General features: G+C 45.0%; 2 protein-coding genes, 1 long non-coding RNA gene and 1 other non-coding gene across 10 annotated transcripts; 3 read left to right on the top strand and 1 right to left on the bottom strand.

Moving 5' to 3' along the window:
* Positions 1-184,509: 184,509 nt before the first annotated feature.
* ACP3 (acid phosphatase 3) lies at positions 184,510-476,364 on the top strand. Of its 4 annotated transcripts, none has more exons than XM_078663870.1 (11): positions 184,510-184,674; positions 242,462-242,557; positions 262,055-262,141; positions 278,057-278,209; positions 325,666-325,764; positions 332,092-332,190; positions 365,360-365,492; positions 388,598-388,680; positions 412,096-412,202; positions 455,617-455,792; positions 466,066-467,283. In XM_078663870.1, exons 1-11 carry the CDS (start codon positions 184,561-184,563, stop codon positions 466,737-466,739), a joined length of 1,821 nt encoding a protein of 606 aa, XP_078519996.1. In that variant the 5' UTR covers positions 184,510-184,560; the 3' UTR covers positions 466,740-467,283. The 4 variants fall into 4 exon arrangements, with proteins under 4 accessions (XP_078519996.1, XP_078519998.1, XP_078519999.1 ...); XM_078663872.1 differs by lacking the exon at positions 466,066-467,283 and adding an exon at positions 472,602-476,364 and having other exon boundaries at positions 184,514-184,674; XM_078663873.1 differs by lacking the exon at positions 466,066-467,283 and adding an exon at positions 475,886-476,059 and having other exon boundaries at positions 184,531-184,674.
* On the top strand, positions 384,673-384,744 carry TRNAA-CGC (transfer RNA alanine (anticodon CGC)). Its single transcript has one exon. It is a non-coding gene; the product is annotated as a tRNA-Ala (tRNA).
* A 48,277-nt stretch (positions 476,365-524,641) lies between the features above and the next one.
* On the bottom strand, positions 524,642-565,721 carry LOC144785634 (uncharacterized). The gene is made up of 4 exons (XR_013602000.1): positions 565,663-565,721; positions 565,082-565,251; positions 529,229-529,314; positions 524,642-526,365 (listed from the first exon to the last, which is right to left on the bottom strand). It is a non-coding gene; the product is annotated as an uncharacterized LOC144785634 (long non-coding RNA).
* Positions 565,722-565,743: 22 nt separating this feature from the next.
* Positions 565,744-576,299, top strand: LOC144784814 (uncharacterized). 4 transcript variants are annotated; one of them, XM_078663866.1, is made up of 6 exons: positions 565,751-565,881; positions 569,569-569,645; positions 569,758-569,896; positions 570,194-570,306; positions 574,548-574,794; positions 576,011-576,299. In XM_078663866.1, exons 1-6 carry the CDS (start codon positions 565,854-565,856, stop codon positions 576,163-576,165), a joined length of 759 nt encoding a protein of 252 aa, XP_078519992.1. In that variant the 5' UTR covers positions 565,751-565,853; the 3' UTR covers positions 576,166-576,299. The 4 variants fall into 4 exon arrangements, with proteins under 4 accessions (XP_078519993.1, XP_078519992.1, XP_078519991.1 ...); XM_078663865.1 differs by having other exon boundaries at positions 569,566-569,645; XM_078663867.1 differs by lacking the exon at positions 569,569-569,645 and having other exon boundaries at positions 565,744-565,881.
* The last annotated feature ends 417 nt before the right edge of the window (positions 576,300-576,716 follow it).

The following is a 576,716-nucleotide window of genomic DNA, read 5'->3' as shown; positions in this document are numbered from 1 at the left end:
GATATGGCGCTGCCTCCGTGAGCTCCGTGACGACGCGGGGATTGCAGTTGTTTTTCTACTATTTTCCTCGCAGGCGGAGACCAGCAAGTGGCATCCCTGCACGGCGGAACATGGTCCCCGTGTGATTCGCGATGCGGCGGCTCTTCTAACTGACACTTTCACCCAGTTTGCCGCTAAGTCTCCCTCGGCTGCTGTGGGACGCGAGCGGCCGCCATTTTGTGCCGCCGAGCTCGCGTCCCGTTTTTTCTTTCACCTTTGCCGCCTCAACAGCCTGGTGTTCTCCTGCTTCACCATATGGTCAATTTTTGATAAGGTATGTTGGTGTGCCCAGCCATTATGCTCCTGCTTTGCCTTCATGACTTTTGACACCGCAGCTCTCCTCATGACTTTTACTTAGACTGATACTACATAGCGGCGGCCATTTTGTGGCGTTTCTTGCGCAATGTACAACACCTTCCTCTCCTCTACATATATTCCTCTGTGAAGTACCAATTGATCCCCTTGGGTCTCATTTCATATGGACGCTTTGCTGTTTCTCTACTGCCATTTTCCTGGATGGTTTTCTGGCTGCGTACTGCATTGATTTTCGCTCCATTTCAACGCATGTCAACTGGTTTTGAGGTTTTGCTTCTCCATTGCTCCTTATTACCTCTTCTATGACCTCTTCCTTCCAGTGCCTCTACTAGCTCTACATATAGGTTCTCCACTTTTTGGCTATTACGGTGTACTTCCAGTCCTGCGGTCCTCCTAGTTTGCCTCTCTGCTGACATCATGTCTCAGACCGCGGGTCATGCGAGATCGTCTGTCACCGGTACCACACCGAAACGCCTTAAGAATGACCCTCCATCTCCAATTCGCTCCTCTCCGAACCCTGTGCTTGACTCCATCCTAGAAGAGGTTCGTGGTTTACAACCATTTATGTTGGCAACTAACGAGAAGCTCAAGCAGATAGAGGAGCGTTGGGTTGTTATGGAGAACAAGGTTTTACAATTGGAACAACGCATCAGTGACGTCCAGGATGTCTCTACGAAGATTCCTCTTCTTGAAAAGGAGATACAGCAGTTGAAACTTCACACAGAGGACCTTGAAAATCGCAATAGGAGGAATAACCTCCGTATTTATGGTGTTCCGGAGTCCCTTGAGGGGGCCGACATGGTGTCCTTCATACGCAAATTCCTCTATGAACTTTTGGAACTCCAACCAGACTCTACTCCTCTAAACATACAGCGTGCTCACCGTTTGGGCCGACCCACGTCCAACCCGAGCAAACCTAGAGGTATTATCCTGCTTTTTCTTGAATTCACCGAATTGATGACTGTTCTTAAAGCTGCGAGACTGAAACGTCGACTCCTCTGGTTGGGCCATACCATCTTTATTGCCCAGGATTTATCAAACGCCACGAATGCTCGTCGCAAGGAGTTCCTCAATCTACGACCACATATGCGGGACTTGCGTATTCAATATGGTATCCTACATCCTTGTCTCTGCAAAATAACTCACAACGGTCGTTCCCGTACATTTGATGATCCTCTGAAGCTTCGAGAATATCTCCGAAATGTTTCTGCTTCTTCTTCCACTATGGACACCAATGACTGAAATTCATTCTTTTCTGTGTCCTGCATTTACTTCTCTTGCGTCTGACGACTGTTGTGGCCTTGTCCCGGTCTCTTCCTTGTAACTCTTTGCTACGAATTTTCTTCTTTTTTTTTTGATTGTATCGTATCTATATTCCCGCGTTGTCCTCGCTCTGTGGGGTAGGCGCCCGCGCTGGCGTCTCCATGCTCCTGATGTTTAGGTATTCTCTTTTTTCTCAGGTCTGGCGGCTTTGCCTTGACCTGTTTCTTATCTCTCTCCCTCTTTTTCTTTCTTCTCTTTTTCTTCTTTTCACAGGCCATTCATGTTTTCCCCTTGCTCATTTATGTTCCGTTCTCTTTTTTGTATCTCTTCATTCCTTTCTTATTGTTCCCTCCCGTACTCTTCATTGTTCCCCCTCTTTTTTTCTTATGCTTGAGATGCTCATTCGTCTAATGTTTCTCTATCTTTGCCCGATTTTCCTTGCCTTTGTTCATATTTTGTATTTGATTTCCATTTCTAACATGTTTGTCTCCATTGTCTTTCCTTGTAGTGGTTCACCCGCAGTGTATTGGACCCAGATGTTACCCTCCTCCCTTGCCTTCCATCATGTGTAATTTTGTAACGTGGAATGTTCGTGGTCTGGGCAACCCTGTTAAACGTCAAAAGGTACTGTCCCATTTGTCCAAGTTAAATGCTCAGATTGCTTTTCTCCAAGAAACTCATTGTACTGATGTTGAATCGTTGAAACTTAAGAGGGCATGGGTGGGTCAAGTTGTATTTTCTCCTGCTGTTGATAAAAAAGGTGGTGTTGCTATATTATTTCGTAAAGGTTTGGATGTTCAAATTCTCTCTTCTCAATCGGATGATGAAGGCCGTTGGGTTATGTCAAAAGTGAATGTGCAAAACAAAACTATGGTGCTCCTGAATATTTATGGTCCTGTCCGACCAGACCCTAAATTTTGGTCTGACGTCAAAATCCTCGTTTCCTCCATTGACTGCCCTAACATTGTCATAGCTGGTGACCTTAACCAATGGTTAGATCCCTTTTCAGATAGACTATCTTCCTACAAATTCCAGCCTGATAAGACACATAAATCCTTCCAATCAGCCATTGCCTCACGTCCCCTTTTTGATGTGTGGAAAACATGCAATCCGAACTCACTCGAATATACATTCTACTCTAATGTTCACCACACCCGGTCCAGAATTGATTATATTCTAGTCAGCAAATCCCTTCTCCCTGCGATTCAGAAGTCCGAAATTGGTTCTATTTTTCTCTCGGACCATGCACCTGTTTATGCCACTTTTGACCTGGCCCAAACCACCTCCTCTTTCAATCGATGGAAATTTAACACTTTCCTTCTCTCCGATTCTGTATTTATGTCTAAAGTTAAAGATTTCATCTCTGAATTCTTTTCCCTCAATTTACCCCATGACACGTCAGTTTCGAATAATTGGGATGCTTTCAAAGCTGTTTTACGAGGTTTCACAATTTCTTATGTATCTAGGAAAAAGAAACTCAACCGTGATAAATATACCGCCCAACTCTCCAACATTAAGACCCTAGAACACTCTTACTTTTCGTCCAAGAATCCTGACGCTCTCCTCCAACTTATCAAAGCCAAATCTGACCTCAATCAAATTGCCACAGTTGAAGCTTGTAACACCCTCTTGAAGATTAAGTCTAAATTTCATGGGGGTCAAAATAAAGCTGGGAAAATGCTAGCAAACTATCTTAAAATAAAATCTGAGCGAAAATCGATTGGCTCTATTCTCAACGAAGTAACCAACACCTTGGTTTCTTCTGATGAGGATATTGCTCAAGTATTTCATAACTACTATAAACTCCTGTATACTGATGATACGAACCCTGATGATGTTGACCTCTCCCGTTTTTTCAAAGACCTTCCTCCTCCCCCATCTCTCCCTTCCGAATTCCATCACCTAGAATCTGACATTACCCCTCAGGAAATTCTCAAAGCAATTACCTCCCTAAAGAAAGCGAAAGCTCCTGGTCCAGATGGTCTTCCAATTGAATTTTATGCCAACATGCATTCTATTTTTGTCCCCCATCTGTTACAACTTTTTAACTCCTTTATTGCAAATGCCAAAGCCTCTGGCTCCTTTTTGGATGCCCTAATAGTCATAATCCCCAAACCTGGCAAAGACCATTCCCTTTGTAAAAACTATCGTCCCATCTCCCTGATTAATTACGATTGTAAAATTTTTGCCAAAATTTTAGCGGCCCGCCTCGAATCCCTTATCCCTCTCTTAATCAGCACCGATCAAGTTGGCTTTGTGAAAGGTAGACTTGCTGCTGACAATGCCCGTGTCTTTGCCAATATTATTTCACACAGTAAACAATTTAAAGCCCCCTTAGCTGCCCTATCCCTTGACGCTGAGAAAGCGTTTGACCGTATTAATTGGAATTTCATGTTTAAATCATTACAATGGTTTGGGTTTGGTCCCTACTTTATTTCCTTAGTTAAACTACTTTATTCTGCTCCTCGTGCAAGTGTTTTTGTTAATAACCAATTCTCAAAATTTTTCCCCTTATCCAGAGGAACGAGACAAGGTTGCCCTCTTTCCCCTTTACTTTTTATTCTTTGCCTTGAACCCTTCCTCATTAAAATCCGCTCTAACCCCCTAATCCATGGGTTCAAATTGTCATCGATTGAGACAAAAATTTCAGCCTATGCTGATGATGTCCTGGTTTACATGGCTAATCCTGTCTCTTCCCTTCCTCCATTTTTAGAAGAAGTCCGCTTATACTCCTCTGTTTCTGGTTATAAGCTTAATCTCTCTAAAACAGAGGTACTACCCCTCAACTCATCTTGTTACCAATATATGTTTGCATCAACTGATTTTGCCTGGTGTCCGTCTAAGATCAAATATTTGGGTATTTGGTTTTCCTCTACCTTAGGTGAAACACTTAAATTGACCTTTACCTCCCTTACTCAAAAAATTCAATCACTCCTTCAATCATGGTCTCCCCTTTTCCTTTCTTGGTGGGGTCGTTTAGACACCATTAAAATGATGATTTCCCCACATATTTTATACACTGTCTCCATGCTTCCTGTGAAAATCCCCAAATTGTATTTCAATCGGCTGAACTCCATCTGCTCCAAATTTCTGTGGAATAACAAAAGACCTCGTATTGCCTTACATAAACTTGCACGCCCGAAATCTGAAGGTGGGGTTCGCTTCCCTGATTTTCAGTCATACCACTCTGCCTTTTTAATAAAACAAGCCTTCTCATTGGCTTTCGATTTCAATGATACCCCTCTGCCCAAATGGATTGCAGTCGAACGGTCCTTATTAAAAGATTTTACTTTCCAACAATCTCTTTTCATGTCAAATTGTTCATTCTTGACTACACACCCTGTACTGAAATACTCACATACTCTGCTGCACAATGTATTCTCGAAAGATTCGTCCCCTTTACAAAGTTTTCTTTCTTCTAGTGTATGGTATAACAAATATCTTAAGTACAAGGGTAAATCTTTTTATTTCAAGTATTGGAAAGAAAAGGATATTATGTTTGTATATCAATTTTTCTCTGAGTGATTCCTCCATTATTTCATTTGATGTAATGCAAACTGTGTTTGATTTACCTATACATTTTCGCAAGGAATATGACATTATCACTTCTGCCATTTTCTCTCACCTTTCTACCCTTCCTCCTTTTGATCTCCTTCCTTCCCTTACCCCTTCCACCCCTCTATATCCTATGTTTACTCAACAAATCCCCAAAGCTGCTCTAATTTATAAACTGTTATTGGACAATGTTGGCCTTAGACCTAAAACCATTACTGAAACTGTTTGGGAAACTGATTTATCTTTCTCGTTATCTGTTGATGTTTGGGATCGCTTATGGTGTAAATTGTTTAAGACTTCGATTTCAGCTCGTATTACTCAGTCACTTTTTTTTCTCTACCATAGAGCTCTTATTACCCCTGTACACATATCCAAATTCTCCCCTTCCTCCTCCCCCCTTTGTTGGTCCTGTTCCACCCACCCTGGCACACTCAAACACCTCTTGTTTGATTGCCCATCTGTCCTTACTTTTTGGAGCTCAGTTTGGAAATATTGCATGCGTATTTTTCATTTTTCTGAACCTTTCTCATTGTTGCACATTTTTTTAGGTTCCCTATCTGATGTTTTGGACTTACATTCGTATGATGCTAAATTATTTGATCTTCTCATTGCAACTGCTTTCAAAGTAATTTTGTCTTGCTGGAAGGATAACACCAAATTGTCTGTGCATACATGGTGGAATTTCGTATGTGATGAGCACAGAATTGCAATTGCTTCTTCTTCTTCTGTCACTTTAAAAATTAAATCTGACCTTCTCTGGCTACCTTTTTCTACCTTCTTATCCTCTTATCCCCCTCCCTAACCCTCCCTTCCTCTTTCTCTCTCTCCCTCTTCTTTCCTTTCTTTTCTTCTCTTTCTTTCTCTCATCCATTTTCTTTCTTTTCATGCTATCTCTGAACCATTTTTCATCTCCATTTATCTCTCATGGTTATCGACTATTGGTTCTGTTTTTTTCTGTAATACTGTTATATTATGCTGTACTATTTTTCTTAAACAAAATAAAACTTTACTAAACTGAAAAAAAAGAACTTTGGAGGGTTATTTATGAGAGCCTTGCATCACTTTTGCACCTCATAAAGTGGTAAATGTGTGACACAGGGCACTGAATCAGATTTAGGAAGCCACACCAAGCCACCCTGCGTGGCTTTGAGTGGCCTCATAAATCTAGAGTAAGACGACACAGCACAAATAGCTGCGTGGCTTACACGGCGCTCGAGAGGCGTTTCATGTGCGTTGCGGTAGGTGTTTCCATGCAACACCCATGGATTTTGATGCTGCCCCGGATTTTCAAAACATGTAATCTTGGGGAAGTGCCTAAACCTTACGCCTCACAAGATAAAGCGTAAATAGGAGAAATATATTTATTTCTCCTCACATTTTCCTCTTTCTCTGTGCTGAAGAAGAGGAAAATGCCTCTTAGGATTGTTTGTGTGCAGGCAGGGACCCTTTCTTGCACAAAAACATGTGTTCATTGAATGAAGGCACCCTTGCACCATGGTACAAGGGTGCCTGCGTTGGCCCTAGGCTGCCAAAACCACGCCAGTGCATGGAGAAAGGACAGGAATGCACTGTATTGCATGAATACGGCGCATTCCTGCCCTTTCATTTCGGCATAGGGCATCGCAGCACGGGGACTTCCTGTGCTGCCTTATGCCAAAGTCCAGAAAATGAGGACCTTAGTGTACAGTTGCTGTAAAAGATGCAATTGCCCGGTTCCTAACAATATTAGATACTCCATAAAGAGGGCACCAGTGTAGAAATAAAAACAAATATTCTTTTTACTAGGTCTTCACCTCTCGCAATCACCAACAATATTCATCCCAGAACTTTGCCTCTTTCGATGATGTTTGCTTGAGTGTTGAGATCTCTTGTGACATCACTCACTGGATCGCCCCTTTATTGGCTGGTGCCTTCTACATCACTCTCTCTGCTCTTTGCTCTGGCTTTGGAATTTAAGCTGATAATTACTATTCTGAGGAGCAGGAAGATGCAAACAGACTAAGAACATGTTATTAATATCCGCATGTCAGAAATCAGAAGCAGACAGGGCCGAGGATGCCTGACCTTTGGTGGAAAGCCTCCCAGCCTCGGTAACAGGTAAAGATGCTGAGCCCTGGCTGAAGACAGTGCAAATCGACAAGTACTTGTCGCTGCAAATGTCACTGTCAATCTCTTGGTGTGCTTCTAACATGCAAGGCTTAGCTAGTGACCTTATTGTCCAGCCATGGCGCATGCCTGTGAGACCGTTGGAGCCTGTCGGGCGGTGGGAGGGGGGATTTCGACAGACGATGACAAGGGGAAATTAATTATTTATTTAATTGTCCCTCGTATCGTCCGTCAAAATCTCCGATCTACCCCCCACTGGGCCTCACCGCTCTTACCTGCACAGGCCGCTTCTGTTATTGTCTCTCTAATATGACTGGCCCACTAGGTTTCAGCATGCAGCCAATATTCTACAATATTTTGCACAAAAGTCAGACTCTGGCTAATCTGTCTGTTTCATGGCTTTATTTGGCTCGTAGAAGAGCCGGGGAACAGGGACAGAATGGCTTTGCAATGGTCTTCAGCAGAAGTGTAAAATGTGATTGTCAACATGGTTAAATAAAGCATACACTATGATTCACATTATGTTCTACCAGTATACCTGGTCCATATAAGTAAAGGCACAGGAATACCACTGCCAAGCGTAATTTAATGCAGACTATATGAGTAGAACTACCACTACCATCTATATTTATAAAAACCAAAGTATGTCTGTTTGTCCTTTATGCATTACTACACCATTCATCCGATCGGCATGAAACTTTGGGAAGTTGTTGAGTACACTCCCGCAAAGGTTTCTGGCAAAAAAAAAAAAAAAAAATTTTTAAAAATAGAAATTTGTTAAAAGTTGTTGAGTACACTCCTGTGAAGGTTTCTGGCAACAAAAAATTGTTAAATATCGGCCCCCCGGCCACCCAGGGCCCTCATAATCTTTCCAATTGTGAACGTTTACACTTTCCGGTGCGACTCGCTTTTGCAATGACCATCAACAAAGCACAAGGACAATCGCTGCAAGTGTGTGGACTAGATTTGGAGAATCCGTGCTTCTCACACGGACAACTGTATGTGGCCAGCTCACGCGTCGGAAAACCTTCTGATTTATTCGTCTACGCACCAGACGGAAAAACAAAAAATATTGTGTATCCACAAGCACTCGAATAAAAAAACAGAATTAAAACAACACTTTGAAATGTTTTCCATATTAAAATGAATAGGTTTCAATAAAAATGACACAATGTAAATTGAATGTTATCATAACAAGTTTCCTTAAATTTCCTTTCTTCTGAGATCGCAGCAACGCTCGACGAGTAAGCTAGTAATTAATATGAGGTAACTGAAAACACGTAATTGTGTTGCTTTTTCAGTGTAAAGATGGTTTTGTTATACTTGCTACATAATTCAATATTTTCTGCATAAAGCAGAGATTAAAATGTATTAAAACTGCTGCAGAAGGTGTGGGGTAACATTGGTGTTTCACTAAAATGTTCATGGCTGGACATATAGGTCCTCATTTATGGGGATTTGGCATAGGGCAGTGCAGTGCTGCACTGCCCTTCGTCAAAGTGAAAAGGCAGAAATGCACTGTATTTATCCAATATGGTGTATTCTTGTCCTTTACCCCTGTGCTGGCGTGTTTTCTGCAGCCGAGCACCAACACAGGCACCCTTGCACCATGGTGCAAGGGTGCCTGTATTGTCAGCAGAATCGTTTTGTGCAGGGAGGGGCACCTTCATGCACAAAAACAATCCTGGAAGGCTTTTTCCTATTTCTATGGTTGCTGCATGCAGCACCCATAGAAAGAGGAATAAACAAGAAGAAATAAAGAAATTTCTCCTTATAACGTCTGCCCTGGGGAGGTGCAAGATTTTGACACATTTCCAGGGTCACAAGTCCTTGTAAATCTGCAAATGTATCAAAAACCATGGGAGTTGCGTGGGAACATCAACTCCAATGCCCGTGGAACACCTCCCTTGTGCAGAGTAAGGGGGCGCAGCAATTTGTGCTACATTGCCTCACTCAAGATTTATAAGGCTACTCAAAGCCACACAATGGGGCTTTGCGTGGCTTCATATATCTGATTCAGAGGCTTGCGACATGCATGTACTACTTTGAGTGGTGGAAACATGACGCAAGGCTCTCATAAATATGCCTCTAGTGCTTTATTTGTGAAAAAAATAATAAGTATTGATCCCCAAAATTCTCAGAAGGCTGAGGGAGGAGGTGATGTATGACAGCATGGTATGTCTTACCTTCCTCATTCGGATGAAGATCCACCACTGAAAGTAGGTGCCCGTAATCACCTCTGATATGTCAGTCAGCTTTACAGTCAGCCCGGCCTAGGAGCTGCAGGCATACATGCCAAAAGTGTGAGTAACAGTCCTCCTGACATTTCCATTGTGATTTGTGAAAACAAAAGAAGGGCTACCTTTACCATGAATGATTAAGAATGTTAAATTTCCTAGCTATTGAGAAGCAACGTTTCAATTCTATTAAGGACTGGGAGGCAAGGATTATGCATTTTTTTCTTCACTTTATTAAATATAGCAGTTGTTTTAAAGTACATTCCTTCAATAACAAAAACTACATATACCAGAAGCACATGTGAAAAAAGTACCCTTTACCAATACATTCTGCCAATCATATAACAGGCTCCCAAATATACTCTCATGACGTCCTTTCCTCTTCCTCTTTCTTCAAGCAAGGATGTTAACTTTTTTGCTTTCATTGTCATTCTTCTTTTCAATACCGAAGGGGATAAAATAGGTTTTGTCACCTACTGCTCTATTTAATACCTCTATCAAATGCCAAATATTCCTGCCAACATCTATTATATATATCATAATAACACTTAAAACCTACAAATTTCAAATTGGAAATTCCTTACTTGCATCTAAGCATCTTTTACCATGGACTTTGTCAATTCTATTACAAAGACCAGAAATGACATATTTTGTTTTGGTATCAAGACTGATTTCTCTTTGTTGATCACAAAACCCAGATGCTGTGGTAGCGCAATAGTTGTGTTCGGGTTGGAGCTCAAACATTGGCAGCATTGGTCCATCAGGAAAATGCCATCCAGGTATATTATGATTTTCCTCATTCTTTGATTCTCCACCGTCGGCCACAGTAGTTTGGTAAACACCATGGGCAGATGATTGGCCAAATGGAAGTGCTTAAAACTCATAAACTTGGTCCCTCAAAAGAAATTGGAGGAATCTCCTGTGTGGGGCATAGATGGGAATGGTCAGATAGGGGTCTTTTAAATCTCCTCTTACCATCCAATCCCGAGAAACGAGAACTGCTTAGTAAGAGCATTCATTCCATCTTGACGTGGTGATACACCAGCTCCTTATGGCCTGCCTGTAGCATTTGTCATTTTTCTCTGCTAAAGGTATGTTGCCCGATTATCCTCTTGGAAGGAGTACTGGCCTACAAATCACTCCTATGTACAACAGTTCCTTCACCTCCTTGCTGAGAAACTCAGCTGTCTGGGTCAGTTGAGCTGCACTGGGGATCTGTAAAACTCTCTGTGGAAACCCTGTATCATTTCCGGCACCCATACATCTGACGCAATCTCTCTCCATTTGTCCGTAAACCATCTTAGCCTCCCCTATAATTCTCAAAGGAAAAAAACTGGTACTTCTTACCAGAGTACATTCCAGAAGCATTTGTTCCATCTCTGTAGTCTCTGCAGCCCCTGATTCTGCTGAATCCTCTAGATAGAATGAAGGGCCTCCATATTGGCCTCCATATTGCCAGCCATTGTTTCTCTTTCCTTGTACTCTATAATAATCTTGCCAATGGAATCCATCAGAGGAGCGTCCCCTGTCTCTTTCGGCCCCAAAGAAGACCTTTCCAGGAAAAATCTTCTTTATATCTGCACTTTGTTCAGTGCAGAGAAGGTAGATATGAATGTGTCCAATTCCTTTATGAATAGATGTTCAAAAAGGTCTCCCTTGACTATGGATCCATCTTCTGATGTGCAAAGTCCCTGTGCTTGGGATCTATTTTGATTAGGAGAGACCTGCACAATTTGCACTGCCTAGCAGGCATATCACTGTTTGTGCCCATCCTGACAATATTTCTACTGACAAATGGGTACCTGATGATTTTGCTTCTCCTGGCAACTCATTGATTTTTGGGAGATGCCCTCCCCCCCAACATCAAAACGCTATCCTGACATGCCCTCCACGAGCTTTCACTCCCCTTTTTGGGGATCTGTCATATACTTTCCAAATAAAGTACACATCTTTCGAATGATATCTGAGTTCACTGTCACTTTCATCTCAAGAGAGGGTCTCCGACATTCCTCCCGCAGGTGGGCCTTTGTATCTTTTTCAAGGGAGTGTTGTTTCTTTTTGGCAATTTATTCTCCATCTGATGGTCTGTCATCCACTTCAAAGACCTAAGGTGGTATTTGTATTTTGGTTCAAACATGTCACCTAGACCTGTCTCATTTTCAGGTGTATCTGTCGCGTTAGCTCCAGGTCACTATGGACCGCTAAAACCCAGTCCGTTATCCCAAGAGTTATCTTCATCATCTGCATCCTCCTGCCCTGATGTGGGATGTCTTGTTTGCAGAATCTGTGTTTGGGGGCACGCCATTACCAGATTTCTCAGGGAATACATCTTCCCGGTAGGGTGCATGTGTAGCATGCATGTGTTCTTATGGAAGACTTTGCGCTGCTTGCCTAAGCCTTCCAGGTGTCAGTGTCATGCTTAGTAGCAGTCTGTTTTTGCCATCTAAGTTGACCACTAGGACCTGCCTCTTGAGTCTTTATCTTTTCCCCATAATAGTGGGGAGATGTTCCACCAGTTTGATGAGTTGTTCATTGACAGGAGTGCGAGCTTTGGAAATGGTCCAGTTCCGGGGCTCTATCCTCCTCTTCCGGCAGATGCTCCTCATCAGAGGGCCATTCCTCCTCTGGCCCCTCATAATACTGGGAGTATCTGTGGCCCCTGAAAGATTCCATTAATTGAGGGTGGCAGCGCAACACATATATCACCCTATGACCATGTAAAACACCGTTTGAGTATGCCCAGGCAACCCCTTCGCCTGTGTCCTATGTACAATCTTTAATATGCACATGCTTTAAATGAGAACTTAGGGCCATAGTATCAAGAACGGAGATAACATTATCGCCGTTTAGCTGCAGGAAACTGCAGCTAAAGCGGTGATAAGGGGCTTGATAATATGCAATAGAGAATTCCAATAGAAGCCCAGGTGCTGGTGTGAAGGACCACAAACCTGGGCTGCTATTGGAATTCACAATGGCATATTATCAAGCCCCTTATCGCCGCCTTAGCGGCCCCCTTTATGAATCAGGATTACGCAAAAGCAACGGCGAATAGACGGAAAACTTTCCTAAATATGAGAGAAGATTTCCGTTCAATGGGTGCCAGATATGGTCTATATCATCCCTGTTTATTCAAAGTCACATATAACAACAATACCACGACCTACGAAGATCCAGTCCGGCTACAGAGCTTCATTAATGCACACAAGACTTCGGCAAAGGACTCTTCCTCTTCAGCTCCTGGTTGAGATACTATTTTTTGCTCCATGCTTTGTCATTTCCTGTTTAATGTTTTCAGTTTTTTCGTTCCGTTTTTCATTCGCATTTTAACTGTTTATGCTCCATGTTCTCAGTCTTTTCGTTCCGTTTTTCATTCGTATTTTAACTGTTTATTCTCCCACCTGCTTTTTCAGGAACTCTACCTCTTCTGATGATGTCTCCCCGGCTCCCTGCCTAGCCGATCCTGGTTGCGTCAACTCACCTATATGGCTCCATCCTCCCTCGTCTCCTTCTCGTTCTCTTCCTATGTAGGTACGTTTTTCCCTCACCTTCTCCCTTTATCCTTCTTTTTGTTTTTCGTTCTTTGCACAAGTACTCAACTTTCTTGTTTTTTCTCCTCGTTCTCTACTCCACACTTTTCTTCTTCATACTATTTTAATCTCATATATTTCCTCCTTTTTTTTTTCCTCCTTCTCGCTTTCATTGCAAATTCCTTTTCCTTCTTACTCATGGGTTGCTATTTTTGTTTTATCTATTTTGTATTCACTGACCTAATCTACATGTTATGTCTCTGAACATAGTTTCATGGAATGTCAAGGGTATAAATTCCCCAATTAAGCGTCAACGTATCTTATCACACCTTGCTAAATTGAATATTGATATTGCATTTCTCCAAGAAACTCACCTTTCTGATGCAGAATCTGTTAAATTGCGTAGAGGTTGGGTGGGTGAAGTTTTTTATTCACAAGGTGATGGTAAGCGAAATGGGGTTGCAATTTTATGTCGCAGGTCACTCCCTTTCACCGTAATTACCCAAAAGTCAGATACCGATGGTAGATGGACACATGTCAGACTAACCCTTAGAGGTGTTCCAATCTCTCTCCTTAATGTTTATGGTCCCACAACTGGTGAACCCCTTTTTTGGGCTCAATTTTCCCCACATATTACACAATTCATGGATGATAACTTTATTCTCGCTGGAGATTGTAATCAAACCCTAGATCCATTTATAGACAGGAACTCTAATGTTACCTATATCCCTAATAAACCACACAAACTTTTTTCACAAGCCATATCCCAGCATAAACTTGTTGACTCTTGGCGTCTCTGTAACCCGACCCTGCGGGAATATACCTTTTACTCTCCGTCCCACGGCTCCCAGTCGCGGATTGACTATATTTTTATTTCTCATAACCTTACTCAAACACTCACTGCCGCTGAAATTGGTCCAATTTTACTCTCAGACCATGCCCCAGTTGTGATCAGCCTTGACGTACTCCCCAAAGTGGAAGGACCCAAAAGATAGCGTTTTAATAATACCCTTCTCCTAGATCCCAAGTTCTCTACTTCATTTTCTGCCTTTTTTGATGAGTTTTTTTTATTCAATGATATCCGCCCATTTCAAAACATACGGTCTGGGACGCCTTCAAGGCGGCTGCACTTGATTTCATTATTAGCTATGTTGCTAAGAAACGCAAGGCTGCTCGCCAATTCACTAACAATCTTCTTCATGACATTAAGAGATTGGAACACGCCTATTTCACTTCTCACTCCCCGGATAGTCTGAAAACCCTGATTGCTGCTAAGATTAAATTTAATGAAAAATCCACTGAAGACGCTTCCTTATACTTACTAAAGTCAAGTGCTAAGTTTTATGGAGGACGGAATAAGGCTGGCAAAATCCTTGCAAATTACTTAAAGATCAAGCATGATAAGATGAATATTGAATCTGTTTTTGATACCAATGCTCAATTACAACACAAAGATGTAGAGATTCTTTCTACATTCTCCCACTTCTATGAATCCCTCTATACCTCTGATACTCACTCATCCCCTACTTCACTTACACATTTCTTCTCGTCCATTCATAAGCCTTCCCATTTCCCTCTTGATCTCTCCCTTTTAGAAAATGACATTTCACAGAAGGAATTACTAACCGCCCTCCAACGTCTTAAACTTAACAAAGCCCCTGGCCCCGATGGTTTTACCGTCGAATTCTATCTTCATTTCTCCAAGCTATTGATTCCTAAACTTCACTCTCGTCTTACTACCTTTGTTGATCTAAATACTCCCTCAGGGACATTTTCCGATGCTCATATTTGTTTAATACCCAAACCTGGAAAAGATATGCAGTATTGTAAAAACTACAGACCCATTTCTCTTGTCAACATTGATTATAAGATTTTTGCCAAAGCCCTAGCACTCAGATTAGATCTTTTACTTCCCGATCTTCTAGGCGAAGAACAGTCTGGGTTTGTTAAAGGCCGTTTTATAACGGATAATACCAGACTTTTATTTAACATATTAACTAAATCCTCCCATTATCAACATTCACTTACTGCGATAGCCCTTGATGCCGAAAAGGCGTTTGATAGAGTAGAATGGCCTTACCTCTTCCATACTCTTGGTTGGTTTGGCTTTGGCCCTAAATTTATTTCGCTAGTTTCCCTGTTATATTCCCATCCACGGGCTGCAGTTTTTGCAAATGGCCAAATCTCCCCTTATTTTGACCTTGGTAGAGGAGTCCGCCAAGGTTGCCCTCTATCGCCCTTCCTTTTCAATCTTGCTTTAGAACCTTTCCTCTCCAAGCTTCGCCAGAACCCCAACATTCATGGTTTTCCAATTGCTCAGTCTTCTATTAAACTTGCGGCTTATGCCGATGATATTTTACTTTTTATTTCTAATCCAACCATTTCCATTCCTGCTTTCCTAGAGGAAGTACGGAATTACTCCTCAATTTCTGGTTATAAACTTAATAATGATAAATGTGAGATTTTACCCCTAACGAAATTCACCTTCAAACCTGACTTCAGCGTTTCTAATTTTACTTGGAGTCCTTCCCACATTAAATATTTAGGATTGCACATCACTCCCTCCATGCGGGATACAGTTTCCCTCTGCTTGAGTAAATGTATTCAGAAAATCGCCGATCTCACAGCCAGATGGCACCCTCTTTACTTGTCCTGGTGGGGTCGTTTAGACACTATTAAAATGATGTTATCCCCCATCATTTTATATACTATCTCCAACATTCCTGTTCTTATCCCGACCAAGTTTTTTAAGCACATCAATTCATTCTTATCCTCCTTTTTATGGCATAACAAAAAACCCAGAATATACCATCTCAGGCTCATTCGCCCCGCTTCTGAAGGCGGAGTTAATTTCCCAGATTTCCCAACATATCACAAGGCTTTTTTGTTATGACAAGCTTCCTTTTGGTTGCAAGACCCTATCTCCCCATGCCTCTATGGACAAAGCTTGAGCGCCTTTTCCTCTCCCCTTTCTCCTTTGCTGAATATATCTCTTTCTCACGTAAGCCCTCTATACTTCCCACTCCTATTCATAAATTCACTATTAAACTCCTCTTGTCTTCTAACCCGCCTCCCCCGACAACTGTTGCTGAGTTTCTCTCTTCTACCATCTGGCATAATAAGTCCCTTCTCATTCGTCATAGACCCTTTTACTGGAAATACTGGAGGTCCAAGGGGTTGGTTTGGATTTCGCAACTCTTCTCCAATTCCATTTTTCTACCTTTCCATGACTTGTGTTCCACTTTTGGTTTGCCCTTGTCTTTTGCTCCCAAATACCTTCAGCTCAAGAATGCGGTGATGGAAGTCTATACAAAACTATTGCAGAACTCTTCATCCCTTCCTTCTTCTAGCCCTACTTCTCAACTCCACTCCATCCTACGAACTACCCCCAAAGCTTCCACTCTCTACAAGCACATCCATGAACATTCACTCACTAGGCCTAAGTCTAAGGTGAAAGAGCAATGGGAACATGACCTTTCATCCTCATGGTCATCTTCATTCTGGGACAAGATTTGGACAAAAATTCGTAAAACATCACGAGCAGCGTCCTTGACACAATCCATGTTTTTTATTTACAACCGACTACTTCACACCCCTTCTACTCTTAATAAGCGTTTCTCTACTACTCCAGACCTGTGTTGGTCTTGCTCCACACCTAATGCTACTTTGTTTCACATGTTATTTTTATGCAAAGATGTACATGTTTTTTGGTTACAGGTTTGGACCCAAATTAATGTTATTTTTCACACTTGTATTCCCCTATCGCCAACTCACCTATTCTTGGGAAGTCGTTCTCCCTGTTGGGATGGAACTGACCTTTATGTTCGCATTGTGGATTTATTATTAGCTGTTGCGTTTCAACAGATTACTATTAATTGGAAAAGTTCTTCCACTATTTCTTTTAAAGCATGGTGGTATAATGTATGTCATAATCACAGACTTGACACTGCCTTTGTTTTTCCTGCCCAGTTGGCAACCAAACGTGCAGATCTCTGGCTTCCTATCACAATGTATTTAGATTGTACCACGCCTTTATTTCGTCCACAACCTGCTCAGCAGGAAGTAACCAAACCTCCATGATGTCCTTGTCATTTCATTCATTTTTTATCATTACTATTTGTATATTCCTTATGTATTTCCTTATTTGCTTAATTAATCTACCCTTTCTTCTTGCTTAATATTACCCATGATAAGTTTATTATTATACTCTCATTTACAATCTGTATTCTGATTTTCCCTCCTCCCTTTTTCCCTTCTCCTCGTCCCTTACATGATTACTTGATATACTATGTATTGTTATCTTACATATTTAGCTTAATAAACTTTTATTGAACTTGAAGGATTGCACTGTATTGATCCAATATGGTGCATTCCAGTCCGTTCCCCTGGCGCCTGCAAGTAACCTTGCCCATGGTGCAAGGGTGCCTGTGTTGTCGGCAGGATTCTTTTTGTGGAAAAAGGGGCACCTTCCTACACAAAAACAATCCAGGGAGGCTTTTTCCTCTTTTTATGTGTGCTGCAGAAAGCACCATACATGAAAAGAGGGAAAAATTAGAAATAAATGTATTTCTCCTCATTGCGCCTCACCTGGGGAGGCGTAAGGTTTTGGCGCATCCCCAGGTTTACATGACTTTGCAGATCTGGGGAGGCGTCAAAATCCATGGGTGTTGCGTGGGAACACCCACCGCAGCGCCATTGGAACGCATCATTAGCTCAGTGTAATGCAAAGCAGCGATTTGTGTTGCTGTTGCCTTACTCCATATCAATAAGGCATTCAACGCCACGTAAGGAGGCATTAAATATGCCCCTTAAGGTATATATTTAAAGTATGCACTATTACCTATGCTTTCTCGAAAGAGAGCTACTAGTTTCAGTTTCATTTCTATATCTCCTTCATCACTCAAGAGACAATTGCATTTGTACCTGCTTTGGCGCTAGGCAGCACATTGTGCGCCACCAAAGAAAGGACAGGAATGTGCAGTATAATGTTAAATGTGGCGCATTCCTGACCTTTCCCTTTCACGCAGTGCAGCGTAAAAAGGTGGCTTGTTGCGCTGCATGAAAGCTTGATAAATTCGCCACTTCGTATGAAATATGTGATAGCTATTCCCATCCCACTATGGGATCCGCTGCATCGACAGAGTTAAAGGGGCAGATTTACAAGCCCCTTTCGCCGTTTTTACGCCGCCGTTGCGTCACTTTTGTGACACATCGGCGGCGCAAAAGATGCACCATGGTGCAGGGTATTTACAACATGACGCATCTCCCAGATGCGTCACATTGTAAAGCCCTGCGCCAGAAGAGGCGTACCATCGCAGGGGGAGGCATTCCTGCGCAGGAACACCTCCCAAAAGTGGCGGAGTGAAATCTACAAGATTTCACTCAGTCACTTTTGGGCCCATGCTGCCTCAAAACCCTGCGCCTGCTTGAAGCAGGCGTAAGGATTGACGCAGCATTGTGCACATAGGGCCCCGCTGATCATTGCTAGAGCTGCGTCGCGCTTGCAACGCAACTCCAGCAATGCGCCGCTTTTACGGCACAGATGCGTGACGCATCTGTGCCGTTTTTGCACCATGATGCGCCGCATTGTAAATGCGTCGCATCAATGGTGGCGGAGCTGCGGCGCACAATTACTGGTGCATCCTTGCCGATATGCAGGGATGCGCCAGTAATTGTAAATCTGCCCCAAAATATTCTCGTTTTGGCGCAGAGATAAGTGAATATTGTGCTAGGAGATTGTCCCCCAGACGAAGGATCGAGTTGTTCCAAAATGCTTTGGAGCTGCTCTAATTGTTTATGATCAAACGTGATTTAAAACACGAGCTTCACAAGTGCTGTACAAAACAATGATTCTTTGGCACATAAAGGAATAAAGACAAAATTGTATAACTCCATCGAATGAGTTTTGAGAAATTAGTTGGCTTTATCAAAGCAAATGACAGATTGTGCACCATGGGACAGTTCCCATATTGGGAAAAACTATTATATTATATGACGTAGAGGTGCAATAAATACAAATCAGTGGTGCGAAGAATTGACGTGTTTGGCAAGGAATTACTAACATGGCCACAAGATGGCACTGTTTCATCAAAATTGAAGATTATTTTTTTATACCAATTTGAGATTTCGAGAATATAGCGCAATAAGTCATTTCACATTTTAGGCCTTGTGTTTTAAACCGCATAACTCTCGGATGATTTGAACAAAGCGATTCTTATTCTCGCACCGAGTCCAGTCAAAAATGATGCGTTTCCTTCCCAAACTAAAAAAGAAATACTTGCACTTCAAAGAGGAAGCTCGTTTTAGGCGTGTATATTAATTAATAACTACCAGATTTTTAGGTCTCGCCTATCGACGCCAGCTCATGCACTGTCGCTTGCGAGATCTATTGTTTTGGATTTTGCTTGCGAAGTGAGACAAGAGATGTGCACGCGTACGGACCAGACAGGACATGTGCATGCGTAGGGCGTCTCACGGCCTTTCAGCACAACGTATGCATGGTGCGCTGTCACTTTCCTTCCCTGGGGGCAGTGTCAGAGCCAGTTGCATAGCCAGTGGCATTCACTTCGGTGAGTCCTGAAGTATAGAGAACAAAGGTAAATCCTCACCGGTATATCCGCGGTTTTATACGCCAAAGTATACATGCTTCTATCACACACTAATTTTACTACTTTGCACTGACACATGTTTTTCATAGATCAAAGTTGCACTGACACGTTTTCCATGTGTCAGCACACCTGCTGCTCCTCTCCCTACAATGTGTACACACCACCGACACTGGACCCAGGCGGAGCCAGAGTCGTACTACAGAAACTGCATGCCTCGCCCAGCACGTGACCAAGCCGAAATTTACACGGTACCCCCCCTAAGAATAAACATTCTACCATGCATCAACTTATATGGTGGTTCTCCTGTGATTTTCTTCGGTGTAGCATGATAGGCTCCCACCAACTTTGTAAAAACCAATGATGGTCATGCTCCCACCACAAACCACCAGTATGAATTCTTCACCTCATATTTCATCTGATATTTCTTCCCCGTCAGCCATATTCACATTCCTTTAGGGTTTAATAACCCTGCTACTTTTGTTGAGACATAACTACCGAGGGATGAACCTAGAATGACAGCAGCGAAATATATACGTGGACGCCGCAAAGATTAAGGCTGCTGCGAGTGCTGAGATTAACGCTGTGCTGACGCATCGAGAGGGACATCACGCGCTACGTACGCCACTAATAGATGTGGCAGCTCTACACAGTTGCCTGATAAGCAACTTGAGAAGACCAACTTGGCTGGGGCCAACTCCATGTTGTATCCAAGAGGGACATAGGAGATCATAAAGGGCAAGGTGCGGCCAAAACATGGGAACATGCCGCCGGAGAGGGGGAGAGGAACAGGCCACCACAGGGACTAGAACAGACGAGCCATATGCTGCTGACCAATCAATACATGTACGCATATGGATAAAGTATTGGCAGCCATCGCGGATACAAAAGTCACTTTGCAACAGGACATAGGGGCCGTGTCTGTGAGACTGGGCCTTCTGCAAGTGAAACACCATAAACTAGTAGATAGAATCAAATAAGTAGAACTTGCAGTAGAAGCGCTAAAACCAGAACAAGCAGACTCATCCAGCAAACTTGATGACTTAAATGCCAGTGTCGACACTCAAGAGACGTGCTGAAGATGAAGAAGGCCGGAACTGTTTCAATAATATACAAGTGGTGGGTGTCCCAAAACCGGTCATAGGATGCTTGTTTCCGGTCGAGGAGGACCTGCCTTGGCAGTTCGAGCTAGACTGTTCCCATGAGGCACAGGGTCAAGACTGATTTGCATACGGCCAAGTCTAAACTGGGGTGGCATGGTGAGCAAAAGAATGATGGATTTAACCCAGATCTCTTGACTGGGGGAGAATGTTTTGATTTGTTCTGCATTCTGTCAATCAATTTTGTGTCTTTTGCTTTCTCGCCCTAAGTGAGTCATGTATGCCTAGACGTGGGTCCCGGGCTCACTGTGACACTGGGTGAAACCCTAAAACTGGTCCTATGATGCTTGTTTCCGGTCCAAGGAGGATCAGGCGTGGCAGTTTGGGCTGGACTATTCCCATGAGGCACAGGTTCAAGACTGATTTGCATATGGCCACATCTAAACTGGGGTGGCATGGTGAGCAAAAGAATGATGGATTTAACCCAAATCTCTTTACTGGGGGTGAATGTTTTGATTTGTTCTGCATTCCGTCCATCAATTGTGTGTCTTTTCCAGAGGGCACAGCGTGGCTTTCCTTGAGGACTGGCTCCGGAGCACAGTGGATCCAGGACTGCGCTCTCAGTTCTTTGCTCTAGAGGGAGCACACAGAGTGCCAGCACAACCGCTAGTGCCGGGACAGCCTCCGAGGCATGACTACTTCACTAAACAGATCGGGATGCTATAATCCAACATTCTCACACAAGTGGTCCATATATGATTGGCAACAGTAGGGTGTCGATATTTCCGGATTACACAGCGAAGGTACTGGCCTAGAGGGCTTCATTTCTAGCGGCAAAAAAAGGTTTGCTGGAAGAAGGTAATCAATACTCCCTACAGTTTCCGGCCAAACTCTGAATACACCTGGATGGTAAATCTTACTTCTATGACTCCCCGGAGGAAGTGTGGTCATGGTTGGAGACCTATAAAACTGCCTCTCCAGCCACGAGGGGGCCCTGCAGTGGCAGACAGACCAAAGCGGAAAGGTTTGTGGCGATCTTCCTGGAGAGTTACACTGCAGAAACTCAACTCATCCCAAACAGCACAGGAACGACTGAAAGTGGTGGCAGAGGTTATGTTGACCCAGAAAGCAGATGGGGCACTGAAGGGTCCTCAGACCACAAAACAGGTAATTCGGACTAAGTGGAATAGGTTCAGAGCTAAGTGATGCTCCCTGTGGTGACCCCAGGATCGGACGTGGGTGGATGAACTAATCTAACACCAGTGCAGGTGGCTTGGTCTTCCTGGTGATAAGATGGGCAGTATGGGACTTTTTATCTTCTGACTTAATAGGGGAGGTTCGTAAAAGCTGGGTGGGGGCAGCTTGACTGTCTGGGTGGTATACACTGGCCTCACAGAATGGAGGGGCGACATTGTCCGGAACAGGGGCCACATACCAGAACCTGGACCCATTGCTTCTGAGTATTGGGCCGAGATGGGAGATACATGTATTTGTTTCATAGCCTATCCTCAACTAGATTGCCCCCGCCAGCAAACTGGGGGAGGCCATCTATTCTTAATGCTTTTATTTCACAGGTTTGGGCAGCCATCTGTTGTGAAGCTGCCCTGGGGATGGGAAGTTACTTGTTTGGGGTGTTTAGTACTCGTCCAGTGGTCCCTTTAGCTCTTGTGGAAGGTGGGGCGGAAATGGAGGGGGAGATTTGGGGTATGGGGGTCTGAGAACATGGTTATGCCAAGTGTGAAGCAGCTACATCATGAGGTGAAGTTATTATCCTGGAATGTGAGAGGGATGGGGTCAGTGGTCAAGCATCATAAAATACATAGCTACATTACCTGTAGGGGGGCACATATAGCGATGCTGCGGGAGACACACCTGACCTCAGAGGAAGGGGCCAGGCTGCGAGGTAAGTGGCGGAAGACATTATATGCCACCTCCTACTCTGCATTTTCTGGGGGGGCATTAGCGTGCATCAGATCTGGTACGCCATTTGAAGTGGAATGCTCTTATTGAGCCTGAAGGCAGGTACATACTAGTGCCGGGCAGATTGCTGGGTAGAGAGCTCACACTAGGGAGTATTTATGCACCAAATCCGGACGGGATTTGCTATTTTGGAAAACTGTCCACGCCCCTCCCATCTCTGGGTGTGACCAACCTCCTTATAGGAGCAGACTTTAACTGCGTCGCAGACGCTGAGCTAGATAGGTTGATCCCGCCGTTACTTGGCACATTGGTTTCCAGGGTGGCAAGGGGGTTCAGGGACAAGTTGGACCAATGGGAACTCATAGACATCTGGAGATAGCAGCATGGTCTGTCACAGGATTATTCTTATTATTCTCACCTTTATAGTCCCCACACCAGATTAGATATGTTTGTTTGTTCTGCTTGCCTGGGCCCAGCTGTAACGCACACTAAATATTTAGGGCGCACTTTATCTGATCACAACCCACTACTACTGTGTCTTCGCCCTCTGGCGGAACCCACCATGCCTACCACATGGCGGCCTAACCCAGGCTTTTCTTTAAGATATGTGCTTTAAGGATTCTTTACGCACGATGATCTCTGAATATTTCTGGTTTAACCAGGGTATGACCACCACCAGGATGGTGGAGTAGGAGGCATTCAAGGTTGTGGTGAGTGGGCATTGCTTGGGGCAGACAGTGGGATTACGAAAATAACAGATGGGAGAGCTCTCCACAGTAAAGAACAGCCTACACGATCAGGGCTTAGACTGTCGGCGGCCACTGAGACACATAAGTTGTTGGAAGGTCTAATAGGGGAGTAGAACAGGGCACTGGAGCAGCTGTGGTGCTTAGATCTTGCGAATACCAGTCACAAGTCCATGAGAAGGAGGGCAGGGCAGGTAGATTACTTGCATGGCTATGTGCCTCGAATCTAGGGTATCACTTATTACACAGATCACAACTGCATAGGGGACGGTACTGTACTCCCCCAGGGCCATAAATAGGGCATTTAGTGCATATTATGAGAAACTATATGGAGCTCCGCACCTGCAACCATGGGATACCATGGTTGAGTTCCTGGTGCCCCTACTGCTGAAGACACTAGACCCCAACCTGAGAGAGGGGCTGGGTGGGCTGGTGACAGCACAGGAAGTGCGGTAGGCCCTAAAAGCCACTGGGAAAACTCCAGGGCCAGAGGGCTTGCAATAGAATTCTATTCCACTTTCGCACAGACTCTAGCTCCTAAATTGGAGGCGCTTTATGTGGAGGCACTAGACAAGGGGGTGCTACCGGCTTCCACCAGGGACTGCTTCCAAAGACAAAATTGTCTAGGGCACGCACATCTGAGTTTCGCCCACTTTCCATGTTGAAAGTGGATTTTAAGGTTGTGAGCAAAGTCTTGGCTATGCGGCTCTTACCTCATATGGTAGGTCTTCTACATAGGGACCAAAATGGTTTCCTACCAACTAGGTCCACCTCTGGCAACATTCGTAGGCTCTTCCATGTCATGCATCATCCGGAACGGGCCAATATCCAGAGGCTCTTATATGTCAGTTGACCTGGAAAAAGCATTTGACTCAGTGAGATGGGACTTCCTATATGTCACAATGAAAAAAATGGGCTTGGGTGGCGGATGGATCAGATGGGTGAAGCTATTATATTCACATCCAACAGCATGAGTCAGAACAGGTGGGGTGATATCATACTTGTATCACATTTATAGAGGTATCAGACAGGGATGCTCGTTCTCCCCACTTCTGTTTGCCCTGGCCATTGAGCCCTTAGCAGAACTTTTTAGGCAGAGGGGATGCCAAAACTGCATGGGCCTAGGGGGGAGAGACCATGTCATTTACCTTTATGCCGATGACTTACTATTATATTTGGGGAATGGGAGTCGATGGGTGGAGCAGGCATTAGTCCTTCTGAACGAGAATTCTAGTGTGGCGGGTCTTAAGCGAAAACCCATATCAGTCCACTAATGAGTGAATCCCAATTGCCTGAGGGCTTGCCTGTGGACCTGACCAGGTTCCCACCACTCCTTTAAATATTTAGGAATACAAGTATTCCACACTGTGGAAGATCTACAAGATGGAAGCCTGAATCTGGTCATGAGCTCCCTAAAGACATGTGTCCTATTTTGGCGCGCACTGATTCTGTCAATGATGGCCTGTATAGCAATATCCAAAATTATCATGCTTCCAATACTCTGATATTATTTTATGAACTTACCGGGGGAGATCTCAGCCTCATGTTTCGCGGGCCTCAATAGATTGGGCTGGGAATTGATTCGGGACAGAGGACGGAACAGAGTCTCGTTGGCAGTGTTGCAGAGGGCAGCAGAAGAGGGAGGACTAGGCACCCCAGAGTTTGAATTATATTACCTGGCCAGCCAGCTGCAATGGCTAGCCCAATGGCTGGACAGAAGGAACCTTGAGTTGTTAGACACAGCCTAGTAGATAACCAAGGATTGCTGCTGGCCAAGCTCCTACATCCTTCGGTGATCATCCCGAAACCGGGGGTGTTGCTGCAGATGGTGTTGCGCAGCTAGAGGAGGGGTCTCCGGTGCACTGTTGGAGTTCCTTCCTATGCATCAGGCTTACCCCTGGTTGGACTTCCACACGGTGTCCCGCTTGCCCCATTTTCAAAGGGCAAATTGTCAGAGTGGACGTCTGCTGGGATCAACACGGTTGGAGACTGCTTCCAACATGGGACTCTGATCCCTTGGACGACTTCCTATCTCAATATGTCCTATCCAGTGGGTAATTCCTGATGCACCACTCGGTGGTGCAAATAGTTGGAGATCTATGGCAGAGCGGACGGCAAGAACCATGCACTCATGGGGTTCTCCAAGTGTTGGTAACATTAGGGTCAGCTAGGCATTTGGTGAAATGGCACTATAGAGAATTACTAGAGACGGTGAAGACTCCCCTAGATCACATGTGTGGGAGGTGGAGTGTGGCAATAGGGAGAGACCTGCATGAAAAAGAATGGGCTTGTGTATTGCAAAGTTCAAAACAGGTGTCCAAGAACATTGCATTAAAGCTTATTCAGTTTAACTATGTCCATGTGGTCTACCTGACACCTCATAGATTGAACGTTATGCATAGAGGGGCGGTTTGTGGCTGCCCTAGATGTGGGAAGTTTGGGAAAACAAGGGTACCCCGTAAAGCGAACCAGGGGTCAAGTATTACGGTGAAAAAACAAAGGTTCAGGGTGGGCCTGGGAAGGTCCAATAACACAAGGTTAGTTATTTAGTAAATTGAGCAAATCAGTTCTGGGAGCAAGCTTTTTGGGCAACAGGTAAAACATTATTATTATTATTATTCTTTTTTTGATGACATTTTTTTTTACCTGTTGCCCAAAAAGCTTGCTCCCAGAACTGATTTGCTCAATTTACTAAATAACTAACCTTGTTTTATTGGACCTTCCCAGGCCAACTCTGAACCTTTGTTTTTTCACCATAATGCCCTAGATGTGGAGTACGAGATGCAGGATTCGCCCATATGACTCTGGAGTGTGCAAACCTACAGGGGTTCAGGAGGGCAGTGCTGGACCATATTAACATGATGCTAGCTCACACACTCCCTTGCTCGGCTGAAGTCTGTCTCATGGGACTATTCCCCAGACCAAATGCGAGGAAAAAGTGGGTTCCGGATACGCAAACCTAGCCTTGGTCCTAGCGGGCAGGCTGATAGTAGTGAGAGGGAAGACAGGGACGGATCCTACAGTGCAAAAATACGGATATGTTGGCCAAATCGGAAGAAAGGGCAAGACAAGGTGAGGATGCTCGAGGGTTCACCGCTGCCCATTGGCGGGCCTATTGACGGAACTGTTGAGGGCATGGGACACCAGGGAAGAGGTATATAGTGACAAATAACAATCCCAGGCAATATAAGGTGCAGTGCAATATAAACAGACAAGATAACGCAACCAGTTATAGTAAAAAATGTAACACAGGCTTTAATAATTTTCAAGACAGTAAATCAAGATCATAAAAAATTATAATAATAACAATTCGATAAAGAATGATACATCTAATGTGTTAAAAACAATTCATATTATAATGCTTTATCATAAAACGATGAAGAAACCATCATGGGAGTGCGACTGGAAGGTCTATCACAGTTGATTAGATCTGGGCCAGAGATACAGCTGGGATGGGTCGTATCACCAACAACAAAGCTGGGCAACACCCGTTCTCGGCAAATGACCACAAGTAGTGAGCAAAGTTCTTATCATAATCAAGTACACTGCTTACTAGATGCACCATCTTACTATCTCTTTCTGCCACACAGTCACACAACAACCTTAAAAAGCTGAAGAACTTAAGACAAAATTTAGGGTAGCAGAAAGTACCTCCACACTCCGCACCCAGCACATCAACCCTATCCTGGAGTGTAAGACCAACAGCTCGGCCTCCAAGAGATCTGGCAACGAACTAGCACCGGCCAAGAGAGGAAAAAATTGTTATCCATCCTGAATATGCATCCAAAGAGTTGCAGGGCATCTTAAACAGAGGGAACATCCTAAAACTCCTGAGTGCCATAACCTCACTGACTAGCTTAACTGTCAAGGACATTATCTTGGTGGAATTTATGTCACCAGATAAGAGCCACTCAAGAAAAGCCACCCTTGTGGATTGGCTTTCCTCAGCCTCTGCGTCAATGGTACTAAAAGAAAAACATAATTTTGCAGCACAGGAATCTCCATCTCGCCCTACATCCAACCTTGTTATCCTTGTTCAGTAGAAAATCACACATCAAGCATGGAAGTAAAACCCCAACTCCAGCCTTTTTCAGTCCTCAAAGAAGCAATCAGCAAATCAACCAAATTTACAACCAAAAGTTCTCACCTCAGTCTAGCTCCCCTGTTCCCCAAGGATCCATGGCCATGGCCATGGGTCCACTCCCAAGGGGAGGATTATGGTTGGCTGCTAAGTGCCCTGCAAACATTTCGAGCCACACGATCCGGAGTCCTAAGCCCCCTAGAGAAAAAGAATTTGAGCACTTTAAAAATCTGCTCATGGTATATATCAGATCGAAGCAAGGGGATGCGCACCCCCCACCAGAATGGAAGAACTGTGATATTGTGGCCCTCCAGGAAACTTGGGCAATGACCCCTCTGCCAGTCACAGGGAGGCTATATGCATTATACAATCCCAGCACAAAGGCAGTCAAAGTACAGGAGACCTGGAGGGGGTCTTGCAGTAAATATAATTCTATCTTTGCAAGATGAAGTAAATGCACAGAATGCAATTGATCAAGTCCTGGAGTTGAAAAATAGGACGCTGATGGAAACACATCCCTATTCATTATAAATGTCTATGTTCACCCTGACAAGGAAACAAAAAGGACCGGCACATGTATATTGGTGACTTTAGTATGCGATTTGACGCGTTGAATTCTGGCGGGAGGTCTTATTTTAACTGGTGATTTTAACATGAATCTCCAACAGAACTCTGGGGAAGATGACTTTCTATCAGCCCAAAATCTGCACTGGGAAATTCGTGATCAACACACAAGGAATGGCACTCGTCAAGACGAGATGGGCGAATTCTTAATAAAAGGTCTCATATATGCCGGCCTTAGGGCATTGAATGGCAGCACCCCCAGCAGCACACCACCGAACCATAAGCTTTACGGATCTCGCTGGCACTCAACTATTGGCTACGCACTGGTGTCCTTACACCGATTTTCCTTGATATGTTCATTCAGAATTGAAACACTCACAAACAGCGACCGTCTTCCTAAAGACATTGAATCATGCTTAAATGTACCTAGAATCCCTAGCCAACTCACTGCTTACTCTTAGTTGGACTTATTTATAATCTTGTTTGCTTGCTTCTTATTCAGTGGCTTGCCTTGTCCATCGTTTTATTTTTCACCCCTGCACCTTGCATTTGTAACAGAGTCAATACCAGATGGCAGGTGCAGATCAATAATAAATCCGATCATCAAAGGTGGTGACAGATACAAGTCACAAAACCACTGTTTAATAGCTCGGGTGGACAATGAGGCCAAGTACTTTGCTACAGCATTGTTGGCAGACCTCAACATCTAGTCAACCACAAACAATATTGTACCCCTCAATCAAACAGGTTTTTAGGTTGAACGTCCGAGACCTCTTGTATATACTTTAGTATACACTTTTCTTGGGCTTAAAGCCATTCCCCCTGCTTTTCGTTTGTTTGTTTCAGTGTCCTTTAAAAATCCATGCTTGCTATTGGTCAGTCCTGCCTCTTTGTCCCTCCTTTTGTTCTTTTGTTCCTCCCACAAAGCAGGGACTGATTACAGTATGTTTTGCTTTGGTTCTTTTTAGTTTTTTGAGGGACTATTTTCTTCTGTCTTTCCTGCTCATTTTACACTGTGGGTGCTTATTCAGCTTCAGGCTTGTAGCTGCATGCATTTTATTGCAGCATTCGTCCCTCCCACCTCCTCCCATATCCCTGGCATTCTTCATCATTCATCTAGGTGTTGTTCTTCTCACCCTGTGGCTCCCTGAACATCTGCTCCCCCATTAAACCATAGCAAAAGACAGCTACCAGGCTCGGTTTGCTTTCTTTTCTTTCAGGCCAGCCCAGCCCAGGCTGTTTTTGGAAGCCAGCGCTCTGTGTTTTCAAATTTTGTGAAAACAGGGCTGTAAATCTTATCTTGCTGCTCACACACACTAGCAGAGGAGCCCAGGTGCCTCCTTCTGTTTCCAGCAGAGCTTGTTTCCAAGAGGGCAGGAGAGCACCTCTCCTTGCCTCTTCCTACCTTCTCAGTGGAGGAAACTTGCAGTCAAGCCATGTTGGGGTGCAGGCGGTTTAATAACCACAAAATAATGGGAAGGCTGGGGATTTTTTTTAATGAAATGCATGAGTGCATGTTTTATAATTGTCTCCTTTGTATGCTTGATACCCGTGCTCTGTGTCACTCTCAAGATTGTGGGGCATATTAGCACGAACCCCGTTAAAAGTATTGCCGTTTTAGCAACAGGAAACTGCCGCTAAAACGGCGATAATGAGCTTGATAATATGCGTTATAGAATTCCAATAGAAGCCCAGGTTAGATGTCCTGCACATCTAAAAGGCGGAGGTCATGCTACAGGGCAAAGTTGGGAGCGACCTACTGTTATGTAATGTTAATCTATAGCTATCCCTAATGTCAAGCCCTTTTCCAACAAGAGTTTTTCCTGTGTCTTTTGTACCAGCTTTCAGTGGCGGTTCTTTCATGGGGGCGTTTAGGCGCCGCCCCCCCTGCTTTCTCGCCGTGCGAGAAGAAGGCAGAAACAAATGGTAGTTATTTATTTATAACTACCATTTGTTTCTGCCTGCCCTTCTCGCACGGCGAGAAAGCAGTCAGCAGAACTTCCTGGTTACTCGAGCCTCAGGGCAGGGGGGAGTGGCTTGGGGGAGTGGCTTGCCCACTGTTGTTAATACTGACTGTTTGGACAGCCTGAGAGGCGTCCAAACAGACAGTATTGGCAACAGTGGGCAAGCCGCTCCCCCAAGCCACCTCCCACTCTCCGTTCTGCAGGATGCAGACTAGGAGAAATGACGCGGTTAGGGCAGCCGGCCGAACCAATCAGCGCCGGCTGCCATGGAGGGGAGGGAGGCTGCCTGCAGCCTTCAGTGACGAGAGCCCACACCACGTCAGACGCAGCGGCGGCATTCAAAATCCAGGACGGCGGAAGCAGTCTCGGAACTCGAGTCGGGAGTTAGCGCGGGAAGCCAAGGTAAGTTTTTTATTTTTTTTAATTCAAATCTTTTTTATTGAAGAATAAGAAGAAAATAAAGACAATACAAGAAGTCTTACAGTATACAAATGGGCAAAAATGTTGGCATAAGGACGCTTACACTAATCAAAAGCAAATCAAAAAGAAAAGGATAAGAAGAAAAGGGGGGAGAGAGAAAGAGGGAAGAGAGGAGAGAAAAGGCGAGAGAGAGAGCGAGAAGAGAAGAAAAGAAAAGAGGACAGGTGTATCCATAGAGCAATAGCAACTGGTTTACCCAGACCTGACACGCTGCATGCGTAACAGGAAATATACAGTAGGCATATATAATCAAACACACCAAATTCTATATAGATCCCATACTGGGAAGCTAACTGTTGGGATGCGCTTCACGGGGGTTCAAAGTGGGAGGATGACGCATCCAGGGATGTCCAGAGTTTGGAGTTTGAGGGCTTCCAAGTGGCTGACTGTAGCGCAGGATTGTCCGCCCCTCTTAAGAAGGAGAGCCATTCTAGCCACATTTTGAAGCTGACTCCAGCAAAGTCTTTCCATTTGTAAAGTATGACCTTACACGCCAATGTCAGCATAATATCAAGCAGTTGTCTGTCATGAATGTCCGGCAATTGCGCCTCCAGAGGACCCAAAATGACATATATAAATTCTTGGGTAGGTGTGATTCCAAGCACTTGTTGAATATATGTAAATATTTTACTCCAAAATGGCCGCAATAGGGAGCAATTAAAAAGCATGTGTGCCAAGTCACCAGGTGCTTCTTGACAGTTCCAACAGTTAGGCGTATCCCTCAGTTTACATTTAAACAATCTCTGAGGGGTCCAGAACACTCTATTTAACAACATATACTTCGTTTGACATAGGATCGGGGATATCTTGTTTGTTAGCGCAGTGTTGTGTATCACCTCCCAGTCTAACACAATGCCTGTGGAGTTAGGCTCCAACTCCCACTTACTTTCGGTCACCCTATGTGGTTTCTTGGGCAGGGGGAGGAGTAGTTTATATATTTTGGAAACAAAATGATCAGCATGGTACAGAGTTCGGAGGCGGATCACCAGCCAGGGTGAGTCTTTATTGAGGGAGCATTTGGAGATAGCAGCTTTTAGTTTCAGGAACTGGTAGAATTCTATGGGTGGTAAATCAAATTTTTCTTGCAATGTCGAAAAGGGTAGTGGCTTACCATTATCATAGAGGTCATTCACTATGTGTATACCTTTTGCAGCCCATAGTTCCCAAAAAAGGGTCTTCCCTTCTATTCGGAGCATAGGATTATGCCATAATGAGAGCAGGGTGGATCTCTTGAACACCAAAGCAGTTTTATGGGACTGGTCGAGTCGGAGGAGTGCTCTTCTAGTATTAAGTAGGATGTATTTAGAGTGGGGTACATGGGCCAAGTCCATGGTGAGGAGAGCCGAGAGGGGTGCATGTGCCATTAGTGAACGTTCAATAGTTAGCCATACTGGAGTGTAGGATGTACCATCAACCAGCCAGAGGGATCCCTGCTTGCAGAGGAAGGCTGTTTGGTAGTTCCTGAACAAGGGCAGGCCCAGGCCGCCCTTATCTTTTGCTAGTTGCAGCTTTTTTAGTGATACCCTGGCTTTTTTCCCTCGCCACAGGAACTCTCCGAACAGCCTGTCTACCTTCTTGATGAATTCTTCTGAAAAAGTCATGGGGAGCATGCAAGCTAGGTAGTTGACTAGAGGCGTGCACATCATTTTAAGAGTCTCAACCCTACCCCACCAGGACAAATATTTAGGTGACCAGCTATCTAGCAGCGTGGATATCTTTTTTAACGTTAAGTCTTCATTCAATTTCAGAGTTGTAATCAAGTCCTTCTCGAAATCTAGGCCCAAATATTTAAAAGCTTTTGGTTGCCAAGTGAGACCGGATTATCCCAGGATTTCTTTACCCCCGATGCTGTTTAGTAACTTAACTTCTGTTTTATCTTTATTCAGTTTATATCCTGATACTCTAGAAAACCCCTCAATTGTGTCCATCAAGGCTGGGATAGCCTCGTCAGCTTTTTCCGTTAGTATCAGCACATCATCAGCGTATGCAGTCAATTTTACAGTACAGTCATCAAATGGGATCCCAGCAATGGCGTCATTATGTCTAATATGCCACAGAAAGGGTTCTATTGCTAGTAAGAACAGAGATGGTGATAACGGGCAACCTTGTCTCGTCCCTTGTTTTAAACAAAAAGAGGAAGAGAAGGAACCACCCGCTCTGACCTTAGCAGTAGGGCCGGCATACAGAGCCATTACAAGTTTAGTAAACGTCTTTCCTAGATTGAAGTTGTGTAAAACTGCCTCAAGGAAGGACCAATCTACCTTGTCGAAGGCTTTCTCTGCATCTAGTGTGACAGCTACCGTGGGGGTTTTCAAGAGTTTTGCTTTCTCTAGGGCATGGGCTAATACTCTAGTGTTGTCACTAGACAATCTATGTTTTAAGAAACCCGCCTGAGACGGGTGTACGAGGGAAGGAAGGACTTTTTGCAACCGGGCTGACAAGATCATGGCTAGCACTTTACAGTCCAGATTAATCAGGGAAATCGGCCTATAATTCTTTGGTAACGACGGGTCTTTGCCGTCCTTAGGCAAGACTGCAATAGTCGCTTCTGCCAACGTGCCCTTCACCTCCCCCGACTCCGTAAACTCATGAAAGAGGTTCAAAAGGGGATCAACCAGATCTGCCGCAAAGCTTTTATAAAATTTAGCCGTAAAGCCATCGGGCCCCGGTGCTTTCCCACATTTCAATCTGCTGATCGCTGTTTGCACCTCTTTGGCTGAGATCGGCTCATTAAGACTAAGTTGTTGTTCAGGTTTTAACTTTGGTAATTCACACTTCTGTAGGTATTCCTGAATCTTATCTCCATCTACCAATTTGTTTTTAGCGTATAAGTCCTCGTAAAAGTCTTTAAAGACCTCAGTAATTTTTTGGGGGTCCGAGTGAGCTACTCCCGCCGAGTCCCTGATAACATTAATAGCATTCCTTTGCACTTTGAATTTTAAGTATGCCGCCAGGCTCTTACCGGCTTTATTAGATTCACATAGCTTAAACCTTCGCTTCCTATCCAGCCATACCCCTGCCCTTTCGCTCACTAGCATGTTATATTCGTACTTCTTGTTGGTCATGATATTTAGCGTTTCTCGGTCCCTTGTCATTTGGTGTTTGTTCTCTAGGGCAGCTATCTCAGCCTCCAGCCCTTCCAGTTTTGCATTACAATTTCTGTTCATTGCTGAACGGATTTTGATGCACACTCCCCTTATTGTACTCTTTAGAGCCTCCCATCGCACTAGGTCTGAAGTGTCCCCTCTCGCATTAATCTCCAAATAAGATCTAATAGCTGCCAGAATCTCAGCTCTATATTGTTCTTTGTGTAGGATTTCTTCATTGAATCTCCAAGACGTTTGTTTAGGTGATGGTTTAGTGTTACTGATGGATAGAGATATACATGAGTGGTCCGACAGTACCCTTGGTGCAATTGATGTATCCTCTATCCTTGCGACGCCATTTTGTGTAATGAAAATGTAGTCAATGCGGGAGAATGAATCATGAGGGGAAGAGTAAAATGTGTAATCCCTATCTGTAGGGTTTTGAATTCTCCAAGCATCAATTAAATGAAATTGTTGACATAATTTAATGAAGGCATTATGCGACTTGTTGGGTTTGAATGCACACTTAGAATCCCTATCTAAGGCTGGGTCAAGTGGAAGATTAAAATCACCCCCAAAGATATGTACCGCCGTATCGGGTATCGTTGCAATCTGCTTGACTAAATCCTGCCAAAATTCTAAATCATTAGTGTTAGGTGCGTAAACGTTAGTCACAAAGAATTCCGTGTTGTCCCTAGAGAGTTTCACCGTGACCCAGCGACCTTTTTCATCAGATGAGGATGACAGTAATTCTACCTTGGACTTTTTTGACAATAAAACCAGAACTCCATTCTTTTTACCGAGTGCACTAGATCCTACAACCTCTGAATAAAACTTGTTGCGCAGAGTGTAGAATTGTTTAACATCTAATTTGGTCTCTTGCAGTAGCACAATGTCCCCCTTCTGCCTACGCAGATAATCTAATATCTTTTGTTTTTTAACTGGCTGATTCAGACCCTTAACATTCATGGACAGAATTTTCAATCGGTCAAGTGAGGTTGTACCAAGTGGAGTGGACAGTGGTGGATGTGACATTTACAGTAGTATATGTATCATGGTTATTCCATGAGAACCAAGGAAAGACATCTTATCCGGTGTATTATGCAAAGAACACACTTTTTTGCTCCATATGATGGAAAACGGTCGACAATCATGAATACACATTCGGGTGCCTAGGGATATATATAAGGTAAGTTTTTTATAAGCTATCTTGGGACGCCTTTTATTTCAGTGCTCGATGTGCTCCCGTGCTGAATCTTATTTATTTTCTGTTCACCAGTCTGACCCCGTTACCCTTTGGTTGTGCGTGCATCTGTTTGTCTCGAATTCATATTTATTTGGTTGCCGGAATGTGTGAGAGTAGTGAAACTGCCTAATAATAGTTATATAATTCTCTACAAGTACAAGATCACAGAAGCAGCAGCACTGCCATATGTTGGCCAGGCCTCTTTTGTCGTCTGCTGCTGCCGCCTTGGTTGGTGTTTACTGTTGTGTTGTTCCCTGATATTACTGGCACGAATATCGACTACAGCTCAAAAGAGTCAGACAAATGAATGCAGTCTACCCGTGTAAAATAATAGCTACACCGTCACTGTGTATTTTCAAGTTCAAATTTGCCCCGATTTGCACATATTTATCTTGGGCCTCTTTTATTTTGGTGTCCGACATGCTCATGTGGAGCTTATCTATTTTGTGTTTTCCAGACCCTGATGTTGCTTGTGCGTGCCTCTGTTTTGCTCACATTAATGTTTGGTTGCCGGAATGTTGTGAAACTGCCAAATAATGGCCATAACATTCTCTACAAGATCATAGGAGCTGCAGCACCACCAATGTAGGTCTGATTTGTGTTCTGCTTCTGCTAGCGGCCACCTGGTTTGGTGTTTACTTTTGTGCACTTGTTCCCTGATATTACTGCAAACACAGACGACCACAAATAACAAATGCATGCGGTATACCCTTGTAAATTCATAGCTACATCATCACTGCGTATCTCTACTGTTTACAAGCTCAAAATTGCCCCAATTTGCACGTCATTGTCATTAATCATGTGGGCCGGTTTTTAGTTATTCATTTTTTTGGTTTGCCAGTCTGAATAGGTAACCATGATGTTGTGCTTGCATCTGGTTTTACACCTCTTTTACCACTGGGCACTCAACCATTGACTTTTACGGCTCACCACTTTCAAATGCCACCAGCCGCCACTGCCAGCTTTTCTCACATCATCTGTTCGAGAAAGAACCTATAATTAAGTGATGCTGCGTGGGCTTTTAATGCTGCATATGCATCATCTATGGATTAAAAGTGCATTTAATTCCTTCCAAGGATCCACCGTCTTTCCACCTCTTATTTGTTTACAATATTTAGTGTCCTTTTTTTTTTATAGCTGTCTCATCTTCATTCGGTTCTTAATCTTCTTCCTCATCAACCAATGCTGGTGGTAAATGTTGTAATATTTATCTCCCTTCTTCTCATTAACAATACTTAAGCCTGTCAAGTTTATGCTTCTCATTAAATGTACCGTCTCGAACAGCTTCAACATAGGCCTCAAACCCTTCCTGACACTTGCACCACTCTAAAACCAGTTGAGATTTTAAGAAAGTAGGAGCTCCCTTCTCGTTCAGATTATCTACAGGTCTGTACTACTTCTAATAACCGAACGGGACAGATTATTGCTGAAGGATGATACTTTGTTGATCCTTCTGTTTCCTGTGTACTGCACTGAAACCAATATTGTTACTCAGTTAGCACGTGTCACTGTTGTGCTTTCCATTGGCAAATGTGTTTTGCATATGTAGAGCAAAGAAATCTTTGTTTCTCTCTATTTAGTTTGAACATACCAGTCAGGGCAAGCTGTCTTGTTTACTAAAGACTTACAGCCTGATTCATCAAGCTGATTTGCGCTCGCAAAGGGCCAGATTCTGAGAATCTGGCCTTTTGCGAGTGCGATTTTTGCATTTGGGATTCATCATCCCAAATGCAAAAATCACTATTACCGAAATCGCATATTTGCGAGGAATTGGATTTAAGGAATCTCTATTAGAGATTCCTTAAATGCAATTCATCAACCAATTAGAAATAGCGAAATCGCAATATTTGGTCTCAATTTACCACCAAGTCTGACTTGGTGGTAAATTGCGAAAATAGTGTAAAAAGCACTTTAGTGCATTTTTTTCTTTTGCATGTTACACACACACATGTCCTTTGGACATGTGTGTGCGCAACACCTGTTCAAATGTGCATTTAAGGGGTGCTACAGGGTGTCCTTTGGACACCCCTGGCACCCTTAAAATCGCTATCTTATTTGCGAGTAGCAAATTGCTACTCGCAAATAAGGGATACTCCCCATTCATTCCTATGGGCCTTTTGGCCCATAGGAATGAATGGGGAGTTATTCCTTATTTGCGAGTAGCAAATTGTTACTCGCAAATAAGGAATGTGTAGGAATCGCTATTTATTTAGCAATTCCTACATGAATACCGTTTTGCGAGTCCTCAATAGCGATTCGCTATGAATCGCTATTAGGGGCTCGCAAAACGGCCCGTTGATGAATCAGATTTACCCGATGTAGGTAAATCTTTTTTACCACTTCTTAAATACCGATTCATACCGAATCGGTATTTAAGAAGTGGTAAAAAAGAGGAGAGCAGATGTAGGTAATTATTTACCGAATCGGAAGGAATCGGTATTTACCGATTCGGTAAATACCGAATCGGTAATGCCCATTGATTCCTATGGGCATTGAAGCCCATAGGAATCAATGGGCATTACCGAATCGGTATTTACCACATCGGTAAATACTGAATTTTGCAAGGGTGCAGGGGGTGTCACCTTGACACCGTCTGGCACCCCAATTACAGGCATGTGTGCCATGTGGCACACATACATGTCCTAAGGGCATGTCTGTGTGTCACATGGCACAGGTGTGCATGCACAGATGTGCATGCACACCTGGATTCGGTATTTCACCACCCAATTGGATTGGGTGGTAAAATACCGACTCCTAAAGGCCTGTGGCACTGTTTGCAGTGCCACCTACATGTGAGATTTACCGAATCGGTAAAAATACCGATTCGGTATTTTACAGGTTCTGTAAAAAAGGTCCCCTACATCTCAATGACCCATTTACCGGTCGGTAACGGCCGAATTCGGCCGTTACCGACCGGTAATGGTCACCTACATCGGGCCCTTAGGGCCTTATTATGAGTGCAGGGTCTTTCTGTGGGACCGTCACCTCGGCGATCCCAGGAAGACCGCCAAGTCTGTGATGTACCAGCCTGCCAGATTGTGAGTTAAATCCAGGGCGGGCGGTGTGGCAGCGGTGTCATAGCGGTGGGTATGTTAGGTTCTTAGGAGAGCCTAAACAGCATACCGCCGCTGTGAGAGAGCCTGCAGCACATATGTGCACGGTGTGGCATGCACCATGTTGTGCATGCCACACAGTGCACACACAAAGGTGCAATTGTAATGTAATTTGTACTTGTAAAGCGCACTAATACCCATGGGTGTCCTGGCGATGTAACGCATACCGCTGTGGAACCCTTCCTGGCTTTTCCCTGTGAAGTGTCCACTCCTGGGCACTCCCAAGGTGAAGCCTTAGTGCTCCCTCCCTCCTGTGTGTTTTCCTCGCCCTCCCTGACCACTAGTCCAACCATATCTTCTGTTCTACATATCGACAGTAATACTTTTTTAAAATAATTTTTATTTTTAGGCGGAAGCGGGGGACAAGCAGCAAATTGCTACTGTCCCTTCCACTTCTCAAATCAAAGCCCCTTCATGGTATTTAATTTATACATATATATATATATATATATATATATATATATATATATATATATATATATATATATATATATATATATATATATATATATATATATATATATATATATATATATATATATGTGTGTATATATATCTTTGAAGCAACTTGTCCTGTCGCAGTGGGAGCGCAGTCCAGTGGGTGCCTTCGTCGAGACCAGGGCAGTGTCTCAGAATTATTCCATACCACAAATGAATTCGCGGCACACTTCTTGGTTATAAGCAGTTATTTATTTCCAAACGTGACAACTCCTACGCGTTTCGAACCGTAGTTCCTGTTCACGGCAATGTATATATATATATATGATTATAGACGGTATATGTTGGGAGGGCAAATTGAGTATTCGGGTAGCATTGAAAAGTCATGCACATACCAAGCATGAACTGATGCTAATAAAAGATTCACTTCTTGCTCGACAGCATACAGTGGAGCACAATCAGGGACTCACTAGTATAACGTAAAAACATTACAAATTACCACTCAGGCTCTGAACATAAGTGCTAATTGCATGTGAAAAAAAGCGCAGCAGCCGCCAAGTTTGTGCTAAAGACTGCTGCTGTACTTAATTGGGTGGTGAACACACAAGGGACAAAGAACACTATTATACTGCAGATCTGTGACACACAAAATATTGCAGAACTGACATATAGTCATGAAGCCTTCCACAGTCATGTGCTGCAGCAGCAAGGGCGGCTTCCCCACGCTGCCGAACACTGGTACTTTTCTTCGAATAGGACATGTGAGCTGTAGCATCCATCTGCCAATTATAGAAGAAAAGCAGTTTTAATTTAAAGCAATGTTGGAAAAAAGACTTGGCCACAACCCTGATTGTGCGTGGTGGGGGAGGGGGAGGGGGGATGGGGGGGGGGCAAGCGATAGTTGTGCTGCAGGGGGACAGTGGGGCAATGCCCTTGTGCTTAGAAAACAGACACACCTCCCCCCCTTTGCACTGCGGGGCATTAGACCATGTCAGACCGAAACCCTATTGGACAGACAGGGTTCAGTGGAAGCTGTTTCACAAACAAGCAATGGCAAAGCCAAGAGCTCTCACATATAGGGCCTATTGGCTTTGGGGGAAAAAGGGTGTAAAAAAAGGTGTTATGACACTCTTGCAGCATTAGTTTCTAGGCGCACCCACCACGTGCAAGCATTTTTTTTCTCCCATTGAGGCATGGATGGGAAATTGGGAGCGAGCAACACGGCAGGGTGGGATGTTGGGGAAAGCAAGGCAGGGCGCTAACAGAGGGGACACAGAGGGCGTGGTTGGGAAGTAGAAGCAATGGGCAAAAGAGAAAGAGGACCCGAAGCTGAAAGCAATACAGATGGCGGGCGGGGACGGTAGCCACACAGAGGGGGTGGGGAGGAGAAGCAAAGGGCAGGTGAGCCACATGTGAGAGAGCAACATGATGCTGGCTTAGCCCCACTTCCAGGAGGTTTTGTATTTTTTTTAATTTCATCTGCTTCTGTCGTGCTTGAGATTAAGTACCCTTCCCTGAATTACTTAGTGACTATAAATAGTTTGTGACGTCAATGAGCACTCATGGTTTACAAGAGTTCTCCAAGTGGAAGCTAAGTTGAAGGGAGTTAAAGCGGCTGTAGTCCAGTTTAGACATGGTGGGGTGGAAAACACATCCAGTAAGACCACTGCATCGCCCACCCAAAGCCCGCCCACAGAACACTGGGAGCATCCAACACTACCCCAAGCAAGAACACAGTCTGCCTTCCCTGCCCATACCCTCCCACCCAACTCCCCTGATGCCACCATCTCCCCTGATGCCATGCTCCTCAGATCCCTCATCTGTGACATACAATAGGAAACTTCAGGCTGATAAACATCTGGGGGCAGATTTACAAACCCTTGCGCCACTTTTGCGTCACGTTTCCCATGTTAAAAGTGACAGAAAAGTGGCTCAAGGGGCTTGTAAATAAGCCCCCTGGAATATAGGGGGCATGAAATCACCAGATCAACTCCAGACAGAGTAAGATCTGAGGATTCAAATACCTATAAACGTAGTGTGCTTTGAGGTAATACACAGCTGTAAAGTTGGAATACCTGCTTCTTGTGCTTGGAGGTAGCGGTTTGTTGGGACACCTACTGAATCGAGCCATAACTATGCCTTCCATAATGACCGCTAATGAATTGCTCACTGGATTGTCGAGGACGCCTGTGCGACAAATTGGATGGTGAACTGGAACACTGGATGAGCAGGGGATGGGAAGGCCTCTGGTCCACAACAGGGAGCCTGAAATTAGAGCCAGTTTTTGGCTGGTTCTTTTTTAAATCCTCCTTATGGTTTACTTCAGGAGGACAAGAAAGTAGATATTTAGAAGACTAAAGCATCCTCATGCATGAAGAGTTGCGGAGAAAGTATGACTTTTTAACAGGCTCATCCAGACGTGAACAGTGGTGTGCTCATATGGACCGGTGTATGACAGCTGAGAAGACAGTTCTTGAATGAAGGGGATGTTCCCAGAAGACAGTTCATGAATGTAGGGGAGGTTCCCAAATGTTTCAGAAAATATGGGTTCTCTGGGTGGGTTAATTGAACTCTGATGAGGTACAACGCCTCAGGGTCCCACTAAAACTAGTAGATGGGAAGGGAATGTTTGTCACCCATTTATAAAAGTTGGGCTTTGATGGTGTTTTTGTATTTCTTTTAAATTATCTTAGACTGCATCATCCCACTTGGGTGTTAAATACTACTCAAGACAGAGAGATCTGCTTATTTATATACAGGCAGTTTTGGGAAGGCAGAGTTAAGGGGTCAAATCACTTTGGTCTCAAACAACATAATAGTTTGACAATTGTTGATTCACCCCAAAATTCTGGCCATTCAAGTTCGGTTTACAAGCATTAGTAACTAAAGAGTCTCTTCATTTCAGAATAATAATTAAAACCATGATGCTCTGAGATGGCAAACCTTTGCTCCTTCACTATCAAGAGTCTTTGGGGCTAAGAAGTCAGCCCACAAGTTGATGCACTGACACATCCCTCCTTTGTCGGTGAAAAAGAAGAATGTGTTCCCGCTGACAGGGCTGGAATACTTTTGGATTACCTGACAGACTTCCATGTTAGGGTGGTTCACTAGGCATTGTTGTCGTTTTTCAAAAACAAGCTATTAACAAAGGAGTTTTTTTTCTCTGAGACAAAAAAAATCAAAGATGCTGATGTGCTCTCATCACCGGTTCATTGTTACATTTGCCTATTCTAGACAGCCATGGCTTTCCCAGCAGTCGAAAACAGGAAACAATGGCATAAAAGGCCTATTCTTGAATGCTTCTGGCTATGCTAAGCCAGCAGTCTTGTAGACGATGGGTTGAGGGCTAAGTATATGAATGAGGAGCCGGGGGAGGGTAGAAAGAGTAGGGCAAGGAGAGCTTGTGCTTGGGGCAATTATAAGCCATTACAATTGGTTCTCAGAAACCCTCCTACCTTTGTAGCCAACATACATTCTGAAATTCCATCTCAACCAGTATGTTGTGTTGCTCACCACTGGACAAACCCAACTTCCATCCTTTGGATCTTGGACCCATTGACCTCTCACATGCAGTCTCCTTTGGGGGAGTTTGCCTGACAGTTTCAAGTGCCTCTCCCATGTCTCTCTTCCGGTTGCTTGTCAGGGCGCTCCTAAAGAGGAGCAAGGGATTCTGTATGCGCTATATACACATACAGAGCAACAAATGGTCCTCCTTCAAGACCTTTGTATTCACACAACCTCAATGTCAATTGAATCAACAGTGTGACCATTTCTCTGCTTCTTATGGAGCAAATTTGCATGAATGAAGACGATCAGAGGTGATTTTGCAGCTTTTGAAATCATGGAAAAATCGAATTTGTGGCAAGGAAGAGGAATGAAGTGGTAATTCATAAATTAATTTCCGGTTGTCTTCAGGATACACCAAGGGTGCACTCTTTCCCCTCACAGTCCTTCTCCAGGCCTCCTAACCAGAGGTGCTCTCTAAAGTTATAGAAGTGCTTCTCTTTGTCAGTCTGTTGGAGGTTTCCTGGTTATAGAGAGGCATCTCTCTCTGTCCCCTGAAGAAGGAGAAACTTAGAAATGGAGGGAGCGAAGGGAATTTACACCGGGAGGGGGCTGAAGGACGGGGGATTCAGAAATAAGTGTCTTTAATTAGTTAAGAAGCTACAAGGTATCTCTCTCTAGAGGTAGGTCACTAAAAAAACTTAAGGAATGCGACGAGGAAGAGCAGGAATAAATGTAAAGACAATTACTGGCATATGATTGCCTGCCATCTTTACAGATTTACATAACCTGGAGTCTAATGCATACGTGGTGAACCGTCAAACAGCACAACAACCTTTATGTGACAATATTGATTTGGTTCTATTGTCTTTTTTCAGTGCATGGCAACTGTTTGATTGGCAGCTCATGCTTCAAAAATCAGTGTAATTTGTGTGGAGTATGTTTTAGTGTAAGTAGTAATGCTCAGAAAATGGCATTGGGAATTTGGCAGAATGTTACTGTCATGAGCACCTACAATATACAAGACCCACTCTCCTTTCGCACATGGGGTTCATCCAATGAATGTCAAACTAGTCCCCAAGGAGAGACCTGGAGCAACAAATGAGTACATGGTAATGCAAGACTTCGCTAACACAGTATGAGTAAAGGCCTATCCTAGCCATAGAGAACTCGCAGAAGACCAGAAAGCAAGGCTTATGTATATTGGACTTAATTAATAACACAGTTGACCCATATGTGTACTCATGTCTAGTAATCGAGCGCCTGAAGAAACATGTTGCCAAGTGCCATTGTGTTGAATGCATGTACTTGCAATCAATCAAGCATTTGTAAAGCACACACTGTCATCCTGGGGGTATCTGGGTGCTGTGCCTGTGTCAAAGAGCCAGGTCTTGAGTCTTTCTGAAGTCTGCCAGCGAGGAGGCTGTACTGAGCTGGAGGGGAAGGTCGTTCTAGGTCTTGGAAGCGATGTAGGGAAAGGAGCAGCTACTTCTATGGCTGCGAAGGATGTAGTGGGTGTGTGCAAGGGCGAGTGAGGCAGAGTTCAGGTGTCTGGAGAGTTCAATCAATCAATCAATCATTTGTAAAGCGCACTACTCACCGATGGAGGATTGGTGGAAGCTCAGTCAATGGTTGATATATGCAGGTCCTAGGTTGTGGAGGCCTTTGTAGGCATGTGTGAGGATCTTGAACTGGCATCTCTTCTGGATGGGGAGCCAGTGAAGATCACTCAGGTGGGGGGCAATGTGGGTTCATTTGGGGAGGTCCAGGTTATGTCTGACTGCTGCGTTCTGTATGGTCTAGAGCAGGGGTCTCCAACCTTTTGTGTAGTCAGAGCTACTTCTGGCCAGTGAAAATCGCCGTGAGCTACTGAACCCGAAGCAACTCCCGCATTTTTCAGAGAGACCCCCCCACGCCTAGTTTCATTGACTTAAAGCCTAATTTCATCAGAGCCCATACTGTGGTTCGAACAAAATACTCAAAACAGGCCTGACTTAAGAGTTCCCTAGAACACCAAAAGAAATGACTTTGGATTTGTGATGCTTCAAAACATTCCAATTAATAGGTCCAAAATTAAGGTCCAAAATTAGAGAGACACTGCTAACGAGTACAAATTACAATACGATAAAGTAGTACTATCACAAAATTAGCTGCAATACACCATATAATTTGTCTTTTTTGCTGCATGATTTTGTCAAACTTGCTGCATAATTTGGTCCCCCAGTGCCACATAATACCAGTGGCCCTGAACCATGACTTAACAGTCATGCCCCCTCAATCCCCATGCCCCCCGTACTCCTCTACTCCAACCGCCTCCTCATGAGCATGGCCTTGACTATTGGACACAGATAACTGCAGAGTTGTAAGAGGCAGTGGTACCCAAGGGCTTGTGGAAAGTGAGCAATCAGACAGCAGAACGAAAATCCTACTACTGATCCTGGCTGTATCTATTTTTACCTGCCTGCCAAGTAACGGTAACCTATGCATGTGCCTTTCAATGTTTTATTGCTTTTATTGTATTGCCTGTATTATCATTGTTGTGTCTGTGACTGCTGTTGCCTGTCTTCCCCCGCTGCCTGTACGTGGTCCGTGCCCCTTTTTCTTCCCTCTGTTCCCCTCGCTGTCCCTGTGCTTTCTCTGCCCGGTCTTTCCTTCTGTATCCCTCGCTGCCCCGTATCTCTGCCCGGTTTTCCCTTCTGTTCCCCTCGCTGCCCCCGTGGCTCTCTGGCCGTTCTGCCTTCTGTTCTTAGCTGCCCCTATATTTTTGTATTCTGTATTTTGCCTCTGTGCCTTTCGTTTTTTGTGCCCGTCTGCCCTCTGTGACACTCGTTTTCCCTATTTTTTGTGCCCTTCTGCCCTCTGTTCCACTTGTTTTCCCCTTGTTTTTTGTGCCCTTCTGCCCTCTGTTCCACTTGTTTTTTGTGCCTTTCTGCCCTCTGTTCCACTCGTTTTCCCCTTGTTTTTTGTGCCCTTCTGCCCTCTGTTCCCTTCGTTTTTTGTGCCTTTCTGCCCTCTGTTCCACTCATTTTTTGTGCCTTTCTGCCCTCTGTTCCACTCATTTTTTGTGCCTTTCTGCCCTCTGTGCCACTCGTTTTCCCTGTTTTTTGTGCCCTTCTGTCCTCTGTTCCACTCGTTTTCCCCTTGTTTTTTGTGCCCTTCTGCCCTCTGTCCCACTCGTTTTTTGTGCCTTTCTGCCCTCTGTTCCACTCGTTTTTTGTGCCTTTCTGCCCTCTGTTCCACTCATTTTCCCCTTGTTTTTTGTGCCCTTCTGCCCTCTGTTCCATTCGTTTTTTGTGCCTTTCTGCCCTCTGTTCCACTCGTTTTTTGTGCCTTTCTGACCTCTGTTCCACTTGTTTTTCCTTCGTTTTTTGTGCCCTCTGCCCTCTGTTCCACTCGTTTTTTGTGCCTTTCTGCCCTCTGTTCCACTCATTTTCCCCTTGTTTTTTGTGCCTTTCTGCCCTCCGTTCCACTCGTTTTTTGTGCTCTTCTGCCCTCTGTTCCACTCGTTTTTGTGCCCTTCTGCCCTCTGTTCCACTCGTTTTCTCCTTGTTTTTGTGCCCTTCTGCCCTCTGTTCCACTCGTTTTTTGTGCCTTTCTGCCCTCTGTTCCACTCGTTTTTTGTGCCTTTCTGCTCTCTGTTCCACTCATTTTTTGTGCCTTTCTGCCCTCTGTTCCACTCGTTTTCTCCTTGTTTTTTGTGCCCTTCTGCCCTCTGTTCGATTCGTTTTTTGTGCCTTTCTGCCCTCTGTTCCACTCGTTTTTCCTTTGTTTTTTGTGCTCTTCTGCCCTCTGTTCTACTCATTTTTTGTGCCTTTCTGCCCTCTGTTCTACTAGTTTTCCCCTTGTTTTTTGTGCCCCTCTGCCCTCTGTTCCACTCGTTTTTTTGTGCCTTTCTGCCCTCTGTTCCACTCGTTTTTTGTGCCTTTCTGCCCTCTGTTCCACTCGTTTTTCCTTCGTTTTTTGTGCCCTTCTGCCCTCTGTTCCACTCATTTTTTGTGCCTTTCTGCCCTCTGTTCCACTCGTTTTTTGTGCCTTTCTGCCCTCCGTTCCACTCATTTTGTGCCCTTCTGCCCTCTGTTCCACTCGTTTTTGTGCCCTTCTGCCCTCTGTTCCACTCGTTTTCTCCTTGTTTTTGTGCCTTTCTGCCCTCTGTTCCACTCGTTTTTTGTGCCTTTCTGCCCTCTGTTCCACTCGTTTTTTGTGCCTTTCTGCCCTCTGTTCCACTAATTTTTTGCGCCTTTCTGCCCTCTGTTCCACTCGTTTTCTCCTTGTTTTTTGTGCCCTTCTGCCCTCTGTTAGATTCGTTTTTTGTGCCTTTCTGCCCTCTGTTCCAATCGTTTTTCCTTCATTTTTTGTGCCCTTCTGCCCTCTGTTCCACTCGTTTTTGCATCGTTTCTTGTGCCCTTCTGCCCTCTGTTCCACTCGTTTTCCTCTTGTTTTTTGTGCCCCTTCTGCCCTCTGTTCCACTCGTTTTTCCTTCCTAACCGGCGCTCTCTGACACCTTGTCAGCCATCCCTTCCACGGGATCCCTAATTCCACCATTGAGCTTACCTGTGGTGGAAGGCACGTCTCCTACTGCTCCGCGCTGGCACCCGACGATGACACCACAAGAGTCAGACTCTCATGAGAGGAGTCTGCAGCTCCAGGAGAGGAGCGCCATCCTCTTCGCCCGCCCCCACCCCAGCTTAGCTCCAATCCAAGCGGCTGGTTTGGGTGAGGGCGGGCAAATGGAGCCGGAAAGGCTGAAGGGCTACACGAGCTACACCCGGGGTCTCCGTGAGCTACCGGTAGCTCACGATCGAACGGTTGGAGACCCCGGGTCTAGAGTCTTGTGAGGAGCTGGGTGGGGATACCAGCTTAGAGGGCGTTGCCATTGAGGCGGCTGGTGACGAGGGCCTGGTGTTGGCTGGAATCCAGCTGAAGATTCTCCAGAGCATGCGAAGTGTGTGAAAGCAGGAGGAGGTGACTGCGTTGACTTGTCGTTTCCTGGTCAGTTGGATGTCGAGGATGATGCTGAGGTTGCGTCCATAGTCGGTCAGCGTGGGTGTGGGTCTCAGTTCTGCAGGCCACCAGTTCTGGTTCCATGCAGAGGTGTTTGTCCCGAAGATCAGTACTTCAGTTTTGTCGGAGTTGAGTTGGAGGCAGTTGTCTCTCACCCATTTGATTATATTGGTCATGACATTGACTTGTAAATGACCTTAGGAACGCTATGTGCATATTACCAGTAGCACAGTAGCCTACTTGAGACTGGCTCATGCTGGCACATTTGGATGTTAACAGGCGATGCCTGGCGTGATTTCCACATTCAGCAGCCATTTTGAACTCCAAGACTATAAAAGCCATGCTCTAACATTGCACCCATTGCTAGGCAATCACTGCTATGAGAGCAGCAGTCAGAGCCTCTTACCAGTTCCTGTGCAACGCTATTTCCATCCACTAGTAGCGAATGGCGTCTTCAGTCAGCACAGAGTTTGGAGTTTTGTATCGTACTTGGTGAAAGGAATCAACCTGTAACGAGAAAAAAACCAAAAGAAAGTGAAAGGTTTGCCAAGCATGCGCGCACGCGCTCTTCAGTCAAAGGGCATAACACTTTATTGCGCTGAGGAAAGAAACTGAATCCTCAAAACCAGTTGTATAATGAACAGTAAAGGAAGTGCGGGAGACTAGTGAATGACTTTCCTCACTAAAAGGCTGGAATCCTAAACTACCAACGGTATATTTGAACCAGCTACCAATACTTGGTTCTTTGCACAGGTAGATGCAGTAGGTCTCCTATGCGGCATGAAAAAGAGAGGTGTCCGATGAGACACAATGAAGGAACGGTCTCCACTGTGGCACATAAAGAGATGTGTCTGATGCGGCACAATGGAGGTTCGCGCCCTATGCGGCACAAAAAAGAGAGGTGTCTGATTTGACACAACGGAGATGGATGTCCTGAGTGACATGCAAGGCATGAATACAATGAGGATGGGTGTCCTGAGCCACACACAAGACATGGACATTCAAGAAATTGAGTATGGGGAGGAGAAGCTCCGGAAAGACTATGATGAGCTTTATGAAGAGTATGTTTCGACCTCCAAGGCAAGGTAGATGGAGATGACCTCTTCAGTGAGGATCAAGATCAAGTTCCTTCTACGACGACTTCAGAAATCCGTTAGGAGAGAATATGTTCTCGCCCTTACAGTATTAAACATCCTAGAAGTGCGGAAAGGTGGCCAGTTTAACATGAGGGCAAATTCAGTGAGAGGTGGATTAGAGAAAGAAGAGAGGAATGTTCTCATTGCCGAATGTTCTAGGTCAGTCATCCATTACAAGTACACTAACGCCCAATTACCAGGGATCCCAGGAAGGATCTTGAGCGATTCCTCAAGAAACGTCAAGCTTCCTTGACATTGTTGGACCACTGACAAGAATCATTTTTAGGGGATTCCATTTGACTTAGAGGCTAGAGGCTGGCTGACGCCTGCATGCTATGGTTCTCCTGGGGGACTCCAACACAGGATTATAGGCCAAAAACGCAAGGCAGCTTTAAAAAATTCAACCCTAGGTTGGAGATTTAGCGGAGAAAGAGACCACAGAGAATCCTAAGGGGCTCATTTTCGGTAAAGATATGGTGAAACACCTAGGCAAGGGGCCAAGGTCACACTGGATACCAAGGGAGGGTACTATATTTTCTCATTCATCTTCTCAGGGAAGAGTGGGTAGTCGCCTCAAACATTTTACCCAAGTGTGGGAAACCATTACACAGAATCCATGGGTTTTAAGAAACCATGCAAGGTTTCAGCTTAGATTTCTCAGAAACCCCCCCCTTTTTCAGTATGCAAATAAACAAAAAGTAGTACACAAGGAGGGAAAATCTGTGTTTTTAAAGGGAGCGATTTCAGAAGTGTGCAAAGAAAGAAGAGTTTTCATAGGTACACTCTTCCGAGTAGAGAAAAATGACAGGGTATGAAGATATGTTTTAAACTTTAGGGATTTGTACCGATTTCTGGTGTACAGTCACTACAAGATGAAAGGGATCCATCTTTTAAGAGGCATGTTGCTAAAGAGACAATTATTTGGTAGGTAGGATCTGAAGGATGCCTACTTTTACAATCCCCTTGGTGAAGGATTACCAACTTCATTTTCAGTTCACTAGGCGGAATGGACTTTCCTAATTTTGTTCACTTCCATTTGGCCATCCTTCAGCACCATGGTGCTTCACCAACATTATGAGGGAGAGAAAAGGGCATACGCATGGTTTTCTTAATTGGATGATATTCTGTTTATGTACCAGCATCAATCTCAATTATTGTATGAAAGCTTTCAGGTAAGTCAGAGGTTCATAGTGAACACAGAGTAATCAATCCTCATCCCTTCACACTCTCTAAAGGTTTTTAGGGTGCACAATAGGTATAATCAGTATAGTTCTACTTCAGCCCACAACTCTAAGCAAGCTTGCAAGGTTACTAGATCTACTGTCCTCTTCAATTCAGGCAATCTATTGTGGTCTGCTAGATTATTGTGCTTGGTAAAAGATAAGGCAAGGGCCCTTTGGGGAGGTATATGGTATGGAGATGAGTTATCTTTAGATCAGGAGGAAAAGGAGAATCTGGTTTGGGGATTAGATAATTTAGATGCCTAGGCAGTCTTTGGATGTTCGCCAGACTTCATTCTGGAATTGGATGCAAGCTTAACTGGATGGGGTACACGCAATGCTTATACAAAAAACTGGTGGGGTATGGTCAAACTTAGAAAGACAGCATCATTTAAACTATTTGGAATTAACAGCAGGTCTTTATCCTTTCTAGAGTTTCAGACATTGTTTACAAGGCAGAGCAGTTTTATTGTGAATGGTCTATGTTGGTGCGGTAGCTTATATAAATCGCTTACGAGGTTCATAATCCTTGCATCTCTCAGATTTAGCCAAGAAACTTTTGATATTTCGGCTTAAATGCAAAATCAGTTTGTTGGTAGAGTAGTTGTCTGGAAAGGAGAATGTATCTGTACACTGGAAATCAAGAATTTTGAGGAATTACAGCGAGTGAAGACTGAACAAGGTTTGTTTCAGTGAATTAGCTTGGTTGTAGGGTCCTCTGAAGGAAGAACCTTTTTGCAAGCAGACTAACATTTCAACTAAACAAGTATTACGGTTGGAATCCAGATCCAGGTGCCCTAGCAGTGAGTGCATTCATTCAGAGTTGGAAGAGAATGAACAGTTACACATTTCCCCCCTTTGGAAGAATTGAGAGAGTCCTTCAGAAAGTGAGACAAAAGAGATGCTCACTTGTACTGTTCACTCTGTTTTGGACTTCTCAAGCGTGATTTCAAATGATTTTGGAACTACCTCGTGGCATTCCACTTTTCTTCTTCCTGCTATGGAGGGTCTGTTGAAAGACGTTGATGGAGAGGAACATCCTCTGGTACAGTCAGGGACTTTGAACTATCATGCATGGAAAGTATCAGGAGATTTCCCAGATGTGAAGGTCCAGGAACCATATAGTGGTGTATAAGCATTTGGTTACCTTGGTGGATGAAAATGAACGTGGATCTCATGGAAGGTCTTATAGTTGAAGTAGATATCTTCCTGGTAGATCAGTTTTAAAGGGGCCTTAGTTATAGAGTGTAGGACGCTGGCTTAGTATATGGTGCTCACTTATGTAAGTGTAGAACCCTGTACTAATCCAGACAATCCTTATGGTGATTTTAGTGGTCTTAGACAACCTTAGAAAGCTCTCTAAGTGGTAGCTTTGTAGAGCAGCCTTTGGGTTTAGTCCAGAAGGAGTGTAAAGCAGCTTGTTTTACCAATACTTTTTATTTTTTGTATTTTATATTTTTATATAGCGTGAACTAGACCCAAAAGTATCAAAGCTCTTTACATGAGCACCAGTTGCGTTACAGATGGACACATTTATTTTTGTTAGGCCCTGGGAGATTAAGTGATTTGCCCAGAATCACAGGATGTTGAGCATCCCTGCCAAGACTTGAACCTGGTTCCTCCGCTTCAAGGATGACCGCCCTAGCCGTTAGGCCACATCCTCTCCCCAATACTTAATCTTATAGTGTAGGTTAAGTGAAAAAGAACCACACAGTGTAGTTATAAAAATATGTATTTATTATAAAACCTCACTAACACATTGCAATATCTCCTAACCAGAGATATAACCACAATACACACAATACTTTGATAATAGAACACGTAAGCAGCACAAATACACAGTTGTCTCCAGGGGGAGGCCAAACACTATACTAACATAGTGAAATGCGAAAAACTACAGAAGTTGAGACTGGACCCAGAACACGTAGAAGAGCTGGGTACCCAAGGAACCACCCAAGGTAAGTACCCAGGAACCCCACAGAGGTCATGTGCAGAGTAGGAACATAACTGTGTGCTCAATACAAGTCAATGGGTAAGTTGGAGTTGCAGTTTTTGAGAAGAAGGACTCTTCCCAGAGAACCGTGAAGAAACCCCTTCGAAGATGGAAGGTTGGAGAGTCACCCCACCTGTGAATACCCCGGGACCCAGGATACCTACACCAGGGAAGCTGAGTGCATAGGTGCGGAGACATCGGAAGCCGCCGTATACCGCAATGGAGGACTTCAGGGAAGATTTTCCTGGTGAAGAAGGTGAGAGAGTCCGGTGGAATCCAAAGGTGGATTTAAGATGAGAGATACCTGCAAGCAGAGGGGACAGAGTCGAGGCCACTAAGGAGTGAACAGGAGGAACGGAAGACGAATGCCCACCGATGTTGGGGATGCAGGAGAGTTGACGTGCCCTTGGAGCTGCGCTGTTCAGACTAGGTGATGCTGTGGAAGACCAGGAGCCGTTTACGAGCTGTCCCATGTCGGACGTCAAGAGAGAAGACTGGTACCAGGAGCAATGACGGCCTCGCGGAGGAGCTCTACACTGCATGGAATTATACCTCCTACACCATTTGTGGTGTTGGGTATGATTCAACATGTTGATACCAAACACAACAGGGTTCGTTACAGCCAGTTTAGAGTTAGCCATCGCATAATGACACGTGGCCACTCTATGTATCGTAATGGCTGATGCACTTACAACCCAGGAGAATGGACTCCTTGGATTGTAGGGGTGTCCTTCTCATGCAGTGGCACCCTCACATTTATAACCGAGCACCCTCCCTTCAGTGTTGAAAGGCCTGCCTTAGGGGTGACTTATCGGTTTTAAGTGCAGTGACCTCAGATATAAGGAAACTTACATCTGTCATAAGTGGTGCTAGTACCAGCTTACACAGGCTGAAATGGCAGGCCTGTAGTCACAATTTAAGTGGTATCCCATGGGTGGCATGATACATGCTTCAGCCCATGGGGGACCCCTGGTGTACCTATGCCCTGGGTACCTTAGTACCATATACTAGGGCCTTACAAGGGTACATCAGTAGCCAATCTGGAGTGTACCTAATGTTAGGCGCTGTACCACAAGATTCCAGATGTTCCGTCTTGAAGATGACTAGTCCCAATTCCTTCTAAAATCAACCAGCGTGACAAGGATGTAGCTCTTGACACAACCAATTGACCCCAAAAGGGAAGGGGAAGTGGATGAGAAACAAACAAAGAAACACAGGATCTCTTCTTTGTTGAAGATGACTGTGGTTGTTTCTCGTGAAGTATTCTGGGTTTTCACCTTCTGTTGAGATGTAACTTGAGCGGAATACTGTAAGCTGAATTATTAACAACACAACATTACATTACCTTACTACCTAAACCATTCTTACTGACATGCCTTTCTTTTCTTGCTTTAACTAAAAATAAGAAACATACCCCAACAAGGAAAAACCCATTTGTATACTTCTTAGTTGTAAGGTTTGCTTTTTACGAGTTAACTTGTGACCTACAGAAATAATACACTGGTTAAGCTCTGAGTTTCAGCAAAAGTCAATCACATGACAAACAGCGTTTAACCATTTCTCTAACTGGTTAGTAAAACACTTCAAAATTATCATGCACAACTTGTAGTTTCCTACCTTGCAACTAACTGTTCCTGCGTTGAGTAGGGGTTCTGAAAAAGATGGGAAAACAAGAAAGAACACAACTCTCTGCTTTTTCTTAATTCCACAAAAATTAAAAGTTACCAAGGCTATCTTCTATGAGCCTGCAAAAGTCTTATTCTGAACACAGTACTTTCCTAGCAATCAGTTAAAAGGCACTGATACTGCAAACATTTGTCCAACAGAGCGTTTTCCTCAGGTTAAAATGTCTTTCATTTGTCCAAAAATCCGATTGGTTTTATCAAGGTTTGTTTTTTCCTTGCTCCTATCTAACTAACTAACTGCAAAACCTTACTTCTTCTCGAAGGGCAGGAAGTCCGTTCGCGGGGATCCTTTTGGCTGATGAACACGTCCGGCGAGGAAAGGGCTCCGACGCTGGAACCGGAAGTTCGGGGCTCCGATGGTCACGAAAAAACGAAGAAAAGGATTCTCCGGATCTTCACCGCCTTAAAAGCAGCTGCCGCGGAGATCTTCAGGTAAGAGGGCTTGAAGGGAACGCGGGATTAGAGGAAGGTGCAGGGAAAGGTGCAGGGAAAAATCGGGAGGCTGGAACCTTGAGGCGCAGACGCTGGAAACTCCAAGCGAAGCGTCTCCCGAGGCTCTGACCGGGCTTTTTTTGGTCTCAGAGCCGATAATTGTTTCCACGTGTTGCCGAGCCTCTGCTTACACACCTGGGCAACGTGTTGGAAACGTGCTGGCATTTCTTCTGGCAGGTTCTGCCAACGCCCAGTGAATCACACAAACAAGCATTGCTAACACCAACATGAATAATATTACCAAGGTGTAACAATCATCAAGCATTGCTAGATGCAAATGTCCAAGAAACAAACCCACATATTATTAAATCATAACAAGGGTTTACAACGATGTTTTAAGTGCTCATGACAGTTCCCCCCCCCAAAGGTCGTCTTACTGGTCTAGGCTTATCAGGATTCATGACATGAAAAGAACGAACTAGGCGTGGAGCGTGTACATGATTCTCTGGCTCCCAAGATCTTTCAGAAACATCATAGCCTTTCCAGTCGATCAAATAGTACAAACGACCCTTAACTCTTTTCGAATCTAGAATTCTCTTGACTTCATACTCTACATGATCTCCTACTACTACTGGGGGAGGTGGTTCATCTGGACGGGTACTAGGATTTACAGGTTTTATCAAGGATACATGAAATACAGGATGGATTTTATAATCCTGGGGAAGGTTTAGTTTTACTGAAACAGGATTCACAATTCTGTCCACGGTGAATGGGCCAATGAATCGAGGTTTTAATTTTCTAGATCCCTCAATTTGAACATTTTTAGTGGATAGCCAGACTTGATCTCCAGCTTTATAAACTGGTGATGGCTGTCTATGTGAATCGGCACTAGTTTTCATTTTAACTTTCTGTTTTGCTAAGGTTCGTTTGACTTTTTCTTGGAAATCTCTCAAACTGGCTATTTTTTCAGAAACCGCTGGCATGTCAGTGACTTTCTCAGGGAGGAGTATTGGCAGGGTTCTAGGGTGTTGACCTGTGAGAAAGTAAAACGGAGAACAGCCGAGGGCTGAATGCAGAGTGTTATTGTATGTGAACTCAGCTAAAGGCAAAGCCTCTACCCAATTCGAGGATAAAGTTGAGGTTAAACATCGCAAACTTTGCTCTAGATGTTGATTCAGTCTTTCGGTTTGACCGTCAGTTTGAGGGTGGAAAGCTGACGATAATGCTAAATCAATACCCAACTGATTACTTAGTTGTTTCCAAAATTTTGACAAGAATTGAGGGCCTCTGTCTGAAATAATTTTCTGAGGCAAACCATGTAATTTCACAATATTGGATAGAAACACTTCACTGAATTCTACTGCTGATGGGACCTTTGGTAGTGGAATGAAATGTCCCATTTTGGACAATAAATCCACAACAACTAAGATCGTTGTCATTCCAGATGATTTGGGCAAGTCAGTGACAAAATCCAAACTAATAGTATGCCAGGGTGTAGGAGGTATTTCCATTGGAAGTAACAACCCCATGGGAGAAGAGTGAGAAGACTTTTGTCGGGCACAAACAGGACAAGCTTGAATAAACTTTTGCACATCGAATTTCATATTCTTCCACCAAAAGTGTCTTTGGCATAACTCTAGAGTCTTATTTATTCCAGGATGAGCAGCTAAGGCCAAATCATGATTCCATTTAATCACTAGTTCTCTCAGGTTTTCTTTAGGCACGAACAATTTATTCTTGTGAAAGAATAAACCATCCGAAATCGTAGATCTTTTTTGTGAAATCCACTCTGTTTGATTTAAATCTTTAGTCTGATCTCTAAGTATTGTTAGAAAGTCAATTTGAGAAATTTCTGCACATATTTTTTCTGCCGGAATAATGCTTAACAGTTTCTCATCAGACTCTTGTTTCTTACCACAGACCAACCGTGACAGTGTGTCTGATAGCAATTGCTTGGTCCCTGGTCTATACGTGATAAGAAAATCAAACTCACTAAAGAATTGCAGCCAACGCATCTGTCGAGGTGTAAAAGCCTTGACTGTGGAATAGAATTGAAGATTTTTATGGTCAGAAAAAACAGTCACTGTATGTTTTGCTCCTAAGAGATGGTGTCTCCATTCCTGAAAAACTGCTTTAATAGCAAGGAGTTCTCGCTCAGCAATTGTATAGTTCTGTTCAGCAGATAAGAGTTTTCTTGAAAAGAAAGCTATCGGGTGGAAATGTCCTGTATTAACATCTTTTTGTAATAAGACTCCCCCAATGGCTGTTTGAGAAGCATCCGCCTCTACGTAGTACGGTCTGTCAGGATCTGGGTGCTTTAGAATTGGAGCAGAGGTAAAGGTTCTTTTTAAAACATTAAAAGCTGATTCTGCTTCAGCATTCCACTGAAATTTCTTTCCCTTCTGTAAGAGGCTAGTAATTGGAACTACGATTTCAGAAAATTTTGAAATAAACCTCCTGTAGAAGTTTGCAAATCCTAATATTCTTTGTACTTCTTTGACAGAAGAAGGGGAAGGCCAATCTAGAATTGCTTGCACTTTTTTTGGATCCATGACTATTCCAGCAGGAGAAAGCCAAAAACCAAGGAACTCAACCTTAGAAGCATTAAATACACACTTTTCAAGTTTGGCAAACAAAGAATTATCTCTTAATTTCTTTAGAACTGCTTTTACATGTCCTTCATGTTCCTCTGGGTTTTTGGAGAAAATTAGAATATCATCGATATATACTATGACGCAAATGTCCAAAAGGTCATGCAGAACCTCGTTGATGAAATATTGGAATGCTGCTGGAGCATTGCAAAGGCCAAAGGGCATCACAGTATATTCGAAGAGTCCAAATTTGGTGCGTAAAGCCGTTTTCCACTCATCTCCTTCTTTGATACGGATTAAGTGGTAGGCTCCACGAAGATCCAATTTAGTATAGATCGTTGACCCTTTTACTTGATTCAAAAGAACCGGGATTAACGGTAAGGGATATCGGTTTTTAATTGTAGCTTTATTAACAGCACGAAAGTCAATACAGGCCCTCAAATCACCGGTCTTTTTAGCTACAAAAAACAAAGGAGACGAGACTGGTGAGGTTGAATGGCGGATAAAACCAATTTCCAAGAGTTCATCTAAGTAAGATCTTAAATACTGATTTTCAGGCTCAGTAAGGGCATATATTCGACTGCACGGCAGAACAGCTCCTGGAACAAGATCTATTCTGCAATCGTAAGCCCTATGAGGAGGTAATTTTGTGGCCTTCACAGGGTCAAAGACATCAGAAAATTCTTGATATTCAGGTGGAAGTTTAGGAAGGTCAATCTGAATACTTGCACAAGACAGTGGATAGACTGGAGCTCTATGTTCTTGGTAACAGTGAGTCTTGCAAAACACTGAGTCTAAGGTCACGGTGCGTTTCTCCCAGTCAATCTTAGGGTTGTGGAGTTCCAACCATGGAATTCCCAGAATTACTCCGAAAGCTGGTGTGTCAATAAGATCAAAACTAGTTAATTCAGTGTGTCCGTTATCAGACACCAGAAGTAGAGGTGGAGTAGCGAATCTGATCAAGCCAGAAGAGAGTGCCGAGCCATCTACTGCCCGCACAGGTTCTGGTTCCTTTTTGGGTATTTGAGTTAAGTTTAACTTTTTGGCAAATCCTAGGTCAAAGAAATTACCCGTAGCACCTGAGTCAATTAGTATTGGAATACTGTGCTTTTGATGATTTTCCAAAATCAAAATCACTCTTATAATGAAATGTTGTGGTATTTGTTTCTGAACAGTAATGACTTTCTGTGAGGTCTTAACATCTTCTTTTCTCGAGGAATCGACCCCTCCTTCCCTCGAGACACTTAGTTTCCCATTTCCTGCGTGGAATCAGGAATCACAGTTAAGACTTTCTTTTTAATTGGTCTTATGGAACAGTCTCTGGCAAAATGCCCAGCTTTCCCACAGTATAAACATAAATTAGCCTTTCTTCTTCTGTCCTTTTCTTCTTGAGATAGAGGTCCCTTGATCCCTCCTATTTGCATTGGTTCAATCTGAGAGTTTTTATCCTCAGAACTTTTCTTTTCAGTTTTGAAATGTAAACCCCTAAAATCACCTCTCGGTCGTTCATTTTTTCTTTCGCCTAACCTGTGATCCAACTTGATCACCAGATCCTGAAACTCGGCAAAATCCTCGGGCAGATCCACAATATGTGACAAAGAATCTTTCAATTCCTCTCTTAGTCCTCTATAGAACAATGATACTCTCTTATTCTCAGGCCATTGAGTTTCTGCTAGCAACCGATTAAAGGTTGTCACATAAGAAATTAGATCTTTGGACCCTTGACGGAGGTTTAACAACTCATTATCTGAAGCTTGCAGAAAAACATGTTTAGCAAACAGACTTAACATGGCGGCCTTAAAGTGTGTCAAATTATGCAGCAATGGATCATTCTTATCGACAAGAGGCATAGCCCAATTAGCTGCCACCCCTCCAAGATAAGAAATTATGAAGGCTATCTTAGAAGTGTCAGTAGTGAAAATGTTAGGTTTACACAAGAAATGTAATTGGCATTGACTCATAAAAGTCTGGAAATGTGCACTATCTCCTGAAAACCTCTCTGGATTTGCTAAGGGGACAGGCTGTGGAGAAACGACTGTTAATTGAACAGGTTGACTTTGGCCAAAACCAGTTCCCTGAGTAGGACCCTGAAAAGGAGCCCCAAATTTTGGCGATGTCAAGATTGGTTTTTTAATCCCTCCTTTATCTCTCCAAGACGTAAAGCCATCCCTAGTACTATCTAACTCCTCTCTGGTGCTTTCTAATTCTTGTCTAAGAGAGTGATTTTCTAGACGCAGTTCCTGTACCTCATCATTCATTTTACGCACCATCTCGGTTAGCTGAGTAACATCCATTTTAGCAAGGTCTATGGAAATAGTCAACTTCAAGAGGGAACAGGAGAGTATGGCTTCGCTTTCTGTTAGGCGCTGTACCACAAGATTCCAGATGTTCCGTCTTGAAGATGACTAGTCCCAATTCCTTCTAAAATCAACCAGCGTGACAAGGATGTAGCTCTTGACACAACCAATTGACCCCAAAAGGGAAGGGGAAGTGGATGAGAAACAAACAAAGAAACACAGGATCTCTTCTTTGTTGAAGATGACTGTGGTTGTTTCTCGTGAAGTATTCTGGGTTTTCACCTTCTGTTGAGATGTAACTTGAGCGGAATACTGTAAGCTGAATTATTAACAACACAACATTACATTACCTTACTACCTAAACCATTCTTACTGACATGCCTTTCTTTTCTTGCTTTAACTAAAAATAAGAAACATACCCCAACAAGGAAAAACCCATTCGTATACTTCTTAGTTGTAAGGTTTGCTTTTTACGAGTTAACTTGTGACCTACAGAAATAATACACTGGTTAAGCTCTGAGTTTCAGCAAAAGTCAATCACATGACAAACAGCGTTTAACCATTTCTCTAACTGGTTAGTAAAACACTTCAAAATTATCATGCACAACTTGTAGTTTCCTACCTTGCAACTAACTGTTCCTGCGTTGAGTAGGGGTTCTGAAAAAGATGGGAAAACAAGAAAGAACACAACTCTCTGCTTTTTCTTAATTCCACAAAAATTAAAAGTTACCAAGGCTATCTTCTATGAGCCTGCAAAAGTCTTATTCTGAACACAGTACTTTCCTAGCAATCAGTTAAAAGGCACTGATACTGCAAACATTTGTCCAACAGAGCGTTTTCCTCAGGTTAAAATGTCTTTCATTTGTCCAAAAATCCGATTGGTTTTATCAAGGTTTGTATTTTCCTTGCTCCTATCTAACTAACTAACTGCAAAACCTTACTTCTTCTGAAGGGCAGGAAGTCCGTTCGCGGGGATCCTTTTGGCTGATGAACACGTCCGGCGAGGAAAGGGCTCCGACGCTGGAACCGGAAGTTCGGGGTTCCGATGGTCACGAAAAAACAAAGAAAAGGATTCTCCGGATCTTCACCGCCTTAAAAGCAGCTGCCGCGGAGATCTTCAGGTAAGAGGGCTTGAAGGGAACGCGGGATTAGAGGAAGGTGCAGGGAAAAATCGGCAGGCTGGAACCTTGAGGCGCAGACGCTGGAAACTCCAAGCGAAGCGTCTCCCGAGGCTCTGACCGGGCTTTTATAGTCTCAGAGCCGATAATTGTTTCCACGTGTTGCCGAGCCTCTGCTTACACACCTGGGCAACGTGTTGGAAACGTGCTGGCATTTCTTCTGGCAGGTTCTGCCAACGCCCAGTGAATCACACAAACAAGCATTGCTAACACCAACATGAATAATATTACCAAGGTGTAACAATCATCAAGCATTGCTAGATGCAAATGTCCAAGAAACAAACCCACATATTATTAAATCATAACAAGGGTTTACAACGATGTTTTAAGTGCTCATGACACCTAAGTACTCAACTTACCCAATTTAGGAAGAAGCTCAGAGACTGAGGTCCTGATTAGCAGGTTCCCAGTCAGACTAGTCAGAAAAACATAATTACACCAGCAAAAAGGGGATTACCATGATAGCAGAAGCTACTTTCCTACATACAGCTTTTATCTACTACAGATCAGCAGTCTCTGCAGGTCACAGTCTGAGTAATGGAAAGAGTGTAGGGTATCATATTTTGGTTTACATAGTTCATAAGGAACATCAGATTAAGAAGACCTCCTGGACCAAGATATGAACCGCCGTGGGATGTTAATTTAGTTCTTGTCCTTATTGACTAAATGGCCAGGTGAGAGATATTTAGATTAGAAAAAAAATACTAGAAAACTGCCCTCTTTTTTATGTCCAACCCCTTGTCGTTGAACTTCAGATATTTAGGCATTGGAGGCAAGTAACAGGTGCTGTGACCCCTTTCATTTTTTTGGGCTACTCAAACCTTCTAAAGAGGTGAAAGGCTGGAAGATATTATGAGAACAGATTGGTCTAATGCCAGTTGAACACATGTCTGATGTGGTATTAGAGGGCTACCAACATGCATAATGATAGCCTCCAGTCTTGTAATAAAATAGCGATTCTCCAAGTAAAATGCCAAGAGAATCTGAATCTCTTTAAGGCATGGAGCCTAACCCTTGCTCACTTTGCCACTGGATTCAAGCTAGCCTGGCTGATGAGGGGTGTTACCCCAAAACCAGTCCCAGGATGCTTGTTTCAGGTCCAGGGAGGACCGGGCCTGGCAGTTCGGGTTGGACTGTTCCCAGGAGGCACAGGGTCTAGACAGATTTGCATATGGCTGAGTCCAAACTGGGGTGGCGAAGTGAGCTAAAGAACAGTGATGGATTCCACCCAGATCTGTGACTGGGGGTGAGTGTCTGAAAAGTTTCAGCACTCCGTCCATCATCTCCATGTGTGTGGCTCAGGGGTTAGAGGCAGCAGACCTGAAAGCTGAGATCGGTCCTGGACCAGGGTTCAATTCCCCGCCTCGGCGGGTCTTGGGCTAAAAATTCCTCGGACTCGATAATTCTCGCCCTGGTGCCTCCTCGACTCACGGGTTCACACTCTGCGACTCTGGGCAATAGCTTGCTTAATCTCCACAACGGCCCCTCGCGGCGGGATGCCTGACTTTCACCTTGTGGATACCCTGCTATCTCACAGGGGAATACCAGGAAGGGTTCCCTAAGCAAGCGCCGGGACACCCACTGCGGGTAGCTGTGCGCTATATAAGCTCAATTACATTTACATTTACAATTTACATTTACATGTGTTTGTTTGCTTTGTTCGCCCTAAGTTGACAGGGTATGCCCAGACGTGGGTCCATTGCTCACTTTGACACTGGATTAAAGTTATCTTGGCTGATGAGTGGTGTTACCCTGAAATTGGTCCCAGGATGCTTGTTTCCAGTCCAGGGAGGACTGGCCTGGCAGTTCGGGCTGGACTGTTCCCATGAGGCACAGGGTCAAGACTGATTTGCATATGACTGGGTCCAAACTGGGGTGGCAAAGTGAGCTAAAGAACGATGATGGGTTCAACCGAGATCTGTGACTGGGAGTGAGTGTCTGAAAAGTTTCAGCACTCTGTCCATCATCTCCATGTGTTTGTTTGCTTTGTTCGCCCTAAGTTGACAGGGTATGCCCAGACGTGGGTCCATTGCTCACTTTGACACTGGATTAAAGTTATCTTGGCTGATGAGTGGTGTTACCCCACAATTGGTCCCAGGATGCTTGTTTCCAGTCCAGGGAGGACTGGCCTGGCAGTTCGGGCTGGACTGTTCCCATGAGGCACAGGGTCAAGACTGATTTGCATATGACTGGGTCCAAACTGGGGTGGCAAAGTGAGCTAAAGAACGATGATGGGTTCAACCGAGATCTGTGACTGGGAGTGAGTGTCTGAAAAGTTTCAGCACTCCATCCATCATCTCCTTGTGTTTGCTCACATTATCCCACCCTCCCATCCCAATCTGGTGGGACTTTTATATCTCGATTATATATATAAAAAAAAATAACTTGATATATTTATTTGTATGTGTAAGTGATTATCTTTGCATTGTTTTTATTGAAAGCTTCTTTTAGATTGAGACTTTAACAATTCTTAATCTTTTCATATAATACTCTGTGGCACAGATCCTGTAAGGAGTTACACAAGTGCTGGCTGGAGTGGCATTAATGGATTAATGCATAATGTTAGCCTCTGTGTCCTTATTGAAATTTAGATTCTCTAGGCATTTTATTTGGAGAATCGCTATTCCCTTTCATTGTCCTTGGAACGGTGAGTTCCTTCGGTCATCTCATTGACCACATAAGGGCATGGTAGGACACTCATCCATGCATTCCTTCTGCTTGGTCAAGATTCCAGGTCAGTAATTTCTTATAAAACCTTCTTGGTTCGGAAAGATTGCCTAGCCCACTTCAACATCCTGGCTTGAATGATGTACACCATCCTCATATTAATGTCCGTCTTGGAGACCATTACTAATTTGCAGGTGGGGGTGCAGACATCCAGGCCAGAGTGCGAGGAATTGGGGAAATAATTAAGTACCTTGTGGTGGGAGGTAGCAGGAATTTCCTGTATGGGAAAATCTGATGTAGGAAATAAGAGGGGACCAAGGTTGAGACCATGAACACTCCTGCCACCTTTAAACTTCATCAACACTTCCTCCAAAGAAGTATGCACATTTTATCATTCAGTGCTAATTATTGAAAGAAATGATTCCATCCTGTACAATTTTTCAGCCTTCTGACAGAAAGATTCACATCCTTTCCTTAGATCAGGAATTGATAACCTAAAAACAAGGCTCGTAGGATTTGTTGAAATGCAGTGCCCTGAAGAGAAAAATGATTCCCTCTTTTACCAAGGTCTGAAGAGCGAGCTTAAAATATTTTTGCCCAAGTAGTCAATCTCACTGCTAACTTTGACATGGTCATAAAATTAACAGTCCAGTTAGACCACAGATTGCTAGAATGAAAAGGGGACAAGTCTAGATGGAAAGCACAATTAAATATAAAAGGTGCTGGAGAATGGGCCAGAACCCATGCAAATCAATAAAATTAGAATCCTCCTTCCTGCAGAGGAAAGAGAGACAGGGCGAATGCAACAGCTATGCGTGTATTGTGGTAAGGGAGGCCATTTTATAAATGATTGCAGAGGGTTATTAACTTGCAACCAACAACTAAAGGACATGCAGTTGTACAGACCTCGATAGATGGAACAGGGGAGGTTGAAAGCAAACTCTCTTGATTTTGACTGAGGTTACTGATTTGACAGTAATTGTTCCTGAGACCTCCTCAATGCTAGCAAACACTCAAAGTTAAGTGGCCCACATTAATGTTAACACCCAGTACATACTTCCTGATGATACCCAAGTGCAAGGGGCAGCCTCAATAGGTTCCAGAGTGATCGGAAACTTTATAGTCCAGATCTTCACTCAACAGCTAAGATGACCATGTTTTAAGGCATTCCAAGAACTTGTAATGGCAGTGGATGAAACCGCCCTACGTCTGAATGAGTTCAATTTCACACACGACTCGTAGTATTGCAATTAGGTACAGACCATTTGGAAACCATAGGATTTGACCTTAATGATGCACCTAGTTTTCTGCTAATATTAGGCATGCTGTGGATAACATTACATGACCCAACAGTATGTTATTCAGTTATCAAAAGGAAAGGGACACTGATAAAAGCATGCAATCCAGGAGAGTTTGAAATTGTAGCGTTGCTTTAATGTACAACCATCAACAGGAGATAGAAACAGCAAACTGAACATCTCAGTATTGGAATGTCAACATTCTAACAGTGATGTAATTAACCAGGAGGAAGTCTTAAAGATACAGTGAACATAACACATCCCCCATTCATAGTAAAGGAAATAAAACAAGACTTGGAAAAATAAATTAGAACATCCAAAGTTAGAGAACACAGGAAAAGATTAACTTTTAACTCGGAATACAATTAAACTAACTTAGTACATAATCATTGAACTTCCTAGGAAGTTGTATGGATCTCTTAGGGATAATTCTCTGGTAGCTGGTAGAAGGAGCAGAGCTAGGATCAGTGGAGAGACTGGAATTGTTATTGAAATGGTGTCTGACATCATTGCATTTGGCTAATTTGGACATGTTCCACGTGCATCCATTATCTAATGTGACAACATTTTTTCTAATGGAAACAATGGTGAAAGGCCCTGTGAAATTTGAAACACCTTTGTGACCAAATCTCGTTTTTTTAACTAGCACACTGTCACCTACATTCCATTTCTTGATTTTGACACCCATCTTAGCATCATAGCGTTGTTTATAACTCTGCTGATATTTGATCAAAGCTTCTTTCCTTCTTGTTGCCTTTTCAACATTGTCATCACCCCTTTTCTCTGGAAGCCAAGCGGGATTGAGCTTATAGCAAGCCAATCTTCCCCTCAAAGCTTCAAAAGGTGATCTCTGCATGACTGCATTGGGAGTCGTGCGATGTGCCCACCACGTCTCCCTCAAAACACTGGTGAAAGAAACCTTGGACTCTAAAGCCCTCTGTACACAACTCTTCACTACTCTATTCATCCTTTCAGTGAGACCATTCGCTTGGGGAGAGTAAAGAGCCGTCTTTTGATGTATGATCCCTAAATTATTCAAAAAACAACCCATCTCATTGGAGGTGAATTGTACCCCGTTATCAGTGAGTAAAAATTTAGGCACGCCTTCAGAAACAAATACTTCTTTCAAAAATTCAATCACAGTCCTAGAATTAACAACACCCATGCACTTTGAAACCACCCACTTGGATGTGTAATCCACCAACAACACAACAAATCTCTCATGAGAAGGCATCAGTTCAAACGGACCTGCAATATCCAGTCCTAATTTGGTCCAAACAGTAGTTGGCACCTCAACAGGAGAAAGCGGAACTTGACTGGTGGTGTGTGTCTTGTCATTGATAGCACATAAATGGCAATCTTTGACTACGGATTCTACCATTCGGTCCATGCCAGGCCACCAGTATCTTTCTCTCAACCAGGCCTTTGTGAGATTCCTACCCAGATGCCCTTCATGAGCAAGATTAACTACCTTTTCTCTCAAACTACTTGGAGGTACAATTCTGTCACCTCTCAAAAAATTACTCTCGAAAAAAGACAATTCGTCCTTCACAGTCCAATAAGGCTTCAAGATAGACTCAAGGGTATCATAATTTGGCCATCCATTCAACACTTTGAAACCATTCCTCCTTGGATATGTTAGCCTCCAATACCCAATTTATACATGTTGTGACATCATCAACAACACAATCACTTTGGATGGGAAGACGTGATAAACAGTCAGCAGGTTTATTAATCTGGCCAGGAATATACTGCACCCTGAAGTTATACTCTTGCAAACCTTCACTCCACCTTTTTAACCTAGGTGTCATATGATCACTCTGATAACAAGAGAAAATTTGGACTAAAGGACGATGATCAGATTTAACAATGAACGGTATTCCCCACAAGTAAAATTTAAAATGGAGTACAGACCAAAATACTGCCAACGCCTCCCTCTCAATACACGAATAGTTAGACTCAGCTTCCCTCAAAGCTCTTGAGGCGAAAGCTACTACAACCTCTTCACCATTCACGACCTGAGAAAGCACAGCACCCAGACCTTTGAGGCTGGCATCAGTAGTCAAGATTGTCTTAAGCTTAGCGTCAAAATGGCCCAAAGTAGGCCTTTTGCCAATTTCTCTTTTTACCAATTCAAAAGCTTTGTCACATTCAACAGACCACAAAAATTGAACACCCTTCTTTAATAGAGATCTTATGGGCTCAACTAGACTGGCAAAATTTTTAACAAATTTGGAATAAAATTCCGCCATTCCTAAGAAGGACTTAACTTGTTCCTTATCTACGGGTGTGGGTGCATTCACAATGCTTTCCGCTAATTCTAACTTAGGCTGAATCCCATTCCCTGAGATAGCATGTCCCAAATACGTGAATGACTTCAAACCAATACAACATTTTTCTCTTTTGACAGTAAGTCCACTAACATTTAGCTTATTCAAAACTGATCTTAAGACTCTGTCATGCTCACACTCATCCACCCCATGAACTAGAATGTCGTCTTGAAAAAACATTACGTTGGAAAGGCTGCCAAGGATCATTTTCATTACTCTTTGAAAGCACGCAGCAGCCGAAGCTAAGCCAAAAGGCATCCTAAGAAATTGGTAAGCACCCAAAGGTGTGACAAAAGAAGTCAAGTGTCTAGAATCTTTGTGTAAAACAACCTGGTGGTAGGCTGAGGAAAGATCTAGTACACTGAAAATCTTTGCTCCTTTTAAAATGCTAATACTCTCTGCTATGTTGGGTAAAGGTTGTCGATCTACCCAGATGCATTCATTTAAACCACGCAAATCCACACACATTCTGATAGACTTTCCCCCATCCTTGGGTGCCAAAACTACGGGGCTTAACCATTCAGAGGATTCAATCTCCTCAATCACTTGCAATCTCAACAACTTTTCAATCTCAAACTTGAGTGGTTCTAGCATCATGTTAGGTACTTTCCTGACCTTGTGTACACATGGCTTGGCAGACTTCTTAAGAATGATCTTGTGTTCAAATCCTTTCAAACACCCCAAGGTATCAGAAAAAACATTAGGATAATCAGCAAAATACTTGTCAGTCCCACCCACAAAATCTATCTGAGTATGAAGGTAACTCGATAGAAAATCTTCCATCAACATGACTTGGTTTTTGGGGTCTTTGGCTCCAGGGTTAAGAATGATACCTAAATCATGTTGATGTCGCCAACCAAGCAGATTGTCACCCCTGACAGCTATATAAACTTTACCGCTGATACTCTTACTTTTGAAAGAGATGTTGGCTACAATGTATCCTAATATTTCTATTTTAGACTTATTATAGCTTATAGGAGAAATGTCAGGAGGTAAAAGTTGAACATTATCTAAACCCACAGCTTCATCCCAAATCTTGTTCCCAATTAAAGTAAAAGGAGACCCTGAGTCTGCCATAAGTTTAAACTCAAATTTGTCAATTCTAATATCACAAAATGGCATAAAAATATGTTCCGTGTCAACCAATCCATCCTCAACACTAGAAACAACAACAGTACGTACAATGTCAGAATTAGACTCATTGGTGTCTTTTTTCTTACCAGACCTACACACGCGTGCATAGTGTCCTTTGATGCCACAGTTATTACAGATACTGTCCTTTGCAAAACAATGAGGGAAATTAGAAGTGTGGGAATAACTGCCACACCTAAAACAACGTATCTTCTGATTGTTAAAAGGGTGTTGTTGACGAAAATCACGTTCTTTAGTCAAATTAGGTTCTTTAAAGGTAGGACGATTTTCAAAGGAACTTTTCTGAGGCACTGAGGTCTTCAGAGGCGGTTTCCCTTTATGTCCAGCATTGATTTTGGCTATCTCCTCGCAACATTCACTAGTGAATTCATCTTCATCCAACATGTGTACAGAGTCCGAAGTTTTTTTTTTATTATCACTAACCGTATGACTTTCATCCTCTTTATTTTTTCTTATTTCCTTGACCCAAGTTGAAATGTTCTCCATGCCTTCAACAATATCTACAGCTTCTTTCAAGGTGGGGTTCTTAGATAATAACTTCTCCTGAACCCTAGAACTGTTTGTGCAACGAACAAGTTGGTCTCTGACAAGAGATTCAGCTAAATCTCCAAAGTCACAGGTACGAGAAAGAGTCTTCAAAGAGGCAACATATGTCCCCACTCGTTCACGAGAACCTTGAACACGAGTAAAGAATCTGTGTCGTTCAAGAACAACATTGATTCTTGGACCAAAGTATTGTTCTAACATAGTCATGGACATTTCAAAAACATCAGCAGGTTCACCATCTGCTCCTCCAACAGATATACTGTCCATGCTACCATACGTATGTCTGCCCTCAACTCCTAAATTGTGTAACAAAATGGCTTGTTTCCTAAAAGCTGAAAATTTCTCTCCACCAATAGCAACCAAGTAGGAGTCAAATAAGTTTCTCCATCTCTTCCAAGGAAGAATAGGTTCTCCTTCTTCCGAAAGAAATGGGGGTGGTTGTGACATACTAGATGTCGTAGCCATAATTGGAAGATAATAAAAGAAGACCAAAAAACAAGTGATGAACTGTGGTAACTTCTTTGAAAGAAAATTAGTCCTTAGAAACAGTAATTAGTATCTACTAGTCTCTAGATTTTACCAAAATGTAGAAATGTAGTAATGAATAACGTCTAGATATGTGCACTAATGTAAAATAAATGATATGAAATAAACAAATTACAAATATCTATGCTTACTAATGCGAGAATTACTCTCATTAACTGTGTATATTATCGTAAAATCCCCAGTCCAAACCTCCAAAGAATTGATGTGCAGCTGTGCACATCAGCGCGTAGCAGGTGACTTAACAGAACTTTTCTCTGTGTGTGTCCTCGATTTGGAAAGTCGATGCGCAGCCGTGCGCATCGGCGTGAAAGCCAAAATTGTATATAATTAGTGAAAACACACAGCCTTGTGTATCTGCGTGAGGCGCGTTACCAAGGGAACCTCGATGACGCGGTGAAGTTGTGTTGACGCGAAGAGCGTCACTACGGAAACCCAAAGATGGCCGCCAACGCGATCATGTTGCACGTTGCGGCGTTGGAGGACGTCAGACGTCTGTGGCTCCACAGAGAGGCTGTGTTCAGGCAGATTGCACTCGCGCAGGCTGAAGTTTCAGAATGTCGGAAGGAGGTCGCTCCTGCATGCGACGTGACGCGAGGCAAGTGTAGGGTTTATATTTAAAAGTCAACAAGCTGCAATTGTCACTGAAAATCAGAAAGAAAACCTTGAAAGAGCGTAAAATCTCCGAATTTTCTCAGGGCGAGCAGCAAACCTTTAAATTCAGCTAGGGAAGATGGCATATACGGCATGTACTGTGAGATAGTCCAAATCCGTTTTTTGGTTTTTTTTACAAATCCAAGTTAAGTTTAAGGGAAGTTTGATGAATATCAGTTTAAGTAGATCAAAGTCACAATGTAATCCTAATTGGGGATGTAAGTCCAAAATCATATGATGTACCTGAATGAGTCCAAGAAGAAGTCCCAATCCAAACAATTACGATATCCAGGATTTTGTTAAAAATAAGTCCAAATTCACGTCTAGGGGAATTGATGGTTGTAGATACCTGTCCCCAATCAAGCCTTGACCCTCGTCGCCAGTGATAAAAGCATGCAATCCAGGAGAGTTTGAAATTGTAGAGTTGCTTTAATGTACAACCATCAACAGGAGATAGAAACAGCAAACTGAACATCTCAGTATTGGAATGTTAACATTCTAACAGTGATGTAATTAACCAGGAGGAAGTCTTAAAGATACAGTGAACATAACAGACACTTGTTACAATTCTAAACCATTGGTTAGAAAACACCCTCAAAAAATCAATGTTGTTTGGAAAAGCGGTATATATTCTTCATCCGCCCCACATTGAAATTATGGCATTTTTCATTGGATGTTGCAGTCGTGCTCAATGCCAGCCTCAGCCAGAGGCCTCTCTGGTCTAGAATGCAGTGTCCAGAGATTGAGGGATGCCCCAAAAAAAAAGGAGAAAAAGAAAGAGTGCAAGGTAACAAAATTGTTAAAAAAGAGAACATCACCAAGGTACTTTAATAAAGGGTGAGGTTCTATTAAGGTAAAATCATAGTATACATGAAAAGGATCGATTTACTAGATCCAATGGTATTGCTGAGAAAAGTTTGTCGACATGTTTCAGCTCCCTTTGGCCCAGCCGGGTCTGTGGAGATTTCGTCAGGACTAACACACAAAGAAGAAGATATATATATATATACTTACACAACTTGTGTAGTGCATTAGAGTGTCCACTTTTTGGCACTTAATTATCAAACGTGCTCTCAGTGATCTGTAAATACAAAAATGAGAAACAAGCCACAATGCATAACTTTTTGCGAATTATACTCATAACTATTGGGTATCTTACTCTTTCTTTTAGGAGGGAAAGAGGGTTTTTTTCTGAGAGATATTATCATCTGTATTTAGCCTTAAGCGTTAATTATCGCTGTGGTTCTAATGAGAGAAAGACTATATTGGTAGAGGGCATTCGTATCTTTAAAAGCAATATATATTGACTAAATTCAGAGAGAGTTCTCCTACATTTTCAGAAGGATATTTGTATTCTGACATGAGCGGTGAACGATTAAATGACACTGTTAATGTTGGGCAGTTCACACACACCTTAATATATAATAAACCTTTGTAAATGTAACCTTTATCATTGGTAGTATTATACATATGACACCCAGCTAAATCGTGTTACATAATATTTCACCCAGCTTTTGTAAAAATGGCAACTCTGCAATTACGTATATGTCGTGGTATGGTTGCACGTAGTAGTGGGTTGATTCTGGATAATCTTACCTTTGCGCTGAAAGTGTGTTTATTTCATCAGGGGGTTGCCGCTTAATGAAGCGCAGAGCTGAAGGGAAGAAAGGCATGTTTTTGAGAACCACCTTTCCTGCGCCTTACCGGTAAGTGGAGATCTGTGTTAAGCCGCCATTAACCGCGTGGTGTGCAATCCTGTCGCTTGTGCTGACTCTGCCCCTGGATGTTAAATGGGCGGGTCTAGCGCGTCTTTTTAAGAGCACGATAAATGAACGAGGGCCATGATTTTTTCTTTTTTTCTTTTTTTCTTTTTTCGAAACTTTAACAATGTTGACAATTTTCATGTCTCTCATGTTGTACTGTAACGCGCAACTGGCGTTATTTGTTGGATCGTAATATTAAAGCAAGTGAACATGTCATCTTTTGTGCAGGGAAAATATTACGGATATGATTTTGAGTATCAAACTTGTTTATGGCGAGATCATACATCGCGTCTTACTGTTTAATTGATATCTTATCCTCTCTATTTTGTGAATTGGTGCCATGGAATATTATCGTTGAGACCTAACAAATGAGTTTGGAGGCGGTTTACCCACCTCTGTTCTTTTTCGTAAAGTTTCTTTTCTGCATTCTGTGTTTCGTCTGTTAGCATTTCTAGCACAGTCCAGCGTAGATCCTCACAGGAATGTTTTATTTCCACAAAGTGCGAACATAGTTTTGTGTTGTTCTTCTGTAGTCTAATGTTGCTCTTGTGTTCACCTATTCTGGTTTTGACTTTTCTACAGGTCATCCCAATGTATTTCTTCTGACATGGACAGCTTATCATATATATGACATGGGTGGAATTGCAATTTGTGTGTTGCCTTTGGGTCCACTGTAGGTTCTCTGTTAGTTGTAGTGATTTGGTCGCTGAAGTTGATTTGCGCGCTACACATGTCCCACAGGGATAATGTCCTGTGATTGGTGACATCGAGATATCTCTTGTCGTGTCAGGTGGTTTCCTGTTTACAGGTCTGGTGTGTACCAAAGTATCTTTTAAATTCTTGGTTCGTCTGTTGGCAAATCTTGGTTTTGGCCACTCGAATTTTCCTGTGTTTAATATGTGCCAGTTTTTGGACTTCGTAGGTAGATGGACAGAATGTGGTGACGCAAGTAGCTAAATCTGGCACCTGTTCTTTTGGATAGATTTGTAAGAGGCATTCCCTAGGTTGATTGTCAGCTCTCTTTTTGCATCTGGATATGGTACCAGATGTGTAGTCTCTCTTTTTTGATTTTTCACTAAGTTCTTGGGCCTGTTTTTTATAATCACTGTCCTTACTGTTGTTTATAATCACTGTCCTTACTGCAATTTCTTTTAAGTCGTAGAAATTGACTGTATGGGAGGTTATCCCTCAATAGTTTCGGATGGTAGCTCTTGTAGGATAAAAGGCTATTTTTAGCCGTTGGTTTTGTGTAAGTTCTTGTTTTCAAAGTTTTGTTTTCAGTGAAGATCGTTAATTCCAGAAAATCTAGTTGCAAATTGCTCGCCATGTAGGTGAATTTTAGCCATGGGTCACGTCTATTCAGCCAGTCTGTAAATAGTTTCAAGTCCTGTTTTGTATCCCAGATTAAAAGGATATCATCAATGTATCTCTTCCAGTATAGAATACTGGAAAGGAAAGGATTGATCTCATTCAGGACATATTGACCTTCAAATTGGCTCACATACAGACCCGCCACCGACGGGGCAAAGGCACTGCCCATTAAGGTGCCATGATTTTGTAGGTATAGATCTCCATTGTACTCAAAAAAGTTTTCTTTTAGTGCTAGTTTACAGCACTCTAAAACAAAGTGTCTAGGGGTGTTATGTTGCCACTCTTCCATGAAGAGTACGTCTTCCAACATCTGGAGGGTTTCATCTTGAGGTAAACTTGTATACAATGACTCCACATCAAGTCCTACTAGGAGCATAGTGCCCGGGTCAAATACTTTGTCAGAGATCTGTATTAGTAGGTCTCGAGTGTCCTTCAGGTAGGTTGGAGTTTTTTGAACTAGAGGTTTTAGATATTCATCTGCGAATTTCGACAGTGGCTCTAAAATAGACCCAATTCCAGAGACTATTGGTCGTCCTGGTGGAGGGGACTTATTTTTGTGGATTTTTGGGAGCGAGTAGAAATATGGAATCTTAGGTTCTTTTGCTAATAAGTAATCAGGTTCCTTCTTTGAAATCCACATATTAGTTTTGGCTTCATAGGTCATCATTGCTATGGCGTTTAGGAGTCTCGCTGTCGGATCTACCGTGATCTTTTCATAGAATTTTGTGTCTGACAGAAGGGCGAGGCATTGTTGATTGTAGCCATCCTTACTCAGGATTACTATGCCTCCCCCCTCGTCGGCTGGCTTGATTACTATTTCTTCATTTTTTTGTAAAGACTCTAGTGCCAGGCGTTCTTTCTTACTCAAATTTTTGAAGGTTTTTTTCTTGTTTCTGTCTATATTGTCCACACCTTTCAATAATGCTTGTTCAAAAGTCTGTAATTCTGGGGGAACAGCACCTGTTGAAGGGTTGAACGTAGATTTTCTTCTTAGAGGGGTATCACCTTCTTGTGTTGGCGACGGTGAGTTTGAAAAAAAGGCTTTCAATTTGAGCACTCGGCAGAACTCGGCTAGTTCACATTTCAATTTGAAGGAGTCAAGTGGTGGAGTCGGTACAAAACCCAAACCTCTATTTAGGATATTCTCTTGGTCTTGGGAGAGTTCTATTCCTGATAAATTTACTATTAGTGATTGCTCTTGCTGGTGGTGGGCTGGGCTGATGACATGCTCCTCGTCAGTATGTTCCTCTGTTGGTCTTGCAGGTTAGGGACTTTTTTTTGCCTCGTGGTTGGTTTTGGCCCCTGGATAAAAAAGGCTGCTCTTGTTGTGGATCATTCTGTTGTCCTGTCATTTGTTGTTTTCCCATTTGTGGTATTTGTTGTATCTGTTGTATACCTTGGTTGTAAGGGTCTATCCACCCTCCATACGGTTGGATGGATGGTTGGTAATATGGTATATTCAAGCCTTTTTTTCAAACTCACCGTCGCCAACACAAGAAGGTGATACCCCTCTAAGAAGAAAATCTACGTTCAACCCTCCAACAGGTGCTGTTCCCCCAGAATTCCAGACCTTTGAACAAGCATTATTGAAAGGTGTGGACAATATAGACAGAAACAAGGAAAAAACCTTCCAAAATTTGAGTAAGAAAGAACGCCTGGCACTAGAGTCTTTACAAAAAAACGAAGAAATAGTAATCAAGCCAGCCGACGAGGGGGGAGGCATAGTAATCCTGAGTAAGGATGGCTACAATCAACAATGCCTCGCCCTTCTGTCAGACACAAAATTCTATGAAAAGATCACGGTAGATCCGACAGCGAGACTCCTAAACGCCATAGCAATGATGACCTATGAAGCCGAAACTAATATGTGGATTTCAAAGAAGAAAGCTGATTACTTATTAGCAAAAGAACCTAAGATTCCATATTTCTACTCGCTCCCAAAAATCCACAAAAATAAGTCCCCTCCACCAGGACGACCAATAGTCTCTGGAATTGGGTCTATTTTAGAGCCACTGTCGAAATTCACAGATGAATATCTAAAACCTCTAGTTCAAAAAACTCCAACCTACCTGAAGGACACTCGAGACCTACTAATACAGATGTCTGACAAAGTATTTGACCCCAACACTATGCTCCTAGTAGGACTTGATGTGGAGTCATTGTATACAAGTTTACCTCAAGATTAAACCCTCCAGATGTTGGAAGACGTACTCTTCATGGAAGAGTGGCAACATAACACCCCTAGACACTTTGTTTTAGAGTGCTGTAAACTAGCACTAAAAGAAAACTTTTTTGAGTACAATGGAGATCTATACCTACAAAATCATGGCACCTCAATGGGCAGTGCCTTTGCCCCGTCGGTGGCGGGTCTGTATGTGAGCCAATTTGAAGGTCAATATGTCCTGAATGAGATCAATCCTTTCCTTTCCAGTATTCTATACTGGAAGAGATACATTGATGATATCCTTTTGATCTGGGATACAAAACAGGACTTGAAACTATTTACAGACTGGCTGAATAGACGTGACCCATGGCTAAAATTCACCTACATGGCGAGCAATTTGCAACTAGATTTTCTGGACCTAACGATCTTCACTGAAAACAAAACTTTGAAAACAAGAACTTACACAAAACCAACGGCTAAAAATAGCCTTTTATCCTACAAGAACTACCATCCGAAACCATTGAGGGATAACCTCCCATACAGTCAATTTCTACGACTTAAAAGAAATTGCAGTAAGGACAGTGATTATAAAAAACAGGCCCAAGAACTTAGTAATAAATTAAAAAAGAGAGACTACACATCTGGTACCATATCCAGATGCAAAAAGAGAGCTGACAATCAACCTAGGGAATGCCTCTTACAAATCTATCCAAAAGAACAGGTGCCAGATTTAGCTACTTGCGTCGCCACATTCTGTCCATCTACCTACGAAGTCCAAAAACTGGTTAACAAAAATTGGCACATATTAAACACAGGAAAATTCGAGTGGCCTAAACCAAGATTTGCCAACAGACGAACCAAGAATTTAAAAGATACTTTGGTACACACCAGACCTGTAAACAGGAAACCACCTGACACGACAAGAGATATCTCGATGTCACCAATCACAGGACATTATCCCTGTGGGACATGTGTAGCGTGCAAATCAACTTCAGCGACCAAATCACTACAACTAACAGAGAACCTACAGTGGACCCAAAGGCAACACACAAATTGCAATTCCACCCATGTCATATATATGATAAGCTGTCCATGTCAGAAGAAATACATTGGGATGACCTGTAGAAAAGTCAAAACCAGAATAGGTGAACACAAGAGCAACATTAGACTACAGAAGAACAACACAAAACTATGTTCGCACTTTGTGGAAATAAAACATTCCTGTGAGGATCTACGCTGGACTGTGCTAGAAATGCTATCAGACGAAACACAGAATGCAGAAAAGAAACTTTACGAAAAAGAACAGAGGTGGGTAAACCGCCTCCAAACTAATTTGTTAGGTCTCAACGATAATATTCCATGGCACCAATTCACAAAATAGAGAGGATAAGATATCAATTAAACAGTAAGACGCGATGTATGATCTCGCCATAAACAAGTTTGATACTCAAAATCATATCCGTAATATTTTCCCTGCACAAAAGATGACATGTTCACTTGCTTTAATATTACGATCCAACAAATAACGCCAGTTGCGCGTTACAGTACAACATGAGAGACATGAAAATTGTCAACATTGTTAAAGTTTCGAAAAAAGAAAAAAAGAAAAAATTATGGCCCTCGTTCATTTATCGTGCTCTTAAAAAGACGCGCTAGACCCGCCCATTTTGACATCCAGGGGCAGAGTCAGCACAAGCGACAGGATTGCACACCACGCGGGTAATGGCGGCTTACCACAGATCTCCACTTACCGGTAAGGCGCAGGAAAGGTGGTTCTCAAAAACATGCCTTTCTTCCCTTCAGCTCTGCGCTTCATTAAGCGGCAACCCCCTGATGAAATAAACACACTTTCAGCGCAAAGGTAAGATTATCCAGAATCAACCCACTACTACGCGCAACCATACCACGACGTATACGTAATTGCAGAGTTGCCATTTTTACAAAAGCTGGGTGAAATATTATGTAAAACGATTTAGCTGGGTGTCATTTGTATAATACTACCAATGATAAAGGTTACATTTACAAAGGTTTATTGTATATTAAGGTGTGTGTGAACTGCCCAACATTAACAGTGTCATTTAATCGTTCACCGCTCATGTCAGAATACAAATATCCTTCTGAAAATGTAGGAGAACTCTCTCTGAATTTAGTCAATATATATTGCTTTTAAAGATACGAATGCCCTCTGCCAATATAGTCTTTCTCTCATTAGAACCACAGCGATAATTAACGCTTAAGGCTAAATACAGATGATAATATCTCTCAGGAAAAAAAAAAGCCTCTTTCCCTCCTAAAAGAAAGAGTAAGATACCCAATAGTTATGAGTATAATTCGCAAAAAGTTATGCAGTGTGGCTTGTTTCTCATGTTTGTATTTACAGATCACTGAGAGCACGTTTGATAATTAAGCGCCAAAAAGTGGACACTTTAATGTACTACACAAGTTGTGTAAGTATATATATATATCTTCTTCTTTGTGTGTTAGTCCTAACGAAAGCTCCACAGACCCGGCTAGGCCAAAGGGAGCTGAAACATGTCGACAAACTTTTCTCAGCAATACCATTGGATCTAGTAACTCGATCCTTTTCATGTATACCATGATTTTACCTTAATAGAACCTCACCCTTTATTAAAGTACCTTGGTGATGTTCTCTTTTTTAACAATTTTGTTACCTTGCACTCTTTCTTTTTCTCCTTTTTTTTGGGGGGCATCCCTCAATCTCTGGACACTGCATTCTAGACCAGAGGTGCCTCTGGCTGAGGCTGGCATTGAGCACGACTGCAACATCCAATGATAAATGCCATAATTTCAATGTGGGGCGGATGAAGAATATATACCGCTATTCCAAACAACATTGACTTTTTGAGGGTGTTTTCTAACCAATGGTTTAGAATTGTAACAAGTGTCCCTTTCCTTTTGATAACTGAATACTTACCCAGGGGAACAAGTGGCCTTTCCATCCACAGGACCCCCAGCTGAGTCTCCGATTTCCATCTGTGGAGACACGGGCCTGCACTCGCTGCCCCTGTTGACATTGGAAGGGTTTAACATCTTGGCAAAGCAGGTGAAATCTGGGTCCCCCGCCGACCCTCTTAGCTCGGCTCTCTTCAGAGATGAGTCGTTCGTGGGTCGGACCGTGGTACACTCCCTGATCAACATCTCGTTGGAGTCGGGCACGATCCCCCGTAGTTGGAAGCGGGCGATGGTTTCCCCCATCCTAAAGAAAACCTCACTGGACCCAGACAAGCCTGAAAACTATCGGCCTATCTCTTTGCTTCCCTGGCCTACCAAAGTAATGGAGGCCCATGTCAACAAAGTTCTTTCGGCTCACCTTATCCAGTTTAACATCTTGGATCCCACCCAAAATGGCTTCCGTGCTGGTCACAGCACGGAGTCCGCCCTTCTCTCCATGGCTGAACACCTACGCACAGTGATGGATGCGGGGCAGACAGCGGCGCTCGTTTTATTAGATCTGAGCGCCGCGTTCGATACCGTGTCCCATCCTATCCTGTTGCATCGCCTGGAGGAGGTCGGGCTGGGTGGCGTTGCCCTCCAGTGGTTCCGCTCCTTCCTGAACGATCGTTTCTTTAGCGTTGCGTTGCCACCGTACCAGTCCCAATTCCTTCCTCTGAGACAGGGGGTCCCGCAAGGCTCCTCGCTGAGTCCCACGCTGTTCAATCTGTATGTGAGACCGCTGGCTGAGATCGTCAAGCAATGGGACATGACTATGGTCTCGTATGCTGACGATACTCAGCTAGCGGTTACTATCAGCGGGGATGTGGACCGGGATGCCCCCAGGTTTCAGAGTGGACTTAGGGCGGTGGCAAGCTGGATGAAGAACAACTGTCTCCAGCTCAACGCGAAGAAAACCGAGATCATGATCGTCGGCAGGAGGGCGGAACTGTGGGGGGACAAGTGGTGGCCAGTTGAACTGGGGCCGGTCCCTCTCCCGGTCACTGAACTTAGGAACCTGGGAGTGTGGATGGATCCCGCTCTCAGTTACGAGGGCCACTCGAAGAAAATCGCGGCCTGCTGTTTTGGCATCTTGCGGTCGCTGAGGCCCATTCTTAAGTTCTTTGACCGTGGTACCAGGCAGCTGATAGTCCAGGCCACGGTATTATCTCGCCTGGACTATGCCAGCTCGCTTTTGGTAGGGACCAATGTGGCGGAGACTACCCGCCTCCAACGGGTGCAGAATGCCGCGGCGAGAGCCATTGTTGGCCTACCCCGAAGGAGCTCTGTTTCAGGAGTCTTGAGATCTTTGCATTGGCTCCCCATTAAATCACGCATCCAGTTTAAGGTGTTGTGCTTGGCGTTTAAGATCTTGAGGGGAGTAGGTCCGCCAATTCTTGCTGATCTCCTGTCGTGGTATGTTCCTTCCCGCGCTCTGAGATCGGGAAGCCAAGCGCTCGCGGTGGTCCCCCGATACAGGCTGTGTCGGGTTGGTGGTCGCTCTTTCCGGGTGAGGGCGGCTGAACTCTGGAATTCCCTCCCAGTGGACTTGCGGCTACTGGCTGACCTCTTGGCCTTTCGCAAAGCACTGAAAACTTTCCTTTTTTAAATAAATTCTTTTATCTGTGTTGTGTTTCTGCTATCTGTTGCACATTGCCTGCCATGCGCCAGGACGCCCCTTAGCTGGGGAATCTGTGCGCAATACAAAAGTGCATAACATAACATAACATAACATAACTTTCTTCCTCCTCCCTACCAGTTGATCATTTATTACCAACAGTATGTTAGGCAGAGCAGTCTCTCCAACTGAACTCAGACTTTTGTTCTGGGTATTGTACCAACAAAGTGGTTCTACTGGGTATGAAAAAGACACACTGACAAAACTTCTACCATATGGAAGTGTGCCTGCAAAAATTAGTTGTGTACAGACGCTTCCTGAGGCATACCAAGAATTCAGGGAAGGCTTCGATGAAGTTCGAGCCAGTAAGTGAACACCCCACAACGACTATGACTGTCGTATCAACTTTGTTCTCGGGGCAGCCGTCCCTTGCAGTAAAATTTATGCTTTCAAGCAAGAAAATCAATTTATGCATGCTTACTTAGTTAAGAGCCTAGCGTTTGATTTCATACTACCTTTCCAGTCCACTGTATCATCTTTTTTCTTCTTCATACTAAAAATGTGAGAGGAATTGCGCCCTTGTATAGACTATCAGGAGATAAAATGGATGACAGTCCAATACAGGTCTTGATGTCCTCCTGACACTCGCACTTGGCAAAGAGAGGTTGCACCATCTGATGGACTACACCTAACCCACCTAGGACTAGCAAAGAGAGGACTGTGCCTGTGGCTCCTGGCTTGGGGAAATGTTGCTTCCCAGCCCCAGACCAAAGAAGTGTCTCCAAGGGTAAGTGGGCGGACCCCCTGGAACTTTCACCGGGGCCATCACGCTGAAGTAGCTCCCTCTTCAAGTCAGAGATGGCCCAACCTGCCAACATCTATTCCCCTTTTGTCTCACTGTCTATGAGCAATACACAAAGACCAAGAGTCAGTTACACATTGTCATGGGAACCAGGATACAGGCTGCAGGCACCAAATGGTTAGGACAAGAAAATGCCAACTTTCTAAAAATTCCATTTTCAGAATTGTAACTTGAAATCTGACTTTACCAATAAAGAGGGTTTTAAATTACAGTTCTTTAGACACCAAACTTGACTTTCCTACTTACTTCTAATTGAACGTTAGCACTTATTAAATGTAATAAGGCAACCCAATGTTATCAGATGTAAGAGTTTTTCAATCCCAAGACATGTAAATCTTAAAAGTACATATCCAACTTTTTAAATACACTGCACCCTGCTCTATGGGGTGTTTAGGGAATACCCTAGAGATTACTTATATTATATGTATTAAAAAGGAAAGTTTAGGCCTGGCAAAAGGTTTATATTGCAAGGTTGAATTGGATATTTTAAAACTGCACATATAGGCTGTGATGGGGTGGTTCCAGAGCCCCTTTGGCCAAAAATTAAAAAAAAAAACTTTTGGGGCCTTTTTGTAATAGAGCTTGATCAGCACAGCACCCTCATGTGGTCCCTTGCGACTCCCACAGGACCAAAAAAAAGTGTCTGAGGGTCTGGTGCTGTATGGCTGCAGGCCATGTGCAGTGAGGTGTCGGCCACTCACGAGGGTTTCCCAATATCCCAAACCCCCTCGCTGTGCTTCGCCATTAAAAAGAAAAAGCAGGGAAGTTTGTCAGTTATACATAACTGACATGAGTGTGACTTGCATCGCTTTGATTCTCTGCTCATGACTTCACATAATGGATCCCAGATGACATCTGAAATCCATGGCGGTCCAAGATATGCTTATGTCAGTAACTTATAATTTGTGACTTTCCCAAATCTTTGGGTTCTTATATGCTAGTGATTTTTCTGTGAATTTCTAAGGGTTTTTTAATGTAAGATGTACGATATTGGGTTATTAGTTGTGTGGCCTGCACAAGTAATAAGTTCACAATTCTTCTTACTGTGAACCAAGCACCCTATTGTAGCGTTTGACTCTCTCAGGGTAGTGAGGCAGAGCAGGCAGATTAGTCCAAGGCCTACACAGGGGAGATGATGTGGGCTACCCCAGGTCAATATCTAATCCTGCAAAGTCCCTACTGCACACGGCTACCTGTGCACAGTAACTGGGCTGCGCACAACAGTAGTCTCCCACGATCAGCCTGTACATGTGTGTACACGCAAGTGTGCATGTGTTCACTTATATTCAGCTAAGTGCCCCTTACCCTTGCTGCAATGCAGTGCCCTACCTTATAAGATGGACATGTATGGTAAACATGTGCAATATGTTTGCCATGTGATTACCATGGATGAAACACATGTAGCGAGACCCATAGTAAAAAGTCCAAAACCGGGTATTCCAAAAAGCACAAAATCCGGGTGCACTGAATGGGTTGAACTCAACTGCAACACTAGTTCAAATCTTACTACCTTCCTCATGCATAACTCCAATGTAACTTTTTTTTCAGTAAATATATATACTGTTTGCACATCAGTTGACCTGTTTAGTCCACCAACCTTCCTCAGGACTCACATTGGACACAAATTTAGCCACAATCTGAATACCTTTTAACAAGAGCTATGGTTAGAAACAGAGGTGCCACCAATAAATTGGAGTATGCAATCCATTTTTTAAAGGTTTGGTAGTCACATTTGTACTATATACCCTGTTTCACATTTGTAGACAACAGCTGTAGGTTTATACCTCTGCTTATGTTTTGCATCCAGTGCTAAAGCTACTTATTAATGGTGTGTGACTTCTTTGTCCACACTTTTCATTCTAGAACGAGTCATTAAAATACAAATACCGTCTGATGCATGTTGAGCAGAGCCTCTGGCTGAATAAAGCATGCTGGCACAGCAACTTTACTGTTTACAAAGTACTTGAAGACAGCAGTTTTTGACAGCCTGGGCAACCTTATTCTATGACTCAGCCCTTGGGGCAAGGGTGCGACAGTAGATCTTACCCAAATGGCATTAAATCAAGTTTCACCTTTTACATTAGAGTCAGTGGTTTTCAGTGTCATGCAGATGTGTAGAGCATCATGTAGATGTATAGAGCACATGTGTTCGCTTCATGCTTCAAGCTAAATAGTGAACAATTCAGGATGTGTTGTTGCCACGTGCACTGCAGTATTTCCACGTAGAACTTCAGAACTTGAGATGACTAATGGTGGTCACATAAAAGTGCAACCTCACCTTGGCCACTGCCAGCCTGAAAAATTCAAGGATGTCCACTTGCTTTAGTGACATTTTCCCCCGAAGCAGCTCCTGAATCCATGATGGGTGCTGCTTCACAGAGAGGGAAACCTTGACAGCATGACTGCCAAGCGATGGCGGCACAGGGAACCTGGAATCACTTAGGGTATTTTGGAAGACAGACACCCAAAGTGTGATCCCAGCTTTAGAAATAACATCACTAATTTCCCCCAAGTGCTGGTATGTTTTTGGCAGCACGTAAAAGGCATCTCCGGCAGTGCTTTATGGGGGCAGGTGCTCTCGGGTACTCAATACCTGCACTTTTTTCATTTGTAAGTGATAGCACTGGCACATCTTAGCACTGCTCCAGTGCTATTATTGGTAGAGTACCGGCTCATCTCAGCAACAAACAGGTACTCTGGTGTATGGGGTACCAGCACTTCTATATTTCCACTGATCTCAGGACTTCACCTGTTCAGGGCCACCATGAATGGCATGACAAACGCGGACAGAATAGACCCCAATGTGAATAGCATCTTATGGCCTCCCACCTCATTGCTGCCAGCATTGAGTTCACTGCAAAGGTTTTCCTGATGGGGGAAATAGCAGTGTTCTGCATTCCGTCCATCAATTGGGTGTCTTTTGCTTTCTCGCCATAAGTGCGCCGGGTATGCCCAGAAGTGGGTCCTGGGCTCACTGTGCCATTGGAATCAAGCTATCCTGGCTGAAGAGGGGTGAAACCCCAAAACCGGTCCTAGGATGCTTGTTTCCGGTCCAGTGAGGACCCGGTTTGGCAGTTCGGGCTGGACTGTTCCCATGAGGCACAGGGTCAAGACGGATTTACATATGGCCAGGTCTAAACTGGGGTGGCATGGTGAGCAAAAGAATGATGGATTTAACCCAGATCTCTTGACTGGGGGTAAATGTTTGCATTTGTTCTGCATTCCGTCCATCAATTGTATGTCTTTGGCTGTATCGGGAAAACCACACTCCTCCACACTTTAAATGAAGTAGGTGACCAAAAGGATGGCAGGTAGACTTCTGTCAAAATTTTATGGAAGCTCTCAGCGGAGTAGTGTGGGTTGCCAGCACCCGGTGCAAGGTAAGTATCCTTCCACTTTTCTTTTAAAATGTTGTGCCCCTAAGAATGCCCCTAAGAACTTTGCGCCTGGGGCAACCGCCCCTGTGGCCACGCCCATGCTACGCCACTGGATAATTTGTTACAGGCGCTCTCTAAATGAGGCTAGAGGAACTGCTATTGAGCTGGGCAGTAATAGGGGTGGAACTTCAGCAGTAAATACGCCGGTAGGATGACACCAAGCTCTAAACATGGTTCTATGCTATGTACAGAACTAATTGCCATTTCTCCCAGTGAGTTTCCTTCTCCATCTTTTCTGAATGAGGAGCGTTTTCTCCCCTTTCTTTAAATATATGTTTGTTTTGCCCAAAGGAAGGAAACGTACTGCTCAGGTTGTAAGACAGCAGCACTCTGCCAATGGTGGTCAGTAGATGGCACTCAGATGGGAAGCTCTTTTTATATTTAGAGGCTGGTGTTTTCGAGCCATTTCTTGGCTCAAATTACTTCATTCACTTTTTTTTTGGTTCGCACTGGAGCAATTTAAATGAACACCAGGTTATATTATACAAAATCTGATTTTTTGTAGGTATGGGGAGATTAAATACATTTACCTCAGTAAAGTAAGTTTAGATTCTGGTTTGATTGAGTATAGAAAAAATCTTCAGACGCATAGGATACAAGTGTCTGCTTTAGCATGTGATCAAACCAAGGGGTGAGAGACAGGTTATTAAATTGGTCTAGGCTGTGCCTTTTCCCCAGTCATTAGCCACAAGTTAGCCACGTTACAAGACATGAATATGGATGTCCCAGTTCTGGCTAATATTTCACTATTCATCTTGTCAAATACACCCCTGAAAATGTTAAAACCACATCTTATAATCCTCATTACATCTAACCTCTTCATTGTTACATTAATTCAATCATTAGTTGAGGGATGCTGTCTCCCCAGTAGGTTATGCATATAAGAAGGGGAGGAATATGTGGTGGTAATATTAGGATTACATCATTCATTATTATTGCTGTAAGGGTGGACTTCCATAGACAAAGAGGCCTCTTTGGGACTACCTTGTAGTGTCCTGAGAGTTAACAATGACTGAACCCTTTTTGGAGCCTGATAAACTCCGTAGAGCTATGACGTAATGGGTAGGGTGTATTGCAGTGAAGGTTGCTTTACAATGTTGAGTTCTCAGTTGCACACAGACGAATATAAATGTGTGATACCAACCTCTGCGTGTGGAGTAGTCAATGGCGGGTTCCCCGACTGGAAAGCGCTACAAATAGCGACGAGGGTGGGATAAGTTACCCGAATGTTAACAGTACTGAAGGAGCCGGGTTCCACGTTCTAGATCTACTCTGGAACCCCAGGCCGAAGTCTCTTTTTTTCAGCATGAAAGTGTGGAGGGGAGGAAAATCACTAGTCAATCAATATTTACAGTTCCAATGAACTATAACTCGGAAGAATCACAGACTCCCAATTAAATTTAGTTAGTTTATTACAAAGCCAAGAAAAGTTGGACATAAAACACCTCAAGTTGAGGGTGTAGAAATACATAGGAACTAATACAAAGCGGAACCTACCAGTGAAATTAAGGCGGTGCAATATGCACAGAATAATCAGTTCAAGAATCAAGATGCAAAAGATTATGGCCCCAATGTTGAGATTGCCCTTCATTAGAGGTTTGTCCGTATAAAGCATTAATCAGTCCCTACTCACCACTAACATGACATCCCTTTTTAGCATTCCCAAGGCAAGATCCTTAAAGGTGTCAGCCTGTAAAGTCTTCCTAAGAAGTCTCTTCACGTGTAGATGGGTCAAGTAGCATAAAGCTACAGAGCTTGTTCTAAGACGCTCCCTCTCTCAAGGCAAAAGCAGAACTCCCATTACACTGTCCTTAACTTAGATACTTCTCTTTGCAAGAGTATCCCATTGCGACCTCACACCACTCAGGTAAGCCACCTCCTTGTAGGTAACTTTCCACAAGGCAGCAATGCTCCCAGGCCTTGGCGAGATTACCTTGTTTCCCAGGCTCACTCCGATGAGAAAATACAACAGCTGAGAGGATTAGCTGGTCCAGATCTTGGCTAATAGCCTACAATAAGGGTAACTACTGCGCATTACATCAAACTGATCTGGCTGGAATGGGACTACCACCCAACTGCCCACTATGCGGACAGGGCTTCGGTGCAGTACTTGATATGTCATTTCCCACTACACAGACTGTTACGGAGGCAGGCCGCCCAAAGACCACATTTATAGAACACTGTGAGCCATTTCGGGCTGGCCTTGTGAATTGTAGATCCCTCCCTTGGCATGCCGATGACATCTGGTTGACTCTGGCGGATTCATCTTGGGACGCTGTGGGGCAGATTTACAAGTCCCTTGCGCGTCTTTTACGCCACCGTTGCGGGATATTTACAACGTGACGCATCTGGGAGAGCTGATGTTGTAAAGCCCTGCGCCATAAGGAGGCGTTCATGCGCAGGGAGTGGCGTTCCGGCGCAGGAACCCCTTCTAAAAGTGGCTGAGTGAAATCTACAAGATTTCACACAGTCACTTTGGGGCCCATGCTGCGTCAAAACCCTGCGCTTGCTTGAAGCAGGCGTAAGGATTGACGCAGCATTAACAAGATAGGGCCCCCCAGAGCATTGCTGGAGCTGCGTCGCGCTTGCGACGAAACTCCAGCAATGCGTCACTTTTACGGCACAGATCTGTTTTTGCCCCATGGTGCACCGCATTGTAAATGCGGCGCATCCCTGGTGGCGGAGGCATGGCGCACAATAAGTGGCGCATCCCTGCTGATATGCAGGGATGCGCCACTTATTGTAAATATGCCCCTATGTTTCTTACTGAAACCTGGCTAAACGAAGATACAATGGCATCGATTACCCTAGCCATTCCTCAAGGCTTTAAAATGGGCTTTTCAAACAGGGAAGGCAATACAAGAGGAGGTGGGGTGGCCATTATTTATAAAGAATCTTATGTACTGACTTCCTCTAGACCCCTCGACATACAGGGTATTGAGGGGCCCTACTTCTGCCTCCAAATTAATCCGAAGGTATCCTTAGCAGGTCTGCTCATCAATAGGCCACCGGATTGTGCAGCTGATATCACTTTTGATCTATTCAACTACATTGTACAAATTTCGTTAGCTCACTCATATTTTATGGCATTGGGGGATTTTAAGTTTCATGTATATGATCCCAATTGCTCTCAGGCGTCCCAATTTATTGCATCACTAGAAGCTGCCAATTTAGCACAAATAATCTCGGGCCCACTCACAGGGCAGCCACACTTTAGACTTAATCTTCTCTAATATCCAGGAAATTACAGCAGAGGTGCCACAACCATTGGTCTGGTCAGACCATTATCTGGTCCCTTTTTCAGCTAAAATGGCCAATTTAAGCCAGGCCAGAGGCAAGCGGTCTATTATGAAGAGGAAGTGGAATAATCTATCTGCTGAAACCTTAGGTCCTATTTTAGAGATAGACCCATCCGCCCTCACCTCAGACCCAAATGGAGATGCCCTGGCATTGAACCAGTGGATCGCTTCGGCGGTGGATGCCGTTGCTCCAGCAAAATTGGTGCTATCACGCAGACAATCTCCATCAGCACCCTGGTTTTCAGAGGCACTTAATGAAGAAAAAAGGAGCTGTAAGAGATTGGAACGGCTGTGGAGACAAAAGTATAGCGACACAGCAAAGATGTGCTATAAAAATGCCTTAAAAAATCTACACAAATCTATAAAAACGGCGAAAGGTAATTTTATTGCTTCCTGCATTCAGAAAGCAGACCAGTCGAGTAAAGAAGTCTTCAAATAGTTCAATCCTTTTTTAAGCCTAGAGCAATTGAGACGGAAGTGACTTCGACACCAGTTTTGTGGGAAGATATTTCTAACTTCTTCGATAAGAAAATCTTTAAGGTGTATGACACTTTCTCCGCCCCTGTTGCGACAGAGAAGCCTGACTTCTCTTTGGCCACTAGGCTGGTCCATTCTTTTTCCTGCTTCTCTCCTATCTCGCAGCATGAGGCATTGGCGGAGATTGAAAAATGTAAATCGGGGGCCCTTGATGACCCATGCCCACCCAAACTATGGGAAAAGGCTATCTATTTCTCTGTCAGATACACTCACCCATATTTGGAACACATCCTTTGTTACCGGAGTTTTCCTGATTGCTGGAAGCATGCCACACTGCTTCCTTTGAAAAAAAAAACAACAAAGCCATAGAAGATTTTAGCAATCTCAGGCCAATTTTGCTTCTACCTGCGCCAGGCAAAATGTTGGAGAAACTGGTTCAACGCTAATTGAACCACTTCATTGAAAGTAATGCCATCTTGCACGAAACACAGTCAGGCTTTCGGCCTGGTTTCAGCACCGAGACCGCTCTCATAGAGGTTGAAGAGTCAGTTAGATGGGCACTAGATTCAGGGGTATCAGCAATACTGTTGCTCCTGCATTTATCGGCAGCATTTGACACAGTCGACCACGGCAGGCTGTAAAGCATTGGCCTGGGTGGGAAGGTGCTGGCTTGGGCGCAGTCCTATTTGAGTGCCCCCTCTCAGAAAGTTGCTCTACGCCCTTTTTCATCTAAACCCAAACCTCTTTGGTGTGGTGTTCCCCAAGGCTCATCCCTAATCCCCTTACTTTTTAATGTTTATCTGGCCCCTCTTTTTTCCTTAATAGCCAACTGGGGTGTCAAAGCGATTTCGTATGCCGATGACACACAGCTGGTCTTCTCTTACAAAGAGCAGTCAGTGGAAGCCTTTGGCAATTTTAAGGGCTGTCTTCGTGATATTGCTGTTTGGATGAACACGAATAAACTAAAACTAAACGCAGGGAAAACGGAGGTGATCTTCTTTGGAAAAGGCCCAGTGCCCTCGCCTGATCTCTGGTGGCCTACTGAAATGGGGCCCCCGCCTCTCCCCAGCACTAGTGCCAAAGATTTGGGAGTGAGATGGGATGACGGCCTTTCTTTCCCTGCTCATATCCAACAGGTAACGGCGGGGTGCCTATATAAACTTAGAAATCTCCGAAAGTTCCAGGATCTATTACCAGAAGATTGCCGTAAAGCAGTGTTCCATGCCACTGTAACATCCAGGCTGGACTACGCTAACGGCCTCTACCTTGGTCTGCACAAGTATGCAATCCAGCGGTTACAGATGGTGCAGAATGCGGCTGCGAGGCTGATCAAACTTATTCCGTTCAGGCATCATGTCTCTCCGCACCTTCGCAATCTTCACTGGCTTCCAGTGGTAAGCAGGATTGAATTCAAGGCTTTGACCCTGGCCTATCGGGCGCTTCAGGGAAAGTGCCCTAATTATCTTAAATTAAGATTTCCCCGATATATGCAGGCGTGGTCCCTGCGCTCGAATACGCTGAACTTGCTCTCTGTCCCACGATTCGCAAAGGCTCGCCTTGGGGGGATAGCTTTTTCGGCTAGAACAGCTAAATTGTGGAATGCTCTTCCACTTGTCATTCACAATGCTAATTCAGAGCCCTGCTTTAGGAAACAGCTGAAGACGTGGCTTTTTAATCCTTAATCTCTTCCACTGCAGTTTTTTTAATCACTCAGCTTATTATACTGCTCACTGACCCCCGGGACACCTCCTTGTGAGGTAGCTGTTTGCGCTACATAAAACTCAGCATTATTATTCTTTATTGTTCAATGTATCCTCTCCTCCCTAAACCTAATTCCTAAAACAAAGACATTATTCTAGCTAACAAGGATGAATTCTACACCTTCAACAGAAATGTGAGAAAGAACAAATCCAATATGCACATGGAATTTACTAGAGAGTCAAATGCAAGAGCTTTCATGGGAAAAATACTATGCAGGCCTACAGAAATTAGTCAACATAAGAGATGGCAGAAGGCCTCTTGAAGTTACACATATACAATGAAAATTTTTAGTGAGCACATCTAAGTCAACACATTCCATAAGCACAGCAATTATGTGAATACTTGTTAACAACAGGTACAAATTCTACATGTTAATGTTTTCGACTAGCCACACATAGTTGCAACGTTAATTTCTTCACGTTTACACTGAAAATATTCCTAACACATCATTTTCTATGTTATTACAGTTCACATTCTAATGGACTAAGTAATATAATAGAGGATTATGTGTAGGTGCCAACTACCTATGATTACAATGCCCTACAAATGATAGAGCAACATTTGCGCTCTAACAGTCCTCTCTCTGAGAGTTTGCCATGATCCAGGAAAACTGCTTGTGCATGTTACGTGTACCGTCATCTAAGTACAGAATTGACGCCTAATGCATGTGGAGTCAAAGACACTGAGAAGCAGTTGAAATGAAAGCCTTACAGAGAATCTACACGTTGTTGGCTGAAAACCTATTGGTCAAGCCATACAGAAAGGTACAGCGCTACTACGCAACATCAAGACACACATAGTACGGAGTGATTAAACTGAGATTACAAGTGCTGCCAGGCAGCGATCAACCAGGATTTTAAAAGGTACAAAGCGATAAAAAAGTGCACGAGAACGCTGTTGTTGGAAGCAGATAATCACATACTGTCAATGTACTTGCACGTTACTTGAAAAGGAAGAGCTCTACGACCTCAGGGGCAGATGAATAGACCCAAGAAGAAGCACAGGGCTGTGCTTACTGAGCTGTCCAATACCTGAAGTGGCACATCACCAAAGTTGCTGGATGACAGCTCAGAACAATGCCAAAGGTCTCCGAAAAAGTGATGGGCTCCAATGGAGGCCCAGAGTGGGTTCACCATTCCACCAACTGTCCATGATGAACCAAAGGCCAGCACATCACAGGGCCTCAGAGATGGAATGGATGATCTGGGTCCTAACAGACAGCAGACTGTGTCAGAGAGAGCTCCACCCTCTGTATCAGCCACTCCCACAAATGGTTACTCCATTCATGAAAGCACTCAATACAGTCGATACAGCCAAAAGCAAAATATTGGCGATCAATGGACTACATGGATAGAGACATTTGAAGATTCCATCAATGCACTTGAAAATACTGATTTCAAAAAGATTATCAAATACCTCAAGATTTGTGCTAGTTATGGCATAAAGGATAAAGGAAGGATAAAGGAAGTCAAAGAAAATTCCACAAACTGACAAAGCAATTACATACCTTCAAATTAAACAAACCTTAAATCTCAAATTCAATCCAATGCCTAATGTGGACTACGAAAGATATTTTTTCAGTGAAGAACAACAGAAAGTTGGCAAAACCATCAATGAATTTGTAGGGAGACTTGGCACACTCATCAAACATTGTAAGTTCAATTAATTTAATGACGAAGAAGCCACACATCTATGGGTCATTGATGGATGCTTTTCTGATTCATTCAGACAGCGAATGAGTTAATAGCTGCTAGAGCTGAAGGGCGTGCCAATCGACAAGCTGCTGACATGGAGGACAGAGGTGCCCAGAAAAAATCAGTCATTAGTGTGAAAAGTAATTCAAGGCAAAAGACTCAAGGTGATGTCTGATATGTAAGAGCAGTGGGAAAAAGAACCATTTAGTGATGGTTTGCAAAGGAAAAAACAAGTGTGTCCCAGCGTGAAGACAAAATGGCTACTGGGACGTTCCAGAAGCAATGTTCGATGCACACCCTCAAGACCCAGGGGAGATGTCAGGTACGACAGATCGACACTGAACGATTGGCATCTAAATCATCGTCAAACAGTTCCAAATTATCCATATCAAGTGAAAGTGAAGAACATGGTTGTGCCATGTGGATGTTTACCGCTGAAAAGCATGCACACGTTGGGGTGGTCGCATGAGAGAAAAATGTCAGTCAAAGAAAATTTACATGGCAAAGCACCAAAATCATTCAAACATTATCTGAAAATTACTCTGAAAGTAACTGATTGTTCGATACCTTCTATAATCAACAGTGGTGCGTCGATAACCATTATGCCTGAGGAGAAATATAATAAATTGCATACCTTGCCACGATGTATGCCATCGAAAAACACCAAAGTTTATACATGGGCTGCATGTACCCCCTTAAAAAGTCATGGTTCATTTGTAGCGATGATGAAACACAAGGAAACAAAGGTACAAGCACCCAGCCATGTGCTTCAAGGGACAGCATCAAGTATCTGTTTACTCAGCTTCAGGACTGATGCTGAAATTAGACTGATTTCCGTGAACTGCAACAAGAGAGTTCACCATGAAATAGTAAGTCAGTTCATTTCATTATTTAATGATTTGGGAAAGCTTGGGACTATGAAAGTAAAGGTGCATATTAATGAGGACGTCGGTCCTGTTGCTGAAAGACACAGGCAAATTGCTTTTCATTCACAAGATGCTGTTGAAAAAGAACTTGAATTGTTACTTAAGCATAATGTCATTGAGCATTCTACTGGTCTAACGCCATGGGTTTCTCCCATCGTGGTAGTGTCCAAAGAGGACAGTGAAGGTGCGATATGCATATGGGTTGCCATGCGTCAGGCAAACAAGGCAATTGAACGAGAACAACATCCAGTTCTACACATTGCTGATATGATAACACAATTAAATGGTTCAAAGGTTGGGGGGCGTGGTCTGGCCACGTGACAAGATGGCCGCTTAGATCCGGAGCTCCGTGCTGTGGGGGAGCTCCAGACAATGGCAGTGGCTCTTCGGGGATATTGGAGCAGCTTCTGTACTGCTCTCTTGACAACGGAAGGTCTGGGGAAAAGACAGTGTTAATTTTATTCAGAATGACAGCCCCTTCTGCGGGCTTCAGCTTACGCAATTAACTCCCTTCATACCGGATGGCAAAATCACCTCACAGACTGTGTGAGCAGCACTGAAGACCGGAAAGGCTGGAGGTGAGGGGACAGATTTCTCTGACTGGAGAGCAGTTCCAGCTGATTTATGACTTAAACATTCAGTGCTTCATACGCTGTAACAAAAGGCTGCCTCCTGAACTCTGTGCTAATGCGGTGATTTACACATCTTCAGTATTTCTCTCAGTAAAACTGTGGAGTTTAAGAATGAAAAGAAACATTGTATATGAGGGCTTCAACTTCTCTGAAGTGCTACTGAGGTAACGTGAGTTTGCTATTTAAAACGTTTATCTTCCAGTCATGTAGCATTAACCCTTATACAAACTCCAATCATTCACAAAAGTAAGAAATTATATTTGCTTTATTTTGGATGACTGGAGCCCTTGAGGAGACTTTATAATTACTGTGGCTGGCTTTTCAGATGGAAACCTTTTTCAGCTCGGTTTTTTCCTTTCTGAATGCTTCCTGTTAAACTGGAAATATAAAGGACTGATGTAATGTGAGGAAGTTAAAGAGGTTTTAATTGGTGTCAGTCCACTTCTGAAATTCAACATTCTGCTGCCACATGCTGACAATACCCCAGGTGAATTCGTTTCTGCCTATTACCCAGTATATTTTATTCAGTGAGGAGACTATTCATGGCAGAAACCTGAGTGAAATCAGCGAAGCGCAAAAGAGAAAAAAAAATTAAGGCCTGTCATGAGCACATAGTTGAGGTGAGGGGAAAGCGGAGAATACGTCAATCATCTTCTAGTTTCTTCACTGTTCTGTGGCTGTGTTTTGAAGTGCGCTGCTTTTTGTCTACGAGCTTCTATTCACACAGAATCAAGTCATGCTTGCCTTCTCAATCTCTCATTTATTTGGGTGAGGAATCTTTTTTTTTTTCTTACTTTTCTCTTTTTCTCACGTTTGGGCATAATTTTTATATTCCCTCATCTCTGGGATCCTCAATTCAATAGCTGCTGCTTTCACCTATCCAATGCTGTAATTGCTGATTCCTTGGCAATATTTTCATCTTTGTCAACTCTGACTGTTGTTGATAATATTGAACTCCTATTGTTTATTTCTTGCCATTACTCTGGGCTTCTTTACTCAATATGGAGTCCTCTCACACCACTAAAGCGCATGGTAATACTTCTAGCATACGTAAAGAACCTGCAACTGGTAAGCGTCTTAAAAAAGACCCTCCATCTCCATCAAAATCTCCGCTCCCTGTCACACTGGAAGACATTATTGAAGAATTTCGCCTTATTCGCCCTTTTATGACAGATACAGCCACGACTCTTCAGAGGTTAGACGACAAATGGTCTGGTCTAGATATGAGGCTGACAGATGTGGAGCAAAGGATCAGTGATGCTCAGGATGTTGTCGCCAAGGTTACCAGTTTAAGCAAGGAGGTGGAACAACTCAAGAAAACTTCGGAAGATTTGGAAAATCGTAATCGGCGTAATAATCTCCGAATTTATGGTGTTCCGGAAGATTCTGAAGGATCAGACATCATCCAATTTTTGAAGACTCAAGTCCTTCCTATTACTGGTATCCCTAAACACTTAGATGTTAACATTCAAAGAGCTCACCGTCTAGGTCCGAAGAATTTGTCTACTACTTCAAAGCCCAGAGGGATCATTGCATATTTCCTTCTATATTCAGACCGCAAGACGATTCTTCAAAATGCTAAACAACACAAGCAATTATTATGGTCTGGACATACGGTGTTTTTCACACAGGATGTTTCCAAAGCAACTGCTGCTTGACGGAAAGAATTCCTGGATTTGAGACCTATGCTTCGCTCGATGAATTCCCGATACGGTCTCATACACCAGTGTTTCTTCAAAATGACCTATAAGGAACGCACTTTCAGCTTCGATGACCCGGCTGACCTTCGGAAATTCATCCACACCCATAAAGATGAACTCATGGAACTCAGCAAACTTTAATTTTTCTGTATTTTTATCTGTTGCTTGGTATTGTTAATTGTTGCCTTTTTCTTTTTCTCTCTTCCTTCTTATGTAGTAATGTATTTTTACTATCTCTTCTTGTCATAGGTTCCCTTTGTGCAATTGTAATGCGTATTTCCCTTCTTCGTGCTACCCTGATGTTTGTATTGTTCAACCCGGCCCACTGACATTCCTTCCTAATTATTGGTACGTCTCCTTCATTTGTTCTTCTTTGGTTGCACATAGTCATTGGTTCTCTTCTTTTGACTACTTTTGGTTTTTTTCTCTCATCATGACTATTGTAACTTTGTTAGTGCTGTCTCCTGCTCGTGCGGTAGTCTGGTCTCCGCCACACGCCTCTCACTCCACTGTTTTTCACTTGCATGTCTTTCATGACTGAAGCCATTTGGCTTTTTGTCGTCTTTTTTTTTGCTTTAATTTTTTGGGGGACTTTTTCCCTCTCCTTTTTTTTCCTTCTATGTATCTCCCCTTCTTTTTCTATTTTCTATTTTCTCTCTTCTCTCTAGTCCTAGTTTCTCTTATTACCCTCTTTATCACTTCCTTCTCTTTCTTTTTGGTAACTCTTTCCCTATTTATTTACCTTTTGTATTTATGGTGCATATATGGACTGATCTTTTTTCTATCCACACTTCTTTCGATCTCTACTCTCTTCTATCCTTCTTTCCTGCTTTTTTGCTCCTTCTCTATATTTCTTTGATGATTTTCTACTCCTTTGCCTATTCTCTTCCTCTTTATTTAAATGACTGGTCTTAGAATCATTTCCTGGAACGTCAAAGGACTTCGAAATCCTATTAAAAAACAACGTGTTCTTTCTCATTTGGCAAGACTGAAATGTCAAGTTGCTTTATTGCAAGAAACACATTTATCTCTACAGGATTTGTCTGCATTGCGTAAACAATGGGTTGAAGCAGCTTTCTGCTCTCCAGCTGTTACTCACAAAAACTGTGTTATTATTTTATTTCATAAATCATTGAATGTTCAGTTACTGAATGAGTTACATGATACTGAAGGTAGATGGCTGTTTTTGGATTGTATTGTTAACAATGTTAAGTTTTTCTTTTGCAATGTTTATGGCCCTAATGGTATCGACCCCACCCCACCACAGACACGCCATCGACCTTTGGAATCTACTAGACACCATCTCTCCGGCGTCGCCTTCCTAACAGAAACATGGATGAACACCTCATCAGCCCCAGACATCACCATTGCCATCCCGGACGGCTACAAGATCATCCGTAAGGACCGCACCAAACAAACAGGAGGAGGCATCGCTATCGTCCATAAGAATTCCATTCACATCTCAACCAGCTCAGACGTCAACCTCGCTAGCGCCGAACACCTTCACTTCCAGATCCACACCGACCCCAAGACCACACTCAGAGGCACCCTCCTCTACCGACCTCCAGGACCCCGTGCACAATTCAGTGAAGACATCACTGACTTTATCACCCCACACGCCCTCCCCTCCGAGGACTACATTCTATTGGGAGACCTCAATTTTCACCTGGAAAAGAGCAACGACAGCAACGACAGCAACGCCACCACCCTTCTGGACAATCTCGCCAACCTCGGACTCAAACAACTTGTTAATACCCCCACTCACTACGCAGGTCACACACTCGACCCCATCTTCACCTCCAGCAAACATATCTCCTTCAGTCACACCACAGTTCTCCATTGGACGGACCACAGCTGCGTTCACTTTTTCTACAAAAAGACCACAACCCACAACCATCCTCAACCTACTATGCAAAGAAATTGGAACAAAATCACCAGTGACCAGATCTCCTCATCGCTTCTTCAAAACCCCCCTGCCCACTGTTCGAACCCCAACCAAGCAGCCATTAACCTCACTCAATGGCTAACCAACAGCGCCGACAACCTAGCACCTCTGAAAAAACGTCAAATCAAACTAGGCAGCAAATACGCTCCCTGGTTCAACGATGATCTTAAGAAATCCAAGAAACTCTGTCGCTCCCTTGAGAAGGCCTGGAAAAAAGACCCAGACAACAGCACCAGGGACGCCTTCAAAAACGCCACCCGCATACACCACCAACTGATCCGGACCTCCAAGAAAGCCGCATTCAAAGACCGACTAGACAACAACGCCCACAACAGCAAGGAATTATTCAACATCGTCAAAGAATTTACCAACCCCTCAGCCAACTCCAACGACATCACTCCCTCTCAAACCCTTTGCGACTCCCTAGCTTCATTCTTCCACAACAAAATCGCAGACATCCACAACAGCTTCAACAACCAACCCGGAGACCAACCCACCCATCCTTCTGCCGGACCTTCACCCCCCTTGAACATCCTTAATGACTGGACCCCAATCTCCACTGAGGACACCACCCGCCTGATGAACTCCATCCACTCAGGATCCCCCACAGACCCATGCCCCCACCACATCTTCAACAAAGCAGACTCCATCATAGCACCACACCTCCGAGACGTCATCACCTGCTCCCTCAACTCTGCCACCTTCCCGGAAAGCTGGAAACACGCCGAACTCAGCGCACTTCTGAAAAAACCCACCGCTGACCCCACCGAACTCAAAAACTACCGCCCCATCTCGCTCCTTCCATTCCCGGCCAAAGTTATCGAGAAAGCTGTCAACAACCAGCTCGCCGCCTTCCTCGAAACCAACAAATCCCTCGACTCCTCACAGTCGGGCTTCCGAGCAAAACACAGCACTGAGACCGCACTCATCGCAGCAACAGACGACATTTGAACTCTACTGGACAATGGAGACACAGTCGCCCTCATCCTCCTTGACCTCTCCGCAGCCTTCGACGCAGTCTGTCATAGCACCCTGCTACAACGCCTCAGAAACATCGGAATCCAAGGAAAAGCACTGGAATGGATCACCTCATTCCTTACCGGAAGAACTCAGAGAGTCCGCCTTCCACCATTCAAGTCAGAGGCCACTGAAGTCATTTGCGGCGTGCCACAAGGATCTTCACTAAGCCCCACCCTCTTCAACGTATACATGAGCCCCCTCGCGACCATCGCACGCCAACACAACCTCAACTTCATCTCCTACGCTGATGACACTCAACTGATCCTCTCACTCACCAATGACCCGAACACCGCCAAAACCAACCTACACGAAGGAATGAAAGAAGTAGCCGAGTGGATGAAGCACAGCCGTCTGAAACTGAACTCAGACAAAACAGAAGTCCTTATCTTAGGTACCTCCCCCTCCGCCTGGGATGACTCTTGGTGGCCAGAGGCCCTTGGAAAAGCACCCATCCCGACGGACCACGTACGGAACCTGGGCGTCATCCTGGACTCCTCACTCTCAATGTACAGACAAGTCAACGCCGTTTCATCATCTTGCTTCAACATTCTTCGTATGCTCAAAAAAACATTTCGCTGGATCCCCACTGAAACTAGAAAAACGGTCACCCACGCACTGGTCACGAGCCGCCTGGACTACGGAAACACCCTATACGCCGGTACCACCGCAAAACTTCAGAAAAAACTCCAACGCATCCAGAACGCATCAGCAAGACTCATACTAGACATCCCGCGTAAATACCACATTTCTAGTCACCTGAAAAACATCCACTGGCTCCCCGTTAACAAGAGGATAACATTCCGCCTCCTAACCCACGCTCACAAAGCACTTTACGAACTTGGACCCGAATGCCTCAACACACGACTTTCCTTCTACACCCCCTCCCGCCAGCTACGCTCCTCCAACCAAGCCCTTGTTGCTGTACCTCGCATCAACAAAACCACCATGGGAGGAAGATCCTTCTCCTACCTGGCAGCTAAAACCTGGAACTCACTTCCCACTCGCCTTCGCCTCATTCAGAACCACCTAGCATTCAGAAAGCAACTTAAAACTTGGATATTCGACAAGTAATTCCCCACTCCCCCCCCCACCCTTCTTCAAGCGCCTTGAGGCCCTCTGGGTATGTAGCGCGCTATATAAATTACTCACTTACTTACTTACTTACTTACTTACTTTTGGAATGATTTCTCAAAGCTCCTCTCCTCCCATGTCACTGAAAATTTAATTGTGGGAGGTGATTGCAATCAGCTGCTGGATCCCTTTTTGGACAGGAAATCACAAACCAAGTATGTTCCCAACAAGATGCAAAAATCCTTTCATAGAGCAATTTCTTCCAGAGGCCATATTGACTCTTGGAGACTATCCCACCCTGACTCTCTTGAGGTTTTTTTTTCTCCAGTTCATGCCTCGCATTCACGTATTGACTGCATTTTTCTCACTCAACATGCTTTTCAGTTTATGACCAATTCAGAAATAGGTTCCATTCTCATTTCCGATCATGCCCTGTTATTTTAGACATGGATTACCCCTCTCCTACTCCCACTTCTAGACGCTGGCGCTTTAATAGTTCTCTCCTTCTAGATTCTCAGTTTGTTGAGCACTTTTCGTTGTTCATGGAAGACTTTTTTCACACTAACCTTCATTCCACCTCTGAGTTTCACTTTATTTGGGACGCCTTTAAAGCTGCCGCTAGAGGTTGTATTATCGATTACGTATCCCGTAAAAAGAAAAAAACCATTGCTCATTCTACCCAAATTCTTAAACAAATCAAACATCTGGAACATCTCTATTTCACTACCAATTCTCCTAATACATTGTCTTCTCTTATTGAAGCCAAGATGCAATTTAATAAACACTCTTGGGATTCTGCTTCCAATAACCTTGGACGGTGGGCGTAATAAGGCAGGTAAGTCACTTGCAAATTATATTAAAATTAAACAACAAAAAGCTAAAATTGTATCCATTACCGACTCCTATGGTATGCTGCAGTCCTCTGATGCTAAAATCCTTGATTGTTTCGTTCAATATTATTCTACCCTTTACACCCCAGAATCCAATCCCTCTTCTGCCCAAATTGATTCTTTCTTTCACTCCATCCCTAAATCTCCTGATAATCTTGTTGATCTTTCCTCCCTAGATACTCCTATTTTAGAGAAAGAAATACTTAACGCCATTACTTTCTTGCCCAAAGATAAAACGCCCGGCCCAGATGGCTTTACAATTCGTTTCTATCTTCAATTTAAACATATTTTAATACCGCATCTACTTTCCTTGATTAACTCTTTTCTAGCCAAGGGAGAGTCACAGGGATCTTTTACTCGAACCATGCTCTGTCTCATTCCCAAAAAAGACAAAGATCCCTCCCTTTGGAAAAATTATCGACCCGTATCCCTTATTAATAATGATTGTAAAATATATGCAAAAATTTTAGCATTGCGGATTAATCATATTATTCCAGATCTTATAAACATATATCAGTCCGGATTTGTTAAAGGTAGATCTATTACGGATAATTCGAGAACTCTTCTTAATATCATACATCTTGCCTCTAAAATGGACTCCCTTATTTCAGCTATTACATTAGACGCTGAGAAGGCTTTAGATCGGGTAAATTGGGATTTTATGTTTGGAGCATTAAGATGGCATGGTTTCAGTCCCCCTATTCTTCGTTATATTGAATTGCTTTATTCTGCTCCTTCTACTTCTATTTGGGTAAATGGTTCAGAGTCTGATTATTCTTCCCTCCGTAGGGGCACTAGGCAGGGTTGCCCCCTCTCGCCCCTTCTTTTTGTTCTTGCTTTAGAACCGTTTTTGGAAAATATACGGCGCTCTTCTTCTTATACTGGTTTTATCTATAAAAACGTTGAGGTCAAATACACAGCTTATGCAGATGACATCTTACTTTATATATCTAATCCGCTCACTTCTTTACCTTCTCTCTTTTCTTTATTACAGGATTACTCTTTAGTCTCCGGCTATAAATTCAACATAGATAAATCCGAAGTTTTGTCTCTTAATACATTTTGTCTCTCTCATCTTTTCCAGGGATCTGGTTTTGAATGGAACCCTAATAATATTAAATGTCTTGGTATTTTATATGCTAATACCATAAGAGAAACCATTACAATCAATCATAAAGAAGTGCTTAAAAAAGTTTCTTCCCTCATAGATGGTTGGTCTCCTCTCTTTTTATCTTGGTGGGGGAGACTTGCAACTATCAAGATGATGTTACTTCCTATTATTAATTTCTACCTTTCTATGCTTCCTATTTCTCTACCGCATTATTTTTTTTAATCCATTAATACTCTCCTAACTAAATTTCTATGGAATAATCATAAAGCTCGATTGTCCCTCTCTCGTCTTCAACAACCCAAAAGCTTAGGTGGAGTGAATTTCCCTAACATCTCTCGTTTTCACTCAACCTTCACTCTTAAACAAATATGGTCTCTTTTGGCTGATACTGACTCTCCCCCCACAACCGCCTGGAGTCCTATAGAACTCGAGCAACTTGCTCCTTTTTCATTCCTCACAGCTACCCGTCTATCTCACCCTCCAACACGATTTCTTGCTCCCACTCTCAAATGCTCTAAAACACTTGCTCTATCCTTGTTTCGCTCCTTTCTCTCACAAGCTGACTTTCATTCTCTTACTCCCATCTGGTATAATAAGTCCCTTAAAATTAACAATAGGGCGCTTTTTTGGAAGGAATGGATTGAAAAAGGTATTCTGACTTATAATCATTTACTTATTGATAACTCCCTGACAACTTTCTCTCACATTTGTGACACCTTTCATCTCTCTAACACACATTCTTCTCAATATCCTTTGCTCAAACATATTCTCACTGACATTATTTCCCAAAATACTTTGTTACCCACCTCTCCCCCAACTCCCTCCCCTCCACCAGATTTTTCTCTCCCTTTCAGAGCTGCTACGATCTATAAAATACTCTCTCAACCTGCCATTACTAGGACTAAATCTAAACTTGAATTACTTTGGGAACAAGACCTAGCTCAAGAATTTTCCCTGCAGTTGTGGGATAATATTTGGTCCAAAATATACACAGCCTCCCGATCCGCTAGTACCACACAGACTTGTTATTTTTTTTACAATAGACTTTTTTTTACTCCTTCTGATTTATATATATTTAAGTTACTAGATTCTAAAAAATGTTGGTCTTGCTCTCATGCACATAGCGATTGTTTACATATGTTTTTCTATTGTCCTTTAGTTAAATCCCTTTGGTCTCGCATTTGGTTACAATTAAATAGCATTCTAGCTACTGATTTTCCTTTTGAAATTGTACATATTTTCTTGGGTGGCTCTTCACCTATTTGGAATGTTCACTGTAATATTCGTAAGTTTATAGATCTTTTAATAGCAATTTCTTTTCAGATTATAACCACCAATTGGAAGGATACATCCAAGATATCTTATAATGCTTGGTGGAATTTATTATGTCATCATCATAGACTTGATCGTGCCTTTGCCACCACGACTCCTTTATTAATTAAGAGAGATTTAGTATGGATGCCATTAACTGACTTTCTTTCCAGAGGTGTCATATAATGTCTTTCTCTCAACTTCTTATTTTTTATTGTACCTTGCCGTTTTTACCTTTATAGCGTTTATATTGCACCTGTAATGTTGTTTTCTGTTTTGATAGAATTATTTGCATTTACATTACCTTTAAGGATTAAGCTTTCTTTCTAGGCTGTTCCCTTTGTCTTTTCTTCTTTTCTCTTCTTTTCCTTCTTTTCTTTTCCTTTCTCTTTTCCTTTCTCTTTTCCCCCCTCTTTCTTCTCCCTCTACACAACATCTCCTTAAAAGCTTTTTCCCTTAGTAAAGCTCATTTACCCCTATTGGGGTTGTTTTTCCAATTGTTATATATTTTTTTTAATTCTTGACTCTTTTTGATGCCTTCATTTTATGTATTGATGTTTTACATTATATATCCTCTTTAATAAAGCTCTTTAAACTTAAAAAAAAATGGTACAAAGGTTTTCTCTCACCTTGATTTGAATAAAGGTTATCAGCAGGTGGAACTAGAAAAAAAGCTGCAGGTACATTACAACCTTTTCTACACATGTTGGTCTGTTTTGATACAAAAGACTAAGCTTTGGTATATCATCAACAGTAGCTTTTTTTATTTTTCATTTGACGTATCATACATCCTGTCATGAATGTGTTCAATTATAGTGATAACACATATTGGTTTTCAGAGCTAACCAAAAGGAGCATGATAAGGCTGTCAGGCAAGTATGTAGTTTACTGGCTAATGCAGGTTTGACTTTGAATGCAGATAAATGTGAGTTCCATAAGACAAAGGTAAAATTATTTGGCCATATTATTTCTGATGGGAGTATGACACCTGATCCAGATCAAGTATAAGCGCTGTCAAATGTGGATCCCCCACAAGATGTTTCAATGGTGCATTCCTTTCTTAGCATGGCCAGCTACTGTTCTAGATACACATGAGACTGTGCAGCTGTAGTGCTCCATTGAGAGTGTTGACAATAAGAATGTTACATTTCAGTGGTTACATAAATGGGAGAACAGTTTTAAGAAAATCAAACAAGTCATTGAAAATGCTACTGAAATGGCTTATTTCATCCGAAGCTTCATACAGGTGTTGTTGATGCTAGCCTGGTGAGGTTAGGTGCTATTCTTGCACAACACAGTGGACAACCGTATGCTTGAAGGCATATTGTGGTGTAAGCAAGTAGGAGTTTGTCCCAACCAGAATGTGCTAACTCACAACCTGAAAAAGAATGTTTAGACCTGTTATGGCCATGCGAACACGTCCCTGTATTCCTTTAAGGAAAACCTTTTATGCTGGTAACTGATCATCAAGCTTTATTAACCATATTTTGCAATCCAAACGCCAAAGTGCCTCCTTGCATTTAGCGTTGGAGACTACGGCTACAAGAGTACAATTATGACATTGTGCATTGTCCAGGAAAGGATCAGAAACTTGCTGACTAGTTTTCCAGAGTGCCCATTCAAGGTCAAGACTCTCCATCCAAGTCATATGAAGCTTAGATCAACTTGATTGTAAGATCAAACACACCAGCTGCCATTGTGTTAGCCCAGATTATCACTGCCACAAGCCACAACAGTTACATGCTAAAGTTGAAAGATATAGTTACACATCATTTGTGAAACCAGCACACTCTGCCTCTCACCAGTGAGGGTGAATATCAAAAATACAGACATGTCAAAGATGAACTGTCCATAACTCAAGAGGGAGTTATATTGGGAGAATCCAGGATCTTGATTCCGGAGAGTCTGCAGCAGAAAATGATTGAAGTGGCCCATGAAGGACATAGGGGAATTGTTCCCACAAAACAAGCTCTCCGTGACCGAGTCTGGTTTTCGTAACTCAACAAGCGGATTGAGAAGGAATTAAAGGCCTGCCATCTATGCACTGACTGTCTACAAAAGTTAAGTAACACTCCCTAAACATGTCAGAACTCCCGAAGCATACCTGGGAGAGAATAGCCATTTACTTTTAGGGCCTCTCAACAACAGACATCACCTGATGGTGATTGTGTATGAATACTCGTGATTTCCATTAATTGAGGATCTCTCATCCACCACTCAAGACCGAGTCAATGAGAGCCTAGATGGCATTTTTACGTTCCCAAACCTAGGCCTAGGTAGCAAAGATACCTTTTCCCTACATTTGTCTTACCTTGCTCTGCATAATGGTTCTAGCAATTACCTTTTACCTAGTTATGTGCTGAATAAATGTTGATTGGTTTCCTTGAAACTTGCCTCATTTATTATGCATAAGGAGTCTTAGCATCATATCTTAATACCCAGCACATGACGTACAAAACAGGATTAACATACTGTGTACAAAAGTCAATGCTATCTTCATCCTCGGGTAACTGGGCTATTTTGTATAATTACAATTATTGATTTAGGCTCATCTACATAATCGTACGCACAACATATCTATTGTGGTAGAACCCCAGAGATTACTTTTTTGGTATAAAAGAACCGCACCTTCACTAGGTAGAAAGAGGAGCCGCTTCTACGCTGACACTGACACGGAGGTTCCTGCACCCTAAGGCTTCAACACGCAGCAGTCTGACATCCCTTGCAGGGTGTCCAACTCATGACTAGGACCGGGTCCTTGGGGTTGGCTCTTTCCTAGTGGATTCTTCAAACCCACATACATGCTAGGTACATTGAGGTACACTTAGGTGGGGTTCGCCTCGTAGGAGTACGCGAAGATTACTGTCTTTATATATGCCTGCATATTTCATTGCTTAGCACCATGGTAGAAATGTATCTAATGTTTATTCTGTTGGTGCTTGTAACCTCTTACATTTGCGTCTGTCACAGATTGTCGTAGCAAACATGTTTTATACTAGAATGGGGTTGGTTCAAATGCTTCTTGAAAATGCGCCACAACGTTTACTCTGTGTATCTCTCTGAGACTAAGTGAGCATGATTGACTGAGTGAAAAGTACTGTACTGTTTCCACGATCCCTAAAGGGTCAAGGATTGTCAGGATCAATAGATGCCAGAAACTATCAGCTCCTTGGTAGGGTTTAGGGACTTATAGTGGCACTGTGAGCTAACTGGCCTATATGCTGGCATATCCTGTGGAGGTGTCTGGGATCAGTCTAGACACCAATCCCTTAGTTTATGTTGTCCAACAAACACGCAGATCCTGAGAATTCGCAGATCCTGAGAATTTTAAGGAACTACACAACATGGCACCGTCAATGTTGGTTTTGTTCTTATTTTACGGTTAAATCTGAGTAGTTCGATCGTGCTTTCTCAGAGATCTCTACTCACTTTTAACCACAGACGTCTGAGTGAGAAGGGAAATCCACCTCAGCTGAGTAGGTAAAACCTATGTATTCCCTGTAGGTTAGGCAAACTTGAAGGATTGAAATTTCCCACACTGTGCAAAACCTTATCTCTTTTCCTTACTACTTCCTCCCACAATGTCTGTCACTAGAGACGGTGCTGCGGGTACTGGGGAAGAAGAGCAGGAAATTGCTCTTAACATTACAGAACATTGCAGACCTGCATTCAGAACAGAGGTATTCTATTCTTTGGTCAGATTTCCGCCTGTAGATGCACACACTAAGTTGTTTCATACTTACATTGAAGATGATGCACCTGAAGAATACTTTCAATAACTGGACATAGAAGTCCTGTTAATGTACCAAGAGCATATTAATTGGTTTAAAGGCTCTCTCCTCCACACCACAACAGATGTGAGACTCGATCCGCTCAGCAGAGAAGGAGCTACCTGGCCGGACCTAGCTGCTTACACACCACATCCAGACATTGATACATTGTTAGCATCAAAATTATGTACACTTTACAGAGACAAAGTAAAACTATACAGAAACCATACACAGTTCTTAAAGCGGACACTTACAATTCAACCTGCACGGACTGCTCAAGCTGGTCAACCTCAATTGACTACACCAACTGTCAGCCAACAAATGCTGAACGTGGTTATGGGAAGAAGGCCCACCAAGTGGGAGCAAATTCCGTTCTGGATAGCACAGAAAATAGCACAACTTGAAGCAGTATTCCCCCATATGGGCCCACAGGAAAAACACAGAATACTAACAATTTGCTTGCCAATAGGGATGGCTCCCCCAATAGAGGACTGTACCACTTGAGGTACAGTTTTTCTGCTGTTTATACCAGAACTCATGATACCCCCTCAATAGCACTTTTACCAGATGCAATGAAACAAATACAGAATGAGGACAGGGCAGAACCTGCCCTAGCCTTGGGGATGAAACTGATGGGCAATATTGCCCAGGTATCAGCAATTATATTAAGTAACATAAAAAGGGAGGCAGTAGCGGTGGCTATACGCCAAAACCTGAGGGAATTCACTCCTGAGCAACAGGAACGAGAACTACCTAGGATTATTGAAGAAACATAGGCTTCGCTGGATAGAGTTAACTTGGGAGCCAGACCTGGGAAACTGCAAGTGGCGGGTAATTCTGAAAAGGATAGCTTGAAGCAAGCACCTGATTCTTCTCAAAAGAAATGGGATAACACACAATCAAAAAAAATAAGCAGAATGCATCACAATGACAGAGTGGGTCGCCTCAACAGGAGTCCTCTGAAAAAAGATAAAATCTTAGAAACCGTGATAATATTAAAAAACCTGACAGGTATCAGGATACTCATACACGTTCCTCTCGTTCCTTTCAAAGTTCATCAAAACACGGTGGGAGAGAAGGGCGACAGAACACAGATTAGAAGAGTGAGTCAAGCCAAAAAGGGAGACAGATCCCACTTCAGACTACATTATCAAACAAGAAGATAAATCCAAACTAAGCATCAATTTAAAAAGACGAAGGTAGCTGGCCTTTAAAATAATAAATGCTCAGGCTACTGAGGACTCTGCTTCTGAACAGGGTGGAACGGGCCCTGACGATGCTAGACAGCACAGCAGAAGTAACAATAGCTTGCTAGAATCTCTGGAATTTCTAGTGACAGCAGCGTTTAATGAACATATCACTCTGGAGACACTGGATATAAGGGTAAGTGTCCCACACCGTTTATACAAAATTATGCTCTAAATAGAGGGGGCCATACCCAGTAAAGTGAAAGGTCTCTTTTGGGAGAACCTGACATATGGATGCGATATCCTTTTGGCTGAAAGAGATTGGGTGTTCCAGCCATACTAAAATCTGACACTGGCCCGCATTTTAATAGTCAGGAGTTCAAAGACTTCTTAGAGAATTTGAACATAAAGCATCAAAAGAACACTCCGCTGTGGACACAGATCAACAAACTGGTTGAGAGATTTATGAGTACAGTGACAAAAGCTGTGCAGCATGCTACCCTTGAGAAGATCAATTTACAAACTGTGGTAAACACTACATTGAGAGCTTACCGTTCAACACCTCACTCGACCACTTGTGAAAATCCAGCAACATTGATGTTCGGGAGAGCAATGACAACCAAAATACCTCAGTGGACCTAATCAGAGAGAAAGAGATGCTAATGCAACTCATATAAAGGACTTGGTTGAAAAACAAAAGATGAAGAAATATGCGACATGTGAAAAACATAATTTTCCAGAGAGGAGATTGAGTGCTCGCATGTCAGACGCGAAAAAGAAAATCTGATGCGCCGTTTGATGCTAAATCTTTTCAGGTGGTGTCGACCAAAGGACACATGGTGACTGCCCGGTGCCCAGGGAAATCTATTACCAGAGATTCTTCTCACTTTCAACATTTAACTCATTGTTCACCAGACCTCCATGTTGAAGGAGGGAATCATTCTGAAGCACTAGTGACGGCAGTGGCCTTTCCACCATCACAGCAGATCTTGGGGTAGAGAATGTGGCCTAATGGCTAGGGGAGTCGACCTTGGAGCTAGGAAACTGGGTTTGAGTCTCAGCTGGGAAGCTCAACATTCTGTGATTCTGGGCAAATTACTGAGGGCCAGATGTAGGAAGCCTAATACCGGTCGGTAAAGGCCAAAATTACCGAATTTCAGCCGTTACCGACCGGTATTAGGCATTTGAGATGTAGGGGCCTAATTTAAGCATTCGGTAATTTACCGAATCGGTTATTTAAGGAATCAGTAAATTACCGAATTCTTAAATACCGATTCGGTAAATTACCGAATCCTTAATGTAGGAAGCACTCAAGTGCGTGCTTTTCACTTGTAAGGATTTGTTATTTACCACCAACTACAAGTTGGTGGTAAATAACGAAAACCGTTAAAAAAACAATTTTGTGCTTTTTTAACAGCGCCATGTGGCAGACATACTTGCCCTTAGAGCATGTATGTCTGCCACATGTGCACCCATGCACTATTCAGGGGTGCAACAGGGTGTCAATGTGATACCTTGCCATCCTTGTAAGTCTACCCCCTATTACCGATTCGGTATTTACCGAATCGATAATTCTCATCCATTCCTATGGGCCTTCAGGCCCATAGGAATGAATGGGGAATACCGAATCGGTAAATACCGAATCGGTATTTACCGAATTTTACCGATTCGGTAAATTACCGAATCCTTAATGTAGGAAGCACTCAAGTGCGTGCTTTTCATTTGTAAGGATTTGTTATTTACCACCAACTACAAGTTGGTGGTAAATAACGAAAAACGTTAAAAAAACAATTTTGTGCTTTTTTAACAGTGCCATGTGGCAGACATACATGCCCTTAGAGCATGTATGTCTGCCATATGTGCACCCATGCACTATTCAGGGGTGCAACAGGGTGTCAATGTGATACCCTGCCACCCTTGTAAGTCTACCCCCTATTACCGAATCGGTATTTACCGAATCGATAATTCTCATCCATTCTTATGGGCCTTCAGGCCCATAGGAATGAATGGGGAATAAAGAATCGGTAAATACCGAATCGGTATTTACCAAATTTTACCGATTCGTTAAAATGTACCGAATCATTAGCTACATACCATTTACGGATTCTAAAATACCGAATCGGTAAAACACGGTATTTTAGAATCGGTAAATGATATTTACCTACATCTGGCCCTTAATCTCCCCGTGCCTAATAAAAAAATATGAACGTGTCTGTCTATTTAATGTAACTGGTGCACATGTAAGGTGCTCTGATACCTTCGGGTGTAGTTCGTGCTACATAAAACTCCACAAAATAAAAAAATCTTAGATCATGATGGTGGCAATTCTCAACTTCTCGTTCCTGATGGGAAAATAGCTCTTATAAAGATGGTGGTCTTGCCACAGTGCCTCTATGTTATGTAGAATACTTTTTGTGAACTACCCCAGGCAGTGGTCAGGAAGCTTGACAAGCTATTAAAAGAATTCCTGTGGCAAGGCAGGCGTTGCAGAGTTGGATTATCCACCCTTTGGTGAGAATGGAATAAGGGGGGCATGAAAGTCCCAGAACTTGAGCTGTATTACTTTGCTGCGCAGTTGCAGCTTGCAATTCATTGGCTGGAAGGGGAACCTATTTGGGAATGATCCCTACTGGTGGGCACTCATGGTGATCACCAACTTGGGGCCCTCATGATACGAGGAGCGGGTATGCCAAGGGACCACCCACACTTAATTCACCTGATGGGAGGGTTTTGTGAGAAGAGGACCGTATACCCCTGACCTCGAACTATGGCTGATTTACCTATTTTAAAAGATGGCTAAAGTGATGTCCGTTGTCAAATTGTACGAAGTGGGATGTATTATATTATCAGATCTATATACGGAAGGGCACTACATTTCCTTCCGAGATGCCACAGTGTGTTTAATTTAGGCCATGGACAGTTCCTCGGTACGATAAGGTAGCAGCAATGGCTTGGCAATTGAGGCCCACATTTCCGGAGCCCCCAAGCTCTTGCAAACCCTGGTGATGCTTTTATGAATGGCGGGGTGTCGCAGGCTCAATACGCATTTATATCAAGCTCTACGCTTTGATAAACTGTTCCGGCGACTCCAAATAGAAGAAACATGACAATAGTACACTGAAGAATCCCTTGCCCCAACGTACTGGTCAAAAAATGTATGCGGGGTTTGCAAGGTATGTCAAAAAGTAAAATATCCCTTGGGTGAAACAATCAAACTGCCTGATCACGCACACAGAACTCACACATTCATAAAAAAATCCAGTCCCTATTTCACAAACCATACAGATACTAAATGGTCTTCAATCAAATTATCCCCACAATTGTAATTATAAACAAACCTGAACAATAAAGTATCACAGTGTGTGAATTTATTGGTATCAAATATCAGTTTAAAAACATTAAAAATAATACAGTAAAAATCTGTCTTTATGTACAAGAGAACATTATACAATTCTAAAAACCAGAAAGAGACACTAGTTCCGTGATATGTTATACAAACATCAGAATGTCAATTCATAGGAATCAAAAAAATCACAAAACCAGAATCAAATCAATCCCTTCTGGCACATTGTTCCTTGAATTTAACTTGTGAAGGATGCATCGACGTGTTTCGGTGTATAGCCTTATGTGCACCACCTTTATCAAGACTCAATATTCTTTCTGTCTCTTTCGTGACCCATAAATTCAACCAAATTTATCATATAAAATTTGAAGTCTTTGCCGGATACTAGGCACTTAGTGGGAGATATCCACAATATTGTTCTATGACCCCACAGGACCTGTATATAGTCACACCCAGGGCGTCACTTCTACCACTCTCCTATTCTGATGCTATGTTGAGTGACCAATCCTCATTTTCTGTAAGGTCTCCTCTGGAAGTATATCCAGAGGTGTGTGACTACTCCCCGGTTGATAATCTTTGTCTTTATTGATTTTCGTGATGTCATATAAACGTTGTTAACGTATTCGATGAAAACAAGCTCAGGTCCCCATATACGGTGGAACCTGTAATGTGGTCCAATCTCGTTACGTTGACATCAGGGTTTGCAAGGTAGTAGTAAGTGATAGATTCAGGCAGATACAATATAATATAGTCCATAAGACGTACTTATCCCCGAAAAGGTTACATTCTATTTACCCCTCGAGAGGAAAGGGATGCCTTAAATGCAGGGTAGGAGAGGCACATTTTTTGCATATGGTTTGGCACTGCTCTTCCCTGTTCTCCTATTGGGTCCAGGTTTTAGCCCAACTAAAAAGAGTGATGAGTTGGTATATTCGTCACACAGTTGATAAATGTTTATTAGGGCTCCTCGCAGAGATCTGGAAAAAGATGCCTAGTAGGCGCTATGCCACACTAAGCCTTACTGTAGCAAAGAGATGTGTAGCCATACATTGGATGGGTACGCATCCTCCAACACAAAAGTCCTGGGAGACAGATGTAGTATAGTGGGCAGGTGCAGAAGAGGCTCACTTGTAGAAGGCGAGGAGAGTTGAGAAAGCACAAGATGTTCTAAAGGCATGAGCTGCAATGACACAGACCCTAATAGAATCCCCACATGCTAGCACCCCAGTGCAGGGAGATTTTTGGAGCATTGAGGGGATGTAACTGCCTATGACCTTCGGTCCCAACACCTGTATATAGCAGAAACTGAATAGGGTCAACATGATGGAAAATGTATTTGCATCTGTGGAAGCCAATGGGGGGGAACGGAAAGGGAGAGGGGAAAATGTGTTGGGAGGGTTTCCTGACCAGCTGTAGGGGGGATTGAAGGTTACAAATACCAGATACTTTGAAAAATACAGCCTCCTTTATGTCTCCCTTTTACAAGCTGAGGTGCTAACTGTTGTACAAGATCTGGTATGTATTGTTTTTGAAAATGCCAATAACCAAATTCTTTTTTATAAGTCTCAACTTCTCATAAAACAATCAAGTCAAACAATTACAGCGCCAAAGAGATTAATTGAAGAGATTAAAAAAAAAAAATATATATATATATATATGTATATATATATATATATATATTCACTGAAAAAACCATAGGTTATAGACCATATATAGTTAGGAATTAGCATTTACAAAACCTTGAAAATTCACTGAAAAAACCATAGGTTATAGACCATATATAGTTAGGAATTAGCATTTAGAAAACCTTATTTTACTCACACAAAACCATTGAAATTCCATATATAGTTAGTTGCACTAACTATATATCGCGCACCCGCAATCCACTGCTGATGATGTCACATATTACATCATTCATGACATGGTCAGTGACATCACTGATGACATCACTGATGACATCTCAAATGACATCACTGATGACATCACTGATGACATCTCAAATTACTATATATGGTCTATAACCTATGGTTTTTTCAGTGAATTTCATTGGTTTTTTAACAGCTAATATCTGTAGCTGTAAAATGTATTCTTCTTTAAATCCAAAAATATATTTTATATGTTTATTAATAAAAAAAATTTTAAATATTTTTTTTCTTCGTTCCCGAATCGGGAAGCTTCCCGTTAGCTGACCTTGATGCCGCGAAATAGACCGCGAGCCGGTAAACGTTTCTTTACCGCAACTGCCGCGTTAGAAAACAACATCGTGACGCCTCCCGTCCGCATGACGTTTCGCGTTGTCGCGTGATACGTCATATGACGTGCTACGTTAGCGAACTGGTACGCTTACCGAGTCGCAAAGCACAGGTTTCTGGAAGCAAACCGGGAGGCCCTGCAAAGCGCTTAACGTAAACACAGCAGGTCATGTGACTTGGTAATAACACTTTTCATTGGTTCATTTCACTTTTGGTTTCCTAATGATGTAAGACTAGGTCATATAATCTAAAATGAACACTTTTCATTGGTTGAGAACTATTGTTTTTCCCAAATGATGAAAATCCCTCTTTCTTTCCTCACTCTGACTTTCATCATTGTGAGAGAAAGACCCTTTGTTACCAGTGAGCAATGGCTTCTTTAGTAGCTTCAGCTGGTGCTTCCCCACCACCTCCACCACATCCAAGGAAGAGTGGATCACCTGCTCAAGTTATAATTCAGCAAGAAGAGGAAGAAGAGGAACAGGACGACGAGCACCAAGAGAGGCACTTTTTGCCTGAGGAGCCCAGGACGTCTCACCGGAAAGAAAACTTCATTTGGCAATTTTTTAAAATTCCCAAAGGTCAGAAAAAAGTAAATGCAAGATACGTAACTTGCCTTATATGTCAAGATAGACTGTCCAGAGGGACCGACAAAAAATACAGTTTCGGAAACTACACAATGCATCGCCATATGACTAGGTGGCATCCTAACAACTACAGTGCTGCACAGTTTCGTAACGACCTAGATAATCTCCCTATTATGGCCAGAAGATCTGTTGTACCGGAAGTAACGGGACCAGAGGGCAGGGAGATGGTGCCAAATATTCAAACGAGATTTCATGAAGTAAAACACGTCTGCGTACATTGCAATGGATTCATTTGCTACGGAGAAAGAAGCATCACTCTGATCAACAGAGCTATTGACTATCATATGCAAGTTTGTACGAAACGCCCCAAATAATAAATACTTTTTTTTTGTTTTGTTGCTCCTGTTGAGCCCTTTACAATGAATCGTTTTCATTGCCCCCTGCAAGAAAAACCCAAAAAAATATAAAACTGTTCAGAAAAATTCAAAAAAAGTAAAAAAATGTTCAGAAAAATAATTAAAAAAATATAAAACAACAAAAACAATTAAAAAAAAAGTTCTTTTCAGAACTACCTCCCCGTTATTAAAAAATTGGTACAATATTTGGAACTGTGCCAACCTCTATTTCTCGTAGTTCGCTTCCCAGTTCGCTCGCCGGTACGCGAACCGGAAGTGAACCAACATTTTTTTTTTTTAAAAAGAACAGTAAGTATAAGGGAAGGAAACAGACACTTATGTTAAAAGAAAGACAGCTATAGGGGAGTAAACTAGAGATACTATTACCCGTAATCCACTGCTGATGATGTCACATATTACATCATTCATGACATGCTCAGTGACATCATCAGCAGAGGATTGCGGGTTTTTTGGCAACGTGCCTTATCCACGGTTTAATAACGCTGCCTTTTGCTTTATATAAGTTTTCAAATTGTATGAAATATATACCAATAGGTCGTTATGAACCTTTAGGTAGTGCTTTTCTTCATGAGGTCTGGTCGCTTCCATACACATACAGATGTTTCAAAGATGATCAAGAAGTTTATCTGAATGGAGAGGAATGCACTGAGACGCCAGATCATTCACTAATGTGTAGGCACATACAGTTACACGGTTAATGCAACAAACACCGACCAAATATGGCTTGCGTGTTGCAAGGCACGCCAGTTCCTGCTATCATCCCCACGTTCAAGTTGTTGGAAAATGGTAGTTATTTGATGCTCAATAATGAAGATTGTTCTGGGTTAATTAAAAGTATTCCTTTTATCGTAACAGTAAGTGAACGGGTTATTTGCTGCAGAAATGTTCTATTTCCTCCCACACATGAACATAGGGAGTTTTCAATCTGGCCACAAATACCAACCTTGGGAGCAGATTTCAACGGCATGGCAAGAATAAGAGCTCTTTTGTCTCAGAGAGAGGTGGCCTTGAGTTCGGCCCGTGAAACTTTCGTGCTTCACATAGCGAACACCCGTACAGAGGTGCAGACCCTTTTCAATACTGATTCGCCTTTCCATTTCAGCAAGATGGTTCGGACTATCTTTAACGCGTCCTCCACAAAGGCCCTGGCGCACTTTTTTAAAGTTGTTACCAGTGGTCTCGTGACTTCATTTGAGAAAATCTTTGGAGTCATCCCTGCTTTCTTTCATTCTATTTTTTTCCACTGTGCTTCGTGGATTCCCATTTTTACTTGCATTACCAGCGGACGCTCTTGTGCTTTTTTACATTTTTAAATATGGATGTCCCTCCTGTGCAAGCTCCCGCCCTGCAGCTGCTGACACTGTTCCGCAATCGCATGCTAGAATATTATGGCACAATGCCGTTGGCGATATTAAGCACGGCATATGGATTATCTTTTCGATTCTCCTACTTCACCTGTGTCCAGCCTGTATTTCACTGCCTGACCTGTGATTTCGATTGGGCCATTGATTTGTGTCTCTGCGGACCGGTTTCTCCTGACGTCGACTTTAATCAGCTGATGACTCCTATCATTACTCACGAGTTGGTTTGTCCTGGCGAAAGGATTATGGCTGTGGCATTGATGCATGGACTAATTGGTCCCTGGAATTTACTGGCGGCAACACAGTCTTTCTTGGAACAGAGCTTTCTTGAAAACCCACCGAGCTGTCCTCTGATGGTGATAGAGGATCCGGTGCTGGGAGAGCACGTATGTTCTTTTCCGCTTTTAAATTGGATGGCTGAACTCTTTTCGGATGAAGACGGTGACTTCCTATTGGAGGCTGTTGCAGCTTATTTTGCATACACAGTTATGTCATAGACCTTTTTCATGTTTGATATGCTGAGTACTAGCATTTCATTGACAATTCATTGACTTATTTGTCAAGTTTTTATTATTTAGCTTGCCTATTGGCTTAAGACTCGATAAAGTACTTGGCTGTTTTATTTTTCTTTAGCATTAAATTTTCCTAGTTTTTAATGTTTTACCTTGCGGACCGTCCACATATAAATTTGCAATCTGCTCTCATGAGATGGCACTTCTATTATCTTATTCAGTTCGTTTCCGGATCATGGGGAGGTGTCATCTAGGTCCTGGATATCTTTACACCGTGTTAAGTTAGCATGGGCTCATTACCGGTTTAAACGCCATTTTTCCTTTTTTGCAACTTCTGCACACAACACTTAGTTGTTGCTTTAGCTTTCAACCTAGTAGTTCATCGTGGTTTACATGAGAATAATATGTTATTGCTCTACTATCTGCTTTACTTGTTAAACTATATCTGTACAGCGAGTGCTGAAGTTTCAAGAACAACACGATACAGAATTGTTATGAGGTCTGATCTCCACGACTTCATACTCATAACATAAGTGCAGCTTCTGCCAATTCTGGGCATGAGGCGGGTTTTATATTGCTTTGCCGAACACACATACACAACACTTGATGCGGTTCACATGAAGAGAGAGCTGGTGTATGCTGATGTGATTCCTTCAAATCTAAGACACTAAAGTATGGGCACGCCCTAAACCAACACAAAGAGACCTTCTTAGCAAATAATATAATATGTGTATTAGGAAGGGTGAGATATAAGCAGCCGCGGGCCGTGGAGGGAGTTACGGTGGGGCAGGGAGGCGGGGAGGGGGAGGGGCAGGGTGGAGCCCTCTCCACCCTGCCCCTCCCCGCCTCCCTGCCCCACCGTAACTCCCTCCACGGCCCGTGGCTGCTTATAAGTGTTGCTAACTCTTATTCATTTACAGCATGTTAACATACTGTCACCATTCGCTTTTTATGTACTAGTAACTATGCTGGTAATTTTGCTACTGATAATATGTGTACTTGTATTATCTAAGATACTACGCCTGAGAAGACGGCATTAGTAAATAAACATTTCAAATACACATGTGTTCTTCTTAACTCCATGTTCTGGTTTCTAAGAAATATATAACGACCGACTGTTCATGAGTTCCACGTATCCTGAGGTACTATAAGTTCATATTCTGGATTGTCTAAACATTGAGAGTTTGTTATATCCAATGTGACACTGTACCTAGCTTGCTAAGGGGTTTTTGATTACTAAGGTGAGTTTTGGGGCACCCTAATTCGCCGAGGTTCCAATCCTCTGTCCACAGTTCTGTGTGAGAACAGAAACCCTGCGACAGGGGCACCCCCGACCCTTGCTGGAGCTTCATCACACTTGCGATACAACTCCAGCAATGCGCCACCTTTACGGCACAGATACATCACGCGTCTGTGCTGTTTTTGCCCCATGATGCGCCGCATTGTAAATGCAGCACACCATAGGTGACGGAACAGCGGCACAGAATGACTAACACATCCCTGGTGATGCGCCAGTCATCATAAATCTATCCCTATGCTTCTTATCTTGTTAGAGATGAACCGCCATATGTATCATCAAAGTTTTTTGCATTTCCTAAATAGCGAACTTTAAGGAATAAATAGCGATTCTTTACCATTCCTAGTTTGTGATGAGCTATTTGCTAATTACAAATTACCCATTCATTTCCTTCATTTCCATAGGGCGGTTGGACTCACTTTTAGCTCGAACGGCTGAATGGATTTCCACGAAACTTGGCAAAATTGTAGGGACTGGTAGCCCGATGTGCCTTTGCTATGTCTCAAGATATATCCTCCAGTGGTTTTTACGAAAATTAACTTTGAAAAATATATATTGGGCTACATTGGCCTATATATATGTTGGAGCCCAAATGTAGCCCAATGTAGCCCAATGAAGCCCAATGAAGCCCAATGTAGCCCAATGTAGCCCAAAGATGGCCGCCAGAGACAAAAAAAACAAATGTAGCCCAAATATCAGCCAGATGTAGCCCAACTATAGCCCAGTGACAGAATGACCAATCAGCTTCGCAAACCTCCGTTACGCGAAGCGGAGCGCTGTTACAGATATATATCTTTTTTTGAACGTTAATTTCTCAAAATCCACTGGAGCACACATATTGAGACCTAGCAAAGGCACATCGGGCTACCAGTCCCTAATATTTTACCAAGTTTCGTGCAAATCCATTCAGCCGTTCGATTATTATTATTATTATTATTTTTTGCCCCGCGGGGCCCTTTTAAAACCTCCACATCAAACCTAGGGGGTCAGCGAGGATCTACTATGCCCCCTTATGGTCATTTGCCCCTTCGCTTTGGCCTCCTCTTGTCTCTCGATCCTACCGAGAGACAAGATGGCGGCCGCTACGGACTGTTTGGAATGTTTACAGACGCCGGAGAACCAATCAGCTTCGCTTCACAAAGCTCCGTTGCGCGAAAAGTACGCGTACTGGAGCGCTGCCCGGTCCGCTGTTACAGATATATATCTTTTTTTAAACGTTAATTTCTCAAAATCCACTGTAGCACATATATTGAGACCTACAAAAGGCACATCGGGCTACCAGTCCCTACAATTTTGCCAAGTTTCGTGCAAATCCATTCAGCCGTTCGGGCTAAAAGTGAGGCCAACCGCCCTATGGAAAACTCAATGTTAAAAACACGTTTTGGGACCCCCCTTTTTTCTCGACCCCCCATGGACGAACCCCCCCCCCCAATTTTCAGGGGCTGCTCAGAAACAAAATGTGCCATTTTCCTGAAAATTTCAGCCAATTCCGTCCACAAACGCCAAAGTTATTTGACATAGAATTTTCAAAAATCCCATAGAGAAAAAATCCTAACTATATATACCTACTGGCGACCGCCAGTAGGTAATATATGTGTGTGTGTGTGTGTGTATACATTTTGTAAAATTGGTAAGTTTTCGTTTAACAGAGGGGGAGATGTAGTGTCTTGTGAATTAACAATGACAGAACCCTGTTTGGCTTGTGATGAACTCCGTAATGGCTAGAGTGGAATGCAATGAAGGCTGGTTTAGAATGTTGAGTTCACAGTTACATGCAGACGAATAAAGACATTTGATACCAACCTCCATGTGTGGCGTAGTCATTGACGGGTACCCCGGCTGGGAAGACGCTACATACCTCACATTAATTTTCCAGCACTTGCCATTTTCTCCGGATAGGAGCAGACTGTAGGGTTTGTGGCTGCAGATCCTTAAAAGGAAACTGAACATCTGGATTCCAGCGCTCGGTTTAGGACCTGAGAGGAGTAAGGCTGTCTGCTCCACTAGAGACAGAGCCAGGAGTTCCCATGCCAGTTGTGGGTCCAGTCAGCGAACCCAGAATTAGTCATCATAGTTCTACTCGAGGCCCTGACCAAGTGGATTGTTACGCCCAAGGAAGTAACTGAGCATGGGCAGAAGGACTGCTGGTCTGTCCCATCTTGGCTTGTGGAGTTAGCTGTACAAGTGATGTCATCAGGAACTTATAAGAGCAAGGAGGAGGAAGGCTTCTGGAAACAGGCAAGCGTCCTTTGGTGAGAGCCCTTGTGAGGTGTGAAATTTGTGTAATTTCTTTTTGTGTTATTATGCAAAATTTCAGAAACGTTACGCAAAATTATGTGAACCACAAACACAGCATTTACCGCTATTTCTTTATTTCACCATTAGTATTTACATCAAGTTCAGACAGGAGAGCTAATTCTTGCATTAAAAAAGGGCTAAATTGCACAATATGTGAACAGCAGCTGCTCGTATTAGGGGGCCCATTATGATTGTGGATAATCCGCATCCTCCGGGCCGGCGGAAGCCACCGCCGGCCCGGAGGATGCAGATTATCCGCTGCGGACTGAAGAAATACCCCCCGTCAGATTAGGATGGCGGGGGGATATTTTTTCAGTCCGCAGCTTTTCCGCCACGGTCGCCCTCCGACCGCGGCAGAAAAGCTCTAACATGGCTGGCGGTGTCTATCAGACACCGCCAGGCATATTAGGATGTCTGCGGTCCTATGCCTTTCCACGGCAGCATTTCCGCCGTGGAAAGCATACGGTCTTTTGTTTGGGGGCCCGTTGCGGGCCCCCAGGGGTGAAGGGGGGGTGGGGGTTGCACATGGGGGGTACCTATGGTACCCCCCTGCCTTTGCGTGCACGAAGCGGCAGGCACCACGCGGTGCCTGCCGCTTCGTGCATGCAAAGTTCAACATGCATTTTTTAACCTTGCGGCGGGTGCTGCTTGAAGCAGCGTCCGCCGCAATGTTAAAGGTAGGGGATGTGACTGCCAGGGTTGCGGTCACATCCTAATTGCCATGGAGGGACCGCCGCTGCCCATGCGGACAGTCTCTCTTCCTCGGGGTGGCGGACGGACGCAAGTCCATCCGCCATCATAATAGGGCCCTCTGTTCGGTGGTGTTGTTCACTTGCTCCCACGATAAAAGCTTGTTCCTGAACAGGTGGAAAATTATGCGGCGTAGTGTAATGACGTAATTTTGGGTATTTATTTATCTATTTTTTTAAACCTTTATTTAAGTCATTTAATAGCATAACATCTTGCATCAGTAGAGTCAACATTGCAGTGTACATCTTGAACAGTATCTCATCACCACATCAACAGAGGAAGAGGGGGAGTAAAGACAGAATTGAAAATCCGCCCCTAAAACATGCAAAATGTGTATAGTGGTTCCAGTCCTGGTGGGAGGGTGTTAAGCGGTGTAGGTGAGGGGCATGTGGACGTTGCTCCCCGGTGGACTGGGTGAATGGTCGGTGCATTGCGCAAGAGGTGCTGACGCAGTGGGTCCCAAATGTCTATTGGTCTTCATGTCTGTAGTAGGAGAGTGGCATAGACCTCAGAGTGGGTAGAGCATGGAGTGAGCTCCCTCAGCCACTGAGCATAGCGAGGAGCAGAGGGCTTTCCCCAGTTCATTGCCACCTGTCGCTTCCCCAGTAGAAGAGCTATGGCCACAAAGCGTCTGTATGTATTGGGGCTATCTTCAACATATCCAAGTAGGACAAATATAGGGGTCAGAATGAGGGAGAATGAAGTCATATTGGTGAGCTCTTGAGCCAGCTCAAAGGGGGGGCATTCCCATGACAAGTGTAGAAACTCAGTATTTGGGGCAATTCTCCTCCAACAGTCAGTGAATAAACCATATCTGGTGAGGGATGCAGGAGTGTAATATGCCCGATGTAAGAATTTAAGTTGTACTAGGCAGAATTTGACATTCAAGGAAACTTAGCAGGTCTGCTTACAGCAGCATGACCAGCTCTGGGCTGGTATATTGTGTCCCAACTCTGCTTCTCTTCACACTTTAGCAGCAGGTAGTGTAGAGGGTGACACGGGTATTGTGTAATTATAAATTCTAGTGAGGATCTCATATGGACTGGGATTAGGCAGAACCCTAGTCTGGAGGCCACTCTGGTGGATCCTCAGGAAATGTTGCGTAGATGGCCTATATCGAGCTGCGAAGTCTGATATATAATAAAATCTGTATGCAGAAGAATGGGGAGCCCACCAGAAACTCTTCAAATGTAAGGAATGTCCATCTGGGGAACAGTTCTCCCACCTCCTTCAAGTCCCTACTGTGCAAGTGTCGAATTAAGGCGAGTTCAGACATCCTCACCAGCCTAGGATTGATAAATGTCAGAATAGCCAGTACGTATGGGAAGTCAGACCAGATCCGGCCATGAGATGTACCGGGTGAATTACGGTCCAGAGTCTAAGTGCCCCAATAGGATCGCAGTCTTTAGCGGGAGAGAAGCAAGCAAACCCGCCTCTAAATTTCTAGGAGATGAATGGCGAGTGTCATGGAGCCAGTAGTGTGCAAACTGGGCATGAGTCATCAGATTGTAGCACTCAAGGTCAGGGGCGGAAAAACACCCCCTTATGGCTGCATCAATATTGACCTGGCAATTCTAGGCTATCCACTAGCTAAGACCAGACTGATTATAAGGGTCACTAGGTGTGGAAAAACTACTTTGTCAGCAGTATCCAAAGGTTCTGTAAAAGGTATAGCAAGCTTGGGAGGATTATCATTTTCAATATTGCCACCCTAACTACCAGCGACAGGGTCAGCTTGATTTAGTGACACTGTTTCCATAGTTCCCTACTTCATCCACTATTAAATTGCTCCACTGACTCCCGGTCCGGCAGCGAGTGGATTTCAAGTCTCTCTGTCTTGTACAAAAGGCCTTGTATGGTTGAGGAGTTGTGGACGGGCAGCTGCTATTCAAATGGTATTCTCCTCAACGCTGCCTCAGATCAACGAATACAGGTCTGATCCTGATCTCCAAGATAAAAAAGTCAGATGGGGAGGCAAGGGTTTTGGGTCCCAGGAGGCCAAGCTATGGAACGTACTCCCCGTACAGATCAGACTACAATCAAACAGGACCGTCTTTAGGAAACAAATAAAGACCTGGCTCTTTCCCAAACTGGCAGATTAATTAGTGTGGCCCAGCATTCTTTTATTCAGCGCCAAGACACCTCCGCATTTGTGCGCTTAATAAATAAGTAAGTCAGTTTTCTCGGAACAGTGTCTCACTGTCAAGATGGCACCAGATACCCAGGTAATGTCTGCCATCTTAACGGATAATCTAACTCTGGGCATGTAGTCTTGCCCGTCTTTGGCCTAATATGCAATTCATCCCAGAAAATCATCAGACTTGACTGTGATCCAAAGGCAACAATCTACCCCACCACCTGAGACAGATTTTTAGCTGGATCTTTCAGGATAAACAGGATGTTGTCTGCGTACAAGGATATTAGTAACCTGCGTGCACAAATTTGAATTCCTCAATGGTTCCATCGGCAACGAGAACAAGATCGGCAACAGGGGGCACCTCGGACTTCTTCCTCTAATGATTGCAGTGAGGAAGAGAGGAGACCGTTAACACAAATCCTATCATGAGGCTCTGTGTAAAGAAGTGTGACCCACCATACCAGTTGCCTACCCATTCCCATCCTCTCCAACGCCATCAAGAGATGGAATCAAAGGCCATAGGTGCATCAAGAAATACCGCCGCCACTGACAGCACTAGATCAGCTTGATGTCAAAGTACAAATAGCATTCACAAATTGTCTGAAATGGACCTATTTGGTAAAAATCCCACCTGATCTGGCCGTATCATGAAAGAGAAAATAGGAAGGAGCTGTTTTGCAATTAATTCAGCTAAAATCTTTGTATCTACATTTATTAATGAGAGAAGTCAGTACGATTTGGAGAGGTGAGCTGGTTTACAAGGTTTAAGGAGTGTGATGATCAATGTCTCTTTCAGCAACAAGCGTGGGAGGAAGAATTCCATTCCCAAGTGCCTCATTATATAGTTCCAGCAGAATGTGAACAATCTGCTCAGTGTAGGGATATAAAACTCAACTGAAATTCCGTATCCATCGGCACGGACCCATTACTCAAATCTTTGATACAGTTTATAATTTCCTAGACCATAACAGGAGAGTGGAGGGGCTACCTCTGATATTGGTTCAGCTACGCTAATGTAGCCCGTTCCAGGTTTTCATGTATCTGTGGTCTCGTGCAGTTGTGTTGGGCAGTGTAGCGATCAGTGTAGTATGTGAAAACATCTTGCAGAATCTCTGCTGACCTATGATATGTAATCTTATCATAGGATTGAATCTCTGCTATGCCTGTGGTCGACCAGGGGGGTCATAGCATTCCAGCCATGGACTGTCCCGGCTGCTCCCTCTTCCCTTCCTGCAAAGATGTTGCATGTTTACCTAGAAATTTAAACTCCAGCTCTGCGGCATCCCAGAACACCATCCACTTGGTGCCTAGCTGAATCAGCGTCTGGCGGTCTAATCGAACCCCTAGTCTGACTTCAAGCTGAGCAATTTCAACCCTTAAGTTGGGACAACTCCCTACGTATTGCCTTCCGAATGCCTTATCCCTTAGAAATACATTCTCCCCCTTATTACTACCTTAAATGCTTCCCAAAGCATACTAGTCATTGTGACTGTGCCAGTGTTGGTGTCAAAGTAGGTAGACATTGCCTTGCCAATTTCAATCTTGAAGACCTCTCAAGTAATTCCTCCATAAGTAAACACCTACCTCTGATACTTTAGGTGCATATATTGTGATAGCCACTGGTGTATAACCAGAAAATGTCTGTGGTAGATGTTCAATCTTTTCCAACAAGCCCAGCCCATCCCAAGTACCTATCCAGTAGTGCAGCCAAGAGTGAAAGTCATGTACAGTGGAGGGGAAATGTGCAAGGAAAACATCTACCATCCCCACTGAGTCAATACACCACACAGTGCTGTCCAGGTACAGGCATGATGCCTCGCCCGTCTCAGTAGTATCCACCTCAGGTTGCAAGAGGATATTGAAATCCCTACCCCACAACAGCTTGCAGAGATCATCTATTAAGAGCTGTCATTCTAGGGTTACGTAGAAATCTGTGTTTTCAATATTTGGGCTATATGCATTAAGCAGCATTATTCGATCATCCACTATCTGGGTAAGTAGTATAATATAACATCCATTTTCAAGAGGTCGCATCTGCACCCCTGTCTAGATTAAAACGCAACCCCTCTGGTGTAATTAGACTACGAAGAGAAGAATCTTTGTGAACTCTACCGGATGGCAAACACCGGAGGAGGCTACATCGCCAGATGGGTCTCTTGGATAAAGTCTATATCCACTGTGTGGCAAGTGAGATAGAAAAGCTTAAGCTGGTTGCTCCGGGTGTCATTCATACCCCACATGTTCCATGAAAGAAGCTTAAGAGTATTAGAAGTAGCAGGTGATGTAGTGCAAATTTTGTTCTTTCAATTGTAGAGGTGCCTAATAATCACAAACAGTCTGCACCTGCATATATACATTTGTTGTATTAACATATGACATTAGAACGTGAATGGTAATAACTTGAATTGTGGTGTGTTAGGAATATTTTCATTTAAACTTGCACAAATTTATGTTGAATTCACATGTGTTAAGCTGAAAACATTAACGTGCAAAAATCGTATTTGCTGAGGACAATTATTCACATATTTGATGTGTTTATGTAACGTGTTAATTTAGAAGTGCTCAGTAAAAATGTAACTTCCTGAAGCCTGTGTATATCCTTATGTTGGCCAATCTGAGTAGGACTGTGATGCATTTTCCCTGGGAGCTCTTGCATTATATTAATAGTTGAATTTCAGGTGCACATTGGATTTGTTCTGTTGCAGGTGGAAGATTAATCCTTGTTAGTTAGAAAAATTTCTTTGTTTTAGGAGGTAGGTTTAGGGAGAAGAGGATACATTGAGTGTTGATACTGATAACAGAGAACTGTTGTACTTTCTCATCAGAGAAAGCATAGGAATCAAGGTCATCTCGCCAAAGCTTGGGACCATCGCTGTCTAATGGAAAGTTATCTAAGAGGAAGGGGAAACAGCCGTTACAACGCTGTCGGTACAACATGGTACCATTACAACGCGGTCAGTACAACGACCGTGAACACATTCCCTACTGTTGCACAGACTGGAGTTGGAATAGTAAATTATACTATTCCAAACTCCAGCTCCCCCTACAGCAAGTCATTGTAATGACTTGTGTATTAATGGTATGCGTGGTAACAACGAGGTCGTTGTACTGACTGCGTTGTAAAAGCATGCGTTGCAATGTCATATTCATGAGGAGGTGGCCTGACTGAATGGTGTAATGTTGCAAAGCACCTTGGGATACTACCTGTGGTATTGATGTCTTGTAACTTAGGAAAGTGTCCGGGGACTTCTGCCTTGCCTTGAGTGAGCATCTCAGAACGAGCTATGTGGGATTATGCTACATGACTCAACTGATGTGAAGAGACTTTAATGGCTCTTGCCCTGAGAAATGCTATGTAGGGATGTCACGCTACTGATAGTGTGGGGACAGATTAATGCTTTATACCCACGAACTTCCAATGTAGTGTAGTCTTGATGTCTGCTCAGTCATCTTTTGTATCCTGATTCTCAAATTAATCATCCTGTGCATGTTGCGCTGCCTTAACTTCATCCGTAGATTTGGCTTTGTCTTAGTTCAAATGTATTTCTACACCCTCACCTTGAGGTGCCTGTATGTCCAGTTGTTCTTAGCTTTGTAATAAATTAATCAAACAAAGCTTGGGAGTCTGTGATTCTTATGAGTCATAGTAAATTGAAACTGAAATGATTGACTGACTAACGATTTCTCTCCCCTCAACGCTTTCATGCTGATAAAAATAACCATCGACCTGAGGTTCCTGAGCGGATCTAGAATATGGAACCTTCACATGCATTTGCATTAACAAGTTGGAAAACATCCCAGCCCCTTCATAATAAGTGATGATGGTGCAACAGTATAAGTCAGTGTTTCCCAAACTGGGGTCCGTGGGCCCCCAGGGGTCCGTGACACATTCCCAGGGGGTCCTCAGGCATCAGTTTTAAAAGCACTGCAAAGTTCCTTGTAGGATTAGCAGTTTTTGAGCAACAATAAAAGTGTCAAGATAACACCAGTGATTAATGTACCTGCTGTTGAGAGATGAGAGTTTTGGCCAGTGGCAGGTTTCACTTATCTAATGTAGCACAGAGGGTTAATATGCCTACTGCAAAGAAAGCGTACCCTGCATTTTTTAAAAACAGTATTTTATATGCATAAGTCAGTGGGTTACTGCTTTTGTCACATATATTCTTGTGTTACTCTGCAGCTCACAAGAGACAATCATAATCTAGCACAGTGACCTATAAACTGCCATCAAAGAGCTGCTTACACACTGCAGGAACAAGTTAGTAACTTATGTTTTTTCCCAGTCTTTCATTATCCGTATGCTGCTATAGGGGTTTATTTGGGTGTAAATAGATTTTTATTGTTGAAGTCAATGCTAACCACTGTGTTATGTTCTGAATCCTGAGTTTGTGCTTTTCCAGACCAAGCACTCTTTAAAAATGCCTACCAGTATGGATGACATGCCAATCCTACACCTTTAAGTCCCCTTTGCCTTATGTACCATTTTCTCTACACTGATTTAAACGTATGATTCATTGTCTCTATATGTGTGTGATGTAAAGTGCTCTGACATCCTACAATGGTATGAGAGATGCTATAAAACAAATGAAATACATGTGACAAGTGTGCTATGGAGAAATGAGAGGCACTGTTAAAGGGTGATAATTAGGGAATCATTGAATAACCCCAACAAAGACTGTTGTATCCTGGTGCATAGTAAGGTCATCATTTACTATTCTTTAAAAGCTAATACAATTCAATATATAATGATGAATGTGTTGTAGAATGCCCCATTGTATCCTACATTTTCTTGAGGGGAGAGCCTCCCAAAACTCCCTTTGTGGTGGTCAGGCTCACTAACTGCACCTGGTGTGCACTGTAAGGTGACTGGTCTGAACACATTTGCCAGGGCTGCTTTGGGTTTCCACTCTGGCCCTGGCAGGAGCAGGAGCCTTGTACTGTGAAATAAAACTAACCATTTAAAAGTTAATCATGAAGATGCAGCACCAACCTTCCCATTAAATTTTTCAGTTTTTGGCAAACTCTTTCAATATAAAATACTAAAATCCTTAGTAATTGTGCACATGTGTTTATATTTTTTTAATTACTCTTTTAATGTTTGAAATTTAAATCAAACAATTTGCTGGGGGTCTCCGGTTTCCAGTGCTGAGTCAATGTTTGGGAACCACTGGTATAAGTGATGAACAAGAATCAGTCAAGCTCACTGTGTAATGCACTGTGCCAAAACTTGCCCCCCCCCATGCATGTAGTGTCCAAACTCTTCGATGGAATACCCCATGTAAAACTTGGTCGTGGTAGGCGTTTTGTCCTATCTCACCTAGGATCTCACCCCTCCCCTATAGGAGAGCAGCCAACTCTCAGGCCCTGTCAGCCATCACAAGGCTCTGTGCAGACCCAGAATCAGTCTCTAGGTCATCATAGTGCCCTTGGAGCGTTACCTGGCAGCAGTTATTCCACATTGTCCATTGAGTGAGCCTCTGAGGATGAAGAAGAGTGCTGATTCAGGGCCTGACAAGCGAGAAAGCTGTTTCACAATTTGAGATACATCGTCCAGGCTGTTGAACACACAGGGCTTATCCTTGTAAGTGATGCGCAATCGGCCGGATAGTGCAGAGTTTCTACTTGACGGGAATGAACTTGCTCCTAGTCTACTGGACAGCTTGGGTAAAGTTTGGGTAGAAGGGCAGATTATAACCTTCATGCTGGATCATACCACATTCTTGGGCCAGATGGAGGATATCACCTTTGTCCTTTTAATTGAGAAGTTTAATAATGAGCGCCTGTGGTGGTGCCCTGGGCACTGGATAACACTTAAGGGAGCGGTGCACTCTTTCCACAATGAACACCTGGGAGAGGTGCTCACTCTCAAAGATGGTGATCAGTAGGTGCTCTATGTACTCCTCTGCCTTTGCCATGTTGATGGATTCAGGCACACCAACATCATAGGTTACTCCTCCTTGATCAAGTCTCCAAGTCTTCATTTTTAGCTTTCACTTGTTCTACCTCTGCTTTCCACTCACCGTGGACTTTCCCCTGTTGAGCGGCATCGTCCTCTATATCAGGAATCCTTCTTTCATCCAAATATATTCAGGTGTGCTGTTGGTCTAGGCTCGCCTTCATGTCATCCATACATTGAGTTAGGGAATCCATTTTATTATTAAGGAAAGTCAGGGTGCCTCGCATCTCCAACAGTAACGACTTAATATTAAGATCCTCTCAGGCCGCCAGTTTCGCAGGGATGTCTATTCTGTCCGATGAGGCCTCAGTTTGAGCATGATCTTTGGTAATACGCCTGGTCCCTTCAAAAGTAGGATGGGATTTACGCCCGTCAGCTTTGCCCATGTTGAACAGTGAATTCAGGAGAGCCCCAGGCGGACACACTATCACACATATGTTGTTGCATTACAAGGCGAGGATCCAGCTGCACTTTCCGCAAGTCTAGGCTGAACCCAGACCCACGGTAAGTCTGGCCAAGAGTCTGTGTGGCCCAAGTGAAGCACATCAGCCAACAGGCAGCAGGAGTCACTGTAGTCACTACCTGGTCCACGGGAGTCAGCGAGCCGATCAGGTCGCAAAGTACGCACCCTCCTTTCTCGAGGGAACTGGTTATCAGGATCTGCTCATCGGCCCGGCAGCCACATAAGGCCTCATCCAATTCCGTCAGTCCCTACGGGCAGTAGCTACTCCAATCAGCCAGACTGACTGTTCAATAAAGCAGCCATGCTGCGGGCATTAGGCATCAAGGAAGGCCAGAAGGGACGTCACTAACTCACCAGCAGTTGCTGTATCCCGGCAAGGCTTTTTCTCGACCGCTGCCTCCAGCCATGCACAGCCCGGGACTGACCCGTACCAGGTGATATCATCAGAAACCACGCCGTTACAGCCTCGCCGGACTGCTACTTTCCTCCGGCTCTGCTGTCCCCTCGGTGTCTCTGGCTGCTGCCCGCTCCAACTTATTCAACTGATTTCCATCTCTGACACATAATACAGCTATTTGCAGTAGCCAAGACGCAGACAGTGCGGTTGCTTATGACGGATTGTGGTTACGACTTCAGGAGCTCATAGTTTAGGAGGTCATCTTGTGAGCCCTCTGGCGCCCCTGTAACTTTGGCCATTTAACAAGTGTAATGGGAAATACTGGAAATGACATGAGAGTATGCTGGCAATGTACTCATATGTCACAACCATTGCTACAAAACACTACAAAAGGCTGTGTGATGAAGTCTGCTGAGAACCTGATGCAAGAAACCAATGTGGAATCACACTGCTTCACCTCCCAGCAGGTCGCCCCTGAGCATTGTGGTTAAGGCAGTTCATCAAGCGTGTGTGCTTGCAGGATTGTCTCGAGTAATTACAAAGTTGTACTGGCCATCTCTATACACGTGTTTCTGGATCATTATCCGTCGTCAGTAGAGATTAGGCATGAAATATTTGGGGTTGCTGAGCAGGATGCCAAAGTATTCTCAGGTCACAGTACCTCTCAAGGCGTGCAGGTGCCTCTCCACCAGCTCGTCAGCTCAACTGGCTCGAGGTAGCCATTTAAACAGGAAACAAATGTGGGATCACATTGCTTCACCTCCCAAGCGGGTAGGCCCTGAGAATTGTGGTTAATGCAGTTCACCAAGCGTGTGTGCTTGCAGGGTTATCTTGAGTAATTACAAAGTTGTACTGGCCATCTCTATACACGTGTTTCTGGATCATTATCCGTCGTCAGTAGAGATTAGGCATCAAATATTTGGGGTTGCTGAGCAGGCTGTCAAAGTATTCTCACGTCACAGTACCTCTCAAGGCGTGCAGGTGCCTCTCCACGAGCTTGTCAGCTCAACCGGCTCAAGGGAGCCTATTAAACAGAAAACAAATGTGGGATCACATTGCTTCACCTCCCAGCGGGTCACCCCTGAGCATCATGGTTAATGCAGTTCACCAAGCATGTGTGCTTGCAGGATTGTCTCAAGTAATTATAAAGTTGTACTGACCAACTCTATACACGTGTTTTTGGATCATTATCCGTCGTCAGAAGAGATTAGGCATCAAATATTTCGGGTTGCTGGGTAGGATGCCAAAGTATTCTCAGGTCACAGTACCTCTCAAGGCGAGCAGGTGTCTCTCCACGAGCTTGTCAGCTCAATCGGCTCAAGGGAGCCTTTTAAACAGAAAACCAATGTGGGATCACACTGCTTCACCTCCCAGCAGGTCGCCCCTGAGCATTGTGTTTAATGCAGTTCACCAAGTGTGTGTGCTTGCAGGATTGTCTCAAATAATTAGAAAGTTGTACTGGCCATCTCTGTACACGTGTTTCTGGATCCTTATCCGTCATCAGTAGAGATTAGGCATCAAATATTTGCGGTTGCTGAGATGGCTGCCAAAGTATTCTCAGGTCACAGTACCTCTCAAGGCCCGCAGGTGCCTCTCCACGAGCTCGTCAGCTCAACCGGTTCAAGGGAACCTTTTAAACAGGAAACCAATGTGGGATCACACTGATTCACCTCCCAGTGGGTCGCCCCTGAGCATTGTGGTTAATGCAGTTCACCAAGCGTGTGGGCTTGCAGGATTATCTCGAGTAATTACAGAGTTGTACAGGCCATCTCTTTACACGTGTTTCTGGATCATTATCCGTCGTCAGTAGAGATTAGGCATCAAATATTTGGGGTTGCTCAGCAGGCTGCCAAAGTATTTCTCAGGTCACAGTACCTCTCAAGGCGTGCAAGTGCCTCTGCACGAGCTCGTCAGCTCAACCGGTTCGAGGGAGCCATTTAAACAGGAAACCAATGTGGGATCACACTGCTTCACCTCCCAGCGGGTCACCCCTGAGCATTGTGGTTAATGCAGTCCACCAAGCGTGTGTGCTTGCAGGATTGTCTTGAGTAATTACAAAGCTGTACTGGCCATCTCTATACACGTGTTTCTGGATCATTATCCGTCGTCAGTAGAGATTAGGCATCAAATATTTGGGGTTGATGAGCAGGCTGCCAAAGTATTCTCAGGTCAAAGTACCTCGCAAGGCGTGCAGGTGCCTCTCCGCGAGCTCGTCAGATCAACCGGCTTGAGGGAGACTTTTAAACAGGAAACCAATGTGGGATCACACTGCTTCACCTCCCAGCGGGTCGCCCCTGAGCATTGTGGTTAATGCAGTTCACCAAGCGTGTGTGCTTGCAGGATTGTCTGAAGTAATTACAAAGTTGTACTGGCCATCTCTATACACATGTTTCTGGATCATTCTCCGTCGTCAGTAGAGATTAGGCATCAAATATTTGGGGTTGCTGAGCAGGCTGCCAAAGTATTCTCAGGTCACAGTACCTCTCAAGGCGCGCAGGTGCCTCTCCACGAGCTCGTCAGCTCAACCGGCTCGAGGGAGTGTTTTAAACAGGAAACCAATGTGGGATCACACTGCTTCACCTCCCAGCGGGTCGCCCCAGAGCATTGTGGTTGATGCAGTTCACCAAGCGTGTGTGCTTGCAGGATTGTCTAGAGTAATTACAAAGTTGTACTGGCCATCTGTATACACGTGTTTCTGGATCATTATCCGTCGTCAGTAGAGATTAGGCATCAAATATTTGGGGTTGCTGAGCAGGCTGCCAAAGTATTCTCAGGTCACAGTACCTCTCAAGGCACGCAGGTGCCTCTCCACGAGCTCGTCAGCTCAACCGGCTCAAGGGAGCCTTTTAAATAGGAAACGTATGTGGGATCACACTGCTTCACTTCCCAGCGGGTCGCACCTGACCATTGTGGTTAATGCAGTTCACCACGCGTGTGTGTTTGCAGGATTGTCTCGAGTAATTACAAAGTTGTACTGGCCATCTCTATACAGGTGTTTCTGAATCATTATTCATTGTCAGTAGAGATTAGGCAGCAAATTTCTGGGGTTGCTAAACAGGCTGCCAAAGTAGTCTCAGGTCACAATACTTTTCAAGGCACGCACGTGCATCTCCACGCGCTCCTCGGCTCAACCAGCTCGAGGGTGCCTTTTAAACAGGAAACCAATGTTGGATCACACTGCTTCACCTCCCAGCGGGTCACCCATGAGCATTGTGGTTAATGCAGTTCACCAAGCGTGTGTGCTTGCAGGATTATCTCGAGTAATTACAAAGTTGTACTGCCCCTCTCCATGCACGTGTTTCTAGATCATTATCCGTCGTCAGTAGAGATTAGGATTCAAATATTTGGGGTTGCTGAGCAGGCTGTCAAAGTATTCTCAGGTCACAGTACCTCTCAAGGCGCGCAGGTGCCTCTCCGCGAGCTCGTCAGCTCAACCGGCTCAAGGGAGCCTTTTAAACAGGAAACCAATGTTGGATCACACTGATTCACCTCCCAGCGGGTCGCCACTGAGCATTGTGGTGTATGCAGTTCACCAAGCGTGTGTGCTTGCAGGATTATCTTGAGTAATTACAAAGTTGTATTGGCCATCTCTATACACGTGTTTCTGGATTATTATCCGTCATCAGTAGAGATTGGGCATCAAATATTTGGGGTTGCTGAGCAGGCTGCCAAAGTATTCTCAGGTCACAGTACCTCTCAAGGCGCGCAGGTGCCTCTCCCCGAGCTCGTCAGCTCAACCGGCTCAAGGGAGCCTTTTAAATAGGAAACCTATGTGGAATCACACTGCTTCACTTCCCAGCGGGTCGCACCTGAGCATTGTGGTTAATGCAGTTCACTAAGCGTGTGTGCTTGCATCATTATCTCGAGTAATTACAAAGTTGAACTGCCCATCTCTATACACGTGTTTCTGGCTCATTATCCGTTGTCAGTAGAGATTAGGCATCAAATATTTGGAGTTGCTAAGCAGGCTGCCAAAGTATTCTCAGGTCACAGTACCTCTCAAGGCGCGCTGTTGCCTCTCCACAAGCTCGTCGTCAGCTCAAACAGCTCAAGGGAACCTTTTAAACAGGAAACCAATGTCGGATCACACTGCTTCACCTACCAGCGGGTCGCCCCTGAGCATTGTGGATAATGCAGTTCACCAAGCGTGTGTGCTTGCAGGATTGTCGCGAGTAATTACAAAGTTGTACTGGCCATCTCTATACACGTGTTTCTGGATCATTATCCATCGTCAGTAGAGATTAGGCATCACATTTTTGGGGTTGCTAAACAGGCTGCCAAAGTAGTCTCAGGTCACAGTACTTTTCAATGCACGCAGGTGCCTCTCCACGCGCTCCTCAGCACTACCAGCTCGAGGGTGCCATTTAAACAGGAAACCAATGTTGGATCACACTGCTTCACCTCCCAGCGGGTCGCCCCTGAGCATTGTGGTTAATGCAGTTCACCAAGCGTGTGTGCTTGCAGGATTATCTCGAGTAATTACAAAGTTGTACTGGCCACCTCTATGCAAGTGTTTCTGGATCATTATCCGTCATCAGTAGACATTAGGATTCAAATATTTGGTGTTGCTGAGCAGGCTGTCAAAGTATTCTCAGGTCACAGTACCTCTCAAGGCGCGCAGGTGCCTCTCCACGAGCTCGTCAGCTGAACCGGCTCAATGGAGCCTTTTAAACAGGAAACCAATGTTGGAGCACACTGATTCACCTCCCAGCGGGTCGCCACTGAGCATTGTGGTGTATGCAGTTCACCAAGTGTGTGTGCTTGCAGGATTATCTCGAGTAATTACAAAGTTGTATTGGCCATCTCTATACACGTGTTTCTGGATTATTATCCGACGTCAGTAGAGATTGGGCATCAAATATTTGGGGTTGCTGAGCAGGCTGCCAAAGTATTCTCAGGTGACAGTACCTCTCCAGGTGCGCAGGTGCCTCTCCACGAGCTCGTCAGCTCAACCGGCTCGAGGGAGCCTTTTAAACAGAAAACCAATGTGGGATCACACTGCTTCACCTCCCAGAGGGTCGCCCCTGAGCATTGTGGTTAATGCAGTTCACCAAGCGTGTGTGCTTGCAGGGTTTGTCTCGAGTAATTACAAAGTTGGACTGGCAATCTCTATACACGTGTTTCTGGATCATTATCCATCATCAGTAGAGATTAGGCATCAAATATTTGGCGTTGCTCAGCAGGCTGCCATAGTATTCTCAGTTCACAGTACCTCTCAAGGCGCACAGGTGCCTCTCCATGAGCTCTCCAGCTCAACTGGCTTGAGGTAGCCATTTAAACAGGAAACCAAAGTGGGATAACACTGCTTCACCTCCCAGCGGGTCGGCCCTGAGCATTGTGGTTAATGCAGTTCACCAAGTGTGTGTGCTTGCAGGATTATCTCGAGTAATTACAAAGTTGTACCAGTCATCTCTATACACGTGTTTCTGGATCATTATCCGGCGTCAGTAGAGATTAGGCATCAAATATTTGGTGTTGCTGAGCAGGCTGCCAAAGTATTCTCAGGTCACAGTACCTCTCAAGGCCCGCAGGTGCCTCTCCACGAGCTCGTCAGCTCAACCGGCTCAAGGGAGCCTTTTATATAGGAAACCAATGTGGGATCACACTGATTCACCTCCCAGCGGGTCGACCCTGAGCATTGTGGTTAATGCAGTTCACCAAGCTCGTGTGCTTGCAGGATTATCTCGAGTAATTACAGAGTTGTACAGACCATCTCTATACACGTGTTTCTGGATCATTATCCGTCGTCAGTAGAGATTAGGCATCAAATATTTGGGGTTGCTGAGCAGGCTGCCAAAGTATTTTCAGGTCACAGTACCTCTCAAGGTGTGCAGGTGCCTCTGCACGAGCTCGTCAGCTCAACCAGCTTAAACAGGAAACCAATGTGGGATCACACTGATTCACCTCCCGGCCTGTCGCCCCTGAGCATTGTAGTTAATGCAGTTCACCAAGAGCGTGTGCTTGCAGGATTATCTCGCGTAATTACAGAGTTGTACAGGCCATCTCTATACACGTGTTTCTGGATCATTATCCGTCGTCAGTAGAGATTAGGCATCAAATATTTGGGGTTGCTGAGCAGGCTGCCAAAGTATTCTCAGGTCACAGTACCTCTCAAGGCGTGAAGGTGCCTCTGCACGAGCTCGTCAGCTCAACCGGTTCGAGGGAGCCATTAAAACAGGAAACCAATGTGGGATCACACTGCTTCACCTCCCAGCGGGTCACCCCTGAGCATTGTAGTTAATGCAGTTCACCAAGCGTGTGTGCTTGCAGGATTGTCTCGAGTAATTACAAAGTTGTACTGGCCATCTCTATACACGTGTTTCTGGATCATTATCCGTCATCAGTAGAGATTAGGCAGCAAATATTTGAGGTTGCTGAGCAGGCTGCCCAAGTATTCTCAGGTCAAAGTACCTCGCAAGGCACGAAGGTGCCTCTCCACGAGCTCTTCAGCTCAACCGGCTCGAGGGAGCCTTTTAAACAGGAAACCAAGGTGGGATCACACTGCTTTACTTCCCAGCGGGTCGCACCTGAGCATTGTGGTTAATGCAGTTCACCAAGCGTGTGTGCTTGCTGGATTATCTCGAGTAATTACAAAGTTGTACTGGACATCTCTATACACGTGTTTCTGGATCATTATCTATCGTCAGTAGAGATTGGGGATCAAATATTTGGGGTTGCTGAGCAGGCTGCCAAAGTATTCTCAGGTCACAGTACCTCTCAAGGTGCGCAGGTGCCTCTCCACGAGCTTGTCAGCTCAACCAGCTCGAGGGAGCCTTTTAAACAGAAAACCAATGTGGGATCACACTTCTTCACCTCCTAGAGGGTCGCCCCTGAGCTTTGTGGTTTATTGCAGTTCACCAAGCGTGTGTGCTTGCAGGTTTGTCTTGAGTAATTACAAAGTTGTACTGGCCATCTCTGTACACGTGTTTCTGGATCATTATCCGTCATCAGCAGAGATTAGGCATCAAATATTTGGGGGTGCTGAGCAGGCTGCCAAAGTATTCTCAGGTCAAAGTACCTCTCAAAGCGCAGGTGCCGCTCCACGAGCTCGTCAGTTCAAACGGCTTGAGGGTACCTTTTAAACAGGAAACCAATGTGGGATCGCACTGCTTCACCTCCCAGCGGGTCGCCCCTGAGCATTATGGTTAATGCAGTTCACCAAGCGTGTGTGCTTGCAGGATTGTCTCGAGTAATTACAAAGTTGTACTGGGATCTCTATACAGGTGTTTCTGGATCATTATCCGTCGTCAGTAGAGATTAGGCATCAAACATTTGGGGTTGCTGAGCAGGCTGTCAAAGTATTCTCAGGTTACAGTACCTCGCAAGGCACGAAGGTGCCTCTCCACGAGCTCTTCAGCTCAACCAGCTCGAGGGAGCCTTTTAAACAGGAAACCAAGGTGGGATCACACTGCTTCATCTCCCAGCGGGTCGCCCCTGAGCATTGTGGTTAATGCAGTTCACCAAGCGTGTGTGCTTGCAGGATTGTCTCGAGTAATTACAAAGTTGTACTGGGATCTCTATACAGGTGTTTCTGGATCATTATCCGTCGTCAGTAGAGATTAGGCATCAAACATTTGGGGTTGCTGAGCAGGCTGTCAAAGTATTCTCAGGTTACAGTACCTCGCAAGGCACGAAGGTGCCTCTCCACGAGCTCTTCAGCTCAACCAGCTCGAGGGAGCCTTTTAAACAGGAAACCAAGGTGGGATCACACTGCTTCATCTCCCAGCGGGTCGCCCCTGAGCATTGTGGTTAATGCAGTTCACCACGCGTGTGTGCTTGCAGGATTGTCTCAAGTAATTGCGAAGTTGTACTGGCCATCTCTATACACGTGTTTCAGGATCATTCTCCGTCATCAGTAGAGATTAGGCATCAAATATTTGGGGTTGCTGAGCAGGCTGCCAAAGTATTCTCAGGTCAGAGTACCTCTCAAGACGCGCAGGTGCCTCTCCACAAGCTCATCAGATCAACCGGCTCAAGGAAGCCTTTTAAACAGGAAACTAATGTGGGATCACACTGCTTTACTTCCCAGCGGGTCGCACCTGAGCATTGTGGTTAATGCAGTTCACCAAGCGTGTGTGCTTGCTGGATTATCTCGAGTAATTACAAAGTTGTACTGGACATCTCTATACACGTGTTTCTGGATCATTATCCATCGTCAGTAGAGATTAGGCATAAAATATTTGGGGTTGCTAAACAGGCTGCTGAAGTAGTCTCAGGTCACAGTACCTCTCAAGGCGCGCAGGTGCCTCTCTATGAGCTCCTCAGCTCAACCAGCTTGAGTGAGCATTTTAAACAGGAAACCAATGTGGGATCACACTTCTTCACCTCCTAGAGGGTCGCCCCTGAGCATTGTGGTTAATGCAGTTCACCAAGCGTGTGTGCTTGCAGGATTGTCTCGAGTAATTACAAAGTTGGACTGGCCATCTCTGTACACGTGTTTCTGGATTATTATCCATCGTCAGTAGAGATTAGGCATCAAACATTTGGGGTTGCTGAGCAGGCTGTCAAAGTATTCTCAGGTTACAGTACCACGCAAGGCACGAAGGTGCCTCTCCACGAGCTCTTCAGCTCAACCGGCTCGAGGGAGCCTTTTAAACAGGAAACCAAGGTGGGATCACACTGCTTCATCTCCCAGCGGGTCGCCCCTGAGCATTGTGGTTAATGCAGTTCACCAAGCGTGTGTGCTTGCAGGATTGTCTCGAGTAATTACAAAGTTGTACAGGGGATCTCTATACATGTGTTTCTGGATCATTATCCATCGTCAGTAGAGATTAGGCATAAAATATTTGGGGTTGCTGAGCAGGCTTGAGCTGACGAGCTCGTGGAGAGGCACCTGTGCGCCTGAAGAGGTACTGTGACCCGAGAAGACTTTGGCAGCCTGCTGAGCACCCCAAAAATGTTCATGCCTAATCTCTACTGATGAAGGATAATAATCCAGAAACACTTGTTTAGAGCTAGCCAGCATTGATCTGCACCAACCTGGTGAAACGCTTGAAAGAACTTTTGTGCAAGTACACACGCTTGATGAACTGCAGCCACCATAATGCTTAGGGGCAAACCCGCTGGGAGGTGAAGCAGTGTGATCCCACATTTGTTTCCTCTTTAAAAGGCTCCCTCGAGCCGCTTTGAGCTGATGAGCTCATGGAGAGGCACCTGCGCGCCTGTAGGTGTACTGTGACCCTAGAACACTTTGGCAGCCTGCACAGCAACCCCAAATATTTTCATGCCTAATCTCTACTGATGACAGATAATAATCCAGAAACACGTGTTTAGAGGTGGCCAGCATTGATCTGCACCAACCTGGTGAAATACTCGAAACAACTTTTGTGCAAGTACACATGCTTGATGAATTGCATCCACCATAATGCTTAGGGGTGAACCCGCTGGGAGGTGAAGCATTGTGATCCCACATTTGTTTCCTGTTTAAAAGGCTCCCTCTAGCCGCTTTGAGCTGACGAGCTCATGGAGAGGCACCTGCGCACCTGGAGAGGTACTGTGACCCGAGAAGACTTTGGCAGCCTGCTCAGCAACCCCAAATATTTTCATGCCTAATGTCTACTGATGATGGATAATAATCCAGAAACACGTGTTTAGAGATGGCCAGCATTGATCTGCACCAACCTGGTGAAACACTCGAAAGAATTTTTGTGCAAGTACACACGCTTGATGAACTGCATCCACCATAATGCTTATGGGCGAACCAGCTGGGAGGTGAAGCAGTGTGATCCCACATTTGTTTCCTGAGAACCTGATGCAAATCGAAGCACTACACTGCCTTGTCAGGGGCAGGAAGTGTTATGTAAATTATACACATACCAGGGCATGAGTCGGGGTACACGCGGGTACACGGCAGCCACCCGCTATTTTCACAGGGTGGGCGCCAAGCATCGTGCAAAAAGCTGAGCCCCAACCAATCAGGGAGTTGTAAGCGTGCTACTCACCCGTGAGAGTCTCAAGGCGGTGAGGTTGGGGGGAACGCAGATCCGTTCAGCCAAAGAGTGAGGTCTTGATAGCCCCACAGAAATATGTTGAAGTTGTTCCAGTGTAACTTTTAAACACCAGGACACGTTCAGCAGCTCATGCATGTTGTATCCTTTCCATTTCCAGCAGCAACGTGCACGCAGTGAGGGGGCTTTTTTTTCCACCTACAGCTGTGCCAAAGATACATATTTAGAAGACACAAGAGCGACCCATGCGTCCTTGTGACCTGGGTGTTGCATCGGAGCAAATTAACAATGTACAAACGGAACTCATTTATCAAAACAATACAATTTCTGCAAGAAAGTATAACTTGCTTGAATTAATCAAGGGCATTAACAATCAAAATGAGACCTTACTGAGTCAGGTCAAAGCAATAATACCAAAAATTGTAATAATAATGTTTTATCGAAAATTTCTTAAAAAAGCCCACACAACAATTTTATCAAAGTAATGCTCACTTCAGCCTAAGTGAGTTGGTTTTATTTCGTAGTCACAATAGTTACTACAAAAGTATTGTTTTGATAAATGAGTTCCTTATGAACATTGTTAGTTTGCTCCGGTGCTAAAGATAAAGGCAGAATTTAAGAGGCCATCAGGCCTCCTTTTGATCTAGTATCGGACTGGAGGCGGCCTGGAACCTCACACTTAAAATAATTAAATGCAAGGGAGAGGAAACAAAAGTACAGCACTTGTTATCACTTCACAAGTACTTAAGTGATTAATTCTTTTTACTTTGTTCAGTCCCTGTATGTAAGTGCATGCACTGTAAGAAAGTCAGATGGGTTGGTTTGCCCCAGTATTTACACAAATAACAATTAAAAAGCAGTATTTCATTTCTTTTATAGCGCTACTCATCCCAATGCAGCATGTTAGAACACTTTACATAACATACACATTATCCATTCAAAATAAAACATGTTAGTGTGCAAATCAGTGTACAAGATGTGTTACATGATACAGTCAGGGTTACAAGGTGTAGGAGTCAAATGCCTTTCATAGCTCACTGAGGTCTTCTAAAAGGATTCAAATGTATTAACTTCGGATGTATGACGTTACAACGCATACTTTTACAACAACTACCATTACAACGATTTTTTTACAACGCAAAAACTTTTACAACGCATACCATTACAACGCAAGATTTTACAACGCAAGTACCTTTACAACGCATACCATTACAACGTAAATATTGGTAAGTATATAATATTTTTTTTAATATATATTATTTTAAATTATTAAAATATAATTAAATTTTATGTAATTTTATTTAATTAATTTAATTTAAATATAATTTTAATTTATTTTTACAAATTAACCCTGTACCCCAAAAACCCAAAACTGACCCTGAACCCTAAAAATATTTTTTTTAATTTAAATTATTAAAATATAAATAATTTTGATTTAATTACATTTAATTAATTTAATTTAAATATAATTTTATTTTATTTTTACAAATTAACCCTGTACCCCAAAAACTGAAAACTGACCCTGAACTCTAAAAATACCCCTTTACCCAAAAACTGAAAACTGACCCTGAACCCTAAAAATACCACAACTGTTTTTGTTGAACATTCTTTATTGCATTTTCAGTTGGCATATGTTATAACATACACATATCTGAGCTGTATTGCATAATTAAGTGGTACATTTATGATCACAACATTGTTTAAGATGCACACCATGGGCCAGATGTACATAGGTTTTTTGAGGGTGCAAATAGGTTTTAGATCCGTTTGCACCTGCAAAAAACCTGTGGCCCATGTACTAATCTTATTTTGCGAGTCGCAAATCAATTTACGACTTGCAAAAAAGGATTAGCAACTTGCTATTTGGAAGGGGCGTTCCAAGGGCATCCCCACCTAATAGTGACTCCTTAACCCCTTCGGTGCTCGTGATGAGACCAGCTCATCATGAGTCACGTTGGAGCTGTGCTCATGACGAGCTGGTCTCGTCATACCTGCGCCGCTCCTCCCACGCACTATTAATTCCCCGCTGTGCAGGCGAATTAATCAGTGGGTGGGGTCGTGACAAGACCAGCTCATCATGAGCACAGCTCCACTGTGACTCATGACGAGCTGGTCTTGTCACGAGCACTGCGGTGCCACGCTCACCTACCCCGCCCACACCGTGGGAAGATTACCCCCGCAGCGAAGGGGATAAGATATGTAAGAATGTTTTGCGACCGCAATTGCAGTCGCAAAACACTCACAGTTTACCACCCTTCTCAGAAGGGTGGTAAAGCCTTCACAAACAGGAAGGGGTCCCCAACGGACCCCTTCCCCTTTGTGAATGAATGCACAAATATTTTTTAAGGGTAGGCAGTGGTCCCAGGGACTACTGCCTACCTTTAAAAAATGAAACTGAAAAGTGCATTTAAAAAAAAAACTGCTTCATTTAAAAGAAGCCCCAGACACGGAGGTCTGCTGACCCCGGCAGGCCACCATCTCTGGGAGTGCCAGCCATTCCCAATGGGGTCGCAAATTGCCTCATTAATATGTATGAGGCATGTAATTTGCCACCCCATTGGGGATCGCAAACAGTGTCTCAGACACTGTTGTGCTTCCCAATTAGCGAGTCAAAATTGCGAGCCGCAAATGTGGCACAATTTGCGACTCATTAATTGGTGGGCCGTACATCTAGCCCCAGGCGTGTTGCAATATCATGAATAACAAACCAGAAGAAGGTAGCAACAAAATAGAGTTTCAACAATCCCCTAACGGGGTGTTCACCCTCCGCCCCCCCAAGAATAGTCGGTGATTGTTTTTCAGGAGACAACTTAATCTTCTATAATACTTTGATTCAAATTTGGAACTAAACAAAACACAGATCTCTCCAACAAATGAGTTAACCTCCAAAGTTATCTCACCATTATTATTATTCCCTAACATTTACTCGGCACCTCTGCAGCAGATGCCTTACCCCATACAATATTTTAAAATGCAGACTTTGCAGCCAATTGGGCAGAACAGAGCTACTACCATGCTTTTCCTATATTAGTTGAGGCCCAGATTTTGTGTCAGGATTGCGCCACTTTTTTGGCACAACCCCGACTCCAAATCTCATTTGTGAAATATCATATTGCACTTAAATGTACTTATGATACACCTGATAAAAATGTGTGAGATCCTAGTATCTGATGTCACTTCTTGTGATGTCACTTCCAGTCAGGTCACTACCTGTGATGCCACGTTAAATGTCACGCATCGTGACGTCATGTGCTGTGATGGCACGCATCATGATGTCACTTGCATACTGCCTAACTTGGTCGGTACCCCCAACTTCTTTTTATAGGACTTGTGCTCTGATCTGACACATGCTATATAATCGACTACCGAGAAAGTGATTTGAGCATTAACCCGTGTAGCGCGGCACAAAATCCTGAGGTAGTGCTTGCGATGGCCGTTGGCCGACGGCAGCAGATAATGGGTTAACAAGTGGTAGTACAGCGCTGTACAAACAGCAGCACAATACTATAAAGAACAATAAGTTAACCTGTTTCATATGGAGCCTTCTGTCACAGAAAGCTCCATATGCCACTGAGCAACAGTCTATATGTAAGGCAAACACTGCTAGCCAGCTGATAAACAAATGAGAAATTTCGAGGCACAAATTCTGACTTTGAAATGACTGTTAAAATTGCTACTCCCAATGTGTTGTGATAAGTGTTCTGTCCCCGTGATCTTTTTATATTCCTGTATGCTTGCACATCCAAATTTTCTGTTTGTTTTCCCCCGATTGTGGTAATATTGTTTATCTGCACCCACAGCAGATGTGCCGCTTAGTTTGAGTATTTGCTCCATTAACAGTGTTTATTTCTGGCACGACGCTGCACAAACTGTTCTCTTTTTGTCCTGCATTTATTTCCAGCACACATTACATCTACATTATTTAGATGGAGTGATGTTCGTTATGTTTGTGGTGATTGATGCTTCAATATTTTGCTACTTAGAATGAATTCCTTCCTCAATTCATTCAGATTTATATATTGGAGGTTTTACCACATCTATTCATAGGCGGCCGGCAACATTAAAATATGATGAGGCGCGATGCCCAACAAAAACCACCATATATGTTCCACATGCTGGCATGCAGGCTCGGTTGCATTTTCCCTTTGTCCTGGAAATCTCCTCGGCGTTGACTCCAGCAGGAAAGGGAAGGACTTCCTCCCTTGTGCAACGCAAATCCAACCAATCCTGGAGCAACAGTGCAGCTCCAAGATTGGTTGGAGCAGGCTAACCCACGCCTCATTTTGAGGCTGGAAGCCTGTGGCTGCAACCCCCTAGCTGATTCTCAGCCCTGGGATTGCTTGCTCTGAAGTGCGCATGTCAGTTTGGCCGGCTCTAGACAGCCGGCCAATCTTACATGCGCACTTGCAGGGGCTGCAGTATACTGTAATTGCACGAATCAGCCATGCCCCGTGCACTTGCACTGTAAGACTGCAAGCCTGCAACACATTATAATAAAATGGTATTTATTACCATTTTATTATTGTGTTTGCCTGCTACACATGTAGCAGGTGGAGCGACACTCCTCTACCATAACAGAGGAGCTGTTGCAGAATTGGGGTAATCCTCCCTTTGTGTGGGGACAGGACATTACCTATTCAGTTGCATGTGTCAGCTCCTCCCTCCCATCCTGCCCTGGAAGGGCTATCAGAATGCAGAAGAGTGCTCAGACACACCTAACCCTAACCTTCCTGTGCTTGTTGCTGTCTAGAGGAGATGCACAGAGTGAAGCTGTCACCCACCCCAGACGTGCATTGGAGACAGGCTGCAGGTACACAGAGCAGTAAGAGCATAGAAATGCCCACTTTCTAAAAAGTGGCATTTCTAAAATAGTAATGTTAAATCCAACTTTACTAGTAAAGAGAATGTATCATTACCATTCTAAAGATATAAAACATGACACAGCTACTTCGTTCTAATCAGGAATTACAGCTTAAAAGGGTACTAAGGGATTCCAAATTTTAACCTGTGAGAGAAGTAGGCCTCACAATAGTGAAAATCAAATGTAGGTGTTTTTCACTACCAGGACATGCAAATGTATAAGTACATGTCCTGCCGTTTACTTACACAACCCACGTAGGCTACCCAGGGCCTACCTAAGGGGTGACCTATGTGTAAGAAAGTTTGAGGCTTGGCAAATGGTTTTAAATGTCAAGTTACGATGGCAGTAAAACTACACACCCAGGTTCTGCAGTGGCAGGCCTGAGACATGTTTGAAGGGCTACTTGTGTGGGTAGCACAATCAGTGCTGCAGGCCAACTAGTAACAGCGGCTCTCGTGGGAAACATATCAGAGTAAATTGGGTAATCTGAATGCGCAATGGCAATGTAAATGGGTTATATGGAGTTCAGACAAAGAGGCAGCCGAGTACACTGGGAACACTAAGCACCTTTTTTTCTATTTTTTGTATATTTGAATTTGACTTTAATATTTACTATAAAGAACCTGCAACCACATTGTACTCGGCTGCCTCTTTGTCTGAACTCCATATAACCCATTTACATTGCCATTGAGCATTCAGATTACCCAATTTACTCTGATATTTTTCCCACGAGAGCCGCTGTTTCTTGATACAAATATGTACCCTGGGTCTTTGTGAGTAGGGTTTCCCTTGTGTTTCCTTGAGTAGCCCAACTAGTAGCATTTAGTTTACAGGCCCTGGGGATATGTTATACCACTTTACAAGGGACCCGAAAGTAAATTAAATATGCCAATTGTGTATACACCAATGTTACCATGTTCAGGGGAGAAGCACAGATTCCTATAATGTGTTTTCTCTGAGAGTGGAGATATTGATAGTGAAGAGGCACTCATTGTGGAATTTCCCAACATTGGGCCAGTACTTGACATTCTCAGCACACTCTCTGAAGAAAGATACTATTGCTCATGACAAAATGTCTGCTCTACGGAGAGATTTATCACTATAATGAACAAAAACTGGCAGGATGGGAACCTGAAATGAATCCCAGGCTTGTGCTTCTTTTTATTTCCCCTCAAAGTTGCCCTTACCCTGGAGGCACTGGTGAGCCCGCGGCAAGATGACCGCATGACAGTGCTGCTCTGCCGGCTGGAATTAAGATCAATTAATTACAAGCAGAAATGGCAGGCATCCGTGAGTTTTGAAGCCAGATTTATGTATCGGAATATGAGCACAGCATAATACCACTGCTGGGAGAAATGCGCACCAACAGAATAAGAACACTAACAAAGAGGTCGAGGGCTGCGGACGGACTTGAGACAAGATGTCAGCATAACATAAGGCCCGGACTATGATGGAGGTGTAGGACCATCCACCCACACATCGCTGCGCAGCCCCCTGCGGGAAAGTGACGGACCAGGATCCACTAGCCTAGCTGGAGGCAAAGAAGTGCTCCCGCACTCTCCTCAAAATAAAGGCAAGTGAGAATTGGAAGGGCGGAGGCCTGATTGACGCGTCCCGTGTGTTCGTGCTCAGCCTGGAAGCAGGCTATGGCGTTGTGGTCTGCGGGAGCGACGCAGGAGACCCACAACATACATTAGGGCCGCTATGCGCATAAAATCGGAATAAATGCTAGAGTGATTAAGGACATTAGGCAGAATGAACATGAGCGCTGTTTCCAAGACATAATAGCTTACAAGAGTGTAAAGGCGCTGCAAGCAGTATACTGAAATAAAGCACTTGGCCCAAAGAACACTCCCCTACACGCACGTTAAGTTGGAGGAGACTGAGGCCAGGAGCGAACTGCACTACAATGCGTGCATGGTTCCACGACCCTTCTTCTATACTACGAGATAAAAATGCTGTGGCTTACGCTCTATATTAGTGGTGACTGTCCTCCTTCACCAAGGTAGTGGCATACCCCTATTGCAGTAGATACACACAGAGAGCAAAATAAAGCTCCTATGGGGATCTGAGCTCATAAAGACAACGCAAATATATGAAAACACGACTTAAGGAGTAGAAACATGTGTAACGGTGAAAAGTTGTGAATTGCTATGATCACTCCAAGAGCTATCTAGAAGGTGTGGAGCTGGACACATGGGCAAGAACGACTAGCAACAGTCCAAGCTATCGTTTGACTCTCAACTGGCCCCCAGATCTACCGTGGCACACTCAAATACTGAGCTGGAAATGGGACAATTGAGTGCATCATCAATGGAGTCCACCCTAACGGCGATTCAACAAAGTTTACAGGCTATTGATAGAAAGATCGATACCCTCGCAATCAGAATGGACAATATGACCGCCAAATTAGACAAGCAAGGAGCACGCCTAGACAACGCGAAACAGTGCCTCTCCTCTGTCGAAGATAAATCGCATGCAACAGTGAAAAAATGCAGTGACTTGGAAAAACAACTAGAGGCCATAAGAGCAAAGAATGAAGATTTGGAGGCGCGCTATCGAAGAAACAATCTTCGAATAATGGGGGTTCCATAAAGCACGAATACAGGTCGCCTGGAAGAATATGTTGAGACAATGCTCAAAGAAGTGTTTGGTGAGGAAAACTTTTCCCAAGTACTAATAATTGAGAGAGCGCATAGATCACTTGCTCCTAAGCGGCCTATTTTAGCTAGAATCTTGAACTATAGAGATCATGATACCGCACTGCGACTGGCAAGGGAGAAACAGCAGATCAGTTATAGGGAAAATGTGGTGTTCTTTTTTCCGGACTTTACTATGGCGGTACAGGTGGCGGGCAGGGAGTTCGCTCCCATTGTTGTATGGCGTTTTAGGATCCGAGTGAATTTTCCCAATTCATGCCCTTATAAAGGTACAATTCACATTGCCCTAATATAGGCATAGAAATAATTTCCTTATTTAGGCATAGCCCATGCAGTCCAATACAGGCATTGCTACTTCCACCCATACCAAAACGTCACAACGATTTCTTGGAAAATCGGCTTAAGCAGTCAGGGACCTCCCCTTTCTTGAATATTGATTTGTACAAGAACTCATGTAATTTACCAAGAACTACTATTCCCTTGGGGTTCTTTAATGACGTTATTATGCCTGACTTTACCAATTTCCAATTTAAAACATTTATAGAGCGCATCGTCCACCGTACGGTTTCTTGGCGCTAGCAAAAGGTCCGATTACTGAGGATTACATGGGTGAGCGAGTTTATACAGAGAAAGCCTGTTTAAACAGGAAGGTTTTGAGGTCTCTTCGAAAAGAGACATAGTGGGTGGCAGAACGTAGGTGATCGGGCAGAGAGTTCCAAAAAGTGGGAGCCAACGTAGAAAAATTGGCTCCACCCCACTTTTGCGCTTAAAACGTGGGATTTGGAGGAGAGACTTGGAGGAAGAACGAAGCTCTCTGGCGGGTACATATTCACTTTCAGCGAGGAGATGAAGGCCGGGGCAGGACCTTGCCGGGCCTGGAAGGTCATGCAGGCAGTCTTGAAAAGGGAGCGCTCCCTGACAGGCAGCCAGTGGAGCTCCCTAAGGAGGGGTGAGGAATGATGGTAGCGTGGGAGACCGTAAATTAGCCGGGCCGCGTGGTTCTGCACCATCTGGAGCCTCCGCAAGCTGTATGCCGGGATGCCATTGTAGAGGGCATTGGCATAATCTAGCCGCGAGATTACCAATGCGGCGATGATTAATTTAAGAGCCTGGGGGGAAAAGAAGCGGGAAACGGCACGGATGGTTCGGAGGGTAAGGAAGCAGGAGGAGACTACGGAACTGATTTGTGAATGAAGGGTGAGATGACTATTCATTTTCACTCCCAGTGTTTTTACAGTGACTGAAGGGGTAGGGGCGGGACCAAGAGTGGGGGGCCAAAAGAGGGTGTTCCAGGGGCTGGATGAACCACCAGTGAGAACCAACTCGGTCTTCTCCGGGTTCAATTTGAGATGGTTGTGGTTCATCCAGTCCCTGATGAAAATCATAATGGACTGGAAGTTAGAAACCGAGAGAGAAGAGCAAGAAAGATCAAAGATAAGCTGGAGGTCATCTGCATAATTAAATACAGTGACCTCCAGTTGCTGAAGAGCAAAAATAAGAGGAGAGATATAAAGGTTGAATAGTAGAGGAGAAAGGGAAGAGCCCTGGGGGACACCATAGGTGACGGGGAGTGAGGTGGTCGTGAAGTCTCCTAGCCGAACCGCCTGGGTGCGGTCCCTCAGGAAGGAGGAAAGCCAAACCAGGGCTGTTCCCTGGATTCCAGCCGCCCTGACACGGGACAAAAGGATGTTATGGTCCACCGTGTCAAAAGCGGCGGATAGATCCAGGAGCACCAGCGCCTGGTGTTGGTTATGATCCATTCCCTTCCTGAGTTTATCTAGGACCGACACCACGACTGATTCGGTCGAGTGCCTGGGACGGAAGCCTGCCTGGCGGGAAGCCAGTCCCCCATTTGCCTCTACGTGGGCGCTGAGTACCGCGGTGACATGGCGCTCTAGCACCTTGGCCAAGTAGGGCAGTAGGGAAATGGGGCGATAGTTGGCTAAGATGGATAGGTCCGCGCCAGGCTTCTTCAATATGGGCACTATGGTGGCAGTTTTGAGTGCAGGCGTCACGACTCCCTGGGTCAGAGAGTTATTAAGGAAAGTGATGGGGGGTTCAGGGCAGGAGGAATAAATTTGTTGCAGAATGCGTGCAGGGCAAACATCTGCGGGAGATCCCGATTTAACTTTAGGGAGAATCTCCAGGAAAGCTTCCTGGGTAAGGGGGGGAATAGAGGTAAGACAGCATAGGACGGTCGGAGGGGAAGGGTCGATGAAAGCCGATGAAGGGGGAGGGATGTTGGCCTTGATGGTAGCAATTTTATCTAAGAAATAAGAGTTAAGTTGGGCACATAAAGACTGGGACGGAGGAATTTGGGGTGAGGCTCTGTCAGAGAAGGCTAGATCATTCACTATGCTGAAAATCTCCCTGGGTTTGTTTTCAGCTGACGTGATTTTGGTAGAAAAGTAGGTGGTTTTGGCATCAAGAATTGCCGTTTTATACTTGGCAAGTGCAGAGAGATAAATGATTTTTAGTGAAGGACAGTAGTCCTTCCTCCAATGTCTCTCTGCCTGTCGAACGGTCAATTTAAGTTTTTTTAGGTTGTCGTTAAACCACCTATTTGAATCCTTGGGTCGACGGGTGGAAATACGGCGCAGGGGGGCTTCTGAGTCACAGCCTCTGGCTAGCCAGGCATTAATTGCCTCGGCTTGAGAGTTTGAAGAGAGGCCAGCGAGGGTCTGGGTGGAATCTCGGAGCAGAGAGGTCAAAGCGGGAAAGTCAACTCTATTCCAATTTCGGGCCCCTTTACGTTAAACTAGGCACCTTCAAGGTATAAATATACCCTCACTTGCTCTAGCAAGACAATGTGGTTCGGAACAGTTCGACTATCTACCTGCCCGGCGCAGCTCGCTAAAGCAAGTGCCAAAGGAAGCCGACCCTCCAGCTGACGCACTGATCAAGAGGCTGCTCTTCTCTTGCCGAGGATCCAGCTTAAGTGTTTCCAAGCTCCCCTTACGGGGTGTTGGGAAATCGAGTCCCGAGACAGAGATACCAGACCTCCTTCATTCTAAACTAAAGGTATGGAGCTGATTAGAACCTGAGAGAAATCTTGGATATATTCTTGGCAAAGAAAACTGAAACCTATGCTAGACAACACTTACTTCTTCCCTCATACTGGACTTAGATTAGGTAGCTTGGGGTAGGCGTATTTTAGAAGCACAAGTTGAGTATTTTTAGTCATTGTTATTTTTATATGTATTTATATGGTTTAGAAACCATACAATGCTCTTACAGTCTTTGCAGTCTGCATTACCATTGTAGCTGTTCACTTTACTTGCATGAGAAAGAAGACTGTTCAATAAACCTTTTTATTGAAAACGCCTGTCTCTCTATTTCTCTGCACCTCTGTTGATACGAAGCATGCACGATTGACTGAGTGAAATACTTATCTATTGTTTCCGCGACTCTAGAGATATATTTCTTATTCTTGGGAAACAAAGTTGTCATGTTTATGCGGTTGTTCCGAAACTAATCCCTTCTTGTGAATTTGAGAAAGTTTATAGTGACCTCTGAGCTAGCTGGCACTCACTATTAAGTTTAGTATATTCGATAGAGACCTAGTCGACCTCAGTCCTACGTCTAATCTATAGGATATATTATTCTAATGCGCAGAGCCTATTGGGAATATAGGAACTACACTGCACCATCAAGAGGAAACGGCACGAGATGGAAATCACATATGCAATGCTGTATCCTGCAAGGCTGAGGATCATGCATGAAGACAGTAAGAAAGTTTTTTCAATGCCGAAAGCAGCCCAGGATTTTCTTAAGCAGGTGAAGGTTAAGCAAAAAGGCCTGAGGCGTTCTCCCTCCCCAGTGCACTCGGAGTCATAGCGAAAGTGGTGAGTCATTTAAAAATGAAAGGTCCCCTGATGGGAAGATTTACTTCAGGCTGGACCATCTGCAATGTTATGTGAGGGAATTCAGTAATGATGGGACTAATATATCATTGATACCCAAGAACTATGTAGATGGAGAGTATGAGACTCTGAACTTCCCTACCTATGTTTACTGTATGGGCGTGCAATATAGAGATGGGGTTGTAGCATGCTATGTTAAAATGTGACAGTAGAATTCAGAATTAGTAAAAGGTATTGTTGGGTAGTATGGAGATTGACGAACTTATAAATCTATCCCGATCACAACGCTGAAATCTGACTTTAGGGAGATAGTGGTCTGGATGCAGGGTGGACTATACCACAAACTTTGGCACGGGAGATGCGCTCATGAAGAATGTATATAAATGGAAACTATATCACAGGAGTCAATAAAACAATAATATTCCGGCCACATCCGTTTCGCAGGTGGGAGTATGGGTAGCTAGCCGCCCCTTTAGTATGTTCCCCAACAAAGCTAGAATGTTGATTACAATTGTTTTGTGGGTATGTCTTTGGCAAGATTGGGATGCTAAAGTGGGTGGGGGAACGGGTTGTATGTTTTATCAGGCATGATATATTTTTGGAACATGAAGGGGAGATTGATTATATACACAACAAATATCACCCAGAATAACAGATTACACATACACACAGCACATACAAGTACTGATCTGACGCAACACATGCACATGCCACACAGATGCACTAATGCAAAACCGAGATAACGCATCACCTATACATCTACTCACCTGGCAAGTAATGGCATAATTGGGTAGACATCAGATAGAAATAGCTATGCTTCAAGAAACACACCAAACAAAATCAAAGGCAAACAGAATTGGTAAAAGATGGGCTGAGGCCACAATAAATCCTCATACTCCTCATATGCAAGATGAGTTATGATACTAATAAGAAAAGGGGTGAAATTTACATAGAACGCAAAATCACGGATGAGCTGGGGAGGTACATAATAGTCACCAGAATATTACGAGGCTCAAAACTAGGATTAGTCACCACATATGGACCAAATGTGGATGATCCAGGATTTTATCTAAACATATGGAGTAAGTTACGAGAACTGCCAAAGATGGAAATACTGTGGGGAGGTGACCTGAAATATCACTGAACGATGACTATGACAGATCACATATAACGACAGAGCATCATAAGCAAGCATACAAAGCAATACTAAATGGAATGGTAAAATTCCATATGGTTGATATGTGGCGACTGCGTAACCCGCAAGCACGAGATAGTACACATACTTCTACAGATCATGGTAGCTGGTCTACAATCAACTATTGGCTGACTTCGGCCATAGCTAGCGGGTGGTTAGACATTTCCCAAAAACACTATCGGACCACAAGCCTGTTCTGTTATCTCTAGATTTTGCGACCAATACACCACCGCCATATGTATGGAGAGTTAATGTCAAAGACCAATTAGACCCAAAATATAGTAACATAATTAGAAAAGCAGTAGAAGAATACTTTCAACTAAACTAAGACTCCATAGAGGATGCAAGCCTACTCTGGGAAGCGTTCAAACAACTATAAGAGGGTCTGCATTAATACAAATGTGGGAATCCTAAAAGACATATGTTCACAATTGAAGAAATTTGAAAATATTATCAAGAAATTGGAAGAGGAATAAGATTGCACGCATCAGGCAGACACCTTGGGAAAAAGCAACTCACTAATTACAAAGAACTCGCAGATAGTGAAATCAACTACTTGGTGCACAGGCACACAGCTAGGGCATATGGCGAGGGTGGCAGACCGGGCCGCATGTTGGCACAAAAAATACGGGTCGAACATAAAGCACAATCATAAAAATAACACAAACGAGGTAACACACTATGACACCAAAGGTATAATAGGGGCATTTGTAGAAACATATGGAAACTCTATGCCACATGTGACACAAGAAATTACGGAATATCTCGATGACTTAGCAATAGCATGGCTATCGGAAAGCCAAAGGGAATATTTAGCACAACCAATCACAGTGCAAGATGTACAAGAGGCTATCAAAACTCTACCCAATGATATAGCTCCTGGACCTGATGGGTTCACAGGAGAATTTTTTAAGGAATATGCAGAGCTGCTAAGCCCATACCTAGTGGAAACGTACAATGATGTATACAACAAACAAGTCCTGCCACCAATACTGCGAGAAGCGATATTAATTGCATTATTTAAGTCCGACAAAGACCCAGAGAGATGCGAGTACTACAGACCGTTATCGCTCATCGACAGAGACACAAAAACATTGGCTAAAATCATAGCCGCAAGATTGCAACCACTTATGCAGAACATTATATTACCTGATCAATCTGGATTCATACCAGCAAGATCCACATCACATAATATACACACTATTTTTAGCCCTAGAGCACCAATTAAACCCTAAGTTAGAAGCAGCAGCAGTATTACTGGATGCTGCTAAAGCTTTTGATTCAGTAGCATGGACATTTTTATTTGAGATATTGCAAAGAATGGGTATGCCTGTTATACTGTTACAATGGATAAAACTATTGTACACTAAACCAATAGGGTGCATTAAAGTTAACAGACATATCTCAGATGCAATACAAATACAAAGAGAAACAAGTCAGGGATGTCTATTATCACCTTTGCTTTTTGCCATTACACTTGGACCCCTTGCATGTAAAATAAGGCAACAACACATGGTGACAGCACTAAAATTCCACCAGCGCACCATAGGCATTTCTTTTTATGTAGATGATATGGTGTTTTATGTGCATGACCCTAGTAACAACTTATCACCACTGTTCACAGAATACATTAAATTCGGGAGGCAATCTGGATTGCAAATTAATTGGAGCAAATCCAGAGTACTTCCATTGACGAAGATCACAGAATCACATCATATGGAATTTCCCCTAACCTGGCAGGAAAGAACCCAGTTAAATATTTAGGCATATGGATCCATTGAGAACCAGCCACTGTAATAAAGGCAACTATGGGGTGACGATAGACAAGCTCAAAACAGAAGTCAATAGTTGGATTCAATTACAACTATCCCTAGCAGATAGAATATCCATCATAAAGAAATGTTTATATCTATTCACTAATATCCCAATAACACCACCAACCCCAGTTTTCAATAGGTTAAAAGCATGTTTGACCAGATAAATTTGGGCTGGAAAGCAGGCACGTTTAGACTTACAAACCCTAACACTGCCATACATGCAAGGGGGATTCACAACACCAGACTTATTGCTATATTATTTATCTGTACAAGCGCAATATGACCACTACTGGTATCACCCTAATATGATATATGCCATATTTGGCAGTCGAGGATGGAGATGCAAATCCTATCCCACTCAGCAGTATGTTAACACACCAATGGGAACAGGTGACATAAAATGTAATTCACCTGGTACAGTCAACATACTAGCATGGCAACATATGGGAAAATTAGCACGCAAACTGCCATTATACGCGCCAGCTATGCCATTAAAACAGCATCCATCGATCTCTGTGACACAATATAAGGGCAGCATGGAAATGCTACAGCAGGAGGGAATAGTGACAATGGGAGACCTATACAAAGATGGCGCATTCCTTGAGCCTGATGACTTGGCTTATGTAAGCAATCAATCACTATTGTTTAAATTTACATATCACAGGTTAAGAGCAGCAGTAACAAAACTATATCCAACCTTTCCAAGCGACCCGCCTACGCTATTGCCACTACAAATGATAATAACTAATTCAGATAACACGCACACAGTTATGAAATTACATAAGGCAAGGCAACCCAAAATAGCAAGAGGCACTAGAAAGGCGCAGAAGAGATGGAATATACTATTATACATTATAATTATTACACCAAACATACCACACACCAGCAAAATTGCAGAAATATGGGCTACGAGACGAGGCAATCTGCCGAAGGTTCGGGGTGGACAACGCTGATTTCTTGCACCTAGCATGGAATTGTAGTAAACATAGGTTATACTGGGAACAAGTTACGCAAATGCTAAGCTGCATGCTAGAATGTAACATAGAATGTCCAATAAGAATCTGTCTATTGTTTTTTTTAAAACAATTGCAATCCATCTAACGCAAATTTGGTGCGATAGTGCAGTTATTAGCAAAAAGAAGGATGTCAATGCACTGGGACAGGAAAATGTGTCCCACAGATAAATGCTGGATAATGGGCATGGTATACTGCAGAGGCACTCTTGAACATATGAAGAGGAATTATCAACGGCCTCAATGCCTAAAGACTTTTGGGAACCACTCACAACCTACTTAAGTGTAAACCCGGATATGATGAACATGAAAGATGTGTACACATAAAATATTCCAGGAAAGGATAATGTTATAAGATGATGCAAGAGTAAGATAATGCTAAATGTGTACCATGTGCTGTAGTGATGATATATGACCAGGGGCGTAGGAGACACTAAAATTCTGGGGGGGACAGGGACAACCTTGTGGACTTTCCATTGACCCTATACAAATCTCCGCCCGTTAAACAAATACAGTCGCATAGTTTTGAAGTAAAATATTGAGAAAAGCAGGCATGTAGTCACAGTTTGCATGTATGCTTTATTGTTATTTACATTCACATAGTAATCAGACCAAATGTTAAAAAAACATGTATATGAATCTTGCATCTTCATTCACCAAGCAAAAAAGGTCGCTGACTTCGGGTGAGGGCGTCATGTTTGTAAGTGCATTACGGTTTGAAAAATACCTGCTGCTGCATTCCTGGTCTCCAGCAATTTTCAGGCAACAATAAAAATGTGAAGATAGCTTTGGTGATTAATGATCTTTATTGAGAGAGATCAGAGGTCTGACTACTGTAAGTTATGACTCATGGTAAGGTAGCCACAATGTGCTAATATGCCTGCTGCAAAGAACGTGTACCAGGCAGATCACAAAATGCATATCATGTAAATAGGTCAGTGAGTTACTGCTTTTGTCTGAGAGATTCTTTTACTATTTGCAGTTTATAAGTTAAAATCCTAACATTGAACAGTGAGCTATTAACCGTCATCAAAGAGCTGCATGACAACTGCAAGGTATAGATAAGAATGTTATGATTTTTACCCAGTCTTTCATTATCCTAGGGTTGGAAAATGGGTTCATTGGATGGAAATCAATTCTGATTATTAAAGAGAACCCCCAACCATGGTGTTATTTTTTAACTTCTGGGTTTGTGCTTCTCTAGTGTTGCAAAGCCATCTGTGCCCTGGGCACTCTCCAACTTTTTGCTGACTTGTACTGGTGGTACCTCACTCTGACTGACTCTGGTCTCTGACTAACCAGGGCCAGGGCCAGTGCTATGTTGAAAGAGACACTTACAAATACAGTAAAAACACCTACATACAATAGGGTGCACTATGGGTTAGGGTACCTCCATGACTGACATGACCTCTCCTATACGGCCCTAGTACATAATAGGGCATAGGGATTGAAACTACCTTTAAGTTCCTAGTATATATATTAGGGCATAGTGGTTTAGAGGTCAGCAGCCCTTCCTGTACTTGCATGTGTGCACTGCTGTAGCCTGAGGTCAGTTTAAAAGCAGGCCTGTGTTGGAGGACTGCATTTAAAATGCAAATTGTGCCCAATCTTGACTTTTGGGTTTGGGGCACTTACAAATTGATGAACTACAATGTTGGGGCATATTAGGTATCCCCAGGGGTTCCCCTAGGTGTCCAAGGGGTTAGAGGTCAGGTATCTACAAGGAGGACCCTTATAAAATGAGTGTTATATGCCCTGGGTTTAGTGAAATTGCACATTTCACTGCCTACATTGTAGTATAGTGCTTCCCAAAATCGGCTTTTGTGCTAGGAGCACTGTGAAGTGAGGAGCTGCAATATTTTGATATAATCAGAACCCCTAAAGTCTTTTCTATGTATTCTAGGGGTGGGGGGGGGTCCTGTAGGTATAACGAGGATCCTTATATAGGCCCTGGTATTGGAGAAATTGGCCGGTTAATTTTTCCATTGCAGATCCCCAGCCCATAGGTTAACTTTGCAAGAGGTTATTAATTAATAACTGGAGAAAGGAAAGCCATACAACTAGGATTAAAGGACTCAGAAGAATGTTAATGATAAATGCAACAATGTGGTATTGTTGAATTTATTCTAAAATGTAGAGACAAGAAGTTATAAGACTTTCTTGTCTGCAAGCCACAATTCAGCCCTCTAGTGCCCTGCCTTGATTTGTCAGAAGTAAGTGGATTGGACTGGCTGTTTGAAGAGGTGAGAAATGACCCCTAGAATAAGGAGGCCTATCTGGGAGTAGAGGTTGCTGGCATAGGAATGCCAGAGCCAGGGGGAGGGGTAGTAAACAATGCTCTTCAAGAGAAGGAGACAAGCTAGAAAAATCACTTTCATTTACATCTCTCCCACAGCCAGATGGGGGGATTAAGGAGGAATTCCTAGATGTAAGGGAAGTGGACCTAGGTAGATGAAGCAATCCTGTAGGCTGGTTTAGTTAGTTCTGCTCCCTCTGCTGGAAAATCAGCCATGATTAATTTTGGAGAAATTCTGCTCTCTTTGGGAAAATAATGCCACACTTTAGAGGATGTGGTCATACCCTGGAGCATTGCCCTGCACCTCATTGGTCGGGAGTGTCCTCATTTTTGACCCAGAGAACTTGGAATAAGTATCTGAAAGGGACAGAGCCTCTCAGATGATGCTGCTTCAAACTTGGGAGAAGAAATGTCCCTGCTGAGGAATTTGATTTGAACCATCCAGGCCCTGGACTGAAGATTGTGCCTGTTGCACAATCTGGAATTACAGTCCTATGGACTACCTTGCATCAAAAGGACTAAAGAGTGGACTCCCTGCAAGCTGAAGGTTAACAGAGCACACCTGGACCACCAAGAATCCCCAGCCTGGAGAACTACCAGTGAATTTGAAAGGGTTTTGTCCAAGTGGATTGTGGTAACTGAAGTCCATTTCAAGGACCATCTTGGAGATTCCAGACCCTTGGATTAAGTTTTGGACACTTTGAGACCCTTTGAAAACTTCAGGAAGAAGTTCCAGAGGTTTGGAGAAGTTTGGAGCAACTTTGGTAAAAAGTTCCATAAGTGGACCGACTCACTCTTGCCAGCCAAGTCGACAACCATCAACCATGAGTTGACCTGCCGTCCAGGTTCCTCCCGCTGAAAAGCTCCAGGGGTCCGACTTCCAGAGTTTGATCGGGAGTAGGCGGAAATCCAAGCTAGCGAACCCTCACCGAATCCGGCCTAGTGAAAAGCATTGTGGGACCCTGCAAGAAAAAGCTCTGCAAACATTTCTAATTCCGAACTTAGAAAAGGTGACCGGGGCCAACCATGAGAGCCAAGCCACCCGCCATCAACTGTGTGCCAGCCTGCATCCCTAGCTCGTACCGTTGGAAAGCTCCAGAGGTTGGACTTCCATAAGTTTGACCGGGAGTTCGTTGCAAGGCAAGCCAGCGAACCCTCACCAAATCAGGGCTGGCTGAGAGCTTCGACGGACCCTGTGAAGAAAAGCTCCAGAAAAGTTCATAAGTCAGAAGGTAAAAACTTTGACGGAGACCTACCACAAGGAGTAGCCCCGCAGGGCTTCATTGTGGTCGGCCTGAAACTTTGACTTTGAGCAGGTCCAGCGTGACCAGATGTACCAAAAGGGGATATACGTTCTATGTGCTATATCGTGTTAAATTTTTAAAAAGTCATATTCCCAGTTCCCTACATTGGATTTTTTTCATTTTAAAGAGAAAAATATTTTGTACTTTTATAAATTGGTGTTGGATTTTTATTGTGTGTTGTGTCTTAATTATTTACTGAATTGGTGTTTTTAAATGCTTTACATACCTGCTCACAGCCAAGCTACCAAGGGTTGAGCATGAGAATAATTTTCGAAGACCGGTACGGAGCTATATATTGAGGCAGTGTCCTTATTGCCTGGGACAGATATACATTTGCCCCTACTATTAACCCACTTTCCAACATCCAGACCAAGCACTCTTAAACAATACTGTCTACAAGTATGGATGACACGTGACTCCTACACCCTGTAGTTTTATTTAACATTTCCTATACACAGATTTACACACCTATGATTGACTGCCTCTGTGTAGTGTGAATGATGTAAAGTGCTGACACCCTGCACTGGTATGAGTGGAGCTATATAACTAAATAAATGCATCTGAGAGAGTGGTTGTGGAGACTTGAGCAGCACTATTAAAGGGTGGTAGTGAGGGAATCTGTGGCAGAGCTGGGTTGTTGAATACCAAGGCTGTCTATCTGATTTCATCTCCTGCCTCCTTTATCCACCAACATACTCTCCCTCCACATTTTCTCACTCTTCCAGGTTCTTTCTCATCTTTGCTTTCTCCTTTTTCTCCGTTTTCCTTATTTCCCTTCCTCCTTCTGCCAACAACTCTTGATGCATTTCTCTTGTTCGGTTTTACATTCTGATGGTTTAAATAATGTACCGGTCTCTAACAAAGAATACAGTTACGCCTCACCTGCAGACACCAACTTAAATTAAGCATCATTAGCTTGCAGCCCACAAACGAAATGCCAGAGTGGCTATTCTGGCCCTTTCTGCATTGTATATCCTTCCTGAATAGCAGATACACCTTTTTCTCTCCTTTCTGCAAGAAACAAGGATCCCAACCATCTCCCTTCCCTATGGAAGGGAGAAGTGTGCGTGGCGATCAGTCTCTCCGACTGCCAGGGAGCCGCCCACCATTGTAATATGGCGGGCAGTAATGGAGTCATCAATGGCGGTGGGTCTGTCAACGACGCGGTGATGTGGCAGTCCCACCACCATTATAATCACCCCCTAAGTTTAATGTGCATGCAAATCCAACATTCCCAGCCCCTGGTAAGTTGCACTACTAGTGCTGAAAAGTCCAATGGAGGTATCAATGGATGAGGTGGACTGGCCTCAAGGGTCTTGTTACCTCAGTCACTGTCGCTCTAGTGTGTGCTTCTTCGTATGCCTGCTCGCAAGACTGGAGGTGAACTGCATGGATTGTGGTGGACAGGCCTTCAAGGTTAACTCACACTTGCCACCGTTAGGGTCCACCTGCTGGTGCTAAGACACCAGGGCTTCTAAGGTCTATCGGGCCTTCTAAGGTGTAGCATTGGAATGAGCTCTGTCAGGAGTGTGGTCTGGTGGACTGGTCATGAAGTCTGAAAATGGTGCTCCAGTTCCAAATTTGGCAGCTCTGGCCAGAGTGCCACATCCTCTCCCCTACTGAACACCATACTGCCCCACTGGGAGAAACTGGCACTGCCTTCAGCTACAACCCAATTGTGCTGAGACTCAATTCAAATTATGCATTGGACAAGAGTAAAATGCTGCCTGAAAAAAAGTAACAACACCCTGTAAAAAGCATACACTGAATGCAAGGATGAGCAAAGCATGTGAAATGTAAGCAGGAACAACATGGTTACCTTAGCGGTTTTAAACTCATTATTCAGAAATCAGTGAGTGATTTTGCCTGAAAATTTCAGGACATGACTACAGGACCAGGAAGGGACCTGTTTCAATGCCATTGCCTATATCCTTATATCCTTATAACATGTAAGCAATTTGGTTTAAAAAAGACCAAATCCCTCAACACAGAGCTGCGGTACACATTTTATAGGCTAAAATAATTAAAACAGTTGCAAACGCTCATATTAAACGTTTTCCACTCCACCCCTCAACCAGGTATTGCAGTCCCTTTATGAATGGTGCACTTCCCCACCCTAGGAAAACAATGTTATTCAAAGAAAGAAGATAAAAAGAAAGTAGCGCTTCACTGGAAAACTCTGTAAAGCAGCGCTCAGGTGCATGGGTGTAAATAACAATCTGGCCTGTCTGCTGATCACTCTGTATTGCTTTATTTGGTTATTTAATTATTTTTCTTATTTTTATACTTTTTTCTCTCCGTCCCGAGGTTGTACTTTGGAATAGAACCCTGTCAGAAAATGAGGACATTTCCAGCCAAAGTGTTCTGCTCGTTTTTGGATCCATTTCACGGGGGAACACATAAAGAAAAGGAGAGGCAGGAGAGAGTATGTAACAGCTGTCTTTTGAAATCAGCACTTAAGGATAAGCGAGACAGAGACAGAAAGAGATGGAGGAATAAAGAGAGAGAGGGGGGAGGAGGGAAACTAGCAGAGCAGGAGAAGCGGACACTGTCCTTGCCTTCTCTGGGCATGACGGAAAATAGTTTTTTTCCCTTCTCTGCTCTTCCCAGACTGGCCAAGCCTTAATGCAGAATAACAAAAGGCAGAGGGCGGGTGGCCTCTTTGACTGCAGGCAGGTGAGGTCACAGTTCAAGTACAGGGCCATTAGGTAGCGCTTTCGCGCGCTAATGGCCCTGCGAATAATAGAAGGGAGAGGGGAAACTTTTGTCCCCTTGCCCCCCCCCACCCTTGTCCCCCGTGTCCCCCCACTCCAAAATCTGGGGGGGATATGTCCCCCGCGTCCCCCACACTTCCTACGCCCATGAATATGACATGGACTGTTATGTTTGTTAAATGTGTGTTAGAGGAATCAATAAAAAACCTTTAAAAAAAAAGTTGCCCTTACCCTGGATGATTATGGGGATGTGCGAGTTTGTCATCCTATGTAAAACGTTTGTGTCAGGCAGTAAATTATAATGACTATCTTAACAGTGAATGTACTGCCAATAAGGAGGGTGTTTATGCTTCCTGGATCTATATCAGGGCTGGAGTGGAAACCAAAATCAGCCCTGGCAAAAAAGTACAACCCAGCCTTACACTACAGGAGTCAGCGGCTAGATTGGGTCCATGGGAGACGTAGTTGTGTCATGGCAGTCCATCTTACGCTGCAAGCAGTCCGCCCCGGCATGCAGCTTACCAGGGAAATGACAAGGTCATAGGCACTAGGTTATAAGGGTCTAATCTGCCCCCGAGGGGGAGGGGCAGAAAACCCACTAGACACCACGGTTTCTTTAATGTAGCCAACAATGTGTAGGGACGGCCCACCCATCTTACCCTCAGCAGTCTTTCTTAGACCCATCAGTGGCAGATTGGACGTGTCTTCCTTCAATCTGCCACTGCCGGGGGAAGCAGAAACTCAACTAAACCACCAGGGAGAGGGCCATAAATGTGTGGGGTGATCCCCCCATGGCATTGGGCCTAGCTCCCACCCACATAACCCCCTGAAGGGGGAAGATTGGAAGTGTCTTCCTCCAATCTTCCCTAGAGGGGGCAGAAAGCCCACTAGTCCACCAGGTATTATTTTTGGAGGTGGAGCTGCCCACCTGCCAATGGGCTAACACTCCACCCTACACCCAGGCCCAAATGTCTTTCAGCCCCCTGGGGGCATATCGGAGGTTGTTACCTATCTTGAAAAACTGGACACCCAGGAATTCCATGGTGGTATGCCTCGCATGGATCCCAAAGATTTTCTTACCCACACTGCCTTGCAAATCTCCAACTTTGCCTTGTGGGAATAAAACTCTGTGGCATGCACATGAGGCAAAACACCCTGGACCCTTTTCAAGAACATCTGGGTTTGGTAGGGTCCACTTGGTGGCCGTTGATCTCAAACACTGATAGCCCCATTGACATTCAGATTATTTTTGTGAAAGGTAATGTTGATTTATTTTTTTTATTTATATATTTGAGTTTTATATAGCGCTGGCTAGACCCGGATGTATCAGAGCGCTTACATAAGGAAACAGCATGTTACAAGTTACAAACATTTCACATTTGTTACAGAATGATTACGTAGTCAAGACAGGAGTTAATAGCGAACAAGAAAATCAAGACACTAAAAAGACCAAGCAGAGTTGGGAGGCCACAGGAAGGAGACAGCAGCGGAGAAACTGACGAGATATGTCCGAAGTCCGACTGGGTAGGTGACAGCCATAGCGGTGTGCCAGAGCCAATCTCCCCAATAGTTGTTGGAGCAGCTCCACCAGGAATCGGCCACGTGATTCGTGCTCAGCCGGCTTAGTGTGAAGGAAGTGACCGAAGGTCATTGAGTCCAGAGACGGGCGAGTGTAGAAGACGAGGGTGGCAGGATAGGAAAGGGAATGAGGATAGGCTGCCATGTTATAGTCAGGCAAGTTAAGTCAGGTTGATCTCATGGGGGCCAATTTGGGGTCAGGCAAGAAATTCTGCTCATGATGTTCCATTCGACCGGTCCCCAGTCTCAGGTGGTCATCTGCATCTTTCCATGGCTCTCATAGCTGTAATGTTTTCAGTGTTTAATGTGTCAGGCATTATGCTTCTGGTGGCCATCTTAGGATCAGGCCCATTATAGTTTCAGGGGTTCCCCCCCTGAGCTTATTGAGATTAAGCCCCTCTTAGAGAAATTCAGGTCACATAGGGCCCATGTTTCTTCCTTGTGTAAAGGTGCCCATCCGATCGATTGTGCAACCCCTCGTGGATAAAAGCTTCCCTCGGATCGCCATTTTGAAGTCAGGTGTGCCGTGTCAAAGTTTGATTATACTCAAAAGGGCCCCCTAGTGATAAGGCAGTCAAGGTGCCCCCCCAGGCCCCGCTCACAGTGATGAGCCACTTCTGCTCTTCACTCACCAGTTCAGGGCACGATCAGGAGCTTTCAGAGCCTCAGGTGTAGGCGCCTCCTCCATCAATCACCAACTGTGCCCTTCAGCACTCTCCTCTGCTGCAGAAGGGGCAAACTGGAGTTTCTGTGGCTCACAAGTCTTCCACTATGCTCAGAGTCACCGCTGCCACTCGCGGCGTAGTGTCACCGGGTGGAGGACCCCTGCCAGGCTCACCTCCAGAGCAGTCTTGGCTCCCCAGGGACCTTCAGTGCTCCACTGCCTTCCAGATGCCGCAGCAGGTCCTCCGTGTCACCCCCGCAATGGGCCCTCCACCTACGCCCTCACCAACGCCATCTTGATGCCACAGTGGCCGCTGGTCCGGAGTCTAAACTACGGCAGTCCTCACCACTGTGGCAGACCATCAGCAGCGCCAACAGCTCTGCTGATTACCTCCATCGTTCCGGATCAAATCAAGTATTTTGGTGGTCAGAAGCGCTATGGATGCTCTCTCTGTTTGGTAAGTCCTCTGGCGCATTTTGGTGATTTTAAGATGGCAGGCTCACAATGGTCAGTCAGACTACAAGCTATAACGCAGTCAGTATTTCCTCAAAACGGAGAATGCTGGGATGGTTGGAAAGGTACTGCGTTCCGACACACTGGGTCGTCAGCCAAGTCGGAGGATAGGAGCTTGAGCCCTGACATAAAGTAACGAAATGCCCTAGTCACCCAGAGCTCTATGGACCTGCAGCCATCTTACAAGGTCACGCCCTCCTTTGATGATGTCTCCAAATTGTTTTTTGGGGCCTAGGCGTAACCAAGACAAGTAAGGTACCACTTTTATCAGAAGACATGTGAGAGCATAGAATAGTATGATATTTATTATTTTACCAATTTGATGTTGCTGTATTTGTGATTTCCAAATGTAAAACAGTGTGTAAGAAAGAAGACATTTTGGAAAATAACCTCTAACTCATATGCTTGTACGAGTACCCACAAATTAAGAGATCTACAAATAACCACTGCTCCTAAACACCATATTTTGTGCCCATTTCAGAAATACCTAGGATATCCTGATACCTATTTTTCACTCTACGTATTTCATCATATGAATTGGTCTATATTCTATACCAAAGTTATGGTAAAAAATTAGCTCTTTTTTATTTAGCTCTGCATGTTCCTGAAAGATGGGAAGATGGTGATTTTAGCACACCAAATCGCGTTCATTGGTGCTATGTTTATGAAAAAAACAGACACTTTTATACAGAGCAGTTTTTTCCTATTTTTCCCCCAAAACTCAAACTGTAGCTATATTTTAGCAATTTTTTCGGTCTCCTTCAGGAGAATCCACAAATTCTTTATACCTTTAGAATCCCTAGGATGTTGGGAAAAAAAGATGCAAATTTGCAGTGTATAACTTATATGGACAAAACGTTATGGATGCCTAAGCACAAACTACCCCAAATAGCCAAAACAAAACTTACCACTGGGGAGGGTGGGGGGGCAGGGGGGGGAGGAATTCATAGTCGTTGAATGTCGCTCATAATTACACAGAAATTTAGAAAATGTCACACAAAAGCAATCTGAAACCTTGGCAGCTATGTACAATACAGTTTTGCGAATATGCGTGCGAATTGGACACAAGAGTCTGTCATCATTGTTGCAAAGTCACATGAAGGGATAATGTCACTGTGGCCGACCCGGGAGTCTCAGCAGCAGATGTGTGAATTATGCAGCCAGTGCAGCTGAGGCTCAGACCAGCGTGACCCACTTGCTTGGCATATAATTCTGCTATGAACTACTGTATTCTCATAATGTAGAGGGCAGCATTACTCAGCCATATTAGTGCAGTCATACACTCTGTCACAAGAGCTTGCTTGTTCAATGAGTGCGTCTTACTTTTTTCTGCCTCAGCCCCGTTAGTGTCAAGGAGGTGCTATAATGCGTGACTTCGCATTTTAGTGCTGTGATGCGTACCACCACGCTGAAATGCATTAGTCTAACACCTGATGCATGGTACTTGGCAGACTGATTTTATGAGGATTAGCTGTGAGTTACTGTTTTTGCTAGGTTAGTACATTTCCATTTCTGGTGCTTTTCAGCAGTTTTAAGATATTCTTAGAGTTTCTTGTTGCTCAAATGGGTGTAATTTCTGATATTTATATCTTTTTCCCCGTCTTCTTTGCTTGAATTTGTTCACAGGAAAGTGTAACTCATAGCCGCGGAATATCACTCATAACTACGCTGAAATTATGAAAATGTCACACATAAGCAATCTGATACCTTGGCAGCTATGATGATATATTCTGTCATCATGTTTCATCAGTGATTGTGCCCCAGCACTCCAAAGCTTGTCTGTTTTCCTAGTCCCAGGTAATTATTGCCTTAGGAAAGTGCATTGTAGGTGCTGTTGACCCTTTTGTACTTTGACATTCATATGGCTTTTTCCTTCCTCAGGTGCTGTTTTGATGTTGATTGGGACCAGTCTCAGGCCTGAATCCTTGAGACTGTACCTCCTAATGGCAGCTCCCTTCATCTCTGTGCACTTTCTTAGCCTTGCATTCTATGTGGTTCGAACTGTTATATCTACTGACCAATAAAGAACTGTATATCTACTGACCACTAAAGAGATTGTAGGTATTGGCTTGTGCAGACACGCCCATCCTCACTTGTTTCTCCTACATCCATGAGTGAGGGTGGGAACTACACTCTAGTGTATGACACAGTTGCAGCTCTTTCAGTCATATGCACACACCAAATCACTTCAAACATAGAACAAACTGCCTTCACCCACTCCTGTACTTCAGTTTGAATCCAGTGTTTAAATGTCTCTCTCTCACTCATTTTATCTTCAAATTCGCATAGAGGCATAACAATGAAAACTCCTCTTATAGACTGCACGTCACACACTTTTCCATTTATGGCACTCCACAGAGTAGCATGCTACCGCTCCACAAAAGAGTTTTAGTGCCTTTAGAAGTATGAAGCAACGTACACATACAACTACAATACAATACAAAATACACAAACACTACAGATCTGTGAGGCCATAAAAACGGCAAACAGACCTGGGAAAATCCTCATTGACATAACCTAACCCTGCCTTCAATAAAGGAACAGATTTTACTTAGGCCCAGATTCAAAGTTGTGTTTTAAATTCTAATCCATGCACAAATGGATATTTGCATACACATCAGAATTCTCAGTTATTCACCAATTACAAATGATCTCCTGACAGATTTCATCAGAAAAAGCCTGAAGAATTCTATCAGGATAAAAAGCTAAGACATAAAGACAAAACATTAAGTAATTGGTGTATTCGCTGATTCCACACATTAGGCTTCATTCTGAGGTGGGTAATTTAGCAAACTTGATTATGCTACCCATTAAATACCCCTCACCAGGGTAACAGTTATTACAGTGTGCACTAATTATCACCCGAATTCTACATAACTTGGAACCGTGGCCCAAGTTTCCAAATCTGTCTTTGTCCTTTTATCATGATGATACCTATACAGGTACATAGCTTACAATGCACTGGTCTCAGTTTATAGTTACCAAGTCCACCTAGTTTGCCCATTTTTCTGCCTCCTGAACATCATACCTAATAAAAAATCTACACCTCTGCCTTTTCCCTGAAAATGCAATTGTATGTTATAAACACAGGAAAGGGGTTAGGGTGGGGATGGAGACACATCTCTTCTGTGTAATTTTCTTGCAGTCACCAGCTCTGTCTTTGCTCTTACAGTATGATATCATACAGAATAGCTAAATCGATACTCACAATCATGCATAAATATTGATGATACACAAAGACCATCTGTCTCGCCTCATATGCCAAATGCAGTGCCTGCTATCATCTGGTAGACCATGATTAGGGGGACATTTAAAACATGATGGGCAGTTTGCAAATCTTTCAGGTTAATAGACCCATCGCCTCCGGCAATCAGGCAGAGGAACATCTGCTCTTTTTAGAGATCATCACCTGCCTGGTATTTCTGAATTGTGAGGGCAGCCACGCCACAGATCTGCTGAGCGGGCACCATTTTTAAAGCACACACTCAGCAAATTTCTTTGGATTGAACAAATAAACCCTCAAAGCAGGTTGTTTTCTCAGTACAAAATACAGAACTTCTGATGCACAGGGAGATTTATCCCTGCATTTGGGGGCCATTCTACATTTTCCCTACTTGTATTCACCATGTATGGCTGTTATGTTCTTTCTATTCTGCTGCTCCCACTGTTTAGGTTTAGGTTGGGTTTTGCAAAATAGAGGTTCATTCTATGTTTAGAGAGGCTCCTAAAATTAATTGATTTTTTTGATAATCTTCATATCTTTTCTGATGTTGTTAGTCAATTCAGAATAAAGCGCCTTAGGTCACTGGACTTTAACAAATTAACTCAACTTATATCTTGTATGAATGTTTTTTAATATGTTAAGTGCTTGCCTTCAGGTACTAAATACAGGGTTGTTGTTAATCTTACACAAGCAGAAATGATGGTTTGTGGCTCTTGTCCTTTGGAGATGGAACATTGTCACTTTAGATTTTAGCTCAGGTGTCTAAGACTAGGCTGAGAGATAACTAAGCTGTGTGAAAGCTGAAAATAAAATGTATGTCTAACCAGAGACATACATCTGCTGTCTAAAGAAAACCCACCTATGATCAGTTTCTCAGAGTGCATTATAAAACAGGTGTAGACTTTACTTTTAATGTAAGCATTGTCTCTTTTTTCTGGGTGGAAGTACATCAGCACTCCCTTTGTGTGGGCATTGCAAAGCTGTGGCCTGCCTCTTCAAACTAGTGTAGTGTAGCAACAAAATTGTTATGAAACCATAGTCAACTGTACAACTTAAACTGGGGCCTTTCTAGGGCAGCATAACTCTGGTATTGGAGATAAATACCATTATAGAGATTATGATAATTATTTTCAAAGGAATTTTGGCAAAATTCATAACAAATGTATTTTATATTGCATGTTGCCCGTGCAGATTTAAAAACATTGCTATTTTAGTGGATTTGAGCCCTGTGCTGAGGGTTTCAGAACATAATTGAAAGAATGGGTGTGGTTATTACAACACACCCTATTAAGTAGGCCAATTTCTTTTGGAGTGACCTCTATGCAGGACATTGCCCATTAGCCACACATTCTGTATGTTTTTTGTGGCGAAAGAGCATTGCTCCACCACCCCCACTGTAAGAAGCCACATACCATGTTTTTAAAAAAAAAGGTTTTAGTCTTTCCAGTTCTTTTATTTTTGTTGCAGGCTGGGTCTTGTGCATTTCTGCTTGGAGTGAGGGTGGGGATGAGGCTTAAGTGGCAGCAGGAACTCCAGGGAGGCCTCCAGGGCCTTGAATTGAAGTGCACATTTGGTTGGACGTCTGCCTTGTTGTGTCCAACATGACATTTGCACTTTAGGCCTATTGTAACTGTGCAATGTTAGGGAGCCAAGTGGAATACAGCCACAGCTTTCCAGTCTCTTCTGGAGCACAGAATTCCCCAGCCCTAGCCAATCCTAGCATTGCTCTCATGCTGTTTACTAACATAAACAACATGTGAGCAGCGTCTGGATTTGCCCAGAAGCAGGGTGGGTAGGCCTCTATTCCCATGACAGACCTACACAATAGGCAGTGCCAGGTGAAAGGTTCACAGACCATGGCCAATCATTGTATGGCAGTATTTTGAATCCATACAGTGATTGGCACCGTTCTGGCCCTTGCTGTGTGATGCAATGCTCTTTTCCCTTCATAACTAGCGCCAGGGTTGGAATTGTGCATGAAAGTGCAGAACCCATGAGTTCTCGATTTGTTCTAGAATCCCAATTCAGTGGTCTTTTTAGCAGCATGTAAGCGTAGAGGGGAGATAATCATTAATAACACCAATCAATTCAATAAGAATTTCTCTAGACACATAGTAACCATAGACAACTACGTAAAGTTAGTTAGTTTATTACAAAGCCAAAAATAACTGGACATTGAAACACCTCAAAATGAGAGTGTAGAAATACATTGGAATCAGCATAAAGCTAAATCTGAGAATAAAGTTGAGTTGATGCACAATACAATCAACTCAAGAAATAGGATGCAGAGGATCAGAAAGCATGAGTCTACGTTTCCTTGCATCGAGGGTCGATGAATATAAAGCATTAATCTATCCCTATTCTAGCGATAAAATTAAATCCCTACTTAACCCCTTCAGCGCTGATGACAAGGCCAGCTCGTCATGGGCGTTACCTGCGCTATGCGCATGACGAGCTGACCTTGTCACGTAATGCGGGATTTTCGAATTTTCTGCGCGCAGCGGGGAAACCGCTAGCGCGCATGCGGTTAAGCATCCCCAGAGAAAGGAATAAAGGTGTCAGCATGTGAAGTCTTCCTATGAAGTCTCTCCACCATCAATGGGTCGAATAGCATAAAGCTATCGAGACAGAGCTTGTTCTCTGATGCTCTCTCTCCAAAGGCAGAGAAGAAGTGGGCTATTTTCCCTACTTAGAAATGTCCCAATATAAGGTAGTTTTCCACGGGACAGCGATGTTCCTGAACTGTAACATGTTGACCTTGATTCCCAAGCCTTCTCAGGTGTGAGAATACAACAGTTCTCCTTATTGGTTTTAGCTTGTGATGTATCTCCTTTTCTCCTTGCCTAACTAATAAAACAAAGACATTATTCTAGCTAACAAGGGTGTTTCTTCTGCAACACAAACGTGAGAAAGAACGAAATCCACAGCACACATAAAATTCAAGCTGTTAATTCTAAAGCGAGGGCTTCCAGGGAAATTGCATTTCAGGCCTACAAGATTCAGCTAACATATGAAAAATAGCGTATGAGCTTCACAAAATTGTATAGCAAATAAGGCACGTTCATTTAATATTCCTACCTACATTTGAAAGGACACGATTGATAAACACATTTAATAATGAATGATTGTCAGTTGCACAACACTAGTTCTTCACGATAGTGTTTTGTGCTAGTTACATTTACTTTCTACATCAACCCTTCACGTTTTCTATTCAACGAGCTAAATACATCACATTTTACGTTATTACATTTTAAGATCCTAACACTTTATGTTAACATGACAAAGGATTGTATGCGGGTGCGCTCTATGTGTGTGATTATAATGCACCCCTACAAATAAAATGAAATTTCCGCTTCATCATGCGCAAGGCAGTGGAAGTCTCTGCGTCTCAGTCACTATCAGAACATATACTGAGTGGACTCGAAGGCCGTGCCCGTGAGGCATTCCAGATGTTTTTTTCATTCGGATTCAGGGTTGCAGCAACAGCCATTAAACTGCAGTGGCATACAGCGACTTCACTTCATTATCATCGTTAGTTTATAGTGAATTCATTGTTTTGAATCCTGCTCTTCGCTGTCCTTATTATAAGTTTTGTTTTGTCTTTCTCTGTCAAAATATAACAAGTGAAATCAGCTGTTTGCTACTTTTGTAAATTGTGCTATAGACGTCAGCAGACTCTGCCAACTGAGAATTCTCATCACAGGCGTGAGACTTCTCAGTTGGCCAAGTCTGCTGGTGTCGATAGCACAATTTACAAAAGTAGCAAACAAGTTCATTCATTCCTGTTATTAGTGTTTATGGAAATTCTTGATTATTTCTTTCTCTCCCATCGTAAGACCCTTATTCAGTTAATTTGCTCTCGCTACTCTGGCATGATACAATACACTTATGGAATTATCGCCTCACCACTTTTTAGTGCACTAGACGCCACTGCTGTTTGCGCTGGAGCATGAAGGAACCCTTATATCCTTTGCATGTTAGAACACCATGCATTGCAAAGTTCTTTCAAGGTAACTACCTTTTAGCCAGATCTTTAGTCGTGGTGGCTTCCTGTATGGATGCAGCTCAGTCATCTCATAGGAGAACTGCTCAATGTGGGGTACTAGCAACAACTCATTTATTTTGAATTAGGGTACACAGATTCCTGACATTGTCATTAATGGGCGGTAATATTGCTAACTGTTTGGCACTCACATATTCAGTCTCAGGAGGAATGGAAGGTGCATTAGGAATCAGACCCATGGCTTGTCAGTCACACATCCTGAAATCAGGTGCTTAACTCAGTAAACTCAATATTCTGAGACTTGCACATATGCGGCCTTGCAACGTACGATGAGCAAACTGAAAAGGCACCTTTGGGCAGGAACATCTTTCTGAAGATGAAATTAAAAATATTTCATGAGCTCTCTGGCATTTCACAGAAGGAACTAGCAACAACTGGCAAGAAGCATTGGCAAAGACAATAGCCCCTGCTCCATTGGTTGAGCTGTTAGTCCCCACACTGAACAGTGCATCTAGTTGCATCCAGGCCTGGCTCTAGAGAATGCGAACACTCTGGCCCACCCTAGGCCATCCCAAAACTGGAAAATAAGCATTTTTCACCCTAAAGTTTCACAAGGACATGAAGCCACATCGGCTCTGCCTAATTGTTTATTTAATTATTAACACCACCGACATAAGCTAGTTTCAGGCCTGAGTACAATCAGCAGGGATACCAGCTGCTATGAGTATAAATGAACAGCACAAACATCCTAAACACTTTCACTCACTCACACTAAAGAGGCTGCAGGCTACCATCACAAGGTACCAAGGAGTGAAAACAGTGATATGACAGAAACGCTCTGCAAAGGATTTTCCTTTTCCTAGGAAGGTAGGTACAATGTGTATACAATTAGGATATAGAATTACTTAGGGTTAGTTGTATTTTCTTCCTGCTGCGAAGCCATTACTAACTTGAAGCATTACATGAAAAATAAATTAATGGAAAAAGTTAACAAAAGAAAGATTCTATCTTGTAATTGGATAAATGAAAGAACATTTTATGCATCATTACATTAATTCATACCACATTCATACGTACGTTGATGGTTACAAGTGATAGAACGATTCCTTGTGCAGGCACATATGACCTGGGCCACCGGAATTATGTGATTGTGGGGCAAAGCATTTTTCACATAGGTATGGATTTGTCACATTTGCCACATAATCCATAATCTGCTGCTGCATAATCTGCAGATTTGTTTTAAAAAAATGGTTTCTAGCTCAAACGGCTCAAAAGTTACTTAAAACGCAGCTACATGTGTTGGCTTGTAGTGGAAAGTACTTTCTAAAGGTAGACTGATCACCTTTCTGTTGCTTATTGATATATTTAGGTGTTAAACTGGTACCAATGAGGTGCAATATATGCCCAGACAGTGTTAACAAGTGTACAAATGTCAAAATAATACTACCACAAAATTTTCAGCATTGTCCCACATAATTTGCCTTTTCCTGCTGCATTATTTAGTTACCCCTGCCACATAATTTGGCCCTACCCTGAAGCATAATTCCAGTGGCAGTGCCTGTGTGAAACCGGCAGGACGCTTTTTGATTCTCAGCAGAGTCGTCTCAGGATTTTATTCTTATGGGGCTGATAAAATGGGTGTCTTATGGTCGACTAATAGGTACACTTGTGGCAAAGTATGTAGTAGCAGATTCCACATAAAAAACAACTGAAACATAGTTGAGCTGCTTCTTAAAAAGCATTATAATACTTTAATAATACATCAGTGAATTCTAAACTATACAGTAATTCGTATTGTGTAATATTAATAAACATTCAGAATTAGATAAGCATTTTTATAGCTCTATTATGTTTTTTAAAGCACCTTATCTGATGTATTTCAGTACATTTGAGATATGAGTTTAAAGGTTCATAGTGTGCACCCATTGTGACTTTAACACAGGTTGAAATCTTTGTATTAAATGAATGGCTAAACACAGCTATGTAAAGAGCCGTACAGCATTGTCAAGTGTAAGCGTGTATGATTTCTATGTTTGTTTAGTATAGGGCACGGCAATATTGTTTTCCTGAATGAACAAAGCTTCTCGTATGGTCGGTTCACTTGGTGCATGATAAGCACCATTTACTCAATTGCATGCCAAATACAAGTTACAAACACACAAACAACTAAAGAATAAGGTGGTGATGGGATTGCTAGAAGTGTCACCACTGGAGGTAAGACTACCAGAGCTTGGAATGGCCAAAAGAAGCAATATCTCAGACAAAACGACTTGGACAGCCTCAAAGACAGATGGGAGAAAGACACAGGCCCAATACAATATAGGTTATGGGAGGAAGAATTTACCTACACCCCAGAGAGTCATCAGCAAGATCTGGCTGCCCTAGGTCCAAATGAACATTTCCCACAGTGCACTACACAAGGGTTCAGCTGTGCTAATTTGGGTGAACTAATAACGAAATGTGTTCATGAAGCTGTGGCTAAGAGGGTACTTTTACCCACACACTGAGGAGTTGATTGATTATAGATCAATACTGGGAGTAAGTTGATAAGTAGCTGGGGTTCCACTAGCAAAGAGATATCTAGCACAATGATGAGGCAGCCCATCACCACCAGAGATTGCGGAATGGACCACATAATATGGACTGGTGTATGTCAGCAGATGTAAAGGTTGGGGATGTTCTCAAGAAAGATGAAGAAAATCTTGGGGGATATGCAGGACCACCAGAATTATGTGGCAGAGGAACAGCCAATTATGCTGTAAAGTGCACTAAATTATGCACAAAAAGGCAAATTATGGAGCATAATGCGGCACATTTATTTTATAGTATTACTTCATTATTTTGTCATTTTCAATAGTATCTGGGCAAATATTTTACCTCATTAATACCAGTTTAATCACCTAATACAGAAAAAAGTAACTGAAAGATGACCAATTAACCTTGGCACAGGGCTTTCAAGTTTGCGTAAACAATTTGCTACATTTTTAGTATGTTTTGAACCGTTACAGCTAGAAAAAAATAATTGTTAAAATCTGCAGACTAAGCGGTAGAAAATGAATAATGTGGCAAATGCTGCAATTCCATCATTATGTGAAAAAAAGCAGCTGCTGCAGAATCGCATTGTTCCAGTGGTCCTGGGGATATGGAAGGAACATAATAGATTTGACTGAGTGAGATGAGCAAGTCAAGTGAGGTGGGGAGTATATATCACAGCACTGTTAGCTAAATGCTTAGTCATTCTGAGAACTCAAAATGTATCCTGCAATAAATATTTCATAGTTGAAACCGCCTACAGGTAGTTTATTGTGCCATTTTGCCTGCAATATTTCTGTATTTGATCATTACTGCAATATGCAGAGACTCCATATTTTGCTTTTGTAATGTCATGAAATGTTCACCAATTATTTGAACGAACATAAAAATGAAAATATCAATACAATTGTCTACATCCTATAACCAATGAAATCATTGATTAAGGTTCACCTACCTTTGTTTATGTAACTAAATGTACATCTTTGTATGGAAGCAAAACATTTTGTCAACTTTATTAACAAATGCAAAACACCTGGCCATAATTTTGACAGTGCAGAGAGACATCAGACAAGCCACAGGAGGTGGAGCCACCATTGTAGAGAGAAGGCCCAGCCCTATTCAGGTCCCTGGTGCAACTCCTCCCTTCCATCTAGATGCAGATCTCTCTATTCACCACTGGGCTGCCTCAGCCTGTCTCCTGGAATCCCCCAGCCCTGTCACTCACAAACCCAGACAAGGATTACACAACCTAGCAGAGGCAGGCCTGGACAGTTAGGCAAGAAAAGACCTACTTTCTAATAGTGGTATTTTCAAACACAGAATATTAAAACCAACTTTACTAAAAGATGTATTTTATCATTCTGAGTTCAGGCATACTAAATTCGAATTTCTACCATGTTCCTTGAGTCAGTTAGGATTATAAGAAGGTTTAGGGACTGGCAAGTGGGTGCACTTGGCCAAGTCGACATGGCAGTGCTAGACTACACACAGGCCTTGCAATGGCAGACCTGAGACACACTTTACAAGCTGCTTCTGTGGGTGGCACAACCAGTGCTGCAAGCTCACCAGCAGCATTTGATTTACAAGCCCTGGGCACACATGGTGCACTGTACTAGGGTCTGACAAGTAAATCAAATAACCCAATCAAGGAATCACTAATTAATACATCAATTTAACACAGGGAGCACTTGCACTGCGGCACTGATTAGCAGTGGCACAGTGCCCAAAGCATATAACCAGCAAAAACATATCAAGACAGAGGAGGCAATCCATCAAAAAGGGAAGGGAGACTCACACCAATGATGCCAGGTCTAACAGTCACTTTAAATAAGCTGATCCCACAATGCAGCACTGTCATATGATCAAGGCCGTGGCAGGCCGATCCGCGTTATGGTGGATAGTCTCAAATAAATTTACCGGCACAATTTAACGGTGGTCGTTATCTGTCTTTTTTTCGGAGAAGAAATTGACTGAAGTGGATTATTTGATATATTGGGCCAGGACGACTTCCTCGACTCTATACGTACCCCCTCTCTATAGTAGGCCAAGCGAAATCAAGTCATATCCGACGAACTGCTGAGGCGGTGAATCGGAAGTAAAAGTCAGTTTCGGAAGAAGCAACTGCGGTGGCCCCCTGACAGCGTGAAGTCTTTTTCTCTGCGGTGTGCAGTGCAACTCGAGTCGGTGACCCGAGGGCGCTGAGGACGCTGATAACTACAGAGGTACAGCAAAAATGAAAGTCAGGTTGGGAGGTGTGCGATGGGTGAGGAATTCCCATTTAAGTAATATTCCCACACCGCCAATTGAACGAGACATCATAGGATAATGTTTGCCAACATGCTGCGGGATGGAGAGGCAGCAGCGGATTCGATGTTTGATAATTCCCACACACAGGGAGTGCATATGCAGGCACCCAGTGGGACGGCGTAAGAGAGTTCCGGTAACATATAGGATTTATTACGGAAGATGGAGAAACTAATGAAAAAGAACAATCTAAATGGTGGTACATCTAGTCCCTACAACACTATTTAGATGTAGGAAGGATCCTGAGGGGTTTCAGAATCATGATTGCCCCTAGTTATGAAAACCCCAACCCTAAGATGATAGAAGTGTGGGCAGAGTGTAATTTAGAACCATCTAAGAGACTGGTCCAAATATTAGTATAATATGCCAAAACTGATCAGATTAAACTGCAAAAACAAATAGATATAATCAATGAGGAACTTGAAAAAATGGGATCCAACCAAGAACTATCCAAATTGCGGGAAGAAATTATGGGCAGACTGCGCAGAGAAGAGGAGAAAATCAAGGAAAGGAAATCATAAGTTTCAGCGTGACAAAGCTGACTACGAGACTAGGCACATTTTTACCTTCGCAAAGAAATATGATTCTTTAAAAACTTTGAAATCAAGTGGAAAAAGTGACAACCCATATGGCATATGGTCTGCCCAGTAATAAGGCATCACAAGCTACTGTGTCAGCATCGGCTCTGAGTGCGTCAGAGCCAGAAATAAATCAAAGTGAAGCTTGTCAAACTAAACAAAACGTATCCTTAGCAGAGGAACTTGATTTTGTACGCCAGAACAGAAGACAAACCTTGCGTTTGAGAAAACATCAAAACCGGCAGAGGCGAAACAAAAAGCAGCGCAAAAGGAGAAAATTATGCCGCAAATGAGGTAAGCAAGAAGCCAGTAACGGTCAGGACACTTGTGGGGGGACTCTAACTTCGACCTACCTGATCTTCACGGCTGCTGGTTCCCTCGGCCTCCCTCCCGCCGCCGCGGCATTCCATCCCGCGACCGCTGTGCGGAGGGGGACTACAACCCCCAGAGTCCCTAGCGGCGGAAGCCGCCACCGACGTTTCCGCGCCCGGAGGCGCTTGAAAAGAGAGGACAGCCCCGGTGGAGCAGGCGCTGTCAGCACACTTGTGGGGGCACTCTAACTTCGACCTACCTGATCTTCACGGCTGCTGGTTCCCTCGGCCTCCCTCCCGCCGCCGCGGCATTCCATCCCGCGACCGCTGTGCGGAGGGGGGACTACAACCCCCAGAGTCCCTAGCGGCGGAAGCCGCCACCGACGTTTCCGCGCCCGGAGGCGCTTGAAAAGAGAGGACAGCCCCGGTGGAGCGGGCGCTGTCAGCACACTTGTGGGGGCACTCTAACTTCGACCTACCTGATCTTCACGGCTGCTGGTTCCCTCGGCCTCCCTCCCGCCACCGCGGCATTCCATCCCGCGACCGCTGTACGGAGGGGGGACTACAACCCCCAGAGTCCCTAGCGACGGAAGCCGCCACCGACGTTTCCGCGCCCGGAGGCGCTTGAAAAGAGAGGACAGGCCCGGTGGAGCGGGCGCTGTCAGCACACTTGTGGGGGCACTCTAACTTCGACCTACCTGATCTTCACGGCTGCTGGGTCCCTCGGCCTCCCTCCCGCCGCCGCGGCATTCCATCCCGCGACCGCTGTGCGGAGTGGGGACTACAACCCCCAGAGTCCCTAGCGGTGGAAGCCGCCACCGACGTTTCCGCGCCCGGAGGCGCTTGAAAAGAGAGGACAGCCCCCCCCCCCCGTCACGGGAGCGCGTGGGCAGCACCGGGCTAAGCCTGGGCAAAGGGCGGGCCGTCTGTGGCCGTCCGGGGCAGGAGGAGGCAGGGCTGGGCCATTTCCTTGATATTTTGCCCCCGATAAACGACCGGTGAGTGGCTTTACATTTACATCCATTACCCGGTATTTACCTGCAGTACAAAATGGGGAAGATTGGTGCTGTAGCCACCGCGACTAATTTAAATACTATTGACACTGTACTGGAACATGCTATGACCCTTGTGAGCAATGAAATTCAGATGGCGAAGAGAAGATTGTCTGTGGGCCCCTTTAAACAACCAGGCACAAACCAACATGACATCTCAGACATTAGCATGGCACAATCACTGACAAACAAAGTAACTGTACATCTACCTCAGACTGTAACAGGAGAAATCTCTCTGGACTTGGAAGGCCCTGATCTGACCAGTCCGGTTGCCAATGTAGAAGCTGACTCTAGCCAAACTGACCTCCAGTGGCGGCTGGTGGAATTTTAAACTGGTAGGGCGTATACAGAACGAGTCTCTGCCCCGATATCGTACTTGTGAAATTGTGAGCTCTGAGAGTGTGCACCCCAGAAGCGTCATGGTGAGAGTTAATCTCCAGAAGTAGTTTTACTGTCACCTGCATGCATAGGAGATATGGCCGTGAATACTTTAGTCACAGGGATTCATTGTACTTGTAGTATGAGCATCAGTGTTTTGAGTAGGGAATAAGTTGCAGGTTTATACATAGTTTTTAGAGTGACATTTAGGAGGAAAATTACGAGTGGCTGCAGAGTATACTTGTTCTTTCAAATGTTTATATAAAAGGTTGACTGTGAACGGAGACGTGGAAAACCCCTTGGCTCACACATGTGTTCTTGTTGTTGTTTCCTTGCACCTTTCACTCTCTCGGTTGGGTGATGTAAGTTATTAACACACTTGCGTTTGCTTCCAAGACGCCCCCGGTTCCAAATCCATGTGCAACATTTTATGTTCATGCTGCAGAACTTATGTTTAAAATGGGAAATTCTTAGCGAACTGAAAATGCATACTTGCCTCCCTCCGAAACAATACACCAATGAATTGAGACAAACATAAACTTAGTGACCACAAAATTCAGAGCAGGGTGAATAACTATGGAGGGGAACATGCGATCTTTTAAAAAGCAGTTCCTACAACAATTTTAGTTTAACACTGCAGGATCACGTTGCACAAGCCCGGTCACTCTAACACAGTGTATGCAACCTCTACCTCCCCCTCACCAACAGCGTCCATGAAAAAAACAAAAAAAAACGTACCTGCTGCCTCGCCATCCTGGTGCTCAGCTACTCTGCCGTGCACAGGCCCCCAGACAACTCCTGACCCTTAGGCCAATCCATACGCTCTTCTGCCAGACTCGAATCCTCGGCTTCCCGCCTGCCACACCCCTTTCCCAATTCGTCACAGGGTGGGTCTCACCATGCCCTGTAATGAGTTGGGAAAGGGTGGGGTGACAGTCTCCACTCTTTGATTGACGTGGAGGGTTAGCGATCCCGGGCTTGGATTTAAAACGCCCGGGGCTCAATAACTCAATTATTATATTATTTACAAGGAAAAAAAGGGATATTTTTTGTAAACAAATAAAATATGATCTAGCACTTTTGGCAACGGGGGCGGAGCCCCGACGCCCACAGGCAGAAACCGCCACTGCTGACCTCTCATTAATAGCGAATGCACCCACTACGCCTGACCTCGAAATATGTGGAACTAAAAAGAAGAGGAAGGCATCAAAACCATCCTGCCCCAAACCTAAAAGAAAACAGCCACCTCGTCTGAAATCCCAAAGTGCAACTTTAAATAAATGGCTTGAGGGCAAGTCTACCACCATTGACCCCACCATGGATCCTGCCTCGGATCGAATCCCAATCGATGACGGATGTAGTGATACCACCGATCAAATCATCGTAGTTGAGGAGGACTTACAATGCAATCCTACGGATACAAAGTCCACACAAACAGGCTTTTCAGACTTTACATTGGGGGACACTGCAATTGATATTATCGTTGATACAGTGTGTAATCGCATTAAAGGGCTTGTAGATTCAACTTTTGATAGGTTGTGGAAACGATTAGATCGCTTGGAAAGCCTAACCCTGAAACCCACACTGTCAAACAAGGAAAATAATGATTTTACCAATCTTGTTAATACTCAGAAAATCCATATGTCAGGAAAACAACCGCCTATCCCTGCATCCTCAGTACTCAAAGCTGTAAAATCTAAGCCATCAGGGACATCATTGCCCCCCCGCACCCCCAGTAACCCAAATTGCAAAACCTATGCCACCAACCAATGATTGTAACATATCTTCACGCCCCGGCATATTACGCGATGCTAATTCAAACCCTGCTTATAGCAGGAAGACAGATAATGCCAGTACAGCTGTGGCTATGGATAAAGGGCTTGACAAACCTAATAAGGACATTTTGAACCTGCCACCCCCATCTTGCCCATACGTTCTAGTTCTTGCAGGGGTTCCTCCCCTGCAAAAAAATAAATCTGAGTCATGGGTACAGTTAAGAAATAAATGTATGGATTGGTTGGCTAAACATAAAAAGTTCAAAAGGCCCGACATGAGTGAAATCCTAATGGTCCGCAGGGTGGGCTGGGTGGGACCCGCACCAAAGACCATCAAAGGGGACTGTATTGTCATTAATTTTTCACACCCGAGGATTGTTGGATCGATACTTGGAGTTAAGGAAACTAGTAGTTTTAGCCAAACTAATATTTGTGCCTTCTCCCTTGGTTTCTTTTACAAACGCCCACTGACACGACACTCAGTCCCTAGTTTCCCCCAGTCCACAAATCAATATTTGGCTATTTCTGACTTGGATACACTTGACTGACCCTCCGAGTCAACCACCTCTAATAGCTTGATGGTGTGTGGGAACGCAGACGTGACTGTCCCTGTCAACTCCGAGGTGTTTAACCCCTGCCAAGTTGATAGCTCTGAATCCATATTGAAGGTCCTAAGCTGGAATGTGGCAGGTTTAGCCCCAAAGTTAAAATTAGTAGAGTGGGTGGATATGATTAGAGCATTCGATGTTCTTCTGTTCCAAGAGACCTGGGCCCCCAAAGAGTTATACCTCGAGGGATACGAATGCTTCAACACCGCTCCTGCTATCCCCACCCACGGTAGACCGATAGGGGGTCTATCAATATGGATCAGAATCGCCTCAGGGGGTAGAACAAAACTAATCCCTACTGGGTGTCCTAACTTCCAAGTTCTAATCTATACACTGGGTCCTTCTATTTGTTTTATTAATTTTTATAATAATGATTTCTTAACAACCCGAACTCTAATTTTGTACAACTTTTTAATTTCATTATGGATCAAGACAACCTATTAGGGAAATATAACTTGGCGGGAATCTGCCTGGGGGGTGATTTTAATGCAAAGATTGGAAGAGGTGTCAACGGACTCCCCGTTGACTTAAACACCCATAACCCATGCAAAAGGGGGTATGAGTTAATAGATCACCTAGTAAACTCAAGTCTCCTAAATGTGATGGATATTGCCCCAATTAACATCAATGGGAATCTAAAGCCCACATATAGAGGATTAGGACGAGCGTCAGTTTTTGACTATGTTATTCTATCTCCCTCGTTACAAAGTCACCTCCTCGGGGCAGAGGTAAAGTCGTCTACTTTTGGAGATCACAACCCCATAATTGTCCTGCTAAAGGTAGCACGTCGCGCCAATTTTAGGATAGAACTGGGAGCGAGAAACTTACATCTCTCTACTGATACCCTGAGAGTTAAATGGAGCGGTTTAGACTATAAAGAGATTTTTGCGAAGATGGTAAAAGCATACCCTACTTTATTTGAGACGTGCCTGGTCCTGTCAGACCCTAATCCTGATGCCGTCACTGCATTTAATGAACTATGTGTAGGTATAAAAAATCTGATCTCTACACCAGTGGGCATATGTAACCCTGACCCTAAATGGTTTAATAACATCTGCTCTAGAGCTAATAGAGAGTTGAGAGTGTCTTTGTCGGCACACCCCAGAGAACCCATGCTTATTCGTGTACTAAGGTCCAACTATAAAAGGGAATTAAGACTCAGGCGTGACACCGTCCTGAAAGAACACTGGGATAATCTGGCCTGTGCCGCCAACACCAAAAGTACAACTGTCTTTTGGTCCGCAACCAAATCCCTAAGAACTCTTGGGAATTCTTCCACTCCCCTCGACTGTAATATCTCTAGCGAAGTATGGGTTGCCCACTTTTCTAAAATATATACCCCCCCCATTATACTGCGATAATTCTTTGTCTAACATGTGTCCCACCAAAATCTCAATAACCATAGGCGAGGTTGAGGAGGCAATATCCCAGAGCGTGGGCAATAAAGCCCCAGGCCCGGACGGTCTACCTATAGACCGTATAAAATCAGAACAGGAATTCTGGGCCCCCCTATTATTAAATGTTTTTAATAACTTAATTACAACTGATATCCCTAGTACATAGTCAACTTCTGTAATTGTACCAATTTTTAAAAAAGGATCAAGATCGGATCCTAGTTGTTATAGGCCGATCTCATTAATCGACAACACCCTCAAAATATTAGGAAGAGTTTTATTCAATAAAATCAGGGCATGGGCAGAGGAAGAAAATATTTTAAATAAATGTCAGTTGGGATTCCGGAGCCACTTGGGTACAGTGGAGCAGTGTCTGAACTTGAACCTAATAATAGGAAAATATACCATCGCTCGACACAGTCCACTGTACCTGGCTTTTATGGACCTTTCGTCCACTTTCGACTTTGTTAACAGGTCGAGGCTCTGGCAACGTCTCTTAGACTATGGCGTGGATAATAATTTGGTATACTTTCTGGCATCTCTCCATAGAGATCTAAAAGCTAGAGTAAGGATAAGTATGGATGGAGCAGTGTCAGGAGACATAACGGTTGGTAGAGGCGTCAGACAAGGGTGCGTCCTTGCCCCTCTTTTATTCATTTTATATATTAATGAACTTCATAACGTTCTGTCTAACTTAACTCCCGAAGTCCTTATAATAAATGGCACTAAACTCCCCTCCCTACTCTAAGCTGACGATGCAGTTTAATGGGTCGCACACCAAATGCCCTGAGGATTTTAGTGAGGGGATTTGTGGATTTTATGCACAGTCTTGATCTTTGCACTAATTTAAAAAAATCGTTTTTAATGTGTTGTGGCCCCAAAAAACGCAACATCAATAGGATCGTCCTAGACCAGGGATCACTGTTATGCACTCACACTTTTCCCTACCTGGGTTTACAATTATCCGATAACGGTTCATGGACCCCACACTTGGCCTATGGTCGATCTAAGTTTATTAAAGCCATAAACTCTGTACTGACCCTTCCCAAGCCTAAGAGATTCGAGGTGGTCCAGTCTTTATTAAAAATCTATAGGACACAATGTGTTCCTGTAATGACGTATGGGGCCGAAATTTGGGGACACTCACATTTAAAAAATGCCCAGGCTGAGGAGAACAGGTTCTGCAGAAGGCTTTTGGGTCTACCAATTTCATCATCCACTTTCATAAGCCACACTGAATTGAAATTGTTTTACTTGGAGGACTACATTAAGGCACGTCCTGTGTTGTTCTGGATTAAGGTTTGGAAAAACCCCGAAGCCTCACTGACAAGAGAAATCCTGGCTGACTGCCTAAAATGTGATCAGGGTATGAAAATCCCATGGCTTGTCCAAGTTCAGGCAAGCCTGGCAGCAGTCAATCTCAAACATACGTTTGATAACCCAAATGGACTAGAGGGGATTAATGGGAAGATAGTCCGCAACATCCTCTACAGGCACTACGGGGAGACTAAACACAATGTAGAACTAGCCAAATCATCTGTGAAACACTATATTCAAATAGAAGGCGATATTGTATCTACTTCGCTTATACCAGCCGGTTACCTCCTTAAAGCGATCACATGCTGGGAGCCCAGTCTTCTGTTTCGCTTGAGAGCGCGATCTATAAAGTACCTATTGTGTTTCCCCATGGGCTACCACCCCAACATCGAGAATCTGGTTTGCCCGTGTCAGAATCCAGGAAAACAAACACTAATGCATTTTTTGTTCTTCTGCTCCTATTATCAAAAATACAGCAAGTCCCTCCTGATACCATTCTTTAGAGCTAAAGGCATAAAGGATTTTAATGTGGCATTTAAGTCTGTTTTGCAGCTTAAAGATGATGGATTAATATACCGTGTGTGTACTTTTAAAAAAATGGCCATTCGATCTCGTACTTCTATGAATTAATACCTATTTACATGGACTAATGTGATCTTTACAGACTGGGAGGAGGCTTCTTTGCACTTTGCACACTTGCACTTTAACCTATGCTGCTATTTGTAAATATGTGAATCACAATAACCTGACAATTGACGCATATTTGGTTAAACATGTTTTTTAGAGATTTTATATATCTGCACTTGGCACAGTTGCACTTTTTCCCCCGCATTCCCATTTGTAAATACGAAGGCACAGACAACGACCTACTTTTTGATCTTTGGCTGATATTGTATTCTGCACTTTACCTAGATAGTCTATTAGCTGGGATTTGTGCCCTATGCACCTTATAAAAGTTGTGCCTAAAATAATGCTGCTAAACATATGTTCTATGTATATATTGCTGCAAGTTTAATGGTGATTCCTGTACATGTACATTTTATTTTTTTAAAGCTATAGAAATAGACATGAATTTGTGGATTCGGACATTGATGATATCTTGCACTTTTTCTGTCATTGATTCTTATTAAAGAAAATGCAGTAGTGTTACCTTGTTGTAATCTTGACCATGTACGTAATTATGTGTGTACTTTTATGGATAATGCAATATCCGAATAAAGGTTATTTGATCTTGATCTTGAACGGTCAGGTGGATACGCAAGTGATTCTAAATCCTCCAGACGCCAAAACGATAATCAACTTGGCACAAATTAATTTGAAAAAAGCTGAAACAGGATTACTCTCATTAGGTTTGTCTTACTGTCCTGAAATGAGCTTCAATTATGCGCAGACAAGAACTGATGTTTTTAAATTTGTACGCAAATTGAAGCTGAAAAAAAATCATCTTTTACCCTAAATTAACAGCAATACAAGTACCGGACAGGCTGAAGATATTGCTTCAGATGCATTGAGTTTGACGATAGGCGATTTGCCATTACTTAAGGATCTCAAGGATTTGCAGGTTGAGAGTTTTAGTGAAACCTGTACAAGTGAGGCAGTCATGATGTGTGCAACCTCAACTCCATCATTCCCTGCAGATTCAAGTGTAAGAACTTATACACCCTTCAAGCCAAACTCCATTTTTAATCCTATCATGCCCCGCGATTATTTAGATTTTTTAATGAACAGGTTGTAGCCCAGATCAAAAAATTTAACTATGGTCTTCAAAGAACTAGACCCAGACTTAGTAGTCAAGAGTGGCAATATCGTCAATAGACTTCTAAGTTACGGAAAAAACAACCAAATAGTGATCAGAAACTCGGACAAAGGTAAGAACAGGGCACAAGTCGTAAAAAAAGAAGTGGGGGGACGCTGTCACCGGAAGTGACGTCACGACAGGAAGTGACATCACAAAAGGTGCCGAGCTCCTCGTCCCTGAGAGGCCAAAGAGTGAAGTCCAGCTGTTTTTAAAATAAGTGGGGGGATGCCGTCCACCCGCGTGGTACCCCGACTCGAGCCCTGGGTAAAAACATTATTATCTGGCCAAAAACAGATTATATAGAGGAGACATTATCTAAATTGAACGCTACCTTCCGGAGATCCAACGCGCTACCTTCTCTACACGTAGGCTCAGCATGCAATCCACATCCCTCGCAGCCTTACCAAGGTAATGACTCTTTCAAACCATAAGACGCTATTGTTTCCAGATCTTCAAATGATGTTCTTCCTCAATTCCTTCATTCCATCCTCGTCGCCATTTTTGTGATCACAGGAAGCAATTTGAAGTAAAAAGATTTATTGGTAAGTATCCACAACGACCCCAGAGCCAACCTCTCAGCTCCACAGCCAAGCTTCTCTGCTAGACTCCACACATCGGATTCCAACAGAAGAACCTCGTTGCCAGGAGCTCATTAAAAACTAACATGTAGTGAAAACATAACAGCTGCGCTACCTTTTTCTATTCACCTGCAGAAGGTAGAGTGAATTAATGTAACCCTATATTTCGTAGAGAGAGTAATGCTTCATTTTCAGACAGTATATCTCGAAACAGTGATGTGGTCCATCGGCATAAACGCCCGACGCTGGTGCTGGTGCCTCAAGGTCGCGTCCACATCCTGTGATTTTGGGCAAATCACTTAATCTCCCCGTGCCTGAATGTTCGCGCTATATAAAATATGCACACCAAAAAAAAGTTCGCCATTACTTGTTTCGGAGTCGTGCTGTCTAAAATAATGAACTTACTCGAAGAAATTTACTTTAAGCACTGCGGGTGCAAAAAAAGCGGGGGCTCTGCTCCGCGCTGAGGGGGAATGAGTTGAAGGAGGGGTGGGGGGAATCGTGATAGGACCCAGGTATTTCTATAATAACATTTTTTTAAATGCCAGATGGACTATTTTGCTTGTCAACGCTTTCTTCCATTCCGCTTTATACATGCCCTATGAAGTAAGCGAAAGACGATTAATAAAACTATTAAACAACTAGCTAAAAAAAATCACAATACAGTAGGAATACACCGGTTATTTGAAGGGTTCAAAGACTACTGACAGAATTGTTTCCCCACGTGTCGTCATCGTGAACCAAAAACAAGCCTGGCAAGCTCGGATTGGAGAGGAGTAAGCGAAAGTGGAAAGGATCTGAACAGAGCCAGTCACATGGCATCCTTTGCAGGCAGGCACACTCCCATACCCGCTTTGAAGTCATAGATGGCCCCGCCCCCCTCTGTTGAGTCATTGTGCCAAGTGTATCTCTAGCGCCTCAGACACTGCGCGCCGCCGCGCCATGGAGGGCGCTCTGGGCCGGGCTCCGTCTGTCTGGTGCCTGCTGCTGGCCGGCCTCTGCCTGCACCTGCTTCCCGGGAGCGCCGCCGAGCGGAAGCTGAAACTAGTGACAGTGGTGAGTGAGCGACCCCCTGGCACACTTGGCAACTTCCTCCCTAGCAACGGGACTAGGCGGTACCAGGGCAACAGCAGCGCCAGTTCTGGACGCGGATACAGCTCACTAGTGCAGGGCTGCGCGTTAATGACTCGAGTACGTGGATCAAGAGTAAAGCGCGATTCAGTGCATGCCGAGCAGGGAGTGGGCATATTTACAAGGCCCTTGCGCCGCCTGTGCGTCACTTTGAACATGGGGGAAAAGTGTCGCACCTGAGGTGTAAATAAGCCCCCGTGAACTGGTTTGCCTCTAGGCACTATTCATTCTGTGAAAGTAAAATAAAATGAAACCAGCTTCTTTCGAGACGCACTTTTGGCCAGCCTGCCAGGGCGTCCCGGGTCCCCAGCAGCTGTTCCGCAGTGTAGAACAGACTGGTTCAAAAGTGGCTTCTTTAGTAGCAGCTGCTATTTACTGCCCAGCAGGGCCACGAGCGCTATACAAACATGTTTATTGTAATTTGGATATTTTTGATAGTGTTCACTACATCAGATGTGTCGTTTCGTGGCGCTGTTGATGACAGGAATGTTAATGACTCAATGCTGCAATAACTTTCGAAGTGTGATATTGAAATCTGTGCACTGCAGGCTGCTCACAGACACGAGCATTAAGTACCTAAGTCGCTGACCTTTGTTACCAGACGCTGGTAAGTGGTGGAACTGATCGGGAGGTGGGGGGCCATGCCCCTTAGCTCTTCTTGTCGTGCTGAACCCGAGGAAGGCCCGTCTGCCTGGCGCCTAAGATCAGGAACATTGCTTGCATTTTATAATTGAAATGCAAGCCCTTTATTTGCGCAAGCAGCACTCGCAGCCTATTTTTTTTTTTTAATGAAGTGTTTACATTCCAGACATAAGATGCATCATAGATCCTGTTGCCTGGTCCGGGTTTTCTCTGGGACGCTGTTTTGGCAACTGTGTATTCTCTAAAGTGGTTAAAGTGCAAACACCTTGAGGAAGACAAGTGACTCGGAGGTTGAACCATAATTTATAAGAAAAAACAGCCCATGTCAATATTTTCTATTCACTGGCCAGACATTACTTGAAGTTCTTTTTCTACATTTTATAATGCGCTAGTGCAACTAATGTACATTTTCGACCACTATAATGCATATGCATTATCTTTTATAACCCATCCCTTCCAAGCACACTGATGGGTAGCTTGGTGAATACATTTTAGGAGAGCAGAACATTTTGGGCCCCATTAGGATGGCAGGCGGATCACCCCCGCCGGGTCGGCGGTAGTCACCACCGGTCTAGCGGGGCGATCCACCCGCCATCCTCGCAGCAAAGACCCCCGCCATATTACAATGGCTGGGTGGTCCGCGGTGGACAGAAAGACCGTCTGCCACTTTTCTGCCCGGTCGACAAGTCGACAGGGTGGATAAGGGTTCAATTTGGTGGCGGTGTCTGTTAGACACCGCCATCCATTTTCGAATGTGTGCTGGGACATGCCAATGCCCCCGGACTCCGGAGGGGGGTCGGAGGGGGTGCACATGGGGGTACCACGCGGTGCCTGCCATGTTGTGCATGGAAGTGAACGACATGCCTTCCTGGCATTGTGGCGGGCGGTGCTGAGTGCACTGCCCGCTGCAATGTCATGAATGCAAGATCTTAATCTCTGCAACGGGACCCCGCACCTTTGGCGGGCGGTCCCATTCTACGGGATGCACCATTCAAATGACCCCCTTAGACTATGCACTGTCATGTGAGAGGGTTGCAGCCTGTCCTAGCTTCAAAAGCACCTCTTTGCATTGTGGGACTTGTAGACCTGCATTTATAATGGTAAGCACAGGACTGCACGAATGAAAATGAACAGCTATATGAGAGGAAAAATACTGTTTCTCGCTAAAACACTCACTGAACTCAGCTTCCTGTTGTACTATGATTCCACCTCACCAGGCTTGACCAAATAGTAGCCCGTGGGCTACCAGTAGTTCTCCACCTACCTGTAAGTAGCGAGGGAAGAGTAGCTTCTCCTCGTGTGTGTATAGACTCAATTAAAACGTCTTTGTATTGCCAGGCTCCGTCCAAATTATGGGGGCTTCGTGATTCTCCCAGGACCGAAATGCTCGCCAAGCCGGGGACCGAAGCCGCAGTAGGTAGAAGAGCCGGGTAGGATCTACATCCCGAGACCACCCAAGCGCTCATTTCGGTCCTGGGAGAATCACGAAGCCCCCATAATTTGGACGGAGCCTGGCAATACCAAGACGTTTTAATTGATTCTATACACATACGAGGAGAAGCTACTCTTCCCTCGCTACATGGATAGGATAGGGAATTCCCATCCTTTAACTCTCCACACATAGAGGGGGGTATTTTCCTGCCCTGAAGAAAGTCCCGGACTTTTATGGCCATTGAGGACTGAAACATGTCGGCACCAGGGTCTTAGGACCATAGAAATCCAATTGAGACCCGTTTTTTAGATTTTTATTTACCCAGCCGGACCCAAGAATAAAGGGAAACCAGGGGTCTGACTGAGGTTTTTTAATCTTTATGCCCCCCTTCCTTCATCTATTCTAAGAGCTACTTAACATTGTGGTTGAGCCCACCCCGACTTTTAGGAGTCGGGGTGACCCGATGATGAAGCATGACACCACTAGGGTGTGTGAGGGTAATTAAAAAGAAATAGTGTTTTTTCCTCTTGAATACACAGACATGATTAGCATGGTCCTAGTCTCCTGAGTAGCTAATTCTTACACTCCCAGCCACCACTCAAGGTGTATTCTCATTCAACGGTGCAGATTACACATCACCAGGTATTCTATCCTGGTGAAATAACTGTGGGATTATTACCTCGGGCCGAGGGCATTGAAGCTATGGCAGCTGTGTGTTACCCATGTACATGTATGCTTGCAAACCTGCCTGATAAACTGAGGTGTTAGTGCGCATGGCGGTTTGGCCGGCCGTCTCAGGCTCAATGAAGCTCTCGCCAACACCAGCTGCATTACTGGGGTTGGAGAAAGCAGGCCCAGACTCCCAGTCTGTCCTGGAGCCCTCGTCAAGGGCGCTCAGGCCAATGCTGAAGCTGTTCTCATGTGAGAGCAGCTTCAGGATTGGCCGCAGGGCATTCTGAGAGCCTGTACCAAAGAAGAGGAGCAGAGGACCAGGACGCGGCTGGCTGAAGGTAAGTTAAAAAAATATATATTATTTTTTATTTTGCCCCCTCCCTTCGCGGCCCCTCTGCCCCCCCACACACCCCGTTCGCCTGCCCTACCTCTCGTAGCAAACACCAGCTGCTACTGAATATAAGTAGCTCTTATTATAGAAAGGTTGGAGACCATGCCCTGCACGAATAAAGTGTTTATATGACTAGAACATCGAAACACTGATAGACTCTATTAAAACCCAACTCAACTGTACTTATTGTATCTATTTACCAAAATATCTAAGGCTTTGCCTCAATATTAGCCCACACCTTTTACTGTGCCCTGGAGAAACAGCATTTACAAAGCTGTCATTATCACCCATTACCTTCACCACGCGTCAATTACAACGCTTTAGTCTCTACAAAGCATGTCTTTGCCATGAACACTTTTATCACACATTCCTTTACAACGAAAATGTAAGTATTTCGCAGGTAAGTGTATTATATATATATCTATATATATATAGAGATATATAGATATATATATATATAGTCTCCATATGACCAAATGTTGCGAGCCATAAGAATTTGCTCATCGAAGGAAGAATATGAAAATGAAATAACTAAAATTATTGGAAGATTTGCCCATCGAGGTGACCCACCCAATGTACTAAAAGAAGCTAAACAGAGGGTTGATAAAAAAAAAAACAAGAGAACAATTACTGTATCAACAGAACACTGAACCAACTATGAATGGTGCTAAAGTAACAAGTATTTGCAATGCAATAGGTCTCGCATTTGTTAGAGTTTGAGTTATTGGCATTGTAAATGACAATGCCTTTTATTTGTGTTTTGAAAACCTGGAAGTGGTGCGTAAACACACACTTTGTTGTTGCATACGAGAAGCTTTACTTTGCTTGTGGTAAGCAAGGACTATAAGTACAAAGTGTGTGTTTACGGATGGCTTGCAGGTTTTCGAAACATAAATAAAAGCCAAAGGAAAAATTAGTTCAAAATGCATTCTGAGTTTTAGCCTACTAATAACGATAAACCATCACTCTCACTTCAAACTGACATTTTGCGTTAAAAAACTTCAATAAATGATAGATAAATAGATAAAGCCTTAGACAGAACAACCTCCTGTATCTAGGTCCATTTGATATGAATTTAGTCTGGCAAGGGGCTGCTGCAAACCTTTAAAGTCACTTTTTTACACAAATGCGTGTAATACACTTCAGAGCAGAATAAGTTACTAGGTAAAATGCCCAAAAATAATAGTCAAGAACAAAAAGGTTCCACAGTGCAGTGCCAAAATACTTAATGTCTATAACCTACAATAAAATAAAACGCTGAATACAACATGAAAGATGGCAGAGGCCAAGGGTTTTGATTTTAGCATGGTGAACGGTTTGGTTTACTCTCCAGCAGGTGGTTTTGGGGGAAGGGAAGTGAAACTATGTGTGAATGGTAACATAAAAACATAAAAGGCATCCGCGAAACCATCAGGCATTAGGTCTGGCCTTAATGTGCCAACACGCACAAACTTAAGCATTCACACAGATTTGGTATCATGTCATTGTGTAACCTCCTGCATGACCCCACAATGTTGCCTAAGAAACTAGTCTGTAAGGTCAGCTGGTCTTTTTGTGACTACTTGTAGGCTCGGTTGGACTGCTAGTGACAGGCTTCTGATGTGGCTGGGATGCTTTACTACAAGCTTGCTGCCCAGGTGAGCTGTTTGTGACGGGTTCTAGACCCTTCTTCGCCGCTTGTGACCGCGTAAAGGCCCTGCTGGGTGCAGCATTCAGTGTGGCTAACATTCTGTGCTGCTTGTGCCATGAGCTAAATATCCCTGCAAACCAGATGGATCCAGACACATGCTGATACATGGACAATTAAACCTGTGCTGCTTCTAACATTGTCTAGATCCAACTCCTTTTAACCCTCCATTTCTTTGTGGTAACCTCTAAGTCGCACTGAGATCAATATGAATCTAAGCTTTGTTTGGCTGCTTGAGGTAGAGGTGGATTGTCTGCTTTGACAGCATTTGTTTCCTGCTGGACTGTGTGTGACAGTCTGGTGACACTTCCCTCTGCTTGTGTCAGTCTCTTGGCACAGCTTAGTGCTTATAACAGACCAAAGCCAACTAGCCTGCATGTAGGGTGGATAGCTTGTGACCTTTTTCTTGGCGTTGCGGCACTTCTGGTGATAGCCCCTGTGCTTTGCTTGATTGCTTGTTAAAATTGGACCTGTTTCCTGCTTTTGGCATGATGTAGTCCCAGCTATTTGTTACTCTCAACGTCAGGCGGATTGCTTGTGATAGTGCTTTCTCGTTATATCAATACAAAGATGTTTACTTCAGTAGTGTGTCTTATAATTCTATGCCTTAATTTCAGGATAAATTCATCTACACAGTCTGTGGTTATCCTAAAAATCTAGCATGATTCGGATTTGTGTGGACCCACGTTGGACACCATTGGATCACAATCTGTTAAGCTTGGCGAAATTGATTGACTGTCCTGCCAGCTCCCATTTAGGCTCTTGCACAGGCTTTAGGGACGTAGGCGAACACTGGGAGGAACGCAGAGACCTTTTGGGATTCTTTCATGTGATTTGTACCACTAAAACGAGACTGGAACACTGCTTTTTTCACAAACTTCCCAGGCATTGCCTATCTTTCTTGAAGTTCTTCTTCAATTACCTGGTGGCATTAGGGAGTGTTGCCACTTGACAGTCAGTCCTACCTCTGGAACACTGAATACGGGTCCTGTCCGGGTCAAATAACCCCTTAAGCCCTACCCCCTGCTCCAGTTAAACAAAAGAACACTGGGAAGAGGCTGGGGCACGTGGGCAGTGTGTGAAGTGCGTGCAGTACAGGGTTAATGTGTAAACATCATGAGGTTCGAGGGCAAACGCTGCAGAGTTCTTAAGGTATTTAGGAGTGTGAAGAGCATGGACAGACTGTGAAGAAGGGGGTTAGTAGATGGGCAGCTAAAGGTGATTGGAGCACATGGGCAAATGATTTTCGGGACTTGTGTTTAAAGCGCGGGGCACTGTGTTTAAAGCTTGAGGCACAGGGACTAGCCGGGTATGGATCTAGGAACAAGCTGACAGACACTACAAGGAACCTGGGGCATAGACAGAGTTAGTGTAGTGCACATGAATAGACAGCTTGAGATATGCGAGGTCGATGAATGTACAGTGTGAGGAGCTTGGGGCACGTGGACAGACAGCCCTTGGACAGTATGGTGAGTAAGGGGCACATGACTAAGACAATCTGATGAGTTGAACAGACTGTGAGGAGTGTGGATCACATGGACAGACACCGAGGAACATTAAGAGTGTGAGAAGTGCGGTACACCTGGAAAGAAGAGCTTGGGGGCACAAACACAGACTTATAAAGAGCTTGGAGGTCAAGAACACATAGGGTCAGATGTGCTAAGCAATTTTGCTATTCCAAACCTGAAATTGACAAAATAACAGGGTTTGCAACTGCCCAAGTAGCTATTTCCAAAGTACAAAATCCATTTTATGACAGTAAAGTTTTTCTAACTTGTAAAATGAGTTTTGCAATTCATACCGAATCACAATTTAGATGGGACATAAAAGGGTTGTTCTTTCTAAATTGTGTTTCAGTGTGGTATGTGTCAATGGTTTGTCACTACAAATCTAGTCATAAACCATTGACCAGTGACAGTCCCTGCGCACAGAATTAATACGATTGGTATGGGGGGGGGGCAAACAATCGCGCCTCTCCTGGGCGGTACTGACGCAACCATACTCTCAGGGGGGCCTCAATATCCCTGATTTTGAGGCCTACTATATTAGTGCACAGGCGCACTATGCGTATCATTGGATGGTACCCACGCCATTTATGCCTCATCTGGCAGTTGAGGACTGGTTGGCACACCCGATCCCGCTGAATGGTCGCATACATGAACCGGTAAATGGTATGGACCCGCCGTTCACGACTGTGGCTTGTACGGTGGATGCCTGGAGGCGCATGGCACGCATGCAGTCAGAGAAGAGTTCCCTCATTGGCCACAGCTATTTTTAACACGTATACATCATATTCTTCATACTACCGGTGACAAATACACAACAATTTCCTTTGAATTTTCTTCACCTCGATACCTGTGGGGGTTCCTTCTTTGACGCCGCACTTCGTGCATGACCTGATGTAGAAAGAATTGGTGTTTTACTTCGGGTCCTCTGATGGAAGGATTCACCTATGACAATTGAAGGATATAACTATAATAGAAGGAATCGGGACTTATAACAACGTCACCTTGGGTAGGATTCAAGTCAGAATACGAGAAATGTACTTTTCATCGGAGAACTCACAAATCTACCCCCGCGTCATCTTCAAATTATCATAGAAACTCCCTCGAGTCCAATAGAGGGACTTGCTAGACTGTGATATTGCCTCCGCTGTGGTTCAAGTGTTCGTTTCCATTGTTCTAACATTTTTTGATGCACCATAGTGTCCCCTGGTTTCCTGTGTGTGTCACGGAAAAAGGTCCTGAGGAAGGTGGCCGGGTGTGCCGCCGAAACACGCGTAGACCAGAGTGCGGGGTCACATACTTTATTTTTGAGACCTGCTAACCAGCAGGGATTCCCTGCTGTTGAGTACTCAGATTTCCTTTTTTCACACGTAGTGCATGTGTATGCCATGTCAGTATGAATGAGTATGGATGTTGTGGACGGTTGTGTTTTTTCAGGGGCATAGAGACTGTTATTAAACTACTTTTCCTCTTTTCATTAGTGTGTGACATGTAATATATATATTCTTATTGTTTCTCTCCTGTATGTATTATTTAATTACTGCAGATGTGCTCATTGTGTAAAATTTAGTGTTCTATATGAAATCTTACCTTAATGAAAATATAAAAGTGTAAGCAAAGCTATGAATAATGTATACCCAAAAAAATAAGAATGATATATATTGGTGAAGAAAATTCAAAGGAAATTGTTGTGTATTTGTCACCGGTAGTATGAAGAATATGATGTATACGTGTTAAAAATAGCTGTGGCCAATGAGGGAACTCTTCTCTGACTGTATTCTGATTTTCCCCTCTGTTCCCTGGCCTCATTTCACTTGTAAAGGGGGTCCCATCATTACTGCTTTTTGGCATGGCACGCATGCTACAATTTCAGTTATTATATTCACCTCACCCACTCGCATATTATCCTAAAATGGTGCTTTTTCAAGAAAAGGGGTTCTGGACATTCTGCAAGCGAGTACATATCACTACATGGGGGGATTTATTCTTTAATGGTCAATTCCGTACTATGGAACAATTATTCCAGGGCATACATCCGACACTTATGGAAGTTTTCTGATATATACGATTGCGACAGGGAATGAGGGCGTTGCTCCCAGATTTTCCCTAGGAACCAGACGTTTTTATCCCTCTACACTATCTTCTCAGTTCCTCTGATGGGAAACCCTTGGTATCGGGATTGTATAGAAGTCTGCGGACACAGCGACAGTGGGTGGAAAGTTCTGCTCGCAGACACTGGAGCGTAGACATTGGTCAAGACCTTACTGACGACCAGTGGCAATATTGCTGTGATCTTACGGGCTCTGTGTCTGCTAGCTGTAGATTCAAGGTTATTCATTACCGATTCCTGCAGTGCCTGTACTATACCCCTGTTAAAAAGTTCAAGTATAAATTATCTGACAATGATAGATGTGAGAGGTGTAATGTGGCTGGGGCGGGGTTTATGCACTTAGCATGGGAATGCCCGGGGGTGTACGAGTATTGGACACAGGTGCACGAGGCCATAGCCAGTGTGGTGGATATTGCTTTGGAGAGGGACCCCCTGATCATGCTACTGGGGTACACGGCGCATACCCCTAAGAGCAGCAGGAAACTCATGGATGTTTTATTGTTATTGGCAAAGCGTAGAGTGGCTTGCCGTTGAGGGAGGGGAAGAGCCCCAAAGTTCAAGGAATGTATACAAGATGCCCTGTACTGTCAGGAACAAACTTCAATACATGCTGAACTGATGACGCTAGCCTCTAGGCCAAATGACATATGGGGCCCAGTGCAGGCTTATCTCCTTCGTGCTAGTGAGGGGGACCCCGAATCATCAGTGGTATCTGATGAGTGATGACGAGATATACGCCCATGTACCGGACTGTGCTTTAATTGTCGTTTGTTCTCTAGGTATTACAGTCTCTATCTCTGCCCTAGATGAGAAACCTGGATGTCTATGTGATTCTGATGAGTGCTACACAGAAGGGATAAGCCCGTATACCTTTGTGTTTGCATATGAGATTTAAAGAGATAGGCCCGTATATTGATGCATAGAATGCTATAACTAGACCTAAACATGATTATCTATTGATGCTTCCTGTTACTTGAATGTTTTATGGAAATGGACGATAAAACCAAAGTCTCAATGTCACGATTCTATATTGTCATGGATGTCATGATGCATATTTTTGTACTGTTGGTGTTATGCTATACTTGGAAAACTACAAATAAAGTTTTTAAAAAAAATAACAACAAAAAACCATTGACCAGTTACCAACTCCTTAAAGAAGTCCCCTTCCCCAACCTCAGGGAGAGTAGGCAGTGGTCCAGGGAACCTCTGTCTGCTGTCTCTGATGTTTTCCCAAACTGGAAAGTTATTTTATTTTAAAGCAGTACACGTTTCTTAGGGAACTTGGCTGTCTAAAATCCAGTCACATTTAGGAGGGCAAACACAGGGATGGTGATCTGTTGTACTTTGCGCTGTCTCTGTGTTTGTAGCCAGTTTCAGGAGGTCGCAAATTTTGCCCTGCCTAATTAATATTAATTGGACAGATCATTCTGTGACCCTCAGCCAAAGGTGATTTTGCGAATCGACCTAATAGTACATAGGCCAGTTGGCAAAAGCAAAGCCCAGTTGCAAAAGTTGGTAGCACATTATGACCACTTTTTCAGAATCAGCTGTTAATATATTGTGACCTAAAGGAGCATGAGAAAATAATGGTAGACTCTTAGGAGTTAGGACACTTCATAGGAGAGACTGTGTAAGCTGGCAGCACATGCAGAAACTGTTAAACACTAGAGATGCAATGACACTGATGAGAGGGAACCTATTCTGCAGAGGGCTTGCCTGGGTAAGCCACATTCTCTCCAATATTATATTTCCTTTGTCCTCTAGCTGTAATCAGACTACAGGCAGAAATTGTGGGCAATGAAGTGTGACTGTGTGCCTCCACACTGACACGTATTTCACCAATTGACACAGTATCCCTATAAGCCAATTTGCCACCGGTCTGCCCTGGTACTTGAAGTCTGTGTATCGAACATGTGACAACATTGCCCTGTCCTATAACGTCGCTTACTCGCACCCTTGCTACCACAGTAGGAGGACATTTTGTGATAAAACCCTGCCAATAAAGGGAACAGAAGATCAGAAACATATACAACTAAAGAGGTAGAAATCCAGAATTTAACTGGCCATCAGTCGAGCTCTACATTTGTACCCTGTTACTTGCTTCGCCTTGTTTGATGGCATGTTATCTGCTCCATAGTTTGTATTCTTTTCATGTTGGTACGCCGGCAGAGAAGAGGAGTGTTCTTCCCGGTACAGGTCTTAAAGCTGGTGGTCTCTGCATGCAGCCTTTCTGAGAGCCCCAAAATGTCTTGGCCAGAGGAGCGCATGCGCTGGATCAGGCCGAGACCTAAAAAGGCTGTTTCTGAAATTCGAAGCCGCTCAGTCCAGTGTCAAAAAATCCTTCAAAAAAGTTGGGATATAGTGGAAAAGGACAAACATTTAAAAAAAGTCATTGGCATGGGTCCCGAATAGCATATACAAAAAAAAAGGTCATTGGGGGACATTCTAACGCTAAACTTTTATGAACCCAGAAAAGAAAGGAATTGGCTAACAAACAAAATGAATGGTTTTATAAAAATGCAATTCCTGTAAAACCTGTGAATATGTATTAAACCAAAAACAAATATCAGACCTATGGGGGTTCCATTGTTACACTTTAGGACCGGATAACGTGACCCTGATTATGTGTGGTAAAAATGTATGTGGTAAAGACATGCATGGTAAAGACTAGTGTGTTGTAATGAACGCATTGTAAAGACATACATGGTTATACTATTGCATTGTAATGGGCACGTTGTAAAGGCATGCATTGTAATGGCATGCATGATTCTGTCATACAACACAGTACGTGCAGTCATGTTAGTGTCATGTGTACCCCTGCAGCACTGTGCAATCTAGCATATTGCTTTAAACTGAGCCACATACACACATGGCCTCCTCTGCATTGTGTTGTGTTGTTACAGTTTAATACCCAGTGCCGAGTACAGGTACAGTGCTTCACAAAGACATTTCAGGAGAAGCAGCTTCAGTTAAAAGCAGCCCCTCGATGAGTTTGACATAAACAGCCCACCTCTCCCAGTTGCACTCGGACTGTGCAGTGATTAGACACATCCTGCAAGGTATCATGCCAAGTATAAGCAGAGGGTTCAAAAGCAAGCATACTATAGAAATGACAGCGGCCATCCAAGGCCAGCCATCCTCTGAGCACTAGATGTCGAAGTGCTTCACTTGTAAAAGCACCTGGTACTGCACAATCCACTTTCTAGTCCCTGTTTCAGCAGTATTTTACAAATACAAAAAGTATATAAAAGTCTTCCACCTCGACCCACTATAGTGACTAAGCACAAACAGTACCAGGTCCTGATGCACTGACCTCCTTTCACAGCTACAGCCATGAAAGCTGTCATTAGACCCCAGAGTCCTCTCTTACAGCTCCCCAAAGTGTCTCACTCGCTCTCACACCCAGAGCCCAGTTCTTAATACCACTGACTAAACCTGCTGACTTTTGCAGCCACTGCCTACTTCTCACAGCTGCTGACTGAGCAACATTAGTGACATCACCGCACTAGCTCACCTGCACAGACATTAACCCCCATTCGCCTCCTCTCACCACTGCTGCCTGACTCAAAGGAGCACTGACTGCCGCTGAGTACCTGTTACAGAACTTCATAGGCTGTGACTACATAACACAGGCAACAAATAAATTAATATTGAAATTTACATTTTGTATGTAATAAGGGCCCTCCTGGACTGCGGTGAAACAGCAGCCTTCATCCTCCTAGACCTGTCGGCCACTTTCAACACCGTCTCCCATCACATCTTGAACAATAGACTCCACCACACCGGAATCCAGGGAGACACCCTCTAATGGATCGCATCATACCTCACCGGAAGAACCCAGAGAATCCTTCTCCCACAGTTCACATCACAACCCAAGAAGATAATCTGCGGTGTTCCCTAAGGATTGTCCTTCAGCCCCAGCCTCTTCTACACATATATGACCCCCCTGGTCAACACCTTCAGATCGCACAGACTCAACATCCTCTCCTACGCTGACGACACCCAGCTCGTCATCTCTCTGTCAGAAGACCCCTCCTCCACCGGAGCCAACTGTCCTAGATGTATGATGAATATCGCTGCTAGAGGAAGGACAACTGCCTCAAGCTCAGCACAGACAAGACAAAAGTTCTCATATTTGGGAACAACACCTCGCCATGGAACGACACACAGTGGCCTGCTGATTTCACCCCACCCCCGCCCCACAGACCACGCCTGCAACCTCAGCATCATCTTGGGAAGCAAGCAATTTATGGAGAAGCAGGTAAACACAGTATCATCTGCATGCCTCCACACCCTATGCATGCTCCGAAAGATCTTCAGATGGCTCCCAGTCAACACCAGAAAGACTGTCACGCAGGCCCTTGTCATCAGTAGGCTGGACTACGGGAACACACTGTACATAGGAATTACCTCACGCCTCCTGAAGAGACTACAGACAATACAAAACTCAGCAGCAGCACTCATCCTCAACCTCCCTTATATAGCGCAAACACAATCCTAAGGAATTGGAGCGCATTACATGAGCACCAGCTATATTACACAAGGACATATTTTTTTATTTTTAGGCACAGGAGATTAAGTGAGTTGCCAAGAATCACAGGATGTTGAACCAACGCTAAGATTCGAACCTGGTTCGCCAGTTCCACAGTTGACAGCTCTGGCCTTTATGCCAGATCCTCTCCCCAAATGTATTACAGACAAATACTGGGATTGTTTGCGTATCATCCTGCAGAAGGTGATTACTGTTTAGTTTTCTTACTATCGATACTTTATGCGTTACTGAGTTGTAGATAATTACTTTAAATGCTTCACACTTCTTTACCCATAATAAAACACAGAAGACCATACCCATGCTTTAATTACACTTCATAGGAATTTGGAAGAGAATTACTTTGCATTAACTGTGTAACTTTACTATGACTTATATTAAAAGAAACTGCATGGTTTATTTTACTCCTCATCTTATTATGGAAGCCTACCACAAATATATACCCCTTACTTAATTGCAGAAGTTTAGGGAGATTAGTTTATCATTTTTTAAAATTATAGTATGTAAGGAGGCAGACTTCACCCAGCATTTAATCCGTCACACACAGCACAAGTACGGCATAAGCGGGATACTGTATGGCCAGAAATATTGATTCCAGCGGGTGTCCCAGCTCCTAAATTTGGGGATTATGAATTTTTGTCCCTTGAATTATTGGGTCCAAATGCATATGTGAAGTCCCTATATGGGGAACAAATACACTTGCATTTGCAACAGGCTGTAAAGAAGCCTGTGCAAGGGGTGGTTGTCGAATGGGGGTTAGTGTGTGATGGGGCAGGAGAGGCATTGGGCCAACAGGGGAGCTTTCAGTAGTTCCCCGTCCCATAGGATAGGCATCAGGCATGGATTGGCTAAACATGAAACACCTATTACGGCCATGATTTTACTGGCCAGAGTTTCCGGCCTGTACAGTCGGACCCTCTGTTTATATTCACTCAGAAAATCAAGATGTGGGAACACAGGCTCTCTAGTGATCAAGAGAAGCAGTATCCCATCCAGCCACTTCACCCTGCCCAACACGAAATATATCACATAGAAGTTTATTAGGCAATAAACGGGGAATGACTCTTCTTCTAGATTAGAGCCAAGGGTACAAACGGAGTCCACTACTCAGACAAAAGTAGACACTGAGGATGTCATGCACTCTTAAGTCTGAATCTATTTCGAGATAGTTGAATAAGTTAAACATTCATCAGTGGGAATCATCCGGTCACGAGTCCCGACAGACGGGTCACGAGTCCCGGCAGACCAGCGAAGCTGAGTACCATAAATTGGGTGATAGATACATCTGTGATGTACAGTGTATAAAGTACTATATCAAACAAGTTTTATGCAGATTGTTCTGAGCTGTGTCTGTCCTGTATCTAAGCTTTGGCCAGAAACTGTTACAGCAAAGCAGGTGAAGAATGGAGGCTAGCAAGTGTGAGACCGCCCCTTCCAGGCGGGTGTCTCATGCCAAAGGTCAATAAATTGGGAGGTATGCTGTTAGTAAGCTGTATACTTACCTAAACCGCTTACGTAAGTGATACTCTATTGTTTTCCAGCCAGGCCTACCACCAACTAATTCTAACTTGGTAATCCTACTGCTTATTCAGAGGCCTCTCGCTGCCACAAAACGCAGAACTCACTACCTGGACCACTGAGCACTAGAACCGCTGAGCCGTCACAGTCATCAGTTTCTCTACAGAAAAAAACCAATGCATTGTGGAGGTTCCAGTTGGTAAATATGTGCTTCCTGGGTGTCCATAGCAGAGCTCCTTGCATCTTGACCCATCCCTCTTTCTCCTCCACCCCATGACATTCTTCTGGTCAGAAGTGTTCGACAGAGGAGAGGGTCTGCACCAGTGCTGTGAGCTCTCTAGAGTCAGTCCTTGGGTGGGGGCAGGGCAGTGGAGAACTCAGGAGACCAGACCATCCTAGCCTTCTTGTTGGAACACTTATTCTTGCTCAATCTATGTCAACAAAGGAATAGGACACTTTACCCTGCACACTTTTAAGTGCCATTACTCCGCAGTTTTTACACCGCAAAATCTTTTACAGCGCAGGGCTTTACATTATTACAACGCATTCCCATTACAACGCAATTGACTATGGTAACTCCACTGGGGTGTTACTTTGGGGAATGAGTTGTAATAGTTTGCGGTGCAAAGACCTGCGTTTTAAAAGATTTTGCGGTGTAAAAAATGTGGGGTAATGGCACAGCGGAGTAACGCATGCGGGGTAAAGGATGTTTCCCCATCAAAGTCTACAGGGTTCACAAATACAGATACATCTAGCTCCTAACTCACCCCAGTATCTTTTCACTTTTCCCCCACTTTTCTTCTGCACTAGTCTCTTGTATTTCACTGAACTGTGCACTGACCTCCTCTAAAAGCTCTCAATTTCTGCTAGATAAAGTGACTGATGGCAGCCCCATAAACTGGCGTGCTGAAGATCACACGGTTCTCTCCAGAAGGAACGCCAGGATTTAAGCTAGAGTCTCTCGGTTTTGAAGTCTGTAGCCTTAACAGCTAAACTCTTTCTTCTCTCCTTATCCACCGACCTCTTTCCCCTTTGTGCTCAGCCACCTAAAATACATATTGAGACAGAGCAGTGCGCATATGCTTTCAGCAGTCACTATTTGAAATTTAAATGGAAATATCTGATGGTTTACACTGCTCTTTATACTGATATATAGGTATTTTTCTAAGGACTCCCATACAGGTCCGTATGAGTATTAAAGCAAACACAAAAACTTGTTGTTCAAAATCCTTATGTGGGAAGTAACAATGCAGCATTTTTTCATGCTTTTTATTATCATGTTCACATCTATTTGAGCTGGTTTGAAGAGCACCAGATATGTGAGTTTAAATGCTGGTGTCATCACTCATAGGTCACTCATTAAGGCCTTGTCATTTATTCCTCGTGATGTCTCTTGGGTCAAAAGGCATATAGCCGTTTCCTTATTAAGTGCTACTGCAAGGCGATTTCCTATGATGCAATCTGAGGGAAAGAGGTTACTATAGATCAGGTTCCAGCAAAATCATTAAGAATTCAAATAGTGGTTTTAAAAATTGTAAACTCCCACCTCTGTTTGGACACAGAACTCTGACAAGTTTGGAAATTCTCGATAAAACAATCAAATGACGTTAGGCAGCTTTTTTTTGGAAAGAATTTGGTGCTCTGGGACCTTGGCAGCCCCCCTCAAACCTCCCCCCCCCCCCCCGGAAGAGTTCTCAACATTGTCGATGTTTGGCAGCAACGCTTTAATAATTGTGTATTTTTTTCCATTGAAATACATGAGAGTTCTGTGGAAATGGCTACGAAACGAAACCAGCACGGAAGTGACTACAACCCAGCTCTTACACACGCACGCTATCCGGTTGCGTAATATGTTAGGCTGTGTGAAGTGAATTTTTTCAGTTGTCTTTAATCTCTTCCACACAGCCTGACACCAGACAAGGCACCGTTCCAACCCCGCCCTTTTGCGGACAGCAGAGGCAGTGTGTTTTGATGGGTGTGCAGCCCGAGTGAAAATTGCATTACCTAGGGCCAGATGTAGGTCACCAAATACCGGTCGGTAACGGCCGATTTCGGCCGTTACCGACCGGTATTTGGTGATTGAGATGTAGGGGGGCTACATTTTACAGAATCAGTAAATTTACCGAATCGGGAAATCTATATGTAGGTGGCCCCGGAAACAGTGCCACAGGCCCCTAAGAATTCGTTGTTTACCATGACATACTATGTCATGGTAAATAACGAATTCCTGTGTACATGCACATCTGTGCATGTACACCTGTGCCATGTGGCACACATACATGCCCTAAGGGCATGTATATGTGTCACATGGCACACAAGCCAGAATCAGGGGTGCAACAGGGTGTCAAAGTGACACCCTGTCCCCCTTGTAAATTCGGTAATTACAGATTCGGTATCAAAAACTGTAAAAATACCTACATAGCATTTACCGATTTGTAAATACCGATTCGGTAAAATTCGGTATTTACGAATCGGTAACTGCCATTTACCTACATCGGGCCCCTAGTGACTAATTACATTATTTTCAATTTCACTAATAGTTTAGTTCACTGCTGTCTATCTTGGGCATCATTCAATCAGCCTTATGTATAGCACAGCACTGTCACCCCTAAGGGTATCTGGGCGCTGAAGGTGCCGCGTCTCTGTTGAAAAGCCAGGTCTTGAGTTTCTTTCTGTAGTCCTCCAACGAAGGTGTTTTCGGAGGTGGAGGTCATGGGTGCAATGTAGGAAAATGAGCGGCCCCCCTTGTGACGGATGCGGGGGTGTCTAGCGAGCAGATGGAGGTTCAGTTGATGGCTGATGTAGGGTGGTCCTTCATCGTGGAAGGCTTTGTATGCGTGCATGAGGATCTTGAACTGGCATCTCTTCTTGATGGGGAGCCAGTGGATGTTTCTGAGGTTAGGGATGATGTTGGTCCATTTGGGGCAGTCCAGGATGAGTCTGGCTGCGGCGTTCTGTATGGCCTGGAATCTTTTGAGGAGCTGGGTGGAAATTCCGGTGTAGAGTGCTTTGCTGTTGTCGAGGCGGCTGGTGATGAGAGCCTGAGTAACTGTCTTTCTGGTGTTGGTTGGGATCCATCTGCAGATTCTGCGGAGCATGCGAAGGGTGTGGAAGCAGGAGGAGGTGACTGCATTGAATTGTCTTTTCATGGTCAGTTGCCTGTCTAATATGATGCCTAGGTTTCATGCATGGTCTGGCGGTGTTAGTGTTGGTCCAAATTCTGCTGGCCACCAGCTGTGGTCCCATATGGAGGTGTTCTTCCCAAAGATCAGTACTTCTGTTTTATTGGAGTTGAGTTTAAGGTAGTTGTCTCTCAGCCATTTGGCTATGGTGCTCATGGCGTTGCAGAAGTTGGTTTTGGCATTAAAAAACTCCACAAATAAATGCAAGCGGTAATGGAGTTTTTGTTGGAAAGGTCAACAGCGTTTCGATCTCAAGTTACTGAGATCATCATCAGGACGTGAGCCTGTGAGCATTGAAAATCCAGTAGATGGCAGCGTGTGGGCGTCGGATACGATCGCAGGGGGATTACAGGTTCCATCAGCGGAATAATTGACTCGCAATTATTCCGCCGATGGAACAGGGTCATTCCGGTCCTCACCAACGAGCAGTCTCTTTGTAGTGTAGTTCCTATTATCCCAATAGGCTCTGCGCATTGGAATAATATCTTCAATAGTATAGACCTAGGGCAGAGGTTAACTAGGTCTTCTACCGACGATATTAGACTTAAAGTTTTGTGTTTGCCAGCTAGCTCAGAGTTCACTAGAAACTTTCTCGAATAGGTAAGGAGGATTTTAACCTCCCTGGATAGACAAGAAGGGATTTAGTTTCTGACAACCATAGAACATGACAACTTTGCTCTCCCCTAATCAAGAGTGTATCTCTAGAGTCGTGTGAAAACAAAAGACAACTTATTTTACTCAGTCAGTTCAGTGCATTCTTAGTTTCACCAGATTGTAGAGAAAAGGAAAAGACGGGCGTGTTCAATAAAAGATGTTATTTATTGATCAGTCTCCTTTCTCATACAAGAGAAATGAATCGCTATTATTGTAATACTTATAGTTAAGTAAAGTGCATACAGTAAAGACAGAATTATAAAATAATACTGTAAAAGCATTGATATGGTTTCTAAGCCATATGATACTTTAAAATGGATAAAATAGATACATACATATATACATTTGACTAATCATACTCAACTGGTGCTTCTAACCACGCCAACCCCAGTGTACCTGACCTAAGCCTAATACGTGGGCGGGAGTAGATAAGTAGCAGTTTAAGTTAAGTTTGTTTGCCAAGGGACTGATTCGAGAATTCTCTGCAAGGGGTTATTCAGTTCTGTACCTGAGATCTAGAATGATGGAGGGCTGGTATCTCTTATCCCAGGTCTTGATATTCCAGCTGCCTGCGAGGGCTGCTTGGAAGCGCCGGAGCTGGATTTCTCAGCAGGAGAAAGGCAGCGTCTCGTTCTCAGCGCGTCAGGAAGGCGGGGCAGCGCCTGTGGGCTTCGCTCTCTGCTGGGCTCCTCGGCACGTCTCGCTGCTCCAATCTCGTCACCACCGCATGTGTTTGCTTAAGGCAATGTCGGTAATATTTATACCTGAAAGGTGCCGAGATTGACGTAAGGATGGACATATATACGTCAATAAGGATGTCATATGAACGGGCTCGTTCGCACATTCTTTTGCTGAAGTTCTCTGTGAAATCAAAACAATGGCTATGGGAATTTCCCAGGTCGCTGTAGGTTTGATTTGTTTTGAGAACTCCGTATGCCTTATCAGGGGCTGGAGGAATATCGCTTGTCTAATTAGATGGCATGCGTTATGACCTAATCAGATAACGCGCTTCTGTGCCGTGGTGTGGCTTAATCAGATAACGGTTTTTGCACCGTTGGCTGGCTGCTAGTTAATTATTAACCAGACCAGGGTCAGGAATAGGGGAATCGATACAGTACCTATAGGAATACATCACACCCACTCCACGTAGACTATGTCCATATTTACAAATCTAGGCATAGTGAAACCAGTAGCGTTTGTGTATATCGTACCACCCCAAAATACATTCATATGTATCCTGAAAATTTGGAACTACGAAATATACGAAACACAATCACATGTACTATCACATGTACTATATGCACAAGCAGTCTAATAATGCTAAACATATAACGCATATTTTAAATTTATCATGAAAAAATGCGAAAAATACACATGAAATGGCTCTTAATACAGAAAAAAAGTGCGAGACCATTTCATCACAATCATAAAGTTATGTATAATAGTGCTAGAGGATAGCGAATGTCTCGTGACTACCTAAAATAGAAATTTAGTTCTCTAAGAATAATGTCTACTTTAAGCAGAAGATAAGTGTCCCAAAAATCGTAAATATTTTTGAATTGGGAAAAAAAAAAACTCTTGCAGTCTGAAAAAATGATGAGAAAACATTTTTTCATATCGCTTTTTTAGAAGTTGAAGGCCAAATTCAGCATGTAGGGAACTCAGAGTGCTAGTTTGCTCAAAGTTATTCCTGCTGCTCTGGTGAAAACATCATATCATTTAGACTGTTGAAAAAACTGTCAACAGCTTCTTGCGTAAGTTCCACTAATTCGGAAAAGGTTGTTACCATGCATTCATGAGCCTGAGCATGATTGCCTCCATTGATGTTTTGATCAGCATAGCTGACTGAAGGTCGTACCTGATCGATGCTGCTTTCATCTTGTGCTTCACTACACCTCAATCGTAGTGGTGAAGTCTCCACGAATGCCGTCATCAGGATTGGTAGCCGCTGGGGACAGCACAATGCATGAGCCGTTACCGGACCCAACAAGGTATCTGCGTCCATTGGCACATCCGATAGTAGTGCCAGACAGGTGTCCAACACGCATTCTTCGCCGCATAGCAAGCACCTTAATACAGGCATAACACAACTTTGCCACATTGGTCTAAATGAAAGAGACCAAGTCATGTTCAGGTCTCTAAGCCGGGATAGTCCAAGGATTTTAGTTACCCGGTCCCGGTAGCCAATGGCTAGGATCATTTCTTCCCTTGTCGCAGGTGTTTTGTCTGTGACATGGTTTGCCATAGCGAAATAACAGGATCAAAAATAGAATACCCGCTACTAGTCCCAAAAGGAGTGGAAGTCCGCCAAAAATGGAATGGACAAAGTCTGGAAAAATACCCAGGATGGCTTTGAATGGAGTTAAAGCACCCGAAAACACTGCTTTAAATACACTGGAGACACCAGTGGTATCAGAAATATTTAAGATTTCGTTCAGAATTTCTGCGAAATGTATGGGGGAATTAGTTGATAATAATGAATGAATCTCTTCTGTTGTCCTTGCAACTTGGAGATCATACGTTTCTTTTGATGACGTCAGCCTGGTCGGCGTCTGTAGGAGCACAGTCTTCATTCTGCTTAAAGTATCTATTCGAATAGAAGCAATTTTCAAATCGGGCCATAACCTTGCCTCCCTGTCTGGAGAATCGTTCGGGAACAATACTCGTTCACAGCACATGACCTTCCTAGTCACGGTTATGAGATAAGGTTTTCCGGGCAGCATACTACAACATCTGCGATCTACTATAAGAATGTAACTCCCGTTCGAGAGTCTCCTAAAGAATGGTTCTATATGTGTTGCAGGTGTGCCTAGCTGGTAACATGAAAGGTTATTTGAAGTCCCTTCACAGGCTCCATGCAAGCTAATACCCTGACACAGAAGTGTACCGCTTAGTGATTTTGCACAATTATTGCCACTGAGAAACACTTTCTGGCCTTTATTACTGACACATTCGTGTGTATAGGGCAAGTTCCATATTGACTTAATGTACCCTTTACCCAACCTTTCATACTGGCCTGCCTGTATATATTTTTGGCAGAATTGAAACTGGAAAGTAGTTATCGGAATATTTATTATTCCATGTATTATCCATTCAATGACAGGTCGTTCTGACATTGTCAATGGTAATCTCTCAAGTCTTTCAATGCTCAGAATTGTATAGTCAGCACCCTTCTGCGCCAAACTGATTTGTTTATCAGTAAGGTTAAAGATATTAAATAATGACGTTGTGTTGATTAAACGCCAAGGCACATAGCCAGAACGCAGATTTTGTAACATCCAGCCAAGCTGTACAATAGAACGCAATTGGGACTGACCGTGTTGTAACATCAGTAAGTCTTGCGATATTATATCAATTGCTGAAGACACAATGCTGTCCAGAGAATATATTCTGGAGGACAGAGTCATTAACCCATTGTCCACCACAGAAAGTGATTTTTCCAAATTAATACGGTCAATTTCCCGTATTTTTTCTGCTGTCTCAATTTGAGTTACTTTCCAAACTTCGTTATAAGCTGCATATATAGAGGCCGCTATGAAACGTTTTTGACGCTGTTTGCGTGGTCCCAATATGAAATCACGCAAGTCAGCACCTTCTGTAAGTAAAGTTAGGTGTTGCTTAATTTCAGCCAGTGTGGACGTTTGTAGCCATTGAAGGCAGAGCTTGCCCAAGCTGTAGGTGGTTACTATCCCTGGATGTTGTCTTTGGGAATATCTAGGGTCTGGCCTAGTCAATGTGAACCCCTGTTTTTTGTTCAGGAATCTGTCTTGACAGTTATTTGTATCTGTGGGCCAGATCAACCATTTTTTCCATTCAGGATGTGTTCTGTTTTGGTTTAATATATGGTTTACGTCTATCTCATCATCTATAGAGCTATTACTGTTCACTGTTGGCTTTGGAGTAGACGGTTTGTTAAAATCTTTGATTTTGGCTAAGCCAAGACAGGTAGTTTGTTGAATAGTGTCATTCAAGAATATAATTTGTTCTGGGATCATGCAGGCTCTAAACAATGATTCTATACCTTGTACTTGCCAATCTCTTGTACCCCAAACAGTTTTTGCTTCAATATTATTGTTCCAGAAATCAAACCCAAATGTATTCATTTGTTCAAAGAACGAATCGGAATATATCAATTTTGTGTTTGTAAGCATGGTCTTCATACCTGTCTTATTTGACAATTTGAAATAAAATGTTTCTGCATTACTTGTGTTAAACCCTGAAAAGTATGAATATTTATCATAAAATGTTTTCGAGCTACCTTTTGGAGGAGTAGCACAATGTTCCCATTGGTTATAATTTAAAACATTTCTAGGTTGTGCAGATTTATGTAGATAATGGTTACCATAGTGGTTGTAGCAGAACATCTGATCATTATTAGACGAACCCTGCAAATAATCATGTTCTGTAAATTTAGCAGACATCACAAGATCAGACATCATATCATTAATACTTTCAAAGTCCCAATCATCAGCAAATGAGCTCGGTTTTACAAAGTCACTCAATGAGATCTTGAATTGGTGTGGATACTTCAGGATTTCAACCGGACCATAGATTTCATAATCAGTTTTGTCCCATGCTACACCGCCTGGTATAGGATTGGCTGTGAAGTTCACTGAAGAAAGTTCTCTTTTCTCGATGTGTGAAGATGTGTGTGGTTTAAGGACCAAGTTGATTTTCTGGCTTGCTGTGTCCATTTTAGCATATTTTCCTTCAATGGAATGTCCCAAGCATAGTACCATGATGAGCCAAAGAATGAGGATAAATGCACCTAAGGCCACCCAAAATTCAATCCATGGAGAAATCAGATAGGTTTCTTTCAGCTGTTGAAAAAGTTCCTTAGTTTTGTCTTTAAAAGTTTTTGTTGATGGCTGTTTCTTTGCTTCACTCAGGTCTTCAGATGAATCATCGAAGTTGATGAAGTAGCCGGATGCTGTTCTGTCAATTGTTCCAATTGCTTTTGGATTTTGCTTTGTTTCATTAGCAAAGTCTGCAGTTACATCATCATAGGTTGTTGTTTCTTGATGAAAAGCTTTGATTTGGGTTTTAAGAGGTTCAAGTTCCATTGCTTTGTTGCATAGTCCTTGTTGATTCACTGTAGATTTTCCAAATGTGATCAGTCTTCCAGTTTGAGCCTCTGTATTCGTAGCAAACATTGGTGTTCTGCTACTTCTTGGGAGTCCACTTGGCCTACTGTTTGTTATCGGCCATATGATTGTGGTTTAACCAGGTCGATGGATACAACTCGGTTCTCCTTTTTACCAGCAAGGGGCGGTAGTACTACTGATCTTGTCCCGTTGACAGACAAGACAGGAACTGCTTTTCTGTAAGAAGGCCCAAATTCCTTCTTTACCGCGATCTTCTCTCTGACTAGATCCCCGACTTTTGGAATCCAGACAGGCCTTGCTGGGACAGGTGGTTTCTCTTCAGTGGTTGTTGGCTGTTGTTTCAACTTTATGTTGCTCAGGTCTTTTCTTGTTTCATTTAAGTCCTGTAAAATAGCCAAACGATCTTTGATATCAAAGCTTTTGTCTTTAACCACTGAAGTCTGACTATCAAGATCTTGGATCATCATTCTAGTCCCGAACAATAGTTCGTACGGACTGAACCCTTTCAGAGAATTCCTTGGCAGGTTATTTAGACTACGTTGGACACTTATTAAATGTTTGACCCACCCAGCTCCCGAACCTAATACCTTTTCCGTTATAGATTGCTTTATGTCTTGGTTTTTTCTTTACACCATCCCGTATCCCTCAGGAAGGAAGTGAGAAGAGTCCCGCTATGCAATGCTCATTTGGCCATGCTTCCCTGAGGGCTAAAGGGAATACATTATTCAAAACGTAGCATGCTTCTAGCGTATATGCCATTATAGACTTGCAAATCCTTGTATAACAGTCCAGACGTCAGCCGAGCGCTGGGGTCTACATCATAAGTGAAAATTAGTCTTTTTATGTTAATATAACGCTTTTTCGTGATGGGTACTTTCTTATTGTTGTTGTTTTTGTGGAGCGAAGTGCCATGGCAATAGTCCTCCTCGCTCGCCACTGCGATCTCTATTGCAGTCTGGGCAGTTTTTTACAAAAATGTGATGATGCAGGCTCATGCCTGGCCACCAGTACACTGATTGTAATTCTTCCAGAGAATCTTTTAGCTTAAGGTGTCTGAGACCCTCACCCATATGTGCGTCTGCTATTAACAAGCCTCTCCTGTCCGTGTTTGGAATTACTCTATCCCCCACTCCAGGGATTCGAGCAAAAGGGACTGAGTTTGCATCGATTATGTATGTATAATTGAGTGGATAATTGATCGGTAGCGCTGAGCAGTCGCCTTTTGATGATGTTTTCACCGCCAGCACAGTTTCACCGTCAATGTGTTTTACTGTACGCTTTTTTGTAGCTACGGAGGCCGGTTTAGTTGCTACCGCTGTGGCTGTCTCAGCCAATGAATTCCCTGCAACGTGACCGCCATCACGCTGATGACTCAGTGAATGTATCACGTGAGTTTTTGGTAGTTCTTTCCTTAAAAGAACTAATTGTTCCCAAAGCGCTTTCTGCTTTATTTTGGCACCTGTGTCATCTTTGTAACCGTTTTGAATCCATTTCTGCAAATCGTTATTGTATGATTTGACGCAGTAATACGAATCGCACACAATAAGTGTCGGGAATTCGCGATCGGTATTTTCAAGCGCCATCTTGAATGCTAGTAGTTCTGCTCTTTGAGCTGTACAGTCTCCTAGAGATTGCGTTTTAGTGTCCACAGGTTTAAATTTTCCTTCGTGCGAACGACCTTTAACAATCGCGCACGCAGCACTGTAGGCTTGCTTACCCCCCACTGCGGGTTGTGCTGATCCGTCTGTATATATTATACAGCCGTAGTGTTCTAGAGGCAGAATTTCGGTCGGCGGAGGACATTCGAATTCATATTGGAGAAATTCTTGTGTTTTTAAATTGGGATCAAATTCGTATACCACGTCTGTTGCAGCAAGAGAGTTAGCCCACTGTATCCACCTCGGATGGAGTGCTTTAGCATTCGGAATGCTTGCCTTGGTTACCGCCGCTAGGGCTGGTATAGGTGTCACGATGATTATTCGTTTACCCTGTGCTAGGGCCCGCTCCTTTGCTACAGCAGTCTGTACCGCGGTCAGAATTTTTTCCGTTGGGCTAAATTTCATTTCAGCTTTTGTGTACAAGTGTGATTTGTATGCTATTGGTACCTTCTCTCCCTCATTAGAGGTTAGGTATGTGAATCCGCATCTTCCTGGGATGACTCGAATCACAAGGTTGCGTGTGTTGTCACGTGTTTGTAATTTTGTTTTAATTAACATATCTGTTTGTAAAGATCTCAAAATTTCTGTGTGTTTTTGAGTCCAGTTGATTCTTTTAAAATCTGGTTTTATTAGATCATAGAGAGGTTTAATTCTTTCTGCATAATTTATAATGTAAGTTCTTCCGAAATTTAGGAAGCCTAAAATTGATTGCAAGTTTTTCAGTGTTCTAGGTGCTTGGATTACAGCACATTTCTCTAGGAAATTGTCAGCCAGGCTTTTGCCTTCACTTGATAGTTCATATCCTAAAAACAGGACTGTTAGATGGGCAATCCTTGACTTTTTAAAGTTGAATTTGTAACCCTCTGCTGCGAACCCAAGTATTATGGTGTTCACTCTCTTCAAGTGAGTATCCAAGTCATCATCTGTTAGATAGATGTCGTCGACATAAGATAATGCCTCGTCATCATATGTTTGTAGTAATTCTGTTACTCTCGCTGAGAATAATCCTGGGCTGTTCTTGAACCCCTGGGGCAAACGACAGAAATTTGTTTGCGTGCCATTTATTGAGAACGCCGTCAAATATCTGCTCTCTGGTGCTATATTTTGACAAAAGAATCCATTAGAAATGTCTAATGTGGTTTTGTATTTTTTGCGCACTATGTTATTCATTAGTGCAGCACTATGCGAGTTTTGTACTGCAAATGTTTTGCAACATGAGTTAAGGTGTCTGTAGTCCAAAACAAGACGATATGAATTGTCTGGTTTGGAGACAGGAAACAAAGGGTTGTTCATTTGTGAGGTGCAAGTTTCAATCACCCCCTGGTATTCAAGTTGATCTAGGATCTCTTTTACCTGTTTTTTAGCTTCTTGCTTAATCGGGTACTGCCTCTGTGCAATAGGTTGTGATTTTAACTGGATTTTGTGAGGAGGAGAGTCCTCATCCCATCCCACATGATTTTTATATAAGGCAGGGGCTTGAGCTACTGCCCACTTTCTTGCAAGTGTATATTTTTTATGAATTGGAATATGGCTTGAGAAGGCAGGCATAATTATTTCTTCGCCATGTGGGCACTCCCTGACAAACTCTGGAGGCCAGTCTCGTTCAGCTAGAAGGATGTCATAGCCCTTGGAGAGATTATCCCAAAATAGACCCCTTATTTTTCTAGTCTTATCCCCCTCTATACGCAATGCTATTTCATATATTTTATGAGGTTTGCTAACTCTGGTATCTGCAGTTTCCACCTGAATGTATTCATTCGTGTCCACTGTCTCCAGATGATTCATAAGGACTTTGCGAGCTATGCTCACTTCTGCTGCGCTGTCTAGCATTGTCTGAGCCCATTCTCCGTTGTTCAGCTGTGTCCTCAGTATTCTCGGCATTGTTAATTACTTTAATACTGGCTACCTTCTTTTTTGGAAATTGTAATTTTTTTATTCAGATGAGCAGGTTCTTTGTCTTTGGACTTGACGTGCTCTTCCCTGTGTTCTGATCGTCCTCTTCTTTCCGATTTCTGCGAGGAAGTCTGAAAAGATTGAGAGGGACGTGTATCAATATCTTGATATCTATCAGGTTTTTTTATATTATCCCTATTTCTAAGGTTGTATTTTTTCACAGGGGGCTCCCTTTGGGGAGACTTGCATCCTTGATCAGGAGATCTTTCTCTCCGCCGGGGAGACCTTCCTCTGGACTGGAATCTTTTTTCTTTAGGATTGGATTGCTTATTTCCATCCCAGCTCTTTTTTTGAGTGTTTAAATTATTTTTTATAAATACCTTTTCAGGACTTTCAACTAGTTGAGGTTTCACTGGTATTCCACCCAAACTATCTCTTCCTAGTTCTTCATAGGATTTTTCTATGATTCTGGCAATTTCAGATGGTTGGTCTGCTATATTTGTCTCTTTTAACCTCTGGTGAATCGCCACATTTGCTGCTTCTCCCTTTATGTTGGCTAATAATATTGCAGAGACCTGCTTGAAATCTTTCAGTAATTTCATACCGAGAGTTAAGGCGGGTTCTGGACCGTATTCATCTTGAATCTGTTTTAGCACATCTGGTATTACTGACATGGATGGTACACCATGTGTTTTTGTGTAAATGGAAGCAAAGACTGTTCCCCAAGTGTCACAGTCCTCCACATGTGGTGCGATTCCCATTGGGAGACAGATAGTCAGAATCCTATGTTTCTCAACAGGGGTGGTATCTGGAAACACCGCCTCTATTTGAGTGATTTTTTGTGCTAGCCAGAAAGGAATTTGTTCCCGTTTTGCGGGTACTTTACCTAGACAGGACTGTATGTTCTGAGGTGTAATTTTATTTGTGTTCCCCTGATGAGTGGTCAGCTGTGGAATTTTAATTGCTGGTTGGATTGTTGAAGTCCGCATTACATATTGGACTAATTGTCTATGTATTTTTATTAATTGTTTTAGCTGTGCTAAAAGCTCTGGTGCAGGCATTTCTTCAATGTCTGGATGTGGTGTGTATCCGGCTAGGACCGGCCACGTTGCTCATGGTCTACCTAGTGGACCGAGCCTGGTGATGTGATTATTATGTTTTAGGGCGCCATGAAACAAGAGCAGGTGCTCTTGGAATTTGAGTGGTATTTCCACCTCCTCGAAAGGAGTGTACTCATTAGGAGGTTCCTCTATTTTGTAATAGTGGAAGTCCTTTGTTACAGCGTTTGCTGCTGGAAAGTTTATCCATGAATAGAATACCTCTGTCTGCCGATATTCGTGTGCCTCAATTACGAATATGACTGTACCACCTCTTGGTGTCAGTCCATTTTCTATAAGTTTTAAGGTTATAGATTTTCTTATGTTGACCGGGATTAGTATTATATCCGGGTCATTTTCCAGCAGAGTATTGTCTGCTACTAGGAGTTCAGCTGCTAGTCTAACTGTCTCCCTTTCTTCTTCACTTTCTGTCATTTTACTGACAGGAAGATTATTCTGTTTGTTTGCAGATCAGGTTTCTATGGAAACAAAGATTAGATGCACAATATTTTGGAACAGTGTATCCTTCAACGTTGAATAAACCAAGAACCATACATAGGAGTCTCCTCCTGCGAGGTTTGGCGGATATGACCTTTCACCCACTCCAGACGTCTTTGGAGTATTATGGCAAAAAAGGGGTCTGTGTGAAAAAGCACGACTGAGTTACTCTAATGTCTTGCGTTAGTTTTATCGCCTATCCAAACGGTTGGGCGCCATGTAGTGTAGTTCCTATTATCCCAATAGGCTCTGCGCATTGGAATAATATCTTCAATAGTATAGACCTAGGGCAGAGATTAACTAGGTCTTCTACCGACGATATTAGACTTAAAGTTTTGTGTTTGCCAGCTAGCTCAGAGTTCACTAGAAACTTTCTCGAATAGGTAAGGAGGATTTTAACCTCCCTGGATAGACAAGAAGGGATTTAGTTTCTGACAACCATAGAACATGACAACTTTGCTCTCCCCTAATCAAGAGTGTATCTCTAGAGTCGTGTGAAAACAAAAGACAACTTATTTTACTCAGTCAGTTCAGTGCATTCTTAGTTTCACCAGATTGTAGAGAAAAGGAAAAGACGGGCGTGTTCAATAAAAGATGTTATTTATTGATCAGTCTCCTTTCTCATACAAGAGAAATGAATCGCTATTATTGTAATACTTATAGTTAAGTAAAGTGCATACAGTAAAGACAGAATTATAAAATAATACTGTAAAAGCATTGATATGGTTTCTAAGCCATATGATACTTTAAAATGGATAAAATAGATACATACATATATACATTTGACTAATCATACTCAACTGGTGCTTCTAACCACGCCTACCCCAGTGTACCTGACCTAAGCCTAATACGTGGGCGGGAGTAGATAAGTAGCAGTTTAAGTTAAGTTTGTTTGCCAAGGGACTGATTCGAGAATTCTCTGCAAGGGGTTATTCAGTTCTGTACCTGAGATCTAGAATGATGGAGGGCTTGTATCTCTTATCCCAGGGCTTGATATTCCAGCTGCCTGCGAGGGCTGCTTGGAAGCGCCGGAGCTGGATTTCTCAGCAGGAGAAAGGCAGCGTCTCGTTCTCAGCGCGTCAGGAAGGCGGGGCAGCGCCTGTGGGCTTCGCTCTCTGCTGGGCTTCTCGGCACGTCTCGCTGCTCCAATCTCGTCACCACCGCATGTGTTTGCTTAAGGCAATGTCGGTAATATTTATACCTGAAAGGTGCCGAGATTGACGTAAGGATGGACATATATACGTCAATAAGGATGTCATATGAACGGGCTCGTTCGCACATTCTTTTGCTGAAGTTCTCTGTGAAATCAAAACAATGGCTATGGGAATTTCCCAGGTCGCTGTAGGTTTGATTTGTTTTGAGAACTCCATATGCCTTATCAGGGGCTGGAGGAATATCGCTTGTCTAATTAGATGGCATGCGTTATGACCTAATCAGATAACGCGCTTCTGTGCCGTGGTGTGGCTTAATCAGATAACGGTTTTTGCACCGTTGGCTGGCTGCTAGTTAATTATTAACCAGACCAGGGTCAGGAATAGGGGAATCGATACAGTACCTATAGGAATACATCACATCTTCAAATTCAAGTCCTCATCTCGCAAGGACAGACCTCGAGACACTGGTCCGCCCAGGCAATTCACCCCCGGTCCTATGACCCGTGCGGGCTGCCTCAAATAATGCGCTAGGAGGCTGTCGGGACACATAATAGCCACCGCTACGTGTAACTCTTAAAGCGATCACGACGCGAACCCTGTAATCCCCCTGCGATCGTAACCGATGCCCAAGGGGGACCATGCGTGCTGTACATTAATTAAAATAAATCCTAGATAAATATGCAAGCAATGCCATGTGTAAATAGTAGGGCCCCTTTTATTTCTTAGCATTTGAAGTGCAGTGTAAATTGTGCTCATTATGCCTTGCGCGGTGTTAAGCAATGCAGTTTTGAACCGTTGTTAAATGCATAGGCCATGAGGGTGATAAATCACATAGGGCCATATCTACCATATTCCAATTTTGCCTTTCCTAAATAGAGAATTCTAAGAAAACGCTAAATGGAATGTATAAAAATAGCAATTTCCTGATAGCGATTCCTCCAGGGTCGCAATCACTATTAGGAAATCGTTATGTAGGAAATGTGGACCCATTCATTCCTCCCTGAACACCTTCAGGAAGAACCTCAAAACCTGGCTCTTCAGCTAAACAGATCTGCGGACCCCTCCATCAGCGCCTTGAGACCCTCACGGGTGAGCCGCACGCTTACAATTGATTGATATGGGCCCAAGGCCCAAAGTTACAAATAGTTTTGCATTTCCTAATAAAGAATCGCAATTTTGGGAATGCAAAAGTATTCCTACCTGTGGGCCTAAGCCCCCCCCCCCAGATCAAATGGAAAAAATTGTGCTGGTATAGAGCACTCAGTTGCTCCCGGGGCAAGTTAGGCGCTCAATGGCACAGTAAAAAATGCATTTTAGGTGCATTTTGAAAATTGCACATGAATACCATCGACTTGGAGTCGATGCTAATATAATTTACAAAATCCATTTTTCGTATTTAGGAAATGCTTTGTACATATACTTAGGAAATGGCAAATAGGTAATCCTATTTGTGATTATCCCTATTTGCATTTTCATTTTTAGGGACTCGAAAAATGCTATGTCTACTGGGTAGAAATCCCATTTTATGACCACCTTTCGGCCTTTGTTCATGCCAAAAGGCTATTTAGCTTTTCTCAATGGACTGAAAAAGCGATCCAATCTGTTAAAAAATGCTGAATAGCTTCTTACATATGACCCAAAGATCCTGTATAAACAGGTAGCCACTATGTAATTAATGCGCACAAGCCAAAAAGGCTCTTAGTGATTGACAATTGTATATCAGATATCAGCTCGTGTCGAGAACACAGCTGATACTGTGGAGTGTTATAGACGGACGACGGGGATGAAACCCCACGTGTCTCATGCACCTGTTAAATAGTGTTGGGGCCCTCATAGTGCCCTGCTACTGTCATCTAGATTAGTATGAAATGGCCCATGTGTCATCCCACTACTTTTGTGGTGGTCACATTCATATGTGCTCAACCGCCATCGCTTTAAACATATGCCGTTTTCTATTCGAACATTCCAAACATACATGCTTGAGGGAAATCAATCCAGTGGACCTCATCCAAAAATGATCGGTATTACGCTGTGCTTAGTGCTCATGTGTTTATGGGTATGTGCTAATAATTCCACATCACTCACTGCGTATTTTAAGTCACAACTCTAAAATACATAAAAAATTTCTAAGTCCATGTGATCTTGTGAATGAAGATCTAAACCTAAAAATACAATCATTAATGTGCCAGTAAATTCTAGTATAGCATCCTTTAAGATACTTCGGAAGTTAAACTTACTAATTAAGGTACGGGTTGGGTCACCGCTACTTCTCTCCTATGGTGTTGAAATCACTAGACCACGCACTGCGGTCTACTTGTTGGGCCTGGATATTGCCCATCATTACAGGAAGAACTGGTGCACAACCTGCACGCAATGGATCCCTTGACGTCTATGATCATGTTCATTGTGTAAACGGGGCACACTAAATAAGCACACCAATGGTGTCAATCCATATAAATAAGCTGATTGCTGTAATGGTCTAGGTGTATTTGATATTTCTGTCACAGGTCTAAATACTTCGAGTGTGACCAATATTGTACTTTGCAATGTCTTCCCACGATCCATAAAAGACTAGACAATCGACCTGGGCATCCAATAGTGTTGGGATGGGGATCCGCCTTAGAACCTATTGGCAGATACTTTGACTCCCACATCAAAGACGAGGTCCCCAAACTTAAATCATACGTCAGGGACTAGACGCAATTTCTTTATGATGTTGAGGGTACTCCTTTCACTATCGGAGAGGATATACTGGAGACATTGGATGGTGAGGCACTTTACACTAACATCCCAACAACCTAGGCTACTGAAGAGATACAGGAATGTCTGTATAAAACTGCGATGAACAGTGACACCTGTTGTTTTCATATCTACACTCATAAACATAGCCCTCAAGCAAAACTATTTTATGATTAGGAATGAGCTCTTCCTTCAGAAGAAGGGTGTTGCAATGTGCTCTTGCTTTGCGCCGAATGTAACCAATCTCTTTGTGGGAAGATTTGACGAGAGGTTAATTTATCACCCAGTTAACCCATATACAGAGAAGAACAGGATTGGAAGCATTACATAGACGACATATTCTTCATCTGGCATGGTAATGAGGATTACCTTAAACAGTTCATAGAATGGATCAACTTACAGAGTATAGACCCCAAATTCACAGCTAACTACAGAAATGTAGAGGTTAGCTACTTGGACCAACTAGTCGGACCGAGAACGGCGCTTTATACATGACCCTGTGCAAAAAAACGACTGATTGCATTACTCCAATACAGCAGTCACCAACCCATGGCCCTCAGAGACAATTAAACCTGTGAACAATTTTTACACCTACGCAGCAGTTGTAAACTCAAGGGAGACTTCTTCTTGGAAGTGGGATTACTCAAGGCTAACCTGTTAGACAAAGACTACCCTGAGAAATTTGTGACCAGGGCCATGAAACGAGACTGGTTCTGCCTTAGGGAAGCCATCCTGATGCCTAGAACTAAGGGAAACGATGGAAAGATTGTTATGGTTAGCACCTTCTCACCTAAGAGCCCTGAGGTGCAAACAATTGTCAAAAAGAATTGGCCTTTGGTTAATGAAACATGTACGCAAAGGCCTCTGTTTGCGTTCATCTGGGATGATATTGTCAGAGGGTCACAGGGATCCACCTCGAAACAGTAATATCAGAACTTTAAGGGTCTTCCTACATTGTTGGGACATCATAAACGTGGTAGATGCGTAGTATGTTGTTTCACTGTAAACACTAAACGCCTCATTTATGAGGCCCCTACGCTGCCGTTGCATCACTTCTTCATATGCTGCGGCAGCATAAAAAATGTGCCATATTTACAAAGGGACGCACCTAGGCAAGTGCATCACTTTGTAAACTCCAGGTATAATTTATGAAGGGTGGGTGTTCCGATGCATAAAAGCCTCATAGCAGTGGCACTGTGAAATCTATGAGATTTCACTGCATCACTTCTACGGAGTAACTTCGTCAAATCCTTGCGCCTGCTTGAAGCAGGCGTAAGGGGTGACACAGGCCTTTTCACATGGGGCTTGTCCCATGTGAAATGACACATTGCTGGAGTTGCACTGGTTTTCAGACACACTCTAGCAATGCGTAATTTGTGCTCCGACAGATACGTCAGAATTCCTGACGTATCTGTAAATCCTTACAACATGGAGCACCATATAGTAAATACGGCGTATCCATGGTGTTGCAAGGATTGTGCACTCAAAAGTGTTGCATCACTGTTTCACTCAAGTGATGCAACACTTTTCATAAATAAGGCCCTACGTTTTTAGAAACTATTGACAGAAAATTCACACTAAAGGCATTCTCCTGTAATACCAAGAATGGTATTAGTGTACTCAGATGTCCTTGCATGGACCTGTACGTGAGACAGACAACAAAAATGATTTAACAGTGAATCGCCCAACACAGAAGCATGTATTCGCTGGAAGGTGGAAGGAGCACCTTTGGTACTAAATTACAAGGAACTCCGACACATGGAAAATTAGTAATATTGCCAGATGGCTGAGGTTGTGACCATCGATAACCGCGGCGTAAGTATCAGCGAGATTCTCAACCGCACAGAATGCAAATGGATGGACATGCTCGAGCACTACAATGGGACAGAATGATGTGGTTGAAATAAGATGACTTTTAGTCCTCCCTACATGACTTGTTGCATGTGTTCGGGGCATTATATGGGGATTTGTGACACGCTGCATTATGTGGTGTATTCTAACATGAAAGATGTTTGTTATGATCAGTGTTACAATATAATGAGTCAAACATATCTGTTGATAGTGCCATGAGTGAATGAGCCTTGCTGTACAATACATGGTCACATTTTGCACACACACTGTACATGCCGAATATCATGTTACATGTAAACCAGTTGTGGGTGCCACGTTATGCTTTAACATATGTACCATACACAATATGGCATACCTAGAAGCTTCCTTTCTGGTTCCATATTTTACATCAGAATCTGTCTTTCTCGTTTTCTCGTTCAGACATTGCAAAGTACGACATTGCAAAGTATAATATTGGTCACACTCAATGTCTTAGACCAGTAACAGAAATAGCACATACACCTAGGCCATAACAACAATCAGTTATGTGTATGGATTGATACAGTTGGTGTGATTAATTAGTGTGACCCATTTTCGCAGTGAACATGATCATTGGCTCTCATCCATTTGACAATTTGGAACCTTACAACATGGGCCACGTGCTGCACCACTACCCGTAACGCATAAACCTTCCACCATAAACAGACGCAACAAAAAAAAAGCAACATGCCACTGTTCACTACTTCCCATCTCATTGTCTACTGCACAACAAGGCTATTCTACAAAAGCAACACAGCTCACCAACTCACTCTCAACCACCATTTCCACCACCTACACATGCCTTCTTAACCTGCTGGACGAGTAATACAATAAAGAACAGCCTCGCTATTGCTATCCTCATACAGCTAATATCAGCACTAAGGACACCTGCTACAAGTCCACAAAACACTGCTCACTCTTCTAAAAAATAAAGTCACACCATCACCAAAACACACTCTTTAAACTGCCTACTAATAAATGCTTGATCTCTCAAACACAACCTGACTTACTCTTCATAACTGAATCATGGTTGGGAGACGACATGGCTCCAGTGTTGCATGAAGCTGTTCCTCTAGGCTATTAAACTATCACACAAAATCATATAAGCAAAAGAGGAGGTGGCTTAGCTGTTGTATTCAATCAAACATTAAATATCACTAAAACTGACGACGTCTTCATTCAAGTTTGCGAGACATTCCCAGATACATTTATAACACTACACTCCAACCTATGCATTCTTGGTGACCTAAACATTTGGTTTGACAAACCCAATATGCCCCATACAAAAACAATCATCACCGGCCTAGACGCACTGAACCTACATCAGATCGTCCACAAACCCACACACATCGCTGGAAACATCCTAGATGTCATTTCTGCAAATTAAGAACTAGTTACCTTTCACACAATTACTCAAATCACATGGTCAGACCACCATTTGCTTGCTTTCCAACATAAGCACAAAGCAACACAACCAAAACCACCGTACATGCATACACCTATTGACTGTGGAATAAACTTGATTTTGAACACTTAGAAACACAATTAACATCCAATACAGATCAAGGTTTAATAAAGTCCATTCAGAAACTATATGAGCAGCTACAGGAAGCTTTTGATATCCTAATACCACTGACAACAACTCGACAGAACAAAAGAAAACAGGCACCTTGGAGAAACACAGAGCTAAAAGAGATAAAACAGGATATTAGAAATCTGCAACGCACCTGGCTCAAAACAAACACCAATCAAGACAAACGTCACCTACAGAAACATAACAGATTATGCAAGTCAGCAATCAAAAAAGCTAAGACAAAATACTACTACTCTCTCCAATGCACTACCCTATTTCTCACCAAATACCTCTCTCAATATACCCTCTACCTCCATTCTCTGACTCATCACAAACCCCATTCTACTACTATGATCCCCAAATAACCCTTCTAGACTCTTTCCTCCTCTACCCCTCCTTGCATCATTTCATACCACTTTTACTATTTAGACCTCCCAAACAAGCTTTTCTTAACCCTTCCCTCTGACTCTTCCGACGTCCACCTCCCCTTTAGTCATTCCAAACCTCATCCTACTGCTGTGATCTCAAAAAAACACTTTCTAGACCCTTTCCTCTTCTATCCCTCCACTATCCTTTTCAATCCAACTAACAGAATCCCATGTCCACCTCTCAAATTAAGGTCATATTTCCCTATGATAAATCCCCACTAATCCTGTTTGGGTTCCGGAGTAACATGCTTCCTACTAAAAAAGCGCTTCAACACCTCATCAGGGGTAGCAAGCGCTACATAAATGCAAATCCTCCCCTCTTCTATCCCTCCACTATCCTTTTCCATTCCAAATAACAAACTCAAGTATAGTATCGTAAAGGATGATATACTAGGCTTTACTGACAGGTTTTATGTTTAGATCTTCATTCACAAGACCACATGGACTTGAGACCTTGTTTACGTATTTTGGAGTGGTGACTTAAAATACTCTGAGTGATGTGGAATTATTGGCACATACACTTAAACGCATGAGCACTGAGCACAGTGTAATACCGACCATTTTTGGAAGAGTTCCACTGGATTGATGTTCGGCATGTTCAAAAAGATATTGGCATATGTTTAAATCTGTGGTGGTTGTATACATATGAATTTCGATCACACCAAATGTAGTGGGATAACATATGCGCCATATCATACTAAGCTTAACAACAGTAGCAGGGCACTATGAGGACCCACCCTCTTTAACAGGTGTATGAGATTTGTAGCTTGCCATCGGTCATCTGCACCACTCCACGGTAACGGATGTGTTCTTAACACGAGATTATATCTGATACACACTTGTTAATCACTATGAGCCTTTCTGCCTTGTGCGCATTAATTACAGGGTGGCTACCTGTTTCTGCAGGATCTATGTGTTTTATCACCCTCATGGCTTCGCCTTTAACTATTGTTCAACACTGAATTGCTTAACATCCCACAAGGCATGCTGAGAACAATCTACACAGCATTCCATTTGCTGAAAAATAACAGGGGCGCTACCATTTACGCAAAACATGTTTTGCATATTTATTTCCGATTTATTTTAATTAATGTACAGCATGCATGATCCATGTAACATTTTAAATTGCCTACTTTTTACACTAGTATGGTGATTAGACCTCACGCGCTGATTGGGATAGGTATAAATTAATTGGTCGTCTATCTATCGGTTAATAATGATATATAGTTTCAGATATCAGTAGACCAAATTGGTGTATATGGATTTATGTGTTACTTAGAGACAGTGCATCGCACATAGGAGACAATTGCTCCATCAGACATATGGTTATCCTTTGAGAGACCTCCTAGTGGATATGAATTGGTTACAAAAATATCATTTTTGGTGCATTTTGGTGACTTATTAAGAAATACACTCAAGATATATTACACACACACAATAGTGATTGGTGGCACTGGCTGATGGGTTGGTCTGGTTTCTGTCGCCCACAACATGGAGAATATAAGCCAGACTACTTTGTCCTGAAGAGACCTTCCCACTCATTAGGGGCCAAAATGTTGAAATGCATCTCCATTGGGTATGTGATCATTTTTGATCCGCATTGTACTATACTGTATGCACATTGTACAACTTGACCCAGGAACCAAGCACAATTTATTGTGTCTTTTGTATATATTTTCATGTTTACTCACTTGTATTGAAGGAGAATAAGCAACATAAACTTTTCCAGTCTCAGTGTCTGTTTTATGCTACCCGAATGAGAACATTCCATTAGGCTACCTAAAGAACAAATTTAATGTGGGTTTCCCCAGATTTATTCAAAGAGTATTACATTATTTACAAAGAGCCCCACGGTAGACTTAATGCATATAACGTATTGTGGCTGTAGGTTGACACAGCACAGGTTAAGAAGTCAAATTTTACGCTATGATCAATAAAAAGATTAACAACATAGTTATGTTGGAGAAGTCTCACAAATGCACATTCTTGAGTATGCCTTTAATTAGCTGTCATACCACTGTTATGTCCCCTTTGCAATTTAGCCGGCCATTGCTTCCCAATTAGAATGCAAAATCTTGGCAGCAAGTTCCTTTCATTTAAGAGAACTGCCACGATGGAGGTGGTGAGGTAGTGTTGAGGCCAGAAATGTCAACACAACCTCAACATCATCTCCTACGCCGACGACACCCAGCTGATCCTCTCCCTCACCAACGACCCCGCCACCGCCAGAGCCAACCTACACGAAGGGATGACAGACGTAGCCAAGTGGATGATGAGCAGCCGCCTGAAACTGAACTCGGACAAGACGGAAGTCCTCATTCCTGGGATCCTCACCCTCCGCCTGGGACGACTCCTGGTGGCCCCCCGCCCTGGGCAGCGCACCCAAACCAACAGACCACGCACGCAACCTGGGCTTCATCCTGGACTCCTCCCTCTCCATGACCAGACAAGTCAACGCCGTCTCCTCGTCATGCTTCAACATCCTGCGCATGCTACGTAAGATCTTCCGGTGGATCCCCACCGAGACCAGGAAGACGGTCACCCAGGCCCTCGTCACCAGCCGCCTGGACTACGGCAACTCGCTCTACGCCGGAACCACCGCCAAACTCCAGAAGAGACTCCAGCGGATCCAGAACGCCTCAGCACGACTCATCCTGGACATCCCCCGTCGCAGCCACATCTCCGGAAAACACGAGAGATCTGCACTGGCTACCGGTCAACAAGAGAATCACCTTCCGTCTCCTCACCCACGCACACAAGGCCCTACACAACCAAGGCCCAGGATACCTCAACAGCCGCCTCAACTTCTACGCTCCCACACGCCAACTTCGATCGACCGGCCACTCCCTCGCCGCCGTCCCCCGCATCCGAAGAGCCACCACAGGAGGAAGGTCCTTCTCCTACCTGGCCGCCAAGACTTGGAACTCCCTCCCGAACCACCTCCGCCGGACCCAGGACCACCTCGCCTTCAGGAAACAGCTCAAGACCTGGCTGTTCGAGCAGTAGCGGACCCCCCCTCCCCTAGCGCCTTGAGACCCTCCGGGTGAGTAGTGCGCTATATAAATGCTGTGATTGATTGATTGATTGATCACTGTTTCCCACACTGTGGCATCAAGGCACATGGTTTGTTACGCGTGTGATGACGCAAGTAGTGATTCATGGTGTTAGAGTTACTTGCAGTACTCATCTTATATACAACCATCACTGCATCAGCAGCCTTCTCATAACTTTAAGGGCTCTGATAAAGGGACAGACTATCTTTCTCTCCACATGCAACTTCCAGATTCTTCTCTTGCTTCTTATAATCAACATTCTTGACTATGCTGAGCCTGACATTCAATGGCTGGTGGGAGACATGATTGAGACATTTCAACAAGCAGGGAAAGAATCTCTTATATATGCTAGGCTTCTCAAGATGATCTGATATGGTTACATTATCACATTTTCTGCCAGAGTAATAAGTGATACCAACCTTGGCAAATCTTAGAAGAGGTGGGTCAGGAATCAAACATTGCCGGCTTGCTGGACAAGAATGGCATTAGTACTGCCCCATGACCTCATAGGGGCAGGGTATCTATTTTCTTGTTCCTAGGGTCAAGTGGAGGGTTTCTTCTTTGTCTTCCTGATCTGTCCCAATCGGTGTGTCATCATGCCTTCAATAGGGATGCATTACAACAAATCATTCCCTTGGCATCTCTGGGAAATTTCACGGTGACATTTGACTTAATAGATGTTTATCTTTATATTTGAAAAGTCCTTCAGAATTGTTGTTCAGGCCTGTGTACATTTTCTTTATTTTCAATTTAAAATGCTTCATTTTGGGGTCAATACTGCTCCACGCTTCTCTTTCGAAAAGAAAGACTTTACCTCATAGTATTTCTGCTTCATCTGAAGGTTCGGTCTCTTTTTCTGTATCTGGACAAGAGTCTGCTCCTAGGTAAAGTGTCATCTAATTCCTTCTCCGGACCGTAAATTTATTGGACACCAATTCAGGAAGGTCATAGGGTTGGTTTTTCTACCTACAAGCAGAGCAGAAAAAATACTCTCATTACTGAAACAGCTTTTCTCCAGAGATGCTTCCCCAGTATGTATGTTGTTCAAGGTCCAATGTTACATGGCAGCACGTGCTTTCATGGTTTCACCGGGATGCCTACATATGCATCCTCTCCTGTCTCATGCTCTCTCTGTTTGAGACTCAATATCTCAAGCATCTCTGTTTCCTACTCACCACTACTTTAGACCCAACTCCAATGGTGGTTTCATCTTCCTGACTCTCTGCAACCTGCCCTACATTTATGAGTCATGACAGTTGCCAGTTGTTTGGCGGGGGTGCCACATTGGGAAATCATTCAACACAAGCCCTTTGGAATCCAAATTAGAGTTGGAGATGGGAGAGATTTGGCTGTAGTATACAGAGCTCTAATGTATTTCTTCCATTGATCTGGGACAAAGCTGTTCTTGTATGATCCAACCTCATGGCGGCAGTGCCCTTCGTAGATTGCCAGGGACCTCCACTTCCCATTCTCTTAGTTCTGATAATGGGCAAAATATCATCTCCTTTTTCCAAGGTCCACAAAGATGCAGAGAGCGTTCAGACAGATAATCTTAGCTAGGAGTTCCCTGCTTCTCAGGTCATAGTCACTTATCCCTGGATATTCAATACAATTTGCTGGAAATATAGGGCTTCGAATTTCGACATGTTAGTGTTTCGTGAGAATGTGATGGTAGAGAAATATTGCACTCGCTTTACAGATTCAACAGCACAGGGAACATATGCTCTTTCAGTTCCATAGCCCCAATAATGTCTATAAATGTTTCCTTCAATTGTACTCATTTACCAGCTTCTACCAAGAATTTGGATGGAAGAATTAGCAGTAATCATGATTTTGATTAAGAAGTACCTCGTTTCCCCAGTTACAGGCCCTAGCAAATCACTCACCTTCGAAACTTCCTTTGTTGTCATCTCCTGTATGATAGACCGCCGTAAATCTACTTAGGTTAGTACTCATCGTCTGAAGGTTGAAAGATTGAGGCTGCACTAGAAAGGTCTCCCACATAGCCCTAGTTATTCAGTCTGTAAGATCTTCCACAGTTAAATCTTACTCTGTCCACTGGAGTATCTTTCACCTATGGTGTCTAGTAAAAAAGATTTGTTATTTTTCTTGTAGTTTTGAGATGTCCTTGAGATGTTCTGGGAATGGTTCTTCTTAAATCTGGGGGTCCCCAGCAATACAACCCAACGGGCGGCCATTAACTTAGCTAGAGAACCTTGGGGAGAATTAAGTTCAGGGGATCATTTATTCTAATCACCTAATAATGAGTTTTGTCCCACCTTGTCCATTCATTTACTCTTTTTTCGCCTGCTTGGGATCATCCTTTAGTTCTTGAGGAACTGCAGAAACATCCCTTTGAGCCTTTTCTTTCAGTTGATCTAAAATTCCTCACTATGAGGATGGTTCTTCTGGTGGCAATAACATGTTAGAACAATAGAGAAATTGTGAGCCTTAGTATGCAAAGTAGATGTTTTGTTCAGTCTTCAAAACCATAAAGGTTTACTTAAATTTAAGAATCAATACAGAAGACAAAATGCAGATAGTAGTCAAATTTAATTCACCATCAATAATGTATCAAATAATGTAAATGTGATAGGATCAACATAAGGTAGTTCTCTAAAGCAAGTAAAAAACCAGAACCAAAATGTAGTTCAGCTAACATAAAATTTGCTCTGTTCAAAAGTCAAAGGAGCATTAAGTATAAATCAATAGACAGACTAGAACATAGTGTTCACAGTTGGTAAAGCATGAGAAGTCTGAATATAAATCAACTGACTGACAAACATGGAGTCCGCCTTCGAGAAGTAAGCAAAATGTCTGTCACATCTTCCAACAAGCATTTACAATGCAATGGTTTTGCCTGTGTTAATGTTAGAGCTATTGGCATTGCTCTTGACATTATTTTTATTTATGTTTTTTTAACATAAATAAATGGCATTGTCATTTACAATGCCACTAGCTTTATCTCTCGCAAATGACACACGCAATGAAAGGCAAGCAATGGGCGTAAGGCAGGCCCCTGTAGAGGAGGGGGACTCCCAACACTTCAGAGCCCCCATATATCTGCTGAGGGCCACCATCAGCCCAAGGCCAATAAATATCGACCGGTGAGCTATGGGAGACTGGGGGCCCCCTCTTCCCATTCTGCAAGGGGGGGGGGGGTCATTTGGGGTTATGCTGCTATCCTGGGGCCTACTTCTAAGCATATGTAAGCGCCACTAGAAAAGACCTGAATATGTGGAGAAAGTTGAGCTGCCACACGAGCCAGGATTAAATGGCTGCCACGTACCCATCAGCCAAAAAAGGTTTCGCAGGAGGAAACAGACGCAGGCAAGTGTAAGATATAGGCCTAAAATGACGGAATGCGCTGACCACAAGCCGGAATCCAAAACTTGCACTCCATTCATCCACCCACAGCTGAACTGTTCACACCGGCTGTCGACAGCGGAGCTGAAATTTACAGGAGAGTAACTCAGAATATCTGACCTCAACCCACAGCCATAGCTTGACCAGTCCAGCGCTCCGAAGAGGCGTGGGGGCAGCCAGTGGCGCTTTATAACCACAGCAAATACATAGTTAAATACGGCAAATGCTGGAAATGGGGATTTGGTAAATGAAATATTCACCTACCACGTGCCGTGCAACACGAAGCAGAACCCCACTCACGGTATTACTTTTCCACCACACATAAACGCCAGGCACTTGCAGCTCACAACTCAGCGGCCCCTTACCCCCCTCGACCCTCTTTTTAATCAATGCATGTATCTAAGAGAGTCTCTGCGTCGCTTTCCCGCCATCCACTTCATATCCAAGTAGAATCTCAGCTCAGGGGCACTTCCGGTTGTTTTCCCCTTGTTTGCCCTCCGTTGCGGTCTCGTCCGTACCCGAACCCCATAACTCTCCCTAAAGACTCTATTATTGGGACAGTGTTCATTTTTTGAGAGGTTAAAACGTGCATTTACAGAGCCCAAGAGGGAGGGACGCACATTCTTCACGCCGGTACCACACAAGGGGAGGGGGCTTTAATAGGGCGCTGAACGTTTTGGGGTGTCTCCCAAGCAAGCGACGCTGGCTCTGCGTGGTGTTAGAGAGGGTGAGGGCAGCCTGGGCAGGGTGATCCACGCGCTCTAAAACAAGAAGGCAAGAAACAAAAAAAAAGAGCACTCACCTGGACATCTTCCAGCAGATCTCTTGCTTCCTGCTCTCCACTCCTCCTCCCGATGACGCGGCGGAGGCTCTGCCGGCTGGGCCAATCCCAGCGCGGCCCTGGCCGGAGACGGACGGCTGCTTCCTTCGCCTGGGGAACTCTGCTTCGGGGGCCGCGGCGGGGAAACAAAGGGACAATGCCGGGTGGGAACCGGCTTTAGAGGTCAGCAAAAGCGCTCCACGCTTCGGGGGCCGCGGCGGGGAAACAAAGGGACAATGCCGGGTGGGCACCGGCTTTAGAGGTCAGCAAAAGCGCTCCACGCGCTCTAAGTGAGGTTCCTTCTCACGGCCCGAGCAGGAAGGCGGGTGCCGGCAATGCCGGACCAGATTCGGGGGCGTTCCCGAGAACAGGCTTTCGGCTGACGTCACCAAAAGGGAAAAATTCTCGGGAACGCCCCCGAATCTGGTCCGGGATTGACGGACAGAGCCGTCTCCCAATGGCTAGCCTCCATTTATGGAGCTAGCCAATGGGAGGAGGGGGCGAGTCCCTGTTCCCCACTGCAAGACATTAGATTTTGCTAGCGCATGCGCTCTGCGCATCTTTTTCGCGCAGGCGAAAACCTAATGAGAACTGTAGTGTGGGTTTGGGTCGGCCCTCGTCATTTATTGGCTGGCTCCATAAATGGAGCATAGCCATTGGACGAGGGGCCTGTCCGTCAATGCCGGACCAGATTTGGGGGCGTTCCCGAGATTCTTTGGCTTTTGCCGACGTCACGCGACGTCAGCCGAAAGCCGGGAACGCCCCCGAATCTGGTCCGGCATTGCCGGCACTTCTGCGTCTCTCCACCCCCCTTTCCCGCCCCCTCCCGCTTGTTCTTCATTGAAATGAATAGCTCGGGAATACCTTTAGTTGTCTTGGATGTCTCGAGCGCTGTATTCCCCTTCAAGCGGGAGGTGCCTTTCCCAATTCTGTCAGACTCTTTGACACGGGTTTCCCCTAGAGTGTTATCCTTCACGGCACTCAATGCTTTAGGTGCTGCAGCGGTAGCTCGCATTGGTGTAGTTACACTGTCTGCACCCGAAATTTGTAATAATTCCGGCTCCCCCTGCTTCTCGGAATCAATGGCCCCCTGGCCACGACCTCTCCGACCTTTGGGAGGCATTCTGTGAGAGCACGCCGACTTTCCGGTAGAGACGCCGTTTTCCGTAGTCCGACTGCACCAGGTGTGTCGTCTTGCGAGAACCGCCCACAGCCTCCACCGCAGCTGCTGCAGTCTCCGCGGTCCGGCGCCAGCTCTGGCTTCAATCAGCACCGCAACCAAAGGTGAGCACATCAATGTTCAGTTATAAAGCAGTTTCTTAAGAATAATAATTTCCTTAAATTTTCAAACGGATTCTGAGCCCCCGCTCGCAGTAAGAAACGGCCCGGCAGCTTCTGATGTGTCTCCGCACCAATATCAGCGGTCAGACGCCGATGTCCACGAGGTCCAGCAGGAGCAGCTTGCTCACGCGACCGACGCGGTCGCCATCTTGCCTCTAGCCAAAAAGGCAACATTTTCATGGAAACGAAAGTGAAGTGTGAAGTTCTGATTTATTTTAAGCACATTTTACAGCACTATAAAATAGAGTTCACATACAGTTGCTGGGAGTCACAGGTTGTCTCACTCATTGAAACGTTTACTAGTGTGGCAGAAGTGAAGGCAACGTTGGATGACAAACTTGGAAAGACAAGTCCAGGAAGGAAAGGAGCTGACGTCACTGGTGGTGAAGGATGAGGTGGGTAAAGTGTTGTGAGGATGTTCAGTTAAGGGTGAATATCTCCTTGTTCAGTCCTGCGCTCTCCTTGTTCAGTATTTTAGGGGGAACAAAAACATTGAAAATCTCACGGAAATAAAACTCAAAGTACAAATGTGGAATTGAAGTCTAGCATTGCTGATTATAAAATATTACTTAGCATGGTGGAATTAAAACGTACATGGTTCTGGGGTAAGTCTATTTGTTCAGTGTTTATCAGAGAGAGCATGCCTGCTGGCCAGTATGAATGAAAACATCCCAGCAAGGCGGTTCATAGTTTCGCCTGTAGTGAGGTTAATTCACATGTGAGGCAACAAAAGACTTGTCTTTATCTCATAAGTTCAAATAGCAGGAGCCTTTTAGAGATTTTAGAATGGATTGTGTGAACCTTCAGCGTGGGAGGGCCTGAATTCATTACTGAATTACTTATAGGGAGGTGCTCAGTTGTTGGTGGCTGTTGGATTCAGTAACTCCATCATACAGAAAAGTAATCTCTATAGATTAGGCATTTTAGTGGATTGCCAAGCATAATTTATGAGCTAAAGTACCTTTTACCCTACATTAAAAGAACATTGCAAGTCCCGGAGTAGTTCCGTAACCAACGAAAGGAACATGCCTTTTATTTCGTAGAGCTGTTCAGACTATTATTCTTCCCCAAGAATAGCTTAAATGCTCTTCTTTCATTAATAGGCAAATAATATAATACGGTTGCAGATGTATAGAATAAACACATCAATATGTGGCTGATAATTTGTGGTAGAAACATATAGGCAGTATTAGGTACGTCACTTTAACAGGCATTTTAGTATTGTGCTAACCTGCAGAAAGATACAAGGTTCAAGGTAATGAATGAACTCTTGTGGTGAAAACATTTAAATAAATTAAAAACAACTAAATTAGTAAACTTAATCATAAAGTGTACTTTTTATTTAAATTCACCTGCATAGTTCAGCAAAAGTTGGCAGACGGACAAGATTTCTTTAAAGTTTTTTGATGTAATAGGAAGTCCAAGATTTAACTATTACAAAAACTGATATCTTGGGTATTATATTTTGAATGTACTGATAATTTTGAACATTTACAGCCTCGAGAGGTTGCTAAGATAGAGAGCTGGAGTTTAAATTCTCTTGGTAAATTGGCACGGAAGGAATTTCCAATTAGAGGCCATGAGACGTTGAATTGCAGCTTATAAAGCAGACTGCACGTTCTCTCCAAGCTTGATGTAGGTAGTTTGTAGAGAGACAGGATTGCATTAGTCCACTTCTGCGATCAAACATCTGCGGGATGGAAGCCCTGTGGCTCTTGGAGTGCCCTGACCCAATTTGTCCAATGCATCAGCAAATTGCACACCCAGACACCTGTATTCCGGGACAAAACGTTACACATGTGCCTGTGATTGATACAACATCTGCCTACCTGTTTCCATGGGCATAATTTCACTCCTGGAACCCATTTGTCTCCTTAAATTCAGTTTCACATCGGGTCATATGGCTGGCACTATTTCACACCCGGTAACCTATCTGCCGGTGATTGAATTCACGCATTGTAATCGGTTTCCCTGAATTTGATTTTATACTGTCTCCCTTAGATCAGTTTTCACACCTGGACACCTTTCTTCCTGTTTGCAGTTTTAAACCAGGATGTTGATTCCCATGGATCCAATTTAACACCTGGCATAACTTCTCACTGGGTGATCTGTCTTCATTACACAGTTTCACACCAGGTCGTCTTTTGGCTTGGCACGATTTCACACACTGGTCACCTGTATTCTTTGAACAGTTTGTATCCAAGTCCTATGAACAAGGGTCCCCTTACAGTCGGTTAATGAGATTAAGGAGGAAAGTATCAAATTACATTTAATGTTCATTAGGAGACAAATGTTGAAACAGCTCTGTAGGAAGATACTCAGTTGAAACTTTACAAAAAGCTGTAGGCAGAATCCAAAGAGTAACCTGAAAGGAAGCAGTAAGAGGAGAAAGCAAGAATGAGATGTTGACAAATCAATTGAAAGTAATCATTCCATTCAGTAGGCCATCTTATAAAATATTGAACAACTTTAGAATATTTTGGAGGTCGTTTTTAGGCCATCCACTTCATATCCAAGTAGAATCTCAGCTCAGGGGCACTTCCGGTTGTTTTCCCCTTGTTTGCCCTCCGTTGCGGTCTCGTCCGTACCCGAACCCCATAACTCTCCCTAAAGACTCTATTATTGGGACAGTGTTCATTTTTTGAGAGGTTAAAACGTGCATTTACAGAGCCCAAGAGGGAGGGACGCACATTCTTCACGCCGGTACCACACAAGGGGAGGGGGCTTTAATAGGGCGCTGAACGTTTTGGGGTGTCTCCCAAGCAAGCGACGCTGGCTCTGCGTGGTGTTAGAGAGGGTGAGGGCAGCCTGGGCAGGGTGATCCACGCGCTCTAAAACAAGAAGGCAAGAAACAAAAAAAAAGAGCACTCACCTGGACATCTTCCAGCAGATCTCTTGCTTCCTGCTCTCCACTCCTCCTCCCGATGACGCGGCGGAGGCTCGGCCGGCTGGGCCAATCCCAGCGCGGCCCTGGCCGGAGACGGGCGGCTGCTTCCTTCGCCTGGGGAACTCTGCTTCGGGGGCCGCGGCGGGGAAACAAAGGGACAATGCCGGGTGGGCACCGGCTTTAGAGGTCAGCAAAAGCGCTCCACGCTTCGGGGGCCGCGGCGGGGAAACAAAGGGACAATGCCGGGTGGGCACCGGCTTTAGAGGTCAGCAAAAGCGCTCCACGCGCTCTAAGTGAGGTTCCTTCTCACGGCCCGAGCAGGAAGGCGGGTGCCGGCAATGCCGGACCAGATTCGGGGGCGTTCCCGAGAACAGGCTTTCGGCTGACGTCACCAAAAGGGAAAAATTCTCGGGAACGCCCCCGAATCTGGTCCGGGATTGACGGACAGAGCCGTCTCCCAATGGCTAGCCTCCATTTATGGAGCTAGCCAATGGGAGGAGGGGGCGAGTCCCTGTTCCCCACTGTGAGACATTAGATTTTGCTAGCGCATGCGTACTTCGTACGCATTGCCAAGCAAAACCTAAAAACGACCTCCAAAATATTCTAAAGTTGTTCAATATTTTATAAGATGGCCTACTGAATGGAATGATTACTTTCAATTGATTTGTCAACATCTCATTCTTGCTTTCTCCTCTTACTGCTTCCTTTCAGGTTACTCTTTGGATTCTGCGTACAGCTTTTTGTAAAGTTTCAACTGAGTATCTTCCTACAGAGCTGTTTCAACATTTGTCTCCTAATGAACATTAAATGTAATTTGATACTTTCCTCCTTAATCTCATTAACCAACTGTAAGGGGACCCTTGTTCATAGGACTTGGATACAAACTGTTCAAAGAATACAGGTGACCAGTGTGTGAAATCGTGCCAAGCCAAAAGACGACCTGGTGTGAAACTGTGTAATGAAGACAGATCACCCAGTGAGAAGTTATGCCAGGTGTTAAATTGGATCCATGGGAATCAACATCCTGGTTTAAAACTGCAAACAGGAAGAAAGGTGTCCAGGTGTGAAAACTGATCTAAGGGAGACAGTATAAAATCAAATTCAGGGAAACCGATTACAATGCGTGAATTCAATCACCGGCAGATAGGTTACCGGGTGTGAAATAGTGCCAGCCATATGACCCGATGTGAAACTGAATTTAAGGAGACAAATGGGTTCCAGGAGTGAAATTATGCCCATGGAAACAGGTAGGCAGATGTTGTATCAATCACAGGCACATGTGTAACGTTTTGTCCCGGAATACAGGTGTCTGGGTGTGCAATTTGCTGATGCATTGGACAAATTGGGTCAGGGCACTCCAAGAGCCACAGGGCTTCCATCCCGCAGATGTTTGATCGCAGAAGTGGACTAATGCAATCCTGTCTCTCTACAAACTGCCTACATCAAGCTTGGAGAGAACGTGCAGTCTGCTTTATAAGCTGCAATTCAACGTCTCATGGCCTCTAATTGGAAATTCCTTCCGTGCCAATTTACCAAGAGAATTTAAACTCCAGCTCTCTATTTTAGCAACCTCTCGAGGCTGTAAATGTTCAAAATTATCAGTACATTCAAAATATAATACCCAAGATATCAGTTTTTGTAATAGTTAAATCTTGGACTTCCTATTACATCAAAAAACTTTAAAGAAATCTTGTCCGTCTGCCAACTTTTGCTGAACTATGCAGGTGAATTTAAATAAAAAGTACACTTTATGATTAAGTTTACTAATTTAGTTGTTTTTAATTTATTTAAATGTTTTCACCACAAGAGTTCATTCATTACCTTGAACCTTGTATCTTTCTGCAGGTTAGCACAATACTAAAATGCCTGTTAAAGTGACGTACCTAATACTGCCTATATGTTTCTACCACAAATTATCAGCCACATATTGATGTGTTTATTCTATACATCTGCAACCGTATTATATTATTTGCCTATTAATGAAAGAAGAGCATTTAAGCTATTCTTGGGGAAGAATAATAGTCTAAACAGCTCTACGAAATAAAAGGCATGTTCCTTTCGTTGGTTACGGAACTACTCCGGGACTTGCAATGTTCTTTTAATGTAGGGTAAAAGGTACTTTAGCTCATAAATTATGCTTGGCAATCCACTAAAATGCCTAATCTATAGAGATTACTTTTCTGTATGATGGAGTTACTGAATCCAACAGCCACCAACAACTGAGCACCTCCCTATAAGTAATTCAGTAATGAATTCAGGCCCTCCCACGCTGAAGGTTCACACAATCCATTCTAAAATCTCTAAAAGGCTCCTGCTATTTGAACTTATGAGATAAAGACAAGTCTTTTGTTGCCTCACATGTGAATTAACCTCACTACAGGCGAAACTATGAACCGCCTTGCTGGGATGTTTTCATTCATACTGGCCAGCAGGCATGCTCTCTCTGATAAACACTGAACAAATAGACTTACCCCAGAACCATGTACGTTTTAATTCCACCATGCTAAGTAATATTTTATAATCAGCAATGCTAGACTTCAATTCCACATTTGTACTTTGAGTTTTATTTCCGTGAGATTTTCAATGTTTTTGTTCCCCCTAAAATACTGAACAAGGAGAGCGCAGGACTGAACAAGGAGATATTCACCCTTAACTGAACATCCTCACAACACTTTACCCACCTCATCCTTCACCACCAGTGACGTCAGCTCCTTTCCTTCCTGGACTTGTCTTTCCAAGTTTGTCATCCAACGTTGCCTTCACTTCTGCCACACTAGTAAACGTTTCAATGAGTGAGACAACCTGTGACTCCCAGCAACTGTATGTGAACTCTATTTTATAGTGCTGTAAAATGTGCTTAAAATAAATCAGAACTTCACACTTCACTTTCGTTTCCATGAAAATGTTGCCTTTTTGGCTAGAGGCAAGATGGCGACCGCGTCGGTCGCGTGAGCAAGCTGCTCCTGCTGGACCTCGTGGACATCGGCGTCTGACCGCTGATATTGGTGCGGAGACACATCAGAAGCTGCCGGGCCGTTTCTTACTGCGAGCGGGGGCTCAGAATCCGTTTGAAAATTTAAGGAAATTATTATTCTTAAGAAACTGCTTTATAACTGAACATTGATGTGCTCACCTTTGGTTGCGGTGCAGATTGAAGCCAGAGCTGGCGCCGGACCGCGGAGACTGCAGCAGCTGCGGTGGAGGCTGTGGGCGGTTCTCGCAAGACGACACACCTGGTGCAGTCGGACTACGGAAAACGGCGTCTCTACCGGAAAGTCGGCGTGCTCTCACAGAATGCCTCCCAAAGGTCGGAGAGGTCGTGGCCAGGGGGCCATTGATTCCGAGAAGCAGGGGGAGCCGGAATTATTACAAATTTCGGGTGCAGACAGTGTAACTACACCAATGCGAGCTACCGCTGCAGCACCTAAAGCATTGAGTGCCGTGAAGGATAACACTCGAGGGGAAACCCGTGTCAAAGAGTCTGACAGAATTGGGAAAGGCACCTCCCGCTTGAAGGGGAATACAGCGCTCGAGACATCCAAGACAACTAAAGGTATTCCCGAGCTATTCATTTCAATGAAGAACAAGCGGGAGGGGGCGGGAAAGGGGGGTGGAGAGACGCAGAAGTGCCGGCAATGCCGGACCAGATTCGGGGGCGTTCCCGGCTTTCGGCTGACGTCGCGTGACGTCGGCAAAAGCCAAAGAATCTCGGGAACGCCCCCGAATCTGGTCCGGCATTGACGGACAGGCCCCTCGTCCAATGGCTATGCTCCATTTATGGAGCCAGCCAATAAATGACGAGGGCCGACCCAAACCCACACTACAGTTCTCATTAGGTTTTCGCCTGCGCGAAAAAGATGCGCAGAGCGCATCTTTTCGCCAGGCAAAACCTAACAAGCATTTACAATGCAATGGTTTTGCCTTTGTTAAAGTTTGAGCTATTGGCAATGCTCTTGACATTTTTATTTATGTTTTTTTTAACATAAATAAATGGCATTGTCATTTGCAATGCCACTAGCTTTATCTTTCGCAAATGACACCCACAAACACCTACAGAGAGCCCCCCAACACACACCCACACAGAGCCCCCCCACACACTGCGAGCCCCCCACACACTACGAGCCCCCCACACACACTGCGAGCTCCCTCCACACACTGCGAGCCTTCTCCACACACTGCGAGCCTCCCCCACACACTGAGAGCCCCCCCACACACTGAGAGCCCCCCCACACACTGAGAGCCTCCCCCACACACTGAGAGCCTCCCCCACACACTGATAGCCTCCCCCACACACTGAGAGCCCCCCCACACACAGAGAGCCCCCCGCCCACACACAGAGAGCCCCCCCCTTGTCTGGCAATGTACATCAGGCCCTCAGAGTTAATTGTGAAGAAAGACAAGAAGGAGAGAGAGATGGAGAGATGGAAATGAAGGGTAGGAAGAAGAGAGAGATGAAAAAGGAGAGAGGGCAAGAAAAGAAGGAGAGAGAGTTGGTGACTGAAAGAAGAGAGTGAGAGAAGGCAAATAGAGAGGAAAGGCACGCGAGAGAGTGCAAGAGAGAGAAGCATGATAGATAAGGAGGAGGAGAGAGGACGCATGAGAGAGAGATCAAGAGAGAGGGAAGGCAGGAAGAAAAGTAAGGGCAGAATGGAGTGAGAAGGCAGAAAACAGAAAGAGTAAAAGATAGAAAAAGAAGCCAAGATGAGGAGGGAGATGGAGAGAGGACGCGGGAGGTTGCTCCATGACATGTCAGCTTCCACCATTGACAGTTGTGGTCACCTGCCCCTGACAGAGAAGGGCATGCTAAACATACAGATAAGGGTTTAGCCCCTCATGCCACACTCACCCCCTTCGCAGGTCTCCAGGTGGTAGCCTGCGCACAGATTAACGATGTAAGACTCGGAGAAGAGATAGTCCAGGCGTAAGTCAGCAGGAACACTTCTGTGACTTCACGTTCGCAGCTGTTATATGGGCTGGAGTGGCTCACGGTGGTTGCTTGCACCACCAAAGCTGCTGAAGGGCGGAGTAAGGATGATCAGGTAGGAGACTGCTGCATTGGGTCCGTGAAGTTGATCTTCGGGTGGATTCCGGTAGAACTCCTACCCTGGATGGTGGGATGGTGCTAGCAGTGATCTCTGGTGCTCTTTCACCGCAGCACTGACCATTCACCAGGGTGGATGGCAGAGCGAGGAGCCGAAGTTGGGCAGCGTGCAACAATTGTAAATTTCCTGAATAGCATTAGGTCCCATCTTCAATCAGTAAGTAATCCGTCTTCCCTTTCTGTAGGTCATCGTCCTGCCTGGAACCGGAAGCAGTGTGTGGGTCCTGGTAGGGTTTCCTGTGGCTCAGCGGGGACCAGGGAAGTGAGAGATCCTCCGTTTGCACCGAGGAAGCAAGATGGCGGTTGACTGAGACCGTAATGCACACAAGCTCAGGGCTCCAACGGCCAACCTAAGCAACGTTGACAAATCCTTTTGAAGAAATGGTTTGATGCCATAAATGCGGATGCTAATATAGAGCCCCTTGATTTGGAGATGGGTCTGCCAGAGAATAAATGCCAAGAAACTGAGAAACCGGCATATAATAGAATAACCGCTCTCAGCACTGTTATCAGTTTGGCGGTCCTTCGTTATATTTATAAAGCAATTCCTAAGGCGAGTGAAGGGAACAGGATAAGAACCTACCTTGCTGGGAGCAGTGAAGGCGAAGGTGAAGGTGAAAGTGACACGGATATGGTGCCTAAGATTGCAGCAGCTTCAGCAGCAGCAGCGGCTCGGGCTCGAGCTGCGAGACAGGCCCGCAACCCCCGATGCACAACATCAGCAACAGCCCGCGGAGCCAGCGAGTGAAATCCCAGATGTGGGGGTTGTACAGTCGGAAGGGGCGATTCCACAGGAAGCAGGAAGGCAGGCGCCGGCAATGCCGGACCAGATTCAGGGGCGTTCCCGGCTTTCGGCTGACGTCGCTTGACGTCGGCAAAAGCCAAAGAATCTCGGGAACGCCCCCGAATCTGGTCCGGCATTGACGGACAGGCCCCTCGTCCAATGGCTAGGCTCCATTTATGGAGCCAGCCAATGAATGACGAGGGCCGACCCAAACCCACACTACAGTTCTCATTAGGTTTTCGCCTGCGCGAAAAAGATGCGCAGAGCGCATCTTTTCGCCAGGCAAAACCTAAAAAGGGCACATTTTATAGGTTTTAGGCCGTGAAATTCACACACTTTACATGGCGAGATCTGACAGAATAGGACGGTACTAATAAAGTTACATACTCGTTAACAAATGGCGTTTCAAACGAACAAATATGATCCATCAAATAAAAAACATTTCTAAACACCTATTTTCATACATAATTATAATAAGGCGTACATAAGAAATAAAGGAAATGACATGACATTTGTGCATCATATAAAAACAATAGACAGTACAAGTGATGAACGGTTCCTACAGCTGACTTGAGGAAATAACTTAAATTTGTTGCAAATACAGAAAGATTCTACTCAAGGCTTCCTTCTCAGGAACACAAATTAATAATTGTAATCTTGATAAATAAACAGCACAGTGAAATGAATTCTATTTACTTATTTTCGGAAATGGAACCCCACAGAAGCAAAACATGTTCACATAGGAAACTCGTTCATGTACTTTTATAGCACAATTTTTTCTGCCACTGTTAAATGAATGTCAGTGCAGGCTGAGTAGGCCTTGTCATGTTAACTAAAGCCTAGTTATGCTAACTAGACACAATAAAATCAAACATTATTTAACAGCACAGTCAAATAACAGGTATTCATTGCATTCTGCAACTCCCACCACTTCACCTCTCTTCCTCTGAACAAGCACATTCCCACCTTCTTAGGTCTCGCCTAGCATTGCAGCGCGCATGCGCTGCTCGATCTGCGAGACATATTGTGAGAGAGGAAATTTCAGAAGGGGGCTTGAAGCCCCGCCCTTCATTTTCATTGGATGGCGTCATCGTTTATGGTAAACGGTGGCCTCCGATTGGAAATGAGACTTCTTTGTTACTGCCCTTTCTACTTTTCGTCCGGCCTATCCGGACTGGATCGTCTGCTTTTCGGCTGTCATTAAGGAATTTCTTATTTAAAGGAGGCGCGTTATATAAACAAGCCGTGAAAAAAAGGATCCAGTCCGGATAGGCCATCCCAAAAGGAGACAGGGCGGTAACAAAGAAGCACTGTTTGTAGAACGTGTTTTATTAGTGCTCCCTTAGCGCAGCCACACACCGTGAGAAGCGAGGTCAAACAAATGTGGGACCAATGAGAACATAATGGGTTTCAAGCAAGGCACGTACATACAAGGGAGGCGAGGATTGTAGTTATGTATCAATAAATCACTCATGCAAACAAACAATTTTTCGATGGCATTACGTTTATAGCATGGAACACCAAAAAGTAATTCATTTGTCCTTGGAAATAAAGACACGTTGTAGGATGAAAGTCTCGCACATCTGGGGTTTAAATTGTGTAAAAATGGCTGTTATAAAGTTACGTTTTTACGTTTGTGACAAAGGTAGTTCAAATTACTTGACATTGAAGAAAGAGGATTTCTGTGTTCTGTAAGGGAGCAGCAGCGCTGGCCATCGAGCGCCGCTGGAGGCTGGGTGCTGTGCGAGAAAGGGGCAGGAGGGAGGCCGGCAGAGAGGTCACATGGCAGGAAGCAGTTGCCAGCTGCTGTGTGCTGCTCCGGTTGTACTGTTGTACAGTGAGATTGGGAGCGAAGGTTGCAGCAGAGGGGCCGCCCTATGGCAGATGGTGAGTGGACGCAGTGAAACCATAGGGAGGTAGCCCTCATACATGCAGGTCCATACGGAGGGCATGTGAGAGAGTTGGGCGCTGAGGAGAGGGCACTCCTTTCAAGGAAGATGAGTACTGTCTTTCGGCCCCTTGATGGTGCGCTATCAAACAGGCGTACATCACTAGACAAGAGAAAGCACCACTGAACATTCCCCGGGGCTGTGGTGTAGTGAGGTGGTTGGGAGAAGGGAGGCAGCAGGTTCAGGTTTCCAGGAGCTTCAATGCGTCATATTGTTCTTCCCTCCTAGAAACTTATTTCACCTTCCGGAAGACCTCAGTGGGCTCAGTATCCCAGCATGGCTCCACTACGCGCTTGAAATAAAAGGTCCACCACTCCATGGACTTGTGGGACCACTCCCTCCCTTACAACTCATCTTAGGGAAAGGTATGAGCTTCTTTGATGGTATGATGGGTAAAAGATTGGTGGAAAAACACTGTAGTGTACAAGAGAAAGGACATACAGCTGGACCGTACATACTGCCTCACCGCATCCACTTACTGGAAGTTCTATCCAAAACTCATGACAAAGGCAAATGTCTTCCCCAGAATGCTGCACATGCACACTCCAAAGACAGAGTGCTGTTTGTTTTCATGTAGAGTCATCATGAAGGTAACCCACGCTGTTGGGAGTGAGTGGTTTGTCAAGATGCCTCAGTACATCCACACAGCATGAGCCTTGACTGCAGCTGCCTCTGAAGAATGCCATTCACCAAAACTCAGAATGAATTCACACGGATGTTCTGACTAGAGGGACCACATTACGACACCCCTGGCAGGAAAAGGAAATTCAAGTTAATACAAATAATAGCCATCTAGTGTTTTAAGTGGAACACTGTTCAGGCTACTATGCGGAGTAGAACTAGGAACTGCCTTCTGTTCCTCAGTTATTGAACATCCCTACTTTCACCCCCTGTTCCCCTCATGCTTTCTTGCTCATTCCAACATTTCATTTGAGTCCTCATCAGTTCAATTTTCATGGACATCATTCTTCCTAGATCCATTTTCATTCTCTTTTCTGTGTTCACATTTTTATCGTATTCTCTTCCGTGCATCTCCTTTCCCATAAACCAATGACATTCCCACACGCTTCTCCATAAGTAACTTCCGTACTTAAATTCCATGCTTCACAGACCTGCGAAATATTAGTGTTTTAACCACTTCAACCATACAAAAAAACAATTAATCAGTTCCACAGGAGCAACCATTACCTTATCCACACACCAAGTAGTATTGGCACATTTACTATAAAGCATAGCTGCCCCCCGCCCCCCGCTCCCATTACTGCCCACTGGCAATCTGTTGTGCCTGCAGAGCCTCCCATAGTGTAGACGTGTCCAGTCAGGGCGACCTGTCTCTGAGTGGGTCTATAATGTTTGTGATTATGTTCCCCCAAGTGATCAAATCATTCACAACCCCATTCATTCCTGCGAGTGAGCTTAATATGTTGTTCATCTGCGATCTCCCATTGTAATAAGTCCACCAACCAAATTTTTATATCTGGCATGCTAAGCACATCCCAGTGTATACCTATCCTTCTCTGAACCAGCACCAAACCCAATGCGAGCATTCGAGATTGCATTTGAAAGTGTTTCCAATGTGGTTGCACCCCTTGTAAAAAAAATATCACATTAACAAAAGCCAGTACCATTTACAATACCGATAACTCAAACTAGTACAAATGCAATGCAATAGATTTTGAAGTTACAAAAAATTTAGCTATTGTCATTTTTCATTACAGCATTTGCTTAATGTTTCATGAAGGGAAAGAAAAAACAATGTCATTAACAATGCCATTAGCTCAAAATAATGTCATTGCAAGACCCATTACATTGTAAATGCTTGTTTCCCTAAAGGTTCGAGCGTGGCAGATACAACATATTGACATATTTCCACATTTGTGAGTAAAAATCCACATACTGAGGCATTCAATCATGTTTTAATTCACTGTTTTAATTAAATAGCTTTTTCTGTAGACCCACTTTCCAGAGAATACAATTATACCGATGCCTTAGTAAAGGAAATGAAAGATTGATTGTAATCATTCATTTTAATGTATATTTATACATTTTTTCCAGGTGTATCGTCATGGCGACAGAAGCTCACAGGAAAGCTATCCTACTGATCCGCACAAAGAAGATGCCTGGCCACAGGGATATGGACAACTTTCAGAGGTTTGCTGGAATGTCACGCATATTTCTAACTTTACAATGTTTTTTATTTGCATATCTTATATATATATATATATATATTCTTTGGAAGAACCAAAGGTTACAGGGATGTTATAGTTAGGCTCAGATTTCACTCATTCAAAACCAGAGAAGTTCAGCAGTTATAGTTACCTGAGCTAACTATCTAACTAACTATAACTTACACCCCCGCATTGCACTGCTTATGACCTCACATATTACATCACTTATGACCAGGTCAATGACATCACTCATGACATCTCAAATGACATGTAAGATGGTGGTGGTTGTGCTGGTGTTTGATGCTAGTTTCATGGACGCATTGTGGTCAGTGTATGGGCCTCTGTTGTTGCATGAATTTACATCGGATGGGGGATGTGTTGGTGTATCATGTTGATTGAGTTGCTGTATGATGCTGGCTGTGTTGGCATATGAAAATGTATCTGTTAATGTATGTCAGTGGGTTTGTTCCCAGTTTGTGAGCTGTGTTCCGTCTATGCCCCCAAATCCATCCTTATAGAACCATCTATGTGTGCAGAGTGCTCTAGGCTCTGTCCCAGGCCAACAGAACTCTTTGGATGTGCACAGCAGGCTGCACATTTAGGGCAGAGGTCTGTCTGTGCACTGCACCTTAATTAATAACCTTGAAATCTGTAAAACATTGTCTGAGCACAGAGAGCGAGCCCCAAAATCAGTAGCACAGAGCCTTCGGTCGTGAGGGGGAGCTTTAGATGCAGGATATTTCCTTTGGCCATGTCTTGTGCCCAGTCAGGTGACTCCTGACCACTCAGCACCCAATGCTCTGATGTGTTGCGAAATATTAGTTTGCTATTGTGTTATTGTTGTTTGTGTTGCTCTGTTGTATTTTTGTGTGATACAGTACAGTTCCTGGGTGTTGTGGTGTGTTGTTTTGTCTTGATATTGTGCCTTATTGTGTTTTTTTTTTTTTAATATATTTTTATTTGTTAGCAGCATCAGAAGTCATGAAGTAATGGCACATCTTGTAACATCACATATTGATACATACAGGTTTTTTTCTAGTGTGTTATTTAAACATACAATAAAACACTTTCCCTTTTATGTCCCTCTCTTTTTTTCCATGCTTTATTGTGTTGTTGTTGTTCCTGTGTTATTGTAGTTTTGTGTTGTTGTGTGGTTTTGGGTTGCTGAACGTTTTTCCTATTTTTCATTGTTTTCTTGTTTCTGCTGTATTGCTTTTTGTGCTGTAGTGTTGTGGATTTGTTTATTGTTCTGTATTTTTCCGTTGTGTTATTGGGTTGCTGTGCTGTGTTGTTGCAGGTAGGTCAAGGGTATAAAATAATTGGATTTTATAAAGCATTAACCTTTTCACCTTTTGTATACCTGGAACATTATGTATGCATGTCAGTTATAGAATCATTCAGATCCTTACTTTAAATGAAATACAAATCAGATTGCTTCTGATGCATTGTGTAGTCAAGGATTGGCCTTAGCATCCTCGATTTGCGCTCCCAGAGAGACTGGGAGCCTGTGCCTGCTCTCTTCAACCCGGCAACTCAGCTCAGGTTGAAGACAGCTTCAATGAGCATGTTGGTTTGGCCGGCCTGAGAAAGCGGGCCAAACCCACATGCGCACTGATAACACTCCCTTTCCGTGACGGCTCCCTCGATGGCATCGCACTCGACACTTGCCCGGGAGAGAAAAATAAAATGATAAAATGATAATAATCCTGGTTTATTATTTTATTTTCCAATGTTTGCAGCTGCTTGCGGGGGACGACGCTTGTCGGAAAAGCCTCCGCTGTGTAATTGTAGTCTGCAGTGTTTGCTGTAGTAGAGAGCTAACATTCCTATGGGTCTTAAAATGTGAAGTATTGGTCTTTGAATGGCTTCCAATATTACTTTGCCCAACGTGACCCAACAAGCTTGACAGACAAAGCACCTCCAAGGTGCCAAAGCAGAACCAGAAAGTATGCTTCCTAAGAATGTAATTTAACCTAGAGTCACTCTCAATGCCTCTGCGATGTGTTTGTTTACATACATGTATATATAACCAAATGAAATACTAAGCAAAAAAGTGAGATATGGTTTATGGAGGTCATTACTGACTTCCAGTACAGCATCTAAGAAGGTATGAAAGCCATAAGTTAAGGGTACGCCTTTAAGTTAAATTTCTGCCCCGCCTTCGTGTTCGAAAGGTGTCAATGAACATTGAATGATAGATGAATACGTTGGTGAGTGTGTAAGAGTTTATATGATTCAGTAACTTGATCAGGATGGGTTGGAGAAATTCGTGCCTAACCTTTAGGAAGAACTGAGGAAGCACGTTCCCATTCAGATAGGGGGGGTGAAAGTGGGTGGGTCCAAAGATGACTTACCAGCCCCTAACCAAGGTGTGATGGCTTCCCAGTACCTCCCCACCTTGTCAAGGCTCAGTTGGAATTTGAAATCCCCAGATCCTTGCCAGGAGGAGTAAGAAGGAAGGCCCCTTTTTGGTTTTCATCTCTCCCCACTTGTAAAAAGACCAGTTACAGGGCTACATATGTGGGCAGACTAGAACCCGCCATCTTATATATCTTGCACTATCAGCTGCCTGGCTGTGCTGCTTTTTTTTCTTTTATCACCCTCTGTTCACAGACATAGACAGAGGTAGGGGAGTCTACTGCTCACGAGCCTACGTAACGCTTGCACATTGTTTTTATTTTCATTGTTTGCAACAAATTCACAATTTTTTATCTGTAGATGGTAGCCAGTTTCAAAAGATATTTAGCTCAAAAGTAATGGACTGAATGTTTAAATTCATATCTGGTGCTGATAATTACACTGTGCGGCATTCCATTACATATTTTTTAGCCCATCCATGACATTATAGACAGAAACTAACTGCATATTTCCACACTACAGCCAAAATGTACAGGTTAAGTCGCCTCTGAACAGGAACACACTAAACCTCGGGCCAGTTTCAGCCTTGTTTGGCCTCATCCGTGGGTTGCAGCTTGAATCCTATAGCCTGATACTACAATCCCTAAAAGACAGAGTCCGCTCTGGGGTTACTTCTGTTCCTGTATGAAGGGGATCTTCCCTATCAGGATGGTCTAGACCAGTGTTCTCCAAAATTGGTCCTGGAGGGCCGGGTCCATGTCAGATTTTTAAGATAACTACATTTATCTAAATGGGGATATGCTGTGAATCGGGCATTGATCCGGACCTCCAGGTTGGTCCTTCTCTGGAGTGGCATGGTAAGCAAAACAACAACAGACTGGAATGATGCACATAGCGATTAGTAGTAGCTGAAATTAATATGACCATTCCACCCTTCACTTTTTTGCTTTTTTCAATGAGATGGCCTAAGTGCGGCGGGTATGCCGTGACTTGGGTCCTCTGCGCCATAGGGCTTACGCACCTCACTGAGGAGGCCCGACAATGCTGAATTCATCAGGAATGTTTTTATTTTCCCACTCTCAGAGGGCCTGGCAGGTTGGGTGGAATGTTCCTATTGGAGCAAGATCAGGTCTGACTTGTATAATGGTGATCCCTTTCTGGTGTGACAATCTGAGGGGAATAAAATGATGAACCATGTAATTCCCCGGGGGCTGAGATGAATTCAAGCATCCCTTGTGCCTTATATCTCAGAAACAGCTGGATACAAATACACCAAAGCAAGAAAAGGCACCAAATGGTGGAAAGACAGCTGTGCCAACAGTTCCCGACTTCTGTGTGCGGAATTTGGCTACGGGTAAATTGGTCAAGAGGGCAAAGTTATTAAGGGTCCTGAAACGGGACTTACAGTGAAGCAAAGTGTCAGTCTTAACCACAGAAGCACGTCTGCACTCATACACAGATACACACTGCATCTTTGTAACATATACAAAGCACCACACTATACTAAAACCTGCAGAAATAACTACACCCTTACCTGACGCTGAATGCTGTTATGGCATTCCCGTTCTAACGCATGCGTGGTAAAGGCATGCGTTGCAAGGGAATTAGTTGTAACGTCATACAAACAGCCACTACAACGCAGCCGTTTCCACGAATACATTAACCACGCATGCTTTACAACGCATGCGTGGTTACCACGAATAACCTTTACCACGCATTCATTTACTACGAGATACCTAGTAAAGGAATGTGAGTTAAAGGTCGAATTAAAAAAAGGGTGCTTGGGGGGAAGAGGGGGGTTCCCCCTGCCCCCAAAAAAGGAGTGGTTTTAAAAAAGAAAAAGAAACTCTTACCTAAAAAACGCTCTTCTGTGCCTCTTGTAATTCATGAGAGCCTCCCTAACGACGTAATTACTTACGTGCATCTACGTAATGCATTGTCAAAAAAATAGAAAAAGGACCAATTAAAACAGTGTTAGAAGAAGGAGGATTCCGTCCATAGAAACTGTAAGTATAATTTATTAGGTTAGGATTTATTAAAAACATATTTATGGATTTTAAGTAAATAATCAGCCCTGCAGTCGGTTTACCATGAAAATGCCATTATCATGCATACTTATACAACGAAAATCATTGTAAAGGTATGCGTGGTAAAGGCATGTTCGTGGTAAAACCATATGCATGGTAATGCCATTCCCGTTGTAACGCATGCGTGGAAAAGGCATGCATTGCAAGGGAATGAGTTGTAACGTCATACAACCGTTCCTCGTCTGTGGCTCATTATGGGCGGTGAGGCGCGAGCTGGCGATGCAAAAACAGTGAGCCAAGCCACGTGGCCCAAGGTCACAGCGTTATCACGTCAAGGTCTTGTCATGAATTGCCTGTACACCAAGCACACCTCTCATTCACCTGGAACAAAGGTGGCTTTGGGAGGAGGCGGTCCTATTACATCTCAAGTCCAACAGAACCTGCAAAGGAGTTGTTTCCAAGTCATTACAATGTCAAATGCTGCTGAGCGGGGTATCTACTTACCCAGGGTTAACAATTAGGTGGTGACTATTAGAGAAATGTAAACCCACCAGCCCTTTGTTATCCTATTTCATTTAAACTTCGGAGTCGTTTCAGCGTGCCTACAACAGCTGGGCTGGGGTGATCCATTCTCTTCAAGGTTTGCTATGTTAAATTCTTTATTTATTGTGGGATTAAAAGTGATTTAGATCTATGTGTATACGATTTCTTCAAATGGCAATCTTGCCTGAAACCTTATATCTGCACTCATTTTCAGGTTAGCAGTAACTTTACCTCATGTGGTGCGATTTGAAAACAAGCATACGCATAGGAAATAGGTCTCACCTATGCAAGAGTTATTTGCTTTATTTATTTATTTTATTTTGAAAGTTTTATAGAGCGCTAACAAGACCCTTGCGAATATCAGAGCAATTTACAGTAAGTAAGGTTCTTTATTCTTCAAATAAATGCTGGTTAAACACGTATAGATAACATCTTGTAAAAGCAAAGCAGTAAGGAACAACACAGAACAATCCCATTGAGTCAGATAAAGGGTAGATATAATGTCTAGGATGTATAGATGGTCTCTTGTCATAGTAAGGATTAGTAGAGAGGGTACGTTTGTTCTCGAAATTTCTTTAGACTATATTCAGGTGAATTTTGCCATGAGAATCGATGTTACTTCCTTTTTGAAAGATGCAGTAGAAGAGTTAAGTCTGGTTTCTGGAGGTAAGGCATTCCATATCCTGGGCGCCATCCCTGAGAAGGTTCGTTTATATGTTTTCTTCTTGTTGAATCTTTGCGGTTTCAGTAGTAGGTTTTCCGCACTTCTTGAGGGTCTTATCCCACCAGAGATCGTCAGTTTTTATGCCAGATAGCTGGGTGCATTGTGATGCATGGCTTTATGCATCATACACGCTATTTTCAGATGAATTCTGGCTTTCAGTGGTAGCCAATTCAAGGATTTTAAGTCTGAGGAGATGTGGGAACTTCTTTTAGAACCAATGTGTTTTAGCCATGCATGGCTAAACTTTAGTGTAACAGAGGCCAGCAGAGGGGCAAACAGTGGACTGGAGTGTCAACGGGTGGAGCGGAGCAGAGTGGAACAGTGGCAAAGAGTGGAGTGGTACAGAGCTGCATAGAGTGGATCTGACTAGAGTGGGGCAGAGCGTCAAAGAGTGGAGCTGAGTACAGCAGAGCAGAGTGGAAAAGAGCAGAGCAGCAAAGAGCAAAGTGGTATAGAGTGGAACGGAGCAGAGCGGCAAAGAGTGTCGCGGAACAGAGTGGCAGAGAGTGGAGGGGAGCAGAGCGGCAGATGGAGGGGAGCAGAGCAGTAAAGAGTGGAGCAGAGCAGCAAAGAGTGGTGGGTGAAGCGGAGCAGAGCAGTAACAAGTGGAGCAGAGCGGCAAAGAGTGAAGCGGAGCAAAGAAACAAAGAGTGGAGCGGAGCAGAATGTCAAACAATGGAGTGGAGCAGAGAGACAAGGAGTTGAGGAGAGCGGCAAAGAGTGGAGCGGATCAGAATGGTAAAGAATGGAGTAGAGCAGAGTGGCAAATAGTGGAGCAGAGCAGAGCGGCAGAGTGGAGCCGAACAGAGCAGTAAAGAGTGGAGCAGAGCGGCAAAGAGTGAACGGAGCAGAGCAGCAAAGAGTGGAGCGGAGCAGAACGGCAAATAATGGAGTGAAGCAGAGAGGCAAGGAGTGGAGGAGAGCAGAGCGGCAAAGAGTGGAGCGGAGCAGAGCGGCAGAGTGGCGTGGAACAGAGCAGTAAAGAGTGGAGCAGAGTGGCAAACAGTGGAGCTGAACAGAGCAGTAAATAGTGGAGCAGAGTGGCAAAGAGTGGAGCAGAGCAGCAAAGAGTGGAACGGAGCAGAACGACAAATAATGGAGTGGAGCAGAGAGGCAAAGAGTGGAGCAGAGTGGCAAAGAGTTCATACAGCGAGGTCTGCATTACTCTTTTCCGACACACAGACCCAAATGGATCCTATTAGAACAAGATCAATAACAATGCAAAAATATACCTACTACACGTAGCAGACCACACCGCCTTCACGGATGTCTCTGCTCGCTCCACAACTTGCCGCCCACGTCAAGGCAGAAGCTGCTGCTCAGCTGTTTGTGGTTGGACTCTTTGCAAGAAGCTGATAGAATAAAAACACAAGCTCTATTCTGGGGAGGCCCCAGTGACTTTAACACAGCTGCCCCATTCACTTCCTCCTTTGGGGGCTTTGAAGCCTGCGCACCACCCACTGCCTGGACTGAAGCTCTCAAGCAAGCCTCAGATTGGAGCCAGTGCTCAAACCATGGGTGCCCGCTCAGTGGGTGGGGATGCCACCATAGAGCAACCTCCTGGCTAGGACGCTGGTCTGAACACTGAAGGACAGAGCCATGTGTGGCTGGGAGTAGAAGTGTTGGCAGGTGTGAAAAACAGACCCTGTGCAACAAGAAAACCAAGGTCTACAACTTTCACATAACGTTTAGATGGTTTAGAAGTCCTCGGCAAGGCACGTCTGACCACAGGGCTCTCTCTCTACTGCCTCTGAAGCGTCCTGCATGCAGAGCTGACCATCACAGATATGTAAGCAAGCTCCACCAGACATATGTATCACAGCATTATTTACAGTAGAAACACTGGTCCTACGGTCTGCCGCCAATCTAGTAATAACTGCTATTGTTACTTAACTCAAATGTATTCGGTTTTTCACTGCAGAAGGATGGCAGGCAGTGAGCCCAGCAGCAGGTTGAACCTGTTTCACTACTCATCTCTGTCTACATAAATCAAATGCAGCAGTTGAGAGTATATTCTATGCGCCGAAGACCAGTTTTACAAGCTTGACAGTTTTTTAGCGAGACCTTGGAGAGACTGTTCTGGAAGATGGCGAAGATGGCCAGCAAGGAAGATGCACTCTTCAGAGTTTGGCGGAAACACTCCCCTTTAACAAAAGGATGCACTTTGGTTGGCTCAGGCTAAATGCCTGCACTTCCAAGAGGGACACCAGTGACTTGGACATCCAGGGGAGCCTGCACGCTTGCTGGGCACAGTTCAGTCGTCCTAGACACAGGGCACAACCTGGATTCTTGGAAGAAGCTTTGCTGCTGGAACATGAGGTGAGAGGTCCCAGAATCCACCAACGTTCAGGTCCTCCTTGTGCATTTTCTGCCAGTCCCTTGAACTGGTCAAGATGGGAGTTTACCTCAGTACATACTGGACGGATGCTGCGGGTTCAGCAACAACGTCCTGAGCATCTTTGAACTCCACCATCACCCGTACTACCACAAACATGTGGCCCCTACACATGGCCCACACATGGAGAATTGTCAGGAGGAGAGACTCATTAGGCACTGTGTTCAGGGGGGTGTAGGTAAAAAAGGCAACACACATACACACATAGCCCCGGCACATGTCCCACACAGAAGGGTAGTCAGGCACCCTAGTTATGGAGCATGGACAGTGAGAAGTCTCATTGGGCACTTTTTCAGGGGGATGTAGGTAAAAAGGCCTGTGTCCCTGAACAACAATGATGCTGTCAATGCCTCTAGGTTACTTACCCTGGAAAGAGCAGAATAGTCTTAATGGACATACACATACACTCTCCACCACTCTGAGACACTTCTCTGCAGTGATCTTTACATTAACCTAAGATGGGTGAGCAAATTCGCTTTCATCCTCCACACTGCACCGGAATGAGCCCAGTTTTCTAGTTTTCAGCTGGGTTTCTGGCAAGTCTGGCCTACTTCCAGCTCACCATGAAGCTGTCTAGAGAGTTGTGTGGCCACTTGACCAGACCTACAGTTAGTCTTGCCTTTATTGCTTGTGTTGGGCAGGCACAGTCCACTCCCTGTTTGCTCTGGTGATCACCCTGTAGTTTGGTTACAGAGTGCCAACAGGATGGATCAGATGACGCATTACCTTGAAAACTCAAGCAGCGCTTAATGACCCTTGTACAGTGTTGCTCCAGACCCCGCCAAAAATATCAGTTGAGCACTTTACAGAGAATTGCATGGTGCAAAGTAAGGTGCAATCAAGGCCACAGAACTGGTGACATTGCAGTGATGTGTACAGTATGCGTCAAGGTCTAACTGCTCTCAATGGTACTTCTCACTTTGTAGACTCTGTGAGATCTCTGGGAATTATACTAGACAAACAACTTGAGTACGGAAGTGCAACGCTCAGTGGCCTTCCCAGTTACAAACTGGCCCCTTTACGGTCTTCCTTTAATGCGGTCAGACTCATCACCAGAACAAAAATAAACAATCACATCTCTCCTGAGCTGAAATCCCTAAACTCACTCCTGTATGAAACACAAATTCATCTACAAATCGCTTGTATGACCCATAAATTAATTCATTTCAACATCCCAAGATACCTAGGACAAAAGCTGGAACTATCTGGCGGATGTAGGACCTTGCCTAGCAACATGTGGGGGGGGAGGGCGGTTCCCAGGCCCCCTCAGAACTCTTTGTTGCCAACTTTGACCACAACATGTCACTGACAACCATGCAAAGTTCTGTTTGATGATGCATGTGCTCAGGGGAGACAGACAAGGTATTGGTTAGAGGCAATGGATTGCAAATTTGCTTTCATATAGTCATCAGATGAGGTGAGCCTGGAGCTTTGCCCAAGAGCACCCAAGTCTGGCACAATCACATAAAGAAGGGGGAAGGGAGAACAAACAATTCAGAAGACTTCCCTCTGAAAATATCTGCTTAGTAACCCTTTCTTGTACACTGGGTTTCCTACTGAAGGTACGCTGTTTTGCGAACATAGCATAATAAATGGCTATGATCCGAATCTCATGTAATCAATGTATCAACCTCTGATGGACAAAAGGCCAAGGTAGCCCTTCTACGATACAGCCTGGATATGTAAAAGATAGATACATCTCAGGAGTGGCACTTAACACAAAGCTATCTTACCGGTTGCTTGAGTAGCATCAACTATCCAAATACTGCTTGGTTCTTGATACAAGCTTCTGAAGCTACAAAACATCCAGACTGCACAAAGCTACGTTTCCTCCATGTGATACTAGTCTTTTAGCTGGGTATGTTCACACATTTACATTCTACTGATACTCCCTCCCTGGATCCTGAAGCGGTCATTAGATACTGGCATCCACTGGAAACTTTGATACAACTTGGCATTAAACAATTTCCGTCCAATCTCCAACATTCCCACTCTGGAGAAGCTTATCGAGAAATGTGTACAGATCCAACTCTGCAATCACATAGATCAGTACCACCTCCTAGACCAATACCAGTTTGGATTCCGCCAAGATCACAGCACAGAAACAGCACTCACTCACATAGTGAATGATGTCCCATCAATGTTGGATCGGACTGAAGTATGTCTTCTCATCCTCCTTGACTTATCCTCAGCATTTGACACTGTGAAACACATCGATCTCCTAAACCTACTTGAAAGAAGGATTGGTTTATCAAGGACTGTCCTCCAATGGTTTACTTCATTCCTCCATAACAGAACCCAAAGAATCAAGGTCAACCACTCCTGTCAAAGCCCTCTACGGTCACCTTGGGAGTCCCACAGGGATCTGCCCTCTCTCCTATTCTCTTCAACATATTTAGCAGATTCCTTAGCATCCTCTAACATTCATTACCACATGTATGCAGATGACACACAACTGCTTCTGAAAATCTCCTCTCCTGATGACCTCAATACCCTCAACATTATTCTACAGAATACTCAGAACGGGCTCGTGCTCAACCATCTCAAACTTAATACCATCAAAACGGAATTACTCCTCATTACCCCATCCAAACGCAATCTTAAGATCGACCTTTGGATGAAACATCTAACTGCTCTCAATGGTACTCCTCACTTTGTAGACTCTGCGAGATCTCTTGGAATTATACTAGACAAACAACTTCAGTAAGGAAGTGTCACGCTGTTGTAGTGATTCAAAAGTTATAAAATCCAGACAACTCCAAGATGAAGTAAGCAGGTATTTAATGGAGCATCCACCTTCTTGAAGATCAGCAGTGTAACTGACAACTGACTGATCTTCAAGACATAACATAACAAACATATTCAAAGACATACAAGTGAGACAAGGAACATTACAAGGGAAAGAATGTAGGAAGATTCTACCTAGAATGAACTTGGAGAATTCCAAAGAGAATTCTCAGCCAACACATAATACTACACACGCTCAGTGGCCTTCCCAGATACAAACTGGCCCCTTTACGGTCCTCCTTTAATGCTGCGGTCATACTCATCACCGGAACAAAAAGAAACAATCACATCTCCCCTGAGCTGAAATCCCTGGACTCGCTCTTGTATGAAACATAAATTAATCTACAAATCGCTTGAATGACCCAAAAAGCCATACATTTCGACACCCTAAGATACCTAGCACAAAAGCTGGAACTATCTGGCGGATGTAGGACCTTGCGTAACAAAAGCTCCATGCTGCTGAACCCTTAGATTTTCGGCAAGAAGTAAACGTGCCACAGAGCTTTCTCAGGCATCGCACCGAAAATCTGGAATTCTCTTCTGAAGGAAATCCTTCTGATTCACTCTACTGCTACCTTCGAATCAGAAGTGAAATCATTCCTGATGTCTAAATGGTTAGACTAAAAGTCTGTCACCATACTATATATCAATCGAACTTACCTGTTGAACTCTTATTATCACGACCACCTCCGTCTAATCTCCTTACGAGATCGCTCTCCTAGATTTGATAGCCTTGTATGTTTATAATTATGGCCGAAATGCACTTTATTACTGTCTTTTACTGCTGTATCCACTCCCCACCCCTTGTAAAGCACTCTGATAACCTCACAGGTCTTGTTTGCGCTATAATAATTTTTATAAGTAAATAAATGTCGACCATCAACAGATTTCATAAGCCACAAAGTCCATTTGAAGATCATTGGCAAGCAGTGAAAACCAGGCAGTAACTCTAAAAAAGGTATGATTGGACTTCCACATTGCCGCTTCCAGTTATCAAACAATTCAATACCACCCAAGAGTGCCTCGGATGCATCCTTACAAGAATGTTCCCACTATTTGGTTTGTAATGCTTTGTAACGGCTCGGTAATTGTCAATGATAGTAACGCATGAAAATCCACAAGGATAACCCTTTTAACATAGTACTGATTTTACAGAAGCCACAAAACACTGCAGGCCAAGAAAACCTCTTGAATGTGATGAATGTGGCCTGGGTTTGTCTAACAATTCTTGGAAAGCAAAGTAAAGAAGAAAAAGGAAACTTTAAAAAGTCTGAAATCTGACACTAGTTTAGGGAAGAAAACTAGATGTGGTCCAAGGACCACATGATCTCTATGGAGCATTGTATAGGAGTTGTCGGGGATAACAATTTTAACCCCTATACTTATCATAACAACTGGTAATTTCATTGAATTAAACACTCAAACACCCGAGGGTGTCCTGGCGCTAGTGAAAAGAAGGAAAAGAGAAAATCGCGGACTATAAACATGTGAGTTTTGAGCAGCTTACAACACTTAAGCAAATAAGGTTCTGAACAAATTTTTAAAAAAGGAATCAAGATGAACAATCCAAATTTGAGCTGTGACTGTGTGAGAGCATGACCACCAAAGCAAGATTTTTTTCAACGAGCAAGTGCCACAAGAAAAGAGTAAGAAGAATGCAACAGACAGGCAACCTCCTAGGATGACATATATAACTCAGATTTATTTTTAGGATGACAACAACAAAAGAGCCTAAATGCAGATGCAAAGAGCCTTAAACATTACATCCAGCCAATTTAAAGAATTGAGAATGGGAGGTGCCCTAGAAAATTTTGCAGCTCCTGTACTGATGGAACGACATTCCTTCAGCAAGCTAAGCCAATCTGATCTACTACAATAGGAAGTCTACAACTGCATGCATCACATGCAATTTATCTTTTCAACCACAAGTACTTGATCATCTTACAGGACTTCCTGCATGGGCCACAGCTGGCGAATCAAACTGAAGTACAGATTTCATTGGAAAATCTGAAATAATAAAAATGCCAATGTATGAAATGGAGCAAGGTTAACCAATCATTCCCACCATCAATAAAGGACTCCTGTCCTCAGGTCAAAAGTGGCAACTCAAAACAAAATCTTTTGTCAAAAAGAAATCGACTTGTGAAAGTGACCGGCATTCCAAGAGAGTGGAACAAGCTATGGCATACATAAGGGCTTGAAGCAGTGTTGGTGAGATCACCATCGGTAGGTACAAAATCTGTGATATATCCTCAAAGGGCCTGCATGCTTCCTAACGATCACTGTAGTGGGTTCACCAGAAGTGATGCAGCAACAAGATTCCCACTTATCAGCTCTTCCCATCATTGCCTGTACTCTATTCTGCAAGGCTGTCTGCTGGCTAAATAGTATGGACGTTAACAAAGAAACAGTGTCTGAGCCAACATGGAAGCTGCCACTGATAAAAACTAAAACAGCATTTGCCGATCAGCAGAGACCAGCAGCGGAGTACTGCAGGAGCTTAGAAATGCGAGCGGAAATAATTCAAGCCTCAGCAGCACATGCAACCGAAAATAAATGCAGACCCGATGAATGATTCAAACATGTATATACACACAAATACACTCTGGGCATACATACATTAATGCATACATATTTCAGTGGAGCTGGCTGTAGAAACAAGAGAATTCGTTGGGAAGTCACAGGGCAAGCAGCCACGGGGACGTAAGACGGCAGAAGAATAACAGAGGCGCTCAGAACGAATGAAAACACCAGTGCTCCTGAGGAGGGCTCATAAACCGAGAAAAATGATGTCCCTAAAATGGTCATAAATTGAGAGCAGCGGAGGGATAGTGTAATTGGTCCATGCTCTCAGAGAGTGGCAAACACAAGAAGAGGCATGACGAATAAAGGCATGAAAAAAGGGGAGAAAGAATAAGAGAGCGATGAAGGAGCCAGCAAATGGGAAGCCTATGGGTGGGTTGAAGCCCACAAGGTACATACAGCTTGTCTCTTCAAGACAGCGCATGTGCCTTCTACAGCAGAGACCTAAACATTGTTGCATATTGTTAAAAAAGTACAAGACCATGACCAGAAGCTGCAGTATTGTGGTCATTGTTCTTGATAAAAAATAAGAATAAGGCGGCAGTTACTCTGTTACCGCCCAGGTTGCCTCATTCTTTCGTCCAAAAATACTAAATAAGGAGGTAGAGCCCATAGCCCAGCACAATCGGTACTTGTGTTTCAGTTTTTCTTCGAAATGTAGCGGCAAACACTGTATTTCTATAGTTGAGTGAATAAATTAATCTTTATTGTGGTTTTCTCAGTTCAGTGGACCAGGTCGGCTATTTTGGCTTTCTGTGTGTCACTGAATATCATATATTTATGCTTTTACGTTTTTTCCAGCAATCACAAATTTTATTAATCCACATCTATGTATGTGCAAAGAGCAAACTCTACCAGAGAGCAATGGCACAACACTGTTAGGTTATAGCGTTTTCGGAGTGCCTTTTATGCTAGTGGAACACTTCGTACACCTAGCAACACAGTGAACTGCGTAGAACAAGCCATAGAGTGCAAAGTGCATTTAGCAATCACAATGCATGAATTTAATGGATTCTATGTTTTCTTGTTTCTAATTTTTATTCCCTGAAATATGAGAGAAGGATTGTGAATATGTGAATAAGCACTAATCGCACAAACAAGTTTTGTTGATCAATACGTATTAATCAATAAATCATTTTTTTGCAATATCCTATGGAATATTGTACAGTAGCTGATGTGAACATTTCAGTTTGCATAAGACAGGTATACAAATTCGAATGGTATACAAGAGTGCATGTTGACATATAGGAAGGTTACCTAAATGCTATCTTTGTAACCCTCAAAGAAACATCAGGCAGCAATAATGTTTGTATTTAGGGTGTACTAGGTGGGTCATATCTGTCAACAGGGATGAGTTCTTACAGAAGTTCATATCCGAAAGAGGGTAGTCGTCAGCCACAACAACAAATCTCCCAGCCCACCACATGCTGAGTTGAAGTTCAGGAAATTGGGTTCACCATGCGTAATTACTGTCAAAGTTTTATTCCATTCTCTTATTTTTTCTATGAGCAGAACAAATTACCTGATCATTCCTCAGTGGTGGAAGGCTGACTGTAAACCCAGTGGCCCGTTGAGTTAAGTGGTTTTGCATTAGAAAAGCCTGTTGTTCCCAAAATCACAGGCTTTGTTACCACACAACCCTGTGTCGCAATGTCTTTGTGAATTGCAATATACGCTTTACGAAACATAATGAATTGCAAAAAGAAGGTTTTGACCCCATATATGTCAGAGGTCTCCACAGAACGGGTCTTGGTTACTACCCATTGTTAATTTTAATCATGGGAAGTTCTGTTGGTCAGTGGCCCTGGTTGCCTCGGTATTGGTGAAATCAAAGCATTTTGAGCAGGCAACGATACTCTAGAGGCTCTATTACAAACAACCCCCCAGAGCAGAAGATGAAAGATTGAGTTGTATAAGCACCTATAATATTTTCCAACAATGTGAAGAAGGCCATAAACATAAATTGGCACCTCCTAGATTCTGGCAGTTTGTATTGGAGAAATCTATGTTCTCCATTAAATGAGGTACCAACTTGCAAAACATGTTGGTACACACAAGAACATCTACACTGAATTCTGAAGTTAGGACAACTACATCATGAGGTTTACCTCTGGTGAGGGGTCACTTTCCATGTGGCAGGTGTATTGTTTGTACATTGACATCATGAGCCTACAAACACTTTGGCAACTCAATAAACACGTCAATTGCATTTCAGAGAACATAATTTACCTGATCTGTGTTGATTAAAGTACATGAACATGATGACTTGTATGGTCTGGATTCAGCTAGTGGAATGCAAAATTAATATATTCTTCAAAAGAAACACAACACATATAACTAAGCACTTTCTTGAATTTGGTCATTATGAGAAGGACATGGAATGTATTATGTAATTTTATGCGGAGTTATAGAGCACACTATCGCATGGTACCGTATCGGGGCACTGAGCAGGTGTGGGTCTAATCATACCTAGGACCTAGTGGGACTACTCAAAAAGACTTGCCTTCAGCTTCTTGCATAATTCAAGAAGTGAGGAGGAGGCTCTTATGTGTAGCAGCAGATCGCTCTACGCTTTACGATCTGCTTTTCGGTATGCATTGGATGTGCGCAAGCAAATGTTCGGACAAGCAGAGGTGTTCAGAAGGTTTGTGAAAGCAGATGCAATTGTTGAGGAATGCTGGGCCAGGATTATTTAGTGCCTTGAAAGTGTGGGTTAGGAGTTTGAAATGTGCTTACTTGTGAATGTGTTGCTAGTGGAGCTCCTTCAGGTGTGTTGTGATGTGAGTGCAGCGTGGGCGGTTGAGAGTGATTCTGGCCACTGAATACTGAATGGTCTGCAGTCCTGGCATAGAGGGTGTTTGTGTAATTCAGCTTGGCCGCAACCTCATCTGCGTAGTTCCTTCTCATTTCACAGATGATACCTCTAGCCCGCATCACCCGCTCTCATGACATCAACGTCCTCTCCTATGCTGACGATGACCACACGCAACTCATTCTCTCCCTCCTGGACAAGACCCGGAACAAGTTCAATGCCTGAATGACTGAAATTAGCCACTGGAAGAAGACCATCTGTCTAGAGTTGAACACCAAGAAGACATAGCACATTATAGAGAGACTCCACCTGGTGGCCAACAGAGATAGGACCAACATCCACCCCAACACTCATGCCATGGACCTCGATGGCCTGAGTGTTGAAGCAAAATGAAAGAGAATGATGAGGGCACACAATCTTTGTTACCGTCTCTTCCTCTTCCTCACCCCAGTCCTTAGTAACAAATTGTAATCCTCCCCGAGAGGCACCTCACTGCCACCTAAAACAAAAAACATCAGGAGTCCTCAAAGGGAGTGGCTTCACCCCCTACTATATGCACTCTATTGTCAGAGGATACCCTAATCCTGTTCTTGTGTCTGACCAAGACAGACTCTCTGTACAGCCCTTATCGGAGAGTCCACCTTTGGTATTTACCGTTTTCTTATGTGTTGGGCCTGGAACGAATCAATAGGTATTTATAGATTGTGGCGGATTTGGCCCTGCCTGGACAAGGGTCCTTTGCCTACTGTCAGTCTTTGGAAGGTAATGCTTGCTCGTGTGTTGTCGGCTGCCTCCTTCCGAGTGCGATTAATTCCATGTTCCATCTGCTGCACCATAAGGAAAGTAGGGGTTGCCTGTATGTTATCAGATGCCTGCTTTCTGTGGCTCTCCCTGGGTCCTCAACTAGCTACTCCCTTGGTAGGCTATAGGAGGGCTGCTGGCTGTTTGTTTCTTCTTCTTTTTCTGCTTTACTTGGAAGTGTTGTCTCCCTACCAATTCTGCTTGGTGGCCCCTCATTGCTGTCAGTAACCCATCTCCCCATTGTCCTGTGTGGTGGGCCCCTCTCTTTTGTTGCTGTCCAGAGCAGTGCTCTTACGAGGGGTTGCTGAGGTTCTTCACGTTTCACGCGGGGGTGAGATTGCGTGCCCTGTTCTCCCCCTATCTCAGCTAAAGAACTCACTTCATGCCGTCTCGGTTAGACAAGCGTAGCTTTACACAAGGTGTGATCTATCAGTAGATTTGTAAAGCGCTACTTGTCACCCGTGAGGGTTCTGGGCGCTGTCTCGGCTCCTCTCAGTATCCAGCACAGCTTCATGTGGTGGGTTGGCCCATTCGCTGGGATCTCTTTATGGTGCTGCAGACACCATCTTGGATCAAGCTTGTCTTTCCGGTGCTCCATGTTGCGGTTGAGGACAGCTCTGCCATGTTTAGTTGGTTATCGGTGATCCATCTACCTCCCCTCCTCCTGTTTCGGTCCCGCTTCTTTCCGTCTTTTGTCAGTCTAGCAACTCTTTCAAAGTTGTCTCTTGCTACCCTGGTGGAGCTTCCAGTATGGGTTGGATGCACACATCAAGCATCCATTGTGCCCTTGGGGATAAGGTCTCTGATTGACTCCCAACCTCAGGTTTAGGGCCAAGCTCATCGTGTCATGTCGCTTTTAATTTGCCCTGGGGTTATACACCAGCAGAGAGGAAAAGAATGGGATAAAAAGCAAAATGATCCTTTTATTTTATTTCCGTGTAAAAAATGCAGAAATCTGAAGTAGCCGAATAGTTGTTTCATTTTTCAGAAAGAGCAAAACAGCAGCAATAGGTCTTTCACAGATGAAACCCATTATTAAACTACAAGTAGGACCACGCTTGTTCCTTCCTAAAGGAAGTTACACTGGAAATTAAACAGATGCTTCCTTTACAATGAGATGCAATCTATACATATTACAGTATTTGAAAGATAAGCAAAGATGGCTGAAAGGTGAAAAAAGAACAATCATGCATCCTGTTTCGATGCATTACTTCGTATTGTATAATTCAGTGTGGGAATGGAATGACTATGAAGGGACACTTGCAAAGCTAATGAGTTTTGCGTTGGCTTTTCAACCTTTTGTCTTTGTCAATGCTTGTTTTGTTTGGTAATGGTTCTTGTAAAACGGTACTGTAGGGGAAGCTTCAGAACATAACAGAGCACGGACTATGAGCAGAAATGTTTTGTTTCATAAAGAAACACATTGCGATTGTAGTCCCTGGCACCGAAGGGAACTACTTTGTGTGCACATGTGCTCCTTATGAATGAACAGAACGCGGTGTCACTCACAGTAAATTTATCTAAGGGCTGGATGGAGTGGGCTGACACACTGCTCTATGCTGTATGCCATAGCGGGTGAAAGGAAAATGTGAATGGCACAACAATAGGCCAATGGATGAATTGGGCTGGCTGAAAGACCCTAGAAGTAAGTATAGTGTGTATCTAACTTTAGTAAACTCAAAAGGTGTTAGCTAACGCCAGCCAAAAGGAGCAAACGTTGGGCCATGTTATCAAGAAAAGGCGATACATTATCGACACTTTTATCGGTAGGAAACTGCCGCTAAAGCGGCGATAATGGGATTGATAATATGCCCTTGTGAATTCCCATAGAAGCCCAGGTTCTGGTGTTAACCTGGGCTTCTATGGGAATTCACAAGGGCATATTATCATTTGAATGGTGCAGCGGCACCGGGGCCAAAAGCTCTAGGGACCCCACTAAACCCAGATTATTGGTAAAACTTAAAAGAGATATCACTGTTAGGCAATCTTTCTAAGAGCCCTTACCTGTAAACATCGCCATCCCCATGAAGGCGCGCAGTCTCTTGCTATGGCCTCTAATGCCTTAGCAAGAAATTGGAAAATAGGGAAAAGAACTTGTGCAGCACATCAATAAAATTTGAAAAGAGTTGCCACAAGAACTGAGGAAAGACGGAGTCTGTGCAAAGTCTCCAGGAACTACTTAATTATAGAAATAGCCTTCACTTGCTTGGTGTTCCTTTTTGTTGTCTTTTTATATTTATATAGATTATATTTGTTTGCGTCCTGAGACTAACTGGGCACTGCACAGACACTGATGCTTAAATGCTCAACACATCCTAGGGATTTTCATTGACTTACCCAAGTAGATATGAGTGTATAAGAACCAGTTGCCTCTCTTGGTTCAAGCCTAGAGATAGTTTCCCAATCAACTGAAACTAATACAGATTTCTGCTTTATGTTCTTCCATGTAGATTGGAATACAGCAGCACTATGAACTTGGAAAGTATCTAAAGAAAAGATATCAGGGATTCCTGAATGCCACCTACAACCATGATGAGGTAAGCTTGAATACACAGGGGAAAGCAGCTGCGGTCTCTTCGAATGTGGCCTTTAAGCTAATGGGGGAATATCTGCTTGGCTTACTACTTTAAAGCTTTTTAACCACCTTAAACTAATCAGATAACAGTATTACTTAATATGAGGGCTAGAGTTCTCCTGATGCATTTTAGCCGAATGTACTGCAAATGGACGCAAACAACATAAAACTTTTTGGTTCTCTTGGGGTAACTACAGCTAACTTTTAAAACCTTAATATGTCTACAAAGTAATGGCGGCTGATGATCTTTGAAAGTGGTGGCTGTAATACTGCCCGGACCTCCAGTGAAAGAACAAGACCTTCTAAAAAGGACCTCAGGCAGGCCAACAGAGACTTCCCCATGGTACTGTGGGGGGACAGGGGACGCGCCTAGACTTCTTAAAGCCCTTTGAGGATATAAACTTAAAGCAACATGTGGTCCTTTAAGGGATTCAGTTTGACATATATTATCAGCATATATGCCAAGATTTTTCTTTCTGCTGCTCTCTGGAGTCATGAAATTAGACTCAGCTCCAGGGCACTGAGCTCCACGAAGCTTAGGAAAAATGACCGGCCTGTCCTCCTTGAAATGACCCTACTCCAGGAACTCACAGCTGGTCCTTGAACACCCACAGGCTGCCCTCCTAGAGGTTCAAATACCCCTAACTGGCCCTCAGTCCCCCATAAATCACCATCTCACATCAGAGGTCCTTCACTGTGTTTCAGGCATACATAGATGGTCATATAGTATACCGTGGGCCACAGGCTAAGAGACCCTGAGCATCAGGCTGTCAGAAATCCCTCAGCTATGCTCTATAGACACTTGGTGTGGCTTCAGGAACACTTATCTTACTTTCATATACCTTCGGCTTACCCTCAAACACGCAAGACCTTCAGAAAATCTCAGGTCTACCTTCAGATGTCTCTAGTAGGCCCTCGGAGCGCCCAGGCAATATCCCTCCCCTTCACCCCTAGACAAATTAGAGGGGATAAGGGAGACACACTAACCCAGTCCACACTTAGGCAAGGTAAGGGTAGTTGGTAAAGTACACTTACCCCAGACCTGAGCAAGGTGGGAGTGGGGGTAGGTACAGGTATACACACCAGTGGAAGAGGTGTGGCGCAGCGGCCAGGGTGCCTGACTCCGGACCACGGGGTCCACGGTTCGATCTTCGGATCCAGCGGCAGATCAGCCCAGCACCATGTGACTCTGGGCAATAGCTCGCTTAATCTTCTTGAGGGCCCCCAGCACCGGGAAACCACTTTGGAGGTAGCTGTGCGCTTTACAAATTCAAGGTTATTATTATTACCACTGGGCAAAGAGGGGATGGTGCAGTTCAGACACCCCCCCGGCCAGGATGTTGAGGGGCGCATACATTGCCCCTGCCATACAGCAAGGTGGGGGTCATTGCAAAAATATGGGGAGAGTGAATAAAATTGACCCTGCCTACCATGAATAAAGGTGGAGGGGGAAAAAGAGCGCCAACAATATACAAGGGAATAGGCATTCATTTCTTTTTTATTATAATTTGGCCAAAAATTTCATGTTTTCTAACCAAAACTTCAATTTCAGCAAACATTTTATCATCACCAGCACAGTTACATGGACAGGGATAGTGGGACAAGGATAGACACAGAGGAACATGAGCAGCGGGAGATAAACAAGAATAGGGACAGAGGTGCATGAACGCAGAGAGTGACAGAGGGACAAGAACAGAGGAACGGTGCAAAACTGAGGAACGGGGCGAAGAGATGGGCCAGGCACAAAGAGACAGGGAGAGGATGATGGCGACACATACAGTGGGAGTGGGACAGAGATAGAGATGGAGGGACAGAGGTATAGGGGCAAAGGAATAGAGGGGAAAGGAGAGGCAGGGGCAGTGGGACTGTAGCATAGGGACACAAAATGGGGAATAGAGCAATAGAGAGAGGGACAGGATCATAATGAGCAACAGAGGCAGAGTGATAGAAAGAGGTGAAAGACAGGGGATCATCGTGAAGAATAGTGGCATAAGGATATCCGCACAGCTGCCATCATGTGCTCAAACACCCACCATCCTATACCAACGCTCTCTCATCAGATTCCCAAACACTCACTATCAATCGCCAACAAACCCATCATCAGCGTCCCCCAACATCATATGGCCAGAAATCCACCATCCAAACCTTTTAAACATACAATTCCATCCCTAAGCACTTACCATCATACAGGCACTTGTCCACCATCAAGCTCCCATACTCACGCCATCAAATGCCTACACACCCACCATCACACCACCCACACATGGCCCATCTTGTGCCCCACACCCACCATTATACTCCCACACAACTACCATCAGACAACCACCATCATACACAAACACACCCACCTATGCCCACACTCTCACAATAAGATTATCACATTTACATGAGCATAGGTCCACACCTACCGCACACACCCATACACCCACCATCAGACACCAACACATCTCTGTTCATAGGACCCACAACCACCATTACACCCTTGGCACAGTCGGCATCATAAGCCCTCGCAACCAACATACTTTGCCAAAACACACACCAGCATAAAGTTACAGAACCACTATTGTATACGACCACATATTGATTCACTCAACATACATCAAAACAGACTAACTGCAGTACCCCATCCACCATCACTCCAACATAATGACCGTTATATGGGCACATACTAGCCACCTTACCCCTACACAGCTGTCCTAATATGCCCAAACACACGCCATAATACAATTGGTATTGGTAATGGTATTTGTAGAGCGCGACTGTCGCTCCGGAAGGAGCATCCTGCCGCTAACTGGAAAGTGAAAAGGAGGATGAAATTGGTCAGGATTAGATGGCACCCAGCACATACTCGTCTGAAAGACTGAAGATCCATGTTTTTAGTTGTTTCCTAAAGTGGATTTCCTTGGTCAGGGACCTCAGGTACTGGGGCATGGAGTTCCATGCTCTGGAAGATAGGTGAGTGAGGGTTTTACCCCCTTTAGTTTTTAAGTTAAAATTAGCTAGTTTAATAGGTTATTATTGGAGGATCTTAGAGTCCTCTGGGGATTGTAATGGGGGTAGCGTCTAATTAAGTATTTGGGGCCGGTGTGATTAAATGCCCGGAACGCAACGATTAGGATCTTAAAGAGAATCCTTTTGTGCAAAGGTAACCAGTGGAGGGTTCTCAGGGCAGTAGATGCTGAAGACCTCCTGGGGAGTTTGAGCACCAGTCTGGCAGCGGAATGTTGGATGCTCTGCAGTTTTTTGAGTGTGACTTTTTTCACACCTGCCATTAGACCGTTGCAGTAATCCAGGCGTGAGAGGATTAGCGCCACAGCTACCGCCTTTCTAGCATCTGTTGGAAGGAAGTCAAAGAAACTTTTGAGGGATTTAATGATTCCGAAGCAACTTCCTGCCACCTTCCTGACGTGTTGGTCGAAGGATAGGTCAGTATCGAAGGTGACTCCAAGGTTTCTTGCTGTAGTGACGGTCTGGGGGGGGGCTGTGGAATCCTCTGGCCACCACAGATGAGGACAGAAGTTGACATTTTTTCCTATGGGGAGGATTTCTGTCTTACTTGTGTTGCACTTGAGGTGGTTTGTTTCCATCCAGAGAAAGACATCTTTCAAGCAGTTTTTTAGATTTTGTTCGGCAGTCGTAGAATTCTCTTCTAACGGGACTATGAGTTGGGTATCGTCGGCATATGATGTAACAGTGATGCCGAAGGATTCGATCAGGGAGATAAGGGGAATAAGGTAAACATTAAAAAGCAGGGGGCTTAGGATGGAGCCTTGTGGGACTCCTGATCGAATCTTTTTTTCTGCAGAACTGAAAGGTCCTAGTGTGATGGATTGGGATCTTTCTGTTAGGAAAGATGTTATCCAGTCTAATGCCAGGTCAGAGATACCGATGTCCCTGAGTCTGTCCAGGAGTATAAGGTGAGAGATGGTGTCGAACGCTGCTGTGAGGTCCAACAAGATCAATACAGCGTTCTTTCTTTGGTCTTGTAGTAGTTTTAGGGAATCAGTCAATTCGATCAAGGCTGTTTCTGTCGAGTGCTGGGGGCGAAATCCTGATTGCTGGGGGTGGAGGATGTTGTTCGTTTCTAGATGGTTTTTGAGTTCCCTGTAGACTATTTGTTCCGTGATTTTTTCCCAAAACTGGGAGAAGTGAAATTGGGCGGAGATTGGTCAGGTCGGAAGGGGATTTGTTCGGTTTTTTCATTAAGGGCTTAACAATGCCTTGTTTCCATGCACTGGGGACAATGCCAGTGCTGAGGGAGGTATTTACTATTTTGTTTATAATGGGATTGACAGTTTCAATCAGTTGGTGAAGGATTCTGGGAGGGCAGGAATCGGAGGGGGCTCCTGACTTGCATGCTAGAATGACTTCCCTGGATTGGGCTAGGGTAACATGTGAGAACATCTTTAGGTTTCCAGTTATTTTTCCTGCTTGTTCCGGAAGGATGGGGGACTGGGGGCTTTGGTATGGGGGAAAGTCCTTCTGAATTAGGTTGATTTTCTCGTCAAAGAAGTCTGCTATTTGATCGCAGAGATCTTGGGAAGGAGTAGCTGTAGGGCTTTTGGATGAGTGAAAGATTTCACTATAGCAAACAGGGTTTTTTGTTTTTGCTTGGCCTCATTAATGGCTTTAGTGTAGAACTCTTTTTTGGCGCTTTTTATAATGGAATGATAGCTTTTCCTTAGTTGGACATAGGAGTTTCTGTCCGTACTATCATATGTTTTTCGCCATTTGCGTTCGCCTTTTTTGCAGAGCAGATGGGCCTTGGCTACTTCTGGCGTGAACCAGGGAGCGTTTGTTTTGCCTTTAATATCGGTTTTCCTAATACGTTTGGGTGGAGCGCGTACTCTGATTTCGTGTAGTATCCAGTTGTGGAAGGATTGGGAGTCTTGTTCCACGTTACCAGTCAGACTAGGAGTCAGAGTCTCAAAGGTAGGTTTGAGTTTAAAGGTTTCTTCTACCTTTTTCCAGTTGACGTGGTTCTCTAGAGGTGGACTGGGTTTGATTGAGTTTTTAGACTGCGGGGTTTTAATGAGGAATGGGATCAGGTTATGATCTGTCCAGATTTGTGGGACCGGGGTATGGGTCTCCAGAGGGGGAAAGTTGGTACAGACCCCGTCTAGAGTGTGTCCAGCTAAGTGGGTGGGTTGCTTGACCCTTTGCTGAAGGTTGAAGATATCCAAGGTTTGGTGGAAGTTAAGTGTCTGCGCGTCCTCTGTGGAGTCAAGGTGCAGATTAAAGTCACCCAGCATAGTGACATGTGGGTATCTGGTTAGGAGCTGACCAAGGGTATCACTGAGAGTGTCTAAGAATTTGGTAGCGGAACCTGGGGGGCGGTAGACAAGTCCTCCTGAGAAGGAGGTGGACTCATTAAGTTTAATAGAGAATCCGAGGGATTCGGCTCCTTTTAGTGAGTCAAGGGTGAAGGTGTGGCATTTGAAGGAGTTGCGCAGTAGCAAGGCTACTCCTCCGCCTCTCCCCTTCAGTCTGTCTTGCCTGAAAATGGAATAGCCTTGTGGGAGGGCAGAGGCTAAGTCAGGATTACTGTTGTCCGTAAGCCAGGTCTCCGTTATGAGAAGACAGTCAAGGTTTAATTCCTGGATGAGATCTTTGATATCTTGGTTATGGCATCCCATGGAGCGTGCATTAATTAACCCTCCTTTAAAAAGCGGAATGCCGTCCCTAGAATTTATTCGAGGGACTGGAATCTTGACATGGGAGGAGGTCCATCTGCATAGCCTGCAGCTGAATGGCCCCTTGATGGTATTGATGTCGACTCTGCAGGCACAATTTTTACCGCTGCGTAGGTTTATCAGAGAGTTGGCCTGGTAACTTATGAGGGGGAGCCCGAGTCCAAAGTTTCCTGCGCCTGTCGCGGTCTTGGCGCAGACGGGCTTGCCTTAGGCGCGCCTTCGGCGCGCAAACGGCGCTCCCGCTGCGCTCGTCCGCTGCGCTTGCGCAGGAGACACATTTGGGGAGAGGGGTTGTGGGCGTGGCCTGTCCGGTGGGCGTGGCCTCGCGTCTGAAGCGATGGCGGCCGTGAGACAAGAATAACACCAAACAGCGCTAGATCCGCTGAAGGTGAAAAGCCTGCCTGGCGATTATGCCCAGAGAAGACTTCAGAATCAGGTGCAAAGTTTTTAAAATATGGCAAACAAAGAATAAACAATTTTTAAAATCGAGTGTGTCCTCCGGCTTCCGCCTCAGAGGGTGTAGTTTCCAGTAAGCGCGCAATTGGTCTGCGTTGTTTTATAGGCGGGGGTTGTGGGCGTGGCCTGTCCGGTGGGCGTGGCCTCGCGTCTGAAGCGATGGCGGCCGTGAGCCAAGAATAACACCAAACAGCGCTAGATCCGCTGAAGGTGAAAAGCCTGCCTGGCGATTATGCCCAGAGAAGACTTCAGAATCAGGTGCAAAGTTTTTAAAATATGGCAAACAAAGAATAAACAATTTTTAAAATCGAGTGTGTCCTCCGGCTTCCGCCTCAGAGGGTGTAGTTTCCAGTAAGCGCGCAATTGGTCTGCGTTGTTTTATAGGCGGGGGTTGTGGGCGTGGCCTGTCCGGTGGGCGTGGCCTCGCGTCTGAAGCGATGGCGGCCGTGAGCCAAGAATAACACCAAACAGCGCTAGATCCGCTGAAGGTGAAAAGCCTACCTGGCGATTATGCCCAGAGAAGACTTCAGAATCAGGTGCAAAGTTTTTAAAATATGGCAAACAAAGAATAAACAATTTTTAAAATCGAGTGTGTCCTCTGGCTTCCGCCTCAGAGGGTGTAGTTTCCAGTAAGCGCGCAATTGGTCTGCGTTGTTTTATAGGCGGGGGTTGTGGGCGTGGTCTGTCCGGTGGGCGTGGCCTCGCGTCTGAAGCGATGGCGGCCGTGAGCCAAGAGTAACACCAAACAGCGCTAGATCCGCTGAAGGTGAAAAGCCTGCCTGGCGATTATGCCCAGAGAAGACTTCAGAATCAGGTGCAAAGTTTTTAAAATATGGCAAACAAAGAATAAACAATTTTTAAAATCGAGTGTGTCCTCCGGCTTCCGCCTCACCATCAAATGAGTATGCACCCCCGAAAATCCCAGACCTACACCACTGGACGACAACATACCCATCAACTTATATCATACTCCAATTCACCCATTATCATAGGGCAACATACTCAACATTATATAAGATCACAGACCTACAGTCATATCCACACAGCCACAATTCTATTACCATACAGCTACCATGATAAGCCAGCAAAGACACCTTAATATTGCTACTCATTCACCCTCATATATGACCACACACCCACCACCATATGTTCACACATCACCCTTGTTCCTCCTCACAATCACCCACACCCACTATAATATGACCACTCACCCACCATCATAAACTCAAACTCACACCGCCATACACAAACAACTACCATTATACATCAGCTGTGCCTTACTTTTGGCAGAACTTTGACTAACTCACTGCGTGACAAACACCTTGCTCTGCAGAGCCTTTGGTCTTGTGCAGTGAGTTTGGCCACAGGGTCTGGCCTGCAGCTAACCCCTACAGCCAACCTCCTGTTTGAACAGGCCCTCACTGGATGCAGCTTTCAGCTGTACACAGTTTGGGGTGGCTGCAGGATGTGGCCAGTGACCAGGTCCTGTAGTCAAAGCCAAGTGTTAAGGAGGATGGCAGCAGGGCCTTCTTTGAGCTACTCTCTCTTCCCAATTTCTTGTGCTCCCCCATGGTGCACGGCCATCACCAAGAGATCAGGGCTTGGCTGCCGTGCGGGTCTCTGACCAGTGCTTGCACCCAACCTTGCTTGCATCCGACCCCCACTGCTTGTGGCCTTTGACCATGCAAAGCAGACGTTGGCTGCAGTGAGGTAACATTGAATTCTCATACAGTAATCTTAGCATAATTTCATCCAGAATAATTACCACTGAAGGATGCTTTCTTAGAGGAATTACAATCAAATGACAGTGGTTATTTCTTCACATATGGATGAAATGTACCACTGTTTTTGGAGGATTGTACATTACCACCATTTTCTAAATCAGAATCTAAACCCTTTGAAGACAAGGATTGAGTTGAGTCGCGGTTGTGAATTTGCTTTAATGCACAAGTTACTACTTGTGTAACGATATATCTGTAAGAGACATTAGTTAGTGATAGATTCCTTACCTTAGAATATTGCCCAGGCGTCAGACTGGATCCAAAACGTTTTTCTGCTTAGTAGTAACCCTGCACACTGGTAGGTGGCGTCGTGGGGCTCTGCATCCGTCACTGGCGTCGTAAGCGCCGGGATTACGTCACGGAGACTACTTAGGCGCCACCCATGCGTGCTGATGTAAGTTCTGTACACAACTTTCCGCGCCGAAATGCAGAGCCATGCAAGACACTGACCATTGGTACATAAAATTAGGGCCCTAAAAGGGGATGACCTTAACCCTCTTAATCAGGTCGCTGAACGGGGAGGATGGGTAGGGCGGTAAGGAATCTATCACTAACTAATATGTCTTACAGATATATTGTTACACAAGTAGTAACTTGTGCATCTGAAAGAGACACGTTAGTGATAGATTCCTTATCTTAGAATAGATACCCCAGCAATACCAACCCGGTGGTGGGTCTGCGAACAAAATGACACCAGAGAGTCATGGAGCACAGAACGGCCAAAGAAGCCGTCTCTCCGGACCTGACTGTAAAGGCAGTAGTGTTTTGTAAACGTGTGCAGCGGGGCCCACGTAGCTGCCTGACAAATGTCCTGCAAGGGAACGCCGCGTCCCAGGGCAGTAGCGGCTGCAGTTGCCCTGGTCGAATGGGCATGCAGCCCCACAGGAGACTCCTTCTTGGCCAAGGAGTAACATGCTTTGATGCACAGAACGACTCACCGGGAGATGGTCCGTTTGTGCACAGCCCGACCTTTTTGGCGCCCACGTAGCCTACAAAAAGCTGATCATCCACCCGGAACTGCTGTGTACGCTGCAGATAGTATGCAAGCGCACGTTTTGGGTCCAGACGGTGGAACCTCTCCTCTTCCCTTGAAGGATGCGGAGGCGGAAAGAAGGTGGTCAAAGTGATGGTATGCCCGATGTGGAAGGGAGTGACAACCTTTGGCAGAAATGAAGGCTGGGTCCTCAAAACCACCTTGTCTGGATGAATAGAAAGGAAAGGAGGTTTAGAAGAAAGGTCCTGGAGCTCACTCACTCTTCTGGCAGAGGTGATAGCAGCCAGGAAGGCCGTCTTGAGAGTGAGAAGACGTAAGGGACAGTTATGAAGAGGCTCAAAGGGAGCGCACATCAGAAAAGTCAAGACAAGATTCAAGTCCCACTGAGGCATTATGAAGGTCACAGGTGGGAATGTATGCGCAATGCCTTTCAGGAAACGGTTAACAACCTGGTACTTAAAGAGAAGGCTGATCTGGAAGCCATAGAAAGGCGGAGTTGGCCGAAAGATAACCTTTGATAGTGCCCAGAGCAGAGCCCTGCTGGGCCAAAGAGAGAAGGAACAGAAGAACCTCATAAAGAGGGGCAGAAAGGGGATCCACAGCCTTTGCTGTGCACCATGCCACAAATCTGTTCCACATGCAGGCGTATACCATTTTGGTAGAGGGACGCCTGGCTTCAGAATGACATCAGACTTCAGGAGGAAGATCGGAAGGTGTCAACTGTCGCCGCTCAATCTCCAAGCATGGAGGTGGAGGCTGGACAGGTTCGGGTGGAGGACCGTCCCCTGCTGCTGCAACAGAAGATCCTCCCGAAGAGGCAGACGGATCGGGGGATCGATGCTCATACTGAGTAGCTCGGGATAACATACTCTTCAATCCCAGTCCGGAGCCACAAGGATGACTTGGGCCCGGTCGTGCCTGATCTTCTTCAGCACTCGGGCAGAAGTAGTATAGGCGGAAAAGCGTACAATAGACCGCAGCTCCACTCGTGACGAAAAGCGTCTCAGAGCGAGTGCCGCCTTGAAAACTCCAACTCGCAGGAATGATGACATTGCGTGTTCTCTTCGGTGCCGAATAGGTCTAACCAAGGATTGAGTTGAGTCGCGGTTGTGAATTTGCTTTAATGCACAAGTTACTACTTGTGTAACGATATATCTGTAAGAGACATTAGTTAGTGATAGATTCCTTACCTTAGAATATTGCCCAGGCGTCAGACTGGATCCAAAAACTTTTTCTGCTTAGCAGTAACCCTGCACACTGGTAGGTGGCGTCGTGGGGCTCTGCATCCGTCACTGGCGTCGTAAGCGCCGGGATTACGTCACGGAGAATACTTAGGCGCCACCCATGCGTGCTGATGTAAGTTCTGTACACAACTTTCCGCGCCGAAACGCAGAGCCATGCAAGACACTGACCATTGGTACATAAAATTAGGGCCCTAAAAGGGGATGACCTTAATCCTAGTAATCAGGTCGCTGAACGGGGAGGATGGGTAGGGCGGTAAGGAATCTATCACTAACTAATATGTCTTACAGATATATTGTTACACAAGTAGTAACTTGTGCATCTGAAAGAGACACGTTAGTGATAGATTCCTTACCTTAGAATAGATACCCCAGAAATACCAACCCGGTGGTGGGTCTGCGAACAAAATTACACCAGAAAGTCATGGAGCACAGAACGGCCAAAGAAGCCGTCTCTCCGGACCTGACTGTAAAGGCAGTAGTGTTTTGTAAACGTGTGCAGCGGGGCCCACGTAGCTGCCTGACAAATGTCCTGCAAGGGAACGCCGCGTCCCAAGGCAGTAGTGGCTGCAGTTGCCCTGGTCGAATGGGCATGCAGCCCCACAGGAGGCTCCTTCTTGGCCAAGGAGTAACATGCTTTGATGCACAGAACGACTCACCGGGAGATGGTCCGTTTGTGCACAGCCCGACCTTTTTTGGCGCCCACGTAGCCAACAAAAAGCTGATCATCCACCCGGAACTGCTGTGTACGCTTCAGATAGAATCCAAGCGCACGTTTTGGGTCCAGACGGTGGAACCTCTCCTCTTCCCTTGAAGGATGCGGAGGCGGAAAGAAGGTGGTCAAAGTGATGGTATGCCCGATGTGGAAGGGAGTGACAACCTTTGGCAGAAATGAAGGCTGGGTCCTCAAAACCACCTTGTCCGGATGAATAGAAAGGAAAGGAGGTTTAGAAGAAAGGTCCTGGAGCTCACTCACTCTTCTGGCAGAGGTGATAGCAACCAGGAAGGCCGTCTTGAGAGTGAGAAGACGTAAGGGACAGTTATGAAGAGGCTCAAAGGGAGCGCACATCAGAAAAGTCAAGACAAGATTCAAGTCCCACTGAGGCATTATGAAGGGCACAGGTGGGAATGTATGCGTAATGCCTTTAAGGAAACGGTTAACAACCTGGGACTTAAAAAGAGAAGGCTGATCTGGAAGCCATAGAAAGGCGGAGTTGGCCGAAAGATAACCTTTGATAGTGCCCAGAGCAGAGCCCTGCTGGGCCAAAGAGAGAAGGAACAGAAGAACCTCATAAAGAGGGGCAGAAAGGGGATCCACAGCCTTTGCTGTGCACCATGCCACAAATCTGTTCCACCTGCAGGCGTATACCATTTTGGTAGAGGGACGCCTGGCTTCCAGAATGACATCAGACTTCAGGAGGAAGATCGGAAGGTGTCAACTGTCGCCGCTCAATCTCCAAGCATGGAGGTGGAGGCTGGACAGGTTCGGGTGGAGGACGTCCCCTGCTGCTGCGACAGAAGATCCTCCCGAAGAGGCAGTCGGATCGGGGGATCGATGCTCATACTGAGTAGCTCGGGATAACATACTCTTCAATCCCAGTCCGGAGCCACAAGGATGACTTGGCCCCGGCCGTGCCTGATCTTCTTCAGCACTCGGGCAGAAGTAGTATAGGCGGAAAAGCGTACAATAGACCGCAGCTCCACTCGTGACGAAAAGCGTCTCAGAGCGAGTGCCGCCTTGAAAACTCCAACTCGCAGGAATGATGACATTGCGTGTTCTCTTCGGTGCCGAAGAGGTCTAACCAAGGCTCTCCCCGCTGCTGGAAGAGACGCCATTCATGATCCACCATACACCGGCGGCTGAGTTTGTCCGCCCTGGATCTGAGAACCTGCCAAGTGTTGAACCACCAAGGTAATGCCTTGATGTTCCAGCCATGTCCAGAGGCGCAGAGCCTCCTGACATAGGGTCCATGACCCCACTCCTCCCTGTTTGTTGCAATACCACATGGCGGTGGGGTTGTCCGTAAATACCTGCACTACACTTCTTCGGACAGAGGGAAGGAATGCTTTCAGTGCAAGCCAGATCGCCCGCAGCTCCAGACGGTTGATATGGAGCCGGGACTCCGCCGGAGACCAGAGGCCTCTGATCTCTGCCTCTCCCATGCAGGCCTTCCCATCCCAGGAGGGATGCATCCGTCACCACTGTGTGCTCCCGTTAGGGAAGGGAAAGGGATCTGCCACTGACCCAATCACGGTTCGTGAGCCACCACTGCAACTGTCTTGCAGCACCCTCCGAGATCTGGACATGATCGGACAGGTTGCCCTGATGCTGTGCCCACTAGAATTTCAGGTCCCACTGCAGAGCTCGCATATGCCATCTGGCATGCATCACTAGCAGGATGCAGGAGGCCATCAGGCCCAGAAGCCGGAGGGTCACCCTGACTGAAACCCGGGATAGAGGCTGAAAGAGCGGAATCATATCCTGAATATCCCGGACTCGCTGCTCGGAAGGATTAACCCGAAACAGTGCCTAATCCAGAACCGCTTCGATGAAGGGGAGCTTCTTAGAGGGACTCAGGTACGACTTCGGCACTTTGATGGAGAACCCCAGCAAGTGCAGGAGATCGGCCGTAATCTGGAGGTGGGTGATGACTGCCTGGTGCGAGCCCGCCTTCAACAGCCAGTCGTCAAGGTAGGGGAAGACTGACTCCCCTGAACTGTGCAGATGAGCTGCGACCACCGCCATCACCTTCTTGAACACCCGAGGGGCACTGGTAAGGCCAAAGGGGAGCACGGCAAACTGAAAATGCTCCTGGCCTACCGTGAACCGCAGGTAGCGCCGGTGGACCGGCAGGACGGGGATGTGGAAATAGGCGTCCTGCAAGTCCAACACCACCATCCAGTCTCCAGGGTCCAGGGCAGCCATAACCCGAGCCAGAGTTAGCATCTTGAACTTTTACTTCCGGAGGAAGCGATTGACGTCCCGGAGGTCCAAGATGGGGCAAAGGCCCCCCTTGTCCTTCTTGGTGACCAGGAAGTAGTGGGAATAACAACCACTCCCTACTTCCTGACCGGCAACGCGCTCGATGGCCCCCTTTGGAAGAGGGCAAGGACCTCCTGACAGAGAAGAGCCAAATGATCCCCCGACATGCGGTGGTACCGAGGTGGCATGGCCGGAGGGGAGGACAGGAAGGAGAGCGAGTAACCGTGACAGATTATCTGCAGCACCCCCTTGTCCGAGGTAATTTCGCACCAGTGGTGGAGGTGGTGATGTACCCTGCCACCCTCTGGTGTGGGGTGCTCCATGAAGCGCGGATTAGGAAGGCTTAGAGGCGGAAGCAGCGGGGGTGGAGGTGGACTGACCAGCTCGCTGGTTATAAGACCCGCCACGGCCGCGGCCTCGCTGGGGCTAGTGCTGCACAGACTTAGCGGAGGAGCGTGCTTGGGTGCTCTTACACTGGCCACAAAAGGAACGAACTCCAGACGTGGCAGGGGCCTTCGTGGAAAGACCCAAAGACTTGGCCTTGGCGCGTGAATCTTTAAAGCGCTCCAGGGCATTGTCTGCCTTGTCGCCAAAGAGACGGGAGCCATTTAAGGGCATGTCCATGAGTGAGCTCTGGACATCGGGTGATAACCCAGTGGAACGCAACCAGGCGTGGCGCCGCAACGCCACCGTCATGGAAATCGCCCTGCTCAACGAATCAGCGGTGTCCAAACCACACCTGATGCCAAACTTCTCCGCATCCTTGCCCTCCGCAAACGCTTGGGAAAGGACAGTCTGGACCTCCTCAGAGCACTGAGGCAGAACCTCTGCCACCGAATCCCACACTGCGTGGGAGTAACAGCCCAAAAGGCAGGCGGTATTAACCGATCTCAACTCCAAACTGGCTGAGGAGAACAACCTCTTGCCATATTGGTCCAGCCTCTTAGAGTCCTTATCCGGCGGAGCAGAGGGAAAGGCACTCTGTGATGTCGAGGCCTCAATGACCAGGCTCTCAGGCGTAGGGTGAGTGGTTAAGATGGCGAGATCACCAGGCGCCGGACCATGACGCCTAGCGTCGTTCTTATCCACCGGTGCCCCCGAGGCCGGCCGCAACAAAGTACCCAAGAGGACTTCGGTAAGGGCCTCATTGAAAGGGAGCAGCGGCTCCGACGACGTAGATGCCATCTGGAGCACCTTCGTAAAGAGGTTGGTCTTAAGGGCCACCATAGGGAGGTCGAGATGGAGAGCCTCCGTGGCTCGGCGCAGCCCCATAGTATAGGAAGCACCTTCCTCCATAGTAGGCGGAGGTGAGGCAAACCCCGGGTCAGAAGACCCATCAAGTTCACCCGCATTTTGAAGGTCATCCACCCAATCTTGCTCGGAGTCACACTGCCGGGCAATGGGGTCCTCGGAGCTGTCTCAGTCCTCGTCTGGCTCCGGGGTAGAAGGAGCCAGGCTCCGGAAGCGGCACCGGGAGCGGCGCTGGCCGCGACGCCAGCCGGGGCCACGCCGAAGCCGCATCCCAACGCAAATCCCAGGCCGGAACAAAATGGTGCGGGAACCGGGGCAGGGGCGGGATAAACGGCATCCAGTGCGGCGCCTGTGGCGGCGCTGGGGCTGGAGCCAAGGGCAGGGCCGGAGCCAGCGGTGCTGCACCGTGTGGGGCCGGAGCCGAGGGCGCTGAATCCAGTGGCTCCTAGGCTGGCGCCAGAGGCGGTGCCGCCGGGCCAGCAGGTTCTGGACACGGGACCGCGGGGCCCGCAGGCCCGCCGGCGGGAACCCGAGGCCTAAACAGGCGGTCCATGGCAGCAAGAAACCCTTGCACCTGTTCGGGAGTCGCTGACAGACCTGGAGATAGCGGGTAGGCCACGGGACTCCCAGGCTCCGGAGGAGCTGCCGGGGCGGAGCCCCTGTCCCCCACGTCCTCCTCCGAGGAGCGACGGGGGGACGTCGGCGAGCGAACGCGCTTCTTCGACTTCTTCTTATGGCGTCGCTTACCGGAATCTGAAGGTGAAGACTTAGAGTCTGAGGAGCGATGACTCCGGTCCCGCGAGCAGTCACTCGAACAGCCCCTAGACTAGTAGCGGCGGTGAGAGGAGTGCCGGACCTCCAGCAACTTCCGGCGCCACTCCCGTAATGCCTTCGGGGCCATGGCACGGCGGTCCGGACAATTCCGGGAGTCATGGTCATGCTCCAGGCAGTAGAGGCAGACATCATGGGGGTCCACCACCAACATATTACGGTGGCACAACCCACAAGACTTAAAGTCGGGCATCCCTACGTGCACCAGGAGACAAGAAAAGGAAACAAAAAGTCTGAAAAAGGTGGTCAAAAAATGACCGAGGTACGTGCTCAATCCGGATCTGCGCTTTCGGCACGGAAAAAGAAAGAACTGACGTCAGCGCGCATGGGTGGCGCCTAAGTAGTCTCTGTGACGTCATCCCGGCGCTTACGTCACCAGTGACGGACGCGGTGCCGCATGACACCACCTACCGGCGCGCAGGGGTACTACTAAGCAGAAAAACTTTCTGGATACAGTCTGACGCCTGGGGAATATTCTAAGGTAAGGAATCTATCACTAACGTGTCTCTTTCAGATGTTTGTGCTACTAAGGTTCAGGCTGTATCAGTCTTAGTACTTGAGGGTAAATTACCTTCAGTGTTCATCAAAAATAAAAATACAAAAATGTCATGCTCTCTACTTACCCATTATTTTCATTCTGGACGCAGATTTATGTGCGCAGCACGGACATGGATCGAACTCTGATGAGTGCCCAGGCCAATCTGGCAGGAATGTATCCACCGACTGGGGAGCAGATCTGGAATCCAGAAATACCTTGGCAGCCCATCCCAGTGCATACCCTGCCATTGTTTGAGGAACAGGTCAGTATGGAGTGTGGTGACTGCTTCAACAGCAGGTTCAGGTTCATATGGCGTCTTTGCATAAGTCCACCTGTATTGAAATGAAAAATAGATGTAAATTGCTCCTGAACAGTTTCCAGTTATTAGTATTTCTGTATGTGCCTTGTGCTGAGAAGTAGACAAGGGGACCCTGCTTCCAATTGTTTTTGCAGCAAGAGGACAGTGTTACAGGAGAGCAATATCTAAGTACTAGGACACAAGTAGTCACATAGGGCACTAGTACTCATGTTTGGTTTTTGGCGTATTGCCCTTGCTGTCCTGCCCTCATCCGACATTAGCTCCTTCCAAGTGTATTACCCACTTCGCCGATATTCAGACTACAAGCTCTAAACACCGCACTAACACTGAGCAAATCAAGACAGGACAGAAGCCCTGTGCCTGGACTCACCGCAAACAATTATTTCCGTGATGAGGAGGTAAGACTTTTTTGACTGAACAACAAACCCAATTGGGAAATATTAATATTGCAGAGCATGAGCAGACACCTAGGATAATCTCTGCTGAAGTTATTCAAGCATTAAGGCCACACCTGCAGAAATTGAAACTCCTTGCATCAGCTTATTTTATGAGCTTTAAATTACCAGTAACTAATGTTTGGAAGACACTCAGCTTTATGCCTGATGCCAAATTGGTCTCACATGTGTCTCACTGTGTGTCAACACCCTCTTAAGTTTCTTCTGGACTATGTACCAAAGATATCTCAAATGTGTTTCTTCCTGCCTGGTTCATTGAGCCTTGATGCAATAATAGCCTCTGTTGATATTGAAGAAAGAATGCCATGAATTAATTAGGTGTACATGATGGGCCACTCACTAAATGCACTCATACAACACTCACTTGGAACAATCACAGATCATGCACTTTCAGTGGCCACTCTTTTGCGACAATCAATATCTCAGTTACTATTAATGACCTTGAAGAAACGTATTCTCAGATTTCTGTTTCCCTGTTAGAACAGGAAATGGCACGTATACAGTCCTTGATTAGGGTAGAATCCATGGTAGCGATGGTAGTAATATTATGTATTATTATACTGTAGGATTATTTTACCTTTAGTGACTCACGGCACACTGGATTTTGTGTCGTCATCTGTGGTCATGGTGTAAGAAATATAAATGCTTACTGGTAAGCAATTCAGGACCTAATTTGATCATGTATATTTCAAAGGGAGTGTACAGGCAGTGCATCCTTCCTGCAACCTAAATGTGGTCGGTCAATATCCTTACCACCCAATGCAACTCAGGATGGATCAATTAGCGATTGTCAGTGCCGGGTCTAATGAGCATAATCAATGTCATGATAATCAGCATTCTAGGATGAGCAGTATACTATGCCATGGCTTGTCTTCAGCGTTTTGGAGACATGTGCAATTCTCCCTAAAGATCATTTAGATGTTGGCAAAACTGATTAAAGTGTCTTTAGCTTACTATCAGTACAGTCTAAATGTGTCTACTGGCTAACTCTTTATAGTAACCCTCTGAAAAAGATAGCAGCAATGCAAAGCGGGGAGTGGGTAAGCCAAACTGAACACTGGTCAATGCCTGATTGTGGGAATAACAGTGATAAGAAATGCCAATGTAAGACAATCTTCTCTCTCCAAAAATATATGCAGTAATCGAACATTTTACTGCTCGTGAGCCTATAAATAGTCCATCAAAATAAATAAATCCACTGTACCAATTATTGATTTCAAATTTCCCCAGTATCTAGAAGCAAGGAATTGATTTCCTCTGAAGGAAACATTGATATATAGTCAATTCTGATTAGTACAATGTTTCTCCCATTAAATAATACCCACCCTAAATAATTTTTCACAATTATTGTAAATGCTGTCTTCCGTTCCTCAGCTGTACTGACTTAAGAGATCCTGAGGCTTATTTCATCTATAAATCTTCAATCAATATTTAAATATGAACTAACCAGTGAAATTGGAGTGGTTCGTTTCACAAGAGAATTTGTGTTAGGATATGATGACCATATGCATCTGGTGGGTTTTGATGACCTTCCAGTGTCCATTACTGCAGGAAGCAAAACTAAAAACAACGACCCCAAACATTATAATCACCAAAGTGCCAAACAATTGATTACTTGAGGCTACCACTGGATACTGCTCATTTTGGGTATTTCTTAGTCTAAATTTTGGGATCTCTTGGTGGATAAGAGGCCTTTCATTATACTTTCAATCTCCAGTGGGAATACCAAAAAGATCCAGCTTTATCTTGTTTGAAAAAATGATCTTGTTCAACTCTTTCCATATCCCATGATTATGAAAGGAGGTAGCTAGGATTTTATCATAATCAACAAAGATACAATTCAGGCCCCAAAACCCCTTGAAGTTGGGCAATCCAATCACAAAATATTTAAATTCACCATCATATTTGAATTCCTATAAAGTCAGAATGCAATCAAAGACATATTATATCTGGACATTAACTTCTCTAATCCAGAGACACTTAGAGTAGTGATCACCCAAACATTTAATTTCAGTTGCTCAGCCAACAACACATGTGTCCGAGTCTCACGCTATAATGAGAGATTGGTTTGAGCCCTTAACTTTGTAGCTCTGAAGAAGAAGAAAGGAAAGCTCCATGTTACTCCGAATAATTAATCACCCAAATAAAAGACATCATGAGACTAGAACGGAATGGTTACAAACTCTGTGTGTGTTTGTGTATGTAATCTCCGCCTCTTCTGCAAGAGAAAGAAATCATGTAGAAAGAACATACATTTTACTAAATTATTAACAAACAAATCAGCTAGACCAAATACAGACCCCAAAAAATTTAAATTGGTAAAAAAGGATACATCCCAGCCAGGGCCGGACTGGCATTTGCGGGCACCGGGCATTTCCCCGGTGGGCTGGAGGGGTGGGGGCCGGTTTTCTTACAGAGTGCCGGTTTTGTAGCAGCTCTGCAAAATCGGCCCTTTGTAAGAAAAGCGGTAGCAGTGCTTTGCGGGTAACAACCCCCTCCCCTCCCGTTACCAGGGCCGGTGGAGAAGCAACCTGCCAGGGCTGGTTGCTGGTCTCAGTCCGGCCCTGATCCCAGCTCTTCAGCTTCCTCTGATGGGCGTGTAAAGTTGGGATTTTCTTTCTTGGATAAAATAAAGCGTATTAAATGTGAAAACATTGACAACTGAAATCAAGCATGAATATGTAACTAGATGGTTGTCTTTTATAGATATTGACTGAATTTTCTTCCGCAAAGCAGCTGGAGACCCAAAGCCTGCTTCATACATAGATGACCCCATCCCGTATTCCTTAGCTGAAAAAAATAACTAGAAGAAATTTAGCTTAGCATCATAAATGTTCCCCTGAACAGAGTAGGGTGCCACACTCCTAAAAGAGAACAGCTGAAGATCATTTTCAAAAACAGGTAGTGATGCAAGTGATCCAAACTGCTACATGTCCATCACTAGTCCTCTACTTATGACTAAACTACTGGAGGCCTGTGGAGAAGCTCAAATTTAAAACAACATCTTGGAGAGCTACCCAAGTGGCCTCCAGTCTGGCTTCAAATCAGACGCCTGCACCAAACTGCTACTTTAGTTCTCAGACTGTTGGAGAAAGCCGAGGCACGTCTTTGCATAGCATTCAATTCTATAGACTACAATATAGTCCTAAATCCCGTACAGATTGGCATAGGGTATTCTATGCTAAAATTGTTCTCATCTTATCTCTACGAGAGAGTGGTGGAAATACACACATACAGCCACTTCTCTCCACAATAGCTTATACCACACAGTATTCCAGTAAATTCCGCAATGGTCCGTCATCGACCAATTTAATATGTATATACAGCAACTGAGTAACCGAAAATATCCACATTGGCTGTTGATCCTTAACATAAAATCATTTGAGGATGTCTACTTTCTAGCCCAGATTTCAAAAGGTTTTGCTTCAGGTTTGCGTTATGTTTTTAAAGCAGACCCGGCACAAAATCCAGGTTTGTATTTACAAAGCAACACAAATGGTGAATTGTGTTGATTTGCAACCAAAGTAATGTAACGTAGCACAATGCACTGCCTATGGGTGGTGCCTGTGCACCCATTGATGCATTTTCATGCAATTTCATTTCTACAAAGAATTGTATACATGGATTTGATCCAATAGCCTGTGCCTCCCTGAGGCTGGAGTAACAAGGAGAAAGATTTTTATTTACCCTTATTTTTCCTCTTTGCATGTGTGTTGCATTCTGCATCACACATACTAAGAGGAAATTGCCTTAAATGGCCCCTTCTTGCACAAAAACTGTGCTGACCACAACACAGACACCCTTGGCAAGGGTCCCGGAAAGTGCACCACCGTAGGGTGGGAGCAGAACTCCACAACATCTTTCGAGATATGGCACAGTTCTGCACTCTCAAGGGCATGCAATACAGCACAGCAGCTTTGCTTGCTGTCCTGTGTTGCATCAAATCTTTGCAACTCTGGGCCTTGATGTCTAAATTCTTAGTTAGGGCCTGACTTATAGTTGGGCAACGGGTTACTCCATCCCAAATGTGATCGATATCCTGTCTGTTGTACGACAAGTGCTATAGAATATAATGGGCTTGTAATAGGGGCGAACGTGGTATCCTGCATGTTTGTGACAGAGCAACCCTTCCGCCAAATTCTAAATCAGGTCCTTAAACTAAACACACCCAGAGCTATCTCCCCTCATTAACTCCACTAGGCATTCCTCCGACCCTGATCAATAAGCGTAAATCCTGGGAATTCATCAGAGATAAGAGACTCCAACTGGATGAACACACTAAACATACCATCAAATGTGCTCAACTACCCTTGTAGTATGTCATAGAATTCATGGTTCTTAACACAATTGAGTGCAGTAAATCCCTCCTGTGCAGCCTTACCGAATTCAGACTAAGAACCTTTAAAAGTAATAATCCATGGGATTCTGACAACAGCCCTAAGGACCACTCCTCCCCAGTACTCAGTGACCTTGGGAGGCTGCACTAAAAGCCAGATAAGATGCTCCTGCAAACTAGTGCACATCGCTTGTAAGCCTGTGGGGTTCTGTTACGTTATGCTATGCTATTTTAAGGTATGGTATCTTATGCTCCGCTATGTTATAATATGTTATGTTATGCTATGCTATGCTATATTATGTTATGTTACTTTGCATTATGCTTCTGACATTAATAATCTGGACCCTAATGGTATTCAGACTCCCCACTGAGTCCCACATTCTCTCTTCCTTCACTCAGACAACACAAGGAGGACTCCCCTTTCACTGCACATGTGGCACCACCTCTTGTTCTCCCAGGACAGTCAACTGCACCCCGCCCTGTGGGCAGGGCTTGTGGGTGCCAAAGTCTATAATGCACTTTTTACAGCTAAGAGTAGAGCACACAGTAGGCTTGGCCTCCTGTGTTATTAAACATCATACTTCCGGTAATTAGGTCATAGTTGAAACAAAACTGGTTGCTCAGGCTTTTGCTGTAATGAAGCGATTCATGGCTGCCCGGGAGACGCTCGCTGTCTCTTTTTAGCCTCTGGGGCCAGGAATGCATGGTAACAATAGGAAACTTTATTGCAAGATTTAAAAAACCTTTTCAAGTTACAAAAGATTAAAATTTACGTATTAAAAAGAAAGTCGAACCCCAATTCCTTATAGTAAAAGACCCCACCCCCGATTGTCCGAGGTCTCTTGTAGCTGCCCTCCCGCCAAAGCATTGGAGGCGGCCCCTTTGGGGCTATTGTGATCGTGTCCAAGTTTAAAGAATTTTGAGTCCCGGAGTAGTCCAGCCTGGGTGCACGGACCCTTTAGTCAGTTAGTGTGATGACTTTAACAGTTTATCCTTTTCTGGATGTCTGCAGGAAGGACTTGCCAGTTATTTTTCTAATGAAGATTGCTGTTCATGGATCCCCTCCCCTAGTTTTTTTACAGCACGATCCATAAACCTTACTAGTGCACAGTTTAAATTGGTGTTCCGTGGGTCAAAGCAGGCCAGTACTGCAGCTCTGCATGATCTGACCTCATTGATGTTCCAGCCTTTCCGTAAAAGGGACCGTCTTTCCTTCAACAGGTTTGGACGAAGGCATAGGATGTGTATTATGTCTTCTCTACGATTTCCACAAAGTCGACAATGTTACTGGCCATGATCTCTTTTCCATTTAGGCAGATGACACGACAAGTTGATCACTCCCATTCTCAATTTAAAAAAACTTAATTTGGTGCGTGCGGTAAACAGCAGGGTTAAATACCTCTGAGGCGTCAGCTGGAGGTATGATAACAGGGTCATCCAGCCGTGGCTTCTTCTTGCTAGACGTGCCTTATCTTCCAGTGAGGAGAGTTCTTTTACGCTTATTTTTGCTAGCCTTTTAAATTCGTTTCGGCTGGTTTGTAGGTTCCAAACTTCGTTCAAGCCAAGAGTTTTTAGACCTCTTGCCCAGTATTCGTGCCCTGCTCGCCATAGTTTCGTATTCAGGCAAAACCATAGGTGTTGCGCTGGGCTGCCTTCCTTTGATGAATCTCAGTTTGTGACAGCACATTAAGAAACTCATTAATCTGGCCAGTGATTGATTACAAATGCCCAGTTCCAGCCTAATTTGGGCTGGTGATGTTTGTGTTGGTCACTTGAACACTGTTTTATAGATTTTTGCAATGATTTTGTCTAATTGGCCGCAATCCAATCCTTTTAACACCTCACTTCCATACGTTTATGTAGGAATTACTTTTGCCTGCAATTTTAGAGCGAATGTTGGGCAGAGTAGCTTCTGTGAATAGAGCTGATTGCAAAAGCTGGCGCTGCTCCCTTCTTTTTTTGTTCTACTAAGTGGGTTTTATATCTTCCGTTATTGTTGAAGAGAACACCTAGATACTTATGGCAGTTGGATTCTGCAATACTTTCTCGATTTAAGACCCATGCCAGCTTCTTTGGCCTTCCTGGATGTACCGCCAAGAATTTGGTTTTCTTGTTATTTATCAGGAGCTCGTTCTTGTTTGAGTATTCGGCAGTAGCGTCCATGAGTCTTTGCAGGCCAATCTTTGTTTTACTTAGAAGAACCACGTCGTTGGCGTAAAGAAGATTTGACAGCTGGAACCCAGCTAGTTTGGGAGCATGAGAGTTTACCTTATTTAAGGCTTCCAGGAAGTCTGATAAAAATAAGTTAAAAAGTGTGGGGGCCAGGACGCATCCTTGTTTAAGACCTTTCGTCTTAAGGAATGCGTTTGTATTATTATTCGTGCTAATAACCACACACACTAACAAACACCACAATGATCTAAATGTTAACACAGCTGCCCACGTTAAGAAAGATCTTAGATTGCAAGGTTCTGAAAAGGAGTCACCTAACCGAGCGGATGGTGACCGAGTATGAAATAAAAAGCTGTCAAGCAAATCCTTTTAGTATTTTTATTTATTTCTTTAGACACTTGGTGGCTAGTATATTCTAATAATTGTTTCAGGTCTAATAGAACAACATGTATGCTTTATATTTTTTAGTTGAAGCCCATAATTTATTTCATAAACTTTCTTGCTAGCCTTTAGCGAGTAAGAGTTTTTTGTAGCACACTGCCTACAGGATGTCCTCTACACACTTCTGACATTAGCAGCTGAAGAGGCCTTAGCATGGACATGACGTGAGTTCGCCAGGATCAAGGGGAAGTAAAGCCTCTTGCTCACGCTATTTATCATCTTCTCCTCTTCCGACTCTCCTATACTACCTCAGACAGAACGCATAAACAAGGACTGGTTTACAAGCATATGTGGACGATGACAGGCGTGTTGGTTTGGGGAAGAGTCAGGCCTGTTCCCTAATAGGCAATCGAAGTATGAAAGATCACTGGCATGTCAGACAGAGCCTGAGAATTCAGTGAAGCTCCCCCAACCTGCAGGTCATTGCATAAAGGAACCAATAGGCCATTCTGCCTATACTTCTCCCTCAGCCACTCCATCTGTCCTATCTATCTTCTTCCTCTGATTGCTATACTTCCCCCTCTCCTTTTGCTCCTCCCATTTCTCATTCTCTCCTTCCTTTTCTGCCCCTGCTGTTCATTGCTTTTCCTTCTATTCTCCCCTTCTTTCTTCTTCTCCCTCATTTGACGTTGATTTCTTCTTATCCCTTCTTTCTCTCCTTACCTCTGTTCAGCACCTCATTTTCCCTACTTCATCTACTCCTTTTTTTCTTCTTTCCCCTACCTCCCCTTGTGTTTTTTGTCTTTCACCTGATCCTTCTGCTAGAGATCGCGGGTCACCCGACCAATAATTTCGCCACTTCTGGCTTCGGGCCCATATACTTTACTTTATCATATACATTGATCGGATGACCACACAATCTACTATCAATAATTGTGAGTTCCTTTCGATGACTTCCAGTGTACCCAACTTACCATCCACCGTTATGGGTACCTATGACCACGATGGGTCAGGGAGCTAGCTGTAAAAGGAAAGGCAGCAAAATACAAACCCAACTTTATTTCTCTATTATATGAAATGACCACGGACAACTAAGAAGTTTTAAAAGTTTATCTTAGATTTCAGTTTCTTCAAACATACAGTTTATAGTAATGAGGCAAATCTATAATCAGAATAACGAAGAGCACATAACTATATAGGAAGAGTATACAGGTAACCATCTAACCCACTAATGAGGGAATTCAGAATTAACGAAAAATGAAATTCGAGGGAGAGTACTAAATGCTAGGAATTTTATGCACGCATTAGGAACTTTATCAGGGGGTTAGGTTTCGAGAGAAAGGACACTAGGGTAACCTATACATCTATGGAAGGGTAAAAGTGCAACACGCTATAAATCTGAGTTACTTTAGTCAGTTTTACGAGAAAAAACCCAAGACCATATCAGGAAGTTGCAAACTGCAATACAGAAAATGATTTCTAAAAGGTAGGGTAACATAGGAACACGCTATGAAATCAAATGCAAATGACTTTATGAAATGCAATGGTTGCAGGAGAAAGCATGGAAAATTATTCACGTGCAAAGGTATGTCTTTATTAAAGCAAAGACAGAAAAATAGAAAGGTGCAGTTTAAGAATTCAGAGCGATATTTACCTAGACTGGTGTGAAAACCAACCCTGGCCACGGGTCAGTTAAGGACAGGAAAACCCACAAGGAAGGATAACCCTCAGTGGGACAGCAGGTGCAGAATGGACACCCCAGGACAGGACAGGAAACCCAGATTCGGATCAGGACAGGACCACCAGGATACGACCAGCACCCGCAGTTCGGAAGCAACGCCTGCGCTCCACCCTCTCTGCAGCTATCGATCGGAACCCCGATTGGGTCAGCGAACTCCTCAGCAAAGTGCTCCGCCAGCACTTAAGGTTTAGTAAAACCTTAGTCTATGGTCAAATTCGGACAGAGTGCTCCGCAGCGCTCTGTATCAATTCACCTATTGAGTGCGTTGGGTCAGTGACAGGTCAGCTATTCAGACAAGTCGGACAATTTCCCTAGGTGAACCTAGGGTAGATATACTCTTTGGGACAGGGTACCACACCCCAAATGTTGCAAAGTGTCAGAATCCCCAAATTTCGATTGGTCCTAAGGTAGGATTTGGTTAACACACCAATCAGAACAGACTATTCTAAGGCCTAATTTGCATGTTAAGGTGCCGCCTAGCAAGATTGGGGTTCCCACGAGAAGTCGCAGGGAATACAATGCAAATGAATACAATGTATTACAATATAATACAATCTAGATGCTCTTGCTGGGTGAAGGTGCATGTTCCCAGGCAGTCTCTGGCATCAACCTTCTTTGGCTTGGTTTCAATGCCACCGCACCAGCGATTGATTCTGCGCAGACGGGCCCTCCAAGATGGACTCCCCATCCCCATCACCCCTCAGTGCCAAGGATACATGAAAAGTAAGCGAAAACAAATTAGTACATAAAAATAAATGAATGTATTACATGTCCTGATTTCACAATACAAGTTTCATCATTATAAAAATATACTATGCGTTAATGATAAGTGCAACGAATAATTTCACAAGAGCAGCAGCACAAAGCTTCACCACGTTAATACAAATATGCGCCATCTTGTGGCTATTACGCATGCGCACACTTTCCCTCCAAAACTATCTCTAAGTGTAGTCACGTGAGTGTGACTGACGCATGCGCAGAAGAGGAAAGTCAAGCAGCGGCCATTTTAGGGACACAGATTAATCGTATTAGTAAAACACATATGCAAGCGTCTCTATGATACATATATATCGGAAATAAAGATATTAGTAAAACGTACAATTCGTTACGAGGTTACAACGGTTTTGAGGTTCATGAATCGAGCAAGTCGCGATGCGAAATCTTGCTCTATCAATCCCCTCTTTGATGATATTTACTATCATCACAAAAAATGGAACCAGATGCCAACTTTCTTTCACACCTTGTACATTTCTATCTCTTCCAACAAGCGATTCAGCTTCTCTTTTTCATTTTTGGTAGGGTGAGAATTTTTCACCTTTTTATAAATCTGATTATTCATTTCTTCCAATTCAAGTTCATCCGCACTCCGTTTCACTCCTCTTGCATTCACCTGATACTTCTTAGTATGCTTTCGACATTTGCAACAGACGAATATGAGAAATAGGATAAGACCTATCACTCCAATTGGCATCAGTACCTTTAACAATAAGCTTTTACCTAAACTACCAAACCAATGACCTACATTGGAGAGACCATCAACCAGTCTCTTCCAGGCACTGTCAACCTCGAGTGGTTTGAGTTCCTTTTCCAAATTAGTAATGTTTTTCACATATCTTTTGAGCTGTACACTTTTGTCCGGAATGTAAGTGCAACAATGTTGCGCCTTCAACATCCGGCAGACTCCGCCCTCTTTTGCTAATAAGGTGTCAAGAGCAAGTCTGTTCTGCAAAACCATTGATCTGATCGCAACCATTTCGGTATTGACCAGCAGAAATCCATGAGCTGTGTCAGTAGACAACACATCCACTATTGTGGATAATTTGCAAATTCTGTGAGTGTTCAGAACCACTCCCACTCCAGGTATCAGTGCACTAAAAATACTACCCATTATTTCACCTACACTTTCTCTTTTGCTACGCACTAAGCCATTAGTATTTTCACTGCTTCCAGCCATTTCATTCACATGGTATATTCTCGGGAAAACAATGCCAAAATAGCAGCTGCCATACCAGTGATCCGGCAATTTGAAATAAGCCTTGTCTCCACATATATAATAAATTCCAGGAAACACAGGCTCTGACCCATTTTTGAATCCCCAACCTCCAATTACCTTATAATTGTGCTCACATTGACTGGAACCAATGAAAATGTTATTATAATAACTAGTCTTCTCGCGATGAAGACAGAGTTTCCCTTTCTTCTCGAAATCCAGCAACAAAGCAGGCCCTGCCTCGCCATTTGAGGTGCTTTCCATGTTTTCAGCCCATTTAGGTGTTTTCTGCCTTTTGTCATTTGCCTTTCTTTGGAAACTCTCCCTTCTTTTCTCTGCCATGTTCAAAAATATCTTTTCTTGTTCATGTAATGTACAGGTCAAGTTATCTCTGTGTGCTTCAGCTATGTCTATATTTCCTATAGTCAGAAAATAGTCTCCCATATATCGTATTATGTCACTTCTAGTATGTACAGGATTCAGATTTCCACGTATAGGAAGTTCAGAAAAGATCACGTCATTGTTAGAGTAATAGTACTGTAACGGTCCTCTTTTGTAAAATAAGCTTGCTAAAATACTACAGGAGATTCCATAGGTCAGAGGTAGGTGATGATATGTCACGCCTTCAGCCACAGAAGTAGGTAGCTTAATGCAGACATAGCAATCTTCTATTTCCATAGTTTCTACATAAAGCACTAACAGGTCCTCATCTGATGCTTCTAAGTCTAGTTTTGTCTGTCTGAGTGCCTTTTCACGTCTTTCTACACTTCGTGTTGTCAGTTCTTCAATGTCAGGAGTCTGGGTAGGGTCAATATTAGTATTTTTGCTAACCATAAAAGGAATGAAAACTGTTAATCCTATCCAGATTACTATAACTATAACTATACTACATATGCACACCTTGCAGCATGTTTTGCAACAACTGCGGCTAGGTCTACTACTCACATTTGAATCAGACATTTTGGCTCAGAATAAAATTTTAACCCCTCTTTGTGGCTTTGCCCCGGTATTTTTATGTTGAGCAATTTCACGGCGGCTCTTCCTCTTCTTCTGCCGAGTAATCAGTAATCTGTTCTCTGTCGCTTTCGTCAGTAATATCAAGATCTTCAAAGTTTTCCAAGATTAAGTAGGTCCACTCCGGATCCTTGTATTTTTCGTTTTGTCTTTTTATTCGCTCACTCCTTCTCTTGGAGCTATCTTCAGGTATTTCTGTAATTCGGGGACTTTTCCTTATATCTGCAAGTTTCTCTTGGACTGTTTTTATCCTTAATCTTAGTCTCTTAATATACCTTGGCTCAATGTGCTTCTTTTTCTTGAGTCTTTTAGCTGGCACTGTTATTTGGCTTTCTTCTAATGTCCTTTTATTTTCACTTGTTTGTGGCACTTCAATTTCTGCCTTCTCCCTTTCTGTCTGACTAGTCCCAGGTCTTGTATCTATTTCTTCTGCCTGGTTACTAAGCTGGCCTTGTTCAGGTGAGTTTTGACTTTGGCTTTCAAATGTCTCTGTTTCTGTGTCCTGAACACGTTCTTCTATTTCTGCCTGATCCTGCTCGAGCACTTCGATCCCTTGATTTTCTTCTGTTCGAACTATTACACTATGTCTAGTCTGTCCCTTTTCGACATCAGGAGTCAGCGGAGGAGTATCGATCACTTGTTCTGTCCCTGTCTGACCTTCTTCTTCGTCCTCAGATTTGATGCGAATCTCAATGATCTGAGGGTCTTCGCCTGTGCCTTGCTCGACCTCTCTATTCCACTCTCTGTCTTCTCTTATTCGCTCTCTTGTTCTGAGTGGGTTTCCCGGAAGGTCGATTATGGGTATCCACTCTTCTGGCCAAATCCTCTGCAGCTCGTCATCAGCTACTTTTGGACCAACAGCGGTGGGATCCTCAGCAGTACTAGTGCTTGGCCATACGTCATCAGTTACCTCTGGACCAACGCCTACAGGACCCTCAATGGGACTGGTGCTCGGCCGTCTGATATCAGCTACTTCAGGACCAACAGTTGTAGACCCCTCAGCTGGACGACCTTCTGCTCCAGGTTCCTCGTCGGGTATCACCTTCTGGGTATGGCTGGCATGGATCCACTTGGGAACGCCTGCACACTTCACCGCTGTTGTGGTGACCAGGATTACTTGGCGCTTTTGTCCCCACCTTGGTTCAAGGCAACTCGAACGAGTATGCTTCTTTATCTTAACCCAGTCACCAGGAACCAATTTGTGAACTGGTGTTGTTGGGTTGGTGACGGCGTCTGCCCCAATCTGGCGAGAGATAGAACGCACTTGGTCACCCAGTTGCTTGCAGTATTCAAGTACCAAATCATCAGAAATGTTTAACAGTTTGTATCCTGGTACCCAAGCTTGTCTCATCACTCTTCCCATCAATATCTCATGGGGACTCAGGCCTGTTCTTCGATCTGGAATGCTTCTGAGTCCCATCAGAACAAGAGGCAAGGCATTTATCCAGTTCAAGCCAGTGGAGTCACACATTTTTGCCAATCTATTTTTTATAGTGCCATTTATTTGTTCTACCACTCCAGAAGCCTCTGGATGATATGCACAGTGCAGCTTTTGAGTGATCCCGAATGCTTTGCAAAGCTGGGCCAAAATTTCATTCTGAAAATGGGTGCCTCTATCTGAATCAATAAAGACTGGAACCCCGAACCTAGGTATCAACTCTTTTAGTAGGAGCTTAGCTACTGTTATGGCGTCATTCTGTGTGGCAGGGTAAGCTTCCACCCACTTTGAAAATAGGCAGACAATGACAAGGACATACCTTTTTCCCTCACAACGAGGCATGGTAATGAAATCAATTTGTATTCTCACAAAGGGACCCCCTGATCTCCCAATTTTCATCAGTTCAACTACTGTTCTTTTGCCAGCGTTGAACTGTTGACAGGTCAAGCACCTCTGGCAGAGAGATTCTGCTACTTTCCTGAACTTCTTGTTGTACCAAGTCTGTTGAAATACCAGAACCATGGCGTCCCTCCCAATGTGTGATCCCTCATGTATCAATCGAGCCATTGGGGCAAGCAGGTGTCTAGGTAACACAGGCATACCATTTGGGCCCACAATGACACCATCCTCACGTCTTGGTTTACAACCTTGTTCTTTCCACTTCTCTTTCTCTTCCCAGGGCGTCACATGCTGCCATTCTCTCACTTCATCCCATGTAGGCACTTCTTCAAACATTCTAAGTTGGCAGCTGTTTCCAACCCCACCCCGATTGGGATTTATTCTCATTTGATCCATAGCACATTGTTTTGCCACCCGATCAGCAAAGTCATTTCCCATAGATACAGGGTCAAGGCCCTTCTTATGAGCAACACATTTGACCACTGCCAATTCCTTTGGTAATTGGATTGCCTCTAAAAGGTCTTGAACAACTTTTCCATTTCGAATGGGGGTACCTGAAGAAGTCAGGAATTCTCTTTGTAGCCATAATTGGCCAAAGTCATGCACAACCCCGTAACAGTACTGACTATCAGTATACACTGTTACTTTTTTGTCTTTTCCCAATTTGCAAGCTCTTATCAGAGCGATCAATTCGGCTACTTGTGCAGACTTTACTCCAAATAGATAGGATGCTTCTTCAATTTTGTGTAACGTGACTACAGCATAAGCAGCACTTAGGCCTCCTAGCTCATGCCTCAGGCCTGAGCCATCTACGAACCATTCCTCATCATGTACAGGCAAAGGAGTTTCTTTTATGTCTGGGCGAGTTTTAGTACTAAACTCTGTCAGGTCAATGCAGTCATGCTCATGATCTCCCTTATCTTCCATTACCATTGAGTCAGGGAGTAGAGTGGCAGGGTTTAAAATGTTACATCGGGTAATGACTATATTTGCAGCACCCATGAGAATCCTCTCATATTTAGTCAGCCGACTAGGGGTGAGATACTGAGTTTTCGTACGAGTCAATAGGATTACAACTGCATGTGGAACATACACAGTTACAGGATGTCCCATAATAATTGACTCACTTTGTTCTAAACTGGTGCAAGTTGCAGCTACTGCTTTTAGACATCCAGGTAGTCCAGCAGCCACTGGATCCAAAGTGGCAGAAAAATATGCCACAGGTCTTCTGATTAAACCATGCTCCTGAGTCAGGACGGACAATGCACAATTGTCACGAGTGTCACAGAAAAGGCCAAACTCCTTAGAGTAATCAGGCATTCCCAGAGCAGGGGCTGTACACAGGCAATTTCGCAACTGTGTGAAAGCTGTTAAGCTCTCGTCATTCCATTCAACTGGGTCCTTTGCTCCTCTCTTTGTCATTTGTATCAGGGGCTTTGCAAGGACTGCGAATCCCACAATCCATTGCCTGCAGTAACCTACAACTCCGAGGAAAATTCTGATTTCTTTCTGAGTACGGGGTAACTGCATATTTTGAATTATTCTGACTCTCTCTGAGGTGACTTTTCTGATACCTTTTTCTATCTGGTGTCCCAGATATTTCACTGATTTCGAACAGAACTGTAATTTTTCAGGTGCCACTTTATGTCCCTTTTCACTCAGGTGATTCAGTAGGGCAATGGTGTCAACCACGCAATCCCTATGGCTTTTAGACGCCACCAATAGGTCGTCAATGTACTGTACCAGAACAGATTTTCCAGGTAAGACTAAAGTTTCAAGGCATTTTTTCAAGATCTGATTAAAGATAGAGGGGCTTTCTGTGTACCCCTGGGGGACCCTGTTCCAAACATACACGTTACTGTTGAAAGCAAATGAGAAAAGAAATTTGCTATCTGGATGCAATGGGATCGAAAAGAACGCATGACATAAATCTATCACAGTGAACCATTCAGCATCCCAGGGAATCTGCTACAGGATGACTGCTGGGTTCGGGACAATAGGGCAGCATGGAACCACAATTTTGTTTACCTTTCTCAGGTCCTGCACTACTCGATACTTGCCACTAGGCTTCTTAATGCCCATAATGGGTGAATTACACGGGCTACTCATAACTTCCTGTATGATGTTTGCTTCTAGCAATTTCTGTATTTCAATAGCAACACCTGCCCTCACTTCGGCACTCATTTTGTAAGGCTTAGTGTTAGGGTAAACTGCATTTTCTTTCATTGTTATCTGTATTGGATCTATATTTTTCATTAATCCCACATCCTTTCCAGTAAAGTCCCATACTTCGGGCTTCACTGTCTGCTGGAGTTCTTCAGGTAAGTCCTGTATAGTCAGTCATTTTATTTCTGAGTCAGGTCTAATTAACATTAGCTTGTAGATACCGTCTTCATCTGGGGTCTGAATTTCGACGCCCTTTGGTGTGCAAAAGATGGTACAATTCATTTTGCACAGCAAATCACGTCCCAGTAAATTTACCGGACTGGTATCACAGACAACAAATCTGTGCATTTGTTTAAAGTTTCCAATTGAGATCTCCATGGGTTCGGTAACAGGTGTACTAATCAATTGATTAGATACTCCTACTACTTGGATTGCTTCTCCCGAGAGGGGTAGGTTTGGAACGTCCACTGTTCTCACAGTAGAACGGGTAGCACCAGTGTCCAATAGAAAGGTGACATCATTTCCATCAACCTTTCCTTCAATGTATGGCCCTGACTGGTCTACCGGCAAAGAGGCGCCAAGTACGCACTCCTCGTCCTCCCCTCTCAGGCCCCGTCAGTACTGGTCATCACAGAAAAACGTGTCGCTTAACAAATACTGCGAAGTTGCTGTATTTCTATCTTCATTGCCTCCCCAGACTTCTACATCATCACCCTGTGGTGACTTCCCTTTAAATATAGGCTTTGGCGCTCGTGGCACTTGAATCGTTTTTACCTGCTGTTGGGTCTTTCTTTGCTTTTCATTCTGCGTCTGTGGAATTAAATCAGGTGTTTGGGCATTATCATTTTGTAAATACGGACACTCGTCTCGCCAATGTCCAATGTCTCCGCACTGATGACAGGGAAATTTCTTTTTGGCTTCCTCCCTACTCATTTTAGGTCGGGGCTTTCCTCCATTCCCTCCCCCAGGACCTTGGTTCTGAGTAACTTTATTTAATTTACTCAGTTGCTTTTCTTGCTGTTCTGCGAGCTTCACTTGAGCCCACATCACCTTCTCCTTCAGGGCCTTTTTCTTTTCTGCCATTTCGTCCTCACAGTACTTGGCGTACCGTAGGACCTCATCTATCTTTTTGGTATGCCAACAGATTTTATTATCCTTTATCCACTGACAAATTTCGGGTCTTAAACCGTTTACAAACCTGTAAATGAAGTGGGTCATGTCCTTCATCTCGATGTTATCTGTACCACTCTATGTCTTGAACACCTGCAACAGCCTTTCATAAAACGAGTGCATTGTCTCGTCCCTTTCCTGCGTGGTTCTATCTATCTTGGTCCAATCAGTTTCCTTTGCAGGCACTTTTAATTTCAAATGTTGAATTACTTGTTCATACTTCCTCATTACTTCCTTCGATGGTTCCCCTGTTTTTTCATCTCTCGGGTATTCCTCACTAGGCCAAGCTATGGCTATTTTACACTCAGTCCACAGATCTACAGGGACCACTATGTCGAAGAACCCATCCAGGTCCTTCCATAGGCATTTCTGCACTTTTACGAATCTCTCTACCTGCCGGTACCAGTCGACCGGTTTTTCTCGTAATTTTGGAAAGTCATTTGTAAAGGACACAATATCCTGACGGGACCATGGGACATGTACATATTTTCCCCCTGGTACTTCACGCATAGGGCACAACTGTTCTGGCTTTTCAGCTTCTCTTAGAGCGAATTCGGGAGTTACCTGCCTAGACCTGGCCTCATCTTTTTTCCTAGCCCATCTGGCTTTCCATTTTTCTACGTCTCCCCATTTCTGCAACACTGTCAATAGTTCTTTGACCTGTGCCTTTTTCCCTGATATATTCAGGTTTTCCAAATCCTTGTCTGAAAATTCTGCTCGGTATGGCTTCTGCAAGGGTTTCGATTTTGAAATGTCTATTCCCATACTAGCAGCAGTATCTGTCAATTTTTCATGAAGTACTCGGACATTGCGGGTAAGACTTTTGCACATAAACAACAGCTCTTCTTCAGAGTAGGTATTTAATCTGTCTAACCCCACGTTTCCGGCCATTAATTCTTCTATTTCTACTCTCAGTTTGTAGAGGTCTAAAGGTTTCGCTTGCGAAGTTTGTTTCTCTAATTCTTGACTCCATCTTTCGATTTCCTCAGGTGTGACCAAAGTGACACTTCTAGTACCCGAAGTCGATTCCATCTGAATCTCCCTCGCATTGAAAGGATTATGTCTTTTCTGCATCCTTTTCCCTGTATTTCTAATGGGCAGATCCAGCAGTGAGACTTCAGACTCACACTCACTTGTCTGTTCATCTACAATTAAGGGTTCTGGTCTGGGCTGGGCTATGACGGGAGTAATGACTGGAGGTTTTGGACTTTCATGCCGATCTCCGTACAATGAAACCACGGGTCCGATTGTTACTGGGATTGTCAATGCTTCAGGACTGGTGTTTAACTGGGTCATTTTATGAATGATCTCAGCTCTCTGTTTTGCTAGAACCTCCCGCTCCTTCTCTTCCAGTGATCTCTCTATAGATTTGTCATGTAACACCTGCGGGGTCAGTGTGGGAGCATAACTCGGGGCAGTGGGATGAGTCTCACTAGGCCCTTCACCATAATTTGGTCTCGGGAATAAACTTCCTCATCCTAGGGACCTTCGTTCCTCCTCATACTGTGGCTGAAATAACGGCATTCCTGAACTTGAGGGTCTCATCTCGCCTCCATAGGGAGGTCGAGAACAAAAATCTCCTTCACGGGAATACCCTGTCTCTCCACTAGCTGACATTCTGGGGTATATGTTTCTGGTATCTACTGGTCCTAGACTCTCGGTATAGGGAGGTATATGGTAACCCCCTCCTACACTTGCGGACCTAACTTCTTCCTGGGGAGGAAGTCTTCGGGAAATATCTCCTGCACTGGAAGGTCGATGTCCTTCATTATAAGGAGGCGGACTTCTTGTACATAGGTCATCTAATAATTCATCATCCGACTCTCCGATGGGTACCCAATGTTTAGATTTTTCTAACCGTTTCTGTCCCACAGAAGGATCATCTGCTGGCATCATGGGAAACAACCCTTCCACTATCATGTTCTGCCTCCACTGTTTCATCTTTTTAGCTCGGGCTTCTTGCTTCAATTTTGGATAAAATTTAGTTAACCCTTTATCCATTCGGGGCTTATCCCATTCAAAAGCCTCAATTTCCCATTCCTCTAGTGCTTCATACTGCGTTAACCTAGGTCTGGGATGTAAGTCATTCATTCGGGTTCTCAAATTAAATAGAATTCTGCTGTTAAATGTTCCATCTAACGGAAAAGCCAATACTCCGTCATCTTTCGTGTATTTTACCCAATTCTCCAACCATACACAGGTGTTGTACCCTTTATCGAACATCATGAAAGATGCGGGAGTGTTGGGCTGCGGTATGACAACACCTTCTCTAGTTTTAATCGGTTTGTCCTTTTTGAAATAATTCTTCACTTTGTTTACGAGAGACACTTTTCTCTTAGTTCCGTACATAATGTCGTTTTTTACGCCTTTCCACTGATCGTTCTCAAATCCCATATAACGTGGATCAGGTCTGGTATGCGGTCTATACGAATGCCACATACGATTTTTGCGAGTGACTTGTTTACAAAATCACTTCCGAACCGAGTGCGTCTTTTATTTTCGTGCGACCAATGAAATGCACGAGTTCAAATAATCTCGACCAATGGGTGCGCGGCCTTTCGCGAGACAGTTCTCACGCTTTGGCACTCACCCCTCCTTTACAATTTCAGATCCGCTACCAGCCTGCTGTGTCTACCAATCCCAGCGCGGCACGGAGTGACGTCAGAGCCGCTTCGCGACTCACTCCCTCCTTCACAAGGTAACGGAAACTTTCTTTCTTTCTAAAGTGCTTAGTGCTTGGTTATTTAACAACGAATACACATTCGCCACTGTGCTCAAGTGTCTAGACAGGAAAGATTTGTTTTACTGCAAGTAAACTACTTCCATTTACTTTTCACTCACTACGAGTAGATCTCTTCTGCCTACCCTTCACACTAGCATTGGTGAACCTGTTACTCCCCTAGACTCATCCACCTTTCCGGGATATATCCGAGCCTAAAGTTTCCCTAGCGAACCCCTTTGCTTTCACTTGAGCTCCGATGAACCTGCTACTCTTCCGGTGCGACCCTCACTAGGTTATGCCACAGTAGGAATTTTGCCAATGAACCTCGTTACTAACATTTATTCAATCATACATTCAGGAAAAACCCTAGTCAGTGCTTCCAGTTCTGCCTAACCTGCACCAACTTTCCTTGGGCCAGTGACCTCAAAGCAAGTGGATTCTATTCACCACTCGCTAATCAATTCCCCGGGGATTCTTAACAACATGCAAGACGTTTTACGTACGAATGGATTAATACATATAACAGTATAATAACAAGAACAATGATTTTAAAACATTTCATAATTTTTAAAGTAAACAATTTCAAGCGATTGATCAATTTCTCTTGAAGCGCCTACTCTTATAGCAGCATCCGACTTAGCTAGACTAACTAGTCCTACCTAACCTTTAACTATTCCCTAACCATCCTCTTCGCTACCAGAAAATTACTGCTAGAGATCGCGGGTCACCCGACCAATAATTTCGCCACTTCTGGCTTCGGGCCCATATACTTTACTTTATCATATACATTGATCGGATGACCACACAATCTACTATCAATAATTGTGAGTTCCTTTCGATGACTTCCAGTGTACCCAACTTACCATCCACCGTTATGGGTACCTATGACCACGATGGGTCAGGGAGCTAGCTGTAAAAGGAAAGGCAGCAAAATACAAACCCAACTTTATTTCTCTATTATATGAAATGACCACGGACAACTGAGAAGTTTTAAAAGTTTATCTTAGATTTCAGTTTCTTCAAACATACAGTTTATAGTAATGAGGCAAATCTATAATCAGAATAACGAAGAGCACATAATTATATAAGAAGAGTATACAGGTAACCATCTAACCCACTAATGAGGGAATTCAGAATTAACGAAAAATGAAATTCGAGGGAGAGTACTAAATGCTAGGAATTTTATGCACGCATTAGGAACTTTATCAGGGGGTTAGGTTTCGAGAGAAAGGACACTAGGGTAACCTATACATCTATGGAAGGGTAAAAGTGCAACACGCTATAAATCTGAGTTACTTTAGTCAGTTTTACGAGAAAAAACCCAAGACCATATCAGGAAGTTGCAAACTGCAATACAGAAAATGATTTCTAAAAGGTAGGGTAACATAGGAACACGCTATGAAATCAAATGCAAATGACTTTATGAAATGCAATGGTTGCAGGAGAAAGCATGGAAAATTATTCACGTGCAAAGGTATGTCTTTATTAAAGCAAAGACAGAAAAATAGAAAGGTGCAGTTTAAGGATTCAGAGCGATATTTACCTAGACTGGTGTGAAAACCAACCCTGGCCACGGGTCAGTTAAGGACAGGAAAACCCACAAGGAAGGATAACCCTCAGTGGGACAGGAGGTGCAGAATGGACACCCCAGGACAGGACAGGAAACCCAGATTCGGATCAGGACAGGACCACCAGGATACGACCAGCACCCGCAGTTCGGAAGCAACGCCTGCGCTCCACCCTCTCTGCAGCTATCGATCGGAACCCCGATTGGGTCAGCGAACTCCTCAGCAAAGTGCTCCGCCAGCACTTAAGGTTTAGTAAAACCTTAGTCTATGGTCAAATTCGGACAAAGTGCTCCGCAGCGCTCTGTATCAAGTCACCTATTGAGTGCGTTGGGTCAGTGACAGGTCAGCTATTCAGACAAGTCGGACAATTTCCCTAGGTGAACCTAGGGTAGATATACTCTTTGGGACAGGGTACCACCCCCCAAATGTTGCAAAGTGTCAGAATCCCCAAATTTCGATTGGTCCTAAGGTAGGATTTGGTTAACACACCAATCAGAACAGACTATTCTAAGGCCTAATTTGCATGTTAGGGTGCCGCCTAGCAAGATTGGGGTTCCCACGAGAAGTCGCAGGGAATACAATGCAAATGAATACAATGTATTACAATATAATACAATCTAGATGCTCTTGCTGGGTGAAGGTGCATGTTCCCAGGCAGTCTCTGGCATCAACCTTCTTTGGCTTGGTTTCAATGCCACCGCACCAGCGATTGATTCTGCGCAGACGGGCCCTCCAAGATGGACTCCCCATCCCCATCACCCCTCAGTGCCAAGGATACATGAAAAGTAAGCGAAAACAAATTAGTACATAAAAATAAATGAATGTATTACATGTCCTGATTTCACAATACAAGTTTCATCATTATAAAAATATACTATGCGTTAATGATAAGTGCAACGAATAATTTCACAAGAGCAGCAGCACAAAGCTTCACCACGTTAATACAAATATGCGCCATCTTGTGGATATTACGCATGCGCACCCTTTCTCTCCAAAACTATCTCTAAGTGTAGTCACGTGAGTGTGACTGACGCATGCGCAGAAGAGGAAAGTCAAGCAGCGGCCATTTTAGGGACACAGATTAATCGTATTAGTAAAACACATATGCAAGCGTCTCTATGATACATATATATCGGAAATAAAGATATTAGTAAAACGTACAATTCGTTACGAGGTTACAACGGTTTCGAGGTTCATGAATCGAGCAAGTCGCGATGCGAAATCTTGCTCTATCACTTCCATGCTCGATTCCTCTTCTTTTCTCTATACCTACTCTCTTGTAGTGGTGGGCTGTAGGATTTGTCTATGGAAAGAATCACTCATACCAGTCAGGTTCCTCTTAAAGACTGGTGGGGATGGGAAAGGGTCAGTCGGTGCTTTATTTGAGCCGGTGGTTTCTGGTGCTCAACACCAGCACTTAATTGTTGGCTCAACACTTATGACAGTCCACCACATGGTGGACCTGTCTATCTAATTTTGGAATGAACACTGTTGTTTGATAATTCTGTTGACATTAAAAAAAATCACTAATACCTGCCGTCCAAGCCATTCTTATAGTTTTGGGTGCCTGGAATAGTCTGAATTGTCACACTTATAAGAGTGCCATGGCTACTTGTTACGTTGATACTTTTATTGGCAGCGCTGCAAAGGGTGGTGCATGCTGCTGTGGTCTCCTCACACGGGCCCTCGTATCTCTATGTTTTACAAATTAACCCCTCCTATGCTCATGACGAGCTCAGCTCGTCATGAGCCACGGTTCTCGTGTGCTCATGACGAGCTGAGCTCGTCATGACCGTTAGAACGCTCAGGTGCGGGGCTAATTCCCCTCCTGAGCTGGGCATTCTAAAGAACGGGTGTGGCATGGGTACACGAGAAACGTGGCTCATGACGAGCTCAGCTCTTCATGAGCACCGGGGTGCGGTGTGCACCCCCCCTCCCCCAGCACAGCAGGGGGAATCGGCCCCGCTGCCAAGGGGTTAAGCACTGGAGTCAGTTACATATTGTTGATTCTAGCTTAGCCCATCTGAACGTTTAGGACAGGCAGAGTGGCTGAGAGTGAGGTCTATGCAGCAGCATTTGTTTGTCCTGTGTGCTAGGGGTGCTCCCTCCCTCTGTAGACAATCACTCTAAGGTACATACCCTAGTTTGGTATCTTTTCCGAATCCTCATGGGTGAGATGAGACACTGCCCTCCTGGTGCTGTATTGCCACATTGACGAAATCTGTGCATGCAGAAGAGCTTCAAGCCTTCGGCAAACAAGTTTTTCCTTCCAGGTTAAGTGTGCGCAAACTTGATTGCCGCTTGCTGCTGTTTTATGGGCTGTATCCCACCCTACCCGCAAACACTAGTGAAGCCTCCTGTTGGACATCTGCGTGTCGTACTATGGGAGAGCAAGCCGGCTGCGTCTGAGCTCTAACACTATCTGATCAGGGTAGACCACTCTTTCTGACTTTGAGAAAAAGCAAATATCCTATAAAAATGACAAAATCTGTTCATCCTTTCATAGGACTGATCACTTAGTGAGCCTGCTCTGACTGAGGGAAGGGCTGTATCGGTGTAAGATTCTACAGCTCTCTTATTTGTTCTTATGTGCCATATAGTTTATGAGTGGGGCAAAGCTGAAGGTTTCATCCAACGATGTTTCCACAATGTTGCAGAAGCCATTAAAAGGTTTCTTCCAACAGCCATATAGCAATGCAGGGATGCTGGCATTCAAAGGATGATGCAGAGATCTGCATCTGGCTAGGTCTTCACAACTTCAGACTGTGGGTGGGTGTAGAAACACACAGTGGACAGCTCCCAAGTAGATGGATTTCCTCAAAGCTGGATGCCTGATCCACAGAGGGATGCAACTGGTTTCCTTCGGTCCTGGTGCCAAAGAAATCAACATTTTCTCTGGTGGCAAAAATATTGCTTGGAGGTTACTGGCTACCTGTCAACAAAAGAATCACCTTCAGGCTCCTCACGCACACCTACAAAGCCCTCCACAACGCCGGACCTGCATACCTCAACCACCGCCTCTTCTTCTATGCTCACACCAGTCCTCTCTGCTCTGCCCAACCTGCCCTGGCCAAATTTCCATGGATCCGCAAGACCACAGCCGGAGGAAGATCCTTCTCGTACTTCACTGTGAAGACCTGGAACTCCCTGCCTCTGCACCTTAGGCAATCCCATCACTGCCGCAATTGAAGAAGGACCTCCACTCGGCTCTTCAATTGAACCGCAGATCCACACCCCACCCCCAGCACCTTGAGACCCTCACAGGTGAGTAGTCGCGCATTATAAGATTGCTTATTGATAGATTGATTGATTGAGGTGCTCCGCCTATAGAAACAGAATCTACCTCTGGAGCATCTGCCACTTCTGCTCTCACTAGGTCTAACAAAAACATTCAACTAGGAGAAGATCACAAGTTGGCCAACTTGTAACAATTTATTTACGGTGCTCCAGGAGGGCGGACAGTTCAGAACGTTTTCAGCAGGCTGGAAATTCTCTTTCAATCCAGGAACTCTCAGCTCTTAAGCAATCCATTATTTTCATAGCACTCTTTAACAGTGGGTTGCAAGCACCATATTAGACACAAACTCTGGTGTGGTAGGCCATCAGGAGGCAGGCTGATGTAACCAAGTCCTTAGGGTAGCACATTGCGGAAGAAGCCAGGACAGCGCTCCAAATGTTTCAAGAGCAAGGGAAGGATGAATATGTACCTGTTTTTTTTCCGGAAGATTTGTACCACGGAGAATGGGTGCAACATAACCGTTTATTGTGAGATCAATTTAGGATGCCATCAGGATGCTATTGAAGGGGACCCGTGATTTAATCTCCAGCTGCCCCTAAAGTGTCCCCTACTCACTTCTTCCTAGAGTGTAGTTGAAGACATATTAGATTTAGAGTGAGGTCATATCCTGTCCAATCAAATCCATCGGATGTGTCTCTTGCGGACTAAAACCTCTTCTAAGCCATGTCTCCACTCCTCTAACTCAAACACAATGCATATCTCCCAGGAGAATGTATCTCTATATGCTAGTGGATGGCTAGAACTTCATCTTCCCAGACCTCACCCCAGTAGTTAGATTTCTACTGAAGCCAGCAAGGCGAATAACCCCCTGTAGTGATTGTCTGCATCCTTGAATTATGTTCTTTTCCCAGCCAGTTTTGTTAAGTGCCTTTAAATTCTCAGTGCCTGGACCTTAAGTTTTGAAATAGTCACAGGCAAGGAGTACTCCTCTCAGCCCACAAATTTTGCAGAAACGAATAACCTCCTCTATGACTCTCAGTCGGGTTTCCGAGCAGGATATAGCACGGAAACCGCATTGCTGGAAATTTCCGAATCGGTACGAGAGTCTGTAGATAGTGGAAATGCATCCATGATACTACTTTACCTATCGGCAGCCTTCAACACGGTCTCACATCGGATCCTGCTGGAGAGCTTATATCATCTGGGCGTGAGGGGAGTAGCACTCTCATGGCTTTGGTCCTATCTGGAAGATCGCTCTTAACAGGTCTTTTTTACAACCTCTCTCATCCTCACCAAAAACATTGGTGTGCGGAGTACTGCAGGGCTCAGCTTTGAGCCCACTGCTGTTTAATCTTTACTTGACCCCCTTAGCCACATTATTTCATCTTGAGGTGTGAAAGTAGTTTCCTACGCTGATGAAACACAGCTGTTTTTTCCTTCAAAGAGCACTCCCACCAGCATTCAATAAATTCAAAGAATGCATGTTAGAATTGGGGGTCTCTAGTTTGCACAGGTAGGCACTTGTGACAAATAGGGACCCTCTCCTCTAGTCAGGGTAAGGGGATTACACTCCTTAATAACCCCTGCTCACCCCCTAAGTAGCTTGGCACGAGCAGACAGGCTTATCTCAGAGGCAGTGTGTGAAGCATTTGTGAATATACACAGTAATACAGTGAAAACACTACAGATGGACACAACACAGGTTTTATAAAAATAAGTATTCTTTATATAGACTTAACACAGGACCACAAACGACAAAAATCCACAATACGGCACTTAAAGTTGACTTAAAGGTGATAAAAGTTGCTTAGTTCAAGTTGATGATAAATGCGACAAAGTTCTCAACAAAGTACCTGGATGCGTAACGCAAAGTGAACAAAAGGCTCGCAAAAGGGGAGATGCGTCAGTTCCGTGATCCGGGGGAAAGGATGCATTGTGCCTCAATGCTTGCTCTGAGTAGGGGATGCGTCGTGATCTTTACCGGTGCGGAGGTGATGCGTAGATTCTCGGCCTGCGGGCCGTTGCAATGCGCACGATGGCACCTTAATACGATGCGATGATCGGATTGCTATGCGAGAAGATGGCGCCCTTGAAGCGATGATGATGCGTAGACACCCTGGCAGCCTTGTGACGACTCTACTTTGGAGCCGCGACAGGCCTTGTGACACGCTCCTCCGGTTATGCGATGGTGACTCTCTCAATGGCGTCACGCTTCTCTGGTGATGCAACAGCGAGCAGCTTTGACGAAGACATGCTTTCTGGGAGATGCGGCAGTAGCACGCTTCTCCGGCGATGCGACGAATTCAGCTGCGGCGGCGACACGCTTCCTCTCGATGCGTCCCGCTTCCAGCACCCGGCGACACGCAAATGTCCGTAGATAGAATTCCCAGCAAGGAAATTCACATGGGGAGCTGGTAGTGAAGTCTTTTGTCCCTGAGACTTCAGCAGGAGGCTAGCACAAGTTCAAGCCCTTGGAGAATATTCTGCAGATGATGAAAGTCCTTAAAAAGTTCCTTCTCCTTTCCCTTGGCAATGAAGCAACCACTGCAGGCCAACCCAGCAAACAGCACACTGGCAGAGGGGCAGTCCAAACTCCTGGAGCTTCCTTTGGTTCTTCTCCTTGGCAAAAGGTTTCTTGTTCCCAGAAGTGATCTAAAGTTCTTGGGACTGGGTCCCAATATTTATACCCCAAAATCCTTTGTTCTCTGAAGGCAGAGAGGCCTCTTTCTAGTCCAAACCAGTTCCTGAGCACTTTCTTTACATAACTCCTTCTTTCCTTTCAAAGTGCAGGGCAGAGACATCAGACAGAAGGTGGAGCCAGCACAGGGGAGGGAAGGCACAGTCCTGGAGCACTTTGTTGACATGATTCCTTCTCTCCTTTCACAGTGCAGGGCAGAGACATCAGAAACACCACAGGAGGTGGAGTCAGCATTGTAGAGGGAAGGCCCTGCCCTATTCAGGTACCAGGTGCAACTCCTCCATCCCATCTAGATGCAGATCTCTCTATTCACCACTGGGCTGCCCCAGCCTGTCTCCTGGAATCCCCCAGCCCTGTCAATCAAAACTCCAGACAAGGAATCCACAAGCTAGCAGAGGCAGGCCTGGACAGTTAGGCAAGAAAATACCTACTTTGTAAGAGTGGTATTTTCAAACACAGAAGGTTAAAACCAACTTCACTAAAAGATGTATTTTATCATTCTGAGTTCAGGCATATTAAATTCGAACTTCTACCATGTTCCCTGAGTCAGTTAGAATTATAAGAATGTAATAATCTAACTGCCCATTCTAGCCTATGGAGAACAAGGAGCCTTGCAATAGTGAAAAACGAAAATGGCTGTAATTCACTATTAGGACATGCTACACACACCAGGGCATGTCCTACCTTATACTTGCAATGCACCCTGCCCTTGGGCCTACCATAGGGGTATCTAATATGAAGTAAAGGAAGGTTTAGGGACTGGCAAGTGGGTGCACTTTCCAAATCGACATGGCAGTCACAGACTGCACACAGGCCTTGCAATGGCAGGCCTGAGACACACTTTACAAGCTGCTTCTGTGGGTGGCACAACCAGTGCTGCAAGCCCACCAGCAGCATTTGATTTACAAGCCCTGGGCACACATGGTGCACTGTACTTGGGTCTGACAAGTAAATCAAATAACCCAATCATGGAATCACCAATTAGTACATCAATTTAACATAGGGAGTTTTAGACCTGTCAGCCCTTTGGGTGGTCCCTCCTTATTTTTTTCTCTCCCTTTCTGACTCCCATTTTTGTGTCCACTATGTTTTTTGTGTGTGTTGGCTTGAAAACTTTGAGCGCACCACCAATACTGATTAATGGTGGGGCGCAGGTGCTCTTTTCAAAATGGGGAAGAGTAGGCACTCTCACAAAATGGTGGCCTGTCAAGATTTACCTCACTGCCTTGGGCCATAGGGTGACATGAGGGGTTCCAGAACCTTCTGGTCCACTCTAGACACTCTGGGCCCAGGCTATATAAGATGGAGTGTTGGGCGGCCATTTTGAGGAGTGAGGAGATTGTATGTGGAGAGAGAGGTCAACCGGGATTACAGGCTGTGGAGTGAGGAGGTTGGCACACTGTGGAAGGGTTGACTGCCTTCAGGGGCTGCTACTCTTTTATGTGATGCTACCCCCAGCCCATTGATCTGACCCCGCGAGGACATTTCCATTTGAAACAACGATACCACCAGTGCCCCTAGTGGAAGACCCGATTGTGGACTGAGGGAACTTGACCGGTCTGGTGTGGGTGAGTGGGGCTGCCTTCCGCAAGGGGCTGAACCTTGGTGTAATAGTCCCCTATGTTAATTACCACCCCACGCCCGGCATGACCCGTCTCCCAGCTGCCCTGACGTGTCCCTCCTAAGCCTGCTTGCGGTAGCGGAGCACTTACTGAATCGCCGCCGCTGGCCATTGGAATTCCTGTGGTGGGGGTGCTGCTCTTGAAGGTTGGAGCCGGCGGCGCCCTCATGCCTGGTCCCGTGTTAGGATAACGGCAGGCGGGAGTGCGTCTCAGGCCTTGCTGGACGGCCGGTTCCCCGCTGAGGAGAACCTGGGGGCCGGCGTTGACAGGGAGTGCGCTGCTTGGGAGAGTTGGTTGCCAGGCAGCTGAGGCCTGGATGAAGACCCACCCTTAACAAGGAGAGCGCCGGAAAGAGTGAGGCGGGGTTGAAGGAGGCCGAGGGAGGAGTTTTCCTTCGTGTGTGCGTGTGGGGGAGTAACGCGGAGACAGCCGAAGAAGCTGTAATTGAAGCACATCCTGTCTCCGGTGTTGATCCCGCCTCTGTGGGCCTGCCTTCACTGATCAGGGCATCAACTGTCATTGGGTAGCCTTAACCCCTCAGACTGCCGGCATTTGCCGGAACGACTGACAGAAGTAAGCAGGGGTTTGGGCTGGAGGGAGGCGCGCCTCACGGAGGCCTCTGCTGGGCTTAGTGATTGTCTGGATTCCCTGCCCCACGAAGAAAGAATGAATGGTGGGGCTGGGAAGCTGGAATCAGTAGAACCCTGCTGAAGGGGGTTTCTTTAAAGACCTGCGAACTGAGAGTCAGGTGATGATCCTTCTGTGGCTGTCCAGGAACCAGGTCATTTCGGAATTACCAACTGAAGGCATATTTACTCACAAGGATTAATGTGTACCTCGCCTGACTAAACGCATGATCTTTAACTATCTTCGAGTCTAATGCATGATCAGTCTTTACTAAGTGAATGCATTTTGCAACTGATTTTAGGCTTATGTGACTAACGAAAATACCTGCCTTCTCCATTCTAGGCACTACTTGGCTTGTAATTAATGTATCCATCTGCTTAATTCTTGCTGATGTGACTACTATTGATCTGCCTCTAGGCCTTTCGCTAATCACTTTATATTTAAATGAGTCATTGCCTGAAATGGACTTTTGCATCTAAACCTGCTGATTAGTACTATGGCTGAATAAGGGTCACTAGTGTTACATGAGTTTATGCCATGTGTTTACAGCAACAGGAACTTTAATGGTGAAGCATTTAAAATGATGATTTGTTATTGCTGACACAACTGAAAATCTAATTTAAAGGAAAGATAAAGCTTTTCTACTTTTTCTAAAAAACAGTGTGGTGTCATTTTTAAGTGGGGGTGCGCTGAGTTGCTGTGTTGAGTGTGACGCAAGTACAACACGATTGCCTTGAAGTTAGGCCTTCCCACTTGGTGCCAGGCTACCCTAGGTGGACCGGTAACCCCGGGTCCAACAGGGAGCACTTGCACTGTGGCACTGAATAGCAGTGGCACAGTGCCCAAAACATATAACCAGCAAAAACATATCAAAACAGAGGAGTCAATCAGTAAAAAATGGAAGGGAGACTCACGCCAATGATGCCAGGTCTAACAATGCATGAAGCAGATTTCCACCTGGATGTATGATAACTGCTCGAAATTGAATGTGGATAAGACTGAGGTCCTGTTCTTCAATCATAGCTCACCACCACTATCCAATCTCTGGTAGCCGGAGGAATTGAACCCCCCTCTTCTACACCTACCGAGTCTGCGAGAAATTTGTGTATCAGGTTTGATACTGATCTTTCTTTTACTTCGCACTTCCAACAAGTCTTGGCCACATGCTTCTGAAGGTTACGGTCCTTGAGGAAAGTTTTATGATATCTGCCTGAGGAAAACTGTAAGATCATCATACATGCCCTGGGTACCTCCCAGCTGGACTATGCAAACCGTCTGTATATTGAGCTCCCGACATATCTGGTTCCAAGATTACAGATTGTGCAGAATGCAGCAGCAAGGCTGCATTCTGACTCCCGACATCGTATTTCCCCTCACCTGAGATGGTTCAATTGGTGCCTGGTGAGCAATAGGATTGAATTTAAGGCCTCAACGCTGACTTTTAGAGCTATAAGGGGTGTGGGCCCCTGCTATATTAGGCAGAGGCTTCGCTTAGTGTCTGCTTTATGTGCAACGATATACCAAAGAGCGTCAAGGGGGAAGGTAATTCTTGGTTAGGGCAGCCAAACTCTGGAATGCCTTGCCCCTCCACATGCGCCTAATCAAGTCAGAACTAGAGTTTAGGAAGACCTTAAAGACGCTGCTTTTCTCACAGATGTAGTACCTCTATGCTGATCTTCGCTGTCAGTCTGCACTAGTGCTGGGACACCTCCTTCAAGGTAGCTGTTGCGCTCTACAAATGCACTTTGATTGATTGACCGATTGACTCGAACACAGTGGCGTAACGCAAAATGATGAGACTCCCCTGTGAAAGTATTGATCAGTCCCTCAGGCTCTTTAGCCTTGGCCTAAAAGATGACCCCCTTAATCCTAGGGGTGAAGGGACTTGTATTATGCCCCCTGCTCAAACAAGCACTCAGCAGCACAGGGGGTAAAAAAGAGAGCACTGCGGGCAGTTCGTATTTCTGTGCATCAGAGATAATCCTTATGTGAAATTGAAAGACTGCGTTAGGCCTCACGCTGCTAAATCTCATTGCTTAATTTATTCAGAAATATATAAACTTATGACAAATGCATGTAATGATATATATGCCCAATTATAAATTGTGCACAGCGGACTTCTGAAGTAGAATTCTGCTCTGCTCAATTTTAAGGGGGTCGGTGTTCCAACACATGGTTTACTGGGGGTAGGATCACCAAAAGTGATTTTGTGCAGGTTTAATCACAAAGGGGTCGACAGGCCACCGCCCCCACCATGTGGAGCCAGTGTTTCTCACTCTCATGAACAACCCATTCAGAAATGTAGCGTAGGTGTGCAGGCTGGTAATACTCGAGGAGGTTGGGGCAGGCTAATCCGCCCCAATCTCTAGACTGCGTTAGCAGGGAATTATAAATCCTAGGTCATTTACCACCCGAAATAAATTAGCATCCTGAGTTATTGGGGTAGACAGGGACTGAAAAAGGTAAAGGACCTGTGGGAGGATATTTATTCTTATGACGTTGATAAAGCCCAGCTAGGATATGTAGAGGGGTTTCCAGGGTCGCAAGTCTTCGGGGATAGATCACCTGAGAGTCGACCAGTTAACCTGTGTACAAGAGGCTAACGTAGGGGTTAGATTAAGGCCTAAGTATCTAATCATGTGAGAGGCCCATTGAACTGGCGCAAGTCCTTGTAGAGTGGGGTGATACTGCTTGGGTATGGTGAGGTTGAGCGCAAAGAACTTGGTCATACTGACTTTGAACCCAGACACCGCATCAAAAGTAGCAAGGCTGTCAACGCAGCCGGTAGAGAGATGGTGGGTTGAGAGATATTAAGCAAGAGATCATCCACAAAGAGGCTTGCCTTTTGAGCTTGACCCCAATAGTAGCAATGTGCCTGATAGTGATGGCTAAGAGCTTGACTGCTAGTGCAAAGAGAAGGGGCAATAGCGGGCACCCTTATCGGGGCCTCTGAAAATGCAGATGAGGCTGTATTGTGCCTGTTGACTAGGATTGAGGCTATTGGGGCAACATAGGAGGCAATTATTTTACCTATCATGTCCAGTCCCAGACCTATCTTATCCAGACCCACTCGGGGGAAGGTCGGGGGAAGGTCCAGTTCACCCTGTTGAATGCCTTCTCCACATCAAGCGAGAGAAGGCATGCCGGGATGTTGTAGCAGTGGGGCGTTACAAGCAAGTGTGCTATCCAGCATATCTTGTCCGCACCCTGTCTGTTGAGGATGAACCCCACCTGATTAGGATCTAAAAGACCTCGGAAGAAGTGCCCCAGCCTTGTGGCTAGTATCTTCACGAGTATCTTTTCGTCCATGTTAAGAAGGGTTATAGGGTGATAGGAAGAGCACTGTGTAGGATCTTTCCCTGGTTTGGGTATAAGGGCAATCTCAGCTGCTGCCATGGTGGGCATTAGGCCGTATAATGGATAAAGGAACTGAAAAGCGTTAACAGGTGAACTGCAGACTACGAAGGAACAGTCTGTAGAAAGTAACAGGGAGCCCGTCAGGTCCCAGAGTTTTCCCAAGGGGCAGTGCCCTAACCGCTTGGTGCGGTTCCTCTTGGGTGATTGGGGTGTTGATTAGCTGCATTTGTTGGGGATGGATAAGATCCTAGTCGCAGATTCACAGATTTGCATCGATCAGGGTTTGGGAAGCATCTTGTGTGTAGAGAAGTTGATAGTATTCATGGAATGCCCGCTGTTTATGCCTTTCAGAGGTCGCCAAGTCTGTGACCTTGAATACAAGTTTGGCCATATATGTTCTAGCTTGGATTTGGCGGAATTTGAGAGCCAACACGTAGCCTACCTTATCTCCCCCTTCATAGTACTTCTGTTTCAGGGCTAAGAGGGAGTGGTCTGCTCTATCAGTTCTGTGTGCCCTCATCTGGCATCACAGGATTGCTGGTTTCGGTTTGTTACACCTAGTGGGCGTCATCTGATCCTTCCTCTCGAAGGCTTTGATCTCAGCTGCCAGGCCCAGCTCCATCAGTCCAGCCTTCCTCTCCCTAGAGATAGTAATGGTGGAGATCACCCCCCTGATGTTAGCCTTGAAATCATCCCAGAGTGTATGCAGTGAAGTATCCAGGCGAGCACTGAGCTCAAAGTAGTCGACTATCTCCTTGCAGATCTCGGCCTCATCCACCGGGTCTCGGAGGAGTGGTAGGGGTTAGCGCCATTGTGGTGGCCCCCTACGAGGGTGGGCATTACTGGACCATACCAGTTCTACATAGACATGGTCGGAGATGGAGATGTCCAAGATGGTCGCTGTGTCAAAGTCACTGAGGTGAAGACGTGGTCAATGCTTGAGTATGATGCATAGACGTGAGAATAAAACATTCTGCCAGACTTTGTGCTCCCTTCCTACCTTAATGCTCCACTTCTAGAAGTACTGTCAGCATGCTGCCTCTTTCCATCCTGACAGGATCTCAGTGGCATTGGTGTGCAGTCATCCTGCTACCACTGCAAGCGCATTTCAATATCGGCATCCTGCCTTCACTCCATATAGCAGTAACTAATCTTCACCTCGGCACATCTGGCTGCAGGTCTGATTCCTGGTAGAACTGGGGCTAAGCTGATCCCCAACACACCTGTCCCCTCTTCTTGCTAATAATCATAGTTCAAGTTCAAGTTCCGGCATTTGTATAGCGCACTACTCACCCAGAGGGTCTCAAGGCGCTTGGGGAGGGGATCGTTATTTGTCGAAAAGCCATGTTTTAAGTTCTTTTCTGAAGGCGATGTGGTTTTGAGTAAGGCGGAGGTGGGTGGGGAGTGAGTTCCAGGTCTTGGCAGCAAGGAATGAGAATGATCTGCCACCCAGGGTGAATCTACGGATGCGCGGGACTGCGGCGAGGGCTTGATTGGACGATCTTAGTTGGCGGGTGGGTTTGTAGAATGACAGTCGAGTGTTGAGGCATTTGGGTCCTAGATTGTAGAGGGCTTTGTGTGCGTGGGTGAGAAGGCGGAAAGTAATTCTTTTGTTGACGGGAAGCCAGTGGAGGTCTTTTAAGTGTCCGGAGATGTGATCTTGGCGAGGGACGTCTAATATGAGTCTCGCTGATGCGTTTTGGATGCGTTGGAGTTTTTTCTGTAATTTTGCTGTGATTCCGGCGTAGAGGGTGTTTCCATAATCCAGTCGACTCGTGACCAGTGCGTGGGTGACAGTCTTTCTTGTTTCGAGGGGGATCCAGCGGAAGATCTTTTTGAGAATGCGAAGTACGTTGAAGCAGGAGCATGAGACTGCGTTGACTTGTCTGGACATCGAGAGAGAGGAGTCTAGGATGAAGCCAAGGTTACGTGCATGGTCTGTGGGTGTGGGTGCTGTGCCCAGAGCGGAAGGCCACCAAGAGTCGTCCCAGGCAGTGGGGGAAGATCCTAGGATGAGCACCTCCGTTTTGTCTGAGTTGAGCTGTAGGCGGCTATGATTCATCCATTCGGCTACATCTTTCATGCCTTCGTGAAGATTGGTTTTGGCGGTGTTGGGGTCTTTGGTGAGGGAAAGGATAAGCTGGGTGTCGTCGGCGTAAGAGATGATGTTGAGGTTGTGTTGACGCGCGATAGAAGCGAGTGGGCTCATGTAAACGTTGAAGAGGGTGAGACTGAGTGAAGATCCTTGTGGTACACCACAGATGACTTCGGTGGCTTCAGAGTTGAAAGGGGGAAGTCGGACTCTTTGGGTTCTTCCATCGAGGAATGAGGTGATCCAGTTCAAGGCTTTTCCTTGTATTCCAATGTTGCTGAGGCGTTGTATAAGGGTACTGTGGCAGACTGTGTCGAAAGCGGCGGAGAGGTCGAGTAGAATGAGGGCCACTGTTTCACCATTGTCCAGTAGAGTTCGGATGTCGTCAGTAGCTGCAATTAGGGCAGTTTCGGTGCTGTGTTTGGCTCGAAATCCGGATTGGGATGGGTCTAGGGAGTTGTTGGATTCAAGGAAGGCGGCGAGCTGGCTGTTGACGGCTTTCTCAATGACTTTGGCCGGGAATGGGAGGAGGGAGATGGGCCGGTAGTTTTTAAGTTCAGAGGGGTCTGCTGTGGGTTTCTTCAGGAGGGCGCTGAGTTCGGCGTGTTTCCAGCTTTCTGGAAAGGTGGCAGAGTTGAATGAGCAGTTGATGACATCACGGAGATGGGGTGCGATGATGGAGTCTGCTTTGTTGAAGATGTGGTGGGGGCAGGGGTCAGTTGGCGATCCAGAGTGGATTGAGTTCATTAGGCGGATGGTTTCTTCAGTGGTGATTGGGTTCCAGGCGCTATGGATGTTAGTTGGCGGGGTTGGATCTGAGGGGGGTGGGGAGGGATGAACGCTGGGAGTGTTCTTAAAGCTGTTGTGGATGTCGGCAATTTTGTTGTAGAAGAAGGAGGAGGATAACGCGTTGCAGAGGTCTTGGGAAGGAGTAATGTCGTTGGATGCTGCGGTGGGGTTGGTGAATTCTTTAACGATGTTGAAGAGTTCCTTGCTGTTGTGAGAGTTATTGTCGAGGCGATCATTGAATGCTGATTTCTTGGCGGATCGGATCAGTTGGTGGTGTGTTCGGGTGGCTGCCTTAAGGGTGGCCATGTTGTCTCTGGTCGGGATTTTTCTCCATGTTTTCTCCAGGGTGCGGCATAGCTTCTTGGATTTTTTAAGGTCATCGTTGAACCAGGGAGCCTTTTTGTTGGTTGATTTGATCTGGTGTTTTTTCAGGGGTGCTAATTCGTCAGCACTATGGGTGATCCATTGCTTGAGATTGGTGGCTGCTTGGTTTGGGTCCAATGAGAGGGTGGGAGGGTTTTGATTGAGTGATGTGAGTAGTTGGTCGGAGGTGATTTTATTCCAGTTTCTCCGATGAATGGGTTGTGGGCGTTTGTGGTTTAGGGTGGTTTTGTAGCTGAAGTTAACACAGCTGTGGTCCGTCCAGTGGAGGGCTGTGGTGTGATTGAAGGAGATGTGCTTGCTGGAGGTGAAGATAGGGTCGAGCGTGTGTCCGGCTGCGTGGGTGGGGGCGTCGACGAGTTGTTTGAGTCCGAGATTGGCCAAGTTGTCCAGAAGGGAGGTGGTGTTGCTGTCGTGTTTGTTTTCAAGGTGGTAGTTGAAGTCGCCTAAAAGAATGTAGTTATCGGAGGCGAGGGCACGTGGGCTGACGAAGTCCGTGATGTCATCGCTGAATTGAGTGCGGGTGCCTGGGGGCCTGTAGATGAGGGTGCCTCTAAGTGTGGTCCTAGGGTCTGTGTGGATTTGAAAGTGGAGATGTTCTGCGGATGTAAGATTATCGTCGGTGCTGGTCGTGACTTTGATGGTGTTCTTATGGACGATGGCGATGCCTCCTCCTGTTTGGTTGGTGCGGTCTTTACGGGTAATCTTGTAGCCGTCCGGTATGGCTATGGCGATGTCGGGTGCTGATGATGTGTTCATCCATGTTTCTGTAAGGAAGGCGATGTCAGGTGAAGCAGTGTCGAGTAGGTCCCAGAGTTCCGTAGCATGTCTGTGGACTGAGCGGGTGTTGATCAGGATGCACTTCAGGTGGTTAGCGTCGGGGCGGCGTGTGGCGGAGGAGGGTTTGGTGAGGGTCCTGGAGCAATTGAACTTGCAGGAGAGGCAGGTGAATGGACCATGGGTACGTCCTGGGGTGGCTAAGCAACATTGTGGTGAGCGTCCGGGGTTGAAGGCGAGGAGAGACGCGGCATCATATGTGATTGTAGTTGCCTGGGTACGGCGGGGGTCTGGCGCTGGGCGCGGACGGGCGTAGACGGGCTTACCTTTGGCGCACCTTCGGCGCGCGTCCGCTGCGCGTGACCGCTGCGCGACAGTTGCTTTGCCATATGTAGATGGTGGAGGGGGGGGCGGGGCGAGGGAGGGTCAGCTGGGAGGCGGTAGCGGGGTGGAGCTGCGGGCTGGGACATCACAACAACAACAAGATGGCTCGCAGTAACGAAACCTAACAGGACGAGGTTGGGGTGGGCAGAGGCGCAGGCACAGTCAGGCAGACAACAAGAATAAATCAGAGCGCCCAGCAAGTTATGTAAACAGCGCAGCGCTAAGGTCTGGCCAAGCTAATGTTCAAGTCAGGCAAGCGAATTTCAAAGCACAATAATAATTTAAAAGCACAAGTGATGCAGAGCACAGGCTACGATACCAAGCAGGAAGCCCTGGGAGCGTGGGGGAGCGACCGCTGCAGATGGAGGCAGGACGGTCACAGCGCCGAGCCTGGAGATGGGAGCCTATACTCTATCGTGGGAGGGAGGGTCAGCTGGGAGGCGGTAGCGGGGTGGAGCTGCGGGCTGGGACGTCACAACAACAACAAGATGGCTCGCAGAAACGAAACCTAACAGGACGAGGTTGGGGTGGGCAGAGGCGCAGGCACAGTCAGGCAGACAACAAGAATAAATCAGAGCGCCCAGCAAGTTATGTAAACAGCGCAGCGCTAAGGTCTGGCCAAGCTAATGTTCAAGTCACGCAAGCGAATTTCAAAGCACAATAATAATTTAAAAGCACAAGTGATGCAGAGCACAGGCTACGATACCAAGCAGGAAGCCCTGGGAGCGTGGTGGAGCGACCGCTGCAGATGGAGGCAGGACGGTCACAGCGCCGAGCCTGGAGATGGGAGCCTATACTCTATCGTGGGAGGGAGGGTCAGCTGGGAGGCGGTAGCGGGGTGGAGCTGCGGGCTGGGACGTCACAACAACAACATGATGGCTCGCAGAAACGAAACATAACAGGACGAGGTTGGGGTGGGCAGAGGCGCAGGCACAGTCAGGCAGACAACAAGAATAAATCAGAGCGCCCAGCAAGTTATGTAAACAGCGCAGCGCTAAAATCTGGCCAAGCTAATGTTCAAGTCACGCAAGCGAATTTCAAAGCACAATAATAATTTAAAAGCACAAGTGATGCAGAGCACAGGCTACGATACCAAGCAGGAAGCCCTGGGAGCGTGGGGGAGCGACCGCTGCAGATGGAGGCAGGACGGTTTACCATGTGAGTAAAACAAAGCTATTGTAGGTCATAACTACATAAAATATTAAAGTAAGCATACATTGATTTATCCAAAGACCAACCATTCGTTTGCAGAATAAAATATTTTAAGAAAGAGTTGAAGTCCATGCTATACTTCTAAGTCAACTAGCTTGCGATGTTCGCAAAAGAATGGAAACGTTATATAGCAAAAATTGTTCTTCACTCTGATCTCGATGAATTCAAAAGCCATTGTGTTTTTCCCTTTCAGTCACACCATGAAAGGTATAGTTTAAAAAAAAAATCTTTTTATTGTAGAAACATGCTCCAGTTAATCACACAGTGGTCAGCAGCAGTAAGACATTGATACATAAAAGACACCACAATTTACGTTTACATGTCAACATCGCGGCCAGCATGAAAAGATCAAACCCCCTGTATGCCTCCCAACTCTGACCATGAAACCTCTGGGATCTACGCCGGTGAGACTTTACTGAATGGACATCTCGGCGCACAGATTTACCACCCCCCTCCCATACCCCCCCCCACCCGCCTCCCCCCCCCCCCACCCCCCGCATGAAAGGTATACTTATTGAATCTGTATAAAGTAAGCAGGCTGTATGGGTGTCTTGAGAAAGGTTAGTAGACCAAAACGTATGGACAGCAGCTGTGTGCCTTTTAACTAATTTGAAATATATCTGACTTACTGAAAACCATGGTGCAAGTGCTAACTGTTTCACCCTGCAAAGCAAGGGGTGGTCTTCAAAGCTTGGCCTTTAGCTAATCACCAGTCCCAAAAGTAAAATCACCTGCACTCACAGGCGAGGGCTGAACATATATTGATTCATGAATATATTTATTTGTTCATTATGTGGTTTTCCCTAGCTTAAGCACTAATCCCATTTGAATATCCAGGGAGGGTGGAATAGCTCTGCTGTTAAGTACACAAACGCACACTTCCAAATAAGGGTGCAGTAAATTCTTGATACATAGATTCCAATGCAAAGTAATGTTGATGAGTTCAGATCTCCTCTGTAGCTGTTTCCATCCTCTTTGCCATTAAAGATGTGACTCTAACAAACCAGAAGCCTGGACTCTGCAGCTCATCTGTGTTTTTTTTTTTTTTGTTCAAATCTGTTTTTATTGTGAACACAGCGATAAGCCTACAACCCCATGTCGGGGCCGGCCGCGCAAAAAAGAGTGTGTAGACTTATGTAGCCAGGGGAGGGTGAAGCATTAACACAGCGCCCTGCCTACAACCCCTGGAATGGGCCGGCGGCATGGCTTAGGGGCAATGATGGCAAGAGGCGGCCATACGCTGGCGATGCATCGTTGTGCGGGGGAGGCGCGTATAGGAGGGAGAGCAGTGGTGTCACATTTTCAAAAGGCCCAACGGGGCCCAAACTGCCCCATAGAGGGGCGGAAGCCAGAGAGGCAAGTAGGAAAGAAGAAAAAGTCGGAAGAGGATTGAGCAGCAGCGAGACGGAGAGGGGTCTGGGGGGAGAAACTGCAGTCGCCGGTCGGGGACAGGAGACGCAAGCCTACACCGGGGGAAGCGACTAAGAGCCTAGTCTGCTCGGATCAGCAGGGATGAGGGCGTCCTCAAATAACTGCAGGGCGCGAAGTCTGGGAGGCATATGGCGGGCATAGCTGATGGAGCACAGATGGCGCACAAGAGGTTCCCACACTGCCTTGAAGCGCACCCCCCTCGATTGTATCCGCGCCGTGAGCAGCTCCATAGTCAGGACCTGCCAGAGGCGCACAAACCAGGAGGCTATCGGCGGTGCCTCAGCCCGCTTCCAGTACAGAGCAATGAGTTGCTTGGCAGCGCCTAACATGTGAAGGGTGAGGATCCAGTCGCTGCGCGTGAGGGCCCTAAGTGTGGGGGGTCGAATGCCCAGCAGGAGTGTGCAAACCTCTTCAGGGAGGGGGAAACCCAACACCTTCTTGATGTGACTAAGGACCTCCTTCCAGAAGACAGCTAGGGTAGGGCACGACCACCAGATGTGTACGAAGTCGCCAGTCGCAGTGCCACACCTCCAGCACAGTGGTGAGGAAGTGGGGAACATTTTGCTGAGTCGCAGGGGGGTGTAGTACCATTGCGTAAGCATCTTGTATGCGTTTTCCTTCTGCGGGATGCTGCGGTAGGTTTTGGGAATGTCAGTCCACAGCCGAGCCTATTGAGAAGGTGTGATATCGGCGCCAGTTGCCGACTGCCACTGCCTTTGGTAGGGGTGTGCGGGCGGAATGGTGGGGTGTTGCAGGATGTTGTAGATCTGGGAGATGAGCCGCTTCAGTCCCCCTAGGGAGCGTGCCAACTTCTCGAATGGAGTGTATGCCCTGGTAGCAGCCCGATACATGTCGTCTCCCGAAGTCCAGTGGCGCAGTTGCGCATACTGTAAGCTGGCGGTTAAAGGGAGGTTAAATTCTTCCCTGCAGTCTGGCCATGATTAGTGCGACCCTCCAAGAAAGAGGTCCCCTGCAACCCTGCAGTCCCCTTGTGTCCAGCTCTCAAAAGCCCGGGTCCGGGCAGCAGGAGGGAAGTGCGGATTACCTGCAATGGGGGTGTGTGGAGAGGGGAACGTGGTTAGACCCTTGGACACTGCCACTCTGTCCCACACGTCAAGAACCGTCTTCGTGGGGACCGCCATGTATGCACTTCTGGAGCGCGCCACACGCGGCAGCCAAGGTAGATCCCATATGGTGCGCCCCGTGACTACTCGGTCCATGTGGAACCAGTGCTTGTCGCTTTCGCGTGCACCCCATTCTATCACGAACCGAAGATGCGCCGCCCAGTAGTAGTGGAGGAGATTTGGGCAGGCGAGACCGCCCCTGTCTCTCGGTTCCATGAGAACCTTCTGCGAAAACCGGGGTCGCTTGCCACCCCATATGAAGGACGTGAGGTCACGTTGGAGATTCCTGATGCAGTGGAGCGGGATCGGGGTGGGTAGGCACTGGAAAACATATAGAATACGGGGGAGGACCGACATCTTGACCGCATTTAGCCGCCCCAGCCAAGAAATCATCAAGGGCTTCCATTTCCGCAGGTCCGCCAGAACTTCCTTGCGGCAAGAGGCCCAGTTCCTCGAGGACCACGAGTCAAGGTGGGGCGTGAGGTCCAGACCCAGGTATTTAATGTGATCTTCCGCCCAACGGTAGGGCGCGACCCCCTTCAGGAAAGAGACCTCCTCCTCGGGGACGGTAAGGTTAAGTGCCCAAGATTTGGTGTGGTTAACCTTAAGGCCGGACGCTTGCTCAAACAGTGTGAGGGCTTTATGCACCGCTGGGAGAGAGTCCCGAGGGCGCGTAAGAGTAAGGATCAGATCGTCCGCGAACAGTGCTACCTTGTTGGAGCGCCCCCCGTGGGGGATCCCGTGAATGTCAGGAGTGCGCCTAATCAGCTCCGCCAGCGGTTCCACCGCTAGGGCGAACAGGAGCGGTGAAAGCGGGCATCCTTGCCTCGTGCCCCTGTGGATCGAGAGCGGCGATGTCAGTTGGCCGTTGACCCGAATTCTGGCCTGCGGCCCGAGGTACGGGGCCATGCACCTAGAAATCATGTTAGGGCCTAGACCTAGTTTCCGGAGAACCGCCCGCAGGAAGGACCAATCTACCCGGTCGAAGGCCTTTTCCGCGTCTAGTGAGAGGAGGCAGGCCGGGATATCCCAATGCTGCACCTTCCCCACTAAGTGTGCCAGCCTGCGAACATTGTCGGCCCCCTGACGATCCCGTATAAAACCCACCTGGTCCGGGTTTACCAAACCCGGCATGTACGGGTCCAGCCGTTTGGCCAGGATCTTAGTGTAAATCTTAAGATCAGTGTTCAGGAGGGCGATGGGGCGATAGGAGGCACATAGGGTGGGGTCCTTCCCTGGCTTGGGGATCAGGGCAATTTCCGCCAGGCCCATGTCAGGGGACGGGCCGGTGGTGTCCGAGAAGGAACCGTATAGCCGCAGCAGGTGCGGGCGGAGCTGGGTCAGGAACAGGCGATAGAAGGCCAACGGCAGGCCGTCCGGTCCCGGGGTTTTCCCAGTGGGAAGGTCTTTAACAGCTTCCGTTACTTCCTCCTCCTGCAGGGGGCCCTCTAGTGTAGCTGCACACGCCGGGGACAGTGGAGACCCCCCGAAATCCGCAAGAACGGCCTCCCGTGCCTCCGCGGAGGTAGGCTCCTCAGCATATAGAGAAGTGTAGTAAGCGACAAATGCGGCCTGCTTGGCTTTCTCAGAGGTGGCGCAGGTGCCGTCTTGCCGCTTGACATTGGCGATGTGGGCCCTAGCGGCACGTGCCCGCAGCCTGCCGGCCAGCAGGCGGCCAACTTTGTCCCCGCCCTCATAGTAGCGTTGTTTGAGCGCCAGCAGGGAGTGTTCCGCCTTGTTGGTGCGCAGAGTGCGGAGTTGCCCCCTGAGGTTGGCGAGAGTTCTCTTTGACGCCCGTGAAGGGAAGTCCCGGTCCCGGGCCTCCGCTTGTTTGATCTCGCTAGCCAGGTCGGTTTCCATCTTGAACGCCTCCTTCCTCCGCGCCACCGCCAGGGAGGTGATATGACCCCGAATGGTGGCCTTGAAGGCATCCCAGATCGTATGAAAGGGCAAGTCAGGGGTGTAATTAACAGCGAAATACGAGTCTATGGCGTCACGGATGCTGGCGACGTCCTCCGGGTCCCGAAGGACTCTCGGCGGGAGCACCTATCGGCGTTCACGAGTGGCATGAGCCAGGGGGTCCTGCAGCAAAAGTTCCACGTGGGCGTGGTCCGACAGGGAAATGTCGGACATAGCGGCAGCTAAGGAGTCTCGGGCCAATTCAAGGGATGTGAAGAGATAGTCGATTCGGGAGTATGTCCGATGGGAGTGTGAATAAAAGGAATAGTCCCGGGTCCCCGGGTTGTGGTAGCGCCACACATCCACGAGTCCCAGGTCTGTAAGCTGCGTTCTAAGGGTAGAGGACATCGCTCCCGTGCCATTGAAGGAGGCCCCCGCACGATCCAGCTCAGGGTCCCAGACAAGATTGAAGTCTCCGCCCAGGATCACGTTAGGGTCACCCGATGGGAACTGATCCCGCAGGAGTGTCTGGAGGTATTTGTCCTGCGACTGGTTGGGCGCATATACACATCCGAGGGTGAGCTGTATACGACCCACCTGCACCGTGGCTCGGAGGAAACGCCCGTCAGCGCTCTTGAAGGGTTTCGCGGGTCCCCGCCTAATGCCAGCCCTGCAGAGGATTGCCACCCCCGCTGTCTTGGTGTCAGAGGATGCCCAGAACTGTGTGGGGTATCTAGGGTGCGCCATGCGTTTGGTGTCTCCCTTGAGAAGGTGCGTCTCCTGGAGGAGGATAATGTCAGGGGAGTGGTGTAGGAGGTAGCGCCATATCTGATTTCGCTTGTTGGGGGAGTTGAGCCCTTTGACATTGAGGGAGAGGACCTTCAAGGGTGTAGGGATGTTCGCTGTCATAGTACTAAGGGGGAGTGGAGCCGCGCAAGACCCAGTGTAGCAAATCCCCCCGCAGCCAGGGCAGCGGCAGCCTCACCTCGCCTCCAGCGTGTCAACCCCCGTAGGACCCACCATGCCACCCCTCCGCAGGCGCGGGGAGAGAACAGTAAGAGAAGGCAGAGCAAGAGAAAAGTAGGAAGAGATAAGAGAGAAAGAATAGAAAGGGCGCAAAGAAGAGATATAACCAAAACAGGCCAACAGGGCCAATGTACAGTGTCCCAGGTACCAGACATCCTCTACCCGAGGGTTTGGATGAACTCAGGAATGTCACTTCCTACGGGACAAAGGGAGGGAGCAGAGATCTGGGTAGATGAAATGAAATCCAGTCGTCTCGCAGCTCGTCCACCCCGCTGCCGCTAGGTAGTCCGGGGGTGAGTCGAGCCATGGGCCCGCATGTGCAGACCTGTCGCCGAGAGGGCACCGAAGCTCAGTGGTGTGGTGCAGGACCCAGGAGAGGTGTTGTCCAGTGTCAGATGTTCCCGACCCCCACAGGGGGGGAAGCCACAGGGGCGGCCCGCTAGAGAGAAGGGGAGGTCCCCCTCCAAGAGCAGTAGGAACAGGCCGCCGTGGCGCGATAGGGTAAGTCCGTGTGCCCAAAGGGCAAGTGTAGGCTCAAGGCAGCTCGGATCTCAGTGGTCACGATCAGTGGCCTTCTGGTGTCGTAGGATGGTCCCCGCCCTCAGCGCCAGAAGCGAGAAGCTGTGAGTCCTGCTCCTCGCGGTCGCCCTCGAGGGAGCGAATGTGAGCAATAATGTCCTGCTTGGTCTGCGAGGCAGAGAGGGCGTCCACAGGGGGGGACCGGCGACGTTTACGCACAGTGGACCAGTCGGGGCGCGGAGGAGCCTTCTCTGGGTGGTGAGAGCGGGCTGGGCTGTGATCCGGGGACTCCGGCATTTCAAGCAATTGCGCCGCTTCCTGGTAGGAACGAAGGGCCCTTCGTTTGCCCTCCCACTTGAAGATGAGAGCAAAAGGATGGCCCCATTGATAGGGAATGTTGAGGGCCCGGAGCCTCTCCGTGATCGGGCGGAAGACCTTCCTCCTGTGGAGCGTGGTGGGGGCCAGGTCCTGGAAGATCTGGATCTTGTGGCCTTCGTACCGCAGGTCCGGGGTGTCCCTAGCCGCCTTGAGTATGGCCTCCTTCTCTGTGAAGTAGTGAAGTCTGGCGACAATGTCTGGGAGGAGGCCGGCTTTGCCCCCCGCTCCAAAGACTCGGTGTGCGCGGTCAAGACGCGGTGGGGGAGCGTCCTCCTCGCCCCGCACCGCTTGCAGGAGTAGCGCCACATAGGCCATGGTATTAGTCCCCTCTTCTCCGAGTGGCACACCCCGTATGCGGAGGTTGTTGCGGCGCCCCCTGTTTTCCAAATCCTCCTGCTTGATCTGGAGCTGGATGTGTTGCTCTTCGAGGGTCGCCACTCTCTGCCAGATCTGCTATAGGTCTTCGGTGCGGGAATCGACCGTCTTCTCCAGGCCATCAACCCGGTCGCCGAGGTCGGTGACCTCCTTGCGCAGTTCCTTGACGCATGTGTGGACCTCCGTCCTGAGGGACCCAATTTCGGACTTAAGATCCGCCATGAAGGAGGACATGAAGGCCTGAGTCACCGGAGGGGAGTCGGCCGGCGGCAGAGGCTTCCCCCCTGATGACGGGGGACCCCCGGAAGATGGCGACGAACCCGCCTTACCCCACATGGAAGCCACAGATGTACCCCTGGTCGTCGCTGGGGGGGGGTCCGGCTTGGTCCCTTTGCCCCGAGTCATGATCCACTCAGAGTGACCAGGGATAGTGAGAGGTAGGGCAGGCTGTTGCGTGGAGCCTCCGGATCGTGATGAAGGAAAGTTCAAGGGAGGTCGCACCAGCGCCCCGGTGGTCAAGCAGCCCAGGTCCTACGATCAGGGGTCCAAGGCCGGGAATCAGGAGACGGCGAGGGACGACCTCCACAAGCCCGAGGCAGGGCAGGCCCGGCTCGTTGGTGGTAGGTTAGGCCCGCCCGAGCAGCAGGGGTCCAGGACGCCGGGGGGTCGCTTGTGCAGGCGAGGTGGCCCAGCCAGGGAGGCGGGGAAGTGCGCTGGCAGGGGGGGCGGCGGAGGGCCGTCGCCGGCGGATGTCCCACGATGAGTGTGACCAAGAGGGTCCCCCAAACGCGCCACCGACCCAGCAATAGGCGGCCTATAGTCGGGGGCGTCAGGCTGCTAGGCAGAGGGTGGCTGAGGCCCCCAGGCAATGTTCCGGCTGGGCTGTGTGGGAGGAACGGCCAGGAGCAGAGTCTTACAGCGCTGGGGCCCTCCAAGGCCCGGGCCTCACCCACACTCGATCTCCAATCAGCCCCCCAGCCCGCCGCCGATGTGTCCAGGGTAGCAAGGAGCGCAGGCAGGAATCGCGTGCACAGGGGAGCCAGGTCCCTATCCCCAGATGCGTTGCAGCCGAGAGCTCACCGAGGGGCGAAGATGGCGGGCAGATCCGCGATCGGGCCCCCCACCGCCGGGCCCCTCCAGGGAGAGACAGGGGGAGGGGGGGCGGCGCGCTGCAGCTCACCGGGTAGATCCCTCGATGGGTGTGGAGGTCGTGGTCGGCGCTCGCGGGAGGGGGGCCTCCGGCGATCTCTCCGGGTCAGGCCTGGTGTTCCCGCCAAAGCCGGGGCCTCCCGTAGCAGTGGCGTCCGGGCGGTCGCTGCGTCCTTCGCTGGAGGCAGTCCGGCACCAGCAGCCTCAGAGTAGCCGTGCAGGCAGCCGGTGGGGTCCGCTGGAGGGACACAGCCGCTGGAGGGGTTTGGGGGCCTCCGGTGTCTCTCGCAGACCGTCACTCCAGCCCACTCCGCGGGGATCAGGATAGGCGTCCCGCCGGCAAACCCCGCGGCAAGATGGCGGCCAGAGGCCGATCTCGGAGGTCCCCGGGCTCCGATCGCCGATGGCGTGGACCTCAACGGCTGCAGTCTGCCACTGGAGGGGATCGCTAGCAGGGCGGCAGCGGTCAGGGGATCCCCAGGGGCAGTTACCCCCCGGAACTTCGCTTAAACAAGCTTATTAGAGCAGCGGGGCGACGGAGCTCACACGAGACGCGTCTGCTCACATCGCTGTCTCGGCCACGCCCCCGATCTGTGTTTTTTTTAAGACATGTTGCTTTATTTACATAACAATTAAAAAGTCTGGAATCAACAGCATTGTCTGTCACTTCAAGAATATAATATTAATGTAAGGATAATAAGGAATATGTATGTGACCCCTAATCCTATTAGTATTTCATACACGGAGTGTATCTTTCTTTTTATTTCAGTTGTTGCTCTATCCTATTGAAAACTGCCCCCGCTTCAATGAACTCTTGAAAGAAACTTTAAAATCAACGCAATTTCAAACGATAATCGAACCCTATCAGGTAAGTGACCTCTGGGCATATGATACAACTCAATTTCTCCAGGTCTAGATTATGTTGCGGTAGCTTTACCTAAGCATGAGTTGATTCATACTCATAAGCTTCAATCTTCTTGCAATGCCTTTTGGCGATGATTTAAGAGGAACTCAGCATCGAGTAACCCAGAACTGCCAAAGTGAGATAATAAGTACACAAATCAAAGCATTGTATGTTTGACTATCTGCCAGGTTCCGTTTGTGGTACATTGCTATAGGTGAAAATGGAAAATGTCTATGGCAAACATTGGTGTTCCAATATGTAGGATTAATAATGCACCATATATAGGACGTTAAGACTCAATTGGGGGATTCATGGAAGAAGCAGGTATTTACGTTTTTTCTCGAATTGGATGAAGGGTAAGCATTGGTGTACTGTGGAATGAGCTCTTCCTAGGAAGGCTTCATGGGAATCAAGACTCAGTCTGCCACACAGGCCCTTTCTTAATAGGGAAAGAGCGAGGCAGAAGGCTATCCTTACATTTAAAGCACACAGACTCAGTCTTGTGTGTTGAAGCAGATAATCTTGAAATGGATCCTCTTTTTCAAGAGGAGACAGCAAAATGATCTATTAGTTAAGTTCAGAGGGTTCAGTGAAGTTTTTGATGACTGCATCATTTTTTTCTGTAGATGCAAGAATATGCTATTTCAGTCATCCAGTCGGGCAGTGGTCACAGAAGTGGACGAAAGCTGGGAGTTTGTCGTCAAACTGAGTCTAAATATTGTGGTTTGAGAATTGAAGGAAAGATTGATTTAAAATCTTTCCAACATTCTTAGATCTGGGAGCAGCACATTGTGTGGCTAGAGCGCTCTGCTAAGTTGGGTGAAAAGATGGAATCGAATTGGGGTTGCATTCGCAAATGTTCTTGGGAGTCTTCATATTAAAATACAGTCAACTTTAATATTTCCACTTACAAAATGTTTTAAAGAAGGTATCGGAACCAACTCTAAGGGATGAGTATATGTCAGTATCATTGGCAAATGAGTCATGATTTACATTGAGCTGAGAGAAGAAAATTAAGGGCTACACAAGTTGTCTCCTGTGATATCTGCTTAGTCCTGCATTATGGATGGCCTGGTCAGAGATAGCAATATTATGCCACCTGTTAAAATCCAAATTCCATCAGGGATTGGAATTTAACAGTTATAATAAGTGTCACCTATTGCAAGTTGAGCCCTGAAAAATGTGGCATATTATGCATATTTGGGTTCTTTCTGCACCAAATTCCACATGCACTGGCATTTAGCTGGGACTTTACTGCAATAAAGCTCAGCGAGTTTGACCTGCCCAAATGTGCATGGGGACAATTGTGGGGGGGGGGGGGGGGGGGGGTGCAAATGCAAAACTTCTGACCTCAATGCAAATGGGAGTTTGCACAGGGAACTTGAAAAGAATGGAACAAATGTAATAAGGGCCTCAGTGTCAGAAGTTCAGGAAAGATACAAGCCATGTGTTTGCCATATGATGAGCACCTGTGGCTTTATACAATTAGGTGAATAGGATTTTGTGGTCAGCTGTGTCAAAGTTGGCTACCGGATCCAGGAGCATTAGGGTGGGGACAGCGCCTCTGCCAGGGTGCCTTCCCTACTACATCCCTGTAGGAAACTGGATTGATATCTAAGGGGGGACAAGGACTCAGTCTTGATAGTCAAACAATCTAACCACTAACATGACAACAACATTAAAGAATAGCAGTAAATGCAACACAATTCTCAAACAATGCAGTCTAAAAGACAACACATGAATGTTTAACCTGGCACAAAAAAGGAAGCCAATCTAATGGAGGGGTGAGGAAATATGCATAACACGAGTCTGAATGTTTTCTGCACTAAAAGCGCTTTTGATGTAGGAATTTCACTACAAAAGTGACTTGTGTGTACTTTTTTTTATTAATGGCCACCAAAGGCAATAGAGAGCAGGAATCAGTCAGTAATTCCACCTTCCTCTCTAGGGAAATCCACTATTCCTTCACACGAGGATCTTATTAGCTTCCCTGTTCCAGACAGCATTCAGTTTTCCAGGGGGCGAATAAGCATCTTTATAGTTGTAATCCAGCAGTGATTAGTGGTGACCTCTAAACCTATCACTCTAACCTGCTGATTCTATCGAGGCCTCTTTTTTGCAGTACGATTTGAGTTTTCTGCCCAAGGTTTTGTAAATAAACACAACTTCAAGATGCAGAAGAAAGGCTCCAGCCTGTGAGCTCTCTGTGGTCACTAAACTCACAACTGTTATTGCTCTGTCTAATCAGGTGCCATTAGAAGAAAACTCATTCAAACTGCTCCTCTTCCTAATGCCTCCCTCAGCAGCCTGTCAGTGCTCAGGGGGGAACATCCATTACAACGCAGTCATTACTTCACACTGCTTTTACAACACAACTGCCTTTACATCGCATGCCATTACACCACATGCCATTACAACGCATGCCACTAAAACTCAAGCCATTACAATGCATACCATTACAACGCATGCCATTACAACGCATGCCATTACAGTGCATTATAAGGTAAGTAATGGAGATTTTTTAGTTTTAGGGTGGGTATGGGTGTTGAGGTAGATGGAAATAGTACTTTTTAACCCTACACAATCCAACTCTTTCCCTACTGTTGCACTCGCTGGAGTGGGAATAGTAATTTTTACCCATACGCTATCCAACACTTACTCTACTGTTGCCCTAAAAGTATTATGCGTTGTAATGTTTTGTGTTGTAATGATATGCGTTGCAATGGAATGCGTAGTAATGGTAGTTTTTTTAAATGCGTTTTGCATGCAATGTAATGGTATTGCAATGTAAAACGGTGTTGTAAAAGCATCCCTGTGTGCCGTGCCCACAACCCCACTGCCCTGGTATCCATCAGTCACTCCTCTAGCTGGGTGCACAATGCCAGTGGTGTGGGCACAGGTGCTTGAGCCCTGTGCCCCTACAGTACCCAGGGCCATTCCTGGGCACTGTAAGTGCAGTGCTGCTATTAGGAGTATATGGTGCTGGGAGGTTGTCATTACGAACTCTACAGCACCATGATGGCTTCACTGAAGACTGATAAATTTGGTATCAAACTTCTCAGCACAGTAAACCCACACTGATGCCAGTGTGGGATTTAATGCCAAATGCTCGACAGAGGGCAACTTAGGTGGAGTTGCCCCCTGAACCTAACCTACAATCCACGTCTCATCTGAGAGGCTGCCTAGGCTGCCACACAGCAGACATGTTGCTGGACCCCTGGGTAGAGAGCCATCCGCTTTCCTGGGCCTGCAACAATGCACGTCCTGGGCGAGGTGCTAGGTCTCCTCCCCCTGGATGGGCAGGGGAAGCTTCAAAGGCATGCCGCCTTTCCCCAGCAACTGGCCCCCACCGGTTCTGACCCCCACTCTGGCGGGAAGACTGGCGGGAAGCCCTATGTGAGGAAAGGGGGTGTGTCAGCCTGTGCCAACTCCACCCTTCAGGTGGGAGAGGCGAGGTGAAGCACAACTCCGGGCTCCGGCCATCTTGAAGATGGGGAGGCCCGCCCAATCAGAGATAGGCTCCTGCCCCCCTCCCACAGGAGAGGAGCAGGATAGGGGGTGTACTCACCCCAGGACAGGGACCTGTAGGTCCCTGCCTTTCCCCTACCTGTAACACCCCTACATTTAGTATTTAGGGGCACCCCGAACCTTCCTTCCTCAGATCCCGATATGAAAACAAGAAAGAAGATCAAGAAGAAGAAGACCTGTCATGCAGCTGCTAACAAGAGGATGACACCAACTGACTTGGCCCCAACCCTACAGGCCTGTTGATCCTTAAACCTGCTCCTGCTAAATCCTGGCGTCTCCTGTGGACAGCAACCTTGAAAACCCCGGAGGACCTGCCTGCCTTGAACCTCTTAAAGACTGGGACTCCCATGAGCAGTGGTTCTTCTCAAACAGCAACATCCTTGGTGCCAGCCAGGAACCACGAATCCACCCCACTCTGCACCCGCCGAGCCCGGCCTGTGTCCGAATGGACAACGACCCTGAAGATGTCCCCCCGGCGGTTGTGACCTGAAATCCAGTGCCCAAGGACCCTCCTCGACGACCCAGACGACGCCTGCAGTCTCACAACAGAAGACCCCTCCAACCGCGACCAGCAGAGGGTAACATTTTCGGACGTACAAAGACACCCCTGCACCCGGCGCCCCCTGTACCCCTGTGCCCAAATCCTGGGTTTCTACCTATCCTCCAAGATTCCAACTTACGTCTCGAAGTGGTGGTCGCGCCTGAAGAATATCCGTTCCCGGGCCTGCAGCCTTTGTTCACCTTCCAAGTTCTCCATTGAATAACATTGAACGCCTAATGGCTCAAAAGCACCCTGCACCCAGCCGCCCGAGTACCTCTGGCAGTGCAACCTTGGTCCTAACCTACTTCCCCATTTGTCCTGAACAAGTGACCAGGAGCCCAGCTCCCACAACCGCGTGACCGACTTGTCAGCAGCCACCTACCGAAGGCCCACTGCCTCTCATTAGATAACAGTGGGCCTAACTACCTCTGCACCCGGCTGCCCCTGTGCCACTGAGCTTGTAGCAACTGTGCCTACCTGACCCTGGGAGACCCCAGAGTCTATGTCCAGAACCTTAACTCTGCCAGTCGCTTACTTACCCAAAAGCTGATAACTCAATTTTCTTCCATAGAGTAACATTGACTGGTTTCACTTGGAAATGCTTCTACAGGTGGAGTTTTGAAACTTTAAAATATTCATCTAAAATCAGCTGAACAACGAATTCTGACTTACTCACCTGTTATCAGGAGAGAACCCAGTTCTGCATCTTTTAACCAAGCACTGACCCTAAAAAGTAATTTTAACCGTACTTGCCAGTAATTTGAATTTCCTTCCATAGGAATCCATTGTCAGCTTTTCATCAAAAAACTTTCTGAGTGTCGATTTTCACAAACTACAAATATTCCTTAAAAATCACCTGTATGACTTAAACGCATTATTTCAACTGTTTACAGGAGATGCACCAGTGCTGGATCCAGGATCCAACACTGAGTAAGAAAAAGTAACGATAACACTACTTGCCTGCTAAGTGAATTTCCTCCCATAGGATAACGTTGGTGATTCTATGTGAAAGAGTCAACTTTTAAAATACAATAATATTCCTTAAAAATCATGACTGTAACCAAAACTCTTTCACTCAACTGTTTGCAGGAAATGTCCCAGGAAACAGTAATCTACAAAGTAACTAATTGCATTTAACTAGAAATTCCCATTGAGCTCAATGTTGCATTGTGTTTGAAATTGTGTTGCCTATTGCAACATCTGTAACTATTGTAATCAAAAGTTTATTGCCTATTTGAAAAGTATTTAACAAAAGTAACTAATTCTTAGAAAGTATATTTTGCTACCTTGTTGGTTCTAAAATAAAACAACTATATATTTTGATACAAAACAATTGTCCTAGAGTTCAGTTCTTGAGTGTGTGAGACCATTTGCTGACTGAGTGTGTACAACAAATGCTTTGCACTGTCCTCTGATACTGCCTTACTGCTCGGCCAAGCTGCCACTTTAGAGAGTAAGGTTATATCTAACTTTACCCTCTGCCAAACCTCTGGGGACTGTGTACCTTACTTTGGCCCAGTATATAGAGAGCCACTTTCTTACATCCACCATAAGTTGATGGAGCTCCCTTCCCACCAACTTAATGACGTCCCTGCCCATTTAAAGGTGGCTGAACTGCTGGTGTCCAACGGTGGTGCTGCAAAGGCTCTTTGACAGTAACACTCAGCGATCAACCTAAATGGTGGCTCTCTGCTTTTACCATACAGATCCAACACATAAGGAATGGGGGCCCTAAGCAAGGAAAAGAAATAATGGTGCCCCAATAATGGTGGACAACTCATGCTCCATCAGGCCCATTTAGCTTATGTTTTTTAACAAACAAACGAAAAAAGAAGGCTAAGCGAGTGGAAAAATCTGCCCCCCCTTGCTATTTGATATCCTTCAGTGCATCTGCTGATAAGATGAATGTACTGAAGGCATCAACATCCCTACCAGTTGACCTGTAGGTATGAGTGGTCCCCTGCCCGATTAGAGGAGGCCAGGGTCTTTGCAGACCTGGAGGGCTGGTGTGCTGCCCGCCATGGTCCAAATGAACCTGTAAGTCCATAAAAATGAAAATACTCAGGGTAACAGCCAAAAGGTTGATTTTTCTGTCTAACCTATAACAATTTCGTGAAATTCATGTAGAAACCCACGGTGGGGGAGGAGGTGGATTTGAATTCGAAATAAATAATTTTTTATGGTAGTTATACTTTTTATATCCTCTTATTGTTATATTTCAGGATTTTATTCAGAAGGTTTCCAACGACACGGGGTATCCTGTGAATGTCTTGATCAATGCAGGCAAGCTGTGGATTGTGTATGACACTTTACTTTGTGAGGTATGACATATATTACATTATTGCATTGTTGACCTTGCTAAATTAAAAAAATACTTCAGAATTCATTGTGAAGTTGGAGTTAATTCAACACCGAGTTTAATTTAAAGTTGGGTGGAAATAAAAAGTTCTCTGATTTCAGGAGTAAGTGTTAAGCCCTAGAAAAGCCGCTGACATTTCCGCTATCATCCGATCTCTATGGGATGGGACATTTAACCGTTTGAGATTGCAAATGAACCAAATTTAGGGGCATTAGCTTCACATTTTGCATTTGTTCGCACTGATTCCTATTTACCAGATGAATGTACTGTTTATTTTATTTAGGAATCAGTCTGTGCACAGCTGTTGGTAAGTGAAGTTGTATAGGTGTTCCGTGCTCCAGGGTATCACCCTCTGAACAGAGTGTAATGTCTCAATTACTTACCAGTAATTGCATTACTCTGAGTCCTACTCCCTCGCTTCCATTACTTACGCATTGAGGCATCACTGCCTCACCAGACACCCATACCACATGATTTATCACATGGGGACTATAAGTAGCCCCCACCCCCTCAAAACTCCTGTAATACCACAGAGACCGAAACCATACCAAAAGGTTGGCCTGGACTACCAGGGAGGGAGGGAGGGATGTAAGTAATGGAAGCAAGGGAGTAGGACTCAGAGTAATGCAATTACCGGTAAGTAATTGAGACATTACCTCCTCGTCCCTCCCTCGCTTCCATCCCTTATGCATTGAGATGTACAAAGCCAAACAGGTCAACCAAAGAATGTATGCAAAACAGGCTAAGCAAAAAAAAAACACAGACAACAAGGAAAACCACTACACAGGAACCATAGCAGAAAGAACCTTGCACCCAAAACCCTCAGTATGGTCAAGCTCCCGGCCAATCCAGGAACGAGAGGCAAAGGACAACAGCGAAGCCCAGGCGGAAGCCTGGCAAAACACAGAAACGGAAGCCCCTATGACCTCCGCACACGACGCACCACGGACAGAGTGGAAAAACCCTGAACCCCCAAAGGAGAAAGGTGTCCCGCCACCTTGCACGCCAAAGAAATCAGACACCAACCCAACGACTCAAAGAAGGAGCAACAGGACACAAACCCCGACACACAGGCCCAAAATCAACAAAAAGCTAATCAGATAGACGGAAAGGAGCGACCCGCTCCAAATAGACCAGGAGAGCCCTCCGAACAACCAAAGAGTGCAGCCGCACCCCAGACTCCGATGACGGGAAATCAAAACAAAAAGGGAGGAAGGACCAACCCCTGACCCATGCGGAACCGAGAAACCACCACAGGACGAAAGGAAAGCACCGGACTCAAAACGAACCTGTCCTCAAAAACCCGAGAAAAAGGGGGTTAGGAAGAGAGAGCACCTAGCTCACCCAGGTGGCGAGCTGAGGAAATGGCCACCAAAAAGAAGTACATGAAGGACAAAAGGCCCACGGCCACAGAAAGCAAGGTCTTAAAGGGAGGGGACAGCAAAAGTGTCCAAGACCAGAGACATATCCCAGGTGGGAAAAAGCCGCTGAGGGGCAGGAAGAACACAACCCAAACCCTCAAAAAGGCGACCAACCAAACCATCAGGATCTGAGAGAGTGCCCCAAGAGCGCCAAAACGCCCGAATCGCATCCCACAGCAAACGAAGGGAAGAAACCAGCAAACCCAAGGCAGCACCCTCCCGGAAAAACAGCATCACCTCAAACAAAGAAGAGGAAGCAGGGACCAAACCCATGTCACGACACCGCCGACCGAAAGAACGCCAGAGCTTCAGGTAAAACTCATCAGGCGACAGGCGCCCAGCTGCCAGCAGAGTAGAGTTCAAGCCAGCCGGAACCCCTTTACGTAGCAGACCCAATTATCCAACCATCAGGCCGCCAAGCGCATCCTGGCCAGAACATCCCGCAGCAACACCGGGAACACCAAGGTGACGGAGACAGAGGCAGCAACCACTCTACCCCCGGCCCCATCCCCACCAAGAGAGGAAACCAGGAGGCATGAGGCCAAGCCGGAGCCACCAGAACCACCGGAGCCTCCCAGGGAACAGACCCTCAGAAGGAAGCGGAGAAGAAGGGGGAAGGGAGGAAAGGCATACAGAAACCTGGAAGGCCAAGAGCAGGAGAAGGCATCCACTGCCCAGGCCGAACCCTCCTGACCCTGGGAGACAAACCAGGTCACCTAGGCACTGCTCACACATGCAAAGAGATCCACAAACAACCCACGAAGGAGGCAGAAAACCACAGAAGATGCCTGGTGGATGCCAAGAGCATCCACCAGGGAACAAAACAGCAGAGAGTGCCAACCGAAGAGACTATGCCCAACTGAACAACAGCAACGCCACCAGAGCCAGAGAAGAGGACCTGGCCCCCCCTGTCAGTTTACGTAAGCCACGGCAGCAATGCAGTCTGTCCCGACCAGAATGGAGCACAGCAGAAACCGTGAGACGGTCAACGGAGCCAACGGACCGCTCCCAACTCCCACCAAATCAATGACTTACGCCCAGTGAGGGGGACCAGAAGCCCCTGGTCCGAAGAACCCCGAGCCAGGCCCCCCCACCCCGAGAGGCCGGCAACCACGGCGACCACCACAGGAGCCGGAGGATAGAGGGAGACTCCTCACAGCAGATGATCCCGAACCATCCACCAACACAGAGCCGTCCCGAATGGAGGGGACACTGGAAACAGAGAAAAGAGGAAGAGGCAACGGGGAGACCAACGCGCCAAAACACGAGCCATCAGTGTGCCCAAATAAAACAGGGTCCATGGAACCAGAAAGACCGTGGCCGCCAAGCCCCCCCTGTATCCGGAGCCATTAAGCCGTCACCAGACCGGACAGAAGAGACAGGTTGCGAGAATGAAACTTGTACACTCGAGCCTCGGGCAGAGCGACCAAGCCCCAACGAAGAGACAATCTTGGAACGGAATAAGGAACGACATCCCCACATAGAGAAGAAAGCTGTGCCCCCTCAAAACGGCCAGAACCACTCCTGTGTGACTGAGAGCCAATTGGAAAGAGGGAGCATGAACCAACCAACCGTCCAGGCAAGGATGGAGGAAGAACCCCCGGGCGTGGACCAAGGCCATCAACATAGCCAGAAGCATGGCGAAGACCTGCGGAGCTGACTGCAGACCGAACGTCAAAACCGCAAACCGGAAGAGGGAGTCGCAAATCGCAAAACGCAAAAACTCCTGAAGCACCCGAGTCTCTGGACCAGGAAGATAGGTGTCCCGTAGATCGTCAGACGCCACGAGGTCCAGGACCCCCACTAATGTAAGTAAGGACTGCAAGGACACCATCCCGATGTGAACGGTCCGAACCCAACCATTCACCAGAACCGGCCGGAACCCCCCGACAACGGCTGGACCAGAAACAAAATAGAAAAACAACCCAGACCCCGCACCACAAGGGGGACCGGTACGAACGCCTCCTGCGCCAGAAGATCCCGAACCCCCTCCAGAAGAGCCGACCACGGCGCCTAGGACCAAGGGACAGGTGCACAGATGGTGACCCAACCGGGTGGAACCGCGTCAAAGCCGAAAGGACAACCACTCCCGACAATATCCAATGCTCAGCGAGCTCACACATCCAGCCACCAAGCATCTAGGAAAGACAACAGCCGCCAGGACATCCGCGTGAAGGCAACCGACAGACCCTGGCACCCGCCATGGCATACGCCGATATGGTCAGGAACGCACGCCAATGGTCCTGAAAAGGATCGGAGGACCACCGGGAAGACCGGAATAAGAAGCTGAGAAAAGAGACAGAATCCAGAAATGCACATTCAAGCCAACAAAGGGGAACTCAAGGAGAGAAGACTCCTCCGAAGAAACCGCCCTCCAGTCACGCATCCACAGGGACCCAGGCAAAACCAAAGAGATGGCAGCCAGGGGAATGGCCTGCTGCACCATGTGGAGCAGCAAGCCTGAGTAGTCCGTCACCCCATGAATAGCCATGGTGAGCCACCCAAAGACAGACACCAACGACTGCGCCGCAGAAGACGAATAAAGCCAGCCATGACAGAGTGAGGAAGAGAGACCCCCCCCCCTCCACTAGGGAGTACAGTCACTGCCGGAACCCCCCTGAGCATGCGTCCATGAAAGGGCACAGCAAGCACGCGGGGCCTAACACCCAGCGGAAATACATCATCGACCCCTCAGGAGCAGAGAAAGACCTAAACCCCAAGCATTCCCTAAAGGGCGGAGGATTGCAGGAACCTCTTCCCAAAGAACAAATTGCCCGGAAGAGGTAGAAGGCCTGGCAGCTCCCGAAGAAGAAGAGCCCTCAGAGGGCGAGTCCACCGGACCCACCGCAGAATGAGAATACCAACGCTAAGCAGGGACCCTGGCTCCCAGAGCGCGAGCCACAGCAGCCACAAACATGTCCATTTAGTACCTCAGAAGACAGCGTCTGGAAGGACGCTTTGCTAGAACGAAACAAACGCTAGAAGCACAGGAGAGAGAACCTTATTAATACAGCTGTCCGACAGCGGCTGCGTGACCTGACCACACGATGGAAAGGTGAGCAGGCACCGGGTGACGTCACTTCGGAAGGTGCCCCCCTTCTCGTGTCTTGAGTCCTTGAGTCGGGAGGCGTGGGGGGGTGGTTGAACCCATGGGCGACCATGGGGACAGACTAAGCAGAGTCCATTTATCAATCCTAGTTGCTGAGCCAACGTAGATCGAGTCCCGAATCTAACAGGGAGCCGAGCAACCGGGATGCACAGAAATGAGGCAAAGTGGATTAAAAGACACAACCCAAGCAGCAAACCAACAAAAAAGGATAAAAAACGACCTCAGAAGAGGCCCTTACTGTAATCAGGGACAGAAACAACCAGCCAAGGAACCCTGCCGTGCCCACCGCTGCCACTTCCCCTCCCGGCCTCCAACCCTGAACGACAGCCCCAGCCACACAGGACCGGTAACTCCATCAGCCGGACCCCGCCCGCTCCGCCGCCAAGAGTGCACCGCTACTCCAGACATGGCGAGGGAAGGCATCGCGCTGCCCAGGCCAGCACCGCCAGGCCCCGTAGGCAGAGAACGAGGGAGAGGACCTCCCACGAAGAATCCAAACGAAGACCGCAGCACCGCAAACAGCCAGCACGTCGTACGCGCGTCTCAACAGGTGAGACAAGAGAAAAACAGGAGGTTTGAGGGGCGTGGGGGCTACTTATAGTCCCCGCATGATAAATCACGTGGTATGGGGGTCTGGTGAGGCAGGGATGCCTCAATGCGTAAGGAATGGAAGCGAGGGAGGGACGAGGAGGTAATGAATATCACGGAAGTTCTGGCCCGGTTCTAGCGGGTGGGCCAGGCCCACCCAAACTTGAGCCTGGCCCACCAAAACAGGAGCCTTGGCCCTCGCAGTGAGGGCTTGAATGCAGGCTCGCAACGCCATTGGGCTCAAAGGGCTGTCTGTGTGTGTGTGTGCGCGCCCGGGCTGAGAGACAGCTTCCCGGGCGCGCACACACACAGACAGTGTTTGAGATTCTCGCAGCTGCACCCGAGTACTTCACAGTTCTTTAAAGACCATTTACATGTTAACAAGACTTTGTTTATTTTTTCACCCCTTCATCTCCACATGGCGAAAGGTGACAAATCCTTTCTTTGACAAGGGTAACCTTTGCCTACTGTTCTGCTGCATGGATATTTCTTTTTCTATGTTGCGCAGGAGAATAGAAGTTTGTTTATTCCTATTCACCTGTTCTGACCCCTGCAGCTGCTTATCACATCAGGCTGTGACACAAATTTTGACTAATGGAGTAGTGGGTAAGAGAATGTGTTACTATTTGTTTTTCGTTTAAAAATCTGCACAGGGCCAGCAGGACACATACTTTGTGTGCTTCATTTAAACAGTTTTAATCATACAATAAGACAATACAAAATTCCCAGATATCGCTGGTGATTGATGATACTGCTGGAGAGCAATCATTTGTCTATTAGTAGTTTTTAAAGGCAAATGAACTGTATTTTATGTGGAAGCTCAGTGGGTTACTGCCTTTGTCACAGAGATCCTTGTGTTACTTGCAGTTCAGAAGTAACAGTCTGAACACAGGACAATGACCTATGAACTGTCATCAAAGAGCTGCATACAAACATGAAATGGTATAGTTAAAACTTCGCTTTTTTTGTTTTGTGATATAGGGGCTACGGAGAGATGAGGGGCACTGTTGGAGGGTGGCAGTGAGGGAATCCGAGGAGGAGGTAGTGGGAGGGGCTATGGAGCGATGAGGGGCACTGTTGGAGGATGACATTGAGGGAATCCGAGAAAGATGTTATGGATGGAGGGGGAGCTAGGGAGAGATGAGGGACACTGGTGGAGGGTGGTAGTGAGGAATATGCCTCCTTATTCCGCCGTCTTTTAGTACGCAGGGAATCACAACGCGGTCGGTATAACGACCGCGTTGTGATTCCGCATACCATTATTCCGCAAGTCGGAACAACGACTTTACGGAGGGGGGGCCCTGGATGTTGGAATACTATAATTTACTATTCCAACTCCAGTCTGTGCGGACACTAGGGAAGGTGTTGGGTTTTAAATCCAACACCTTCCCCCCTCCCCCTCCGCAAGTCGTTGTTCCGACTTGCGGAGTAATGGTATGCGGAATCACAACACGGTCGTTGTAACGACCGTGTTGTGATTCCCTGCGTACTAAAAGTTTCGTCATAAACGTTCTTTACTGGTAGTGAGGGAGTCTAAGGAGAAGGTCATGAGGGGGAGGGGCTACAGAGAGATGAGGGGCACTGGTGGATGGTGGCAGTGAGGGAATCCGAGGAGAAGCCCGATAGTGCCTGATATGAGGCTGGGGCCCAAGGTCAGCTGTGAGATAAGGTGCACTGGAGAGGAGTAGTGGATAATTAAGACTGTAAGGGAGTGCGTTGCAGAGTCCAGGGTCAGGTGGAGGTAGTAAAGAAGAGGGATTCTCCCTGTAGGCTCGCACAAAAATATTGTGAGGTTACAACAATATTAAACAGCATTAAACCCAACGGAATATATTTGGTTTATTGAACTGGATACAAACTATTGAAACCTTAAATAAGGACTATTCCTTCCAGTGCCCGGGGGACATACCCCATGGATATGGGGGTGCAACTTCAGTGTACCGTTTATTTTACCACAGTCTTCCAAATGCTGTTCTCAGATTAATTGGTACAATCAAGATTGAGTTAATTTACTTAAACATAAGAACAACTCTCCATAAGCTACCTGGATGATAAACATCCCTTAAAAATTTAAATATTAAATGGTGCATAAGTATGCAATAATCAAGCAATCTAATCTAACTAAATAACAGGTAAGGTTTGTGTTTAGGTAAATAAATAATATAGAGAAATGTCAATTATTGGTACAGATTAGGTGAAATGTAGTGAGAGAGCTGTGGCACCTCGTTCTTTGTTCCTTCACATTTATGGACTTAACCATCTATGCATATCATCCTTGAACTAACGGCCAGGAATAAGAATTGGGTATGGGGAGGAGCTACGCTAGTAACCAAGATGGCCGCATAAGCTCCCGGCTCCGCCGACCTCTGCCAGAGGCTCATGAATCCTGACTCCCATCCTGATTTCCCGCCGGACTCCCGTGCAGGTGAACTGCGCCTGACTCGAAAGGTGCAATCCCGGAATTTCTAGCTGCTTGGACGACAAAGATAGGTCGTGTGCCATTCTTGGCCTACCCCAGATTTGAAGCCGGGGCCTCGAGTTTTAACCTGGCCGGGTTGGAATTGAACAACATCGGCCGCGGACCGTGGGCGGTTCCGGTCTCCCGAAGTGGCGTTTTTCATCTCCCGTTATGGATGGTGATTTGGTGACAGCTCTACCCAGCAACTACGGTGGCCTATTGTACCGACTATTTGTTCGGGGTTCCGCTGCCCGGAGGCCCCGTTGAGCTCCCGGGGTTTTCTGGGCTCGGTTCCTCGTGGGCGGCGACGGTACTGCTATCGTGCTTTGGACGTGTTAACAGTGGTTTCTACATTGCTTCTGCCCTGTGCCCCGGAGAAGTCGACCTCCGAGGTTCGGACACCCGCCCGGTCGCTCATTGAGGGGCGATGGAGCGGGCTGAAACTACACCGTCGCTACGCACTGTAATGGCCGCCATTTTGGAGCTCCACACACGATTCACCGCCACCTTCCAGGAGATGATCATAACTGTTGATCATATAGGCTTGGGACCGGATTCCGGCCCTTTGTTCCTGGAAAGCCGAGATACTTCTTCCGCGGAGAACGCCTTGATTGTTACCGAGGACCCTGTGCAGAATACCGACACGGAAATCTACTGCGACCCTAAGATGGCGGCGATCGAGCCCGAAAGAACTGGACGTTTATTTAGCCCTATGTCGACCCCGCCCGAGATGGATGTGACTATCTTCGTAAGCCATTGTGACTTCTCCAACGTCTGTCGGACTACACCTTTGCCTCTTTTTGTGAGTGATCAAAACCGCTTTGCTGATTTTTCGCTGGTGGGCAGTGGATTTGCTTTGACTTTTGGACTCTGTGGCCGTCTATCCTGTTTTCCCTCCTATCGAATTGATCTTGACACTCTACTATTTTCTATTAATCTTGTTGTGATGGCAGTTCGGATGGACAGAGCCTGCGTGGAGAAACGCAGCGACCTATTTGTACTGGACGGGGTCATCGTGATGGATCGTGAGGGTTTGGGCTGAACTTGATTGGACTTTGATGCACTGTTTCTTTTGTCTTTGCTGGGTGGTATCTGTGGGAGCGAGGGCTAGATGTGAATCTGATTGTCTGATTATTAGTCTGATATGCTCGGGACGGGATTTGCTGCCTCTGCGGTGCCGGGGGTCGGGCGGGATGGTCCTTTTTCTGTTTGCGGCTCCCCTACGGACTGTCTCTTGATTTGCTAAAATTTTCTTAACACTACGGTAGGGGGTGTCTGCTTTTGGCGGGGGGATGGGAGTCCGGGAGCTCGTATCGTTTTGCAACATTCTCCTCCTCCAACTTTTTCCCTTCCTTGGGGCGTAGTTTAGGGGGCGACAGGCACGCTGCTAGTGGGGTTAGGTCGTAGCCATCTGCAGGGGTGTAGGGTGGGGGGTTGTGTTTTTTTTTTTTATTTATTTTTTTTCCTTTGTTATTTTCTATGACCATTCTATTTCCCTTTTCCCTTCTTCACAAGAGATGTGGCGTATTCTCCTGATTTTTGCCTAAACGTATCTGGGTGTCATATGTCTGCCTCGTATATCCTGTACTCCTGGTGGGCGGGTGCTGTGGGGGGGTGCCTGCGGTCATTGCTATCTAATTGTTTTGCTTCTGCTTTACGCTGGTATTGATTTCTTTGCTGATTCTGACTGTACGGTATTTCTTCACTTCACTTGCCCGTCCACAGCTGTGTTGTATTCGTTTATGACACCCGATATGTATATTTCTCCTCTTGTGTTATAATAATAAAAAGATTTAAAAAAAAAAAAAAGAATTGGGTATGGGTGTTATTGTAAAACATTTATGGTTCATAACAAAAACACACTAAAATAGAAATAATAAAGCAAAAATGAAATGTTGCAAGAGCAGGATTGCAAAATACATTGTTTACATTTCCAGTACAATAAAGAAGAGAAGCTAGTAAAGGAAAATTTGAACCTCTTTCAAGCGTACCGCTAGCAGCGCTGAATTAGCAACGCGAGCGCGCTGTCGCCTCCAAGAAGAATTTCTCTCACCCCCATCCTTCTTTACACGTGTCCATCCCTCGCCCCACCAGCCACACATTCATCTGTCCCTCATCCATCCATCCATTCTTTCACTCTTCCTTCCATCCGTACATCAGTTATCCATCCACCATTCCATCCATTCATTGATTTGTTCACCTCTCAAACACTTTGTTCCATCTAGCGGTCCACCCATCCTTTCTCCCTTCCATCTATCCACCAACTCATCCATCCACCCATATTACTATTTCCGTGCATCTTTTCACCCATCCATTCTTCATAACGTCCATCCTTTCATCATTCTATTCATTATGTCAGCCTAGCATCTATCCATCGTCACCAAATCCATTGTTCCATTCCTCCACCCTTCTAAGCATCCATCATGACAACATTACTTTCTTTCATCGTGCTTTCTTTCCTTTCAACCTTTCTCGCATCCTTCCTTTCATTATTTCTTTGTCTTCCTTCCAACCTTCCTTCTTTCCTTTTTCCATTCCTTTGTAAACCGATTTTCTAAACACCATTCTTTCTTGTCTCCCCTTCTTCTTTTAATTTCTTACCTTTCCCTTTCACCTGTGCTCTTTTTATTTGCCTGTCTTTCTCTGTCTCTTTTACTTTACTTATATCATTTGGTAGCCCTCTGCTCTCAGCCATTATTCCCTTACACTCTTATTTGGGTGGCCCATAAAAAACGAAATCAAGCTTTTCTTCCCACTTGCAATCCCTGCTGTGGCTGCCAGAGTGAGTCACTGATGCAATATACACATTTGGAGCAGAAGTGGCCAATGGCGTGCAAGAATGGGCAGATCCATGCCAGATGTTCAGGATAAAAATATTTTTTAAAAGTGTGCTTATGGAGACAGTTATTGTAATTTAAGTGCTTCGAGAAGTCTTCTTCTCACGTTGAAGAGGCCTGAATGTTTGTGAATAAGATCATTTATTAGCTACGACTTAAGCAACAAAAAAAATGTTTACATACCTCAACTGCAGGACGCAACAGTAGCACCTTCTTTTCTCATGGAGGCTGCCTAACATAAGAGTGTGTCCATCCTGTGGCCACTATCCTGCTTAACACTTAAGGTCTTATTGTGACTACAGCAGTTCATCGACACCGCCGCACCAGCAGTCCAACCGCCCAGGGCTCGAGTCGGGGTACCACGCGGGTGGATGGCGTCCCCCCACTTATTTTACCGGGAGCTCGATAACTGGCATAAATGGAGCCACACATTCACTCTTTGGCCTCTCTGGGGCGAGATCGGAGCCCATTCAGACAGCTGCTCACGCGCTCGCTTCTCTGATACAATCGCATCTAAGGGGTGAGCGAGGGGAGGCAATGAGTCTGATGGTGCAAGCCACCTTTCGTGACGTCACTTCCTGTCGTGACGTCAGCGGCCCCCCACTTCTTTTTTTAGGACTTGTGCCCTGCAACCGCCCCATTACAACTTTGGCGGTCAGAACGCATTCGCACCGCTGCAACCGCCATCCCTGGTGGTGTTGCGGTGGTTTTAGGGCCGCAATATGCTTGGCGGGGCCTCTGGGGCACTGCCAAGCATATTATGAGTTTCCTCACTGCCACACGTTATATGGCGGTGTGACTGCCATGAAAAGTGTGGTGGTGAGGAAACAAAGGGATGCATCTGTGCCTTCGGGTGCATGCAGGTTGGCACATGTTGTGCCCCCCTTTATGCCAGTTCCTGCAGGTCATGGACTTGGTAGCCCATGCCCTACAGGAACTGCCTCTGGCACTCCCATTGCGGTGCCTTTTTCAAAGGCACCGCCGTGGGACTGCCAAAGAACTGTCTGCCAGAGACTTTAAAAGTCGTACTCTGGTGGGCGATTATTATGGTTATGGCAGTCTTGGAGTGGGGCCGCGGCGTGGCGCCCCGCTCCAAGACCACCAAAGTCATAATAAGGCCCTTAGGAATACCACTTGGAAGCAACAGGTGTCTCTGTGAAATGACACTATTTGAGGAAGAAATCGAAGTACAAAATAGTAGAGGAATCAGGCACTCACAAAGCCCGGTCAAAACAAGAAGAGAGGGGTCCCACTGCCAAGGGGACAGGACACCTGATCAGACTGTGCAGTCCAAACACTTTTTCTTGGAACTCAATATTACACTATCATAAACATGCAGGATCATTTATTCATTCACCCCTATCGCAATCCTTTAACACTCTGTTATCTCTCAAATCCAAACGCAAGAGTGCCACATTAGTATCAGATTTTGAATAGCTTTAATATCATGTGACAAAACACATCTAATGTTATATAAATATGAAGTTATATGACATAGCTCATCTTGTAGTCGGTTAATAAATCTGACAATATATTCTAACAATAATTTAAAAACATCAGAAAAATACAGCACAAATATTAGAAAGTGTTTTTTCATACAAAAACATGCACGTAATTAAAAAAAAGACAAACAGTTCAAAACATGACAAGGACGAGATACAGAAGACAACCACATATGTCTTTTTCCACTTCTAATCTGTTTGAATCATAGATCAGGACACCTGATTTTCCCTGTTAATTGTCATCTATTGTACCCCAGAATTCATCAGGGTTAGTCCAAGTGTCAGTGGATAACAGAAGATTTGACCACCTTCCTCAGGACAAAAATTATATCTCTCACCTCTACATACGTAGAGACAAATAAAATGTCTACTCGGTGTCCGTCTCGTATTATTAAAGTCCGGACAAGACCAGTAGATCCCAGTCTCACACAGTTCAAAAGAAAGTTGCTTGTCGATGTGATAACACATCCAAGTTATCTGTTTCCTTCACCAGGCCTTGGTGCTACGATGTGTATAAAAACACCCGCGAGTGGATCAACCACCTCTTATCTGAGGTTTGGCGGGTTGATCTTTAACCATACCCTGTTTCATCAATTATCAGGCTGGAGGTTTCTGGTACCTTCCAAACTGGGGATCGATACAGACACCCGCTCACTCTAATATACAGCAAAACAAGTAGAAAATAGTGGAAGAATCTGGCACTCACAAAGCCCGGACCGGAGTAGATGAAGAACTGTGCTGTTGGAACAGGATTCTAGGAGACATAGCTGAAGGAAATCCCTTAAGAGAACCAGAGTCCTAATGGCAGAAAAAACAGGAAACAAGGAGTAACAGAAGGCAGAACATGATGCAACAGTTACCAAGGGTTTGCGGCACATAGTACTGATGGTTCCTGTTCATCATGCAGGGAGACACAAACAATAATAGACAAGAAGCAGTAAGTGACATCCAGGCAGTTTATCGGCCATGAAGGAATGGGAACTCACAGATAAGGTATTAACAGAGGAGTCCATACTGGATTGGGAAAGACATATTAGGGCTGATTACAATCTCGCTCGGAAAGATTCTGACCTTGGGTCGGAGGCTTTCCGACCAAGATCATCAGTTTCAATTCCAACCAGCTGATTACAATACTGCCGCTCGGAATTGAAGCCGGTCGGTAATTTGCGTTTCCACCATTGGGATTACGATGCGCGGTTTCTGACCGGCTTTCCATGTCAGGCTTTCTGGCGTGGAAAGCCTGTCGGAAAGTGTATTTTGGGGATCCTAACAAGGCCCACCTCACCTTGCGGCTTCTGGTTGAGGTGCACTGTGTGGCAGGCACCTCATGCAGTGCAGGGATGAACACAACCTCCCATTTCCCTATGGCAGCTTGTTCTACGGCCGGCTTACAGCCGTAACACATGCGGTCGCATCGTAATGAGGTGGTCGGGACCACCGACCGTAGGTCAGTCGGTCCCGTTTCCGCAGCAGTGTCGATCAGAGGAAATTCCGACCGATATTGTAATAAGTCCTTTTTAATAAGCACAACAGGCAGAGAATGGAGCCATATTGTGCCCAAGAAAGGGACCGGAGTTCCCAAAAGAAGTTTCCAAGGTAATAATGTGAGTGGATTGAAGAGAAAGATAGGCACCCAACTCTCCTGCTGCTGTGCAGTCCTCACGTTGCCGGCACGACCAATGCCCACAAATGCACGCCCGTCCTAGGAGCAAATCAATTCCCAGAGGAAGATGAGACCATGACTGAGCGGCTCATCTAGCCCTTCTAACAGCATGTCGTAACAACATCATAGATATTAAACACAACCTTAAAATGTGTGCAGATGTTGCAGTGCTTAGTCTCGAAGTGCTCTGTGCTATATGCATACATTCAAAAAATAGGCAAAACCGTAAGATAAGATCAAAACAGAATGGAAGAACACAGAAGTTACTGTCAAGACATTTAGTTTATTTCCTAGTAATCTGCTACATTCACACGCCCACCATTCGACCATCTAGTCAAAAATAGCACCGGGTCTTTCTCAGGGTGGAATGTTTTATAAAGAAGGGCCACCAATTAAGTTTTGACCTGCCGCATAGAGAATTCTGTTAGTGACGATGAATGAATCAAGAGGACTGTTATTCTTTCACTTAATGATGTGAATAAATCAAGCACTAGATCATTGGTGGGAAGCTCCCAAGCTCCATGGATAGGTGTTGTAAACATTTTGCAGATACACCCAGGTTCCTAATGGGATAAGGCTTTGCCCTGCTTAATTACTGAGAAGCCCAGGATAACTACTGACTACATGAGTGGATCCAGTTTAGATTAATGTATGTAAATGTATTCTATGTGGATATCCTCAGAATCTGGCATCGATCTGGCTCGTAAAGGCCAAAGTTGGAACCCTCTGCATTAGAGCATTAGTGTAGTACATAACCCAGTGCAAAATAAAGTGACTTGCCCTAAAGGCTTGGCACACCCATCCATCGTTGCACAGAGGCAAAAAGGAACATGGCTGCCTCCTTTGTGCGTGCTACTTCACAAAATATCAATTAAATGTTTTAGAATTATCCTAAACCTCAGCTTTTCTAGTAGTTTGGGACTTGTTGAACTGTATTAATAGAACTATATATTCCCGAAATCTTTGTGATGGCAGTTTATTTATTTATTTATAAAGTTTTATATAGTGCGAACTTGATCCCGAAGGATATCAGAGCGCTTTACAATTTGAGACAAAGGTAACAAATCAGAACATTAGTCAGGCCTGCACAAATAACATGACACATTTGTAGGTTTTTAAAAGGTTGGACTGCAAATCCCACAATTCAACACGCTGAATGGAGGCAATCATGGGCAGGGAAAACCACAAGCTTAAAACACAACACAGGTGATAAAATATGCAATTGCAGGCAGGCTAAAACTACAATTTTTAACTGTAACAACCACAGGCAAAGACAGTAAACACAGAAAGTGAAAAATGTTTTTAAAGACCTTTTTGTCTTGGGAAGAGACAGCACTAGTTTGTCTCCTTACCACTTACTGGAATCTGCTCACTGCAATCTGGGGCACAGGTAGGCTGCAACTCACAAGATGGAGGAGAATGATTTGGGGTGCACCCAGCAAGGCCTTAAGGGGCCTGGGCAGGTGTGAGAGGAAGGCTCAGACTTGCCTGGTAGCTGAATAGCCAATGGTCTGCTGGCTTGGGGGTGGGTGCTGTGCAGCTGCTTCTCTTGTTCAGAATCTCATAAGAGACAGCCAGTATACAACTGTTCACGTGACTTTTTTGACATGAAGCACAGTGTTTGAGATAACCTTTGATTGTTATACTTGTTTTATGCTAACCATTGTTGGTCGTTTACTTCTGGTAACTTTCAAGCCACTGGGCATTTATTTCATTGTATCAGTACGTTTTCTCCAATAGATTCCGGCAGGTCAGACCTGCCAAAATTTATCAGTAGCAATGGTCTCTAAAAAGGGCAAAACTTGTGGAATTCAGTAAGTTAAATACCAGTTCTGCATGTTATGTCTCATTTGCAAGTTAAAAGCTCGAAATAAGAGGTATTGACCACATTTCGCAATGACCTCAACTTTATGTAGGGCCTGGTTTGTAGTTTGTCATAATCCAGGTGATTTTATATCGCACCTGATAAAAAACGATACTCTGCGGTATGATTATTTAGCAGGTGCACTAAATAGCACTTATTACGACTTTCTGGGGAATAACTTGCAGATTTTGCTGATTACCGCACTAAAATTTACATCGTACAGTAAATACCATCCACTTTTCCCCTTTTAAATTCCAGCAGATTTAACGGGCTGAAATGTAACGAACGGGGAGATATTTATGTTTATGTTTATGTTTAGGCAACTTTTATAGCGCGCAAATACCATGGGGTGTCTCTGCGCTTCAGGAGTAATTCAAAGATGTGAACGAAGAAAGTGGGGACTACTGGCTGAAAAGCCAGGTCTTTAATTGTTTCCTGAATATAGTGAGTGTAGGGCTAGTTTTAATGGGGAGTGGAAGGGTGTTCCAGAGTCTTGCCGTGGCAACAGGTTTAGTGATTGCTTTAGGAACTGAGGTCCAGTGTTGTTGATTGCCTTGTATGCGATGCACAATGCTTTGAATTTGGTCTGGCTTTTGATGGGCAACCAATGAAGTTGGTGGATAATGGGTGAGATGGGTTGGAACCTAGGGGTGCCTGCTAGGATTCTGGCTGCTGAATTCTGGACCAACTGTAGTTTATTGAGAACTTTCTGTTGAGCATTGAGAAGAAATGTGTTGCAGTAGTCTATTTTTGAAAGTGTTAATGTGGACATCAGGGTTTTGCCTGCAGAGAGTGGGAGGAAAGGCAGTATTTTTTTTATTTTTTTTAGTGTGTAGAAGGAGGAGGAGACGACCGCATTGGCATGATGAATAAACTAGAGTTTATCATCAAACAGGATCCCCAAGTTTCTGACTTTCGTGACTGGTTTTGGTGGGGGACCTAACTTGTTAGGCCACCATGTGGGTGACCAGTGTGGGGTGAGGGATCCGAAGGTCATTACCTCCGTCTTATTGGAGTTTAATTTTAAGCAGTTGCTCATCATCCATGAACTGATGGCTAGCATTCCCTCCTGGAATCTTGCAGCAACAGCTTCACCATCATTGTGGACTGCTAACACCAGTTGGGTGTCGTCGGCTTAGGAGGTTAGCCTCATCCCATGCGTTTTGATAATCCTGGCCAAGACCGACAGGTAGATGTTAAATAAGGTCGGACTTAGCGAGGATCCTTGGGGCACGCCACTTGGGAGGGTGAAGACTGGGGAGTAGAAGTCGCCTATTTTTACAGAGTAAGTACGGTCAGCCAGACATTAAGCTAGAAGGGCCTTTGCAGTGTCATTGATGCCAAGGGACGAGACACGGTCGATGAGAGTGGTGTGATCTACCGTGTCAAAGGCGGCGGACAAGTCTAATAGTATGAGGACTGCCGCGCCGCCTTGATCGAGGATCATCCTGATCTCGTCTTTTGCCTTGATGAGTGCTGTTTCGGTTCCGTGGCCGTTTCTGAACCCAAATTGGGTGTCGTCCAGGAGGTGATTCCGGTCAATGAACTCGGATAATTGCCTATTCATTAATTTTTCTAAAAATTTCGATGGAAAAGGAAGGCAGGCAATAGGTCTGAAATTTACCGAGGCTGAGGGGTCGAGGGTGGGTTTTTTGAGCAGAGGTTTTATGATAGCTGTTTTCCAGACTGAGGGGTAACTGCCTGTGCGGAACATTGAGTTACAGATATTGGTGAGAGAGGAGGTTATGACTTGAGGCATGAATTTTATGATGGACGGTGGGCACGGGTCAAGCGGGGATCCTGATTTTATGGAGGAAATTAGTTCTGAGATCTGCTCATGGGAAGATTGGTTAAAATTAAAAAACGTGGTGGAGGTAGTGTTAGTGAAAGGGTGGGTATTAGTGGGTTCAGGGTTGGCCTGAGAGGCGAAGGTGGAGTACATGGAAGTGACTTTGTCTGAAAAAAAGTTGGCGAGGGAGTGACAGAGGGTTTGAGAGGTGTCTGCATTGGGACACACAGGAGGGTTAGATAGTGAGTTTACCACCTTTAACAGCTGTTTGGACGAGTTTTGAGCAGATTCTATCTGGGATAGATAAAAGTTGCTCCTTTCTGTGATGATCAGCTGTTTATATTTGGCTAGTGCTTCCTTGTATATTATTTTGTCGTGGGTGTAGTAGTTTTTGTGCCAATGTTTTTCTAGATTTCTGCAGTGTTGCCTTTGGAGTCTGAGCACCTCTCAAAACCAGGGGGCAGGTGTTCTTAGGCGGTGCCACCATGGTAAAAGCTCTATGTAGCCACTGTGAGCAGTTATTGGATGCTAGTTCCAGGTCCGTGGTGGGAGCATCTTGAGTGTTGGAGAGGGTAGTAGTGAGCAGCTGGATGTCAATGTTCTTCCATGCTCTAGTGTGTTTGGGGGTGCGGGTGGTGGGGTGCGGTGGGTTGGATTTTCAGATTTGGACTGTGAAGAGGACTGCCGCGTGGTCTGTCCATGTAAGGGGTATGATTGAGGAGAGGGTGATGTTACTGTTGTTGGTGAACAGGCTGTCGAGGGTGTGTCCTGACAGGTGGGTAGGTTTGGTCACTAGTTGAAGAAGTCCTGCTGCTTGTAGGTCAGTTATGAGTAGAGAAGTGTATTTATCATTCAGGGATTCTAAATGGAAATTGAAATCTCCTAGAATAGTGTAATCGGAGACTCCTGCTATAGGCTCTATTAGGCTGTCTAGTGCTGCCAGAAAGTTTGTTCGAGGGCCTGGAGGGCGATAGATAAGAGTGCCTTTAAACGATTGGTTATTAGAAAGGGAGATAGAAAAACTAAGAGCTTCACAGACTGGGAGGTCTAGGGTTTCAATTTTAGTTGGATAGAGTTCTCGATGGATAACGGCTAAGCCGCCTCCCTTTCTGATCGGTCTGTCTTGTGTGAGTACACAATAGCCCTCTGGCAAAGCAGCACAGTAATCCGGTCCTGAGGAGGCGTCACCCCAAGTTTCAGTAATGAAAAGGAGGTCTAGGTTGTGGCCCGTTAGTAGCTCTAGGATTTCATATTTGTGCTTAGGAACAGAGCGTGCATTTATGAGAGCGAATGTGATGTAAGTAGGGAGGGGGGCTGCATGGTGAGGGGTAGGGGAAGGGGGTGGAAAGGACGAGGCCAGTATAAAAGTGCAGACGGGACAATGTGTAAGGTGTTTACTCTTTGTGGAATTGAACATAAGATGGGATCAGTGGAGACTTTTGGTGGTATTGTAAATGTCTCTAAGCTGGGTAGAGGAGAAGGCTTTGATTTTGCAGCTTGGTGAAGGGGTGACAGAACCAGGGGGGAGATGCCCTTGGCCCGGCGCGGACGGGAACAGACGGGCTTGCCTTTGGCGTGCCCGGAGAGGCATGGTCCTTTTATAGTGGTGGAGGTGAGCAGCTAGACTGCTAATCTCCATAGTTACCGGAAGTGAGAGGGGGACACTTCCGGCTCTGGTGATCTATCCCTCCACTCAATCTGAAGGATCAGTGGTGGACCGGGGAACACGCCAGGGCACGTGAAGAGGTGGTAGGTATTTTAAAAAAATTAAAATTGCATGTAGGAGTTTTAAAATGCAGAGTGAGTAAAGTTCAAGATAAAAACCGCTAGGAAGCCCTTCAACCAGGCACTTCCGTCGGCGATCAAAGGTGCTAATTAAGTTACCTCTGGTGGGGCGGGGGAATTACCCAAGTGTGCTTGAAATCCGTGATGGAGCTACCGGTAAGGATGCCCTTTCCCCGGCGCTTCGTGCCCCGTGACTGCGTTCTTCGAGTTCAGAGCATGAATTAACATCCGATTGTGTTGTGCTCTGTCAGCTCCTTTATGGTGGTGGAGGTGAGCAGCTAGACTGCTAACATCCGTAGTTACCGGAAGTGAGAGGGGGACACTTCCGGCTCTGGCGATCTATCCCTCCACTCAATCTGAAGCATCAGTGGTGGACCGGGGTACACGCCAGGGCACGTGAAGAGGTGGTAGGTATTTAAAAAAAATTTAAATTGCATGTAGGAGTTTTAAAATGCAGAGTGAGTAAAGTTCAAGATCAAAACCAAACCGCTAGGAAGCCCTTCAACCAGGCGCTTCCGTCGGCGATCAAAGGTGCTAGTTAAGTTACCTCTGGTGGGGCGGGGGAATTACCCAAGTGTGCTTGAAATCCGTGCTGGAGCGACCGGTAAGGATGCCCTTTCCCCGGCCCTTCGTGCCCCTTGACTGCGTTCTTCGAGTTCAGAGCATGAATTAACATTTGACACATCTTGTAATTACCAGATGCAGTTAATATGACGCAACAGGTAAATCCAATCCCTGTGGAAACAGGGACTTACGCAGGGGCCGGAAAACAAGGGGCCACTAGTAATCAGGGCCACATCATGTCTGCTGCGCGAGTTGCCTGCTTCTGCCTCAATCCCTACCTCCATGTCCTCAGTCACTTTGACACTTCCTCTCCTCATCTTCACTCTTGTAATTTTGTTGGGATTCTCTTATTTTTTCCTCCTAATAGTACTTTTGCCCAAGTCTCGCAGATTGCCCACTGCGCCAAAACAAATTCACTGCTGTGGCCTTACATATGTCTAACCCTGGGTGTAGTTAGCGTAGTCGCTCTACGCTTAGCTACGCAAAGTGCACTTCGCACTACGCAAGCTACACGAACTGCGTAGTGCAGTAGGGAAAATGCTGTTCGCACTGATTGCACAGTGCCGGATGCTTGTCCGCACTGTGCAATCATTGCAAACGGCATCTTGCACAGTGCAAGCGGTCGTTTTCTGACGCTCAAGTAGATTTGTACTCGAGCAGCAGTTTTCTCAAGGCGGACTGGTAGTTTCTCATTGCGAGCGGTCACGAGCATACGCGACCACTCACAATGAGAAACCTGACCTCTCCGCGTTGAGAATCTCGCAGGGAGGTTTATGTTCCACGCTCGCGATCGACAGCTTGATGTTGCTGATCGCAAACTAGGAAAAAGTCTTGCTGAGATGTCATTTTGCTCGCTCGCGGTCGCCATCTTGATGTTGAGGACCTCGAGCAAGCAAAAAATGCCCGCTACGTGTTTTTGCACTGTGCTACGTGCAATTCGCGTAGCGCGTAGTTGCGCAAACTACGCGAGCGTAGCGTAGCCCTACGCCAGGGTTACTTATGTCTTAAAAAAGATATTTTAATTCCAATTGGCTTTGTAGTCAACTTGTATCCCTTTCTAGCTATGTCCACTATGCCGATTCACTACTAAAACTTCTTACTGCCCTCTAGTGGTTATATATGTTATGGCAACTGTGTTATCCTCAAATCTTAACAAGATGTGTTTTTGTGTCGCGGTCGCAGTATTTAGTTAGGGAGCTTTTTACTGGCAGGATCAGTACTTAAGTGTTGGACTTTTTTTAATCACATTTGCTTAGAATATCTTGCTGATGTTGTTAAATGTATTAATAGAATGTTTTCCGCTAGACATACCTGCAGTTTCTTTATTGTTTAGTGTTTAAAGAAATAAAAGCAATCTTTCAAGGTGGATACTTATATTAAACAAATCCATATTTTGGTTCCTCCCTTTCAAAAACATATTAAAGGAGATTTCCAAATTCACCTTAGCAACCATCAAAGCAATACCGACATAAGCCACCAGACTTGGTTCGCCTTGTATCAGAAACCACGGCTCTGCTCCCCTTACTATTACAACACTCCCTTATAAGCGCAACTTACCCCTTCCCTTATTTACTGTTTGCCCCTTTACATATGATGCACCTCCCTCTCCATCACTAATCTTTCTGCTTTTCTCCACTATAAAATCACCATCATGCATCATTGCTTTGTAGCTAGGTTTGCACTTTATGTCACATACTTACTGGTAATGGAGCTCATCCCGTTCAAGCAGGGGCGGCTCCTCCATTATGGCGGAGGAGCATCGCCTCACTCCTGGAACCAGCAGATGTATATAAAATAAAATGAAAATAAAGCAGTTATAAAGCTGCTTTTTTTTAATTTTATTTTACTCCCGCAGCTTAGTCTTGGGGGGAGGGTGGGCCATCAGGTGCAGGAGGCGTGGTGGACTCAGGGTACTGCCAGTGCGCATGTTGGTTTGGCCGACCCTCCACGGCCTGCCAAACCGACAATTGCTCTTGGATATTTCCCGCTATTGCTTGCAGATGTCGACAGGTTCAGGAGCACAGGCTCCCAGTTCCTGCTGGAGCGTGGAACCAGTCCGCTCCGGCCAATCCCTGCGCTACTCTCATGGGTAATACCAGCATGAGAGAAGTGTCTGGATTGACGCACAGGAGTTTTAGAGTCTGTGTGAGCATCGGAGCTGAAGAGGCAGCGAATGTCAGGCTGCAGGTAAGTTTTGTTTATTTTTATTTTTTATTCTCCCCCCTGCTGCCCCACTGATTTCCCCTTTGTGCGTCTGCTACTGTCGCGTTGCACACGTGTCCGTGTCCTATATACTTTGCATCAGCAGTCATGCCTGCACATATATATATATATATATATTTTTTTTTTTTGTTTTATATAGTTGGAACTAGACCCGAAGGTATCAGAGCTCTTTACATGAGTACCAGTTGCATTACAGACGGACACGTTTATTTTGTTAGGCACTGGAGATTAAGTGATTTGCCCAGAACCACAAGATGTTGAGTTTCCCTGCCGAGACTCAAACATAGGCTCCCCAGATCCGGTTCCCCAGATTCTAGGTTGACCTCTCTATCTTCATGTCATCATGAAACCTCTGAGCCATCAAGCAGGGGAAAGCAACATTCGGCGCCACCCCTTCGTCCATATAACAAACCCATTTCGAGAGTGCAACGCTTACCCCCAAGAAAACCCCTTGGCACTATTATTATTATTAGATGTTTATTGTTACCCAAATCAGTGGCATTCATTTCATCAATCTCTGAAGGATGAAAGGCTGAGCAGGCTGCGATTTGAACCTGTGACCATAAGGTCAAACACATATCCCAGTAGTGGATACATTAGTCAACTGAACCACCAGACTGGCCTTTTCAAATAGGACCACATCTTTTCCGAAAACCTTGTAATTACATATTTTATACTGCTACTGGAGTTAATTATTTTGTTTTATTTTTATTTTGAATGCATCTAAGCCTGTTTTGATATAATTCTTTCATTCATTCACTGTATTGTATTGCAGTTTATTTACTTCTGATCTCTATCTTCCTGCGAGAGAAGCCTTTGGTTAGACAGATCGAGTAAACAGTAATATCTGTAATATTTTGGTGAGAATAGATTAAAAACCAGGGTTTTTTTCAAAATATATTTTTCTCATTCCACAACGGTTCAGGAGGTTAAGGATAAAGTGTGACTTCATTAACATTTAGGGGCCGATTCCAATCTCGGTCGGAAGGGCTCCGAATCGGGTTCGGGATTAGCGGGTTTGATTCGTAGGCTGAATTTCCATCTGGTTCGTACACGGGTCCGGACGACGAAGTACGATGTGAACAAGCGCGAAATCTCCGGACAAATCGTTTACAGGTCCGAACTGCTCAGTACGTCTCTGCCGTAAGCTAACCATGGCGCTCAATGGAGGCGAATTCCGACCGAGCCAGTACGATGCGCGATTCGGACAGCCGGATCGAGTCGGAGCTTCCGGCTCACAATAGCTCCTGGAGCTGGACTTTCGGGGTCCACATCGGACCCCCTGTTACCCGCAGCCTTACGGCTCGGACACAGGGGGAGACCCATGGGTCTCCCCAACACAGGCATGTACGGTGCGTATGGCACCGACACGTACACACTGTAGGGGGCGCACTTGTCCGGAACATACCCGTTCAGTCAATGGGAGCTCATGTACGCGTTGTACGACCGGCTCCCATTGACTTCAATGGGAGTCCGACCGAAACGAGTCCGACAACATACGGCCGCATCGTATTCGCTCGGTTGGACTGCAGGAGTCCGGATCGGTCGGAAAACACCCCGGATCAGGCTCAGTCGGAGTGATTTCAATCGGCCCCTTAGTGCTTATCAGATTTTTGGGGTGACAGGTTGAAGTTTTTCACAACATTCTGCTGAAAAGGGAAACAGGCCTTTCCTCTTTTTAGGTCTAGTGCTAGCCGAGAATTTTGATTTTACTAAAATCATACATCTAATATGCCCGCTTAGATTCCTATGCCTCAATGTTTTTTTTAATTTATGAGGGCCTGGCAGACCCTCCACCAATAAAGGTTTGCAAAAGTCGTTACAAAAGAAGCAAGTCAAGAGGCTAGGCCAACACAAGACCTATTGGGTTTGCCAATGCTTCTTTCACTTGTGGCCAAAGGTGTTACCATTCTCCAGACCTGGCGACCCTGCTCTATGTGTTTTCCATATGAGTGGATTTCCGTTTGTTGTCATATATATGGGTCTCCTTCTAGGCCTCCTGCAATGTGTTAAGACTGCTGTGATCCAATCAACAGAACAAAAGCAGTGAACACACCGATATGTTTCAAAATAGAAGTGTATTTTTAATCAGCCAGCCATATTATTAATATACTTGTATGCCACAACTGTATACAATTATGCAGTAGTGAAACCCTCACAAGAGGTGGGTGGCCCTTTTCAGAGGGCCAGTGCAACCTGCACCACCCATACCCCACTAGCACTGCAAATAGCAGAACCAAGATACACCTAACCATCACACTCCTACAAGTGTGGTAATTCAGACTATTTTGAGCTGCATAAAGCTATAATAATGGCATGAGAGGCTGGCATTATTGATTTTAAATGTATATTGACTTAATAAACAGGGTTGTTTATTTATTTATTTATTTATTTATATAGCGCACTATGACCCGAAGGCATCTAGGCGCTAGCCTGGCGGAAACAAATCACAACTGCTACATAAGAAAGAGCACAGAAGATTAGATGGTAATGAGCCAAGTTTTTAAATCTTTTCTAAAAGGCAAAAGATCTTGAGCTGATTTCAGATGAGTGGGAAGTGCATTCCACCACCTGGCCGTAATGAGATGAAAGATTTTCTCTCCCCATCTCTGTAGGCGGTAGTTGGGAATCTTGACATTATTGGCCGATGAGGAACGAAGCGTCCTAGAAGGTAGATACCATTGAAAAAGATTCTGCAAAGACTCCGGGCCAGTGCCATGTAAAGCCTTGAAGGCGATGCACAGGGCTTTAAAGCTAATACGCTTTATAATAGGCAGCCAATGTAATTCATTTAAGGCATGTTTTGCAGAAGAAAAACAGGAGAGTCCGAACAAAAGGCGGACCGCTGCATTTTGGAGAACCTGTAACTTAGCAGTCACAGATTTGCAAGCCCCCACCAACAGCCCGTTACAGTAATCCAACTTGGACATGACCAGCGCTGCCATCACTGTTCTTTGTTGATCAACTGAAATAAAAGGAAACACTTTTCGAAGAATACGAAGAGTGTAATAAGTAGAGGATGTCAACATGTTTATGTGTTGAGAGAAACCAAAAGAGGAATCAATGATGACACCAAGGTTTTTAGCTTTTACTACCAGAAGTGGGGTGGGGCCAAGCTCGGCGGGCCACCAGTCAGCAGACCACATTGAGGCCTCCTTTCCAAAAATTAGTACCTCAGTCTTATTAGAGTTAAGCTTTAAACAATTAGTATCCATCTAACTGCTGACATCACTCATACATTTTTGAAAACTAGAAGCTGACTCAGAAATATTACTGGAGACGGACACAATGATCTGTGTATCGTCAGCGTAGGAAACTAAATTAAAACCATGACTTCTTATTAAGTTAGCAAGGGGGGCTACATAAACATTAAAAAGAGTAGGGCAGGGGAGGAGGAGCTTGGCGGGCATCCGAGATGGCCGCGTGAGCTCAGCGCTCCCCGGACCCCCGCCACTCCCGGCATGATATCCTGAACATATCCTGATTCTTGTAGAGGACGCTGGGCTGATCTTCCTGGAACTTTCAGAATTTGATTTGGACCCGGGGTGCCGGAGTTACGGTGATTTGAACTTTCGGGATCCGCCCTCGAGGTACGCCTGGGACTGGGTGAGGCTCTGTGGCCGTCTTGGAGTTGAACAACAGCGGCAGGGGGATTGGACTTGTGGGTCCCCCTCTTAAGTTTCGGTTTCGATTCTGCCTCTGACTGAGACATCTGGCAGGGGAGTCTGGCCTGGGCTGGGCCCGGGGCACGAGACGGCTGTCGGACCTCTGGCTGGCTTATTCTCCTATCTGATTGGCTCTATCCGCGTGGTACTCTTGTGGCGGCCCTTTGATCCCGGAGCCCTACTCCCCTGTGCCCATTCCATTGAGCCTGGTATATCTCCTTGTGACGCAGTTTCCAACATGGCGGGCAGAGGGGACCGAGAGACTCGGAAGACCAAGACGCCCCTGCGCGGGGGCCCGGTCCAGTCTAACGTTATGGACCGTTACACCCATTTGAAGGGGTCCCCCGGAGCCGCCCTGCCCGGTCCAAGTGCTGCCGACCACGTCGTGGACGCGTCAACGGAGCCGTCCTTGCAAGACATCATGGGCGCCATTTCTGGCATGAAGGAGACGATAGGCCAACAATATGAGGCCTTGGCCCACAAAATCGACACCGTGGCCATTGATGTGAACTTGATTCGAGCCGACCTATCGAAAACCAATGAGAAGGTGAAGTCATTGGATCTCAAGTCTTCCAGCCTCACGGCAGACGTCTCGGAGATACAGACGGAGATTGGTAATCTCCGTAGGGTGAACGATTTCATGACCCGGCGCCTGGAGGACTTTGAGAACAGGGCACGTCGCTGTAATGTGCGCGTGGTTGGCGTTCCGGAGAATCCAGAACCTCACTCGGTTGATCTCCTGGTTGAGGACCTGATCCAAAACTACCTTTCACCGTCTGGACTGAGTAAATTTTTCGCAGTGGAGCGTGCCCATCGTGTGCCGGGGGGCCAGGGTAAGCCGGGTGCCCCGCCGAGGCCTATTGTCGCGAAACTCTTCCATTATAGGGATCGGGACGCTATCCTGCAAGCATCACGTGTGAAGGGCCCGGTGGCCTTTGAGAACGCCACAGTGAACTTTTATCCGGACTTTTCTCAGCAGGTCCAGAAACAGCGTATGGGCTTCCGTGGTGTCAAGAAGCGTCTGCGGGACATGGGGTTACGCTACGCTATGCTTTTTCCGACCAGGCTGCGAGTGGAGTACAATGACCGAACCCTTTTCTTTGATCGGCCAGATTCTGTGAACGACTGGCTGGACTCTCTGGACTCTCTGCCTGACCGACCTCCTGCGACTGAGTCCGCCGCCCACCCGGGTGGTGCTGAGGGTGGTGTGGAGAGCTGAACAATTCATCTACGCCTGGGCCCTCGTATGGAGTAATCTCTTCCGGGATTCTATGCCTAAGTGCCTCTACTGTTTGTGTGTTTTCCTCGTTATCTGTCTTGTTCGGGGTGGCGGGTGGGCCAGAGCCTTTCCTCCTCCGGGGTCTTTTTGTAGAATGGGGGTTCTTGGGCGACAGGCACACTGCATGTTGGGATGGCTTTTTAGCGTTCTGCAGGGGTGCAGGGTGGGGGGTGTTTTCTCGATTGTTGGGGGGTGGGTGGTTGGGAAATTCGATGTTTGTGTGTTATGTTTTCAAGGCGACTCTATTTTGCTACTGATGTTTTTTATGTCATGCTCATTGAGGAGGGGTTCCGGCGTTGCGGTGTGGGATGGGGGGTAGCGGGTTGAGGTTTGTTTCATGGAATGTTAATGGTCTGGGGGATCGTATTAAACGGAGTGTAGTTTTGAAATGTTTACGACGTTTATCTCCTGATATTGTTTTTCTGCAGGAGACTCATTTGGTGGGCAATACTTGTCGTGCGATGAATAGGTGGGGCTATCGCCTCGCCGCACATTCGGGGTTTACCACGGGTTCCAGGGGGGTGGGTATCCTTGTTCGGGCTTCCCCCCCCCTAGCTATTGATGATGTGATCCTTGATGACCGGGGGCGATATGCTGTCCTCGTGGGTCGTTATGAGGGCCGTACCCTCTCCTTATTTACTGTTTATGTGCCCCCCGGCCTGCAGACTTCTACCTTTTCTGATTTGGGCCGTGTTTTGTTAGACCTCCCTAATAGTACTCTCTTCATTGCAGGTGATTTTAATTCTGTGTTCTCCGGTCTACACGACCGCCACCCCCCTAGAGATACTCCTTCGGCCCAACAGTGGCTGGGTGGGTTCCTTGACACGTTTGGCTTGGTGGATTGCTGGAGGCTTATGCATCCTACTCAGCTTCAATACACTTTCCACTCTGGGGCCCATGGGAGTTTGTCTAGACTGGACTATTTCCTGATGCCTGCGGCCCATTCGCCGGCGGTGCGTGAGATTAGACACCTCCCCCGGGGCATTTCCGATCATTCTCCGCTCTGGCTTTGTTTTGAGATGGGGGTGGAGGCGGCGGGCCGAGTTGCTCCTATCAACCCATGGTACCTTGCCTCCCCCGAGACCCGCAGCCTTTTGATTAAATCTTTGGACGCCTATTTTTTGGATAACGAGGGGTCCGTTTCCTCTGCGGTATCCCTGTGGGAGGCCTTTAAGACAGTGATTCGTGGGCAGGCCCTTTCCCTTATTGTTGAATCCAAGAAGGCGAGGGATCGGGAGGTGGTAGACCTCGAGAGGGAGATTGCTGAAAGGGAGGCTGCCTTAGAGTTGGATGTCACATCTGATAAACTCCATGCCCTGGGTCTGAAACAATTTGCTTATAAGTCTTTGGTCACGGATGCGGCCAAACAGATGTTCCGGGAGCAACAGGGTCGTCTGTATGAAGTGCGGGACAAAGCGGGCAAATTATTGGCATGGCTGGATAAGAAGGAGAGGGCGAATCGTGTGGTGCCCGTGATTCAATCATTGAATGGTGTGAAAGTGACGGACCCGATTGGAATAGTTGAATGTTTTGCTGAGCATTTCCGTGTGGTTTATACCCCTGTGTCTGGACGGGATGTTGCTGATTCTCGCCTTCTGTTGCGCGATATCGCCTTGCCCAGTGTCTCCGATTTGGATCGTATATCGTTGGAGTCCCCCTTTACTACTGACGAGATAGCTACTGCCATTCGCTCACTCCGTTCGGGCAAAGCCTTGGGCCCGAACGGGTTGCCGATTGAACTGTACAAGCTACGTCCAGATACGTTGGCACCCTATCTTCGTGCCATGTTTTTGGAGTCCCGGGAACGGGGTATTCTCCCTTATGATCAGCGTCTGGCCACGATAGTTGTAATTCCCAAGGACGGTAAACCGCGGGACCTTTGTTCGTCTTATAGGCCCATTTCCTTGTTAAATGTTGAACCCAAGGTCCTGGCTAAGCTCCTGGCGACCCGCCTCTTGACGGTCATTAGTGACTTGGTTCATCCGGATCAATCCGGATTCATCCCGCATCGCAACACGGCTCTTAACCTACGTCGTCTCCACGGTGCTGTTGCGAGGGCGGGGCTTCTGACGGAACCGGCCATTTTGGCCTCGTTGGATGCCTCGATGGCTTTTGATACTGTGGAGTGGCCCTATCTTTGGGCTGCTCTTGAAAAATGTGGTTTTGGACCTGAGTTTATAGGTTGGGTGAAGCTGTTATACGCCAAACCCTTAGCACAGGTAGTGGTGAACGGTAGAGTTTCTGTCCCCTTCTGCCTTGGTAGGGGGACCCGTCAGGGTTGCCCCTTGTCTCCGTTGCTTTTTGCGCTCGCCCTGGAACCGTTAGCTGCGTGGCTTCGATGGGAGCCTTCACTCAAAGGGATCCGTTGGTCACCGGACTTTGAGGACCGCGTCTCACTTTACGCGGATGATATTCTTTTATATCTTACTTCCCCGCGTAAATCTTTAAATGTCTTATTTGATGTTCTCACTTCGTTTGGTGCTAACTCAGGCCTAGTTATTAATTGGGCTAAGTCCTGTGTGTATGTTCTTTCGGGTGTTTTGCCCCCATTGCCGGACAGATTTCCTATCCAAGTGGTCCAGTCTGGCTTCCAGTATCTGGGGATCTTTATTACGCTGGACTCCTCACTCCGATTTGAGCGCAATCTCCTCCCCCCGCTTCGTCGATTACGCCTGGATGTGGCCCGTTGGCGTAAACTCCCCCTGTCTCCTCTGGGCAGGGCTGCCCTTTTTAAAATGATGTCTTTGCCGCGGTTCCTCTACGCACTTCAGAATTCCTATGACGACATTCCCACTACCTATTTCTGAGAGATCGAGAGTCTTCAAAGACAACTGATTTGGGACGGGCATCCACGTATTGCCCTTGCGAAACTCACCATCCCTTGGTATGACGGGGGCATGGTGCTCCCCGACATCAAGAGATATTACTGGGCGGCCCAGCTGTCTGCCATCAACCACGCGATGTATTCACCGGGTCGAGATCCGGCCTTTGAGATGGATAGACTCCAGCTGCCGGGAGGGGACTTTAATAGAGCGCTTTATTCTAGATCGGCCGGGCGCCATCTTGTGGGTCCGTCCAGGATCGCAGTCACTGTGTGGCGCGCCGCGAATGTGAGTTTGGGATGGGAGAATCGACTGACACTGGCGACGCCGCTTTATGCTTCTGAACGTTTGGGGTGTCTCTGGTCTACTAAGGGCTTCGACCGCTGGGATATGATTGGGATATATAAGGTGGGTGATGTCTGTGCGAAAGGTAGCGTGAAGTCGTTCCAGACCCTTAAGGCGGAGTACGACTTGAGTGATAGAGAGTTTTTTCGGTATCTCCAGGTCCGGCATGCCCTGGCCTCAGTTCTGACTCTGGATGTGACCCTGCCCGAGTCTTCCCCCCTTGAAGATCGTATACTGGATGGACACCTACCTGATAGCACTATCTCCCTTATTTATAAAAAATTGATCCATAATCGCGCCGATTTGTTGGTCCGCCTTAGGGAGCTGTGGGTCGGTGACGGAATGGAATTAGATGACGAGGATTGGCAGTCGGCACTCTCTTCTCCTAAGGAGGTAGCCATTCCCGCCCGTCTTCGTCTGGTCCAACTTAAGATCCTCCACCGAGTGTATGTAACTGGTCCGCGCCTGGTTGTAATGGGTTTTTCCCCGGATGGCTTATGTAAGCGTGGCTGTGGGATGAGTGCTACCTTTATGCATATACTTTGGGAATGCCCGTTGGTGGCGGCCTACTGGATTGAGGTACTTGAGGTGATGACTGTCGTGACTGGTGTTGCCCTGCGGCCTAAGGCCCGAAGATGCCTGCTGAACGTGTGGGAACCCACCGATTATTCTGTGGCCCAGACTAGATGGGCGACCTTGGGGTACATGGTCGCGAAGCGGGACATTGCGCAACTTTGGGGCGCATCCAGACCTCCGGACGTTTCGGTGTGGGAGGATAACATGGACTGGTCCATGTTCCGAGAAAAGACCGTCTATGTGGCTAGGGGCAGACCCAGGGCGTGGACTAAAATTTGGGGTCAGTGGAATGCATATCGTGGAGAAATCTGTACACCTCCCTTGGTTGACACATCCGAGGTTACCCTGTCTCCCTAGGCCGACGTTCCCGAAATTTTTCATTCTTTTTTAGGGTTTTCCTGTCCTCCCTGCGGCTCCCCCCCCACCCGGCCCTGCCGTAGTTTCATTGATTTACCTTTATCTTCCTGATTGGTGTTCTCCCCTCCATCATCTGGGCTGACGTGATTGCTATATTCGCCTTGTTTTCAGTTTGTTATGTTAATGTTTAAAAAAAAAAAAAAAAACTATTGTGTCCTGTCATATGCTTTGTGCAATCTGTGATCAGTGCTTTGGGCCTGGCCACGGAGATTATTGTTTATTTCATGGTAGGTGCTTTGCGAATTAGCGGCCAGCCCGTGTGGTTGTAGGCCCATCTCTGTACTTTTTATTTGATTGCTCAATAAAAGTTTAAAAAAAAAAAAAAAAAGAGTAGGGCTTAGGGAAGAGCCCTGAGGAACCCCACAAGGAAGTCTAAACTCTTCAGACTTAAACCCTCCCACTTCAACGTACTGACGCCTGTGGGTCAAAAAGGAAATCAGCAGAGCAAGAGCAGTGCCTCCAACACCTGCTGCTTGAATATGATGGGAAAGAAGATCATGATCCACCGTGTCGAAGGCGGCCGACAAATCAAGGAGAATCAATACAGCAGTTCCTCCTGAGTCGACCGCCTTCCTAACATCCTCAATGGCAGTAATGAGAGCCAGCTCAGTACTGTGAGATGTTCTAAATCCAAATAGAGAGGGATCTAGATTACGATTTTTCTCGAGATGGAGGGAGAGGTGAGAATTCATGTGTTTTTCCAAAGCCTTAGCCGGTAGTGGGAGGCGAGCAATAGGACGATAATTACCTGTCTCTGCTTTATTCAGATTGATTTTTTTAAAAGTGGTAGGATCGAGGTCTGTTTCCAAGCTAAAGGAAACACACCATGTTCCACAGCCAAATTCAAAACTGGAGTAAGTTGCTGTGATATCAATTCTGCAACTATGTCAATCACCCTGGGAGGACAGGGATCCAGGGGGGAGCCAGATCTTATCGTAGCTAGCAGGTTATACGTTTGCTCAGTTGATAGTGTGTGAAACTCATTAAAAATAGGGCCAGTTTCAGTATAATTAAGGCCTCGGAGGGAAGGGGCAATAAGACAGTTAGGTCTGTGTTGGATTTTTGTAAATTTGAAGGACCTTGACTAGAAAAGGTATCGAAGAAATCGGATACTTTCTTACGAAATGCTAAAGCCAGTTCATTACAGAACTGCTGATCTATTGAGTTATCTTCGATAATTGGGGCATTACTTAACTTAAGCACCGTGGCAAAGAGTTCCTTTGAATTATTCTTTGTCTGAGTTATCCTTTCCGTAAAATAATCTATTTTAGCGTGTTTAATCAGGATTTTATATTCAATCACACATTTTTTTATAAGATTCTTGTTGTTGTGCTCATGTCAAAATTAAAAAGACAGCGCCTCCATGTGGCGGACTGTAACTATAGCCAGTGCTGACAATCAAGTGCGGGTGCCGAGCACCGGAAACCACCGGCTCAAATTAAGCACTGGTGTTGTGGACACGGCGTGGTTTGCCATTAGAGTTTGTGATTGCCTACAAGCTTGTGAGTTTGTGAATATTCACAACCTCATCACTGACCTTTTCCTACAGTAAATATTTGGTGATTTACACCCGCAAGGAGCTAGAGTAATTCCTCTTCAAAGGTCATAAAGGGAACGGCACAACTCAAGGTTTGTGGCAAGGCAAACATATTTTCCCTGTGAAGTTAAAAAAGAAAACAAACACAACAATTTGCAAGCTGCCTAATTTCAGCATTACACAATTGTACCGAGTGTACAGCTCCTCATCAGTATAATAGCAAATGTTACATAACATTCCCAGTAGTACACAATGGGAGGTTGTGACTGGCACAGATTTCCAGGCTTACTACAGGCAATGTTTGTGAGTTTCCAAACTGGCAAATCTGCAACTGTCTCTAGGAGTATGTGTGTGAGTACAGATGTATGAGCATTCTTTGTGAATCATGCACTACATCCTTTGGTGAATACATATGAAATGCTCCCCGATAGGGTTTGTTTTTTTGTAAATGTTAAACGACTTGGAGAAATGTTAAAAAAACGAATTTCACTATATATGCCAACATTTTACTGCTTCTGTTGTGGTTCAACTATTGTTACCAGACAAAAAAGACATGCAACCAGGAAAAAGCCTTCAATAAAATGTTACATATTTTAAAGTTTCTATGTCACTCTTTCTACTGTGGCAAATAGTCCTAAAGACTTATGGGTGAACAGCTCAAAAATAATTATTGTCTTCTTCTTGCAGGAAATACACAATCTTACTTTACCAACGTGGGCCACTCCGGAAGTTCGGGCCACGTTATTAAAAGTCTCACAAATCTTACTGAAGACCTTATTTGGTCTTTACAAGCAAGAAGAGAAATCACGCTTACAAGGAGGTAAGTTATTGCATGTTCCATGTATTTGTTTATCACTGTAGATTATGGGGGTGAAAAAAAGCAAGCACACCTGCCCTGCTTCAACTGACATGAATTAATTTGGGGTTGATTAATGTGTCACTGAATTTAAACTTCCAGTCTGGCTGGCACCTGCTTCCTTATCTGTAATTTGCTTTCTGTTGCAGTGCAATTTTTTTTCACAGGACCTTTGTGGCCTACTTGTAGCTATTCTCTGAGCCTGCTGTGAGGGTCAGAGCAGGGTCATAGAATAGTTGCAAGTAGGCAACTGAACTCTGAAGGGGCCCCTCAGGAAGCACTACAGGAAATGGTTACTAATGATAAGATTGAACTTTTGCACCTGCTGAGTGCTTTCAGTTTTGTCTGTAATTGCTTTCTGTTGCAATGTAATTTTTTAACAGGACCTTTGTTGTATACTTGTAGCTATTCTCTGAGCCTGCTGTGAGGGTCAGAGCAGGGTCAAAGAATAGTTGCAAGTAGGCAAATGAGTGCTTTCAGTTTTGCAAAAATCCAAATATCCAGCAGCATCCACAAAAAGTAATCCTTCCAGGTCAAGATCCAAATCAAAGTGACCAGCACATGAAGAAAGCACTGGGAGGAGCCTGCTGGACAGGAACAGGAAGTTGGAGACTGTGGGGCTCTTCCTTCCTCCCACCCCACCCCCCCCCAAAATGGACTCCTTGCAAAGAAAAAGTGCAGGCAAATGTCAACCTGAGGAGCTATTCTGACAAAAATCATAATTTTCAAGGTTTATGCTGCCTGCTGGTGGATTTCTTGTGCGAAATTGCAAATTTTGCAATCTCGCAATTGCGCGATTGTCGCTGCATCTACGTGTTCGCAAGTGTTTACTCCCGTGAAATTGTATAGTATTCTAGTTGGCAAGTGCGACCAAGCAAAAAATCCGTTTCGCACGGATTTTACGAATTTTCGGTAAGTTCGCGAGAGTTCGCGGATTGCGAATTTGCCGAAAATCCGCGAGCGGAACGGATTTTACACTCATGCTTATGTTGAACTCACTGCGCTGGAATTTCCACAAGTCCAAGCGCTTCTATATGGAATTCCAGTACCACAGGCGATGGCCCCGGTCACCAGGACGGTGTTTCTGGCTTGGCGTATGGCCCTACGGCATGTGGGATGGGACCGTAAACTCTCCCGACAAACGCCACTCTGGCATGGGTCCTGGTTGCGGGAGGTCTCGTCCCTGAGAGAGTTCCGTAGGTGGCATCTCATTGGAGTTTCAGCTCCGGGGATGTCTGGGTGGGAGATCACATCCGGTCCTTCGCAGACCTGCAGCAGCGCCACGCTCTTCCCCACTCCCAATTTTATCGATACATGCAGCTCAGACACGCCCTCTACATGCATGTCTCACCTCCTATTTCCCTTCCAGAGTTCAGCCCGTTGGAGGCTCAGGTGACGATGGGGGACCTGGGCAGGGGGGAGTGTCCCGCATCTACCGGTCCCTGGTGAATAATGGTCCCGCTTCCCTAGATCGGCTTAGGGCCCGCTGGGAGGGTTGGCTGGGCCCCCTAGAAGAGGCAGACTGGAGGGATGCCCTTATGGCGCCCAAAACCCTGACCAAGTCCTCCAAGCTGCGCCTCGTCCAGCTATATTATCTTCATGCGGCATACCTCACCCCGGCGCATCTATTCCAGGCCCGATTGAAGCTCTCCTCAGCCTGCCCGCAATGTGCCTCAACCCCTGCTGACTTCTATCACATGGTGTGGTGTTGTCCAAAGCTGGCGCCGTTTTGGAGGGGGGTGGAACTCGAACTTACGCAGGCCTTGGGATGGGAGGTTCCACATGATCCAATGCATATGCTGCGGGGGGTCTTTGATGGCCAGGATGGCTCCAGGATGGACAAACAGTTCTTAGGGACAGCGGTGGCAGTGGTCAAAAGGGACATAGCAGTGCTTTGGTCACAAGCCAAGGCCCCTACGGTGCATAGATGGAGGAGGGGAGTGGACTGGTGTGGGATCCAGGAGGAGGCCCTATTCGAGGCTCGAGGATGTCCTGATTTATTTAACAAAGTGTGGGGTAAATGGTTTAATAATTATATACTCCCTGTGAAACCCGAACTTTTAAATGTAGACTTGTTACATTTCCGTATGCATAAATGTTTAAGCTGGTAAGCTTGATCAGTGATCAGCTCTCACCCAGCAGCTGAGCTCGTTCAGCGCTTTAACCTCAGTCCCTACAGGCAGAGTTCGAGACCTCCACCTGCTAGGTCCCCCTTTTCACCTCTTTTTATTTATTTTATTTCTTTTCACCAGCTCCTCTCCTCTTGGCTCCTTGACTGAGGGTTGCCCGTTTCCCACAACGCTACCACCGCGTCCCCTTTTCCAGTTGTAAACCACCCCACTCCCGCCTCCCAGCCACATGCCCCACCCCCCTCCCCTACATAAACGCCGTCCGCTGCGGGGAGCGCGAGCTAGACCCCTGACCCTTGGTCAGGGATCAACTCTCCCGCAGCAGCTCAGCTCGTTCAGCGCTCTGACCTCGGTCCCCACTGGCAAGGTCGAGACCTCCGCCTGCTGGGTCCCGCTTTTCACCTCTTTTTATTTATTTTTATTTATTTTCACCAGCTCCTCTCCTCTTGGCTCCTTGACTGAGGGTTGCCCGCTTCCCGCAACGCTACCACCACGTTCCCTTTTCCCGCTGTAACCCACCCCGCTCCCGCCTCCCAGCCACATGGCCCTCCCCTACTTAAATGCTGACGGCTACAGCGACTCCATCGCAGACCTCATCAGCACGCACGCCCTCGCCTCCACAGACTACATCCTCCTTGGAGACCTTGGAGCACGCAGCGGCCCTCAACTTCAGACAATGGATCAACGACTGTGCCAACACCCTCGCTCCGATCAGGAAACCCTCTAACAGGCGCACCGACACGAGAGCCATCTGGTTCAACACCGACCTCCAGATAAACCTGCCGAAGAATCGAAAAGCAGTTGCGCCAAGACCAGACACCTGACAACCCTCAAGAACCCCAGACGCAAGCACCATCAACTCATCCGATCTGCCAAAAGGACCTCCTTCAAGGAACGCATCGACAACAACATCGTGGAAGAACTCGCCTCCCCCAGCTCCAGCACGAACGACTTCCCGCCGTCGCAAGAACTCTGCGACTCCTTGTCCACCTTCTTCCACCGCAAGCTCGCAGACATCCACGACAGCTTCGGCACCCAGACACCGACGACAGACGCCAACACCCCCGACTCAACACCCACCAAACACACCAACCTCCTGCTCTCCTGGAGCCATGTCAACGATGAAGACACCATCAAAATCATGAACACCATCCACTCCAGCTCTCCTTCCGACCCCTGCTCTCACCACATCTTCAACAAAGCAAGCTCCATCATCGCACCCCAATTCCGAAAGATCATCAACAGCTCCTTCAAGCCTGCCACCTTTCCGGAGAGATGAAAACACGCCGAGATCAACGCCCTCCTCAAGAAACCTAAGGCGGAACCAAAGGACTTCAAGAACTTTCGACCCTGCTCCCGTTTCCGCCAAAAGTTATTGAGAAGACCGTCAACACACAACTAACCCACTTCCTGGAGGAGAACAACATCCTGGACTCCTCCCAGTCCTGCTTCCGCAGCAACCACAGCACCGAAACTGCCCTCATCGCCGCCACCGATGACATCAGGACCCTGCTGGACAATGGTGAAACCGCAGCCCTCATTCTCCTGGACCTCTCGGCCGCGTTCGACACCCTCTGCCACCACACCCTACGCACAAGTCTCCACGACGCAGGGATCCGCGACAAAACCCTGAACTGGATCACCTCCTTCCTCACCGGCAGGACCCCCCTTTCAGATCCGAAGCCACCACGATCACCTGCGGCGTACCCCAAGGATCATCCCTCAGCCCGACCCTTTTCAACATCTACATGGGACCACTCGCCAACATCGTCCGAGCGCACCACCTCAACATCATCTTGTACGCCTACGACAACCAAATGATCCTCTCCCTCACCAAGGACCCGGCCACCGCCAAATCCAACCTCCACAAGGGAATGAAGGCCGTCGCAGAGTGGATGAAGATCAGCCGTCTGAAACAAAACTTTGACAAGACGGAGGTCCTCATCCTCTGCTCCACCCACTCCGCGTGGGACGATTCCTGGTGTCCGGCCAAGTTGGGAGCTGCCCCGACACCCTCCAACCACGCACGCAACTTGGGTTTCCTCCTGGACTCAACGCTCTACATGACCTAGCAAGTCAACGCTTTCTCCTCCTCCTGCTTCAACACCCTCCGCATGCTCCGCAAGATCTACCAATGGATCTCCAGCGAAACCAGAAGGACGGTCACCCAAGCCCTCGTCGCAACAGGCTGGACTACAGCAACGCTCTCTACGCGGGAACCACAGTTAAACTCCAGAAAAGACTCCAACACATACAAAACGCCTCAGCAGGCCTCATCCTCGGAATCCCTCGCCACAGCCACATCACCACCCACCAGAGAGACGCACTGGCTCCCGGTCAACAAGAGGATCACCTTCAAGCTCCTCACCCACGCCCACAAAGCACTCCACAACACCGGACCAGTATACCTCAACAAACGACTCACCTTCTACGCCCCGAACCACCAGCTTCGCTCCGCTGACCTCGCCCTCGCCACCAACCCACGCATCCGCTGAACGTCCACCGGCGGCAGATCCTTCTCCCACCTCGCCGCCAAGACATGAAACACCCTCCCCATCCACCTGCGACAGACCCAGGATCTGCTGACCTTCAAGAGACTTCTGAAGACCTGGCTGTTCGATCAGTAGCTGCTTCTCCCCCCTCGCCTTGAGACCCTCAGGGGTGAGTAGTGCGCTCTATAAATGTTCTGATTGACTGATTAATTGACAGTAACAGGTTCCTAGGAGTGCGCTTACAATTCGTTGGGAATTCCAATAAAGTCTGAAATTTGCCCATAATATAGGCTTGAGCGAATATGAGTAGCTCTTCGACTGTCTTTGTGAATCGAGCCATGTAAAAGGGCTGCTGTACACATTAAAGTCCAGGGCAATTTACCCAATTATATTTGCAGATTCGCAGTCCTTAAACTTAAAATACGTGTGAATTTCAAAGTGTCTGACACAGCTTGAATACTAGAGGAGGGTTAATTGGATAGATGAAAGTGGCCTCTTTAAGGTAGTTGAAACATAATAAGTTGTGAAGTCCCCACACCCTTTAATGTATAGAAAATCCTGGGTTTGCATGTATCGGTGTAGGAAGTGCTCTATAAAGCGAATCACAGAGTAGTATTGCGCAAGCCTGTTTGCATATCACATATTTTCTGAAATAGGTATTTATGCAGACTGGCTCGCCCAAAACCATACAAAGAGGGTACATCAGACTCTGGTGTTGGTGCAAACAGTAGCTACAGAGGTTTTTGCACCAGCGTCTATTTCAAAGCTTAATTTGTCAAAGAATTAATGCTAGTGCTCAAAGGTCTGCTCAGAAGTATGCGGCCAGCGCAATTAAATATCAGCGTGCCAAACACCAAGACTGCATATATTTGAATCCACCTCATGCTTCTTTAATCCTCTACCAGACACTTCCTGCCTCTTTCTCTCACTCTTGCATAATCCTGCTCTTTTCCTCTGTGATGTCTTTTTCTTCTTCCTGTTCCCTTTGTGTGTCTTTCCCTCTCTTGCTCTCGGAATATGTCTGAAAAACAAATAAAAGTGCTGGTCCCCAAAAATGAGTGTCGGTGGCCCCTTTGGGCAATCACCAACTCTGTTTAGAGTAAAGCACAAATTGCTCTTGCTTCAGGTTTGCAGTCACATTTACCGCGCGGTGCTGGAACTTGGGGTGCAAGAAACCTTGCAAGAGGTAAGGAGAAGAGTAGACAAGAAAGAGGCCTTTAAATTTAGTTTATATCTTGTTGGATTTGCTGTAGGTTCAAAAACAGGTCAAATGTACGTCTGACAATGTCTTCTGACAAACTGCTGCGTGTTCTTTTACATGGTGATTGGTGTTTACTTTTCCTTACTCTAACTGCATGGTGATGAACATTTGTGTTCTGAACCAAGTGACATTCTTGTTGGGGTGCAGGGAGCATGAAAAGAAAGGATGTAAGGTCAGATTTATTGGAAATTAACCATACAAATATTTTGAAATATATCAGCAGTAAGGCAACTTATCGCATGAGGCCTGCTGCTTTTTTGGAATTCTTAAGTTTGATTGAAACAAAGATTTCAAGAGGATCAAAACAAACAAAAGACACTTAACGTAAAGGATAAATATGCGCTGAAATCTGATTTTCACAGGTTATTGATTCTACGCCATATATATTTAGGACTGCATGTCTGATGCGACTTTAGTGGCCATTTCACAAGAGCATTTCAGTGGAAAATGTGCTAATTGTAAATGCAGTACTACACCACACCATGCTTTAGTCATATATTCGGGACAATGCACTCTAAAATGTGCCACAGGACATACTACTACTCCCCTACCACTCTTGCTTGCTTAATTGCTACACTTGTTCCTTCTGTAAACCTTGGCTTAGTCAGTGCCCTTATGACTTCAGTGATGTAACATTGGTAGCAGCACCCCCACTCTGATAATTGTTCCTGCACCATTGCATTTACCGGCTGGCAGGGAGAATGACGGGAAAGTACGTTCCCGACAGGCCGCGCGCCTGAATCTCCAGTAATGGCGGCTTTGGCGTTGTTCTGCATGGATGGCGTGTAGTGGGGGCTTGGTCCTCTGAACCAGAAGAAGCAGGTAGCGGCTGCAGCTGCTTCCTTTTGCAGTACTGACAACCACATAGTGGAGTGGAGTTTAATGGAGCTTGTTAATCAGCCTTGGATGTATCTGTTACACTACACTGTCTGTTACACTACAGGAGTTATCAGCCAGTTAGAGGATTAGATGCACATAGTAAGGGAGATTGCTGGGAGGTTGCTGAACGTAGTACTGTTGAGCGTGGCAAGAGCTGCGAAAAGCAGCAGCAGCTCCTCTACTAAGGCAGAGGAGCGTCGCCCCACTGCTCTACGAGCAGTTGAAGGAGGAAAAATAAAAGGATACTAACGCAGCATTATTGTCATTTTATTTCTCCTGCTGCAGTGGCTCAGTTGGGGCGGAGCTGGGCTCTGAGACATCAGAGCAACGGCTCTGAGACATCAGAGCAACGCAGGGAGAGGAATGGTGGGTGCACTTTGTAAGTGCCCATGCCGCTTTGGCCGTCCCTCTCGGGCCAGCCAAAGCGTCCCCTCTTGGTCCGACCAAAGCATTGTGCACGCTTTGCAAGTTCTCCACACAGACTGCATTACAGCCTGGGTGGAGAGCGTGCCCAAGTCCCCAGCCCCTGTCTGAGTGGCGAACCACGGCACTTAGACCAATCACAATGCTTCATTGCAGCCTTGTGATTCACGGTGGGGAGCCTGGGAGCCCGGGTGCTCCCTTCTGTCAGACTCGAGGAAGTTGAATAGGGCTGGGTAGAGGAGGCAGCTGGCGCCATGCCAGGTAAGTGGGATTTAAATTTAATAAAATATATATATTTCATTCCCCCTCCCCACCCTATCACTCCCATCCAGTAGCAGCCACTACTGGCCAAAGGGCAAGACGGCTCAGAGACAGCCTAGACTTACTTTGATCTCATTGGCAATGTGATTTCTATAGCAGGGGGAGCAGGATGAGAGCTTGAGTCACACACCATTTGACATGATAATTAAGGGCAAAAATGAAATGTGTACTTTATTCTGAAACCCCAATTTGTTGTACAAGATGGAAAGAAAGAGAAGGGGACCCCTTTTAGTGTTTTTTTCTTGTTTTAGCTTCTAAGTAAATAATCTCTCCCCTTTCTTTGAAAACTCTTGCTGGTTTCATTTAGCCCTGCTGTGTGTATGCACCTCCCTGCGCCCACTTTTATGCCTAGTAGTAGATTGAAATGCTGAAAAGGAAGCCTTTGGTGAACAAGCCTAGGCCTTTTCAAGCTAGCTCCCTCTCCAGAGTAAACCCCCACATTTTGAAGGAATTAAACCCCCAGAACAGCAAGCTATGGATCTTGTAGGTGAAGCAAAGTCGCAAGGTTCTCGAAGGAAAGAGACTTGACAGAAATCCAGTGAGGGGCAGAGAAAGTGAGAGATAAAAATCTAAGGGGGAGACCTGTGTACAGCAAATGCGACAGAATGAAAGGGCAATCTCACAGCCGTTTGCTGCGCAAACCCCGGGTATGGACTTAAACTCTCAAGGAATGGGGAAGATAGACCCACTTGAGGCAAGACACAATTGGAAGACAGTGGAAGACAAATTACAGGTTGACGACATTAAAAACGACTCCGCCCGCTCCCCCAAGGAAAAATCACAAAACTGGGCAGACCAGTCTAGTGAGTGAGACTCAGTACCCAATATCTACAAGGGTTGGAAAAAGGGGGCGGGGGGACCCTCCGCCGTGTGTTCCATCAAGTTCTTTGCAATTGATCCCCCGTCTACCCAGGAGACCCAGGTTGAAATATCAAAACAAGATTGTCCTCGATTCAAAGAACACCCGGCTATCACTGGAAAAGGAAAGGGATTCCCTTTTAGCTCAACAGGTTCAGTATTATCAGAACGTTGTTGAAGAGAACAGAATGGACAACTTGCCACTTGCAAGCTTATCAGTAGCTGCAAACATGGATTCAACTGACTTGCATTTGGGGTATGAGACAGTGAGTTTACTTCCTCAGACAGCATTAACCCCCAACACCCCCTCCCTCTTTCTCAGGTTTGGTCATTACTTTGGGAGGGAGAACCTCAGGGTCTGGAGAAAAAAATAATTTTGCCCTACTTCAGTTGGTCCTACTGGAAGAGCGAGATATTAAAACCTCCAAAGCTGATCTAATGAGTGAACTGGAAGCAAGACTAGAGGACACAGAATCTATAATTTCTGATTTTGATACCCGTCAAGCAACAGTCAAGCAGAGGGTATCGGATATAGGGGACACAGTTGCTAAGCAGGACAAATGGACCCAAAAAATGCAGAAGAATTGCAGTCCTTAAGTGGAAAGCTGGAGGACCTGGAAAATTGCTCTCGCAGGTCTAACTTGTGTTTTTTAGGTATCCCGGAGAACTGGAAAGCAGAGATAACAGAGGCAATAACAAACCTAATTGTGACCTGTGTTCTAATCCCTAGGAGCCAGTCTCAGATCTGACTATTGCTAGAGCACACAGAGTGCCCGCTGGCAAATCACCTAGAGTCAACAAAAGGCCTCAAACTATATTTGTGTACTTCCAAGAGTTTAGAATTTGTGAGCGAAGATTGCTGAAGGCCTTTCAAATGAAAAGTATAAATTTTGAGCAAGACATTTATTTTCAAATTTTGCCTAATATATCATTCGAGACTTCCTATCAGCAATGGGAATCAAAGCAAATTCTGAGCAAATTGAAATTGAACTGTGTGCAAGCTCAACTGCTCAACTGGTTCAACAGGCCAGGTTGAAAATGTTGTGGGAGGGTAGATTTCTGGTCTTCTCAGAGGTAGAGGCAGTGTGAGTTTTTTGATGACAGTAAGTAGTGCCTGAGACGAGCTTTCCAAGGTTTAGAGGTGTGCCACTTTTTTAGTTTTTTAGGGAGCTTTTGATGAGATGTAACACAACTGATGAGTGAGAAGAAAGTCCATCTATGGCCGGCCAACACTGAGAATCTGTGGTGCTGGGTCAATTGTTAGCTAGACTCTTTTTTAGTTACATTGATTTGTCTGTATGCGCCTGTGGAAGAAAATCCTGGTCCATTAAGCGAACTCTTTTGATCTTTAGGCTAGATAGAAGGTGAGATTCTTTTAGGGGAGTTGTTCAAATTCTTTCAAAATCCAGATTTTGACACTTCAACTATAAATATGAGACAGCACAAACCACAAAATTCAGCCATTTTTAAATTATCAGACCCATGGCGAAAGGCCTTACCCAATAAAAGTTCACTTATTTTTCAAACTGATACAGCAATGCACCACATATTGATTACTTTGTGGTACCACTACAGTTAAGTTCAAAAGCCTGAACTTGCTGCCAAATTGATTTTTAGCACTAGAACTGGAACTATGGGGTGGAGAGCCAAAATCCAAATCTCAGAGGTGAGTTTTTAATAAGACTTACCTAGAGCAGGAGAGCTGGTTGGGCTCCTGCAGAGTCGAAATTGAGAATTTGTAGGACTCAACATAGGCACCGCTCCTATCACTATGGTATGGGATGCATATAAACCTCTCTGCAGCCTTCCCTGATCTCCAAGGACATATTTGATCTGAAATCGTTAAAAGCGGAAAAAGCCTGCCTGGAAGATGGAATCAATATGAAATATGAGGAATTTCTTAGGGTGGGGTCCAGGGAAAATAGAAAGTCTCTGGATGAGGCCAAATTGGCACTCTGGGAATATTATAATGCTAAAAATGATGTGCAGAATTCTATGTATTTGCAGCAACTTTATGAAGAAAGTGATTATGAAGGGAGATTCTTGGCTTAACAGATCCGGGAGCGCTGCAATAAAAAATACAATTAATTTGATAAAGAGCCCTAAGTCAGGTGCCATGATTTCATTGGAAGGTAAAATATCAAGATTTTTTGGGAGCATTTAAAAAATATATAGAGCATCTCTAGCGACATTGATCAGGCGGAGCTGAGTTTTTTTTTAGAGGATATTTCACTTACGGTTTTATTTGAAGATGACCACGTTTTTATGAATTACTTATTTAGCCTCCAAGGACTAGATGTAGTTAAGAGCATGCCTGGTGGTAAGGTAGAGTGGGCTGGTAGATTCCCCACCGAATGTTATAAGGCATTTGGGGATCGTTTAAACCCTTTGTTATAGGAGGTGCCCCGCCCCCCCTTTTTAACCAGGGTAATAAAAAGGCAAAGACACTCTAGATCTTAATTCTTATCGTCCTATCACACTGCTTAATGCAGACTACAAGATTTAAATGAAAATATTTGCAAATAGGCTGAATAAACTGATACATTTAACCTTGTGGTCTGGGAAACACTCTTTCGGATTCTTGAGCGATTCGGTTATTTTCCTCAGACCACAGGATTTTAAAAAAAGGAATGTATTTTACTGTTGAAGCTAGCTGTCACCTGGCCTTCGAGGGAGGGGTATAGCCCTGAAAGGAAACAACGTGCAACTTGGCTTGTTTTAACCTTTTTAATTACTGCGCATTCGTTATGTTAGTCTTTCAGCCCGCGTTCTTCCAGTCACTGGGTTGTAGACATTGGGTAAGAGTACTTTACCCAAACTCACCTGGCTCCTTGGTCATGTTCTGGAATTTTATGCCCCATGGGAAAAGAAAGAAAAAGTGGTGATCGACGGGAAACAGACCATAGCTTGCAGGGTAGGGGGTAGTGTGGGAGGTATCACCCAAAGAGAAAAAAAAGGCTAGGAACTACCACCAAGTGAACTTTTGCTCCCCTGCCCAGTGCCCTGTGAGCCCCCACAGGCTGAACCTTCCCTCGAGAGCGTGGCGGGGCGAATCGTAGGACTGTTGGCCTCCTGGCGCCTCCTCCTCTTTGGGGAAGATTTCTCCGCTTTTCGCTGGCGCTACTTTCCCGGTTATCATCCACTCTTTCTGGCTCTCCTCGGTTTCTTGGCGTTGTCCGGGGCTTGTTCTCTCTCTAGCCTCGGTTCCTGCATCCTTTTCCGGCTTCGTCAGAGCGGTTCCCTCTCCCCATTGGTCAGGGGGTGGAGTCCTCGTCAGGGCTGGCGGACCGCCTTCTTCTGGGATGTTACACTCCGGATTCTTAAAGGGACAGGCAGGAGATGAAGCCTGTGCAGGAGGGAGGAAGAGTACCTCATTTGCTACAGTCATCGGGGAGTATGGCATCATCTCCCCTATGTCCTCCTCGACCCCGTGACACTAGCCTAATTTTGAACGCATCCATAAGTGGTGTTTTTAAATTGCTTTGAGACACCAGACAGGGTAGTCCCCTTTCCTCTGTTCTTTTTGCCTATTTTAACAAGCCCGTAGCTCAGGCTATTAGACAAGATGCTGACATTAAGGCACCTTTGCCTCAAATGTCCAAAATGAAATTATAAGCAGATGGCATAATGTTAATACTGGCACCCGAGAGTTCAGTACAAAAAAGAGTGTTTGAGATCTTTAAGGATTTTATTATCTTAAAGGGGTATAAGATCAATAAAACTAAAACTGAGATTATTCTTTGCAGCTTCTCAAGGGAGAAATTGCTACTGGAGTTTAGAGCTGATGCACATAATCAGCCAAGACGCTACTTGGGTGCTTTTGTTACGGAAAATGTAGGTGGTTTGTACAATATGAATTACCAGCTCCTTTTTAGGTATCCCCTACGCAGCGCGCAAGCGCTGCTTTGGAGCGACCTCTTGAAATCGCTATGGGCTTTTGTGGAAACTCGTACATGTTCTGCACTGTTTCCAATGGGCCCTTGTGCATGTGCGGCGTTTGTCTTTCGTGAGCGAGCAGCGGCGCCATTTGTTTGCAATGATTGCGCCAACCGCTGCTCGCTCCTGTAAGGTGAACTCTGGCCCTAGGGTCGCGCTTGTCTTTTAGAACTTGTTCTGTCTGCTTTGGTTAGTTGTTTTAAACAGCTGTTTGTGCACGTTTGTGCGCTTCCTTTTATAACAAAGCTGCAACTCAATTCAACCTTAACCCATCAGGTAACATTTTAATTATAATCAGTGTGACGGCAGCCCCAGCCTCATCTCTAAGTATTGCGGCGGCATGCATTTCTTTTGTCTGTGTCAGTTTTCTCCTCCCCCACCCTGCTCTTTTACAAATGCTGCATGCGAGTACTGTACAGGACAGTATTAGCAGAAAGTAATAAGTATGTCAAGGAGACCGCGGTCAGATAAAATATGCCCTCTTTAGGCAACAAAGTTATAAAAAGATACCCAAATAAACCTTCACTTGTGTTGTTTTTTTCCCATCAGATGAGTTGTTAAAGCTAGCAGTTTTTAAGTGTTCCATTGTGCTCATTTTGCGCCTGCTGGATGTAAAGATCAAATTATTTTCCGTTTAGCTATGCGGGGCGGGATCAGGACCTGATGGTGTGCGGCACCGTGTCTCTCGGACAAACTGTCACAATCCCTGGATACCAGAGGTGATCGCCCTCCCTGGCATGCAACACACATTCTGTAAAAAGAACATGTACTCTGCCATATCATAATTTTTAAATGCTTCCATATTCTGAACAGAAGCAATGTTTGGGGTGGCTGCCGTAGCTCAGGGAGTGGGCAGAAAGGGAGCAGCAAACTTCGCCATGTCTTTGTAACTGTGTTTACGTGTTACAAAGTTAATGCAAAGAATATTGATAATGTACTAGAGATCTCATCCGATCGCGCGGGACAGAAATAGTTATGCTACTGCAAAATTAAAAGGCAGACTAGTCGGTGTACACATTCACCAAGCTTAATTAATCGTGCCATGAACATGGATGTAAATACATTTTTAATAGGTCGCAACAATAAGCCAGTTTGCTGTAGACTAAAATCTTCAATGATCTTCCAGAGTTATTTATGGGCATTTGTAGCCTATAGTCCCAAACCTCTGGCCGAAAAAAGGGAGTCAGCTGGAAATGTAATTAGCGTCCCTCAAAGGACAAAAGTTGGCAATTGGTGTAGATATCTGCTAGTACGTGAGAAAGTAGATATTTTCAGCTGTATCTCTGCTAGATGGCTCATGGAGGAAGGTTTAGAAGTGTCACAAGATATCTGTCACGAAGCCAATGGGTTAAACTTTAACATTCTTAGACATGCTAACTAGTTGCAAGATGCTATTTTTTTCAAAAATACTTATCTATGGGACCACCCAATTTATAAATAGAATTTGTAAAGATTACCCCAACAAATGCTTCAAATGCGATGCGATAAACATTGGTAATTGGGATCACATGTCTAGCACTGTTCTAAACTAAATCATTTTTGGAAGAACATATTCAGTTTTTTGGAAGATAGATTGCAGCTTAATATGTCGCAGAACGTTTTACTTGGTCATTTAGGTCTTTGCCTTATGCCGTTGATGGTGAAAAGAATTCACAGGATAATATTTATCTCAATGCTGGTAGCCAGATCGTTACTTCTACAAAATTACATCTCTAAATCTGTCCCATTCCTTCACTGATTGGTTAAATTGCAGAGCGTCAGGGCCAGAGAGAGGAGTACGCAAAGAGGATTGGATGATCCAAACAATTTAATGAAATATGGAGTTGTTTTATGGTCTCTGCAGAGAGCTACAGAAGTGCTGGGTCTTAGTAACAGCGGAATGCGATTTATTTATTAAGCCTTTGGTATGGAATTGTTTTATTTATTGTTTATTCCTGCAATATGTCTTTGTATTTATTTCCTTGTATGTTTTTCGTTGCTCCTCCGCAATAAAATATTTAAAAAAAATAATGAAAAAACATTGTATTTACCACCAGTTCTTAGATTGAAAAATTAACATAAATACAAATTATACATACATTGTGAAAAATCTCTTGTAATAGAACTATTTACCCCTCTGAGGAATCCAGATCTAAATTCTTGAAAGGCATAAAAAATTTTTACTTTCTTCCATGAATCTAAAATGGCGTTTTGAATAATGCCAGCAATATTGAAGGTGACAATTGGACAGTGGAATTTAATATATATCCATCTTATTCCATATTCATTTCTTTGAGCACTGTGCTCCTATACATTTTTCTTAATTAAGAACAAGTTAAATACATAAAATTCATTTTATTAGTGCACTTGACATGCAGGTGCCTGCACAGTTGTAAGGGTTGCAGTGTGCTACCTATATTAGGGATGTATACGGAGCCATAAGAGGAAATGGGCTTCCTTCTATATTTATCTGTTTTGATCTCCCCCTTCTGTTGCTCCCTTTATTTTAAAGTGTATTGAACTGGATGGTTGCATCAGAAGTTCTAAAGATGAGGAATTGGTATGCATGCCAGATATGAGTGACGGGAAGGTGATTGTAATCTGCGTTTTATAGCTGGCTCCAGATAAGAATGTCAATCTTTTATTGCCTTACTATATTAGTGAGAGAGCGCATTAGTATGAACAAGCTTAGCTGAAATTTCTTTTTTTAATGTAAACTTTCATTTGGAAAATTATTCACTGCATGTTGTCTCTGCTTTAAGTGCTGTCTATTGTTTTGCAGAGTTTCACACTCCATTAAAATTCTCAGCAGGAAGTATGCAATGTTAAGACCAATTGTAAGTGTGCCTAACCCCAATATAACCATGTTTAAAGAAAATCCACCCGGTTTTACATAATTGTGACCCTAAAATGTTGTGGTAGTAAGCTAAATAAGTCTAAAAAAAGCCATCACCTCTTCTGAACTTTCCACACTTTTAGCAATGGAACAAGGATCCTTATTCAGAGTGCCCCAGTAATACCAAGCAGTAAACCATTTTTTAGGTCTCGCCTACACAGCACGCATGCGCTGCACAGCAAAAAGACCTTTAGCAATCGCTTCGGCTCTTCAGCCAAAAATGTGCACGCGTTCCATTGCTTTCAATGGCAACGCGTGCACGTTTGGCAATACACTTACACGGCGCCATATGGTAGCAATTATCGCTCCTGGCGCTGCTCGCTCTCGCAATTGAAACGCTTTCACTTTTGCCGACACTTTTTTTTATCCAGCACTCCCCCCATTTGTTTATTAGGTCTCGTGTTTGGCAGCGCATGCGCTGCATGCGCTGTCTCAGCGAGACTTAAAGTAATCTGTATATTGGCTTCACCTCCGTGTAATTTCTCCTGCCCCTCGTGATTGGTTTAAGTTTGGCATTGCTGTTGTTTTCTTGATTTCTGTTGGCCGTATAGTCACTTCCGTGCAGGTCGAGGCAGCGGTGCCTAACTACAGTTTCGCTCCGCTCACACTTAATTGCGTGCAGTGTGCCATCTGGTTTGGGGCGTGGCCCCCCTCCTCTCCCTTGTTCCGCGTGGCCGCTTGTTCTTGCTTGCCTCTGACTGATAGCAAACACACAGCCACCTCGTCTTTGACATTTCTCACAGGGACAGAGGTGGTTTGCATATATGACCCGGTCTGAAGGACTTCAGCAGTCATCGCCACCACCTTCGCTTTTTAATGAGACCGTAAATATTGCGGAGGGTCCCTGCGATCAGAGTACACTTTCTACACACGGGAGGTGCAGGGGCAGTCGAATGACTAATGTCCCCTCCTCCCCGGCAGCGCCCACTGTTGATTTATTCCAGGCAGATGCTTTTGACGGGCCTGTAAAAATCAAGCCCTCAGTTTATTGTGGTAGTTAATTATCAGTTTAGCTACCAGTGCGGACCCCTTTATCGCGCAAATGTCTTTGGTGCCTTGTAACGAGGTAGGAAGGCGTGCCCCTCGGGAATGGTGGTGTCCTTGCTCTGCTGACCATATGCCGCCTCCTTCTTTACAGACTGACCGGTGGAAGGACGATCCGATCGGCCATGACGAAGAGGACGAACACAGCGCCCCCTTTAACTGGGCGTACGTAACCGAGGAGGAGGAACCGCCCCCGGAGGACGTCAGCGAGACCGGATTGGTAAAAAGACGGGAAGTGATGTACTCGGGGTGTGTGATCACCCCGGAGGAGCGGAAGGCGGAAGCAGCCACGGAGCAGAGCGGAGGAAGCGGAGGAGAGGAAGATAGAATCAACCCGAAGGAACATCGCGGAGAAGACGGAGAGGCGGAGAAGGGAGGAAAGCCAGGAGGCCAACGACCCCGTGAACCGCCGTGCCACACTCCCGAGGGAGGAGTGTGGCTGTCACAGGTACGGCGGCATTGGGCAGCCTGGGTGGGGAGCCGGAGTGCTCAAGTGTAAATACTGTATAAAGTCCATGTTCGTCCCTCGTCCCTGTGGTTCTTTCCTTCCCTTCCATTACCCTTTCCTCCCCTGTACCTCACCTCCTAATCTCCCCCCCCCTTTTTCGTTCACCGTGCATGGTACGAAGATAGCACACTGTACACTGGGTTTACCCTCACATTCCCCGGTCCCTCTAGGTGCACTTCCTCTAGAGGACTCGAACTAACGGCCTCCCTCTTTGTTGGTCTCTTGCATGTCACGGAGCCGGCGTTTGTCCAGCGAGGCAACACCCCGAAGTCCACCAGCAGACAAGAGAAGACCAACGCCACGGATCCCAGCGCATATGCCCGTGACCGATTGACCCAGCGGAGGCGAAAGACTTTCGTGTATAAAAGTACTCTAAAAATAAAACCTTCTTTACCCGCACTACCTGGTGTCACGGTCGTCCCTACTCCCACGCCCACATGCCTACTGGCTTAGAGAGAGGAATGTTCAACTCGGCTCGGCACTGCCTCTGGCTGAAGCTAAAACTCGCAAGCACTTTTTTTGCATCGGGACAAAAAAAAAACAAGTGGGGTTTCCATTAAGTTTCCTGCTTACCTCAAATGTAAAATGAAGAAAACGCACGCCTATGTTCACATGTTCTTCCCCCTTCAGTCCAGTGGTACACGTTTTAAGTAATATGGTGCACTCTGAGTTTCACACAAGAACGGAGATCTGCCTTCATTTTTAAAAAATTAGTTTGGTGGAAAAAATGTCTCCATTTACTATTATGCAAGCTGCAACAATGACGCAAATCCATTGGCTCCCATTTTGTCTCTATGCAAAACTACGTAGAGTACAGTGATCTTAGAACTCTTTAATGAATCAACAAAACATATTTCTGCTGTTGTAAAATGCAAACCGTTTCGAAAGCCGATAGATTTTTGTTTGCTTCAGAAGAGTCTAGCGTACAACTGTGTGCACGTGGTCACTAGCCATCCCAGGCCATGTTGCTCTGTTGCCTGGGGAAACACAGGTTTGCAATAGCATAAGCGGACATTTACTTTAGCACGGTGCATTTTCTATCAGTGCAATAAAAAATAAAAATAAAAAAGGTGAAAGTTTATGTCCAACAACCTCAAAAGAACATCTACTACTTCATATGTTCTCACAAAATGCAAACTCGTTCTCTCTGCAAGAAATCTTTTCACCGCTCTGCCTTTGGTCCTTTTCTCTGAAAGACAAGGCCCCGGGCTTTGTTTTCACAAAGCGTTTACTCAACCATTGAGGTGACTTAATAATGCACTTAAGTAGGCGCACACCATAGTCATACAGATTGCTTGGTTTTGTAAGAGTCTTGTTTTCAAGATGCAAGAGCGGGCCTTCTGTTTGTGATGAGCGAGTTAAAGGGGGGGGGGCTCAAAGAGAAAAGGCTGACAGGGCAATCAAAAAGGTGTGATCTTCAGAATAAAATAAGGGCTTCATTTAAACAGGGCTGGTTACGCTCAAAGCACTAGGGGTGGGCCTATGCAGCCTTTTATTTGGCATACTGTCAAAGCCTGCCGATAAAGTTTATTTGGCATGACACTTAAACTTTTTTCCAGCCTTCTTTTGACTAACTTTCCAATCAACCTTTTGAAAAAGGGAGAGAGAAAACTTCAAATAAACACCAGAAATGGAAGATAAATAAACGTTTTTCTAAGTGCCTAGCTTGGCGCGGTCTGAACCGAAATCATTTGAGGACCCAAGCTCTCTTGCTCCCTCTTCTTCCCCTCTTTTGTGCTAATCCTTCAAAGATTTTCCAATGGCCGAGTTTATTCCCACTGCAAACACTTCTATTTACAAGGTCAAGTGTATCAGCACTCGACGCAGCTTAAAGTGTAATTATTTATCTAAGGGCATTTGAGTGTAGATCAGCAGCACTGGCAGAAGACCAGACATCAGCCCACAAGCACAACATCCCTTGACAACAATATCACAAGCCCGTGCTTATATAATGTAAATAATATATATATATATAATATATATATAATAATATTCATAGATGTATAGACCGAAACTGATATCCATAGAGCTGAATTGGAGCTGATAATGGCTAAATAAATTAGTAGAATTGAATAACGATCGCTGGCCGGATAGAAAGACACTACCATGTCTGGTTTCACAATTTCTCAATCACCCACACAATAATGTTAGACAACTCAGTTTCTATATTTTTTTTAAATTCCAAAATCTATCAAAATATAGAAACCCCCAAAATTTGGAAATTGAGAGGCAGTGCACAAAAATACAGTCAAAAACAAACTGTGAGAACATGCGGTGAGACACCAAAAAAATGTAGGGGTTGGTACTATCGTACAAATTTTATGTTAGAATTTGCTTTTGATAAATACTACGTCAAACTGTGACGAGCATGTATGCCCTCTATCTTCAAGGATTTTGTAGAAGGATAGTTATCCATCTGAGGATGTAGCTCAGTGGTAGAGCGCATGATTCGCATGTATGAGGCCCCGGGTTCAATCCCTGGCATCTGCAGCTCTTTTAATAAAAATTTGCATTTCTTTATTTTTTTCATTTACACTAATAGATCAGATGAAACATTTACTTTTTTTTCTTTTAATCTGATTTATTTTTGTGCTCATGACCGTTGCAATGCCTTCCGAGCACTAGCTCATTAATGTGCTCCGGTGGCCCCCGCCAAGTGCTCTTGTAGTACTGGACGCAAAGACCACAACATATTTAGTCAGTTATGGATTTGCACTTATTATATTAGTAGGACACTATGTCCTCTGCTTAAATTTGCTTTTGTTAGTAGTCTCTCGATAGCAAATCAGCAGGAGTTGTACACTCATTTCATGTACACTGTACTCTATCAGCGACTTCCACCACTACCGGATCAGATATGTACCCCCTTTCTCATCACTTATGAACACTGCTCCCCATCTCCCCATAATCAGCCTTAGCATCTCTTACTGACTAGTTAGTGCACAGCACTTCAGTCATCGTAAGTGGCGCCTAGCAGTTAATTTTTCGCTGGCCCATAGAAGATCGGACACCCACCTACAAGGGGACCCCTCAAAGGAGGTAAGCGCCTAAGCGGGTAGGGTCAGGAACTGGGACCGAGGAGACTGAAGCGCTCCCCAGGCAAACCGACAGTCTCTTAGCACCCCCTCATTATAAGCAGACCTGTCTATCAGCCTTTAAGTAACAAGTCTTTTATTAACCTTCATAGGAAAGTGAGCTCACTGATCTGCGGCAGACGCGAGATCATTTCATTTAGAGTTATTCACTTCTCTCTTGTGCAACATCGGACTCAATCCCAGAGTCGAGCCCGCTCTGTTGAGTTGATCAGCTAAGTGTCAGCGAGAGACCAAGTAATGAATGAGCACTTAGTCTGTGCTGTGCTCCTTCTTGAGCGGAGTGGATGTGTGCTAGCAGGCTGTCAGAAAAACGCTAGCTGCAGTGAAGGACATACCTTTTAGAATTCTTTGTGGTATCGAGTATCATTAACTTGGGTCAGAGGCACAGTAGCTATTATTTATAGCGCTTAGTAACTATAATAGCGTTGTATATAATAAGAAATGATCATTAATACTACTCCTGTCAATATTACTCTTCAACCAATTGTAAGTGTACCTAACCCCAATATAACCATGTTAAAAATCCACCCAGTACTACATAATTGTGTCCCCAAAATGTTGTGGTAGTAACCTGAATAAATCTAAAAAAGACAGCACCTCTTCTGAACTTTCCACACTTTTAGCAAAGGAACAAGGGTCCTTAGTCAGAGTGCCCCTGTAATACGAAGCAGTAAACCATTTTTTAGGTCTCGCCTACGCAGCGCGCATGCGCTGCATAGGCTAAAAGACCTTTAGCAATCGCTTTGGCTTTTCAGCCAAAAACGTGCACGCTTTCCATTGCCTTCAATGGCAACGCGTGCATGTTTGGCGATTCACTTGCAAGGCGTCATATGGTAGCAATTCTCGCTCCTGGCGCTGCTCGCTTTCGCAAGTAAAACGCTTTCACTTTTGCTGACACTTTGTTTTTATCCAGCACTCCCCCCACTTGTTTTTTTGTATTGGAGACTCCTGCCACCACTTTGTATGCTAATGTGAGGTGCATACTTTGGCACACTTCCTTCTTTTGTTGAAGTTAACATTGCATTCCAAGAGGGCTTCTACAGTCCACAAGTAACAATGCGGTCAGCATTGTGCACGAAATACTGCATATTTAGAGACTGTAAGTAACGTGCAGTATAAATAAACGTGCACATGAGTAATCCGAATCCATTTTCAAGATGCAGAATCGGGTTCTCCAGAGAAATGCAGCGTGCATTAAAAGCGTTCTATTGCTTTGAGGCTGTAAGGTCGTCCTTCTTCTGTGTTTATTGTGAAGAGCAATGTTTTGCACTCTATTGGTTCTTTGCTGTACTTCCTGTGACTGTCTGTTGCGGCCTCTGAGCAATGGAAGTGTGTCTGCTTTTTCTGACAACACAGCGTGTGGTGCTGTAACTTGCTGCCCTTACGCTGTGGTCTTATCCATGGCCAGCTTGCCTCCTCTCCGCGCTCGAAATGAGTTGTAAAGGAAGGCGACCCTGCCATGGCAGAAGAAGCAGATGTTGATATTGAAGTAGATGATGTGTCTGAAATAGGTGCCGGAGGGTGAGTAACTGTATTTATATAGCTCTTACTACCCCCTTCTCCTGATTTTAGGACCCGTACAATATGCCGCTTCCTGGCCAGATGTTTTTCTTAAAATTTGTAACACGCTCGTTCTGTTCTGGTTTGATGGTATGCAGCACTGCTTTTTGGGAATTGTAGTTTTGTGTAGTAATGGGGTCTTATTCATTATTGTAGTATGCAGAAATGTAGAACTTTGTGATGTAAAATAGAACCTTTGGTTCTGTATTAAAGCAGTGGTATGGAATTTTATTATTACATTAGTGGTTAGTAGCTGCTGTAGCTGTAGACATCCTAGTACTTAAAGAACTGCTCCGTTCTTGATGCCCTCCTAGACTTCCACCCTCGGGACCTTCCGCAGCTGCATGTAAAGCGGAAGTGGGGCTTTGAGGGGCTGGTTTGTCTAAATTTGTGTGTGAGCCTATCTCAGCTGTTTCCCCTTCACGGTGTGGACCTCTCGGGGTCCCGCCAACTAGCCCGCTTCAGGACTTGCATGAATGGCACCCGGATAAACCTGCAGGTCCAGGGCTGAAGAGAGGCAGTATATTCCCTTCCGGTTCTTGTATGTGGAACCCGTGATTTATGAGCATGCGAAGGGAAGCTAAAGTGTAAGTTTGCAGTGGGTGCCACATTTTGATAGGAACCTTCCAGGTCCGAAATGTTCAGGTGTCGTCAATCTGCACACAATCTTGCCTTCACTCACCCCCTCTCTCCTCCTCTGTCCCTATTTAGTAATCACTGGGGAAGCGGTTACTAGTCACTTCAGAGCCCCCTCATTCTACAGATCTCACAGCACACTAGAACGGAGCAAACTCTGGGATACCAGAGGGTGCAAACACCGTACAAATGACACAACAATAAAATACCAGCATCTTCACCCTCACTTCTCTTCCCCTCCTCCTCTGCTACTTCTTATTCTATCTTTCTTTTCTCTCTGCTCTCCCTCCCCCTTCTTCTACTCCTCTTATCTCATTCTCCTCTCCGCCAGTTATTATTATAAATGTGTCACCAGGTCAGCCATTTTAATTCCAAGCTCTGTGTTTATCCTGGCTGCATTCTATACTTTTAACTGGTCTGCCCAGCTTATCGGAGGTCCCCACAAACAGCCCTTTCTTGTATTCGCTCAGGGAAGTTAGGGTATATATGTTGCTTAATCAACTATGAAATGGCTGTTTTTTTAATGCTTTGTTGATATTTGTAGTTAGTTAGTGCTTGGCAACTAGTAAAAATTTATTATTTTTATTAGGTATCATTGACGATTTCAAGTTGTTTTTAATCGCTTTCTGGAACTCAGGACTTCTCAGAACGGCTGTCCCCACTTGCAACCCTGGCATAGCCAGTAGGTCTCGCCTTTGGGACCTTTTAAGTGTTTAGCCATGCAACAGTTGTTGCACCAAGAATATTGTGCTGCAAAACTAAATACTTAGTTGGTCCGAAAAGCGAGAACTATTGGCTATGCCAATGCTTGTTTTGTTTTTCCATGGTGCAGTGTTCACACATCATTAAGCGTTGTGCCGGTCGAATTAGGGGTTAGTCAGTAATACTGCATGCTTTTCCCCATTCAAAGGTGCATCACTCAGAATGCTGAGTTTTTTTGCCACATTTTACCAGGAAAGATTTGTGCAATTAAAACCCTCCACGATTGTGTGGTACCTGCACACAAGTTATGCAAGGGTCTTGCCTAATCATTTTCTTCTCTTTTGTTTCAGGTGTCCTTGTGGGTGCCGTTCTGAAAAATATCACTGATTTTGTCACAACACCTACCAAGAGGAAAATGATCATGTATTCAGCCGTAAGTATGAGTTGACTATTGGGGCTGATTCACAAATTTCATTTTAAAAGTCAGAAATCTACACCAACAATTTGAGAGGATTGTGGGACTTCACAGATGTTTACAAGAAACTGAAGGAAATAACCAGAAGTTGTAGATTTCATGGAGTGTTCTCCTCTGTACAATTGCTCATATGAATATATTTAGATTTTTGGATAAACACATCAAACTTTTTCTGTTTTCTTGAATTTCTTCAGTTCTGGCAGTATTTCCTTACCTTTCCTACTCTATGAAGGCCCATATGGTAACCTTTGCTGTGAAGTAAAATTACTTTTTTACAGGTGAATGTCATCTTATAGAATGTTGTCATGATGAAATTCACAGGGTGTGCAACCACAAAGCACCGTTTTACTATTTACATAAGCCCTTATATGACTTTGGGAAAGATTTCCCGACTCATATAAGGGTGTTTGCGACCCTGTCCGAATTCAAAATAGAAATTGAAAGAGGCATCCTCCTTCTGTCTGCGATTCAGAGAGGAATTTATCAATGGGTTGTGACTTCAATTATGGTTTCCAACCATTTGTTAGATACCATCACCTCAAAGAGGGTGATATCTGATTCATAGGACAAGACAGGTAAGAGGGAACGTGGCCATGAGCGGGGTCAGACTTGATCAAACTGGGGTGTTTTCCTATTTGGGAATCACCCTCGCCTCTAAGCTAGATTGGAAACCACATCTTGCCCATCTGGAAACTAAGCATGCCCAACTGACAGGCGCCCTAACTAAAAAAGTATTCCTCTCCCACACTAGACCCATTCTGCCTGTTCTGAAAATATATGAAGCAAAAATAGCCTCAGCTACTCTGTACGGGGCCGAACTTTGGAGCTTCAGCAACCTTGCACACCTTACTAGGGCCCAAAATAAGTTCTTCCGTGGGATCACGGGTCTACTGGCTTCAACCCCGTTGATTCCCCTCTTCTATGATCTGGGCTTGCAGCGTTTGGAGGATAAGGCTCGCTATAGACCGGTGGCGTACTGGAGGAGATTGTGGGTAACACCAGAACTCTCCCAGTACGCCGGGGCCTTCCTTGATGTTCTTAACGCTGATAGAGCACACCAAATTGGTTCCAGGAGGTTAAATCTATTTATTCAGCCATGGGTCTGGTTAGTCTGTGGGAGGACCCTATCGGTAGTATTTTTCCATCTAGAAAAATCTTAAAAGATCTTTATTGGAGATTGGTAATATCGAAGAGGTTTGGTTCGACTATTGGTCCCTCATTGTCTGCAGATTTCTTGGAACTCAAACATCTACCTGCCTATGAGGGTTATTGGGACTACATTACTGTACCGGAGGTGAGAAAGAGATACCATCAATTAAGGGTCGGGACCCTACCAACTAATTCCTTCGTCTCTAGTTGGCGAGAAGGATTAGTTCCCACCTGTCCTTTCTGCCCTTCCCAAAATGAGAACATTGGGCACATTTTCTTTATTTGTCCCGAATACAAAGTTCCCAGAATGATCTGGCTGAAGCCCCTTTGTGTTCAGCTTAATCTTCAATCAGGATGTGAGGCGTTAAGGATCCTCAGAAGTGATACTAATCAGCTGGTGGTTATTGCTGTTGCTAAGTTTTTACATTGGGCATGGAGATTACGTATGAAGAAAGTCTGCCCAAGTTGATTATTTTAGACTCCCACTGTATATACAGTCTATCTCTATCTTTTTTAATGGTTTAAAAATTTATTTTTATGAATAGTATTAACTTATTTTCTTAATAGGTGTTAAGGATAATAGTCTTGTTTCAAAATCTTGATATGTTTTACATCAACTACAATATATACCGAACTGTTTGTATGCGTTGAAATGGGCCTCCCTACCCCATGATATTTGTTTGTTTGTGTCTTTTATGATTATTTTATCGAAATAAAGACTTTTTGAAATTGAAATTGATTCGCAAATAGGTAAGCAGTGACCATGGTACAAACTCCTATTTGAGAATCATGACGGCGACTTCAAAAGAAGTAGGCAATGGTCCCTAGAACCACTGCTGCTCTCCCCAATGTCTTCCCAAACAGGAAACCTTATTTTGAAAACAGCACCAGTCGATTTAATGGCTACAGACTGTTTATTAAAAAAAATCCAGTTTTTATACTCCAGGCAAATGTACAAATTGTGATTTGCACTTCCATTTGCAAACCATGCAGCGTGCAAATTCTGCATCCCTGGTTTATGAATCGGAATAGTATGAACCCCCTAGTTCCCTTAAGTTCGGCAATGGAAAATGTAACTTACTAGCTGATTTTTCCGAGCTGAAAATTCCACCTGGGTATATAAATCTCCACAGAACTTGATTCCGTGATTCAGGTCTTAGAAATCGCGCCTTCAGATTTCTGATTTTTTTTTTCTCCCTCATAAGAACTTAGGCACATAAAAAAAGTTTGACAGTCAAGTTCATTGCAGGATATATTTAACCATTATGCTGATTGGATATCTCAATGCATCATGTTCATGTTTTCCAAAGGCAATAACAACAAAAATAGCATAAAGCGAGGTGTTCTAGGACAATGAGTGCTAAGATTTAACTAAGCAATTTTTGATGCATAAAGTATATACATGTACAATGCAACAATGTTGTGATGCAACTAGTGTTTATAATGACTACAAACACAAAGGACTTTGGAAGGAGGATTCCATTTAGAGAGACAAATGTATGAATGAAAAGTAAATGGATGGAAGGCAGAGCTTGGTGCAGTGCACTCAGGTCTCATTTATAAGTCTTATATTTTAACAAGATCACTGTTGCAATTTTCAAAAGGTTTACTTTTAAATCATTTTTTTAGCATATTCCAATACAAACAAAATACAGCTCAGCAAAAAACAATCACCGCAAAACTATGGTATTACATTCAAAATTTTCAACTTAGCCCTTTTTAATCATATATCACCCTGTCAGTGCTTCAAAAAAAACATAACATTCAAGAACTTCGAGCCCTGGGTCATTCTAGGGGCAAGGGAAGGAAATCAGAGAGATTGCAATACAGAATGAGTGCAAACAAACAAGTAGGCCAAATTTGCCTAACTCCCAATATCACGTCACTCTTCCCCTGGTAGAGACTGTCTGGCCTCACATTGGCTCAGCACTCTTCCAATCTCCAGAGGGTAAGAAGACCGGATAATCACAACAGTTTCAGTCGCTGAGACCTGGTACAGTTAGTAAATGGGAGATGTGAGATCCAGCAGCCATCTTCAATCCCCATTGGCCCAGCCTCTAGAAGAATTGTTACGATGCTGTGATGTGCAGAGTCAACTGATCAAGCACTGTAAAGGTCACTGATTGGAACTCGAAGTTATAGACCACTTCCTGAAAGTGAGTCCTCATCTGTCGCTCTGAAGTGGTTTGTAGAATGATCTGTGTCTAACAGAGGAGTCTCCAGAAATTGGGCTATAGTTAAAAATGTATTCCAGTAGAAAAGTACGATGGAGCCACAAAGACCCCCAACACTCAAGAATCTCCCAGCCCAGATAAATCTAAACATTCTCAAATCTGTAAGAATGTTCCATTCTAAAAGACAAAAGAATACAACACATCTATCATTCCTTAAAAATAGACTAAAACAATACATACTATTTGCTGAAAACAGAGTAATTACAATCAAGAATAATACTAAAACAATGGTAAGAAAGCCACTATGTGTACGCTAAATACAAATTAAATGATTAATACAAAAATACATCAAACATAATATTTTAACCACTTAGGATGGTCCATCAATCTCGATTCTTTTTGCTTTTCAAGGACACTTTTATGCACTTCTTCACCACACAATTTAGGAAATATAATCTCTTTCCCATTGAAATGAACTAATTTCTGAATGTTCTGCATTTCTCCATTTTCCAAAATCTCTGTATAACCTAGCACATGTTTTATCTTTATGGCTCAGAAAACTTTGAATCATTCTTTGGTACAATACCACCCACGCTGACACTCGCCCAGTCACCAACCGTGAGCCCAAGAACATCTCTCTTAATTCTGCTGTTGTAGCTATCATTACAACATATTTGCTTCATCTGTACACATTTCACTACATTACACTATCTTTCTGTACACTTCTTCTCATCTGCCCCAGCTAAATATCTGTGTTCATTTTCATTACCCGCAATAATACAAAAGGTGTCTGAGTGCGGGGTAGTGCGGTAGCTCTTTCTTCCAATTCATTCTATGTTCCACAGACATCTGTAAGCAGCCTCTCAAAACATGGTTAACCCTTTCAACTAGCCATTCTCCCTGCGATGATATAAAGATGTCAAGAGATATTTAATATCTTGAACATATAATAATTCCTTCATCCTTGCAGACACAAATTGGGGACCATTATCTGTGACTATCTCCTCTGGGATCCCTTCTCTTGTGAACACGACCCTAAAAATGAAATAATGATTACAGCTTTTACTTCATCCACATTTCTTACCTCAGGCCCTTTTGAACAATAGTTAATTAGTACTATCGCCCCTTAATCCCATGTATCCAAAAGGTCGACAGATATTGTGAGAAGTTGGCCTGGTATATGATGTCCACTAATTAAAGTGGTAACCTTGCACCAGTCCAAACAACCCTTATAGTGATTTAAGAGGTCAAAGATAACCTTATAAAGCTATCCAAGTGGTAACTGTGGAGAGCAGCCTTCAGGCTTAGTCTTGAAGGAATGTTAAGCAGCTTGTTTTACCAGAGTGCAACCTTATTGTATTGGTTAAATGAAAGGAGAACCACATAGTAGTTATATAAATATGTACTTATATTATCACACACCTTAAATAGCTCACAGTGTCTGGTACAAACAGATACACACAAATCACACAATACTTTAGCACAGAAACAAACATAAGTAGCACTAATACACAGTGGGCTCCAGGGGCAGACCTTTTACCTCTAGAATAGTGGTAAAAGAACCACAACTGGAGTCAAGACAGTGTCTAGAGGTTATAGAATCGCTAAGACCCCAAGGAACCACCCAAAGTGAGTATGGAGGGACCCTATGGCGGAAGGGTGCAGTGTGAGAACACGGCCGTGTGCTTCGTACAATTCAATGGGAGCTTCGCGGTTGCAGTTTTAGTGTTTAAGGACCCTTCCCAGTGGATTACGAAGAAACCCTTTCGAACATAGAAGGTTGGAGAGCCACCCCACCCGTGTATACCAAAGTACCAGAGTTATCTATCCCAGGGAAGCATAGGGCCGAAGTGGCATCGGAAACCGCTTTCGTTCTCAATGGGAGCCTTCAAAGAAATGCCACTGCTGGAAAGAAGAACAGTGTCTGGTGGAGCCCACTGGTGGATTCTTGAAAGAAGGAACCTGAAAGCAGACGGGACAGAGTCTGGGTCACTCAGGAGTGATCAGGGGCTTGGTAGACGAATGCCCACCGAAGTCGGGTGCCTCAGGTGTGAAGAGGGAGATCTTGACTCTGCAGCCACGGGGACCAGGAGACATCGAGGAAGACCAGGAGACAAATACGAGCTGTCCCACGAAGGATGTCGAGTGTTGGGGAGTCTGAGTCCGGCGGGAGCACCAACAAGCCTTGGAAGCGGCAACCCACGAAGAAGGTCGAGGAAGGTCATGGTCTGACCCAACAAGGATCAGGAGACTCACCACAGCAAGGGGAGTCGGGGCCGGCCTGGAGCAACTAGGGAAGTCTAAGAAAATCAGTGTTGTCCCTCAAATGGACCCACAGGCTGAAGGCACAGGAGCCGCGAGGGGACCTCTAGCAGTTTCACAAAACAACAGCTTCAGGGCACAGACTGCTAGGAGGCCAAAGTCCTTTGTACGAAATGTGCGCAGAGGTTGGGACTATCGACAGCCCAATGCACTTAATTGGGGAACGCCAACAAGCATATGCACTTGCAAATGTGCGCAGTGCACAGGGGTTCAGGTTATGCGGTCTCCACGAGGGATACTGGCCTCAAACTCGGTGAGAGGACAGATCGACTTCAAGGAACGTAGGAACCCACCTCCTGTGTTGCTGAAGCCTTCGGAGTCCGCAGGAGCTCAGTATCAGCAGACCGGTCAGTTGCGTTACTGTGCCTGCGAATGCAGGGGAGTGACTTCTTCACCCCAAGGGAGATACTTCAGTTGTTCTTGATGCCCCACAGGTCCTGCATGGAGCCTGTATGGTGCACTGGCACAGACTATGCTTTGGACGGAGAGGGAGACGTAGTCAGGCCCAGTTGAATTCCAGCAAAGTTCAGAGTGTCCAGACGGTCAAAGGTCAGTGGTTTCTTAATAAGAATCTTGTTGACGTCGAATCTAGGGTCCTACAGTCAGGTATGCACTTTTGTACCCACGGGAGAGGGTTGGACAGATTCAGGGGACTCTCCCAGGGGAGGGTCAGGACAGTGGGGAGGATACTCCCCTGTCCTTTGTCCAGTTTCGCGCTAGAGCAGGAGCCAACGGCTCCCAGGACTGGTTTGAACTGGACTATGCACAAGGAAACGAAGTGTGCTCCGGATGCAGACTTTTAGGCACTTTTGAAGTGCACCCACCCAGCCCCAATACACTAAACCTGTCTGGGAGGTGGTCACACCTCCCTGTGACAGGATGCCTATTGGCCTGCCTTCTTCTGCTCGAGCTTGGCTCAGCATCAGGAAGGCAGAAATGTGTCTCTGGTCGACAGCAACCATTTTGTGCTGCCTGGGTCGAGAAGGCTGGTACCGGGAAGACAAGTGACCCCACGAAGCTTGCTTGGGTATGATTCCAAGGTGTTTGATACTAAACACGACATGTTTTGCTGCAGCCTTTTTCGAGATAGCATTTTACGCGAGCATATAATGCACCTCTACCTATATGTCTGGCTGCGTCACCGACAACCCAGGAGAATGGTCTCCGAAGGCTGGAGAGGGGCTCTGCTCATGCAGGGACACCCTCTCACTGAAAACCCGGCACCCTGCCTTCATGATTGTCAAGGTCTGCTAGAGGGGTGACTGATAGGTTTTAAGTGTAGTAACCTATAGATATAGTAAGCCTATATCTAAAGTAAGTGGTGCATGCACCATCTTACACAGGCTGAAATTGCAGGCCTGTAGTTCCATTTTGCATGGGCTCTCATGGGTGTCATAATGGGAGGCCTCTGGGGTACTATGCCCTGGGTACACGTGTACCATATACTAGGGGCTGACAAAGGTATCCCAGTATCCAATCTGGAGTGTACCTAAGTACATGCATAACAATTTAAGGAGAAAGTAGATAGACTGGAGTCCTGATTAGTAGGATCCCAGTCAGACTAGTCGAAAACAGTGTAACATCAAGCAAAAAGTGGGGGTAACCATAAGAAGCAGATCCTACTTTCCTACAGATAGCCACTCCATCCTTTTGCCAAGGTATTTCATGAAATCTAAGAGGTATAACGAGGGACTTCCTGACTGACATGGAGTTGTCACTCTGCATGTATTCCCTACATTTTCACGCACCTCTCCAAATCCCCGTCCATGTTTGGAGACCAAACGTTCATTCTGCCTTTTTAGGGCTCGGGCCTACGCCTCCACGAAGTGGGGGGCGGAGCTTCCGAGCTCTTATGTGTTCAAAAAAAAAAAGAATTCAGAAAGGGGTCCTGCTGGCACATTCTTTAGTGCGCGCCGCGTTTTTTCTGGCATCTGCCTAGTGATTCGTCTTCGCTGTGCTGTCTATTTAGTAGCCTTGACGTGATAGGCTATATGTAATTTACGCGCGCCCGATTTGGCATATTGTGTGCGGTTTTGCGCACGGCAGACTTATTAATCTTAATTAGGAGCTGTCAGAGTGCCCGTGTAATGCAATCCAGATGGTGCGAGCGCGTTCACCATTGCATTACATGTATCATGCGCGCGTTTAACATTTACCTTTCGCGCACGGCAGTCCATTCATTTTAATTAGGATCTGTCAGAGTGCCACGTTCACGCGGAGATAATGGAAAGAAGTTTCCTGTAGCTTCAAGGGCAGTCACAGTATTTTTTAAGATACCTCGCATACAAGCACCCTTGCCTCGCCAATCTGCGTGTCTTCTAAAATAAAACTGCGCAGTCTTTCAATATTTCTGAAAAGATATTTCTGTTGTTGCATGAACATTTGCCTCTTCTCTGCGAGGAGTCATTTCCGTAGCTGTTTTCTCCTCCCTTCAATATGTTAGAGTTTAACAGAGATTTTCGCAATAAACAAAAACATTTATGTATATTGCGGCGTGTTTTATTTGCCATCACCTTGAGTTGATTTTTACGTACGTATTTCACACACACACAGTAGTGAGGGCAGAGTAGTGAGGTCAGAGTGTAGAGTAGTGAGGTCAGAGTAGTGAGGGCAGAGTAAGGAGGGCAGAGTAGGGAGGGCAGAGTAGGGAGGGCAGAGTAGGGAGGGCAGAGTAGTGAGGGCAGAGTAGTGAGGGCAGAGTGCAGAGTAGTGAGTGCAGAGTAGTGAGTGCAGAGTAGTGAGTGCAGAGTAGTGAGGGCAGAGTAGGGAGGGCAGAGTAGTGAGGGCAGAGTGCAGAGTAGTGAGGGCAGAGTAGTGAGGGCAGAGTAGTGAGGGCAGAGTAGTGAGTGCAGAGTAGGGAGTGCAGAGTAGGGAGTGCAGAGTAGGGAGTGCAGAGTAGGGAGTGCAGAGTAGTGAGTGCATAGTAGTGAGTGCAGAGTAGTGAGGGCAGAGTAGTGAGTAGAGTAGTGAGTAGAGTAGTGAGTAGAGTAGTGAGTAGAGTAGTGAGTAGAGTAGTGAGTAGAAAGTAGTGAGTAGAGTAGTGAGTAGAGAAGTGAGTAGTGAGTAGAGTAGTGAGTTGAGTAGTGAGTGCAGAGTAGTGAGTAGAGTAGTGAGTAGTGAGTAGAGTAGTGAGTAGTGAGTAGAGTAGTGAGTAGAGTAGTGAGTAGTGAGTAGAGTAGTGAGTAGAGTAGTGAGTAGTGAGTAGAGTAGTGAGTAGAGTAGTGAGTAGTGAGTAGAGTAGTGAGTAGTGAGTAGAGTAGTGAGTAGAGTAGTGAGTAGTGAGTAGAGTAGTGAGTAGAGTAGTGAGTAGTGAGTAGAGTAGTGAGTAGAGTAGTGAGTAGAGTAGTGAGTAGAGTAGTGAGTAGTGAGTAGAGTAGTGAGTAGTGAGTAGAGTAGTGAGTAGTGAGTAGAGTAGTGAGTAGAGTAGTGAGTAGAGTAGTGAGGGCAGAGTAGTGAGTAGAGTAGTGAGTAGTGAGTAGAGTAGTGAGTAGAGTAGTGAGGTGAGTAGAGTAGTGAGTAAAGTAGTGAGTGCAGAGTAGTGAGTAGAGTAGTGAGTAGAGTAGTGAGTAGGAAGTAGTGAGTAGAGTAGTGAGTAGAGTAGTGAGTGGAGAGTAGTGAGTAGAGTAGTGAGTAGAGTAGTGAGTAGTGAGTAGAGTAGTGAGTAGAGTAGTGAGTAGAGTAGTGAGTAGTGAGTAGAGTAGTGAGTAGTGAGTAGAGTAGTGAGTAGAGTAGTGAGTAGAGTAGTGTTTAGAGTAGTGAGTAGAGTAGTGAGTAGAGTAGTGAGTAGAGTAGTGAGTAGAGTAGTAAGGGCAGAGTAGTGAGTAGAGTAGTGAGGGCAGAGTAGAGTAGTGAGTAGAGTAGTGAGGTGAGTAGAGTAGTGAGTAACATAGTGAGTAGTGAGTAGAGTAGTGAGTAGAAAGTAGTGAGTAGAGTAGTGAGTAGAGTAGTGAGTGGAGAGTAGTGAGTAGAGTAGTGAGTAGAGTAGTGAGTGGAGAGTAGTGAGTAGTGAGCAGAGTAGTGAGTAGTGAGTGCAGAGTAGTGAGTAGTGAGTAGAGTAGTGAGTAGAGTAGTGAGTTGAGTAGTGAGTAGAGTAGTAAGTAGAGTAGTGAGTAGAGTAGTGAGTAGAGTAGTGAGTAGTGAGTGCAGAGTAGTGAGTAGTGAGTAGAGTAGTGAGTATTGAGTGCAGAGTAGTGAGTAGAGTAGTGAGTAGTGAGTAGTGAGTGCAGAGTAGTGAGTAGAGTAGAGTAGAGTAGTGAGGTGAGTAGTGAGTGCAGAGTAGTGAGTAGAGTAGTCAGTAGTGAGTAGAGTAGTGAGGTGAGTAGTGAGTGCAGAGTAGTGAGTAGAGTAGTGAGTAGTGAGTAGAGTAGTGAGTAGAGTAGTGAGTAGAGTAGTGAGTAGAGTAGTGAGTAGTGAGTAGAGTAGTGAGTAGTGAGTAGAGTAGTGAGTGGAGTAGTGAGTAGAGTAGTGAGTAGAGTAGTGAGTAGTGAGTAGAGTAGTGTTTAGAGTAGTGTTTAGAGTAGTGAGTAGAGTAGTGAGTAGAGTAGTGAGTAGAGTAGTGAGTAGAGTAGTGAGTAGTGAGTAGAGTAGTGTTTAGAGTAGTGAGTAGAGTAGTGAGTAGAGTAGTGAGTAGAGTCGTGAGTAGAGTAGTGAGGGCAGAGTAGTGAGTAGAGTAGTGAGTAGAGTAGTGAGTAGAGTAGTGAGGTGAGTAGAGTAGTGAGTAAAGTAGTGAGTGCAGAGTAGTGAGTAGTGAGTAGAGTAGTGAGTAGAAAGTAGTGAGTAGAGTAGTGAGTAGTGAGTAGAGTAGTGAGTGGAGAGTAGTGAGTAGAGTAGTGAGTAGTGAGTAGAGTAGTGAGTGGAGAGTAGTGAGTAGAGTAGTGAGTAGTGAGCAGAGTAGTGAGTAGTGAGTGCAGAGTAGTGAGTAGAGTAGTGAGTAGAGTAGTGAGTAGAGTAGTGAGTAGTGAGTAGAGTAGTGAGTGGAGAGTAGTGAGTAGTGAGCAGAGTAGTGAGTAGTGAGTGCAGAGTAGTGAGTAGTGAGTAGAGTAGTGAGTAGAGTAGTGAGTTGAGTAGTGAGTAGAGTAGTAAGTAGAGTAGTGAGTAGAGTAGTGAGTAGAGTAGTGAGTAGTGAGTGCAGAGTAGTGAGTAGTGAGTAGAGTAGTGAGTATTGAGTGCAGAGTAGTGAGTAGAGTAGTGAGTAGAGTAGTGAGTAGAGTAGTGAGTAGTGAGTAGAGTAGTGAGTAGTGAGTGCAGAGTAGTGAGTAGAGTAGAGTAGAGTAGTGAGGTGAGTAGTGAGTGCAGAGTAGTGAGTAGAGTAGTCAGTAGTGAGTAGAGTAGTGAGGTGAGTAGTGAGTGCAGAGTAGTGAGTAGAGTAGTGAGTAGTGAGTAGAGTAGTGAGTAGAGTAGTGAGTAGAGTAGTGAGTAGAGTAGTGAGTAGTGAGTAGAGTAGTGAGTAGTGAGTAGAGTAGTGAGTGGAGTAGTGAGTAGAGTAGTGAGTAGAGTAGTGAGTAGTGAGTAGAGTAGTGTTTAGAGTAGTGTTTAGAGTAGTGAGTAGAGTAGTGAGTAGAGTAGTGAGTAGAGTAGTGAGTAGAGTAGTGAGTAGTGAGTAGAGTAGTGTTTAGAGTAGTGAGTAGAGTAGTGAGTAGAGTAGTGAGTAGAGTCGTGAGTAGAGTAGTGAGGGCAGAGTAGTGAGTAGAGTAGTGAGTAGAGTAGTGAGTAGAGTAGTGAGGTGAGTAGAGTAGTGAGTAAAGTAGTGAGTGCAGAGTAGTGAGTAGTGAGTAGAGTAGTGAGTAGAAAGTAGTGAGTAGAGTAGTGAGTAGTGAGTAGAGTAGTGAGTGGAGAGTAGTGAGTAGAGTAGTGAGTAGTGAGTAGAGTAGTGAGTGGAGAGTAGTGAGTAGAGTAGTGAGTAGTGAGCAGAGTAGTGAGTAGTGAGTGCAGAGTAGTGAGTAGAGTAGTGAGTAGAGTAGTGAGTAGTGAGTAGAGTAGTGAGTAGAGTAGTGAGTAGTGAGTAGAGTAGTGAGTAGAGTAGTGAGGTGAGTAGTGAGTAGTGAGTGCAGAGTAGTGAGTAGAGTAGAGTAGAGTAGTGAGGTGAGTAGTGAGTGCAGAGTAGTGAGTAGAGTAGTCAGTAGTGAGTAGAGTAGTGAGTAGAGTAGTGAGGTGAGTAGAGTAGAGTAGTGAGTAAAGTAGTGAGTGCAGAGTAGTGAGTAGAGTAGTGAGTAGAGTAGTGAGTAGAGTAGTGAGGTGAGTAGAGTAGTGCGTAAAGTAGTGAGTGCAGAGTAGTGAGTAGTGAGTAGAGTAGTGAGTAGTGAGTAGAGTAGTGAGTAGAAAGTAGTGAGTAGAGTAGTGAGTAGTGAGTAGAGTAGTGAGTGGAGAGTAGTGAGTAGAGTAGTGAGTAGTGAGTAGAGTAGTGAGTGGAGAGTAGTGAGTAGTGAACAGAGTAGTGAGTAGTGAGTGCAGAGTAGTGAGTAGAGTAGTGAGTAGAGTAGTGAGTAGTGAGTAGAGTAGTGAGTAGAGTAGTGAGTAGTGAGTAGAGTAGTGAGTAGAGTAGTGAGTATTGAGTGCAGAGTAGTGAGTAGAGTAGTGAGTAGAGTAGTGAGTAGAGTAGTGAGTAGTGAGTGCAGAGTAGTGAGTAGTGAGTAGAGTAGAGTAGTGAGGTGAGTAGTAAGTGCAGAGTAGTGAGTAGAGTAGTCAGTAGTGAGTAGAGTAGTGAGGTGAGTAGAGTAGAGTAGTGAGTAAAGTAGTGAGTGCAGAGTAGTGAGTAGAGTAGTGAGTAGTGAGTAGTGAGTGGAGTAGTGAGTAGAAAGTAGAGTAGTGAGTGGAGCGTAGTGAGTAGAGTAGTGAGCAGAGTAGTGAGTAGTGAGTGCAGAGTAGTGAGTAGTGAGGTGAGTAGTGAGTAGAGTAGTGAGTAGAGTAGTGAGTAGTGAGTAGTGAGTAGAGTAGTGAGTAGAGTAGTGAGTAGAGTAGTGAGTAGACTAGTGAGTAGAGTAGTGAGTAGTGAGTAGAGTAGTGAGTAGTGAGTAGAGTATTGAGTAGAAAGTAGAGTAGTGAGTAGTGAGTAGAGTAGTGAGTAGAAAGTAGAGTAGTGAGTGCAGAGTAGTGAGTAGTGAGTGCAGAGTGGTGAGTAGAGTAGTGAGTAGAGTATTAGAGTAGTGAGTAGAGTAGTGAGTAGAGTAGTGAGTAGAGTAGTGAGTAGAGTAGTGAGTAGAGTAGTGAGTAGTGAGTAGAGTAGTGAGTAGTGAGTGCAGAGTAGTGAGTGCAGAGTAGTGAGTAGAGTAGTGAGTAGTGAGTGCAGAGTAGTGAGTCGAGTAGTGAGTAGAGTAGAGTAGTGAGTAGGACATCACAGGCAGCAGCTGTGCAAGCTTCTTACACTCACAAGGAGACCACAGGCAGCTGAGGTGCAATCTTCTTTCACTCACAAGAACGACATCACAGGCAGCAGCAGTGCAAGCTTCTTACACTCACAAGGAGACCACAGGCAGCAGAGGTGCAAGCTTCTCACACTCACAAGAAGGACATCACAGGCAGTAACGGTGCAATATTCTCACACTCACAAGGAGATCACTGGCAGTACACACCACATGAACACACTCCATAACACATAGCAACAATACATTGGCATTTACAATGCCATTAGCTCAAACTCAAATAAATCCGAGCCCGATTGCATTTCTAATGCTTGTTTCTTCATGGATGTCATCCCACTTTGATTTAGGATGCCAATGATGAGCATGCTGCAAAATATGTGGTTGAGGTGTTGGCTTCCAATTTCTTGAGATACCTGTCATACACCAGTAGACACACTTTAAGTCCCTTTATAGTGACCACTTAAATTTGGTGTGTTTATATATTACAGTTGCAAGGTTTTCCATAGGTTGTACTCCTCTCTCTCTTCCCTCTGTGTATAACAGCCTTGATAAACAGCCAGCCCTTATGTTTCTTACGGCTTGCACGTACTTTACTGCAAATGTGTATTCTTGCAATCTGAAAAGTTACTTGGCTATGCGAGGTATAGCCCTCCTTGCTGCTTTTGTTGTAAAAATGTCCAGTACAGTTTTGTGACCTGTCTACAGTTCAAATTTTTGCCCCAGAAATACGTCCAAAACTGTTGAATCCCCCACAGGCAAGCCTCTTAATTTTTCAGCATCCTAGATGCAAATGCCACTGCCCTTCCATCACCTTGATCAAGTTGCATCATACCAGCTCCAAGTCCATAAGCACTGGCGTCATTCATTACAACCAACTTAAAAGATTCAAATGGTTTCAATATGGGAATGTGGACACTGCTTCTCTTTACAACCAAGAAACAGTTCACAATACTTCAACCATTCAAATCTCACCCATTTGTTAAGCAACAGCCTCATATTTGCTGTAATATTGAGCAAGACCCAAAACTGTCTTCAATCGGTCCTTGCTTGTTGGACTAGGAGCATCTTCAGTAACCTCCAGATCTTTCAATTTGGATTTAATGCTGTATCCATTGACTATGTCAACAAGATATTCCATTTCAGGAACTGCAATTGTGCACTTTTCGACACCTATTAATCATTCCGAACTCTTCAACCTTTCCAACACCTCCTTCAAAACACAATCAGGCTCAAATATGTCTCTACCATTCACTAGAACATAATCTTGAAAAAACGACAACACAATTCATTCCCGATAATACCCTTTGCATAACATGCTGAAAAACACTCATGAAGAACTAAACCAAACATTATCCTCTTATACCTACATGGTCCCTCCAGCATCCAGAGTTCTGACTGATGATAAGCATTAGACAAATCTAAAGAAGAAAACAACTTCCCCTTTACCAAAGTACTCCTATTTTAATTTATGTTATGGATTGAGTTTCGGTCCACCCAAATGCATTCATTCAAATCTTGCAAGTTAATGCAGATACACACTTTTCTATTGGACATCTGAGCCAAAACTATTGGGCTTAGCCATTCTGATGACTCTCACTTTCAACTTCAATTCTTTCTTAAGTAACTCTTTTAAAGTTAATTGTAATTACCTGACTTTGTGCTCTTTCTGTAAAGAGCCTTGCTTCAAAATATACAGTGCTGAAATTCTCTCAGTTTGAACTAAACCTTGTTGGAACACTTCAGAAAACTCTAATTTCCATTCCTCCACATTCAAAATGTCCATAACTACTACCTGCTGTGGATGATTAGGATCCAATGTGATTCTTAAGCCCTTCTGCTCTCTCCATCCCTATAGCATTTTACCTTTTTGAACTACATAAACCATACCAACAGTTTTCCTGCCTTTGCAAGTTAATTCCAATTCATAATATCCCAGAATGGGTAATATGATTCTATAATACCCTACAGGACTAACTTGTGCATTGCTTAGGAGTACGCACCTGAGCTGCTCTCACATGGAACATGACTGCCCACAGGTTTACTTCCACACCATTGAATAAAACAATACACCTGGGTTGTGTATACAGTTGCACAATGGCAATACACTCAGTTGTACAGGTACAAATGGAAGATAGATTAATTGACTCTCTCACAAGCAGGACTTCATCGCTACCACTACTGTCTTCTTCCACAAAGGGCATACTTTTGTTTTTAAGTTTAACGTCCAAATCACTATTTTTGCAGACACAATGTCCACTTTCTTTACAACAGGAACATCTAGCTAGGACCACCCGTCAGACATTCGGCGGTCCCACCACTGCAATTAGGATGTGCCCACCATACTGGCGGACGCATCAGGGCCTTTCACATTGCGGACGGTGATGCTGGCTGCAGCACCGTACGCAATGCCAAAATGCTATGCCGTGCATTTCCCTAGACAACGTGGCAGGCACCACGTGGTGCCTGCCACACAGTGCAGAGAAATGCAGGGGGGTACTTCCCCCACCAAGGGGGGCCCGGTACGGGCCCCATAATCTGTTTACGCCTGTCTTTTCACGGTAGAATGTCTGCCGCAAAAAGACGGTGGGAAAGGGATATCTGATTGGGTTTCCCACCGCCATCCTAATTCGGTGGTGGGAAAATTGGGCTCCGATGGTGGAAGGACCATCGTAATGAGCCCCTATGTATTTCTGACTCGCACATCTAATGCACTGTGCCTTATTTTTGTATCAATCAATCAATCATTTGTAAAGCGAACTACATACCTGCAAGGGTCTCAAGGGGCTGGGGGGAGGGGGAGCGCTACTGATTAAACAGCCAGGTCTTGAGTCTGAAGGTCAGCAGGTCTTGGGTCTGTCGTAGGCTCAGTGGGAGGGTGTTCTATGTCTTGGCGGCGAGGTGGGAGAAGGATCTCCCACCGGTGGTTGTTCTTCGGATGCGCGGGACGGTCGCGAGTGAGAGGTCGGCGGAGCGTAGCTGGCGGTTGGGGATGTAGAAGGAGAGCCGTCTGTTGAGGTAGGCTGGGCCGGTCTTGTGGAGTGCCTTGTGTGCGTGGGTGAGGAGCTTGAAGGATGTCCTCTTGTTGACGGGGAGCCAGTGCAGGTTCCTCAGGTGGGGGGTGATACGCGGGCGTATCAAAATTGTCGGCAAATGTATGAATTTGATATCCAGTTTTTTTTTCTGTGTCCTTAGAGAATTCTGTGAGCTCACCCACATGTTGCTTTTCTTCAGTATTTCTAGGTTTCAATACTTTTAAGTAAGACTATATGCTTTCAAGTAGCAACAGTCACAGATGTTTCTTTCATGTTAAGAAGTTTCTTGTGAATTTTTAAATTTGCTGTCCAATTTACTAGTCTTTCACAATTTCCTCCTGCAGATATTTAAATATACAAGTAGGAGTTAACACATGTAAACATCCAACATCCTGATCAACTGATTCCCCAGGCGTTTGAGCTTTGGAAAAAAACCTATGCTGTTCTATAACCACATTTAATTTTATTTGTATTCCATAATTCCTCACAAATAGCTTCTAAGTAGGTTTCAAATGCTTCTTTGTAGTCTTCTCATAATGTCACTGGTTCTCCAGGGAATTTCTGGAATGTTGGAGGTGCTACAATACTTTCCATCTTTATAATCTTTATAACACACCGATAATGAAGATGCTAATAAACTAAAAATAAATTCAAATTACCAACTGCAAAAAATATTAAAAGTAGTCATCAGTGTCAGATTTGACTCTTAGGAAAATAGCTGTACTGTTCATGGTAAGTATATCAATGACAATTCAGTATAAAAACAATAGTCAGCACTGTTGATTTACATTTTCTTTTATAATTGACTTTTCTCTTTGTGACAATTACAATAAACAGCAAAGTGAAATTATAAATGTAGCCACCGTTGTCGTTTAGTGTGTGCAAAGATAGTCCTTTTTTATTACTGTGTAGTACATGGCCAGATTTCATTAGCCCTTTCTCCATTTCTATGAAATATCCCAAAGGCCACCCTTATAAATGGAGTCCACAACAGCAGGGGAGAGAAATCTTGTCATGATTGATCACAGTGAGTCACATTCAGTGCTTCAGCTTTAATTGCTGGTTTCACAGCTCACCTTGAACATTTGCTTCACCAAGGATGATGTACGGTAGTGTTTCACTCTTGGAAATCAAGCGCTCTTGGTTCTGCATTACTGATCAGATGCGAGAGTCGCTGCATGCAGTGGGCTCGTGAGTGCAACATTACAGCCAATCTAATTGCAAGTTTTAGATGAATTTCAGCTTTAAGATTTTGGTTTGATGCTGTAATGTTGTAAGGTTTTCTCATACTGAATATTTCATAGCAAGACTATTGTATTAACAACCGCTAATCCACAAACGGAGAAGCTGCAGATGGAGTTTGATCGCCAGTCACTCGTCTCCACTAAAACCATTTGTGTCCAACTGATGAGACTCCACAGGCTGGCTTATAGTAAAAAGGTTTATTCCAGTAGAAAAGTGTGATACAGCCACAAAGAACCTGATAGTGGTAACATCTCCAGAACCCTCTGTCCCAGGTGAATATAAACATTCTTACAGCTTGTAAGAATGTTCCGTTCTTCAAGCCACAAGAATGAAACAGATTCACCAGGGGTGCCATGTTCCAGTCCTGAACATTGACTTCAGAACCTATTATGTATTATTAGGTATCATAGTTGTAGTTATTCTCTCTTGAACAGATGGACTAGCATTATAGTTTAAGATTACTTATAGAGGCAAGACTAAACTAACTGCAATATGGTGTCCCTGATCAGATGAAGGCATCTGGTCAACTTTTGATGTATGAAAAATTCGAAAAAGCACATTATTCCTTATGTGCATGATGAGCAATGCATTTCCTATGGGCATGAGGAGCAATGTGTTATAATTTGTCCCTATGCAGCACTGAACTGAGTAAACCTGTTTAAGAAACTGACTTATTAGTTTGAGGGAGAGGGTGGATACCTACCTTACTTAATAAGCACAATCTTTGGCAAGGTGAGCCGCTAACGTCACTAAATTAATCTGAGTTGAACCCACTAGTAGCTGTGGGACAGAGCAGACAGGCTTAACGTATGGGTAATGTGTAAGTTACTTTTATGGAACCAACAAAGTAATAACAATAAAACTCTAAAACTTTGAAAACTAGAGTAAATTGTAATGAAGAAAATGACAAAAATCCCAAAAGGGGAACTGGAGATATTAATTTTTAAAGTTTAAAGTAAAAATAGTAACAAAAACCTTTAAACGCCAGCCATTGTCAACAGGTTGCAGTTGACTGGGACGTAGATCCAGGTTGAAGCCGACCGTGATGAAGCATAGATTGGACAAAGAAACCAGGTTCCATCCGGTTGGAGGCTTTGCTTTGAGACTTAGTCTCAAAAATAGATGTCAAAAATCTTCAAAGCATCAGAGGGCTTATAGCCATTGGATGAGGTGTCAGTGAAGCAATTGTTTTTTGGTGGGAAAGCTGTGAGTGGGAGGAATTCAAATTTTGCACCCAGGAAAAGTCCCCCACCGGAAAGATACTTTTGGCGTCGGCCTTGTCAAGATTTGCATTTAGTCACTTTTTGGAGCTTCAATTCCTCCAGAGACGCTAGACTGCAGGCTATAGCCAAAGAAGATTCAATGAGACTAGATACCATCTCTGCGACATCCTGGCAGTGACGGTTTGCTTTCATGAAAAAGCAGGTTTGTTCCAGTCCTTTGGAGGTCTGTGGATCCCAAAAAGTTCTTAATGCCAAGGTTTTCAGATGTGATAAGAGAAGTTAAGCCAGACAGAGCCAATGGTCCTAAGACCTCACCAACAGCATATGAGCATCCGGATTAACTCCAGCAGAGGCTCACAGCAGGATCCAGGCCTGGTCCAATTGGAACTGGTCAGTTGTCAGTAATGCCCCTTGTAGCTTGTTATGTCCCTTTTGCTTGAACAGCTCAGCCTTATGACCCTTAAAATCTACTTCTTTGTCCTGGGTACAAGAGGAAGCAGGTCCTCCAGGGCTCTTCTCAGTTCTTAGACAGCAGGTTCAGCCCTCTTCTGATCGTCCTCATGTCCAAAGGAGGTTGCTGGCGAGCCCCATTTATGCCTTGCACCAGCTTCTAGGAGGGAGCAACGACTGGCTATTCCCCAACCAATGTTCCCAAGAGTTACCCTACACACTTTTTCAGCATCTCCTGTGTACCTTGCTGCAAACAATCCCACAGTGCCCCTCTATGACTAAATTCAAGATTGTGAAACCATTCTCCCTTTGTGCAGAGCCTGTGTGCCCATCCTAGAGGAGTGGTCGGCAAATGAGCAGCTCTCCCTCTGTGGTCACTCCTTACCAGATCTGGGGATAGCCTCTCCCCCCACCGGGATAGGGGCCTGCATGAGTGGGGGAACAAAACAAAAGAAGGGCCTGCCCAGGTGTCTTCTGACATCTGCCTATGGCAGACGAGAACTCTTTGAAGTGAGTTAAGTTCCTGGGCACAACCCACATTGTCACTCTGCCAGAAGAATATGCCAACACCACCCACACCCAAGCTTTTGTCTCTGTTCTGGGAGCAATTTTCACTCCTCAGGCAGGGTTTGAGCAATCAAATGGCTGCAGTTGTAGACAAATGTAAATTAGCCTTCAGAAGCTTTAGGCAGAAAAAGGTAACTTCTGAAAATACCTTTTCCTTAATATTAATTAAAATAATTGAGCTCAAAATTGAATTGGGTTTTTAAATCATATTACAATAAGTCCTAGAATGAGGTTTATAGCAGTTTCCTAGCCAAAGATTGCATTATTAAATTTAAATAGTGCACTCTAGTATTTCTCAGTGAAACAGTCAGTATTGCTAAACTGAAAATACATCTTAGGTGCCAAGCACTGTAAGCGCATGCGTAACATTAACTTTCTACATATCTGCCTTTTAAATACCATGCACCCTGGCTTATGGGTGTTAGAAATGGGGATCTCTAGTTGGCAGAGGTAGATACCTTTGACTCTTGCTGCTAGTCAGGATAAGGGGATACACACTTTAGATATCCCCTGCTCATCCCCTTGGTAGCTTGGTACGAGCACACAGGCTGATCCCAAAGGCAATTTGTAAAGTATTTTTTTACTCAAAACAAACAGTATTTACAGTGATAACACCACAAATGGATACCACTCCAGTTTAGAAAAATAAAGTATCTTTATCTAAACACAACAAGACCAAAATGACAAAAATCCAACATACATGTAATAAGAATATGACTTTTAAAAGGTTTCAAGTAACTTAGTCCATAGGAAACAATGGATGCGTGATTTCACACAAAGTACCCGTAGATGTGTCAAATTTCACAAGGTCAAACAGCTGCAGAGAAGCGAAGCGTCGAGAAACAAAGGGATGCGTCAGTTCTTGAGTCCTTAGGCAGCCGATGCAACAGTTCTGCTACACGCAGGAGAAGTGATGCCTTGTATCTGGACTGTAGTGATGTGTCGATTCCAAGAGGGTTCTGATCTGCGGGTGATGCGACGGGGAAAATTGGCACACAGGTGCGATGTGTGGAAATGCAGGATGCGCTGGTGATCGATGCGGCAAGCAGTGCTGCTTCGGTTTATTCTGCGGCTATCCTGCGATGCGTCGGTTCTTGCAGTTGCAGGCGCTGCGTCGTCTCTGCAGCGGCGCGGTGGTGATGTGTGGAGATTCTTCCCACACGTCGCTGCTGCGTCGGAAAAAACAGCTGCAAGAAGGGCGATGTGTTCAGTTTCTTCCAGCTCCCAACAGCAGCGACAACCTCCACAGGTAACAAACTGGAAAAGGAACCTCCTGGCAGGTCAGAACTCTTCAGCAGTAGAGTTCAGGATAGCTGGGGGTGAAGTCTTTGTGTTCCTTATACTTGGAAACATGAGGCCAGCACACACAGGCCATTGGAGATTCTTCTTCAAGCAAGTTCACAGCAATGTTCCAGTCTTTGTACTATCCTTGGCAGAAACAGCAAATGCAGGCCAACACCACACAGCAAAGGAACAGTAGTCCTCCTCACAGCCCTCCAGCTCTTCTCCTTGGCAAAGGTTCCTCTTGAGTCCAGCAGTGATCTAAAGTTCCGGGGTTTAAGGTCAACTACTTATATCCCATTTTGACTTTGTTCTTCTTTGTGCAAGGGTCTCTGAGCCCAGTCCAAACCAGTTCTGTCCTCACTGGTGCAGTATGACCACAGGGGGTGGAGACAGCATTGTGCAAGGGAGACAGGCCCTATTCAGGTGCAAGGAAAACTCCTCCCACTACTCTAAATGCAGCTAAGCTCCATTCAGCTCAGCTCTGAGTCATCCAGGAAGGGCCAGGAACACCTCAACACCTCCCCAGTGGCTGTCTACAGTGAATGCACATCCCCAGTCCCTTTCACTCTAAAACCAGACAGTCAATCCACGAACAGGAAGAGGCACACAGAAGGGTTAAACGAGAAAATGCCCACTTTCTAAAGGGGCATTTTTAAACACATAATTTAAAAACCATCTTTACTAAAAGATGTGTTATTACATTCCGAGTTCAGAAAGCCTAAACTTTATTTCTCTATCATGTACCAATGGGAAGTTATACTTGTAAGATGTTACAAAGTATCTCCCATGTTATCCAATGTGGCAGATAGCCTTTACATAGTGAAAAACGAAATACACTGTATTTCACTATCAGGACATGTCCCAGGCATCAGCACATATCCTACCTTTCACATACACTGCACCCTGCCCATGGGGGTACCTTGGGCCTACCACAGGGGTGTCTTACATCTAGGAAAAGGGAGGGTTAGGGCCTGGGAAGTGGGTGTACTTGGCAGGTCGACATGGCAGTTAAAAACTGCACGCAGACACTGCAGCGACAGGTCAGAGATAACTTTTCAGGGCTACTCATGTGGGTGGCACAATCAGTGCTGCAGGCCCACTAGTAGCACTTGATTTACAGGTCCTGGCTCACTCAGTGCACTTTACTAGGGACTTAACGATAAATCAGATATGGCAATCCGGGAGAACCAATTGCAATAACAATTTACACAGGGAGCACTTGTACTTTGGGAAAAGACACACAATTGATGGACGGAATGCAGAACAAATCAAAACATTCAGCCCCAGTCAAGAGATCAGGGTTAAATCCATCATTCTATTGCTCACCAAGTTACCCCAGTTTAGACCTGGCCATATGCAAATCAGTCTTGACCATGTGCCTCCTTGGAGCAGTCCAGCCCGAACTGCCAAAACAGGTCCTCCCTGGACCGGAAACAAGCATCCTAGGACCGGTTTCAGGGTTTCACCCCTCATCAGCCAGGATTGCTTGAATCCAGTAGCACTTGTACTTTTACACTGATCAGCAGTGGCAAAGTGCACAAAGCATAAACAAAATCCAGCACAGCATCACAAATAGCGGATGTAGAGGCAAAAAGTCAGGGATAACCACTCCAAAGATCCCAAGTCTAACAATGGGCTATAAAGCCTAAATAGGGGTGACTTCTTAACATTTGAAAGAAAGGTCTTGACCTGCAAAAGGGTTTATTTTGACACGTCAAATTGCAGTTTGTAAACTGCTACAGTCAGGCTACTTTGATAAGCAATGTTTGCACTGCCACAGGAGCGGATGGCACAGTAGATGATGCAGTCCACTAGTGGCCATGAGTATCCCATATACCATCTACAAGGGAATTCTAGGTACAGTAAATATGATAGTGAGAAGTATACAAGTTCAACCATGTTAAAGGGAAGAGCTTTACTACTATTGGTTAGCAGGGACAAAGTGCACGGAGTTCCTCAGCCAGAAAATACAGATAGGGTTTAAATCAGGGGGTACACCAGTCAATTGATGGTGATTTCTTACAACTAGCAAGAGTCAGTAGATTTGGCAATCAACACCTTTGCCCTATCACAACGGATTTACAATCCTGGACTCAGATCTCTTTGACCATCTTTTCTTAGAACTTGTTTTGAGGCAACTGTGAAGTGCCCTAGATTTTGTTTGAGCTGCTCAGTGTATCTGCAGGATACATTTACTTCTCTCAGCTACTTGTACAGTTTCACAGTATGATATTTGTATTCCATATTTATCTAAGACATATTCCTCTCTATAATGTGCTGTCATCATGTGGTTTGGTAGAGCATTCATTAAATCTATATTTGATATTCTATTTTCTGTATTACTATTAAAGGTTTAGAATATAACTTGAAAATGAACAACTAGGACACAAACAAGGTTGAGTGTAGCAGTTAGGCTCAACCTGTCTTGGCATGAATAGACGATCTACTTTAAGCTCCAGAACAGTGAACCATGAGCAGGAAAGAGGATATGTGTGCAGAGAGTGGCTCTGTGTACAATAAGCATCCTCAGAGTCTAACATTGAATTTGTATCCCTTTCTACTTCTACAGCACGACACTGCTCTAGTAGCTCTCCAGATGGCGCTCAATGTTTACAATGACCAGCTTCCTCCATATGCTGCTTGCCACATATTTGAGCTGTATCAGGAAGACAACGGGTATGTATTCTCAAAGAGTTCTTTTTTACTTATTGCACACTGCATACTAAATCACATCTAAAAGCTTGCATTTAACTTTATGATGTAAATTTGTTGAATGTGGAGGGGGCTGAAGTAAGAACAAGTTTGCGATGTTGTGTGCAATCTCACCAGTGATATTAACGAAGATGTGATTTGTGACTCTTAACTGTCATGGCATTTGGCAGACCGCAAGTAGTACATTGGGGAAGAGCTATGGGTGATTTCTAGCCCGACCTGCAGAAACGGTGTTCTTTTTAGGCCTTGGTTGCTAGTCATGACATCTATCATTAGAACTTCTTTTAAGAGTTTTAAAAAGTTTTTCTTTTTTACAAATATTTTACAACATTGGTTAGTAACTAAACTTAAGCATCACTTAATATATGTTTGAGGCATGTAGAGCTGTAGATACACATGCTTTGCATACTCCTGCCCTCTAGTGTTGGTTCTGGATGTTTGCAAGTTGTTTTTCTTAAAATGTAAATGTCATGGTACTTATAGAGCGCACTGTCACCAGACGGTCGCCTTGCGGTGTCGCCTATTCGGCTTCCTGGCGCTGATACTCATACCGCCGTGGAACCCCTCCTGACTTTCCCTGTGAAGTGTCCACTCCTGGGCACCCCCAGGGTGAACCCAGGCATCCTTAGCGCTGTTGGGGCCGGTGTGGAGGCTAAGCAAGCTATTGCCCAGAGTTGCAGCGTGGGGCCCGTGATTAGAATAGGCACCGAGTCGAGAATTAACAGGTCAGAGGAAATTGAGCCAGAGACCCCACAGAGGCGGGAATCGAACCCTGGTCCCGGCCAGAACTCTGCATCAGGGTCTGCCGCTCTAACCATTGAGCCACACTCCTCACTCCTTCTTAGAAGAAGTCTTTCCAGTCACAAGGTAAGGTGACTCCTCCTTTCGGTGATAGTGCCCCATGGGCATTCACTCCATTGTTAGATTGTTTTTTTCGCCATCGGGTTCGGATGTGTATTGCTGCGCTCTGGTTCTAAACCGTTCTACGGGTTACCCTTGGTGCGCAATCCACTCTACCCGCCACGGTATTGTTTTGTATGTGTTTCCAACTTCTCTGCGTATTGCTTTGATCAACGAATCCTTCATTTTCTATCAAAAATTTCGTGGGCGGCCTTCAGTCCTGACCGCGTTGGTCCGGTCTTCTGTCGATGGAATGGACTCTGTTTAAATTCTGCTCTCGGTGCCACATTAAGTACCCTTGCACCGACTCACACAAAGTGTGTAACTTGTGCTTGTCTCCGGAACACAAAGAAAACGACTGCGATGCTTGTAAAATGTTTAAGTCCAAAAAGACTTTTTGGGGTTGACGGGCTCGACGTCGTGAAATGCAACATTAGAATATTCAACACACTCCGGATATCTTCTGTGAAGATTTCAAGCATGAAGACGTCGTAGTGTCAGCAACAGAAGAAGAAGAAGAGGCCATCTCGGTTCCAGAGTAGGATTCAGAACTCGAGATAGACATAGAGTCTGAAGACGTGCCTCCAGGACAGGGTGCCGTGAGTACCAATGAACCCTTGCCCCTTAAGCCCATACCCAAAACTCTTAAGGCTTCGGCACCACCTCTGCCTTCTGGCCAAGGTCGGCACTGAGACGATGTTTCTGATGCCCCGCCTTCCGGCTCAGTGCCAAAACAGTTAGTCAAGCCTGTCGGTTTGGGACTGGATCGACTAAAATCCTCTTCTGATCCGAAACCTTCCAGTTCAAATCCCGGAGCCGAAACCCTCCACGCCGAAAGGAAAGCATGTTTCAGAGCCAAGATCTTCCACTCCTAAAAGCAAGTCCCAGCATTGAAACCTTCGGTGCCGAAATCAAAAGACAGGCAGAAGTTTTGAACCTTCTGACTCTAACTTGGACATTGTTCATCCCAAACTGGATCCCAAACAAAAGAAAATGTATACATCCCGATACAGGAAATATTCATGCTTAATCTCCAGTTAAACAGCCCGGGGGGGGGGGGGGGGATGCTGGCCCTGCTCCCTCGGAAATGAACGCCGGGCCCCAGGCGTTGGGGTCACTACTGGGGCCTAAATCTGCTCGGGAAGTGTGGTAGCGTGCCCTCCTCCACCTAAATAAAACATCAGGGCCCAGAGGGTGGGCTTCCTGGGACCGAAATTGGCCTGGAAAGGGCTGCACGAGCACCCCCACCCCCAAAAAATAAACCCTCCTGTCCACCTTGGGCCCTTGCCGACCCTGCATTTGCTTTTTTTTAAATTTCGAGGCAGTCGATCTTTTGCAAATGTATGTCAATTTTCTATTTTAATGTTGTCAGCTCCGGGCGGGGTCCCTCTGGGATCCCATGATCAGGCCTATGGGGGAAGGGTTTCCTTAACCTGCCCCCTTGTTTTTTGTGTGGTTTTTTTAGGGCTGAGTCCCGGGTCCTATGATGGCTGCCGCCACTTCCTGGTTGAGGTGGTGACAGCCAACCAGATCAGATCTCAGCTTGAGATCTGTCAGGATCTGCGGAGGCTTCGCGTCCCTAGATATACAACGTTTTTTAGCATTAATTGCTCAAAACTACTGAATGGATTTCACCAAACTTGTTTTTATGTAAATCCATTCAGTAGTTTTGAGCAATGGCTTGGCAGTTCGGGCTGGACTGTTCCCATGAGGCACAGGGTCAGACTGATTTGCATATAGCCATGTCTGAACTGGGGTGGCAGAGTGGGCTAAAGAACGGTGATGGATTAAACCCAGATCTTTTGACTGGGTGTGAGTGTTTGATTGATTCAGATGCTCCGTCCATCACCACCCCCTTTTGTACCACTGTTCAGTTAGTTTTTATTTCGACAATTAAAAATCATCATAAAAATACATCATATCAATACATTTTAAAAATACACCTAAAATATCATTAAACTCTATTTCTGAACTTGCAATAGTGTTTTAAAATACAATTAGTTAAAATTAGATCAAATTGACCCCCAGTAGCGTAACATGTAAGGCAGAGAGATAAAAGTGGGCATTAATTTACATTCACAGTTAGATCAGTTTCTATTGTTTCTCAGTCTAACCGCTACTTTTAGGAAGCTTCAAATGGCACACAAAGTGTAGACATCACTTGCTTTCTGTAAAAATAGGAGGGTTGCTTTCGCATGACGTAATTTCTGTTTCCTCAAGATGTGAAGCAAGAATCGACGCCTCGGCAATTGATAAAATGGTCATAAAAATATAAAATGAAGGGTGTCCTGCGGAGACCTATTGTCGCAGCCGCAGGCACCCTTCTGCTCAATCGTTAAGGTAAAACCAGAAGGATAAGCTAAAATGTTAGGTAAAAGATTGAGCCTAAAACGCAGCATTAAAAATCTCGCATGTTGGTTATGCATCAAGAACAAGTACGGTTCCATGCCTACCCCATTAGCTACTAAATCATATGCCATTACTGTCGTTTTAGCCTTTGCCGCATTAGCTCTGGATCTATGAGATTTTTCTAAAAGCAAATTCTTAATAACAAATTTACAATTGGTCGTGATTTGCGAGACGTCAAAGAACAAGTGGGACTGATCAATCTCTGTCAAAGTGTTTTTAACATATCTTAGCCAGGGAATTTGCATGGCATTGTCCCTTTGCAAACAGTCTTTGACAATTTCCCTTGTTAATTCAGCCTCAGGATTGGTCCATATTCTGATCCAGGCTATGATTGGCTTGATGTTAACTTGATCCGTGATGTATTGGATTCCCAGTTCTGAGTGGGCGATCTCAGCGGCAGTGGAGGGGGGGGCTTTCAGAATTCTCCGAAGAAACTTGTCTTCTTCGATTTGTAGTTTTTTCCCATCCCTGAATCCCCACACCTCTGCACCATATAGTGCCTTTGGCATTGTAACTGATTTGTACAGGGTCATTATTTGTTCAGGGCACCATCGACCCAATCTGTGCGCAAAACTTAGAATGGCTCCATTTGATGCAACCAGTTTAGAGCAATGCTCCTCCAGTAATGGTTTAAAATGCATGTCGCCATCCAGTAATAGGCCCAAGTAAGGAAAGGTGTTCACTATTTCCAGCTTGTGTGTCCCAATTTTAAAAATAGGCTTCTTGGTTGGTTTCTTGCCAGCCATCATGACAAATGATTTTTTTAAATTTACAGACAAATCCAAGTCGGCCATAAACTTCACAAACCCGTTCACCAGATGTTGTAAACTATTCGGTGTTCGGGCTAGGAGGACCGCGTCATCAGCATATAACAATACTGGAATCTGGCGCGGTCCTACTCTCGGGCAATCCACGGCAAGGGAAATAAGATTATTTTCTAAGTCATTGATATATAATGAGAAGAGAAAAGGCGCAAGGATGCATCCTTGCCTTACGCCCTTTGAGCAGGGGAAAGATTCAGTTCGCCCTCCCTCATTGCTGTAACGCACCCTTGCCGTGGTTTTCCAATGGAGCTCCTTTAAGATTTCTATGAGCTCCCTCTCAATTCCCATTTTATACATCATAGCCCATAGTTTATTTCTATTAACATTGTCAAAGGCAGCAGCCAAATCCATAAATCCCATGTATATGGTGCCACTGCTTGCTTTCGTATATTTAGCCGTTAAGAGATACAGATTCAAACACTGATCACTAGTGGATCTGCCCATTCTGAAGCCGTACTGTGTCTCCGCCAGGGTGCCATGTTCCTCTGTCCAGTTCATTAATCGATTTAGGATCACCCGTCCCAGTATTTTCGCGGAGACATCAATTAAAGAGATGGGTCTGTAACATTTGGGATCTTCTCTGCTACCCTTTTTGAAAATGGGCACAATCAGGGCGGAGGACCAAGAACGTGGTAGACCTGACCTGATAGCTGCGTTGAGGGCCATTGTTAGGATTGGTGCCCAGAGGTCTAGATTACTTCTGTAAAGGTCGGGTGGTGTACCATCGGGCCCTGGCGCTTTATTGGGGGTGAGACCTTGAATCGCCGTCTTTATCTCTTCCAGTGTGAGGGTTACTTCTATGCTCCTGCCTCCCACCCATTCTCCCTCCTGCATGCCCGTGTTCGTGTTGTTATATAGGCCCTCAAAGTGGGTGACCCAATCTTCTGGGAGGATTGTGGGCGCAATGGTTGGTGCTGTATTGTCGTGGAAACAAGGTCTATTCACAATTCTCCAGAATTCCGAATAATCCCTGTTTTCACCTGCCTCTCTTAAATCTGCCCAGACTTGTGCCTGCAATACTGCTTTCCTTGCCCTTACACAAGACTTGTAACTTTGTCTACAGTTAGCTACATGTGCCGTGTTCCTTGGTTTAGCTTTGAGGGCTTTTTTTAAATTCCTCAATGCCTTAGAACAGGTGGAGTCAAACCATCGTGGATGGTTCACTTTTGGCTTGGCCGAATCTTTCACTTCCAGTAATTTATCTGCTAATTTTGTTAAAGCTTCAAACGCTGCTACTACCTCTGTGGCTTCTATTTGGGGGTTCAGGCATTGATCTACATATTTCTCCCCTTTTTGGACTAAGGCTTTATAAAATTCCTGGGGGTTTATTTTTGTCCATTTTAAACGTCTCCCCTGGGCTGTCGGTTGCAACCTACCCTCCATTCTTTTGACCTTTTTCCTGCAACCCATATACCTTAGTTCTAATACTAGTGGGTTGTGATCACTAAAGGAACTCCACTTTGTAGTAACCTTTGTAATGCGGGGTGTCGCAAAAGCTGATATAAATATATAGTCAATTATTGATGAGCACCCTCTCCCCTTAAATGTGGGGACCAGAGTGCCCCCCTTCTCCCGTCCTGCCATATCCATGGTGTGGACTAGTGCATGAGACTCTATTATTGTCGATAAGCTTGTACCTTCCTGGGTATGCTCAAAGTGCGGCCCCTTTTGCGATGGGCATGCATCCCAGTCTGGTAGTATAGTGGGAAGGTTTGGGCAGAGGTGGGAGTTAAAATCACCCATCAGCAGTATTATTGGGGTCCCCCCCTCTTTTCTCTGATCAACCTTTTCACTTAATCTTTTACTTAGCTCTGATATAGCAGCGTTCTCCCCTTGTGAGGGCCCTGGATTGTAGATGTTAAAGAGTTCTAATTTCAATCCTCTGCTTTGGAGTGTTACTAACTGCAGGGTATGTGACACCCATAATGGGACTGCCCATTTCCCTTCAATGGATAAGTGAACATAGACAGATAAACCTCCTTTCGCTCTCCCTGATCTGCTTTCCTGTGCTGGGACAGCAAAGCACTTGTAACCCTCTAGCTGGTACAATGCCGGGTTCAGTGCCCAAGTCTCTTGAAAGGCAAGTATCTGATAGTCTTCAATTTCCTTCCTCCATTCTGGATTTTCAAACTTAGCAGCTAGCCCTGCTACATTCCAGGATATAATGTTTATCTTTCCCTCCTTCTCTTCTTCTTCAATGGGGACCTGGGGGAGTGGTTTGCGCTTGCTCACTTGACTGTTCCTTTCCTCGTTTATTCCTCTATCCCTAGGGTGGGAGCAATCTACTTCATTAGGTGGGATGCAGTCTACTTCAGTAGGTGAGGTGCAATCTCTCTCCCTCTCTATAGAAGGTTCTATATCTAGCATTCCTTGTCCCTTAGTATACTCACTTGCTACCAAATCCTTATTCGGGGCCCTGTTACTCTTGACCAGTTCAGTCTTAGCTAATACCGCTAGTCATTCATTGTTGTCTAGGGTCAGTAAGGGGCTGAATCTATTGGTCCACTGAGGGTGTGGCTGATGTTGAAAATTCTGGGTCGTAAGATCATTGTACCTAACCCAGTGGTCATCTACTATTCTGCCTCTGTTACCCTGTTTGGGGTTTGGGGGGTATGTATCTGATGTTCTAGGGTAAAAGTAGCATAAAGGCATTGTCCTAATTGTGCTTGTGGTGTTTCTATTTTGATTTTCTAGGATATATTGCACTAGGTTTGTGTTTTTGAAATTTACGATGATGCAATTGCCTTCTCTATCTTTTCTCCTCCTCCCTACCCAGCTTACCCTCCTTACATTTAGAATTTCCCCCTGTTCACCCCCCTGCAATGGTCTATGAATATTTAGCCAATGGATAATCTTGCCTTTTAGTTCCATCTGCGATTCTCTTTGACCTATTCTAAGTTCAGGAACCCCCGTGAATATAACTGCAAAAGGACTGGCTTCTGGCGGTAGATTTACATAAGGCAAGTGAGCTTGGTGTCTCTCATACTGATCAGTGCCCGATTGCGGGTTAAGCTGTTTGGAGCTACCCAATAGTCCTCTTTTCGGGTGTTCACAGTCTCCCTGTCCCTGGACTTTAGTATGTTCCCAGTTCCCCGGGTGTTTCATTGTGCCCTCGTGCCCCTTATTGGCAGTAGGCGTTGGTTCGGGATGCACCTCCGCGATGCTGCATTGTTCATTACTCACGCAGTTGTTGTTAGCCAAACAAGTTAGTTGGGGCGGCACAACAACTTCAGGGTTTGCCTTATTGACCGTTTGCACCTCCTTGACCTTACCCAGTTTCGATATTTCATGCGCCATTTTATCCAGTCTACTGGTCAGTGGTTTGATTTGGTTTATGATGAAGGTTTCCAGATGCTTTTGCAGATCTAAAATGATGTCATGTACCCATCCCGGCGGTATACAACGGCCTCTCTTTTCTGTTGTATAAACCTCTTCTCCCCTGTTTACTGGTTTTTCGCTCCTAGTGGGTTTCTTCCAGTTATGCATGTATGGGTACTTCCGCCCCCCTTTTCGGCTTTGTTTGTTAGATCTTTTCGAAGCCCCTACCGTACTCGGGGATTTGTCTTCTATCATTATCTGAGCACATGGAACATCATCGATGGAATCATTTTGGGTATCACTTAAAGACGACAAAGTACCGTTAGTGTCCTCGATTGGCATGGGCGAGAGCGGCACAGTAGTTAATGTCATAGAAATACGTCTTTCAGTCCGTTCTATCTCGCCCGCCACCTTTTGCAGCATTAAATCTATTGCCGTTGGGGTGTTTTTATGGGGTGCCGTGTTAGTAGTCAGAGATCCTGGCTTTTTTGCAGTCTGAGGAGTCTCTGACTTGCTTTTAGTGGAACGAGTTTTAGGTCTTGTAGCCATGATATTTATATGGTTTTTCGATTACTACTCGTTCCTCTTCAGGGCCAGGCACCTTAATCCGCTTTGGTGTAGTACTATTCGACTCCTTTATAGGCTTTTGCTAGGGACACTATTTGTATCGTCTACTGCATTCACAACCCCAGCATGTTAGGCCTTAAGCGACAATACCTTATCGTGCAGCCAAGATTTATTATCGGGCTGGACTGTTCCCATGAGGCACAGGGTCAGACTGATTTGCATATAGCCATGTCTGAACTGGGGTGGCAGAGTGGGCTAAAGAACGGTGATGGATTAAACCCAGATCTTTTGACTGGGTGTGAGTGTTTGATTGATTCAGATGCTCCGTCCATCACCACCCCCTTTTGTACCGCTTTTGGCCGCCATAAGTGTGGCAGGGTATGCTCAGACGTGAGTCCCTTGCTCACTTGGCCACTGGATTCAAGCAAGCCGGGCTGAAGACGGCTGGAATGCCAGAAACCGGTCCTCGGAAGCTTGTTTCAGGTCCAGGGCTGGCATGGCTTGGCAGTTCGGGCTGGACTGTTCCCATGAGGCACAGGGTCAGACTGATTTGCATATAGCCATGTCTGAACTGGGGTGGCAGAGTGGGCTAAAGAACGGTGATGTATTAAACCCAGATCTTTTGACTGGGTGTGAGTGTTTGATTGATTCAGATGCTCCGTCCATCACCACCCCCTTTTGTACCGTGAAACGCACAACATGCATTTTTCACATTGCGGCGGCCTGTGCTTTATGCACCGTCTGCCGCAATGTTAAAAATGCGGGATGCACCCGCCACTGTGGCGGGTGCATCCTAATTGGGGGCTCGGTTCCTCCGCCCTTGTGGCGGACGGTACCTGCCCCAGACAGGATGGGCCAGGATGGGGGGCAAGCGCTCCTTCTCAGGAATGGCGCCTAGGATTTGGAACTCACTCCCTCCCGAAACCAGGCTTATCTCTTCCACTACACTCTTTAAAAAAGAAGTAAAAGCTATCCTCATGGCTAAATACACTTGAACTAGTATCTCGAACTCTGTTAACACCCTGCACCGATCTGTACTACATGTTTGACCCATTTACTTATTTGTATGAGTTGTCTTATTACTCACGTGATGGGCTTTGCAGCCACCGATTTGTACTGTGTGATCTATTCATTTATTTGTTTGACAATGTTCCCTAATGTACCCCTCTATGTAAAGCGCTCTGATATCTGCGAAGATCTTGTTCGCGCTATATAAAACTTTGAAAATAAATAAACGTTGAAAATAAAGACGATTGATTTTCCGCAAGGGTGTGTTTGCAGACATGTCACCTCAGACCCCGCCCCCTTCCTTCATCATTGTGCAAACGCGCCCCCTGACGAGTTGTAAGTTGGGGAATTAATTCCTCTGTGCAAACGCGCCCCCTTTACGAGTTGTAAGTTGGGGAATTAATTCCTCTTCAATACTGAGTGTCCCTGAGGGCCAACTAGACCACCATGTACCTCCAGTATGCACCAGGGAGCTGCGTTGTAGAGAGGTGTTCAGAGGCCACACCCCTTTTTACACCTCTCTGCAACGCAGCTCTGTGGCGCTTACTGGAGGTACCTAGTGGGCTAGTTGGACCCTAGGGACCCTCAGGATTCAAGGGGACTTAATGTCCCAACGTAAAACGGCCACAGGGCACGTTTACACAGTGGCGAAGGGAGGGGACGGGGCCTGAGGTGACGTGTGCAAACACGCCCTGTGGCATGTTTTAAGTTGGGGAAATAATTCCCCTTCAATCCTGAGAGCACATGGGGGCCAACTAGCCCACCAGGTGCTTCCTGTAAGCGCCATTGCGCTGCGTTGCAGAAAGGTGGTCCATGCCGTACCCCTTTTTGCACCTCTCTGCAACGGCGCTTACTGGATGTACCGAGTGGGCTAGTTTGACCCTATGGACCTTCAGGATTCAAGGGGAATTAATCTCCCAACTTAAAACGGCCACAGGGCACATTTTAAGTTGGGGAAATAATTCCCCTTCAATCCTGAGGGCCCCTGAGGGCTAACTAGCCCACCAGGTGCTTCCAGTAAGCACCACTGCGCTGCGTTGCAGAGCGGTGGTCCAGGCAGTGCCCCTTTTTACATCTCTCTGCAACGCAGCTCTGTGGCGCTTAATGGAGGTACCTAGTGGGCTAGTTGGATGCTAGGCACCCTCAGGATTCAAGGGGACTTAATCTCCCAAATTAAAATGGCCACAGGGTGTGTTTGCACACATGTCACATCAGGCACCCATGTAGAAAAGTCAGCCCATATCGCACCCGATGCCCAGGCTGCTGGTGCAGGGCGACTCTTCGTTTCCATCTTGAATAATTACCAAATAAAGAGACGGGCGCTGGAGGCAGGAAAACAAGAACAACGTTTATTACTCAAGAGGAGAGCATGTCATTTGGGACGCTCGCATAGTGTCTTCGGGAGATGCTCTAACAAGTTTCTCTGAGGCTTCGTCTTTTATACACAGGTTTATGACACACACACATCCTCCATTACAATCAGGACATTGTAAAGTACAAAGATATTCCAACATGTGGCTACAGTAGGGGCCTTTATCCTCCATACAATAGGAGGGGGCTGTCATGCAGCTGAGTGTGCTGTTGATTCCGTTGGAATGTGTGCTCCTGATCGAATCTCAGGGGGTGGGGTGGTCATGATCAATAGTGGCTCCTTTCAAGAGAGGCGAGTGCATACAGTAGTGGGCAATAAACTGTATCCTCAGGCTAAGGGATGACCAGCGGTCCATGTAGACGATTAGGTTCAGAGGAAGAGGTCATCAAAGGAGGGGTATTCATGGAGGGACAGGAGGGGTTTGGTCAGGCGCGGGGTGCGATTCTCAGTGACAGAGTCATGCGGGAGGGGAGGGCTCATGACTTGTGCATGTGAGAGCGGGGGCGGTCAGGGTGCATGGGGGAAGCTTGCAGGGTCAGGGAAGGGGCGCTGGTGATCAATCGCAAACTGGGAGACCATGATACCTAAAATGGCTGTCGTGTACGTGTGTGCATGTGTCTATGCTAGCGGGATAACACAGTCAGTGTTTTAGCGATATTCGTTCTGCTTACAACAAGGGGTACAGTGAACACAAATGAACGCCGCTTATGTGTATATACAATGCCAATTTCAACACCCACCCCTCCCTTCACCAGTGTACAAACGAGCCCTGTGGCGCATTTTAAGAGGTAGTTTTAATCCCCCTGCCCTATTATGTACTAGGGGCTTATGGAGGAGGCCATGGTAATCACAGGGGTACCCCAACGCATAGTGTTCCCTAGTGTATGTAGGTGTTTTCACTGTCTTCTAAGTGTCTTGTAGAATAGCATTGGCTCTAGGACTGCTTAGTCAGAGTCAGTTACCACCAGTACCCATCTGAAAAAGTTGAGTGTACAGGATGATTTTGCAACAATGCCTCTTTCTGCTCCTCTGTTTGTTTTTTCTGCACATCTTCCTTCTTCCTGCACTCTTCTTCGTCTTTGAGGACTTCTATTGATTCTTTCTGCATTTCTTTGGTTCTTTCTGTGCTTTTTTTCTTCTTTCTTCACGTATCCTACCTCTGTAGGCATAGTTAGAAACTAGCATTTGAAAAACCTTTGAAATCCACTGAAAAAACCATATGTTTCAGGCACGTTATAGTCTGAAATTAGCATTTATAAAATCTTTGAAATTCACTGAAAAAACCATAGGTTTCAGGCACCTTATAGTTAGAAATTAGCATTTAAAAAACCTTAGAGGGAGGGGCGTGGCCGGCGACTAACCAAGATGGCCGCGACCTAGTGAGGCTCCGAGGGTGAGACCGATTCCCCATAAATATCCGGCCAGTTATCCTGCTCCAGCATAGCCCCAAGCTCAAAATTCCTGTGGCAAAGTGAACCGGCACACATCGACCCTGCTCCGAGCCCTCTGAGACTTCGGAGCCCGGAGCTACATCGAGTGCGAGTTTGAGGCCTACAACCACGTTACAAGCACCGGCCTCGATTTGAGACGACCGCCGGTTGGACGCCATCGACTGCCGGCGCGCCGCACTACAGAGCACAGCTGAGGCGGCAGACGGCTGGTGAGTGGTGTGACTGCCCTCCCCCCGCCCGGCTTCGCCCCCAATGCGCAGACAGGATAAATTTCTGTTGCCTTCCAGCCGCACTCCTGACCTGCAGAGACGGGGAACCTGAAGGTCCGCTGCTGACGCCGGGACCTGCCGAGCCCGGACTCGCGCCCTTCGCGCCCCTCTGTGACTCACCGGTTCCGGACACACTCCTGCTCTCCCGCCGCCTGTTGGGGCGCGGCAGCCCCGGTGCTGGAGGCGGCAGCTCACCGAGGTGTGGCACGATACTGGACTTTGGGCCCCCCTGACGACGCAGACCTAAGGGCGTGGTGCCTGGGTGGACACTGCTCGTGCCTGAGAGTGGGTCCTACACACCCTCGCAACACCTTGACGACGTGTGCGGTGGACAGGGCGACACGAGGAACAGCCCACAGCTTGGGAGCAATCACTAAGCGTTCTCTGTCCCGGGCCTGACTGCCTTCACTCGGCCGGAGGTGCAAACCCGCCAACTACGCGCCCGCTGAACTTCCCCAGTGTGACCCGAAGCGGTACTCCTCAATCCTCCCACAATGAGCGGCAGAGGTACTCGTGGGGCTCAGCAGAGTAAACTCGATAAATTCGCCTACACCAAGGACTTTCCCCCACTGACGGAGCAAAAGAGGACTAGCGCGAAGGGTGCGGAGGGTGGCACTATCCCTGCCATAACGTTGGAAGACATCATGGCGGCCCTGCATCAGGTACAAACCACGGTGGGCACGATTTCGACAGATGTCACACTTCTGCGGGCAGACTTACAAAAAATGTAATCTAGGGTCACTGCGGTGGAACAGGTCACGACGACACTCACCTCGGACACCGCGTCGCTGCTTAAACGCGTGACGCAATTAGAAGAAGACAACAAATTGCTGACAGACAAGATGGACGAACAAGAAGGGCGCTCTCGGCGCAATAATATTCGCATAATTGGCCTTCCAGAATCGGAAAGGGGGCCTACCATGGACCTTTATGTAGAGGACCTTGTGAGAAACACGCTGCAACCAAAAGGCCTCTCCAATTTTTTCTCGGTGTAACGGGCGCACAGGGTATCGGGGGGGGCGCTCGGGGCACGACCGAGACCTGTTATAGCGCGCATATTCAATTTCAGAGATCGCGACGCCATTCTGCAGACAGCGAGGGTCGCGCCACCCATACGGTTTCAAAATTCCGAAATTTCAGTTTTCCCGGACTACACGACGGCGGTGGCGGCGCGACGAAGGAGTTTCATTGAGGTGAAAAAGACATTGAGATCTCGCGAATTGCCCTATTCCATGCTCTTCCCGGTGCGCCTCAGAGTGGTGGATGATAACAAAACCTGTTTTTTTGATACTCCGGAGGAGGCGCTTGACTGGCTCGAGGGGTGGCGTCCGGCGGAGGGCTCTGGCAGACAGAACGGGAGGCGCAAACGACAAGGATAGACCGATGAGGCTGACATAACCGGGCAAGAGGAGAGGAATGAGGCCAGCCTGACCGCAGACTCTGGGGAATGACCCATGCTACCTCAAGGGAAGTACTTTTCTTTTTTTCCTCTGTGAACTGTGACCTGTGAGACCGAACTTTCCCAGTTGGGATTCACCTCCCTTACTTGCTACTGAGACCTTTACGATTGAGCTGGGACTCTGGAACTGTTGGGGTTTATCTGGTCCTCCTTGGACTTTCACCCCCTATGCTCTTATAGGCAACGTTGTTTTTTGACAGGGATCATGAATGGCAGGGAGGGGGGATGGAGGGCGGGTATGTTTGTTGTTTTTTATGTTCTATGTTCTTGCGATGCTCCGATCTAAACTGAACGGCATGGTGTTTTGGATCACAGAAACTGACTGTTATCTCTTTAGCACACTGATCCACGGGAGCCCCGAAAGCTCGAAGTCTGATGATGGGGGTTGACACATACGCTGTTCTACAGGACGGCTCGGCTGGAATAACCCTGTCCCTATCTGTACGCACATGGAACGTCCGAGGCCTTGGTGACAAAATTAAGCGAGGTCTGGTCTTGAAATGCATTAAAAGGGAGGGTGCGGCAGTGGTACTCCTGCAGGAGACGCACCTCACTGACACGGCCACGAAGGCAATGGACAGATAGGGTTTTCAGATGGTGGCCCACTCCGAATTCACCTCCGGATCCAGGGGAGTTGGCGTCCTGGTAATAAAAAACAATTCCCCTTACTCATACGGTCTGTTAAGTCTGACGCTGCAGGTAGATTTGCTGCAATACATGCACAGTGGGAGGGAAAACCCTTCAATATTGTCTCAGTCTACATTCCACCTGCCTTACAGGCAACAGCACTATCAGATCTTAGCGCTTTCCTGCTGGGGCTCCCTGAGGGGGACTTGCTTCTTGGGGGAGATTTCAATTTGGTGGCTGATAGCTCGATGGATAGAGTCCCTCCGAAGTTAGCTGTTGCTGGTACATCACGTTTGGGGGGCTTCCTGACGGCTATGGGACTAGAGGACCTCTGGAGGAAGTACAATCTCCTGGAACACCAGTTCACCTACCACTCCAGCGTCCATAATAGTCTCACCAGACTTGATTATTTTCTGGGCTCGGCGGGTGGCCCTGGCACTGTTGTCAAGGTAGAAATCTGACCACGGGGCATTTCAGATCATTCTCCCCTGATGATTACCTATGCACACCACCAGCCCACACGGCGTCGGACCTATCCAATCCGCGCTGCCTACCTCCACAATCCTAAGATCAAGAAAGAGCTAAAGGTGGGGACGAAACACTATTTCCGGGACAACACGGGCTCCGTGTCCTCCTCTATCACTCTGTGGGAGGCCTACAAGACAGTGGTTAGAGGGCATGCAATAGTCTCCATTACAGCGCTTAAGCGTGCGGGGCGAGCGGAACTGCTAGCTCTGGAAACGGCAGTGGCCGAGGCAGAGACACGGCACGTGACTGACCCAAACCTCACTACGGCGCACAGCTTACAAGTAGCACAACATCGCCACAGAACACACCTGACAGAGGGAGTCAAGCTACAACTGTCCACCACACGACACAAAATTTACGAGGTAGGGGACAAAGCGGGCAAATTACTCGCCTGGCTGGACAGACGTGACAGGCGGGACAGGTGGATAGCACAGCTGACGTTGGTGGGAGGAAACCCTATTAGAGATCCATGCACAATAGTACACATGCTAGCCCAACATTATGAAACTGTGTACTCCTCAGCGTCCACGATTTCGGAGGAAGAGACATACACCTACATCAAAGACCTCAAAATGCCCACATTGACAGAGGAAGAGGCACAGGCCTTGGACGCAGACCTAACGACCGAAGAGGTGCAATTGGCGATTAAGGCCCTGCAGACGGGTAAGGCGCTGGGACCCAATGGCATACCAGTTGAATTGTACAAGCAACAGGCGGACACACTTGCGCTGCATTTGCTGCACATGTTTACAGAAAGCTTGGAGGCAGGGGAACTTCCATTAGATCAACGCACGGCCACTATTGTAGCTATATTAAAACCAGGGAAGCCAGCTGACCAATGTGCGTCCTACCGCCCGATTTCCCTCATCAACGCCGAGGCTAAAATACTCGCTAAACTATTGGCGCTGCGCCTCACGTCCCGTTTACCCAAACTCATACATAAAGACCAGTCTGGCTTTATGCCCGGCAGGAACACGGCGCTCTATTTAAGGAGAGTACATGGCGTACTGGCGCGTGCGACATATCTACTAGAACCAGTGGTGATACTGCCCCTAGACGCGCACATGGCGTTTGACACGGTCCACTGGCCCTTCTTATTTGCGGTGCTACGCCATTTTGGCTTTGGCCCGAAGTTTTTTTCCTGGATCCGCCTACTGTATGAAAAGCCCATGGCGCATGTTGCTGCCAACGGCCACATCTCGGCGGACTTTCCACTGTCTACCATGGTCCTCGAACCGTTGGCAGAATGGATAAGATGGGAGCCTACTATCAGTGGCCTCCATTGGACGGAAGAGTGGGAAGACAGAATATCTCTATGCGCAGACGATATCCTATTATATCTCACCTCTCCCAAGCGCTCGATTAATACTCTTCTAGATGTCTGCACGGCATACGGCCGAGCATCTGGCTATTCGATCAACTGGTCTAAATCCACCATGTACATACTGCGCGGTCCCCCACCGCGCTTGCCGGACGCCTGCCCATTACGGACTTCTGATAATGGGTTTAAATATCTGGGGATATACATCACAGCTAGCCTAGCCGACTTCCATACACTTAACCTACAGCCTCCTCTTTGATCGTTTCAAACGTGACATAAAGCATTGGGAATCACTACCACTGACACTGCTGGGAAAGGCAGCTCTTTTCAAAATGATGGCCTTACCCCGTTTTCTCTATGTTTTAGAAAACACGCCCTACCCCGTACCACCCGCATACTTCAAAACCATTGCAGCGCAAGTCTCGGTGTTGATGTGGGGTCCTAAGCCCGCACGTATAGCGCAGGTCAAGCTCACGCGAAGCTGGTACGACTGAGGCATAGCGCTCCCAGACGTCAGCCTTTACTACTGGGCATCACAGTTGAAGGTCATTAACCAATGGCTTTATCTCCCACAGTCTGAACTAGCTCTAAAAGCAGACAGGGCACAATTGGGGTTCTCTGGTATGCTGGCCCCTCTTTATGATAAATCCCTAGTCGCCACGAAGTTCTGCCCATTACAACACACACTCACCATATGGCACGCGGCACTGACCAGGTTGAAATGGCAGGGAGTATTAACACAGTTAACCCAGTTGTGGGACACAAAGCAGCTGGGGAAACTCAGACACTCCAAAGGCTTCGACCGCTGGGATGATATAGGCATCTCGACCATTGGCGATCTATGGCAGAAGGGACATGTGCTGCCCTTTGAGACACTGCGACAGCAATATGATCTGGCGCCAACAGAACGTTTCCGGTATATGCAGATACGTCATGCATTAACAACGGCGTTGACGCCCGAAAAGATCATCCCAGAGGCGTCCCCGCTCGTGGACAGACTACTCACTGACTATATGCCGTCACAGGCGACATCACTGACGTATCATAAACTCGTAAACAATTTACCTGACCCTCTGGAGGCCTTGCGGGAGAAATGGTCACACGACTGTGGAGACATTGATGACTCGGAGTGGCAGCAGGCGACTGCGTCTCCGAAAGAAGTGGGCATCTCATCACGTCTCCGCTTGGTGCAACTACGCATACTACACAGATCATACTACACTAGAGACACATTGCATAAGATGAAACGGATTGCACACCCATTCTGCCTGCGGGGATGCGGGGAAGTGGGGAGCTTCTACCACACAATATGGGATTGCCCACGAATTGCACACTACTGGGTTCAGGTGATGCGCACCATGTCTCAATCAGAGGAACTTTCCATACTGCCTGACCCCAGGCGTTGCCTTTTAAATATATGGGAACCCAATGATCTCACACGCTATGGGCAGAGCTGGATGACACTTGGCATGATGGTGGCCAAAAGAAATATAGCGCAGAAATGGGGTGGGACGGTGTCACCAACTATATCAGCTTGGAAGCAAGATATGGACGCTGCGATGATTTCAGAGCGGGCAGTGTTCTGTAACAGAGGTTGTCCCAAGAAATGGAATAGGATTTGGGGGGCATGGAATAAGTATAGGGGGAACATTTGTGACCCACCTTCTGATAATGATAGTTCTAGCTCTGATTCGGAATAATGCTTTGAGACCACTGTACTTGCTGGCAACCCATATTATGATTGATGGACAGAGATGCACCTGTATTAGTGCTTTAATTCTATTGATTTCTATTGACGAACTACTGTGCCTAAATTATTTTGTGTTTTTGCATGACAAAGTATCGCACTGTTTTAAAAATACAAATAAAAATATTTTCCCCCCCAAAAAAACCTTAGAAATTCACTGTAAAAACCATATGTTTCAGGGGCGTTATAGTTAGCTGGACATTTCACTCGTACAAAACCATTGAAATTCCCCCGTTATAGTTAGTTCAGCTAACTATAACTCACGTGCCCGCAATGCTCTGCTGATGTCACATATTACATCACTCATGACATGGTCAGTCATACCTTTTGTAAGGCTCCGGCATCGCTGCTGGTTAATAGACGCCTCAATAGAAGCGGCTGCCCTGCCGTGGAGAGGAGCACCACCGAATACTGACATGGGGCTGTGGAGTAGCACGAATCTACACTATTAAAGCACAGCACCCAAATGCTAACTAAGCCTGCAGTAAGTTCTGAATCCTACTAAGGACAACAATGGTTTTAATAATAAATGTGCACCGATCCCACTAAAGGAAATTAACTGTTTGCTCACATGAGGTACTACTTCTCCCAAGATGCATCAAAAGACACTTGCACGAAACAACGCCCACTGGGGGCCATTACTTAAAAAGCTGGGAATCAGGTCATGTGAGCTTTCGGTGTTACCTTTTAACAAACAGCCCAAGAAAAAGAGGCATTGAGCCTTGAAACGCGTCGGCTTTCTCAACTAATATTGGGACTTCCAGGCAGGCTGCAACATGATGCCTGAGGGCAGGAGCGCTGTCGTGTGACCTCTCGCAAGCTTTGGGCTGTTGGGAAAAAAATATATATATATATATAAATATCATCAATGAAGCTACATAAGACCATGGTTTCTCTTTATTAAATTGTGATGTATTCCTATAGGTTCTGTATCGATCCCCCTATTCCTGACCCTATTCTGGTTAACAAACTAACAAGTTAACTAGCAGCCATCCCATGAGGCAGAAAACCCCCATGATGCAGGAATCGTTATCTGATAAAGCCACACTACGGCACAGGAGCGTGTTATCTGATTAGGTCATAACGCTTGCCATCTAATTAGACAAGCGATATTCCTCCAGCCCCTGATAAGGCATACGGAGTTCTCAAAACAAATCAAACCTATGACACCTTGGGAAAAACCCTGCGGCCATTGTTTTGATTTCACCGAGAACTTCAGCAAAAGAATGTGCTAACGACCTGGTCGTATGACATCCTTATTGACGTATCTATGTCCATCCTTACGTCAATCTCGGCACCTTAAAGGTATAAATATTACCGATATTGCCCTATGCAAACACACGCGGTGGTGACGAGGACGGAGCAGCCAGACTTGCCGAAGCCCAGAGCAGAGCAGACCCCGCTGGCGCAGCCCCGCCTTCCTGACGCGCTGAGAACGAGAAGCCGTTTTTCTCCTGCCGAGAAATCCAGCTCCGGCGCTTCCGGGTAGCCCTCGCAGGCAGCCTGGAATATCGAGACCAGAGACGAGAGATACCATCCCTCATCCATCCTAGATTCCAGGTACAGAACTGAATAACCCCTCGCAGAGAATTCTTTAGTCAGTCACTTGGCAAAACAAACTTAACTTAAACTGTAACTTTCTATTCCCGCCCACGTATTAGGCTTAGGTCAGGTACACGGGGTAGGCGTAGCTAGAAACATCAGTTGAGTACGATTAGTCAAATGTATATGTGTATGTAATATATTTTATTCATTTTAAACCTTCATATGGCTTAGAAACCATATCAATGTTTTTACAGTATTATTTTATACTTCTGCTTTTAATGTATGCACTTTACTTAATCATAAGTATTGCAATAATATCGATCCATTTCTCTTGTACGAGAAAAGAGACTGATCAATAAATAACATCTTTTATTGAACACGCCCTTCTCTTCCTTTTCTCTACAATCTGATGAGACTAAGAATGCACGTACTGACTGAGTAAAATAAATTGCCTTTTGTTTTCACACGACTCTCGAGATACACTCTTGATTAGGGGAGAGCAAAGTTGTCATGTTCTATGGTTGTCAGAAACTAAATCCCTTCTTGTCTATCCAGGGAGGTTCAACTCCTCCTTGCCTATTCGAGAAAGTTTCTAGTGAACTCTGAGCTAGCTGGCAAACCCAAAACTTTAAGTCTAATATCGACAGTAGTAGACCTAGTTAACGTCTGGTCTAGGCCTATACTATTGAAGGTATTATTCCAATGCGCAGAGCCTATTGGGATAATAGGAACTACACTACATGGCGCCCAACGCGTTTGGAAGGGCGATAAAATTAACGTAAGACATTTAGAGTAACTCAGTCGTGCTTTCTCACTCAGACCCCTTTTCCCATAATACTCCAAAGACGTCTGGAGTGGGCGAAAGGTAATATCCGCCAAACCTCGCAGGAGGAAACTCCTATGTATGGTACTTGGTTTAGTCAACGTTGAAGGATAAACCGTTCCAAAATATTGTGCATGTAATCTTTGTTTCCACAAGAAACCTGATCTGCAAACAAACAAAGTAACCATCCTGTCGGTAAAATGGGAGACAGTGATGAAGAAAGAGAGGCAGTTAGATTAGCAACTGAACTCGCAGCAGCTGATGCTGCACTGCTAGACGCAGACCAGGATATAATACTCATCCCGGTCATTAAGAGGAAATCTATAACCACCCGCGTAGCTAGGGGGGGGCGAGGGGGGCGGTCCGCCCCAGGCGGCACTATTTTGGAGGCGGCAGCCTAACGGGCCCCGTCAGGTTGTGTGCTATTAAGTACGTGCCAGCACCACGTGGACCGTCGTCACATCCTGTCTGTTATTTGAGCGGGTAGTTCAGTTTGTTGCAGACGGCTGGTTGGTGAGTTTGCCGCGCCGCCTGCAAAGCATTTTTGGGTCTCGTAGCTTCCATCTGCAGCTCGCACCGGCCCCTAGCAAGCCTGGCCCGGGCGAAGTGTGCTGTCAGCTGCTGCACCCTGGCAAATTAAAGTCTTGCCACAGCCGAGGCACACAGGAAGGAGAAAGTGACCTGCGGGGCACCAGCCGGCAGCCAGGACACTAGTCCGTCAGGAAACAGCCCCGCGCTCGGGACTCACTCAACAGCTTGGACGACTCCAATCTAAATTAGGGAACGTGAGTGACATAAAAATATACTTTTGCATTTACTTTCATTTGCGATAACTAAACATGGAATGAGTAGACTGCACCACTTTTGCTAAATGTCAACACAGAGGAATTTAACATTTACCGGCTGTGATTTAGAAAATAAAAGCGGAGAATTAGAATACATTGCTCTGCTTACTTTTATCTGTAATTTAATGCTGGTGAGTGCGGCAATTAAGTAAAGGCCTCTTGTGGACGCAATCACAAGTATAACACAGGCCGCAAAACGCTGGGCGGGATGGCATTCAGCAGAGCAATGTGTTTTAATTCTCCGCTTTTATTTTCGAAATCACAGCCGGTAAATGTTAATATCTTAAATAATCGTTCATTGTCGGGGCAGGCTCCTTTCAATGTAATCATGCCTCCACAACCTGGCTGGCTCTTTCAAGGGATGGCACATAACTAACTCCTGACTGGATGGATCAGGTGTGTTTTTTTCATAGACAAAATGAAGTACTCGACTGCACTGGTTTCATTATGGTGAGCGCTGCTTTTTAAAAGACACCCACCGCGCCCTGCAATGTAAGTTATTTCTGCTGCTGAGAGCATTTGCCCTTTTCTGCCCAGGTCAGAGCACTGTGGTGTATCGACTGCCTACGGACTCGAGCATAGCACTGTCTGAGCAGCTCTGAGCAGAGCAGCTGTCAGCAGTGAGTTTCACATTGCAGCTTAGACACTACAGCCCTAGGCAGGATTTTCCCGTAGGTAAATGGCCTGTTACACTAAGGGGCAAGCGCTAGAATCAGTGATGTGTGTGTTTAGGGACAGAGTATGCAATAAGGTTCAGATTACAAAAAGCAAAGGAGTTGGATTGCTGAACAAAGTGCGATAAGGTGCTCCGGGGCCAAACATGATCTAGCAATTCTACACTGGCAAATGCAATTTCTGTGGCTCTGCAAGAATCAATAATGATCACAAGTGTGAAATCACTAGAGTAGATTGTGGGTATACAATCGTTTTACGGTGGGATCAGGTGTTTTGCAGCAGTTTCAAGTTCTTTTCAAAGCTTGTCCTTGCTCAAATTAATGTAATTTGTTATGTTTATCTGTTTCCATGTACTTAATTTGTTGATTTTGCTTGCAAAAAAGTGTCACTCTTAGTATCATCCATTTAGTAGCTGAATGGCATTCATAGGTACCCTAAAACCTTAAAAATGTCACACATAAGCACTCTTAAAACGTGGCAGCTACGCAGTCTGTGTTTCGTGACAGATAGTGCCCTTCCATTTCTGGTGGTTTGTATTAGTTTTAAGATCTTCGTAGTGTTTCTCATTGCTGAAATGGCTGTAATTTCTGATATATATGTTTCCCTCATCTTATTTGTTTGATTTGTGCTCGCCAGAAAGTGTCACTCGTAGTTGTTGAATGTCACTCATAATTACACTCAAATTACGAAAATGTCACACATAAGCAATCTGAAACCTTGGCAGCTATGGGCCTTTATAATTTATTTGGGGACACTCACTGTCAGTGACTGCAGTCAGTGTCCTCAAATAAATTATAAAGGCCGCCCCCAGTGCAGCGCGACCCCTGTGTTAAGAGCAAGGCAAGCGCACCTGCTTGTAAAAGCTGCCTGCCGTGCAGCATGCGCTATGTACCCCGTTTGTGGTTGCTTGTGGGTCCTGTACCATGGGCGTCAATCTTGTAGCTCGGGAAAGCGCTACCAATGATGGCCCTGGGCATAACTTGTTTGGCCAGCCCTCGCTGAAAAGAAGTGTAGCAGTGACAAGTGATGAGTCACGCGCTCCATCACCACGCAGCACGCTTGCCTCTCGTGAGCAGCCGCCACTGCAGCACGACTATCACTGTAGGCGGGCCGGACCCAGGCGGCAAATGTGAGAAATATTTGTACCCAAAATTTGACAGTGAGGTGAGATTTAAATTCGAGTCCGAGACTTAAGCTCACACAATCACAGGGCTGCGGATGCCATGGGTGGCAATCTGAGGGATAGCCCCGGGCGCCACAAGCTCTAGCTACGCCCCTGTCTATAACTTTAAAACTTATAGAAAATGGACTGACACCTAGAGGTGGTACAGTCATATTCGTAATTGAGGCACACGAATATCGGCAGACAGAGGTATACTATTCATGGATACATTTTCCAGCAGCAAATGCTGTAACAAAGTACTTCCACTATTACAAAGTAGAGGAACCTCCTGGAGAGTACACTCCTTTCGAGGAGGTGGAAGTACCACTTAAATTTCAAGAGCATTTGCTCTTATTTAATGGCGCCCTAAAACACAATAATCACATCACAAGGCTCGGTCCTTTAGGTAGACCAGGAGCAACGTGGCCGGTCCTAGCCGGATACACACCACATCCAGACATCAATGGGATGTCTGCAGCAGAGCTGTTAACACAGTTGAAACAATTAATAAAATTACATAGACAATTAGTCCAATATGTGATGCGGACTTCAACAATTCAACCAGCAATTAAAATTCCACAACTGACCCCTCATCAGGGGAACACAAATAAAATTACACCACAGAACATACAATCCTGCCTAGGTAAAGTACCAGCTAAACGGGAACAAATACCATTCTGGTTAGCACAAAAAATCACCCAAATAGAGGCTGTGTTTCCAGACACCACCCCGTTAGAAAAACACAGGATTCTGACTATCTGTCTTCCAATGGGAATCGCACCACACATTGAGGACTGTGACACTTGGGGTACAGTCTTTGCTTCCATCTACACAAAAACGCACGGTGTTCCATCCATTTCGGTAATACCAGATGTGCTAAAACAAATTCAAGACGAATATGGTCCAGAGCCCGCTTTAACTCTTGGTATGAAATTACTAAAAGACTTCAAGCAGGTCTCGGCTATATTATTAGCCAACATAAAGGGAGAAGCAGCAAACGTGGCGATCCGCCAGAGGTTAAAGGAGACAGATATAGCAGACCAACCAGCTGAAATTGCCAGAATCATAGAAAAATCCTATGAGGAACTAGGTAGAGATAGTTTAGGTGGAATACCAGTAAAACCACAACTGATTGAAAGTCCTGAAAAAAATTTTTTTAATAATAATTCAACATCACAAAAAAAGAGCTGGGATGGAAACAAACAATCCAATCCTAAAGAAAAGAAATTCCAGTCCAGAGGAAGGTCTCCTCGGCGGAGAGAAAAATCTCCGAACCAAAGACACAGGTCACCCCAAAGTGACCCCTCTGGGAAAAGATATAACCTTAGAAATAGGGATAATATAAAGAAGCCTGATAGATATCAAGACATTGATACACGTCCCTCTCAATCTTTTCAGACTTCCTCGCAGAAATCGGAAAGAAGAGGACGATCAGAACAAAGAGAAGAGCACGCCAAGTCCAAAGACAAGGAACCTGCTCAGCTAAAAAAGAAATTACAATTTCCAAAAAAGAAGGTAGCTAGTATCAAGGTAGTCAACAATGCCGAGAATACTGAGGACACAACTCAAAAACGGAGAATGGGCTCAGACAATGCTAGACAGCGCAGCAGAAGTGAGCATAGCTCGCAAAGTCCTTATGAATCATCTGGAGACAGTGGACACGAATGAATATCTTCAAGTGGAAACTGCAGACACCAGAGTTAGCAAACCTCACAAAATATATGAAATAACCTTACGTATTGAAGGGGATAAGACTAGAAAAATAAGGGGACTATTTTGGGATAATCTCTCCAAGGGCTATGACATCCTTCTAGCTGAAAAAGACTGGCCACCAGAGTTTGTCAGGGAGTGCCCTCATGGCGAAGAAATAATTATGCCTGCCTTCTCAAATCACATCCCAATTCATAAAAAATACACACATGCTAGAAAGTGGGCAGTAGCCCTAGCTCCTGCTTTATATAAAAATCACGTAGGATGGGATGAGGACTCTCCTCCTCACAAAATCCAGTTAAAATCACAACCTACTGCACAGAGGCAGTACCCAATTAAGCAAGAAGCTAAAAAACAGGTAAAAGAAATCCTAGATCAGCTAGAATACCAGGGGGTGATTGAAACTTGCACCTCACAAATGAACAACCCTTTGTTTCCGGTCTCCAAACCAGACAATTCATATCGTCTAGTTTTGGATTACCGACACCTTAACTCATGTTGCAAAACTTTTGCAGTACAAAACTCGCATAGTGCTGCACTAATGAATAACATAGTGCGCAAAAAATACAAAACAACATTAGACATCTCTAATGGATTCTTTTGTCAAAATATAGCACCAGAGAGCAGATATTTGTCTGCGTTCTCAATAAATGGCACTCAAAAACAATTCTGTCGGTTAGCCCAGGGGTACAAAAACAGCCCGGGAGTATTCTCAGCGAGAGTAACAGAATTACTACAAACATATGACGACGAAGCATTATCATATGTCGACCACATATACTTAACAGATGATGACTTGGAGACTCACTTGAAGAGAGTGAACACCATAATACTTGGGTTCACAGCAGAGGGTTACAAATTCAATTTTAAAAAATCCAGAATTGCCCATCTGACAGTCCTGTTCTTAGGATATGAATTATCAAGTGAAGGCAAAAGCCTGGCTGACAATTTCCTAGAGAAATGTGCCGTACTCCAAGCACCTAGAACACTAAAAAACCTACAGTCAATTCTAGGCTTCCTAAATTTCGGAAGAACATACATTGCAAATTACGCAGAAAGGGTCAAACCCCTTTATGATCTAATAAAACCAGATTTTAAAAGAACCAATTGGACTCAAATACACACAGAAATTCTGAGATCCTTACAAACAGACATGTTAATTAAAACAAAATTAGAAACACGTGATAACACACGCAATCTTGTGATTCGAGTCATCCCAGGAAGATGCGGATTCACATACCTGACCTCTAATGAGGGAGAAAAGGTACCAATTGCATTCAAATCACACTTGTACACTAAGGCTGAAATGAAATTCAGCCCAACGGAAAAAATTCTAACTGCAACACAGACAGCTATAGCAAAAGAACGAGCCCTGGCACAAGGTAAACGAATAATAATCGTGACACCGATACCAGCCCTAGAGGCGGTAACAAAGGCAAGCATTCCAAATGCTAAAGCGCTCCATCCGAGATGGATACAATGGGCTAATTCTCTTGCTGCAACAGACGTGGCATACGAATTTGATCCTAACTTAAAAACACAAGAATTTCTCCAATATGAATTTGAATGTCCTCCGCCGACCGAAATTCTGCCTCTAGACCATTACGGCTGTATAATATACACAGACGGATCAGCACAGCCCGCAGTAGGGGGTAAACAAGCCTACAGTGCTGCGTGCGCGATCGTTAAAGGTCGCTGGCACGAAGGGAAATTTAAACCAGCTATCACTAAAACACAATCTCTAGGAGATTGTACAGCTCAGCGAGCTGAATTACTGGCGTTCAAGATGGCGCTTGAAAATACCGATCGAGAATTCCTCACACTCATAGTGTGTGATTCGTATTATTGCGTTCAATCTTACAATGAATACTTGCAGATCTGGCTTCAGAATGGTTTCAAGGATGCGAAAGGTGGCACAATCAAGCATAAAATGCTCTGGGAACAAGTAGTTCTTTTACAGAAAGAACTACCAAAGACTCACGTGATACATACGCTGAGTCATCAACGTGATGGCGTTCACGTTGCAGGGAATTCATTGGCTGATGAGGCAGCGAAAGCAGCTGTGCAAACGGCTTCCGTAGCTGCCATCACACGGTCAAAAACAAAAATAGACAGCGAAATATTACAGGCTGTCAGCGCTACAGAAAAGGATTCGATAGAAACACTCCCGAAAGGCTTTCCAGTAAAATACTCATACATAACTGATGCAAACAATGTTCCTTTTGCTCGAATCCCTGGAGTGGGGGATAGGGCAATTCCAAACATGGAACATAGGTTAGGACTAATAATAGCGGCACACGAAGGGCTTGCTTCTATACATGCTGGCGTCTCAGCCACAGTATCATTATTAAAACAGAGATACTGGTGGCCACAAATGAGAAGACAAACAAGGAACTATGTTTTAGAATGTGAAATATGTCAAAAAATGAAAGTATCAACGGTGAGACGTCCAGCACAGACGCCCCTTCTAATCTCGGATAAACCATTAGCCTGTGTTTACCTGGACCACTGCGGTCCCTTACAAAGGGATGGTAACTATAAATATATCTTGGTTGCAGTGGACTCATGCACGAGATTCATATGGATGTGGCCCCAGCGAACGGCTGACGCCAGAACTGTTATAAAAGATTTGCGAGTCTTTATCGGCACATACGCAATTGGCATGCTGCATTCGGACCACGGTCCTGCTTTTAGCTCTAGAGCTTATAAGGAGGCCATGGTCAGCATGGGCGTGACATTGCGGTACTCTTGTCCATTTCACCCTGAGGGGAACGGAATTGTTAAAAGAAAAAACCGTGACATAAAGCAATCTATAACGGCAAAGGTATTAGGTTCGGGAGCTGGGTGGGTGAAACATCTAATAAGTGTCCAACGTAGTCTAAATAACTTGCCAAGAAATTCTCTGAAGGGATTCAGTCCGTACGAATTATTATTTGGAACTAGGATGTTAATCTCTGACCTTGACAGTCAGACTTCAGTGGTAAAGGAAAAAAGCTTTGATATCAAAGATCGTTTGGCTATTTTACAGGACTTAAACGAAACAAGAAAAGACCTGAGCAACATAAAGTTGAAACAGCAGCCAACAACCACTGAAGAACCACCACCTGTCCCAGCAAGACCTGTCTGGATTCCAAAAGTCGGGGATCTAGTCAGAGAAAAGATCGCGGTAAAGAAGGAATTTGGGCCTTCTTACAGAAAAGCAGTTCCTGTCTTGTCTATCAACGGGACAAGATCAGTTGTACTACCGCCGCTTGCTGGTAAAAAGGAGAACCGAGTTGTATCCATCGACCTGGTAAAACCACAATCATGTGGCCGATAACAAACAGTAGGCCAAGTGGACTCCCCATGAGTAGCAGAACACCAAGGTTTGCTACCAGTACAGAGGTCCTAACAAAGAGGCTCATCACATTCGAAACGCCTACAGAAGAACAACAAGGACTATGCAACAATGCAATGGAACTTAGACCTCTGAACACCCAAATAAAAACATTTAGCAGAGACACACCAACCTATAATGAAGTAACAAACGACTATGCAAGAAACAGTAATCCTGAAACAATTGGAACAATAGACAGAACTGCATCCGGCTACTTCATAAACTTCGATGATTCCTCTGAAGGCTTCACTGAATCAAAGACACAGCCATCAACAAAAACCTTTAAAGATAAAGTTAAAGTACTTTTGAAACAACTGAAAGAAACATATCTAATTTCTCCATGGATTGAATTTTGGGTGGATTTTGGTGCATTTATCCTCATACTTTGGCTCATCATGATACTAACATTGGGACGCTTCATTGAGGGAAAATATGCTAAAATGGACACAGCAAGTCAGAAAATCAACTTGATCCTCAAACCACACACATCTTCACACGTCGAGAAAAGAGAACTTTCTTCAGTCAACTTCACAGCCAATTCTATACCGGGTGGGGTAGCATGGGACAACACTGACTACGAAATCTATGGTCCGGTTGAAATCCTGAAATATCCACACCAAATTAAAATCTCATTGAGTGACTTCGTAAAACCAAGCACATTTGCTGATGATTGGGACTTTGAAAGTATAAACAATATGATGTCTGACTTAGTGATGTCTGCTAAATTTACCAAACATGATTATTTGCAGGGTTCGACAAATTATGATAGTATGTACTGTTATAACCACTATGGTAACCATTTTCTACATAGATCTGCACAACCTAGAAATGTTTTAAATTATAATCAATGGGAACATTGTGCAACCCCTCCAAAAGGAAGCTCAAGAACCGGTTATGACAAATATTCATACTTTTCAGGTTTTAACACAAGTAATGCTGAAACATTTTATTTCAAATTGTCAAATAAGACAGGGACAAAGACCATGATAACCAACACAAAATTGATATATTCAGACTCATTCTTTGAACAAATGAATACTTTTGGTTTTGATTATTGGGACAAAAATGTTGAATTGAAAAGTGTTTGGGGCACAAAAGAATGGCAAGTACAGGGTATAGAATCTTTGTTTAGAGCCTGCATGATCCCAGAACAAATTATATTTTTAAATGACACTGTTCAACAAACTACCTGTCTTGGCCTAGCCAAAATCAAAGACTTAAATAAACCGTCTATTCCAAAACCAACATTGAACAGCAATAGCTCCACGGACGAAGAGATAGACGTAAATTATGTATTAAACCAAAACAGAACACATCCTGATTGAAAAAAATGGTTGATCTGGCCCACAGATACTAATAACTGTCAAGACAGATTCCTGAACAAAACACAGGGGTTCAAAATGACCAGGCCAGACCCTAGATATTCCCAAAGACAACACCCAGGGATAATAACCACCTACAGTGTGGGCAAATTATGCCTTCAGTGGCTACAAACTTCCACACTGGCAGAAATTAAGCAACACCCAACTTTACTTACTGATGGTGCTGACTTGCGTGATTTCATTATGGGACCGCGCAAACAGCGTCAGAAACGTTTCATAGCAGCCTCTGTATATGCAGCATACAACGAGGCCTGGAAGGTTACTCAAATTGAGACAGCAGAAAGAATACGGGAAATTGACCGTATTCATTTGGAAAAATCACTTTCTGTAGTGGACAATGGGTTAATGACTCTGTCCTCCAGAATTTTTTCTTTGGACAGCATTGTGTCTTCAGCAATCGACATAATATCGCAAGACTTACTGTTGTTACAACACGGTCAGTCTCAATTGCGTTCTATTGTACAGCTTGGCTGGACGTTACAAAATCTGCGTTCAGGCTATGTGCCTTGGCGTTTAATCAACACAACGTCACTTTTCAATATCTTTAACCTTACTGATAAACAAATCAGTATGGCCCAGAAGGGTGCTGATTATACAATCCTGAGCATTGAGAAACTCGAAAGATTACCAGTGACAATGTCAGAACGACCTGTCAGTGAATGGATAATACATGGGATAATTAATATTCCAATCTCAACCTTCAGGTTTCAATACTGCCAGAAATATATACAGGCTGGCATGTACGAAAAATTGGGAAAAGGGTACATTAAAACAACATGGAACCTGCCCTATTCACATGCATGTGTCAGTAATAAAGGACAGAAAGTGTTTCTTAGTGGCAATAATTGTGCGATGTCACTAAGCGGTACACTTCTGTGTAACGGAATTAGTTTGCATGGAGCCTGTGAAGGGAACTCAAATAACCTTTCATGTCACCAGCTAGGCACACCTGCTACAGAGATAGAACCATTCTTTCAAAGACTCTATAATGGGAGTTACATTCTAATTGTGGACCGCAGATGCTGTAGTCTTATGCCCGGGACTCCTTATCTCGTAACTACGACTGCGAAGGTCAAGTGCTGTGGACGCTTATTGTTCCCCAGCTCCTTTCCAGACAGCGAGGCAAGGGCATGGCCCAACTTGAAAATTACTTCTATTCGAATAGATACTTTAAGCAGAATGAAAACAGTGCTTCTTCAGACGCCGACAAGGCTCACGTCATCAAAAGAAACGTATGATCTCCTAGTCGCAAGGACGACTGCAGAGATACATTCATTGTTATCGACTAATTCCCCCATACATTTCGCAGAAATCCTGAATGAAATCTTAAATATTTCTGATACCAGTGGAGTCTCAAAAGTATTTAAGACAGTATTTTCAATGGCATTAACACCATTCAAAGCCATACTGGGTATTTTTCCAGATTTCGTCCACTCGATTTTTGGCGGACTTCCCCTCATTTTGGGACTAATTGCAGGAATCCTATTCTTAGTCCTTATATTTCGTTATGGCAAACCATGTCACAGACAAAACACCTGCGACAAGGGAAGAAACAATCCTAGCCATTGGATACCGGGACCGGATATCAAAAATCCTGGGACTATCCCGGCTTAGAGACCTGAACATGACTTGGTTTCTATCATTTCGACCAATGTGGCAACGATGTGTTTTACCTGTATTAAGGTGCCTGCTATGCGGAGAAGAATGCGTGTTAGACACCTGTCTGACGCTACAATCGGATGCGCCAATGGATGCAGAAACATTGTTGAGTCCAACAAAGGCTCATGCTTTGTGCTGCCCTCAACGGCTACCAATCCTGATGACGGCATTCGTGGAAGCTTCACCACTACGATTAAGGGGTAGTGAGGTTCAAAATGAAAGCAGCATCGATCAGGTACGACCTTCTGTCAGCAATCCAAATCAAAATGTCAATGGAGACAATCATGCGCACGAATGCATGGTTACACCTATTTCCGAGTTAGTGGAACTCTCCCAGGAAGCTGTTGACAACTTTTTCGAGAGTCTAAATGATATGATGTTCTCACCAGAGCAGAAATAGAGACTTTTGAGCAGGCTCGTACACGGCGTTCCCTGAATTTGACCTTCAACCAGAAAAGCAAAAAACCATGAACAATTTTCCCTCCAGTTCACGGACAGCAATTTTTTTCAGCAGCCCCAAAATAATTTTGCATATTTTTCGGGACACTATCTTCTGCTTAAAGTAAGGACTATTCTTAGAGAACTAAGATTTCTACTTTTAGATAGCTTATAGACATTAGCTGCCCGCTGGTATGTTCATAATTATTTTATTCTGTGATGGAATGGTCTCGAAACTTTTTTCTGTATTAAGAGCCATTTCATGTGTAAATTCTCATATACCATTTAGCAATAATGTATACAAATGCGTGATTACTTTAGCATTATTTCACAGCTTGAGTGCATACAATACATATAAATGCTTTTTTTTTTCCGTATATTTGATAAATTCAAAATGCATTTATGTATTTTGGGGTGGTAAGGTATACACGATACTCTACAGTATGTTTTACTATGCATAGATTAGTAAATATGTCCATAGTTAGCGTGGAGTGGGTGTGATGTATTCCTATAGGTTCTGTATCGATCCCCCTATTCCTGACCCTATTCTGGTTAACAAACTAACAAGTTAACTAGCAGCCATCCCATGAGGCAGAAAACCCCCATGATGCAGGAACCGTTATCTGATAAAGCCACACTACGGCACAGGAGCGTGTTATCTGATAGGTCATAACGCTTGCCATCTAATTAGACAAGCGATATTCCTCCAGCCCCTGATAAGGCATACGGAGTTCTCAAAACAAATCAAACCTATGACACCTTGGGAAAAACCCTGCGGCCATTGTTTTGATTTCACCGAGAACTTCAGCAAAAGAATGTGCTAACGACCTGGTCGTATGACATCCTTATTGACGTATCTATGTCCATCCTTACGTCAATCTCGGCACCTTAAAGGTATAAATATTACCGATATTGCCCTATGCAAACACACGCGGTGGTGACGAGGACGGAGCAGCCAGACTTGCCGAAGCCCAGAGCAGAGCAGACCCCGCTGGCGCAGCCCCGCCTTCCTGACGCGCTGAGAACGAGAAGCCGTTTTTCTCCTGCCGAGAAATCCAGCTCCGGCGCTTCCGGGTAGCCCTCGCAGGCAGCCTGGAATATCGAGACCAGAGACGAGAGATACCATCCCTCATCCATCCTAGATTCCAGGTACAGAACTGAATAACCCCTCGCAGAGAATTCTTTAGTCAGTCACTTGGCAAAACAAACTTAACTTAAACTGTAACTTTCTATTCCCGCCCACGTATTAGGCTTAGGTCAGGAACACGGGGTAGGCGTAGCTAGAAACACCAGTTGAGTACGATTAGTCAAATGTATATGTGTATGTAATATATTTTATTCATTTTAAACCTTCATATAGCTTAGAAACCATATCAATGTTTTTACAGTATTATTTTATACTTCTGCTTTTAATGTATGCACTTTACTTAATCATAAGTATTGCAATAATATCGATCCATTTCTCTTGTACGAGAAAAGAGACTGATCAATAATTAACATCTTTTATTGAACATGCCCGTCTCTTCCTTTTCTCTACAATCTGATGAGACTAAGAATGCACGTACTGACTGAGTAAAATAAATTGCCTTTTGTTTTCACACGACTCTCGAGATACACTCTTGATTAGGGGAGAGCAAAGTTGTCATGTTCTATGGTTGTCAGAAACTAAATCCCTTCTTGTCTATCCAGGGAGGTTCAACTCCTCCTTGCCTATTCGAGAAAGTTTCTAGTGAACTCTGAGCTAGCTGGCAAACCCAAAACTTTAAGTCTAATATCGACAGTAGTAGACCTAGTTAACGTCTGGTCTAGGCCTATACTATTGAAGGTATTATTCCAATGCGCAGAGCCTATTGGGATAATAGGAACTACACTACAAAATTACTTCTGTTTTTAATACACATAAATACTTTTTACCCTGGAATCCATTGATATGACTTTTAATATCATGTTTTTTCCTTGATATTAGGCATACATTTTGCACAAGGGAGTCTAAATAAATCTTCCACTAGCACTTTTTTTTAGGAGTTTATTGTATTTTTATAGGTGGAATAGACATCTTGTATTTTTTATATATTGAAGGATCTATCAAATGTTCATGGTTCCATCATCTATGGCCACTTGGCCATTATGCTATAAATGTTTACATAAATGCTTACAATAATATAAATTAACTCTGATTTTTCAGTTTTAATTGTAATGGGTGTTTTAAATTGTCAATATTTTTTATCATAATTTATATACTTGGTTTTAAAAGCATATTTACATGTTTTTTAGCTAGTATTTACGATTTATTTTGTGATTTGGATCCAGGATGTCTTGCTATTTCAATAGTATTTTGTCAGTTTTTACCTGTAAAGCAATTTAGCCTAACCAGGAAGTGTATGTATATATACTGAGCACTAAGTCCGGGGTGTCATGTGATCAAGGCTGCTTCCTGCAGCCGAAACGCGTCATGCTGGCGAACACCATGTTGGAATAAAGATTCATGCACTGAATTACTGAAGTGGAGCACGTTTTTTGTGGTCTGTACCTGTTTCAGGCGCCTGGAGAGTCCGTTGATTCAGGATTTGTTCTGATATATATATATATATATATATATATATATATATATATATATATATATATATATATATATATATATATCCACATATATATCCACTTCCTGGTTGAAGCGGTGGCAGCCAGTCAGATCTCAGCAGGAGATCTGTCCGGATCCGTCCCTAGATATTCAAAGTTGTATATAGTAACATATACAAAGTTCCTAACTATAACTACCCAATTGTAGAGCAGCTACCGATATATATATATATATATATATATATATATATATATATATATATATATATATATACTAATATAATAAAGAGAGAGCCCAAAACTTTGAGGCGGGTAATCTCAGGAACCACAGCACCAATCACAACACCCAATACAGCGTTGGAAAGGGCAGATGCAGCAGAAGGACATAGGCTATGCAGACGCCCACCATATACATTTAAAAGGTAAAAGAACCGTGCCAGCAAAGTAGTCCCTTATTGGCGTGTCTGCGATGTGCTGTGGGCGTGTGCTGGGGGGCGTGACAAACGCTGGGGGCATGTGGTACGTTCCGCCCTTCATGCCATGTCTCATATCGTGTGCTAATCCCACCCTGCTCCCTTTAAATACTCCTGCACCCCATAATCACAACCCACCCTTACTCCTTAAAATACCCCAACACCCTTAAACACTAACCCATCTTAACCCTATAAATATACCCTGTACCCCAAAACCCAAACCGATCCCTAAACCCTAAAAATACCCCTGCACCCGAAAACCCAAACCTAGCCCTGAACCCTATAAATACCCCTGTACCTCAAAACCCAAACCTACCCCTGAACCCTAAAAATACCCCTGTACCCCAAAACCCAAACCGAGCCCTGAACCCTAAAAATACCACTGTACCCCAAAGCCCAAACCTACCCCTGAACCCTAAAATACCCCTGTACCCCAAAACCCAAACCTAGCCTGAACCCTTAAAATACCCCTGTACCCCAAAACCCAAACCTACCCCTGAACCCTAAAAATACCCCTGTACCCCAAAACCCAAACCTAGCGCTGAACCCTAAAAATAACCCTGTACCCCAAAACCCAAACCTACCCCTGAACCCTAAAATACCCCTGTACCCCAAAACCCAAACCTAGCCCTGAACCTTAAAAATACCCCTGTACCCCAAAACCCAAACCTAGCCCTGAACCCTTAAAATACCCCTGTACCCCAAAACCCAAACCTACACCTGAACCCTAAAAATACCCTTATACCCCAAAACCCAAACCTAGCCCTGAACCCTAAAAATACTCCTGCACCCCAAAACCCATACCTATCCCTAAACCCTAAAACTACCCCTGTACCCCATAACCCAAAACTATATCTGAACCCTTAAAATACCCAAACACCCTAAAGCATATACCTCAGTACCCCAAAACATATACCCCTATACCCATACTTACCTTATCCAAAGATTTAAAAAAACATGCTTTTACCATCCATGCATTTACAACGAATTTCGTTGTAAATGTATGCGTGGTAAAAGCATATAAAATGTAATGCCATGCTTTATAATGGCATTGCGGAGTCATGGTACTTTCGTAATGAAAGTATGCGGAGTCTTGGTATGCGGCAAGAAAGTTGCGGACTAATGGGTGTTTACCCTCCCCGGTAAGTACATTGGTGGCACAGCGGCCCACATCTCCAGCAACATACTCATATTTTTTCACCACCCATTTGAAAACTGCACAGGTCTCTCTCATTGATGGCCAGCACCGACATACACTATTAGACACACCTCCCGCCACAAGTTCTAGAATTGCGAACTTTAGAGCTGGGGAGCTACGTTCGAATCTCGGTATCAGCTCAACATCCTGTGATTCCAGGCAAATCGCTTTGTCTCCCCATGCCTACCACAAATGAATGTGTTCTTCTGTAATGTAACTTGTGCTCATGCCATGTTGTCGAGTTTGTGCTATATAATATTGCAAGGAAAAATAAAGTAGGGAAACTCGAGTTCACACACTACTGAACGCGCACGCTTAAGTGCATCAGCAGTGCACTGTGAATCAGAGCGTTTCACAGGCCTGTCACAGATAAGAAATCCTACAAAACAATATACTACTGGCCGGCAGCAATTCATACCCGGACAACGTCGTGACAGGCTGCTAGTATATATAAATATATATAATATATACCAGGAAGTGGTGGCAGTCATCTTAACACTCGGGACTAATTTGCGCCCTCGCCATGTACTAATTATCCCATATGTTACATCTCTCATGACATCTTCTATGTCATCATTGATAATATCACTGCAACATTTGCAGTAAAAATATTGATGAGAAAACTGTGCTTGACTGTGGCAAGAGTTATGGTTACCTTAGGGCACGAGCTATAGTTACTTGCGATAACTATACCTGGGGAATTTCAGTAGTCACTGCTAAAAATAAAGTTGCACCTTGCACAAACTCATCCTCAGTGCGTTAATAAATAAAGATGACACTTTAATCTTGTACGGCATAGGAATGGCATGCACTCTGCTAGCACTAACCACTGTCAGGGGTATCCCACAATATACATAAATTATACAGTGGCACTCACCATCCTATAGCTATAGTTAGATCAGAGTTTACATATGAAGAGCGTTTTTGCTTTGCTAACAACTCTGGCACCTTTCGCCAAATCTTCACAAGCCTTTAAAAAATCAAAGTTCATCCATCTCAAACCCTTCCTGGAAGGTTTTGAGATGATCTATCCAGTGGGACCTGAGAAAAAGGAGGGGAGGGGGTCCTAAAATGTGTTTTCCCATAGGAGGAAGAAGGGATACAGAAAACAGAATATAAAAGAATTACACCAAATTTGGCAGGATACTAGATCTTCACTCAGAAAGTGTGTTTTTTGTGATACATGGATGATTGGTTCAGTGGAAGTTCTACAGACTGAAAATCTTTAAAGAAATAGAGCAGTCTGATTGGTCGAGAGGGCTTTTTTTTACCAGTCAACCATCTTGGTCTCGCTGAACTGGTACCGTGCGCTTTAATTGGCTGGCCACAACTCAGAGATGTTGCGGTTGTCATTACAGGACATGGGTACCCCGTCCCTATGGCCTGAATCCTTTAAAAAAAAGGTATAAAGGGGCTGGGAAGTGGTACCCTGGCCCCCTTACACTTATAGGAGGTCCTAGAGCAGGGGTCTTCAAACTGTGGGGCGCGACCCCCAGGGCGGGCGTAGAGCGATGCAAAGGGGGTCGCGCCTTCACAGTTACACTCCTGCCCAGGCCCAAGGGCTTCAGCCCCCCCTCCTCCCTCATCGTGTGTCTCAGCCTGGCTGCTGCTGCAGTGAAACTCGGGCTGCCGGGGGCTCGTCTGGAGTCATCTCCAGCCGCCCGAGTTTTTCACAGGTCTTTAAAGACCATTTGCATATTTACATGCCTTTATAAACTGGTTACAGAGGCTTAGTTTTTTTCCTGATTCCAGTACCTCCTGGGCCCCCACTCTGCCTGTTCCTTACATTTGTATTTTACAATTACTGTTGTACTGTGAGAATGCATTTAATGAAAAGGAATATAAAGTAGGGTTGCCAAAAGAAAAATGCCTGCCTTTTTTGTTTAAAGAGCCTGGAAAGACCTCCTCTTGACACTTAAAAAACTTTTAAATACAAAAGTATGTATGCATTCCTTATGTGACTTTTCTGTCTAAAAGTGCTTCCTATTTATATTTGCTGTTCAAAGTATGCACAGATAAGTGCTGAAAATACATCTTTAGGTGACTGCTTAATTTTGTACTGACTGGGCCATCACAATAATCTGCTGCCAACCCTAACCATAGGACTGTAAGTTTGTTGCAAGATGAGCACATTATTTATTTCCTCCACCCTTGATTAATGGCGCAATAGTTTAACTTAGATCTTAAACCCTACGCCGCCGTCAATAACATGATGAGTTACTTCAAGTGTCTGGGAATGCACCCTGCATTTAGACAACTCGCTCCTCATTCTTGCCCTCCACTTTCACGTTCACCCTGCACTCACACTGATCACCATGCACTCACACCATTCACCCACTCATCCTGCACTCACAGTGATCACTCTGCACTCACAATGCACTTGCGCTGTTCATCCTATACCTCACCCTGCAGTCACACAAGTACACTACTCATCCTGCACTCCTCTGACTCTTCACTCACCTGTCCCCCTCACTGCTCAGTATGCAACTCACTCAAACAAGCCCATCAGTAATCATACATTCATTCGTCCCATTCTGAACTTGCATTCACACCTAAATTCATAAATTCATACGCCACGTCACTCACCCTACAGTCACTCCTCTTACCCTACTCTCGCACTGTTGCATCGCTCACCGTGCACTCACATGGGCACCCACACAGTGTGCAGAGGGTTAATGGGCCTGCTACAAAGAACGTGTACCATGCAGATCACAGAACTGAGGGTGAGTAAACTATGAGTAACGCTATAAAAAAATGAAATGTTTGTCAGAAAGGTGCTATAGAGAGATGAGGTGCATTGTTGGTGAGTGGCAGTGAAGGAATTCATGGAGAAGGAGGAAACGGGGGTGGGGCACCAAAAAAGACTGTTGCACCGTGTGCGACCAGTGTTAGGACCAGCCCTGGCTGGGAGTGTTAGTCCCCTCCGAATTTCTGGTCTAGTGACTCCCCTGCTTCTGGCTATTATTATTATTTACATTTGTAGTGTGCTACTGTTACCAAAAGATGTCCTGGGGCTAATAACCATCTGCTGCCTGTAGGCAAATGAGAAACACAGAAGGAGAAGGGGAACCAGCCAAATGGGGTAACCTACAGAGCATAGAGAAAGGTTTTTATATCTTCCTAAAGGATAATAGATTCTTGGTGGAGCGAAGCAAAGGTGGGTGCAAGTTCCATAACTTTTCGGCCTGCATCGAAACAGTGAGACAGACAACTCATGCCTTCTTGAATTAGGGAACAATAAGCAAAGAGGCACAGGCCAAAAGGAGCATACGGGTCCGGCCCGTATGCTTGATGAGGAGAGATGAGGATGAGAGAGGACAGCAAGGGAGTGAGAGAATTCGTTTGAAGAGGTCAGGGATGAGGAGAAATGTGAATTGCCATAGAGAAGTGTGGACACGCAAGAAGTGAATGTGAGCCAAAGGTGAGGGCTTCTGTTAGAACAAAGGGGGAGATGTGAAAGTTGAATGGGGGGACTGGAGAGGTGTAAGATACAAATAGACAAAAATTTCAATGGAGAGACGAGGTGAATGAGAAGTGCTGAGGGGCACAGGTGGTGACAGGGCCAGAGAGGCCATGAGATAAATGCGACAGACTTTTAGAGATGAGGGCAGTGAAAAGAGAGAATGGCAAGAGGTGATTAAAGGTGAAGTGAGAGGTTGAATGGGGAGAGTTCAGAAGTTGTAAAATGGGCTGAAGAAAATGGCCTGCAAAGTGAGAGAGGGATCGGGGTTAGGAGAGGAAAGAGGGGTGGAAGAGAGGGGGTGAGAGGAAAGCTACATGGGTAAACTGCTTAACTCTGCACAAAACCGCCAGGTTTTTAAGGGACCCCTGCTTCTCCTAGCCAGAGCCAGGTGAGCGTCTAATGTGGCAGCACGTATTCCTGAGGAGTGGAAGGCCCTTCTCAAAGGTTGACTAGAAATCTTTCTGATGTTAATTGCTGTATTTTGGTTATAAACGGGTATTGATGGGGTGAAATCATTCTTCAGTGTTACTGTGTGTAAAAAATTTCAAACTAAAGAAGCAATGCTATCCCAAAATACGTGGTACATAAACAGAAGGGTCCCCGCAAGGACAGCGTATTGTACACTACATACACTGAAGACTAAACACAATACAAAAATTACTGTACAAATTTGTATAAAGTATTGGCATTTATTTGTCAACACCACGTAATTGCCAAATAGCAATCAAAATTCACAATCAATTGATGGGCCCCATAGGAAGGCAAAGGGACAGAGGGAGAGGAAGGTAGGTGCTCGTGAAGCGAGTGGGGAAAAAGTGAACACAGTTCAAAGACAAAATCAATTGCAACTTTATCGATCAATCACAATACATAAAATACATGAGCCCTAAGTCAGGGCGGACAGTGAGACTAAATAAACAAATGACAATCAACGGTCACATACAGATTTTGAAAAAAGTCTGGGGCATGTGCCGGAAGTCCAAGGAAAAATAGTCGACGTTTCGACCCCTGTCTATAGGCTATCTTGAGTCCTTTTACGGGGTCTTCATCAGGACATAGAACCGGGAAATGGGGAGGGAAGATTGGGGCGATAGTCTCTGAAAAATTAAAAACAAAATTTGCACTTAATATGGCGAAAGTGGACTTAATCCAACCATCCGTAAGGTGTTCTAGCATACAATGAAGTGGTAAATTACCATGGAGTAAAGGCCCACAATGGCTCTAAACATGGAAACGAAGATGATGCCACGCGATATGTCGTGATCAATCTCATCGATAAGAATTCGCAACTACAGAGGGGGACAGTAAATCATGAAGGTGAGTACAGAACTCAGATCATCAATATGATCTTAACATCAGTTAACTTGAATTACAATAAAGGATTTATACATAACTCAAAGGATATTATCGTGATGGACGGTTAATGAGTCAATTGGTGATTTATGAGCCTACCCGGCCCGCAAGGGCACCAGCTGTAAATAGACATCATTAAACTACGTAAGAAGGATTCACTACAATGACCTTAAAAAAGCAGATCCAAGCTTACATACCGTTTTTCAAACGTTCAACCACACATGTGTCTTGTGGAAGTATAAAGGAATTTCGAATGTGGCAGCTATTACTGTAATATACAAAAGAAAAATCTTTAAAAGTGAGTTGGTAAACAATTATAAAATACACCTCGTAAGACCGGTGTCTATAACATACCTCTTCGAAATGGAAGAAACAGCGAGGTGCTTTAAACATGGCTATTGTCAATATTGACGGACCATTGGCTCATGGATAAATTCGTGGGTGAAAATCGAAGTTAACAGTCTGAAACCGAGTAAATAAATGGACGGGCTTAGTGATTTAATTACATCATCATTTGCTTCTAAAACGGTCACAGAACTGTTGCAAAATACGTGGCATCACATAACATTACTTACATTTTCTTCCCACACAATTTAGACAAGCCTGTCGCGTAATTTGGTCCTCACCTGCCTCATAATTCTAATAGCCCTGCCTACAGGTTTAGACGTTTTTGTCAGGAGGGGGTCCTTACGCCTCAAAATGTTGACAGGGGGGTCTCAGCATCCAAACGTTTGAAGATCTTTGTCCTAGAGAGACCCCTCATATGCCTCATGGAAATGAAACAAGCACTCCATGACACATGGTGATTTAAACCTTAGTATTTGTAATGAAGGTATACTAGTGAACATAGAATTACTTGTCCTTGGACTAAAATGTTATAATTCTGCTGAATGGATATCAAGATGTTTCCATTTATTTATTTATTAAAAGTTCAATTTAGAAGACGTTATGAATGTGTGAAGGTTTGCGCTTTGGCATTGCAGACGTTGTGTAGTGTGTCCACTGGTGCTTCGCTTGCAGAAGAGGAAGTTGAATTGACTGGAAATTGACTTAAAGACTTATTGAATAGCCCAATTGAGGAAGCATTGCAAGTCTTGTAACTAAGGTCCAATGCACAAAATGATACGACGGTAAAAAAACAGCTTTTTTGAATAGTACACTTGCATTTTATTTTGTTTGTATGATACAAAATGTTTTCAAACAATGATGAGGCCCAATAAATAACATTGTATTATGGCAAAAACCAACTCCATCCCATTGTACATCACACAACTAGTCCCATGAGATAGAAACGGAACTCACAATTGATGGATGTAGCCCATGTAGTGTTATTTGAATGAATTAATGCTGGGAAATGCAAAAATTCTTATAATTGGAATGTAAGGTTCATAAAAAGGACATCATGAATCAGTTATACAATGGGATATAGTTTGTTATTGGTCTATTATATAAGGGACAGGGTTCAATCCTGTACTGGCAATCGTAATGTTGCATCCTTCTATCTATTTTCAATTATAGTATTTTATTTATGTATATCATTGTACTTTGTTTGTTTTTATGACATGTTCCCAAACGACAATGTTGTTTCTCAGTGGCGTCACTGATTCCATGAGAAAGATCTGTGGCAGGGTCGAAACACATTGGCTTATGATTTGAGATTAATAAAGAACATTGCTTATTAGAGTGGAGTGCCTGCTGTTTTTCACATATGGACAACTATTACCTGTTAATGAAACAGCATCCTCCTAACTGCATCTAATTACTGTGAGGACATCAGTTTTGGCGTGCGCAGACTTGCAGCCTTTGTCCTACACATCATATCTATGAAGACATCTATACCTGCCAATTGTGCTTCAACATTTTCACTACATGAGCACAAAATGGATCCTTTCAACTTCATGTAATTTTTGCCAGTACACATTGGTTGTAGAAGTGCAGCCTTTCTACTGAAATTGCAGTTTGGGACTGAAACTAGCCCAGTATGTCTTTGTAGAACCCTGTAATAATGCTTCGGATCAAGATACATATGAATGGCTCCAGGGACAGATGATTCTACATGATCATCGCTTTGCTGAAAACCTCAGGTATGACATCATCCTCGTCCCTGAAATGCCACACTGCATCGGACACTTCCAACTCCGCGGCGGCTCCTCCGCTAAGGCAGAGGAATGTCACTCCTCTGCTTTTCAGCAGTGCATAAAAGGAAAAATAAAATGATAATAACACAATGTTATTATAATTTTATTTTTCAGTGCACGCTAGGTTAGGGCGGGACGAGGATGGGCTGTCAAAGTAGGGGGAGGAGGAAATATGTGCACTTAAGTGCGCATGACGATTTGGCTGGCTGTCTTGTGCCGGCCAAATAGTCAGGCGCACTTAGCATGTTCTCCACCTGGCTAAATTGTAAAGCCTGAGTGGAGAACATGCGCAGGCTCCCACTCCCTGTCTGAGTGCCGAACCAGGCCGCTCAGACCAATCACGACGCTGCTGTCATGCTGGCGACAGCAGCATCGTGATTGGCTTAGGGGAGCCTGTGAGCTTCCTGTTTCCGGGAGTCAGGAAGAGAAGTGGAGAAGAGACGGCGGCCGTGCAGAAGTAAGTGTTATATATTTTTTTCACCTGCCGCGCCACCCCGGTTCCAGAGCAGCCGCCACTGTTCCAACCACGTATGTTTGCTCTAGCCTGCAACTGAAGGCACAAGTGACATCTGTTAACTTTCAGTGGTACTGCAGTGTTATGATTTGAACTACAGCCTCTGAGTTGCATGTAATAATTATAACAACAATGATGCTATGCTATTATTGATGTTATCAATATCCACTTCCCAAGTGTGGTGAATTTTAGACCATGCTTTCAATGTGCTGCTTGCTCTAACCTTCTCCTCTTTCCTATGAACCAGGCAATATAGCATTGACATGTTTTATCGTAATGACACCGGGGCAGACCCTCATGCACTGCTTCTGCCAGACTGTGGAACACCCTGCATCCTCCAGCAGTTTTCAGACTTGGTGTCCCCAATTATTGCAAAAGACTGGAAGAAGGAGTGTGGGATTCAAGATGAAAGCAGTACCACAGGTAGGGTCGCAATGATTGTTCTTCCTTTTAGGTGTGCATTTTTTGGGTACCGCATAGTTGGTCAAATTGCACTAATAATAATAAAAGTAATACGTATTTTATTGGGTGGCACTTTTGACATATTTGTGTTTTACAAATTTATGGGCATTTGTATAGTTCACTTCTTGCATCTGAGTAAAGATTGGTTTGTCCATTGTTAGTTAATAATGGTTCATTGTAGTTAATGTGGAAAATAAAAGGTGTCATATGCCCTAAGGGATCTTTATTGTGTACTGTGGGTGTGGCGGCACGTGCCATGGGGCTGTGCCCTTTAATTCATTCCACTGAGGTTAACAGTTGTACATTGCATCAACATACTGTTCTCTACACTGATATTATCTGAGATGCACAATTGTGAGGTTGTGGTATGTTCAGGCTATGCTGGGTTGCTGCGACGGATACGCGTTTGGATTAAAATTGTAACATTTCAGTGAGGATAGCCCTGACCAAATAAACTAGGAGCTGGTGGGATGGAGGTATTGCCCTACCGGACATTCAGAAATATTACTGGGCGCCCCAATTGTCAACGGTTAATGACTGGGCCTTTTATTGCCAACATTGCGAATGGACAGATAGGTGATGAGTGACAGGGGATACCTGCGGCACTACATGGGAGACAATCTTTAACTGCAATGGAAAAAGCGGTGATTAAGCTCTGGAAGGAAGTGACTAACTATTTAGGTTGGGGATCAAACTCACACAGATGACCCCATTGTGGGACGGGACGCAGCTGAAGACATTGGGGAGTCTGCAGGGAATCAACACTTGGGACTTAATATGCATCTCCACAGTCAAAGACCTGTGGGTGGGGTGCTCCTCTTGGAACTGAAAACAGACTATAAGATTACTGACAGTGAAACTCAGAGATACCTGCAGGTCAGCTACGCCCTGGGGCTGATAGCCACCATACCCAAGGGTGAGGAGCTGGAGGAATCCTCCCCACAGGAACATAGATTGCTGGGGGACTCGATTTCTAAATAAACCATATCCCTGATATTCAAAATGATTCAACTGATACCCTACTCAAGCTATTGACATAGTGTGAGGGGGAAGTAGGAACATTTGACAAACGGGAGGAGGAATTGAGGGCCCCTAGAGAAATAGCGATAAATTCACGGTTCAGATTAGTTCAGTTCCGGATATTGCATCACTCCTACTACCCTAAAACGTCCTTAATGAAAATGGAGAGAGCCATGCCGAGCCTGTGTCTGCAAGGATATGGTCAGGAAGGAAGATTTTTCCATATTTGATGGGCCTGTCCGGAGATCTAGACATTCCGGACACAACTCACAAGATGCATGGAACAAACTGGGTGAACAGTCTCAAGCAAAGAGACGAAGCAATATGTTTTAAATGTGTGTGGAGACTTGGAGGCCCCACGATATTGGATAATATGGGCAATTGGGCCCTAAGTATAGCCTAGAGGAAGATCACCAGATTATGGGGTGGCCACACTAGACGTTGAAACTTGGAAAAAGATATGGATTAACACATACTCGCCGAAAACGTAACAAATGAAAGTAGAGATTGCCCAAAAAGTTGGAGAAAATCTGGCACAGATGTGGTACCCTCTGGAAAATAGCAAAGTAGGCTATGGAGACGGAACAATATGTTGGCCCCCAAGAACGAGCCACAGAGGAGGGAGACTAACGCTGTGAGTGGGCGAATCTGGGAGGGGGAAGCAGCGGTATGGGCAAGATTGATGCAACATTTGATCTCTGAGGTGGCAGAATTACTCAAACAGAAACTTTTAGACAAAAGTTATCCCCACAAGAATCATCTCCAGGGCAATTATTAGAGCATGGTTCTGCCACCGGGAAGATCCAGAAATGAGGAATAGAACAGTGTGGTGATGGTCAGTACATTCTTTCCAGGTAGTAATGAAGTCAAGAACATTATCAACAGGCACTGCACCCTCCTGAGTGACACGTGAAGAAGCTCTGTTGTTTGCCTTTAAGAGAAATAACAACACCTGAGATTATGTGGTAATGGCATATAAGGAACCCACCAACAAGAGTGACATCAGATCATTACGGGGTCTCCCAGGTGTAATAAGGCACTACAAGTGTGTTGATTGTGCAGTGTGCAAGTTCACTAGTATCACGAAATATCTGACCATGTACAACATGGTCTTTAACTTACGATCCTTTTCTTATTGTCATACAAGGAATGTTATTTATATATTCCAATGTCCCTGTTTGCAACTGTATGTGGGACAGACGACACAAATGGTAAAGCAATGCATCGCACAACACAGAAGCCAGATAAGATGCCAGACGGAAGGTGCCCCTTTGGTACGACATTTCATGGAACAAGGCCAAACCAAGGAAGACATATATTGGCAGGTAATAGAGGTGATCTGCTTATCAAGTAGGGGAGGTGATATCTCAAAACTACTGAATATCAGAGGATGCAAATGGATGAACCTCTTGGACAGTACCAAGAAGGGACTTAATGGCACTAATGACATGCAAAGATTGTGCTTGGTGCAATTTTAGTGCAATTTTAGTGTACAAATGTACTTATCATGATACATCTTGTGTTAATGTACATTGAAGAACAGGACTCATATTAGATCATATATTATAAGGACACTCCTACAACATGTGTAACTGACGCTTGGGGCAATTTCTATTAATATTTAGGCATGTCAGCAACATGTGTAGCTAGATGTTTGCGATTAATCGCAAAGTTACCATAATTACTAATTGACTGCTTTTGACTGAGATTACCACATTGATGGGGATCTGGGTTCTGCCAAGGATTCTGCCACCATAGACACTGATGGTCAATCCTTTTTTCAAGTAAGCATTTTTGGTACAGAGGTTACCACTATATAGTTGGCCCTATACAGTTGGCTGCTTCGAAGAATAACACCTTGTTAGTTGTTGTTGCGGGGCAGTTGCTCCCATGGGTTTCTTGTTCTTCCTAACTGGGTGCTAGCTTTACTAGAATTGGTGCAGCGCATTCTGACAGGTGTTACGCTGACACGGACCCCTAAGATGGCTCCTGTTGAGGAGCATTCAAGTATCCAGATTGAGAGGAACATAGATAATGGGATAACGTCTGCTGCATCTTCATTACACATCTGAGACGCAAGCGGTACATTTGCTGCAAGGAGTACGGAGGTCTCCTGCTGGTACGTTGATTGAATGACGTACAGCCCGCATTTACTCTGCATGCTTTACTTTTTGGTTTAGCTGTGAAGTTGAGGCACAGTTATTTGTGAGATTGTTCTCACGCAATTATTTTATATAGGATTGCAGACACCGCGACTTGTAAGCGCCTGTGGATTATCGGCAGTTCTTGACTACCCTCTGGAATACGAAAGCTACCCTAAATACTTGAAAGTGTATACAACCATTGGGGACTATACAGTGTTTTGTGTTATAACTGTTGTTTATACTTTTACTATTTGGGCACTGTGTTGTCTGCACTACTGAATCACTTTTGCGCACACAGGGCCCGATTCACAGAACTAATCTGAGACAAAATCCTAACTTTGTGACTTTCGGTATTCACAGAAGGCACTTATGATTTTTGGTATTCACGGAAGGCACTTATGATTTTTGGTATTCACAGAAATCACCTATGCCTCCTAACTTTACATTCGCACTCGGACTGGAATTTCAGCACCCGGAGCGGAAGTCCCGTGTTTGGGCCAGAATTTCCACACCTGGGCTGGAATTTCCGCCTCCAGGACGGAATATCCGCATTTGGGCCCGATTATCATTTTCATCAATGCTAAACACCTTTCCAAGTGCCTACAATCTCCCACCATGCTCCAGCTGAAACACTGCAGCCCAACAGCCAATCCCAGCCCTTCCGCACATATGAAAGCTGAGCAAACACACACAAATCTTCCAGCATGTCACTGAATGTGTTTGTTGCTCAGCCCTTTGCCATGCAGCAAGTAGACTTGAGGAGGAGAAGGAGGAGGAGGAGAGTAAAGAGGGTATTCAGACAAAGGATAAACCTTTTTTGGGATGTCCAGCCAAGATGTCAGGGCCAGATACTGCTTCTCTCCAGATGTCATCTTGGAGATGGTATGTGAGTGGAAGCAGGAACTTGATTCTGTGACCTGCAGTTCCCATGCCATCCCAGCATATCAAGATACTTTCTGCTCTCCATTTCTTTGCAACAGGGTTGTTCCAAATGGTCACCAGTGACCTTGTGGGCATCTCTAAGGCAAGACAGTCACGGTGCTTACATCAGGTACTTAGCTGTATCAATTCAAGAGCCTGCCTCCACATACGAATGCTCCAGACACTGGACATGAGACAAAGGGGAGCTAGAGATTTCTATCTCATTTCTCACTTCCCACGTGTGCGGGGTGGAATTGATTGTACCGCTGTGGCCCTTCAGCCACTCCACCGTTATTGCACACATCTTCTGCAACAGACACCAATGGCATTCCATCAATGTGCAGGCTGTCCGTGATGCCAGTGGGAGATTCATTGATGTGCATGCAGTATTTCCAGGCAGTACCCATTACAGCTTAGTATTTCGCATGTCACCTCTTACTGGCTGATGGCTGCGGGAGAATTTGGCAACCTGTGGCTACTGGGTAAGTACCAAGCACTAAAAGTGAAGGATATGTGTAAATGAAATGTATGAATGCCACCTTACATTAACAACCATTGTACAATTAGAATCATCAAGCGACACACACAGTTTCAACAGACACTTCATGTACCAAAGTATAGATCATGTTCTGGGTAAATTAAAGAGGGAAATGTAACCAATTTCTCTTTCTTCCCTCATCAGACGATGCTGGGTTTGCACTCTCCCCACAACTCCTCACACCGTACAGACATCCAACAACTGTACATCAGCGTAGGTACAATAGGGCACACAGATGAACTGGAGCCATCATAGAGCGCACTTTTGGTCTGTTGAAGTCGCGATTCAGATGTCTTGACCGTACAGGGGGTGTGCTGATGTACTCCCCTGAAGTTGTGTGAAAGATCAAGTTAGCCTGTTGTGTTTTCACATTACAGCTTTATCGAATGGCTTACACATACCTCTTGTACCTCGGCTAGCTCTGAATCCAGGAAACTGGGCGATTGTACATAACAGAGGTCAGGGTATTCAAATCTGTGATCAGCTGGTTGCCACGTTTTTCACATGAGCAACCTGTTGTGTCATGGATAAAATGTGGTTTGCAGTCTGTTGTCAATGATGAAAGTTAGATAATTACGACTCTGTTCACAAATTCTATCATGAGACTACTTTGCAAACCACACTAACTGCATGTAAACCACAGCGGATGACCTGAGTTCAAAGATTGACCTGCATTAGGTCATGTGCCCATATCAGCAATCAGTGTAGTGGATATCCCTAAAGAATCTATTGACTCAGAGGAGACAATGTATATGTTCAGAGAGACCTTTCCGAACCTTATGAGAATGGGTGTCTGAATCACAAAAGGGCCTAATTATTGCATTGTGATAGTTTTTGCCCCCAACAAATTTGACTACCCCACAAAAGATGGGCCCACAACGTGAGTGACGATGTTCTGGGTGAATCTGGCACTATGTGTCTGGGATACACAGCACTGCTTCCCCCCAATTTTCCATAACACAGCAGACAACTCTTGTGTTAAGCACTAAATAGGGACTCAAAATCGCAAAGCAATCAGGCCGAACCCTCGAAAAAGCTTGGCGCCACAAACGGACATCAGTAAACATGACAGCCCTCAAGAGCGCCACCCGCGAATACCACCAGATGATCCGCACCACCAAAAGGACATCGTTCAAAGAGCGGCTGGACAACAACACCCACAACAGCAAGGAACTCTTCAGCATCGTCAAAGAGCTCTCCAACCCCAACGCCAGCAACAACGACTTCACACCGTCGCAAGACCTCTGCAACTCCCTCGCCACTTTCTTCCACCGCAAGATTGCAGATATACACGACAGCTTCGGGCCCCAGACTCCGCCTCCAGCCACCAAACCAACGACCCTCACCACCAGCCTCAGCGCATGGACCCCCATCAGCACTGAAGACACCACCCACGTCATGAACACCATCCACTCTGGCTCCCCTTCCGACCCATGCCCTCATCATATCTTCAACAAAGCTGACACCATCATCGCACCCCACCTCCGGAACGTCATCAACAGCTCCTTCATGTCAGCCACATTCCCGGAAAGCTGGAAACACGCAGAAATCAACGCCCTGCTGAAGAAACCAACAGCGGACCCTAAAGACCTCAAGAACTTCCGCCCCATCTCTCTTCTCCCCTTCCTGGCTAAAGTCATCGAGAAGACGTCAATAAACAGCTGACTGCATTCCTCGAAGCAAACAACTCGCTCGACCCATCCCAGTCCGGATTACGAGCCAACCACCGCACCGAGACCGCCCTCATCCCAGCCACCGATGACATCAGGACCCTGATGGACAACGGAGAGACAGCCGCTCTCATCCTCCTGGACCTCTCAGCAGCCTTTGATACCGTCTGCCACCGCACCCTAATAACCCGCCTCTACAACACTGGGATCCAAGGAAAGGCCCTGGACTGGATCACATCGTTCCTCTCCGACAGAACCCAGAGAGTCCGCCTCCCTCCCTTCCGCTCCGAGGCCATCAAGATCATCTGCGGCGTACCCCAAGGCTCCTCACTCAGCCCAACCCTCTTCAATATCTACATGAGCCCTCTCTCCACCATCGCACGCAAACACAACATCAACATCATCTCCTACGCCGACGACACCCAACTGATACTCTCCCTCACCAAAGACCCATTCATCGCCAAAGCCAACTTCCAGGACGGAATGAACGATGTCGCAGAATGGATGAAGCACAGCCGTCTGAAGCTCAACTCGAACAAGACGGAGGTCCTCATCCTCGGACAATCCCCATCTGCCTGGGACGACTCCTGGTGGCCCACGACGCTGGGCACCGCACCAACACCCACGGACCACGCACGCAACCTGGGATTCATCCTGGACTCCTCCCTCACGATGACCAAGCAAGTCAACGCAGTTTCGTCCTCTTGTTTCAACACCCTGCGCATGCTCCGAAAGATCTTCCGGTGGATCCCCACCAAAACCAGAAAGACTGTCACCCAGGCCCTCGTCACCAGCCGACTGGACTACGGGAACGCCCTATACGCAGGAACCACAGCCAAACTGCAGAAACGCCTTCAGCTCATACAGAACGCCTCCGCACGACTCATCCTCGTCATCCCTTGCCACAGCCACATATCTGCCCACCTGAAAAACCTACACTGGCTCCCCGTCAGCAAGAGGATCACTTTCAGGCTGCTCACCCACGCACACAAAGCGCTCCACAACATGGGCCCGAATACCTCAACAACCGCCTCTCGTTCTACACCCCCACCTGCCAGCTCCGGTCCACCAGCCTCGCCCTCGCCACCGTCCCACGGATTCGCAGAACCACCACCGGAAGAAGATCGTTCTCCTACCTGGGAGCCAAGACATGGAACTCCCTCCCCGCACACCTACGACTGACCCAGGACCATCTCACCTTCAGGAAACACCTCAAGACCTGGCTATTCGAGCAATAGCAGCACCCCCCCCCTACAGCGCCTTGAGACCCTCACGGGTGAGTAGCGCGCTCTACAAATGTATTGATTGATTGATTGATTGGACTACATGTACCATAATGCAAAGGAGGATAAAACTAAACTGGGGTGTGATGTTGTGCCAGCACCCACCCTTGTCCCAGCCAAAATCTCATTAAATGGTCTTTTCTACCTTTTGTTTCATGTATATGAATTCCTCTTACACTGTCATTTCATGTTTCCACGCTACAGAACAACAGGATGGCAGTGGATTTGATCAGTGATGATGGATGAATCAGATTGAACACAAAATGGCTGTCAACTACTTCCTGTGATGTATTTCCTGTCTACCACTTCCTGTATGTCATTTCCTGTATGTAAGAATGGGTTCCGGTCCTTTTTCGCAACTTCCGGCACACCGGCGTAATATCTGTTTGCGGAGCGTACGCTAAGTATGCGGGCCCAACTCTCCGCTTTTAGAACCTACGCTCTGCAATCAGAGAGTATGTATTCAGGCCCGAAGCTCCGAAAACGGACCGAAACCCATTCTTACATACAGGAAATGACATACAGGAAGTGGCAGACAGGAAATACATCACAGTAAGTTGTTGTCAGCCATTTTATGTTCATTGTGGGTCATCCTCTCTCACAGATCAGATCCTCTGCCATCCTGCTGCTCATTTCAACCTTATTTCCCCGAAAATGGCTGAGGGTTATGAGGTGAAAGCACCCCCTATCACAGAAAGGGAATTAGACAACTTAGCTGAGGGGGTGCTAAGCAAATATCCTCAGCTTTACGGGAGGCCGGAAGACCAGCTGAGCAATGCAGCGCGGGCCACATTATGGTCCAACACTGGTGAGCGCTGCAGTGCAGTGGGCGTATACACCGGGAAGGCCAGGCATGGGAGGACCTAAAACGCTGGGCCCGGCACAAGGCCGAGGAGTTGCTGGACCAGTCTTCCCAGCACCATGTGCATCGTCCCCACCTCTTGCCACTGTACAGGAGGGTCCTGCATGCATCTTTGCCGACCGTTCATGCTCAGTTGGAGGAGCATGAGCAGCAAAGACCTGGTAAATGTATCATATGCAATATGTGTCTGGAAGTATGATTTGAGTGAAGACAGAGCTGTACCATCATGTGTCCCATGCCTCAATTTACCTATTCTGTGTCTATGCAGCAGTTATCATGAAGCAAAAGTCTCACTGTAGCAATTTGACTGTACATGGCAGAGTGCATTCTGGGAGTGGTAGTTTTGTGATGACACCTGGGAAATTGAGCCACACAAGTGCATTTGTACAGAAATCTGCACTACCAGCACTATTAACAGTGAACCAAGGGCATAATAACTGATGTGTGCATTGGATGAGGAATGGTACAGACACTGTCCAGTGTCTGTATGAGAGGTCAGTGGGTACTGGATGCTGTGACTGGCATTGCATTAGCTGATTTTGGATTCTGACAAAGTTAAATCTTCATGTGCCATGGAGTCAAGACAGACTTTGAGAACCTTGCCTCACTCTTAAGTGTTTCCAATTTTGCAAAGTCTGTCCACAGACACACGTCTTTCCCTCAGTGCCCTGTATGCCATTTGAAAAGTCCAGGTAGCAGTAACAACTAGCCACTACTGTTCACCAATGCACAGCACAACCTGATCAGTCTTCGAAGCCAATATGTGGCACTGGATTGTCAGCTTTTGTGAGGGAATATCAAAAGGTTAGACTCACAACTTACCAAACATAAGAGCCTAGACCCTATATGGATGTGTGACCCCCAATCGGCATTTGTGTTGTCTCATACAGTGATATACAGCAGATTACATTTGTCCAGAAGTAAAAGTGCAAAGACACCATATCACAGGCCCATACCAAAAACATCTGAACTCTCTCTGATCTCATTTTGAAACTGAGTTTGAAAACTGTCATATAGCAGTGACAGGACACACAGATCAAAAGAATGCCACAGTTGAGGGTTGATCAGTACAGATGTGTAAGCCACCAAAATTCTAGTGAGATGTCCATGTCCGACTCAAATCAGGAGATGACTAAGGGCGGGTAGAGACCTCTGCTCCGACCAGCGGAGTTTGCAGAGTTTTGCCTACTACGCACTCTCCTGAGATCGCGGAGTTTAGGCAAAACTACGACACTGCAGCGGAGCGGAGTTAGCCAGCCCCTCTGCTAAAAATCAGCTCCCTGCCTCCCCCCTAACAAAACAATTTGAATAAGAATTAAAGAAGAAATAATCCAATTACCTCTACTGTGGTGTCTCTGGGCTGCCCTCCTCTTCCTCGCTGTGGTCTATCTCCTGCAAACCCCAACGTTGGATGTATGTCTTGCGAGAACTGTGCATGCGCACGTGTGCATGCTGCGCAGTTCGCACGGCGAGGAGGAGGAGGGCAGCCCACATACGCCACAGTAGAGGTAAGTGTTTTTTTTCCTTCTTTAATTCTTAGTCAAATTGTTTTGTTTGGGGGGAGGCGGGGAGCAGAGCGGAGATCTTTGCTAATTCTGTGTAGTGGCACTATGCCAGCTCCACCTGGGGTTAGAGATGACAGTGAACATACACCTAATTTAAGCTCCTAATCACTGACAACTGTATAGTGTGATCAGAGGAGAACAAAGTCTGCCCTTGACTCATATAGATATGTGTCTTGTTCTGACGTGTACAGCCACCCCATCATGATTTGTCTTACATTTCATTATGCTTAGCTGGCCAAAAGGACCAACAGCAGGACCCGTTTCAGAGCAGGACATCTTTGGTGCGCTGGTGGCCCCGACCTCTATCCACAAGTGAGGAAGAAAAGGATGAGGCGGGACCTTCTACATCAGGAGGCAGGGGGATTGTGCCCACCCGGACTGAGCAGGAAGACACCTCTGGTGCTACGGGCCGAGTGGAGGCTGAGGACATTGAAGGGTGGGAAGAAGAACTGGACACCTCTGGCCAGGAGGGGGAGAAGATCAACTCTCTCCCGGACCATTCACCACTTACTTTTGGTGAGGTGTCCTCGGGGCAGGCCACTACGCAACCTGGGCCTGCCATCAGCCCCTCCCAAACTCTAGCGGCCCCCATTTCATTGGGGCCTCCAGCTGCATCCCCTGCAACCAGTCCCCCTCCTCACGGCTGCCAGGCAGATACCAACATTGACTCCAAACATGAGGCACCACACCCCTCAATTTTTACCCAAACCCCTCCCAGTCTTGTTACAGCTGTAGCTGGAAGACCGGACTTGATGTGGACATGTGAGGATCAGCAAGACATGGCCTGTCACATCAAGCTGCAGATGTGTTGTGACCTCCGCATTATGCAAGAAAAACATTCAAGAGCTCTGGCCACCCTCACTCGAGAGCTCTGGCTACCCTCACTCCCAGTGTCAATTCCCTGACTGCAGGCATGTTATTTGTCTTTTTCCAAATCCCCTCCCACACCACCGTCAATGTCTCCCCCTGTCCGTTGTGCCACACTGTTTCCCCCATACTCCTCGTGTGTCCCAACCCCATGTGGTGCCTGCCCCTGCACCGGCCAGCCAGGAGCCTGCATCGGACTCAGGGGATCTGGACATTGTACAAATTCAGGATGATCAGAAGGACACTTGACCTGTCTGTCAGATTTTTCTAATTTTGACGATTGTTTACTTTGCCTATTGTACATAGACTGGTTCCCTGGACGCTCCCTGACGTGTTATAATTATGTTGCCCCACCCCAATTCAAGTTCTCTTCTCCTTCTGTAATAAGAACGTCGTTTGTTTTCCTTTCTCCCTTCCAAACGGACTGTTGTTTTTTTTCTAATCCCAAACTTTTTATATAAATCTTTATTTTGAATCATACTGTCTCTATCTTGTTTAACTTCATTGTGCATGTCTTGTACAAAATATGTAAGTAAGTAAGTAATATTTATTGTACAGTTAATAAAAACCTTTACAAACAAACATCTCTTGATAAAATTGAGAGAGAAAAACAAACTTCAAAATATGGACATATAGTTTGGAAGTCATCTGCTCTGCACATGTGAGCTTGTTGCAATGATGCAGTGATGGGGTTACACTTGTACATGTGTCACGCACACACATACATCCCCACATCTATAGGCCACCACAATTGGAAAACAATTGCCTTTCAGGACATAATACACAACATAGTCTTGACTTGTGATGAGATTTTTTTTTTATTTACACATATTCACACTGGTCAAAAAGGTTTGGATGTGACCAATGGGGATCATGCTTTCGACTTCGCAAATTTGGAGGTGAGGATCACTGTGAGGGATTATGTCTGGGTTGTCGCCGAGGTGCATGTGCCTGTACAGGGTGAAGTTCATGTGCAGGGGCAGATGGTGTCTGTACAGTTGGTGTTTGTGCGTGGACAGGGGCTAGTTGTGCAAGTGTTGGTAGTGCCTGTTCAGGGGGTGGTGGTAGATGTGTGGGTTGGGGGAGTGCCTGTTCAGGGGGTGGTGGTGGATGTGCAGGTTGGGGGGTGCCTGTTCCTGGGGTGGCGGTGGTTGTGTAGGTTGGGGGACGGCCTGTTCAGAGTGTGATGGTGGATGTGCAGGTGGTGGGAGTGCCTGTTCAGGGGGCGGTGGCGGGTGTGTACCCTTGCAGTGGTCCTGTGCAGTTTGTGGTACAGGTGTGTGGGTATGATGTGCTGCAGGCAGCTGTGATGGCTCCCTTCCCTGTGTTGACCGTGAGGGGAGATTTTGGATCACTTTCATCATGCCCTCCATCATCTTCATGGCCAAGGCATGGTGTCTTAAACTCTCTTCCCTTTGGATGGATATCATGTCTCTGATATTCTTGGACATGTCTTGCCAAGATTTATCCATCCTATCCAAAACATGGGTCTGTCAGTCCACCACCTGAGGAATTTGGCGCATGTCCTGCAGGGCATCAGACATGTCTGACAGGATAGCCCCTTTTGCACTAATATCCTGCCTCACATCTGCCTGCTGTTGGAAGAAGTCCTGCTCCCACTGCCCACCATGGCCAGATGCAGGCCCTGACTGCAGGGGTCGGTCATGGATGAGACCGCCAGGTCCAAAAGCAGGTGGGGGCGTGGCAGATGAAAGCATGTGAACAGGAGAATGGTGCCCTGGGGATACCTACACCACAAAAGGGTTGGTACTTCCCTCAAATGGTAGAGAGAATGCCTGGGATACACTGTATAGGGAGGAGTGTAGGGGAACCACCACATCTGTCCTGGATGTGAGAGGGTGATATCTGTGTTGGGCTGCGTGTGAGCTGTGGCTGGTTAGCTTTATGCTGGGGACAGGCAATCTTTCGTTTTGGAGGAGGCTGAGGCACTTTGCTGGGCGGAGGGTGTGAGGCTTTGCAAAAATTGGGCGATGTGTGATTCTGTCCATGGCATCAGAATCGTCATCCTCTGAGAGGATGAACAGATAGTCGCCATCATCGTCAAATCCTTCTGCCCCCTCAGGTATTTCCTCCTCCTTCTCTTGCGCAGTACTTGCCTGCAGGAGCAGTGGATTTTCCCCTTTGATTGCCCGTCGCCCAACATTGGTGGAAGGTCCATCGTCATCATCAACACAGAACACAGAGGTTGCAACAGGATAAGTAATTGACCTAGTATAAGATATAGTGCAACACAAGGGTTGGTTCTACTGTACTTTGCATCAACAGATGAAGCACAGGTGACCTGGTTTGGGTACCCCTACAAGTGACTTCTCACACCATAGCACTGAGGTGTTGAACGGAGATGTACATTGTACAAGCCAACTCTCCAGCTCCAGCCACAGCTTTGTATCCCTTTGCGATCCCCCTTGATGTCAACTGCTGAATCATGCTCCTCATAGGTTTTGTTGACGAAGCCGTCCCTGATCCATCAACTGTAGAGGGAAGTGACACCATACTCAATGATCTGCATTACTAATTTACAAACAGGCTCATGTGACACTTATAATATGTATGTCATTTTGTATACATCGACTGCAGATTCTATGCAGAAGGGGACTTTGATCTTTGTCATGGTTTTGTAATCAATGATAGGGAAACACTTCACGCCACAATTACCTGATGGACAGGTGCGAGAGGGTTTCACTGCTGCAGCCAGCTGTCTTGCATTCCCCGGGATGGTGTTGTACGCTGCACTGGGTTCATCCTGTCAGCAGCTGTTATGAGACATACGTGTCCATATTTCAGTACACCAGATGGTAGCTATGAGCTAACATGTATGTGTCATTCTCAATGACCATTGATAGGATATTCCTAGCCAATGTGCAGCATGTTTACCTCATGGACTTCACATGTGGGCCACTGCTCATATGCAGCAGATGCCAGCTGTTACCTCCACACATCTCTGACATCAATGAGCTGACACATCAACAGACAAACGTGTATGAGAAGGATATTGATATTTGAAGGAAGGGGATTAATAATCAGTGTGCCTCTGCATTACATTGATTGCACCTTCATCCTAAAAACTAACATGTCTCATAAGTATAATGTTGTCTGTTGACTAGTCGAAAGGAGTGTACACCACCAGGCTGACCAGTTTCACATTTGCACATCAGATCAAACATTGCTTTCAATCAATCAATCATACCATTTGTATAGCGCGCTACTCACCCGGAAGGGTCTCAAGGCGCTTAGGGGAGGGGTCCGCTACTGCTCGAACAGCCAGGTCTTGAGTTGTTTCCTGAAGGCGAGATGGTCCTGTGTCAGCCGGAAGTGGATGGGGAGGGAGTTCCATGTCTTGGCTGCCAGGTAGGAGAAGGATCTTCCTCCGGGGGTGGCTCTTCGGATGCGTGGAACGGCGGCGAGGGCGAGGCTTGTAGAACGTAGCTGACGGGTGGGCGTGTAGAAGGTCAGGCGGTCGTTGAGGTACTTGGGGCCCAGGTCGTGGAGAGATTTGTGTGCGTGGGTAAGGAGCCTGAACGTGATCCTTTTGCTGACGGGGAGCCAGTGCAGGTCCCTCAGGTGGCCGGAGATGTGGCTGCATCGGGGGATGTCCAGGATGAGTCGGGCGGAGGCGTTCTGCATGCGCTGGAGTCTTTTCTGTAGTTTGGCTGTGGTTCCCGCGTAGAGGGTGTTCCCGTAGTCCAGTCGGCTGGTGACGAGGGCCTGGATGACCGTCTTCCTGGTTTCGGTTGGGATCCATCGGAAGATCTTCTGGAGCATACGCAGGGTGTTGAAGCACGATGAGGAGACGGCGTTGACTTGTCTGGTCATCGAGAGGGAAGAGTCCAGGATGAAGCCCAGGTTGCGTGCGTGGTCGGTTGGCTTGGGAGCGGTGCCCAGGGCGGGGGGCCACCAGGAGTCGTCCCAGGCGGAGGGTGATGGTCCCAGGATGAGGACTTCCGTCTTGTCTGAGTTCAGTTTCAGGCGGCTGTTCTTCATTCATTCGGCGACGCTTTTCATCCCTTCCTGCAGGCTCGTTCTGGTGGTGGTGGGGTCTCTGGTGAGGGAGAGGATCAGTTGGGTGTCGTCGGCGTAGGAGATGATGTTGAGGTTGTGCTGGCGTGCGATGGTTGCAAGAGGTCTCATGTAGACGTTGAAGAGGGTGGGGCTGAGTGATAATCCTTGTGGTACGCCGCAGATGACTTCGGTGGCCTCGGATCGGAACGGGGGGAGGCGGACTCTCTGCGTTCTTCCGGCGAGGAACGAGCTGATCCACTCCAGAGCCTTCTCTTGGATCCCGATGTTGCTGAGGCGTTGGACTAGAGTGCGGTGGCAGACGGTGTCGAATGCTGCAGAGAGGTCCAGGAGGATGAGGGCCGCTGTTTCCCCGTTGTCGAGCAGGGTTCTGATGTCGTCGGTGGCAGCGATGAGGGCGGTCTCGGTGCTGTGGTTGGCTCGGAAACCGGACTGCGAGGGGTCGAGGGGTCCGTTTGTCTCGAGGAAGGCTGCTAGTTGTCTGTTGACGGTCTTCTCGATGACTTTGGCAGGAAAAGGGAGGAGCGAGATGGGGCGGAAGTTCTTGAGGTCGGTGGGGTCCGCTGTTGGTTTCTTCAGTAGGGCGTTGAGCTCGGCATGCTTCCAGCTCTCCGGGAAGGTGGCGGTGTTGAAGGAGGTGTTGATGAGGTCCCGGAGTTGGGGTGCGATGATGGAGTCGGCCTTGTTGAAGATGTGGTGGGGGCAGGGGTCGGTCGGAGATCCGGAGTGGATGGTGTTCATCGGGCGGGCTTTGCAGAGTTCATGTGTGAGATTCTGTTTGTCCAGCGCAATATTTACTGATTATTCATGGATCACTATCTATTGATTACTCATGTATCATTAATGATTGTTCAATACTTAAGATTTATTGTGTTCTCAATTAAGTTGGTACTGAATGTGGTTAAGTAGATTTCAGAGCCTTCATACCTTGGGGTGAATACTCTGGTTCTGAATAAGTCTCATGTGGCTTTTTGTATAGATTGATATATATATTTCATCTCTGAGGCACAGAGAATTTGGTTCATTGTTGTATTGTCTTCAATGAAAAGATGTTTTAAATGGTAGCATTTGCTTTGACGTATGCCTGGAAACTTGGCTGATTCTATGGGCTAGACCCTTCTGCAGCTGCTCCCAGTGCCTCCTTCGTAGAAATAAGGCACATCAGTTCTTCTTTACATTTGTCTTCGAACCTGAAAAATGATGTCTGTGCATACATACAGGCATCCAGACATCTTTATTGATCTATCTGTTTTCCTCTTAACTTAAGAAGTTTGAGAACACAGCTAGAATTAAGTCAAATTTAGGCATGATAGTAACCTACAGTAATTTACACCTTGCCTCCACATGCACTGTTCCACTGATATGTTTTGATCAATGCAATGCAGTGGGAGAGGTGTGGCGCAGGGGCCAGAGCGAATGACTCTGGAGTGTGGGGCTCACAGTTCGATCCCTGACGGCAGCTCAGCGCCATGTGATTCTGGGGAATAGCTCACTTAATCTCCCCGACGGCCCCCAGCACCTTGAAACCTTAAGGGGTAAAATGTTTGCATGTTACAAATATGGATTATTATTTATTTATGCACAGCATGGTGCTACAAGGAGAAAAAGAGAGGACATGAAAGAATGAAAAGATAAAACAAGACAAGATAAAGATTCTGGTTGGGCCTGTTCGTTTAAAGTTCTGCAAAGAGAAATATTGGCAGGCGTACACTAAGAAAGCTTGACATTTGTTTCTATAAAGATAATATGATCAACTATTCATTTGTTTTTCCTAACTGCCCAATAACCTAGATCTTCTCAAAGATCATGCTGAAAAGTCATACACAACAACTTCCTGAGTTGTATTGTATTTATACTTTCAGGTACAATCGCAGGTTTGGCGTTTGCAGCGTGCTTGATGGGACTCATTAATATCCTACTGCTGTTCATCCTATGCTGTCGTAAGAATCCGCGACATGCCTATCAAGACGTTTGATGCCAGTGGCATGAAAATGTGGTATGAAAACTCAGAAGCGAAACTACATTGCTTCAACTTCGAAGGGACACGCACAGTGTAATTCTTCAAGTATCTCAGATGGAAGTATTCGGACCATGAGATGAATTATTCTGTTTTGTGAATTTTGTGCCAACATTTGACTTAGCTGTTCTCGCCAATGTACACTTCACGAAAAATCTAATCTCAATTAATTTGTAATTTCATCTTCGTTGGCATAATTTGTAACAAGACCAACCACTGAATTGGAGAAAGACCTGTCTCCACTGTCTCCAGCATATTCTGTTTGGGAGACTTTCTTGTATAATGCTCCCATTTTAGCACTTCAGCACCAATTTACATAATGATATTTTTTTACTTTGTAAACTGTTTTTTCACTGGACATTGCATTGCAAGAAACAGACTCTCGCCTTTGTACTCCGGGGACATCCTTAACATGAGTGATGGGTAAGTCTATGCTATCAGAGCTCCACTCGCTTGAGTTCCATCTCTCTGAGGCCCAGGCCTGAATGTAACTTAAATAAAGTGACAAAAATGCCTGAAAAACCACCATTCATCTCAACATAGGGGGCTTGCTGTATCCAGCGGACATGCTCAGCTACCCAGTGTCCTCCAGTGGCTGACAGGACACTTGGCAAAAAAGGCAGGACCTGGCACCAAATCCTCACCTGGCAACCTAGCTAAAGGTGTCCTAGAAGATTGCATCATCAAAAGACTTAAGGACTAAACCCAAAACTATCAGCATTATGAAAGCTTTATAAGGCCAATGGAAGATGGCATGCAGTGCAGCACAAAAACAAAAAACTAGATTGAAATAAAATTAACATAGTAGATAAAAATAGTTTTTACTGTATATCACAAGTAGAGTAGTTATATGCTGAGTAAAAAATGGGGAAAACACCCACTGTTTCATCGACAAAAAGATACTTTCCGCAGACAATCACCATAGGAAAACCCCTGCTCGTCAGGCCATTATTCACGATTTTCACCACAGCTTGAGCCACAAGGAAAAGATGTAACTTCACAGATGCATACAATTAGACCGTCTTCCCTATGTTGCTTGTGTACAATTCTGGTGGAGGACAAGAACTATTCTTAAAAATTAAGTGCATGTCTCGTATCTTGTTCAGGAAAAAAGCACACATATATCCTGGCATTTACTGGAAAAATCACAATGTGTTTGCAATTTTGATTGTATTGTACAAATGACACCCTTTTTATTTTATACAAAAAGGTTTTATGTAATTAAAATGGTTTATTAAACCTAAGAAGTGTGCTTAAATTATAGAATAATTTTGAGATTATCATGACCTGCACAAAGAGAATCTATGAGACTTTTTATTTGTGTATTTAATTTATTTGTTTATTAGTGAATTAATAATAGTAGATCCTCAGAAAATAAGACAGGGAATTGCTTCAAATTTTATTAAAAGCACGATCTAGGACCTGATGTGTGCAGGACTTCTTGCCCTGTTGGTACTACAAACAAATGAGTTAGTGACCTCTTCCTGAATTACTGGATCCCCTACCAAGTTAATTCTCTAATGTGCCCACAGTAGGGAGGGAGCATGCAGAACGGAAACAAAAGTCTTCTACCAAAGGCAGGTAAATGGTTCGACCAGTGCAGCTATCAGTAGCTGAATGGTGTGGTTATAATTTGTCCTGCTCCGAGGAGGTGACCTTACAGACCAACCCTAAGGCAGGTTGACCTCTCCCTCACTGTGTCAGAGGTCACATGGCGGGAAAAGGCATCAGATGTGGACAAATTGCCCTGAGTGTTCGTTTTAAAACTGATGCAGAGTTGGGAATATGGGTTCCGAGGTAAGTACATCAGTTTTTTTCAGACTGTGACCTCTATTACAACAGCCAGGACTAACCTAGTACTCCTACCTTGTAATAGCTCCAGTCTTAAGATCAGCGGGCCCAATTCACCAAACTAATCTGAGCCAAATCCTAACTGTATGACTATCTGTTTTCACAGAAGGCACTTACAATTTTTGGTATTCACAGAAATCACTTACGATTCCTAACTTTACGTCCGCACTCAGGCCGGAATTTCCGCACTTGGAGCAGAAGTCCCACATTTGGACCTGAATCTCCGCACCCGAACCGGAATATCCACATTTGGGCCTAATGATCAGTTTCATCAATGCTAAACACCTGTCCAAGGGCCTACCCTCTCCCTCTGTGGTCCAGCTGAAACACTGTAGCCCAACAGCCAATCCCAGCCCTGCAGCACATATGAAAGCTGAGCAAACACACACAAATCTACTAACATGTCGCTGAATGTGTTTGTTACTCTACTACTTGCCATGGGGCAAGAAGATTTGAGGAGGTGAAGGAGGAGAGTAGAGAGGATATTCAGACAAAGGATAAACCTATTTGGGATGTCCAGCCAAGATTTCAGGGCCAGATATCATTTCACTGAAGAAGTAATCTTGGAGATGGTATGTGAGTGGGAGCAGGAACTTGACTCTGTGACCATCCTGGGCATATCTCAAGATACTTTCTGCTCTCCATTTCTTTACGATTAGTTCTGTGAATCGGGCCCAGTGTTTCCAGCCAATGTTGGGTAACCATAAATGTAAAAAAGGATTACAAAAATAGCTGAATTCTGAGGGACTCCACAAAGGAGATGACTAGTAATTCTTCAGCAGTTGCTTTCGAATAAATAAGATGAGCAAGCACCAAAGAATGCCTTTACATTCCAAATATTTCCTGCCATGTAGAACACTGTTTTTATGGTGTACATTAACGTGGTTAATATTAAGTCAAATTACATCACTAAAGCACTAATTCTGGAATTCTGAATGCAATCTGCAGATTCACTAAGGTAATTGCTGTATTTACACCTGATGAATAAAATCCTTTCACACATAAACAATTGTACGCTATGATTACGTACAAATAGGCAGGTGTACCTCACACACAAAGGACTGGGAGTAAGCAGAACAATGAATGGTTTGCCTTGTGAGTTTATGAACACCCACAAACATGTTGGTTTGTGAGTGTGAACGTTGTTTCTTCTTTATGCTTCTAAAATTGCTTGAAATCAAACTTGCGCTAACATTACCGAAGATGTACTGTCTTCCATTTTTAAACGACACTGTATCACACCACATAATCATTGTTGTTATTATTTCTTGGCTGTAGCTAAAGAATTACAAGGTTCACACTAGAAGATGGTGAGCGTTTCCGGAGGCTTTTCACCGCACTGTACCTTATCAAGGACATCTCAAGTGTCTCCAAGTTTCCCTTATATAATGTGTCACTCATAATGCATGAATAAACTGTGAGAACTCAATACAACAGTATGATGAGAAAATACTCGAATGTATTCTATAGTAAAATGTTTCTTCTTGCTTGTTTCTCGTTGGTGCATATCCTAAGAACCCCTTATATGCTTAGTAATATATGAATTCCTTTGTATGAAGCCCTATGAAAGGATGTACCTTTCCTCTGTAATAAAAAAAAACATTCCCCACTTTGTAAGGCAAATCTATGCTGGATTTTGCATTGAACTTTACTGAGTTCTATGTACCTATGTGCTGTATTCTTTATTGCTAACCATTCTTGTGATAAAGTTCATGTTTGTTGCTTAGTAATTATTTATGTAAAGTCCTTCAAATCTTGACCCGTGTCTCTCATTCTTACTGAGAATGCCACCTCTCCTATTATTGATCATCGGAGACGAGTCCAATCGGGGAGTACCAAAATCCGTTGCAATGACTACAACACTCCTGGTCCAAACTGTTGGCATGCACTTGGTAAAAATGATGAGAAACAGATTTGCGCGTCAATAGATATGGTAGCGGAGCCGATGGTTCTGATTGGATCCAATCATTACTAGTTAAACCCAATTGGCTATACAACTGATAACTGTACCTTCATGGTACATACTCACCTGGGCCCATAAAACATTCATACAATAGGCTGGCAATCATGCGCTGGTGATCAGGTCTTGCTTTACCTTGAAATGTATCTTTACCTATACACCAATTCTTACCAAACCTTAAGACCTTAGCTCTTAATTTCCTCTGGTCGATAGATCAGGTTATTAGCATAATAGGTATAAATGACATTTACCTTTATTTCTTTGAATGACCACAGACTCGGGAGAGTTTTAAAACCTTTATCTATGCAATAATTTTATGAGTCAAATACCAATACATGTCAAACACCAACTTTAAAGAGTAAATGATCACAGAAAATCATAAAGACTTATTAAAATATTATGACGTTGGTACCTGGGCAGGGTGGAAAAGGAAACGGTACAAAGACACACCACACAGAATCATATTTACCTAGATTGGTGTGAGGGCCAACCCCTGGCCAAGGAGCTGGAAAAGGGACTCCCGAGTAGTCAGGAGCCGACAGGACAGGGTCAGTACAGGACAGGTAACCTCTTCTAAGTGCAATGCCAGCGTTACACCCATCTCTGGTGGTACTCTTCTCGATTCTTATCTCTCTCCGCCTCTCCGTTCTCGATTCTTCTGTCAGAGTGCTCGAGCAGCATGTCTGACCTCCATGGCTTCCTCCTTCTTCTGCAGCAATGATGGGTCGGTGACAGGTCTGTGACAAGTCTGACAAACTAACTGACTGAGCCTACCTTAGTTATACTATTCTCAGTGTATGTACCACCCCCCAATGTTTCAATATTCATGCATCCCCTACCGGTGATTGGACAATGAGATGGAGCGAGATCATCACACCATACTAATGCAATATCATGTTCTTAGGTTCCTTGATCTATGTTTCCTCCCCTTAATTTCACTTTCCCATGCCTTATTTTTCCCACCCATATGTTACATTAGGAATAATACATTGTATGCAAATTCTGTTTTTTTCTCCTTCCCTCTCCGGGTCAAGAGATGCTTTTCCCAAGCGTGTCTTCTGGTCAACTGTGCTTGGCAGAGTTTCAATGTCACCGCTCGAGGTTTGACAGTGTCCAACGCGCTTGCGCACAACCCAGCAAGATGGAGATTTCAGTCACCCTCCAGGCCCAAATACGAACTAATAACAAAGTCAAAGAAAAACATATTAGAATACGAAAATAAATGAATGCACTGTATACCACTTATTCCTACTCTAATTCCCTTTAGTTATGTTCACTATTCCATAAGCAGTTTAATAAAACAAGCGAGTTTTAGTCTAAGCATAGCAATGTGAATTAACATGTGAGATTCAAAGCGGCCATCTTTAATACTACTGCGCAGCTGCCAAGATTTCCCACCAAAGCAAAAGACGTCATACTACGTAGATGCAGTGACACATGCGCAGAAGATTCAAGCATTTTCGGCAGCCATATTAGAAACTCGAGTTACTTGTTAGTAAAGCACATTTATAAGCTTTCCCTAGATAAAGTAAATGTTGTGTAATGCAATTATTAGTATTTACAAAAGATGTTGGTTACATTATTACTTATTATTTCAGAGGATTGAATCCGAGCAAGTTTCTTATGTACGAAACCTTGTTCCATCAATCCCCTCTTTGATGGCATTCTATGCCATCACTAATTACTATGGTAAGGTAATACTTTATTGTACAGTTAATAAAAACCATTACAAACCAACAACGATAAAAACAACTATAAATATCTATAGCAGCATGGTAAATAATACTTGTGGTAAGTTATTATAAAAAAGATTCAGTTAGACAATACTAAAAATTAGAGTTAAAAAGTAGTTAAGAAGGAAAAAAATGGTCCACCACTTAAGGCACTTCTATGTTCCTCATGGGGGGTTTCTTATGGTTAACCTGACCTACTTTCCCATTCTAAGTGCGTTACACCACTTACTCACACAGATACTCCAACACTCCTCTGGAGGTAAAATGAGCTTTATTAATATCGTTGGCAAAGTCAATAAGTCACTGAAGCTAGTAAATTCTTAGGCACCGAGTGAAAGGCAATAAACAGTGAATACACCACACTATATATATATATAGATGAAACTGTGAATACAGGTATATAGAAAGTTAACGTACAAAGCACCTCACCAGATGCCTCTGCACCGGAGACTTCAACATCCCTGCCCAAGCACCAATTAGGGAACCCCCAGAGACTGGGGCACAGGAAGTAATCTCTCCGGGCACCAAACTTGTCCCGCGAGTGGGTCCACTCCAAGACTGAGATCCTGAGCTCCACCCCACATACACCACTTTTTATAGTTTAAATCAACATGTTCGAGAAGCCTCTAGCAGGTGCTCTCGCCCATCTCTCCACAGGTGCTGGCCCCATCTCTGCATCAGATCCACCCATACAGACCCGGCCAGATTCTGTTTGGGTGCGCTGAGGCAAAAGACATTCCTTTCCCTATCTCCGGCCTTGGAGAGCTTTCCACAGCGCATCCTCCCTCTGTCCTAGAGATAAGCACAGAATGCACGAAAACAAGCTGAAGGTACAACATAACCTCACGAGATGCCTCGCACCAGCTTGTACTGGATTACGTGAAAAACATGTTTATGTTACTGCTGAAGTGTAACTACAGGGCAACGCAGCACCAAATGGAAGTGCGATGCAACAAAATGGAAGATCAGAGCATTGCATGGAAGCGAGGTCAACATGTAATTTAGCACGTGTAAAGTGGCAAATGCAGTACATTCCGCCACTTGACCTTCGATTTACCCATCATATTCCCATTGGCCTCAATACCATGGATCTGGGACGAAGAAGGGAGAGAAGATTAGGAATGCATTGAATGCAACAACATATTGAGAAAAAATGCAAATAATCACTATAATAACACTCAAGATATAACAAAGCTGCCCAAAATCAGGTAGCCACCCAAACAACCAATCCCACCATCCTTGATCAACGTCTTGGGTAACCCCTTTTACTAAATCTTTTAAGGCATTAATATGTGCATGGATAGATGTAGAATGATCAGATGAATTGAAACAACAGAGTCCCTCAAAATCCTCGCAATTGTGGTTGTGTTTTAACAACAAATAGTCCACAGCTGCCCTATTCTGCAAAACAGCTTTCCTTGTTCCTTGAACATCTAATAATAATTCAGCTAAAGCGGCAGAAGTATGATTGAGATTCTTCACAATTAAACAGGCAAGCTTAGCAATAGTTCTTGCATTATAAACGGACAGTCCTGGCACTCCTATGATGGAAATAGCCAAACTAGTGTACTCTGTTCTAGAAAGCAAGTCAATATTGGAGTCACAATCCTCAGGTAATTCAACAGCAGCTCTAGAAGAGTGAATACGTGTGACAGAATGCACAGGAAAAAGTATAAGACTTAATCGTGATAAGATTGATTGATTGATTTTATACTTATATAGCGCATACTGTCACCCTACGGGTATCCTGGCTCTTCCGACTGAAGAGGGTGACCAGAGTGGAAAGAGGTCAGGCCGAGTGTATAGGAGGTGGAGATTAAGCTTTCGGGAAGAGCCAGGTTTTTAGCTTTTTCGAAATTCAATCAGAGTGTCCGTTTGTCTAAGATTCTGGGGAAGTTCATTCCAAAGGCGGGCACCCACCACATTGAATGCCCTCCCTACTGACCTGGCACGTTTGAACCTGGAGACCGATAATAGGCCGGCACTGGAGGAGCGAAGTTGCCTCTTGGGTTGGAACCACTTGAACTTTTCCTGCAAAGGGATTGGGCCCAGCTTATGCACTGCTCTGAAAATCAGACATAGGGATTTAAACTGGACCCTTTCCTTAATGGGCAACCAGTGCATCTCTCTCAGAGCCGTGGTGGAGGATGAGCTTTGCGGCCTATTGAGTGCTAATTTCGCTGCTGCAGACTGTACTCTCTGCAATCCCTGGATGATGTATTGTGGGGCACCCGAATACAGAGAATTGCATTGCTTCTTACCACCAGTGGGGGTGACTCAGTCGGTGATAGCGGAAGTATTTTTCGTAGCATACGTGTTAAGGAGAAACATACATTGGCGGTCTTATTTGCATGAGACTCTATCTGAAGGTTGTCATTAATCAAAACCCCCAGGTTCCGTACCTTCGTAACCGGCGCTATTGGCTCCTCCTCCAGAGTGAATTTAAATTCACAAGGTAGGGATTTAGGTATCCTCACCGAGGAGCAATACAGCACCTCGGTCTTTCCGCTATTAAATTGAAGGGAGTTTTTCCTGAGCCAGCCAGCCATGCATTGCATGCACTGCTGGAAAGTATCCAGGGAGATCGCATGTTCACCTTCTAAGGAGAACGCCAGCTGGGTATCATCAGCATAATTAACTAAGCTGGCTTCAAAGGATTTAATGATAGGAAGCAGGGGCTGCAGATATACATTAAAGAGAATAGGACTGATCGCAAAACCCTGCGGCACTCCGTGTATTACCGGAGATTTGCTGGAGGAAAATGGAGCTAAGGACACTACCTGCTGTCTCCCCATCAGATAGGACTGGAGCCATTGCAGTGCTCGCCCCTTCACCCCTAGCTTCCTAAGTCTCTCCACTAGGATGGAATGATTCACCGTATCGAATGCTGCCGACATGTTGAGAAGCACTAGAACAGTAGCATTCCCGTTGTCGGCTCGCATGCGCAGGTTATCCATCATGGTGACAAGCGCCGTCTCGGTCCACAAGGCCCTCCAGTTATGTTAGCTGGTATGTAAGTGTATGAAATTTTGCCACACGAGAACAACCATCCCTTAGGTAATTTCACATGGCTAGCGGCTAATACTGTGTGATTACAGACCATATAATTGGTGACATTACTGCAAAAATTGTCATGTCGTCATTGACATAATGTTTGTTGATCAGGGGTCAATTGTTTGCTTTTCTCTAGTTTCAATTGGCCACACTTGCCAATTTTGGCAGGGTCGCAAGTTAGTTGATAGCAAACGTCTCGAGTAGAAATATTGTAGGTAACAATACTCGTCATGTTCCTCGAGAGGCTGTCTGTAACCTCCGGGCAAAAGCGACAGCACTCATAAAGACTCAGATGTGTTCAAACATCCATCTCATCCACTACCCCATCAAAGTTAGTTTGGTTGAAAATGTGCAGAACCACATGTGCAGGGGTAGGTACGGCAACAAGACAAGTTGATATTATATCAGCTCTACTCTGAAGATTTCTCATACCGAAGTGGAAAGTGTTCAGCACATTCCCGGTCAAGTAGGTCCAGATGCTATCCAGTTGCTGCAACAATGCTGTCACCCGACTCGGGCGGTTGATCCCCTTCGCCATCCCAGGGACCTCCCGGACCCCTCCAGACACGCCCAAACACCGACCACACAGCCAAGCGTCGCAGCGGCAAGCCATACTGTGATCTAGAAACAGAAACAAACTTGTATAATCACTCTCGCAAATAACATTTTTCAGCAGGTACATTTTCCCACTTTTCCTGTCTGGGTTCCATGATGACTAGGATATTATCCTTGCCCCTAGCGATCAATTTTGCAGGTTCAGGAGGTTTGTTTGGGGACTCTACCCACAATTTTGCCCCCGGGTTCTTGTCCGTAGATCCGAACCCGCCCTTTCCTCGCACAGTTAGAAGGGCTGGGGCCGTCCCCTTCGTGACATTTCCTCCATAAACTGGCATGCACAATCAGATCATTGTCTCCACTGTTCAATAGAATAACTTTGATCTCCCCCTAGTAATCGGCATCGACAACCCCTCCCAAAACCTGGATGCCTTTAAGGGCAAGCCCAGATGGATCAGCAATCAGCCCGAAATGCTCTGGGGGAATTTGAACTCCAGTTCCTGTCTCAATCAAGGTAATGTCTCGTGGTTGCAATCGATAGAGTTTCAAGGCATGTAAATCAAGACCGGCAGCCTCTGGTGTGGCACATGTGGAGTGTCAGTAGTTGATCCGATGCGCCTACACAACGAATTACGGACTACATCTCCCAGCATGCTCATAGTAAGGGGGAGGAGCACAAACGATAAAAACCAGCAAGAGCGCACAGGAAGTGCGTGTAATACTGTCCTTTCCTTGGAGGCAAGCAGGCTTGTTTGTCTTCTGGTGGCTTTTCTGTTGGAGTATCCCGGATTTCATGACGCCCTCCGGGGTTGCTGTTTTCCTCGTTCTTGTCCTGTTACTCTGTTGTTTTCCGAGGACCGCGCTGTTGGAAGAAGCAGCTCTCTGGATTGTTTCGCTGGGGTCATGCAGACACTAGCGCTGGGACTCTCATGAGCCGCGCTGTAGTAGCGCTGTCTGCCGGACTCATCTCCGGTTCCTCTCGCGCTGACGTAAGCTTTGGGGAGTAGAGCCTGAGAAGAGCAGACACGTTGATTAAAGTGTCAAGGATAAATTGTATCTGACCTTGGATTCCTTGGTTGCTCGCGCTGACGTAAGCGTCGAGGTTTGTGGATTACTGGGCCAAGTCGCGCTCAGGTAAGCGCTTTAACTTTTCTACTCGCACTGTTGCTAGGCGCTGGGAGTATTCGACCTTTGGTTTACTCGCGCTGTTGCTAGGCGCTGGGAGTAATTGACCTTTGGTTTACTCGCGCTGTTGCTAGGCGCTGGGAGTATTCGACCTTTGTGTTCTCAATGACTCTGAGTTTATTATTTTTTGTTGCTGCTGGGAATGACCTGGAACTATTTCTGTCCTGTCGTTTATGAGCTGCATCCCCTTCCAGATACCATTTGTTGCTGTCCCTACCTGCAGTGGGGAGATTTCCTATATTGGAGTGGACCATTCCTTGTTGCCTTTTAGTTGATCTATTGGGTATGTATGAGTGTTACACAGAGTGTTTTGACTGAGAGACGTTGTGGTAGTGAGAATAATGTCCCATGCCTTTTCTATTTTAGACTCGTCATTTATTGGAGAGAAGTATCTCTGTTGGTGATCCTTAGTTGGTATCTTGGGGAGAAAAGGTTTTCGGCAGCTAGATCACAGGTATTAGTTCAGCTCTAGCGAGACCTTACGAGAGTAGAATGTTTAATGTTGTGTATTGACACTGTGTTCTTTTGTTACAGGCATCCCCTTCCCAGCGGTTCCTTCCCTACACCCTTTTTTCCCTCACCTGATTGCCTCATTACTCTGTGTTTCGTCCAGAGTTGGGGACGTCGGGAGGTGGACCCCTTTGTGCATCATACCGAATCCAGGAAGCGAATGTGGATCTGACAGAATTACGCGCCCACGATATACCGCTTCCTCAGTTCTGTATGAGGCGCACAAATGGCGTCTTTAGATGATGTTTTGCAAGCGTTAGTGTTAGTGCAACAGGAATTGGCGGCCTCTAAGGCAGAAACAGCCGCTCTTAGAGAAAGAGTAGACCGTCAGACTAGGAACCCGTTCGATGCTTCACAGGCAACGTCTCTAGATACAAGTGAACGTACCTCCTCCAATTCCACTGGCTAGTCCTGAGAGGTTTTCAGGGGATCCCTTAAAGATCCAAATGTTTTTCACACAAATTACGCTTCACTTCTCTTGTAAGCCCGCCTCTTTCCCAACCAATCATTCCAGGGTGGCGTTCGCTATATCTTATATGACCGGAGATGCAGCCAATTGGGCTGTTCCATTAGTCAAATACGATGATTCTCTCCTTACCGATTGGGACTCGTTTCGAAGGGAGTTCGAAAGGGTTTTCGACAGGAGAGCTATGACCTTGTCTGCTGATCGTGAGTTGTTAGAGCTCAGACAGGGGAAACAGGATTTAGTTACTTATTTGACTAAATTCAATCGTTTGATTGCAGAGACCGCTTGGCCGGAGGACAAGAGGATATCTCTATATTACCAGGGGTTGAGAGATGAGATGAAAGACGTCCTTGCCCAGTGAGATCCCCAGCCCACAACTTACACTGACTTAATGAACCTTACGCTCCGTTTGGACCATAGGTTAGCCGAGAGAAGGGGTGAAAGGTCTTACGCCCCTATGGAAAAGACCGAGAAAGGAAATAGAAACACACCCTCTTCCTCGGAACAACATTCAGAGCCCATGGAGGTGGGAGCTATACGGGCTCCTTTGTCTAGGACGGAGAGGGAGAATCGTAGAATAATGGGTCTTTGTATGTATTGCGGGAAGAAGGGACATTATGTGAAGGACTGTCCCACGAAACCCAAGAGAACAGGCAAGTTTGGCGTTACCAAAAAGGTGGCGGTTACTACCGTTCCCGTCTCTAGTCTCAACACTACGGAGACGGTAGAGAATGAAGCACAAACCCAATCACATGGGTTGCCGCTGCCTTCTTTGGCAGGAGTCACAGAAGCAACTTCAGTGACACACATTGTGCTCCCCATGTTCCTAACGGATCACCAGCGAACACATCAAGTAGGGGTTATGGTAGATTCCAGTGCCACCGGGAATTTCATTGACAGCGGTTTAGTACAACGTTTAGAACTGAAGCGCATGCCAAGAGATACACCTGAACTGGTGTTGGCGGTGGATGGGAAACCCCTGAAGTCTGGTCCTATCACGGAAATGACAGAGGAATTGGAGTTGGTTAGACAGGGCGAACTCACGAATCATATTGAGAAAATCGCATTGAACATAATTGAGGCACCACAATATGAAATAATCCTAGGTATGCCTTGGTTGTGGTACCATAATCCCACGGTAGACTGGACTGAGAAAGTTGTGGTTTTTGATTCAGAGCTATGTCAGACTACATGCAATCACTCGTCTGTTACTCATGCATTGGCTCTGTCTCATAGTTATCAGGTAGCAACGGCCGCTGAAAAAGACATGGAAGTCCCACCTGAGTATGCCCAGTTCAGAGAGGTGTTTAGTGAGAGCAAGGCGGAGTCTCTGCCGCCTCACCGTAGTTATTATGTCAAATAGACCTCATACTTGGGGCAGTATTGCCCTCATGTCGGGTTTATGCTCTATCAGAACCCGAAACACAACACCTACGAGAGTACCTAGAGCATTATGTAAAAATAGGGTTCATTCGACCATCCCGTTCACCGGCGGCTTCCCCTTTATTGTTTATAAAGAAGGCCAATGGGAAATTGAGGACCTGTATAGATTTTAGAGTATTGAACAAGAATACCATCCGGAATCGCTACCCTCTTCCACTCATCCCTGTCTTGCTGGATCAAGTGAGGGAGGCAGTCATTTACACCCGACTTGATTTGAGAGGGGCATTCCACCTTGTAAGGATGAGAGAGGGGGATGAGTGGAAGACGGCTTTTAAAACACGCTACGGATTGTTCGAATATCTTGTAATGCCGTTTGGGCTGTGTAATGCCCCTGCGGCGTTTCAGTTCTTTCTGAATGATGCTCTGAAAGACTATGTGGACAAATTTGTGGTCGTCTACATAGACGACATACTGATTTACTCGAAAAATCCGGAACTGCATGTTAGGCATGTGTCTCTAATACTACAGTGGTTGTTAGAACATGGATTGTTTTGCAAGTTGACCAAGTGTGAATTTCATGTGCATGAGGTGGAATTTCTGGGAGTGATTCTGAGTCCATCAGGGTTGAGCATGTCTGACAGAAAGGTGTTGGCAGTGCAGGAATGGCCTACTCCAAAGAACGTGAGAGATGTGCAATGTTTTCTGGGGTTCTCCAATTATTACAGGAGATTCATCTCTCACTTTTCCCAGCTCGTTTCTCCATTGACTTGTCTTTTGAGGAAGGGGAACGTACTGTCAGGAGTTGATCCGATGCGCCTACACAACGAATTACGGACTACATCTCCCAGCATGCTCATAGTAAGGGGGAGGAGCACAAATGATAGAGGCCAGCAAGAGCGCACAGGAAGTGCGCGTAATACTGTCCTTTCCTTGGAGGCAAGCAGGCTTGTTTGTCTTCTGGTGGCTTCTCTGTTGGAGTATCCCGGATTTCATGACGCCCTCTGGGGTTGCTGTTTTCCTCGTTCTTGTCCTGTTACTCTGTTGTTTTCCGAGGACCGCGCTGTTGGAAGAAGCAGCTCTCTGGATTGTTTCGCTGGGGTCATGCAGACACTAGCGCTGGGACTCTCATGAGCCGCGCTGTAGTAGCGCTGTCTCCCGGACTCATCTCCGGTTCCTCTTGCGCTGACCTAAGCGTTGGGGAGTAGAGCCTCAGAAGAGCGGACGCGTTGATTTAAGCGTCAAGGATAAATTGTATCTGACCTTGGATTCCTTGGTTGCTCGCGCTGACGTAAGCATCGAGGTTTGTGGATTACTGGGCCAAGTCGCGCTCAGGTAAGCGCTTTAACTTTTCTACTCGCGCTGTTGCTAGGCGCTGGGAGTATTCGACCTTTGGTTTACTCGCGCTGTTGCTAGGCGCTGGGAGTAATTGACCTTTGGTTTACTCGCGCTGTTGCTAGGCGCTGGGAGTATTCGACCTTTGTGTTCTCAATGACTCTGAGTTTATTATTTTTTGTTGCTGCTGGGAATGACCTGGAACTATTTCTGTCCTGTCGTTTATGAGCTGCATCCCCTTCCAGATACCATTTGTTGCTGTCCCTACCTGCCGTGGGGAGATTTCCTATATTGGAGTGGACCATTCCTTGTTGCCTTTTAGTTGATCTATTGGGTATGTATGAGTGTTACACAGAGTGTTTTGACTGAGAGACGTCGTGGTAGTGAGAATAATGTCCCATGCCTTTTCTATTTTAGACTCGTCATTTATTGGAGAGAAGTATCTCTGTTGGTGATCCTTAGTTGGTATCTTGGGGAGAAAAGGCTTTCGGCAGCTAGATCACAGGTTTTAGTTCAGCTCTAGTGAGACCTTACGAGAGTAGAATGTTTAATGTTGTGTATTGACACTGTGTTCTTTTGTTACAGGCATCCCCTTCCCAGCGGTTCCTTCCCTACACCTTTTTTTCCCTCACCTGATTGCCTCATTACTCTGTGTTTCGTCTAGAGTTGGGGACGTCGGGAGGTGGACCCCTTTGTGCATCATACCGAATCCAGGAAGCGAATGTGGATCTGACATGGAGCCAAAGCTCCGGGAGCTGTCTCCCAATACAGAATCGTGTTTGTGGCCACATGGGGCTTAACCTGCAAAGCTGGGGTCAACATGCGCATCAAATGAGTCTCTGCATTAGCAAGGGGTTGGTTGTTCAAAATCTGCAATGCATCAGGCAAGTGATCCCTCCACCCCTTCAATGACCCATCAGACAATTTTTTCAACTGCTCTCTCAGCAAACCATTCATTCTCTCAATCAAACCTGCTGCCTGTGGGTATTAGGGTATGTGATAGATCCACTCAATGTTATGCTGCACACAAAAATCTTGCACCTTCTTTCCTTTAAAATGTGACGCATTGTCACTTTGGACCTTCAATGGAATTCCATAATACAAAATGAACAAATTCAAAGTTTTCAGGGTGTTAGACTGGGTAGCTCTCTTGCATAGAAAGGTGATGAGATAGCCAGAATAGGTATCCACCACTGTGCATGCATACTGACATCCACGACTCATTGGCATTGGCCCGATGAAATCAATTTGCCATATTTTCCCTGGCAACTTCCCTCTGCCTAGCGTATGCTGACAAACAGGACAGTGAATGATTGCAGTCTTAATCAAATCTAGGGGACTATACATCCCTCTACTTTCAGCCCACCTGCTAGTGGCTCGCTTGCCCAAATGTCCGCTTTTCTGATGAACCCATTTAGCCATGCTCACCAAGTCAGAATCCTGCGTCTCCATCTCCACTTCACGAATCTTCGCTTCTTGGTCTGCAAAGGAATTGCGCCAACACTCTAATGAGTCAGTCGGGCAATGAGCATCGACATGATAAACTGTGACTGTACTCTGGGATAACAATTCCCAAATTTCCTTCCACAACTCCTTTCCCGAAACCACCCTGTTGTGTAATATGGGAAGCCAAGTGGCTAGACCATTGGCCGTAGACCATGAATCAGTGTAAATGTGACATGTACCAGGGAGCTCTTGCTTTAACGCCTGGTAAACCGCGTACAACTCTGCAAACTGACTACTTCTTCCCTCTCCGGTTGTCGACAACAACTTTTTGGTCACAGGATTGTATGATACTGCCTTTCAATGTCTCTTGGTCCCCACATATCTGGCTGAGCCATCTGTAAACCACACATGCTTTTTGTCCTCCGCGGACAATTCTGAAAAAGGCCCACCCCATTTCACCGGGGACTCTCGCACTTTGGGTACATCTTGCAACATTTCTGCATCTGCTATGGGAGTCTGCACCACTTGCTCATGCAGCACTGCGGTACCTTTAGGACCAACTTGTGCACTGTCTTGTATGTACCACTTCCACTTTATGACGCTAGCCTCCTGTGCATGCCCAATCCTGTGTGTCTTAGGCGAGCTCATCACCCATTGCATGATAGGTATCTCAGGTCTCAAAAACACATTGTGCCCTAGGGTCAACTGCTCGGTATGTAGTGTAGTTCCTATATTCCCAATAGGCTCTGCACATTGGAATAATATATCCTATAGATTAGACGTAGGACTGAGGTCGACTAGGTCTCTATCGAATATATTAGACTTAATTGTGAGTGCCAGCTAGCTCAGAGGTCACTAGAAACTTTCTCGAATAAACAAGAAGGGATTAGTTTCTGACAACCGCATAAACATGACAACTTTGTTTCCCAAGAATAAGAAATGTATCTCTAGATTCGCGGAAACAATAGATGGTTATTTCACTCAGTCAATCGTGCATGCTTCGTTTCACCAGAGGTGCAGAGAAATAAAGAGACAGGCGTTTTCAATAAAAAGTATTTATTGAACAGTCTTCTGTCTCATGCAGGTGAAATGAACTGCCCCAATCGTAATACTGGTTGCGAAGTATAATGCATACAGTACGAAGAGTATTATAAAATAATACTGTAAAAGCATGATATTGTTTCTAAGCCATAAAATACATAGAATACATACATTAATAAATAAAGACTAAAAGTACTCAACTGGTGCTTCTAAAATACGCCTACCCCGGTGTACCTAACCTAGGTCTAGTACAAGGGAAGAAGTAAGTGAGGTGTAGCTTAGTTTAAGTATTCTTTGCCAAAAATCTATCCAAGAATTGTCTTAGGGTCTAATCAGCTCCGTACCTTGGTTTAGAATGAAGGAGGTCTGGTATCTCTTTCTAAGGACTCGATTTCCCAACAACCCGCAAGGGTAGCTTGGAAACACTGGAGCAGGATTTCTCGGCAAGAGAAAAGACAGCGTCTTTCTCAGTGCATCTGCTGGAGGGTCGGCTTCCTTCGGCACTTGCTTCGGCGAGCTGTGTTGTGTAGGTAGATAGTCGAACTGCTCCAAACCACCGTGTCTTTGCCTGGGCAAGTGTGGGCATATTTATACCTTGAAGGTGCCTAGTTTGACGTAAGGTTGGACATAATAACGTCATCAAAGACTCCATTTTTTTTAAAACTCCATGAGTTCTTGGATAAATCAATATTCAAGCAAGGGGAAGTCCCTGACTGCTGAAGGTGGGTTTTTCCATGAAATCCTTGTGGATTTTCGGAACTAGTGGAAGTAGCCATGCCGTATTTGGACTGTATAGGCTAAGTCTAAATATGGTTATAAATTCTATGCCTATATAAGGATAGGGTGATTTATACCTAATCATCTAGGCTGGCAAAGAAATCGTCTACCACAGTAGGTGAAAGTGGAACTACTTCATTAAGTAGATCAATAGTGCACAGATGAGAAGCATCGCTGTCAGCGTCAGTCGTATTAGCAATGTTCGCAGTAGATGGTGCCTGTGTGCCTGTTGTTCCACATACCTCACCACTAGCTGTAGTTACTGGTGAGATCTCCACGAATGCCGTCATCAGGATTGGCAGCCGTTTGGGGCAATACGATGCATGAGCCGTTACCGGACCTAGCAAAGCGTCAACATCCGTTGACAGTGCCGATGGAAGTGTAAGACAAACGTTCAACACGCATTGTTCTCCGCAAAGCAGGCATCGTAGAACAGGTAAGATGCAATCTTGCCAGATTGGTCTGAACGAGAGATACCATGTGGTGTTCAGATCTCTTAAACGAGCCAAGCCAAGAATCTGAGTAATTCTGTCACGGTACCGCATAGCTAGGAGGGCGTCCTCCATGGTAGTCCGGGTATCGCTGGTGGCTGGACTTGCCATATCGGAGCAGAAGTAACAAAAATAGAATTCCTGCTATGAGTCCCAAAAGAAGAGGCAGGCCGCCGAACACAGAGTGCATGAAATTTGGAAAAATGCCTAGGACTGCTTGAAAGGGTGCTAACAGTCCCGAAAAAACTGTCTTAAATACACGTACAATACCACTCGTATCAGACATGTTTAAGATACGACCTAACATTTCTGCGAAATGTATTGGACAATTCATTGATAATAGGGCATGTATCTCTGCAGAAGTCTTTCGACTTGCAGATCATACGTTTCTCTGGACAAGGTCCGTGGCACAGTTTTTTGCAAAAGAATGGCTTTCAAACCGCTTATTGTATCTATTCGTATAGAAGAGATATTCAGTGAAGGCCATAACAGCGACTCCCCGTCTGTCTTCGTTTTAGGAAACAATACTTGCATACAACAAGTGACCCTGGCTGACACACTAACGCAATAGGCTATACCTGGCATCATTCCACAACAGCTGTGATCACTCAACATTATGTAGCTACCATTGGATAGCTGCCTAAAAACTGGGTCTATCACTGTTGCGGGAGAACCTTGCAGGTGGCAAGAAAGGTTATTTGAGGAACCCTCGCAGGCTCTGTGTAAATTAATACCTTGACATAAAAGTGTACCGCTTAGCGAGTTCTTACAATTTTTTCCACTAAGAAATATCTCCTTTCCCCCACTCCAACATTTGTGTGTGTATGGTAAATTCCAGGTCGACTTAATGTATTCTTTACCCAACCTTTCATACAGGCCCTTGGTATGTGTTTTAAGCAATACTGAAACTGGAAAATCGTCACTGGTATTGTGATGGTGCTATGTATTATCCATTCCACAACTGGTTTCTCAGAAATAGTTGATGGTAATCTTTCCAGTTTTTCTATGCTCAGCACCGTATAGTCTGCTGCTCTTTGTGCCAAAGAGATGTGTTTATCTGTAAGGTTAAATACAGTAAACAATGACGTGGTGTTGATTAGACGCCATGGCACGTAGCCTGAACGGAGAGTTTGTAATGTCCAGCCTAGCAGCATTATAGAACGTAGTTGAGACTGGCCATGTTGCAACATTAGCAAGTCTTGTTCTATTATGTCAATGGCAGATGATACAATGCTGTCCAAAGAATAAATTCTCGAGGACAGAGTTGTAAATCGATTGTCCACTACAGAGAGCTTTCTCTAAATTAATACGATCAATTTCTCGTATTCTTTCTGCAGTTTCCATTTGCGTGACTTTCCATGCTTCATTGTAAGCAGAGTATATACCGACGTATATGAAACATTTTTGACGTGGTCTACGAGGTCCAAGTAAGAAATCTCATAAATCAACGCCTTCTTTAAGTAAAGTTAAGTGTTGTTTAATTTCTGGAAGTGTGGATTTCTGTAGCCACTCAAGGCATAGTTTTCCTACACTCTAGTTGTAACTATCCCTGGATGTTGTCTCTGGGAATATCTTGGGTCTGGCCTAGTTACTGTGAACCCTTGTGTTTTGTTCAGGAATCTATCTTGATAGTTATTCATGTCTGTGGGCCAGATTAACCATTTTTTCTAATCAGGATTAGTTCTGTTCTGTTGTAAAATCTGTTTTACGTCTTCCTCCTCATCTGAAGTGCCATTACTGTCAGGTGTGGCTTTAGGTATGGACGGTTTGTTTAAATCCTTTATCTTAGCTAAGTCAAGACAAGATGTTGGTTGAACAGTGTTATTTAAAAACATTATTTGTTCTGGGATAATGCAGGCTCTGAATAAGGCTTTCTAAACCTTGCACCTGCCAGTCTTTTGTGCCCCAGACAGTTTTTGTCTCAATGTTGTCTTTAAAAAAGTTAAAACCTAATGTAGACAGCTGAGCATAAAAGTTCGCAGAATAAATTTGTTTAACATTAGTCAGCATGTTTTTCATTCCTGTCTTATTCACATTTTTGAAATAAAACGTTTCTGGATTTGTGACATTAAAACCTGAGAAGCACGGAAATTAATGTTTTTGAGCTGCCCTTTGACGGCGTTGGACAATGTTCCCATTGATTATAAGTAAAAACATTTCTAGGGTTTGCAGATTTGTGCAAATAATGGTGACCATAATGATTAAAACAATACATTTGTTCATAATCTGATGAACCTTCTAAGTATTCATGTTTTGTGAATTTAGCTGACATTTCTAAATCTGGCATCATATTATTAACAGTTTCAAAGTCCCAATCATCAGAAAATGTGCTGGGTGAAACAAAGTCATTCATAGAAACCTTAAACTGGTGTGGAATCTTCAACAGCTCCATTGGGCCATAATTGTCATAATCAGTTGTGTCCCATGCTATACCACCAGGTATAGGAACGGCTGTGATGTTCACTGGTCTCTTCGTTCACAATGAGATGATTTGTGAAGTTTCAGGAGCAAGTTGATATTCTTACTTGCTGTGTCCATTGTACTATATTTTCCAGCTATCATTTTTCCCAAACTTAAAACAAGAATGAGCCAAAGTAGGAGAAAAAGTACACCTAACACAATCCAAAATTTAACCCATGGTGAAACCAGATATATTTTTTCAAGTTGATAAAAGAGTTCTGTTATTTTTTCTTTGAAAGTTTTATTTGCTGGCGTAGTTTCAGGTTCACTGGGATCCTCAGAAAATGTATCAAAGTTGATGAAATAGCCAGAGGCAGTTCTGTCAATTGTTGGGATTGCATCCAGATTTTTCTGAATCGCTTGAGCTGTTTCTTCCTTTGTCATATTAGTATAGTCAGAGGCTATATCATTGTAGACAGGTGTTTCTTGACGAACTGGTTTTTGGGCTTCAAGAGGTACAATTTCTATTGCTTTGTTGCATAGTCCTTCTTTTCTTACTGCAGGTTTATCAAAGGTGATGAGTCTTTCAGTTTGAACCTCTTGGATTGTAGCAAGATTTGGTCGTCTGCTACATCTCGGGAGTCCACAGTCACATGGTGTGGTTTTACCAGGTCAAGTGACACAGACCTGTTCTCCTTTCTTCTAGCAAGGGGCGGCAGTAACACTGTTCTTGGTCCGTGGATTGCTAGTACAGGTACTGGTTTTCTGTAAGAATGCCCAAATTCCTTCTTATCCGCAATCTTTTCTCTGACTGGATCCCCAATCTTTGGAATCAAGACAGGCCTTGCTGTGACAGGTGGGTTTTTTCAGTGGTCGTTGGCTTTTGTGTTATGTTGCTCAGACTTCTTCTTGTTTCATTTAAGTCCTGTAAAACAGCCAAACGGTCTTTGATATCAAAGGGTTTTTGTTCCACCACTGAAGTTTGACGATCAAGATCCTGGATCAGCATTCTGGTACCAAATAGTAATTCATATGGAGTGATTCAACCCAGAGAATTTCTTGGCAGATTATTAAGACTACGTTGGACATTCATTAGATGTTTGACCCACCCTTCACCCGAACCTAATACCCTAGCTGTTATAGATTGCTTAATGTCAAGTTTTTTTCTTTCCACTACCGCATTTCCCTCAGGATGGAATGGACTTGAGTACCGCAATGCAACGCTCAAACTGGCCATGGCCTCTTTGTAAGCTCGAGAGCTAAACGCAGGACCCTGGTCAGAATGCAGCGTGCCGATAAAGACTCGCTAATCTTTTATAACAGTTCGGGCGTCAGCCGAGCGCTGAGACCACATCCAAATGAATCTTGTCCTAATAGTTGTGGGACCGCATTCGTCCATTGTGATGTTTGCGTGTAGATAGTCTAATGCTGTCTAGCAATGGTGTCTGAACTGGGCTGGCTACACTGTAGTCAGGTATCTGGTGGTTTTCAAAGCTATGATCCCTGTAACAGACATCGCAATTAATTCCGAATTCATAAACTTGGACGCTCATTCCCGGCCACCAGTACATCTCTTCTAATTCTATTAGAGATTTTAAGATCCCTTGATGTGTCAGACCCTCTCCCATATGTGCTTTGTGAACTAAAGCACCTCTCTGGTTCCTGTTTGGAATTACTCTATCCCCCACTCCAGGGATTCGAGCAAAAGGAACGGAGTTTGCATCAATTATGTATGTATATCCGAGTGGATAATTTAGAGGTAACGCTGCATAGCTGCCTTTCATTGAGGCATTTACTGCTAGCATTGTTTCACCGTCTATTTTTGTTTTTGAACGAGTGATTGCAGCTACGGAAGCCGTTTGCACAGCCAATGAATTCCCTGCAACGTGAACGGCGTCACGCTGATGACTCAGTGTATGAATCATGAGAGTCTTTTGTAGTTCTTTTTGTAATAGAACTACTTGTTCCCAAAGCATTTTATGCTTAATTGTGCCACCTTTTGCATCTTTGAAACCGTTTTGAACCCAGTTCTGCAGATATTCATTGTAATACTGGACGCAGTAATACGAATCGCACACTATGAGTGTGGGGAAATCGCGATCAGTATTTTCAAGCGCCATCTTGAAAGCCTGTAGTTCAGCTTGCTGACCTGTACAGTCTCCGAGTGATTGAGTTTTAGTGACCATGGGTCGAAATTTACCTTCGCGCCAGCGACCTTTAAGAATCGCGCACGCAGCACTATAGGCTTGTTTACCCCCAATTGCGGGCTGTGCTGATCTGTCTGTATAGATTATACATCCGTACTGTTCTAGAGGCAGAATCTCGTTTGGCAGAGGACATTCGTGTTCGTATTCTAGAAATTCTTGTGTTTTCAAGTAGGGGTCAAAAACGTATTCAACGTCTGTTGCAGCAAGAGAATCAACCCATTGTATCCATCTCGGATGTAAAGCCTTAGCATTTTGAATGCTCGCTTTTGTTACTGCCTCTAAGGCAGGTACAGGTGTAACGATCATTATGCGTTTACCCTGTGCTAGAGCTCTCTCTTTTGCTACTGCAGTTTGAACCGCTGTCAGAATTTTTTCTGTAGAAGTGAATTTCATTTTAGTCTGTGTGTACAAGTGTGGTTTGTAAGCTATTGGTACCTTTTCACCTTCATTAAAGGTTAGGTATGTGAATCCGCATCTCCCTGGGATGATCCGAATCACAAGGTTGCGCACATTGTCGCGTGTTTGTAATTGTGTTTTTGCTAACATGTCTGTTTGCACTGAACGCAAAATTTCTGTGTGTTTTTGAGTCCAATTAGTTGATTTGAAATCAGGTTTTATTAGTTCGTAGAGAGGTTTAACCCATTCTGCGTAATTTAGAACATAAGTTCTTCTAAAATTCAGGAAACCTAGAATTGACTAAGTTTTTCAGCGTTTTTGGAGGTTGGAGCAGCGCACATTTCTCTAGAAAGTTGGATGCCAGGCTTTTGCCTTTACTTGATAATTCGTATCCTAAGAATAGGAGGTTGAGGTGGGCAATTTGTGATTTCTTAAAATTTAATTTGTACCCCTCAGAAGCGAACCCAAGTATTATGGTGTTCACTCTTTTCAAGTGTACGTCCAAATCATCGTCTGTAAGATAGATGTCATAGACATAAGATAATGCCTCATCATCATACGTTTCTAGTAAGTCTGTTACTCTGGCTGAAAATAACCCTGGACTATTCTTGAATCCCTGGGGGAGACGGCAAAATTGTTCTGTGTCCCCATGATTGAGAAAGCGGTCAAGTACCTACTTTCTGGTGAAATGTTTTGACAGAAGAAACCGTTAGAAATATCTAATGTGGTTTTATATTTTTCCCGCACAATGTTATTCATCAGTGCTGCACTGTGTGCATTTTGTACTGCAAAAGTTTTGCAACAAGTGTTTAAATGTCTGTAGTCCAAAACTAGACGATATGTATTGTCTGGTTTGGAGACAGGAAACAAAGGATTGTTCATGGATGAGGTGCATGTTTCACTCACCCCTTGGTATTCAAGTTGATCTAAGATCTCCCTGACCTGTTTTCCAGCTTCTTGCTTAACTGGATACTGCCTTTGTGCAGTAGGTTGATTTTTTAACTGGATTTTATGATGAGGAGAGTCCTCATCCCATCCTATGTTACTTTTGTATAATGCTGGAGCCTGGGGTTCTGCCCATTTTCTGGCATATGTGTATTTTTAATTAATTGGAATGTGATTTGAGAAGGCTAGCATAATTTTCTCTTCGCCATGTGGGCACTCCCTGATAAATTAAGGTGGCTAGTCTTGTTCAGCTAAAAGAATGTCATAACCCTTAGATAGCTTCTCCCAAAAGTGTGCCTTTATTTTCCTAGTTATGTCCCCCTCCATCCGGAGTGTTACTTCATATAACTTATGGGGCACACTAACCCTGGAGTCGGCAGTTTCAACTTGAATGCATTCATTCAAGTCCACTGTCTCCAGGTGATCCTTCAGGATCTTGCGAGCTATGGTGACTTCTGCCGCGATGTCTAGCATTGTCTGGGCCCACTCCCCGTTCTTGAGTTGTGTCCTCAAGATCTTCAGCATGTCTGATCTTTAGACTTGCTACCTTCTTTTTGGTGAATTGGGTCTTCTTATTTTTTGGAACGTGCTGTTCGTCTTTGGACTTCACGCGTTCTTCCTTTTGTTCTGATCGTCCTCTTCTTTCGGATTTCTGCGAGGAAGTCTGAAAGGTCCGAGAGGAACGTGTATCAATATCTTGATATCTATCAGGTTTTCTCAAATTATCCCTATTTCTGAGATTATACCTCTTTTCAGAGGGCTCCTGTTGAGGAGACCTTCCTCTGGACTGGGAACGCTTCTCTTTAGGAAGTGTTTGTTTAGTGTTTTCCCACTTCTTTTTAGGAGTAGTGAGATTATTTTTAATAAAAACTTTTTCAGGACTTTCAGTTAGTTGTGGTTTTACTGGTTTCCCACCCTAACTATCTCTATCTAGTTCTTCATAGGATTTTTCAATAATTCTTGCAAGTTCATATGGTTGCTCTGTTATATCAGTTTCTTTTAGTTTTTGGCGGATCGCCACGGATGCTGCTTCACCTTTGATGTTAGCTAATAGTATAGCCGAGACCTGTTTGAAATCTTTTAGTAATTTCATACCAAGATTTAAGGCAGGTTCTGGTCCGTATTCATTTTGAATCTGTCTTACGACGTCTGGTATTACCGCCATAGATGGAACACCATGTGTTTTTGTGTAGATTAAAGCAAAGACTGTACACCAAGTGTTGCAGTCCTCTACGTGTGGTGCAATCCCCATTGGTAAACAGATTGTCAGAATCCTGTGTTTCTCATGAGGTGTACTATCAGGAAATACTGCCTCTATTTGAGTAATTTTTTGAGCTAATCAGAACAGAATTTGTTCCCTTTTTGCAGGCAATTTACCAATGACTGATTGTATAGTCTGTGGTGTAATTTTGTTTGTGTTCCCCTGGTGAGGGGTGTGTTGCGGGATCCTTACAGCAGGTTGGACTGTTAAAGTCAGCATGACATATTGAACCAATTGTCTACGTATTTTAATTAACTGTTTCAGCTGAGCTAACAGTTCAGGATGTGGTGTATAGCTGCCTAGTACCGGTCATGTTGCTCCTGGTCTACCTAGTGGACCGAGCCTGGTAATGTGATTTTGATGTTGTAGGGCGCCTTTAAACCAGAGCTGATGCTCTTGGTAAGTTAGTGAAATTTCAACGTCCTCGAAAGGAACGTATTCCGCTGGATGTTCATCTATCTTATAGAAGTGGAACACATGTGTCGTTGGATTTGCTTGTGGAAAGATAATCCATGAATAGAATACCTCTGTCTGACGATATTCATGTGCCTCTATGACAAATATGACTCTACCATCTCTCAATGATACTCCATGTTCTATAAGTTTTATAGCTATAGTTTTCCTTAAGTTTTCCGGGATGATTATAGCATCATCGTCATCTTCATTAAACCCTGTAACGTCTAAACCCGGTTGGTTTGCATTTACTGCAGCTCCACCGGTTGCGTTGTTGTCGCCGTTAACCGACATTGTTTAATGAAAGTTTGCAGAGCGAGTTTCAAGGAAACAAAGATTAGGTGCACAATATTTTGGAACACTGTATCCTTCAACGTTGAGCAAACCAAAACTAATACATAGGATTTTCGTCTTACTCAGTTATGGCAGATATTATATCCTTTAACTCACTCCAGACGCCTATTGGAGTATTTTACGGGAAAAAGGGGTCTGGGTGAAAAGCACGACTGAGTTACTCTAGTACCTAGCGTTAAATTATTGCCTTACCAAACGTTGGGTGCCATGTAGTGTAGTTCCTAAATTCCCAATAGGCTCTGCGCATTGGAATAATATATCCTATAGATTAGACGTAGGACTGAGGTCGACTAGGTCTCTATAGAATATATTAGACCTAATTGTGAGTGCCAGCTAGCTCAGAGGTCACTAGAAATTTTCTCGAATAAACAAGAAGGGATTAGTTTCTGACAACCGCATAAACATGACAACTTTGTTCCCGAAGAATAAGAATAATGTATCTCTAGAGTCGCGGAAACAATAGATAGTTATTTCACTCAGTCAATCATTCATGCTTCGTTTCACCAGAGGTGCAGAGAAATAGAGAGACGGGCGTTTTCAATAAAAAGTATTTATTGAACAGTCTTCTGTCTCATGCAGGAGAAATTAACTGCTACAATCGTAATACTGGTTGCAAAGTATAATGCGTACAGTACGAAGAGTATTATAAAATAATACTGTAAAAGCATGATATGGTTTCTAAGCCATAAAATACATAGAATACATACATTAATAAATAAAGACTAAAAGTACTCAACTGGTGCTTCTAAAATACACCTAACCTAAATGTACCTAACCTAGGTCTAGTATAAGGGAAGAAGTAGGTGAGGTGTAGCTTAGTTTAAGTATTCTTTGCCAAGAATCTATCCAAGAATTCTCCAAGGGTCTAATCAGCTCCGTACCTTGGTTTAGAATGAAGGAGGTCTGGTATCTCTTTCTCAGGACTCGATGTCCCAACAACCTGCAAGGGTAGCTTTGAAACACTGGAGCTGGATTTCTCGGCAAGAGAAAAGACAGCGTCTTTCTCAGTGCGTCTGCTGGAGGGTCATCTTCCTTCGGCACTTGCTTCGGCGAGCTGTGTCGTGTAGGTAGATAGTCGAACTGCTCCAAACCACTGTGTCTTTGCCTGGGCAAGTGTGGGCATATGTATACCTTGAAGGTGCCTAGTTTGATGTAAGGTTGGACATAATAAAGTCATCAAAGACTCAGTTCTTTGAAAATTCCATGAGTTCTTGGATAAATCAATATTCAAGCAAGGGGAAGTCCCTGACTGCTGAAGGCGGGTTTTTCCAAGAAATCGTTGTGGATTTTCGGAACTAGTGGAAGTAGCCATGGCGTATTTGGACTGTATAGGCTAAGTCTAAATATGGTTATGAATTCTATGCCTATATAAGGATAGGGAGATTTATACCTATTTATGGGCATGAATCGGGAAAATTACACTAGGGTCCTAAATTTATATACAACAGGTATCCACCAGAGCCCAAGAACATGCCAACAACTGCTTCTCAAAAGTGTACCGCTCTCCAGCATCAGGTAATTTCTTTGTCCAAAACCCTAGGGGCACTTTCTGTCTCCCCTGCTTTTGCCACAGGCTCCAGGTTGCATATTGATCGTGTTAAATTTAAGTCAATGCTTCCCTCTCGTCTGGGCCATAAATCCAAGGCATGCTGTATAGCCTCCTTTGCTGACTAAACGCCTGTTGCTGGGCCTCCCACCACTCAAACGCATGCTTCTTCCGCATAACCTTGAACAGAGGGGCCAAAATCTGACTCAAATGGGGAATGTGTTGTCTCCAAAAACCAAACAATCCAATGAAACGCTGCGCCTCCTTCCTGTTCTGTGGCACTGCAAACTCTTTGATCTTTTGCCTCACTTGTGGCAGCACTTCTCTGTGTCCCTGATGCCACTGAATGCCTAAAAACTTCACACTCTGGGAGGGTCCCTGCACCTTCTCAGGGTTAATCACCCACCCTTTGCTTTTCAAGTGCTCTACAATTCTGTCTAGTTGAGCCTGCACCTGTTCTTGGGTCTCTCCTTGAATCAACACATCATCGATGTAATGGCAAAGTTGCACTCCAGGAATAACTGACACCTCATCCAAATGCTCTGCCACCAGCCGGTGACAGATCGTAGGACTATGTAAATACCCCTTGGGCACGGATGTGAACGTTATCTGCCTACCACCCCAAAGAAAGAGAATTGTTCCTGGGACTCAGGGGCAATTGGAATCGTGAAAAAAGGATTGGCAATATCAAGTGGTGCATACCATGTCCCATGTGTTTCAGAATGTTTCAATCAAAGTGATGGTGTCGGGGACCGTGGGTGTCAACGGGGGCATATGCTTATTAAGCTCGCGGTAATCAACTGTCATGTGCCAGCTCCCATCCGGTTTGTGCAAGGGCCACACAGGGTTATTCCACGCGTGGTAACCGGTCTCACCCCCCCCCCTGCCTCCACCAAATCCCATATGGTTGCGGTAATCTCATCATGTCCCCCTGGAATTCTGTACTGCTTTATGTGAACTACTTTTGTTTCTTGGGGCACCTTCACTGGGGGAATCTTCAAGCGCCCCACCCTCACAGCAGTCACCGAGAAGTACTGCTTTGAACCAAACTGATAGCATCCATCATCTAAATATAGGGTCATACCTTTCAGAATGTCAATGCCAATGATGTACTCGGGAATAGGCACAATCAAAACAGTGTATGCTCTCTTGGGAAGTCTGCCAATCTTCATCTGAATTACCGTTTGCACTGCTGGTGTTTCCTGTCCACCCAAACCCGTGATAGTAAAATACTGTCCATTAAATTTTCGTGATTTGCCATGTATCAACTTGGCCTCCGCTCCGGTGTCTACCAAAGCCCGCACCTCCTGAAAACTTCTATTTTTCCAATTGATCTCAACCCTCACATGTGGTCGGGGGGCAGAGCTAGCCGGAACACGGAATGGCCGCGCTGTAAGCGAGCTCCGTAGGGAGGCCACAAACATCATCCCAATCCTGCACTAATTTCGGGGTCCTCACCCAACCAAACGAACACAGCTACTGCAACATTACATGGGCCACACTCGATATTGATTTGGGCTACCGAATCTGCGACACGCATATGCTGCGCCCTACAAAGGCTGCTGCGGCCTGCGGGAGGCGAAAGCGAAAGCAGCACTGGCCTGGAGTGATTGCAGAGGCCGCGACGTACAGCACGCACACCGGGGCGCGCCGCCCGCGCGGCAGAGGTGAGGGGCCAGCGACCTTCGAGTGACCGGGGTCTCGGCGCCGCCCAGGCACACAACTAGAACTGGAGAAGGCGCCTCCGACACGCACAGGAAAAGAGGGAAGCGGGGTCAGCCGCAACGGGCCGTAACTAAGCTTGGCCCTAAAGATGCTGGTGTGAACTGATGCTGGGTGCCTGCAGATCAGCGATTTAAGGTACTGGGCACCGGGCCGACGAAGGACCACAATACAGTCCTATCTGTGCCCTAGGGCCGTGTAGAAGTGCTGGCTTACAACAGATCGACTTTTAAAAAAATACTACCATACGAGCAAAGGCGGCGGAAAGTCAATTAAAGCGCGCCAGGTCCCTGCCTGTGGCGGTGGTGAACGGCTACATGGGCGGTGGCCTACGATAAAGGCGGACAGAGCTGTGTAACTTGCCGGGGTGACCGGGTGCAGTACATCTGTGGGGGGACTAGACCTCCGCATGTGGGTGACCCATTGGTGACAACCACACAGCAAGGAGAACTGGGCGACGCGGGAATCACCGCTATCGCGACCTAGGGACGGGGCTCCTGCACTCCTCAGTGCCCGCAAGTGGGCGGAAGGCCCGAACTGTGCCATAAGAAGGGAGCAGATCGAACGCAGTAGAGTGAAAGGGGGACAAAGCCGACTGCACCTAAGGACTTCACAGTCAGACATACTCGCGAGAGGCCAACCCGGAGCCACAGTGCAATCGCTTACACTCGCACAACAGGAACCCGGCCAAGAGTGCGAGGGACACCGTCTATGATCAATATGGGTAAGCCGGACAGAAACCAACCTAAGATAAACTTTGACACCCCAAAGAAAATGCCCGAACAAAATGGTCAGGAGCAGCAGGTGCCCCCAACGGCAACAGCACACACGAGCGGGCTCCCCGCGGATAGCGTACAATCAATGTTTGTCACGATACAGACAGCGCTGACCAATATTGATGGCAAGATAGACTCGCTCACCCATAGAGTGGATCGAATGTCCGAGCGATTGGATTGCCACACTGAACGGATTGACATGGCTGAGCGTAGAATATCAGACGTGGAATACGCAAACAACCAAATATCCACTAAACAATCTGGAATAGATAAACAACTAGCCGCGCTGACTGCGAAGGCAGAGGATTTGGGAGCCAGATCAAGGAGAAGCAACATTCGCATAATGGGAATTGCAGAAACTACCAACACAGGCCCAATAGAGATATATGTGGAACAACTCCTGATATTGTTGTTGGGCAGAGATACATTCTCAGATGTCTTCCTCATTGAACGGCCCACAGATCTCTGGCTCCCAAACCACCTCTAGGCACCAGGCCAAGGCCCATTATAGCAAAAATCTTAAACTATCGAGACAGAGATGCGGCACTGAGAAAATCGAGAGAAATGGGTGCATTGAGACATGAGGACAAGGACATAGCCTTATATCCAGATTTTACCCAATCGGTACAAGAGGCGAGAAAGAAATATGGAGTGGCGAAACAAAAACTTTGAGAATTACAGATACCTTATGCCATGCTGTACCCTGCAAGACTCAAAATAACTGACGAGGGGGTTACAAAGTTCTTCAACGATCCTAAAGACATTATGAAATACCTGCAACTGCGAAAGCCAAAAGGAGAGCACAGACGATCACCACGAGACCGCCTCCAAGATCGAGACACTATGTATGATGTAGAATGATTACCCACGACTATGCACGGACGTCTGGACACCTGGCTAATTGCCACCCCATCCAAGTACTGTGATGATTTACTGTGACGGAGGTGATGGCACTACTAATTGATAGACTGCCTAACAAGTGCGCCTACAACCTCATATAGACCGAGACTGCTAAGAGACAGGGTTGACACCCTCTGAGTAGAGAATTGCTCCGGACCTGCAGATAAGTTATTTTTGCCGCATAAAATATAATTGCAATGGTTTATTATAGTTGTAATAGAAAAAGTTCCTTTCCCAAGGGCGTTTGGGAAAGCACTATGTTATGCCCCACTTTGTTGCTGCTTTGAGGTGAGGACTACTGTAAAAGGGCGTTTCTATGTTAAATTGAAGCCCCCCCTCGGCTTGAGATACTGAGGGGTAGAGTTCTGGCAGCTTCTGCCCACCTGTGTAGCACACAATTGTTCTAGTTCTAGAAGTTTTGGGTCTAACTACAAGGGAAGAGGGTTGAGTACTGGGGTTAAGAGTGGATTATGTCTTCGTCGAAAGGACCACGACGGAGTGGGCGGGGGAGGGATAGGGGGGTTAAATATAAAATTCACCAGTCAACAATGCAATGGCTCAAGCTCAGAGCTTATTATCATATGACAATTGTGAAACAGCAGAGTTACAGGATTATATTTTCACAGAATATTACCTATGGCGCGTGAAATGAGACAAGTTATGACACTGACTTTCATGTCCTGGAATGTGAGAGGTCTGCAGGATCCACGAAAGATTAGGAAAGTACTAGCGTATCTAGACAGACACAAAATAGACATAGCCTGCCTGAAAGAAACCCATATTGCACCTCAAAGGGAGTGTAGAATTGGATACAGATGGGCTAAATCCCGGGTAGCGTCTTCCTATTCAAATTACGCTAGAGGGGTGCTGATACTGATAAAGAGAAATACTCCCTTCACTCTCACTGACACGATAACAGATGACCAGGGCAGATTTGTACTCTTGAGAGGTAGGTTCGGGGGCACTTATATTACATTGATCTCCGTATATGGCCCTAATACTGATGAACTGCAGTTTTACGAAAACATTAGGGCTAAAGTGAGGGAGGTCCAACCGACGTCTATAATATGGGGAGGGGATTTTAACACGTGACACCCTTCGCTGGACAGATCGGCAGGTACAGATAAACATGGGAGACGAGCAGCCAGGGCATTGCTAGACGGAATAGATGAATGGTCACTGGTGGATATCTGGAGACTGCGAAACCCCAGCGGTAGGGAAGGTACATGTACTTCGCTGACACACAACACATGGTCGAGGCTAGACTTCTGGCTGACTACACAAGACGTTAGCACATGGGTCACAACGGTGGAGCATCTGCCTAAAACACTGTCCGATCATTCCCCTGTGCGGTTGGAATTAGCTGTACCCACACATACTCCAAAACAATTCACATGGCGTCTTCAGCAGTCGGCATTGACAGATCAGGTGTTCCATAGCGAACTGAGACACGCCATAATAGATTTCTTCTAGAATAATGCGGGATCGGTGGATAGTGCTGGCACATTGTGGGAGGCATTTAAAGTCACCATCCGTGGATACTGCATTGGGAAGCACGTAGGGATACTACGAGATATTAGGCAACAATTAGGCAAGGTTGAACAAGAGATCCAAGAGTTAGAAGCAGATTACACGGAAACTTTACAAGAATCCATCTTAGCAAACATACGTGGTAAGGTTGACACATATCATGAATTCGCAGACATGGAAATAAAATACTTATCAAAACAATATAAAGCCAGGGCGTACGGTGAGGGAGGCAGACCAGGAAAGGTATTATCGCAAAAAATCAGGGCTGCGCAGGGTAGCACGTTAATAACGCACATATTGGATGAGAAGGGGGACATGGTCTATGACACTCCATCCATTTTAAATGGCTTCTTGCAGTTTTATTCTAAGCTGAATTCACAGTCAGGCCCAGAGATACATGATTATCTAGATGACATTGGACTAGCCTGGCTATCGGACACACATAGGACATTCCTTGGACATCACTTGACAGAGGATGAATTCAAGGACGCCATTAACTCTCTACCCAACAACAAAGCCCCGGGCACCGACGGGCTGCCGGGCGAGTTCTATAAGGAATTCAAAGACATCTTGCTGCCACACTTAGCCCAGATGTTTGAGGAGGCATATGAGAAAGGAGTCCTCCCAGAAACATTGCGAGAAGCATTGTTAATAGCCCTCCCAAAACCCGGCAAAGACCTTAGGAGATGTGACTCATATCGTCATCTCTCCCTTATCAATATTGACGTTAAAATCCTTGCAAAGATACTAGCTACTAGAATTCAGTTACTGCTTGGTTCCCTTGTATTGCCAGACCAAGCGGGCTTCATCCCCACTCGGTCCACAACTCAAAATCTGCGCACCATCTTCACAATGTATCACAGTTTGAACCCTGAGTTTCCGGCGGCTGCAGCGCTTCTAGACGCAGCAAAAGCGTTTGACTCGGTGGAGTGGGAGTTCATGTTTACTGTACTGACGAGAATGGGGTTTCCGCCACCGTTCCTGAAGTGGATCGCTCTACTGTACCATGAACCCAAGGCGAGAGTGCGAATCAATGGTAACACATCACACCCAATTCACATCAGTCGTGGTACTAGACAGGGGTGTCCACTATCTCCTATATTATTTGCACTAACACTAGAGCCACTGGCTTGCAAAATCAGGCAGAAGCATCCTGAGACTGCGCTACAATTCGACCTTAGGCCGGTCAGCATCTCACTATACGCAGATGATATGGTATTGTATACCAGAAATCCGGAGGTGAATTTGAATCCATTGATTAGGGAATACATATGATATGAACAATACGCGGGACTAAGCATAAATTGGGACAAGTCAGTGGTAATACCCTTGACGGCGGTGACCCCGCAGCCCACGTTGGAATATCCACTCAAATGGGAGACTGGTCCCGTAAAATACTTAGGTGTATGGGTCCATAGAGGCTCTGACCAAATTGGAAGAAACAGTAGAGAAGTGGATTAAACTGCCGCTGTCACTAGCTGATAGAATTGCCCTACAGAAAATGATAGTTCTGCTCCGTTTTCTGTATTTGTTCTGGAATGTCCCCATCTGTCTCACGAATGCATTCTTCGACAAACTACGTTCTGTACTCCAGAGACTTACATGGGCTAGTAAGCAATATAGGATACGCTGGAGGACTCTCACGAAGCCCTATCATCAGGGAGGGTTTGCTGCCCCAGATTTACAACTTTATTACTATTGTGCACAAGCACAACATGCGCACTTCTGGTTACAACCACACGCACACATACCGCATATAGCGGTGGGGACGGACAGTGTTCACCCACACCGACTGACACAATACATAGCAGATCCGATCAGTTGCTACTCAAATGATAACATACAACCTGTTAAATGCACATCCAGGGCATGGCATACGCTGGCGGCAAGAGCGCAGAAATTACCACTCTATGCTCCGGCACTCCCGCTGGCACATCATCCGAAAATAACGGTCTCACAGGAGCTGAAAATGAGACAGTTGCTACGAGACATGGGATTTGCGACGATGGGATCGTTGTTCCCGCACAATAAATTTATCCCCCTTCAGAGCCCCTCTCTTTGCGCCCATCAAACACCGCTAAAAATGTTCGCGTATTATAGGTTAAGAGCTGCCATTAAGGAACTATTTGGCACGTTTCCAGCTGAACCCCCGACGCTGCAGTCCTTACAAATATTGTTGACGGCACCATCGCGCTCACAGCTGGTTACTGAACTATACACAGCATCCCAAAATGAACAGATTGCAACCCCCAATAGCTTACTAACGAAATGGGAGGAACAGACGGGAACATCTATCTTGGAGGAAGACTGGAGTTTTAGTTGCACACAGTTGAGTCTACTTACACCAAATTGTAACCTACGCATTATTCATTTTAAATTCTTACATCAGACATATTACACCCTGGCCAAACTGCACAAGTATGGGCTTAGACCGGATGATACCTGTCAACGCTGCTCGGGGCCACGTGCTGATTTTCTACACACGGCATGGGCCTGCCCTACCCTAACAAATATTGGCAAGAGGTTACTACAGCACTCACACAAATGTTAACTGAACGGATACCGAATACACCGCTAGTGTGCCTGCTGGGTATCTACAGACTCAAACAGTTTAGAAGAAGAAAACTGCTGGCAGTGGCACTCTTAATGGCAAAAAGGCGCGTAGCGATTAAATGGGGTAGCAAACGCCCGCCCAGATTCAAGTATTGGCTGACTGATCTGACCTACTGTAAAGAAACTCTGGGTAGGTATGAGGAAGTCCTTCCTCAGGCCTCTAGACCGAAAGATTTTTGGCAACCGCTGGTGGAATATCTACAACAGCAAGATGGTGCGTAAGGTGTCTTGAGAAAGAAAATGCTGCCCTGAAATGGTTGATGGAGCCTGGGGGTTGTATGGGAGATGTGAGTCGCATGGGGATTTGTCCTCTGGAAATATTGTAAATGATTTATGCAGTAATTGTCAATTGCTTTTGTATTAGCATTGCACCTGATGCAGAACTGTTCTGTTTGTGTATATAGGCAATATTCCTTATGTTTTGTACACGGCGTCATAGGACGGGACGAAAAACTAAGTATGTTGTACTCTGCAGGCACAATTAGGTAAAATTGTAACTAAATTGCTCATTTTTGCTGTCTGATGAAATAAAAATAAAATAATTTTTTTTCTTTTTAAAACCCTCACATGTGGTCTATTATCTTTGCGAGCCCATCCCTGCACCGGAGCTTGGCCCATTTCCTAATCTAATTTTCGCCTGCGCAGCTCTGCATCGGCCCGACACAGGTGCCGGCGCAGATCTGAATACAATGTTGGGTAACCCTCAGGGAACAACTCCTCCTCTTCCCGGTCCCCATCTGAATCTGTGCAATCTCGGTCCCAACCTTTCTTTTTTATCACTCTCACATGAGATTCCCTCTCTCTCTCTCTCTCCTGACCTGCTTTTTCATGCTTCTCCTCAGGCTCAGCTTCACTTTCTTGTTATCTTTTCTATTCCTTCCTATCCAGTCCTCGCTTACGGTACATTTCCCACATGCTTTTGGTCTCATTACGATCAATCTCACTCCTTGACACCCCATCCTTTAACAGCGCCGAAAACATATCACGTCTGGTCACTCGATTGTTATCAGTGCGGGACTCTGGGCGTGAAGCCATGTCTGGCTTGGCCCATTCCCCAAGCTCTGCCAGCTCACGGACCGCCTCGACTACTTCTCCTATGGTATTACCAGTTTGATTAATTACAAAGTCATTATCACCGCTTTGTATGCAGGGAGAGCAAACAAATTATTTTATTCCGCATCGACACAGTCATTAACTGACCCATCAAATTATGCGACTCACCTACAAGAAGAGCCAGCTTCATCCCCTCCTCCTTAATTCTCTGCGAGGCATCTCTTAGGATGAACCATGGTTTTTCATTCCCAGGCCAGTCTGAATCTGTGGGGTACCTGTGACCACACACCGAGCAGCTAACTACAACAGGGTAGTTTGATCATCACCGTGGAAAGTCCGGAAGTATCCCTGCACAGTGGGATCAGTACTGAGAGTACAAAATTTGGCAGCATCCACATTGTCTAACATGACCCCAGAAGTGCAGTGATCATAGAGGCGCACCATCCAAGATAATAGCGTCTCGCCAGGCTTCTGTCTAAACCTCACTAAAAGATCACTGATTTCCTGCTGAGTAAAATCCTCCAGGCTATTTAGCATTACTCCATCTGGGTTCCCTGGAGCGATTTGAAGTTTCCGTCTCAGAATGGGCTGCGCTTCCACTCTCTTAGCATTTTTCCCTCCTCATCCTGTCTCTCTCTGTGTGAAGGCGGCTCTCCTTCTGAGGAGAACTCTGATGATTCCCAGATGTTGGAGTCCCAGGTAGATGGATCGAAATCTAAGCCTGCTTTGGCAATCACTAAATGGACTTTCCTTTTGCTCACTCGCCCCCTCCTTTTCCTGTACCTATATTCAGCAACACGGACTGCAGCCCGTTTTGCTATAGTTTGATATGTTTCTAACTTATCTTGTAATAACTTATTCTGACAGGAAAGCATCGTAGAAATATTCTTAGCTTCAATAAGTTGTTTTTCTAAGCTCAACTGTTCCCGCTGCAGAGATAAACATTTGTCAAAAACTTGACGGTAGGCATGCAACAGAGCCCAACCTCTGCGAACCACTGTACATAATTCTTTACCTTTCTCCACAGGAACCTTCCGTAAACAATTTAAAACATCTTATGGTGTTGCTTCGCCCAAACAGTCAAACCAGCTTTCACTTAATCCTGAGTTTTTAGCATACTCACACACCAGCGCGGAGTACTGCGTCGCCTCCCATCCAGGAATTTGCATGGGGGCTAAAGGGATTTCACTCGGTGCCAAATAACCAAAACCACCTTTCATCTTTTTAAACATGTTCCTCCCATGTTCTTACGAATCCTGCCACTGACTGTGCCAAAATTTATTGCTTTGCCCACTTGCGTAATCTGAACTTACGCACACCACTTACTCACGCAGAAACTTCAACACTCCTCTGGAGGTAAAATTTGCTATATTGATATCGTAAGCAAAGGCAATAAGTCACTGAAGCTAGTAAATTCTTAGGCATCGAGTGAAAGGCTATAAACAGTATAAACAGTGAATACAACACACTATATATATATATATATATATATATATATATATATATATATATATATATATATATGAAACTGAATACAGGTATATAAACAGTTCAAAAGCACCTCACCAGATGCGTCTGCACCGGAGACTTCAACATCCCTGGCCAAGCACCGAAAAACACCAAGTCGCGAACCCTGTAGAGACTTGGGCACAGGAAGTAATCTCTCCATGCACCAAAGTTGTCCCGCGAGTGCGTCCACTCCAAGACTGAGTTCCTGAGCTCCACCCCACAGACACCGCTTTTTATAGTTTAAATCAACATGTTCGAGAAGGGGAACATCCTTTACGACGCGGATGTTACCCCGCGCTACCATTACGACGCGTCTCTTACAATGCAAGTCGTAACCATGACTTGAGCTGGAGGGCGCTCAAGGACAAGGAATAGTTAATTTACTATTCCAACACCTTCCCTACTATCCACGGGGACTGGTGTTGGAATAGTAAATTAAACTATTCTTAAGTCCGCACCCTACAGCGCAAGTCGTGGTAACGACTTGCGTTGTAAAACACGTGTTGTAACGGTACGCATGGTAATAGCCCGCGTCGTACCGTCATACATCCGTTCGAGAAGCCTCTAGCAGGCACTCTCGCCCATCTATCCACAGGTGTTGGCCCCATCTCTGCATCAGATCCACCCATACAGACCTGGCCAGAGTCCTCCGAGGCAAAAGACATCCTTTCCCTATCTCCGGCCTTGGAGAGCTTTGCACAGCACATCCTCCCTCTGTCCTAGAGATAAGCATAGAATGCACGAAAACAAGCTGAAGGTACAACATAACCTCACGAGATGCCTCGCACCAGCTTGTACTGGATAACGTGTAAAACATGTTTATTTTACTGCTGAAATGTAACTACAGGGCAAGGCAGCACAAAATGAAAGTGCGATGCAACAAAATGGAAGATCAGAGAATTGCATGCAATCGAGGTCAACATGTAATTTAGCACTTGTAAAATGGCAAATGCAGTACTCTGTCTCGTCCTCACTTTTGTCCTGTCTTTCTAATAGAGTTTGACTTATTGTTCTCACAATAATTTCAGGTATGTCCACCACTTGCTTCCAGTCGTCCTCACTAGTGCTAGGTTGCCCTTGATCAGCTACTTCAGGATCTATTGCCTGTGATCCTTCAGCTGTACAACCATCAGCCTGTTCAACTCCTTGAGCTTGTTGGAAATCTACTTCGTCAGGTGCTGGTACTCTCTAGCTTGCATGAATTCAATTAGGAAAGCCTGCACATTTTACAGCTGTTGTTGTAACCAATATAACATAACGTGGCTTTTCCCACCTTGGTGCTAGGCACGTTTCTCGTGTGTGATTTTTCCCTAAAACCCATTTACCGGGGAAGGCGTGGCCAAGGCGGCGAGCATGGCGGACGCACTCTAAGTGAGCTCCGTCCCGCCGGCGCCATATCCTCGTAAATATCCTGCACTCCCCGACCCGAAGGAGCCCAAGCTGGGTGACTGACTGCTGGAGGCGGTGGGGGAGCCCCGGTGGCGATTTGGGCGACATCGGAGAGTGAATTCTGGTGATCTGAGTCCCGTGACGGTGAGGCCTGCGCCGCGCGCGGAAGCCGGGACCTCGAGTTTGGTGAGGCCCGGCTGGCGAGGAAACGACACGCAACAGAGGGCTGCTGAGGGGTCCCGGAACCGCCCTGGAGCTGGGGCACATGAAGATGCGGGGTAAGCTGCCATTGCGAGGCGAGCAGCCTTAAGGGGGAGGGGATACCCCCTCATAACGGGCCGTTTCAGTTCGGCGGTCGAGTCGGACCGTGGGAGCCCGGTGGCCCGGGAGTATTGGGGGCTCCTGCCTTCTTCTCCCCCAAAGCCCCACTTCCCCCCCCCAGCAGAGGCCTGGGAGCCGGGACGAGGTGTGTTGAGGCTGGCGGCCTAGTGTGAGCCCTGTCCGGGCTGTGAGCCGCTGCACTGCATGTTCGGACCCTCGCTCGGCGGCTAGGTCGGGCCGCGGAGTGGGAACTTCCCCCCCCCCCGGGGACTGTGAGGACTTGGTGACCGACATCGGGCCCAAACCGTAGGCTGGACGGCGACGTTTGCAACAACAGAGAGAGGGTCTGATCGCCTCCCACGAGCGTGTGCACCCATGACCCTGCGGTGAAAGCCCTTAACAGGGGGCGCAGGACTCTGTGGGACGGCCAGTGGCTCTTGGACGGAGGCCGGGTGTGTGTCCAGCGCTGGGGGACATAACACTGAAACTGGCGCCAATAAATGGGGGGTGTCGTTGTGGAGGAATGCGATGGTGCAACACTGTGAATAGGCACACGGGCCTCCAGGGAGACTAGGACGCTGTCCCCCACTGCATCCGTGGGAGCGGGAGAGATCCTATCAAAGACCCCCTCCCAAAGCGAACAGAGCGACTGTCTGGTGCCCCCACAGTTTACTTGGACATTATACTTGTGCACGTGGCTCATCATGACGAGGGGCGGCAACAGTGGCGGCACTACGAAACAAGGCCCAATGGACAAATTTGCGGGGCTGAATGGTGGAGCGGGGGCCTCCGGGGGGGGGGCAACAGGGACCGGGACCGGGACCGGATAGTGCGGCCCATGTGGCAGCTATAATGCAATCTAGGGACATGCTGGACGCAAAAATTGGGGCTGTTGGGGCTGATGTCACCTTGCTCCACCAGGATTTGCGCTGTTGCCCATATCACCGAAACTGAAACCAGAATCACGGGGGTGGATGACGATGTGGCGATTCTCAAGAAGAAAGTGGCCACCATGGAAGGAATTCAGAAGGGACTTGCGCTCCGGGCTGAGGACACGGAAGGGCGGGCCCGGAGAAACAATCTGCGGTTTGTGGGATTTCCGGAGGACAGTGAGAAAGGCAACATGGAGGCATTTCTGACCCAGTGGTTAGAGGGGAGTCCCTCTCACGCTGCTTTGTCATTGAGCGAGTGCACCGAGTGCTTCTCCCAAAGCCGCCGGTGGGTGCTCGCCCTCGACCAGTGATAGCCAAGCTACTCAATTATCATGATCGAGACACTATCCTGAGACAGGCTTGCGCAAAGGAGCCCCTAATGTATGAGAACCACAAAATTCTGATATTCCCGGACTATACTAAGTTGGTACAGCAACAGCGACAATCCTTTACAGCAGCTAAGGCGTGACTACGAGACCTTAAAATCCAATACGCCCTGCTCTATCCGGCCCGCCTGCGGGTGGTATTTCAGTCCCGGACGCAGTTCTTTAACTCCCCGGAGGAGGTTTTTGCTTGGACAGACGAGACAGTTCGAATCAGAGTACATACCCCTCCGGGCCGCGATTCCGACTCGTCCTCCACGGCGAGACCCCCGAGACCCCCCCGGAGGTCGCGAAGCAGGAGCAACTGGAGATCACGTTCTCAGAAGCGCCCACCTCCCCGCGATGGAGCGACGGAGGACACTAATGCAGCTGACACTCAAACCCTGGAGCCCTGAGGCCCGGTGTTGCTCTGCGACTCCTTGGTGCACGGCCCCGGAGGGCTGCTGACGGACCAAGACTGTACCGAGGACGAAGATTATTCTTGAGACTCACCACCAGAACCTTTGCTTAACAATTAATGCATAGAGGGTGGACGTGGGTTGGGGGATGCCTGAGGGAGGGCGGATATTACCCTGAGGTTAGCGGAGTTAGTGGGAATAGTGGGTCTTTAGCCTCCCGTTGGGGGCTGGAGATGATCTATACTGCGACAGGTACTTCAATGTTGCTGAGGTATGGGGTGGGGAACTTGTGGGCATGGTTTGGGGCAAGGGAAGGGTAGAGGGGCTGTTGGGGGAGCGAGGGGGGAGGGAAGGGGTTGGAGGGGTGTTCGGGGGGTTGGGGCAGTTTGTACCGGCACAGTGTCCATTCGAGTCCGGTTAGAATTTTATGTGTGTGTGTGGTCCCTGACACCTGGGGCCTTGAACTTTCTGCTCATCAATGGCGGTTGACACCCATGAGACAGGCCTTCCACGGGCGTCACTGCGTGTTGTGAGTTTGAATGTGCGGGGGATGCTTGATAAAATAAAGAGAGGTGCAGTCTTGCGGCTAGGGAGGAGGGAGAAGGCGGACGTGCTATTCTTACAAGAGACACACCTCCTAGGGACCAAAACCCTTAGCTTGCAACGGTATGGGTACCAACAGGTATTTCATGCTGGCTTCGTGAAGGGGTCGCGGGGGTCGCAGTCCTAATCCATCGCAGATTGACCTATGTACATGAGACACAATGGGTTGATAGCCATGGCAGATTTGTTTTCATTAAGGGAATGGTGGGTGATGAACCCATGGTCTTTGGTAGTGTGTATGCCCCGACCCCGCTGCAAGACGCTCTTATAGAGAAACTGTTTGATGTGTGGGCTGAAATCCCGAATGTGATGGCGATAGTGGGTGGTGACTGGAATGATGTAATGAATGGGGATATGGATCGTTGTAGACCTGGAGGAGGCATAATAGCGGATACCACCACTAAATTGAGCAGCATGGTGCGGGGGATGGGCTGGATAGATGCCTGGAGATACCAACATACACATAGCCGTGAATACACTTAGGTCTCTGCGGTTCATAAGTCCTTTTCTAGACTTGACTATCTGTTTATTCCCCAGGCCTGGATAGGGAGGGTGGACTCCACGTCCATGCTCCCGCGAGGCCTGTCGGATCATTCCCCAATAACGATGGACTTGCCTTTAGATAGAAGGCGGCAGCCTTTTTTTGGTGGCGCCTATCCACTTGGCATCTGCAACAAGACAGTTATCAGTCGCATATGCGAGAGGCCATTGCTCAATATTGGGACAACAATGATAGGCCCGAAACCGATGACATGACCCTTTGGGAAGCTCTAAAGCCAGTGCTTCGTGGCGTGGATATTGCTTGGTGTGCCGCAGCCCGTAAGACCCGTAGGGGGGATATAGTGGAGGCGGTGAATCGGGTCCGGGTCCTGGAGGAGGAGGGCAGCAAGGGGGGAGATGCAGATGCCGTGGGGCAGCTGCTGCTGATGCAGCAGACATATACCTCTCTGCTGCTGGATGAGGCTCGCCAGATATGGTTGGCTACACAAAGCAGAATATACCAATGGGGAGACAAATCCAGCACGATGCTTTATAGGCTTTGTCAGGGTGCCTTCCAAGCGCAATCCCTACCAGGACTTTGTGATGAGGTGGGGGATCCAGTGTCGGCCCCGGCAGCTTTGGCTGCCAGCTTTGCGCAATACTACGCGGCCCAATACGCCCCTCGGGAGTCTATTCCGGCGGAAGATGTAGACAAATTCCTGGCGGACCTCCCGCCACGAGCGCTTTCAGATGACGGGCGTGCTCGGCTTGAGCTCCCGCTGTCGGCAGAGGAGCTGGATGCGGCACTCGGAGAACTAAACACTGGTAAAGCCCCCGGGCCCAATGGCTTCCCATGTGAATTTATAAAGACATTTCATCTCCAGTTGGGGGTACATTACAGGCGGGCACTGGAGGCAGCTAGGGAATGTGGTCGCCTTCCGGCGGACTGGCGGCACGTGGAAATCGTGGTCTTTTGTAAACCTGGGAGGCCTCCTGAACAGCATGAATCATATAGGCCGATATCGCTTCTAAATGTTGAAGCGAAAATTCTGGCGAAATCCCTGGCCAATCGTCTTCTCCCATACATCATTTACTTGGTCCACCCAGACCAGGCCGGGTTCATGCCCCACAGGGCGACGAGACACAATATCAGACGTGCGCAGATGGTGGTGGAGGCGGTTCGGGCTGCCAAGATTCCGGCGGCACTCCTCCTGGCCGACATTAATAGAGCATTTGACTCTCTGAGCTGGGTCTATCTTCGTGCGCTCCTGTCTCGCCTGAACCTTGGACCTCATTTCCTTTCATACCTGCAGCTGCTATACAGAGATCTGACGGCATCTGGGAGGGTGGCGGGAGTGGTGTCCAGCCCCTTCCCTATAGGCCGAGGCACCCGGCAGGGCTGCCCCCTTTCACCCTATTTATTCGCATTGGCAATGGAGCTGCTGCCGGCGTGGGTGAGAATGGACGCGCAGATGCGTGACGTTGAATGGGAAGTGGGACCGTCCGATAGAATCGCGCTCTACGCCGATGACGTCCTTTTCTTCCTCACAGACCTGAATAGATCGGGGCCCAGTGTCCTCGACATAATGCGGATATTCGGTGAGGTGTCTGGCCTGCACTTAAACCTACGGAAATCTACGCTGTGGGTGCTGGGAGAGCGCGGGGGTCTAGGACCCTGGGCGTCAACATTGCAAGAGGCGGCTGGAGGCGTTAAATACCTCGGAGTATTCCTGACTGATGTCCCTGGGGTCTCTTGGGCAGTGTTGCCTGTTTGGGATCGCGTACGTTCAGACATGAGAACATGGTCCAGAATGCCCCTGAACATATATGGCCGGTCGGCCATATTCAAGATGGTGGCTCTCCCGCGTCTCCTCTACCAGCTGCAAAATCATCCATATCCTATTCCACCACAGTGGTTCAGACAGGTGAACTCGGCGTTGAGCCAGTTCCTTTGGGCTGGTGGGGTGGCGAGAGTGGCGCTCCGCACTTGCTTCCTCTCCACTTATTGTGGGGGTTTGGCCACATCAGACATTTTGTCCTATTATCAGGCGTCTCATCTCTTAATACTAAAGGAATGGTGGTACGGGGACAGGGACGACCCGGACTATGCCCTCGAGAGATATATGATGGACCCAGACACGCAGCACACCATTTTGTACTCGGCGGCCATACGAAAGAGGCTCCCAGTGGTTACCCAAGTGGTTTTCCGGGTGTGGCGTGGAGCTCTACGCCGAATGGGGTGGTGGAACAAATTGACGAGGGAGACCCCATTGTGGCAGAATGGGCTACTTCCAGCACTGGCGTCCTTGCGGGGCTTCCGCGGCTGGGACGCGATCGGGATATCGGCGTTGGGCCATGTCGTGAAAGGCACGACCCTTAAATCGTTCCAAGCATTACGAGAGGAATATGATATGCCACGAACCCAGTTTTTCAAATACCTGCAGCTCCGACACGCTTTGTCCCCCTCCTTGGTCGGCCTGGACTCCTTGCCCGAATTTAGCCCCCTGGAAGCTAAGGTGTTCATGGGGGAATTAGAAAATAAGAAAATTTCCAATATATACCAGACACTAGTTACGCACTGTTCCTCTCCCCTAGACAAGTTACGATCCGTGTGGTAGGGAGACATAGGTGACTTGGAGGAGGAGGACTGGAGGGAAGCCCTAGAGGCCCCGAGGGGGGCGGCAATTGGGGTGCGCCTGCGCTTTATTCAGTTCAAGTACTTACATAGAGCCTACTATACTAGGGACCGGTTGTGGAGAGCTGGTCTGATTGCCTCCCCTGATTGCCTGCAGTGTGGTCGTGAGGTGGGCACCTTCATCCATACGGTGTGGACGTGTGATAAATTGGTGAGATTCTGGACTGGTGTGTGGGAGTGCCTGTCTGAGGTGCTGGGATGGGATCTCCCCCGCTCGCCGAGGCTGGGCCTCCTTCATGTTATGGAACAGGTGGGAGGAAATATCTACAAACGCCATCTGCTGCTCCTGGGCCTCACGGTAGCCAAAAGAGATATAGCCCGGGCTTGGAAGGACCCCAGGGCTCCTTTGGTAGGGGTGTGGAAGAGGGGTTTGGATTTTTGTATGGGGCTCGAGCGCCCGGTTTTTGAGGCCAGGGGCTGCCCCCGAAAACATTTTAAAATTTGGAAGAGATGGGCGGACTATAGAGGACTATGGCTGGAGCCACCAGCGCAACGAGATGATGATGCAGGACAATTGCTTATTGACCCTGGGTGAAACGGTACACACACTGAATATGTTTTTGCTATGCTTTTCCTTTTGGACCACGTAGACACTGTGCGGGGAGGGGGGTGGGTTCCAGGCGGGGGGACAAGGGGGAGGGAGATGGGGGGAGGGGAGTTCGGGGAGGGTCATCTATACCGAATGTTGATTGGACTGCTTGAAAGTGATGGTTACCTATCTGCACGCTGCTCCTCTGGGCTCCGGAGAGCAGTGCCCTCTTTGTAATCCTTCAACGTTACAAAAATAGTTAAGCATCTCTGGCAAAGACTCTCTGCGACATTCCTGAACCTTACATTAAACCAATCTTGTCGAAAAAGTCTAATCATAGCATCGCTGCCTATTTGTGTGTCTCCATGATACATTCAAGCCATGGGTGCAAGCATATAGCCAGGTAACACAGGTCTTCCATCTAGATAAACCCACACCCACGCTCTTCTCCGACAACCTATTTTCTCCCATTCTTCCTTTTCTTTTGTCTCTGCTTCATCTTGTAATTCCCTCACTTCTTCCCATGTTCCTACACCCCCAAGTAGCATAAGTTGGCAGCTGATTCCACATGCATCAATTTTCTTGTTTACTGCTATTTTGTATTTAGCACAATGTTGGGCAACTTGGTCAGCATAACGATTACCAGCTGTCATCTTATCATTTCCTGACTGGTGAGCCGCACACTTGACCACGGCCACTTCTTTTGGCAACTGAATTGCTTCAATTAATTCTTTTACGAAATTTCAGTTTTGAATAGGGGTTCCTGAAGAAGTCATGAAATCCCTTTGCATCTAGAGCTGATCAAAGTCATGCACAACCCCGCAACCATACTGACTGTCAGTGTAAATGGTTATGCTCCAATTTTTCCCAATTTTGCAAAGTTTAATTAAAGAAACCAATTTGGTTACTTGTGCAGACTTGATTCCTTGTAAATAGGATGCTTCAACTATTCCAGCCAATGTGCATATAGCATAAGCAGCACTTAATCCTCCTTCCTCATGGTGCATACACAAGCCATCTACAAATAGCTCATAGTCTGCATTCTTTAATGGTTCTGTATGTCTGGATGAGGCTTGGTACTTAATTCAGTGAGGTTGAGACATTCATGATCAACTTCATCTTTTACCTCTTCAAAACATGGGTCCGGCAACAGAGTTGTGGGGTTTAAGATAGTACATCTGACTATCGTTACATTCTCAGCCCCTAATATGACTTGCTCATATATAGTCAGCCGACCAGGAGTAAGGTACTGAGTTTGAGTTCTTGTCAACAGAATTACGACAGCATGTGGGACATACACCGTTACAGGGTGTCCCATTACAATGGATTCACTTTGTTCCAGACTCATGCATGTTGCAGCTACAGCTTTCAGACACCTTGGCAATGCGGATGCCACTGGGTCCAATGTAGAGGAAAAATATGCCACCGGACGTTGTATTAGGCCATGTCTCTGTGTTAGGACGGAGAGTGCACAATTATCTCTCTCATCACAAAATAATGCAAACTCCTTTGAATAATCTGGCATACCTAGAGCAGGTGCTTCCCACAGACAATTTCGTAGTTTTACAAAAGCTGTTATGCTGTCATCATCCCACTCTATTGGATCCTTTGCTCGTTTCTTGGTCATTTGTATTAGAGGTTTTGCTAATACTGCAAATCCCACAATCCACTGCCTGCTATATCCTACGACTCCAAGAAACATTCTTATTTCTTTCTGGGTCTGTGGTAATTGCATATGTCTTATTATTTTTATTCTTTCTGAGGTGACTCTTCTGACTCCTCTTCCTATTTGGTGTCCCAAATATTTAACTGAAGTTGTGCAAAATTGTAATTTCTCTGGAGACACTTTATGTCCACTTTCAGCCAGGTGATTCAATAATGCAATTGAATCAATAACACAATCACTTCGAGTTTTTGACGCGACTAGTAAGTCGTCAATGTATTGCACCAAAACTGATTGGGCAACACTAGCGATTCAAGACATTTATTCAAAATTTGATAAAAAAATCGAAGGACTTTCAGTGTACTTTTGTGGAACACGATTCCAAACATAAACATGCTCATCAAATTTGAACGAAAATAAAAATTGGCTATCTTGATGCAATGGAATGGAGAAAAAGGCATGGCATAAATCCATTACAGTGAACCATCCAGCATTCCACGGTATCTGATATAAAATCACTGCTGGATTTGGCACTATTGGACAACAGGGTATGACAATTTTGTTAATTTTCCTCAAGTCTTGGACCACCCTATATTTTCCATTGGGTTTCTTCATGCCAATTATAGGCGAATTACAATCGTTCAATCTTCTGCAACACCAGCTTTCATTTCCGGGCTCATTTTGTACTGTCGAGTATTTGGATAAACTGCACCTTCTTTTACATTTACATTTACTGGGTCTACATTTGCCATTAATCCTACTTCTTTTCTGGTGAAATGCCACACATCAGGATTTACTGTTGTTCAGACCTCATCATTTGGTGTCATCATGGAAAACATGTCATTCGCTTCTATTCCCTGTTTAGCTAACATGAATTTTGTATACTCCATCTTCATCAGGAATTTGAATTGCAACACAATCTGGTGTGCAAAATATTGTGCAGTTCATTTCACACAATAAATCCCTTCCTAGTAAGTTTACGGGACTCGAGTCACACACAACAAACTTGTGCATTTCTCTAAAGTTACCAATACATACCTCCATTGGTTCAGTAATTGGGGTCCTAATTTGTTTATTAGAAACACCCACTACTTGGATCGCTTCTCCCGAGAGGGGTAGGTTTGGGATGTCTGCTGTTCTCACAGTAGAAGGGGTAGCACCAGTATCCAATAAGAAGGTGATGTCATTTCCTTCAACCTTACCATCTATATATGGATCTGACTGATCTACCGGCAAGGATGCGCCAAGTTCTCCTTCCTATTCCTCCACTCCCAGGCACCGTCATTGTAGTTCTGCCTCAAAGAATTAATTCTGCAAAAGAAACTGTGGTGTTACAGAATTTTTCTTACCACTTCCCTTCCGGAATCTGGTGTCCACACTATACTTGGCTTGACTCATAAAATCTAGCATAGGGGCAGGTGGCAATTGACTCTGTACAACCTGCTGCAGTTGCCTCATTAACACCTCATTCTGCGTCTGTGGATTTAAATTTTGATTTTGGACATTATTATTCTGTATAAGTTTACACTCGTTTTTCCAATGCCCCAATTTTCCGCACCCATGACAGGGAAACCTTTTCTTAGCCTCTTCTTTGCTCGTCCTCTGTCTTAGTTTGCCCCCACTATTTTCACCTTGACCATGCCCCTTTCCTGGGTTTTCTGCCTGATTACTTTACTGAAGTTCTTGCTGCACTGCTATTTTAACTTGGGCCCACGTTACCTTTTCTTCTGAATTCTTTCGTCTATTGTCGATCTCATCCCCACAGTACTTTGCATACTTAAGGTTTTAATCTATGGGCTTCGCTTGCCAGCATAACGTGCTGTTTAATCATTTGTGATATCTCTAACCTTAACCCAGACAAAAAACGATAGACAAAATGAGTCATGTCCTTATTTTCAATGTTTTCAAACCCACTGTACTGTTTGAACACCTGTAAGAGACATTCATAATATGCATGTACCCACTCATCTTTTTCTTGGGTTGTTCTGTCTATTTTTAGCCAATCGGTTTCTTTTGGGGGAATTTTCCTTTTCAGGAAAGTGATTACTTGCTGATATTTTTTCATTACATCTTCTTACGGGTCTCCTGTCTTTGCATCTCTTGGGTACTCATCATTAGGCCAATCTACTTTAATTTTACATTCTGCCCATAAATAAGCAGGAACAACTATGTCAAATAAACCATCTAAATCCTTCAACAAAACTTTCAAGACTTTCACAAACCTTTCAACTTGACTGTACCATTCTACTGTTTTTTCTCTAAGCTTTGGAAAATCATTTGTAAATGATAAAATATCTTGTCGGGTCCATGGAACATGTACATAACCTCCTCCCGGAACTTCTCTCATTGGACACAACTTTTCAACCTTTTCTGTTTCTTTCATTAAATACGCAGATGTCATTCGATATGCCTGCGCTTCTTCCTTTTTCTTTGTCCATCTAGTTTTCTCTCTATCCAAATCTCCCCATTTTTGCAACAATGTCAATAATTCTTTTATCTGTAATTTTCTTCCTGACACTTTTTTGTTTTCTAAATCTTTGTCAGAAAATTCTGCCCTATATGGTTTCTGCAATACTTTAGATTTACTTATGTCAATTCCCATTTCTGAAGCCAAATTCATTAATTTTTTATGAAACATTTTCGTTTTTGGAGTGATGCTTCTGCATATGAATAACAATTCTTCTTCACTGAAAGTATTTAATCTTTCTATCCCTACATTTCCAACTATCATTTCTTCCAATTCTACTCGTAATTTAAATATATCCAATAACTTTGGTTGTGTTATGGCTTTTCTATTTCCCGTATCCATCTTTCTATTTCTTCTGGGGTTACTACAGTGGCACTTTTCGTCCCGGTTGAAGTTTCAATCTGTACCTCTTTTGTGCATCCAGGTGTCATTTTTCTGAACGTATCATTTATTGGGTCTCTTAATGGCAAATCAGTTAAAGAAATTATTGACACGCACTCACTTGCCTGATTGTCAATTATTATATTTTCTTTTCTAGGTTGTATGATCGGTGTGGTCAGGACATATGTTTTAGGACAGTTTTGCTTATCCACATATAAGGGGACAACAGGACCTATAGTCACTGGTATCGATATTGCTTCAGGACTTGTATTCAACCAGGTTATTTTCTGAATCAACTCACTTCTATTTTTATTTGTCGCTTCTCTTTCCTTCTCTTGAAGTAACTTTTCTATTGTAATCTCATGTACAACCTGTGGAACCAAGGATGTTTTCAGAAGCGGGGCACTAGGGGTAATTCTATTTAATTCTTCCTGATAAGGTGGTAGATTTTTCATTAAAATATCTTCAAAATAATCATCTTCTGGGTCTCAACTACCAGTTACTAAATGTTTTGTTTTCTCGGTACATTTGCTTCCTTTTGTTTCTTCGGTGGTCGGTACAGGATATAATCCTTCCACTATCATAGCTTGTCTCCATTGTTTCATCTGACTTTCTCGAGGAAACCTAGGATAAAATCTACTCATGTTACTGTTACTTCATGATCTGTCTCGCTCAAAGGCCTCAGTCTCCCATTCTTCTAAGGCTTCGTACTGGGTTAATTTAGGTCTTGGTTCTAACTCATTCATGCGAGTTCCCAAATTGTGTAAAATTCTCCCATTAAATCTTCCGTACTCAGGGAATGCTAATACTCCATCACCTTTTGTGTTTTCTATCCAATTTTCTAACCATACACAAGTGCGGTAGCCTCTTTCTATCATCATGTATGATGCAGGTGTTTTTGGGGGAGGGATAATAATTCCTTCTCTAGTTTTAATGGGTTTATCCTTCTTAAAATAAGTCTTAATTTTCTGTTTAAATGAAATTTTTCTTTTTTCTTCGTACATTTTACGTGGATTCCTTCTAATATATTGCTCGTGGGCAAATCCTATAAATCTTGTGTCCGGACGAGTACCTATTATAGTTGGATCGTGTCTCCACATACAAAACCCACTGCCTATTACCACAGAAACTTCTATTTTGGCGATTACTTATTTGTTTAGTTCTACTTTAATGCTTCTCCAATACCAGCGCGTCTTTTATTCTGATGACCAATCAACATTTGGTTTACTGCTTTATTTTAACCAATGCTTGCGCAGCCTTTCTACGACATAAGATTCGCTCCTCCTGACTCACCCCACCTTTACAAATTCACTTTGACTACACACCTGCTGTGTTCCAGCGCGGCTCTTAGTGACGTCAGTGCAGCACCCGCAACTGACCCCTCCTTTGCAAGGTAATTCAAAATTCAATTTCTTTCAATTTTACTTACACGTTTCATTAATTAACAATGTAGAAACATTTGCTACTGTGCCTGATTTACAAATTTTTTTAAGAAAAGTTGATTTCTTCCACTGCGAGTAAAACTTTTCCGTTTACCCCTCCCACACTACGAGTATAACCTCTTCCATTTACTCTTCACTCAAGCATCAAAGAACCTATTACTCCTTCAGTATTACCCTTTCTGGGTGATATAAGACCAAAGTTTCACCAGCGAACTCCTTTACTACCAATCACTCTCACTTTTGTACAAGAAAGTAATCCCTAACCAGTGCTTCAAGTTCTACCTAACTTTCTACACTTTCTTCACCAAGGCCAGTAACCTCACTGCAATGTGGCTTCCATTTACCACCCGCTATTCAACATCCCCGGGGAATTCTGGACACCATAAAACAATACATACGGGTTTTGGTTAATACATAAATCAATATTCCAATACACAACTAACTATCTATCTTAACTAAAACCTAACCATAGCTCTGCTACCAAGAAATACTGATGCAGCGAGATTACCAGCTTGGATTTATTCTAAAACACCATATTCACCTGGGCCCATAAACATTCATACAATAAGCTGGCAATCATGCGCTGGTGACCAGGACTTGATTTACCTTGAAATGTATTTTTACCTGTACACCAATTCTTATCAAACCTTAACACCTTAGCTCTTAATTTCCTCTGGTCGATAGATCAGGTTGTTAGCATAATAGGTATAAATTACATTTACCTTTATTTCTTTGAATGACCACAGACTCTGGAGAATTTTAAAACCTTTATCTATGCAATACTTTTGTGAGTCAAATACCAGTACATGTCAAACACCAACTTTAAAGAGTAAATGATCAAAGAAAATCATAAAGACTTAGTAAGATCTCATGACGTTGGTACCTGGGAAGGGTGGAAAAGGAAACGGTACAAAGACATACCACACAGAATTATATTTACCTAGAATGGTGTGAGGACCAAGCCCTGGCCAAGGAGCTGGAAAAGGGACTCCCGAGTAGTCAGGAGCCAGGACAGGACAGATTCAGGACAGGACAGGTAACCTCTTCATAGTGCAACGCCAGCGGTACACCAATCTCTGGTGCTACTCTCCTCGATTCTTCTCTCTCTCAGTCTATCCTTTCTCGATTCTTCTGTCAGAGTGCTCGAGCAGCATCTCTGACCTCCCTGGCTTCCACCTTCTTCTGCAGCAATGATGTTATGTTATGTTATGTTATGGTTTTTTTGTAAAGCGCACGTACGCCCGTGGGCTTCATGGCGCTGTTGAAGTAGGAACCTAACACAACAACTTACTGAAAATAAGCCTGTCTGAACAGCCAAGTTTTATAAGAACGTCTAAAAGTTAGAAAGTCTGGGCTGAGCCGAAGGGAAAGTGGTAGGGAGTTCCATAGGACAGCAGCTAAGTAATGGAAACAGCTGCCGCCCTGACGCTTTCTCCTGTAAGAGGGAACAACCAGCAAGTCTTTATTGATGGATCTAAGATTGCGAGTGGGCTTGTATTTGGAGACCAACTGATTGATGAACTGAGGCCCTATGTTTTGTAGGCTCTTGTATATGATACAGCCGGACTTAAACATGATTCTTTGAGATACAGGCAGCCAGTGTAATTGTTCTAGGCGAGGCCTGATGGAACACCGCCTAGGTTGTTTAAGAACAAGTCTGGCTGCCTGGTTCTGTACTAGTTGGAGTCTTTTTAAAAGGCCAGATGGAAGGCCCAGGTACAGACTATTAGAAAAGTCCAGCCTGGAGAGTACCAGTGCGATGGTGACCTGGATAAGAGCTGAGTATGTCAGAAATTGTGCAATCTTTTTTATTTTCCTAATCTGGTAAAACTAGCAGAAACAACTGCTCCGACTTGAGCTTTTAATGAAAGATCCGATGCAAGTGTAACACCCAAGCTCTTTACTGAAGAAGCAGAGACTGGGGCAGGACCAAGGCTCAAAGGCCAATAATGAGGGCCCCAGCTGATACTGCTGTCCCCGGGAAGAATTAACTCGGTTTTACCCGGGTTGAGCTTGAGGTGGGGTCGGTGACAGGTCTGTGACAAGTCTGACAAACTTACTGATTGAGCCTACCTTAGTTATACTATTCTCAGTGTATTTACCACCCCCCAATGTTTCAATATTCGTGAATCCCCTACTGGTGATTGGGCAATAGGATGGGAAGAGATCATCACACCATACTAATGTAATATAATTTTCTTAGGTTCATTGTTCTATGTTTCCTCCCCTTAATTTTACTTTCCCATTCTTTATTTTTCCCACCCATATGTCACATTAGGAATAATACATTGGATGCAAATTTTGTCTTTTTCTCCTTCCCTCTCTGGGTCAAGACGTGCTTTTCCCAGGCGCGTCTTCTGGTCAACTGTACTTGGCAGAGTTTCAATGTCACCTCTCGAGGTTTGACAGTGTCCAACGTGCTTGCGCACAACCCAGCAAGCTGGAGATTTCAGTCACCCTCCAGGCCCAAATACGAACTAATAACAAAGTCAAAGAAAAACATATTAGAATACGAACAAAAAATGAATGCACTGTATACCACTTATTCCTAATCTAATTCCCTTAATTTATTTTAACTATTGCATTAGCAGTTTAATAAAAAAGCGAGTTTTAGTCTGATCATAGGCATGTGCATTATCATATGATATTCAAAGCGGCCATATTTAATACTACTGCGCAGCCGCAAAGATTTCCCACCAAAGCGAAAGACGTCAAACGCATGCGCAGAAGATTCCTGCGTTTTTGGCAGCCATATTAGACACTCGAGTTACTTGTTAGTAAAGCACATTTATAAGCTTCCCCTAGATAAAGTAAATGTTGTGTAATGCAATTATTAGTATTTATAAAACATGTTGGTTACATTATTACTGATTATTCGAGAGGATTAAATCCGAGCAAGTTTCTTACATACGAAACCTTGCTCCATCACTAGTAGCTATATAACGGTGAAAAGCAGTGTACGGATTTTGATGATAATTATTTTGTAGCTTTAGCTCTTGGATTTGTGTGAATGATAGCTATTGCGTTCTTGGTTTTATTCTTTGAATTTTGTTTCCGGCAAGTGTGTAAGTTGTTATATGTATGGTATAAAGTGGAGAGAGGCATAGATTAGATTACTGAATTGTTGAACTTGTCCACTAAGGTGAGTTGACTGTGAGGTATTATGAGTCACACCAAAATATGAACATCACATTTCTATTGTGTGAGTGCACTAATCGAGCTTAGTGACAGTTCCTTCCTTAGAGCACAGGAGTAAATGAAATGGGTATGACAACTCCCGCAGGTTGAGAGTCTACTGTTGTGTGAGAATTGGTAGTCTTCTCGCTGTTATTAAGATTTCTGTCTAGGCGAAGCAGATAAATGAAGAACTGTAGTGAAAAGTGGTTCAGGAAATCCTTGAAGCATTTGGGTGTTGTGTTATTTTGGTGCTGTGCTGGGATTGGCTGGCAAATGCTTTAGCTGGCTGTTATAGAGTGACCTTTGACAGAAACATGGTATGGGTGGGCAAGTTGTGAACACGACAGTACAGAGACATGTGAGATTGGAACGGAGAGTGATTAAGAATGTTTCAGCATTGGAAATCCCTTTTTGAAAAAAGAAAAAGACATGAATAAGGAAGAGAAATTCCCTCCCAAGAGCACACCAGCTAGGGAAATGGTGGAAAAGAAAGGGCTGCATACATGCTTGTGGCTTAGCCAATAGCATGAATATACATCCAAAAATGAAGAGCTATGGTTCCCACTGAACAGAACTTTCCATATTCCTAGAAAAGAAAACTTGAGACAGAGTATGTCCGATTTTAAATCTTTGGGAGCAGGTGGCAAACGAAAAGAAAAGGAAGGAGTTTGCATTAAAAATCCGTAATAGGGCTTACTCATGGATAAACGCACAGGATGATATGAGAGAGAAAAAGCGGAGGGGAGAATCTTTTGAGATTATTGGATCTTACCCTTAGAGACAGCAAAGAAGAACCCTGGGGGGGAAGGAAAATCCAAAACCAAGTTAAAATCAGAAACTGAGGAGGAGGAGGACGAAGCCTTCATATACAAGCTCCTCAGCCTAAGACCTCCCCTATATAAAGCAACAGCCAAACCAAGCACTACAGCTCCAACATCAATTGAGACTAGGGTAGACACCAAAGCCCCTACAGAAGGTCATGCATCCCAAAGTTATACAGAAACTATTCTTTCACCCCCCTGCCCAGTCCTCAAGAATCACACCACTTTCATCCAGTGCCTCAAAAACGTCCCCTGCCAAAACAGATGCTAGCACTCCCCCAATTGAGACCCTTCCATGTCTTCCCCAGTGTCCGGTATAATAGCATTACCCCCTCCACAAGGAGAGGTTTCGACGGGTTCCATGGCGAAAGGCCAAATGATTATCGCAAACCCTACCAGTCGGCCCCTCAAGTATAAAACATACTCCACAGATACTAAATGTCACTCAGTTGCAAGCTCAGTTTGACTAAATCGTTAAGGGAAAAGTAAGGATGGATTTCTTAGGACATTACAATGAGAGCAAATTGCTCTACATGAGCAAAGAAGCAGCAAGAGTATTGCGAGAGGGTCATCCAAGAAGGGAGAAGGTGGCAAATGATTGTGCAGTCGATTTGACACAGAGAAAGAAGTTGCAGAAGAATATTAGGATGATGATGGGTGAGAAGGAACTGAAGTTAATAAAGCTGAGTGGATTGAGAACTCGTGTAAGAAAGTTAACTGGGAACATTCGCGTTTGGAGCGAGACTGAGAAGTTCAGAGAATTGTAGTCCAAGAAGGAAAGGGTGAAGGTTAAATGAAAGAAGGAACCTGCCAAGGAAGGTGATGGGGAAGCTGCAGGAGAAGCAGTGAGGGAATAGCCTCTGAAGGAAGTACAGGGAGGAGCATATGTACATGTCCTGTGGTCCGGGACAGATGTAGTCCATTTTACGAATTGTCTTTCAAAGTTAAAGGAAAATCCTGATAAGTGCTATACACAAATGGATCAGTTGGTGACCATTTCAAAGGTCCTGTGGGAGAATGTGGATGGGTTGTTTGAAGTGGCGGTCCCAAAGGATCTATGGGGAAAATGAAAGAGAGCAGTGGTATGGCTACTGACCCAGGAGCCCCCTATTGTAGCTGAAATAAACGCAGCTTTCCCCTTGGTAAAGACCAAATTTGAGGGAGATATAAAACACTTGAAAACTAACACTCCCCAAAGGGAAATAAATTGCCTCAAGATTTTCCAAACCTCTCAAGAACCCAAAGAGTTAGTGCATACATATTTTGAGAGGTTAATTCAGGTGTACAGGGAACATAGATGAATGAATGACCCACTTGGAGATAACATTGGCAGGTTCCTTACCGCCTTTGTGCAAGTACTACGGTCCACAATCAGCTCCAAATTGTCCAAGGTGATCTTTGTTGACAGAGTAAACCCTTCACGAGATCCTGCAGTATACAAAATATTGCAGCAACATGTTAGAAGCTAAGCGAAAGGGGTTAAAGGAAAAGTACATGATAGCCCAGACCCAATTAGCACAAAATGTGGGAATGAAGGGATTAAATGTACCCCTTCATGAAACCAAAATAAACCCAAGTATTTTGACGAGCATGGAAGTAGTTCTTTATGGAAACCATGGAGTAAGTGCTCAGGGAGAAGCAAGAGGTTGCATTTGCAACAAGATCTGGCATTGGAAGTGGGAGTGTCGCTACAATCTTGACCATGATCGATGCTCAAGCTGCAAATTTCATGGTGCACAGAGAGCTTCTTTCGATGCCCAGACTTCCCTTGCCAACTCCAAATATTCCAAAATCAGGTATGCCGCTGGACTTATACAATCGTAGGGGGGAAGTCAACATTTCCAACCGAGCCATAGGGTTTCTCATAATCCATTGGTGTCTCAGAATGGTCCCATTTCCTCTGGTGGTGGAGAGTTCCACAGACCTTGATCAGGCCCAATGATGCTGCCTGAGGGGCGGGTAGGAGTGTGCTTGGCATAGTCCTAGATGTGGACCAGAGTGGACCATACATAGAGAGGTCACAGGACATCCTGTACCTTTTCTTATAGACAGAGAAGTATTAAATGTATTGCCACAGGTTCTTGCCTCATCAGTCGTGATGTAACTTGCAGAGACAATATGGACCCAAGTCCATCACACCGACCAAGCCTACCAGTGAAATACCACTCACAGCTAGAAGGTCAAATCACAAGGAAAATGGATCTTGATGGTGGTGCTATCGAAGTGACTTCCATGTTGTCGGCCTGTGAATGGGCATTATAGATAGGAGCAACAAGGTTAGGATCTAATTTCTCCAGCTTCTATATTGCTTTCCTATTACCGTGCTAACCCTCTCATGAGTTCTCTGGGTACCTGTGAGTCAACCTGTGTCTGCCTTGCATCAGGAAGTTGAATAGTAGGCCGTCGGAAGCAACCTTTACAACGCAGTCATTACATCGCACTACCTTTACATAGCAGTCATTCCATCGCAACATCCTTTACATCGCATGTCATTACAACGCAGCCATTACATTGCATGTCACTACAATGCATGTCATTACAATGCATGTCACTACAACGCAGGTATTACATCGTAAGTCATTACAATGCATACCATTACAATGCATAGTACCCTTACACTATCTGACACTTACCCTACTGTTGCACTCACTGGAGTTAGAATATTAATTTTACCCCTACACTATCCAACACATACCCTACTGTTGCACTCATTGGAGTTAGAATAGTAATTTTTACCCCTGCACTATCCAACACTCCCCCTACTATTGCACTCACTGGAGTTAGAATAGTAATTATTACCCCTATACTATCCAACACTTACCTTAAATGCAATGTAATGGTATGCATTGTAATGGTATGCATTGTAAAGGTATAATGCGATGATGTAAAGGAATGCGTTGTAAAGGTAGTTTCTGAAAATGCGATGTAATGGCATGCTATGTTAAAGAATGCGTTGTAAAGGATGTTGCAATGTAAAAACTGCGTTGTAAAGGCATGCATTGTAAATGTATGCGTTGTAACATCAGACATTTGTAGGACGTAGTAGGAGACTGGTTTTCTTTATTGCACTGCCAAGGAATTCCAGAATCAACCTAAAAGAGTTATCAATCCTCTTCTTGACCAATCACTTTTATCATTGTTACAAAATATACTCTGAACACAAGTTTCTACATATATATTGTTACTTTGCGTATGATTTTACCTTCCTTTTATGAGAAGAAAAAAATGTTGCTTCACATTTAAACTCTCTCTCTCTCTCTCTCTCTTAAGTTCTTGTTAATTTATTTCACTGCCCTGTCTGGTATTGAAGGTTGGTCTGTACCTTAATAAGCTGTCTGTCAAGTTACTGTTTATTCTTGTGTTGCAGGTACCTGATGCTGTGACTGAGGCTCTGTGGTGCGGGCAGAGACCAGTGTGTCGAAAGAAGACAAGAGTCCTCCAATTCTGCTAATGTGCTTGTGAAGCAGGCAGGGAACAGCCTTTCCAAGCAAGTAAGTGATACTTAGCGCGGATGCTGCATTCTTCTTGTGGTTGTTGGCTTGTCTGATGTTGATGCCGGCAGGGAAAAGCCTTCTCTTGAATACTCGAGGTAAAGCAAGGCCTCCAAGCTTGGGCTTGACTTAAATATCCAAACCACTCAAGATGGCTGCCAAGATTTTCCAAGATCTTGCGATAGAGCGGCAAACCTCTGTATGCAGAGCACGTGGCTAATAACTACATACAGACTCGGGGCTGAGACTTCTGGAAGTAACATTGCATACAAGACTCGGGGCTGAGAAAAAACATTCAGGCATACAACTGTGCGCACAAGACTGGGAGGATTGAGATATTGTAGATTAAGATATTTTGACTGACAACATTGAACACAAGACTTTAGGGCATAAACCAGTAAACGGACAGGAAACCTAGAATGAATAAATAAATAAATCCATATTTGTAAAGCGCGAACTACTCACCCTTACGGGTCTCATGGCGCTGGGGTCCGTCGTGGAAATTAAGTGAACTATTGCCCAGAGTCACATGGTGCTGAGCTGCCGCTGGAGCCGGGGATCGAACCGTGAACCCTGTGCTCTGAAGTCAGCTGCCCTGGCCGCTGCACCACACCTCTGAGGAAAGGTTCCAGGAAGACTGCAGAGCACCCAGCTGCAGGGACACCAGAGTGGGGGTGAATGGAACATAACCCTGACAAGGAACCACTCACTCAACTGTTAGAACAGTTAAGGTCCCAAACCTATCCCTGTAGGGAAAAATATGCCCACGTTGTAGGCATTACAAATCAGCTGAGTATCAATCAGATAACTACCCCTGTCCGAGTAAAAACTGGAGCCATCAAGGAACAACACTAGTTCATGGTACGTGATTTGTGTCCTTGTCTTGTTATGGAGAGATCTCTTTGGTAAACTCAGTTGCGTCATTTACAGTATGCAGTATGGAGGCAGAATCGAGACCCAAGCAACAGATGCAAAGTTCATACTACAAACACCGGAACCTGTCTTGAGGCTATATCTGGTTATTACCAAAGAGGATGCCGTTTTTTCACCAATGCATCCTTACAAAATTACTCCAGAGGCCATTGCAGGAATTATTCCTGTCATCAAGAGCATGATAGAACAGGGCATTCTAAAGGAAGTCATTGGGAGTCTATGCAACTCTCCGATTATGGCTATGCAAAAAGCAAACAAAAAAATGGTGGATAGTCCAAGATCTCACAGAAATTAGCCACATTGGCGTTTCATGCTAGCCTGTGGTACCGAATCTGTTGTGATTTTGTTCCAAAGTCCCCTGAAGCTGAATGGTTCATGGTCATTGATCTCTGCCAAGCGTTCTTCTCAGATCCCCTTTATGAATAGATCCTGTTCCTCTCAATGTTTCTGTACCAAGGGAAGGTTCTCATGTGGTATTGCGCTCTCCATGAGTATTCTGAAATTCCATCCTATTTCAATCAGATACTAAAAGGACTCTAGAGTCTCGGCAGTACTGTGTAACTCAACCCTGGTCCTGTGCATCAGTGATCTTTTGATTGCACTGATGACCAAGGAAACTTATAGACAAGACACTATTGCTCTGCTCAACAATTTTGCCTGAGGAGGGGTGTAAAGTTTCCCCCGAAAAATTGCAGTACTGTCAAAAAGAAGTCATGTATCTGGGATATCGGAGAGAAACGGGAGTTAGACAAGTGTCCTTCAGATTCAGTTCCCAACCACAAAGAGAAAAGTGTGAATGTTCTTGGGCATGATTGGCTATTGCCAACAGTGGATTCTAAACCTTCAATTTGTGGCAAAGCCTTTACTGACACTGACACACACTGACATCAAAGACTTAGTATCGAAGAATGATAAAATCATGGAAACTTTCCAGGAGCTCAAAAATGTACTCTGCAATCCACCCACTCTTGGAATGCCAAACTATACTAAAGACTTTGCTCTTGTGACATGGAAGAGTGTGCTTAATCCGTGCCAAATTAGACCCATGGGGAGACCAAGCCCCATTGGGTACTTTTCAGCGACTCTTTAATCCAGTAACTGCATCATTGCCTGGTTTTCTGAAAGCAGTATCAGTAGGGAGCCTTAGCATTCAGCACTGAGGGGATAGTGCTGGGCTACCCACTGATCATAATGGTCCTTTATTCAATTGAAATCCTCTTGACTCACACACAACATTTGCTAAACAGCAGCATAACCCGCTATAAGAGAATGATTTTGGCTGCTGAAAATGTCTCTATCATAATTTATAATACCCTAAACCCTGCTTCTCTGTTACCAACTCCAGAAGAAGATGAGGAGGGGGTCTTTGATCATGGTTACATCAGAGATATCGAGTTATGCACAAAAGCAAGACCCGAAAAACTAGATGTACCCCTTTTCGAACTTGGTCATAGCCTTTTTGTCAATGGATCCTGTCTGAGAGACCGACGCAGCATTCTAAGAGCCACCTATGCTGGGTGCATCCTCAGTGGGATTGTGGAACCATCCTACCTGTGCCATGAAATGTCTGCGCAAGTAGCTAACGTAATTGCGTCACCAGAGCCTGCTGTACATAGGAAGGCTTTTGAGTTACCATTTATACCGACAGTCAGTATGGGTCCGATCTGTACACAATTTCAGGCAGTTATGGTCATAGTGAGGTTTCATGACCTCTTCTGGGTCCCCCATCAGAAATGAGCTATATGTCTTCAATGTATTAGAAGACTTACAATTGCCTAAAGAAATCACTGTAGTGAAGTGTGCTTCACACAAGAGTGATAATGACTTTGTCACCAGAGGCAACTGATACGCGAAGAAAATCGCCCAATATTGTGCTCGAGTCCAGCACCTTTCACATGGAAGAGCCACGCTATGCGGAAGGAGAGACTGTGACAAATCTGTTGATAAACACAGCACATACTTTCAATGAGCTAAGAGAACTGCAACACACAGCTCAGAAATAAAGAAAGGCAAATCAGAAAATAAGGGTTGAGTAAGGGATGCCATTGTCATTTGGGTGTCTAGTGACGCGAAGCCAGTGCTCCCTGATTTGATGCTACTTGCCATGATACAACATAAGCATGGTCCAACACATGTAGACAGAGATGGGATGTGTCTACCTTTCAACAGTACTGGTATAATTCCTATTTTCGATCAACGACAGAAAATGTGTATCAGCGGTGTGCTACTTGTCAGAAACAAAATGTGTGCAAAAAGTAGTAGTGACCATGAACCACATTGGGAAGTCTAATGGTCCCTTCAACCTTCTCCAGATCGATTTTGTGGAGATGCCCCAATGTATTCAATGAAGATATTTTTTTGTTATTGCATGTTTTTTTTCTGTGGGGTCGTCGCATATCCCACCAGGAGATGTGGCAGTCTGTCAGTTGCCAAACTATTGTTGTGGGACACGGAATCCCAGTTTATCTTGAATCAGATCAAGGTAGCCACTTTATGATAGAGGTGATGTAGTTACTATGCATAGCGCTAGGGATTGACCAGAGATTTCATTGTAGTTATAGACCTGAAGTTTCAGGCATCGTAGAGAGACTGAATGGAACGATCAAAGCTAAATTGGCCAAAGCCTGTGCCTCAACTTCTCTTAAACAGGCAGATGTGTTTCCTTTGGTGTTGATGAGCATTCGAAGCACCTTGTGTAGAAGAACAGTGTTATCATCTCATAAGGTATTGATGGGACGAGTCATGCGAATTCCTTCTGTTCCAGCTGTTGCCTTTGTGAATATCACAGATGAAGGTTCTCGAGTACTGCTAATGTGGTACGTTCTATCTCCCATCAAGTTGACGCTGCTACTCCAGCTGTCCAAAAGATTCCAGGACTTGACCTGGAACCCGGCGATTGGATTCACATAAAGAAACACATCTGCAAGTCTTGCATGGAGGAGCATTGGGGAGGTCCATTGTAGGTAGTCCTGGTCACCAACACTGCAGTGAAGTGTGCTGGTCTGCCGAACTGGAAACATGTCTCCCATACCAAGTGAGTAGATGAGAAAAGGAAGAAAGTGAGCCAACATCCATAAATTCATCGAGTCACTCTAGGTTTGAAGTCTCTGAGGCTTCAGAAGAAAAGGAAGACCAGTCTGAGGATCTCATAGTCTCCCATAGACAGGCATCAACAGGAGCGAGAGCCAGGTAATGGTGTCCTCATTCCAGCGGTAGCTGCCCTGTCCACAGGGCTAGGAATACGCATTCACACTGAAAACTCATGGAGAATTTAATGAAACCCACCCGAGGAGAGGTTGTGGGAATCAGAGAGTGGGACAGCCAGAGAAGATTCTGCCTCTGAGTGTGTTTCAGCTCCATCAGAACCAGGGGGAACATCCTTTACAACGCAACTTTTACAACGCACTACCATTGCGACGCAACTTTTACAACGCAAGTTATTACAACGCATTGCACTGGGGGCGCTCTAGGATAGGGAATAGTTTAATTACTATCCAACACCTTCCCTACTATCCACGGGGACTTGGAGTTGGAATAGTAAATTAAACTATTCACTATCCAGCGCCCCCCAACGCAAGTCGTTGTAACGACTTGCGTTGTAAAAGCATGCATTGAAACGTCATACATCCGAGCCAGGGGTCGCTTGCACCTCTCAATATTGTTGCTCAACTGAGGAAAGCAGGCCAAAGACTACGACAACCCGAAAGAGACTGTTGACGACTAGAAGAAAACCAGAGGCAGTAAGGGAAGTTAGCAAGCTAGAAGAACTAGTACCCGCACACAAGAGCATAGATTTTAAAACTTCCAAGCGACCCAAGAAAGAGACAATGGTCAAACCGAAAATACTCGGGTCTGGATTGGACCTATCTTGCAAAGATCGATATAGAATCTGATGACTGTCTGACTGACATTGATGAGCCTCCTTGAGGTCAGGACGATTGCCAAGAGAAGTCACTTACGCAAATCACTGACAAATATTAACAAGCATTGGAAATGCAATAGGTCTCGCCTTTGTTTAAGTTAAAGCCATTTGCATTGCTAATGGTATTGTGTTATAGCTATATATTGTTTATTGTATGTATGTGGTATGTTGTGGTGGTATGTTGTTAGACGTGTATTTGTTAGCTGTGTAGTAGGTTAAAGCATAGCTTTAGGAGCACAGGAACGAGAAAGCAGCATGGATTGGGGGCGGGCAAGGGCATCATGGAGAGGGCAGGGGAGAAGCGCCCAGGCGGGAAGAGAAGCACAATATAGGGAGATAGCTGAAAAACACTGAAAAAGCAGCAACATTGTCTTGGTGTCACCAGGGCTTTAAGTGGAAGCTTTTTCAATATTATATAGAAGCCATAGTTGCTGCAAGCTAATAGTCCTGACTTGTAGTAGGTATGATACTTGTCGTTTCATTTATCTGGATGTAATGAAAGAAACAGCTAAATACAAGTTGGGCAGCAAACTATGCTAAGCACAGATGTTTAACTTATGTGTTTTTAAGCCAGGCCATTAATTACATTGGCCACGCCCCTCTGAGAGACCCCCCCCAGTTTTTTCATCCCACTTAAAGCCTTGGACAGGCTTAAGGTGGTGGGTGCCTCTTGCATTCCACATTAAGGTCTGCAGGGCACATGCTACCAATGACTCACTATACAGCATAATATCCTAACTAGAATGTGTCTGCGATTCTCAGAACGAACTATCGAGGTCAAAGATCTGATCTGTGGAGAGGTGTGGCTCACTGGTTAGAGGCGGCAGACCCGGAAGCAGAGGGACCAGGGTTCAATTCCCGACGCGGCAGGGTCGTGGACCAGGGTCAGCGGACTCGACATTTCTCGCCTCGGTGCCTACTCTAACCAGGGATCACACTCGGCAACTCTGGGCATTAAGCTTGCCTCATCTCTACAACGGCCCCCCACAGACGCCAGGGATGCCTGGTTTCACCTTGGAGAAACCCAGAAGTGACCATCTCACAGGGAAAGCCAGGGTGGGTTCCCCAGCGGTCTTCAGCGCCGGGACGCTCACGGGCAGCTGTGCGCTTTACAACACACACATCTCGGCTTTCCCACTTGACCACAATGTTTTATCCTTGAAAAACTAATGTCTCTGAGATTTTGTTACCAAAATACAGAATGCTTAATTCAAGCTCTGGAATTAAACACTGTAAGGCAAAAGGGCAGTAGAATAACAGTGAAGAGTGTGGTGTTCGAGTATACACTACAAAGAGTGCCTTGGGAAGGTTGGGGCTGGTACGACCACCTTCCACCTTTCAGACATAGCTGTACAAGTTGCTGCTCAGAACGGAGCAAGCTTCTCCCCTTGAGTCCGCTTCCTGTGAGTTGAAATCTGGTCTGCAGCCAGGCGCGAAAGCCTAAAGGGTCGCCAAGAGAGGTGAAACTTATTTATACCGGGTGCGTTCGTTGGGGGGCACCTAGTGCTGCTCCGAGGGCCAGGGGTGGGCGCATCTGGACAGCTGACACCGGTGCACGGCCCCCAGAACGTTGTTGTAATCGCTAGATCATCGTAGTGTGTAAAAAAAGGGCACATCATTTGTGCCTGGGATCTCCTGCGTGACAAACCAGGAGCGCCAATAAACAGGTTTATTTGCACCACAGAATGTATTCAAAATGCACCGTACACAATTCCGATTAGCGAAACACACAGAAAGAAGCTATCGACGGAACACATAACTTGTGTTTCATTAAATACGGCGTTAATAAAAACAGTCTCTCAATCGCAAAAGAGAGTAAATCCAGTACTTGTATAGCGCACGAATCACCCCCGACGGGGTATCTCAGCGCTGGTGGCTGTTGGGAAGATTAAGCAAGCTATCGGGAGGGGCGCTGAGCTGTGAGGGTATGCATCAGATAAACCTCAGAACAGATGGATGACATTAACAATTAGTGCATGTTTTTGTTTTTCTTCCTTTGTCAGTACAATTCACAAACACACGGAGCCCCCTTTGCTAACATTTCTTACTTTCTTGTGCACGACCGTGTAACGTTTTAAGTTAATGAATTAAACATGCCTCGAATTAGTGACAATGCAGTACACTATTTGAGGATCATAGATGACGATTAGCGCTCCAAATACTCTAAACATTTATATAAAAGAATCTTCCTGTGGTGTATGGCACAGAACATTGCGCAGGTTGAGAGTCAGAAATTCCTAACCATGCTTTCAAAATCTCAAAGCGTAGAACTAACAAGCCGAGAACGGAGAAATAAAAAGCGCTTCAGCCATTGTTTAAGGTAAACGTGTAAAACGGGAAAAAGTGCTTAGTGGCTAATTGAGCCACTGTCTCCCGCCGCAAGTAAAAGATCAAATCCCGGAGGGCAGGGCCAAAAGAGGACAGGGTGGTAACCCCAAGTGTAATGATTGCCTCCCGTGCAGTCATTACACTGTGTTTTGCCTAATGTATGATGCAAAACGACACGCACCAATGAAAATTGGAGGCGGAGCAGCGAGATAACTTCTGGAATCGTATCGATTTTCAAGAAGCCCTCGTATGACGAGGGCAGCGCATGCGCTGCTTTTGTCAGGTCGAGACCTAAAAAGGATGATTAGAGAGCTAATGAAATTGTCAGAAGACATTAGTTTTACCACAGAATAGAAATCACTGTAACTTTCGAAATAGGGTAGTGGCATTAGGGTAGAGAGCCAATGACTAATTGCTTTACGCTGGGATTACGATCTAGTTCCTTGATCTGACTTAAGCTAACATGGCTCAGCAACGCTGCAAAAATTATTACTTAAAGCTCCTGAAGTTGCCATTTCTGTTTCTATGTTTGAATGGCTGTTGGACATCTATTTGCTGGGTGGGGAGATTCCTCGTACTCTTTAAACACCACAATTAAACCCGCTGTCAGTAAATCAGTGCTTGAAACAAAGTGTTCCACATCCCACAGCATGACAGTATTATTAGTTATAATGTTTATTTCCAGTTGCTAGCTGATTATGTGAAAGTTATGCAGGTAGAGAACTGTTACGTCTGATCATACTTTCGAGCCTTTGCGGCTAAAGGGGCGACATATTTTTATTTGCCTCTGGCCTATTCCTTCTCCTGTTCAGTCTTTATAAACCTACATTATCAGCAGAATACCATTAAGTTGTTTTATTCTAATTATGACAAGCCTTTAGAAAATGTCCCAATTGTAACTGATGCAAATATGTGTTTGTGGGCTGCTAAACATTTTTATTATTTTTCCAAGGATTTTATATCAAGAGATCAGCATGAGCATATGAGGAAATGCTTTACTCCCATACATAACCTGAGCACTACTAATCAAAGCATGTCTGATGTAACCAATAGAATTAGCCAAAATGAAAGAGTTTTTTATTTAGATGAGTTGAATGAAAGGATAAGATCGGATGAAGAGAAAGGAGAAAAGAAAGTTGGTTTTTAACACGTTATTGGGAAAGGAATAGCAGTTGTAAGGGAACCACCTCCATAATTGAGCATTAAATTGTTAATAAAGGAACTTTATGTATGATAAGGAACGAGGAAGGGAACTAAATTAGTGAGGCATTGGGATGAAGTGAATGTGAGCATAGTTATTTGATTAAAGGCAGGACTTTGCTGAACTAAAGATGAGTGTATAAGGCATTTCTTTTGTATGTGGTGACACAGCTTACTTCCAGTTGCCACATAACTGGGTAGGTAGTTGTTACGCAGCTTTAGTGTTCCCCAGAATGTATCATATTGATGAGTTAGACTCACCGGTTGATCACTACATCAAACGAAGTAAGCAAGACTTTAAGCAGATCCTTAGTGATATTTTTGGTGCATTTATACCTTCCTACAGGATTTGCACTCAGCAACGTTAAGATTAGAGAGCTCTCAACCCTAGTAGATCGGCTTGTTACTAATACAACTGGAACACTAAAAGTAATAAATAAATAATTGCTTGCTATGATCATGCAGACCCACCTTGTGTTAATTGGTGGCTTGCAAATTAAGACAGAGTCAGCAAGGTCATTCATGTGAGGGAATGTTGTACATACATCCCAAAAATATATAATACCAAGCTTGATAGTTATATCACTAACATTAGAAATATAACACATAAATTAACCAAATTTGAAGAGATAAGTGCCTGGGAAGGGATAGGTTCAGTATTTGGATCTATGTGAAGAGGATTTGCTAAGACAGATGAATGGTTAGGAAGTATAGGCAGAGGAACACTAAAATTGCTTTTAACACCTCTCTTGATTATACTAATTGGCGTTGCATGTGTGCTTCTCTTTCTAAAATTTTGCAAAGGAGTTTCTTCAGGGGATGGGTTTGGTTGTGGGCCTAAGAGGCTGTCAGCAACCAGAGGAAGAAAAAGAAAGAGGATTGACTTAAAAGTTGAAGAGATGCAAATAAGAACTCTATGACATGAAAGATTTGGGAGAATCAAAGGAGAAGACCCCAAGCTGATTAATCTAGTGTTGTAATAAAGGTATAGCTGTGATTATTTAAAAATCATCAGAGGTGGGGTTGGGACTGTTGTTTCTCCTTTATACTTATAAAATTGCTTGAAATCGAACTTGTGGTAACATAACTAAAGATGTACTGTCTTTCATTTTGAAATGAAGCCGTATAACACCACATTATCATTGTTGTTGTTATTTCTCAGCCGCAGCGAAAGAGTTTGTAGCTTCACACTAGAAGACTGTGAGCATTCCCAGAGGCTTCCCACTGCGCTGGACCTTATCAAGGACATCTCGGAGTATCGTTCATGCAGTGTGCCGCTTCCTTGAATAAACTGTGAGAACTCAATGCAATAGTATGATGAGAGAATATTCAAATGTAGTCTATATAAAATGTCTCTTCTTGCTTGTTTTTCATTGGTGCACATCCTGAGAACCATGTGCATGCTTAGTAATGTATGCGATCCTTTACCTGAAGCCCCTGGGCGTAGTTCGCGCTTTATAAAGCTTATATTCATTCATTCAAGCCCGATAACGGGACGTATTTTTCCTCTGTAATAAAAACACCATTCTCCACTTTGTAAGGCAAATCTATGCTGATTTTGCATTGAACTTTACTGAGTTGTTTGCACCCATGATCTGTATCCTTTACTGCTAATCAAGTTTATGATAGATTTAATATATTTTGCTTAGAATTTCATAAAATAAACGCCTCAAAATCTTGACCCCTATCAATTATTCTTAGTCAGTGCCACAACTCCTATCATTGATTTGAGGTCATTGGAATTAGAGACAGATCTAATTGGGGAGCACCAAAGTCCGTATAGGACTACACCGCAACTGACCCGAACTGCACTTGGTAAGATTATTAGAAACTGGTTTGCCCTTCGACAAGAGCATGGGCTTCTTGTGACACACTCTTGCCTTGGAACTGGTAAGATTTGTTCCTGAAAAAGCCTCAAGTAAATCGTCTTCTCAGGTGAAAGGGAAATAGAACTCCACCACAATACTTGGGGGAATAAAAAAGGGCTTTCTCCGTGGGTAACAAGGCTTTACTGATAGAGAAAAAAATGAGCAGCTGCACAGTGTGAATGCTTTTGCCCAAGGTGGAATTGCACCATGCTCACAATTCCTAATTGAGAAAATGCCTGTGCATAAAAACATGACTTTTCCAGAAGTATGGCTAAAAACACAATAAAGGTTTACGAATTGGAAAATAAGTATAAAAGTGCATTCAAGAGGAGCTGTAAAACTCTGAACGTATTTTCACACTTTTTTGTGAATTGTTTTCTCTCATGTAAAGCCTTCTCCCTGTGGAGAGCAACTCCAGGACTTAAAGTACCAAATGATGTATCCCCCCTCACTCTCTTTCTATGCCTGCTCGATAATCCCTGTGGAGGTGGTACCTGGAAGCACCGGCACCATAAGGATTGCAAGCTGTGGTGTTTCACAGGGAGATGTGAGCTGCTAGAACACCAATTGTCACATGTTCTTCCCAAAAAACGTGTAATCATCATTATTTCCCAGCTCCCGAGTTCAGGATGTTAGCTGGTACGGAAACAGACAACCTGGAATAAAGCAGGTACATCTTTAGTACTAAAGTATGCTGAGAGCACCTTTTAACTATCAAGAATTATCGGACCCCAAGTAACAGTAATTCTGGGATGGGGTCTATAACATTGATCATTCCAAATCTATTTACTATGTAAAATGAAAAGACAATAAAGATATTTACAAAAAAAACATTGATTAATCCAAGGCACTGCAACTGAGGCCTTTGGTCTTCTTTCTCCGTCACATTCTTTATGTTAAAAAAAAGTACAGTTCATATAATGGTAGGTGACGTCCCTGGGTAGTATCTTTAGTACCTAGTGACACAGCGTGGTGCTACAACCATGCACCCACTTGGAGCTCCCTGTGTTAGGGTAGTAATTTGGAGTCCCTTGCGTCTGTGGTAGAGTATATTGAAGCTAGTGCCCCACTACATTCCACATTTGGTGAGCAGGATCCAGAAATTGAGTAAATGTCTTCGGAGTCTGACCCATTTACACGGAGATTGTGTTTTTTAGGGCAAGCTTTCCAGTGCATTAAGAAGGGACTCTCAGAATCGGAGGGTAAACTGCTCCCTCGGAATCTAGCCCTGAGCAGCCACTAATTCGGCCTTAGAGCCTGGCGAAGCGGGCCCTGCTGGCCATTAAAGACCTGCTCTGTCGTTAAAGTCCCAAACCGAATGCGAGAGACTTAAATAAGGGAGCGGGCTTTTAAAGGCCGGTAGAACCCGCTATGACGAGCTCTAAGGATATTAGAACATTATGCCCCTAGAGGAAATAAAGTTCTAATTTGTAAAACAAAGGCCTCACAGAGCCCAAGGGGGCTGTAATCCCCTCAGGCTCTGTAAGGCCTTTGTTCACAGCAAGAGCTGTGGACAAATATTGGAATGTCGATGCTCCGGGCTTCTACCAGCTATTAGAAGCCCAGAGCACTCCATTGTCTTCAATGGAGCCCTCAACATTCCAATGTTCTAATTAGAACATTGGAATGTTAAGCACTCCATTGCAGACAATGGAGTGCCTCGGGCTTCTATAGGCTAGTAGAAGCCCGGAGGGCAAATTTCTAATGCTTTTTTTTTTCTTTGTCATCTGTTGCTGAGAACTAAGGCCTCTTTGAGCCCGAGAAGCCTTTGTTTTTGCAAATTAGAACATTCTGCCCTCTGGGGCGGAATGTTCTAATAGCTTTAGAGCCCTCGTGGCTGGCTGTACCGGCCATTAAAGGGCTGCTTCCTTGTTAAAGTCCCTTCTGCTCAGGCCTTCACCGCTGGAGAGGGCCTTTAATGGCCGGTAGAGCCCACTAACATGGACTCTAAGTCTTTATTAGAAGATCGGAATGTTGAGAGCTCCATTGAAGATAATAAAGTGGCTCAGGGCTAATAATGGCTGATATAAGCCTTCTGCTCCCACATTCAAATGTTTGTCTTTCTGTTTCTCCCTTTTTTATTTACAGCAGTGTATCCTGGTGGTTGATTGCTCTAATAGCATTGTAGCTCTTCTGGCTCTGCGTTTATTGGTTGTTAACGGGCCCTCTCCCTGGTTAGAGGCCTGAGCCATACTCCGGTTCAGAACCTTTAACAACTAGTATAGTTCTCGGCAGTAGGCTTTAAGTCTGTATTATTTCGGAAGTACTCCCTAGTGGCCCACTAAGGGGCCCATTACAAGTCAGGCATCAATGGGATATGAAACCACAATGACCTATACTTAACGATAGCGGGGGGCCTGTAACTCAACGAGAAGGGAAATACTACCCATTCCAGACTTTTGGGGAATATCATGCAGGAACTGGTGTTTCCACTCCTATTCTCACATTTTTAGCCCAATATTTCATCAATCTTCTGTCTGCAGGAGACGTTTCCAAGTAAAGAATTCCTGAGCTGCTGAGTTACCATAAATCCCATAATCTTGATGGGGGTGGTAACTCGTCTTCCAGCCCCTTCATTATTCAAGACTGATTAAAGCAATGTATCAGTGTTACAAATTAGTACATGTAATGTTCATCAGTCCCTTTTTCTTCTTTTCTCCCCAACCAATAACTAAAGGAAACAATTCACCTTACAAGTCGTCACATTGCCTATAATCAATCCTGCAACAGGAGAGACTGTCTAGAGATATATAATACTACGGCTGAAGTCCAACATTCTCATATTTGTGCCCAATAGTGACATATCCTTCCAGCTCCACCATACGTAGAGCCTGCATTTGTCATCCAGCTCCTTCATACATAACAAGAATAAAACAACCCTTTCCCCTCCCTCCCTCCCCAACAGTCCCGCCCAGTCCCTCCCTCGTCTCCTGGTCATAGTGAAATATCTGTGATATAGTGCCTCCCGATTCATATCTTAATCATGTAGACCATAGCATAAGTATACAGATGGCCTGTACGCTTCCCCGGGCGTCATAACATCCTGTCTCTCTAGTGCAATACCCCGTGTAGGCATCATACCCTATTTCCTTGTGACGGTATAAGGTCTAACCCCTCCAGATCCATCAACATTACCTCCCATTCCTGTGCTATGGGATACTTCCGTTGGCCTTTCTCTTCTTCTCTTCTAATGGCTGACCCCTCCACTCGGCTCCATTTCACAAGGTCCGTCTGCCACACGGACGTTTGGGGTGACCTGGGGGATTTCCATCTCATCGTCAATGCCCTGACCGCTAATAAGAGGGCCAGGTCTAGGAATTTCAATTTGGCCTTCAGCTGTTTGGATCTTTTACGAGACCCTACTAAGCAGTATAGAGCTTCCTCAGGTACCGGCAAATGAGTAACGGTCCTCAGTACCTGACATATCTCTGTCCAGTATCCCCGCAGGCGTACACACGCCCAGAGCATGTGGAGGAAACCAGCCTCATCTTCCCCGCAACGCGGACAATTGTGGGGGGAGTCCGGAAACATCTTGTGTAATCTTTTTGGAGTTAGATACGCCCTATGCAGCACCATTACTTGTATGAATCTGAATGTAACATTCCTCGACACTCGCCTGGGGTGCTCGACGATAGTCTGCCAGGCCTTATCCGTCAGTGCTGCATCTGTAGTCTGGGCCCAAGTATCTCTAGGTGTAGTGAGTGGAATAGCTGCGTGTTCCCTGATCCCTGTATACAGCCATCGTATTGCCAGCCCCTTCATAATAACAGCAGGACTTGTAATGATTTCTTCACATACCAAGACTATGCAATGTAAAGTAAAGCAATTGGCGTGTAAGTGAGTTTGATACTATCCAAGAAGCCCTTAGAGGTGCAGCAGCAAACATGTACCTTCTTTTCTAGGGAAGTTTGCTACCACATTTAGGAGCCTCAGAAACTCTTGAGCACTAAGATAGGTCTCCAGCACTTACAGGCAATAGTAGGAGAGTGCGATTGACTCTTTGGCTCATAGAAAGCTTTTTGTTACTGTTGAGTTTGGCAAGGTGGTGCATGTTAGGGTTACTACCCTGAGCACAGGGCTGCTCTCCCTTACGATATATATTTTGTAAGTGCACAGCCAAGGATTAACTGTGAGAGTTGACCATCGGTTTCTACTGTAATTCTGGCAACATCTGGGTGTTTCTTCTGTGCATTCCAGAATAGAGTAACCTCTACAGATGGTAGTACAAAAGCTCTAAGCTTCTCTGTAGGCCCCAGGAATCTAATCCCTGGCATAGACAATGTTCCAGTGTCTTCATGTTCCACAGCGAATGACCATACTGCACCTCTCCAGGTAGCTGTCAGGTTATAGGGTCCATTGAAGGCAGTGGGCTTAGATCCTGCCTGCATCCTGCCATCCTCCTCCATGTTCCTAAATGTTTTGAATCATTTTTTTTTGTGTTCCCTTAGAATCGTCAGATTCTTGTAGCTTCAGCTCATCGATCTATCCCTACTTCAGGACCTTCAGAGGCAGCATCCATGCAGTCAGGTATACTTAATAAGTACTACAGCAAACAAATGATGGATGGAATGCTGACAATGCAAACATTCTCCCCCAGTCAAAAGATCTGGGTTAAATCCATCATTCTTATGCCCACTACGCCACCCCAGTTTGGACCCAGCCATATGCAAATCAGTCTTGACCCTGTGCCTCATGGGAACAGTCCAGACCAAACTGCCAGGCTAGGGCCTCCTTGGACCGGAAACAGGCATCCTGGGACCGGTTTCAGGGTATGTCACCCTTCTTCAGCCAGGCTAGCTTGAATCCAGTGGCACAGTGAGCAAGGGTCCCACGTTTGGGCATACCCATCTCACTTAGGGCGAAAAGTGTTACAGCAAACAAATTATGGACGGAGTGCTTAATAAGCACTTCAGCAAAGATTTTGTGACGGACGGTACCGGCTACAGTGATTCGAAAGGGACATTTTTTCTCTTACATTTGTTTTTAAATTGGAGTAGGGTGTTAGTTTAGGAAGAAGTAGGATTGTGTACTTGGTTCCTGACAAAACCACAATTTTGCAGTGTTGAAGATAAGCAGTTATTTTGAGTCACGGGTCCTTATTAAATTAGAAGTAAGGAAATAGAAGCTTATGGCCTGTTTAAATGGGATCTCATAGTAACAACTAGTGTCATGGTTTTGTGAAGATCGTAGAAGCAATGGAGATATGGATTAGTCGTATTAAGACAAATAGGACAGTGTTTGTTGAAATACGATTATCAAATATTACTTACATGGGTCTCTGTATTGAGCAGGTACCAAAATAGTTATATCAATTATTTTTACAGATTCCAACCTCTCAGTATTAAGATACAGTTGAAAATTGAAGGGAAGAGGTGCCATGTTGCCTTTTGAGTATATGAAGATTTCTGTGGTTTTAATAAAAGAACAACTAAGGTAAATCATATGTACAAAGGGAAAGTTTTGAGGAGTTATTATTGATTAAACCAATGAGGAAATTATTTAGACCTAATACATGCCTTCTTGACATTATTTTCAGGACAACCCACGGAGGTGTCTCTTGTCCAATCTACGTTTTTTTTAAATTGAACATTCCACCTGGATGGACACTTGAATAGGATCATTTGTGTGACCACCAAGTGTTTAAATTGTCCAGTTTTATTGTGTGAGGTATGTGTGAGACTTGCTTTTTATCATCTTCATTAGGACAACTGACAGTTATTTCTATATTGAGACAAATGTGGGTTATCTCATTATTATAAAAATTATATATTTTTTAATTAGATTCCCGTATAGGAAACTATTCCGTTACCATAAGGTCTGGCTGGTATAGAGTGAAGTTCCCGTCTTCAAATCCATATTCTTATACAACGGTGTGGGTTGATAGGTGTTCTATGTAGTCTCTAATAATGTGAAAGGAACACTTGGAACAAAAGGGATGATCTATAATCCCTTTGGATAATGTGTTTGAAAGAGTTTTTAATAACCTCTTATTGGCATTGGCTCTAAGCTGTATGTGAGCTGTTACTTTGTGTAGACACAGTGGTGAGTGAGTATGTGTGTATTGCATGACAAATAGGTCTGTTGCAATGAAGATAATGCCATTGGGTCTGTATATGGGTGACTGATTTAAAGGGAAAGCTATGACATCTTTTGAACTACAATATGTCTGTTGTTGTTTAACCAAGTGCCATATCTATCTATATATATATATATATATATATATATATATATATATATATATATAACGGAAAAGTTCCCTCGAAAGAAGAACACAGAGGCCAAAGGGGACTTCAGGGCAAACAGCTCGCTTTAATCACAAGTTCTCAGTGGCGGCGAATGCATTTCGGCTCATCAGCCTTCTTCAGCGCCCAACACTGTGGCATGTCCTCCACCAAATGACTCCTTCCTGCGTGAAATACCTGCCAGCACCTGGCACCCCTCCCCCTAATGTGGCCGACACACTCTTGAAAGTTCGTGATCAAATGAAGAACATCATGGGAGTGAGGCAAACGATGGGTTCGTGCTGGCTAACAGGTAGGCGGTGATTGGAGCGTAGCCGCAGAACAGGAGAAAGTCCACGGCCGTTTCCCTTGGTCCCCTCATGCCGCTACTGCCAGAAAAACAACACAGGCGATCTGCCGGGCAGGGGCAGTCAATGCCGACTAGGTTCCCAATGAGATAAAATACCTCGGTCTCCCCAATGGTGCTGTGTGAATCCTGGCGGTCACCGGAGCTATCGATAATTCGATTCCAAAGAAACGCTGCGAGCAGCGTGGTGCCAGACTTGCTCCGGGTCACTTCATGTAGCAGGGCCCTCTGTACTGCGTCTCAGGCAGGCGCAGAATATATAACGGAAAAGTTCCCTCGAAAGAAGAACACAGAGGCCAAAGGGGACTTCAGGGCAAACAGCTCGCTTTAATCACAAGTTCTTAGTGGCGGCGAATGCATTTCGGCTCATCAGCCTTCTTCAGCGCCCAACACTGTGGCATGTCCTCCACCAAATGACTCCTTCCTGCGTGAAATACCTCCCAGCACCTGGCACTCCTCCCCCTAATGTGGTCGACACACCCTTGAAAGTTTGTGATCAAATGAAGAACATCATGTCCCAGAATGCACTGTAGCGGCCAGACTGGGACGGTGGCGGCGAAGAGTGAGGCAAACGATGGGTTCGTGCTGGCTAACAGGTAGGCGGTGATTGGAGCGTAGCCGCAGAACAGGAGAAAGTCCACGGCCGTTCCCCTTGGTCCCCTCATGCCGCTACTGCCAGAAAAACAACACAGGCGATCCGCCGGGCAGGGGCAGTCAATGCGGACTAGGTTCCCAATGAGATAAAATACCTCAGTCTCCCCAATGGTGCTGTGTGAATCCTGGCGGTCACCGGAGCTATCGATAACTCGATTCCAAAGAAACGCTGCGAGCAGCGTGGTGCCAGACTTGCTCTGGGTCACTTGATGTAGCAGGGCCCTCTGTACTGCGTCTCAGGCAGGCGCAGAATATATAACGGAAAAGTTCCCTCGAAAGAAGAACACAGAGGCCAAAGGGGACTACAGGGCAAGCAGCTCGCTTTAATCACAAGTTCTCAGTGGCGGCGAATGCATTTCGGCTCATCAGCCTTCTTCAGCGCCCAACACTGTGGCATGTCCTCCACCAAATGACTCCTTCCTATATATATTATCTTCTCTTTATATAGATGTTAGGATCCTTGGACACATTTTTATAAGAAAGCCTGAAGACGGTGGTTTGGACCAGTTACTACCACCGAAACGCGTTGCCTTTGGTCATTTTGTATTCATTTGTCATGTTGTTTCTTTATGATGCTCTTAAATGAAATGTTCATATATATTTGATATGTTTTTAATTGTGTATGAAATGTTGATTGATCATAATGTTGAATTGTGAAACAGTCATCCTCTTGATGTGCTTTATAAAGTAAATTATTTGTAATATTTTGTGCTATATTGTTTGATTGTTTGCTTATTAGTTTAATATATCTTGCCAGATTTAAAATAGGGCTTTTTTATGTATTCACATGGTGAATAAAACATTTATATACTACTCTTTGGCATTCTTAACAGTTCATATATGAGTGAGGTGTGATTGAGGTGTGAGTTCGATTGTATGCTATTGAGGAGTCCCAAAGGGAATTTTCTGTGACTCGGTGACACATCCCTGTGTGCCATGCCCACCAACACTGCCTGTTGCATAGGTAAGTCACCCCTCTGGCAGGCCTTACAGTCCTAAAGGCAGAATAGACCATACCACAGGTGAGGGCATAGCTGAATGAGCAATATGCCCCTACAGTGTTGTGTCTGTGACATTCACAGACATTGTAAGTACAGTGAAGCCATTTTGAGTACATGCACTGGACTTCACAGATCCGTGATGGCTTTACTGGAGACTGAGAAGTTTGGTACCAAACTTATCAGCACATCAAACCCACACTGGTGCCAGTGTTGGAATTAATGTAAAATGCAATCAGAGGGCATCTTAGAGATCCCCACTGAAAAGCAACCAGCCCTGGTGTGGTTCTTGACTGGTTACCAGCCATCTGCCACCATCAGACAGGTTTCTGGACCCCTGGGTAGAAAGCCATCTGCTCTCTGGGATAGAAAATGTATATGCAGAGCCAACATTATAAATGGAACTTTATGCTGGTTCTCCCATCAAAGTGAACTCCCTGTGACCCATGGATACCCAGTTCCTCAACCTAAGTCTTAATATACAACCTTGCCCTTCCTCTAAACCCTAATATGCCCTTCATTCAACCAGCCTCAACCCCAATCCACCCAAAACCTTCATATACAACCCTAAATTAACCTAAATTAACCTTAAAGTCAAAGCTATTCAGAGGACTATGGCTGACGTTAGGAGGCCCTGGAACAAATTAACCCCAGTAGACTTTAGGGAAAATTACTCTGAACCTAAATGGGAAGCATGCGGAGAAAATGCCACTTTAGCCCTAAGCGCATTTAGTGAAGCTGCGTTAACAACTATCAATCATGTGGTCCCGCTTAGAACTTATAAACCCCGACCTGCCCCAAAACAAGAAGTCTGGTTCACTGGGGATCTCAGACAATTAAAAACGACCATGAGAAAGTTAGAGAAAAAATGGAGAGTCACACGAAAGGCAGATGATAAGGAGGACTTTAGGAGGTCGTTCAAAAGTTACCATAAAGCAATCCGAGCTGCTAGGAAACAACATATAGCAGCTCAATTATCAGCTGCTGGTACCAACGTAAAAACCCTGTATCAAATTCTACAGACGTTCACTAAGCCCACTGCCTGTGACACGGAGGGGATCGAAACCCAAGAACTCTGTGATAATATTTCACAGTTTTTTGTTAGGAAAATCGAAGCCATCTATACTAAGATACTAACGTCTAACTCCATCTCTAACAATCCAGTAACAACTGACTGTCGAATCCAGCCACATATTATGACTACAGATAATGAGGCTAAGAAGCTTGCCGTTTTCCCACCCATCTCCATTGAAGAATTGACTGTTCTTGTCACGCAAACAAAGAGTGGGTGCCCCACAGACATCATCCCGGCACGTATTATGCCACTTCTGCTGGATGATCTGGGGGTTGGAATGCGGCATGTAGTCAATCTGTCCTTGTGTACTGGGGAAGTCCCTTTAAACTGGAAACAGGCTCTTGTGAGACCTCTGCGAAAAAACAATTCGATCCCCTGGTCTGATTTGACAAATCTGAGACCGATCTCTCTTCTCCCTTTTATAAGGAAGCTTGCTGAGAGACACGTGAATCAGCATTTGTCTAAATTCATTGAACGCGCGAGTGGACTCGACCCCTCCCAGTCGGGTTTCAGGCCCAGGCACAGTACTGAGACTGCCTTGCTGTCCGTCGCTGACAATCTTCAGATGTTACAGGACAAGGGCTATTCCGTTGTCCTGGTACTTTTAGATTTGTCAGCGGCGTTTGACACTGTGTCACACGACATCATGACCTCCAGACTAGTTGACATCGGTCTGGAAGGCAAGGCTCTGGCCTGGCTAAGGAGCTTTTTCATCAAACGCACCCAGAGAGTCATCTTGGGACCATACCAATCAGAGGTGGTGGCGATCTCAAAGGGGGTGCCACAGGGCTCTTGTTTGAGCCCTACTTTATTTAATATCTATGTGGCACCCCTAGCTAACATCATGAGATCCCACGGGTTCATTCCAGTATCATACGCGGATGATACCCAACTCCTCTTCCCTTTTAAAATCATGACTCCTGAGGTGCGTGACTCCTTCGCCCGGGGGATGAAGGAGGTGGCACGGTGGATGGCAGCTAACTTCCTGCAGTGCAACGTCTCCAAGACCGAGGTTATGCTCTTTGGAGAGGCCAAACGCTTATGGACTCCGGACTGGTGGCCTCAAGATCTTGGCCCCGTCCCTGAGCCCAAAATGGTGGTAAAAGACCTGGGAGTGAAACTGGACCATGAGCTTACCCTAACACAACAAACTAATCAAGTGGTAGGCTCATGTTTCCATGTTATTGGGCTTCTCAGGAGAGTATTCCCTCTGTTACCGGATACCACCAGGAGAACGTTGGTCCAGTCACTAGTGTTAAGCAGGCTGGACTATTGCAACGGGTTGATGTTAGCTGCCAATGAGAGTGTCTTTGCCAGATTGCAGGTTGTGCAAAACACTGCTGCACGACTGGTTCTAAATGTCCCGCCTCGTACTCCCTCAAAACCGTTGCTGGCCAAACTCCACTGGCTTCCAGTAAAGCAGAGGGTGATGTTTAAAATCTGCTGTGTCATCCACAAATGCCTCATTGGAAAGGGTCCTGGTTACCTCACTGAAAAATTCATCCCTTATGTTCCATCTAGATCTCTGAGATCGGGAGATCAGGAATTGCTATGTGTTCCCAGGGCCTTGAAGGCAAGAAAGGGGGGAAGGGCCTTATCAGTAGCTGGCCCCAAGTTGTGGAACCAACTCCCGAAGGAAATTAGAGTATGCAGGGAACATTTCCCTTTTAGGAAAAAACTCAAAACCTTCCTCTTTAATTATTAGTTGGTCTTAGGGCTATTTACTAAATCATGACTAGCTTTCTGTTCTTTAGTTGCTGCCAAAGGCGCGGAGATACTCCCTTGGGAGTCGATTCACAGCGCCATACAAACATGCAAATAAATAAAATAAATAAATATTAAACCATAACCTAGAACCTAAATTTACTGTGAACCCTAGTTCTGGCCTAATTGCCTGATCTACAACCCTAAAAAAATCAGAATGAACCCAAAACCCTAAAGTCCCATCCAAACCTACTAGTCCCAGTCCTCTCTCAACCCACAACCCTCCACCACGCCAACCCTGCCTACTCCACTCCTATCCACCCCTTCCTTAGCTCTGATCCATCCATTCTCACCAACTTCCACTTGCTGCAGCACAACACTGCTGACCTTGGAGTCAGCTGTAAGTCCTAATGATTGTAAACAGGGACACCTAAGGTGACATGAGTGAATGTCTGGAATAGTGAGGCAAAAACTAAAAAAGCACCTGGGAAGGTGTGTGTAATCCACCGCTGACGCATTAAGTGCTGCACTAGTGATGAATTTGAGATGCTTGTAAAATGCATACGTTTAGGGCATTGTCAAAGCCCCGATTTTGTTTGACATTTCAACGATTCGTCTGGGGTATTAAGCGCTATATAAATGCAATCTCGATATATGTTACACTTAGCGCCTTTATTAAGTTCCTGCATTTATAACAACACCTCAGTTTGTTTCATTAGTTAACTGAAGCAGAGATAGATTTGCCCAGGATGACACAGCACTTTCAAGCTATGACCTATGTCACGTTGCAGTTCAGTTTGGGATGATGGCAAATTACATTTGTAAGTAACACTTAAGGCAATCACATCCTCAAAAGCAAAGAAGAGACAGACAGTCACTTTTAATGGGTTGTATTGTAATACATGTGCAGCATGAAACTAACCCCTTGCTCAACGGCAAAAAGGGATCTCGCAACAAAAGATTATCTGTTAGAAACAGGGTTACAGGCAGATGGTTGGCTCGAGGGTGGGTGCTGATTTTAGTTGGGTTGACAGTAAAGATTTTAAGTACTCAAACGGTCACTAAAATTACTTACTTAAGGCAACCCATTGTAGGGGACAGCCATTAGCAATTAAAAATGTTTCTAAAACTTGCACCATTCACAACGCAGTTGTGTAAATTGTAAGAACTGTCAACAGCATGTGCAGATTCCAGTGCCCCTTTTTAGGTCTCGCCTAGACGAAAGCAAAGCGAAGCTTTGCTGTCTAGGGCGAGACAACTTATGTTGTTACTTCTGGGGGAATGTGGACAGCAAAGTGCCACGCGCTTTTTCTTGCCGAGATTGTACCTCGTGAGCGCGCACGTCGCCGTGCCTCATATTCCCATGCACAAAGAAAGCCTCACTCACGCATGCGCACATACACAGCCATACACACACTGCATACACACACGCACCCCCCCTTAAACAGACACACGCGCACACAGACAGACAGACGCACGCACAGACACACTCAAACAGACACACGCGCGTACACCCCACCCCCACTCACCCCTCCTCTCCCTCAACACACTCACCGGTTCTGGCGGTGCTCGGCGGCGGTTCTGCCTCTCGGGCGGTGGTAGCGCTTTGCGGGGCTCTCTCACCACATGAGAGCCCCGCCTTCCCCATGCGCCCGGCCGCTCTTCACCCGGTCCCCCATCTCGGGACCGGGACTCAATCAGGAGCCTTCGTGGCTCCTCGGGCAGCTCTCGCTCTCTCGCCGCGATGGGGCGGGACTTCCGGTTGGGGCCGCGATGGGATTGGCCGGCTGCCCAACGCTTCCGGGTCGTCGCAGGCAGCGCGGCGGCCCGGCGGGGACTTGAAATTACACGCATTTAACTCGTTTCTCTTACTGGGGAGGTTTAGGGCTCGAGCTACAAAACAGCGCCCTCGACCCCCTTTCCTTAGAAACGCTTGTTTCAAAAGGAGTTGAAAAAAACGGAACAAAAAAATATGCTGATATGTTTAGAGTGAACACTGACACCTTATGCTTCACTGATAGTGACTATACGTTTACTGATATACTGGCTAATTATTAGGTATTTTACTTGGCTTTTCACATGTAAGAGGAAGTTTCCATGCCTAGAATTTACGTTTCCGCTTGTAATTTATTTGGAAATGTAGTATATTATTATTTTTCTCCATTCAAGATGGCACTTATAATTTGATCAAATACAACTTTTTTTTCTTTGTTTCAGTTTTTCAACCAGTTTGAAAAATGGTGCTTACAAAGGATGCCTGGTACACGCATAAGACTGAGATAATGTGATGGCGGGAGAATATTAGAAGAAAGTAATAATTTCTCTTACTTCTTTGGCAGTGGCCATGCGTCTAGTGATAAAGTTGATAACTATTATGCATGATGTTATTTTAAATAAGGCTGTGGGTATTCTAGGTGGCTAACCATAGTGCGTACTCATTTGGTTATGAGGAATAATTTCAACATGCAGACAAGAACTTGTTGAACAGTAATATTGAAGAGTCTTGGCTTTGTTTTTTTATTTAAATTAGGAGTATGTTAAGTATTTGATTCACAGAATTTGTGTTCTTACACAAATATTATTATACGTAGATTTGATACGTACATAGTAGGAACTCTCCAGCTGTGATCATTTGCAATAATTAGCAGCTCGGGTCCAATTATGTGAGTACATACAGCCCCTGGTCAGTTTTGATGTTCGAAGACTGTGGCTTCTTATACTTAGGTACTTTAGATCATGTGGGACGAGAACGGATTCATATAGATTTTTTTGTTGGATATTGAATAGCAATTGAAGGCATGTGTTCCGACACGATGTGCACAATGGGTGAGGTTCAATTTTCACTGGGCTGTGGTGGTCACCATCATGGTTACACTCAGTGCATGGTAACATATGGGCGCATGAGGATATGTTTTTTTTGTCATATAAACTTTAATTAGCGTTGTCTTTTATATTGTGCTTTTGGTATTTTAGACATGGATACTCTCTTTGAACCATTAGTTTATAGTGACAGACTACAATACTCCGGTGGTTAATTCGTATTTTCGAAGATGTGACCAATGTCTCTCTTTGTGTAAGAATAACAGGAGGGGACCCATAAACCACGTTGGGATGGGTATATAGTGTAGATAAGAACAATTCCCAACAGGTATCGTTTAAGAGGCAATTTCAAAAGTGTATGCAATATGCATTACATAAATAAAGTACGCATTATATAAATAAACAGAAAGGAGTCTCTGAAGTTTTTTTGAGAAAAGGGTATTATTCACCACTTTACGATAGAGGGGGGGGTTTCTTTCACATGGTAATACAGTTGAACAGCACTGTACAGAACAAATCATGTGACAACCCGGTGGCACTTGGTGAAAAGTGATATATACAGTGATATATACAGTTGGTGATAGTGACAGTGCAAGTGCTGGAGTGAACAGCGTGGTTGGCGCGTTGTGACAGTTGGTGAAATTATAAAAATCAGGGCGGAGCATTTACTGCGAGCTGCGACCAACGGAGAGAACCCTTATCGTCTCCTCCGCCCTGATTCAGTCAGATATCGAACGTCCCCGCTGACCAGAATCCACCTAATCTTCGATCAGCCGTGGACCAGCAATTAACCGCCTGGACCCCTTCCATCCACGCAACTCCGTCTTGGATGCATATCACTGTTTCCATCGACAACCCTGTCCTGATGACGATCCCGACTGACGGGGATCAAAACGCCGTCGACCTTACAGCTTAACTTTATGGCGCCTATTATGTTTTGTACTCCTAAAAAATTTACCCATTCATGTTTAAAGTGATTACAACTTGACTCTTGGAGACATTACTGTTGTATAATTTCACCAACTGTCACAACGCGCCAACCACGCTGTTCACTCCAGCACTTGCACTGTCACTATCACCAACTGTATATATCACTGTATATATCACTTTTCACCAAGTGCCACCGGGTTGTCACATGATTTGTTCTGTACAGTGCTGTTCAACTGTATTACCATGTGAAAGAAACCCCCCCCCTCTTTTCGTAAAGTGGTGAATAATACCCTTTTCTCAAAAAAACTTCAGAGACTCCTTTCTGTTTATTTATATAATGCGTACTTTATTTATGTAATGCATATTGCATACACTTTTGAAATTGCCTCTTAAACGATACCTGTTGGCAATGTCTCTCTTTGGCAGCACTACAAGTATTTATTTCTTACTTCCGCTTATCTAGGTGACTTACTCAAAATGCCTAGCCTCATCACTATATTTGTAACCTACACGATGGGCCTTAAATACTGTTAAGAAATAGTTCAAAATATTGCATGAACTCTACTTTGGAATGGAGCTTACAACTGGTATGCTATAATATGGAATTATGTGCATGGACAGTAGATCTGGTCACTGGGTGGTGACACGGGCATACTTTAGTTTAGAGCCCAGCAGTTTATGTTTTACATATCACATATTGAGGATTCGTTATACTTTGATGTAGGAATCGGGCTTATGTATACTGCCATGTTAAGGGCAGAAAATCGGTGTATATTTTCTAGCCCTGAGGAAGTCTAGGTGATGAGGCTGACTGAAACACGTTGGCTAGCAGAGTTTTTACAGAGAAAAAGTAATAAAGAATACTACCTGGAAGAATGGTTTACAAATATTTGTCCATGTTCCCCTGTGTGCATAAAAGGATTGTAATTAACGTTTTGGGTTCTGCCTGAACTTGTGGGGTACAGCTGTGGCTGCTCCCTTCTTGCTTTAGAACCTTGGGAACATTTGAGATCCTTTTGATCCTTTAGGAGGTTGTTTGCGCTGACAATACTCTGGCCACTTGTAAAACTGCGCAACAATCTACTTTATACAACCATTAGACCAGACACCTCAGATTCAACACCAACAAATGCATACAAAACACCACCAAAGCAATTAATGCATACTCACACCTTCGCAAATAACACACAGCAACAATGTAGCAAGGTGGCACCAATCCCGTACGTGGCACAGCATTATCCACTCGGTTACCAGACTCTACATTGATCACTCCTCAGAATGAAAACCACACTCGAGTGCATGGACCAGTGGAGGAATGAGCAACACCCTCTTTACATGGCACCTTCCTCACTCGGCACAGGCAGAGAAATTAACCCTGGGAAAGCAAAGTCCAACTATTATGCCTACTGCAGACTCCGGTTAGCATCAGCACTCTGTATAATGAACCCATACACAAGCTCACGCATGCCTTGGTCAGGCAGCACATGACACTAAGACAAACTGTTCACAAGGAGATCGTTGCAGACCTGGCAATACAATTTTAACCAAGAAATTACCAGGCATATGCTGAATTTAGAAAAGTACACAGCATGGGCAAAGTAAATAGCTCCGGGGTTAATTTGCTAAAGCTTTCAGCGTACGCAAATTAGAGTGAAACACAAAGGAGGAAGCCAGCAAGAGTACACAGAGAGCTACATTTCTAAAGTAGTCCCACTTGTAGTTCAATTTAAGCACGTGAGTGGCTGCAGAAGGGATACACTCAAAGCACCAAAAACATTAGGGAAGAGATAAACAATAATCCACTTGATTGAGCCAAGACGAGAATGACAGTCTGAGGCCAATGCCTGATCATAAAAAGACAATAATTGATAAGGGTGGACCAACAGACCACTATATCTATATAGTTACCAGTAGGTCTGACGGTCAGCTGTGCTTTCAAACCCCAGGCCTAAAAAGTACCACAATCATCAGGTTTCATAGCCTCCTGAGTAGACCCCCAAAGAGTGCGTGCCTACCCATCACGACTGCCGATGACATACCCGTCAAAAATAAAGCTGCATCACAGGTCAGCCACTAATGAGCAAACTCTCAATGTGTGCACCTCTCAAAGTATCTTTAGGAATAAAGGAAAGCAACAATGTACCTCAGACACTTTGTTATACTATGATTTATGTATCACTTGATGCCTCTCACGAGGCACTGAAACACCTTGGTTGATGGGTCGGACGCTACACCCTAGGTGTGCTAGGTTGGAAGCATGTCGAGTTGGAGTGTGGTGTATTTGTGCCGTGTGTGATGATCAGAAAATATTGAAATCTGCATGTGACTACACACACATTATAAATTAGCTTTCGACTAAATTACAAATATCCTCAGGCATGAAAACGTGCAGCAAGAGACGAGACACGAGAACAATTAACTGTTTGCGATGCGACGTGTACAACAACAGAGTATTGTAATGAGGGAGACCTTAAAACAGATAACAGTGAGCGATAAGAATAAAAACTCTCGCTTTGGAGCATACACAACTCTTACTAACACGGCGATAGTTAACTTGACAGCTGCCTAACAGTCATCGTTCCTAATGCGAGCGCCCTTGTACACAGAGTAGTACAATGCACTACTCCGAGAAGTTTACTGAACTAAAAGCGGCTTTTTAGGTCTCGCTGGCGTTGCAGCGCGAAGCGCTGCCGCCAACTAGACTTATAGTCGCCTTGCTAGGTCCCAAGGGAGTCAGAGCTGTGCACGAGCCGCTCCAGACCTGGGCACGAGCCGACTCAGGTCTGTGAACGCCAACGTGCACGCTCACGGCGTCCTCCCGTGTCTCTTCCGAGGCGCGCTCCAAGCCGACTTGCGGTGTGCGTGCTCCAGCGTTTCTGTGGCTGGAGGTAGACGGCATCTGGTAAGTGAGGGCCGGGGGGTTTGTTTGCTTGTTTATTTTGAAAAGACTTTTATTTTGAAAAGACTTAATCATATTTTAGGTGGTGTTAGTTGCATGGTTTACATGGCAAATTGTTCTGAGGTTCAGCTCGTGCATGATGGGCTTCCGACCCAAGCCAGACCCTTGCCTCGCCTTCTTTGTTAATTTGTTAGCTCCTCCATCTCTAATGGTGATAGTAATCGGGCTATGGGTTGGCGGTTGCAGTGACGCGGCAGCGGTAACATATGGGAAATATAAAAGTTCATTTTTTTATTATTATGCAGCCAAAGTTCAACAAAATCCAAACATTGACCATTGAGCCAGTTAAATGTTAAATGTGGAATTTGTCAAACCGCAAGTTATAAGAAATAAAAACTCTTCATTAATGTGCATTTTACACATTCAACTCTGAACAAACTCTTGCAGGTATTTGCCTCCCTGAAGATATCCTGAATTTAATTATACATGGTGCTGATAAAACCAAACATAATCAAAACAGGTACAGTGGAATGAAGGGCAGATGTAGTGGCAAGAAAAGACGGTAATAGTAATACTAGCAGATGTTTGGTAGAGGTAGAAATAGAGATTAGATTGGTCCCTGCAAAGCCAAGCATAACCTTCCCTTTCGACTTTCTAGACTACACAGTGAAGGTTCCGAACACCGCGTGCGCTGTAATATTCACCTGTGAGTTGGCCTAACATTCAATAGACAGGTCCCCAAAACATAACAGCAACTTAAGGAGGAAATGAAGCAACACATACGCAAAAACACTGGGACTACTGGGAAAGAACGACTATCAAATACTTATAACTTTACGTACCCGTGTATCACTGCGCCTCAACGCTGCCACAGCCTCTGGTCTTATGGGCGTCCACTCAACCAAACACTCCTGCTAAAAACCAGTGCAACTCGAAACGTGGTTCCACTGCAGCTAACTGGGAAATGTTGAGGCACGTAGTGGAACGCGCAGGCGCCCTCTCCAGGGAGACAGGAAGTGCTTAACATCCGCCCGCGCGCGCTTCAACATTTCTTAAATAAAGAGTTGTGGGGAGGAGGAGTGACGGAAGTGAGGGACTTGAAGGCTTTGAGATAATGTATGGGCTCTTTTACTCCGAAGAAGTTCTAAACGGAAAAACATAGTGTTAGGCACGCCAAGCTTATTGTCAATAGGTGTGATTGTTGACTTCTTGCAGTCGTGTGTTTGTTGTCGTCTAGATTACATTCGTTGATTTAAAGAGTTTCGCATCTCCAAATCTTTTCCGAATGAAAAATTTACGGTGGAAACCTGCGAAACATCCCTATGCAAAATGGCGTCAGATGGCGTAACTGTCTTCACTGCCTGAGTGAGCTGTTAGACCATTTAACATTTGTTCTGTGTGTCCACAGCTGAAGATTGATATGTGTAAAGAGAGGGTGGGGCTTCATAGGGAGCTGGGTTGCTCAAGACCATCAGGTCCGGAAATGTCAGCTCTTTAAATGCATTTTGAAGGGCCATTGGGAAAAAGTAAGGTAAGCAAAAGGGCAATGCTTCAAATAGAAAATAGTATGGTGTAGTAATTGGCAAGGTTTATTTAGGTGCTTACTGTCTTGGAGTATTTGAGCCCCAGTCCTCGGAGCTGCACAGAGGTAGGAACAGAGGCAAACTCTAACGCCGGTGATTCGACCGAGCAAAACAACCTCCGCCTGCAAGCTCATGGGGCACTGAACATTGACAAAAAAAGACCATTGGTCATCCGTTTTTGGTACGTACTATTAGTACCATGCTTCACCTGGGCCAGCTCATGCCCTGAAGCCCAAATATTCAGCCGATTTTTGCTGTTATATTTGTAGGACAGTAGGCTTACGACTATAGAACCGAGCTATTAACAGTAGGGACCACTATATGGTCCTGATGAGTAGGCAGTTGGGGACTGCCTACGAAACATGTCGACTAGGTAGCGAGCAATTGCTCTACCTCACATTCCCCTTCTTAACGTTCCCAGCTAGAGAAGCTAATAAAATTTATTTTTCTACTAAGCCAGGGAATTTTTTATTTTTGTATTTTTTTCGCATTCACGAGTTAGGTCCCTACACTTCACTGACACCCCTACACAAACACATAGCCCTGTCACATTTATAGTGCTCCCGCGTAGTTCGTCTGGTCGTAGCACGCCCCGCCCCGTTATAGGGACGGGAAGACCCCTATGATGAAGCATGACACTAAAGGATTTTTTTAGTGTGTGAGGGGTATTTTAACAAGCACATTGTGCTCTCGTCTTTCCACTTCTAAGAGAGAGCCCAGCATTTCACAAAAAATAAAAACATATTAAAAATATTTTGCACCTCTACACATTGATAGAATCTCATTGTTTACATGTATTTGAGCCCTGCTCAGAAACGCCATTCCTCCACCTTCTGAAAATCAGATGAATTGAGATTAGGATTGTTTGTCCTATTTCTAGTGCCTGCTTCTCTGAAGACCATAACATGGTAGACCCTAGTATTTACGCAGCTCTCATTCATCACATTAATTTCTTTTGTAGATCCAACACTCTTTTCAGTTATGTTCTCTTATTAAGCCCCACCACTCTTTTAGAACTCAGTTGTATGCATTTGCCATTTCATTCCTGCAGGAAACATGTTACACCATTACAAATCATTTGCATAAGAAGTCTTAATTCATAATACTGCCACCAGGTTCAAACTCATACTAAAATACCTTTATTGTGCCATCAGTGAAAACATTTATAAATAATCCAAGGACCACCTCAGGCATTCTTCATGCACTGCTGGCAGACTTTGTTTTACAAATAGTGTTATAGTCTGCTGCTACCAATGTCTATGGGTATGTACAAGTTTAGGTCTTTTCTATGGCAGCCCTATGGATACAAACACTTGGTGACCGGTTTTGATGCTTCGAGTTGCTATGCAACCAACTTTATGCCTAATGTGAGTTGCTTCTCAGGCGGATCAGTTCCATTAATATTTGATGGGAGCTGGATTTCTGGACTGGTCTGCATTGTGAAGGAGGTTGGATTCGATAGCCTTTGTGTTACAATGCATTGACATGAGGTGTCTTGCCCATGACAGCACAAGAGATGTTTTGTTTACCAATATACTATCTTGCAAATATTGTATAGGGATTATATGCTGGTAAACACAGTATGAACAGAACACTAACTAACCAAATGTACTTAAAACTGTACCCATATCCAACAATTTACTAATGCAGTGTAAGTGTTAGGGAGTTATCCAAATCTTTTACAAATATCTTTAAGTCTAGTTATGCTGCTACCAATTTAACTGGGCCAAGACCCTTTACTGATTGGCCGAGAAACTAGAACACAAACATGAAATTCCCCTTACTTTGAGGTTTACTAATACAGTGTGTATTAAAATGCAACATTTAAAAGTGTTAAGTTTCTCCTTGGAGTTCCCAGGAGTAATTTTACCCCTGCTCTGAAGCTGTCTGACTGTTCAAAATCGTACCCCTCCCCCCCAGTTCGGGTCTAGTTGCATCCCTGCTGGGGAGTGTGATCTGAACCCCGAGTTGTGGAATTTTCTTGGCTTGTGGAGCTGCAGACCCCACCTTTCAATACATCATTGACTCCAGAGCACCATAAATGGAGATAGGGGCCTGGCGATCCACGAATGGGTGGATATGCTCATACGTCCTAACTATAGGTACAGCTACATTTCGGTGATTCAGGTCCATATTCCTGCAAGGTCAGTCATGGATTCAAGGCCAACAAGACTCTCATTCACAATTAATAAAGATTGCAGCCCAGGGGCAAAATAGTCCCTATAGTTTCTTTCAACAATACCTACTCTGATGCTATCAAATGTACCCTTGCATTCTTGAGATCTCCTGTATGTTTGCCCTTGTGTGTGAAATCTCTCAGGGTAGCACTGACTCTGGCAAAATGTATCTGGCACAGTCGGTGGCTTTTTAAGAGAAGCAACACAATATTTTAGTGAGAGAGTGGTTCTGCTGTGAAAACCTCTACTTTTTCAGAAACAAGCCGCATGCTTTCAAGAAACTAAATATGGCCATAGAACTCGAAAAGTTTTTTTTTATGTAACACGAGGTTGGTCTTTGCCAGGGTAACACAAACTTTTACAACTTTTAGCATTGTGCAGCGGTTTGGTTTTTCCAAATCCCAAGATGTCTGAAACATTTAAGGATGCCTTGTAAATCTTTCTCATTCGTTCTTGAAAGACCTCTGACACAGATAAGATGCGGGAGCTGAAGTTGAGGGTCTTGTACCTAAGTACAGCTATCTGAGTGGCAAAGGGGATAAGACAACACAACAACTCCTCTCATTCTAAATGAGGATAACCCTTCTTGAGGGTATGTTTGGGAAAACTGATGAGCCCCATTGAGTTGGTGTACCAAGACTCTAATGCATGGTGTGAGGTGTCTCTCTATTTGGAAAGCTAGGTTGGGCTGTCTAATTGTCCCCTCTACAATCTCGTGGACTATTATCCACACTACTGGCTTAATGAAATCATGTGGCAATCAGCCTCCACTTGCCGCTGGATATAGGAAATTCTACACCAGGTTTGATTGACTGACTTAACAGAGTCATTCACATGTAGCTTTATCTGTCTCTCCTTTAGTTTGCCCAAGCCTCCAAAAAGCTTTGAAATCATGTGTTGTCGAGAAGAGCCAGGAGAATAATTGCAATAGACCCAGGTTGATTGCAGACACACGCCTTATAAGTAAGGCTCCCAGTTTTACTGTTTTTACTGATTTTTACAGATAAATACAGACTGAAAACAATGTGTTTCCAGTCTGTATTTATTTTGAAAAGTGGTAAACTGAAAATTGAGAATCTTCTCATGGACTCTCCTTGTTGTTGTTCATGAATTCCCAGTCAATAGTCATGCAGATTGAGAGCATGAAGAGTTAAAAACAAATTAAATGTACGTAATTTACTGTATATTAAAAATAAATATGGATAATGACAAATAAAAGGGCCAAAAAATAAATATGGATAAATACAGACAGAAATGTTCCAACAAGCATTTGCAATGCAATAGGTGCCTAAACAAGCACGTTGTACTTATAGTCCTTGCTTATGAGAAGTAAGGCTGGCAGTCTCTTTTACTGCAAGCCTTGCTTTTCGTAAGCAAGGACTATACATACAAAGTGCGTGTTTATGCGCCGCATGCAGATTTTCAAAACAAATGAATAAAAGGCATTGTCATTTACAATGCCAACAGCTCCAACTCTCGCAAATGCGAGACCTATTGCATTGCAAATGCTTGTTTGTTAATAGCCATCAAGTGCCCTCATATCATATGCAACACTTGCACTTGTGGAGAAGCGTGGCTCAGTGGTTAGAGGCGGCAGACCCAGAAGCTGAGATCGACCGTGGACCAGGGTTCGATTCCCCGCCTCGGCGGGTCTCGGGCTCAAAATTCCACAGACTCGACAATTCTCGCTCTGGTGCCTACTCAACTCACGGGGTCACACTCTGCGACTCTGGGCAATAGCTTGCTTAATCTCCACTACGGCCGCCGGGATGCCTGGCTTTCACCTTGTGGACACCCTGCTGGGGTTTCTCACAGGGGAATACCAGGACGGGTTCCCTAAGCAAGCGCCGGGACGCTTACGGGCAGCCGTGCGCTTTACAAGTCCAGCACATTAGCCGCAGCTGATAAGGGTAGTTTGTATTAGTTACTTTGTAGTAGGGGCTATGCTATGATCTTAGTAAGGCCTGTGAAAAAACCATTGTGTAAGGTCAAAAATATGCCCTGGACCTCAAGCCGTATTTTTACCTTGTTTTGGAGTTCCAGCATACCTGCCACGTGACGCCACTGTGTGATACACATAGCCCGTCCTGGTTTTAAAAACAACACTTTGAATTGTGCGACTTGTTTCAGTTTTCCCATCAGCAGCAGTTTGAAGGCGTGGCACGCAAAGCAACAGTGGTCGCACTACGTAGTGCCTAAAGGGCCACAAGAAACCAGACACTGTTTTCAGACTTATTGGAACGTGGATTATGAATAGCTCGTGCTGGTATAACAAGTAAATCATCATATTGTTTTTTAAAGAGGCATGTTCCAAGAGTTCCTTTATACACATTTACTTTTCATGCAACATCCATGGTACAAAGACATCCCAATATCAAACAAACTGGGATTTCAAGTACAACCACCCCTGCACATTGAAAACCAAGCAAATCTAAGCCTGCTGATTCGGAGCTGGGACTCGAACCCGGGTCCTCAAATAATAGAAAGCAGGGTCTTCAAATAATAATAAGCAGCTCACCGCTAGCCAACTGTAGCCTCCATATATACATAAATAAATAAAAATTGCGACAATGTTAAACGTTACCACATGTCCCGCTTACACACACCTTTAGGTATAAAAAATAAATCAGGTGGACTCGCAAAAGGCTACGCACTTCCGGGAGCGCCGGAAATGGCGTCATTGCGCTGCGCGGCTTCGGCACTAACGAATGCCCTGAGGGTGCAATGGCATAAAAGGGTCACTATTGAGCAGCTTCGCTCTCTTTCTGTTCCGACTTTGTGCTTTGAAAGCAGGATAATGGCAGAGACTCCGGCGTATATCTCAGGTAAGGATGATCACGCACGCCTCATCAGATACTCCCCCCCCACCCCGGTAGTGCCCGCCCCAGTGTCTGCTCTAGGATTCGGCCACCACTCCGAACCGCGCACAGCCGGTCTCGAGCAATGGCCTTGTTCTCCTATGTGTACAGATCGCGGGAGAGATTAATTATAACTTTCAAGTATGCAATGTTAGGGAAAGTGCCTGGCTCTATTGAGTTCAGCCATTGATCCGATGCTGCAGTGAAGCAGGCACCGAGCGGTGAATGGTAAAGATGCGACCAGTCCCACTACCCCAGCGACCATAGGGCCACCGAGGAGGCTGCAGACCAGCGTCCCCTCGGATTCTTACCAAGGGTCCTCGCATACATCTTAAAAGAGCAGGGATTCGAGACTTACGCCCCAGGACTTGGTGGGCCGGTGCCGACTTCCAATTGTTAAAAGCGGGTGTCTGTAACTGTCCAGTAGCCCAACTCATCACTGCCTTTGTAACTTCAGAGACTCGTTTTTCAGTTTTATATAGCGTAAACCTGGAACGCTGCGCACGAGCAGCAGTTACACAAGGTTTATACACTCTTTGAATCACAGGATGTGAGGCTCGAACCTTTTTTCTCTACTCGAAGCTCGGCTGCTCTAGCCTCCACAACTTCACCCACAAGAACGAGTAGCGCTTTCAATATTCTATACAACGAAGTTATAGTTACTGCCTATTTCCTATGCGACTTACAACCATTGCAAGGCCATAGTGCTGGCTTGTTGTAGGTGTTACTTTTTTTTATATATCTGGATGAATGTACAGAAGCAGCTAAAAACAGTGAATCCCACACTATGCTAAGCACCGATTTTTAGCTTTTGTTTTAAGCCATCATGCCCTTTATTACAGCGGCTATGCCCCTGAGAGCCCTCCTTGCTTTTCATCCCACTTACAGCACTGCCCGACCGCACACATCCTAATGACCATGGTTGTGTACAGTTTATACCTGGGCGCACCCAGAATAGGGTCTCTTATCTCTGCATTGTTTTGGCATTTGAATATATATTTTCCTACTTTGGGTGGTTGAGTAGCTACTCCGTTTCCTATGCGAAGTTAGAAGAGCATTGGGTGGGGAGGGGGGGTTAACCAAATGGAGTATTATTGGTGGTTAGGGGATTGGTGTGGCTGAATTTATTAAAGCATCAGTTTAATTACACATGGATCTTTTTGTTTTTGTCAAGGAAAGATTAAGTGATTTGCCTAGAATTGCATTTCAAACATTGCCAAGACATTCTAGAAAAAAGTGCACTGGCAATGTAGGCTCCAAACAGCGTATTGGTGTGTAATTAAAACAAATTCTGTTCTCCAATGCTTTACTTTTGTGACCCCATTGCTAAGAGGCTGTCCCAACGCATGGTCAAGAAATCACAAATGAAAAGGAGCGTTCAGTTCTATACAGGATTATCTGTTATATAATCATCAGATGGTTAAATTGTTCTTCGGCAATAGATCTAGTCATGATGTGATGAATACATTATTCAGGAGTCTTGTGAGTTGCTTTGATTCCAAGTTTATTTTAAAAAAAAAAAGACAAATTTGTCCGAAGCAATCCTATTGGCCCAGCCAACTCGTTTCGTTCCAGTGGGACTTAATCAGTGCTTGATCAATATCCCAATGTTATCCGCCCAGTGTTGGCTCCTATTATCTCATAAATCCTCATAGATACAATTTTGTACCACTAGATGGCTCTTTACACTCCCATGTGATCTTTATCCCTTCTGATTCCTTGTTTGAATGTATAGTTCACACCTAGATGTCTGAGGATTTATGAGATAACAGGAGCCAACGCTGAATTGCTTCTGTCAAAAAGGCATTTTTTTGTATAAAATTGGAATCAAAGCGACTCGCAAGTCTCCTGAATAACTTTTATTTGACACACCATGACTGTTTGATATATTGCTGGTAAACAGTTCAACCATCTGATTTTGTAACAGATAATCCTTTTGATTTATTTCCATGCCAAGAAAAAGCAGTTCCTTAGTCAGATGTACAAAGTTAGAAATGCAATTCCAGAGCATAATGTTATATCATAATTTGTTAATATTCGGAATATTGAAGGCAGACTGGCAGGAGAGCTATTGTGTGGTGAACATTTGACACAATCGCCAGCGTATAAAGTGCCTGTATGTTCATAACTTCTATTTTCGTGGAAGTATTTATGCGGGTGAAGGGAACAATGGGTGAAAGGTCAGGTCTTAAGCTCAGTCGTGCTTACTGAATGAACCTGAATATTCACTGCACTCCACCCCCCCCCCCCCTCCCTCCCCATGGAAGGTAGAGGTTGAAATCCGTGATGTGCTGATAAACAAATGGAAATATGGCCTTCATGCTGAAGATGGGTTGACAGTCATGTTCATACTCCGCTACAAGTGAGGCTGTTGACACCATGCTCAACAAAGAGGAAACTAACATTTTTGAAAAATATTATGCCTTAGAATGCAATGCGTTTCCTTTTCGTACCTGCAACCAGTCATCCAGAAGAAAGGCCGGCACTGCACCTTGAGTAGTCCAGTATGTTATGTTCTTGTATGATTGTAGAAAATGTGAAAAAATGCACCGACTCCCCACCCCCTCCCTTTCATGCCTTCAGGGTACCCGGTTTAGAGCTTAATACATGAAACTGGTCGATGGTAATGAATTATATATCTTTTTTAAAGGAGAATACATCAGTTCTTTGATTTGCTACTATAGTATAGTAGTGTTGCAGTAGATAACAAACCTTTTCAACACGCTAAAACAAATGTTATGCACTGCTAAAGTGATACAGGGAGACAGAACTCTGTTAGGGGTGGTAAACCACACATACATGTGTTCTGTAGTAATTAGTTGCACTGCTTTCCTGTTCCACTGCCTCTCTAGCCACCATGTCATGCTTATCAGATAATCTGTTAGCGAGCAATGCTGGCATGATTGTTGGTCAAGCTACAGTTAACCCCCCTAGTGTTATTGACTAAGCTAGGCCCCTAAAAATACTTAATAAAGTTTGTGCTAAAAGCTTCAGAAAATTCACAAAGTGGTAAAAGCCAAGCATTAACATACAAATGAATATACATTGATCGTATTTGATATCTTTTACTGGCTGATTTCTAGAATGTGAAACCAGAGGTTCTCAATAAATCTTAGCTTCCCTGCTTAAAATTTGTGCTTTTAGATATTTGATTTCAACAAATAATTATTTTATCACGTTAAATTGTAAGTTCATCGCAATGCTACTACATGTTTTATAAATGTCAATTCTTCCACATATTAGATATGCTTTAAACTTCGAAGAAACTTTTTTATATTTTGTCATGGTTTCTCTATGATTTTCAAAGCAAACTATTCAATCCTCCGCTCTACCGATTAATTTGTTAGTTTGTCTGCCTGTAGGAGCTTTCAAGTCTCCCATATCTCAGATGTTCACTGGCCTAGGGCTGAAGGCATCTTCTGCCCCCCCCATTCCCGCAGCCCCCCACAGCAGGGGCTGCAGGGCCTGTTACACCCCTGGAGTTGGGGCGCCTTCATCACTACTGCTGCATGAATGTTGGTGTGTAGTTTTACTTCAATTGAAGGGGATTTTCACTTAGTATGGCCAAGTTCCCAGCAGTGTATTTCAATCTATACTCCACAATATGTACATCTGTTGAATGTGCTAATAATTATTCAATACTATTGGAAGCAGACAAAATGATGCCCGTGAATAAAGAACAACTTGGAAAAGGAAAGAAACGTGGGCCATACAAAAAACACTTATCAGAGGTAAGAACGATTTGGTGTAATGTTTTATCGTGCAGATGAAACTTCAATGTACAAAACAAATTTACTCACAAAGGCCTTGTATGGCCCAATTATGATTTGCTTTCTCTCTAAGGAAATGGTATACAACACCTTGTCCATAATGAATGAAAAGGAAGTCTATTCTGTTGTCCCTGGTTCCTGTCTGAATGAAGAGTGTGTACGGTTACAAGCAGAAGTGCATGATTTACAAGCCGAAAACAAACACTTAAAAGGTACGTGCTTGATATTCTACCTTACCACGTAAACTGCAACAAATTCCCATTAACCCCTTCCATGCTCATGACGAGCTCAGCTAGTCATGTAGTACACTGCTTGTGTGCTCATGACGAGCTGAGCTCGTCATGATAAAGGGATTCTAAGATCATCAGCATAGAGGATGAATTGCTGTAGCATTGATAGTGTTAATACATTGTTTACCCGAACACCTGCATCGCCAAAAGGTATGCTTGTGCTATGTGTATGTTGTGTTTATTATATGCTGCCTCTAACAACTGTTTATTTGATTATAGCACAGTTGGCTATACAGCATTTGGAAGCTGCGCTGTCTGTTTTGACCGGTTCAAGGAACGTAACCGATACAGCAGCCTCAAAAATATGCAGTCCATCATTCACTGTACAAAAGGTACTTTTTTTTTTGTAATTTGTAAACCTTTCTGCACAGTTTATATAGGACAAACCTTGTAGATTTCCTGCATGAGGACTTTGAAATATTTCTGCATGCAATGTTTTTAAATATGGCTGCTTTATCCTTATGGAGCTAACCTAGAAAATATTACATTGTTAGAAAAGTATATATACCAAATCAACATCAAAAAGCCGACCTAATATATTTTTAGGGCTCGCCTGCTGATGCGCTTGCGCATAGCTGGCGAGCTATATTGTGGCTTAACCATCTCAGCGACTTGTTGCTGTGCCCGAGAAAAACAAGCTCAATGCGCAAGCGCATTGGCAAAAAGCGCGTGCACATCAAAGCCACCAGCACATCAAAGCCTCCCTCCCACAGGCATCTCAGCTTCCCCCAGCCGGCATTTCTACTCCCCTAATTATTCACTGCACGGTCGGCGGCAACATCAAAGGCTGTTGCTGCCATGACTCTCATTTCTCCTCCCTCCTCCCCTTTCACTGCCCAGGCCGGCCGTACTTTCACTTTACACAGCCGCCAGGCCGTGTCTCGCGTTTATTTTAACATGGCAGCTTTTATGTTTGTATAGTCAGAAATGTTTTTGTTATTTATTTCCATTAAAACCTAAACCAGAATACTGAACTTAAAAGTTGCCTTTAATTGGTGCATTAGCTAGTACCTAGTCTCTCTTAAATCATATAATTGCAGGAAAGACCTCTAGTAACGAACTCTAGTCAGATACCAGGACACCGAGGCACCCACCACACAGCTCCACCGATGCACCCACCACACAGCTCCACAGATGCACCCACCACACAGCTCCACAGATGCACCCAGCTCCACAGATGCACCCACCACCCAGCTCCACAGATGCACCCACCACCCAGCTCCACAGATGCACCCACCACCCAGCTCCACAGATGCACCCACCACCCAGCTCCACAGATGCACCCAGCTCCACAGATGCACCCACCAATGTTTGTCATTTATTTCCATCAAAACCTAAACAAGAATACTGAACTTAAAAGTTGCCTTTAATTGGTGCATTAGCTAGTATCTAGTCTCTCTGAAATCATATAATTGCAGGAAAGACCTCTAGTAACGAACTCTGTGGTCAGATACCAGGACACCGATGCACCCACCGCACAGCTCCACCGATGCACCCACCGCACAGCTCCACCGATGCACCCACCGCACAGCTCCACCGATGCACCCACCGCACAGCTCCACCGATGCACCCACCGCACAGCTCCACCGATGCACCCACCGCACAGCTCCACCGATGCACCCACCGCACAGCTCCACCGATGCACCCACCGCACAGCTCCACCGATGCACCCACCGCACAGCTCCACCGATGCACCCACCACAGAGCTCCGCCGATGCACCCACCACCCAGCTCCGCCGATGCACCCACCACCCAGCTCCGCCGAGGCACCCAGCTCCGCCGAGGCACCCACCACCCAGCTCCGCCGAGGCACCCAGCTCCGCCGAGGCACCCAGCTCCGCCGAGGCACCCACCACACAGCTCCGCCGAGGCACCCACCACACAGCTCCGCCGAGGCACCCACCACACAGCTCCACCGATGCACCCACCGCACAGCTCCGCCGATGCACCCACCACACAGCTCCGCCGAGGCACCCACCGCACAGCTCCGCCGATGCACCCACCGCACAGCTCCACCGAGGCACCCACCGCACAGCTCCACCAATGGACCCACTGAGCTTCACCGATGCACCCACCACAGAGCTTCACCGATGCACCCACCACAGAGCTCCATTGATGCACCCACCACCCAGCTCCACCGATGCACCCACCACCCAGCTCCGCCGATGCACCCACCGCCCAGCTCCGCCGATGCACCCACCGCCCAGCTCCGCCGATGCACCCACCGCCCAGCTCCGCCGATGCACCCACCGCCCAGCTCCGCCGATGCACCCACCGCCCAGCTCCGCCGATGCACCCACCGCCCAGCTCCGCCGATGCACCCACCGCCCAGCTCCGCCGATGCACCCACCGCCCAGCTCCGCCGATGCACCCACCGCCCAGCTCCGCCGATGCACCCACCGCCCAGCTCCGCCGATGCACCCACCGCCCAGCTCCGCCGATGCACCCACCGCCCAGCTCCGCCGATGCACCCACCGCCCAGCTCCGCCGAGGCACCCACCGCACAGCTCCACCGAGGCACCCACCTACACAGCTCCACCTACACAGCTCCACCGATGCACCCACCACACACAGCTCCACCGATGCACCCACAACTCGCACAGCTCCACCGATGCACCCACAACTCGCACAGCTCCACCGATGCACCCACAACTCGCACAGCTCCACCGATGCACCCACAACTCGCACAGCTCCACCGATGCACCCACAACTCGCACAGCTCCACCGATGCACCCACAACTCACACAGCTCCAACGATGCACCCACAACTCACACAGCTCCACCGATGCACCCACAACTCACACAGCTCCACCGATGGACCCACTGAGCTTCACCGATGCACCCACCACAGAGCTCCATTGATGCACCCACCACACAGCTTCACCGATGCACCCACCACAGAGCTTCACCGATGCACCCACCACACAGCTCCACCGATGCACCCACCACACAGCTCCACCGATGCACCCACCACACAGCTCCACCGATGCACCCACCACACAGCTCCACCGATGCACCCACCACACAGCTCCACCGATGCACCCACCACACAGCTCCACCGATGCACCCACCACACAGCTCCACCGATGCACCCACCACACAGCTCCACCGATGCACCCACCACACAGCTCCACCGATGCACCCACCACCCAGCTCCACCGAGGCACCCACCACACAGCTCCACCTATGCACCCACCACACAGCTCCACCTACCCAGCTCCGCCGATGCACCCACCACCCAGCTCTGCCGAGGCACCCACCACCCAGCTCTGCCGAGGCACCCACCACCCAGCTCTGCCGAGGCACCCACCACCCAGCTCTGCCGAGGCACCCACCACCCAGCTCTGCCGAGGCACCCACCACCGCCGAGGCACCCACCACCGCCGAGGCACCCACCACCCAGCTCCACCGAGGCACCCACCACACAGCTCCACCTACACAGCTCCACCGATGCACCCACCACACACAGCTCCACCTATGCACCCACAACGCACAGCTCCACCGATGCACCCACAACTCGCACAGCTCCACCGATGCACCCACAACTCACACAGCTCCACCGATGCACCCACCACACAGCTCCACCGATGGACCCACTGAGCTTCACCGATGCACCCACCACAGAGCTCCATTGATGCACCCACCACACAGCTTCACCGATGCACCCACCACAGAGCTCCATTGATGCACCCACCACACAGCTCCACCGATGCACCCACCACACAGCTCCACCGATGCACCCACCACACAGCTCCACCGATGCACCCACCACACAGCTCCACCGATGCACCCACCACACAGCTCCACCGATGCACCCACCACACAGCTCCACCGATGCACCCACCACCCAGCTCCACCGATGCACCCACCACCCAGCTCCACCGAGGCACCCACCACCCAGCTCCGCCGAGGCACCCACCACCCAGCTCTGCCGAGGCTCCCACCACCCAGCTCTGCCGAGGCTCCCACCACCCAGCTCTGCCGAGGCTCCCACCACCCAGCTCTGCCGAGGCTCCCACCACCCAGCTCTGCCGAGGCTCCAACTAAGCTCCACCAATGCACACACCACTCAGGGCAACCACAGCATCACTGTTTCAAATATGTTCTTTAAATGTTTCAAGCTGTTTTCAAGCTTTCATGCCTTATTACAAATCACAAAAAGATGTTAATATTTCACTTCTGTTCTTGGATTTTCGTCACAATAAAAAACTGAACAATCTTCACAAGTTATTTACAAAAGTTTAAGCTATTGCCATTACAAATTAAATAAATTAAGTATTTAAAAAAATTAAAAGCCATTGTTATTTGTAATATCAATACATCTAAGTCACGTAAATACAAAACATGTTGCATTACAAATGCTATAGGTGTTTGCGAAAGTTATAACTATTGGCATTGTAAATGACAAAGCTATTAATTTAGCTATTTTGAAAAAGAACACATAAATAAAAAAAATCTTTTAGAAGACCAATAGCTCAAACTTTCCTAATGCGAGCCCTATTGCATTTCCAATGCTTGTTTAGTATGTAACCTACTACGATGGCAAATAGTTAATAGTTGTGTTCTTTTGCAGACTGAGATGCAGCTGTTGGTGAAGGATTCAAATGATCCTTCACGGTTCAGAGGTGTTCTTGTGCCAAAGAAGGAATTGCACAAACTCTTGGACGAAGCAAAGTCAGCTCGGAACAGTGCAATTTTTCTTCTCAATGGTGTCAGCAGAATAATTTTTTCTCCAGAAGAACTTGCATCTGCAAAAGGTTTAACCAAGGCTCGTGCTGGAACAGCTGTCCTTGATGAGGAGAAGGTTGATGCCTTATTTGGTAAGATATTACAAATATTCAAATTGACATTCAGTTCTTGGATTATGAAAATACATTAATATACATAGTGTTGAAATATTTTTGCATATGTGGTCTAGTATCCTATAATTGTAGGAGGACGCAATCATGCCTAACAAAAGAGCAAGAAGAGCAATGAGGGTGGCTTGGAATTTATTAAAAGTTTGTGCTACATATTTGAATGCACATCCGGCACAGCCTTAAGTTGGGATTTCATTTCTAAATCTATGTCCAGGTGAGGGGCTCAAACTGGATGAATGGGCGATGGAAAACTGCACTTATAAAATACTGTGCTTGTAGCTTTTATTTGGAACTGGTCAACTCTCCTAATTAGGGCAGTTGTCCTGTTACTAGCACTTGGTTGTAAGCTCTGATTTAGATTTCTGGTCAGTATAGTAGTTTTAGACTGTTTTCTAAATATGAATATTGCATGTAGAGTTCTGGCTCCACATGGCTGCTTCCATGCTGGTTTTGTAAATGAAATCCAGCATTGATTACTTTCTATTTGCAGAGGAAGCATGACACCGTCTAGTGAACATGACTATGCTACATATGTTTATTTCAAGCCCTCTACATCTGAACAATCTTTCTTCCAAGCATTTCAAAAGGATGAAGGAGACCGGGAAGACAGACTGCTGCTTAGGCCTAAAACTATCATTAGGGACCAGGGGCTACACACCAGTTATGTGGTGGGGCTATGTGTTCAATTTCTGTCCTTCATATTTGCTCTTATAATTCTCACATTTAGTGCAGATTTTGAGCTATAGAAACATACCCCTGCTCTTAGCCATGCCCACTCCTGCTGCCTTAAGTGTTATATGAAGTTTTGGAGGATACCCACCTTTTTATCAGGGGGCTCATTGTACAAAAGTCTTTGTAGGAGGACCTTTTCTGACCTCTTCCTGAAACTCCAACAGATTTCCTGAATCCACAACTTGCTGCTTCACTCTGGAGTTCTTAAAGGAACTTTATGATTTCTTCACCTTTTGCCCCCTTCTTCGTCAATGCCTTGCTTTCACCTGTGCCTCTTTGACCAAGTGCCCTCAGTGTTACTCTTATGAACCCTTGTAACCATATCTCATCAGCACAATATATGAAATAATGGAATTAAAACTTTTTAAAGGTAGCACAGCTGTTATAAAAACCGAAAATAGTGGTGATAACATGATACTGATGTGTTGTTTTTTTCCCCCTCCAGAGTTCATGAAGTGTGTGTGCAAGGCCAACGGCTGGCCATCACTAGACAACAAAACTATCAGAAGGAACTTGGCTGTAAAGATTTGCAATGCTAGAAGAGGACTAAAGAGAGCTCAGAATATTGAAACAAACCATGAAGATGTTGGTTTATGTTAAGCCTTTTTGTTCTTGTTGCAGTAGTCTTCCCCACCTCCCCCAGTAGTGTCCTGGACTTTTTTTATTGTTTGTTATCCTGGCCCCTATGGGGCCGAATGTGCTTTAGATCAATAAAAGTACACGGTGACACCTCCCCTTTTGCTCATTCCTTTTAACAGCTGTTTTGTTCAGTCTTTTGCCACTGGTCACCATGTCAAACAGCTTCTGAAAATGGTCTGTACCTCCAAGTAAGGCAAGCCCCAGCGACTCGGGAGTAGTGGCACCAGTTGTTAGGCTTATCTGAATGCAAAGTATAACCTTGTTGTAGACCACTACTTTTGTATGAAGGTGCTTGTGGTAATTCTGCGGCAGAAACCTAGCCAAAAGGAGCATTTTGTCAGATTTCTTTTATACAGGTTTCTACCTCACTGCAGAGTTTAAAAAGTAATCTTTCCAAAGCAGGAGAATATTGATCTGATTATTAGGACCAGACTTATAGAAGTTTTGTTTTAGCTTTGCTTACGTTTTATAACGTAGACCTGATTCCAAATCCTTTTCAGGATTTACAATCC

This window comes from Lissotriton helveticus, chromosome 10, assembly GCF_964261635.1.
Source record: "Lissotriton helveticus chromosome 10, aLisHel1.1, whole genome shotgun sequence".
NCBI classification, from domain to species: Eukaryota; Metazoa; Chordata; class Amphibia; order Caudata; family Salamandridae; genus Lissotriton; species Lissotriton helveticus.
This window is presented reverse-complemented; position numbering and strand designations above follow the sequence as displayed.

What these genes read in the sequence shown, in the direction of transcription:
- ACP3 (XM_078663870.1), top strand. Translation starts at nt 184,561, where the DNA reads ATGGAGGGCGCTCTGGGCCGGGCTCCGTCTGTCTGGTGCCTGCTGCTG. An exon ending in CGATAATCGAACCCTATCAG is followed by an intron (nt 325,765 to 332,091) that starts GTAAGTGACCTC and finishes GTTATATTTCAG; the next exon opens with GATTTTATTCAGAAGGTTTC. An exon ending in CTGTATCAGGAAGACAACGG is followed by an intron (nt 412,203 to 455,616) that starts GTATGTATTCTC and finishes CCTATGAACCAG; the next exon opens with GCAATATAGCATTGACATGT.
- LOC144784814 (XM_078663864.1), top strand. Translation starts at nt 569,475, where the DNA reads ATGGCCAAGTTCCCAGCAGTGTATTTCAATCTATACTCCACAATATGT. An exon ending in ACAAAAAACACTTATCAGAG is followed by an intron (nt 569,646 to 569,757) that starts GTAAGAACGATT and finishes TTTCTCTCTAAG; the next exon opens with GAAATGGTATACAACACCTT. An exon ending in CGAAAACAAACACTTAAAAG is followed by an intron (nt 569,897 to 570,193) that starts GTACGTGCTTGA and finishes ATTTGATTATAG; the next exon opens with CACAGTTGGCTATACAGCAT.